At 37.4% G+C, this 576,716-nt stretch overlaps 10 protein-coding genes, 3 non-coding genes and 2 pseudogenes across 21 annotated transcripts in view; 9 read left to right on the forward strand and 6 right to left on the reverse strand.

The window, feature by feature from the left end:
• The first annotated feature begins 59,182 nt into the window (after positions 1-59,182).
• Positions 59,183-59,261, forward strand: LOC121494105. The gene has a single exon (XR_005988742.1). It is a non-coding gene; the product is annotated as a small nucleolar RNA U2-19 (small nucleolar RNA).
• A 175-nt stretch (positions 59,262-59,436) lies between these two features.
• Positions 59,437-59,506, forward strand: LOC121494104. Its single transcript, XR_005988741.1, has one exon. It is a non-coding gene; the product is annotated as a small nucleolar RNA U2-30 (small nucleolar RNA).
• Positions 59,507-71,085: 11,579 nt separating this feature from the next.
• GNPNAT1 (glucosamine-phosphate N-acetyltransferase 1) lies at positions 71,086-84,241 on the forward strand. Of its 4 annotated transcripts, none has more exons than XM_041758350.1 (6): positions 71,086-71,183; positions 76,757-76,924; positions 78,335-78,397; positions 79,817-79,944; positions 81,091-81,152; positions 83,042-84,241. In XM_041758350.1, exons 2-6 carry the CDS (start codon positions 76,771-76,773, stop codon positions 83,187-83,189), a joined length of 555 nt encoding a protein of 184 aa, XP_041614284.1. In that variant the 5' UTR covers positions 71,086-71,183; positions 76,757-76,770; the 3' UTR covers positions 83,190-84,241. The 4 variants fall into 4 exon arrangements, with proteins under 4 accessions (XP_041614284.1, XP_041614282.1, XP_041614285.1 ...); XM_041758348.1 differs by having other exon boundaries at positions 71,101-71,231; XM_041758351.1 differs by having other exon boundaries at positions 71,136-71,286; positions 83,042-83,436.
• Positions 84,242-85,783: 1,542 nt separating this feature from the next.
• Positions 85,784-126,530, reverse strand: STYX (serine/threonine/tyrosine interacting protein). Its single transcript, XM_041758347.1, has 11 exons — positions 126,117-126,530; positions 111,587-111,619; positions 109,669-109,722; positions 105,454-105,551; positions 100,948-101,008; positions 100,484-100,520; positions 100,055-100,094; positions 99,912-99,962; positions 98,102-98,174; positions 91,207-91,300; positions 85,784-89,397 (listed from the first exon to the last, which is right to left on the reverse strand). Exons 1-11 carry the CDS (start codon positions 126,396-126,398, stop codon positions 89,324-89,326), a joined length of 897 nt encoding a protein of 298 aa, XP_041614281.1. The 5' UTR covers positions 126,399-126,530; the 3' UTR covers positions 85,784-89,323.
• A 1,855-nt stretch (positions 126,531-128,385) lies between these two features.
• Positions 128,386-149,889, reverse strand: PSMC6 (proteasome 26S subunit, ATPase 6). Of its 3 annotated transcripts, none has more exons than XM_041759784.1 (14): positions 149,735-149,889; positions 148,628-148,707; positions 148,493-148,532; positions 148,162-148,214; positions 145,937-146,004; positions 145,582-145,696; positions 143,470-143,557; positions 141,186-141,247; positions 140,975-141,098; positions 140,529-140,590; positions 138,631-138,751; positions 138,415-138,495; positions 133,857-133,928; positions 128,386-128,885 (listed from the first exon to the last, which is right to left on the reverse strand). In XM_041759784.1, the coding sequence occupies exons 1-14, from the start codon at positions 149,859-149,861 to the stop codon at positions 128,767-128,769; spliced, it is 1,212 nt and encodes a 403-aa protein (XP_041615718.1). In that variant the 5' UTR covers positions 149,862-149,889; the 3' UTR covers positions 128,386-128,766. The 3 variants fall into 3 exon arrangements, with proteins under 3 accessions (XP_041615718.1, XP_041615720.1, XP_041615719.1); XM_041759786.1 differs by lacking the exon at positions 149,735-149,889 and adding an exon at positions 149,419-149,700; XM_041759785.1 differs by lacking the exon at positions 148,628-148,707 and having other exon boundaries at positions 149,735-149,852.
• Positions 149,890-160,142: 10,253 nt separating this feature from the next.
• ERO1A (endoplasmic reticulum oxidoreductase 1 alpha) lies at positions 160,143-208,509 on the forward strand. Its single transcript, XM_041759359.1, has 16 exons — positions 160,143-160,563; positions 170,724-170,843; positions 171,777-171,860; positions 175,657-175,695; positions 184,082-184,158; positions 184,245-184,318; positions 189,640-189,760; positions 191,775-191,821; positions 194,090-194,101; positions 198,786-198,812; positions 198,964-199,056; positions 199,799-200,045; positions 200,724-200,793; positions 205,514-205,600; positions 205,689-205,822; positions 207,922-208,509. Exons 1-16 carry the CDS (start codon positions 160,450-160,452, stop codon positions 207,980-207,982), a joined length of 1,407 nt encoding a protein of 468 aa, XP_041615293.1. The 5' UTR covers positions 160,143-160,449; the 3' UTR covers positions 207,983-208,509.
• Positions 186,013-187,319, forward strand: LOC121493465 (oligosaccharyltransferase complex subunit OSTC-like). Its single transcript, XM_041759361.1, has one exon. It carries the CDS (start codon positions 186,340-186,342, stop codon positions 186,745-186,747), a length of 408 nt encoding a protein of 135 aa, XP_041615295.1. The 5' UTR covers positions 186,013-186,339; the 3' UTR covers positions 186,748-187,319.
• Positions 208,510-211,960: 3,451 nt separating the features above from the next.
• On the reverse strand, positions 211,961-278,551 carry GPR137C (G protein-coupled receptor 137C). The gene is made up of 7 exons (XM_041757919.1): positions 277,847-278,551; positions 239,692-239,735; positions 237,571-237,799; positions 217,449-217,598; positions 215,868-215,993; positions 215,555-215,673; positions 211,961-214,712 (listed from the first exon to the last, which is right to left on the reverse strand). Exons 1-7 carry the CDS (start codon positions 278,270-278,272, stop codon positions 214,535-214,537), a joined length of 1,272 nt encoding a protein of 423 aa, XP_041613853.1. The 5' UTR covers positions 278,273-278,551; the 3' UTR covers positions 211,961-214,534.
• Positions 278,552-278,858: 307 nt separating this feature from the next.
• On the forward strand, positions 278,859-413,567 carry TXNDC16 (thioredoxin domain containing 16). 4 transcript variants are annotated; one of them, XM_041759405.1, is made up of 21 exons: positions 278,859-279,108; positions 287,808-287,923; positions 288,588-288,826; positions 290,133-290,215; positions 295,393-295,466; positions 296,509-296,583; positions 330,721-330,842; positions 335,144-335,234; positions 338,544-338,694; positions 357,958-358,124; positions 358,515-358,575; positions 369,943-370,066; positions 373,636-373,779; positions 374,452-374,511; positions 376,565-376,733; positions 377,090-377,223; positions 384,159-384,243; positions 386,005-386,143; positions 390,023-390,183; positions 393,758-393,948; positions 412,914-413,567. In XM_041759405.1, exons 2-21 carry the CDS (start codon positions 287,904-287,906, stop codon positions 413,180-413,182), a joined length of 2,559 nt encoding a protein of 852 aa, XP_041615339.1. In that variant the 5' UTR covers positions 278,859-279,108; positions 287,808-287,903; the 3' UTR covers positions 413,183-413,567. The 4 variants fall into 4 exon arrangements, with proteins under 4 accessions (XP_041615339.1, XP_041615340.1, XP_041615338.1 ...); XM_041759406.1 differs by having other exon boundaries at positions 278,860-279,108; positions 288,520-288,826; positions 377,087-377,223; XM_041759404.1 differs by having other exon boundaries at positions 278,860-279,108; positions 377,087-377,223.
• Positions 297,470-328,237, forward strand: LOC121493285 (annotated as a pseudogene).
• LOC121493498 lies at positions 392,416-393,162 on the reverse strand (annotated as a pseudogene).
• On the forward strand, positions 407,928-408,034 carry LOC121493954. The gene has a single exon (XR_005988604.1). It is a non-coding gene; the product is annotated as a U6 spliceosomal RNA (small nuclear RNA).
• A 110,655-nt stretch (positions 413,568-524,222) lies between the features above and the next one.
• Positions 524,223-540,638, reverse strand: PTGER2 (prostaglandin E receptor 2). The gene is made up of 2 exons (XM_041760295.1): positions 539,597-540,638; positions 524,223-528,107 (listed from the first exon to the last, which is right to left on the reverse strand). The coding sequence occupies exons 1-2, from the start codon at positions 540,419-540,421 to the stop codon at positions 527,865-527,867; spliced, it is 1,068 nt and encodes a 355-aa protein (XP_041616229.1). The 5' UTR covers positions 540,422-540,638; the 3' UTR covers positions 524,223-527,864.
• Positions 540,420-543,542, forward strand: LOC121492540. The gene is made up of 3 exons (XM_041757803.1): positions 540,420-540,515; positions 540,617-541,128; positions 542,681-543,542. The coding sequence occupies exons 1-3, from the start codon at positions 540,420-540,422 to the stop codon at positions 542,862-542,864; spliced, it is 792 nt and encodes a 263-aa protein (XP_041613737.1). The 3' UTR covers positions 542,865-543,542.
• A 28,607-nt stretch (positions 543,543-572,149) lies between these two features.
• PTGDR (prostaglandin D2 receptor) overlaps positions 572,150-576,716 on the reverse strand; it is an 11,059-nt gene continuing 6,492 nt past the window's right edge. Inside the window, exon 2 of the mRNA XM_041757946.1 lies at positions 572,150-575,242. Within this exon, the coding sequence (XP_041613880.1) occupies positions 575,003-575,242 (240 nt within the window). The 3' untranslated portion in view covers positions 572,150-575,002. The remainder of the gene's footprint in view (positions 575,243-576,716) is intronic.

Here is a 576,716-nt window from a genome sequence, read left to right on the forward strand (position 1 = left end):
TTTAGGTCCTCTAAAGAACAATGACACCAAAACTCAAACACTATGTATAACCAACATCATGTAAAGCAAGAAAAACAGACCAGTGGGGCCCTTCCTATCTGACAGGATCTGTGCTCCTGACCTCTCGAAGAGGCCTGCCTGGACAACCCATGTGTCCCCACAAGCTATTTCCCAAGTGTGTCCCAACCCGAGAACTAAGAGGGCCTTGCTCATCCTTACTTCCCAGTGCCTCTGATGTAGTCCTTGAATAAAGGAAGGAAAGAATTGCAGTCACAAAGAAAAGGATTAGCCTCTAACAATGTGAAATCCTGGAGGTGACAGTCGCTATGGGGAGAAAGTCAGAGGGAACTGTACTCCAGGCCTGAGATTGAATATGGTCACATGCCTGCTTTTTTATTAGCCCAGCTGGGGATTATTTATTTTGCTATTTTTAGCTCCAAAAATCTTAGCCTTCTCTCCCTACCACTAGCTGTTTTGAAGTTAGAAAACAGCCAATTTAAATACTAGCCCAAGAGAAACATCCCAGAGACAGGTGCCCTCAAAAGAAAAAAAAATAAGTATAAATTCAAAAACAAACAAACAAGATAAAAAGATTTCAGGATTGCCTATGTTTTTGTTTTCTGTTAGGGATTTGAAGACAGTCTCGTGGAGATAAAGTCTAGGTGTTGATTGTCAGGGGAAGCCTGAAGCAGAAGGGGGTGGGGCACACTGTGTGATTTCCTCTCAGCACATCTTCCCCTGTGTGAACCCCCTGAGTCCACTCCCCAAAAGCGGCCACAGTCCCACTCCAACAGAAATTAAGAATTTTTTTAACATGATCTCTGCCACATTTTCCCTTCACTAGTGGTAATAACCAACATTAATTGAGCAAGAACTTTACAAAGCAAAGCACTTTACACATAACTCATCTCACTGGAGCCTCACAAAGGGAGCTAGCTGGACTATGGAGAAACCAAGGAACTTTCTCAAAGCCATGCAAGCTAATAAGTGAGTCCAAAGCTCATGATCTTAAACCACTGTTGTACTGCTCCATTAATATAGACAATTGAGTATGACTCAAGAAAAGCACAGCAACAAGAGCAACCCATGACCCATCCAATTAACTTTTTGTATTTCATAAACCTTTTTAAAACTTTTATTGTAAAAAATCCAAACAGATAAAAGTAAGTGAGATGGAATGCTCAATCTAGAGTCAGATGCTTGGGACACCTGGGTGGCTCAGCAGTTGAGTGCCTGCCTTCAGCTCAGGGTGTGATCCTGGAGTACTGGGATCGAGTCCCACATTGGGCTCCCTGCATGGAGCCTGCTTCTCCCTCTGCCTGTGTCTCTGCCCCTCTCTCCCTGTGTCTCTCATGAATAAATAAATAAAATCTTAAAAAAAAAAAAAAAAAAGCCAGATGCTTAACCAACTGAGCCACCTAGGCATGCCAGAAATGGATTGTTTTTATTATTGCTTATACAGTTCTTATATAGTTCTTTACGTGTGTGTGTGTGTATATATATGTATATTTGTATGTATATATTCATACACTCACATAAATATATTCAGGATATAAGTCCTTTATTATATATACATTTTGCCACTCCTTTCAGGCTGTTGATTGCTTATTTCTTTTCCTTTTTTTTTTTTTTTTAAGATTTTATGTATTTATTTGACAGACAGAGAGAGAAAATGTGCACAAGCAGGGGGAGAAGCAGAGGGAGAAGCAGGCTCCCCCTGCTCCCTGCTGCTGAGCAGGGAGCCTGATGCAGGGCTTGATCCCAGGACCCTGGGATCATGACCCACACCAAAGGCAGACGCTCAACTAACTGAGTCATCCAAGTGCCTTGCTTATTTTTATATATTTTTTAATATTTCATTTATTTATTTGACAGAGAGAGCAAAAGTAGGCAGAATGGCAGGCAGAGGGGGAGGGAGAAGCAGACTTCCCGCTGAGCAGGGAGCCTGATTCGGGGCTTGATCCCAGGACCCTGGCATCATGACCTGAGTGGAAGGCATACGCTTAAGCAACTGAGCCACCCAAGCACCCCTTATTTATTTTAATAGTGTTTTTGATAAACAAAAATATTTATTTTAAAGATTTTATTTATTTATTCATGAGAGACACAGAGACAGAGAGAGGCAGGCAGAGACACAGGCAGAAGCAGGCTCCATGCAGGAAGCCTGATGTGGGACTCGATCCTGGATCTCCAGAATCAGGCCCTGGGCTGAAGATGGCGCTAAACCGCTGAGCCACCCAGGCTGTCCCAAAAATATATTTTTTTAAAAAAAAAGATTATTTATTTATTTATTCATGAGAGACAGAGAGAGACATAGGCAGAGGGAGAAGCAAGCTCCATGCAGGGAGCCTGATGTGGGACTCAATCCTGGGACTCGATCCCAGGACTCTGGGATCGCTCCCTGAGCCAAAGGCGGCTGTTCAACCACTAAGCCACTCAGGCATCCCAATAAACAAAAATATTTAATTTTGAAGAAATATAATCTATAAATTTTTCTTTTATGGTTACTGCTTTCCAAATCCTATCTAAAAAATAGTTGCCTATCCCTACTTCATGAATGTATTCTCTTATGGTCTCTTTCTATCTTTCTAAAGTTTTATAATTTGAACTTTTATATTTAGGTCCAAGCTCTATCTTAAATGTTTTGTAAATGATATGAGGTATTGGTCAAAGTTCATTTTTTAATGCAGTTACCCAGTTATTCCTGCACCATTGGTTGAAAACACTATTGTTTCTTCATTGAATTACCTTGCTCCTTTGACAAAAATCAATTGCCGGATAAGTGAGGATCTATTTCTGCCTTAGACCATGCTTTTCTCTCTTCTGACATTACCTATTTTGATTATTGTAGCTTTGTACTACAAATCTTGAGTCAGACAACTTAAGTCCCCTACCTTTATTCTTTCTAAAAACTGTTTTTGCAAGTCTAGATCCTTTGCATTTCTACATAGTGTTTAGAAACATCTTATCAATTTCTACATTAAAAAGCCTTCTCGTGGGCATCCTGGGTGGCTCAGCAGTTTAGTGCCACCTTCGGCCTGGGATGTGATCCTGGAGACCTGGAATCGAGTCTCCCGTCGGGCTCTCTGCATGGAGCCTGCTTCTCCCTCTGCCTGTGTTTCTGCCTCTCTCTCTCTCTCTGTGTGTCTCTCATGAATAGATAAATGAAATCTTAAAAAAAAAAAAAAGCCTTCTGGAATTAAGATTGAGATTGCATTCAATCTCGACATTACTTTGGGGAAAACTGACATTTTGACAATATTAAGTCTTCCAATCCATGAATATGGTATCTCTTTCCATTTTTTAAAAAAATATTTTATTTATTCATGAGAGACACAGACAGAGAGAGAGGCAGAGACACAGGCAAAAGGGGAAGCTGGCTCCATGCAGGGAGCCCGATGTGGGATTTGATCCCAGGACCCCAGGATCACGCCCTGTGTCCAAGTCAGGCGCTAAACTGCTGAGCCACCCAGGGATCCCCTCTTTCCATTTATTAGAATCTTTTTAATTTGGGGGGGGGGGTAAGACTGAACCTATATTTATTTGACAGAAACAAAGTTATTATTATTTTCTTTTAAAGATTTTATTTATTCATTCATGAGAGGCAGAGACACAGGCAGAGGAAGAAGCAGGCTCCATGCAGGGAGCCCGACTTGGGACTCGATCCCGGGTCTCCAGGATCACGCCCTGGGCTGAAGGCGGCACCAAACCGCTGAGCCACCAGAGCTGCCCAAGTTATTATTATTTTTTAAAGATGTATTTATTTCAGAGAGAGAATGTAGGGGAGAAGGGCAGAGAGAGAGGCAGAAAGAGTCATAAGCAGACTCCTTGCTGAGCATGGAGCCCAACATAGGGCTCCTGAGATCACGACCTGAGCAGAAACCAAGAGTCAGACAGTTAACTGACTGCACCACACAGGCACCACCAAACTTATTATTTTTTAAATAAACAGCTTAGTTAGAATATAATTGATACCAAAAAAAACCTGTACATATTTAATGTATGTGATTTTATCATTTTGGACATACCCATATTCCCATGCTACCATACTGGAATCTTTAAAAGAAAAATGTTGTCAGAAATATCTTATCCCAAGATTAAAAATGCTTTCTATTCCATTCTATCCTACTCAAAAACTTGTTAGCTATTGTATTATTTTAGTCAGAGATTACCTCAAATAATAGTAATAATTCCAAACAGGGAAAAATGCATTCTTCAAAATGTAAATAGAGGAACTATATGAGCTAATCAAGCAAGATAGCACTATTGTGTTAAAGCATATTTTTTGGTTATTGTATACCCTTTTTTAAAAAGTAGCATGTTAAGGGGCTGGTCATACAGGCTATACAGGTCATACAGTAGGGGAAATTAGTCACAAGATTTGAGGTCCTGAAGTTGGACAACATAACTTTAAAAGAGAGAGAGAGAGAGAGAGAGAGAGAGAGAGTAGATGCTAAAAGATAATCGAAAGTGGAAACCCCAGCTTCCTCATGATATCACAAGACAGCCTCTCTCATTAACTTCTGAAATATAGTTAAGTGTGATTTTTTTAGAGATAAAGCACTGGCTAGAGTGATATGTGGTATACTCTAGTGTCACAAGTCAATTCTCTTAAAACAGTACAAAGACCAAGAAGTGACAGAGAAGTAGTTCTATAAGAGGGAAAACTCTTAGCAGGGAAATAAGAAAGGATGGGTTTGGTCTCAGTGGTACTTTTTCTGAGACTAACATCCAGCAATGGTCAAGTTTCCTGCAGCCACATTAATGAGACTACTAAGGTATTAATAACATACAAACTTTGTGATCTGGGTATATCTTTTCCTTTGTGAATAAAAAGTGCATTAGAGATAACTGAACCAAGTTTTGAAACTGCTTTTCTCTACTGTGTAGTAGAGATTATTTTGACCAGACAAAGAAGCTGACAGCACAGAATGTCAGTCTTTAATAATTTTAAAAACATCCTAATTTGGGCAGCCCAGGTGGCTCACTGGTTTAGTGCTGCCTTCAGCCTAGGGCATGATCTTAGAGACCCGGGATCAAGTCCCACGTCAGGCTCCCGCATAGAGCCTGCTTCTCCCTCTGCCTGTGTCTCTTGCCCCTCTCTCTCTCTTTCTCTCTCTCTCTGTGTCTCTCATGAATAAATAAAATCTTAAAAAAAAAAACCCCATCCTAATTCTTGAAATGTATCAATGTAACTATTAAAAATATCTAGTACTCACCAGAGATATCCCAGTGTCAATGATATAATCTACATTTTAAATGCACCTGCTATTTAAATATGCATAATCAACTCAAATTATAATCACTACAAAATCATGACAAGTCCTAAAGGGAGAGATGTGTGTGTGTGAGAGAGTATGTTTGTGTATATGTTGGAGATAGAGGTGATGGTCACAGAAAGAAAATCCTCTGTTAGGTGTTTTTCAGCACCATAGTTTTCTCATTTTTCCCTTAAAAGAAGGATTGGATAGAAAATAACTAAAAGAAATACCGCCAGGTCTGTAGAAACATATGCTATTGCTTCAAAATAAACATGAAAGAAATGGGTCTGGGTCATGCGCACACACATCTATGGATTACTCATGCTCACTTCCAGAGCCTATCCCTGACACAGCTGTGAAGTAGGCAAGATTCATCTTTAGATTCTCCAACTTCCCTTTCTGGGCTACAGTTTTCTCTTCCACTCAATGCCTCATGCTGTCCAGGGTAGCTCCAAAGCAGGCGTGCCCTGCTTGGAATGTGGCCTGTTCCTTAAAGTAGTGTTGCTCCTCTCCCATCTTGCTCTACTTCTCTCCAATCCTTCAATAAAGTTGATGTTAAAATTCCCTTCTTCTCAGTTAATCAACTGTGAGGAATGTAATGTTGTAAGTGGCATGGAAATGACTAGTGTTTTTATTTCTCCCATGTGCACTTCAATTCTAAAGGTTTGTTAAGCTAAAGGAATATATTCCTTTAGGAGGAAAGCTCAATCCAACAAAGAAAATGCAGGGAGGTCTGGGTTTCCTCAAGGATCCTTCATAGGTGAATCCTTCATAGGAGCAGCCTTGTCACTTCTAACAGAGGTAAAGTCACTACCCCCATTGACTCTCTAGCAAAGGGCTGATGAAAAACTGTGATGGATGCATAGATTTTTGAAAACCTATTTAAAAGTGAAATGCGGGCAGCCCAGCTGGCTCAGCAGTTTAGAGCCACCTTGGGCCCGGGGTGTGATCCTGGAGGCCCGGGATTGAGTCCCATGTTGGGCTCCCTGCATGGAGCCTGCTTCTCCCTCTGCCTGTGTCTCTGCCTCTCTCTCTGTGTCTCATGAATAAATAAATAAAATCTTAATAATAATAATAATAATAAATAATAATAAATAAAAAAGTGAAATGTACATCTAAAAGTAATGTAACTCTAAGAGTTTCCTCTTCACAGTATAAGATTAAACTCAATGACAACAACAAGGGTGCCAAGACCATTCAATGGGGAAAAGATGGCCTCCAACAAATGGTGCTGGGAAAACTGAATATCCATATGCAAAAGAATGTAATTGCTCCCATACCTTATATCATATATAAAAATTAACTCAAAATGGATCAAAGACAGGGATCCCTGGGTGGCTCAGTGGTTTAGCACCTGCCTTCAGCCCAGGGCATGATCCTGAAGTCCCAGGATCGAGTGCCACATGGGGCTCCCTGCATGGAGACTGCTTCTCCCTCTGCCTCTCTCTGTGTCTCTCATGAATAAATAAATAAATAATCTTTTTAGAAAGATAAAAATAGGCAAAGGACTAGAGTAGACATTTTTCCAAAGGAGATATACAAATGGTATATATAATTACATAAAAAGAGGGCACCTGGGTGGCTCAGTGGTTGAGCATCCGCCTTTGGCTCAGGTCATGATCCTGGTGTCATGGGATCAAGTCCTACATCAGGCTCCCCATGGGGACCTGCTTCTCTTTCTGTGTCTCTGCCTTTCATGAATAAATGGATAAAATCTTTTTTAAAAATCACATAAAAAGATGCTCAACATCATTGTCAGGGAAATACAAATCAAAACCACGAGATAGCACTTCACATCCATCCATCCATCTACTATAAAAGAAAGAAAAGAGAAGAGGAGAAAATAAAGCAAAGGAGGGGGAGAAAGGAAAGAAAGAAAGAGAGAAGAAAGAAAGAAAGAAAGAAAGAAAGAAAGAAAGAAAGAAAGAAAGAAAGAAAGAAAGAAAAAGAAGGAAGGAAGGAAGGAAAGAAAGAAAGAAAGGAAGAAAGAAAGAAGAAAGAAAGAAAGAAAGAGAAAGAAAGAAAGAAAGAAAGAAGAAAGAAAGAAAGAAAGAAGAAAGAAAAAGAAAAGGAAGGAAGGAAAGGAAAGGAAAGGAAAGAAGGGAGAAATGTTGAGGATATGGAGAAATTGGAACTCTTGTGCATTGCTGGTGAGAATGTAAAATGGTACAGACACAGCTGAAAACAGTATGATGGTTCCTCAAGAAATTAAAAATATAATTACCAAATGATTCAGGAATTCCACTTCTAGAATATATCCAAAAGAATTAAAAGCAGGAACTCAAACATATTTTTATATGTGTGTTCACAGCAGCATTATTCACAAAAGCCAAAAGCTGGAAGTAACTCAAGTGTCATTTAACAGATGAATGTATAAACAAAATATGGTATACACATATAATGGGATATTACTCAGCCCTAAAGAGGAAGGAAATTTTGACACATGCTATCACATGGATGAATCTAAAAGACATTATGCTAACTGAAACAAGCCTGTCATAAAAGGACAAATGTATGATTCCACCTGAATGAAATGCCTACAGTAGTCAAATTCAGAAAGACAGAAAGTAAAACAATAGTTTCCAGGGACGAAGGGGAGGGGGCAATTGGGAGTTTGTATTTAATGGGTATAAAGTTTCATTCTGGGATGATGGAAAAGTTCTGCAAATGGACAGTGGTGAATGTGAATGTACTTTCAGGCCACTAAATGAGTTAAAATGAAAGAGTTAAAATGAAAAAAAAATTGTTTAAAGTGGTAAGGTCTCATTCTTTTTTATGTTTAAGTAATACTCCATTATATGTATGTATATGTATATATATGCATATACCACATCTTCATTATCCATCCATCTTTCGATGGACAAAGGTTGCTTCCATATCTTGACTATTGTAAGTAATACTACAATGAACATATGGGTGCATATATCTTTTCAAATTAGTCAAATTATTTTTGTTTTCTGGGGGTGCAAATACCCTGGAATGTAATTAGTGGATCATAGGGTAATTCTATTTTTAATTTTTTGAGAAACTTTCATAGTGTTTTCCATAGTGGCTGTACCAATTTACTTCCCACCAACAGTACACAAGCGTTCCTTTTTCTCCATATCTTTGCTAAATTTGTTATTTCTTGTCTTGATTCTAGCCATTCTGATAGTTGTAAAGTCATGGTCACTGTGGTCTTGATTTGCATTTCCCTGATTATGTTTCATGTGTCTTTTAGCCATCTGGATGTCTTTCTCTGAAAAATATCTATTCAGGTCCTCTGCTCATTTTTAATCAGACTATTTGTGTTTTTTTTTTGGTGTTGAGTTGTACAGCTTCTTTATATATTTTAGACATTAACCCCTTATTGGATATATCATTTGCAAATATCCTCTCCCATTTAGTACACTCCCTTTTTGTCAATGATTTCCTCTGCTGTGCAAAAGCTTTTTATTTTGGTGTACTCCCAATAGTTCAATTTTGCTTTTGTTTCCTTTGATTGAGGAGACATAAAAAAAAAAATGTATCTATGGCCAATGCCAAAGAAATTACTGCCTATGTTTTCTTCTAGGAGTTTTATGGCTTCAGGTCTCCAATCTATTTTGAGTTTATTTTTGTGTATAATGTAAGAGAGTGGGCAGCCTGGGTGGCTCAGCGGTTTAGTGCCGACTTCAGCCCAGGGTGGATCCTGGAGACCTGGAATCGAGTCCCACATCTGGCTCCCTGCATGGAGCCTGCTTCTCCCTCTGCCTGTGTCTCTGCCTCTCTCTCTGTGTCTCTCATGAATAAATAAATAAAATCTTAAAAAATAAAATGTAAGAGAGCGATCCAGCTACTGGACAGCTACATTGCAAAAGAACTAAATTACTTTCTTACACCATACACAAATATAATCCTTAGATCTAGTTTAATAGCAATTTGTTTGGCTGGACCTGGTGCGGTGGGCCACAGTGAGCAGAAGGCCTGTATGCTCTGGCTGGCCCAACTGTTGATGCTGCTGGTACTCTGGCAGCATTTGTAGCCACCCTTCAGAAGAAATGCACTGGGCCCTCACATGGCAACCTTGTGTGAATGACTTCCCAATCACAAGGCTGAGAAGGACTTTTCCTCCTCTCTCTGATTAACTGTACTCTCCATTCCTCTTTCTGCAGTGAACAACCAGATTTAGTACAGATGACAAAGATTCTCCTTGACCGAACTTCAGTCAGGCTCCTCTGAGACCTTTACTTGACTAGGCCTCAGCCTTGGCCTTCATCCTTGCTGGAATCAATTTCCTCATCTGCTACCTTTTATATGTGTGTCCTAGTCCTACCTTTGGCAAGAATCCTGTTAAGCTGGTTTGGCAAGTTCCCTCATCCTCGAATGTCTCCTCATGGTAATTTCCTATCCACTGACCCCTTCTCTTTGTTAGTTGGCTGTTAATCTCCAGCTCTTCACTGTATTTGGAGTTGAGCACCATCTCTCTCCCCTACTGCAATGTTTTTTGTTTTTAAGATTTTTAATTTATTTATTCATGAGAGACACACAGAGAGAGAGGCAGAGACACAGGCAGAGGGAGAAGTAGGTTCCATGCAGGGAACCTGATGTGGGACTGGATCCCCCGTACCCAGGATCAGGGCTGAGCCACCCGGGCTACCCTTTGTGGGGTTTTTTGTTTTTTTGTTTTTGTTTTTTAAGATGTAATGCTCTTATTACAAGAGTCTTGGATAAAGTCTTCTTTACTGTTTTAATAAAAATAAATCTTGGAGCACCTGGGTGGCTCAGTTGGTTGAACATCTAGCTCTTGATTTCAGCTCAGGTCATCATCTAGGAGTCCTATGATTGAGCCCTGCATTAGGCTCCCTGCTCATCAGGGAGTCTGCTTCTCTCTATCTCTCTATCGCTCTTTCCCTCTGCCCCTCCCCTTGCTCAAGCTCTCTCAGATAAATAAATCCTTAAAAAAATAAATGAGGGGTGCCTGGGTGGCTCATTCAGTTGAGCATCTGCTTTCAGTTTAGGTCACGATCCCAGAGTCCGGGGATCAAGTTCTGCATCTGGCTCTCTGCTCACCAGAGAGTCCTTCTTCCTCTTCTCACCCTGCTTGTGCTTTCTCCGTCAAATAAATAAATAAAATCTTTTTTAAAAATTAAAATATACAAATGAATAAATAAATTTTTAAAAAGATTTTATTTATTTATTTATTTATTTATTTATTTATTTATTTATTTATTTATTCATGGGAGACACAGAGAAAGAGAGACAGGTAGAGACACAGGCAGAGGGAGAGAAGCAGGCCCCATGCAGGGAGCCCAATGTGGGACTCGATCCCGGGACTCCAGGATCACGTACTGAGCCAAAGGTAGGCTCTAAACCGCTGAGCCACCCAGGGATCCCGAACAAAATAATTTTTAAATTATTTAAGTTAAAATTTTAAAATTTAGGATAATTTTTCAGAGTAATTTTTAACACACATCAGCAGTAATATTAGAAATTTAAAGAAATTAGCATTTCAGAAGTAACAATCCCACAGGAGTCACAGTTACTGGCAAAGTCACCAACAATTAATCCAATCATCTAACTGTATCCTGGTAAATAAAATCCAACAGTTGTTGAGCTTTACATTCATAATCTTCTCAAAGTTAGAAAAGTTAATGACCAGACTTGAGGTCTCGTGGGAGAATGGAAAAGAAATTATTAGTGGTGATTTAGAAAGCAATACCTAAGGCTTGACATACTGTTGCAGGCAACCCAAATCTTAGACATATTTACTATCTCTACCAGTCTACCCCATCCAGACCCCACACACTTCCATCCCCCCTATATGCTCAGCCTCAGCAAAATACCTGTTGCTCTTGATCTGAAATGGGCATCAATTACCCATTTTCCCTCCCATTCTGTAGGATCCCCAGACACATGCCCTGGTTCCTCAGGGCTACAGCACTAGGCTGTGGCACTCTGAGAAAGCGGAGGAGGCTGCTGAAGCTGTAGGCAATGTGGGATGTTGGTGCAATGCAATCCTGTCTGTGCTTAGCAGAGAAAATGCCTGAGACCTCAGAGTGTGTGTCTGTGTGACTCACTGGAGGAGCTGTCTCTTTGGGAGGAAGTAGGGGGCAGCCTCTCCGAATTCCATTTAGGTACATTAAGGGGTGGAAAACCACTTGGAAGAAGCAGGAAGCCAAAGGCCAGAACTCATCCCTGGCACATGACTGCTTTCTGCATTCAGCTGGTACAGACTAATTTGGAAGGAAACGATTCATTCCCTTTACCCAGTGAGAAAGAAGTATGTCTCTGTCCTTTGTCAAAATGTCCCAAAGAAGCCTGTGTTGCTCTCAATAACAGAGAATAAGTGCTTTCGTTTGCATCACATCTCGCCTCCTGTACAGTCAATAATGGAAAATATTGTAGAAATGTGTCTGGCAACAACATTTGTTTCATCAGAGATGTTTTACATTTAGTTTTGGAAGTTTTGGATATCTTCCTTGGTCCCAGGGCCATTTGGGTTTCCCAAGCAAGGGGTATTGACTGAATTGGTAAGTTAGCCATTTGTCTTAATAAACTGTATTATTAACTTTCTGACTTGATTATAGGCCCCACAATTAGTTGGGTTTCTAAATGAGAGTGATAGTCAGTTTTTTGTAATGGCAATAATTTGATTCATTAAATTTTCTAAGTAAAACAGAAAAAAAGCTTTCTTTTTTACAGAAGTAATATCTACTACTTGGGGATTTTTGACTGGAAATCAGCTAATTGTTAATCACATAAACATACACAACTCTCCCAACCCCCATCAAATTCTAATTTAATATTTGTCCTGTTTTATAAAAACTAAATTATTTGCATTGCTCATGGAATATTCCTTTAAATAAACTCTATTTCAAAAAAATCTAATAATTCAGAAGTCTCCTGAACTGTGTTCTTTATGCTCTATTGTCTAAAAACATTCATCTCAAGTATGACATGAACCATCTCTATATATATCTGCAGCAGAAACAATGCCAAGACAGTGAGTCAGCCAAAGTGAAGAAATTACATGATATACTATAGGACTTCCATTTTTGGACCAAAAGGTCCACGACAGTGATTTTAACTAGACCATATGACATTGCATAAAAATGTATTTCAAAACAAAGAGTTTCTTCTTAGCTATCTGTACTACATTATGCAATTCTTTGTTCCTAATTAGCTATCTAATGTTATCTGTCTTTATATATCTAATGGGTTTTTCCCCATTGAATAATATTTTCAGTGAATTTCAGTGAATATTTTCAGTAATTTAATCAAATGTCTCCCTCTGTTTAAAAAAAGGGAAGGAAGGAAAGAAAAAAGAAAAGGCTAAGGTTGCTATGGGCTAAATCTAGTTTAATTGGCTTTGGTTTGTCTTTTGTTTTTTTAAAGATTTATTTAATATTTAAATTTAAATTTAATTATTTAATCAGAAAGAGAGACTTTTTTTTAAGGTTTTATTTATTTATTCATGAGATACACAGAGAAAAGGCAGAGACATAGGCAGAGGGGGAAACAGGCTCCCTGCGGGGAGCCCAATGCAGGACTCCATCCCAGGACCCCAGGATCACGCTCTAGTCAAAGGCAGATGCTCAACCACTGAGGGACCCAGGCATCCCAAAGAGAAAAAGAATCTTAAGCAGACTCCCCACTGAGCCTCTGGGCTCTATGTGGGACTCAATTTCAGCATCCTGAGATCATGACCTGAGCTGAAATTAAGAGTCCAACGCTTAACCAACAGAGCCACTCAGGTACCCCTAGCTTAATTAATTTTTTAGAAAATGTATTAAGCTGAAGGAAACATATTTGAGAAAAGCTTGTTCCCAGTGACTTCAATATCTTCTCATTAACTTTTTTAAAAGCTCAAGCTCTTAGTTTTCTCTTATGTTATGAAATTAATTAACTGAAAAGCATATCTGGTTTTAATTCCCAAGCCTAGTTCAATTCAAAAAAGCTCTTATTCATAGAACTTAAGATATAGGGTCTGTCTTGCCCACTGACTGTGCCCAGGGCAAAAAGGAAAACTTAGATTAGGAAAGCATATTAGAGAAGACAGGACCATCAAAATGATTTAGTCAGGCATTATTAGGGTATGTGTTTCCTATCCAGAATTGATCCTAATTAAGTCCTAGGAGGAAAATTACATCTTCTATTGATTTATCTCTTAACTGGATGCCATAGCCTGGCCAAAGTGACACAAAAACTAACCATCACAATACTAGTTACAGGATGTTCAGTGATCATCACTGTTTAAGCCACTGTGGGAAATGGAGATAAAGCCTAAAAGAAAGGTAAATTGTAGAGACCAACCTATTCTAATTACTTATGAAATAACTATAAAAAACTTAAAATGAGAGAATGAAAGCCTCAGCACCCAGCATCAGAGCACATGATTCAAGGCAGGTGGGAAGCACCTGGAGAGGGGCCGGGCTCAGAGACAAAGGAATAGTGCAGGAGTTAAGGGTAAGAAGGTTTAGGTTGGTGGATGGGATGGAAGGTTCTTCCAGATGAACCCACTGAACTCTTTTCTCTTCCTGGTCTTTTTACTTTTGGAGAGTTTTAAAACAAACAAACAAACAAACCAAAACAAGCCCTTAGTAAGAAGCATTATGTTATAGGATTTAATGCCCTACTAAATAAACGAACATCCTCCGTTAATAAATCCAGCAGATTTATAGCAGAACTTTCATACTATAAAGAGCTACATGGGGGGTCCCTGGTTGGCTCAGCGGTTTAGCACCTGCCTTCGTCCTGGGGCGTGATCCTGGAGGCCTGGGGATGGATGAGTCCTGCATGGGGCTCCAATCCCGCATCGGGCTCCCTGCATGGAGCCTGCTTCTCCCTCTGCCTGTGTCTCTGCCTCTCTCTCTCTCTGTGTCTCTCATGAATAAATAAATAAAATCTTTTAAAAAAAAAAAAGAGCTACAGCATTGAAAGCTTGGTTAAAGTTTTCTGTCTTAATCATTTAAATAGGTGGGAAACTTTTATTTGCTTTTAATATGAAAGCACCAGGATTTTTTAAATTCAGTATTTTTTAGTCTGTAAAGGTTTTTGGACTTTTGAAACTATATTATGGCTTATTATTTTCTTAATTGAAAATCCAAGCATAATTTTAAAAGAGAACACTAATCACTATATCTAATTACTAAAAAAGTGTAAGCACTGACATTATTTCATTTAACTCAAACACAACATTTAAAAATAATGACTCCCAGATGGACAGGAAGTTACCATTAGAACAGCTGGAGGTGAAAGAATTTTATGTTATTAAAGAAGCCCTTTTAAAAAATCTCAGCTTAATCCATGTTAACTTTCCAAACTGCATCTGTAAACTCAATCTTAAAATATCAGGAAAAGTTTTGGAATCCCAGGTCTTTGACTCCTTTTTTTTTTTTATTGTTGTTAACATTAATGACAAAGAAATAAAGAGAAATAAAATTTTGTATCTCTACAGGACACATCAAATCCTCATTAAAATCTGCATGCAGCTACTTATCTGAGTCAATGGGACTCATCAAGAGGTCTTCTATTATTACTTCTACATATGCAAAGAGTAAAGCCTTGCTCTACCCAGTGCCTTGTATGTATTAATAAGCATTTACTAATCCAACAGTCACTTAGTATGTGCCTACTGGATGCTTAACTCTGCATAAATGTTGAAACTAAATGAGTTCAGTAAGTAGATGAGCTAAGACCAGGTGCACATATAAGGTTCACTGGGAGCCTTCGGATGTGCCTCAGGGCACAATGCAGAAGCTTCTCAGCAGGGGGCTCTTTCAAATGGCAGGCCTAGAAGTCACTGGCCACATTCCACAGACATATAAAGTGGCAAGTGTCAGAAAACAAGGCTGTATTTGACACCTCAATGGTACTTCGCCTTGGCTCTTCAGATGCCCATCTTTTCCCTTGGTTCTCCTGTCTTCTCTCCCCTCAGTAATTGCTCTCTTCCCCTCAATGCACACACTCTCTCACAGTGCAGTCAGCTGTGCTGTCACTTCAGCATCCTCTAAAGGCAGGCTGGTGACCCCCAAATCCCCACTTCAACCCAGACCTCTCCTCAGTAGTGCTGGTCCAGTGCAGATACCTCTCAAGCGCAGATACATCTCAATGCACCATATCCAAGGCAGAACTCATTATGATCCTCTCCTACTCTCCCACCAGCCACCAACATCCCCTCCCTAACCTACCTACTGTGGCACCATGACTGACTCAGTTCTGTAGTCCCTCCACTTCCCCCTCCTGCCCTCTCACAGGCCAGCACCACAGACATCCAGTCAGCCACCGAGAGGAGTGCCTCAACTCTCCCCACTAAACATTTCTTGAACCTGCCACACCCTTTCTGTCTCATGCCTTAGTCTAAGACCTGGCCATTCCCTGTCTGGATTACTTTCATTACCTGACCCTATTCTTCTAACTGCAGTTGTGTCCTCCTATAATTAGGCCTCTACACCACAGGGTCTTTCTAAAACCCAGTTGTTTTCAGTGGTTTCCTATTACTATCAAGATAGAGTCATAAAAGAAAAAGAAACAGAGAGGAAAAATGAGTGTGTGCATATACGTGAATGTATGTGTGTCCGTGTCATATAAGCACTGGATCTCTAAAGACAGGTCCCCGCCTACGTTTCAAGGCAGGATAGTAAATAGGTTAGGTGCAACAACTCTGGAGTTTGAATTTCAAATTCTGGGTTCAAATTTCAAATTCGTAATTTATGAGTTATGTGACCTTTAATATGTTGATGACTCCTTGTCTGTATTAGTTATCTCGTGTTGCATAATAAATCATAATAAATCACTTCAAAACATGACTGGGGCTAGAAGATCTTTTTTCTGAATGGCTCCCACACATGGGAGATAGCAGGAGGCTACAGCTCCTTAACGACTACTGGCAAGAGGGCTCACTTTCTTGACATATGGGCCTCTCCATAGGGTTGCTTAAGTGTCCTCATCATATGGCAGCTGGCTTCCTCCAGAGTGAATGATCTGGGAGACAGCAAGGAGGCCATAATGCCTTTTATGACCTCTCAAAAGTCACAAATCATCACTTCTTGCCATATTTTATTAAGTGGAAACAAGTCATTAACTAGCCCACAATCAAGGGGAGAGGAATTATGGTATACATCTTAAAGGGAAGAGTATCAAAAAATTTGTGGACATGTCCTCTGTTATAAATGTCCTCCTCTACAAAACGGAGAAAATGCTAACTATTTCATGGAGTTAGATAAGGATTAAATGAGCTAATAAATTGCTAAATGTTCAGCATGGTGCATCACCCTCATCCTCCCTCACCAACTCCCTCACGAATCCCATCTCCTGACCTTTATGAATACTTGCCATTCTCTGAACAAGTTAAGCCAACATCTCTGTCTTTCAGGAAGACTCTCCTACTCCATATCTTTCCTCCAACCTTTAGTGGTCCATCTCCAAGCAGCTTCCTAGAATCTCTCAGGCTGGCTAAGTGCCCTGCAGCTCAGCCGGGCACTTCCTACATACATCTACCCTCTCTCTCTCTCTGTCTGTCTCTCTCGATGGCAATTGTATCTTTCTCCAGTAATCATCCCCTCTTCAGGCAGGTCTTCCTTGACATTCCCAGGTAGAACCAGGAGCTCCCTCCCATGAGACCTCTTGAAACTTCAAACATATTTCTGTTTGTGCATCTTTACATTGCAATTATCTTTGTCTCCCACTGACAGCTTTGTCTTAATCATCTTTGTAGTTTCAGTCACAAGCATAGTGCCCAGAATACAGTGAGCATTCAACATATAATTTGTTGAACAAATGGATAAGTATCTAAAACTTCAGAGAATACTTTTGATGTGTAGAAGGAAGAGAAATCACAAAAATGTCAACAAAATGGGTCAAGTACACTGTAAATCTTACAAGCTCTGGCTAAAGTCATGCTATACTATCCATCTGCAATGCTGAGAATGCTGTTTTCTTATTTACTTTTGTCTTCATCACAAATTAATATAAGCTAAGTTTTAAATGATTATGATATAAGGAAAACCATCACTTTGTTTATAAACTATGAATAGCTCTAAGAACTCTGAGAGAAAATAAAGCCTGTTCATTGTTTACAGTTTACAATGCCAAGGCACAGAAATATCTCCTATACTTAACACATTTTCATAATCTCTTATTTAAAAACCTTATTTCATTATTATTCCTTTAAATGTAGTTGTTTAACAAGGCACCCAGAAATAAGTATTTTTCCCTACAAACACTGATGGCCAAAAAATGGAATATGATACAGATCAAAAAAATAATTTCAGGGGCGCCTGGGTGGTTCAGGATTGAGTGTCTACCCTTGGCTTGGGTCATGGTCCCAGGGTCCTGGGATTGAGGCCCACATTGGGGTCCCCACAGGGAGCCTGCTTCTCCCTCTGCCTATGTCTCTGCCTCTGTGTGTCTCTCATGAATAAATAAATAATCTTTAAAAAAATAATTTTAAAAACAAAGTAAATCTTAACTTGAAATCTATTTTTCAACAACTCAAGCGTGAATAGACAAATTGAGAGATGACTTATTTTTTTGAGAGAGACAGAGCATGCCCGAGTGTGCACTGAGCAAGGGTAGGGGGCAGAGGGAGAGACAGAATCTTAAGCAGAAGCCCAGCACAGAGCCCTACTTGGAGCTTGATCTCACAACTCTGAGATCATGACCTAAACTGAAACCAAGAATCTGAGCTACCCAGGGACCCCTGTGACTTAACATTAAAGCATAGTACACTTGATAACATAGGAATGAATAAAGAGAATGTGAAATGGGAAGATGCAAATGTATCATTCATGGTGTTTTAGTTTGAACTTGACCTACTATAACCTTAATGGGTATTCCTTGTCCTCCCAAGGTTAGATATCTTTCCATTTTTTGAGAGGTATGTTTTTAAAGCATTTTTGATAGCTTTTTTTTTTAAGATTTTATTTATTTATTCATGAAAGATACAGAGACAGAGAGAGGCAGAGACACAGGCAGAGGGAGAAGCAGGCTCCATGCAGGAAGCCAGATGTGGGACTCGATCCCAGGACTCCAGGATCATGCCCTGGGCCGAAGACAGGCGCTAAACCATTAAGCCACCCAGGGATCTCCTGTGGTAGCTTTCAAGAGCCAAAGGAAACTCAGTAACATTGGACTAACACTCAGTGGAATGGGTATTTTTGGATGAAGCACCCTCTCTGGTATCCCCTCAAATCATGACTTGTATAAGTAGCCAGCTATTTATTTTCTATCTACGTTAAGGCAGGCTCTAGATGGAGAGGATTAGGGATTTGTTACACACCAGAGTTTCTGTTAACATTTCCCTGTGCAAAACAAGGATGTACAAACATCTGTGCATATAGTTGTACTCTTCCAGATGTGTCCATGCCTGGGGCTCACACAAGGCCTTATTTTAGGAGTTTGGTAGCAGCTTCTTTGCCTGTGGCTCCAACACTTAAGCACTGCCTTACCTGAGTAACTAAGAAAATAGAAGCCAGCAGTGCCTCTAAACTATGGGATCTGGGATCAAGCTTAAGAGACAAGAGTCCAGGAGGTTCCTTGCTGAAGATGCTGTTGGAAGGACACTGTGAGCAGAAAAGCATTTCAAAATCAGAAGGGATTGGGTAGCCCTGGTGGTTCAGCAGTCTAGCGCCACCTTCAGCCCAGGGCCTGATCCTGGAGATCCGGAATCGAGTCCCACGTCAGGCTCCCTGCATGGAGCCTGCTTCTCCCTCTGCCTGTGTCTCTGCCTCTCTCTCTCTCTCTCTGTGTCTCTCATGAATAAATAAATAAAAATCTTAAAAAAAAAATCAGAAGGGATCTTAAATGCATAGGAGCCACATGCCCCAGATTTTCCAATGTCAGCACAATTTCAAATATTCTGCTCCTATGGCAGGTCATGAGTCATAGGTCATCAGGCTACCACCTTAATTTTATAGGCAAAAAAACTGAGGATAAATAACTTGCCAAAGATCACATATAATTAGTGCCAGATGGAAATGTTAAACCATTCATTCCTTAATGTCCTGCTAACCAATCCCCAGGACAAAAGTGAAGGTCTCTTGCCGTTTAATTCTAGACTTTTAAAAAATATATATAATTGAATATATATAACATTGAATATGCTTTTTATGAGTTGCATCATTACAAGACAATTTGAACTACAAAGCGAAGTTTCAGATGGGCCAATATTCTTTCCTAGAACAAGAATGAATAGTTTTAAGTTGGGGACCGGGAGCTAGCAAGCAGCTCTTTCAATCAAACCGAGCATCTTTCAGTAATTAATTCAAGAATGAACTAAGGAGCATCTAGCAAGACATCTGAATGTGTGAACTTTATGTTAGTTAGAAAACTTAATTTGAATTACAATGCACAAAAACAGATTTTAAAAATTGAGTCAACAGGGGATCCCTGGGTGGCTCAGTGGTTTAGTGCCGCCTTCAGTCCAGGGTGTGATCCTGGAGACCCGGGATCAAGTCCCACGGGGGGCTCCATGCATGGAGCCTGCTTCTGCCTGTGTCTCTGCCTCTCTCTCTCTGTGTCTCATGAATAAATAAAAATCTTTTTAAAAAATTGAGTCAACAAAAACCATAGAATACAATAAAGAAAGGAGAAGGAAAATCTTGAAGAAAAGTGGACAACATATACTCAGGGAGGTGTGTTTAGACATGATTATTCAGTCCTGTCTAAAATGAACTTTAGACTTTAGGGTTTAGAAATTTTCTCAATCTTTTTTTTTTTTGTTTTTTATTATTTATTTATTTATGATAGTCACACACAGAGAGAGAGAGAGGCAGAGACACAGGCAGAGGGAAAAGCAGGTTCCATGCACCGGGAGCCCGACGTGGGATTCGATCCCGGGTCTCCAGGATCGCGCCCTGGGCCAAAGGCAGGCGCCAAACCACTGCGCCACCCAGGGATCCCAAATTTTCTCAATCTTAATTAAAGAGTTTAAAAGGGGGGACGCCTGGGTGGCTCAGCAGTTGAGCATCTGCCTTTGGCTCCCAGCGTGATCCTGGAGTCCCAGAATCAACTCCCACATCAGGTTCCCTGCATGGAGACTGCCTCTCCCTTTGCCTATATCTCTGCCTCTTTCTCTCTGTGTCTCTCATGAATAAATAAATAAAATCTTAAAAAAAAAAAAAGTTAAAAGGGAAAGCAAATCAGACATAATTATTCTGCCTCTGGGAAATAATATTGTAGGGTTTCCTCATATGACTACCAGTACAAGGAAGTGAAGAGGGAGACAGAGAATTTCCAATCTCAGATGATCTACAGTTATATAACTGAGGTAGCCCCAGGTTTATAGATTTTAATCTCCTCTCTAATTCAGCAAAATATTAACATTTTCTTATGTCATTTAAAATTATTTGCAAGCAGTCTATAAATGGCTGCCCGATATAATAACCATACTCTAAAAAAAAAATAACCATACTCTAATTTATAAAATGATTATAAGTATTATAAATTATGCTGTGATCAATATCTTTGTATATAAATCACTGTCCACATTTCTGATTATCCCCACAGAGAAGGGCTTAGAGGCTGAACTATGTCAGAGTTTGAACAATTGAAGCTTCCTTTTTTTTTTTTTTTTAAGATTTTATTTATTTATTTATGAGAGATACACAGAGAGAGAGAGGCAGAGACACAGGCAGAGGGAGAAGCAGGTTCCATGCAGGGAGCCCAATGTGGGACCCAATCCCAGGACTCCAGAATCACGCCCTGAGCCAAAGGCAGATGCTCAACTGCTGAGCCACCGGCGTCCCACAATTGAAGTTTCCTGATAACATCTGTCAAATTAGCTTTCAGAGGAAGCTGTACCAATTTATGCTCCCACTGACAGAGGGCAAGGTGCTTATTTTATCATTGCTTCAGTATCTCTGAGGATAATCATAGATTTTTGCTGATCTGGAAGGAATAGGAATACCACTGTTTTAGTTTTGATTCGATTATTAGTGGGTTTTAATATGTTTTCACATAACTATCAACAATTTGTGTTTCTTTTTAAATGAATTACCTCTTTAAACATGAGTTCCTCTTTGGTAAAGTAATTTAGATGTATGCATAATGAATTCCCATCATCTTTCTTTGTAATCTATTTTCATATAAGTTAGGCAAATGTTCTTTTAAAATTTTCTAAAGAAAACTTCATGAATCAGTAAAAGTAAAATGAACTCTTAAACCTGTCACAACAGTGTAATACTGTTGAAATAATTATAGAATGACTAATTTTTTCTTGAATAGATCATACATTAAACATTTTACAAAAAGAGGCCATAGTCCTGGCTCTGCCTCTAACCAGAATTTTTATTTTAAACAGCACAAAATTTCAACGAGTCTCAGTTTGTTCATCTGTAAAATGCATAATCCTTAGGAATCTTTACAACTTCAAAACTAGGCAGTCTTGTGCTTACATATAACAATACATAGCACCACCTAGAGGTAAAAATAAACACTTTTCTACATTTTTCCTTCATGAATCTTCAGTCTTCCGCAAAATATCAAGTTGATATATTTTGTATTAGCAGAAGTCACCTGAGCAAATATATCAGAATTTTAATAGTCTCTGTCAGACAGGATAAATATTATTAATGAATCTGTCATAGAATCTGCAGAAGTTCTTAGTGTCTATTATAAATTGAGCTCATTTTTCCCTACCATCACTTTTTTAGGGGATCCATCATTTTCTCTGGCATTGCTTGAGAAAATCAATGACACCCTTTTATGTCCAACTCTAAGGACCATCAATGTCATGATTACCTAATAATGTGTTATACTACAGTAAACAATATATATTCAGCATACTAGACTCATTTTTTACTCTTTGGGGCTCTGTGGACTTGATGAAAACCAGGGTCAAAAAACAATTTATCTCTGATTAGATATGTAAGGTCACTCCCTGGCTTCAGCTTTAGGAAAAAGAATGCCTGAGTTGGAACTGTGAGTAGCATCAGAAAGTCCCAGTGGTGGTGCCCTGAATTTACTTGGACTCGAAAAAAAAATTAATCTATGGGAATGTCTGAAATCCATGGATATCCATCTAGATTATTGTGACAGCTCTCTTTCCAAGCTGATGTGAGCAACAGCTTCTTCCTCTTTATAACCCCCTTTTGGAACTGTGCTATTTTAATTTGTGCTTTGAAATTGTTCTGAGTGTGTTCTTCAGCTTCATCATGTTGAACTTTCCAATAAAACTGTAAACTCACCAAGTGAAACTGCATCTTCTGATCATCTTGGTACCACACTTCCCCAGACCCTGGTGTGCTATAATGCAAAAGTCTGTGTGGACTGAGTGAGAGTACTTTGCTGGTGACTGTGAAGACACAATTCCTCTGGCAAAGGTGAATGTACAAGGTAAAAGAGAGTTCAGGCAAATAGAAGTTAAATCATTGGGACAAAGTTCGGGAAGAGTGCTGCCTCAGATCTGAGTTTACCTTTGACTGATGCAACTTAGATTTCAAAGAAAAACAGTAAAATCTGTTCTGAAATGGTCTTAAATTTGTATGGTCTCCAATTTCTAACTCATATTTTTGGGGCTAGATTCCTTCTGAGGGAACTGCATAATCATAAATTATTCTTAACAAGGAAGAATAAAAAAGAAATTAAAAGTTTTCCCCAACTTTTTATGCTGGAGGTTTTCAAACATTCCGAAGTTGAAAGAACAGTACCATGGGCACCTACAAACCACCAACAACATTTAACCATTGTTAACATTCTTCTCTATATAACTATTTATTTCTGAAACACTGAAACTAAGTTGCAGATATTATGATGCTTCACACCAAATACCTCTTCAAGCATCATTTAATATCAAGGATATCTCTTTCATAATCCTGCTGTCATTGCCACACTGAAGAAAATGAACAATAATGCTTTAATATTTCATATGAAGTTGAAATCCAAATGTCCATAATTGTCCCAATGATATCCTTTATAGCTGTTTGTTTTTTAATTAAGGTCTAATCAAGATTTGCTGATTACATATAGTTTATGTTATCTTTGAGGCACTCATGTTTTGGGCAACTACTATGTCCCAGATGACACAGACCTTCCTATTTAATTTTCACAAGAAAATATGAGATAAATTTTAGTTATATAAAATGTGATAGTCTTACCCCCGAACACTCTGATCTGTTTCAGTTATTCACCATTATATTCACAGAATCTAGCACAGAGCCTTGAACATACTAGGGACTAATATATAGACAGTTGTGGAATAAATGAAACAGGGTGTGCTTGTTTATTCTGATGGGAAAACTAAAAGAGAAACATGATGGTAAATTACATAACTTGTGATAATACACTGAGGCAGAGGTGACTCTCATTCACACTCTCAGGCTTTTCCAGGAATATTTGAATAGTTCACCATTAGCTGCCTGAAGCAATATGCCTGAAGCAACCAAGGTAGCAATTAAAATTCATGCCAATTTTAATCTATTCAATAAATTCTTTTCTGTTTTAATATTAAAAATGGTTCTTCAAGGGCACCTGGGTGGCTCAGTCGGTTAAGTGTCCGCCTTTGGCTCAGGTCATGATCCTGGAGTCCTAGGATTGAGCCCCGCATTGGGCTCTCTGCTCAGCATGAGAACCTGCTTCTTCCTTTCCATCTGCCCCTACTCCACTAGTGCTATCTCTCACTGTCTCTCAAACAAATAAAATCTTTTTAAAAAGTGGTTGTTAATTTAACATCAAGGAAAAAGAGTTTCCCGTTTGTTTTATCAGGCTACAGGTTTTATCAAATTTGGACACAAGTGTGGGACACCTGGGTGGCTCAGTGGTTGAGCATTTGACTTCGGCTCGGACGTGATCCCAGGGTTCCGGGATGGAGTTCCACATCGGGCTCCCTGCATGGAGCCTGCTTCTCCCTCTGTCTCTGTCTCTTTCTCTATGTCTCTCATGAATAAATAAACAAAATCTTTAAAGAAAAATTTGGACACAAGTGATTTAAAGGAAGCCAACAACAAATGTCAGGTTTAGAATCCAGGCCATTTCTTTGTTTTGTGTGTGTGGGGGGGGTTGTTTTTTTTTTTTTTTTTTTTTTACAATTTCATTTTAAGTAATCTCTACACCCAACATGGGGCTCAAACTTACAACCCCAAGATCAAGAGTTGCACGCTCTACCAAAAGAGCCAGATAGGTACCCCTTATCTAGGCCATTTCTCTCTTTTGTGTCACAGGATTTTGAGAACCCATAACCACATAAAGATATAGAAATAAATAGCAAGGGGCACCTAAGTGGCTAAGTCAGTTAACCATCTGCCTTCAGCTCAGGTCATGATCCCAGCATTCTGGGATCAAGGCCCAAGTAGGGTTCCCTGCTCAGTAAAAAGTCTGCTTCTCCCTCTCCCCCTGCCCTGCTCATGCTCTCTCACTTTCTCTCCCTTGCTCACTTTTTCTCCCTCAAATAACTTTTAAAAAAAGAAAGAAATAGCAATAGTATTTTAATTTCTAAATTATGGCAGGTCAATCCCTTATAAGATATACACAAGATATTGCAAAGTTGCTGACAGAAACAATGACTGCAGCCTCATTTTGATAAACATTCTGATAAACATTACCTGGCAAGAAGGTAAGTCATTTATGTCATTTTTGGGTTAAAATGTTCTGATTTTTTTTTGTGTCTTTTAGAATCTCAGAGACATATTTGTCAAGAATTGTTTTAGAAAAGAAAGATGATTAATAATGATTCATTTACCATGAATACTGTAATTTCTATGACATGTAAGTAAAGAACTGAAATGTTTCCATAATAAATATTAATCACACTAATCTTGTACAGAAATGTGTAGTTCTGCCTTCCAGTTAAGTCAACTTTGTAAGTCACCTATCAGCATTTAAGATGAACAATGGAGTCATTCAGTTTGTTGTGATATCTCTTTGGTTCTCCATCAAGGGAAATCTTTTTTTTTTTTAAACTTTATTTATTTATTTAGAGAGAGAGCATGAGCATTAGGAGGGGCAGAGGGAGAGGTAGAGAAACTCAAGCAGACTCTGCTGAGCACAGATCCCAACACGGGGCTTGATCCCATGGTCCTGAGATCATGACCTGAGCTGAAATCAGAAGTTGAGCCACCCAGGGGCCCCAATGAAGGGAAATAATTTAAATTTGAATTCAAAGAAATTCTTGCCAGTCCTTTCTCCCTGAGCCAGAATGCATCTATTCAAAAGGGCAATTTTCAGTTACTTTTTGTGTGTGACTAGTTTTCATAAAAGGCTAGTATTAATAACACTGTTTGCTAAATTTATTTTTTTTAACCATCACATTTCATAGACTGAGAGAGTAAAGAGGTGCATTCTCTGGGTGAGATATTTTTAGGAAGGATGCAGGGGTGGTGGGTATGTTCAGAGTGTAAAGTTTTGGTGGCAGCCTTTGTCACTCCTGTAGATTTTGTTGCGTGTCATAAATCTGGCCTCAATTACACAGATATCCATAAATTTTTAGCCAGTGAATGCCGTACACATTAAAACATGGAACTCTGTCAAAGATTTCATCACCAGCAATCAAGCGTTTTTCAAATTAACATGTCTTTGGAACTATTTGAAATATAGAGAATAAAGACCAATAAAGGATGAAATTTCATTAGTAATCATGTAGAAGGCCCTTAGCATTTTTTAGTAAAGCACTGTACTCAACAAAAAATAGTTTCCTTTTAATAAACTAGAATATAAATATCATGAGAACAGAGACTATATGGATTGTTACCACAGCCACAATATAGTAGGCACTCAATGAATATTTACTGAATGGATATGTCAGATGTTTTAACTCTTGAGGCAGCTATTAGGCTTTATGGAGGTCAATGGACCACAACTGATGACTCAATCTAGGAAGTGCCATGAAGTGGGTACTTTCTGATTTATATATCTATAGCTTTGGCATCTCCAGCAATCAAGTAGAAACTGAACCCAACAGGACCTGACCGCACAAGCAAAGTGGCTTACATTCTTGGCCTGCATTCTCTCTCAACCCTCACCTACAGGACTATGGAGAGCTCCCTGGGACCAGAACTGAGGCTAAGAAAACTCAGACCTGCTGAGTGGATAATGTCTTATCAGATATTAAGAATTCTTTTCAAGTTGTAGTAACAAATACTGTTTCCCCATATAAGAATAGAAAAACAAAACAAAAGAATAGAAAAACAGACTAACTAGGGAAAACAGCTTAGAAAAAGGCTTACATTTACATGAATATTAAACAGAGGACAGAGGTGACATTACAAATTAATATGAAAAGAATGGAATAATCAACAATGGTATTGGGACAACTGGACACCCATATTGTAATAAATTTAGATATATACACTCTGCACCTAGACACAAATTAATCTAGGTGAATTAAGTATCTAACTATGAAAAGAAAATCACTTTAAAACTTTTAAAATGGGGACGCCTGGGTAGCTCAGGCGTTAAGCATGAGCATCTGCCTTTGGCTCAGGGCGTGATCCCGGGATCCCAGGATTGAGTCCTGCATCGAGCTCCCTATGAGAAGCCTGCTTCTTCTCTCTCTGCCTGTGTCTCTGCCTCTCTTTCTAACTCTAGTAAATAAATATATAAAATCTTTTAAAAAATATAAATAAATAAAACTTTTATAAGGACATATACTACAACATGGATGAAATCTGAAGGCATTAAGCTAAATGAAGAAAGTCAACCCCAAAGGGTGAATAGTGTATGATTCCCCTCAATATGAAGAGCCTACAGTATATAAAATCATGGGGACAGAAAGTAGAATGGTAATTATCAGGAGCTTGGGGAGACAAAATGAGGAATTTGTCTTTAACAAGGACAGAGTTTCGGGGATCCCTGGGTGGCTCAGCGGTTTAGCGCCTGCCTTTGGCCCAGGGTGCGGTCCTGGAGTCCCGGGATTGAGGTCTGCATCAGGCTCCCTGCACGGAGCCTGCTTCTCCCTCCTCCTGTGTCTCTGCCTGTCTCTCTCTCTATGTCTATCATAAATAAATAAATAAAACTTAAAAAAAAAAAACAACAAAAAACAAGGACAGAGTTTCAATTTTGCAAGATGAGAAAAGTTCTAGAAATGGATGATGCTGATGTTTGCATAACATTGTGAATATATGTAAAGTCACTGAATGGTGAAAATGGTAAATTTTATGTTATGTACATTTTATGAAAACAGTAAATTTTATGTATATTTTAGTACAAATAAAAAAACTCAGAAGAAAATGTAAACAATGCCTTCAATTTCAGTAATATGGCACTCAGTTATACAATACCTATATCCTACCAATATCTAAAAATGTTTTAAAGATTTATTTATTTATTCATGAGAGACATAGACTGAGAGAGAGAGAGAAGCGGAGACACAGGCAGAGGGAGAAACAGGCTCCTTGCAGGGAGCCCAACGCGGGACTCGATCCTGGATCCCAGGATTACAACCCAAGCTGAAGGCAGATGCCCAACTGCTGAGCCACCCAGGCATCCCTAAAAATGCTTAATAAACATTTAAAATGGGGTCCCTGGGTGGCACAATGGTTTGGCGCCTGCCTTTGGCCCAGGGCGCGATCCTGGAGACCCGGGATCGAATTCCACATTGGGCTCCCGGTGCATGGAGCCTGCTTCTCCCTCTGCCTGTGTCTCTGCCTCTCTCTCTCTCTATCTCTCTGTGACTATCATAAATAAATAAAAATTGAAAAAAAACCATTTAAAATATTTCTTAAAATATTTCTTAAAAACACTTATTTCTTAAATTATGTGTGGTGATTCCCAACACTTCAAACTACAATTTTAAAGTAAGTGGTCCTGTATTGGTAGAGCTCCAAGCACTTGGTAGAAGTATATTTAATACTCCTTGAAGGAATTTATCTTCATCTGTGTCCTCACAGAATCACCAAATAGGTTTCAAGAAAAGGAACAGTTTATAGTAAAAACAAAAAAAACAAGCATACAAGAAACAAGGCATCATGAATAAGAACCAGCAGAAACAACAGACAGCAGAAACGGACTCATAAAGATTATCAACCAAAGGAATAGTCTATATTGCCTGATATGGACAAAAGAAGAAACAAATTTATTGATAAGTATAGGTAAAAAATAATGATTTATGGAATAAAATTTGAAAAGATATAACTAAAAATACACAGCAAAAATAGCAGAAATAAAGAGGAAGATAAGTGGACTTGAAGTATTCTTATGTTATACCAAAGGTAAAAGTATTGATTAGTTTAGGACTTTTTATTTTATTTTTATTTTTTTATTTTTTATTTTTATTTTTATTATTTTTAAAGAATTTATGTATTTATTCATGAGAAACAACGAGAGAGGCAGAGACACAGGCAGAGGGAGAAGCAGGCTCCATGCAAGGAGCCTGATGTTGGACTCGATCCTGGACCCTGGGATCACGCCCTGAGCTGAAGACAGACGCTCAACTGCTGAGCCACCCAGGCATCCCAGCTTAGGACTTTTTATTCTTTTATTTTTTAATATTTTGTTTATTTACTCATGAAAGACATAGAGAGAGAGAGAGGCAGAGACATAGGCAGAGGGAGAAGCAGGCTCCATGCAGGAAGCCTGATGTGGGACTCGATCCCGGGACTCCAGAATCATGCCCTGGGCTGACGGCAGGTGCTAACCTGTTGAGCCACCCAGGGATCCCCACCAGCTTAGGACTTTTTAAAGTTAATGTGCATGTTGAAATTTCTAGTAATCACTAAAAAGAAAAAAAAAACTTTAACTTCTAAGTAAAGGGTAAAATATAGAATGATTATTCAGAAAAACTTAATCCAAAACAATTCAATAAAGGAGAGAAAAAGAAATTAGACAACTAGAAATCACAAAGTAGAATAATAGATTTAAATCTAAATATATAAGATATTAAATGATAACATAGATTAAATACTTCAGTTAAAAGGTAAGATGGCCAGACTAGATAAAACTAAAAATCTAATGATACTTTCTTTGAAAGAAAGATACCAAAAAAATAAGGTAGAAACAAAACAAAACAAAACAAAAAAACAAAAAAATAAGGTAGACAGAAAAGTTTAAAGTAAAAGAATGATAAAATAATATATCATGCAGATTTTAACCAAAAGATAGCTAATATAGTAGATTATTATGAGACATAATAAACTGTAAGGCAAAAAGCACTACTAGAAATAAAGAGGTCCAAAATTTTCACAAAGCGAACTCCAGTCTCAGAAGACTTACTAGGCAAGTTGTTTCGTTTTTGTTTTTGTTTTTTGTTTTTTCAGATTTATTTATTCATGAGAGACAGAAAGAGAGGCAGAGACATAGGCAGAGGGAGAAGCAGATGCAGGACTTGATCCCAGGACCCCAGGATCATGACCTGAGCCAAAGGCAGACAACCACTGAGCCACCCAGGTGCCCCTTACTAGGCAAGTTCTATCAAAATGGTCAAGAAATAAATAATTCCAAAATGTTTCAGAGCTAGTGTGACATTAAGTGAAGACATTATAAAAAGAGTAAAAAGAAGGACAATTCTAGGACAATCTCATTCACAAACAGATGCATAAATCCTTAACAAAACAGTAACAAGTCAAATCAAGTAAGTATAAAAGAAATAAGAATAAAAAGGAAAATCTAACATGACTAAGTTGAGTTTATTTCAGAAGTACAAAGTTGGTTTCACTAAGAAAAAGAAAGCAAACAATGTAATTTACTACATTAACTGATTAAAGTGAAAAACCATACAAATATCTCAACAGATGTAGAAAAGCATTTGATAAAATTCAACATAAATTCATGACTTAAAAATCTTACCTAACTAAGAACTAACTATGGAAGATGACCAAGTAGGATGACCCTAAACTCACCTTGTCATACAAATACAACGAGATAACACATCAGTGTAAACAACCCAGGAAATGACCCCAAAAATGGCAGAATAAACTCCACAATTAAATGTAGACAAGAGGTCACATCTGAGAGGGTAGGAAGGGTAGAGACTTGGTGGGGAGGTAAACCCTGCAGGTCTGGCCACCGGAGGGAGGGAAGGGGAGAGCCTTGAGTGGGAAAAAGGATGAGAAACAGACTATCACACCAGGGTGCCTGCACAGCAAAGATGAATTCCCATAGCATTTGGCTTTGAAAATCAGAAGGGCCAAATTCTATGAGTTTTTACAGTTAATGGGACTTAAAGTCTAGAGCTTTAAAAACCAGTTAGCTTAGTTCTGGGAGAATCCAGGGGGCAATAGGAAGTTAAATCCCTGCCCTTAAGAGACAGCACACAAACAGCCCAAGGAGTTACAGCTTAGAATCAGCAGTTTGAAAAAAATGCATAGGGCTTACAGGAGGGATAGTTACTAATCTCAGAGTAAGCTGAAGAACTCCAGAACAAAGGAGTTATTAGCAGGTGCCACTTTTGTCCTCCATTCCCCAGCATAAGCACACAGCCATCTGTGGGAACCAGCATTCAGTACCTACTTTGTTTATACATGCCCCACCCCCTCCAGCTGGGCTTGCCTCACTTCTGGTGTTGCAAGTCCCCTCCCCTAGAAGATCTGTGCAAACATTGCCAAGACTATATCTTCCCATTGCGTGATCTTCAGGGACTCAGTCCTGGCTGCGAAAGGTAGTCATCACCCACAGAATGTGTGCATACCTTGTTAAAACTGTAGCCCCTGCCCAGGTGTGCTTTGCAGATCTGCCCCAGCTGGCCCAGTCTCCACAGTGACTATGCATCCCCATGGAAGAGGACAGATACGCACACCTTGCAGGCACTGAAGCCTTGCCTGCACATGCTTTGCAAAGGAGCTCAAGTGGTCAGTTTTCCACAGCAACTGCATGTCTTCTGTGAAAGAAGACGAGGGCCACCTTGTTAAAAATGTGGCCCACCAGGGCAGCTTAGGTGGCTCAGTGGTTTAGCACTGCCTTCAGTTCAGGGCGTGATCCTGGAGACCCTGGATCGAGTCCCACGTCAGGCTTCCTGCATGGAGCCTGCTTCTCCTCTACCTGTGTCTCTGCTTCTCTCTCTCTCTCTCTCTCTCTCTCTCTGTCTCTCATGAGTAAATAAATAAAATCTTTAAAAAAAAAATGTGGCCCCACCCACTACTTTCAGGAACCAGAGACATAGCTGACTTTCTTAACACATAGGAACAGACACAGAGTTAGGCAAAATGAGGATCCAGAAGAGTATGTCCCAAATGAAAAAACAGGACAAAATCACAGAAAGAGACCTACATGAAAAAAAGATTAGTCATATGCCTGATAGAGAATTTAAAGTAATTCTCACTGGACTTGAGAAAAGAGTGAAGGACATCAATGAAATCCTTAACACACAGAGAAAAAAGAACCAAACAGATGAAGAACACAATAACTGAAATTCAAAATACACTACATGGAATAAACAGCAAACTGGAAGAAGCAGAAGAATGAATCAGCAACCTAGAATAATGGAAAGTAAACAAGCTAAGCAGTTGAAAGAAAAAAAATATGCAAAAACAGAAGAGGCTTAGGGAACTCAGTGATGCCATCAAGTGTAATAACATTAGCATTAGAGGGACCCCAGGAGAGGAAGAGATAGAAAAGGGATTAGAAAATTTATTTGAAGAAATAATAGCTGAAAAATTCCCAAATTTGGGGGAAGGAAACAGAAATTCAGATCTGGGAGGCACAGAGATCCCCCAACAAAATCAACCCAAAAGGACCAAAAGGAGACACATAGTTGAAATGCAGTGATAAAGAATTTTATAAGCATCAAAACAGTTGCATAAAAGGGAAACCCCATAAAGCTATCAGCAGATTTTTCAAGAGAAACTGCAGTCCAGGAAGGAGAGGCATAATATATTCAAAGTGCTTAAAAGGAAAAAATCTGCAGCAAAGAATATTCTATCCAGCAAGGCTATCATTCAGAATAGAAGGAGAGATAGCTTCTCAGGCAAACAAAAGTTAAAAGAGTTCATGATCACTAAACCAGCCCTACAGGAAATGTTAAAGAGGACTCTATGAGTAGAAAGGAAAGACCATAATTTTAAAAAGTACAAAACAAAAAAGTTGTAAAAATAAGGATATCTATAAAAATCAGTTAAGGGACTCACAAAATAAAATGAAGTATGATACCATATACGTAAATATCAGGAAGGGAGGAGTAAAGAATGGGTTTAAACTTAAGCAACCATCAACTTCATAGACTGCTATATGTAGATGTTATATACAAACCTAATGGTAACCACAAATCAAAAGCCAGTAACAGACACACAAAAAATAAAGTGTATCACTAAAGAAAGCCAACTTATGATGTGAGAAGAGAGCAAGAGAATAAAGGAGCAGAGAATATCCACAAAAACAAACACAAAACAATGGCAGTAAATAATAAAATGGCAATAAATACATATCTATCAACAATTATTTTAAATATAAGTACTAAATGCTCTAATCAAAAGACATAAGGTGATGGAATGGATAAAAAGAACAAGACCCATCTACATACCACCTACAAGAGACTCACTTCAGACCTAAAGACACATGCAGGTTGAAAGTGAGAGGATAGAGAAATATTTATCACACAAATGTAGGTCAAAAGAAAGCTAGTGTAGCAATATTTGTATCAGACAAACTAGACCATAAAACAAATACTGTAACAATAAACAAAGAAGGACACTATATGATAATACAGACAACAATTCAACAAGCAGATATACCAATTATAAATATTTATACACCCAACATGGGAATACCCAAATACATAAAATTGTTAATAGTAAACATAAAATAAATAGCAAACATAAAAAAAAACTGTTAATAGCAAACATAAAAAAAAATACAATAATAGTAGGGGACTTTAACACGCACTTACATCAACGGGCAGATCATCCAAATAGAAAATCAACAAGGAAACAGTGGCTTTGAATGACACACTGGACCAATGGATTTAACAGACATATTCAGAGGATTCCATCCTAAAACAGCAGAAAAAAAAACATAATAAGCCACAAAAGAAGCCTCAACAAATTAAAAAAAAGTCAAAGTCATACCATACATCTTTTCTGACCAAAAACTATAAAACCAGAAACCAACCACAGGGGAAAAAAACCTGGAAAGACTACAAATACATGTAGGTTAAATAACATGCTACTAAACAATGAATGGATCAACCACAAAATCAAAGGGGAAATAAAAAATTACATGGAAACCAAAGAAAAATACAACAGTCCAAGATCTTAGGGATACAGCAAAAATGGTTCTAAGAGGGAAGTTTATAGCAATAGAGGCCTACCTCAAGAAGCAAGAAAAATCTCACATAAACAACCTAAACTTACACCTAAATGAACTAGAAAAAGAACAAACACAACTCAAACCCAGGCAAAAGGAAGGAAACAAAAGATTACAGCAGAAATAAGTGATATAGAAACTAAAAAAATAAAATATATATAAAAATATATATAAAAATATATATAAAAATATATAAAAATAAAAAAATAACAGATTAATGAAACCAGGAGTTAGTTCTTTGAAAAGGTCACCAAAATTGATAAACCTCTACTCAGATTCAGCAAAAAAAGAGAGACAGTGGAGCACCTGGGTGGTTCAGTCAGTTAAGCATCCAACTCTTGGTTATGATCTTTGGGTCATGGGGCTACATTGGGCTCTGCACTTAGCATGGAATCCACTTGTCCCTCTTCTCCTCCCCCCATTCATGTGCTCTTGCTCTCTCTCTCAGGTAAATAAATAAATAAAATCTTTTTTAAAAAAGAGAGAGAGAGAGAAAGCACTCAAACAGAATCAGAAACAAAAGAGAAAAAAAAAACAAGCAGCATCACAGAAATACAATTATAGGAGAATATTACAAAAAATCATATGCCAACAAAATGGACAACCTAGAAAAAATGAGCAAATTCCTAGAAATATATAACCTCCCAAAATAGAATCAGGAAGAAATAGAAAATTTGAAAAGACTGATTACCCCCAATGAAATTGAATCAGTAACCAAAAAATGCCCAACAAGTTACACAGGTGAATTCTATCAAACATTTGAAGAAGAGTTGAAATTTATTTTTCTCCAACTTTTCCAAAAAACAGAAAAGGAAGGAAAACTTCCAAATTCATTCCATGAGGCCAGGATTACCCCAATCCAAAAACCAGATAAAGGCACACCAAAAAAAAAAAAAAAAAAAAAAAAGAGAGAGAGCGCGCGAGAGAGAATTATAGGCTGATATTGATATCACTGATGAACATAGACGCAAAAATCCTCAACAAAATACTGGCAAAACAAATTCAACAATACACTTAGAAACTCATTCACCATATTCAATTGGGATTAATTCCTGGGATGCAAGAGTGGTTCAATATTTGCAAATCAATAATGTGATATATTACATCAATAAGGGAAAGGATAAAAACCATATGATCATTTCAATAGATGCAGAAAAAGCTTCTGACAAAGTACAACATCCATTCATGATTAAAAACCCTCAACAGGGATCCCTGGGTAGCGCAGTGGTTTAGCGCCTGCCTTTGGCCCAGGGCGCGGTCCTGGAGACCCGGGATCGAGTCCCACGTCGGGCTCCCGGTGCATGGAGCCTGCTTCTCCCTCTGCCTGTGTCTCTGCCTCTCTCTCTCTCTGTGTGTGACTATCATAAATAAATAAAAATTTTAAAAAAAACCCTCAACAAAGTAGGTTTAGAGGGAACATACCTCAACACAATAAAGCCCATATATGAAAAATCCAGAGCTATCATTCTCAATGGGGAAAAACTGAGAGCTCTTCCACTAAGGTCAGGAACAAGACAAGGATGTTCACTCTCCCCACTTTTATTCAACATAATACTGGAAATCCTACTACAGCAATCAGACCACAAAAAGAAATAAAAGGCATCTGAATTGGTAAGGAAAAAGTAAGGCTTTCATTGTTTGCAAATGACATGATACTCTATACAGAAAACCCAAGACTCTACCAAAAATCTGCTAAAATTGGTAAGTGAATTCAGTAAAGTGGCAAGATAAAAAAACCAAAGTACAGATATCTGTTACTCTTCTACACACCAATAATGGAGCATCAGAAAGAGAAATTAAGGAATCAATCCCATTTACAATTGCACCGAAAATAATAAAATACCTAGGAATAAACCTAATCAAAAGGTAAAAGACCTGTGCTCCGAAAACTATAAAACACTGATGAAATAAACTGAAGTTGACACAAAGATGTTCCATGATTATGGATCTAAAGAACAAATATTATTAAAATGTCCACAGTACCCTAAGAAATCTACACATTTAACGCAATCCTGTCAAAATACTAACATTTTTCACAGAACTAGAACAAACAATCCTAAAATGTGTATGGAACCACAAAAGACCCAAATAGCCAAAGCAATCTTGAAAAAGAAAAACAAAACTAGAGGTATCACATTCCAGACTTCAAAGTTATATTACAAAGCTACAGTAATCAAAACAATATGGCACTGCACTAAACAGACACATAGATCAATAGGACTGAACAGAAAGCCCAAAAATAAACCCACATTTATATGGTCAACTAATCTTCAACAAAGGAGGCAAGAATATGCAATGGGAAAAAGATAGTCTCTTCAACAAATGGTGCTGGGAAATCTGGACAGCAACATGCAAAAGAATGAAACTGGATCACTTTCCTACACCATACATGAAAATAAACTCAAAGTGGATTAAGGGCCTAAATGTGAGACCTAAAATCATAAATATCCTAGAAGAGCACACGGGCAATTTTTCTGACATCAGTTGTAGTAACTATATTTTATTTTCAATTTTGAAATTTTGTAAATTTTTAAAAAGATTTTATTTATTTATTCATGAGAGACACACAGAGAGAGACAAAGACATAGGCAGAGGGAGAAGCAGGCTCCCTGCAGGGACCCCAATGTGGGACTCGATCCCAGGACCCTGGAATCATGACCTGAGTCAAAGGCATAAGCTCAACCACTAAGCCACCCAGGCATCCCAGTATTAACTATGTTTTAGATATGTCTCCTGAGGAAAGGGAAATAAAAGCAAAAATAAACCATTGGGACTACATCAAAATAAAAAGCTTCTGCACAGCAAAGAAAACAACAAAACTAAAAGGCAACTTACTGAATGGGAGAAGATATCTACAAATGACATATCTGATAAAGGGTTAGTATTCAAAATATATAAAGAAATGATAGAATTCCACACCAAAACAAAAGATAAAAAATATATAATCCAGAATAAAAATGTGTAGAAGAACAGACATTTTTCCAAGGAAGACATAGAGATGGCCAACAGGTATATGAAAAGATGCTCAACATCACTCATCATCAGGGAAGATGCAAATCAAAACTACAATGAGATATGACCTCACACATGTCAGAATGGCTAAAATAAAAAACACAGGAAACAGATGTTGGCAAGGATGTAGAGAAAAAAACTCTTGCACTGTTGGTGGGAATATAAACTCGTGCAGCCACTCTGGAAAACAGTATGGAGGTTCCTTAAAAATTAAAAATGGAAACTACCCCCACAATTCAGTAATCACACTACTTTGAGTATTTACCCAAAGCATACAAAAATACTAATTCAAAGGAACACATGCACCCCTATATTTATTGCAGTATTATTTACAATAGCCAAATTATGGTAGCAGCCTAAGTGTCCACTGATTGATGAATGGATAAAGAACATGTGAATGGATAAAGTATACGAATAGTATACTTATCTTTTAATTTTTAATTCCAACATAGTTAATACACAGTGTTATATTCTTAGTTTCAGGTATGCAATAGAGTGATCCAACAATTTTATACATTACTTAGTGCTCTTTATTTTTTTTAATAAATTAATTTTTATTGGTGTTCAATTTACCAACATACAGAATAACACCCAGTGCTCATCCGGTCAAGTGTCCCCCTCAGTGCCCATCACCCATTCCCTCCCACCCCCCACCCTCCTCCCCTTCCACCACCCCTAGTTCCTTTCCCAGAGTTAGGAGTCTTCATGTTCTGTCTCCCTTCCTGATATTTCCCACACGTTTCTTCTCCCTTCCCTTATATTCCCTTTCACTATTATTTATATTCCCCAAATGAATGAGAACATATAATGTTTGTCCTTCTCCGATTGACTTATTTCACTCAGCATAATACCCTCCAGTTCCATCCACGTTGAAGCAAATGGTGGGTATTTGTCGTTTCTAATGGCTGAGTAATATTCCATTGTATACATAAACCACATCTTCCTTATCCATTCATCTTTCGATGGACACCGAGGCTCCTTCCACAGTTTGGCTACTGTGGACATTGCTGCTAGAAACATCGAGGTGCAGGTGTCCCGGCATTTCATTGCACCTGAATCTTTGGGGTAAATCCCCAACAGTGCAATTGCTGGGTCATAGGGCAAGTCTATTTTTAACTTCTTTGAGGAACCTCCGCACAGTTTTCCAGAGTGGCTGCACCAGTTCACATTCCCACCAACAATGTAAGAGGGTTCCCTTTTCTCCGCATCCTCTCCAACATTTGTGTTTTCCTGCCTTGTTAATTTTCCCCATTCTCACTGGTGTGAGGTGGTATCTCATTGTGGTTTTGATTTGTATTTCCCTGATGGCAAGTGATGCAGAGCATTTTCTCATGTGCATGTTGGCCATGTCCATGTCTTCCTCTGTGAGATTTCTCTTCATGTCTTTGGCCCATTTCATGATTGGATTGTTTGTTTTTTGGTGTTGAGTTTAATAAGTTCTTTATAGATTTTGGAAACTAGCCCTTTATCTGATATGTCATTTGCAAATATCTTCTCCCATTCTGTAGGTTGTCTTTTAGTTTTGTTGACTGTATCCTTTGCTGTGCAAAAGCTCCTTATCTTGATGAAGCCCCAATAGTTCATTTTTGCTTTTGTTTCTTTTGCCTTCATGGATGTACCTGCAAGAAGTTACTGTGGCCAAGTTCAAAAAGGGTGTTGCCTGTGTTCTCGTCTAGGATTTTGATGGAATCTTGTCTCACATTTAGATCTCTCATCCATTTTGAGTTTATCTTTGTGTATGGTGAAAGAGAGTGGTCCAGTTTCATTCTTCTGCATGTGGATGTCCAATTTTCCCAACACCATTTATTGAAGAGACTGTCTTTCTTCCAATGGATAGTCTTTCCTCCTTTATCGAATATTAGTTGACCATACAGTTCAGGGTCCACTTCTGGATTCTCTATTCTGTTCCATTGATCTATGTGTCTGTTTTTGTGCCAGTACCACACTGTCTTGATGACCACAGCTTTGTAGTACAACCTGAAATCTGGCATTGTGATGTCCCCAGCTATGGTTTTCTTTTTTAAAATTCCCTTGGCTAAAAAATTAAAAAAAAAAAAAAAAAAAAAAAAAGGGATCCCTGGGTGGCGCAGTGGTTTGGCGCCTGCCTTTGGCCCAGGGCTCGATCCTGGAGACCCGGAATCGAATCCCACGTCAGGCTCCCGGTGCATGGAGCCTGCTTCTCCCTCTGCCTGTGTCTCTGCCTCTCTCTCTCTCTCTCTCTCTGTGACTATCATAAAAAAAAAAAAATTAAAAAAAATAAAATAAAATAAAATTCCCCTGGCTATTCAGGGTCTTTTCTGATTCCACACAAATCTTAAAATAATTTGTTCTAACTCTCTGAAGAAAGTCCATGGTATTTTGATAGGGATTGCATTAAATGTGTAAATTGCCCTGGGTAACATTGACATTTTCACAATATTAATTCTGCCAATCCATGAGCATGGAATATTTTTCCATCTCTTTGTGTTTTCCTCAATTTCTTTCAGAAGTGTTCTATAGTTTTTAGGGTATAGATCCTTCACCTCTTTGGTTAGGTTTATTCCTAGGTATCTTATGCTTTTGGGTGCAATTGTAAATGGGATTGACTCCTTAATTTCTCTTTCTTCAGTCTCATTGTTAGTGTATAGAAATGCCATTGATTTCTGGGCATTGATTTTGTATCCTGCCACGCTACCAAATTGCTGTATGAGTTCTAGCAATCTTGGGGTGGAGGCTTTTGGGTTTTCTATGTAGAGTATCATGTCATCGGCGAAGAGGGAGAGTTTGACTTCTTCTTTGCCAATTTGAATGCCTTTAATGTCTTTTTGTTGTCTGATTGCTGAGGCGAGGACTTCCAGAACTATGCTGAACAGCAGTGGTGAGAGTGGACATCCCTGTCTTGTTCCTGATCTTAGGGGAAAGGCTCCCAGTGCTTCCCCATTGAGAATGATATTTGCTGTGGGCTTTTCGTAGATGGCTTTTAAGATGTCAAGGAAAGTTCCCTCTATCCCAACACTCTGAAGTGTTTTGATCAGGAATGGATGCTGTATTTTGTCAAATGCTTTCTCTGCATCTAATGAGAGGATCATATGGTTCTTGGTTTTTCTCTTGCAGATATGATGAATCACATTGATTGTTTTACGAGTGTTGAACCAGCCTTGTGTCCCGGGGATAAATCCTACTTGGTCATGGTGAATAATTTTCTTAATGTGTTGTTGGATCCTATTGGCTAGTATCTTGTTGAGGATTTTTGCATCCATGTTCATCAGGGATATTGGTCTGTAATTCTCCTTTTTGGTGGGGTCTTTGTCTGGTTTCGGAATTAAGGTGATGCTGGCCTCATAGAATGAATTTGGAAGTACTCCATCTCTTTCTATCTTTCCAAACAGCTTTAGTAGAATAGGTATGATTTCTTCTTTAAACGTTTGATAGAATTCCCCTGGGAAGCCATCTGGCCCTGGACTTTTGTGTCTTGGGAGGTTTTTGATGACTGCTTCAATTTCCTCCCTGGTTATTGGCCTGTTCAGGTTTTCTATTTCTTCCTGCTCCAGTTTTGGTAGTTTGTGGCTTTCCAGGAATGCGTCCATTTCTTCTAGATTGCCTAATTTATTGGCGTAGAGCTGTTCATAATATGTTTTTAAAATCGTTTGTATTTCCTTGGTGTTGGTAGTGATCTCTCCTTTCTCATTCATGATTTTATTAATTTGAGTCTTCTCTCTCTTCTTTTTAATAAGGTTGGCTAATGGTTTATCTATCTTATTAATTCTTTCAAAGAACCAACTCCTGGTTCTGTTGATATGTTCCACACTTCTTTTGGTCTCGATTTCATTTAGTTCTGGTCAAATTTTAATTAACTCTCTTCTTCTGCTGGGCGTGGGGTCCATTTGCTGCTTTTTCTCTAGCTCCTTTATGTGTAAGGTGAGCTTTTGTATTTGAGTTCTTTCCAGTTTTTGAATGGATGCTTGTATTGCAATGTATTTCCCCCTCAGGACTGCTTTTGCAGCATCCCAAAGATTTTGAATGGTTGTATCTTCATTCTCATTAGTTTCCATGAATCTTTTTAATTCTTCCTTAATTTCCTGGTTGACCTTTTCATCTTTTAGCAGGATGGTCCTTAACCTCCACGTGTTTGTGGTCCTTCCAAACTTCTTGTTGTGGTTTAGTTCTAATTTCAAGGCATTATGGTCTGAGAATATACAGGGGACTATCCCGATCTTTTGGTATCGGTTCAGACCCGATTTGTGATCCAGTATGTGGTCTATCCTGGAGAAAGTTCCATGTGCACTTGAGAAGAATGTGTATTCAGTTGAGTTTGGATGTAAAGTTCTGTAGATATCTGTGAAATCCATCTGGTCCAGTGTATCATTTAAAGCTCTCGTTTCTTTGGAGATGTTGTGCTTAGAAGACCTATCGAGGGTAGAAAGAGCTAGATTGAAGTCACCAAGTGTATTATTATCTAAGTATTTCTTCAGTTTGGTTATTAATTGGTTTAAATATTTGGCAGCTCCCACATTTGGGGCATATATATTGAGGATTGTTAAGTCCTCTTGTTGGATAGATCCTTTGAGTATGAGATAGTGTCCCTCTTCATCTCTCACTATAGTCTTCGGGGTAAATTTTAATTTATCTGATAGGAGGATGGCTACCCCTGCTTTCTTTTGAGGACCATTTGAATGGTAAATGGTTCTCCAACCTTTTATTTTCAGGTTGTAGGTGTCCTTCTGTCTAAAATGGGTCTCTTGTAGACAGCAAATAGATGGGTCCTGCTTTTTTATCCAGTCTCAAACCCTGCGCCTTTTGATGGGGTCATTAAGCCCGTTCATGTTCAGAGTTACTATTGACAGATATGAGTTTAGTGTCATCATGATATCCATTCAGTCCTTGTTTTTGTGGATTGTTCCACTGAACTTCTTCTTAAAGGGGAATTTTAAGAGTCCCCCTTAATATTTCTTGCAGAGCTGGTTTGGAGGTCGCATATTCTTTCAGTTCCTGCCTGTCTTGGAAGCTCTTTATCTCTCCTTCCATTTTGAATGAGAGCCTTGCTGGATAAAGTATTCTTGGTTGCATATTCTTCTCATTAAGGACAATAAAAAATAAAAACTTTCCCCTATACAGCAAACTGTGACCTACAGGTTAAATCTGGCCTGTCACATGTTTTTGTGAATAAGGTTTTATTAGAACCCACCCATTGGGGGTCCCTAGGTGGCTCAATGGTTTAGCGCCTGCCTTCGGGCCAGGGCCAGGGCGTGATCCTGGAGATCTGGGATCGGGTCCCACGTCGGGCTCCCTGCATGGAGCCTGCTTCTCCCTCTGCCTCTCTCTCTCTCTCTCTCTCTCTGTCTGTCATGAATAAATAAATAAAATATTAAAAAAAAGAACCCACCCATTTGTCCATTTGTTTACATACTGTCAATGACTGTTCTTATGCTATAACAGCAGAGTTGAGCCTAAAATATTTACTATCTGGCTCTTTACTGAAAAAGATATGGTAAACAAAAACTATGTTGAGCAGGGGTAACAGACATGTCAAATGATAATAAATTATAGTTTGAACAGAATTCATCAGAAACTTCCATCTTGGAAAAGTGCTTTTTACATATTCTTCTACACACAAAGCCTAAAATCTTATAGCCATTTGTTTTTTTAATACTCTAAGATATCTAGCAACAGTATACATTTGGTAGATAACCTCTTTTTGTTAAAAAGGTAAACAATTATATTTATGCATAAATATTTTGGAGAAGATGCACAAAGCTCTGGTAACATTAGTTGCCCCTGAAAAGAGGAACTGGGTCACTTATGGGCAGGGAAAAAAATAGTTTTCACTTTATATCCTTTTCTATTTCTTGAATCTTAAACCATGTGTTTATATGGCCTACTTAAAAAATAAATAACATGTTTAAAAAGTATTGGCTAAGAAGAGATTTAGGAATCTCAATCCTTTCTTCTAAGAGGCACCCTGGTGTAATAGAGCATTGCTTTGAGATTTAAAAAAAAAAAAAAAAAAAAAAAAAGGAAGATATGGTTCCAAAACCTGGTCTGCTACTTATTAGTTTTGTGATGTTGGCTGAGTTCCTTAAATTAGCTGAATTTCAGCTTGGGCATTAATAAAATCAGTATAACAAAAGCTACTTTGTGAGGATTAGACATTATATAAAACTGCCTTGTACTTACTAAATGGTAGCTATTATTCTTTGGATTTCAATTATCCCTGCTATCCATTACCATCAATTATGTTTTGGATGTTGATTAAAGGGAGCCTGAGGTATGAGGTGTAGAAGAGTCTTAATTTACAGGTATCAACTAACGACCTGTGGGGGAAAAGCAATCAGTCATTTAAAAATTATATTCAAAAAGGGTGTTGCCTGTGTTCTCCTCTAGGATTTTGATGGAATCTTTTCTCACATTTAGATCTTTCATCCTTTTTGAACTCAGCCACAGTAACTTCTTGCAAGATACATCCACGAAGGCAAAAGAAACACAAGCAAAAATGAACTATTGGGGCTTCATCAAGATAAGAAGCTTTTGCACAGCAAAGGATACAGTCAACAAAACTAAAAGACAACCTACAGAATGGGAGAAGATATTTGCAAATGACGTATCATATAAAGGGCTAGTTTCCAAGATCTATAAAGAACTTATTAAACTCAACACCAAAGAAACAAACAATCCAATCATGAAATGGGCAAAAGACATGAAGATAAATCTCTCAGAGAAAGACATAGACATGGCCAACATGCACATGAGAAAATGCTCTGCATCACTTGCCATCAGGGAAATACAAATCAAAACCACAATGAGATACCACCTCACACCAGTGAGAATGGGGAAAATTAACAAGGCAGGAAAACACAAATGTTGGAGAGGATGCGGAGAAAAGGGAACCCTCTTACACTGTTGGTGGGAATGTGAACTGGTGCAGCCACTCTGGAAAACTGTGTGGAGGTTCCTCAAAGAAGTTAAAAATAGACCTGCCCTACGACCCAGCAATTGCACTGTTGGGGATTTACCCCAAAGATTCAGATGCAATGAAATCCCGGGACACCTGCACCCCGATGTTTCTAGCAGCAATGTCCACAATAGCCAAACTGTGGAAGGAGCCTCGGTGTCCATCGAAAGATGAATGGATAAGGAAGATGTGGTTTATGTATACAATGGAATATTACTCAGCCATTAGAAACGACAAATACCCACCATTTGCTTCAACGTGGATGGAACTGGAGGGTATTATGCTGAGTGCAGTAAGTCAATCGGAGAAGGACAAACATTATATGTTCTCATTCATTTGGGGAATATAAATAATAGTGAAAGGGAATATAAGGGAAGGGAGAAGAAACGTGTGGGAAATATCAGTAAGGGAGACAGAACATGAAGACTCCTAACTCTGGGAAAGGAACTAGGGGTGGTGGAAGGGGAGGAGGGCGGGGGGGTGGGGGGAATGGGTGATGGGCACTGCGGGGGACACTTGACAGGATGAGCACTGGGTGTTTTTCTGTATGTTGGTAAATTGAACACCAATAAAAATTTATTAAAAAAAAAAGACTCCTAACTCTGGGAAACGAACTAGGGGTGGTGGAGGGGGAGGAGGGCGGGGGGTGGGGATGAATGGGTGACGGGCACTGAGGGGGGCACTTGATGGGATGAGTACTGGGTGTTATTCTGTATGTTGGCAAATTGAACAATAAAAAATAAATTTATTTAAAAAAATTGTATTCAGGTGCTTTTTGGGTCTTCAAGTGCAAAAGTCCAAGGGGTTTTTAAGCCTTCGTAAGAACTATCCCAAGAGATAAAGCAATCAATGGCATTTAATAATGGCCCAAAATCCACAATGCATTTTCATACTGGTTCTCTCTCCTCTGCTTTGCTTCTCCTTTTCTGCCCCTGTATCTTGGAACTGCTTGCCCTAATAAAGTAACAGCTCATGAGTCTTTTGCCTCAGCTTATGTATACTTCTGGGGGAAGCTCAAGCTAAGACCCGGGACAACCTAATTCTTTTCCTTTTTTATTTTATTATTTTTTAAGATTTTATTCATTTATTCATGAGAGACACAGAGGGAGAGGCAGAGACATAGGCAGAGGGAGAAGCAGGCTCCATGCAGGAAACTCAATGTGGGACTCCATCCTGGGACTCCAGGATCAAGCCCTGAATCAAAGGCAATTAGATGCTCAACCGCTGAGCCACCCAGATGTCCCTCTTCTCCTTTTTTAAAAAAGATTTTATTTACTTAACTTGACAGAGAGAGAGAGCACAAGCAGGTGGAGCAGAAGGTAGAGGGAGAGGGAGAAATAGGCTCCCTGCTAAACAGAAAGCCTGATACAGAGGCTCAATCCCAGGATCCAGAGATTATGACCTGAGCTGAAGGTGGATGCCTAACAACCCAGGTGCCCTGGGCCTGCCTAATTCTACTGAAGAGAGTCTGGGACTTTGTAGCAGATACTGTTGGTGCCCTACTTTCACGCCTTAATATTACAGGGCCTGCTTTCTTGACTGCCAGTATTTGCATCTCTTGTTCTGTTGGAGGGCTTATCTTTATCACCCTCAATCAATATATTCTCCCATTGTATGAGATCTCTTTTACTTTCTTGATGGCATAATTTTCTCTACAAGTTTTTAATTTTGATGAAGTGCAAATTTCAAATTTTTTTTTTTCATCACTTGTCTTTTAGGGATTGTATCTCAGAGACCACTGCCTAACCCAAATTCACTAAGATTTACTACTATGTGTTCTTCTAGTGTTTTTTTTTTTTTTTAAGATTTTATTTATCTATTCATGAGAGACAGAGAGAGAGGCAGAGACATAGGCAGAGGGAGAAGCAGGCTCCATGCAGGGAGCCTGATATGGGACTCGATCCCGGGACTCCAGGATTACGCCCTGGGCCAAAGGCAGACTCTACTCAACTGCTGAGCCACCCAGGTGTTCCCTTCTAGTGGTTTTATAGCTTTTTTACACTTAGGTCTATGATCCATTTTTAGTCAACTTTTGTGTAGGGTTCCGGTAAGAGTCTAATTTCATTCTTTCACATGTGGATATTCAGTTGTCCCAGAACCATTTGTTGAAGACATTATTTTTTTCTCCATTGAATTATCTTGGCACCCTTGTGGAAAATCAATTGGCCGTAAAGGAAGGGTTTATATATGGATTCTCCATTTTATTCCATTGACCTATAGATCTATCCTCATACCATGACCATAGTGTCTTGATACTATAGTTTTGCAATAGGTTTCAAATTGGGAAGTATGAGTCCTCCACCTTTGGACTTCAAGACTTTTGGCTGTCATCTTTGCTTCCTGATTTATACTTTCTAGATCTTCTTTAAGAAATCCTTTTGGACTTCAAAGCCAGAAAATATTTTTCTATAATAGTTTTCAAGAAGTTTTATCATTTGTCCTTCTCATTCCAGTTATTGATTTATTTGGACTTTATTCTAGTGCATGGTAGGAAGGAGGGATTTAAATGTCATGTTTTTTGGGATCCCTGGGTGGCGCAGTGGTTTGGCGCCTGCCTTTGGCCCAGGGCGCGATCCTGGAGACCCAGGATCGAATCCCACATCGGGCTCCCGGTGCATGGAGCCTGCTTCTCCCTCTGCCTATGTCTCTGCCTCTCTCTCTCTGATGACTATCATAAATAAATAAAAATTTTAAAAAATGTCATGTTTTTCAATTGTTTCAACGCTTTTTTTTAAGTCCGCTTTTTCTTTCACTGATCTACAATAAAAGCCTGTCACAAATCAATTTTCCACATAAGTGTGGTTCTGTTTAGGTATCCAGTTCTATTCTATTCGTCATTTTTTTTCTATCCCTGAACCAGCAACACAATGCCTTAATTATTATACCTTTTATTTTTAGATATTACAAGATTTTTTTGTTTGTCACTATTACATGTCTGAATTTTAAATCAGTTTTTTAGACTGGTGGTTCATATCCATCAGCTTATTCAACTTTAGTACCAGTCTCATCCCCAGCAGCTTTTCCAGAACTACTACCCTCACCATGAAGCTCCATGAGCTTTTCCAATTCACACTTGGGCTTCTTCATCATTTTTACTTTTCTAACAAAGACATCATGGAGTGGATAAATAGATTGGCAAGCCTTTTCTATGTCTTTTTCCATATGCTGCTTGAAATTGATTTAGTGATTAATTCAAGTCATTTGTCTACACCTCTTGGGTCATGATTTCCATCATCTTTTTCCAAATTTAGCAGATCTGTTGGTGCTCAACCTAAGAGGTCTTCTAAATCTGACTGTTGTGATTTTTAGTAAAACCAACACAAAATAGATAAAGCAAATAACCAACAGTAGTCTTGACAACAACATGAGCTTCAATCAGGGTCTGCCATTTTTTGACCACGGAGCACATTCATCACAGTTTAAGATTAGTCAGGCAGTTTTTGTCCTGAACATCCTCAGTAGCAGCTTGTATTTTCTAAATGCAACTTCATCATTCTGCAGGATCAGCAAAGCTTAGTTCAAAAACACTACCCTCAAGGCCATTAGATGCAAGTTTGGATCCTTGAGTTCTTATAGCTAGTATATTTAGAATATTTCTAATACTGAACATAGCTGGTGCTTTCACATCATACCAATCTTTCTTAGAAAATGGATCGAAAAAAAAAAAAAAGAAAATGGATCGACCCTTTCTTTTTGACTCCCTTCTGGCCATCTTTTGTAAGGTTCTTGTTTTTTCCAACCACCATGATGCTGTTCAGGGAGCCAAAAGGCTTAATTATGATAGCTTTTTAATAAGGTAACCTGTAAGGCAAATTTTTCCACCTTGTTCTTCTTCATAAGTATATTTATGGCTCTTACATATAAATTATATAGTTTGACAATTTACACATACACAAACACACACTTATTTCATTTGGATTTTGGCTGGAATTGCATTGAATTTACAAATCATTTTGGGAAAAAATTATTTTTAAAAATATTGAGTCCTATAATCAAGAAGTATGATCATTTACTTAGATTGGGCTGTACAGTGTTGTAGACTTCCAGGGTTGTCTTTCTCACCCAAAGATTCACTTAGATCTTTTCTCCTTTATGCTACCTTCTTATTTCTGAGATTAATGAGAATGTTTTCAATATATCAAATTAAGAATAATGTTAGCTTTCTGAGATTAATGAGAATGCTTTCAATATATCAAATTAAGAATAATGTTAGCTGCTGTATTTGGCCTGTAACCTTTATCTGGTTAGAATGGCCCTTTTTATTTGTTTATTAAGAGGTTTTAAAATTCAAATTGTTGAATTTAATCAAACACAGTTTATTTTTAATATTAAACTAAACCTGGATTTGTGAGATAAACTCATCCTGGTAATGATGTATTATCTCCTTTGCATACTGTCAGGTTCCATTTTCTAACTGAACTTATTTAGGATTTTCACTAAGGTCATGACAGGTCGTCTATTGTCTGAGGTTATACTGATAGCAAGGTTATACTAGCTTTATTTTTTTTTTATTTCTTATTTTTTTAAGACTTTATTTATTCATGAGACACACAGAGAGAGAGAGAGAGAGAGAGAGAGAGAGGCAGAGACACAGGTGGAGGGAGAAGCAGGCTCCATGCAGGGAGCCCAAAGTGGGACCCGATCCTAGGTCTCCAGGATCACGCCCTGGACTGAAGGCGGCGCTAAATCGCTGAGCCACCCGGGCTGCCTTTATTTTTAAAAAGTTAGGAAGTTGACTTTAAAAAAAAAAAAATTATTTATTTATTCATTCATGGGAGACACACAAAGAGAGAGAGAGAGACAGAGAGGCAGAGACACAGGCAGAGGGATAAGCAGGCTCCATTCCCGGGAGCCCGACGCGGGACTCGATCCCAGGCCTCCAAGATCACACGCTGGGCGGAAGGTGGCGCCAAACTGCTGAGCCACCAGGGCTGCCCAGATCTTTTTCTATTCACTTACATAATTTGTATACTACTGGAATTGTAAGGTCATTCACTGATAGAACTCTGGGTTTGAAGCTTGCTTTGCACAAAGATTTTATTTTCTTTATTTTTTTATCTTTTAAATAAAGATTATTTATTCATGAGAGACACAGAGAGGAGGCAGAGACATAGGCAGAGGGAAAGCAGGCTCCTCACAAGGAGCCCAATGCGAGACTTGATCTCGGAATACCAGGATCATGCCCTGAGCCAAAGGCAGGCGCTAAACCACTGACCCACCCAGGTATCTCTGCACAAAGATTTTAATTTACTAACCATTTATATTATGGTTAATGAATGGTTTAAATTTACTAACCATTTATATCATGGTTACTACATTAGGAGTTATGGAACTACTATTCAGATATTCAATTTATTCTTGAGATAGGAAGAACTTCTGCAGGAAATCATATTTTCTAAAACTATCAATTTTAATCTAATTTTCAAAAACTTTAGCATAAATTTATCTTTTTAATGTTGGAAGCATTTCTAAGCCCTCCTTCTCACTTCTACTATTGTTTATTTGTGCATTTTTTTTAAACCAACCTTGCTAGAAGTTTGCTTTTAGTATCCTTTTACTTGAGCCTTGTACAATTGTTTACTATGTCATTTTCTTCTCTTATTGTTTCCTTCTGTTTTGTTCATTCTGCTGTTTCTTTTCTTCTTAAGTTTTATGCTTTCAGCATTCATTTTTAGCCATTCTTCACTAATAGGAGCATTTACCACAGTAAGTTTCCCTCTAAGCTCTGTTTAGCAGTTTTTCAGTTATAGAACTTCCATTTCACTTTGTGTTTCTAGTTTCCATTTTTCTGTTGAGCTTCCCCATCTGTTCAGTCACACCTCTAAGGGAAACTCCATCTTTTTCTTTAAATTCTTGAACATATTTATAATAACTGCTTTAAAGTACATATCTATCTAGTCCAACATCCACGATCATCTTTGTTTCTACTATTTTTTCTCTTAATGGTCATATTTCCCTTCTTCTTGAGTTACTTGTCTAGTAATTTCTCCCTTGTGTAGAACAATTTTAGCTGCTACACTGTGAAGAACTGTATTATATTTATTTAAAGTATGTTGAGTTTTGTTCTGGTAGGCTGTTCATTACAGTGTTCACCTTGATCCTATTCTGGTTTTGTCATACTCCTAGGGCATGTGATAAGATCTCTCTAGTGTGAATGGATCGAAATTCCACATTCTTCCAGCACTGACATTTGTGTTAAGTTCTCAGTCACTACTGGTAGGTCTCACCTGGGCTCACTTTACACATATGCAAACACTTAGCCATACTCCTAATGATAACCTTCCCACAGATCTTTGAGATTCCCTCCTTCACAGCTCAACCATCTAAGGTATAGTGATCCACAAATTGCAGCCATCTCAGCAGCCTTGCTCCCAGGACCCTGGGATCATGACCTAAGCTGAAGACAGATGCTTAACTGACTGAGCCACCGCAGGTGCCCCAAGTTTCAGGTTTTAATGTTGCAGTAATGCTACAGAAAGAATTAAGTCTGAGTTCTAATCCTGACGGTACCACTTACTATCTGGCTTTTTTTTGTTTGTTTTTAGAGTTTTCAATGTTCAGAATCTCAATTTCCTTATCTACACAGTACAGATAAACACAGAATAAGCCTTCATTTAAATTTTTTCCTTCTCTTTGTAATTTTATTAGAGTTCTTTGAACACTGTTTTTCAAAAGTATTCTACTTCAAAAAATATATATTCTGCAATTTTTTTTTAAATATTCTGCAATTTTTGGGTAGAATGTTTTATATATGCCCATGAAACAAGCATATTAGTTTGTTTTGTTCAAATTTTTTATAATCTTGTCAATTTTGCTTTTTTGTGTGCTTGATGTATCACTGAGAAATAGGTGTTGAAATCTCTTATTATGATTATAGGATTTGTCTCTAACTCCTTGTTCCTGGTGATTTGCTCCTTTTATCATATCTAGTGATCCTCTTTAGTCATGCTTTTTGCTTTAAAATCTTACATTTTCTGGTATTCATAGATTTATACTAGCTTTGTTTTGCTTAGTATTTACCTGATATATATTTTATACTCCTTTATTTTCAATGTTTCTATATTCTTATTTTTTAATTTTTTTATATATTCTTATTTTTAACTCTATATTTTGCAAAGATTAAAAAACCATTTGTAGACATTCAGTTCAATCCTGTTTCATTACTATGAAACAGGTATCCCCTAGCAACATGTGCTAATAATAGCTTGTGATAAAATACACTTCATCCTTCATAATAGTTTTCTCCTTTTTTGTTCCATTGTGGAAATTGATACAACACAGGGAAGATGGGTAGCTCAAGGGAAGGAAGTTACTGAGTTATTAGAAAAATAAAGTATAAGAAATGAAGAAAATTCAAGCTATGGGAGTGATCTTCAGATAAAATTAGATCTTACATGAGAGATCTAAGGATAAAAGAAAAGTTAAGGTTTTACAATCTATAAGAAAGAGGAGAAAAAGCAAAAGGAAAAAAAAAAAAGAGGGATTCAAAGTGTTCAATTTAAAGCTGGAACCAGGACAACACTTAAGATCTGACCTAAAAGGATCTGAAATACCCAAGAATAGGAAGGTAAAAGACCACTGAAAGGCTTAAATATCAGGGCGCCTGAGTGATTCAGTCAGTTAAGCATCTGCCTTCAGCTCAGGTCATGGTCCTGGGGTCCTGGGATTGAGCCCCCTGCGTCAGGCTCCCTGCTCAGCAGAGAGCCTGCTTCTCTCTATCCCTCTACTCCTCCCCCTGCTTGTGCTCTCCCTTGTACACTCTATCTCAAAGAAGGACAGGACAAGGACAGGACAGGACAGGGAAAGGGAAAGGGAAAAGCAAAAGGAAAGGGTATAAATGTCACCCAGAATTTAAAAAGCAAGACTTAGGAATCAAGTTATAAGCATGATTTTGATATGAACCTGTATTTGCAGGGTGCCTAGGTGGCCCAGTTGGTTAAGCGTCTGCCTTTGGCTCAGGTCATGATCCTGGGGTCCTGGGATTGAGCCCCCAGCATCGAGCCTGCTTCTCCCATTCCCTCTACCTCTGCTTGCACTCTCTGTCTCTGTCAAATAAATAAATAAAATATTTTTAAAAAAGAATCTGAGGGATCCCTGGGTGGCTCAGCAGTTTAGTGCCTGCCTTTGGCCCAGGGCATGATCCTGGAGTCCCGGGATCGAGTCTCGCATCAGGCTCCATGGAGCCTGCTTCTCCCTCTGCCTGTGTCTCTGCCTCTCTCTCTCTCTCTCTCTGTGTCTATCATGAATAAATAAATAAAATCTTTAAAAAAAATCTGTACTTGCATATCTATGTGTAATCTAAACCCTGACATTTTTATATTCAAAATGGCTGATTGTGTATGCTATGTGCTGGTCAACTATGATTCATGATTCTCCTTCCTGAACTTTATCTTCCTCCAGTATTCCTTATTTAAATAAATAGCATCCACCCATTTCCGTAAGCCAGAAATCTGGAAGTCATCCTTGATTCATCTTTCCCTCACAATCAAATCCTATTGATTCTGTCTCTTAAATATCTCTTGAATCAGTTCACTTTTTCCTCCTCCTCTTTGCCAACCCTGTCATTCACTTCCTCCAATTGTCTCCTGTTTCCCCACATCTATGACTTGGGCACCATTCTGCTCAGAGTGCCTAGAATGATCTTTTAAAAATGCAAGTGATTATGTCACTTCCTGCTTAAACATATAAAACAAGAAACAAACAAAAAATTTCAATGGTTTTCCATTTCTCTCAGAATTAAGACCAATCCCTTAATAAGGCGTCTGAGATCTGGATTTTGTCTCTCTATAAACTAGCCATGTTGGCTTTCCTTTCAGTATCTCAAAATCCATCAGCGCTATTCCCTCTGCTTAAATCACTTTCCTTACACTCTTCACTTAGCCAACTCCTCATTTTTCTTGTTAATAGCTTTGATATATCTAAAATCTATTCCGATTCCCAATATACATTACCTAGTCCCCTGTTGAAAGTTCCTATCAGCATTCTGTACTACTTTTGCATCAACTGAGTACATTTGTAAATACTTGTATAAAGTTGGTCTCCCTTGCTCTTTTATACATGAGGACTGGAACTGTCTTATCCCTCTTTGTATCTCCAGTCCCTAGCTGGAATGACCTCAACTGGTGAATGACCAACTTACTAAAAAAATGAATGAATAAATGATAATTGAGCAAAGAATTTATGATAGGGCAGAGCAGTGCAAAAACCTGCTGTCTGCAGGTCAAAATTTAAGGAAATTCTCCCTTCAGAGGAGGATTAGCAATGAAAATGGGGAACATTCTTTTCAAGGGCACCATGAATGGTTCAATTATTATTTATTCTTCCCTTTGCTCAAGTTTTTGCTGAGAAGAACGAGGCTCACAAATTTGGTATACCCAAAACATACCAGTAAAGTGCAGAAGGAAGATAATCTGTATCTCCATTTTTTTCAGATGAGGAAATTGAGATTCAGAGATCAAAATTTCTATTTACAGTCTCAGAGTAGTTTGGTGACCTGTGACTTATCATTTTCTATGTTTGATGCTGAGGTATGAACACTATTCCAAAACTGTTTTTATGATTTGATAGTCTGATACCGAAAATGTAATCATTCCGAACCCTAAAAATATTTCTAACTTAATGTCAGCATAATGCAGTAACTCTTCCTTCCTGAGGTAATGACATTCTCAAAATAGAGATTTTACCTCATATAAAATAGATTATAACTGGAGTGAACTAAATTATGAAAACAAAACTTTTTTTATGTACCATATTTCCAAGTTATCTGTGTTATGGAAGTGCAATTTGTAATTCTCTTTTCTTTGGCCACAGCTCTTCCAACATAGCTTCCCAACAGTGTCATACATTTTCTTCTTAACATTATGTTCCAGTTGTGTGACTAACACTGACAAATTTGTCTGTAACAAGAGTCTTCCTTGACCAGCCTGTCACCACTTCCCCTAAATGCAGGGTGGTTCTAAGTGAGTGATCTTTCAGAGACACTCCTCATTGGTGTCTGGGTGTTACCTCATAATCTAGCCAAATAGCTTTTACAGAGTTCAGTAAACTCTTTGGGCTGAATAAGGCTGATTTCATTTTTTATTTCAATCACAATAATCTAAATTGTTAAGACTCTCTGTCATCTTAAGGAAAAACTGACAGAATTTACTCACAATGTTTGTGCAACGTAGCCTAGTTGTATGGCAACAAAGTAAACCACTGAAAAAACAAATTTTTTAGTGGAAGAATCATAAGTATGTGACTAAGAAAGGTCTATTAAATTATACTTCAATTTAGCCAATTACTTGAAAAAATACTTGGTATTTTTAAACCAGTTCTCTAATACTCAAAACTTTTAAATTGCTTATAGATATATTTTGTGCAGCTTATTTATTAATTTTTTTCATTCTCGATATAGGAAAATACTGTGAGAATTATTAGCAATTGAGGTTATACTTAAATGAAAGTCACCACTAAGTTTTACTTCTCAATCTGTAATTTTTATAGGGAATTTATTATATATGTCTAATCACTTTAAAGGGAATGAGAGGTATAAAAAGTAAGACAGAATTAAAAGTTCAACAAATAGGGACGCCTGCGTGGCTCAGTGGTTGAGCGTCTGCCTTTGGTTCAGGGTGTGATCCTGGAATCCCTGGATGGAGTCCCATATCAGGCTCCCTGCCTGAGCCTGTTCTCCCTCTGCCTGTTTCTCTGCCTCTCTCTCTCTCTGTCTCTCATGAATAAATAAATAAAAACTTAAAAAAAAAGTTTAACAAATAATTAGAAAGGTAAGATTAACATACATAATGCAATTATGCAGTGATGAACAACAATCCTAATCGAATGCTGTATAGGAACTAGTCAGTGAGGATGTAGAGAAACAAACAAGTTAAAATACTGTTTCTGAGGAGATAAATTGGTAAAACTTTTCCTTTTTTAAAAAAAGATTGAGAATATTTATTATATTTACTATTTATTTAATTTTCTATCTGTTTTTCTTTTCCAAAATACTGATATAAAATTTGGATGTCAGCTTTACAACCAGTTTTATTTTTCATTTTTAATTATTTTCATAGAAAATTTGAAACTTAACACAAAAATAGGAAAATGTGTTTTTGTGTTCATATCACCAAGCCACTAATACTTTTATTTTCTTGGGATGTTCTCCTATAAAAGATATTCACAAGATATTTCTCATACCTTTCAGAATTTAACTACAGTCACCTCACAAAGGTTTCTGTGGGCATTCTATTTAAAACTGTATCATCAAGGGGCACCTGGGTGGCTCAGTACTTGAACGTCTGCCTTTGACTCAGGTCATGATCACCAGATCCTGGGACCGAGTCTCACATCAGGCTCCTTGCAAGGAGCCTCCTTCTCCCTCTACCTATGTCTCTGTCTCTGTCTCTCTCTCTCTGTGTCTCTCATGAATAAATAAATAAAATCTTTTAAAAATAATTAAATAAACTGTGCCCTCAAAACTGCCTCTGCCTCTTCCGTTTCTTTTTTTCTCACCATAACATTTATTACCTTCTAACACATTATACTTTATTTTTTTTTTAAAAGACTTTATTTATTTATTCATAGAGACACAGAGAGAGAGAGGGAGGCAGAGACACAGGCAGAGGGAGAAGCAGGCACCATGCAGAGAGCCCAACGTGGGACTCGATCCAGGGTCTCCAGGATCACACCCTGGGCTGCAGGCGGCGCTAAACCGCTGTGCCACCGGGGCTGCCCTAACACATTACACTTTAAAAAAATATTTTATTTCTTACCTGTTTGCAACCCAATAAATTACATGAAGACAGGGATTGTCAAATGTTATCTTCATTGATATAGCCCAGTATTTAGAATAAGGCGTGATGCATAGAAAGGCTTACTAAATGGTCAGTGAGGGGAGCCTGGGTGGCTCAGTTGTTGGGTGCCTGCCTTTAACTCAGGTCATGATCTTAGGATCCTGGGATCAAGCACTACATCAGGATCCCTTCTTAGCAGGGAGTTTACTTCTCCCTCTGCCCCCTCCCCTACTCATGCCTGCTCATTCTCTCTCTCTCTCTCACACTCTCTCTCACAAATAAATAAATAAAATCTTTTTAAAAATAAATAAATGGTCAATGAATGAATTAATATGTACTGATATGGGGAAAAGTCCATGATACATTAAATTAAAAAAAACATAAAAACTACAACACAATTTGGATAATCTACATTACTGGGTGGCAGGAAAGGTGGACTTGAAAGAGGTAGTAGCATTCACCAAATATTCTGCACTTCACATTCCATATGTCTACAGCTTACTTGTAGCAGGGCAGGGCTATGATTACCAGTTCTGACTAGCAAATTGTAAGTGCTGAAGTTTAGTATGTCAATTATGGGCTGAGGCAGTAAAAAAAAACCGATGTGTGATTTATAGCCTTTTTGTTGCTGTGATGACTAAAAGCACCATGCATTGCAGAGTGTGACCACAACATGATAGAACCTCCATTACCCTGGGCCCCCGAGTGACTGCATGGAGAAAACGCCCTGCCAATCTGCAATAAGATATGCAGCATTAGCAAGAAGTAAATTTTTGTTGTGTTAAGCAACTGATATTTGGGTGGATTTTTTGTTATTCCAATATAATCTAGTCTATCTTGACTAACATATGTATGCAAACTAGCATTTATGAAACTTATTATACATCAGTAACTCTGCTGAACGCTTTATCTTATTAAACCCTCACTCAGCCTTGTGAACCAGTAAACTATTACTATTACTCTGAAATGAGGAAACTGAGGCAGTGTGAGGACCAATAACTTGTTCAGGGTAGTCAGCTAAATGAAAAAGCTGGAAATGGCAGGCAAAAAAAAAAAAAGGCAAAAGGCAGCAGGCAGTAATTCCTGGAAATGGAAACCAGGCAGTCTAGATTAAGATCTACCAAACTGTTAATAGTAGTTATCTCTGAGGGCAGGATTATGGGGAGTGATCACTCTTTGTTTTTTGTTTCCATAATGTTACAAATCTTAAAATAGGGCAGCCCAGGTGGCTCAGCGGTTTAGCACTGCCTTCGGCCCAGGGTGTGATCCTGGAGATCCGCGATTGAGTCCCATGTCGGGCTCCCTGCATGGAGCCTGCTTCTCCCTCTGCCTGTGTCTCTGCCTCTCTCTCTTTGTGTCTCTCATGAATAAATAAATAAAATCTAAAAAAAAAAAACAAATCTTAAAATAATCATTCATTCCTTTGCAGTAAGCAATAAATAACAAATATGTAGATAAACTCTATGTTGGATACTTAAAGACTAAATTTAGAGATGGAAGTCAAATGACTCTGGAGAATGGAATAATCAAGGAATGCCTAAAAATGACTCTGCCACCCATAGCCAATACCTGATTTTTATAGGTGAATTCCAGAAAATAAGGTGAATCATACCATATTTCACAATTAATTTGGTTTAGTTTTGGAGTGGGGGCTGGGGGTAGGGGGAATACCTCTGTATATTTTAACTTTCAGCAAGGAAGGAATTAATAAAATGTCCATGCCCACAACAGGATGAACGTTGTAGTTCTGGAAATGTTTTTCAGGTTTTCTAGTACTTAATAGCACTCTTTAAAATAAAAGTAATAATAACAAAACAATTCCTTATGGCTAAAGTGGCCTTATTAAATGCACATTTTAAGTGTTCTTGGGATGTCTAGGTGGCTCAGCGGTTGAGCATCTGCTTTTGGCTCAGGACATGATTCTGGAGTCCCAGGATTGAGTCCTGCATAGGGCTTCCTGCATGGAGCCTGCTTCTCCCTCTCTCTCTGTCTCTCATGAATAAATAAATAAAATCTATAAAACAGTTCTATTCAATCCTATTTAAACAAAATACATATGGCATAATACATAATAATCAATTGTAAATGTACTTTTTCTGTCTGCCCAGGATCTGAATTTGGGAATTCAGCAATGTATAACTCTTTTTTTTAAAGATTTAATTTATTTATTCATGACAACAGAGAGAGAGAGAGAGAGAAAGAGAGAGAGAGAGAGAGAGAGAGAGAGGAAGAAACACAGGCAGAGGGAGAAGCAGGCTCCATGCAGGGAGCCTGACATGGGACTCGATCCTGGGTCTTCAGGATCATGTCCTGGGCTGAAGGCGGCGCTAAACCACTGAGCCACCTGGGCTGCCCAAGCAAGGTATAACTCTTGACAGGAGGAAACTTAAAAACCAAAATGCTGGTTGCCCCAGACTCTGGGCAGCTAGCTGTTCTGGGTTGCCTAGACCTTCTTGGCTTCTCTTATTTTCTGAGCCTGCTGGTTCTCCAGCCTCCTCACTGATTCTGTAAACTAATGATCAACCCTCTACAGTTGGTTTCTTTTGCTTGGAAGCAAGACCCTGACAACCTAGCAGTAGCTAGAGACAAGTATATAATATGAAGGCACAGTATCCAGGTGAAAATGAGCCACCTTTGAAGGTCAAAACAAAAAGACATATGTTGTTATCTATGATAGTAAGTACCATAAATGTACTTTGATTAGATTATTATTATTCTAATATTCAGCTATATACAGAACAATTCCCTCTGAGAGACATCCAGAAACTAGCTGAGTGACTCTTACACATCAGGCAAAGGAGAAAAACTCACACTGAAGTGAGTAGGACAGCCTCACATACAATCTCACCATCCACCTCAACCCTGGCACAGGGAACTCACAACTCAGAGCTTCTCTCTGAGGAATGAAAGGTATGAACCCCACAGCTGGTACCACAACTCTGAAGACTTCCACCTGAAAAATGGACTCCCAAAGCATCTACCTTTGAAAGCCAGTGGGATTTGCACCTATGAGATCCATAGTCTATAATGAACTAATAGTTCATAAAGGGTTTCTGTGGACTCTCCATGGATTATCCCCCAAGGCCCAGCATAGAGGCAGCAGACTGAAACAAACCCAGTCTTTCCATGAAAGGAACTATTTGCTTACTTTAAAAGCCTTGGGGGCAGGTGTCTAATTTAATACTATCCAGACATTGGAGGCTGGTACGTGCATCTTCCTGTTCTCCCTCAGGCCATCAGTCTCCCAGAAAGGAGCTCATCCACATGTCTGATGCCCCAGTTTTTGTAGCTGCTGCCCAGAGGGAGCCCCATAATGGGGCTTATGTTTGTGGGTACCATAGCACTGTAACAAATAGAGAAACAGTTCTTAACCAGATACCCATCCACTGCACACTGCAGAAATAGCAGATTGAAACATGTAGTCTTTTTGTGAAAGAGGCCTATTAGCTTATCTTTTCTCTTTCTTTTTTGCCTATTAGCTTATTATCTTAATAGCTGAGGCCTGAGGGCCAAGCTTCTATTTTAACAACCATCCAGGGACCAATTGCCATCCTCTCCAGAAACCAGTAAGGCCAACAGGCACCATCACTGTGCTCTCCCCTCTGCCCCACTCCAGACTGCCAATGTTTTTGAGAAAGGAGCTTATGCACATGTCTGCCACCTTGGTTTTTGTGACTGCCACCCAAAAGACACATCTCTTGATAACTGGGCACTAGTGGCCACTGGGGCTTGTATTCATGTATTCAGTAGAATGGTAGCAAACAAAGAAATAGTTCTTAACGGCCTATCACCCCAGGGTTTGACGTGCAGAGGGAGCGGACAGAAATAAACATCTCCTAGTCTGCCCCTGAAGGAAGTATATTTACATTCTTTTTTTTTTATTATTATTATTTATTTATGATAGTCATACAGAGAGAGAGAGAGGCAGAGACATAGGCAGAGGGAGAAGCAGGCTCCATGCACCGGGAGCCTGACGTGGGATTCGATCCCGGGTCTCCAGGATTGCGCCCTGGGCCAAAGGCAGGCGCCAAACCGCTGCGCCACCCAGGGATCCCCATATTTACATTCTTTAAAAGGAAGTGGATTAATGATGAAAATATCCTAATCTGAGCATCAGAGGCCTTCCAGTCTGTCTAATGCATGATCTTTATAATTCTAAGAAGTAAAAGTAATTTAAAACAATAAGGGCTTATGTCTAGAGTTAGGATAGTGCATGCATGCGTTTATAAGGTGATAGTGTATAATTGAGAACTTGTTGATGGATGAATGGGATAAGGTGGGGGGTGATGTGTGTGTATGAAAGACTGATGTGTTGTATGAAAGACTGATCAGTTCTGATCAATTACTAAAAAGTTTTACTACAGACTTTTATAACTATGAGGGTTTCTACACTTGATCTGAGATCAGAATGAAAAAAAAATTTTTTTAAGATTTTTAATCTACTTATTCATAAAACACACACACACACACACAGAGGCAGAGACACAGGCAGAGGGAGAAACAGGCTCCATGCAGGGAGCCCAATGTGGGACTTGATCCCGGGTCCCCAGGATCACACCCTCGGCTGAAGGTGTCACTAAACCGCTGAGCCACCGGGGCTGCCCTGAAAAATTTTTTAAAAGAAAGGAAAAGAAAAAGTTCCCTAAGGGTCTTGCTTCTAATTAGTCTGCATTTAGTGCTGAAATCCTCCCCTTTGGGACACTGACTAATACTGGCATACCCTCAACTACTGGGAACCATTAAGAACATAAAAGGCCACATGGACAATCACAAAGGTTGGAAGAAAACCATGAGGAGCTCAGGACTGAATAATAAGGTTCACCCCTTCAAGACTGAGAAAGGTGGTTGTTTCATCTAATGCAAACCAAGAAAGCCAAGAAAACTGAATGGAGGAACATGTTCCAAACAAAAGAACAAGATAAAACCTCAGAAAAATACCTTAATGAAATAGAGATAAGTGATTCACCTGACAAAAAGTTGAAAATAATGGTCACAAAGACAGTTGCTGGGATCCCTGGGTGGCGCAGCGGTTTGGCGCCTGCCTTTGGCCCAGGGCGCGATCCTGGAGACCCGGGATCGAATCCCACATCGGGCTCCCGGTGCATGGAGCCTGCTTCTCCCTCTGCCTGTGTCTCTCTGCCTCTCTCTCTCTCTCTCTCTGTGACTATCATAAATAAATAAAAATTAAAAAAAAAAAAAGACAGTTGCTGAGGTCAGGAGAACAATGCATGAACAAAATGAGAATTTCATCAAAGAGATAGAAAATATAAGAAAGTACCAAACAAATCACACGGCTAAAGAACTTCATAATTGAACTAAAAACTCAATAGAAGGTTTTTCTAGCAGATGAAATGGAAGAAAAATCGGCAAACTCTAAAACAGAGCAGATTTCATCCAATAAGAGGTTCAAAAAGAAAAAAAAATGAAAAAGAATAAAGATAGCTTAAGGGACTATTGGGACAATGTCAAGAAGCCTGATATATACACTATAGGGGTCCCAAAAGGAGAAGAAAGAGAGAAAGGGGCAGAAAATTTTTTTAAAGAAATAATAGTTGACAACTTCCCCAACCTGAGGAAGGAAACAGACATTCAGATCCAGGAAGTTCTAAAGAAGAGGAATCCAAAGAGATCCATACCAACATAAACTATAATTATCAAAAGTCAAAGACAAGGAAAGAATAAGAAACAGCAAGAGAAAGACAACTTGCTATGTATAAGGAAACCCCCATAAGCCTATCAACAAGGGGCATCTGGGTGGTACACTCAGTTAAGCATCTGACTCTTGGTTTCAGTTCAGGTCATGATCTCAAGGTTGTGAGATCAAGCCCTTCATTCAGTTCCACACTCAGCACAGAGTCTGCTTGAGATTCTCCCTCCCTTTCCGTTTGCCCCTCTCCCTCATGCACACACACACACACACACACTCTCTCTCTCTCTCTCCTAAAATAAATAAATCTTTTAAAAAAAAGACTACAAGTTTTTTCAACACAAACCTTGTAGGTCAGAAAGGAGTATCATGATATATTCACTGAGCTGAAAGAAAAAAATCTGTCAACCAAAAATACTCTACCTGGCAAAACTATCCTTCAAAAGTGAAGGAAAGATAAAGAGTTATTCAGACAAGCAAAAGCTGGAGTTCAGCACCACTATATTGAACTTACAAGAAATGTTAAAGGAATTTCTTTAAGCTGAAATGAAAGGAGGCTAATTAATAACAGGAAAACATGACAGTATAAATTTCACTGGTAAAGGTAAATATATAGTTAAATTCAGAATAATCAAATGTAATAGTCGTAGGTTAATCACTTATAGATCTAGTATGAAGGTTAAAAGACAAAAGTAGTAAAAATAGCTATAACTACAATAATTTGCTAATGGACACACAGATAAAAGATGTATATTATTTTTTTAAAGATTGATTGATTGGGATGCCTGGGTGGCTCAGCAGTTGGGTATCTGTCTTTGGCTCAGGGCTTGATCCTGGGGTCCTGGGATTGAGTCCTGCATTGGGCTCCCTGCATGGAGCCTGCTTCTCCCTCTGCCTACATTTCTGCCTCTCTCTCTGTGTGTCTCATGAATAAATAAAATCTTAAAAAAAAAAAGATTGATTGCTAAGGAGCCCATTTAAGATTCTCTCTCCCTTTTCCCTTTGCCCCTCCATCATGCTTTCTCTCTAAAATAAAGACATCTTTAAGAAAATGTAAATAGACTAAATTCTCCAATCAAAAGACACAAAGTGGCTGAACAGATTTTTTTTTTTTTTAATATATGGCCTAACCATATGCTACCTATAAGGGACTCACTTCAACTTTAAGAACACACACAGACTAAAGGCAAGGGATGTGAAAAGATAGTTTATGCAAATGGAAACCAACGGAAAGCTGAAATAGCTATACTTATATAAGAAAAAAAAGACTTTAAGACAAACTTGTAACAAGAGACAAAGAAGTTCATTATATAATGATAAAGAGGTCAATTCAATAAGATGATATAACATTTGTAAATTCACATATACTCAACCTAGAAGCAACTAAATATACAAAGCAAACATTAATAGACCTAAAGGGAGAAGTAGACAGCAATAATAGTAATAATACTTCATTGTAATCATTGGATATATCATCCAGACATAAAACCAATAAAGAAACATTAGACTTAACATGTTAAGCCAGATGGACTTAACAGATATTTACAGAACATCCAAAGCAGAAGAATACACATTTTTCTCCAGCACATATGGAATAATCTCCAGGATAGGTCACATGTTAGGCCACAAAATAAGTCTTAATAAATTTAATACGACTGAAGTGTGCCTGAGTGACTCAGTTGGTTAAGCATCTGACTCTTATTTCAGCTCAGGTCACAATCTCAGGGTTGTGAGATCAAGTTCTGTGTTGGGCTCCATGTTTAGCACTGGCTTAGATTCTCTCCCTCTGCAACTTCCCCACCTCGAATCAAGTGCACAGTCTCTCTCTCAAAAAAAATAAAAATTTAAGAAGATCAAAATCATATCAAGCATTTTTTTTCCAATCACAATGGTATGAAACTAGAGAACAATTACAAGAAGAAAACTGGAAAATTGACAAATACATGGAGATTAAACAACATGCTAACAAACAACAGGTCAAAGAAGAAATAAAAATAGAACTCAAATCTTGAGACAAATGAAAATGGGAATATAACATACCAGAATTTATGGGATGCAGCAAAAATAGTTCTAAGAGGGAAGGTCACAGTGATAAAACCGACACTAAGAAATAAAAAAGACACTGAGTCAAGGCTTTGAACCATTCCCCATGATCTCTTTATTTGCTGCAAATAAAGTTTTCTTTGTGTAACCAATTAAAAACAAAACAAAAACAAAGAAACAACAACAATAAAAGAATAAGAAAAACCTCAAATAAACAACCTAATTTTACATCTTCAGGAACTAGAAAAAGAACAAATTAAGACCAAGTTAGTAGAAGGAAGGAAATAGCAAATATCAGAGTAGAAGCAAATGAAGCAGAGACTAAAAAGACAATAGAAAAGATCAATGAAACCAAAAGCTGGGTTTCGAAAAAATAAACATTTAGCTAGACTCACCAAGAAAAAAAAAAGAGAGAAAACTCAAAAAAATCAGAAATGAAAGAGACATTACAACTAATACAACAGAAATACAAACAATCATAAAAGACTACATGATCTATGCCAGCAAACTAGATAATACAGAAAAAATGGATACATTCCTACAAACAATCTGTAAAAACTGAATTATGAATTAATAGAAAATCTGAAGACTAATTACCAGTAAGGAAACTGAATCAGTAACATCCAACAAAGTCCAGATGGCTCCCCTGGTGAATTCTACCAAATGTTTAAAGAATTAATACCAATCCTTCTCAAACACTTCCAAAAAAGTGAAGAGATGGAAATACTTCCAAACTCATCTTATGAAGCCAGTATTAAATATCAAAACAAAATAAAGGCATTACAAGAAAAGGAAATTATAGGTCAATTTCCTGATGAGCATAGATGCAAAACTCGTCAAACAAAATATTAGCAAATCGAATTAAACAATACATTAAAAGGTTCATAGACTGGGAAGTGGGTTTTATTCCTGGGATGCAAGGATGTTTCACCATCAATCAAGATGATATAGAACATTAACAAAGTTAAGGATAAAAATCATCTAATCATCTTAATAGATTCAGAAAAAGGATTTGACAAAAGGCAACATCACTTTCATCTAAAATAGTACTGGGAGAGGGCACCTGGGTGGCTCAGTTGGTTGACTGTCCATCTCCTGGTTTTGGCTTGGGTCATAATCTCAGGGTCATGAGGTTGAGCCCTGCATCAGGCTCCGCCCTCACTCCCTCTCCCTCTGTTCCTTCCCCATTTGTGCTCTCCTTCTCTCTCTCAAATAATTTAATTTAATTTAATTTAATTTAATTTAATTTAATTTAATTTAATAGTACTAGCTGTCCTAGCTAAAGCATTTATGCAAGATAGATAAAGTGCATCCAAATCAGAAAAGAAGTAGACTATCTCTATATGCAGATGACATGATACTATATATAGAAAAACCCTAAAAACTTCACCAAAAAAAACTATCAGAATAAACAAATTCAGTAAAGTTGTAGCATACAAAATTAATACCCAAAGTCAATTGTGTTTCTATACACTAATAATAAACTACCTGAAAGAGAAATTAAAAATACAGCTTCACTTAAAATTGCTTCAAAAGAATAAAATGCCTAGGAATATATTTAACCAAGGAGGTGAAAGACCTATACACTGGAAACTATAAGACACTGATGAAATAAATTGAAGAAGTCACAAATAAATGGAAAGATACTCCATGCCCATGGACTCGAAGAATTAATACTGTTAGAATGTCTATTCACCCAAAGTAATCTACAGATTCAATGCAATCCCTATCAAAATTCTAACAGCATTTTTCACAGAAATGAAGCAAACCATTGTGGAGAAGGGTAAGAGACAGACTAGCATACAGGGAGTGCACGGGAAAGATGATTCCCCATAGCAATTGGTTTGGGAAGTGAGCGGGACTGAATCTTGTGAGTTCTTGCAATCAGTGGTGGTTAAGGCCTAAAGTTTTAAAGGTCTGCAAGTTGGCTCTAGGAGAGCCCTAAGATATTGGGGCTGCTCTTAGAGAGAAGGCAGGGAAAACAACCTGTGACATACAGCATGGAAACAGTAATCTGAAGAGTTCCTACGGTACATAGTGGGGAGGTTATTTGCTCTTCTTCAAGAGGCAACAGTCATGGAGAGACCCTTCTAGGAGCAAAGGACAGGGCAGGTGCCATTTCCCTCTCATCCCTCAGCATAAGCACAGGGCCATCTGTGGGAACCAAGAGAGCACCAATACTCATTACCTATCTTGCTATACCAAGCCCCATCCCCCCAAGCTCTGGTGGAATCACCCTTCTCAGACATGTGTACCTCAGGCACAGCAAGGTGGACCCCCTTGCCCAGAAGATTGGCCCAAACCCCAGCCACACCCTGTCTTCCAATCTGGTTTCCAAGGTCTCAGTTCTGGCAGCTGGTCTCAGTTCACAAGCAGACAAGAGCACACCCAGTTAAAACACAACATTCAGGCCAGGGACCAACCAACCACTGACCACAACAGGCAGACAGCCTCTGCAGACGACTAACCTTAAGGAAAAAAATGGTCAGGATACAATAGGAGAGCCCACAAAGCACATATTAAAGACATTCTCAGAAGTACCAGGCCCTGGGGAACAGAGGACACCACATGGCAGGGCACTACAGGATCAACTTTTCATAAGGCCATTACCCTTAAGAATAGAAGTACCTGACTTTCCTAACACACAGAAGTAGGCCCAGAGACTTAGACAAACCGATTAAGACAGAGGAATTTGTCCCAAATGAAAGAACAGGATAAGGCCACAGCCAGAAATCTAAATGAAACAGATATAAGTAGCATGCCTGATGGAGAATTTGAAGCAATGATTATAAGGATATTTACTGGACTTGAAAAAAGGAATGAAGACATGACTGAGACTCTTATCACAGAATAAAGAATAACAAAGCAGAAATAAAGGCTCAATAAATGAGTTGAGAAACATGCTTGATAGGATGAACAGCAGGATGAAAGATACAGAAGAACAAATTAATAGCCTAGAAATGACCTAGAAAATTGAGTAATGGAAAGCAATCAAGCTGAACAAAAGAAAGAAAAAAAATTATGCAAAACAAGAAAAGAATTAGGGAACTCAGGATGCCTGGGTGGCTCAATGGTTGAGCAACTTGCCTTTAGCTCAGGACGTGATCCTGGGGTCCTGGGATTGAGTCCCACATCGGGCTCCCCTTGAGGAGTCTGCTTCTCCCTCTGCTTATGTCTCTGCCTCTCTCTGTGTTTCTCATGAATAAATAAATAAAATATTAAAAAAAAAAAGAATTAGGGAACTCAGTAACTCTACCAACATAATAACATTCACATTATAAGAGTCCCAGAAGAAGAGAGAGAAAAGGGGAGGGGGGAAATTTATTTGAAGAAATAATAGCTGAAAACTGATGGCCCTAACCTGGGGAAGGAAATAGATATCGAGATCCAAGAGGCACACAGAACCCGCAACATAATCAACAAAAGCAAGATATATTACAATTAAAATGGAAAATGTAGTGATAAAAAATATTAAAGCTAGAAAGACAAAAGAGACAGTTACATACAAGGGAAACGCCAGAAAGCTATCAGGAGATTTTTCAGAAGACATTTTCCAAGCCACAAGAGAGTAGCATTATATACTCAAAGTGCTGGGAAAACAAACAAACAAACAAACAAACAAACAAAACACAAAAAAACCTGCAGCCATGTATACTATTTCCAGCAAGGCTATCATTCAGAATAGGAAGAGAGATAATTTCTTAGACGAACAAAAACTAAGGAGTTTATGACCACTAAACAAGCCCTGGAACAAATATTAAAGGGGACTCTTCCAGTGGAAAGGAAAGAACAAAAGTAACAGTATGAAGGTAGCAAACATAAAAGCAGTAAAAATAAGTATTTTTGTAATATATCAGGAACTCACAAAATAAAAAGATGTAAAATATGATATACCATATACCTAAGACATGGAGAGAAGTAAAGAATGAGTTCAAACTTAAATAACCATTGGGCAGCCCCAGTGGCCCAGTGGTTTGGCGCCGCCTTCGGCCCGGGTGTGATGCTGGAGACCTGGGATCGAGTCCCACATCGGGCTTCCTGTATGGAGCCTGCTTCTCCCTCTGCCTGTGTCTCTGCCTCTCTCTCTGTGTGTCTGCCATGAATAAATAAATAAAATCTTAAAAAAAAACTTAAATAACCATCAACTTAATATAGACTGCTATATGGAGAAGAGGTTATATACAAGCCTAAAGTAACCATATATCAAAAACCACTAATAAGTTGTAAAGAGTAAAAAGAAAGAAATGCAAACCTATCACTAAAGAAAAGCAGCAGACCATGAAAGAGAAAGACAAGAAAGGATCAGAGAAAATCTTCAGAAGTAACCACTCTTATCTCTCAGATAAGAGAGGAGAAATAACAACACCACAGAAATAAAAACAATTAAAAGAAAATATTATGAAAAACTATATGCCAACAAACTGGACAACCTAGAAATTCCTAGAAACATATAACCTCCCAAACAGAATCAGGAAGAAATAGAAAATTTGAACAGATCAAATTCTTTAAAGAATTTTAAAGAAAATTCTTTACTAGTAAAGAAACTGAATCACCAGGGACACCTGAGTGACTCAGCAGTTGAGGCCTAAATGTGAGACCTGAAACCATAAGAACCCTAAAGGAGAACACAGGCAGTAACATCTTTGACACTGGCTGTACAAACTTTTTTCTAGATAGGCTCCCTGAGGCAACAGAAACAAAAATAAAAATAAACCATTGGGACTACATTAAAATAAAAAGCTTCTGCACAGTGAAGGAAACAGTCAACAAAACTAAAAGGCAAACAAACAAACAAACAAAACTAAAGGCAACCTTCAGAGTGGGAGAAGGTATCTGCAAGTGACATATCTGATAAAGGGCTGGTACCTAAAATATATAAAGAACTTACACAATTCAATACCCAAAAAACCAACAGCCCAATTTAAAAATGGGTAGAAGACATGAACAGACATTTTTTCAAAGAAGATATATAGATGGCCAACTTTCACATGAAAAGATGTTCATCAACATCTAACCATTAGGGAAATGCAAATCAAAACTACAAGAGATATTACCTCACATGTCAGAATGGCTGAAATGAACAACACAAAACAACAGGTGTTAGCAAGGATGTAGAGAAAAAGGAAACCTTCTGCACTGTTGGTAGGAATGCAAACTGGTGCAGCCACTGTGAGAAACACTGTGAAGGTTCCTCAAAGAATTAAAAATACAACTATCCTATGATCCAGCAATCACACTACTGGGTATTTACACAAAGAATAGAAAAACACTGTTTCAAAAAAGATATATGCCCCCACATGTTCATTGCAACATTATTTATAATAGCTAAGATATGGTACCAGCTAAAGTGTCCATCCATGGATGAATGGATAGAGAGGGTGTGGAATATATATTCATATATATTCATATATATGGTATATATATTCATATATATTTACATATATATATGAACATTCAGCCATAAAAAGTCATGAAATCCTGCCATTTGCAACAACATGGATGGAGCTAGAGTATATGCTAAGCAAAATAAGTCAGAGAAAGACAAATACTATATGATTTTGAGAAACAAAACAAGCAAGCAAAAGGAAAGAAAAGAGAGAGAAACCAAAAAGCAAACTCTTAACTATAGAGAATAAACTGATAGTTACCAGAGGGGAGGTGAGTGGGGGGTGGGGGGAATGGATGAAATAGGTGATGGGGATTAAGAGTACACTTATCATGATGAGCACTTAGCAATGTATAGAATTACTGAATCACTAAATTGTACACCTGAAATATGAACACTGTATGTTAACTAACTGGAATTAAAATTAAAACTTAAAAAAACTGTTCTAAACAGCACAAAACAAAAACATGTTCCTCAAAAATTTTAAAACAGAAACTATCATATGGTCTAGCAATTCCACTTCTGTGTATCTATCCAAAGCAAATTAAACCACCATCCAGAAAAGATATACATATCCACATGTTCATAGCAGCATTATTAATAATAGCTAAGACATGGAAACAACTTAAGTATCTATTCTTAGATGAGTGGATAGAGAAGTTTGTGTTTATATATATGTAGGTACACACATGGTGGCATATTATTCAGCCATTAAAAAGGAAATCCTGTCATTTACAACAACTTGGATGGAGCTTTAGTACACTACAGTAAGTGAACTAAGAGAGAAAGACAAATACTCTATCATCTCACTTATAAGTTGAATCTAAAAACAAGAACAAATTCATAGATATAGAGAACAAATTAGTGGTTGCCAGAGGTGGGGGGTGGGGAACAAAATCAGTGAAGGAGTCGAAAGGCACAAAGTTCCAGTTATAAGTTAAATTAGTCCTGAAGATGTAATGTAGGCATGGTGACTATAAGTAATAATACTGTATTGTATATTTGAAAGTTGCAAAGAGAGAAGCATCTGGATGGCTCAACTGGTTAAGCATTTGCCTTCTGTTCAGGTCATGATCCCAGGGTCCTGGGATTGTGCCCTGTATCAGGCTCCTTGCTTCTCCCTCTCTACTCTGTTCATGCTCTCTGTCATGCTTTCTGTCTCTCTATAATAAAAAACAAAATCTTAAAAAAATAATAAGCCTCAAAGAGAATAAATGTTAAAAGTTCTCATCACAACAGAAAAAAATTTGTAAGTACATGTGGTGAGGCATGTAAACTTACTGAAGTAATCATTTTGCAATACGTAAGTACATCAAATCATGATGTTATACATCTAAAACTAATACACTGTTACATGTGAATTATATCTCAATAAAAAACTAAACAAAAATGACTAGAGAACACATTAATGATTCCATTAAACTAGACTTTGAGATTGTCATCTGGCTACGCTTGGTTCCTCACCGCAAGTAAACCAACAGGCAAAGAAGGAGGACACTCACTGTACTGGCTAGAGTGACTATTAAGGAGAAATTGTGTTCCTCTGGCACAAAAGGGAAAAGGAAGGAATATATCTGAAATGCAGTAGGTACCTGCATTTTGGCGGTACCTCTTAGAACTGTGCTCTGTGATAAATTTTATAATTGACTGCTTCAGTTTTTGCTAAATTGTAAAATTTACCTCTTAGAACTGTGCGGTACCTCTTAGAACTGTGCTCTGCACGATACATTTTATAACTGCTTCATTTTTTGCTAAATTACAACATTTACAGGATTCTGTTACTCTGAGAAAACTCACTGAAAACGTAGGGCCAGAGTGTGATAAGGAAAAAGGCTATATGTTTCTTAATATTTGTGGCGTTTCTTTTATTTTTTATGTCTTATACATTCTTTCCTATGCAAAACGCTACAAAGAAGAACGGATACAGAAAACTGGATGCCATCAGCCTCACTGATGTTTGAAGGTGGTGAGAATGCACGACCCTGTAAAAGTGTTAACCGGAATTTAAGTTTCACAAAGAAGCAGAAAATAAAACTCCCGGCAAGACTATATATGGTGTTCATTGAACAGTATTGTTTAAGAATAAAACACTTTGCAATTTCAGAAAGTTTAAATTTATGGTATACCTAGCTAGCTAGCTGTGTGACGTTGGTAAATTACTTTAACATCTCTGAACTCCGGTGTCCTAATCTGTAAAATGAGGACACACGTTTTGGAAACGGGAGCTGGGAGAAAAAGTCTTTTTTTTTTTTTTTTTTCGTGTCCTAACCCCACCCCCCACCCCCCACCCCCGGTATTTCTCCGTCTCAGCAGAACTGACATTTCACCCCGGGTTGGAAGGTCGTCGCGGGGCCCTGTCCTGTGTACTTGGAGACGTTGAACAGCATGCCTGGTCTCTACCCACCTGTACCCTCTGTCACCTGGAGATGCTAGTGACACGTCTCCCACAGACAGGAGGCTGAAAAAGCTCCCGACATTGCCAATGGTCTTCTGGGAGGCAAAACCGCCACAGCTGAGAACCAGTGTCTCAACCCTACGGTTCATCCAAAGAGGATCTGAAAGGAGCGTAACGGCCCCGCTTCACGAGGTGCCTCAGCTGCCAGCCAGTCGCCGAAGTCCTAATTAAATGGACTATTAAAGGAAGGGGCCCCAAAGAGGGCAAGAAGCCGCCCCGCCGGCTTCCGAAAATGAAAGAGGCCCACGCGGTGACCACTTACAGGGCAGAGCGCCTTCCCGCGAGGCCGAGAGCCGGACGCCGCCGGGAGGGCCGCGCGCGGGGAGCCAGCCGGGGCGCGACCCCCGCGCCGCCGGGAGGCGGAGCCCCGGGAGGCCGTCCTCGCCGCGCCACGTGCCAGAGCCGCCGCAGGCCCCGCCCCCCGAGCGCCCCTGCGTAAGCGGCCGGGCTGAGGCGGAGGCGGAGGCGGAGGCGTTGGCGCTGCCACGTCCTGGTGGCGGCTCGCGCAGCGGCGGCCGCACGGCAACCGTGGCTCGGGAGGTGGAGGAGGAGGTGGGGCTGGCGCTGAAGCCGGATCCGGATCCGGTACCGTGTCGCCGGGTGGGTGAGAGTCCGACGGGCCTGGAGAGGAGCGCCGGCCGCGAGGCCCCCACGGGTGAGGGAGGCTGAGGGCCGGGGAGCGAGAGCGGGGCCGCGCCGGGTGACCTGGGGGCCGTGGGGGGCCTGCCTTCACGGTCATCAAACAGGTGTGACTGGGGCCGCTGCCCGGGCGGGGCGAGGCGAGCTGGGCCCGGTGGGAGGTGTGCGTTTCGGGCGCCGCGCGTTTAGCTTGGCCAGGTGGGTGCACTTGGGGTTGTGGAGCGCGGTTGCGAGCAAGTTGAGCGGACGCGCGCCTGGAGCCGAGCGCGGTTAGGGATGAGGGCCGGTGGTCCCGCCGTGCGGGGCTGGCCCTGGCAGGCCGGAGCAGGGCCGGGAGTCGAACTCTCGGCTCGGCAGGCTCTAGCCCGGGGGATCGAGACGCTTGCCACAGTCTCTGCCGCCATCGGTTTTGAGCGGGCACGAGTGCCCCGACCCCCCCCCCCCCCTTCACCCGTCCCTTTCCGAGCTGCACCCCACAGCGGTCGGGAGCCGCTTGAGGACACGCTCCTGCTCGGAGGAGCACACCCTGCCCTGACTGACTGGGGCTTTCCGTGCGGGGAGGAGGGCCATCCTTTGTCTCTTTTCCCGGGGCTTGTACCCCTGGACGCCCTGGGCGCTAGGATTTCCCCTTACAAGAGGTGCTGATGTTTACGTAAACCGAAGTCTTAACATTTCCTACAACGTTGAAACGGGGGGATTATGGGATTAGTTTTGTTAGGTTATATATACAGTGGTGAGCAAATCTTAGAATGGATCTCAAGAAATCATTGAGATCAATCCTATTTAGGCAGAATTCGCTGACTTTTTTTTTTTCTTTTCTTCAAAATGAGATTTATTAACCTGTCTGGTGCGATGATGTAAAGATTGGCGTGTATTGAGTATGGTATTTTAGGGCTCGGGGTAGGAAAACAAGATAGGATTCTAGGCTCAGTTCACTCATTTGCAGTGTTACCTTGGGGCTCCACATGCTCCAGTTTCCTCCTAATCGGTAGTCTGGGAATAATGCCAGATTATAGGGGTCAAATTAACGATCAGAAAATACTTTGTAAAATTCTCAAGTGAAGTATAAATTGCACGGTTTCATAAAAATGGCTAGGCCTGCTAAAATCATCAGCGAATAAAGAGTGTTTGGTCTTCAGATAAAAAATGTAGCCAAATTATTATTGAAATTGTTAAGAAATGCGTATAGACAAGACCTAAAGTCTCAAACAGAGAACCTTTCCCCGTTCACCATGTACTGAAGTAACATAGCGATGGCCTTGAGGTATGTAAAGCAGTTTACATTGGGCCTTGGATTATGCTTTTAAAATTTTTGTATCGACTTTAAAATTTTTCATTCCCAGGGTCCAACTTGTTGCTCCTAGTTAGTTACTTGCTTCCAGCAGCACCTCCTCCCTATTTGTATTTTTGTGCGCTGTAGAAACTGGGAAACCAGATTGTAGAAATTGTGTCCAGAGAGTAGTCAAATGAATGAAAACCTGATGATCCTAGTAAAAATGAGTTTGGTGGATGATTTTTGTCATATCACTTGTGGCAATTTGGGAATCCTTCTTTTGAGTTTTTTGAAATGTGACCTTCAAGTAAGTCTCTTGCCATTTGCTATTCACTCACCAGGCATTTATTGGGTTGTTAGGCATATATAGGCCTTGTAAATGCACACAAACTTGGCAGTTAAATTGGAAAAGTTCTGGAGAAATATTTAGGGAGGTTAAGGGCTTACTTTTTAAAATCGGTCACCCCAGTGATAATGATGAGATTCCCCCTCAAACCACTGCAGTTCTATTTACTGAAATTTCCTAGTTTTGCAGTACCTTGGGGTACCTTAAGATGCTAAATTATTATTTCTTTTTTAAAAATATTTATTTATTCATGAGAGACAGAGAGAGAGAGAGGCAGAGACACAGGCAGAGGAAGAAGCAGGCTCCAGGCAGGGAGCCTGACACGGGACTCGATCCGGGTCTCCAGGATCACTCCCTGGCCTGAAAGCAGGCGCCAAACCGCTGAGCCATCCAGGGATCCCCTAAAATATTTCTTTTGTAAACCAAATTTATCTTTTTCATTCCTTTCTAAAATCTTTCAAAATTTGGTGTCAAATCACATCCTATTTTAACTTTCCCAGCATATTAATTGGGCACCAGCAGAATTTTACTAAGTGGGGGTGGAGTAAGATAAAGGAAGGAAACTTTAAGTATAGCTTTGTTTTATAAAATAGCTATACTTAAAATAACATTTTGTTATTTCTGATGACCTGAGTAATGGATTCTTATTTCTATTTAGAATGCTTTATTGTATTTTGACATGTCTGATACTCTTTATTTTTCAAATACAGTTTATAAGTGTTGCGTTTGATTAAATTTTTATCTTATACAATGAAGTAGGGAATTCGTCTTCACTAGTTCATCTTCAGTACAAAGAGTACAGAATCTGGAGTCATGCAGGAATCACTATCACTGCATAATCTGTGGTAACCTGTGCAGAATTTCAAGACAGTGGCAACATAGACTAGAACCAAGTGTGGGGCCCTGGGCAGCTGCACAGGTCCAGTGCCCTTGAAGCTGGCTCTGTTGTCTGGTTTTAATCCTAACTTTGTTCCTTATTGGCTCTGTTATCTTGAGCAAGTTACCTTGCCTGCTTCCTGGTCTGTAAAATGGGGGTAATAGTGATATATCATTTTATTCTTATGAGTTAACAAATACAAAGCACTCCATAAATTTTAGCCAGTATTATTTATTTTTATGATCATTCATGGAATAGGACCATTAGGCTAAAGAAAAGCACAGGAAAACATTAGTATTTACTGTTTTAAAATTCATTCGTTAAATGCTTCTTAATCCTAGTTCTCCTGTATACCTCCTCTCCCCTTTCTCTTCAAATTATTAACTGTATTTTGCGTGTTTTCTAGGCTATATTTTATTGTGAACTCAGACAGTTTCGTAGGAAAAAGTAATCTAGTTAACTTTAAATTATTGTAATGTTCATCTAAATTCCCTTTTCGCTTTCTTTAAAACTTCATGGTTATACCTGCATGATAAATAAAATGATCATCAAACTTTAAATAGTGTGCCACCCTGAGGTACTTAAGTTTTTTAACACTTTCTGGCTTCTGAAATTAATATATGTTTTACCTTGTTAATAAATAAATAGCCTGTTTATTTGTATACCTGAAAAACAGTGTTGTTACCCATCTTTCGGATGGGTATACCTAAAAGCTTCAGGGACCAGTTATCAGGGACAGATGGCAAAATGCATCATTAAAGTTAACTTATAAAAAAATCTGTTTCAAGTGGACTGTAAGCTTGTTAAATTTGATTGCTGATCATCACAATTTATTTCCTTATTAGTCTTAGAACCAGGTATAGAGTTTATAGCATAACATATTTGAGTCCTTTTGGGGGGGGAAGCCCCTTGGATTCTACATAATAAACTATGATTTTTTTTTTTTATTCTTTCTTTCCTAAGAATGTTTAACATAACATAAACAGGGACGCCTGGGTGGCTCAGGGCGTGATCCTGGGATTGGGGATCTGAGTCCCATATCGGGCTCCTTGCAGGGAGCCTGCTTCTCCCTCTGCCTGTGTCTGCCTCTCTCTGTTTCTCTCTGTGTGTCTCTCTCATGAATAAACAAATAAAATCCTTAAAAAAAAACATATAGATAACCTGTCATCCTTTTTGTAGCCCCTGCTACAGTGCCTGATTCTTGAGTTAATGTAAAGATGAAAAATATCAAAAATTTACAAACATGAATTTGTAATTAGTTGCTAACTAAAATATGTCTTGTTGAGCATTTGCAGTATGCCAGGCACTATTAAGTGCTGTATATAATAATTCATTTTGTCCTAATAATTTCATCTCCATTTTACAAATGAAACATTATCAGAGCTGACATTAGCCATAATCAAATTTGACATTTGAACACTAGTGTGACTCCAGAGCTCATGCTCTTTTCCATCTTAGATTTAAATTCTAGCTCCACTTTGTGATCTTGGGCAGGTTACTTTACATGTCCTGCCTGCATTTCCTCGCCTGTTAAAATGGAGAATAATCACCCGCATCCTGTAAGATTGTTAAAGTAAATGAATTAGTAATGTGTAAAGTCCTTTGAACAATGTCTGATCCATCAGAAGTGCTGAACAATGTTAACTTCTAATTAACTTCTTAATTACATCACACTACCTTCCCAAAGCCTCTACTACAGTTGCAGCATTACTTGTATGGTTATGTTGGGTTCCACAGGCAGGAGTTTAATCAACCTTTAAGAAAAAGTTAATAACAATTGCCCTTAAGCATAATGTGACTTAGGAAATAGGGAACATAATGGGAGTAGGGTTATTGGAAAAATCGTTAAATGGACTTTAATTTTTCCTGTTTCCTTGTTTGGTGGTAGTTATAGATAGGTATCTTAAATTCTTTGTTTCTAGAAGCAAGTATCAAATAGTTTCTTTAACTGAGTAAAGGGATAGAAATAAGAGAGGTTGCTTTACAGTCTCCTAATAGTTGTTAGGAAGACCCCATTCTAGTGGCTCTATGTTCCACAGACATTCCGCTGCCCGCATTATTATTCTTTATATAACTTGTTTTTCCTTCTATTCTTATATCTGTTATTTAGTCTTTCTTATTAGACTACAGGCAGTAAGAATCTTCCCATTTCTAAATGTTCAAAAAAGACAATACTATAATTGATCCTTTTATAATCACATGAAAGACTGTCAATTCTTAAACTGCCTAAGTGCCACTGAGAAATTTACATTACAGATTTTTGGAAAATCTGGTGTGAAAACAAAATCCAACAGATACCTTTAATATGAATGTTATAGCTGAAACCAAATATTACAATTAATGTAGAGAGTATTTTAAGCCAGTTCATCAATTATCTTTTCGTGGTCCATATAAAAAAACAAGTAACATGCACAGTAAGTCTTAGTGGTAAGACTGCCAACAAATAATTTCTTAGCCAAATAATAAAATCCAATAATGAAAAAACGTAAAAGTTCATGGGAAGTCAGCTATTCACAGAGCTATGTTAGTACCAACCCATAGGAAAAATGTGTTATTTTTTTAAGAATTTATTTTTTATTTTAGAGTGCACATGTGTGAGCATGGAGAAGGTCAGAGAGAGGAGGAGAGAATCTTCAGCAGACACCATCCATGCTTAGTGCGGAGCCAACACTGGCTGGATCTCACAATCCTGAGATCATGACCTGAGCAGAAACCAAGTCAGCTGCTCAACTACTGAGCCACGTAGGCACCCCAGGAAAAATGTTTTAAAACACTTGGTAGAAAATGGGGTTTTAAAGTTTAAAACTTAAAAATTTAGTCACTTGTTTTCTGATGATCACCATGAGTTTTCTATTTATCTGTGGTTGTGGCATTTATGTTAGATTCAGGGTAGAATAAAATATCTTGCATATGTGTTAATTTTTATTAAGTAATCTCATCAATCCTAATTCCCTATTAAAAATGCCTTACCATTTAAAATTGTATTTTAGACCTTACTGCAAAGATGAAACCTGATGAAACTCCTATGTTTGACCCAAGTCTACTCAAAGAAGTGGACTGGAGCCAGAATACAGCTACATTTTCTCCAGCCATTTCCCCAACATATCCTGGAGAAGGCTTGGTTTTGAGGCCCCTTTGTACTGCTGACTTAAATAGAGGTAGGGACTCAGTTTACAAATCCTGGTTAGAATTATACAGTTGGCCCTTGAACAACATGGTGGTTAGGGGCACTGACCCCTGTGCATTTGAAAATCTGTTTATAAATTTTGATTCACCAAACACTTAACTTACTAATAGCCTACTGTTGACTGAAAGCCTTATCAATAACAGAAATGGTTGACTAACACATATCTTATAAGTGTTATATATTGTATTTTTAAAGTAAGCTAGAGAAAAGAAATGTCATTAAGGAAATCATAAGGAAGATAAAATTTACAGTACCGTAATGTACTTATTAAAAAAAATCTGTAAGTGGACCTGCACAGTTCAAACCTGTGTTATTCAAGGGTCAGCTGTAATTAGCATTCTATTTTCTCTAGAAACATATGTTGTTTAAAAAATATTTGCATTTTGAATTATTTTTATACTTAATTTTTTAAAAGATTTTATTTTGAAGTAAACTCTCCACACAGTGTGGGGCTCAAATTCACCACCTCAGAATCAAGAGTTGCATGCTCATTTATATAAAGTGACTGAGACACTCAACTCCCAATATGTATGTATCATGGCTAAGTCCAAGTATTACTCTGAAATATTTCACATGGTTTAAATACAGCACTAATTAAGAATCCCAAAAGACTTTTCTTCATGAAGGTGAAATTATCATCTATAATGACACATAAGGAAGAATCTTCTCTAAGAAGCTGAATAGGGAATGAGAGTGGAGATAATTTGCCTTGGATATATTGCAAAGGGTTGTTTACATATATTTTTAATGTCTAAGTTCTCCAAAATGATTTTTTAAAATTTTATAATAAAAAAATGAACTTTTTCATTTCCTTTTTGGTAGGAAATCTAAAGAAACTAATTTTGGTAGGAAATCTAAAGAAACTAATTTTGGTAAACTAAATATTGAGTGTGTAGAAATTAAGATTCTCAAAGTTTTAAAATGTTCACATTAACAATGAAATCGGGAATCTTGTCTCAACAATATTACTTTTATTTTAAAAATAGTATACTTGGGCATAATGACAGTCTTGTTGCACTTTTAAGTAAAATCAAAGCACGTATTTGGGAAAATTTGGCATTTCCTGCACCAAATTTAATGCAAATTACACATTGAAAAATATACCTGCTGGTTTTTAAATATTGAATCATTAAGGTTGGCGCTATTCCAAAAATCTCATACAGGCAAAAACATTGGTAGAACCTATTCTTTGTTTTATGTAATGATTATAGAAGGAATAATGGGTTTCAGCTTAATCTTTAATAAAATGATTAATTTTAAAATGATTACAGAAAGTTGTGAAAACACAAATGCCCACAATCCTACCAGCTTCACACATTCATTCCTTCTTTTAATCTTTTATATAGTCTTCTCATAATTTGAAATCTGTTTTTCACACTAGGTTTTTTTAAGGTATTAGGCCAACTGACAGAGACTGGAGTGGTCAACCCTGAACAATTTATGAGTAAGTACTACAGCCCCTTTTCCTGAATGAAAAATAAAGGGAAACAAGATTTTTTCATTTAGGGCTATGTTCAGTATCTACTTGTGTTTTTCTTCAAATAACTGGAAATTATTCATATAGCAATTAGCCATTTTCTTATTTAAATGTTTAATGTGGCTAACCTGTTCTAAGATCCAAGAGTAATAATTACCATGTTTTACAAAATACCTGACTTTTTAGATAATTACTGTAGTTGGTGACAGCTCTAGAGATTGTTCTGTACTGTAGTAGATTTCATGTGGTTAGGTTATTCATGGAAATTTCATCACCAAATATAGGGTAAGAGATTATGTTCTAAATTTAGTTTGTTATTATTAAATTTTAAGATCCATAGGATTCAGAATGTATAGTTCAGCCCCTTTTTTTTAGTCCATATGAGAATGGAAACCAGAGAGGTCAAATGACTGAAGATCACACGTAGTTATTGGTAAGGAAAGGACTAGAACTCTCCTGATTCCATCTAGTGCTCTAACACTGTCCTCCTGTTTGCTATAATATCTTCATTTCCTCCATTAGGTAATTTTGCTTTGTACTCTATTTGAGCCTCCCAAGATGAAGATCATCATTTTCTGATTCTCATTGTTTTTCTTCACTGAATTTATTTCTTCTTTCCACTCCAGAACCCTATCTAGAACAAGACTATGGAAATAAACTATATATGAGTTTAGGCTTTTTTATGCATATCTGATTAGATGAGAAGCCTATTATTTGGCAATATAAGTGCTAAAAATCAACTTGAGAGTAAAGTATTCCATCTTTGCTATTTGTCATGTGACTTTGGAATGATTACCTAGAAATGAAGACAATTTTCAACCTACTTCACAAGATGCTTTCAAAACAAGCAAAACTGAGGATTCTGTTTTTAAAAAAGCAAGTCATGTAGTCATGAAACACTTCAGATCACAAGAAAACTGAAAACTACTTGTCAAAATGTTTTGAAGCCAGAAGACTAAAAGTTACAGAATGGAGCCGTGTAAACATTATTAAAAATTGCATTTTGTTCTACTCAAATACTGAGTGTAAAGGTTAAAGAAAGTAATGACTTAAAGTAATGAAGATACTAAGACAGTCTACATTAGTCACAGAAGTGGCAGCATCTACAATTTATTTGTATTATAAGTGCCATTCACCTGACATAGCTGTTAATAGTTGTACTTTGCTAACAGGTTTTTCAAAGGTACAGGCCATATTCCAAGTGATAATGATTGCTCATATTTTGGCCACTTGGACATTTCTGACATTTTCTTTAGAAACAAAGTGTAAATTACCATGATGAAGTAGCTTTTAAGTATTCAATAATGGTATTAGTTAATCCTAGCATTTTTATGGCACCTACTAAAGTTTAATGTCTACCACATAACACTTTTCCAATTTCCACAGAATCTTTTGAGCACATGAAGAAATCTGGGGACTATTATGTTACAGTTGTGGAAGATGTGACTTTAGGACAAATTGTTGCTACAGCAACTCTGATAATAGAACATAAATTCATCCATTCCTGTGCTAAGGTATGTGTTCACATTAATGCTTATGACTAAAATGAACAGGTGTTTTCTAGCAAAACTAACTGAGTTTCCATTAGACCAATCTATTTTCTCACTGCATTTCATTATAAAATGAGCTGTACTGCCCTGAAAACTTTGCTTACTAGAAATCACTTAGTAACATTTTCCCATTGTGTTCTGGAAGTTGGAAGAAAATATATTAATAATCTGAATTGTTTGCTAAAAATTGTTTTGTAAGGTGTCAGATTTGGTAAAATCCTAGAGAAACCAAGTCAGCATCATTTATTTGGCAGTAATGATTAGAATACCTGATGCTATTTTTCAAAAAACACTATACTGTATATATAGATTAACACAAATTTCCATCAGTTTCCAAGCAGTTAAAGGTTTCAGAATATTATTAACCCTTGACCAACATGAGTTAAGGACACTGATACCTCCCCACCTATCTGCAATCAAAAATCTGCATGTTACTTGACTCCTGAAACTACTAATAGCCTACTGTTATTGGAAGTGTTACCAATAACATAAATAGCTCATTAACACATTTTGTATGTTAAATATATTACATATGGCATTTTTTATAGTAAAGCTAGAGAAAAGAAAATGTTATTAAATCATAATGAAAATATTTACAGAGTATTTATCCAAAAAAATCTGCATATAAGTGGCACACCTGTGCTGTTCAAACCCATGTTGTTCAAGGGTCAACTGTATTCTCTAATTTCTAGTGCCTGTTCACTCCTCATGACTCCCATGAGAACCTAGGTAATCCAGTGAAAATAGATAGGAACACTTGGAATGTATTGTGAGGTATGAATTTTGGTGGGGTTTCTTTACTAGAAATTAATCAATTGTATTTAGATGTGTGAAAGAAAACTACTAAGCAAGGAGTTAAGATGTTGTAGTATAACATGACAAGATTACATTTTGGTGATGTGGATTCTGAAATCTTTAAAACAGTGGGGTGGGCAGATTTAAGACATGGACAAAACAAGATTAGGCCACAAGTTGATTCATTATAGTAAGTAAAAAAGGCATTTTGGTTTTTAAAGTTTGTTCATAAAACATCACTGAATTGTCACTTGCTGTTTAGCTAAAAACAAAACTACATGCCTAAGTCTTTTAAACATTGTTAAACATTTTCAGAGAGGAAGAGTAGAAGATGTTGTTGTTAGTGATGAATGCAGAGGAAAGCAGCTTGGCAAACTGTAAGTAGGCAGAAACAAGGTTAGATATTTTTTCTGTTGTAGTTAATATGTTCTTTCGTCAATGTTTTCCTGTTTGAAGTTCTTTTTAGATGTCATCAATTAGGCTCACTCAGCAGCTTAAGCTAAATTTAATGAACAAAGTGCTTTTATGTTTTATCATTAAGTTTAGAAATTAGAAGTATACTGTTTCATAGACCATAAAATTTTTTAAATTAACTTTTTAAAAAGATTTATTCATGAAAGACAGGGGCGCGGGGCAAAGACATAGGCAGAGGGAGAAGCAGGCTCCATTCAGGGAGCCTGATGTGGGACTTGATCGAGGACTCCAGGATCAAGCCCTGAGCCGAAGGCAGATGCTTAACCGCTGAGCCACCCAGTTGTCCCTTTAAATTAACTTTTAGTAATAGTATTCTACTAGTAGGAAAAAAACTTGTGGCCAGGTCAAGTGATTCACCCCAGTTCCCCAGTCATGTTTAAAAACGAAGGAGATGTTCTGTCTCCTAAGTTTTATTTTTGTCTCATAAGTTTTAGAAACATACTGAAACAGGCTTTGTTAAAATCTTCTGTGCATTTATCTAAATCTTTTAAAATAAATGTCTCATAGGTTTATTGCCTATCTTATAAGCTAGAACTTGCTTTAGTACCATCTCTTCTGAGTTTTAGGAATTCACTCAGTAAATTATTAGTACTTGCTATGTGCCAGATACTATTCTAGGTATTTGGGATATATCAATGAACAGACCAGACCAGCTTCTAGTATTCTAGTCCACTTAATTTTATCATACCTTTTATAATTTCATAACTTCAGTCAAAATGTTCTCTCTTCGAAATGATACACAACTTTTCAGTCTATGCAAATATGAGAAACCCTTCTGGATAAATTTTTGTAGATCTTTTCTGGTCTTTTTCTCCCTAAGGCAGTTAGAATCATATTCCATTTTTTAAGATTTTATTTACTTATTTGAGAGCAGGGGGAAGGGCAGGAGGAGGAGACTCCCCACTGAATAGGGAGCCCAGGGTGGAATGGAGGGGCACCCATCCCAGGACCCTGGTATCATGACCTGAGGCGAAGACAGACACTTAACCCCAGCCAGGAGCCCCTAAAATCACATTCTATTGGGTTTGGAAAATGTATACCTTTTTGCTGTATTTCTTATTAATTATAGCAATCCAGAGTTAATCTGATACATATTTTCATAAACGTTAGCTTTAAAATGATAACAAAAGCTATTTATTTCACATGGGAAATCACGTGGAAAATGTTGACTGTTCCTGAGTAGTCTGAATAGATTTAGGGGAAAAAATTTAAATTTTGGCTATATTTTTAAAAAGATTGAGTCTTTAGTTGTTGTTAACATTAATCTTAAAACTAGTATTAAGGAGGGTTTAGGGTGAATTTAGTATTTCTCTATTATATAATGGGCTAGAGATTACTAGATAAAGTATATTTGAAACAGTAAAATGCTTGGGGTGAATTAAATACTTATCCACTTACAATTTGAATATTTAAATAAATATAGTGAGAAAGGCCATGGTCTAAATCTCTAATACAAATTTGAAGTTTTGGGATCCCTGGGTGGCGCAGCGGTTTGGCGCCTGCCTTTGGCCCAGGGTGTGATCCTGGAGACCCGGGATCGAATCCCACATCGGGCTCCCGGTGCATGGAGCCTGCTTCTCCCTCTGCCTGTGTCTCTGCCTCTCTCTCTCTCTCTCTCTCTCTGTGACTATCATAAATAAATAAAAATTTAAAAAAAATGCTAGCATTCTTTAAAAAAGAAAATTTGAAGTTTTATTTATATAATCGTCATTCATATTAAGTTATTACTCAAATGCACTTTTATTAACAAATGCTCTATGCTTTCCCTCCCTCCCCCATTTTTGAATTTCAGGTTATTATCAACCCTTACTTTGCTAAGCAAGAAACTGAACTGTTATAAGATTACCCTTGAATGTCTACCACAAAATGTTGGTTTCTATAAAAAGTTCGGATATACAGTATCTGAAGAAAACTACATGTGTCGGAGGTTTCTAAAGTAAAAAATCATTTAAGAAAGACATTTGTCAAAGGAGCTAATGCAACAAGGCAATACTCTCCCTAGAGTTAAAATACTTTGTTGCTGCAACTCAGTGACCTCCATAAATACTGGATTGGAAAAAAAAAAAAAAAACATTGTTATACAACAAGTATAATGACATTTAGAAGATTACTTTGGGCTGGTGGGACATGCTGTGAGCTTAGATTACAAATGAGTATTATAAAGGGGATGATTTTTAACCAAAGGAATATATTTTTAACTTGAATCTTTTCTTGCATTGTATTTTTCTAAAGTTTGGCTTCATTTCTTTGTAGTTACAGTATAGGTAGTAAGAGTTATGTGTCTGCTATCTGTACTGCTCATTAAAAAAAAGCATACCATGAATAAGGCTGTTATCACATTCATAAAATGAGTATTTTTGTTTCAAAGAAATACCAAAAACCACTTGAGTGTATCATTTTTCCATATATTATATGAAATTGGATAAAACTAAATGTAATACAGTCCAGCATTTGTTGATCCTAATACTATATTGGTAAACAGCCTGGTCAGCCTTTTAAAGTAGAAATGAAAATGATAAAATGTGACCAGATTCAAAGTAAAACAATTTAAGTGTACATCTAAAAGTTTATAATTCTTATGCAGATAAGGTACTACCTGTCTTATATGTGAAATATAATTATTGTTTAAAATGAGCAAATATAAGGTACTTTTTAACAGTGAATTAACAAATCTTGGCATATTATGTATTTCTAACCTGATTTCTCATCTTTTCATCAATTTCTGAAGCCTTCTGAGTAATGTTTTTATGAAAAATAAATTACAAAATTGAGTGGAATATTTAAATATGTATCACTGCATTTGTTACTCCTTAAAATGCTGATGGAAGCTTTTCTATTTACTGTGAGTGTCATGGTACTATTATTCTGGTCACTATCTTATTTTGATTTTATTTATTTTAATTATTTTTTTTAAGTTGAAGAATTGGATATTTTATTAATGGTTCTAATCTTTTGCATTCCATGTTACATTAAACCTGTTCATATGATGAAGTTTTAAAACTCTATGTCTGTGTTTTTCTTGAGTCTTAGGTCACATCCTGGTTCATAAGTGATTCCGGTTTTGTGTGATTTTTGTAAATTAAGTGGGAAGGTAAAGACAACCACTTTTTAATCCCTCTGACTCAAACCTACCTCAGCTGGATTTAAGATTTCTCCCACTGGAGTAAGCTAAAATTGGCTGTCTAAAACAACAAAAACCCTTCACCAAGAGAGTTTACTACTTACCTGCTAATGACCTATGCATATGAATTGATGTCTCTAGTGAAAGCAACAAACCTGCTAGTTTTGCCTTTTCAGGAGTCCTACAACCTTAGCATGACAGACAGTAGCTTTATTAGGTACATTCTGGTAATTAAGATCCATATTAAAAAAAAATATCCCTAACAGAATGCAAAATTGAATGCTTTACCTTACTTCTAAACAATTTGAAGTAAAATTATCTACAAAGTTAGTATTTAAATAAATCACTTTAACCAGTGTCCTTAAGGTCTTAAGTCCTTCCTATAGGAAAGTTACAAAGTACATTATATAAAAATTGTGTCATTGAGCAAAATGGTGATCTATATTTAGCTTTAGTTAGCCAGAGTATGTTTAAAATTTTCTAAACCATATTGAGTAAACCTTGAGTGCAGAAAACTGCATAAAACATTTCATGTAAATCATATATGCACATTTTAAAGCATTACTTTGCTTTTGAAAAGGTAGAATGAAGTGACAGTTGTGATTTTTATTATGCCTCAGATATTTTGTATATTTACATTTCCATAATTGTAGGATGCACATTTTTTACACTAGTATTTTGGAAATCTGGATCTCTCATTTCGGAAATCAAGATGCCTTTTATTTATTTAAAAGATTTTATTTATTTATTCATGAGAGAGACAGAGAGAGAGGCAGAGACAGGCAGAGGGAGAGACATGCAGGGAGCCCCAATGTGTGAATGTGTGACTCAATCCAGGACCCTGGGATCACACCCTCGGCCAAAGGCAGACGCTCAAACACTGAGCCACCCAGGAGTCCCTCAGGATGCCTTTTATGATCAATGGCTTGCCCCATTTTATTCAACAATATTTTCCCTTTTAGTCATATCTAAAATTACAGAGATAGCATCTTAGATTTGATGAAGAATATGTAGGTAGGCTAACAGAACGTGGTACTGTGAAAGCAAGTTTTTTTTAATGGGCTAGAAGCTGCTCTGTGGATGACTTATATACCCTTTCCTTCAGACACGAATTCCCTCACTTTTAACTCCAAATCTGCTCAACTAATCCTGAGAGATATTCTTGAGCTAAAATTCAGGCCTTGCCTGGACTACTGACCATAATTTTTGTGTGTGTGACCACCGTGTTTTGGAAGATACTCTTAAGTGCTTCTCAAGGTCCAGTGTTCATTCATCCTTAATCTGAGGTAGTAAAACTGGGTTACTTATACCTAAAAGACAATAATCCAAAATTCTGAGGCATAAGGAATACAAATGAGCATTTCAATCTTTTTGAGGTATAATGGCACAACAGTTTTAATACAACCACCAGTCTTCACAAAATAATTTTAATACTTTGTGCCTGGGCTAGCAGCATCTTGCACTGTGACATTCCTATACATACATAAGCATTTTATCCAAGTACAAATGTTAAAAGCAGAGTTAACTTAAGCAATTGCCTGTACAAAGGTAAATATACACTGTAGATTATTTTTCTTGAATCATTTTTGCTGCATAGTAAATTGCAATTACATGTCAGTATAATGTTACTGATCTATAGAATACACTTTGAACTGTGAGGTATGGCAACTCCCTATGAGAGAGCTAACATGTAAACCTGAATATTTTGATTTTTTTTTTTTTTAGCTGCCATGGATGGGTAAGACAAAAAAATCCAGCATTCAAAGATCCTATAAACGTTCTAATCAATAAAAGTAAAATAAAATCTTTTATTAATTCTCAGCTATTTCCTATCACTTCCATATTGGAATATTGTTGAATGGACAAAGAAAGTAAATACTGAAATGAAGCTAAGTTTGTTATGGAATTATGGATTAAACCAGTTATTAAAAAATAAAAATCCGCCAGGTAACTGCTCATTTACTTTACATCAAGTTGAGATCCTTATATATAAGTATATATATATGTGCACCCCAACTTTATAATTCAAGATTGCAGTTAAATATTTCTAATTCACTTGAATTACCATGGTAATAAGACAGTTAGAAACCTTATATTTTCTTAAAAAGGACATGCTTAACATTTTCTGACATTACTTCTAAACTCAGATGAAGCACAAAATCCCCCCCAAAACAAATATTCTGCTCTAAAAGTCAAACAGTTGAGAGTTGGTAGCAGAAGCTATCCCAGTTTAACATTTCCACCTTAGAGTAGATACAAATAAACGTAACTGCTGTTTAAACACCCAATGAGTATGAAATTAACACAAACGAATAAGGTAAGAATACTGCCATTCCAGTTTGAATATTTTCAATATTTGCTTCATACTTTTAAAGTGGACAGTAAAGCAGTTTTCCTGTTTTTGCTGCAATTTGTTTTAAATCCTTGCCCAGATTGCATATTTAAAATTGGGTGCTACACTCCTACATTATTCAAATATTGTAGAAAATAAATCATGATTGGTTAATTGTATTATAGGTAATTATCACAAAATATCCACAGAAATAACGGAATTCCAGAAATGGAACCAAATAGAAGACTAGAAGAGCTAGAACTAGTTGAACATTAGGTGTAAAAATGGATCCAGGGTAAAACAAACTTGGGGTGCTTACATGAAAGAATAAACTTCATGTTTTGTCCCCATTAGTACTGTACTCAAGAAGATGATAGTCCCTTTTCCTAGTGTTCAAGAGACAGTCTTTAATATACAGTGCTGGGCAGGCACTTTAGTGACAACATAAAAATTACAGTGGTTAGAAAAAGTGGAAAATTACCAGCTTTAAATTAATGACCAAATCTGTATTTTTGGCCCAAGTACTAGAGAGGATATGTAGAGGATATGTCTCTTTAAGAAACTAATTTTTAAAATCTTAACTCCCTCATTTTAAAACCTAAATGTACTATAACGAAGATTCTTTTAAGCAGAGTTTCTGCTGAATAAAGGAGTATCATAGATTATTAGATTGCAAGAGAGATCTTTGCTGACCTATATAGTGATCTACATACAGGAAAGCTGTGTTATCTGGCACTTTGCCAAGTGGAATTTCTGAACACAATGCAAATCTTGACTGTACTAAACTACCACACCAAACGACCTAATCACACAAAAGAATACAGGATCACAATGGGATTAATAATAGGCTGTTGTCAGGATAGTAAAATGGGGGAAAGGAAGGGAATCAGAAAAGGAATACCATCTGGGTCAACAGGAATTGACTCTATTTTAATTTCCACTTTCCTGCTATGCTGGATTGAAAAAAGCTCTTATGGTATTATATTACACTGTAGGGAGAAAAGCAAAGCAAGTAACTTGGTGTAATGGGTTACCTTGCATAGTACCTATTGGTACCAAGGGAATGTATGTAAATCATTCCCGTCAAAAAAGCACCTCAAGAGAGGACTGAGAAAAGTGAGATATAAAGGAGTTTTGTTTGTGCTACCCTAAATCAACTATAAAAAGTTAAAAACACTCCTCTCCTCCCTCATGGCATACTTAAAATAGAAAAAATGTTTTTCTTAGAACAATTGTTATATGTATAAATAAAAATATGGAGAATTAAAAGGATCCATAAAGTGACTTTGTTAATGCAAATTATGGGGGACATTTGGATTAACGCAATGTAAAGAATTAAAACACTAAATACAGTGAAGTTTCCCACAAACCACTTTCCCCAATAAATGCATCTTCAAAGAAAAGCTGCTGCCTGAGCCAGAACAACCTCATAGAATCATTAAAACAACATAAAATGAAGGAGTAAATGTTCCATATTCCAAATAATTTACTGAGGTTTCTTTAAGCCTCAGACTCTGTCTTAACTAATTTATAGTTAAAAAGAAAAAGAAATTACAGAAAAATGTTTAAACTTTGTACTATATACTAATTTAAAGGTCATGAAGATTTGTTTTTTTGTTGTTTTTATTTTCTTTATTGATGCAAGGCACTTTTCTTTTTTGGGCTTCATTTAGAAAAAAAATAGTGCTACATTAGTTAATATATTCTACTTAGAACTATTTTGGACAAAGGAAAAATGGGCTAAACAACTCTAAAAAGGAACAAACAACATTTGGCTTTTAAGGAAAAAAGGAAGTCACTTGAAAGTCTAAAACTCCTTGTTTTTTGAGTATCTGGTATTACCAAGCAAAACATCGTCCTTTGTTCATTAAACTTTTTTTTTTCTATAGAATAAACAAATTGGGAAGATAAGATGAATGGAAGCAATACTTGGATGTTAAAGTAAGAAGAGTTAGCTAATGTCATGATTCAAAGATTAATAATGGATTAAGAAGTTTAAAAAAATAAAAGGGTAATGAAGCTACTGAGTTATACTAAAACAAAAATGTGGCAGATTCCTGCATGTTAATGTTTCCATAAGAGGTTCCATCATAAAATTCAACTGTAAAATTATTTTTTAAATGTAATATATAGAACACAAAATGAATTTTTAGCAAACTTTAGGAAATTCTTGTTATAAATTACCCAGATTTTATAAACAAATCCCCCCCTAACTTGCATTTTGTTTAAAGTAATAACTTTATATCATACAAATAAATTTCAAGTATGAAAAGTGCATTATTGCAATAATACCTCTTTGCAAGTCCAAAATTCTTGTTTATAATAAAACTGTAAAGTGAAAAAAAAAAAAGAAAGAAAGAAAGAAAAGAAAGAAAGAAAAAAAGGAAAGGAAAGGAAAGGAAAAGAAGAAAAGGAGTAAAACCAGTGCCATCTATTGCAGAAGTCCAACATCTTCTTAAAATGTTGCTTAACAAGTTGCAGAGAAACACACCTAGAAGCAACATGTAATTGGAAAAAAAAAAAAAAAAGACTTGTGTTTTTACCATTTTACATTATTATTGGCTCTAGTATTTTCTCCTTCCCAAATAGAAATTCACATCCTCTATAATGTTGCTCTTGAGTCAGCCATTCTGTGCAGTCGCTACTTGCATGTTTCCAAAATCCTCTTCTTCTTCATGTGTTCTCTTCAAACTGCCTAAAAATTATTGCATGAATATAACGGGAACTCATTTGTGAGAATGTTAGAGCTAGTAAAATTTCATTTTCATAAAGTGTTACCATGTATATGCACTACGAGAATTCCAAGACTGAATTTTTAGGAAATGTCAGCAAATCCTTTTGCTATAAATTACTAAGCAACTTTGTATCTTCATGACAGAATAATTTCCCCTCGTGAGAATTAATTATGTCTTAGGTATTACTATAATTATGTCTTACTTAGTATTACTAATAACAATCATTTTTAAAATAGTTTGAAAAAAAATATATTTTAAAGATTATATAAAATGACAATATCAAATGACAGAGAGCAAGCAAGCCCACAAAGAGGGAGCGGCAGGGAAAGTGAGAAGCAGACTCCCTACAGAGCAAGGAGCCTAATGTGGGTTCCATCCCAGGACGCTGGGATCATGACCTGAGCCAAAGGCAGACATTTAATCAATTGAGTCACCCAGGCACCCCTAAAATAGAATTTTAAAGGAAATAATGGTACTTAAATGTTTGGTTACCTTTAGGCACCAGAGCCTATGACTTAGAACATAAAATATAAGAGATTAATTTTACATTGGACAATTTTATTTTGTAGATTATCTTTTTTGCTTTCATAGACACTGCTGAAAATTTTTCCATTGAAAGCTGTGGTTTTGTTACCAACAGGTCTAGAGCTGGGAGAAAGGATGGCTTGCAGCAGATAATACGGCTGCTATAGCTAAATTTCAGATGCAGTGCTGTACTTGCATTCTAAAAGAGGTATGAGGCATAAATAACTAATGCAAAGTAGAAAGTGAGGAGGTATAAATAAAGCTCTATAGGAGTTCCGAATAACTAGGGATTGGAGGAAGATGAAGTTAATCATCATTTCTCTTGAGGAGATCTAACATGAACTAAGTTTTTAAGGGTAGAAAGACTGAATGTGCATTCTAGGAGGAGAAAAAAGACAAAATGAAACCATCAAGTAGTTTGGCTTTCTGGAGTGCTTATATAAAGAGGAACACTGAGAGATACCAAGATCCAGAAGCACCTTACTTACTATTAACACTCTAGGTTTTCTTCTGAAGGATTTAAGCCAGTGAAGGCTTTTGTACAGGAAAAATACATCAGAACTATCTTTTGTAAAAATAAATCTGGCCACAATGTATAGAATAGACCAAGTGAGAGTTTGGATGGGAGGCCAATATTGACCTGAAATAGAATGAGACTGAGTAAAAAAGAGATAAAGGTAGCAAGGTCTTAGAAAAGAAGACAGAAGTTAAAATATTTTGAAAGCATGCTTGGATCATTAACTTTGAAAATAGGGGAAGAAGTGCTCTGACAAGCATAAGGAAGAAAAGGAGAAGGGATTGAAATACTAATTACAAGAGAAAAATTGGAGTAGCTCATAGTAGTCAACCTACTTAACCTGAGAAATCCTTTCATTTATTAATCACCTTTTATTTTAATAAGATCACCTGAGTGTACTTAGAGCCCCTTCTCCAGATCCCTCTTATTATTTTAATCTTTATAGCAGTTATACTATTTAAAGACTTAAGTAGAAGTTTGATCTTCCAGCCAGCATATTCTATTAACCAGGTACAATGGTATACACACAGCAGAAACTCAATATAATACACATGGATTCATTATAAAATTAAAATTTGCAATTATTGTGTGAATCCAATTAAGTCTCCCCAAAGTTTTCTAAACAATTTAGATTGTTCAGTATAACTTATAAAGAGCAAAAGATGCTTTCTACCCTTCATACCATCATCCTTCTCCCCAACCCTCTCTAAAATACAAAAATCCTTACCTGTAGGTCCAGAATGAACAGATAACGACCTTTCTATCTGCAGTGGTGACATCATCTGTATTGTTAATTTTGCTAGATAGATGGCTTCATATTCCTAAAAAAGATTTAATTAACTTGAATATACATTTAAATTCTTGGGTACCCAAAACAGTGATTAATGTGTACATTATTTGTATTCTTAATTTATAATGAAAAATTTGGTGCCATACTGTTGAAAGAGTTTAGGGATGCCTGGGTGGCTCAGTATGTTAAGTGGCTGACTCTTGGTTTCAGATAAGGTCATGATCTCAGGGTTGTGGAATGGAGCCCCACGTCAGGCTCCACACTCAGTGCAGAATCTGGTTGTCCCACCCCCCAACACTCTTGCCATGCACTTTCTCTCTAATAAATACATATTTTATTTAAAGACTATTCATGAGAAACTATTTATTATTTATTTATTTATTTATTTATTTATTTATTTATTTATTTAAATATTTATTCATGAGAAACAGAGAGAGAGAGCGAGAAAGAGAGGCAGAGACACAGGCAGAGGGAGAAGCAGGCTCCATGCAGGGAGCCCCATGTGGGACTCGATCCTGGGTCTCCAGGATCACGCCCAGGGCTGAAGGTGGCACTAAACCACTGAGCCACCGGGGCTGCCCAAATATATATTTTTAAAAGAGAAATAAATGCAAGTTTAAAATTCCTATCATAAAAAAATTAAAATTCCTCTCTCATATTTTCACATTTACTGACAAAACTATAAATCAAGCCACATTAACAACTTGCACTAGGGTGTCATACACTGAACTGCTAGTCAGGCAGTTATCTGTTTTCTGCCACTGGGTCTTAGCTATATGATCTCTAACTTCCTCTGTTAAAACACACACACACACACACATCCCCCAAACCCAAAAAATGATAAAAATAAAATGAAGTTCAATAAAGATAAAATGTTATACAGTTGTAAAATATTTTAAAAATTAGAGTAATAAGCCACTTAATGGATTCAAATATATTTGATTTTCTAATTCCTTAAATTTAATAGTCCTCTACTTCCAAAGATGGAAGAATAAAAGCACTTCTATCCCTCTCCCCTTCAAGGAAACAAGAAATAGAGATCTCCTTATTTGATCAAAGTAGGAAACATCCATAACCCTGAATATGAGAAGAATGAAAAATAAAGAACGGATTACCAAATAGGTCAGAATAGAGGTTACCTTTACAAAAGGAGAAAGAGTGTTAGTGGTTGGAAACGGGTTGTAACACAAGGGGTCCTGGTGTATGTTCAATTTCTTGACCTGATGGTATTTACATGGATGTTTATTTACATTTTATGCATTTTCTATATGTGTATTATATTTCACAAAAAAAAACCTTATTTTTTCAATGGAACCAGACCAAGCTAGGCACACAAGATGCCAGACTCCAGAAATCAAGCAGAATGGGTACACTTTAAAGTGCTCCCAAAAAAAGGTGGTGGTTCTTTTTTTTTTTTTTTAAGATTTTATTTATTTATTTATTCATAGAGACCCAGAGAGAGAGAGAGAGAGAGAGAGAGGCAGAGACACAGGCAGAGGGAGAAGCAGGCTCCTTGCAGGGAGCCCAACGTGGGACTCAATCCAGGGTCTCCAGGATCACACCCCAGGCTGCAGGCAGCGCCAAACCGCTGCACCACCAGGGCTGCCCAAAGGTAGTAGTTTTAAGATAAAACAAGCCCTTGTAGAGTATGATAGGAAATATGAGTGGGCTGTGGGGATGAGGTATGGCATACTGAGGAAAATGTTAATGCCGACATTTCATGCCATTTTGCAAAAGGCAGGTATATGTATAATAAGATGGAAGAGAAACTGAGTTGTATGTAGCGAAGTATCTGATCTTAGCTAAAAATAGACTAAAACAGTAATTCCCAAGCCTGGCTGTACCTGAGGATTACCTGAGAATTTTACAATACATATATGCTCAAATCCCACCCCCAGTGATTCTCATTTAATTGGTTTAAGTTAGATTCCCCTGGATGGCTTTAATGTGCATGCCATGTTTATCAATACAAACAAGAAAAACCTGTGACATAAGGGGCACTCTGCTTCTTACTAAGTTAAACCACCAGAAAAAAGTGTTGGTGGGAAAGTCTTCCAAGACAAGTGAGAAAACTTAAGCTCTTTGCCTTCCCCAACCATTACCCAGGTTCCTCTCCCACAACTTTACTGTTGGGCAAATAGCTGTTCTAAGAATACTTCCAGTACAAAGATCACCAATAATCAAAAAGGAACCACTGCAGGTTTTAGCATAAAGATGGCACAAGGGGAAAAAAACTATTTCAACATTATAGTGAAAAGTCCTATGAAGAGCATTGCATGAAAATCACACCATGAAGCAGATGAAAATGATTAATTCTCCATGAAATCAATGAGAATATGGCATTTCTGATGTGAGTTCAAAGAAGAAATAAAAGGACTCATGGAAGAAATATAACAATTAAAAAGATGACATACCAACTATCAGAACTTGGGAGAAAAAAATAAAACCATAGAAATAATGAATATAACAGAATCAACAACGAGAACAGACCACACTATCCCATTCCAGTGTAATAGTAATTTTCTCTTTTCTCCTGGATTGTTCCAAATAGCAAACATGCCATATTTCCTACCATTTTAGAAAACAAATAAAATCCTCCTTAGTAACCCGTTTCCTCTCTAGCTACTGTCCTTTCCATTTTCTCCTTCAAAGTAGAATTCCTAGAATCATCTATTCTTGCTATTTACATTCCTCTCTTCCCATTTTCCCTTAAGCTCTGAGCAATGTTTATCCTTCCCCTTCCACAAAACCTGTTTGTCAAGGACACCAAGGACTTCATGTTCCTAACCGAATGTCCATTCTCAGCCTGTATCTTATATATTATCAGCTTTTGAAATAGTGGTTCCTTCCCCACTTTTTTTTTTAAAGATTGATATTTTATTTAAAAAAAAGATTGATATTTTATTTTACTTATTTTATTTTAGGGGGGCAGGGGAGAGAGGAAATCTCAAGCAGACTCCGCTGAATGCAGAGCCTGACACAGGGCTCAATCTCATGACCTGTGAGATTATGAGATGACCAGAAATCAAGAGTCAGACGCTTAACCAACTGAGCCACCCAGGCACTCCCATTCCCTACTTCTTCAAACACTTTCTTCACTTGACTTCCCAAACAACAAGCCACCCTGATTTTTTCCTATCTCACTGGCCATTATTTTTCATCTCTTCTATTAATTCCTCATCTCCCCACCCTCTATATGTTGGAGTGCGTTAGATCTGTTTTGGAAATTTTTCTCTATCCACACTCCCCTAGTGATCTCACCCAGTTTCAGGGCTTTCAGTAGCATCTACATACTTATATTCCTTAAATATATGGTTCTTCCCCATAAACTGTGAACTTATAAAACTGCCTACTGTCTAACAGCCCTTTAATCTGACCAAAACTGACCTTGATTTTACTCCCTGTAAACCTTCTCATGCAGTTTCTTCCACATCTTCCATAGAGGACTAGATTCATTCTAATCTCCTCTCTTCATATCCAATCCATCAGCAAATCCTGTCAGCTATACAGTCAAATCCAAAATGTGCCCTCTTCTGACCTCTTCCCCTACCATTTTGGTCCAAACTAGTATTTTCTTTTGACTTGTAGGGATTGGGGGGTAAGGGTAGAGGTGGGTATACCTGTTAGAAAGCTATTGCAGCAATACAGTCAAAAGAAAATTAAGGAAACAAGTCATGCAGATATTTGGAGAAACACATTCTAGATGTGAAGAGATACAGGCAAGTGCCTTGAGATGAGAACATGCATAGTATTTTCAAGTAATTACAAGAAGGTCAGTGTGACCTGAGAATAGAGAGGTAAGGGACTACATAACGTAGGGATTTACAAACCACTGTAAATAAGGCCTTTGTCTTTTAAGTAGAGGAATAACTTCTCATAATAAGATTCTGCCTACAGAGCTGAGTATGTGCTGAATACAGGATACTATAAATTTCATAAGAAATAAATATGTTCTACACAAAGAAAACTTTAAAACACAAAAGGACACAGAAACTGATTTGAATAAATGGAATCTTGGAGAGGAAGACTAAAGATGTAAAGGTGTCAATTCTTTTTGAACTGTGAATATAGTAGCAATTTAAAAAATATAGGGGAAAAAAAAAAATAAAATAAAATAAAATAAAAAATATAGGGCTCTGGATCCCTGGGTGGCGCAGCGGTTTGGCGCCTGCCTTTGGCCCAGGGCGCGATCCTGGAGACCCGGGATCGAATCCCACATCAGGCTCCCGGTGCATGGAGCCTGCTTCTCCCTCTGCCTGTGTCTCTGCCTCTCTGTCTCTCTCTCTCTGTGACTATCATAAATAAATAAAAATTAAAAAAATAAAAAAATAAAAAAAAATAAAAAATATAGGGCTCTTTCCAGAAAAGTTCACACAAAAAAGTAAATGCTAAGAACTTGCCAGGAAAATTCTAGAAAGAACATTAATGAGGGAATCTTGAGCTATGCCATAAGTTAATTATATAATATCACAGTACTTAAAATGGTTTGATACAGTTGCAGCATTAAGCAGAGCAATGGAACAGAATTCAAAGTCCAGAAACAGACCCAAGTATAGATCAGAGTTTGGTATATAATAAAAATGGCATTTCAAACCAGTTGGCTAAAGACATTCCTTAATATAGAAAGAGCTCTTATAAACCAATGAGAAAAACATAAAAATCTGATAGAAGAATGAACAAACCAAAGGAATCACCACTTTCACCACCATGATGACAATGATCAGAAAATCTGTTAAAATACTTTTGGCTATTGGTACTGAATGGGAACTACTAGGAAAGAGATACTGTTTCCTGGGGGTCTTACACTATTTCAGCCTTTTGAAAGACTATTTGGTAACATCAATTTCAAATACCCCTTACCTTGCAATTAATTCCACTTTACATATTTATCTTACAGGTGTATTTGCACATGTAAACAAAATATACCTACTGGTTTATTTTCCCCAATATTGTTAAATCATTAAAGGCTAGAGACTATCTAAAAGGTTTATGTGGGATCCCTGGGTGGCTCAGTGGTTTAAGCGCCTGCCTTCGGCCCAAGGCATGACCCACATCAGGCTCCCTGCATGGAGCCTGCTTCTCTCCCTCTGCCTGTGTCTCTGCCTCTCTCTCTCTCTGTGTGTCTCTCATGAATAAAAAAATAAAATCTTTAAAAAAATAAAGTAAAAGGTTTATGTATGAGGAATCAATATATGAAGTTGTGATGCATATATATGTATGCATATATACACATGCAATTAAATTATGCAATTAGACTTGTATATATACTGTATTTTTTAAATGTGTATATGTTACTTTTTCAAATACAAAAATCAATTTTAAAAGACAATGTTTTTAAACAACAGGGTTAAAAGGCAAAGAAACTTATAAATTCTAGTTTTACATAATACAATTAAAAAGGAACAAAAACATTTTACATAAACATGCTAAAGTCAGACATATCACTTTCTGTTTTAAATGAAGTAAAAACTAATAAAAACTAAAGACAAAACAAAACAAAAAACCCTGTAGTTTGGTAACTGAGACAATCCATTTCATTAATTTTTTTTAAGGGTTTTATTTATTTGAGAAAGTGAGCACAAGTAGGGAAGAGGGAGAGGGAGAAGTGGACTCCCCACTGATCAGGGAGCCCAATGTGGGGCTTGATCCCAGGACCCCAAGATCATGACCTGAGCCAAAGGTAGATACTTAACCAAATGAGCCACCCAGGTACCCCTAAGACAGTCCATTTTGTAATGCTCTTGATGTCTCTCAATGTGAGATTTATTCCTGCATAACTGAATAGAATCAGCCAGGGGACATTCTTCAATCTGATTTCCGTTCTTGGAAAAAATTAAATAAACTTAGTTTAAACAGATACTTCACAGGTATATCTTACTGTCTTTTTAGTGCATCTTCTAGGCACCAATAAAATTTGAAACATGGAAAAGGAAACACATATAAAATAGATTATAAATGCTGCTACATATAGTATACTTAGAGTCAATATTCTTATCTGTGTAATCAAAAAAGAAAAAACTGAAAAATTTCTAACATCAATTATTTTCTCTTACATTTAACGATATGCCTTTAACCCTTTTGTCACAGTAATGGCAGCTTTTAAGAAAATACTTTAAAAAAGAAAGAAAATACCTGGAAATGTGAACTTGAATAAAAAATCAAATTAGGGGTTGCCTGACTGGCTCAGATGGAGAAGTATGAGACTCTTGATCTCAGGGTCATGAATCTGAGCTCTATACTGGGTATAGAGATTACTTAAAAGGAAAAATAAATAAAATTTGACTATGGTCATTTTTTTTAAAGATGATTTCTTTATTTGAGAGAGAGAGAGAGAGAGAGAGAGAGAAAGAGAGCATGATTGGGAGGAACAGAGGGAGAGGGAGAGAGAATCTCAAGCAGACTCTACACTGAGCATGGAGCCTGACATGGGACTTGATCTCACGACCCTGAGATGACGACCTGAGCTGAAACCAAGAGTCAGATACTCAACCGGATGAACCACCCAGGAGCCCCTGACTATGGTAATTTTTTAATATTTAAAGTAAACTCTAGGGACGCCTGAGTGGCTCAGTCAGTTAAGTGTCTGCCTTCGGCTCAGGTCATTATCTCAGGGTTCTGGGATCCAGCCTCGAGTGGGCTCAGCAGAGAGCCTGCTTCTCCCTCTCCCCATCCCCTACTCATGCTCTAACTATCTCTCTCTTCTCAAATAAATAAAATCTTTAAAAAAATAAATAAAATTTTAAAAATAAATTCTACACTTAAATTACATGGACGTAAGATTTTAATTACACTACTTTCCGATTATTTTAAAGAGGAGAAAGAGAGAAGTTACCTGAAGTTGATGGACAAATCCAGCATTAGGATTAATACAAAATCTTCTTTCTTGAACATAAGCAAATGCATCTCTGAAAACAAAAAAAGAAAACTAAGGTGATGGTATTATTTCATGAATTAATCTCAATTTTCATAATTTACCTAAAATAGGAACTTACCCGAAAATTTACCTAAGCAGGAAATCATAATCATAAAGCTTATACTACAGAGAGGTAGTGAGTTGTAGTAGAAAAATCAACAGCATGGGGAGATGAAATATCACCATCCCTTTGTTTACCAGCTTGTGTTCTAAGGGAAACTGCTGAACTTTCTAAGCTTTTTCTTATTTGTAAATTGAGGATTATAAAAATTCCTACCTTGGAGGGCTATTGTGAGATGCATGATAATAGGTTTACAGCACCTTATATGGCATCTATTACATAGTATGTGCTCAAAATATTATCACTGTTAGACAAGGAAAAGTATATCTACTTCCTTGTTTTGTTGTAAAACTTAAATGAGATAAAAGAGCTTAGAATAATACCTAGCACATAGCAAAGACTTGATATATGGAAGCTATTTTCACTATTACTATCAAGACACCAAATAATAGAGAATATATAAACATAGTCTACCGAGCACTAATCTTTTTCAATTAAATAAAGCATTTGTATTCAAATAATATTAACTGATACTTTTAAGCCAACCCTCTATCAAAATCTAAACTTAAAGGATACCAAACAAACTAAACAAACATTTGAGTGTATACTGTGTGCCAGGAATATTGATCCAATGCTGAATACAGCTCAAATAAGAGGAACAAGGAAAATGGTATAATGATGTAAAGGTTGATACAGGCACATCATGCAAAGTTTCACTGGCCATGATAAGAATTATTAAGGAACAGAAATCTCTGAAAGCTTTTTGGGATAAGGTGATTATTTGATCAGATTTATCTTTTGAAAAGATCATTCTGACTGTAGCGTGGGGGGAAAAAACACTGGAGAAGGAGAGAATACATGAAACCACTAAGAAGACTACCATTGATAAAGCCCAAGAGAGATGTGACTGGAGCTTCGATTAGGGGATTAAATGATGATAAAGAGAAAGATAAGAGACAGATTCAAGGTATATTTTAGGATGCAAAAGAGGATTAGTAATGATAAATTTGGGAGATGGGGAGTGAAAGACAAGGAATTGCCAATGATTACAAGATTTCTAACTTGTACAAGACACACTTAAAAAAGGAAACAATGTACAATGGTCAGGCATTTATTTCAGGGCTCTCTTTTTTATCTAGGCAATACGCTTGGAAAAGCTGATTTTGGTTGGTTAAGAAAGACTACACTGAATTGTGAAAGAACCTTAAACAATTTCTAGGTAATTTTTTATCCAATTGCCGTTAAAGGAAAACATAATAAATTAGCCTTTTAAGCAAGGGAAGAAATAATATCTGCATCTAAGTTTTTAAACTAGGACTACACAATTTTCTAGCAGCAAATAGTTTTCCATAATTATTTTCAAATATAACTACCTTGGCTTCTTAACAACAGTTAGCACTAACTCCCCAAAACCACAAAATGTTAGCCTAAGTAGATATATACATAGGTGGACAAGCTACAAAGGTTAAGAGGCTAATTAATCGTGGGATACAAGAGCCTGACTAATCAACATAAATAGATTAAAAAAATCAGGATATCAATCGCAAATTCCCAAACTTTCAATTAAGCTTCATTTAATGAGAATTTAAACATGGCTATAAAAAAAAAAAAAAACAAACAAAAAAAACAAAAAAAAAAACATGGCTATGTTTCAGAGTACTTTCTTACCTGTACTTCATTCCAAATGTTTCCATAATGTACGCAATAACAAAGGCAGCACTGAAGAGGGGGAAAAAATTTTAGAAAAAAAATAGAAAACAGAGCTCATTAATTAAATGCTAGAGAAAGAAAAATAATCTTTAACTTCATACCTCCTGGAGATCCCTGCATTTCCATGGACAAGAACTTTTCCTGAAAAATAAGAAATAGTTATTCTCACAAAAAAACATCTAACTCAGCAACTAAAATAATACTAATAAGATAAATAAGATAGTAAGATAAATTTTTCTTAAACATTTTATATTTTATACAAATCACTTCGATATTTATTTAACTTTCGAACTTTACAATTTAACTTTGAAATTCAAGGGATTCAAAGCTGACTCAAAAATTCGAAAATACTTATAGGGATATTTAAGAAAGCCTAGCCAAATGAAACAAGGAGTTGGGAAAATACAAATTTGGGAATAGTCTATTACATACAATTGCAACCTCCATATACTGCACTTAAGACAAATGTTAACTAAAAAATTAACTATGACACATAATCCAAAAATGAACACTAAGAAAATATTACTTACCTCCAGTTTGTAAGCTTCCATCAATAAATTCTTTAGTCTGAAGGCAAGACAGTGTGTTTTAAGAAAAAGTGGATTAGCATAAGCATAAAATAGAGTAAAACAAAATATATTGAAAAAATTTACTGATGACTCATATTAATATTGCCTTAATTCAAGAATTTCCAAAAGGCTACAAATGCAACTATTACAAATTTTTATTTTTATATTTTATTTTATTTATTTTATTTTTTTATGATAGGCACACAGTGAGAGAGAGAGAGGCAGAGACACAGGCAGAGGGAGAAGCAGGCTCCATGCACCAGGAGCCCGATGTGGGACTCGATCCAGGGTCTCCAGGATCGCGCCCTGGGCCAAAGGCAGGCGCCAAACCGCTGCGCCACCCAGGGATCCCTATTACAAATTTTTAGAACCATAATTGAGACAAATCATAAATTGTAAGTGATAATAAAATATTTGATACTTACCATGGGAAAATAACGTATTATATTTTCAACTGGATTATCTGCAATGTCCAAGACTAAATATCTGAAATAGAATATTCTGTGATAAGCACACTTTCAGACAAAACTCTACACACAAAAAACTTCAAAATTTGTTGACAACCATGAAAATAATGCGAAACAACTTTCAAAGCATCATATTCCCAAGACCTTGGTCATAGTTTGTATACTGCTTAAACGCATAGCATTTAAAGCCTTAAATAAGTTAACATTTCTGATATTTTTACATTAAAAAAAATCTATCTGTTTAAAATTGAAAAATGACAGGAAGAAAACTTTCCACTAGATGAGAGTGGACCTGGAATAAAAAGACAAAAACTGTTTGTATTCTTTATTGTTACTCTATTTCTACTAACTTCCCCATAGACTAGAAGATTCTTCTTTGAGTAGCCCTGTGACCCTCCTCACAATGCCACTGAGGACAATTCTGAAGAAGCACAACCCCTTTCTCTGAAAGAGAAGAAGGTAAGCAAAATAGAAGTCTAAGGGAGCCATGAGTCAAACATCCATTGCTTGAACTAACCTTCAGTAGAGCAAAACCCACTAAAAAAACCACTTGTCCTACAATTTTGTAGTTTTTTGGAAAACACCAATAAGAAGTCATCATTAATATGCTAGGCTTATTTTATTTTGTGAAAAACTTCCCTCTCTAACTTATCCAGACCACCAGTTTAGTAATACAACTATAATATTTAACTAAGTTTCAAAATTAATTCTTAAAGTCAATATTGCCTTAAAAATTACAGTTCTTTAGTGATCATTTACGTACTAAAGCAATCATTTAGGTTGTCACAATTTCAATAAATTCAGAGCTTATCACAGAGAAGCTGAAACTCCGTATCCAAGGACAATCCAATGTAAAACCCAAAAGGATTCTGACAATGACTGTTTCCTAAACTGATTATGTAGGCTAAATTACAGGGAAAAAAAAGTTAATTCAGAGTCAATCTTAAAATATTCTACTACATGTCATGTTGAATATTAAAAACTGTTAGCAGTTGGAAAGCCTGGGTGGCTTAGTCAGTCAAGCATCCAACTCTTAATCTCAGCTCAGATCTTTTTTTTTTTTAAGATTTTATTTATTTATTTATGAGACAGAGAAAGAGAGAGGCAGAAACACAGGCAGATAAGAAGCAGGCTCCCCACAAGGAGCCCAATGTGGGGCTCGATCCAGCATCCCGGGATCACGCCCTGGGCCAAAGGCAGACGCCCAACCACTGAGCCACCAGGTGTCCCTTTTTTAAAAATTTTATTTTTATTTATTCATGAGACACACAGAGAGAGGCAGAGACATAGGCAGAGGGAGAAGCAGGCTCCCTGCAGGAAGCCCGATAAGGGACTCAATCCCTGGACCCCAGGATCACAACCTGAGCCAAAGGCAGACACTCAACCACTGAGCCACCCAGGCATCCCTCAGCTCAGATCTTGATCTCAGGGTTGTGAGTTTGAACTCGACGTTGGGTGTACAAATTACTTAAAAATAAAATCTTAAAATAAATAAATAAATAAATAAATAAATAAATAAATAAATAAATAAATAAATAAATAAATAAATAAAAATCTTTTCGGGCTCTTTGCGTGGAGCCTGCTTCTCCCTCTGCCTAAGTCTCTGCCTTCTATGTCTCTCATGAATAAATAAAATATTTATAAAAGATAAAATAATATCTTTAAAAAACAAAAACAAAACTATTAGCAGAATTACCAGTCTATAATTCAATATTCTGAACCTAAGGACAAAGGGTTTTTCCACTAGGATAAAAAAGCTGTGGGATGCCTGGGTGGCTAAGCAGTTAAGCATCTGCCTTCAGCTTAAGGCGTGATCCTGGGATCCAGGATTGAGTCCTGCTTCAGGCTCCCTGTGAGGAGCCTGCTTCTCCCTCTGCCTATGTCTCTGCCTCTCTGTCTCTCATGAATAAATAGATTTTTAAAAAGGAAAAAAAAAAAAAAAAAGCTGTACCTAGGACATTTTGATACTAAAAACAAAAACCATATAAATTAGAAATGTCTAGTATAGCCATTTAAAATATGGCATTATTTTTAATATATGTTCAGTCTATATGAGTGTAGATATAATACACATGTATAATAGGGTTAAGATTTAAAAGGAATATGCCAAAATGTTAACTAAAGTGTTTCCTCTCGGTTGTGGAATTAGGGATGATTTTATATTTTTCTTGGCATCAATCTGTATTTTCTAAAATATCTATAAAGAATATGGAGGTCTTTTATAATTAGAAAAAAATTAAATCTAATTTTAGAATGCAGACATTCCTTGTTTGTTTTAAATATTTTATTTAAGAGTGAGCGAGCAAGAGACAGTACACAAGTGGAGGAGGGGGGCAGAGGGAGAAGCAGACTGCTGAGCAGAGAGCCCAATATGGGGCTCTATCCTGGGACTCCAGGATTATGACCTGAGCTGAAGGCAGATACTTAACCCACGTGCCCCTGGATATTCCTTTTTTTTTTTTTTTTTAAAGATTTTATTTATTTATTCATGAGAGACACACAGAGAGAAAGAGGCACAGCAGGCCCCATGCAGGGAGCCCGACTTGGGACTCCAGGGATCAGGCCCTGGGCTGAAGGTGGCGCTAAACTGCTGAGCCACCAGGGCTGCCCTAGATATTCCTTTTTTAAAGTAAGTTTCTATTAACTGAAAAATGTATACACATGGTAAAAAATTCTAGCAGTATAAAAATATTTGCAGTAAAAAATATGCCCCTCTAGCATCCCAGACCCTGAATTTTCCTTCTCAGAAGCAATCACCAGATTTTTGGTCTTTTAGACTAGAAATTTTCTACACATATACAAGAATATATGCTTAACATATTGTATATATTTTTAAACACAGAGTATACACTGGGTTGTACACCTTGTTTTTTAATTGAATAAATCTTAGTGATTATTCCAAATCAACATACATAGAAATATGTCCTTCTTTTTCAGGGTTACAGTATTCTATTATACATTTACACAATATATTTTAGAGTATGTTATACTGATGAACACTCAGGTTGCTTTCAGTTTTACAAATTTTAATAAAGCAGTACTTTAAAATATTTTTAACATACATGCTTTTATATACACACAGAATATCTCTATGATGATATTTTAAGGGTTAACAGTAGCTACCTCCCAGGAGGGAAGCCAGATGGCTGGGTTTAGAGGAGGGAAGAGACTTACTTTATTTATACACCTTTTTTCCACCTTTTCTTTTTTTTTTTGTATCATGTGTAATACATATGCTTTATTTTTAAAATAGAATTAAAATAGCATTAAAAACCATTAAATGCTCAACCACACTCATTATAATGAGAAACGCAAATCAGAACTACATGAGACATCACTTTTACCCTAGAAAATTGGGAAAAATTAAAAATGCTTAATAATTCTGCTTGGAGAGATACCAAGGAAAGTCTCTCTCATCTACTTTAGAGTGGGAATGTAAATTGACAGAACTCACTGGAGGGCAATCTACAACATCCATTAAAATTTTAAATGCTCATATTCTTTGTTCCAGCAATTCCACTTCTACAAATTTATCCAACTGATATATTCACACATGAATTAAATGACATGTAGATGAATACCCAATATATTAGCAAAGACTGGAAACAATCTAAATGCCCAACAGAAGACAGGTTGAATAAATTTTAGTATAGCTATATAATGGATTATAATGCAAGTTAATTTTTTTTTAAGATTTTATTTATTTATTCATGAGAGACACAGGCAGAGGGAGAAGCAGGCTCCCCTAAGGGAGCCTGATGTGGGACTTGACCCCGGGTCCCAGGATCATAGCCTGAGCCGAAGGCAGATGCTCAACTGCTAAGCCATTCAGGCATCCCCCATGCAAGTTTAAAAAAACAATACAGCTAAGTAATGATATGAAGTGATCTCTAAAATATATTTTAAAAACTTTTTAAAGCAAGGGTAAAAAAATAAAAGTTTATCTACAGAAATATGCTTGTATATATATAATATAACCCTGGGTGCCACTCAAAAATAAGAGTGGATCCCTCTAGAGAGAGGAACTGAGTATATAAGGGACAGAAATAGGGAAATTTTTCAGTATATTATACATGCTTTTTAATCTTTAAAATTCTGCATTATATATATGTATTACTTGCTTAAAATTTTAAAGGAAACTTTTTTTTTTAAAGATTTTATTTATTTATTCATGAGAGACACAGAGAGAGAGGCAAAGACACAGGCCGAGGGAGAAGCAGGCTCTATGCAGGGAGCCTGACGTGGGACCCAACCTCGGGTCTCCAGGATCATGCACCCTGGGCTGAAGGTGGTGCCAAACTGCTGAGCCACCAGGTCTGCCCAGGAAACTTATTTTTTAAATGATACATGACCATCCTTATAAGACAGAGAAGTTTGCCATAATAAAATCAACTTGAAATAAAAACTACATTACATGTTTGCTGCCCATACATTTTATTAATAAATCACAGCAATAATTCTTACCTAAATAATTGTTGAAAGTTTGGTTTAACAAAGTTTGCTTCAATATTTTGTCTTATGCATATTATATGGGTTATTCCATATTTCTGTAGTATAGGTAGCTATAAAAAAAGAGGGACAGGGAGAGAAATAGTTTAAAATACAAAACATCATCTTATTTTACCATAGATGTTTGAAAATATGCACAACTGAACATTAGAATTAATACAGCCACATATGAACCTTAACTAAGTACAGGGGATTTTTTTTTTTTTTTTTTTTTTTTTTTTTATTTATGATAGTCACAGAGAGAGAGAGAGAGAGGCAGAGACATAGGCAGAGGGAGAAGCAGGCTCCATGCACCGGGAGCCCGACGTGGGATTCAATCCCGGGTCTCCAGGATCGCGCCCCGGGCCAAAGGCAGGCACTAAACCGCTGCGCCACCCAGGGATCCCAGTATGGGGGATTAAAGCTAATTTTATAATAATATATCTTAAATGATCAGCAAGATATTTCAATGATTCAAGATTAATATATATCACGTATCCTCAATAGGATTATTTTACACAATTTTATTTTTTAATTTTTAATTTTATTTATTTAAAAGACTTTTATTTATTCATGAGAGACAGAGAGAGGCAGAGACATGGGCAGAGAGGGAAGCAGGTTCTATGCAGGGAGCCTAATGTGGGACTGGATCCCGGAAGTGCAGGATCACACCCTGGGCTGAAGGAAGGTGCTTAACCACTGAACCACCCAGATGTCCCTATTTTACATGATTTTAGAGCTTGTTGAGACCTTAAAGACAATTTATTTGGTAAACACTACTACTACACAGTGGTTAAAGCCATGGGCTTTGGAGTCTTGAGAGCCCAAGCTCTATATTCCAGCTCTGCTAATGACCTGAGCACTCTGTGGCTCAGTCTTCCCATGTGAAAATGGGGGAAAATATTAACCTTTTCGTTGAGTGGTCGGATGGATGAATTATATATCAGATGTTTGGCACAATGCCTGGGATGTATGGCAGGTGTTCAGGAAATAGTTGTCATGTATATCGACTACCATTCTTTATTCTATAGAAGGGACTACAAACACATAAACAGTTACTGAACATCACCGACATAGTTAATATCAGCACCAGAGCCCAGATCTCTAGACTATACCTTGCTTCTCCCAGTAAACTTTTTCTATTACAAGCCAGAATTAATTTATACAGTTCACAGACTACTAACAGTTTAAAAATTCTTCTAAAGTTAAAACTGGTAACTCCAAATGATACTATATTCTGTGGGACATTTTTGGCTCTACATTTAAAACAATTTAATATGACAATCCTCGATATATCAAGTTTTTATTTGCAAGTGATCACAGGTTTCAGTGAATACGGTAACATGTTAGATAATGTATATGTTATATATGTCATATATACTATATATCATGACATATTTTAGTAGTTAGAATGTAAATTCCTAAGAACAAGGATTTTGTTCACTGATTCATATTAAGTATGTGTAAGAGTACCTTGAACATATTAACTATTTAATAATATCTGTTCAATAAATGAACAAAATCATCCTGGCAGGAGGAATCATTATTCAGAATCTTGAGTTTTCTATAATTTCAGCTTATATTCCTATATATTTAATTCCTACTTTCTGCATTAAATCCAGAACAATAATACCAATAACCTATGTTAGAAATCAAAGAATAATTCATATTTGTTATGGACAGAGTATTTTTGTCTCTGTCAAAATTTGTACATTGAAGCCCTAACCCCCAAGGTGATGATAGTATTAGATGGGCCTTTGGGAGGTAATTAGATTTAGATGAGGTCATTATGGTGAAGCCCCATCATGGAATTAGTGCTCTGGTAAGAGAAGAGACCCGAGAGCTTGAATCTTTCTGCCATGGAAAGATAAAGCAAGAATGCAGCCATCTCCACGCCAGCAAGAGGACCCTCACAAAAACCTAAGTATGCTGGCACCCTGATCTCAGATATCCTAGCCTCTACAATTGTGAGAAATAAATGCCTGTTGTTGAAGCCACTGGTCTATTGTATTTTATTATAGCATCCTGAGCTAAGAAAATGAGGGTTTCAAAAGTTTTAAATGTTAATTTTTGCAGCAAATTTTCCTATGTCTGTATTTCCTGAGTTAGAAGAAAGGAGGTAAGCATTCGGTAGGATTAAGATTTAATCTATGTTCCATATTCACATTTATTAAACCTCCAAAATGTATTCAACATCTTTTTTTTTTTTTTAAAGATTTTATTAATTCATTCATGAGAGACATAGAGAGAGACAGACAGGCTTCCTGTGGGGAGCCTGATGCAGGACTCGATCTCAGGACCCCAGAATCACAACCACTGAGCCGCCCTGGTGCCCCTCAACATCTATTCTTTTGTTTATATAGATCTGTAATATATAAAGAAGTTTCCATATCTACGTTATTAGTGCAAGAAACCATGGAAAATACACATAACTCTGGATAAAAACCTGGTTTAACAAGCACTGAAGGCATGTATATGAGACTATTACTAGTAAAAACAAACCTTTACAAAATGCAACTCAAATGTAATAGCATACAGAATATTTTCTACTTTTCAACGGGTTTTCATTTATATAAAGCAAATTATAACCTTATCTCATACCTACAAATCACAGAAAAATTATACACGAAGAAACAGTTCAAATGTATCTGAATGCAATAAAAGGTAGGCTTAACTAAATGAGTATTAGAAAAGGAGTTTAGGTTTCTTGGTCTCTATTATCATTTGTTGTTACGTATTTTTTGGATGATGGTATAAAAAAGGGATATAAACTGTAGTATGGTGATTCAGAATGGGAAATAATCAAATTTTGCCATAGAAACTTTTCCTCAGTCTAATAATTAGAGCATGGTGAAACTGAGGGGGAAGAGGTTTTGAGGCGATCTGTAAACACTTATAATTTAATGTGACAAATACTATAATAAGTATATTTATAAAATGCTGTAGGTATACAAACTAAAACTATCTTGAAGGCCAGTATTTTGTGAATACTACATTATTTGGCTTTTGTTTATCTTAAGTAACTCACAGTTAAGTCTGTAAGTTATCTATCTTTTCCTTAGTACTTTTTTTTTTTTTTTACCAACACCCTACCCTTTCCAACCTAGCTATAGGCCATCAAAACTAGGTTTACTCTTACATATGCCAACAGTGACAGAGCCTTCCAGTTTCAAAGAAATGACTTTAAATTTAAAAAACTATTTAACCATTTAAAAAACTTCCCCTATTGGGAAGCCCCGGTGGCGCAGCAGTTTGGCGTTGCCTGCAGCCTGGGGTGTAGTCCTGGAGACCCGGGATCGAGTCCCACATCAGGCTCCCTGCATGGAGCCTGCTTCTCCCTCTGCCTGTGTCTCTGCCTCTCTCTCTCTGTGTCTATGAATAAATCAATAAAGTCTTTAAAAGAAAAACTCCCTATTCATCTAAAATTCATAAATACATTAAATTAAATCATTAAAGTTAAAAATTCTAGTTTTGTTTTTGTTTTGATTTTTTAAAAAACCTACTGTAGATAGACATCATACAAAATACTGACTTCTAAATAGAGTATTGGGGAAAGCACACAATACAGTATTTCACATTATAATTCAAAATGAATTAGTAGCATTGTCATAATTCATAGGACTGAATCTTCTAGGAAGTAACAACAACATTGCTGCATATAGTAAAATGAGATCTACCCTGTTAACTGTGTAATGAATGAAATCCATTTCAGTTTGAGTATACAGGAGACAGATATATATAATACTTTACGACCTGGAGCATAGGTCTCTGAAGTTTGCAAAAACAGAAGATTTTATCAATTAAGATACATGTGCATACACATGTACACACCCCCCAAACACACACACACATTTACACTTGATAAGGAAAGATTAACTAAAATGTCAAATATACTTGTTTTAGGATTTAATTCTATTTCATCGTTCAGAATATACGATTAGCAATGATAGATATCTAATATTTTAGAGGATAAAAAGTCAATTATTTAGTAAATCTTTCAAATACATGGATTTCACAAGAAAAATAATACACCTGACAATGACTGGTCCAGTAAAATTTAAAGAGGTCGGTACTCCAGGGTGACATGCAATATTTGTGGATCTTACCTCAAATAAAATGCCTACTACTAAAAAATTTATTTCAAAAAAGCTAGTTAATAGTCTTTTGATGAACCTAACCTAAAGTTCATACCTTGCTTTTCATAGCAGAAGAATATGGTCCTAGAAACAGTCCAGGTAAAATTTCCTAGGAAAAATAAAATAGAGATATTGACCATTAAAAAAATTTAAATCTATACAAACTATATACCATATGAGTGGATTTGTGGAGTATTTCCATAGTTGTTATAATAATTTTTTTTTAGCAAAACAGCTTGTTATTTAAGGAACATTTCCTAGCCACACTGAGCCAATAATCGGGAAAAGAAATGCAGATGTGCTTTATATATCAAGTGAAACATTTAAAGTTTAAATCTGGTTTTGAAAAGTCAGATAATGTGAACTTCCACAGTGCCTTTATTTTTATTTTTATTTTTTTCCACAGTGCCTTTTTAAAAGCAGTTTGGGTAAAATAAGCATATTATAAGACTATCCCTTTTTTTTTTTTTTTTTAAAGACCGAGGGTGTGGGCGGCCCTGGTGGCTCAGCGGTTTAGTGCCGCCTTTGGCCCAGGGCCTGATCCTGGAGTCCCAGGATCGAGTCCCGTGTCAGGCTCCCTGCATGGAGCCTGCTTCTCCCTCTGCCTGTGTCTCTGCCTCTCTCTTTCTCTGTGTCTCTCATGAATAAATAAATAAAATATTAAAAAAAAAAAAAAAAGACCGAGGGTGTGAGGAAAAGGAGAAAGAGAATTTTAAGCAGGCTCCATGCCCAGCACAGAGACCAAGGCAAGGCTCAATCTCATGATAATGAGATCATGACCTGAGCCAAAACCAAGAATCCAACACTTATCTGAGCCAAAGAGGTGCTCCTATATGATTGTCTTTTAGACTTATTAATAAAACATCTCTAATTTTATTTATATTCTCTCTCATACAGTCTAGAAATAAAATAGGCATAAAGAAAATCACCCCTTTGGAATTACACAAAACCTTATTTAGCCAAATCAAAAGTAGCTCAAGACACAAGGTTAGAACTGTTGTTATCTTTAGTTAATAAAAGTATTGCAAAGTTTAAAAAAGACCAAGACCAAATGTCTGCCTACTGACAGAGTTTCAACAATTTTAAATTGTTTACTTTCCAAATGCTAGATTAAAATTTATTCTATGTGAGTTCAACATAAGATTTCAGTTGGACTATATCACATCCTAGATACTAATACAGTATAATTTTGTAGTTCAGTTCTATGAAAAACTGTAATTATTTGAGTACAGGTCTGATTTCTCCTAACCAGCTTCTTGTGGCAGAAATTACACTTTACTCATCTGTGTATTCCCCAAAGCACCAAATAAAATGCCTCACAGATACTAAGCTACTTTTAAAAAGAGAGTTTTCACTAAAAAAATGAAACATTTTCATAAGTCAAGGTATTCCCAGGAACAGGAGACACTGCTTGATTCTGGGGCTACTAGAGTGTAAATGGTAAGAAATACAAAGAAAAACAATCTGCTACAATGGTTAACTATCACTTTATCATTCCATATTGGGAGTATTCAACTCAGTCTTCTGGAAACTTCATTATGGAAGTTGACTGGAAATCAGACACAAAGAGGAACAATTACTCAGGAGTGATTTGCCTTATAGTCAATTCTTTTGGACTTTTCTAAACTAGTTAAACAGAGAAAGCAAACTGTTTTCAAAAGGAATAAAAATACTGTATCAAATTTTTCAGATAAGAAAAAACAAAGTGACTCATTTTGCACATACATTTATTACTATGTCCATGATTCTAATCTAAGGAAAAAAGGAAACAATTCATTTCCCATCTTTTTAAGATCCATGATTAACCTTAAACATGCTGATTATTTAAAATACTCAAAAAAAAAATACTCAATGATGAACCTACATGAAATCATGAGCCAACAGGGCTCAAATCCTTTGTGAAATAATGTTATTTAATAATGGTACTAGTAATATGGGTTGGCTTGGTAAGGTAAACAAAAAGGTTACCTTACCTGCATCTCTCGTCTCATAGGGTAGGTCCATTCCTTGAAGATGGAAAGAAAACACGAGAATAAAAGTAAATGACATATAAAAAAATGTTACCCATTTAAAAGTTAAAGATGTGACATATGAATGTATGGATACTTAAAGAATACATTGTACTTTAAGAATATTCTATAAATTAAAACTGGCTTCACAAACACCTGAAATTTTAAGTGACAAGAAAGAATGATTAAGGTATTCTTTAGGTAATTGTACTTCCATAATTACAATGATGTTATTTCATATAATGGATGGACCCGTTCATTAATTAAAAGAACACAAACTCTAGAAGTTTCTCAAAACTGATCCTCCAAAACAGAAATGTCAAATAGCTATTTTGTGATTCATGTCAACTCTAACCAACTAAGTAGATAGCTAAGTGTGAAGGATTCAAGAAGAGTACTGTGATTAGTGAGCAGTACACCTAATGGATGAAAGAATGTTAAGTGACAGGTATTTGCCATCCCTGATCTAATAAACCTCTAAATGCTTATCAAACAGCCCTTTTCATATCTTACTTGAGCTTAAGATCCTGTCTTTTAGTTTGATTCCCTTTAAAGATACATTTCACAAAAGTATAGAATTCATTCTGTCTTTGGAATGCAGACCAAAACAAACAAGTTGGAAAATAACGCAAAATGCCAACGGCAGAAGACAGAAAACATTTTAAAAGTTGGGAAAGGGGGCACCAGGGTGGCACAACTGGTTAAGCACCTGACTCTTGGTTTCCGTTCACATGATCTTGTGGTTGTAAGATTCTCTGCCCCCCGCGCCCCCTTGCATGCACCTGCCTCCACATTGAGCAGGAGTCTGCTTGTGATTTTCTCTCCCTTTGCCCCTTCCTCTTGTGTTTTCGCTCTCCAAAATGAACGAATGTTAAAAAAAAAAAAAAAAAAAAAGGAAGAAGTTGGGAAAAGAGGGGCACCTGGGTGGTTCAGTCGGTTAAGCACCTGACTCTTGATTTCAGCTCAGGTCATGGTCTCAGGATCATTTGGATCAAGCCCTGCGTCAGACTCCTCCATATGGAGGGAGTTTGCTGGAGATTCTCTCCCTCTCCTTTTGCCCCTCCATCCCCAAAATAAATAATTCTTTAAAAAAATAGAAAAATCAGGAAAAGAAAAAAGCAGTTACAGTGAATTGATACGAAGAATCAAACATGGTGCAAATAGTCCTCATTTATAAATGGACTACATTCCAAAAGTTTAACTTAGTTACTTAAAACTCAGAATTATAAAGAGAAATGAGTTTTCTAAAGTTAAAACTTGAAAAGCTTTTTAAAAAAATCTTTTATTTTCAGATGAATGGGATTAAGGGGTACAAACTTCCAGTTATAAAATAAGTGACAAGGATTAAAAGTACAGCATCATCAGGAATATAGACAATAATTTGGAATAACTTTGTATGATGACAGAACTTATCTGTACTTAATGGAGAGTGCTAAGCTGTGTACAGAACTGTCCAATTAGTATGTAATATATCTGGAACTAATGTAACATTGTATGTCAATTAGAAATACCCTACCCAGCAATTACACTACTAGGTATTTATCCAAAGGATACAAAAACAGAGATTTGAAGGGGCACATGCATCCCAATGTTTATAACTGAAATGTCCACAATAGTCAAAATATGGAAATAGCCCAGATGTCCACTGACAGATGAATGGATAATGATGTGGTATGTATACACAATGGAGTATCATTCAGGCATCAAAAAGAATGAAATCTTTTTGGATCATTTGCAATGATGTGGATGGAACTAGAGAGTATTCTGCTAAGCCAAGTCAGAGAAGACAAATATCAAATGGTTTTCACTCATATGTGAAATTTAAGAAACAAAATAGATGAACATAGGGGAAGGGAAGAAAAAATAAAGTAATGGAGAGGGAGGCAAACCATAAGAGACTCTTAACTACAGGGAATAAACTGAGGGTTGCTGGGGGAATTGGGTAATCAGGTAATGGGCATTAAGCAGGGCACTTGATGTAATCAGCACTGGATGCTATATGCAACTGATGAATCACTAAATTCTACTCCTGAAACTAATAATACATTATAGGTTAACTAAATTTATTTTTTTAACCCAAAATGTTATTTTAAATGCTCTGTGATTGAAACAATTTGCAGAAAATATGTGCCTTGCTAAGCTAATATACAGTGAATGCTTCTTGCAATTTCTACAACTCTACATAGTGACCTGCTTAGAAGTACATTTGTGTATTTGTTCTCCAGCCTAAATTCTATTTTTTTTAAAAGATTTTATTTATTTATTATGAGAGACACAGAGAGAGAGATAGAGACACAGGCAAAGGGAAAAGCAGGCTCCATGCAGGGAGCACAAAGTGGAACTCAATTCTGGGACTCCTGGATCACGCCCTGGGCCAAAGGCAGCCGCTCAACCACTGAGCCACCCAGGTGCCCCTAAACTGAATTTAAATAAAAAATAAAACAAACAAACAAACAAGGGGTGCCAGGGAAGCTCAGTCAGTTAAGTGTCAGACTCTTGATTTCTGCTCTGGTCACGATCTCAGGGTCATGAGACAGAGCCCCGAATCGGGCTCTGCACTTGGCGGAGTCTGCTTCTATCTCCCTTCATCCCTCACCTTGTACCCTCTTACTCAAATAAATAAATCTATATATAAAAAAAAATATCTCCCTCTACTTTGCTCCCCCTCCTCTCAAAAAAAAAAAAAAACCTACTTTCACTTTTAAATAATTTTAGAATTACAGAAAAGTTAAATATAGTGCTAGGAAATTTCCTTTACTCTTCACCTAGATTTTCCAAGTCAAAAAATATTTCTAACACATAAGGTAGAAATGTTAAAGCCAGGAAAGAATTTGTCTGTTTTGCAGAACAAGAAGCTATGGTTAGGTGTTCCATCAAATACCCTCCTCCATGAGCCAGTTTGGAGCTGAGGACCTGCATAGAAGCCCTCTGAGTTGCCCTAAAGTTACCTTTAGTTCATTATAAAATTAAGATCTCCCATGGGCAAGGTTTTACAACTATTTTTTGAACATACAATGTATACACTAGCATGTTCACATACTAAGATGAGCAGCTGAAACCAAGTGCCTAGGTAATAAAATGTGTAAATTCCTTAATATATCAAGCTCCCTGGCCTTATTCCCTAGCACACTGAATAAAAGTTTCATCCATGAACCCCAAGGGGGAAACAGCACTTTGAGAACCATTTCCCTGTCTCCTTGTGACAAATTAATAAAAAACTCTTCGCTTTCTTTTCCTTTCTTCTTAAGAGAGCAAGCAAGCAGAGGGAGAGGAGAGAGTACCTTAAACAGGTCCCACAACCCTGAGATTACAACCTAAGCCAAAATCAAGTCAGACACTTAACCAACTGAGCCACCCAGGTCCCCAAAATTCTGTTTTCAATACTTCTTTGGGCTGTGTTCAGTTTAATGCACCTCAAGTAGGAAAACCTCTTGAGTTTGGCTACAGAAAAGAGACAGCAATTTTTTTTAATGAACAGAAAGAAGGTATTTTTTGTCTTTAATGTTGAAAATGTATCTTGGCAATGTGGTATTAGTAGACTATAAACTCTAAGAAGCCATATCCTGAGAGGATCTGATTTCTCATGGCCTTATATTTTTTCTGTTCTTTTAAAACGGAGGTATCAAAGAACACACAATGAAGTGTTTAAACACCCAAATCTGAATGTAAAGCTCAATGAATTTTCACAGGCAATACATCCATGTAATTACCACCCACGTCAAGATTTTCGTCATCCCAGAAAGTTCCCTCCTTCTCTTCTCAGGCAATATCCTCTTTACAGAAGTGAGCGCTAACTTCTATCACTTATATTTATCAATATAAGTGGAATCGCATCACTACTATTTTATGTCTGGGTTCTTTCACTCAACCTAATGTCTATGAAATTCATACATGCTGTCCGGTCCTTTTTATTGCTGTGCAATATACTACTGTATGAATATTCCACAATTTACTCACTGTCCTGTTGCAGATTTAAGTAGCTTCCAAGTTTGGGCAAATATGAATAAAAATGCTGTGAAAAGTATCTTCTATGTTCTTTGATGCACTTACACATTTATTTCTCTTGGCTATAAAAGCAGCAATGGAGGGGTGTGTGTCTGGCTCAGCTGGAAGAGGATGCAACTCTTGATCTCAGGGTTAGGAGTTTGAGCTCCACATTGGATATAGAGATTACTTAATAAAATCTTTAAAAAAAAGTAGCAATGGAATTAGAATTACTAAGTCACAGGGTAGGCCTATATTTGTTTGTTTGTTTGTTTTTTTTAAAGATTTCATTTATTTATTCATGAGACAGAGAGAGAGGCAGAGACACAGGCAGAGGAAGAAGTAGGCTCCCTGTAGGGAGCCCAATGTGGGACTTAATCCCAGGACCCTGGGGTTACGACCTGAGCCAAAGGCAGGTGCTCAACCACTGAGCCACCTGGGTGCCAAAAGTTTTCCAAAACCAATTTACACTTCCACTAGCAATGTATGGGAGTTGCAGCTGTTCCACATCCTCATCATGCCTTTATTTTATATCCTGTACATGTGAGACATAAGACAAAGCCTGGGACCTGATCAAAGAGGAAAGTCAGAGGAAAGTCAGAGGAAAGTCAGAGGAAAGGGAAAGGAAAGGGAAAGGAAAGGGAAAGGAAAGGGAAAGGAAAGGGAAAGGGAAAGGGAAAGGGAAAGGGAAAGGGAAAGGAAAGGAAAGGAAAGGAAAGGAAAGGAAAGGAAAGGAAAGGAAAAGAAAAGATCAACACCAGAAAGCTGAGATCCCAATAGGCAACAGTCTCAGTGAATGATAAACTGGGGAGATAGAGGAGGGAAGGAAACTCACCTCATCCCCATAGAAATGAATACTCCTGCCTTTTTTAGCTTTGAAACTGAGTAGAATGTGGTAGTAATGGTGGAATGGGGTCTTCCTAACCACAATCTGGCCTTCACTCAACTTTGGCATTACAATTCAATGATTTTTGTGAGGCCAAGTGAAAATTCAATGTCAAATGATCCTGGGTAGATAGTGTCCATGGATTCTTGGGAGAAGCAAATGCACCTTCTGCAGAGAAGCATATCCTAATCTAGACCAGAAATAACTGACAGAGATGAGTTTCAATGAGCTCACAAATAAATGTGAATTTTTAAAGAAAGAGGAGGAAATGGACCACCATAAAAACCAGATACAACTGAATCACATTCACAAAGGCTGCAGGTATTTGGACAATGAAAAATATAAAACATTTAGTATAAAAAGAAATGAGAGGAAAGAAAGAAAGGAAGGAAGGAAGGAAGGAAGGGAGGGAGGGAGGGAGGGAGGGAGGGAGGGAGGAAGGAAGGAAGGAAGGAAGGAAGGAAGGAAGGAAGGAAGGAGAGGGACTCCTGGGTGGCTCAGCAGTTGAGCATCTACCTTCGGCTCAGGGCGTGATCCTGGGGTTCTGGGATCGAGTCCCACATCGGGCTCCCTGCAAGGAGCCTGCTTCTCCCTCTCCCTATGTCTCTGCCTTCTCTGTGTCTCTCATGAATAAATAAATAAAATCTTTAAAAAAAAAGAAAGAAAGAAAGAAAGAAATGAGAGCACCAAAAGTATGACCAAGGATTAAGAAATTTTTTTTAAGAGAACTGAAAGGAATATGTAGAAATGAAAAAATACAATTGAAATTAAAAATCAGTGGATAGGATAGGCTAAAGGGAAAAAAGGATGTAGATAAAGAGAAATTTTATGAACTGGAAAATAGAATTGAAGAAATGACCTAAATTCAGAGTTGGAAAATAGAATCAGTTAATAGACATATAAAATAGAATTTAAAAGTCTAACATCCATGAAGTCTAAGTTCCAAAAGGAGAAGAAAGAAAATAAAGGAGAGATAATGTTACACAGATAGTAATAAAAATTTTCCAAAACTGGTTAAAGACAGCACATCTCTGAAATAAGCAGCCCAGTAAATAAATCCCAAGCAAGAAAAGGGGAAAGAAATACACAGATAAATAGTATACCAAACATGAACAGAATTTCTTTTTGTAGACTAAAAGCAAACAGGAATGGAATAGAGTCCAAAAGACCTTCACATATGCAGCTAATTAATTTTCCTAAAAAGACAACAAGGCAATTTAACGGAGAAAGAAGTCTTTCAATGACTGGTGCTGGAACAATAGATAAATGTTTGGAAAATAAAATCAATTCTGATCTTGACTCCTCCTCACACACAAACATCTTAACCTGTCTTCACTACTGCATTCTACTTCCAACACTTGGTGACACTTGATAATAGGCACTTAATACATACTTGATGAATGTATGTATTAACACAAATGCAAAAATGATAAAACTTCTAAAAGAAAACAAAATATCTTTACAACCTTGGAAAAAAGCAAAGATATCTTAAAGAGAGCACAAAAGACTTAAAAAAAAATTTTTTTTTTAAATTTATTTAAGAGACGGGATCCCTGGGTGGCTCAGCGGTTTGGCGCCTGCCTTTGGCCCGGGGCATGGTTCTGGAGTTCTGGGATCGAGTTCCACGCACCCGTGTTGGGCTTCTGGCGTGGAGCCTTCTTCTCCCTCTGCCTGTGTCTCTGCCTCTCTCTATCACGAATAAATAAATAAATCTTTTAAAAAAATTATTTAAGAGAGAGCACGTGAACACATGAGCAGGGGGAAAGGCAGAGGGAATGAGACACAATCCTCAAGCAGACTCCTTGCTGAGCAAGTAACCCCACACAGGGCTCTATCCTAGGACCCCAAGATCATGACAATGATCATACAATGAAATAGTACTCAGCAATAAAAAAGAATCTGCTACTACTTACAAGCACAATATAGGTGAGTTTCACAGATATTATGTTAAATGAAAAAAGCCATAAATAGGGGCACCTGGGTGGCTTACTCAGTTAAGCATCCAACTCTTGGTTTTGGCTCAGGTGGTTTCCCACAGGTGAGATGGAGCCCCAAGTTGGGCTCTATGCTCAATGGGGAGTCTGTTTGAAGATTCTTTCCCTCTGTCCCTCCCCTATCCGTACACATGCTCTAAAATAAATAATATTTTATTTTCTAAAGATTTTATTTATTTATTCATGACAGACACAGAGAGAGAGGCAGAGACACAGGCAGAGGGAGAAGCAGGCTCCATGCAGGGAGCCTGACCTGGGACTTGATCCTGGGTCTCCAGGATCACATCCTGGGCTGAAGGTGGCGTTAAACTGCTGGGCCACCAGGGCTGCCCTAAAATAAATAATCTTTTAAAAACAGTCATAAACAATAGGGCCCCTTTTACATGATTCCTTTTATATGAACTTCAAGAAGATAAAACTAAACTATGGTTATAAAAATCATTATTCATTGCCTATCTGGAATAGGGTAGAGGTTGCCTGGAAATGTATGTGATATAACTTTTTACATTGATGTTCTATATCTTGATAAGAGTAATACACTGGTCTATATATTTATCAAAATTTGGGGCACCTGAGTGGCTCAGTCAGTTGAATGATTGCCTTCGGCTTCAGTTGTGATATCAGGGTCCCAGGATCAAGCCCCACATCAGGCTCCCTATTCAGGAGGGAGTCTGTTTCCCTCTCCCCCTCTGCCCCTCCCCACTGCTGTCTGTATGCTTGCTCTCCCTCTCTCTCTCAAATAAATAAAATCTTAAAAAAAAAAAAAAAACTCACTGAATTGCACATTTAATATCTATGCATTATACTCTGTAAATTTTACTCCTCCTTAAAAAAAGAGAACATGCGGGGACACCTGGGTGGCTCAGGGATTGAGTGCCTGCCTTCAGCCCAGGGCGGATCCTGGAGTCCCAGGGTCAAGTCCCACATCGGGCTCCCTGCATGGAGACTGCTTCTCTCTCTGCCTATGTCTCTGCCTCTCTCTCTCTCTCTCTCTCTCTCTCTCTCTGTTTCTCATGAATAAATATTTTTTTTTTAAAAAAGGGGAAACATGCAGATAAGAACAAGAGATTAAATAGACTCCCCTTGACTTCTCAACTGAAAGAATAAAAGCCAGAAGACTGAAGAATACATAGAAAGTGGTGAAATAATCATGAATCTAGAATATATGCTCAGAAAATCATCTTTGAGAACAGAGTGAAGTAAAAGATTAATCCCATACAAACAAAAACAGAGTTTACTACCAGTAGACTCTTACTAAAGGAATTTCCAAAAGATGTTTTTAAAAAGGTAGTGCCTGGGTGGTGCAGTTGGTTGGTTAAACGTCCCCAAATCTTTAATTTCAACTCAGGTCATGATGTCAGGATGGTGAGATCAAGCCCTACCTCAGGATCCGTGCTGGATATGGAGCTCTGGCTTAAGATCTTCCCTCTCTCTGCCCAACCCCCAAAGAAAAGGTATTTTCTCTCTTACATTTCTATTTTAGCCACTGAGAGCCTAAGTAGCTTTGAGTCTAAGCAGCTGATTTCAGAAACATTGACACTATACAGACACTCAATGTAAGAAGGAACTATATGGCAGACAATTGTATTTAAACAAATTCTGACTGCATAAAATGATAATTAACTTATAGAAATAAAGTATATATATACATATATAAAAAAGAATGTATATAATTTCCAAGGAATAAATGTAATCAATTTGTACAAAATGAATGTTTATGTATCTCTTATTTACTGATACGTTATAACCTTTTTATACTAAAAAGTTTTTAAAGAACTTAAGCCAAAGACTCTGTCATTTTCATCACGGTATCCCTAACACTGAGCACAGAGCCTGTCACAGAATAAGCACATGATAGATATACATTGTGGAGATGTACGGTGCTAGATTTTTTCCTTTCCTTTTTCCTTTTCTTTCCTTCTTTCTTTCTTTCTATTCTTAATTCTTAGTCTAACCGTCTTATCTTCCCGAAGAAACTTACCAGTTGCGAGAGTAAAAAAGAATAGCAATTAAAGAAATGTGTACTTTTGAGTTACCTAAAATGAAATTTCTAAACTGTGCATGAAAAAAAAAAAGAGGATGTATATAGTGAAATGGTGTACATATATTCCAGGGAATATCTGGCAATATCTATGCCAGAAGGCAGTCAAAGACACAGGATAAATGTGCTTCCTTCTGGATTACCAGTTTTACCAAAAGATTTTTTTTTTTTTTTGAGAAAAAGGGTTTTCACTGACCACTAATTTAAAACATTTTTATATTAAAATAAACATGACCAGGGCTGCCTGGGTGGCTCAGCGGTTTAGGGCCTGATCCTGGGGACCCGAGATCAAATCCCACGTTGGGCTCCCCGCGTGGAGCCTGATTCTCCCTTTGCCTGTGTCTCTGCCTCTCTCTCTCTGTGTGTCTCATGAATAAATAAAATCTTAAAAAAAAGTTTGTTTTAAAAATAAATAAATAAAATTAAATAAACATGACCACATGGGATAGAATGCAAAATTTACCTAAGTTTTAAGTGAAATAAGAGGCTTCAAAGGAATTTTGAGCTTCCAAATGATTGTATACAATAGAATGTATATGCTATATTTATACAAGGAAGATATTATAGGAGTAAAAAGCAAGTTGTTTAGCAGGAGAGAATGAAAAATTATTCCTATTCACGAGACAGTAAACCATACAGCCTGTTTCTGTAAGCGTCAAATTTGCTATAATAGGCATGAAACCTTTGAAATCTAAAAGCTTTCTGTCACAGAAGATTTCATTAAACTATTTCTAGTGCTAGAATTAGATTTTGACCTCCAGAGTCTACCCTCTTTGTTTACCTAGCCCTGATAACTACCCTACAAAACAAATCTTAATTCTGTCTTCTCTACCAATTCTGCTACTACCTTTAGCATACTAAATCAAGATTTTAAGTCATTCATGCTCACACTCTTGCTCTACTAGATGTCCATCTGTCTGAACATATCTCTACCAACCAAGTCTTGCCTGTATCACACTCAATCTTAATCTCAGCCTGCCCACGTTGCTGCTAAAATCCATCAGTCTAGAGATAGTAGTGGTAATGGGGCAGATTCCCAATGATCTACTGTGAGCTACTACTGTACTTAATTAGTAGAATCAGTTCCCCAAACTTAGATGATTAGCAACCAGTCCAACTATATTTTTTCAAACCAAAGCAAAGCAGCTAAAACAAAATACCCCTAATTATGAAACACACTATGGTTCTGATGAAAATAAATTCAGTAATGAAAAATTCTTCAATCATCAATCCTCAATTGATGATTGAAGAAGGTAGGACTTTCAGGTTTTCTCCTTCCTTCTCAAACAAATGCAGTTATGTGAGCTATAAAACTGCACTTAGGGGATAGAAAGATGTTATAAAAATGTTCAAAGATCAGTAAATAAGTAAATAAACACAGCAAAGGATATAGGCTGTAACCATTAGACAAAATAAAAATTTAATCCTTATTATCAGATGGATAAGGCTGGATGAAACCTAACAACCTTTAGAAATACCAAAATAGATTATGAATTTTAGCTGATGGGAAGAGCGTTCAGAGAAAAAAAAAAAATCATTAGAATACTATACTAGAGCTGGGACATTCACAAAACAGAAAAAATTGTATTGCAGTTTCTCTCCTCCAGAAATGGTAGCCCTCTTCATAATAAACCTTTTCCTTTAATTCTCATTCTTATTTCAAGTTTTGCTTCAACCAAAGGCAAAAGGAGTTTTTCACTCTACAACCAAGAGGCAGAAGGGCATTCAAGTAAGATGCTTGTTACTCATAAACCTGGCTGCCATCAGAATTATCTGACTCCGTATCAGACCAGTTAAATCAGAATAGGGGATGGTGGGGTCTAGGAATGGTTATTTTTTAAAAAGCCCCCTGGGTGATTCTACTCTACAGTCAGATTTAAAAAGCATCATTCTAAATTTAAAGGCCCCTCAATCAGAAATATTAAGCAATTCCTATTTTTTATTCTGAACTATGGGAATCAAAAGAGGAAAAAAAGTAACATTTCAGTTGCCAAATTGCAACTGAAATAAATTATATTACATTTTCTATCTGAAAACATTAATTTCTAATTATAAAACCAATAACCCTAACTATGCAACTAATTTGTTTAAAAATGATAACGTAAGCTATTCTTTTCTTCATACCTATAAAGAAACTACTGCAATCTTGTCACAAGATTCTACTATCAACACCAATCAAGATTCTTTTATTAATTCAACAAACGTTTGTTAAGCTTATGGTATATAACTGGACACTGTGTTAAGTGCAAGAAAGAGTGGGCAATAAGACAGGAACATATTGGTGAATAAACTACCTTGTGAAATATTCATGGAAATATCATGGCAAAAAAGCAACCAAACTACAAGTAAAATATCTGTTAAAAGGTAGGTATAAAAGTACCAAGTGCTACAGAGACCTATAAACCTAGAGGATTAAACTATTCTGGGGAGTGGAAGGGTACAAAAGGGGAACAGAAGGAATTGGCAAAATCAGGGAACACCTTTCTCAAGAAAGGATACCTAAAGTGAGATCTAACCCAAGAGCAAACAGTTAATTAGGTGAAGGCAAGGGTGAGGGCAAGTGCAAAAGTCCTGGGGAGGGGTGTGTATGGCAGGAACCAAAACATTCCAGGAACTGAGAGAAAATGAACATGGCTAGGGCAAACACAGAAGGGAGCAAGGAAAAGAGTAGCTCATAATGAGGTTACAAAGGCAGACAGATGCCAGATCTCACACAACCTTGCAAATAAGGTTAAGGGCTTGAACTTCATCCTGCAAACAACGGGAAATCACAGCAAAGTTTTAAACAGAAGAGTGACAATCTTTTTGCAAAGGAACTGATATTCTTATACAGGTGATTGGATCATCAAACTGTCATAGATTGATCACATCAATCATTAAGAGAATGCATTAAAAATTTCTCTACTTCAATTCCATTTTTACTAAAATAAGATTTGGATTGTAATTTAGGTTTCCATGAAATGCTTCCTGGGTGGAAGAGCACTATTAATTGGCTGGTCACCATAACTATGTTAGACCATTTGACACTTTATATATCTCATGGTAAATTAGAAAATTAACATTGTTTTATTAGTTTATCAGGAGTAACTATATGCCCTGTTTTTTTTTTTTTTTAATTTTTATTTATTTATGATAGTCACACACACAGAGAGAGAGAGGCAGAGACACAGGCAGAGAGAGAAGCAGGCTCCATGCACCGGGAGCCCGACGTGGGATTCGATCCCGGGTCTCCAGGATCGCGCCCTGGGCGCGGTTTGGCACTGCACCACCCAGGGATCCCTATATGCCCTGTTTAATGGTTATTTATAGTTTTGTCTGCCAGAAAGCACCCTCCATCTAAAGCATCCTCCATCTTCTGTGGGAATGCTCCTATGGTTGTTGGTAGGGCTATCCATGATAAACTTCACCCCCGCCCCCCTACCTTGGCCACAGAAGTGAGTATATGACCCAGACTGGGCTCCTCATTGTATTCACAACTTAATGGCAATAGGGTCTGATCCAAAAGATGGGCATATGACCTAAGTTAAGTTAAGCCAATCCTCTAGATTTTAAATACTGAAGCTTATAGAGATATTATTCCTCAATGTAATAAGCTCTGTAAGGATGTGACCTTGAAGCAGCTGGCAGTTAAACTCCTTATCTGTGGAGAAGCCAGAGTAAAAGCAAAAACCCTGAAAGTATAGACAAGCACTGATGAGGCAGAGGCAGTTCTCATAAATTGAGACTATCTAGTCAAGTCCCTGAGACCAGCTGCAGGGATTTAATTTCCCTTTCTGGATTTAATTCTTCTCTTTTTGCTTAAGCTAGTCTGAGTTGGTTTTTTTGTCAGTTGCAACCAAATGAAAACAAACATACAATGCTATGAAAAAAAACAATAAATTGGCTTTCAGTAAATAATACTTGTGTCGTTATCTACTAGGCTTTAAGCACTACATCTGTCCTTGCACAGGAAAGAAAGCTATGTTCCCAGTAAGATTTTATAATTTTTATAGGAATAAGACACATACACAATAAAAGATTAAATGCAAGTCTAAATATTTTAAACTAGAATTTTAAAGATCAGAGCAGGAAAGAATTGAGGTATATTAAAAACAATGAATTAGGGGGATGCCTGGGTGGCTCAGCGGCTGAGCCTCTGCCTTCAGCTCAGGGCAGCGTGATTCTGGGGTTCTAGGATGGAGTCCCACATCCCGCTCCCTAGTGGGAGCCTGCTTCTCCCTCTGCCTGTGTCTCTGCCTTCTCTATGTGTCTCTCATGAATGAATAAATAAAATCTTTAAAAAAAAAACAAAACAAACTCACAATGAATTAGGAATCAAGAGACCAAGGTCCTCAACTGTGTCTTACACTACTGTTACCTTGGCATATCACTTATTCTCAATAAGCTACAATTTCTTCACCTGAAAAAAGAGAATGTTCTATATTATTCCTTAAGGTTGCTTCCAGACTGAAATCACTAAATCACTTTAAGGACAAAAAGCATATTCCTCATTCACATTATTCCATATTAAACAAAGAAAAGTGTAAATTTATTTTTTAAACTAACCTAAATTCAATTTTTTTCCTATTTGTCTACTCTTAAAATATGAAATTCTCAAAAAATACTATCACGAGCAAAGGATCCCTCCAAATAAAAAATGAGAACCCCAAAAGAAGATACTCAAAAGAATATTTGGTATAAACTGAATGGTTTCTTAAAAATATAGCTTTCTAATTATTTTTAAGATATTTAGAACTAGAAATTTAATTTTTCTCGATCTTACTAGAGGATAGTTGAGTATCCTTGTCTTTTGTTTTTTCCGAGTATCCCTGAATTTAGTCTTTAGAAATATTTTAGTAGTGTGCAACACCATAAAATGTTTTAAACTAGCAATAGATGGGGAAAAAAACTCAATACAAACGTTAGACAAGGAAGAAGATGGAGTAAACATCTCGAGTTAGAAATCAAGAGAAAGGAAAGGTTATAAAGAATTTCATTCTATCAACTCCCTTCCAAAGGGTAAGTTTCATGATTTAAGTTTTTAGATTCAAATGTGCTAGCTTCATGACATTTTATTCTGTGGGTCACAGTTTTGCCTCAAAAAACAAAAACAAAAACAAAAAAAAACAAAAAAACCCAAACAACTACCTTGGAAAACTTTGAAGGCACACTTCGAAAGTTAAGGCCCCAGATCTACTTCACGTGTGGGGGCCATGTGTCCCACAAGCAAATCGATGACACCAAATCTCTCTCAAATTGAGATTTAAAACATTACCTTCGTATTTCCTTAGCAATAAAAAGGGGAACCTTACTCAAAGTAAGTCCTCGAAGCCGGGCCTGGGGGTTGGGGCGGGGGGATACCTACTTTTCTCCTCCCCTTTTTATTAAGTAGATGAGACCCGGCAGCCCCTCCGCCAGGGGGGAAAAGATACTCAGTGAATGAGGGTCCAGGTACACCGTCCCGGAGCTCCACCCGAGGTCCCAAGACGGCCTCAAGAGGCAACAGGGCTCCGATGACCTGGAGACTTCGACGTTTGGGGCCTGGGGTCGCCCCGCGGTCAAGGAGCCACACAGTGAGGCCTGTGCGTGGCATTCACGGGACAAACTCACCTCGGCGTCTTCTTTGCATTGCGGGAGTGAAGGAAACTCCAGCTTCACGTCCTCCATGGTCCCGGCCCTGGGGCTTGTGGGTGGGGTGGGAGTGGGAGTGGGAGTTATCCGGCCCGCCCGACCCTCGGGCTGCCAGCGGCAGAGAAAGGAAGGAGGGCGGGTGGACCGGAGGGCTGACGGGCGGGCAGCGGGCTTACAACTAACACGCGCAGACCAAAAGGTCCCAGCGACTCCGGCGGCGACGGCGGCGACAGCGGGGAAGAGGAGGGTTGGGCGGCTCATACCCGGCCGCCATGCTGCTGCCGTCTCCCTCCCCCTGAGTCTCCGCGCCCCTCAGGCCGCACGGGCTCGGGCACAAGCAAGAGCCCTACAACCGTCTCCCCTGCTTCCCCCCGCCCTCCCCGCGCTGCCCCAGCCAATCCCAGCCCACGCTTGCCTTTGGCCCGCCCCCCGCGGCCGCCAGGTGTCAGCGCGCCGCCGCCCCGCCCCTTCGCCAGAGCGCAGACGCGGGGGGGGCGGGGCCTCGGAGAAGCTACGGCCGAAGCTCACCGGGTGTGGAGGAGGTGGGGCTGCGGCAGGAGGGAGGGAACGACTGAAGGTCCTGGGAAAGGCGGTGGGACAAGCCAGACCAGCTCTGCCCTTTCCAGACAGGACGCAATTCCTTTTTGTATAAGAAAGGGCAAAACATCATAGCCACTAGAAACTGGCATCTGAAAGGAAAACTGTAGTTTCTACGCTCAGAATTCTGCGCAATCTGTGGTAAGGTTATAACCAAAAGAGTAATAAATGAAGAGTTCATCTTCAGACTAGGTTATGCTACACAGAAAATGAACCCATCACTTTTAAGCAAACTGAAACGGACTTTTAAGAATACTTGGGAATATGACAACTAGAAAATCTCAAGAAACAATGGAAATAAAAATCCTAAGAAATAGAAACAACTTATGGGTTCACTCAGTAAATTACACATCATACTGAAGGAAGCTCTCATTCTAAGCTTATTAACATAATTATATTAACATTTCAACATAAACTACAGGGCTTTCAGTATCTTTTAAAGTTTGAGTCTGTTAATATATTGTAAATAGAAATAAGGTATAGGATACTTTCTCTGGGCTTAAGGAGATACTATTATCCTTTTTATTTTCAAACGGATGAGGAAAATTAAACTTAGAAGCAGAAGAATCCACACTTAAACTTTCAAGATTTGTAAACCAAACTGATTCTTTAAAAAAACAAAACACCACCTAAGTAGAAAGATAAGAAATCAAACTAAATTGCAAATTACAATGAATAAAGTTAAAAGAATCACATGGATGATGTTTGACCTGGACCCCCTTGACAAACATCCTATTATTTTTATATTGTCACATTTATGAAACACACTGCCAAAATGTAGAAATAGAACTGGTCAATAACTTGAGTATTAAATGGCTAGCTTGAGTACTCCATTTTTCTACCACTATTTAAACTGTTCTCTACCTTTTAAAGTTATAAAAAGACCCACAATACTCCACAAGTAAGTTTAAAGAGTAACTGTGTAACTACCCACATCAAATATGGTACATTCTTTAGTGTTTATGAAACTGAAGTCAAGTTAGCTTTTTTGAAACAGCACCTTTAACAAAATCTCAATTGAAGTCAAATGATGACTTCCTATTCTAATTTGTTAAAGCTTTAATTCCACATGATATAGAAAGAATTGTGTGTAGGTAACAGAACTTTTGCTTTGAACATTTCTGACATCAACATCCTCTACATCAGACACTCTTAGCTTGGTATCCATAGATACCTACAGAGTCAATGGGTGAGCTTGAGAAATAATAAATCTCCTTTCACTTTAGTATATGCATAATTGTGTGTATGAATGTGTGACTTTTTTGGGGAAGAGGCTCCAGACCTTAACATTATAAAAAGGGAACAAACCATCTCACATAAATCAAGAAAACCAAGTCACATTTGTTAGCAAATATTACTTTTAATCATAATCTAAAAAAAAAAAGTTATGGATAAACATGTACTTGTTCAATTAACTATGACACAGCCTAATCATAATAGGTGAAGAGTAAAGACTTTTCATTATCGATTTAGACACACATGTCTATGCTTTATATAACAAGATGCTCTTAGGAACACCTGAGTGTGGGTACAGTTTTAAAATTCAAAAGCCTGTGATCTAAATGCAACTCATTTTGGTTATTAAATAGTTTATGTACTAAAGAACCTAAAGAACCATAATAAATGTACTTTTAAAAAAGACAAAAATATGTGTAGGAGAACTGAATCAAACATTTTATTCAACTTTTTAGGATGAGGAAAACAAATGATATAAAATAAGTCATAAGAAATGCTCTCTTGTACTATTTCAAACTACTTTCAATGTTTTACAAAATGCTCACACAGCAAATACGAAAAGCTTCAACATACTCATAACTTTTGCTGCAATAAATGCAACATTAACAAACATACAAATTTCTTTATCAATCTTAAAAGTAGAATTACTGAATTACTAATTTTTAATGTTATTCATACTTATTTTTATTCATAAGTTTTTAATGAGATCATTACCAATACATACATTATTTTCCTTAACTTTATTTTTACATTAAGCCAGTATCTGTCATGCAACCATCAAAAACCTCCCAGTAAATTACACAGGTTTGTAGTCCAATTTAGACTCTAGCTTCTTAGAATCAGCCACTTTTCTGACTGCTTTCATGAAGTCTTCCTGTACTACAAAATCATGATCAGCACGAATTGCAAACATACCTGTGAAGAATAAAACAACATCACTGCTGTATATAGTATGTGAATAATTTGTTTATTTGAAGAAAACTAAGGGCGGGGGGAGTAGGCAAAATGGGTGAAGGTAGTCAAAAGGCACAAATTTCCAATTATAAAATAAGTCCTGGGGATGAAATATACAGCATGACTAGACTTAATAATACTGTATTGTATATTTGAAAATTGTTGAGAGTAGATCTTAAAAGTCCTCAACACAAGAGAAAAATATCGTTAACTACATGTGGTGATGGATGTTAACTAGATTAGTGGTCACTTCATAACAAAAACAAGTATCAAATAATTATGCTGTTCACCTGAAATCAACATAATCTTATTAGTCAATTAGATTTCAAAAAAACGTTTTTTAGGAAAACTCAGTAATTTTATGGAGTAAATGTGAAGAAGCCTAAATGTACTACTTCTGAGCCAGTAGTTGGTTTTTTAAAAATATTTTATTTGTTTACTTATTTATTTGAGAGAGAGAGAAAGAGTGAGAGTGAGGTGAGGGGCAGAGGGAGAATGAGACTCCCTGCAGAGCAGCGAGCCCATTGTGGGGGTTGATTCCTGTGGGGCTCAATCCCAGGACTCCAGGACCTGAGCCAAAGACAAATGCTAAACTGACTGAGCCAGCCAGGCACCCCTGAGCCAGTAGTTCTAATTTGTTAAAAACAAGCATCATTGTTCACTTAATTTCCTTAACTATAATAAGCATTATTTTCCAAACCAAAAGCTAAACCACAATGAGGCAACTATCTGGATATTTAAAATCTAGCTCACTCAGTCCCTGTATCCAATGACATTCTGAAAAAGCAAATCAAAAACTCAACTATCAATAAAACATATTTTAAGTAGTAGTTTCTTAACTCTATAGACAAAAACTGCCTGGAAGGAGGAAACACATATATGGTTTAGGAACACAAAACACCTCCAGTAATTCTGATAGCCTTTCCTTGTTAATATTCAAAAGCTTAGATAATAGGAATAAAAGAAAGCCAACACTAGGCTTTTTATCAAAAAGCCAGTGCTAGGGATGCCTAGGTGGCTCAGTGGTTGAGCATTAGCCTTCAGCTCAGGTCGTGATCATGGAGACCCCAGGATCGAGTCCCAAATCGGGCTGCCTGCATGGAGCCTGCTTCTCCCCCTGCCTATGTCTCTGCTCGCTCTGTGTCTTTCACAAAGAAATAAGAAAATCTTAAAAAAAAAAAAAAAAAAAAAAAAGCCAGTGCCATTATTCACATATTATAATTTACATTATTTATGTACAAATTGGGATTTTATACAACTTTCATAGTCAAGTATCACAAGCTTGAAAACTTTCAAGTTATCAACAAGTTACTTGACAAAACAATAAGTTTCGCATGTGCATGTTTTTAAACATTACCTATATCATGGATATGGGGTCCAAGATTTTGAGACAATCCTAATTTCATTATAAGCTAAAACTAGTAAGTTATCAGTATCTGCTAATTAAATGAATCCTACTAATATTCTCGTTTGAAGATCTGCTTATATTAACTTTTCATGTACATGCATGCAATCAATGGAATAGAAGATTTCAAGGGTTACTTTTATCTTTCAAGATTTCTATAGTCTTAGAAATAGCCACTCTATGTTGTACTGAAAAATCAGATGAATGGAAATTTCTAGTTTTTTAATAATGAAGTTTTAAAACCTTGTTTTGAAAGCTACAACTAAAGTAGGTTATTTTTCCAGACCTTGTACATATGACTATTTCCAAATCATTGTTTAGTGGATGACTGAAGCTGAGATACATTCTAATCCAAAAAGGATAATCATCTCAGGATTTGAATGGGAAAGATAACTATAACTGAATCAAGTTTATTTTAAATTAGAAGATGTTAGCAAAAAAGCTTGAAGTCTAATAAAAAGAAAACCAGAGAATTTCAGTGTCTCCAAATATGAGTGTCCCAGGCCATTTAAAAAGCTAAAATTGTGGGCAGCCCAAGGTGGCACAGTGGTTTAGTGCCGCCTTTGGCCTAGGGTGTGATCTTGGAGACCAGGGATCGAGTCCCATGTCGGGCTCCCTGCATGGAGCCTGCTTCTCCCTCTGCCTGTGTCTGTGCCTCTCTCTCTCTCTTTCATGAATAAATAAATAAATAAATAAAACCTTAAAAAAAAAAAAAAAAAAGCTAAATTGTAATCCACACAGACGTTATAGCTCTTTACTGGAAATGGCTAACAATAATTTTTTTAAAGTAAGCTCTACATCCAATGTGGGGCTTGAGCTCATGACCCAGAGACCAAGAGTCGCATGCTCTACTGACACAGCCAGCCAGGTACCCCAGCTAAAAATAATTTTCAAAAAATATGTGAGGTACAAACTTCTATTTATAAGATAAATATGTACCAGGGATTTACAACTTGATGACCCTAGCTAATACTGCTATATGATATATAGGAAAGAGAGTAAATCCTAAGAGTTGTTATCACAAGGAGAAACTATTTTTCCTTTTTTCTAATTGTATCTATATGAGGAGACAAATACTAGCCAAACTATTGTGATCATTTACACAATATATGTAAATCTAACTAACCATCATACAGTAGCTACAGACTTATATGGTGATATGTATCAATTATTTCTCAATAAAACTGAAAAATGTAAAAAAAGTATCATAATTTGATGTTATCAATCTTTAGGATTATGACATTGCTTTTTTATTTTACCACAACAATATTCTTTTTTTTTTTTTAAGATTTTATTTATTCATGAGAGACAGAGAGAGAGAGAGGCAGAGACACAGGCAAAGGGAGAAGCAGGCTCCATGCAGGGAGCCCGACACGGGACTCAATCCCGGGTCTCCAGGATCAGGCCCTGGGCTGCAGGCGGCACGAAACCACTGAGCCACCCAGGCTGCCCCCACAACAATATTCTAATAGTAATTTGGTCCAGTGAAGATTTTGGAAAGAGAATGTTGTAAATTACTCCAAGTAGTTCAAGCCACATGCAAGTTTATCACTTAACATTTTTTGTATATTTGTCTTTGTGAGCATGATTTACTCTGATCTGTACTGAGTTTCTAGACCTGCAGATTTTTTTTAATAATTTCTTTTATTTATTTATTTTTTTATTTATGATAGGCACACAGTGAGAGAGAGAGAGAGGCAGAGACACAGGCAGAGGGAGAAGCAGGCTCCATGCACCGGGAGCCCGACATGGGATTCGATCCCGGGTCTCCAGGATCGCGCCCTGGGCCAAAGGCAGGCGCCAAACCGCTGCGCCACCCAGGGATCCCTAGACCTGCAGATTTTTAATCCAGATATTGAGTCACAATAGATCCATGAAGATAATCCTATGAAGAAGTCATGTCTGAGCAACCCATGAAGATAATCCTATGAAGAAGTCATGTCTGAGCAACCTCTTTTAATACTGTTTAACTTACAAGAAATGTTAAAACAAAGCTACCGGTGATACGAAAACAAGAGGAAATCACATATCATAATACTTTAAAACTACTCACCTGCAACCTATGAAAGTCAGTAACTATAAAAACAGCAAAAAATAATTTAAAATTTTTTTTATTATTATAGTAAACTCAACCTTGAGATCAGGACCCGAGTTGAGATCAAGAATCAGACATTTATCTAAGTCACCCAGGCACCCCTCATTTTTTAAATTTTAAGATTGTGTGGGGCATCCCCGGTGGCGCAGTGGTTTAGCGCCGCCTGTGGTCCGGGTTGTGATCCTGGAGACCTGGGATCGAGTCCCACGTCAGGCTTCCTGTATGGAGCCTGCTTCTCCCTCTGCCTGTGTCTCTGCCTCTCCTCTCTCTCTCTCTCTCTGAATAAATAAATAAATCTTAAAAAAAAAAAAAAAAAAGATTGTGTGGAGGACAAAGACTAAATGACTCTAGCTATGGTTTTAAAGCTACTTGGTACCAGAAATAAAATAAAAAATAGAATTACACAATGCACAAAGAAAATTATATTAAAAATGATTACATTTTACACAAGTTGCATGATCACAAAATTCATAAATCAATCTTGCAGGGTACCTGGGTGGCTCAGGTAAGTATCTGCCTTCAGCTCAGCTCCTACTCCTGGAATCGAGTCCCACATTAGGATAGCTGCTCAGTAGGGAGTCTAATTCTTCCTCTCCCTCTGCCCCTCCTCCTGCTTGTTCTCTCTCACAGACTCTCTCTCTCTCTCAAATAAATAAAATTAAAAAAAAAAAAAAATGGGAGGGACGTCTTGGTGGCTTAGTGGCTGAGTGTCTGCCTTTGGCTCAGGGTGTGATCCCAGAGTCCTGGGATCAAGAACCACATCGGGCTTTCTGTATGGAGCCTGCTTCTCCTCCCTCTTCCTATGTCTCTGCCTCTCTATGTCTCTCATGAATAAATAAATAAAATATTTTTTTAAAAATTTAAAAATTAATTAAAAAAACATTTAAATCCATCTTGCAACACTTATTGTTAACAGACTAGAATCAGAAAAGATGTTTTCCATTTTGCAGCACATTACTTCTGTTACTGGCCCAGTATGATTTCAGCCACAAATGTGGCAGATTTACTTCAGGGGGCAAGTATGCTATCACATGAATGTCTTTCCACATTCTGCCCTAAGGCATCCAGAAGTAAAAAGGAGTTAACATCCCTAAGGGCAAATTCTCATGGGGGATGAGAGCTGGGAAATAAATGCTCCAGTCTCCATATCAGCCAGGTAGTCCTAGGAGGCATTCTATTCTGTATGTTTCTCTGAGGTCTCATCAAATCGAATCCCACGTCTATAGCATCTGCCTTAATGGTACACCCTTAATAATAGCTTTGCTTCTTTCCAACTCACTTGCCTGTTCTCTCCTGCTTCTTAGAATCAATTCCCCAAAAAACCAAGCACCCAAATCTTTGCAAAGGCCAGGCTCTGCTTTTGGATAAACCCAAACATGTTTTTAGCAAATTAAACAAAATCAATAGTAAAAACTGCACTTTAAACTCATACCTGCTTCAGTACAAACATTTCTCAGGTCTGCTCCATTAAAGCCATCTGAAAGCTTCACAATCGCCTCATAATCTGTTTAGGAAAAAATACTGGAAATTAGGTTTTTGGGGTTTTTTTTGGAAATTAGTTTTAAAAAAATTTAGACTTTTTCTAACTTATGCCTATATGGAAAATTTAACTGCAGAGCTTGCTTTGAATATTAGGCATCATCTCTATTAACATTCCTCCACATTATTGAGCAAGTCCTCCACAATATTAACGTCCAAAACTTATACTTCTGTTAAGCCAGCACTAAGTAGAAATACACATACTACTTAAACTCTAAAATCAAGAAATATCAAGATCTGGTGTCTCTCATGAATAAATAAAATCTTTATAAAAAAAGAAGAAATATCAAGATCTGAAAGCATCTTAACCTGTTTCTATGAAGCAAAACAGTTACATACATGTGAACTTGAGATATCTGTGAAACCATGTCTCTTATAAAAACTGTAACCAAATATTTAAATGGTCATCAGAAATCATTTTCATCATTTTTTTATCATATATTTTTAAACAACCATTATTTATTTTTATTTTTTTATTTTTTATTTTTTTTAAACAACCATTTTTAAATGGCTACCTTTTCTGGTTCTGATGCAAGCTCCAAGTGGTGATCTATGATAACAGTAATGGTTAAGTGACCTTTTTATCCACATGACAGACTTGAAATGAGGAGCTGTTGGCTTGGAATAGCAGTTATGGACTTGATAGAATCAGGATAAAAATAAGACACAGCATGGGCTACTAAAGTGTAATTTTTTTTTAATTTATTTATACATTAAAGACACACACACACACACACACACACACACACACACACACAGAGGCAGAGACATAGGCAGAGAGAGAAGCAGGCTCCATGCAGGGAGCCTGATGTGGGACTCGATCCTGGGACTTTAGGATCATGCCCTGGGCTGAAGGCAGGCGCTCAACCGCTGAGCCATCTAGGTATCCCTACAGGGTAATTCTGATGAGATATACCCTTTGTCAGGCCACATAGAGTATGTCAATCTCTATTTGAAATCAGACAGATACTCATTAATTCTGATTCAGGTTCAAGTTCATGTAAGCTTCCTGAGAGCAGGGATTCCCACAGTTAGCACAGCATTTGGCACCTAGCAAGAGGACAGTATTAAAGAAACCTATAAATTGGCATCCCTAGTTTAACTCAGTCTTTCCAACTCAAAACTATTTTCATGTAAACAATGAGAAAGTTAGTAGCAGGCAATAATCAACTATTTGTAAATTTTTTGGGACCATTAACTTTTAAGGGTTTGTTATACAATAGTATAACGACCCCTAGTCCAGGAGTCAGCAAATTTTCTGTAATGGGCCGGACAGTAAATATCTTAGGCTTTGTAGGCCATGTGGTCTCTGTCAAAACTATTCGTTTCTGCTATTGTAGTGGGAAACCAGTCACAGGCAATATATAAACAAATTGGAGTGGCTATGTTACAATAAAACTTTATTTACAAAAAGAGAAGGCAGATAGAATTTGACCCACAGCAATGGTTTGCTAACTATCTTGGAGTCCACTCTCTCACTTCTGAAGATAACTATTTTATAACTTCTCCCATCTTCAAATGTCTAACAGTACTTTCCCATCTCTCACTCTGAACTTGCTTCCTATTTCACTGAGAAAATAAACATATTCGGGGATGCCTGGGCGGCTCAGCAGTTGAGCATTTGCCTTTGGCTCAGGGCGTGATCCTGGAGTCCCAGGATAGACTCCCACATCGGGCTTCCTGCATGGAGCCTGCTTCTCCTTCTCCCTCTGCCTGTGTCTCTGCCTCTGTCTCTCATGAATAAATAAATAAAATCTTTTAAAAGAAATTAGTTGTAAAGGTGAGTTTTTGGTTATGTAAGATAAAATTTGGCTTGAATTTTGGGACTTTGGTATAATGGGCCAAACTCTCTTCAAGGAAAGTGCATTATCAAATTTCACACTCTCATCCAGATCATTAGCATTAAAAAAGTGTTGTAAAAAAAAAAAAAAAGTGTTGTAAATTCTTGCATCTTAAAGAAAGCTCTTCCAAATCTTCATCTCCACCTCCACTGCAGCTACATTTCTTCTCCCTTTGCTGCAGAACTCCTTGAAAGAAATGTCTGAACTCCATGCCTCTGCCACAATCTCCTGAAATCCATTTGAGGTAGGCTCTCTCTTTCAGCACTCCGAAAAATTGTTTTGATAAGGTCACCAATAACCTCCACATAGTAAATCTAAAGGTCCATTCTCAGATGTCTATTTATCTGACACAGCATTTAACAGGGAATTACTGCCTCCTTGTAACAATTTCTTCATTTATCTTTTTTTAAGAAAGATTTTATTTATTTATTCATGAGAGACACAGGCAGAGGGAGAAGCAGGCTCCATGCAGGGAGCCCGATGCGGGACTCAATCCCGGGTCTCCAGGATCGGGCCCTGGGCTGAAGGCGGCGCTAAACCACTGAGCCACCCGGGCTGCCCAATTTCTTCATTTATCTTCCAGGACATCACGAGCTCCTGGTTTAATTCCCCTCTGTGACTATAGCTTCTTAGTCTCCTTTGATGGCTCTTCCTCTCAACTTCTTAATATTGGAATTAGCTCAGTTTTTGAAACTCTTCTCTATCCATATTTACCTCTTCAGAAATCTCATCTAATCTCAAGACTTTAAAAATAATCGTATGCTATTATCCACAATTGTATCACCAGCATTAGACCACTGCAATAAACCATAGATGCATATAGAATTATCAATTAACATCTTCATTTAGTTTATCTAATTGGCATCTCAGCTTTAATATATTCAGAACCAAACTCCTTACTCTCCCTTTAAAACCTAATCTTTCCAGTCTTCTCCCATTTTAAATGATGACAACTCCATTTTTCCAGTTGCAGGAGTCAAAAACCTAAGTGTTCCCTGGTTCTTCTCTTTAGCTCACACCCCACATCTAATTCATTAGCAAGCCCTGCAATCTCTATTTCCAAAATATGTCCAGAATCTCATCATTTTAAGATTCTCTTACCACCTTGGATCACACTACCATCTTTTATCTGATTATTGAAATATCCTCCTAACTTATCCTCTTGTTTCTATCCTTGTTCCTCTACATGCAACTAGAATGATCTTATTTAGCATAAATCAATTTCAAAATATTTACGGATAAAATTATACAATGCCTGGGATTTGTTTCCTAAAAATCCAGAAGGAAGGTAAGTGGAAGAGATTACAGATGAAGCAAGATTGGCCAAAAATTAATAATTATTAAAGCCTGGTGGGGGATGGGTAACCTAAGTAAGGTTAGAAGTTCATTATACTCTTATCTCCACTTGTTTCTAATTTTCTACACTACAAAGTTAAAAATAACAAAAGGTAAGATCGTTTCATTCCTCTGTTCACAATCCTCCAAGGACAAAAAAATAATAAAATAAAATAAAATAAAATAAAATAAAATAAAATAAAATAAAATAAAAGCCAGAGTTCTTACACAATGATCTAAATAAGGCTCTACACAATCTGATTCCCATCACTTCTATGATTTCACTTGCTACCATTGTCCTGCTTACTCTGCCACAGACACCTTGGCATCTTTGCTACTCCTGAAATGTTCCAGCCATATATATATGTGCTTCAAGGTCTTTCTCTTGCTGTTCCCTTTGCATCATTTTGCCCAAATATCTATACCTACTTCCTTCACCTTTACAGGTCATTGCTTAAAAATCACCTTATCACCTTGTTGGTAAGGCTTCCCTCTGCTTCTCCCACCTCACCTCCATTTATTTATTTATTTTTTTTAATTTATTTATAATAGTCACAGAGAGAGAGAGAGAGAGAGAGAGACAGAGACACAGGCAGAGGGAGAAGCAGACTCCATGCACCGGAAGCCTGATGTGGGATTCGATCCCGGGTCTCCAGGATCGTGCCCCGGGCCAAAGGCAGGCGCCAAACCGCTGCGCCACCCAGGGATCCCCTCACCTCCATTTAAAGATGTATATATTCATTCTGGCTCCTCGCATTACCTATCTCCCTTGCTTTATTTTTCTCCATAGCACATATCACAATCTAATGTACTGTAAATTTTCTGATTTGTCTGTCTTGCCTGACAAGAATGTAAGTTCTATAAGGCAGGAATTTGTCTGTTTTGTTCATTGCTATGTTTCCAGCACTTAGAACAGTTCCTAACAAAAAATGTTCAATAAATATTAGTTGAATTTAAGATCTCCACGTTTGCCAAATTTAAAACCAGATTTAGTAGACTATCAGCAATATCTTTTTCTTTTTTTAAATTTTTTATTTATTTATGATAGTCACACAGAGAGAGAGAGAGAGGCAGAGACACAGGCAGAGGGAGAAGCAGGCTCCATGCACCGGGAGCCTGACGTGGGATTCGATCCCGGGTCTCCAGGATCGCGCCCTGGGCCAAAGGCAGGCGCCAAACCGCTGCGCCACCCAGGGATCCCCTATCAGCAATATCTAATAGCATTTTGCTTCATTTACCAAATGCAAATATACATAAAATAAGTTATTTCCTTACCTATTTCACCATGCTTTGTAATGGGACCTGCATGGATTTTCAATATATCTAATCTTGCTTGTTCGTTTGGCAAATCAATATCTGAAAATGAAAAATCATAAGATGCAGTCAGGTTTTTTGTTTTTTAAATAAAGTAGGGGGTGAGCAGAGATATGGAAAGAAAAGTGGACACAGACAAAGAGAATAATACACAGCAGATAAAGAACTTTAACTCACGTATTTTTCTATCTAATCTTCCGGGACGAAGCAAAGCAGGATCCAGTGTATCTGGTCTGTTTGTAGCCATGATCATTTTAACTCTATGTAGAGTATCAAACCCATCCATTTGATTCAGTAACTAATATATTTGTAAATAAAAATCATTGACAGATATTTACAAAACATTTCAATCATTAAAAAATATAAAGTACACAATTCTATATGCTAATATTATAAAATACATTGTCTACAAATACTGTGCAAACTTCAATGGACTTTTTTTTCTTACATAAAGGGATAGATCCCAGCCTTGAAGTTCTAAGATAATTTAACTATGTACCTTCTTATTGCTATCAAAGTTTTAATAAATCTGAAGGCTTCCATTTAGTCAAGTATTATAAAATGAAACTGTATGGATCTGATTTCCAATATTCAAATTTTTTCGTATTTTCAAAAACATTATTAAAAAAGTCTAATATATACAGTATTATGGTATGTCAGACATAAAATTTATATTCCACAAATTTGATGACATTTCCACATATTTGATAATTAATCTATTAAATATCTTTTCAAATAATTCCACTATACAAAGAAATACCAAAACATTAAACATATTTCCTTCAATTCCAAAAGTGTTCTTGAATAAATATTGAAAAATCTAACAGCATTCAACAAATCTTTTAAATATAGCTAGCTTAACAATGTGTATTTCTTTTCCAAAATATCTGATAGCTAGTTAACATATTATGATAACATAGTATGTTACGTGAATAAGACCAGTATCTATGTTCTTTCAAAACACCTCAATTTGGGATCCCTGGGTGGCGCAGCGGTTTGGTGCCTGCCTTTGGCCCAGGGCGCGATCCTGGAGACCCGGGATCGAATCCCACATCAGGCTCCCGGTGCATGGAGCCTGCTTCTCCCTCTGCCTGTGTCTCTGCCTCTCTCTCTCTCTCTCTCTCTCTCTGTGTGTGTGACTATCATAAATAAATAAAAATTAAAAAAAAAAAAAAACACCTCAATTTAAGGTTTCCAGGAGGTATAGCTAATTTGAAAATACTATATATATATATTCTGAACAGATTGTAATTTTTGAAAAATCCCTTTCAAATACCCCTACTAAGATACAATGTGACATTGTGTTATCTATACTACTTAGCTTCACTCTGTAGAAGGCTCCTCACAGGGAGCTTGATCTTGGACTTAGGATCATGCCCTGAGCCAAAGGCAGATGCCCAACCGCTGAGCTGTTCAGGTACCCCGAATATACAATTTAAATATCTGAATAGCTGGTCTACTTAAAACACATGGAGTAGTAGAGCTGTACATCATATAGAATTTTGTAATATTCCTATTACTTTCCAGGAGACATTTTCTTACTAGAGATTGTGTAGTGAAATGTGTTTATTCCTGACATTTTCAAATTTTATATTTAGGTGTATTTTTTTTAAGATTTATTCATTTATTTCGGACATAGCCTGTGAGCATGGGGAGGGACGGAGGGAAAGAATCTCAAGCCAACTCCCCACTGAGTGTGGAGTCCAACTCAGAGGATTGATCCCATAATACTAAGATCATGAACAGAGCGGAAATCAAGAGTTGGATGCTTAACTGACTGAGCAACCCAGTGCCCCTTAAGTGTGTTCTTCATTTAAACCACTGCACAGGGGCACCTGAGTGGCTGGTCATAATCCCAGGGATCTAGCCCTGCATTGGGATCCCTGCTCAGCAAGGAGTCTGCTTCTCCCTCTCCATCATCCTGATGTTCTCCCTGCTTATGTTCTCTCTCAAATAAATAAAAGCTTAAAAAAAAAAGCCCAACAAACCATTGTACACATTTTGACTTTCAAATATCCAGTGTTTTCATTTAATACACACTGACTTCTTTTTAAACGTCCTTTACCAAATATTACCTCCATTAAAGTTCTCTGAATCTCTCTATCAGCTGAAGTACCCTCAGAAAACCGACGACCACCTAAAATAATGATATGGAAAAAATGATATGGAAACTCATATGTGTTACTCTTTCCTCTACAACCATCATTTAAGAAGACAAAATAATAGTGTCTGCAGTTAAAAACATTAAGATAAAAAATGAATAGTAAGACTTATACTGACAAACTTAGAATTGATTTTGTTATGACATTACTCAATTTTGTCAATATCAAACTAAAATTGGTTAAGCTTTAAGAATTTTTTTTAAAGTAACGTTCAAGAAAAATAAAAATAAAGTAACATCCATTTTGTTACTTCACACAGATTGCTATTAGAAGGGGATAAGAACTCCTTCAGAATTTTAAAAATTTCCTAAGACTTTTTTAAAAAGTTCAAAATAAATTTTAAAAGGTGTTATTCTTACCAATAGCATCTATTTCATCCATAAAAATAATGCATGGTTGGTGATCCCTGGCATAATTAAACATTTCTCTGATCAAACGAGCACTTTCACCAATGTACTTGTCTACAATAGAACTAGATACAACCTGATTAAAGGAAAAACATTTAGGTAAACATAAGACAATTCAAATAAAATTTAATTTCAACAGTTACAAAAAGAACCTTCCCTTTACCTTTAAGAAATTGCAGTCTAGCTGGCTAGCAACAGCTCGAGCCAAGAGTGTTTTTCCTGTACCTAAAATAACAAAAGAAGTCCTAAGTAGATGGAAACTAAACAAACTCTCAAAAGCTTTTTACTCCTCTGGATAGTAAATTTTGCAAATGAAAGCTAAATCCTAAAGAGAATTTCTATTTACAAATTGAAAACCCTTCAACTTACAATATTAAAACCTTAAAATTTTAGGGGATCCCAGGGTGGCGCAGCAGTTTGGCGCCTGCCTTTGGCTCAGGGCGCGATCCTGGAGACCTGGGATCGAATCCCACATCGGGCTCCCGGTGCATGGAGCCTGCTTCTCCCTCTGCCTGTGTCTCTGCCTCTCTCTCTCTCTCTCTCTCTGTGTTACTATCATAAATAAATAAAAATTAAAAAAAAAAACAAAACCTTAAATTTTATTCAAAATATCCCTTTTAGAGACACGTAGGTGGCTCAGTGGTTGAGTGTCTGCCTTTGGCTCAGGGCTCTGCCTTCAGCTCAGAGTGTGATCCCAGAGTTCTGGGATCGAGTCCCGCATGGGGTTCCCCGCAGGGAACCTGCTTCTCTCTCTGCCCAAGTCTCTGCCTCTCTCCGTTTTCTCATGAAAAAATAAAATCTTAAAAAAAAAAAATCCCTTCTAATGCTGAATACTTACTTCAAAAATATATCAACCCCTATTTACAGACCCTACAAGAGAAGCCTGTTACACAATAATCCATTGGTCTATCCTGCATAATGAATATGTCTTTTACCTATGCATGATATTGTAACAACAACTATTGGTTATTTGGAAGCTACTGGTTCATGAGTCAGGAAAATCTTCGAGTTGGCATTTTTCATTATACAATATATAAAAGTCACACTTGTTAATATCACCAATCTCATCTCCTTTTTTAAGTATTAACATCAGAAAATCCCAGATGGGGGTGCTTGGGTGGCTCAGTTGGTTAAGTGTCCAACTCTTGATTTCACCTCAGGTCATGATCCCAGGGTCATGAGCTGGAGGTGTCAGGTTCCATGCTGAAGCATGGAGCCTGTTTAAAATTCTCTCCCTCTCCATCTGCCTGCCCTTCCACCTCCTCCCCACGTGTGTTTTTTCTTAAAAAAGAAAAAAAAAAAACTCTGTCAGATATAAGTTTTGAAAACCTAATTTTCACTTGAAAGCTTAAATTCTACCATTGGCTACAGATGATGTCAGTTATTTTAACATAGTAGGCTAACTCCATTTTTTTAAAAGATTTATTTATTTATTTTAGAGAAAGAGTGTGTGTGATTGCATGAGTAGGAGAGACAGAGGGAGAGAGAACTCAAGCCGACTCAGCGCTGAGCATGGAGCCTGACGTGGGACTTTCAAACCCAGGACTCTGAGATCACAACCGAAGCCAAAATGAAGAGTTAGATACCTAACTAACAAAGCCACTCAGGTGCCTCTCATTCATTTTTGAAAAATTTGTCAGAAAAGCAATAACCAATCCGAATAATCAAAAACCAGTCTGACAATGACAGAATGTCCATAAATTATGTTTTCAAGTAAAAATGATATTCCATGAAAAGCAGCTAATTCAGCTGGCAACTCAACATACCAGTGCTTTTCCCAGTGATAACTATACTATTCAGTATGCAACAGAAGCACTTACATGTATTTTCCATTTCAATACGTAGAATTTAAGACATTATTCAAAGATCAGGATTTCATAAAAACAATTTTTAATGCTTCATCAAGGACACCTAAAAGTTAAACTCATATATTTTTTTTAATATTGCAAATATGAGCAGTCAATAACACAATGACTACTTGTGCTATTTCATGCCACTGACCTGACTAATGCTATGGCAGGAGCAGTTTTACCCATGCTGCTTTTGCACCATCAGCACAGAAGTCAACACAGTGAAAATGGCAACTAACATGTTAGTATTTCAAATTAAGGTTTAACCTTGCAGATTCCCTGAAAACATTTCAGGGACAGCCAGAGGTTGGTGAACCACACAGGACCAACACTAGAATCATACAACATCTTAATATGAACATTCTGTAAGGCATAAGAGGACTAAGCATACCTGAGAGAATAGTAGACACACATGCCCTATTCTGTCCTTACTTTGAATAGAGTGGAGGCTGGAAGATCCTACATTAAATTTTCACTTTTTTATTCCTTAATTTATTCACTTTTCACTTTTTTTATTCCTTAATTTATTCACTTTTCACCTTTTTTATTCCTTAATTTACTCATTTATTAGTAGGTCAGATATAATTCAACACTAACCTGGTGGTCCATATAACAAACAGCCTTTTGGAGGTATTATTCCTACACGCTGGAATAATTCTGGGTTTGTAAGAGGTAATTCTATCACCTAGAAAAGAAGTTGAATGTTTCTTAAAAAGTCAGTAAAGATTCTGATAAACTTAAAAATACTTTAAGTAAAGTATCAGCATAGTTAAGTATACGCACAGATGTAATTCACATAAAGCCATTTATATTAGAGGTCATTCTTTAGGTAGATTTAATAAATTTTCTTTAACTATGTAAAAATTAATTTAGGTCTGTAATTATTTTAACATACTATACACTTCACAAGTGATTGCTACACAGGCATATGATTTGTCAAAACACATTTGAATTGTACACTTAAGGAACGCCTGGGTGGCTCAGTGGTTAAGCGTCTGCCTTTGGCTTGGGGCATGATCCCGGTCCCAAGATCAAGTCCCACATCCGGCTATTTGCAGGGAGCCTGCTTCTCCCTCTGCCTGTGTCTCTGCCTCTCTCTGTGTCTCTCATGAATAAATAAAATTTTAAAAAAGTGAACTGTACAATTAAAATCTATGCACTTTACTGAATGTAAATTATGCCTCAATGAAAAAAAAAATCACACTACAAAAAAATCAGGTAAGCAAAAAAGAAAAACAAAACAAAAAAATTCTTAATTATTTTGCATTTGGGACTGTAACACAAAATAATAAAATGGGAAAATTTAGTAAAGTTAAAATCACCATTAGGAGAAAAGGCATAAAAAATAAATAAATAAAAGGAGAGAAGGCATATAAAATTTTCTTATGTTGGCATTTTATCATAGTAGACTTAGAAGAACCATACATTCAGGGTACCTGACTGCCTCAGTTGGGAAAGCAGATGACTCAATCTTGGGGTTGTGAGTTTGAGCCCCATGATGGGTGTAGAGATTATGAAAAAAAAAAAAAAAAAACTAAAAAAAAAAAAAAAGACCATATATTCACTCTTAATGTCCTACTAAGATTGATTCGAGAATAGAAAAATTGAGAGTTTGACTGCCCACATTAAACTCTTTATAGACAAGTAACTTGAGAAATAAGCTTCTATTGAATACTTGTATCCACCAGGTGTGATTAAATAAACAAAAAGTATAAGAAGTCAATATTCTTAGTGTCTCCAGATAGAAAAGGTTATTACATGTGCATATGTTTTGTGGAGTATGTGTGTGTGTGTGTGTGTATGAAAGAGAGAGAGAGAGAGAGAGAGAGAAACTTTCTGCTTCTACGGCTGATGCAGCAAATCACTGTAAAAGACAAGATTTCAGTTCCATGAAGCATTTGTTGTTCCTCTGTTGCCCTTTTTTTAACTACAAAGTAAGAATAGACTTTTATTTGTAATTACATGAGTGCTTCCTCAAGAATGACCAAAAACAATTTGGTTTCATAATCACCTGGAATGTTTGTTTCAATGCTAATTCATTCCCCAATCTCCTTCATAGAAATCATGCAGAAGGCCTATGAATCTCTATTTTTAATAGGAGTTTCAGAAAACTTAATATGCTATGTGAACTGTATGAGAACTACTGGCTACGGCTTAAATCAGATGAGGTAAGCCATACCAACTATCCTCATTCATTCCTAAACATTTCCATCCTAAATTAGGATGAAATAAATAGGGCGATATAATTTGCTTCAAAGAGAATTGTTAAGAAGCCATCTGTGTTACGAGGTGAAGAAATCCTGATTTGACTCTTCACCTAAGTGTTTAAAAGGTTTAAGCCCCCCTAAAGCCAATAGTTTTCTTGAATGGCAGCAAACAGCTTTATCAAAATAAAATATTTAAGGTACAGGGGCGCCTGGCTAGCTCAGTCGGTGAAGCATGCAACTCTTGGCCTCGGGGTTCTGAATTCAAGCCCCTCTGGATGTGGAGATTACTCAAAAAAATTTTAAAATCTTAAAAAAAAATTTAAGGGTACAGATAACTTACTTTCATAGCTAGAAATTCAGTTCTATTTTTCTCTTCTCAGCAAGAATATTAAATATATAATACTTTGTAACCACTATTTGGACAAAGTAATCTTATATTCTCTTTCTCTCTTTGGGTGTCTTAAAATCAGTACTATCAGAGAACAAAGCATATACTACCAACCTCTCTTAATTCCCGAATCTGTTCTGATAGTCCTCCAATCTCAGAATAAGAAACATTCCCAGGGTCCTCATGAGACATGTTGTAAACCAATGGATCCACTTCTCTTGGCAAATATCTATAATGATAAGGTATGTATTTTTCTTTTACAAGATATATTTTCTCTCAGCCTACAGAGAGAGTATAAATTGACCTGCTTATGCAAGAACCTGTAAATGATCTTATAAAAATGTATATACATTAATTAGAAATTAGTAAAAGGGAAAGAGTGGCATGATATTCATTGATCTCAAGAAGCATACATTTCAGCTAAAATCTTCCCTCTGTGAAAATAAAATAAATAGAATAAGAAACCCACCTCATGATAGTTAGTGTAGTCATATCCAAAGCAACTCTTGTTCCTGGCTTCAGCTTACTTTTGTCAAGCTAATTTTATAAAACAAAAAGTGTTACATAACACATAAAAGGGAAAATAATACTCTAACAAGAGCACAATATTTAGAAACCAAATAATCACTTTTACCCTTCAGAGAGAACACTAATATCAGATTAAAATACAATGCCAACAGAAGGGCTTATAAAAGTAATAATTCAAAGTTCTTTCCCTTAAACAAGTACCTGTTATGCAATCTAATTGTGAAATGTGAAATCACTAATATACAAAGTTTGTGGTGGAAAAGATCTTATTTTTAAAGAAAGAAATGGGTATTAGTTTTACTTCCAAAGGCTTACTATTTTATACAGTTTTGCTCATTATTTTGATTCAGGCACTATGGCAATTGATACTAAATATTTATACAGAAATCTCTAAGTGAACATTTTGGGGAAAGGAAAGGAAAGGAAAGCACTTTACAGGTATGCCCTATATATTTTTTTCTTTTAAAGTCGATTTTTATTTTTTATTAAATGAATTTGGCATATAACATTGTGTCAGTTTAAGGTGTACAGTGTTACTCTGGTAATATGTCCTTTAGATTTATTTTAAAGCAGATAGCTTTGAGGAAGAACATATTACTTGAATACAGGAATTAAGGGAGAAATGCACCCATTCTTTATCCTCTTAGAGGTTTTTATTAAAATGCTAAAACCAAAACCAAAAAAATCCCAGCAATCGAATCATTCATGCTTTTGCTACATGTTGGATATTATGATAAATACATCATAGATTAGGTTGAATCATACTAACAACTTACCGGCATATTTGGGCAGGGTAACTTATTAGACTATAGATAGAATCTATCCAAGAGATTCACCTCATACTCAGGATATTACTTTTCCAAAATTAAGTTACTTTTTGATAGTTTAAAAAACTACTTGCCAATACAATTTCAGGATCATACAAATTACTACTTTTCACAGGATTCTGCAAAGTACTGTAAGTTTACAATTTAATGCCAATTAAAATGAAGGGTAGATAGGCAAAAATTCTAGGTTTAATATAATGGATTAAACTTTAAATAAAATTGCTGGTAAGTGAGGTACTTGAAAAGAGCTCAACAAAAATCAGTACAAAGCTATTTCAACATTTACATCTATAAAGAATATATACTCTGCCTTTTCTTTTTTTTTTAATTTTTATTTATTTATGATAGTCACACACACAGAGAGAGAGAGAGAGAGAGAGGCAGAGACATAGGCAGAGGGAGAAGCAGGCTCCATGCACTGGGAGCCCGACGTGGGATTCAATCCCGAGTCTCCAGGATTGCGCCCTGGGCCAAAGGCAGGCGCTAAACCATTGCGCCACCCAGGGATCCCTACTCTGGCTTTTCTTATTTTCCAGCTTCAAATACTCTCTTGCCCCCCATACAACCATGAAATATCTTGGAAATACCAACTCTTGGAATCCAGAGGGCCTTGTAAGGGAGATAAAACTCCTTTGTCAGGCTAGCCATTTAATATTTTGATTTAGGAAATGTTTTCCCACTCATATGCTAGGTGAAATGCTAGGATATGATTTAGTCCCTGGGTTAAATTCTACTCTACAGTCTTGCTGTATCAACGTTTTCAAACATGAACCTGATATGACACTCAGAAAAAGCTCTTTCAATCAATTTATTAAAAAAGTTCTAACGATGCTCCTAAAGAATAGGATAGTACATAAACTGGCTTCAGAGGCTACTAAATTATTTAAAGCCATTTGTTGCCATTTTTTATGACAGTAAAATGAAATCTGCAGTTATTTTAATTTGCCTATTCTAATCTAAATGAACTCATACAAAATCAACTTAGGCTACAGAAAAGTCTTTGAGTATCATTTTTAAATGTTTAAATATAAAACATCAGTAATTGATAAGGTGTAAGTCTCCTCAAAAAAGACCTTAAAATAAAATGATCTGAGATATTTACCAGTTCTAAAATTCTTAGATTTCTAAATGTGTAGAACAACTGAGGCAATGTGATATGAATAGAAAATAGAGAATACCAGGTCATTGTCCATGGTTTGAGTTCAAGTTTTGCTAGTTATTCTGAACAAATCACCTTTAGGAGTTATGGGCATGTCTGACCTACTCACCTCAAAAATCAAATAACGTATATGAAAGCACTTTTGTCAATATAAAGCACTGTACAAATGTAAAGTGTTACCTGTCGACGACAACCCACAACATATCTTGGTCCATTTGTAGCTTTAACAATGACTAGAGAAAGAAAATGAAAGGATAAACTGAAAAATAGAAATTGAAAAATAAATATAAAAAAAAAATATATATATATATATATATATCCACATTGATGGCAGGTTGAGTTTTATTTCTGTTCTCCAAGAAAACAATAGTTGAAAGAAAACTTAAATCTATGCAAGAATATCATCTACTTTCATTATTATCAGTAAAACAATGAACATTTCCAAAGTTCATGATGGAAAGAAGGAGAGTCCACTCTTTTTCTTTTTTAATTAACAGTCCAATCCACTTACATTTTTCTTCAGTTAGTTGCTTAAGTACTTCACCCACAATCTGGAAAATTAAAAAAAAAAAAAAAGCATTACTTTTGGCCAATAATCAAAAAACAAATTGTCATCACTCCCTACACCCCGAATTTGATTACCTACCTGCCCAACACTTTGTAGGGCCTTCAGATCATTTTCAGACTTTTCATACTGCTTGGTAAGTTCTTTTAATTGTTCCCTTACTGGAATAATACAATTTGAACATTTTTAATTAAACAATAATCTTAGTGAATTTAAGTCACTAAGTATCACTTTACTTAAGCTCATCTCAGTCTATTTTACTTTAGTATATTTTATAGCCACTTTATGAAACCATGAAAGAAATAATGCCGTTTGTAGAGGACTGGTTTAAAAATGAAATGTTACAGAAAAAGCACCATATTTTTATTTTCCTGATTGGCCATACTTGTTCAAGCACATTCATAACATTGTTACATTCTTAACAGATATTGACAACCACACTTCTGGGTTTGAGACTACAAATAACGAATGATAAGAGACTTTCCCTCATCTCTTCGGCTACCAGCACGGATTACTTACTACTCTATACTTTTCGGCCCTAAATAAGGTCAACAGGTGCAGTGATCTACAGAATTATATGGTTATAGTCTTTCTCCATTTAATCAAACCACTCGGGCTTTTCAGGGAAGGCGCGCTACGAAAAAATGTAAGCGCCCTTTTAGTTCAGGAGGTTAAGAGAAACCTGTGTGCCTGATAGAGTCAAATCCCAATAACAGGAAAGACAAGGGAGGTTATTATCACCCATCGATGGACCCCTCTCTTAAGCTCCGCTCTGGGTTTCCACCCCAATAACAAGCCAGCACCTCGAGTCTCCTCTCTTGCTTGAGCTTCCTTGACTCCAGTCTCCTCTCCTCTCTGGGTCCCGGACTCACCTACAGCGCAGCGCCCTCCTTGCACTCAACCTGGCAAACATCCGTGGCCCACTTCTTTCCACTCCTCTAGTCCTCTTCAACCTCCATCTCAGAACTGGGGATGTTCTCCCTGTCACCTGGACCAGACTGAGCCGTTTCTACGCCCGAAGAGGCTGTGCTTTCCAAGCTCAGGGCCGGATGACAAAGCGCCTTGTCCCTGGACCGAGGCCTTCCTATCCCTGGAGCTCGGATGCCGGGCTCGGCTAAGGGCCTCTGCTTTGTCAGAGACAGACGCAGGTCCAGGCATAGGATTATGTGGAAGGAAAGGCGCACTCACACTCCTTGAGACGGCCGTCGATCTCCTTGTGCTCCAGCAGCTTCTTGCGGTAGTCCTGAAGCGCCTTATCTCTTGGGTCCGCCATGATGAGAAGCCGTCGCTCATAGGGGATGCCGGGAATGGCCATGGCCGCCCGGGCGGGGGAAGGGGCGGGGCGAGGGAGGAAAGCCTCCCGGGGGGCGCGGATTCGTGGACAACCCCGCCCCTTCCGGTTGGCTCCGCCTCTCTACTCCACTCCTCCCACTTCTGCGTCTGGGTTCACCGACGGCGCAGCCGCGCACAGAAGGAGGCCTCCACCCACACCGCCCCCTGCAGGTCGAAGTAGGTAAAGCAAGGAGCTGTTGTCCTGGTTGTCCCGAGACATCTAGACAGTGTTAAACCTCTGTTGCCGTGGAACCACGGAACACTTTCTGAGAAACTGAGATGACAGTGAAGTAGGCAATGTGCAGTCTTGCTAAATAGTTCCAGTGGACTATCGGGGATAACGTAGATAGCCTATTAGTCTAACACAATATTAACAAGGACCTTCAGGAACAGAAGGGGTAGGCTATTTTTTTTTACTTATTCATTCAGTGAATGAGGTACTAAGGATGCGACCTGGTGGGGAGATTAAAAAATAGTTTGAGTGTAACTAGTTTGAGTGTAACTAGTACTACAATGTTATAGTTATAGAGTAAGGCAAGGAGAACTAATTTAGAAGAACATCTGACATAAGGACCAAGCCATGCAACACAGTGGAGAGGAACCTACCGGACAGAGGAAACAGCAGTGCAAAGATCTTGAGGTGAAAGAGAGGTTGGCTCATTTCTAGGAATAGAAAGGAGGCCAATGAGACCGGAAGAGGGTGGGTTATAGAAATATGGGGCAGAAGATAAAGACGATGAGGTAGGTTGAGTCAGGAACTTGAAGTCTAACAGAACTTTCAGATTTCTGTCCTTTGGACAAAATATTTAATCTCACAAAATCTCTGTAAAATGAGCATAATAATTGTACTTATTTCATAGAGGTATCATGAGTATTAAATAAGCTATGTGCCTATAGCTATTAGCACAATGTCTGACACAAAGTAAGCACTCAATAGTGTTTTAAAATAGCGATTTTATTTATTTTAAGGGTAGTAATAACCTCGATTTTTGCAGAACAGGCCCCCATTGCTGTACCTCTTACCAGAATTGTTCCTGGAGATAACTTATTGTTGTTCCAATAGACTCAGTCACTAAGTCTCCAGATAGATTCCATTTGATCTTATCTTACACAGAGGCCCTACATATTTGAGTTTAAATAGGTATGTTCTACATATACATATACAGTGCAAATTTATGTGAATTAAATTACCAAAAGTTGCATAAAGGTTTTTAAATTTCTTAGGAAAACATGGGTATTGCATGACTATTACATTCTGTTTTTCTTAATATAATTGAAAATTGCAGTAGCTGATAAACAAGGAAGATGGATTGAGCAGGGACAGTCCCTTCTGCTCAGCTGCAACTATTCTGGTCAAACTAGTCTGTCAATACCAAAATATATCACCTCTGACATTAAGAAGTAGAGAAGAGAGGATGAGACAGAGAAAAAAGACAGCTCAATTTGGTTCAATTCAATAAATATTTATGAGCACCTACTGCTGTGTTATTTCAACATAACACACCAATATTTTGAACTCTGTTGCCCCTTGTTCTTTTTCTTTCACCCATCTGGCAAAAATCCAAATTCAGATGAACCTCCTATCTATTTTGCACATGGCTTCTCCAGAACAGCTCTGTTTCTTTTTCTTTTTTTTTTTCCCCTCTTAAGATGTATTTATTTATTTCTTTGAGAGAGAGAGCATGCGGGCAAGTGGGGGAAGGTGCAGAGGGAAAGAACTTCCAAGCAGACTCGCACTGAGTGCACAGCCGGAGACTGGGCTTGATCCTATGACCCATGAGATCCTGACCTGAGCCCAAAACCAAGAGTTGGACTCTTAACCTACTCAACCACCCAGGCACTCCCTATTTCCTTTTAATATGCACCCATGAGACTGTATTCAGAAACTGAGGCTTACTGCCAGCAGCGGCTTGAGTGAGCTGTCTTGGAAGCAGAGCCTTCAGCCCTAAGGAAGCCTTCAGATGATTGAATCCCTAGTCTTGATTGCGACACAGTGAGAGATTGAGTCATACATCCAGCTCAACTGCTCCTGAATTGCTGGTCCGAGGAAAATTGTGAAGTGATCGGTATTCATGTATTAAGCTATTAAGTTTTGTGGCAATCTGTTACACAGTGATAGATAACTAATAGGAACCAATTTTTTTGCAGAGAGAAATTGGGAAATGGTACTAGATAAGCACGTAGCAACTATTTTTGTTTGCACATCAGCTGGAACATTCGAGATTTTGGAAGTTTGTCATCCCAAATATCTACCCCAAATGCCTACCAGAGTGCATGTAATTGAATGTATCCATGGCTAAGTGGTAAGATGTTGAGGTAGGAGTAGAAGTTAGAATTCCTATGCTTCTGGGAAATTGTCTTCTTTAATAAAGTAATACATAAAGATTTTTTTTCTTTAAAGTACTACAGCACTTAGATTGAAAAAGAGGAGTCCACTGCCCCACCCTATTCTACCCCTTGGTGGCATTCCCCAACTCTTTAACATGTTTTTCTGTATTTTCTTTCTAAATAATATGCTTATGCTGCTATTTCTTGACAGATTAGTTTTAGGTTTTGTCTTTGGACTTGCTAATAAGGAAGATAAAGATTTAGCACCCTTATATCACTTCAGATCCCCCCTTTCCCTACCTCTGTCCTCCATACGTATAATTTATACAAGTTTGGTTAGTTCAACATCCAATATTTGTCTTATTGTGGAGCTATGTAAATCAAGCAATATACAATGATTATGTTTTATTATAAAACTGTTTGAACTTCCTAGAATTAAAAGCTGCCTCATTTTTTAAGAGCTGTTTTAATGGCTTCTCCCCAACTTTACAATATAGTTATTAACTTGCTCTGAATAGTGTTTTCCATAAAGTCAGTCATATCAGATATCCCTCCAGTTCACCTAGTGACACTTCTTGTGAAGCTTCCCTGCTGTCTCTAATCTGGGCTCTGGGCTGTTGTTGCATGGCTATCTCCTTAGAACTTCTCTAACTCCTCTCTTGGGTGCTATCTTTTCTTTCAAGATATCTCCTTATTCCCGGTTACTTCTTTGGTTAGATCATATCCTCCCATAAAGTTTCTGAGAAAGGATTTAAAGATGTACATTATTCTTCATATATAACAATATCTTAATTCTATTCTCGGACTTAATTAAAAGATTGGCTGGCTAAAGAATTCTCAGAATTTTGAGGGCCTTGCTCCATTGTCCTGGAGCTTCCAGTGCTCTTCTGATTCTTAATTCTTTGTAGGGGACCAGGAGTTTTGTTTCTCTTTCTGCACATTTTATCTCTGTTAGGGGCATTCTCCATCCAGTGGACTGGGAACTCTGTGTGCCCTATCAATCTGGATAGCTATCCTTCAATTTTAGCTATTTTCTTGAATGACCTCTAATAATCATCTGTTTCCAATGTTCTCTCTTACTGGTACTCTTATTAGTCAGATTCTGTTCTCCTTGAATTAGCCCTCTATTTTTTCCATCTCTTCTCATTTATTCTACCTCTTTGGTTTTTTTTTTTTTTTTTAATTTATTGCCATCTAAGAGATTTCCTCAATGTTTCCTCTAATGTTTCAGTCAAAATTTTTTATTTTGGCAATCATATATTTAGTTTCAAAGATCTCTTTCTTGTTCTTTTGATAGACTCCTTATGTATTTGATGATATTGATTATAGCTTTTTGTTTTTCTTCCTTTCTTCCCTCTTTGTTTCCTCAAAGTTCCTATTTTCTTATTTGTTTTGATCTACTTCGTGTTGGAAGCTTTCCTTAACAATCTTGTGAGCCTTGGTATTCTGATCATAGACTGAGACATTAAATAAAAAGGCAGTAGAATTCTGAGTGTGTGAGTGGGGGGAGGCCACTAACGGTTCTGTTGTTTTGGGTTTGTGTGTGTGTGTGTGTGTGTGTGTGTGTGTGTGTGTGTTTTAAAGATTTTATTTATTTATTTGACACAGAGCACAAGCAGTACAAGCAGCAGAGGGAGAGGGAGAAGCAGACTCCCTGCTGAGCAGGGACTCTGATGCTGGGCTTGATCACAGGACTCTGGAATCATGACCTGGGCCAAAGGCAAACACTCAACCAACTGAGCCACTCATATGTCCTTGTTCTGTTGTTTTTGATGCTGTTGTTTATTCTTGGAAGAATTCTCACTCTCCTTTTAGAATGGGAAAGAAGGGGATCAGGCATGAGGCAGTGAATGGAAACCAGGTCTGTATTAGGTCTGCATTTCTTGGACTGAGTGCTATAGGTGGTCTGCTGGAGGTAAGGGAGATGTTTTAACATTCAGCAGGGAGGGGCTTCACTTAATCCACCCTTTTGGGGGGCAGCCCAGGTGGCTCAGTGGTTTAGCACCGCCTTCAGCCCAGGACGTGATCCTGGAGACCCGGACTGAGTCTCATGTCAGGCTCCCTGCATAGAACCTGCTTCTCCCTCTGCCTCTCTGTTTCTGTGTCTCTCACGAATAAATAAAAATAAAATCTTAAAAAAAATCCACCCTTTTTCATTTTGGAACTCTCTCCCCTCTCTCTGTAAATGTAGAGTCTAGAGTCCCTGAGTTTGTAGCCACTCTTGTTTCTTGACTGGACAATCTTGATCTTGAAATGTGTTCTAAATAAAGTTTAGTTTAGTTTATTTAAGATTTTATTTATTTACTTGAGAGAGTGAGAGACAAAGAGATCACGAGCAAGAGGGAAGGGCAGAGGGAGAAGCAAACTCCCCGCTGAGCAGGGAGCCTGTCACAGGCTCCATCTTAACACCCTGGAATCATGACCTGAGCTGAAGGTAGAGGCTTAGCTGACTGAGCCACCCAGGTGCCCCCTAAATTAATTTTAGATAAATTTCTTCTATTTTTTTCCTAATCCATCAATTGGTAGTTGAGCTCCTACTTTGTCATCAATTTTCCAAAAAAAAAAGAAAAAAAATTTTCCCACATCCATACCTTTTATAAATTTTCTCTTGCCAGTTCTAATTCTCTGTGTCCTCTGTTCAATCCAAATTTACTTATGTCCAAAATGATTGCTTTGCCTCTAAGTTTATAAAGTTTGTTTGAAACATAATCACATGTTGCCCTGTGACATCTTATACTGTTATCTTTCCAAGTTCACTAATTTGTGTATACATTCATTAATTCATTCAGAAGTCGTCTTCTGAAACTCACATACATGCTAAGTGCTGGGGAAGCTGAGACTACCAAGGTGAGTTCTCTACCCTTCTGTTGAATGGGGAGAATGTCTGCATAAATACATACTTGATTCCATGTACTGAGCACAATTGTATGAGCTTATGGAACCAAAAAGGAGAAACCTAATCCAACCACAGAGGAGTTAGAGAAGACCTCATACAGGTAGCAGTCACCTGAGCTTAATCTTAAAGTAGTTAGCGAGGTAAAGTGAGGATGATTGATGTGGGGCAGGGTAGAAAACATTTCAGGAGTGAAAACAGAATGAGTAAAGACACGGAGGTGGAAACAAGGTCTATATGAGGAATTGTTTTTTGTTCGTTTGTTTTTAAATATTTTATTTATTTATTTGACAGAGTAAGAGAGAGAGCACAAGGAGGAAGAGCAGCAGCCAGAGGGAGAGGGAGAAGCAGGGAGCCCCACGTGGGGCTCTATCTCAGGACCTTGGGATCATGATCTGAGCCAAGGGCAGAGGCTTAATTGACTGAGCTACCAAGGTACCCCCTGTATGGGGAATTGTTAATAGTTCAGTTACTATGAGACAGAGAGATATTCGAGATATAACTGGAAAAATAGGTGAGGCCAGATCATGGGGACCTTAAATGCCATGCTGAGAATCTTGAATTTGATACCTCAGATAGTTGGGAGCATTGGAGATTATAAACAGAGTTGTGATGTAGGTCCGACTTATATTTTTGAGAAATCAGGCTAGCATTGAGGCTGTGTTTTGATAGGTCAGAGTGGGTGATCATTTAAGAAAATGTGACAATAAATCAGGTGAGTGATAATAAGGGCTGAAACTAAGTCCTTAATCATAAAGAAGGAGAGGAGGGACTAAACTGAAGAAAGAACTGGCAGGACTTGACTGACTAATAGATCAACCAATCTTTGGTGAAAAAGAAGGAGAAACTGAGGGTGGCTTCCTGCTTTCTATGTGTCTAGATATGGATGGTGGTATGACCAAACAGTTCTGAGGGAAGCAGCTGGTTGTGTCCATTAGGCAGTTGGAATTTGAAGGTCAAGGGAGAGATCTGAATTGGAAAAACAGATTTGGGAATCATCAGCAGGGAGGGGTATTTAAAATCATGAGACTGGGCAAGTTTCTTTAGGGGCAAGTATAGAAGAAGAACACTGGACAGCAGATAGTATCCTGGGGGAACACTCACATCATAGAGGTAGGCTGGGGGAAACAGAAGACAGTTATATAATATTTGAGAAGTGTAAGGAGAATCTGAAGTGTTTGGTGCATAGGAAATTGAAGGAGGTTGGAATCGGCATTGTCAAAATGCAGCAGAGATTTCATTATCTCATGAAAATGGTAATTAGATTTGACCATAAGAAGGCCAGGTATAGAGGAATAGGAGGGTAGAGTTAGAAACCAGACTGCGCAGTGGGGTTAGGTGTAAATGGGAAGTTAATAAGTCTGTTACTACTATATGTAGCTTGTTCTTCCAGGAATATGAGGGAAAAGAGGTAAAGATAGAGCTGAGGTGGCATTTCTCCCCCAATTCAAATAATCTCAAGCATCTTGAGAGAAACTTCTAGCAATGTTTTATCTGCACATTTATATTCAATGGATACTAGTATTTAATCAACTATCAACACCAAACCTTTAGATTTTTACTTAGCCTTTCTTCCTCTTGTCATGATATTCCTTTTCCTTGAGCAAATTTTTTCCGTTTAAATTATTTCCTTCCAGCCTATTCTCTGCCAGAAAATGTTTAGGTACTGAGAAGCTTCCTACAGAAATTGCCATGTCTCATTTTCAGAAATTGGGCTCAAGCTATTTCCTGCTTTGGTCATTAAAAAAAAAAATAGCTGTTGTTTGCACAGGTAATCAGAATTCCATCAAGAAATGCTGTGTACACTAAATTTATGTTATTGTTAATAATCACTAGTATTAGAATAACAAGGTTGTGACCTTGTTCATCTCTAAAAAATGTAATGCTGTTTAGCTAAGGTGTAATAGGTGGGAGGCTGGGCTTCTGGAAAGCAAAGGTTGAACTATGTGCCCTGTGGGTGCTCCTTAATAGTTACTGAATGACTAACCAGTTATTTCATAGGCTCTAACACAGGTGAGATGATTGCCAAAGCAGGCAGAGTAGGAAAAGTAAACTCACACAAAGGACCAACTTGAAGGATTCTCAGGGACATAAATATCACTGGTAGTTATGCCATGTGTATAAAACTGTATTTTACGCATTCTAAAGTCTCTTACAAAGCCCAAAGGAGAAATCGTAATTATCAAGAAAATAAAGTAAGATATAGCAATCCCACTTCTAAGTGTATATGAAACTATTCTCTCAAAGAGATTATCTGCACTCCCATGTTCATTACATCATATTCCCAATTGCCTCAGTATGGAAACAACCTAAGTGTGCAGCAGTGGTTAAATGGATAAAGGGGATGTGGTATACATATATACAATGGACTATTATTCAGCTGTGAGAATGAAGGAAATCCTGCCACATGTGTTTGCTACCACATGGATAGGCCTGGAGGGCATTATGCTAAGTGAAATAAGCCAGACAGAGAAAGACAAATACATTGCATGGTATTACTTACATGTGAAATTAAAAAAAAAAAAAACAGTCAAAGTGAAAGTCATAGAAACAAGAGAGTAGAAAAGTGGTTGGCAGGGGCTAGTGGGGGGAGAAATAGGGAAACATAGGCAAAAGGGTACAAAGTTTCAAACATAAAGTGAATAAGCTCTGAGGACCTAATGTATAATATGGTGACTATAGTTGGTAACATTGTTTGTATAACTGAAATTTACTAAGAGAGTTAAACTTAAATGTTCTCACCAAGGAAGAAGAAAGAGTAAATAGGTGAGATGATAGATGTGTTAATGAACCCAGCGGGAGGATCATTTGACAATGATCTAGTCAAATCATCATGACATATACTTTAAATACCTTACAATTTTATTAGTCAATTAAACTTTCTTAAAGCTGAAAAGGCAATAAAGTGTAAATTAAATCGTCTTAATATGGTGATTGTTTCTGATTACAAGTTTGCTGGCATGAATTCAAATCTTCAGAATGGAGCTTTCATCCTGAGAACATTCTTACTTTTAAACTCTCCCAAATTACAGGCTTATTGCATCAGGGTGAAATCCAGAGCCTATTCATGATCACATTGCTTCCTTCTGCAATTTTAGGCTTTATTCATTTAGTTTCTCCATTTTCATATTGTCTTTTATTTTTGATAGTATAATCTTCAGATATTAATACTGTATATGAAAAAATATTCCTTCATTGTACAAACACATGCAAAGAGAAGCTTTGTTAAGATACTGAGAGTCACAGTATGTTTGAGACATAATCCCTGCTTAAAGAGTTTAAAGAGATTACAATTCAGTGGTAGAAACATCATAAAGGATCACATGCTAAATTCTGTGGGAGTATCCCTCCACATGCAGGCCTTCCATCTCTCTAATGTCAAGCTCAGTCTGGCATAGAGTAAGTTTGTTGAATTAAAATTCATTTAGAGACTGGAAATGCGTGAAGAAGAAACAAAGAAGACCATGTGGAAGAGGGAATGAATGAACTGGGTCTGGCCCTGGAGAGACAGATAGGATCAGTACAGGTATAATGAAAAAGAACTTCCTAGGCAAAGAGGGGAGATTCGATTAATAAGAAAATGTCGAATATTGTGGATATTAGACTCATTGCTTCTTAGGCCCACCAGAATCTCAGATGGTTGATGACTTTTTACTATGTGTCAGTCCACTTGGCAAATGATGGGCATTGAAGTTAAGAAATGTCTGAGTTTGTGGGGCCGCCTGGGTGGCTCAGTCAGTTAAGTATCTGCTTCAGCTCAGGTCATGATCCAAGGGTTCTGGAATCAAACCTGGTATGAGGCTCCCTGCTTCTTGGAAAACTTGCTTCTCCCTCTCCCTGCCACACCCCCTGCTTGTGTTCTTGCTCTCTGTCAAATAAAAATAAAATCTTAGAAAAAGAAATATCTGAGTTTGGGTTTCACCTCTAGTGTACCATGTAACTTTGAATAACATATTCCTATGAGTAACATATATAAGCTTGCTATGCTTATTTTTCCCAGCTGGAAAACAGAGGTAATACCTATTTGGGGCCTAACATATCTTAAAGCTACTTCGTTAAATGATTTTTTTTTTTTAATATGACATACCAAACAAAAAGATAATTTGAAATATTTTAATGTGTAAGATAAGATGTTGGGAATCTTTCCAGTTTCACTATGAAAATTTCTCCTTAAAAAAAAAAAAAAAAAAGCTTTTAGGCTAGACCCATGGCTGGGAATCAGAGGACCAGCTCATCCCTTGCTCAAGTCATCTCTCCACCCTGGGCCTGTTTCCTCCCATGAGATGAGAGTGTAGCCTCCACCTGCGCTGATGGACACAGCCGCCACTCGCTACATTTGACTATGGAATACGGCTAGTTTGCATAAGATGCACACCAGATTTCAAAGATTTAAAAAATATGTAAAATATTTTGTGAATAATCTAATATTGAGTATATTTCGAAATGTTTTGCACGTAGTGGGTTAAATAAAATATATTAATGGCAGCTCCGGTGGCTCAGCGGTTTAGTGCTGCCTTCGGCCCAGGTCGTGATCCTGGAGACCCGGGATGGAGTCCCACGTCGGGCTCCCTGCATGGAGCCTGCTTCTCCCTCTGCCTGTGTCTCTGCCTCTCTCTGTGTCTCTCATGAATAAATAAAATCTTTAAAAAATATATATTATATATAATAATATTTAAATATATAATACATTATGTATAATATATATTAAATGTATAATATATAAAATACATAATGTATAATATATAATAATCTTTAATATATATGTTACATATATTAAAAGTAAGTAACTTCACCTGCTTCTCTTTGCCCTTTCGCCGTCACTCCTGGAAACTCTGATTTACCCACGCAGCCTTGTGTCCCTCTCAGCTCTAAGGCAGCCGGGGGCACTGTGGACGCGTAATTCGTGCGGTTTGCCTCGTGGGGGGGGTGGGTGGGCGGGGCCCTGCGGGGACACTCGGACCCCTCCCGCTCCGCCCTCGCCCTCGCCCTCGCCCTCGCCCTCGCCCTCGCAGCCGCGAGGACCCCGGTTCGCGCGCGGGGCCGGGGCGGCCGCACCCGAGCGAGGCTCCCGGCGCCGGGCGGGGCGGAGCCGCGCCGGGAAGCGGGCTGGTGCGTCAGCCTCACGCGGGGAAAGGAAGCCGCCCCGAGGCCCCGGGCCGGCCGCGCGGGCGCCTAGGCACGTCCGCAGGCTCTGCCGGGCGGGCGGGCGAGGCGGGCGGGCCGGGGGCGGGCCCGGGGGGCGGCCGGGGGGTGGGGCGCCGCCGGGGGCCGGCCCGCGCGGGCTTCTTCTGCGGACGCGCGGCCTGCGCCCGAGTGCCGGGCCCGGGAGGTGCGGAGGGCCGGAGCGGCTATGGGCCGCCGCTGGGGCTTCCTGATCGGCGTCGTGGGGGCCGTGTGGCTGCTCGGCCCGAGCCGCGGCGAGCGGCGGCCCCCCGAGACGGCGGCGCAGCGGTGCTTCTGCCAGGTGAGGCCTCCGCCCTGCGCTGGGTGCCGGGTGCCGGGTGCCGGGTGCCGGGTGCCGCGCGCCGGCAGGTGACCCCGGGAGCGCCCCCGCTCCGTAGCGCGCCGGGCTTGGTGTGCGCCGGGGCGGCCGCGCGCCGTTAGGTCTGACCGAGTCGGTGTAGGCATCTTCCTTGGTCTTCCCTGCCCGGGGGGCGTGCGCCCTGTGCGCGCGCACTGAATATTGGCCGTTGTAGCAGCCCCTGGGTCTTCCTGACTTCCAGTTTGACCCGCACCGGTGTGGGGTGTGCAGGGCGCAGGGCCTCCGAGCTCGTTGTCAGGCAGCAGAAGGGCTTCGTGGGGCTTTTCTGGGTCCGAGCCCAGCTGCCCTGTGCCTTGAGGGCCGCCGCTTGCCCCTGGCTCCTCGCCGTGTGTCCTTTCTTTTTCCAAAATGTGATGAGATTCCCTTAACGTGACACGCGTTTGGCTGGTCTGAATTGGGAGGATGAGCCTTATTCCTCAGGGCACAAGTTTAAGTACAAGCTTATTAGGATCTTTTTTTTTTTTCTTCCCTTTTTAGAGAGGTAGGTTCCTTGAGAAAAAAAAAAATTCAAAGAAATTTAGAGGTTTTTGGATATGCAGTGTCCTGTATTTTAATATCATTAAAGTCACGTTTTGGTTGGCCTCTGTTGATAAAAAATTACATTTTATACAAATTGGAGGGTAGGCATCCAAGTTTTTTCCTTTTTAAGTGGATTTTACAATTAATGATCAGAAATAACATTTTAAGTGTAGGGGCAGTGCTACTATTTCACAGAGTCAAGAAACAGCGTTAAATATTATGGGAGGAAGAAATAAACCAGTATTAAGAGGGGAAGAACTATCTCTTTCACTGCTTCGTATTCTTGGCGTTTTGTTGCTTTGCTGAGTGATTTGAGAGTTGAGATGTTATCTAGCTACGAGTAGGAGAGTTGAAAGGAAATTGCTGCTTGAAAAGCTCCTTTACCTTCAGGGATTGCAACTGCACGCCATCAAGTACTTATAAGGAAGAATACAACATAACACAAAGTACAAACATTTGCACATAAGAAAAGTTGAAGTAAAAGACTTTAAAATAAGTTAGTGTTGGAAGATGTCCAATATAACATTTTCAACTGTATTGTGGATTTTTAAATAATGAAATAATAGTACCTGTTGAGCTTTTCAACTTTTATCCCCCCTATAACTTTTTTAGATATTTGATTAAAATTGGGGAGTCTTAAATTTCTTTAAATTTTTTCTTCTGATTAGTATTTAAGCCTCCCACTTCCCACCCCTTAAAATGTTTTCAAGATTCGAATATTTCCCCAACACAAAAATCTGTTAGGTCCCTTTCTTTTGCTTTCAGAACAGGACTGGCTGTTTTTCTTTTTGGAATCATCGTTAAAAAATTATATACTGAGGGTTGCATGTTAAACGTTTTAAGAAAAAATTTTTAAAAAGATTTTATTTATTTATTTATTTGTGAGAGACATAGAGAGAGGCAGAGACATAGGCAGAGGGAGAAGTAGGCTCCATACAGGGAGCCTGAGGTGGGACTCGATCCCAGGACCGCAGTATAACATCCTGAGTCAAAGGCAGATGCTCAACTGAGCCGCCCAGGTGTCCCAAGAAAAATTTTAAATGGTCTATTTAAATCAACTTAAGAACAGAGACCATCAATCTCAATTCAATAGATTGAAATAAAAATACGTTTTAGTTCTGTTATGGTCAATAATGGAAGAGATGGGAGTAAGGAGGAGAAAGGACAAGTGATGAATAGATATGAAGAGAAAATTGGACAAGCATATAGACATAGATGTATACAGAAATGAGAGACACACAGAAATAAAGATGGAAGAAAAGATTAGGGGAGATGAATGGTGGAAATTACTCATTCAGTAAATATTTATTTATTTTAAAAAAGATTTTATTTATTTATTCATGAGAGATACAGGCAGAAGGAGAAGCAGGCTCCATGCGGGGAGCCCCTTGTGGGACTCGATCCTGGGTCTCCAGGATCAGGCCCTAGGCTGAAGGCGGCGCTAAACCGCTGAGCCACCGGCTGCTGCCCTCAGTAAACATTTATAAGCACTGTGTACATTGACCTGAATGTTTGTGATACAGAAATAATTATGGTATGATCCCTGTCCTTAAGAACTTAACAATTTAGTGAATAATGTTCTTTGGAGCTTGAGATCCTAAGCATTTTAAAAAACTAGTAGGGGCACCTGGCTGGTTCAAGTGGTTGAGCATGCCACTTTTGATCTCAGGGTAGTAAGTTCGAGCCCCAAGCTGGGTATAGAAATTACTTAAAAAATAGAATCTTAAAAAAAAGTTCGTAAATATTGCTAGACAATAGTTAGTCAAAAGACTAACTTTTGACCTAGAGTTTAGAAATACAAATTAAAATCTCTCATTCTCTTTGTCGTACCCAAGTAGCAGGAAAGTTCTGTAGAGACCGTTTTGTTAATTGTCTTTCTCCCTTCCTGTTGCCAATCTCTCTTACCACTCCTGCCTTAAATTACCACATCAACACCCCTCATCACACTCTTTCATGGGTGCCCGGTAGTAGGGTTTCAGTTCACAGACTATCAACTCTAAATTGAGCCAAAGCAGCATGTGCACCTATTTGGCCTTAGAAAATTATTGAAGTAAAAGATACAAAGCTTTACTTTTTAAATCATCATTCTTTTAAAAAAAAAATATATATACATATATATTTATAATAATATATATATATTTTAAGATAAATATATTTATAATATATATTTATAATATATATATTTATAATAATATATATTTATATATATTTATAATATATATAAATATATATTTTATATATTATATATATTATATATTATATATATTATATATATTATATATAAATATATTTGTATATATTTTAAGATAAATATATATATTTATAATAATATATATATTTTAATATATATATTTATATATATATTTTATATATTATATATAAATATATTTATATATATTTTAAGATAAATATAATATATATTCATAATAATATATATTTATAATAAATATATTTATATATTTATAATAATATATATTTATATATATATTTATAATAATATATATATTTTAAGATAAATATATATATTTATAATAATATATATATTTTAAGATTATATATTATATATTTTAAGAGATATATATATTTATAATAATATATATATATTTTTTAAGATTTTATTTATTCATGAGTGACACACAGAGAGAGGCAGAAACATAGTCAGGAGGAGAAACAGGCTCCCACGGGGAGCCTGATGCGGGACTTGATCCCTGGACCCTGGGATCATGCCCTGAGCCACCCGGCATCCCTAAAAATTTTTATTAATAGGTTAAATTCAATAAGCATTTATTGTGGCCTATTGTGAATAAGTTTTGAGAGATCAAAAAATAAACTAAAAATTTAGTCCCATTTCTTGATACTACAGAGTACTGAGCCTGGTACATAATTGGTACTCAAGAAGTGTTAGGGAAATTATAATACAGGATTTCTTTTTTTTTTTTTTAAGATTTTTAAATTTATTCATAAGAGAAACAGAGAGAGGCAGAGACACAGGCAGAGGGAGAAGCAGGCTCCTTGCAGGTAGCCCAATGTAGGACGCAATCCCGGGGCTCCAGGATCACGTCCTAGGCCAAAGACAGACGCCCAACCACTGAGCCACCCAGGCATCCTGGAAATTACAATTCAGGATGTGTGCTAGCTGGAGTATATTCTTTCAATCATTCTGCTTAGCCATTTGCATGTTTTTCTGGAATTGATCTTTCAGATGGGTTGATGGCTCCAAATGAATCTTTAAGGTTAGTCCATTACTGCATATGCCTCTTGACATCAAATCCTACCAAAACCATTTTCACTGTACATTGTAAGTTATTTTGATAACAATGCTTCAGTGTTCGTTGCTGCAAATAAGTGATAAATTGCCTGGGGCTTATAACTCTTCCTTATATATAGTTCCCCACTTTTTTTTTTAAGATTTTATTTATTTATTCATGAGACAGAGAGAGAGAGAGAGAGAGGGGCAGAGACACAGAGGGAGAAGCAGGCAGAGTTAGAGCAAGCTCCATGCAGGGAGCCTGACGTTGGACTGGGTCTCCAGGATCACGCCCTGGGCTGAAGGCGGTGTTAAACCGCTGAGCCACCTGGGCTGCCCTCCCCACTTTTTAAAAATCATCATTCTTTTTAAAATAATTTTTAAAAATATTTTATTTATTCATGAGTGACACACAGAGAGAGGCAGAAACATAGACAGAAGGAGAAACAGGCTCCCATGGGGAGCCTGATGTGGGACTTGATCCCTGGACCCTGGGATCATGCCCTGAGCCAAAGGCAGAGTCTCAACCACTGAGCCACCTGGCGTCCCTAAAATTTTTTTTTTTGCACAGAAAATTGGTCTTTTTTACCTTTTGGGGTGTGCAAGTCTATGTAATTTTTATAAAGAACCCTATGATCATGACCCACCCTGTCTTTATTTTATTTTTTTTTCCCCACCCTGTCTTTAAACCAAAATAATAATTGTAATATTTGTTGTAATAGGTATGGGCTTGAAATAAATGGAGACTCTTCAGACTTTCTTGTTTTCCTTTTTTTTATTTGTTTTTTTTTTGTTTTTTTTTGTTTTGGACAGAGTTTTGTATTTCCTTTTACCCATTATGTACCATTAGGATGAATGTAACAGAACTTTAATCCCTGTTCATGGAATCCCAAGATGCATTTTAAAGAAATAACCTCAGAAGAAATATTGAAGCCCAGATATGGAGGCAGTATGGACATGTTTTTCACTTAAATTAATTAGAAATAAGTCTAAAAACTCCCATGTCATCAAAATGTTTTATTAATCTTAATATGGCTAGTGCTAATAACACTCAGATCAACTTATCTGAGTGGTGTAAATTTCTGTCAGGCTAATGAAATGGAAGTAACTCAGATAATCCAAAATGGCTATTTCAAAATCAATTATTTTCTTTTGTAGTGCATTGTAGATACACTCTGCATACATGATTTTTAGCAGATTTACTTGTCTAGTGTCTTGTGTAGGTCAATTTTTTTTTTTTTTTTTTTTTGTAGGTCAATTTAAAAAATAGTTTTTATTTGTTAGTCAGAGTAGCCAGACCATGGAAGAAGAAACACTTGATAATATGTTGCGTGGTAGGTGGAACTAAGCCTGGATTAAAATTTAGTCAAAGGAATCTTTGAAACAGGTTATACTGGAGAGATGTCCATTGACTCTGAGCACTTAATACATTCCAGGCCCTTTTGAACAAAGAGTGTGGAACAAAGCATATTTTACATTGGTTACTACACTTTGGGTCACAACAATAATTTAAAGTTCTAAAGACTAAAGGTTTAAAGCAGAAATAGCTTGTAGCTCTCCATGTCACTTAGAGTGGTGCCAACTACCCAGTATAGAATCTTCAGTGTTTCCATGCTCTCATTAACAGAGGTCTCAGTCAGCTCTTTCAATGAGTACTTTTCATGTTCTTTTTCACAGTCACAAACCACCATAAAATTAAACATAACTAAAGGTCTTTGCAAAAAAAGAACAGTTTGAGCACTTTTAAAAGATATTTCAGGTAGGAGGAATATATTCTCACAGTGCTTTGGGAAAAAATGATAGTCTGTGGTAGGACTGGAAGTTTTTGGCATGTAAGAAAACTAGAAAGTGGGTTTTTTTTTGTTTTTGTTCTTGTTTTTGTCTTTTATTGTAAATTAAAGAGTACCTGTAATCAGAAAATAGTAAACAAGCAGGCCTATGTTATTTTCTTTTCTTGCCTTTTATATTTTGGTAATTAGTCCAAACCAGTCCAAACCAGAGTCCGTGGAGAAAGTGTTTGAAACTACTTCTGCATCTGACTGTTGGCTCTCCAGTTCTATGTTCCACTGAGGCTACAGATGTAAAATTTTTGAAAAATTTTAGTTGCAAACTGAGCCTTTTTTTTTCCTTTGTAAACAAAACAAAACATGGGGCACCTCGGTGGCTCAGTTGGTTAAGCATCTGACTCGATTTCAGCTCATATCATGATCTCAGGGTTGTGAGATTGAGCCTTGAGTCAGGTGTAGAGCCTGCTTAAGATTCTCTCTCCCTCTGCCTCTCCACCCCCCTACTTGAGAGAGTGATTTACTTTCTCTCGCGTGCGCGCTCTCTCTCTCTCAAATAAAATGTTGTGGGTTGCTTTGGGACTAGTAAGATTCCTTTCACTAGAAACATTTAAGTAGTGGTACGTTAATGATACTGATTAACATTTACTGGCCATTTATTCTGTGCCATTTCATTTTGATATCAGCTCTTAAAGATGGGAACTATTAGTATTGCCATTTCATTTTGATATCAACTCTTAAAGATGGGAACTATTAGTATTGCCATTTTGTGTTCAGATAGGAAACTGAGGCTTAGAGGGGCTAAAAAAATACTTGGGTAAGACCAATAACTAATAAGTAGAAGAGATGGGATTCAACCCCAAGAAGGCCTGACCCCAGGGCCTGCATGCTAACCACCGTTACACACTGCATCCTTCTTGAGAGTGCATAGGAGGGCATTGCTGTGTGCTTGGTAGGCTGCAGAAGGCCTTCAAAGGCTTTTCAGCTCTTTAGAGACTTGGACTTTAAACTGGGAGATGTCTTTCAGGCCTTCCCTGGTTCTTCTATCTACCATCCCTCAGCAAGGGCTTTCTGTTTGCCACCTATTAGTTTGGCCTCCTACCAAATTAGTTTGGCTGATTGTTGCCTGGAGCAGCGAGCTTCAAGTTTTAGCATGCATCAATCACTTTGTGTATGTGTGTGGTGGGGCTGGGGGGGCGCATTAAATAGAATTGGTATTCCTATGGGAGGGTCAGAATTCTGTTTCAGTTTAGGAGATGATGTAGCAATGATTTAAGCAGCCTTAGCACATCCCAAAGCTACAGCAGTATCAAGTCATTCTTGTTCCAGATCAGTACCCATGGTTTGGTCTTAGAGACTAGGCTTTGCTTTGTTTCCAAGATTTTGCTCTGGGCCTGTTAACTGGATTTCTTCTTTTTGCCTTCTCCAGAGACTCTGTTCTGGTAACATGCTGGTTCTCTAGTTTCTAGAACTAGGTCTGTCATCTGTACCTGCTAGACTTCTCTTCAGGGATTAGGTTGGCAAGCTTATCTGAACAGTCATATGTCTTGGGTTTCTAAGTCTCTCCTTTGCTGGGCCCTCTGCATCTATTGAAACTCCTCTACCCCTGCTCTACCTACTTAGCTGCCCTGCTACATTTTGTTGTTGGTGGAAGTACCTCCTACTCAATTTCTAAGGTAAAGGTCTGAGGATTTTTAAGCCTACCATTGTCCTGTGTTCTCTCTTTGAGGTCTCTGGCTATCAGCTATTTCTGCTTTGAATGCATCTTGCATTCCTTTATGGTCTGGAGCCTCCTCTAGCTTCCTTTGTAGTTAAGGTGTATAGATTGGTAAAAAATTGGACACAATGGGTTATTTACCTCTGCTGCTTGCTTTCCTTGTTCTGAGTGCATTTCTGCCACTTGGGCTCGTGTGGTCTGGAGCACTGAGCACCGAGCACCATAGGTGACATGGTAGTTCATAGTCATAATTAGACTGTGATGCTGGTCTCCAGTGAATGAGCGTGACCGTGGACAGCATTCATTGAAACATTTGTTCATATATCCGTTCTACAAATAAATACTGAGCATCTACTATGTACTTTCTAGAAGTACAGTGCTAAGGACTAAGAATACAAAATGAATGAACATGATTTTACTCTCAAGGATTTTAAACTCTAGAGGGAGGAATTGAAATAGATAAATCCAATATAGTGAGGTAATTTGTATCTAAGAGTATGTGGAGTGTCGTGGGAGCACATAGGAGGGACAGTTAAGCCAGCAGGAGTTGAGTGGTACTCCAGGGATAGCTTTCCAAAAGAGGTGATGCCTGAACTTGAATTTTATTTTATTTTAATTTTTAATTTTTAAAAAAGATTTTATGTATTTATTCATGAGAGACAGAGAAAGAGTGAGAGAGACAGAGACAGAGACAGAGACACAGGCAGAGGGAGAAGCAGGCTCCATGCAGGGAGCCCGACGTGGGACTCCATCCTGGGTCTCCAGGATCACGCCCTGGGCTGAAGGCGACACTAAACCGCTGAGCCACCCAGGCTGCCCCCGAACTTGGATTTTAAAGATAGATTTTTTTTACCTTAAAATGAAGTACGTGAGGGGGAAAAATAATTGCTTCAAATCCTTTCTCATATTTTTTGTGTGTGTGCTTGTTTCTCCTTATGACCTAATATCTCTATTTGGCATGTATCCGTTTGGCCTTGGCATTCTTTGTGTCTCTTATTTCTTTGTATAATGATTTGTATCCAAGGGGAAAAACAGTAGCTAGTTTACGTCCTTAGAAGTTCTGTTTTTTAATGCTTGAAAAAAAGGGGTTTGAAAAAAAAATCAGCTAGGTTCTTTAGAAGCACTTTTGTTTTGTTAGTACCTCAAATTAGGAACTAAAGATTATTGTATACTCAGAGAATTTTTAGCAGGAAATAAGGACAAATTTGCATATGGAATGAAAGTAGATATTACAGTAACAAAATATGTAGATCAGATTTCTGGAACCTGAATTAGTCCAAAACAAGTAAGACTAGGCAAATCGGTACAGAATCTTAGCTCTTAGATATTGCTGTCATCATCTAAAGTATTATCTCTCATCATCCAAAACTATTCACTCTTAGGTGAAAAATTTACATTACTGTTTTGTAATATTTCAAAATTAAAAGGTACTGAAGGTATTCCAGAGGGAAATCACCTACATTCGGTATTTCAATGAAGTATTACTTGCTTACTTACCAGTAGATTTGAAAAAAAAATTTTTGACAAGTCTCCCTAAAATGTAATCCAAAGTAGTTTATATTGCAAATATTCAGACCAAAGTATAAGGACCTCTTTTCTATAGCATGCCCTATATACATATTTTTTAAAAATCTAGTTACTATTCTTAAATCATGACATATTTGTTACTTGCAGCATTACCATGTTAGCAATATATAATTAATTTTGTAGGTATTTGCCTAGCCCCAAATAAACATCTGAGACTTTTAGTTTCACTTCTGATAACATTGTCTGATTGTAATTATTTTTAAGCATTTGAAGATCAGAATTGGTTTTGTGGTCAATTTGCTATCTGTGCTGCTAATGATAAGTGATTTCTAAGCACCAATTCTAACCTAGACAAATTATCATGGTCTAATATTTGGGAGTAGTTAGATCGTTATAGTTAATTATTGTTTCTCTTATAAATACCGTATTTTTTTGTTACCTTCACTAAACTTGTCTCCAGACTATGCATCTTGGAGGAGACAAGGGAAGACTGACAATTGAATTGTAGGAATATGGAGTCTTAGGAGAGCCAAGAATGGGAACGCAACTGGGGCTTCAAGAAAGATGGGGAGAATTAGGAGCGGGAAAACCGAATCCATCTCCTGTCTCTGCTTCACTGTGTATCTTAAAATCTTGCTGACTGGCTCATGTGTTCCTCAGTTCACATGCTAGCATATGGTCTGTGTTTAGTTGTTTAGGAAGAGCCATCTCTTCTTATTCTCAATTCCAGATTCCTGGAGCAGGGACCATGACCTGGTTTGGATTAGATGCCTACACCTAGTCAGGCCTGGGGGGAGTTACAGAGTAGCTGCAGGGTATCAACTCACTACATATACGTGTGGGCACGTGTGTGATGATGAGCTCAGCACACCCTACAAAAAGCAGCCACTGCATTCCTCCAGGTATATAGTAAGAGCAATAGCATTATTAGATTACTGTAATACCCCATCTCTGAAAATTATTTTTTTTTAATTTTTAATTTTTAAAAGATTTTATTTATTTATTCATGAGACAGGGAGAGAGAGAGAGAGAGGCAGAGACACAGGCAGAGGGAGAAGCAGGCTCCATGCAGGGAGCCTGATGTGGGACTCGATCCCAGGACCCCAGGATCACGCCCTGGGCCGAAGGTAGGTGCTAAACCACTGTGTCACCCAGGGATGCCCCCATTTCCAAAAATTATGAGGAGAGGAGAGAGGATAAGAGTTGGTTGAGTCATAACCTTGTAAGGAAAAAGAGCCCTGTTGTACCTAAGATATTTTGATGTGTTATTTCATTTTCTTTGTAACAGGTTAGTGGTTACTTGGATGATTGTACCTGTGATGTTGAAACCATTGATAAATTTAATAACTACAGGCTTTTCCCAAGATTACAAAAACTTCTTGAAAGTGACTACTTCAGATATTACAAGGTATTTTTATTTTAAATTTTTTTGCACAGAATACTTAAAGTTTAACTGGATAATTACATTTTCTTAGGAATTGTTGAGCTTCAAAATTGTGGCCATTATTTAAAATTCAGTTTACAAGAGTGAAGAATATAGGTCTGAAACCATCCATTGGATACTTTCAGTTTCAACAAGTCAGTTTTGCACTGTGGCGTTGGAAACTTGTTGTTTAAATTGAAGTCAGAACAGAAGTTATTATATTGTTATCAAAATTGCTAGTTCATACTTCTCTAAAATATTAGATTGACTCCTGTTAACTAAAATAATTAAGTTTTTTGAAAAGCATGACTTTATTATGACCTGTATTATTTTAACTGGTCACTTGTGATATTTTATCTTGAGATAACTACAGAAGGAGTTTAGAAAAACGTAATTACTGGAATATATAATTATCATCTAAGTTCACAATTGTCTGCTGCTTGCTTAAAAAGAACATAATTTCAGCAGTGGTGATATCAGCTACTTTGTCTCCTAGTTGCCCTCTGTTTGGAGTCTGTTTAGTAGCAGTCTGTGTCTTTTTTTTTTTTTTTTAAGATTTTATTTATTCATGAGAGACACAGAGAGAAAGACAGAGACACAGGCAGAGAGAGGCAGGCTTCATGCAGAGAGCCTGATGTGGGACTTGATCCGGGACCCCAGGATCACTCCCTGGGTCGAAGGCAGATGCTCAAGCGCTGAGCCACTCTGGCATCCCAGTCTGTGTCTTTCTAACCAAGTCTACCAATTTACTTATATAAGGTACACATAGATACAATCACTGGAACTTGGCAGCTGGGAAATGGAAGAAAAAGAAAAACTGCAGCTAATAGCATGACCAGGTTATAACATTGTAATTGAACACTTGTCAATAATAATCTCAAGATTCTTACTTTTATAACCTTTTCTGTTATCCTATAGGTAAACCTGAAGAGACCATGTCCTTTCTGGAATGATATTAGCCAGTGTGGGCGAAGAGACTGTGCTGTCAAGCCTTGTCAATCGGTAAGAACCACGTATACATTTAAGATCTATTACATCTTTTTTCAAATAATTGCACTTTTCAAAAAAAGGGGCAACACAACTAAAATAACATTTCAGTCCTTAGGTTAAATATAATGTTGTTTAATATTTACAGATTAAAAACCTAAACTTGGGGTGCCTGGGTGGTTCAGTTGGTTAAGCATCCAGCTCTTGATTTGGCTCAGGTCACAATCTTGTGGTCCTTGGATTGAGCCCTGAGTTGGGCTCCACACTCATTAGGGAGTCTGCTAGAGATTCTTTCTCTCCTTTTCCCTTCCCCTACTTTCTCTCAAATCTTTAAAAAACAAACAAACAAAAAAAACCAAAAACAAAACCTAAACTTACTAACGTAAAACCTGTTTTGAAAAAAAAAAAAAAAAAAACCTGTTTTGAATTATTCTGCCTTCATAATAAAAGAATTTAAATTTTGTGATAAATACAATCCTTTGATTTACTTGTGAGATTAACAGTTCTTTTGGCTTGATGTTTTTCTTCCTACCTCAAAGTTGTGTTTATATTAGAACGAAATGAAATTAATGGAAGTGTAAGCAAAATCTCTCCTTTATCCACAGGTATATTGTTTTTCTTGGGTGGGAAGGGGTTGGACTAAACACCTGTTTTTTTTTTTTTTTTTAAGATTTTATTTATTTATTCATGAGAGACACAGAGAGAGAGAGAGACAGGCAGAGACACCGGCAGAAGGAGAAGCTGGCTCCATGCAGGGAGCCTGACGTGGGACTCGATCTCGGGTTTCCAGGATCATACCCTGGGCCGAAGGCGGCGCTAAACTGCTGAGCCACTGGGCTGCCCTGTTTTTTTTTTTTGTTTGTTTTGTTTTTTGATTTTATTTATTTATTTGAGATAGAGAGCAAGAGAGAGAGCATGAATGAGAGGCAGAGAAATAGGGAGAAGCATACTCCCTGCTGAGCAGGAAGCCTGATGGGGGCTTTATACTAGGATCCCAGGATCGTGACCTGAGTTGAAGGTAGATGCTTAACCATCTAAGCCAGGTGCTCCTAACACCTGGTTTTACTTAAGAATCCTCAGACATTAAAATTTGAAGCATTTTACTCTGAAAACTGAATTTTACACTTTTAATGAAGCCTTTTTTTTCCATTTAAAAGCATATATTTCTATTTTGCTTTTTTATTGTGATAAAATACATATAACAAGATTTACCATTTTAACCATTTTTAAGTGTACAGTTTATGGCATTAAGTATAGTCACATTGTTGTGCAACCATCAGCACCATCCTGTTGCAGAATTTTTTTCCTGATCACAAACTGAAACTGCATGTTCGTTAAACAATAACTCCCCATTCACCCATCCCTCTTGCCCTTGGCAACCACTATTCTATTTTCTTTCTCTATGAATTTGATTATTCTAGGTAGCTCATATAAGGAGGATTATTATAACATTTGTCCTTTTGTGTCTGGCTTGTTTACCTTAGCAGCATTTTCATGGTTTATCCATAGTAGCATGTATTTGAATTATATTCCTTTTTAAGGCTGAATAATGCTGCATTTCATGTGTATCTGCATTTCATTTATTCCTTCTCCTATGGATTGGCTTTTGGGTTATTCCCATCTTTTGGCCATTGTGTATAGTGCTGCTCTGGATACTGATGCACAAGTATCTGTTTGTGTTCCTAATTTCAGTTCTTTTGGGTATACACCCAGAATTAGAATTACTGGATTATATGGTTGTTCTGTGTTTAATTTTTTGAGGAAATCATACTGTCTTCACAGTACCTGCACCATTTTATATTCCCACCAGCAATGCACGAGGCTTCCAATTTCTCTATATCCTCACTAACATTCACTCTTTTCTGTTTTCTGGATAATAGCCATCCCAATGGGTATGAAGTGGTGCTATAATTTTGAGTGGTTTCTTTTGATATGTGTAAATATTGCTATATAGACCTATCTAGCATATGGAATTAATGCAAGTATTAGTATTTGTGGGTATTTTATCATTAGTTAATGAAAATCAAGCCTTTAGTTAAACGTATCCTCATAGACAAAGCTTTTTGAAAATTCAAGAATTAACTTGTGAGACAGCCTGTTATGATAATATCATTAAAATATCATCATTTTAAACGTTTCATTTTATTTCCTAAGTTCTAGCATTTATATTTAGTAGTATATAGTAGTTGGGGAAATTCAAGTTTACCAATAACTTATTTATGACTTATTAAGCATGCTAAAAATATGGTAGATAATAAAGGCATTTAATTGCACTTATACATTAAATGGGCCATTATTAATATTGGTCAGAACTAAGGAAGTGGTTTTACAATTATTAAAAATTTGAATTTCATCATTATTTTAAGAAATTTTTAAAAAATATTTCTATTTTTGGGGGCTTGAGCTCATGACCCTGAAATTTAAGACCTCAGCTGAGATGAAGAGTCAGATGCTTAACTAAGAAACTCAGGCATCCCTAAACATTTAATGTTTAAGTAGTCTCTACACACCCAACGTGGGGCTTTAACTAGCAGCCTGGACTCTCTATAAACTGAAAGGCCAATTATTTATTACCTTTATGATGGGTCGAAACAATGTTCTTTCCCCTCTATTATTAATTGACCAATGTGAAAACAAATAACAATATCCACTGTTAGTTTGTGAATAAGAAACGCATACTCTGGTGGTTAAATCCTTTTGGAGATCAGTTCAGCAAATGTATCAACAAAATTTAAAAGGTCCACATTTTTTGGTCTAGTAATTCCACCAGGATTTAAACAAAATTTTTATTTAAATTCAGTTTGCCAGCATATAATACCCTATGCTCATCTTGTCATGTGTCCTCCTAAATCCCATTCGCTAGTCCACCAGGATTTTCACTTACTAAAATAATTGGACAGATGTTCAAAGATGACTGTAAAGCAGTAATAAATATTGTAAAGGTATCTATTCTGCTGAAATTAGTTTATAAATTTGGCATGATATGAAAAAACTAGAAACCCTCTAAATATCTGGTCTTAGAAAAAGAATTCTGGAAAGTTACACAATAAAGTGTTTATCTCTGTGTGGATCATTCCCTTTGGGGAGGTATGATCTATTTCAGAAATACACTTAGCACTGGAATAGGGTCCTGCAATTTATAGAGTACATACATCATTGTGTCTATTCACAGCATCACTTTGAGGATATACAGATAGGTCCTATAGTTGGTTAGTGGCCAACACATGACTAAAACCAGTACCATTTTCCTCTGAAAAGAACTAGGGCTCCTTAAAAAACAGTCAATTCCAGGACTGGAACAAGAAATATACACAGTGAGTCTGGAGTATCTTGTCATAAAAGAAAATGGAAAATGCTGCTAAAGATTACTGAGGTCATATCAATAGGAGACAGGTGCAGATAACAAGTCAGCACTTTATGGGTCCCCTAGTGGCCAGTGTGGGACAATTTGAACATCAAAAGGAGTAACTATTTTTACATTTCTGTGCTATTATGAGGTATTAAAATATATGAACAGCAACCTAGAGAATAATTTGTTGGGTTTTTGTTTACTTTTAAGAAATAGTATAAAAACTGACTATTTCAGTTTAAAAGTAATCTCATAGGGGCGCCGGGCTGGCTCAGTTTGGAAGAGCATGTGACTCTTAATCTTGGGGTCATGAGTTAGAGCACCACACTGGGTATAGAGATTACTTAAATAAATAAAATAAACTTAAAAAAAATAAAAATAATCTCATAAATCATAGAAACTTAAAAGTTTTTTTCAGAACATAGAATAAATATCTGATAAAAACATTTTTTTCTTTTTTAGGATGAAGTTCCTGATGGAATTAAATCTGCAAGCTATAAGGTATATACACATACTTACTAATATGTCTATTATCTTAACAAAAAAATTCATAAAATTCATTTCCCTTGCCAGGTATGACTCCACTCCCCTCCTTTCCTTATTTTCTGGCACTGCTTGTGTATTTCTGTCTGTCTGTCTGTCTGTCTCTTTTTTTTTTTTTTTAAGATTTAATTTATTTATTCATGAGAGACAGAGAGAGAGGCAGAGACACAAGCAGAGGGAGAAGCAGGCTCCTTGCAGGGAGTCTGATGTGGGACTCAATCCTGGGAATCCAGGATCACTCCCTGGGCCAAAGGCAGGTGCTCAACCACTGAGCCACCCAGGCGTCCCTCTGTCTTTTAAAAAAGAATTTATTTATTCATTTGAGAGAGAGACAGAGATAGAGTATAAGCAGGAGTGAGGAGAAGCAGACTCCCGCCTGGAGCAGGGAGCACGATGCGGGGATCAATCCTAGGACCCTAGGATCATTACCTGAGCTGAAGGCAGATGCTTAACCTTAACCGGCTGAGCCACCTGGGCTCCACTTAAGTCTTTAACCTATGTCCATTCCCTCTTCTTTTTTCTTTCTTTGCAAACTTATCTGTTGAAAGAAATGAGTCCTTATCCTAGAGAACTTTCCACTGATTGTATCCCTGTCATATCATCATTCAACACATTGTATTCTGTAAACTGGTGGTTATATATTATAGCTTTTCAGATTCATTTTCTGATATATATTGATTAGTGTTGCTGTATACTTACTCTTACATCATATCAAAAGACACATAATGTCTGGCTTTCTTTTTTCTCATGAAATTAAGATTGGTCATTAGGTTCATTATACAGTTCCCTACTCATTTTTTCCCTGAAAGTTTTAGTAGCTTTGATGATCATTACCTATTGCATTCTTTCAGTTTTGAAAATGCTGATATTCTATCATTCTTTCTATACTTATTATCTGTTGTATTTCTATAAAGACCTTTTCTTGTCAACTATCTGGATGCCCTGAAATACAGTTTATACAGGATGGAGAAGATAAATGCTTCATTCTTTTCCTTTGTTTACCAGTTTTCAGATTAATTATGAGTTTGGAGTCCTGGCACCTCCAAAGATGCCCAATAAGGCTTTGGTCATATTTATTGATTGATTGATTTAATGAAAGAGAGCCAGCATGAGCAGAGGGAAAGGTAGAGGGAGAAGCAGACTCCTCGCTAAGCAGGGAGCCTGATATGGGCCTGGATCCCATGACCCTGGAATCATGACCTGAGTTGAAGGCAGATGCCTCAAAGTTTTTATTTTTATTTTTTTATTTTTTTTAAAAATTTTTTTTATTTATTTATGATAGGAACACAGTGAGAGAGAGAGGCAGAGACACAGGCAGAGGGAGAAGCAGGCTCCATGCACCGGGAGCCTGACGTGAGATTCGATCCCGGATCTCCAGGATCGTGCCCTGGGCCAAAGGCAGGCGCCAAACCGCTGCGCCACCCAGGGATCCCAAGTTTTTATTTTTTTATTTTAAAAATCTTTTTCTTTTTAATTTTTTAATTTAAATTCAGTTTGCCAACATATAGTGTAACACCCAGTGCTTATCCCATCAAGTGTCCTCTTTAGTCAAGAGTTTTTTTTTTTTTTATTTTTTTTTTATTTTTTAAAGATTTTATTTATTTATTCATGATAGACATAGAGAGGCAGAGACACAGGCAGAGGGAGAAGCAGACTCCATGCAGGGAGCCCGACATGGGACTTGATCCCGGGACTCCAGGATCACGCCCTGGGCCAAAGGCAGGTGCCAAGGGATCAGCCACCCAGGGATCCCCAAGAGTTTTCATTTTTAAGTGTTATTATGAATTTATGAGTTTTGACTTTTTTAATGTGTTAGACTCTATTGTAGTCATTTTTTTATTCCTTTTGATGCTTGAGTTCTGCCTTTGGCCACTAGGAGCTCCTTCTTTTTAAAAAAATTTTTTTTAATTTTTAAATTTTTAAAATTAATTAATTAATTAATTTTTTAATTATTGGAGTTCAGTTTGCCAACATTTAGCATAACACCCAGTGCTCATCCTGCCAAATGCCCCCTCAGTGCCCATCACCCAGTCACCCCAAACCCCTGCCCACCTCCCTTTCCACTACTCCTTGTTCGTTTCCCAAAGTTAGGTGTGTCTCATGTTTTGTCACCCTCACTGATATTTTCACTCCTTTCCCTTTATTCCCTTTCACTAATTTTTATATTCCCCAAATGAATGAGACCATATAATGTTTGTCCTTTTCCGATTGACTTATTTCACTCAACGTAATAACCCTCCAGTTCCATCCATGTCGAAACAAATGGTGGGTATTTGTCATTTCTAATGGCTGAGTAATACTCCATTGTATACATTAGGAGCTCCTTTAAGTTAGTGACTATGGCCTTTTGAGATGATCCCAGTAATCTTTTTTTTTTTTTTTTAAGAATTTATTTAATCATGAGAGAGAGAGAGAGAGAGACAGACAGAGAGAGAGAGAGGCACAGGCACAGGCAGAGGGAGAAGCAGGCGCCATGCAGGGAGCCAGACATGGGACTTGATTCTGGGTCTCCAGTGTCACGCTGGGCTGAAGGTGGCACTAAACCACTGAGCCTCCAGGGCTGCCCAGATCCCAGTAGTCTTAGTAGACTTTTTGGTTTCTTATAAAAAGATCTTCTAGGCTAATTTTGTACCTTTCTTTCTAATTTCTTGAAAATAACCTTTTTTTCTAAGAAATCCTACTTCTTTTAGCATGAAATGTTGTTTCGGGATTATAATCTGGGCTTTAGGGGATGCTAATTGTTAGGGGATTGTTAATTGTTTCAAGGCCTTTTTTGGTAGGCCAAATTCGATTTGTGATTACAGAGTTTTAAAATATACCCAGAATCTTAATCTTTAAAGCCATAATCAGTTTTTGCCTGGATTATTGTGGTAGCCTCTTAAATGGGCTGCCTACTTCTGCCCTTGCCTCTCTATTTTCTTTCTTTTTTTTTTTTAAAGATTTTATTTATCTCTTCATGAGAGACACAGAGAGAGAGAGAGAGAGGCAGAGACACAGGCAGAGGGAGAAGGAGAAGCAGGCTTCCTGCTGAGCGGGGAACCCAATGGGCTCAATCCCAGGACCCTGGGATCATGACCTGAGCTGAAGGTAGATGTTTAACCCACTGAGCCACCCAGGCAAGCCAGTAATTAAAAATATTTTTACAGTGAATCCTATTGGCCAAGATAACTAAGAAAGAAAAAAAGAAATATATGCTTAATGAAAAAGTATTACATTTAGAAATCTCATGACAAACAGTTATTGGTGATATGTAACCTTCACAAAAGGTCATCATTTACCATCCACAAGGGCCATAGAACTATCTGACTGTATGAACACCAGAACACACAAATCTACTGATAAAGCCTAAGCATCTATTTCATAAATTAGTGGTTAAGAAAAATGTCTAAAAATGATAACTTGGGGCACTTGGGTGGCACAATTGGTTAAGTATCTAGCTCTTGGTTTTTGGCTTTGTCATGATCCCAAGGTGGTAAGATCCAGCACCTCGGGCTCTACGCTCAGCAGGGAATCTGAGGTTCTCTCTCTACCTCACTCTCTACTCCCTTTGGTGGTCCTCTCTCTCTCTCTCTCTTCCTCTCAAATAAATAAATAAATAAAATCTTTTTTTGAAAAAACTAAACATGTATAGCTGCAGTGGTGTACTTACATATCATTCTGGCATATGTGATTTTTCATTTAGACTAAACTCTTCTGAATTAAAATTTTCTGGTGTTACTATGAAGATTTTCATATATACAGCAAAGTTGAAGGACTTTTCCTGTGAACATGCATAACCATCAGGTAGATTCTACTGTTAACATTTTTGTAAACTTACATTATCATATATGTATCTATCCATCTTTCTAGTTATACAGTAAAAAGATTTTCTGGATGTATTTCAAAGTAAATTGCAAGCATCAGTACACATTGCCCTAAATGTGTCAAATATATATATATATGTATATATATGTATACATATATATATATACACACACACACACACACAAACATACACACACAACTAGAAGTATATCATTAAGTAGAGTCCAGTATTATAATGTATTTTTATAAAATTAACATACAATGAGATGCACAAAATCTGTTTTTTTTTAAGATTTTAGTTATTTATTCATGAGAAACAGAGAGAGAGGCAGAGATACAGGCAGAAGGAGAAGCAGGCTCCATGCAGGGAGCCCGATGCAGGGCTTGATCCCAGGACCCCGCTATCATGCCCTGAGCCACAGGCAGATGCTCAACTGCTGAGCCACCCAGGTGTCCCAAGATGCATAAATCTTAAGTGTGCATTTGCTAAATGTATATCCCTGTGTAATCTATACTTCTATTACAATAGAGAGAACATTACCATTACCCGGAAAGTCACTTGATACCCTATCCCAATCAATTTCTACTTTTTCCCCTTGGGGCAACCACTATTCACTTTTTCCACTATAGGTCTAAAATAATTTGCTCATTTTGATTCCATGTTTTCTTGTTTGCATACAAAGAATGAAGTCATAGCTATTAATTTATTGGCTTTAGTGGTAGAACTTTGCACATAGTTCAGTGATGCCATTATTGGCTGTTTTAAGTAGAAAGTCATTTAATTCCAAAATTTGTTAGATTTTTAAAATTAATTTGATGGACTCAAAACTTTTGGAATTTCATTCTATTGAGGGAAAACATTTGTCCCTATTGTCGATGCAATTATAAATTCATTTAAAGCTCAAAATTGAAGACAAAATATTTGTTTTGTGGTGATAATATACAAATTTTGGTCAGAACAATTCTGATTAAATCAAGAAATCTGTGGAGCAGAAATGAATTTGTAGTTGGCTAATATATACATAATTCAAGGGCACCTGGCTGGTTCAGATAGGAGAGCATGTGACTCTTAATTTCGGGATTGTGTGTTCAAGCCCCACATTGGTGTAGAGATCATCTAAAAATAAAATCTTAAAAAAAAAGATATACATATAATTCATAATTGTGTCCAAACATGCTGTGATATTTTACCAAATAAGATAGAAGTGGTGGGGCTCCTGGGTGGCTCAGTTGGTTGGGTGTCTGCCTTTGGCTTGTCATCCCATTCGATTCTGGGATCGAGTCCCACATCAGGCTCCCTAATCAATGGGAGCTGCTTCTCCTTCTCCCTCTGCTGTTCCCCTGCTTGTGCTCTCTCTCAAATAAATAAATAAATACATACATCTTAAAAAGAAGTGGTAATTGTTGGGGCAGCCCTGATGGCCTAGCGGTTTAGTGCCACCTTCAGTCTGAGGTGTGATCCTGGAGACCTGGGATCTAGTCCCATGTCAGGCCCCCTGCATGGAGTCTGCTTCTCCCTCTGCCTGTGTCTCTGCCTCTCTCTTTCTCTCTCTGTCATGAATAAATAAAATCTTAAAAAAAAGTGGTAATTTTCAAAATATACAGGTTTTTATATTTAGATAGACACTTAATGACCATAGAATTTTTGAGGTGAAACTAATCCTGGAATAAATATTACTTTGGCATAGACAGGAAGCATGACTTTCTTTGCTGTGCATCATCAATCAGATTTTATAAATATTTGAGCCTTTGGAAACAACCCAAGAGTCCTTCAGTGGTATTAACCAATTTTTAATATGTGAGATCTCGAAATGTCAATTGCAGTATGTTTAAAATCAGTGGAAAGTTGTTATTCAAAGTATCGATGAATGGAATGCTTAAAGAAAAAAGTTCTTAGCTTTTGAAGGGTTAGCAAATAGCATCCCAGGACCCCAGCATCACGCCCTGAGCCAAAGGCAGACACTTAACCACTGAGCCTCCCAGGCGTCCCAATCTCTTCTTGATGAAACTCTTGTTTTTAATTGGATAAATTTAAATTCTCATCTGAAATGGAATGAAATAAGGTTTACAATTTTGTAGCATCTACATTTGGCAAAACATTTAAAATAACAAAAAAGAGAAACATTATTTGATGAGTTTTGTCTTAAAATGTTTAGTGAAGAAACATACTTTGAAGGCAAAAGAATAGACCTTGTGAAAATACTTGATTTAAAATATTTTCACATATTTATACCTGTAGAGAATATTTTTCTCAATTAAAAATTGTATCTACAGAGAAGAGTTAATCTAGGGTAATGATTTCAAGTTGACTAGCCATAAAAATTAACTTTGAAGATTATGGGCAGTTTTATGAAAAAATTAAAAATGATAAATTAGAAATTTTTTTTTTCTCAGGAAAATGCCAATGATTTAAAATCAAGACATCTGGGGCACCTGGGTGGCTAAATGGTTGAGCCTTCAGGTCAGGTTGTGATCCTGGGGCCGTGGGATCCAGTCCTGCATCAGGCTCCCTGGGTGGAGCCTGCTTCTCCCTCTGCCTATGTCTCTGCCTCTGTGTCGCTCATGAATGAATAAATTAAAAAAAAAATCTTTAAATCAAGACATTTGTGACTTAACAAAACTGATTAAATTGTTAGAAACTAAGAATAGTAAAAAAAAATATGGTTAACTTGTTTTATTTAATTGATTTATTTTTAATATTTTATTTATTTATTCATGAGAGACACAGAGAGAGAGAGGCAGAGACATAGGCAGAAGGAGAAGCAGGCTCCATGCAGGGAGCCTGATGTGGGACTCGATCCCAGGACCCTGGGATCACACCCTGAGGCAAAGGCAGATATCTGCTCAACCACTGAGCCACTCAGATGTCCCAACTTCTGTTTTAATATTTAGGTAATTCTGATAAGGATTTTAATTTTTTTTAACATACATAGATATGTTGCTTTTTGAGCAAATTTTGTTCATTTTTTGATGTGTATTTTAACTTTTTATTTTGAGCTAATTAACAGCTTATAGAAAAGTTGCAAGATTAGTATAAACACCTCTTGTGTACTCTACAATTCACTAGTTTTTAATATTTTGCCTCATTTGTGTTATCATCCTATATCTATGTATATATTTTCAGAACCATTTGAGAGTAGATTGAATATATCATATCCCCTTTTACCCCTTAATAATTATGTAGAAAGAGTTTTATTTTTGAAAATAGTGTTCAAATTGAGCTGCCTTATAGGTCAACCAATGTAATGAAACAAAGTTGTTATTCAATAAACATTTCAAAAAATTGTCTCCGTTCAGGGTTTTTAAGTGTTCTCTTTTATCCTCAGAAGTGTCATAGGCTGGGCAGTCGTTAGTGTGGTCATCAGAACAATAAGCGCACTCAATAAATATTTGTTGAGTGATTGAATCTGTGCCTTCTGCTTCTGATGTTATCTTTGAGCCCTTTGGTGGTGATGACTAATGTGTTGTGAAATCTTAGGATCTGCATTTACTTCCCCTGTGCCAGATACATGCCTAGCAGAATGTGTGTGTGTGTGTGTGTGTGTGTGTGTGTGTGTGTGTGTGTGTGTGTCTTAGACATTGAGAAGAAAGGTGATTGCTAAAGAACATATTTTAAACACCTAAAGATATTGGAATACTTTTTTATAAGACTTGATGAGTTCCAGAGCATATATAGAATCATGGCATATAGAGTTGAGATAGACCTGGGCACACATCATCTGGTCCAACCACTTACTTATGGAAGAGAAGACTGACTGATGCTTACAATTAGGCCATTAGAAAAGTGGAACATTGGGGTGCCTTGGTGGCTCAGTTAGTTAAGCGTCTCTTGATCTCAGGTCATGATCTCAAGGTTGTGAATTTAAGCCCCATGTTGTGCTGCACACTGGGCATGGAAAAAAAAAAAAAGTGGGACATTACCTCATGTTGCCTAGGATTCCTTAGATTCCTTTGATTTTCTTGGTGAACAGCTTGGTAATGAGTTATCAGAAGTACATTCTTTATTTTGTGACCATGTGGCAAATGTGTTCACCAACAAAAACGAGCAAAGCCTTTTATGTTTGTTTTGTTTTGTTTTGTTTTGTTTTGTTTTAGCTTCAGGGGAGATGTTTAGTGATGTTGATTTTTTTTTTTTTTTTAAGTTTTGAAGCTAAGGAAATAGTATAGATATAAAAGAACTTTTTTATTTTTAAAGATTTTATTCATTTTTTTGAGAGACAGAGAGAGTGAGTGAGAGAGAGCAAGAGCAGGGTGAGGGGCAGTGGGAGAAGCAGACTCCCTGCTGAGCAGGGAGCCCAGTATGGGGCTTTATCCAGGAGTTCTGGGGTCACGACCTGAGCCAAAGGCAGATGCTTAACCGACTGAGCCACCCAGGTGCCCCTTAAAAGAACTTTGAATAATTTTGAAATTCTTTTTTTTTAATAAATTAATTTTTTATTGGTGTTCAATTTACCAACATACAGAATAACACCCTGAAATTCTTTTAAAAAGTTTTAAAAATGCACTAAATTGTAATCTGCTTATTCTCCTTTCCTTTTAGTATTCTGAGGTAGCCAATAACCTCATTGAAGAATGTGAACAAGCTGAACGACTTGGAGCTGTGGATGAATCTCTAAGGTTAATTAATTTTTTTTGCAGTAGTATTTGTTTTTTTCTTGTGAAATGTTTACTTAAAAAAGGGTACCTTTTTTCGTTATTTGAAGTGAGGAAACACAGAAGGCTGTTCTTCAGTGGACCAAGCATGATGATTCCTCAGACAACTTCTGTGAAGCTGATGGTAATAACATTTTTTATTGTGGGCATTTTGTTTAAAATTGGGTCTAAGAAAAAAAATATTTTAAAACAGTTTCAGGAATTCTGTTTCTAAAGTTCCTCAAAAGTTAAAGACAAAATTACCATGTTACCTAACAATTCAACTCCTAAATATGTGCCAAAAAAAGATTGAAGGTGGGGGAACAGATACTTACTTGTATACCCATATTCATGGTGGCATCATTCACAATAGCTGAAAGGTAGAAATGACCCAAATATCCATCAACAAATGAATGGATAAACAGTGTAATAATACATACACGGGAACATTATTTAGTCATAAAAAGAAACAGAGTTTTGATATATCCTGCAACATGGATAAATCTTGAAAATACTATGCTAAATGAAATAAGCCAGAGGGTGCCTGGGTAGCTCAGTTAGTTAAATGTCTGCCTTCTGCTCAGGTCATGATCCCAGCGTCTCTCCGGATCAAGCCCCACATTGGGCTCCCTGCTTAGCAGGCACCTGCTTCTCCCTCTTCCTCTTTTTCAGCTTGTGCAGGTTCTCTCCCTCCCTCCCTCTCTCTCTCTCTCTCTCTCTCTCTCTCTCTCTCTCTCTCTCTATCAAATAAATAAATACAATCTTTAAAAAAAAAAAAAAAAGAAAGAAATCAGACACAAAAGGACAACCATTGTATGATTCCATTTACATAAAATATCTGGAATAGGCAAGGTGATAGAGACAGAGTAACCAGAGGTTAGGAGAAGGGGAGAATGGGGTGTTAATTTTTAATGGTTACAGAGTTTCAGTTTGAGGACATAGAAAAGTTTGGAAACAGTTAGTGGTGATGGTTGCACAATGTCCTGAATATAATTAATGTCACTGAATTGTATTCTTAAACCTGGTTAAAATGGTAAGTTTTACGTTATATACGTTTTACCGCAGTTAAAAAAAAAAAAAAGAAAACCAAACCCTCAGTTTCTGGAAAAAATTGACCCCCTGTGTATCTTAATAGTGTGTATATATATATATACACATACATATACATATATATATATACACACATATATACATATATAAAATGTATACATATATAAACATGTAAACATAGATACGTATATACATATTTATAAACATATACATATATAAACATATATACATATATAAAATTTTGTAATATACACAGGCATTTTGCATAAAGAGTTCAAATGTAGATATTTAGATTGCAAAATCTTGCTTTTGTTGTACTGGCCTTGGATTGTTACATATCCAAATTAAAGGACCTATTAGAACCCTTTAATCAGATTTATAGATTCTCCCATTCTTCCTTTTTCTAAGTTGAATTGTTAGCCTTTTAATTGGCTAAACAAACCCAAATCAAATTGAGTTTTGGTATCCTTCAGTGGCTCTTTTGAAGCAGATTAATGATCTTTAAAAAAAAAATTAGCAAAAAGAATGATACAGATCATTTTAATTGCAAGCAAGAGACAAATCCTGCAATTCCCCCTGAAAAGAGGAAGGCTAAGGGAAAGTACTTATTTTTAACTCTGTGGTTTCATTTTGAAAAAAAAAAAAAAAAAAGAAAAAAAAGAAACATGCTTTCCTTAGTGTGAAACATGATTATGCCTTGGCAAATAATATTTATAATCCTTTATTTCTAATTCTAAAATCTGAAAATGAATATTTTCCCAAGTCTAGCACAGACTCATTTAGTATGAGTATGCACATGTTTCACTACAGAAGTATTTTTGGTATTATGATTAAGAGTTGCTGCCCCAGTCCCTCTTGGAGTAATATTCAGTACATGTTGCATATATTATAGTACTTTTCTGAAATCTGAAAAGTTCTGAATTCCAAAACACATTTGACCCCAGGGATGTTGGATAAGGAGTTGTGGGCTTACACTAAGGTTTAGACTAGGAAAGGAGGGAGGATAAAATGATCTCCCAACCTCTAAACCTTACTGTCTTGTCCACAAAGATTCTTTGGCCTAAACATTACTATTGAAATAAAATTAAGGAGAGAGAAACCCCTGCCGCCACCAACATGGAGACCTTGTACCGCGTCCCATTCTTAGTGCTCGAATGCCCCAGCCTGAAGCTGAAGAAGCTGCCCTGGGTACACATGCCGTTGGCCATGACGGTGTACGCTCTGGTGGTGGTGTCTTACTTCCTCATCACTGGAGGAATAATTTATGATGTTATTGTTGAACCTCCAAGTGTTGGTTCTATGACTGGTGAACATGGACGTCAGAGACCAGTAGCTTTCTTGGCCTACAGAGTAAATGGACAATATATTATGGAAGGACTTGCATCCAGCTTCCTGTTTACAATGGGAGGTTTAGGTTTCATAATCCTGGACCAATCGAATGCACCAAAACTCAATAGATTTCTTCTTCTATTCATTGGATTCGTCTGTGTCCTATTGAGTTTTTTCATGGTAGAGTATTCATGAGAATGAAACTGCCGGGCTACCTGATGGGTTAAAAATGCCTTTTGACAAGAAATCCGTGGATATTGGATTTGCTCCTGTTAATGAAGTTTTAAAGGCTGTAACCAATCCTCTGATGTGAAATATGGAAAAAGAGTGAAGCAGCAGAAAAGAAGCATCTTGTGAGAAATAGGAATCATATTAAAGCTTGCACTAGAATGTCTTCTTGGTGTCAAAGAGACAAACTTCTCACAGTATTTCTCTTGCTGACCTGTACTGACACACCAACAATGTTTAGTGGCATTTTCTTCTTAGTTTTTCATTTCTTAAAGTATACTCCCATTTCCACAACTATAATATTGAATAAAGTGATTATTTCTTACAGCCCCCTTAACATTTTGTGGAGATGACATTTCTGACTTTCAAAAATTAATGTAAAATCAGGAAGTGAGATCCCATAAGCTGAGAACTCTGATCAGCTTTACCTATGGTGCTTTGCCTTTAAACAGTGTGACAGTACATTATTCAGATATGTGTGAGACTGTTTCTGCACAATAAGATGTATGAAAGGAGCAGAAATAAATAATTTTTCTAATTAAAAAAAGGAAATAAAATTAAATTTAAAACATGCGTTTTTCTTTCTTAGATCTGCAGTGTTAAGAACAGTAATGCTTTAACTTCATTTAGCAAAGTATGCTTTTGAAACTATCTGCTTATGTTTGTGTAGCAAGGAGTGAATATCAATAATTGTTATCTGATGGAATTCTGTTATCTTGGATGAATCACTTATCCATTCATATTTGTTTCTTCTGCTACAGGAGGATGAAAAAAAAGGATAGCTTTATAAAAAAGATATAATGTATATAAATGGTAGGTAGAAGACAGAAGATATTTTATAAATTTTAATTTAGAAATTTGAGCTTTCGTCATCTGGCAAAATATGGTTATATTAATTATTTTTTATTAAAAATTTGAGGTGAGATGAAGTATTTGTTATAAGTAAAATTATGAGTCAACTAATATTTATGTCTAATTAGACATAATATAAAAACTTTAGTCATTTCTTGGTAGTTTTCTGTCTTAAAAGTACTAGATGCTGAGCATTACTCATGTTTTTAAAATGAGGGTTATTTTTATGAATGTATCATAATTTGCTGTACTTTGGCAATACTTTTAGTATTAGTTGAGATGAACAGAAGTATCTCTGTTCTTGAACCAGAGGATTCCAGGTAAATTTGTTTTAATTTTTTTCTTTAAATAATCTCTACACCCAACGTGGGGCTTAAACTAACAACCCCAAGATTGGGAGTCACATGTTCTACTGACTGAACCAGCTATGTGTCCCTTTTCTAAGTTTTTATTTCTACTTTTTCTAATTATTTTAATTGCCACTTCTGCATGGACTCTCAGTTATTTCTAGATGCTGTCACTGTGCTACTTTTAGAAGCAAAAATTCCCAAAAAGTCTCTAATGTACTGTCAATTGGGATAAAAATAACCAAACTTGTTTATATTTTTTTATTGTGTTTTTAGTAAGAAGTAGGTACTGTTGAGAGTTTGATGGGCCTTCTTATAAGCACCTGTGTGCTCAGATTTTTGTCATCTACTTTGGTTGCTTTGAGGCCATTTTTGCCCACTTTTTCATTTTTTTGTTCATGTTATTAGGCTTTATACATTAGTAATTACTCATTAAATAATTTATAGTATTACTGTATATTAAATAATTTCCCAAAGCCTCTGTGGAATGAGGGGCCATTTTTTTTTGTTTCAAAGTTACAATACATTACACAAATTTATAGAACATATGAGAAGCTAATATCTCACCAATTTTTGTTGTTTTTCATTTCTATCTGTAATTGACTTTTCTGTAATGCTTATTTTTTCATTTTATTAGATAGCCTTTGTACTTAGCAGTTTTGTTGATTGTAAAATGGTCTGTGAAGATATATCACAATATCACTAGCTAATATGTATCATACTCTCTAAGAACTTTGCACGTATAAACTTAAGTCTCACAGTAACACTGAGTATTATCTCCATTTTATAAATGACAGCACCAAGGCATAAAGAACATATATAATTTGCCTTGGGTTTGACACTGAATGAGTAGTAGGGCTTGGATTGTAACCAGGCACTTTGGCTCCAGAGCCTGTGTTCTGCTCTATTGGATGGTTGGGTTGCTTCTGATTTTCTCTTTAATAAATAATGCTGATGTAAGGATCATCCTGCTTATAACTTTTTGCATATCTAGGATTGTACTTTTGGGACAGCTTTGTAGTGAATCTTCATGGTGGTCATGTAAGAAGGAAGTTTTTGATAATAGTATTTGGTAGTAACACATCTTCATTTACCTTAGTTATTGATGAGCCTCTTGTGGTTAATGTGGAGGGAGATATAGAGTATATTTTTCATCTGGATAGCTTATGAAAATTTAATTACCATGTTTTTTCAATTCTAAAATTCATGTATTCCTATTTTTTTTTTTTTTTTTACCATTTTTAAAGGCAGGATGCTTTGTAACCAGTGAGTACATTTAATGTGACTGTTTGTGTTTTCCTCTTTTCTTTCTTGTAAAAGGTTTTTTTTTTTTTTTTTTTTTTTAAGATTTTATTTGAGAGCAAGAGAGAGAGAAAGAGAGGGAGACTGCACAGCAGATAGGAGGGAGGAAAGGGAGAAGCAGGCTCCCCACTGAGCAAGGAGCCCCATGTGGGGCTCTATCCCAGGACTGCAGGATCATGACCTGAGCTAAAGGCAGCTATCCAACCAACTGAGCTACCCCTGACACCCCAAAAGGTTTTTAAAAAAATTTGGATACACTGTGACATTTATGGTGCCTTAGGATAGTGGAATTTAGTTTATTATACTAGTTTTTCAAGGTAATTGCAGAAAATATTTAATGAAACATTTTATTTTATAGACATACAGTCTCCTGATGCTGAATATGTAGATTTACTCCTTAATCCTGAGCGCTACACAGGTTACAAGGGACCAGATGCTTGGAAGATTTGGAATGTCATCTATGAAGAAAACTGTTTTAAGTATGTGTCATTTTCATTTAGAAAATCCTGATGGATATAGTGATTTTTCTTTATAAACAAATAAACAAATTATAATGACTTTAAACTGCAAATCACATTCACATTGTTAAAAGATGTATTTGGACATGGAAACATACTTATTCGTTAATCCAGTTCTCCTCTGGAGAAACATGTGGACGTGTGTTTCAACAAATATTTTTTTTCTTCTTTAAAAGACAGAATAGTATAAGACTATTACAGGAGTATTGTTGGACATTTCACAAATGTTCCTTCAGTGGATTATAGAATCTCATTTTATAGATGAAGTAACCAAGAGCCAGCCAGGTTTACTTCATTTCCCAAGGTCATCCTAATTCTTTTTGGTGCTTTGTATTCATCTTTTTGTGGCTATAATTATTTTATCTGCTTTCAAACTCAAGTTAAATTAATTTCAGAGAATAATTATAATAGGTAACACTTGAACACTCACAGTGTGCCAGACTAGTGCTAAGCATATATGTACATTTTCTCTTTTAATCCCTGCAATAGCCCTGTGTTGTAGTCACACTGTTTACGGATGGGGAAACTGAGACTTGGAAAAGGTAAATGTTTTTTCAAGTCTCAAAAATCTAGTAAGTGGAAGAACCCACTTTGTACTCTTAACCACTACAAAGGAAATAGTCATTTTAATCACTATGCCACTGGGACATGCTTCAAGTTTACCCACTTGTAAGCCAGTGACCTCTAAACAATGCGCTTATTGATTTTTGGAAAGAATTTGTGTGTGTGTTTGCTTTATACTATCTCAGAGATGGGGGAATTCTGGGAAAATCTTTGGAATTCCTAGATATGGTAATAATACATTTCACTTTGTATAAGTCAAATATAAGAGATTAGCAGATATGCTTATACCAATAAAATGTCAGTCTGTTTCTTTTTATAACTTAAAGAATTTCTTCAGTTTTGAAGTGGAGAATTTTCAATATTTACTAATTTTGCCATGTGTTTCATTTAAATTCCCTTGTTTATTATTAGGAATGTTTGATTTAATTGGCTCACTTTAAAGGTTTTGTTTTGTTTTAGATTTTATTTTTAATTAATCTCTACACCCAACTTGGGGCTCTAACTTGCAGCCCTGAGATCTAGTGTTGCATGCTTTACTGACTGAGCCAGCCAGGTGCCCCCAAAGTTTTTTTTTTTTTAAACTAAAATAGAGTTAGGAAGCATTTGTTAGATTTATATTTGTATTGTGGTTATTTCTTAACTGATTTATAACATGATTCCCAGTATAAATATTTCTAAAATATAAACAATACACGCACTAAATTGAGAATGTTAAAATATAGCTTACATATTCTCTTCTCAAAATGTCTCAGTTTGTGCGAGTTTGTAAAATTTAAATTGCAGATAAAGCAATCCCTCCACTTTACTAATGATACTAATGAATATTCATTCTGAGATTTAAAAGCACTTTAATGACATTTTAACTTTTTTTTTGTATGATAAAAATACCTTTTATTGAAATCTTAACAAACTTGGTGGCTGCAGGGCTATTTGATGTACCTAAGATTAACTAAGTGGAAAATAATCTACCCACAGTGTTTTTTCCCCTTTATATTTTAATGCTTGAGTTCAGTATTTATATTTTTTGTTTGTCTTTCAGTCAGGAATGTACTTTGTGCCACACAGAAACATATATGTATACACTTGTGTAGGCACACATATATGTATGTAATATATGTAAAAACATTAGTGACTCTAGAAGAGCTTAACTGGTATTTTCTTCCTTTGAAGAAGTGATTAGGAAATGGCTTTCTGGTTGCTAAATGGGAAAAAAGCAGAAACAATTGCTAAAATAACTAATGACCACCGTCCCTTAAAGCAATTAGAGAAAACTAAATATTTTATAGCTCAATAAAACAGTTTGATTTTGGATGTAGTCATTAAGCAACTCTCTGAGATAATTTCGCTTTTACTTAGATAATTATAACATGATAAGTAATGTAATTATATTTTACAATTCTTTTGTTTCTAGGCCACAGACAATTAAAAGACCTTTAAATCCTTTGGCTTCTGGTCAAGGTGAGTTATTTATTTGCACTGTTATATTATTTATTAGTCAGTGAACTTTGGTTAGAAGAAGGAGGAAGGCCAGATAAGGGTTGGCAAGAGCAGTTGAGATCACATATTCCTGTTTCCGTAGAAGTTATGCCTTACCCTTACAGAGAACTTGGTGTTTAAAATATTTATACCTCAGAAAGGAGTATTTGTGTAATGAAGTTCATGGTATTAGGTTGTCATAAGTGGAGATTTGGTAAATATTTATTCTTCTGAGCATTTTTACATAATATCTGTGTTTATTTTTTTACTATTTTTAATCATTTTCTAGCTAAATGAATATCCAAAGAAACTTTTTTGCCTCAAATCTTTCTCAGATCCTAAGATGATTATACATATTGAGAGTCTGACTTCAAATTCACATGTCTTTATGTTTTATTAACATTTTTCATTTTCTCCTCACACTTGAGGTATTGCCCCAAATGCTGCCTTTTTCACCCTCCCTGACTCTCCTAACTGGAAGTAACCCCTCTCTTCTTATAAAGTGATCTTATGTCATATTTTGTTTCTCTTACTACCTTTCCACTGTCTGGCGTTATTTTACTATGATATATTGATCTACCCTATTAGTTTGGGCATATGGAGAGTGTTTGTTTCATTTCTTAATAGAGAGCCTGACACATAACAGATGGAGTAGTTTGTTAAATGAAAGATTGATGAAAACTGCTCTCCTCATTTAATGGTTTTGTCTACAATTGTAAAAATCACTTGTTCCTTCAACAGATGATTACCTTCCATTTACTATGTGCTAGGCACTGTGTGGTTGCAGAGGAGATGTGAAATTGGAACTCAGAAACCTTGCCTGGTCTGTAATAGGCAGAGTAGTTTGTTGAATAAACCATTTCAGTATATGATTTCAAACTTTTTGCTTAGGAAATATACATCCCTGTTCCCATAATATGTGCTTAATGATGAAATCTTTGATGTGCTTTTAGGAAATGTATAAGTTTTTCATTTTTAAAATTTATTTGAAAAGCTGCTCATCTCATATAGTCAATAAACATAAATTTCCTCCTGGAAAGCATTGAGATTGCATCATTCCCTTAATGTTGGCAGACGAGTCTTTCTTAGATTAGAAATAAAAGAACATCTTTAAACAAGGACTTGGGTTTATATGAGTCACATATGGTAACTCATTGGAAGCTATTGATTTAATATCAGATGAAAGTTCCAAACAGAGGGGTGATCTTCTGTATGGATGCACATTTTGATCTGATTAATTAACCACTCTTACTTACCATAAAGATAAATGGGAATAATTTAAATGTTTATCATTAAGGAACTGGTGAAATGATTTATGGTGTATTCATGTAATAGAATACAACCATCAGAAATACTGCTGAAAACTTACTCATTTAGGTCAGGAATGACCAATAGCCCATTGAAGAAGGGAAACAGGTCTCAAACAGTATGTACAATATATTTTTGTAAAAACATACATAATATAATATCTAAATATCTATATGCATAGAAAAAGGACATTTACCAAAATGTAAATGGTATTTATTATTTGGGCAGAGGGAGTTATGGATGACATTTTTAATTTTGTCTGTGTCCTCTTTTTTTTTCAAAATATGTATTTGCAATGAACATATGTTATTTTAATAAACAATGATGGCATTAAATAAGTGTGGACAAAATGAAGACAGTTTTTTAATAGTAAATGAGCAGCTGCTTACTAATTGCTGAACTGTGCATAATTTGAATCTTAACAAATAGTCTCTAAAAATATTCCTGAATCAAAAAAAAAAAAAAAATTCCTGAATCAGGTAAAATTCCTGAATCAAGTAAAATTTTACAGTGTCCGTCTAGAGTTTTCAAAGCAAGAACACGAATCTTTAGCAGAAACGGTCTTATAAATTTAGGGTAAATAAATGTGGAAAAAGAGGTTCTGCCAGCCAAATAACTTAAGTCCTTAAGATACTTGAGAGTATTCTCAGATGATAAATTAGATTTTTCTCCCCTGTCAGCCCATATTAAATCTTGTACAAGCTGAAACCACTCCTTATCCACGCTCTTGGAGATGATGCCCTTGAAGTGAATCAGGCATAATTCCTACTGCCACTAGATAGAGTTGGGTCATGAGTACCTCTCTCAGATTTTGCTTATGTGAGTGAACTGAGCGATTAAAACTAACCAGTTAGTCAAAATCTTATTTTTATGCAATTATAGCATTTTAAAGTGACATCTGGAAGGACATTATAATAATAAATATTTTGTTTTGTTTTTCAGGGAAAAGTGAAGGTAAATATAATTTCTTTATCATATATCATATATATGAATTTGCTGATACATTGAGAATTGTATTTGGCAAACTTTTCTTCCTGCTTCTGAGAGCTCATATTTATTGAAAATTCAGGAGGTGAAAGCATAGGTTAAGGGAAAATGACTCTGCCTGGGCTCAGGCAGTAGTGACAACCTGCCTCAGCCTCTGATAATTCACTCTTGCATTTTACCCACTGCTCGCCAAAGCTAGGCATTTCCCTCCAGCTTCTGTCAGGGAAAACTCACTCTCCTTTACTCCCAGACAGACCTCTGGGATCTGTTGGGTCCCTATAGGAAGTTTCTACGCATGGTCACAGTGTTGCTCTACTGGCTCCCAAGGCTTATGCTAGCTCTTAGGGGTAGTTATTTGCCAACTCTTTTAGTTGTGATGCTAGAATGTTTAACATATTAGGTTTACTCTGTCTTTGTGAGAATCTTTTTGCCTTGTGAATGAAATTGAAATGATTTTTCTTATTCTTTTTTTTTTTTTAAGATTTATTTATTCATGACAGAGAGAGAGAGAGAGAGAGAGAGAGAGAGAGGCAGAGATATAGGCAGAGGGAGAAGCAGGCTCCATGCAGGGAGCCTGATGTGGAACGCAATCCCGGGTCTCCAGGATCATGCCCTGGGCTGAAGGTGGTGCAAAACCCTGGGCCACTGGGGCTGCCTGATTTCTCTTATTCTTAAGGCCACGTGTTTAAGCATATGAAAAGACAAAGCAGTACTTAGCTTTAGTCCAGCTAGATGAAATTGCTAAAATGTGAAGAATCAATTTCCTCTCCTTCTGAATTCGGTTTTCTGAACATTAGTTTTACAAATTGCTTTTGTATTCTGCCTAAATAATAGAATACCAATGTCTTATAATATTGCTCTCTTTTTTATTGTACTTTATAATATAGTAACAATAACAGCTAAATAAATCAGAACTGTATCTGAATCAGAACTGTACTATTTGGAAGAGAAATTCTTTAGCATAAAATTGTTCTTCCAGGGGCACCTGGATGGCTTACCTTGAGCATCTGCCTTTGGCTCAGGTCATAATCCTGGGGTCCTGGGATCGAGTCCTGTAGTAGGTTCCCTGTGGGGAGCCTTCTTCTCCCTCTGCCTATGTCTCTGCCTCTGTCTGTGTGTCTCTCATGAATAAATAAATAAAATCTTAATAAAAAAAACATTGTTCTTCCAAAGATACCTCATATTACTGTTAGTAGTGATCCTATAATTTCCAGGGGTTTTATTTTTTTCCCCTCCTCCCTATAATTTTCAGTTTTTTTTTTTTAAAGATTTTATTTATTTATTCATGATAGAGAGAGAGAGAGAGAGAGAGAGAGAGAGAGAGGCAGAGACACAGGCAGAGGGAGAAGCAGGCTCCATGCAGGGAGCCTGACATGGGATTCGATCCCGGGTCTCCAGGATCGCGCCCTGGCCCAAAGGCAGGAGCTAAACCGCTGCGCCACCCAGGGATCCCTAATTTTCAGTTTTTGAGAGATTTTATTCTACCTTGGGTATTCCTAGTTATGTTAGAGGCTGTTATTTCAGTTTTTAAATACTATTTAAAAACATCCTGTCTCAGAGAAGAGATTGTTAACTTCTAGAGGCTATCCTTAGAGAAACTATCTTGTTTATGAGTATATTTATAAGTTTTCATTTGAGTAAAATTTAAGAGTTATCCCTGACAGCTGTCATATTAGGTGATTATCTAATTGGATCATAACCATGTCAAGTTGAGCATAGCTACTTCAGAAACAGAACAGAACTGAAAATTTCATTGGAAAGCTAGGTCCCAAGTAGTATTATACTCCCATTCCCTGTAATTCATGGTCCTAAACTTGAAAAAAAAAAAAAAAAACACCTTTGAAGATTTATTTATTTGAGAGAGAGGAAGAGAGAGAGAGAGAGAGTTTGTATGTGTAGCAGGGAGGGGCAGAGAGAGAGGGAGAAAGATTCTTAAAAGAGCAGACTCTACACTGAACGTGTAGCCTGAATCTGTGCTCAATCTCATGACCCTGAGATCAGACCTGAGCGAAACCAAGAGTTGAACACTTAGTTGACTGCACCACCCAACTCTGAAGGTTTTTATAAGGAAAGAAATCATTTGTAATCCCACAACCCTAAAATAATTGATAATGGCAATGGCTAAGACTACATGCCAGTACTCTTTTAAGCAGTTTACAAATAGGATTTCATTTAATTCTTCCGACATTCTTAGGAGGTATTACATTTATCTCCATTTTATAGACAAGAAAGTGAGTGCCAGAGGGTTTCGCAACTCAGCTAAATCATGTATGACTTGTAAGTAGCACAGCTGCAATTGAAATTAGTCAGTTTGGCTCCAAGGTCCATGCTCTTGGGATACCTGAGTGGCTCAGTCGGTTAAACGTCTATTTTCTGTTTAGGTCATGAGCCCGAGGTCTGGAATTGAGCCTCACATCAGGCTCCCCACTGAACAGGGAGTCTGCTTTTTGCTTTCCCTCTCCCTTTGCCCCTCTCCTTCCACTCATGTTCTCTCTTTCTCTCTGTCTTGAATAAACAAAATCTAAAACTCTTAAAAAAAAAAAAAAAAAGTCCGTGCTCTTGGTTACTCAGACTGCTTCTCTGTTGACATTTTGATAATTATTTATTTACGTATATTTTTATACTGGATGTGTTTATATCTTTGTGTATTATTATTTCCGTGTCTGCTTGCTTCCTTAGCCTATGTCTTAGCTCAGGCTGCTCTAACAAAATACCATAGACTGAGTGACTTGAATAAGATGTTTATTTTCTCACAGTTCTAGAGGCTGGGAAGTCTGAGATCAAGGTTGCCAGCAAATTTGATTCTTCATAAGGGCTCTCTTCCTGGCTTGCAGGTAGCCAGCTTTTTCACTGTGTCCTCAGCGGCTGAGAACGAGCTCTGGTCTCTTCTGCCTATAAAGGACACTAATCCCATCATGACACCCCTACCCTCATGACCTCATCTGAACCTAATCATCTCTCAAAGGTCTCACCTCCAAATACTATTTCTTGGGGAGATAGAGCTTCAACATATGAATTTTATCCATAATAGCCTCGATTTCTAGAAATGGATTTGCTGGATCAAAGGTTACGGACATTTTAGGCTCCTGATACATATGACCAGATTGCATTTTGTCATTGAAAGCATGTGCTAATTTACATCCCTTCCAGTCAGTGTGCCTGACCAATAGTTTTACCTGACCCTTGTCAGCATTAAGTATTGTCATATTTTTATCTTTACTTTTAAAAGTGGTATCTCTATTGTTGTAATTTGGATTTTTTTATTACTAGTGAAACAGTGATTTTTTTATGTTCCTACCATTTGTAGTTTTTCCTTTTGAATTCTCTATTTCTATATTATTTGCCCATTTTAAATGGGTACTTTAGCACTTTCATTTAGTTTATGAGCTTCTTATATATTTAGAATATTATCCCTTTGGGGCTCCTGGCTGGCTCCATTGGTTAAGCAGCTGCCTTTGGCTTAGGTCAGGATCTCAGGGTCCTGGGATTGAGCCCTTAGGCTCTGTGCTCAGTGGGGACTCTGTTTCTCCTCCTGCCCTTCCCTCTCCCTCAAATAAACAAAATATTTTAAAGAAAAAGAATGTTATCCCTTCGTTGTTTTTGTGACGTACATTCAACCTACTTGGTTGTTTACCTTTTACTTTCACTCGTGAGGTTTTCTGACAGGTGTTTTAAGTTTTTAGATAGTCTGATTTACTGTGTATTCTCTTTGCCATTCCTTTTATTACTTATATGCTTGTTTAATTGTTAATATTATTATAAGCAACTTTAGTCAAAAGAACTGTATAATTTTTGCCGTCTCTTGTAAATGCATACATAAAATTTTTACCTAGGTATGAAAACTATTTCTATGCCTTTTTATACATTATCTCAAATAAACATTTTCATGTATTGTCATGTTCCACATTTTTTTATTTTAAATAGTTTTATATTATTCTACCGTGTTACCTAGTTATATAGTATCCTATTGTGTTAACTTAGGCATTTATTGTACATTTTTATTATTTCAGGTTTTAATAATTATATATAACCATCATTGTACACATTATTGACTCCTTCGCCATTTGAATTATTTCTTTAGAACATAATTCTAAAAGTAGAGTTATCAGGTCTAAACATATGAAAAGTGATCTTTTTGGGTCATAGAATGTAAGTGGTATTTAGTTTTGTAACATTTCCTTGGTATTGCTCCTTTGAAATATTGAATGGCATGAAATAGTATGAGCTATGTGCAAATAATATACCATCAACTCTATTTTCTAATTTTTATTTACTTTCACAAGTTAGAAAAGCATAATAATGAGTCCTTAATTTTCATAGCTAAGTCCTTAATTTTCAAGGCTAAGTAGTTTTCCTTGCATTGATTTATTAATTCTGTGTTCTGACCTCATATGAAACATTTTATCTAGAAAGTTATGAGACTGAAGCTACCAAAGGCAGTGCTGAAGCTTTCTAGAGACTGAGCAAGAGAATGGTACTTAATTGAATCTACACCAAGAAATTCTCTCTTTCCTTTGGATAAATTGCAGATAAAATTTGGACCTTTCATTAATTTTTAAATCGCTGTTTGGCACAAATTGGTATTATATATTGAAAAACTTACATTTTGGCATTTTTACAACTTTGTGACTTATGTTTCTTTTAATTTCAGAGAACACCTTTTACAGTTGGCTAGAAGGTAATTGGAGGCTTTTTTTTTTTTTTTTTGGAAGCTTTTAAACAAATTTAAATGTTAAAATTTTTTCTCATCTATAAAACCTATGAAATTAATTTTGTAATGGTACAAGTTTCACATATAAAATTTCTATTACCAAATTGCTTTTTTTTAGGCCTGTGTGTAGAAAAAAGAGCATTCTACAGACTTATATCTGGCCTGCATGCAAGTATTAATGTGCATTTGAGTGCGCGGTATCTTCTACAAGGCATGTGACATTTATTTATTTCACCATACTTATTTTCAGAAATTCTTAAAATTTTTTGGCATTTACCTTAGTGGGATAAGGTTGACTCTCTTGAATATTAGGCAGTAAAAATTCATTCTTAAATAGTAGTAATCAGGAATGTGGGAACTATAGATTTTATAAGGACACATTCAGCATGATCTTAACTCTGTTTACCTTCTTTTAAGAAGCTGCTAAAAATTGTGCACATCATTTTGGAAATATCCTCTTGTTTTGTTGGAGTTAAAATAGCTCCTAATAGTACAGTTTGTTATTCATCAGATACTACTGTATTAAAACCCTTTTATTTGTGTGCCAGCTTCAGGCCTGGAGTTTAATGGGTAAAAGCACTTTCTGCTGCTCTTAATGCTTTAAAAATGCTGTTGCAAAACAAGACCATGGCTAATTTTCATCAGTAACCTATTTCTTCTGGAATTTAAAATATCTCTATGCCTCAGTAACAAAACATACTAACTTCAAACTTACCAGTAATTCAGACAGTCATTTTTAAATTGTGTATCTTGGTTTTATAAAGATGTTTATATTCAGAAATTTGATTTTTGTGAAATCATAAATCTCAGTAAAATGGTGAATTTATTTTCCTTCTAAGGGTGGGTTCTAGAAGATAAAACTAACTTATGTAGGCATAAATAACCCAATGTAAGTAAACTGAAACTTAATTTTAAAATTCAGATTTTAATATATAATTCTTCTTACTTCTTAGAAACTTGGTTGGAAAAGAAATGGGGACACAACATTACAGAATTTCAGCAGCGATTTGATGGCATTTTGACTGAGGGAGAAGGTCCAAGACGGCTCAAGAACTTGTATTTTCTCTACTTAATAGAATTAAGGGCTTTATCTAAAGTGGTACCATTCTTCGAACGCCCAGATTTTCAACTCTTCACTGGAAATAAAGTTCACGACGCAGAAAACAAAATGCTACTACTGGAAATACTTCATGAAATCAAGTAAATTACATATTACAACTTACACAACTTAGACATTAATAGAAGAGTGACAAGTGGTATCCAAAGTTCAATTCTTAAATGTTCAATTTAGAGAAAGGAAAAAACTTTTTTTTTGAGATTTTATTTATTTATATGAGCGAGAGAGAGAGCACGAGTGGGGGAAGAGACAGAGGGAGAGGGAGAAGTAGATTCCCCACTGAGCAGGGAGCCAATGCAGGGCTCAATCCTGGGACCCTGAGATCATGACCTGAACTGAAGTCAACACTGAACTGACTGAATCACCCAGGTGCCCCGAGAAAAGAAAATTATTAAAAAATAAATAGTTAAAAGCTAATTTTGCTTGTAGGTCTTTTAGAATTGAGTTTTGTTTTTGTTTAGACTTCAGTACTAAATGGCCCAAGTTTTTACTCTTAAGAGTTATTCTTGTAGTACTTAGTACCTGCATTATTTTCATACATGGTTGAATACATTGGATTTGGGGCCAAGTTTCTACTATTTTATGCAGTTGTCTTAGATTTAAGGATAAGACTTTGTTTTGGGGCAACAGAGTGTTGATTTTACTATATTTTCCACTCTTTCTATTAAATTATTCATCACCAACCAGCAAAATGTTATCTTAGCAGGACTTCTAATATTTTATAATACCTGAAAATGAATCTTCTCTGTTTTAACATGTAGGTCATTTCCTTTGCATTTTGATGAGAATTCCTTTTTTGCTGGGGATAAAAAGGAAGCAAACAAACTGAAGGTAAATATTTCATACTTAAGTTTTAGATTCAAACTCTTTTGCAGGTATGAATATAAACCCATGTTTTTATGGTTAACAATAAATCTTATTATATATTAGGAAATTAAAAGCCAGAGTCATAATCTTTCTTTTCCTCCAAAAAAGGAAGCCCAAAAGCAGGCCAACTTAAGATCTAGTTTATGTTGTGCTCAAAGTAATGACTGAACTCTGTCACTGCACACCTAACAGATGGCTTTCACATTGATGGTCTCATAAAAAATAGGTGTTATAAATGAAAGGAAACGGATCTAGAGCATGAATGGCAGTATTTGTCTTTTGTTGAGGAGAACTCTGAAAATGGTTTTGGATAAATTAAAGGATCCTCTTTAGAGGGAGAGGGTACAGTGTTTGTCATTCATCTTATTCAGTGGGATGGGAAGCCAGCAAAAGAAAACACACGATGCCCTACAAAATGGGGATTGGTATTTATCTTGTCTCTTAGTAGAGGTATAAGCTCATACAAGACCATCTTTGTGTATATTTGCATCAAAATCCTACAAATATAATAGAAAGACTCTTTAAATACTCAATATGAGCAAAACAGAATTCTTGTCATTAAAGGAAGAGACAGCTGCTACCCTCAGTAGATTTCTAGTTTATTTGGGGACTCAAAATTATATTACTATTCTGTTACAAAGCTATAGGTAAGTAAAGGCAGGGAGCTCTCAGGAATACTGGGTTTGATCTGATTTCTTCAGAATATTTATCACAATATTCCTCTGTTTTATATTCTTAGTTTCTTTCTATAGGAAAGAACCTGATTTTATGCAGTTTGTAAACAATGTTTCTTGGACTCATTTTCATTTTTTTTTTTTTTGCTGTTAAATAATAGTTATTTTTAATCTCCCATTTCCCTCCTACTGAAAGCATTTTTGCTAGAAATACATACTTCAGTGCTTATATAACCTTCCAGGCAGCTTCCAGGAACTTGGAAGTGAGGGGGAAGATACTGTAATAAGACTTGTTTTTTTCTACTATTTTCACTCTTTTCGTTATTTTTAGTACACTTGCTGGATTATTGGAAAGTGTTTTGGCATTAAAACTTTTTATATCGTGCAGATTAGAAATATTTCCCGTAATGTTTTAATTTTATCAAAACTCTGAAACACTCAGCTTTGATGTCCTATGGAGTTTAACAGATAATTTTTCTGAATTCTTTTATAATAAAGAAGTAAAAAAAAAACAAGAAAACTTGTTAATATCAGAGATTTACTTTCTTTAAAAAAAGGTAGTTTATGGTGAACATTATAGCTTTTAGTTTTATTTATTTTTAAACTTTTACAATTTTTATTTTTATTTAAGTAATCACTATACTCAATGTGGGGCTCAAACTCATAACCCTGAGTTCAAGAGTCACACGCTTTTCAGACTGAGCCAGCCAGGCTCCTGAGTTTTATCTTTTTATAATTAACATAGATTGTTACACTAGTTTCAGGTATATCTGATAAAAATCTTGTTTTGTCTGCTTTATATACTATCAATGTACGGTTAGAAATAGTATGAAAGAACTATTTGGTGTTCAAGATAGAGTAGGACCTCACTTGAAGGCTTCTAAAACATACAAGTATTGGGTGAGAATTGTCAATTGGTGTCACTGAATGTAACTTACAGTATATAACCACAGCATGTTTGATCATTCTACCCACTGACTGTAACTTTAAGTGTTGACTTAAAAGCTGCATACAGGGGATCCCTGGGTGGCGCAGCGGTTTGGCGCCTGCCTTTGGCCCAGGGCGCGATCCTGGAGACCCGGGATTGAATCCCACGTCGGGCTCCTGGTGCATGGAGCCTGCTTCTCCCTCTGCCTGTGTCTCTGCCTGCCTGTCTCTCTCTCTCTCTGTATGACTATCATAAATAAATAAATAAAGTTTAAAAAAAAAGCTGCATACATAAAACAAGGAGAATTTATAAGTGACTTAGGTTCAGGTTATTTTAGGGTTCATAAATTTTTTTAATCTAGGATAACTTAGGGATATATTTTGGTTATTGGACATTGATTATCTATAGAGGTCATAAATATTTTCTCCTGTTCTGATCTAGTAAATTACTAGCTTATTTTTGGGGTCTCAAATATTAAATTAACCTATACACAAGTACTTGGTTTAAATTTTGCAGTGTTATTTTGGCTATCGTAAGCAACCATAAGCAACCATGCTTACTCTCTGTGATTGCCAGACAAAGATTTACTCAAGACTTGCCACATTCAGGGATTTGAATTAACAAACAGATCCAAATACTGAATTTAGGCAATGTCTGCAAAAGCAAGCACAATCTTTTAAAACAGAGGTCTCCAACTTTTACATGAATGAGAGTCTAAAAGTCAAAAACTTTCAAGGCCTCTTCCTATGATACAGTATTTTTAGTATCTATTGATTGTGAAAATATAATTGCCAAAAGGCCACTATGCATTTAGTAATTCTTTTTAAGTAAAAGTTGTGTTTTTATTGATCATAACATTTATATTCATTTGGAAATTTATAGTGCATACATGTGACTTATTTATTCTGTCTGTATGTAATGCTTGTCTACATATGGATTTTTTAGGCCCTTAATAATAACTATTAAATATTCCAAAGGTCAGCACCTCATAGGATGGGAACATCTAGTTTAGAGTGATTTTACTAGGCTGTTATTGTTAAAAGTGTGGTTTTCCTTTTTTTAAAATTTAATTCCAGGTCGAAACACAAGTTTATTTATTTTTTTAATTTTTATTTTTAAAAAATATTTATTTATTCATAAGAGACACAGAAAGGCAGACAGAGATATAGACAGAGGGAGAAGCAGGCTCCTTACAGGGAGCCTGATGCAGGACTCGATCCCCAGACTTGGACCATGCCCTGAGCCAAAGGCAGATGCTCAACCGCTGAGCCACCCAGGCATCCCTTGAAACACAAGTTTAAAAGAATCCTTAAATCACCAAAATTTGCTTAGAGTAATATTACTGGATAAATATTTTTTAAAACTTGGTTTAAAATTCAAATTACCTCTTACTGAACTCAGTCCAAAAGATACAGAAACACAAGATGTATTGTTAACATATAATAATTAATATTAATAGTTTGGGCTTTATATTAAATTAATACAAAATTTATATTAATGATACAAAATCTGGGATCCTATTTATTTTGGGGGGGATCCTATTTAAAATCTTTTATATAATACACCTGTTTCAGAGTCTTAAGCTGAATAAAGCATCTGGGAAGAACAATACCCAAAAGGAATTGAGGTCTACTTTGAATAGTGGGTACCAATCTTTGCTGGTTTATTCCCATTTTTTTTAGATCTTTGGTCCTGTTCTCTTATGATTGAGCTCAGTATGTGGTTTATCACATTAGAGAGAGAGAGAAAAAAATGCTAAATGTTGCTCAAATTGTAGGCTGATTAGTATAATGGATTTTCATTCAGAAGTGTATGTCAGGGGCCACCTGGGTGGTTCAGTCAGATGTCCGACTTTTGACTGTTATGGTTTTGGCTCAGGTCATGACTTCAGGGTCATGGGATGGAGCCTGCATGGGGCTTCACTGTCAGTGCAGAGTCTGTTTGATATTCTCTCCCCTTCCCTTCTGCTCCTCGCCCTTCTGCTCTCTTCCTGCCCCTGCTTGCATGCTCTCTTTCAAATGAATGCCTGATTGAATGTCAAATTTCCTGCTTAGAATACTATATTGTAAGCTTGGGATTCCAATATAAGTTCAGGACAGAGGGAGTAACTTAAAGGATCAATTAATAATTTCCATGGGAGTAAAAGAAGGATGTGTTCTTGACTTCTCTTTTACTTGTCCTTTAGGACATATACTACTTTTGGATGAGCTGGATTCATTTTGTCCAATTATAAACAACACGGTACCTTAGTGTTCATAGATATATACGTATATATTAAAAGTATAAAAAGAGCAATAAATACCAACTTCAGAATAATTATAGAGGGTAGGATATAGGACTTTGGAGAGATACATAGAAGGTTTCCATGGTACTTGTAATGCTTTCTTTCTAAAGATTGGTAAAGTGTACATGGATGTTCACTATATTTTGCATATATGTATGTGATAACATTAATTATGCATATATTTAAAAATGAAAGTATTATAATAAAATATTAATAACCATAAGATATCTAATTGTTTTACCTAATTAATACCAGAAAGCAAGACTTTACTCTTATGAAGGCCTATTTTGAAATTTCTCCCTTCTTCTCTCCCTCTTTCTCTCTTTTCTTTTTTCTTCTTTTTTGGTAAATGATGCTATCCTATACCAGACCCCCTTTTCTGATATTCACATCTAGTTAATGATCACATTAAAACAGAATACCTCAGCTCAGTTACTTTTGTGTATATTTGCAGATAGTTCAGTTTTTGAGTCAGGCAGGTCCAGGGTCTAAGTTTGCTGTTTACTACATATGGGAATTTAGGCAACCTAACCTCTCTGAACCTTGTGTTTTTAATTCATTCGGTGTAAATTATAATAACATCTACTTTTGGATTTGTGATGAAGATGAAATGAAATTGTATATGTAGATCCTGGTATGCAGGAAGTGCTCAATGAATATGGACTTTAATTCTCTTCCATTTTTCCATACGCTCTAAGATCCCTTGCACAGTGCTAGGCACATAGAAGGCGCTCAGTAAATATTTAGTGTTTGACTATATGGTACATCTTAATAAAAATCTCATTAAATTGTTTTTAGGAGGACTTTCGACTGCATTTTAGAAATATTTCTAGAATCATGGATTGTGTTGGTTGTTTTAAATGTCGACTATGGGGAAAGCTTCAGGTAAGCAAATCTAGTTTGGTCTAATTTTTCATTTATTCTCTGCGCAAAGAATTTTCTTACTTTTCTTTTTTTCTTATTTCTGTTACAGACTCAGGGTTTGGGTACTGCTCTGAAGATTTTGTTTTCTGAGAAACTGATAGCAAATATGCCAGAGAGTGGGCCCAGCTATGAATTCCATCTAACCCGACAAGAAATAGTATCATTATTTAATGCATTTGGAAGGTTAGTTTGAATGTACTGAAATTGTTTTTGTTAGCCAAGTAAGTCTAATGCAAGTCATATATTCTCAGATGAAACTGGGTAAGGAATATCCTATTTAGTGAAATTATCTCACTACAGAATTCTGTGATTTTATGAAATACTTTAAGTATTATACACCCACAATCATTAGGTGTTATTCTTTACTTTCATCTATTGATTTTTATAATTATGACTAATTACTGATTGGACTTCAATATTCATCTTACTGAATTTGTATATTTTTTTCTAATTATTTAAAAGTAGTTTTTTGTGCTGCCCACATATTTTTTGAAGGTCCTGGAAAATCATGTTGTTTAATATAAGCATACATATAAAATTCCTTTGCAAATTCACCGTTATGTAAGAAAGGTTAATAATACTTTAAAAATAATGAATTTTTGAGGTGCCTGGGTGGCTCAGTTGTTTAGATGTCTGCCTTTGGCTCAGGTCATGATCCCAGGTTCCTGGGATCTAGACCCTCATGGGGCTTCCTGCTCAGCGAGGGAGGGAGGGCCCACTTCTCCCTCTGCCCTTTCCCCTGCTTGTGTGTGTGCATGCTCGCTCTCTCTCTCTCTCCCCCCCTCAAATAAGTAAATAAAATCTTTAAAAAATCTAATTTTTTTTCATAAAAATGATTGGAAGATAAACTTGAAATAAGGAACTTACATTACAGAATTTAAGTGTAGATATATTTCTTTCTTGCCTACCATGTAAATAATGCAGAGATTTATACAAAGTAACATTTTCTAAGGACTACATTTCTTTGCTTTAAAAAAATTATGATATAATATTTTGGGTGTAAAATAATTGACCTTTAAAATTATTCTCTGGCACACAGAAACTTGACAGATAAAGTTGATTGAGAATTCTGCTACTTTTTCATGGTGGAGAGTAGAACTAAAACACACTTAAAATAATGACAAACTTTTTATAAAAAGTAATAAAAATAATTTGGTCACACATTTACTATTTTTACTCTTTATAGTCCAAAAGCTTTTATTTTTTGTGTATTTACTAAATGTGGAATATCGATTAGTTTTCAATATTTGTATACTTATACATACTTAAAGATTTTGCTTATTTATGTATTTTAGAGTGAGAGCCTGCATGAGCAGGGGGAGGGGCAAAAGGAGAGGGAGAAAGAGTCTCAAGCAGACTCTGTGCTAAGTGGGAGCCCTACTCAGGGCTCATGACCTGAACCAAAATCAAGAATCATATGCTTGTCTGCCTGAGCCACCAAGGTGCTTCAACTTATGCATATTTAAAGTACATATTTTAATGCCTATGTAGTTTATATTTGTGTACTTTAAGCATGTGACTATAATTGTGAAACCTTTAAATACCTATTATTTTGAGGCACCTGGGTAGCTCAGTCATTTAAGTGTTTGACTCTTGATTTCAGCTCAGATCTTGATCCTAGGTTCATGATTTTGAGCCCTGTGTTGGACTCCACACTGGGTGTGGAGCCTACTTAAAGAAAGAAAGAAAAAAATGACCTAAGTATTTTAATTAAGTATTGAAGTAGATTTATATATATTTAGTATATATAAATTAAGTATTTATATATACTAACATATATACTAAGTATTGAATAGATTTATATATATTTATGTAATTTCTAATTCTGCATTTTAGAATTTTTTTAAAAAGAAATTTATTTATTTGAAAGAGTGAGGGGGAGAGCATGAGCAGGGGGGAGGAGCAGAGGTTGAGAAAAAAGCTGACTCCCCTCTGAGCGGGGAGCCTGACTCTACTTGGAGCTTGACCCTGGTACTCTGGGATCATGACCAGAGCCAAAGGCAGATGCCAAACTGATTGAGCCATCCAGACACCCCTGTATTTTAAAGCTTTAATACTAAGTTTTGAATACTTAAAAATAACTAATTTCAGGGCAGTATTATCTTGGTTTTACCATGTCAAATTAAGAACTCAAGTACATCAAAATTGACTAAATGGTTTATACATCTTTAAATTTATTGAAATAAATTACATGAAAAATTTTCTGTGCTCTAAAAACGTAGTGTTGAATAACAAAAGGTATCTAAAATATCTTCTGAGAGAAATTTTTTTTTTGGTTACAGAATTTCCACAAGTGTGAAAGAATTAGAAAACTTCAGGAATTTGTTACAAAATATTCATTGAAGAAAACGGAAAACAAGTTGAAAACAAAAAAAAAAAACAAAAAAAAACCAACAAGTTGAAATGTGCCTGTTTCTGGACTATGAAGGCCAAAGAGTGGAATTTCATTCAAAGGCATAAGAGCAATGACATTCTTAAGCCAAACATTTTATATAAAGCTTCTTTTATAAAAGAATTATATTGTTTTAAGTAAACAATTTTTTTTAATTGTGTTAAGTCTATGTATAATATTGTGAGTAAAAGTAATGTTTTGATGATGTGGTATAAATTTTAAAATTTAATATTGAATAAAATCAGGATTATCAAATTCATATATGTTAAAACTAAGTAAATGTAATTCTCTCAAGAATTTTTTGTGAGATGTAATATAAATAAATCTATGGTTAGTGTATTGAGTGTTTAATAGGAAAATGCTAAGGAGGCTCATGAATAATCCATAATTATCAATCTGAAAGTTTTCAATACATTTATGGTTACCAGATTTAGTAAATAAAAATACATAATGCCCAGTTAAATTTAAATTTGAAATGAATATTTTTTTTGTTTTTTACATTTTTTATTTGAATTCAATTTGTCAACATATAGTATAACACCCAGTGCTCATCACATCAAGTTGAATAATTTTTTTAATATAAGTATGTTGCATGCAATATTTGGGACATACTTATACCAGAAATTGTCTCTTATTTAAAATTCAAATTTAACTGGGAGTCCTGTGTTTTATCTGGCAACCTAAAAGTACACTGGTATGAAATAAATGACTTTGAGAAATTTATATTGCCATTTAATTTGGCTTGTTTCAGTGTGTAGAAAGATACAATAACAACTCAAAGACAGGGGATTTCTAAACATTGTGAAAGGTTGAATAGATTTATATATTTATTCTAATACTTTACCTAATGCTGAATAAAATTTGGGGAAAAATTTATTTTTATATAATTTTAAATTTACAGAAAAGTTTCCAGGATAGTAGAAAGAACTCTTCATTCAGATTCACTAATTGTTCACATTTGCTTTACCTTTCATTCTCTCTCTCTCTCTCCACACACACACACACACACACACACACACACACACACACACACGTGTTTATTATTTTTTCCTAAATCATTTGAAAGTCAGTTCCAGGTATCGTGCCCTTTGAACCTTAAATACTTTAGTGTGTGATACTGGATTATTTTTTAAAAACGATTTCCTCTGAAAAAAAAGGAACTATATAATACTGTCAGCCTTAGAATAAGGAATCATTTTGAGTTCTGGTGTAAATAAAGTTCTTTTTGAGTTTGTTGTCCTTTATAATGCTTGATCTGTATAGTCATAGGGCATAGAATTTTTGTGTTTCGTACATGAGGTTCATTTCATTTTTTCTCCTTAAAAATAAACTAATTTTTGAGGTTTTCATTAGTGGCAATTCTTCAATGATAAAAATATTTGAAAGGGTTTAAGAATTTTGATCAAATGGTAATTGTGAAAGAAACGATAAAAAAACTATACCTCAAAATGATGTGCCCTCTATCCATTTGAGTGGGTGTACCATGTTGAGATGTTGCATTATTAATAAAGCAGGGTTTATTTATATAATAGGTTAGAAATATCACCTTATACTGCTGTATACTTTTTCTTTTCTATGTCCCTAAAATCTGGTATAGTGCCAAGTACAGAGTAAGCACATGGTGGGTATCCCATAAATATTTGTTGAATGAATGTTAATATGTATTCAGTATCTCTTAAATGAATAACTCCAGAGCTATTTTTAACAGTATGTGTCATATTTTCTCTCTCCTCCCCTCATTTGGATAAGGCAGGAAAAGAAAGACCTTTACCTACTAATTAAGTCAATATTCTTGGAGACTCAAGGGACTATGATGTAAGCACCATGTGTAAACATTTAGAGGACATTTGCAGTACTCTGAACGTGTGGTGGAAGGGTTTTCATGGCAGTTTTGTCTGTATGCTTCTCTAACTCTCAGGTAATGCCCTCACCCTTTTTTTAAGTCAATCTTTTTGAAAGAATATTCCTATCATCATTTTGTCACCTCCCACTTGCTCCTTAACCAGAAATCTTGCTCTTGGCTCTGTAGTTCCTAACAATTTCTTCTTTTGAAGTAAAAAATTCCAATTCTAAATTCATAGTTCAGTTCACAAGCCATTTCTTACTTGACTTTTTTTTTTTTTCCTGCATTTGATACTGTTTGGCAGCCCCTTCTTTAAAAATCTTTTTTCCCCCCTGGGTTCGTTATATGTCATTCCGGGGCTCCTGATTCATCCTTTTTTAGCCTCTTTTCGTTTATGCCTTAAATGCTATTCCTTAGACTTTTGATTCTTGTTCTAGATCACCACCACTTCTCACTCTTGGGTAATTCCAATTCAATGATATATAAGTCCTTATCATTAGTCTGTATTTCTCAATCTGTTTACCACGTCTTTACTGTTGTCCCACAGATACCTGTGTGTCTTAACCCTTTTCCCCCTAGATCTGTTCTTATGCCTGTCTGTTGCTTACTCTGGTTAATTTCAGAGCCATCATCTAAATTCTCTAGGCTCACTCCTCTTTGTCCTTCCCTAACCAGTCAGTGTGTAAGCGCTGTGGAGTTGATCTCCCTATCTTGAATGCATTACTGTCCTTCCTTTTCTTTGCTCTTAATCTAGAAAACTACACTAACCTGCCTCCCTGATTCCAGCCTGTCTCCTCTCCTGCACCCCACGATGCTGCCACAGCAGACTTTGTAGAAGCACTCCAACAAGGTCCACTGATGTGTGTCTCCCAGCCCTGTCCCCAGCCCTCATGCTTTGATAAAACATTGAATTCTTCAGATATGCCAGGGTCAGGTTGCCACACATGGGTGCATGCTGCTCTCTTTGCATCATGTGCTCCCAGCCATCCTTCCTTACCTGGAATGTTTCCATTTCTCCTTGCAGGCCAGCATCAAGCTGGCCTCTGTGAAATCTCCCTTGTTCCACCCAAGGAGTACCCTCTAATCTCCTCTTTAATGTCACCACTGTAATTACAGCCTACCTCTATTGTGTCACATTGTACTGTATTTTCTTTTAAACCTCCTTTATTAGAATGTGAGCTCCTTAAGGGCAGGAAAAGGAACTTGATCCATTTTTGCATCTCCATAGCATAATTTTTGGCAGATGAACACTTAATAAATGTTTGTTGAATAAACTGCTTTTCAAATGACAAATTTATTGTATTAGAGATCAGACCTTCACTCCAAATATTCCTTACAAAAAGAGTTAATAGATTCCCAAGGATTTGTGGACTTCCAGGAGAGGTCAGTAAAGCTCCTTTCTGAAATTGCATTCAAAATTTGGTGTGGTTTGGAACGCCTGGGTGACTCAGTGGCTGAGCGTCTCCCTTCGGCCCAGGGCATGATCCTGAAGTCCCACATTGGGCTCCCTGCATGGAGCCTGCTTTCTCTCTACCTATGTCTCTGCCTCTCTCTGTGTCTCTCATGAATAAATAAATAAAATCTTTAAAATTTTTGGTGTAGTTTTGGCAAGTTATGTGGGAGTCTATTATGGAAAAAATGGTAAGAACCCTTCTTTCAGGGGAAAGAGCAACATCACTGAAGAATTTCTTGAATAATCAAAGAATAGCTGCCCAAGATTATGGGCTAGCTAAATTTATTCCTGTTTAAAATTCAAGGAGAAGGAGAGAGGTGTTATAAGTTATTTCATACAAAGATTTTTCTTAGCTTAATGTTTGAATAAATGTACTATCAAGATCCTGTTGCATTTTAAAGTGTATGGCAGTTCATGTCAAATCAGTGTATAATATTAAGGGACATGATGTCCAGATACAAGATCACTAACTCATTTGTAATTCCTGATATTTTTCTCCTTTCTTTGGTAGTACTAGGGTTCTTATCCTTGTGTGCTAGAAACTCAGTGTTGTCAATTGACACATTTAAGAAAACCAGACCACCAAATAAAAGCACAAACACTTTTATTTTTAACAGTAGTGTTTTGTTACAATTTAGTGAAACAACAAATAAATACATTCATTGGCCACAGCTATACTTTTACAACCAGTTTGAAACTGATTATATAGCTGAGAAACACTGTTAAACAATAAAAAAGGCAGCTATGCATAAAAAAGCCACTTTAGCTATAAATTACATCTTTCATAAAACTACAACCAGCTATAATGAGTGGTAAGAGTTTCAAAATTAATGACCACCCAAATGAAATGATAAAACAAGAACTGCTAGTCACTGTAGAATTACACACTTAAGCAATGAAATTCACTGTTCTAATTAATGAACCGAAAAAAGGTTTGAAATTGTCATCATGTGCTTCAGTGCAGGATGAGCAGGGAATCGGTAGCCCTTTGATTTCATCAACTCCTTTCGAGACCAAACTTAAAGTGCTTCTAGTGCTTTGGAATTTTTAAGCAAATATTGGGCCAGAAGCTTATCTTTCTCTTTGGTGATGTATTGTGGGAGATGTGTATAAGGAGACAAATGCAAGAATTCAGGTACCCTAGTCAGTGATAAGAATAAATATACAAATCTGAAATTTGGAAGAATCAACTAATGCAGCTGAAAGAACCAAGATATTTTACTTGGAATCTTTTTTTTTTAAAGTAATCTTTGCTTATCTGGTCAAATAGGAATGCTACCTAGGAAGGCCTTAGAAAAAATTTACCTTATTTACTTTGAACCCCAAGGATTCACAGAGATAATACATCTTTTCAGATAGTTCTAGGTAGATACCCAACATTATTAGGAAAATAAATAGTTGGCATTCTAAAAAGATCTAATAACTGAAGTTGTCCTCAAAATATACTCAGTTAAGTGCATGTTACCTTGTCACGTAAATATCAAGGTTAACTTCTGTAATTTGGTTATAATGAGAGAACTTAGAAACAAACCCAAAGTAACATTTATAACCATAGATTTATGCTTCTGATGGAGTTCAAAGTCATTTTGTATGGTAAAAAGATGGAATTTCTTTGGCTGTGAACCAGCCTCTCAAAAGACCAAAAATATTTAAAATTTCATTTGTTCCTGTTACGCTTGTGTGAGGTTACTAAATAAGCAATTATTAAAACATTGAATGGTATTTTTTTCATTGAAAGGTATTTTAAGAGTAGAAATAAAACATTCTAATCAAAGTAGAAGACAGAAAAGGACAGTTGTATTAGTTCAGTTCTGAAGAAATAGGTCAGCAGACAATTTTAAGTAGCTATTCATCTTTAAGGATGTTGTGACAACTTCCCAATGTTGCCTGTTTCCTTGGCATCTTGAGGTATTCAGCATCTACTTCTTTCCATATAGACACTGGTAGAAAGTGCATTTTAAGATCCTTTATTACCTTAGCCTACCATATATATATATATATTTTTTAGATTTGGGATAGGATATCCAAGACAGTTTTAATATAATTCTAGAAGTATTCCAATATTGTTAAACAGTGGATTTATACTTACCTATTTAGTACCTTTACGACAATTTGCTTATTTAGTGCTGGAATTAATTTGAATTAAATTTAATCTGGCTTTGCCCATATATAAGATATAAAAATGGGAAAACTAAAGGAGGAATTATATGTCTTACAAAGTATTGCACTTGAGTTTACTGCCATAATGTATCATGATTTAGTTACCTGAGGACAATCCTGATTCAATAGGTACAATCAGCTATATCTTGTTCAGCTAAATCCAATGCTTTTGAAAACGTATTTGTTTTAACTTAGAATTGTACATTTTATGAATAATTCTTAAATGCATCTGTAAACTTGTTTAGTCCCAAGAAGTTTCTACCAAAATCTCCCTATGCAAAAATCACTATTGCTTTCTTGAAGAATCATGCTTAAACTACTACAGATATCTTAATCAGATGAAGTAATCACTTGACCAATTCCACTCAAAGTAGCCACATAATTTTCACTGGTATACTTTCTTCTTGTAGAAATGGCTGTGGCTTTCCAAAGAACACTGCTGGTCATCACTGTAAAGGATTACTGTGGTCTTTTAAAAATGACCAAATAATTTCAGTTGGTATCTTACAATCATGCTTAAAAGAACTATCTTCAATGATTACACGTTTTTTAGATTTTAAAAAAGAATGATACATTGTTAACCTTAATCCTGTGCACTGTTCACACTAAAATTTTTATTGGGTAGGAATTCTACATAGAATATACCACTGAATATACAGGCTTTGATTTTTCATAGGAAAATTGCCTCCTAATTAGGTGTACAATATAGTATCCCAGTGTGAACACTGGAGTGTGACTTTGGGGACTGCAGTGTACTCTTTCAGAACAAAGATAAAAGTGCAAATATGCAAATACGCATTTGATGTTTCAAAGTCAGGATGTTTGCAGCCATCAATCCTTTTCTTCCACTCCAAACTTCCCATTTTACTTCATTTTGCTATGAAGAGGTCAAAAGTAACAAGTGTGTCCTCTGCTGAACACAGCCACATTTCCAGGCTTTGTTTTCAGTTGCAACAGATAATGGAATGTTTACGTAGATGGAATTTAAACACATTGAATATACACGTTCATGAAAAACAATGGAAGAATCATGGCTTGGTAATGCTTTCAGTTTTGTGGTGTTACATACAAGCTATGGTGATTGCTCATATCTAAATTGCTGCAAGTAAAGAGCAAAGGAGCAGTGTCTGTCACAGGTCCATTCAGGTGGGGAGAGACTGTGTAACTGTTGTTGCCACACCCAGTCATGGTGCCATACCAGCCCAAACCTTGCGAATTTGGTAAACTGCAACAAAAAAGGCAAAAAAGCCACAGGATTGTGAACAGGATATAGGTCACATTGACATGTTTAGTGTTCAGTGACTTTTATAATACAGTTATATCAAATATATTGAAATACATTCTTTGCCAAATAACACAATAGCTTTCTACAAAATGTAATGACTTTAATATCCTTGATTTTATATGACATAGTACAGAAGAATAAATACATCAGGACTTAGAACTTGATTATCAGATAATAATATAGTGCTTATTAAGGACTGGGTTGTATTCTAAGACATGTTTGTGTGTGTGTGTGTGTGTACAATCTTCACAAACCTATTTAAACTTCATAACAATCCTATTAGATAAATTCTATTACCACTATTTTACAGGTGAAAAACAGGCTAAAAAAGGCATCTAAGTAACTGTCCAGATGAACTGAGAATGGTTTTAGAGTAAGAAGAACACAAGTTTTCCTGTGGCACCTCAGCTTCCCCAGAGTTTCATGTAGGGTTTCTCAGTGGGTTTTGAATAGTACTATAGATAAGGAAACATAATCATGCTAATTGTATTCCTTCCCTGCTCACCAAGCTCTGCCAGCTTTGAACAAACATGGAATTCTGAAATGAGATGGTACCATTTTACGCCCAAATGTATTTCTTAAAGGTAATGCATAGGCTTAGAATTAGATGATAATTCTTTATAGTACAGGTCCCCACTATGGATGTAACATCTACTTTTCTAAAATCCAGTTTAAGTAATCTTATTTATTGACATTTGTCACCAAATCCCCTTTTTTCATATTTGGGTTAAAGCTTACATTTGTTCTTTTCAATCTATTCGGTACTAATCTAGTATATCTACCTTCCTTCTCTTGAACTTCCCAGTCTTGGCAAGTCATCGTCACTATCGTATCGTCTTGGATTGTCGAAAAAGTAAGCTCTGGAACTATAATTGTGACTATTTATCATGCCAGCAGGTGCCTGTGAACAAAGTATTAGATAACATATGAAGATTTACTTTTTAAGAAAGGAGGCTGAGATCTATAATGCTTTTTAGTCTTAAACTTTCCCCAAAAGAGAAAATCGACATAAATGTTCCATTATTATTTTTTTTAATGTTCTATTATTTTTAAAAATAAGGGAAACAGGCACTGGGGAATATTATGATATCATACCAAATTCTGGTTTAATCTCTGCGCCCGGAAAAAGAGTACCACTGACCATGCTGGCACATGTTCCCATAGAAAGAGGACCATTCCAAATACTATATACTCTTCTCCACTTATGTCTTCTATATGAGCCTGTAAACAGAGTATGATAGAGCAATTTTTAAATCTGTTTTATGTATAAGCAGTCAACTGCCACAATTAATTTGCCTCAGGTAGGGTAAGTTAAAACACATTAACTATAGGCACATAAATCTCTAAATTCATATTTAGTGGTTTTCCATATTTTCCATATTTAGTGGTTTCATATCCTTTAAAGGACATAAAAATGCTTTGATGTTAAATAGAATAAAAAGCTATTAACTTTTTCAATCATCAATTTATGAAAATATTTTAATATATCAATAAGTTGGAGTGATCTCATTTTTAGGCTGCATAGTCTGAAGAGAGTTAAAAAAAACTACTGGTTCTAGCTACTACATAGGTAACATACTACATAGCATTTACTGAGTTACATCTGTAGAGAAATGACACATGTTAAGTTGCTCAGCTCTGCTGTTATTTAAACATATGCTTTTGGGCCTCAACTTCATATTGAATTTGCTTTTATTCTACTAGATGTTGGGAGAGAGAAATGGCAAAAGGAGCAAGGACAATCTGCTACCTGGAACTACATAAGAAAATTCCTTTCCTTGGAGAAGGGGAAAAAAAATCTGTTTTCTTTAGAAAGGTAACTGAAATTCTGATAAAACGATATTCCAGAATGCCTTAAAGTCAGTACAAAGTTTAATACAAAGACATGACACGTAGCTATGTCAAATTGCACTTCTTAGGAAGGGGATGGAGAATGCTGGGAAGTTAAATATGATAGTTAGAATACTGGGAATTACTACAGCAAACAGCTGGGTACCCAAGGAGCTATGAATGCTCTCCCATTATCATGACTGATAATATCCAATTTTCATAAAAATCCCTTAAATATCTAAAACCGAACCAAATATTTAGGTTATATGTAGGTCTCGGGTTTGAGAGAATAAACTCCATCCTTACAAATTAAAAACATACCCATATTCACTAGCTAATGACAGGCAATCTATTTATCTAGAGATATTTTTATTTTATTTATTTATTCATAAGAGACATAGAGAGAGAGGCAGAGGCATAGGCCAGAGGGAGAAGCAGGCTCCCCGCAGGCAGCCTGATGCAGGAGTTGGTCCCAGGACCTCGGAACCAGGCCCTGAGCCAAAGGCACTCAACCACTGAGCTACCCAAGCGCCCCTATCTAGAGATATTTAAACACTATCCTTGAAAAATTAGTAAAATAGGTTTATGACCAATAGGTTTATGGAAATATTAGTATCATCTACAAAAAAAAAAAAGAAAGAAAGAAAATACTCCTTTGGGAGAAGTTCTCTCTGAAGAATGATTTTAAGTGACACATGTAAATGAGGATATTTGAGCACAGAACTTTATGATTACTGTTAGTAGCTGGAGATAAGTGTTTGTAAGTCAAACACTTAAAGTGTTTTCTTAGTTAAGGCTAATTTTATTATTATATTATTTGATTAGCAATACATGTTAGCTACTTACCTTATCTGAAAGATTATCCCAGCCATAATTAAATGGACTTTCTAATGTATCCTGAGATATCGTGATCACCACTAAATTATAACATGCTCTTGAAGAATAGAGAAGAATGACTACAGAGCCTACGACAACAGTCTGGCACAGAGACATACCCTAGAAGAGATAAAAACTCATCATCATGACACTGCACATTTGTCATGACAAACTGTTATCCAGATACAACACAGTCACCTCTTGCAATGCACTCTTAGAAAATACTGAGTGAGCACCTATTGAAATAAACTCTTGATTATCTTGCTTTACAATGCCTATTCTTGGAATCATTTGTGTTTAAACTACCCTATTAATACAAATAAGTAATTTGTCAACTTTCCTAATGGCAGCTGGAGGGAGATTTTGTCCTGCCAAGGTTATCTTACTCCCTTAAGTAATATATGAGCAAATAAGTTGGCAAAATTGATACTAATGAGGGAAGTAGTTTAGTCATAATAAGAAAAGAATGGGAAATAGAAGCATTATTTCATTTCATACACTTAATTTCTAATGAGGTACAAAATTAGAATAGAAATAAGCTCCTATGTTATTTGCTTCTTTCTATTAAAGAGTTGATGTTAGTCCCTTAATGACGTCATTATGTTGAGAACAAAATGATATAGGCACTCAAATGCATGTTCAAATCCATAATATTTTAATACCAAGGATTCAATTGTTTCCCCAGATAGAAAACCATACAATTTAGTACTCACTCACAATTTAGTACTCACATTCTATTGAAGTATATGTACTGGAGAAAAGTGTAGTATAATCTTTTTTACAGGGATTTGTAACCTGGGGTTTGCATTTCAACAATTGGTTTCCTTGGTAATCCTATTTATCTTAAACATTAAAAACGTTATTCGGAGAGGTGACACAATTGCCAAAGAGCCCCATTGCAAAAAACACCAATGTGGTGTTTTGAAAGTTTATGTTCTGGTTGTAACAATGATGGCATTTAGCGCACAAGGGTGGGGGATGCTAGATGATCAGTAATCCTCAGGAGAGTTCTCCACATGAGAGAATTCCTTTCTGACCGTCATAACTTTCCAGTATCCTCTTAGATATTCATGAAGACCTAAAAAATCCTTTTGTAAAGATCTGAGCCAAAACCTAATTGTTTTATATATAAATAATATTTATGTTTGCATAGTTTAAATAGATGCCAACATTTCCAGACACATATATATCATGTAAACTGAGGGAACTTTTCCTTTGTTTTGTTCAGAACTTTATCAAGAATGGTCAAATATTTCAGAAAATCATGAAACTGACAACAATACTGTGTGTGGTATGTAAGGCGCCAACACAATACCCCTGTAACAATCTGTATTTATACTTGTCCCATTCAGTTTCCCATTCAGTTTCTATGTATAGCTAACAAGCATCTGACTAGTACATCATGTCCCAAAATTTACATATTGAAATATTTGTTAATTACTTTCCTTTTATTTCCTCTTTATATACTGGGTAATTATGTTGAATTTTTGAAGTTATGTTTGTAGGCAGATTAATAATTTGTTAATTGCAGGATAGAAAGAGTTTATTAAAAATACTTAGAAGAGTGTGATGGGTTTGGTAGGATTAAGAGGATTATTATAACTGATTTCTTTATAAGAACACCACATTTTAGAGGTACATAAGAAGAACTAAAAGATAAAAGATACCTTGAAAGATGTTGAAAGGGTACCTTTTTTGAGCTTACTCACTACCATAACAAAAAGTATATGTGACAATAAATAAACCCTAGCAAGACTAAAATTTTCTAAAGTCAAGGCTATAATTTTCTACAGTGTGCATTTTTATTTTTGTGAATCCCCAAAAAAGTTGTTAATAAAAAAGCTAATCTAAAACCAATCCAGATCCAATTTTAAAAGTACTATATTATTAAAGAAACATTAGGTAACAAGAAGTTAGAATGCTGTAAGCATTACCATTCCTTTAATCATAAGTAACTTTACAGAGAAATAAAATGACTACTAAAAAGACATAATAGGGAAAGACTCTGCTTATACCTGTAAATACTATAAAAACTAAAAAAGTGAGAAAAGAGCAAAGAATCAATAACACTGAGGCTATTAATAAAATAAAACAAAATTACAGCTAGATTACATACATATAACAATGAAAGAAGCCCACTAATTTAGAAAACAAATTAAGATTGTTCAAGCAAAGCACAGGATTACAAAACAAAACAAAACAAATGGAAACTGTTGTCAAAAAGTTAAAGAAAATCTTCCTAAAATGAATAGAGTCATAATAGGCAATTCTCCTCAGGAGCAATCCTCAAGGTATCTTTCTCCCTTCCTCCATCTCTGACACCTACACCACTTTTTCAGTAATTCCATTCCAGACAAGGGAAGAGTTACACCTCACTCCAGGATGCATATTATTAACACATTGGTATGCATGTCATTGACTATAGTTCAGTATTTGTTTACAGGTATTTTTAAATACAGATATGCAGAAACTTCAACTTACCATTCACTGAGTTTTGATAAATGTGTATACCAGTATAACCAAATCTCTACCAAAGCAGAGAATATTATCATCACTCTAGAAAGTTCCTCACACCCCTTCCCATCACCCAAAACCTCAGAAATGTATACTCTTCTGCTTCTGTTTTTACCACAACTTAGTTCTGAACTTCATATAAATGGGACCAGAGAATATGAACTCTTGTGGTTTCACTCAGCATGTTTTCTGCTTCATCCATGTTGTCGGATGTTTCAGTAGTTTGGTCTTTCTATTGCCGAGGTAGATAATTAGAATGACCAACTCCGGGGATCCCTGGGTGGCTCAGGGGTTTCGGGCTTGCCTTTGGCCCAGGGCGCGATCCTGGAGTCCCGGGATCGAGTCCCGCGTCGGGCTCCTGGCATGGAGCCTGCCTCTCCCTCTGCCTGTGACTCTGCCTCTCTCTCTCTCTCTCTCTCTCCCCCCCTATGTCTATCATAAATAAATAAATAAATCTTAAAAAAAAAATGACCAACTCCTTCTGGTTTGCTCAAGAGTTTCCTAGTTTTAGCACTGAAAAGTCCCACATCCCAGAAAACTTCTCAGCCCCAAAGAAACCAGGACAGTTAATCACACTAATTTCACTGTATAATTACATGAGATTGTTTCTATGACAGTTTCTTCTCTTGATGCACATTTTCTATAAATATTCTTATAAAATCTTTTTGTGAACATGTGCTTTCACTTCTTTGTGGTAAATGCCTAAGAATGGAATTACTGGGTCATATGGTAGGTATAAGTTCAGCTGTAGAGGAAACTACCAGATCTTTTTCCAAAATGGATGTACAATTTTACACTTCCAATAAAGTATGAGAGTTCCAGTTGCTCCACATCCTAGTGAACATTAGGGGTTTTCAATCTTTCTAATTATAGCCATGCTGGTAGATGTGTAGTAGTATCTCATTTTGGTTTTAATCTACATTTCTCTGAAGACTGCGTTTGGCTTATTAGCCATTTGTATTATCTTCTTTGTGAAAAATCTATTCATATCTTTTACCACTTCTAAATTGTTTTTTTTTAATTGAGTTGTAGGAGATCTCTATATATGCTGGAAATAAGTCCCTTGTCAGAAATATGTATTGCAAATATTTTCTTGAAGTCTGTGGTTTGCCTTTGCATTTTCTTAGACTTTTTTTTTGGATGAGAAAGTTGAACTTTTAATTAAGTCTAATTTATCAATTTTTTCCTTCTGATTACTTTCTATGACCCAAGACATCTTTGCTTACACCCAAGTTGTAAAAATATTCTTCTGTATTTCCTTTTAGAAGCTTTAGAGTATTTTCATTTATTTTTAGGTCTATGATCCATTTTGAAATTTTTTTGTATGGGTATAGTATGAGATGGAGTTAGGGGTTCATTTTCTTTCATATGGATATCCAGTTTTTCCAGCCTTATTAGTTAAAAAGCTTTCATTTTCCCTTTGGATTGCTTTAGTACTTTTGTCAAAAATCAAAAGATGTTACAAATGTGGATTGATTTCTAGGCTTTCTATTCTGTTCCATTGATCTGTTTGCCTCTTTTATGCCAGTCATACAGTGTTTTAATTATTGTAGCTTTATACTAAATTTCAAGGCTATGTAGTGTAAGTCCCCTGCTTTTTAAGGGTTTCCTTCTCCATTATTCAGTATAATAGCCATTAGCTACATGTGAGTATTTACATTCATATTAAATTAAAATAAATTACTTACTTGAGAGAGAGATAAAGAATGAAAGAGCACGAAGGGGAGGCTGGGGCTGAGGGAGAGGGAGAGAGAAAGAGAGAAGGAGAGGAGAGGGAGTAGCAGACACTTCACTAAGCAGGAAGCCCAGTGTGGGGCCTGATTCCAGGACTCTGAGATTGGACCCTGAGGTCAGGACCCTGAGATCAGGACCCGAGCCAAAGGCTGACACTATCAATTGTGCCACCCAGGCACTCCCTATAAAGGACTCTTAACTACAGGAAACATACTGAGGGTTGCTGGAGAGGAGGTGGTTAGGAGGATGGGGTTCTGGGTGATGGGTGTAAGGAGAGCACATGATGTAATGAGCACTGGGTGTTATATGCAACTGATGAATCACTGAACTCTACCTCTGAAAGTAATAATATACTATATGTTAATTAATTGCATTAAAATTTTTAAAAAATTAAATGATCAGATCTTCTGTCACAATAGCTACCTTTCAAGTGCTCAAATGTTACACATGGCTCGTTACCACACTGAATAATGCAGATATAAAATACTCTCATCATTGCACAAAGTTCTGTTAGAGTACTACTTTAGAAGTATTTTTAAGTCCTTTTCATTTCCACATAAATTTTAGAATAAAGTTGCCAATTTCTGTTTTAAAGAAACTCATGGTAGAGTTATGATTAGGATTTCTTTGAATCTGTAGATTATTTTGGGAAGAATTGCCATCTTAACAATACTGCATCTTCCAATCCATGAGCAATTGTCTCCATTGATTTAAGTCTTCTTTAATTTCTCTCAGCAATATTTTGTAGTTTTTTCAGTATAGAGGTATCGTATTTTGGAAAATTTGTTCTGAAGTATTTTGTTTTTTTATGCTAATATAAATGTGTGTTTTTAAAAATTTCATCTTCTAATTATCCGGCCTTGGCTATATATAAAAATACAATATAATTTTATTATATTTTTTAATTTTTATTTTTTATATATTTTTTATATGAAAATACAATATAATTTTTGTATTTTGAACTTGTATCCTGAGAACCTGCTGCATTCACTCATAAGTTCTAGTAGTTATTGAGTAGTTATTTAAATATATTGTCATTTAAGATGTTCTACCAAAGCAATTCTGTTGTCTGCAATTAAAGAGTTTTACTTTTTTATTTCCAATTTTATACTTTAAAATTTTTTTTTCTTGGAATATTGAGTAGAAATAGTGAGAAGGAGCATCATTGCTTTGTTCCCAACCCTAGGGACAAAACAATACTTTAAGTATGATTTCATTGTATATTTTTTATAGATGCCTTTTATCAGATCAAGGAATATTCTTAATATTCTATATTCTGTTTGTTGTTTTAAATCAAGGAGGGTGCTGAATTTTGTCAAATGTATTTTCTACAGCTATTCAAATTGCTATTTGTTTTATTCTCTTCTCGGAATGTAGTGAATTAAATTGATTGATTTTCAAACGTTAAACCTATTTTACATTCCTGGGATAAACTCTTCTTGGTCATGATTTATTATCCTTTTTATATGTTGCTTAGATTCTGCATCTTTAAGTATAAGGGACACTAGTTTGTGATTTTTGTTTTGTAATATCTTCGTCAAGTTTGGTACCACAGTAATGCTGTCCTCATTAAATATATCAGAAAGTGTTCCTTCTTTTTTTTTTTTTTCAAAAGAATTTGTTTAATATTAGTATTATTTTTTCTTTAAGTATTTGATAAAATTAACTAGTGAAACCATCTGAACCAAAGAGTTTTCTTTGAGGGAAATTTCTGATAACAAATTAAATTTCCTTAATAAGCACAGGGTTATTCAGATTTTATATTTTGCCTTCTAACAATTTGTTAAGTTGTATTTTTAAAGCAACTTGTCCATTTCCTTTAAGTTGTCAAATTTGCCCACGCAGAGTTGTTCATAATATTCCTTCATTTTTCTTTTAATGCCTAGTAATATCTATAGTGATATTCTCTCTTTTATTCATGGTATTGGCAGTTTGTTTTTTCACTCTGCTTTTTCCTGTACACAAAATTTGTCGATCTATTCACAAAATTAACTTTTGGCTTTAATTTCTTTATTGTTATTTTCTGTTTCACTGATTTCTATTCTTATCTTTATTATTGCATCCTTCCACTTATTTTGCCTACTTTTCCAAATTAACTTTGTCCTAGTTTCCTCTTGTAGTTTCTAAGGTGAAATCTTAGGTTACGATTTTGTATCTTTCTTCTATTCTAATATATAGCATTTAAGGATATATTTTTTCTCTTCAAGCACTATTTTGAGCAACATCCTACAATTCTTGGTATATTGTATTTCATTTTTCTTCTACATGAAATATTTTCTAATTTCCCTTGTGATTTCTTCCTTTTCCCATGAGTTATTTAGAACTATGTTGTATAATTTGGAATTATAAAATTTGGAATTTTAGACATCATAATGTTATTGATATTTAACTGCCTTATGGCAAGAGAACACTCTGAATCCAACTCTTTTGAATGTATTGATACTTGTCTTATGGTCCACTGTATGGTTTATTTTGATGACCATTTCCATGCTCAGTTGAAAAGAATGTGTATTCTCCAGTTACTGAGAGTCAATTAACTCAGGGGTTGATAATGTCGTTCAGAGTTTTTGTACTGATTCTTTGTTTTCAATTGTTGAGGGTGGGGCATTAAAATCTCCAACTATAATTGTATAGATTCCCCACCTCCTCTATTTCTTCCTATTTGGTAAATCTTTTTTCTACTTTATTCCCTACTGTTTTGGATTCATGTGCATATTTATAATTTTTAAAATTTAAATTCAATTAGCCAACATATAGTACATCATTAGTTTCAGATGTAGAGTTCAATGATTCATCAGTTGCATATAACACCCAGTGCTCATCACAAAACGTGCCTTCCTTAATGCCCATATTTATAATTTTTATCTCTTTCTGATTAAATGTACCTCTTTATATTTGGTTATATTCTTTGCTTCCTGATGAAAGGTATCTTTATATCTGGTAATATTCTGTCTTTAAGTCTATTTTATCTGATGTTAGAGGGCCTTTTATGCATACTGAACGCAACGTAGTTTCCGTCTATTTTTGATAGCTGTATCTTTTTTTATAAAGTGCCATTTTGACAGTCTCTACTTTTTAATGGGAATGTTTGGTCCATTAACATTGAATATAATTGGTGATATGTTTGGATTTAGACCTTACATTTTACTGTTTTTCTGCTTGTTCCTCTTGTGTTTTGTTGTTGGTCTTGTTTGTTTTTCCTCTATCTCTTATGTCCTGTGTTCTTTTGGGTTAGTTTAATATTTTTTAGAATTTCATTTATCTTTTGGATTTTTAACTGTTCTTCACTAGTTTTTGTTTTTGCCTTAAATGGTTGCTCTAGGGCAGTAGTTCTTAAAGTGTGGTCAAGGGACCTTAAAGACCAAAATCAAAATGACTTAAAAAAATGATTTAACAAAGACACTGAGATGTTATTTACCTATTGTACTGTAATTCTCTTTTGAATGTACAACAGAGTTTTCCAGACTAAGTGATGTCAACACTTTGTGTGCATGTGTATTCTTGTGTTTTCTTGAATTCCTATAATAATAGTATTAGCGTATAAATAGGTGCATTTTCAGAGATTAATTTAGCTTGTTCTTTTACTTTTACTGGGTTCTTACTAGGTTTCTTTGGTTATACCTGCTGTATCTGCTGAAACCCCATTATCACCCAATAAGTAGTTATTTTGAAATCCTTGTATCTCCATGGAAGTACAAGAATTGGTACTCCTGATAGATTTGTTTTACTATATTTAAGAACTTTCTTCAAAAAACTTAAAAAACTTTAAATTTGATGTTAAACTCGTTTTATAAATTAATCATATATTACTCTAAAATGAAAAAATATTTTTTCATATTTAAGAATGAATTATTGGCTTAAGAATGGGGAATTATTTTTTAATGGATATAGAGCTTCAGTATGGGATAATGAAATGTTCTGGAGATACATAGTGTTGATGGTTGCACAACAGTATGAATATACTTAATGCCACTGAACTGTACACTTAAAAAATAATATGTATATTCTACCACAATAAAAAATATCTTTCTCAACACACATCTCTGTTTACCTCTAAGATGCTGAGAAAGATGAAAGTGATTAGAATTCTATGACTCAATAAAGAAAGGAATCTACCTCAAAGGAACTGGATGAAATTGATTTCTGTTTTGTTTCATCAAATAAAATGTAATGAAAATTATCTTTCGGGGATCCCTGGGTGGCGCAGCAGTTTGGCGCCTGCCTTTGGCCCAGGGAGCGATCCTGGAGACCCGGGATCGAATCCCACATCGGGCTCCCGGTGCATGGAGCCTGCCTCTCCCTCTGCCTGTGTCTCTGCCTCTCTCTCTCTCTGTGACTATCATAGATAAATAAAAATTAAAAAAACAAAACAAAACAAAATTATCTTTCAATAGGCTTTGCAAATGTTAATAATTTACCTTATTGTGTCTTCTATGACGGAAACTTTTTGAATAGTATATGGCCCAATGAGGCTACAGCATCATCTTGAGACCAATCATTCAGAGTTTAAAAGCAAAAGGAATGGAAAATTTAAATGCAGGTGTGGTTTTAAAATACCAAAAGTTGTTTTTATAACTTTCCAAACCAGAAATGAAAAAGTCATTCAAACATTTCACAGACTACATTATTATACTGCATTGGCTAATAAAGCACACACAGTAGCTGAGAAACCAGTAAAGTCTTATACAGCTGACATTGCTGAATGCCTACTGGATGGGAAGTCCATTCAGGAAATTATGACATTGCCATTTTGCAATAATACAGGAATTCACTGATTTATTTATTTTTTTTTTAATTTTTTATTTATTTATGATAGGAACACAGTGAGAGAGAGAGAGGCAGAGACACAGGCAGAGGGAGAAGCAGGCTCCATGCACCGGGAGCCCGACGTGGGATTCGATCCCTGGTCTCCAGGATCGCGCCCCGGGCCAAAGGCAGGCGCCAAACCGCTGCGCCACCCAGGGATCCCGGAATTCACTGATTTAAAAATTTAACTGAAAACAAAGAATCTAATATTTTGTCTACAGATTTATATTTTTGTCTTACAAATAAATGAACCTGATGTAGCAGGACTAATTTTGTTCATATTCATCTGGTGTCAGGACCAGCTAATCATTCAGGAAGATATTCTTTTAGGGCAATCTGGAGAAGAAAGATAAGTGATTGAAATATCCTAAGTGTTGAAAACTCTTCTGATTGTTTATTGTGGGTCATCTGTGTTGATATGTTCACTAATGGTGCAAAAGCAATTGTAACTAAAACTTCTGGGCCTTAGCACAAATAAAGCAGTGATACCAAATTGTGTAGTATTCTTTACTGTGTCACATTCCCAATTAAAAAAAAAAAGTTTCACTTAAGAATATCCTTGATGGGGGATCCCTGGGTGGCGCAGCGGTTTGGCGCCTGCCTTTGGCCCAGGGCGCGATCCTGGAGACCCGGGATCGAATCCCACGTCGGGCTCCCGGTGCATGGAGCCTGCTTCTCCCTCTGCCTGTGTCTCTGCCTCTCTCTCTGCCTGTGTCTTTGGCTCTGTCTCTCCTTCTATCTCTCAAGAATAAATAAATAAAATCTTAAAAAAAAAAAAAAAGAATATCCTTGATGAAGCACTGAAAATTTTAATTACCAACCCTAGAGTTTGTGTCTATTTAACATTCTGTGTGATGAAATGAGACATACACTAAAGCAATTCTACTGCATGCTGAGGTATTGTGGTTGTCTTGAGTAAAAGCACTTATGTGGTTGTTTGACTTGTGAGCGGAAGTAGCCATTTTTTCCCTCAGAACACCATTTTTTACTTAACAGACAACTATGAAAGACAAACAATGGTTATTCACACTTGGTTACTGGATATATATTCTTTTGAAAATAAATGAAATGAGTCTGTCACTTCAAGGAAAATATATGACACTATTGCCAATGGTGAAATATATATTTTCAAATTAAAATTAGAATTTTTGAAAATTTGTAAGCACTTATGTTCATGATAAGACTGGGATGGCAGCTTCTGAAAACTTAAACACCTTTCTGATGAGGTTGGAGGTGATATTAACAAACATGAATTAGAATATTCAATGAAATGTATCATCATTTTGAAAATCTGTGACCAGTATCTTCCAGTATGATCAATGCACGATGCTACACCATCTTTCAAACAGCAAGAGAGACAAATGGTAGTACAGAAAGTTCACTAATATGGTTTTAGATTTCACATGGCAACTAACCTTCAAGAAACCTCCACTTCATATTTTTGGTATAGTATTAAAGAAGAATATCACAATTATCTGAAAAGGTTATTAAAATTCTCCTCCATTTTTCAACTACATATATGTGTGAGGATTTTCTTCATATACTTCAACCTAAAGGACATATCACAACAGATTGAATGCAGAAGCAAACATGAAAATCCAACTGTCTTCCATTAAGTCAGAAATTAAAGAGGTCTGCAAAATGTAAAACAATCTTGATCTTCTAATTTATTTTTGATTTGGAAAATACAATTATTTTCATAAAAACATGCTATACTGGATTTATTATTGTTATTTTAAGTGAATAAACAAATATTTTTTGAATTTCTCAATTTTTATTTCTAACAATGTATATATAAGTAGATATAATTTATGTAAACAATAGCTCTTTGGGGTTCTCAATAATTTTCAGGGTTGTAATGGGGTCTTGAGACCAAAAAGTTTGAGAACCACTACTCTAGAGATTATAAGATATATCCTTAACTTTTCACAGTCTGTTAATATCATAACCACTTGACAGAAAATGTAAGAAATTTGCAACCATATGGATGCATTTATTGCCTGTCCTTTATTCTGTAGTTGCTATGGTTGTTATATATACTATATAGAGAATTATATACGTACATATGTAAGCCTCACATTATAAGTTTAGCTTTGCCCAGTCATATTTCTTTTTTAGAAATTAAGAAATTATATTTACCCACATATTTACTATTTCCTGTGTTCTTCATTCCGTCCTGGACCGATGAAATTCAAGCTGACTTTATTTCCCTTTAGTCTGTAGAATTTTCTTAACATTTCTTGTAATTCAGGTCTGTTGGTAACTAACCCTCTTAGTTCTATTGGAAGATGCTTTTATTTTTCATCATTCTTTATATTCTTTATATTTTGATTGGATATAGATTTCAGAGTTGACCACATTTTTCCTTCAGCATGTTAAAGATGTTTCCACGTCTTCTGGCCTCCCTTATTTCTGATGAGAAGTAATTGATCATTTGAATCAAAGTTCTTTTATTTATGTGTCAGTTTTCTCTGATATCAAGATTTCCTTTTTATTTTTGGTTTTAAGCACTTTGATTATAATGAACCTAGGCAAGATCTTTTTTCTTTTCTTTTCTTTCTTTCTTTTTTAATATTTTCTTTATATTTATCCTGATTGGGGTTGCTGAACTTCATATAATTGTAAATTTATGTCTTTCATCAAAAGTGGAAAATTTCAATCATTGTTTCTTCAAATATTTTTTCCAATGTCATTTTCTCTTTTCCTTTGGGGATTCCCCTAATACATACTTAGGTCCTGAGATTCTGTTCGTTTTATTATCATCTTCCCCTCACCCTCCTCTGTTTTTCAAATTGGATACTTTGTTGTTTTAAGTTCATTGACTCTTTCTTCTTTCATCTCTTATCTGCTGTTAAGCCCAACTGATGACTTTTTAATTTTAAATATTGTGCTTCTTAATTCTTCAATTTCTTTTAATAGTTTTTATTTCTCCTAAGATTTCTATTGACTTATTTATCAAAGCATATTTTCCTTGAGCATATTTAAGCATACTATAAAATCTCTGTCTGATATAGTGAACATCTAAGTCATCTGGAAGGGAGATTGCCTCCAATGATTGCTTTTTGAGCATGAGTTGTATTTTTCCTGTTTCCTCATATACCCAGTAACCTTGAATTGTATTCTGGACCTTGTGAATGATGTATTTTAAAGAGTCTGGATTCTGTTATACTCTTCTGAAAAGTACTGATTTTTTCTTTTCTTTTCTTTTTTTTTTTTAAAGCAAAAATTAACTTGGCTAGACTCAAATACCAAACTACCCCTAAGCATGGAGAGCTGAAATATCCTTAACTGTGGCTCTTGAATTCTGTCCTGCTAATGTGTAGTTTAGGTATTAGATTATAATTTGGCTGAATTTATCATCAAAATTTGTGTCTTCCTCTATCTGGCTGTCTTCTTCCTGAAATTCCCTACTCACTTTCCATATGTGGTAATTACTTGAATTTTGTCTTCTGATTCTTCAGGCAAGTAAAACAGAGGTTTTCTCTTCAAGTTTTGGCTGCCCCATGGATGAGAACTTCCCTCAGGCTAGAAGCTGTAAAAAACAGGAAACTTACTCAGTGTCATTTTCTTCTTCTAAGTGGTTGTTCTCCAGTGCCTTCAGTGCTTTTTATATTTTGTCCAGAATTTATCACTGCTATCTGTGGAAGGTTTGTCCAATAGAAGCTTCTAAGTCATTACCAAAAGCAAAATCCTACATGTATTTTTTTGAAATCATCTCACAAATGCTATTTCCATTTTGAAATTAAAATGCCAAACTAAGCATCAACAATAAGAAAACAAAGTAATAGCAATTAGTAAATTAAAAAATATACAGTTGAAAAAAAATATACAGTTGATCCTTGAACAACAGGTTTGAACTGTATGGGTCTACTTAAACACAGATTTTTTGTTTTAATATTATATAGTATTGTAAATATATTTTCTCTTCCTTGTGATTTTTTTAAAAGATTATTTATTTATTTATTTATTTGAGAGAGAGAGAGAGAGAGAGAGAGTGCACACAAGTGAGAGCACAAGCAAGGGGGAGGGTCAGAGGGAGCAAGAGAAGCAGACTTCCTGCTGAGCAAGGAGCCCCGATTTGGTGCTTAATCCCAGGACCCCAGGATAATGACCTGAGCCAAAGACAGTTAAACAACTGAGCTACCCAGGCACCCCTTCCTTATTATTTTCTTAATAACATTTCCCCCTCTACTTTACTTTATTATAACAGTATATAATACATATACAAAGTATGTGTTTAACTGTTTATATTATTGGTAAGGCTTCTACTCAATAGTAGGTTATTAATAGTTAAATTTTGGGGGAGTCAGTGTGTCCACTATACTTAAAAAATACAATGATATTAGAAGATGTTTTGGGGGAGCCAAAATTATATGTGGATTTTATTTTAATTTTTAAAAAAGATTTATTTATTTATTTGAAAGATACAATGAGTGGAGGAAGAGGCAGAGGGAGAAGTGAGAGAGAATCTCAAGCAGATTCCTCGAGGAGCATGGATCCCCTACATGGGGTTCAATCCCAGGGTTCAAACCCTGAGATCATGACCTGAACCAAAATCAAGAATCAGCCACTTAACCAACTGAGCCACCCAGGCACCCATTTGCACATGGATTATAAACCGTGCAGTGGGTAGTGCCCCCAATCCCTTTGTTGTTCAAGGGTCAACTGAATTTTGATGATTATAAACTCTGAAGAGTTTCAAAAATAGTTTCATGTTGCAAAGACCATGAAATTAGATCTCTGGCTCCTATGGATTTTTAAAAATGGGACAAGTATGTGGTGGAAGAAACATAATAGGAAGTAAGACTTGGGGTATAAAAGAACTGGAAAAATGAAGGGAGTAAGGTAAAGAAGTGCCTCATCTTAAGATGATAGAATAAATCCTTATAATTCAGGAGAGAAATTAGAGCAAAATATTGGGAAGGTGGTAATCATATCTATTACAAAGGATGGTGCAGCCTCTATTTCTCTGCCATCGTGCTCCCCAAATTTGGGTTAAGTCATATTTCAGGATGGTGGAAGAAAGACACTCATAGTATTTTAGACTATTTCTTTAATTATGGCTTAAATTACCATAAACCACTGCTTTGGTCTTATAGGATCAGTTCATCTGCATGAAAGAATAGAAATATCAGTGAAATCGAATGTCACTGTGTCTCTGCAAGATGTTGATGCTGTTTTCTATTCCAATATATTAAATTAATATGCATAAAGGGTTGAGTGAACATTGGACAGAAAGGTTTACATAGTAATTAAAACTTAGGAATTCAGGAGAGAGAGAGAGAGAGAGAGAGAATCCATTATTTGCAAATGGCTGGCTGGGCTGGGAGATAAGCTGATCTGATATTAAGTATCAGACAATGATTCCTTTTACACTCTTACCTAGATATAATATTGAGCATATCCCTGACCAGAGATATAAACCTAAAAGCTTAACTTTTATTCCCACCTTGTCTTTGAGCGGTCTTTTATACAGATAATACCAACCTGTCATTACAGGGAGTAAACATCAACATTAGTATATTTATTTATTTTTTTAAAGATTTATTTATTTATTTATGATAGACATAGAGAGAGAGAGAGAGGCAGAGACATGGGAGGAGGGAGAAGCAGGCTCCATGCCGGAAGCCCGACGCGGGACTCGATCCTGGGACTCCAGGACCCTGCCCTGGGCCAAAGGCAGGCGCTAAACCGCTGAGCCACCCAGGGATCCCTCAACATTAGTTTAAAAATTTTTGTGCTGGTAAGTTATTTTGTCCATTAAAAATGGTATATGTTCTATGTTCTTTTTTTATGTTCTATGTTATTATAAATATTCTTATTTTTCTGAAATGGAAAGGAATATTAGAATAAAAATAATTTTATCAGTATGCATTTTATTTATTTTTTAGGAGATTTATTTGAGAGAAAGAGCATGAGTGCAAGCTGGGGGCAGGGGTAGAGGGAGAGAGAGAGAGTCTTTTTTTTTTTTTTTTAAAGATTTTATCCATTTATTCATGAGAGACACACACGGGGAGAGAGAGAGAGAGAGAGAGAGAGAGAGGCAGAAACATAGGCAGAGGGAGAAGCAGGCTTCATACAGGAAGCCCCATTTGGGACTTGATCCCGGGACACTGGGATCATGCCCTAAGCCGAAGCAGACGCTCAACCGCTGAGCGGTCCAGGAGTCAAGAGGGGAGAGTCTTAAGTAGACTCCACCCTGAGCCCAAAGCCCAGAGCCTGGAGCCCAGAGCCCAATGAGGGCTCGATCTCATCACCCTAAGATCACGACCTGAGCCAAAATAAAGAGCTGGACATTAAACCTACTGTCCCACTTAGGAGGCCCATCAGTATGCATTTTAATGATAAATAATAATTTAACAATGTTAAAAGTTATAATTCTGACAAAAATTAAATAAATTCAAATGTAGCACAGAAATCATAGAAATGAAGGCAAAGAAAACAGCAATAAAAAAACCTAATGGGAGACCAATACTAACACACAATCATGTCAATAAATATTAACTGTTTACCATATAAAGGATTTGTAAAAAAAAAAAAATGACCCAACAACTATCTTGTTTAAACTAATGAGACACACTTAAAATGTTTGCAATAGATAAAAAGTTAAGATAGCATCATATTTCATGACCATGCAAATAAAAGAAAAAAGTTGTAATAAAAGATACAGCACATTTCAGAACAAAAATACCTATGATTAAAAATGCCATTACATAATTTCAGTAGTATTTGTTCTAAAAATTTGAAAGGGAAGCTAGTTAAAAATTAGATAACATGTAACCTATTAGACTTCAACCCTTATCAAAATCTGTGTGGAATGGTACATAAATTAGGTGGAGTCACATTAAAATTAAAATTAAATATTTAAAAGAGAAATTCACTTCTTCAATGATTCTTATTCTTTTCTGGATCTCTGTTCCTTTTGAGGATTGATTACATATATAGGACCTCTCTCCAGATAAATTTTGCCAGCAATTTCAGGTATTCAAGAACTTCCCAAAACTACATTATCATTCCTTAGTACATGTTAGATCATAATAGCCAATATTTATAAGCATTTCTCAAATGCTAGGCATTATACTAATGCCTTACATAAAATTTCACTTAATCCTTAGATTAATTAGAAGATACTACTCTTACTCTAATAACATATAGAGTTTTTAAATCTACTACAGAGTTTTTAGATATACTATATAGTTTTATAACTATATATATATATAACATATAGAGTTTTAAGATATACTATATCTAAATATATCTAATATTTATGCAGGCTATACTGTACAGTATATATATCTAAAACTACATACCTAAAAACTCTATATAACCTATAAGATCAACACTATCATTATTTTCATTTTACAGATCAGCTGAGTGAAGCTTAGAGATACTGTTACTTGTCTAATGCCACATAGCCAGTAAACAGGAGATGAGATTTATGGTCTTATTTCTTTGATCTCAGGTTTCCAGCTCTTCATCACTATGATACATTGTCTCTCACTAAGGCCTTTCCAAATTAATTAAAATTAATATATCTGAAAAAAGATATAAACATATCCAAAAATATAATCCAATATCATATTTTTTATTTATACCACCCTCATTCACCAAGGAGAATTTGAAGTAGTTACAGAGAAGAATACAAAATAAAAAAATATACAGGAATATGTGTGTGTGTGGTGGTGATGGGGAATAAAAAAATGAAATATAACTAGAGATAGAGCCAGAACCCAAAGTGGATATCATAAGGTCATCTTATGATTGATATAGAGGTGAGCCACATATTTGCTTCTGAATGGCATAGTGGCCAGAGAAAAGAAGGATTTAATCAATATTGTTTTACCTGGTACTGAACTGGAGAAAAAGATATTTTCTGCGCAAAACTGTGTAGACAATATCCTCAAGAACATTACACAATAGTGGCTTTTAAGATAAATGTTTCTTACATATTTCTTAGTACAGGCCAAAGCATGATGTCAAAGTATAGGTTAGAACAGACAATTAATTCTATCCATGGTACAATGTAATTTTAAGTATAAAACGTCTGGACTGGGCTAAAGATAAAATGTAGAATAGACAGGGAGATGGAAAGACTAGACATTTCTTCAGGTAATCTTTCTGGAATGAAGCTTTTGAATTTAACAGTTTAGAGTTTATTTTAAGAACCTGGAGTACAGAAATTCTATATTGTGTAGTAGGCCAGATTTATATGCATAGACAGTCAAACAGAGGGTAAAACTGATAACTTCTCAGGAAGGTCAGGGGACCTGAATAGGATTAAATGTCTGAATTTTAGACTTTCCACCAAAATAAGTTGAAGGAAGACCCTATATTTAAAGACTATATCTAATTCACATTGATGTATAAATATGTAATGTTGGAGTCATGACTGAAATTGAAACAGAATGTTTTCTTTGTTTTTGTTAAATAAGAATGTTGGTACAATATAACAAGATTATGGAAAGCTGCCAAAGCAGTACTAGAGAAAACATATTGCTGTAAATATCTTATTAGTTTACAAAATAATAAATTATGTATCTATATAAGAACATAGACAAAGAACAAAGTAAAAACCTTAAATATGTAAGAAAATTTAAAAATGAAAGAGAAGAAATAAACTATTAAAATTGACAACTAATATATTTTTTAAAGATTTTATTCATTTATTCATAAGAGACACAAAGAGAGAAACGGAGGCAGAGACACAGGCAGAGGGAGAAGCAGGCTCCATGCAGGGAGCCCCACACGGGACTCGATCCCAGGACTTCAGGATCACGCCCTGGGCCAAAGGCAGGCGCCAAACCACTGAGCCACCCAGGGATCCTCAAAATTGATAACTAATATTTAAAAACCTAGTAGAGTTGCTACTTTGAAAAAGAGAACTAATACACAGCACTGTGCTAGCTGCTAACCGAATAAAAATAAGTTTTTTTATAGAGAATTCAGATAGTTATTTCTAAATTTTATTTTGGAAGCAAAGAGGAAGGAATCAAATTAAGTTCACTAAAAGGGGAAACATTAGAGTTATGCCTTCAAAGTTTGGTTAAGATGATGACAACAGGTATAGAGCCCCGGGTGGAGGAGAGACATTTCTGGAAAATGAAACAGCCTAAGGATATAGAGACAGGAAAGAATATTATATGCCATTTAGAAATAAGGTAGGTAAGATTTAATTGAAACAAATCATGGAAGATCTCATTAAGAAGGAATGAAGAATAAAAAGAAAAACAGAAGACCAAAGTTTGAGCTTTAAGGAAATGTTCTTAGGGACAGTAGGAAGCAAAGTTGGTTTGAACGTGGAAGAGGTAGGTGTTCAACCCTATATTTGTCGACTGAATGAAAGAAATGGCTATTCCTGTACAGAGGTCAAAAAATAAAAATGGGCCTAGTGATTTCACTAGGAGAACATGAAAGCAAGACGATGTACTCTTTGAATATATAACTTTATAACCTAGTTAGGAAGACCAAGAACTACATAATAGTACAATGTCATACAAATAATCTAGTATTTCATATTATGTTTACCTTTAAAATTGAAGTATGTATTAAGCATGTCTCTCTGTAATGTTCCTAGAGAATTCTGAATACACACACTTTTTAAATGTAAGACTTCTACAATTATACTAATAAAAAAGTGAATACCTTTCATATGATAGGGGAAGATGTTTAAAATAATTCTGGAGGAGTTATCAGATTAGGTTTTCCTTTTAGATTGTAAACTTTACTATATTCAAAGAAATATCTATTTCAAAGCAAGTAAACCAAAACTTTAAAAGTTGTTAGATATCCAGAGAGGAAGGCTTTTAAATTCAACCACATCTATTTATCTGTTTATCACTAGATAAGCACAAGGTATGAATGTTATGGTGATATTATTACATTAAGTGGAGATGCTATTGCTACACCAAAGATTATATACTGTAACAGTGACATTATCATTTTTAACACTTACACTGAAGCCAGAATTAGCAAAAACATTTACATTTTGGGAACTTTTTAGAACATAAATGGAATAAGATAATTTTCTAGGTAAGATTAATAGGTTTGAAAGTCTCTCTCTCTGTATATATATTTTTGTTTCTATTTCTATATTTATCCTGCATTCTACTGACACATGTTTAAAAACTAAAATTAAAGTCTCTTCCTAAATTTAAAGGACAAGTTGGTTACCATACATTTAATTAAAGCACCTTACTTCACTAGGATTATATGAGAGATGACAATACAGAAGTCTAACTATATTTCAGAGAACTGTTCTGTTTAAGACACTATCTTGCTTACCTTCTGTGAATAGATAATGATACCAAATTAAAGCAAGCTTGTGTGTGTATAAATCACACCCTCAAATCTACACATCTATACCACACACCTAGTGCCATATATCACTGTGATGACTGATTCACTGCCCCACAACACGGTCAATCGATTGTAGAAACTTCTATTGTTCTTTGTTAATAGGTTAGCATTGGCCTCTGTTTGCTGATCCAAAGTATAAGGAAAGGCAGAAGCAAGGCATTTATAAATTTAATTACATGATTAGTTGTTTCAAAATAATTGTGTCTTCATATTATGAGGTGAAGTAACATTTTCTGAATCCTGATACAAATAAACACCATCTTAGACATATGATACCTTAACACTGCTAACCCAAATGTATGTAGACATAATCTGGTAAATTTGTTTAATGGCAATACTGCCACCCTTACTGATGAAATATTAAGTTGTTTGTGTGGCTTTATATATTAGACCATTTATAATATATTCATGTAAATCCTGGTTTCTTTCATTTATCCTCCTATGCAGAGGATATAAGTCACAGAAAATAACAGTATGTTCAATACAAACTTTTAAAAAAACTATTACTTAGGGCCAAGTTTTGAATGCCTTTTAATGTCTTGTGACCATTCTTTCAAACTCAAAAATGTACCTTACATTCAGAATACTTTTTAAAAAAACATAAGCTTTCCATTAAAATATGCTTCACAGGACGAGGATTTGAAGTTAGATTCTCAGGTGTAAATATAAGAAATATACTTACCTTTGATTCGAGGTAGACATTTGCTGATGACATTTTTGTAATTTTGCATATGTAACTAACTAAAGAGATGGCACAAAGAATAAACAGACTATCATTAATTAATGCTCGAACAAACACAGTCCATTTCAACTGATTTTCTGGGACATCTCCGTGGACTAACATTGCACAAGTCAAGTTCACCACTAAAAAAAGAAGGCTTGCCAATATAAAGCCCAAATGCAACAGAATTCTGAAAGAAAAAAAATAAATTTATTAGATGTTTATATACTAATGAGAGATTAGATTTAATTCTGAATTAGTGTGTTACTTCAGGTACAATGATAATACCTTCATTTTAAAATCTTTATAATTTCATTTAAATACAAATTTAATAATGACTCAGAGTTACTTAGGATATCTTTGCTATTATGGAATTAATATCTAAGCAATTTAAAAATGGCATTAGGTTTTAAAACATTAATTTAAGGATAATCACATGTGGACTTGAACTCAGTTGTCCATGCCAGGAAGAATAATATAAGATTATTTTAATACTAATTAAAGTAATCCAAGGGATCCCTGGGTGGCGCAGCGGTTTGGCGCCTGCCTTTGGCCCAGGGCGCGATCCTGGAGACCCGGGATCGAATCCCACATCAGGCTCCCGGTGCTTGGAGCCTGCTTCTCCCTCTGCCTGTGTCTCTGCCTCTCTCTCTCTCTCTGTGACTATCATAAATAAATAAAAATTAAAAAAAAATAAAGTAATCCTGTACTTTTCATTTTTTTAAAAAAGGTTTTATTTATTTATTCATGAGAAACAGAGAGAGAGAAGCAGAGACAGAGGCAGAGGGAGAAGCAGGCTCCATGCAAGGAGCCCGATGTGGGACTCAATCCCAGGACCACAGGATCACGTCCTGAGCCAAAGGCAGATGCTCAACCGCTGAGCCACCCAGTCAGGCATCCCTACTTTTCATTTTTATAACTACTAAACATATGTTCATTTACCTTTCCATTCTAAGAATTACCAGGCTTTTATAATCTGCTTGGAAAATTAATATACTCTATCTAAATTTAAATTGATCACTAACATTAGTTTTAAGAGGTTAAGGGAAATGTGTTTTAAATAATGTTCAACTTTTATGATCTTCTGACTATCCATAGCAACCATTACTTTCAAACATCACCAAAGAAGAACATAGGTACAGTATATGTAGAGTTTCAAGCACCTCATTGATACCTCAGCTTCTTATAAAGTTATACTTACTATGCATACAGAGCAACTCTGAAAATGAAATGCCTTAACTGTAGCTCCCTAAGAAAAATGAGATCACTGCATAAAGTGATCTTACCTTTCAGGTAAGGTGCAGATATTTGTATTAAGTAGCTGTAACAGCTATCTATTCCCAGTTCGAATATGTTTATAACCTAAATTAATATGAGCCAGAAATTTGGCATCCTCATATCTTCTATTTTGGGTCACTTTCAAGAGTGGAAATCATAAAATGTTGTCGACCTTTGGAAATAGTTTATAAGAGGTTAATTGAAGGTAATGTGTAATCTATAACAAGCAATCTTTGTTAAGTGTACAAAGTACAAAGATTTTAGTTGGTGAAGTTTAGATCTTAATATTCTCTTCAGATTACATAACATAAGTAATAATATGTAATTTAAAACCCAAAGGGGACCTTGAAGTTATTCATATAACCAGGGGAGTCCAAGATTTAGAGAGGCTAAATGAGTTGCACGGTCAACAAGTTAGTGGGAGAATTGGTCTGAAACCCAAATTTCTGACTCCCCAGCTTAGCATTCTCATTTTTGAGGTTAATCAGTACTGAAACATTCCTTAATTCATGGAACTATTCTATACATGCTTGCCCCAAACAGTAAAATCTAACTTTAGTATGTGTGGGCCCTATGAAACTATATCTCACATCTAAAGCAGCACAGTGGCAGAGCCGCAAAAGAAGGTGTTAAGCAGCAATATGGCTGAAGGAGGAGAACTGTGGTTACTCAATTCATTTCCCATGTGCTAATCTAACTACTGGACTTCCTATAAAACTACTATAGCACCTTCAACTACCATGCCCTTCTACCTTGAGAAGTCTATTGTGAAAAAAATTAGATCTTGCTACTCATGAAACTTACTTGTGTTTGTCAAGTTCAGTGGCACATCTGACTTTACATATAACCTATAAAGAAAGTATAGAAAAAGGTTTTGAAAAAACACTTGTAATATAGTATTCATAAACTTGTTTTGACTTTGTGTTTCAAGTGATACAACTACAAATAATATGTTCCAAATAACATTAGATCAGTAAATTCAAATATTAACATCTGAACTACCATGAAGCAAAATAAGCAGGTTTCCAAAGGCTTAAGTCAGTAATAACTTTCTTTGTTATAGTCTTAAATTTAAATTTCTATCTTTAAAATTTTAAGCAGAATAAATTAAACATTTATTGAACTTTTATTATGAGCCAGACATTGTGCTGGATAGCTTACCACCTAAACTTCATTATATTACTTACATTTTGTCTTAAAATGGAACTACTTACTTAAAAATGAATATGGCTGAATGTTCTTCAAAGATTATTTTTCAAGGGAATAGAAGGGAAGGGAGAAGAAATGGGTAGGAAATATCAGAAAGGGAGACAGAACATAAAGACTCCTAACTCTGGGAAACGAACTAGAGGTGGTGGAAGGGGAGGAGGGCGGGGGGTGGGGGTGAATGGGTGACGGGCACTGAAGGGGGCACTTGACAGGATGAGCACTGGGTGTTATTCTGTATGTTGGCAAATTAGAACACCAATAAAAATAAATTTATTAAAAAAAACAAAGATTATTTTTCCCTAAGATGAAATGAAGTAGTAAAAGGAAACAAGAGACCAAAAAGAATGAACACAAAGATAATGAGCATATATCATATTTAGTAAACTTTCTTCCTTCACAAAGCCTTGCAAAGGGTAAGTTCTCAAATACTTGTTGAATAAAATGAACATGGTAAATTCTGAGAGCATAGTGTGGAAGGTCATAATTTCTTACTAGTGAATTTGGACTTTATTTATTTAGATAATGAGAAGACACTGAAGTTTGTTTGTTTAAAGATTTTATTTATTTATTCATTCACAAGAGACACACACACACACACAGAGAGAGAGAGAGAGAGAGAGAGAGAGAGGCAGGGACACAGGCAGAGAGAGAAGCAGGGTGCATGCAGGAAGCCAATGTGGGACTTGATCCTGGGACTCCAGGATCACGCCTTGGACCAAATGCAGGCTCTAAACCGCTGAGCCACCCAGGGATCCCCAACACTGACGTTTTTTTATGTAGACACTCCAAAATATGAAATTTCATTAATCTGGCATCAATGCACAGGCTAGTACAGAGGAAATTTGGGCAAGGAGAGGAGTAGAAAGACTAGTTATAGGACTATTTAGATAAGGTATTAACTTTGGGGGCATGGAAAGAGTCAAGTATAAAACAGTATAAAGAAAAATAGTATAAGTACTCAATAACTTACTAATTTTATTCAAGCTTTTATTAAGCATACATTATGAAAGGTGCTGTGGATTCATAAATATAGTAACTTTCTACTCCCAAGAAGCTCAGTGTACTGAAGAAATAGATAAACCACTTATTCTGATAATTTGTGGTATCAATGCAAAAGATGCTATCACAACATCTAAGAAGGGAGAAAGACTAATTCAGTCCAAGAAATGGTGTGAGGTAAGGAGAAAGGGGAAAGACTGTGTAGTCAGGGAGGACTTCTCAAAGGAAATCACATTTGAGCCAGAACCAAGTTATGAAGGGCAAATTAGGTAAATTTGGTGTTAGGTAAATGCTCAGGCAAAGACAGCAGCTTATGCATGTACCCATATCTGTGTATTTTGGTTACCCAGAAGCTAGATGTGATACAGGCATCTAAAATATTATCCTATTAATTTCCTAATCATTCTCAGATATATCCATTTTCTCTGTCTCCACTACTAAGGTACATATTACAACACCTTTTTATTTGCTTCCATTCTTTACTCCATTTATATCTTTAGAAGGTAAGGGTTCATTTTACTACTTTTTCTTTATTCTCACCTGTCTACATTTAATTTTAATTTTTCTTATTTTATAAATTGTACTAAAATATGTATAACACAAAACTCACCACTTAACCATTCTTATTTTTTTCACTTAACCATTTTTAAAATATATTTTTTTATTCATTTGAGAGTGTGCATGTGCCTCTGTGCATGTGTGTGCATGCATGTGCAGGAGGGAGGGGCAAAAGGAGAGGGAGAAGCAGACTTACAGCTGAGCAGGAGGCCTGACAGCCAATCCTGGGGCCTTGAGATTATGACCTGAGCCAAAGGCAGATACTTAACTGACTGAGGCACCCAGGCACCCTTTAATCATTAAAAAAAAACCTTACATATTTATTTTATAGAGAGAGAGGGGGAGAGAAAGGGCGGCACAGTGAGAGAGGGAGAGAGAAACTTAAACACTCTATGCTGAGCTTGGAGTCCAACATGGGGCTGTACCTCATGACCCTGAGAACATGACCTGAAATGAAACCAAGAGTCAGGTGCTTAACCAACTGTGCTACCCAGCTGCCCCCCATTTAACCATTTTTAACCATTTTTAAGTGTGTAGTTAAACTGCATAAAGTATATTCACATTGTTGTGTACACCGTCATTATCATCCATCTCCAGAACTTTTTCATCCTCCTAAACTAAAACTCTGTATTCATTAAACAAGAACTCCTAATTCCTCCCTCCTCCAGCACCTGACAACCACCATTTTACCTTCTGTCTGTGAATTTGACTATTCTAGTAACCTCATATAACGGGAATCATACCATAATTGTTCTTTTGTGATTGGCTTATATCACTTAGCATAATGCCGTCAAAGTTCATCCATGTTATAACTCATGTCACATTTTCCTTTTCTTTTAAAGCTGAATAAGATTCCATTGTATGTATACATCATATTTTGCTTATCTGTTCTTCCATCAGTGGACACTTGAGTAGCTTCCACCTTTTTTGGTATTGTAATGCTGCTATAAACAATATGTTCTACACATGAACTTGTTTTTATATGATTAAAAAAATCATTTGACAGTAAGTTGTATGTGTGTTGCTTCTTTAACCCTAAATATGTAATTCAATGTATACTTCCTTAAAAAATAAAATTCTCTTATGTGACTACAATATAATTACAAAAATTTTAAAATTGAATATTGATATAATACTATTATCTAATTTCCAGACCTTATTTAGATTTTGCCTTTCATTCCAATAATGCCATTTATGGGAGGAAAAAATACCAGGATTATGTGCTAATTTGTGAATACAACCTCCTTTAATTTTCAATTTTTCCCTTTGTATTTACAGTGATTTTGTAGATGCTTCTCAGTTTGGATTTGTCTGTTTTTTCATAATTAGATTCAGGATATGCATTTTGGTAGGAATACCACAGAAATGATGGTGCTATGTTCTTCTCAGTGAATTACATCAGGAGTTTCATGGTGTTGATTTGTCCCATTATTGTGATACTTTGAGCAATTGGTTAAGGTGGTGTCTACCAAGTTTCTCCACTAAGTTACCATTTTTCTCATTGTAATGAGTACCACATGGAGAAATATTTACAATATAAATATCTTCTGTTATTCAAACTTTCATCCATTTGTTTTGGCATCTATTGTCTGAATATATTATTATTAAAATGGAGCATTTTCATTTTAAAAAGTAAATCTGATACTGTTCCAGGACAAAGCTCACACTCCTTTTGACATAACAGGTCTTTCATCATCCCACCCTACCTTCCCATCACTTCATCTTTTTATCCCATCTTCAATCTCATGGTCTGGTCATTTTGGATTATTTACAACTCTTCAAATAAGGGATTCAGTTTCACAACTCTGTGCTTTCCCATGTGTTTTTACTTTACCTGAAATCAGCCTTCTGGGTCATATAACAAATTCCAACTCATGCTTCAAGACTTTGCTCAAGTGTCATCTCTTATACTGTCACCTTAAGTGACTTAGGAAGAGAAACACCACTCTGTATCCTTGCTCTACTAGTCACATTTTATGGCATTTATTTACATTTTTATTTCCCTCTTAAGAGAGACCATAACTTACTCATATTTATAGCTCCAGTGCCTAGCATAATGCTTGGTTCATAGTAAATTTTCAGAAAATGTTGGAATAAATGAGCAGTGGGTTTAGGTTAAAGCAAGTATTCTGATATGTGAAATACAACACAAGTTGAAATTGGAGGGGCAAGCAGTTGCTCAATCACGGAAGCCTGGTAGAAAAAGGCTAAAGAATTAGTCTTTAACTCCCACAAATTCTGTAATACGATTTTATGTTTGAGTGATTTCTTAGGTAAAGTGGTGAAAATGGATTAGAATGGTGGGAAGAACTCTAGTTAATAAATACTGTTGAATTTGAGTGAGTCTACTCAACCACCTTTTCAGGTTATGAATCTAAAGACTTAAATATGAGGACCTGAAAACATAAAAATCCCAGAAGAAAGCACAGGTAGTAATTTCTCTGACATTGGCCATGGCTACATTTTTCTAGCTGTATCTCCTCAGACAAGGGAAACAAAAACAAAAATAAACTATTGAGACCACATCAAAATAAAAAGCTTCTGTATAACAAATGAAACCATCAACAAAACAAAAAGGCAATCTACTGAATGGAAGAAGACATTTGCAATTGATACATCCAATATATGAACTTCTACAACTCAACACCAGCAAAACCAAATAATCTAATTAAAAATGAACAGAAGACATGAAAAGCCATTTCTCCAAAGAACACACACAGATGGCCAACATACACATGAAAAGATGCTCAACATCACTCATCCGTTAGGGAAATGCAAATCGAAATCACAATGAGGTATTACCTTGCACCTGTCAGAATGCCTAAAATCAAAACCACAAGAAACAACAAATCTTGGTGAGATGTGGGATAAAAGGAACCCTTCGTGCACCATTGGTGGGAATGCAAACTGGTATGGCCACTATGGAAATCAGGATGGATGTTCCTCAAAAAATTAAAAGTAAAAAAAAAAAATAAGTAAAAGTAGAATTACCATATGATCTAGTAATGTCATTACTCGGTATTTATCCAAAGAATATGAAAACACTAATATGAAAAGATATCCACTTCTATGTTTACTGTAGCATTATTTACGATAGCCAAGACATGGAATCAACCCAAGGATCCATTGATAGATGAATGGATAAAGAAGATGTAGTATATGTATATAATGGAAAATTACTCTGCCATAGAAAACAATGAAATCTTGCCATTTGCAATAACATGGATGGATCTAGAGGGTATTCAGCTAAGTGAAATGTTTCAGAGAAAGACAAATACCATTTCACTCATATGTGGAATCTAAGAAACAAAACAAATGAACAAAGAAAAAAAGAAACAAACAAAAAAAGACTCTCAGAGAAAATACAGAGAAGAAATTAGTGGTTGCCAGAGGGAAGGTGAGTGGAAGGATGGATGAAATAGATAAAGAGAATTAAGAGTACACTTATTGTAATGAGTAGTGAGTAATGTACAGAATTGTTGAATCACTACATTGTACACTTGAAACCAGCATAACACTGTACATAGTTATACTGGATAAAAAGAAAAGAATGTCATGTAAATGGAATTATACAGTATGTAACCTTTTGGAATTGGATTTTTTCACTCACCATAATTCTTTGGAGATGCATGTAGATTGCTATGCATATGAATACATTTATTCTTAAAAAAATAGTAAAGAATTGATAGAATGAGTGCCCCACTGACAAAAATTTCAAAAAGTCAGATTGTGGAATTGATTCTTAGGTTTAAAATTTATTACATATAGGCAGAAATTTTGAGAAGCTAGGTGACTGGGAATATAAGAAGGAAGTACAATCACCTACAGAAGTGACAACTGAAACTTCAACTAGAAGACATTTGAGAGAACAATTTGGAATAGAAAATCAACCTGTGATAAGTTAACATCTAATGTCAGAATGAAAAATCACTAAGAGGGAAGAAAAGAGGCAAAGGAGACAGTCATAGAAAACTGCATAGCAGTTTATTTTTTATTTTTTAAAATTTTATTTATTTATTCATGAGAGACACACAGAGGCAGAGACACAGGCAGAGGCAGAGGGAGAAGCAAGCTCCATGCAGGGAGCCTGATGCAGGACTCAATCCCAGGTCTCCAGGATTACGCCCTGAGCTGAAGGCAGACGCTCAACTGCTGAGCCAGCCAGGCGTCCCTGCATAGCAGTTTAGAGGTAATAGAAAGCAAGTATAATCCTGTTAAATTCCACAAAAAGTCAAGAATGATTAAGAAAAAGACCATTTGGTTGAGTTACCAGTATGTCATGGGTACCTTGGAGAAAATGGTTTTCAGTGGAATAATAGAATAAAAAGTACGATGAATTAATAGAGTTAAGACAGTGGGAAGAGGCCATATGAGATATATTTGAAGTTAAGGGAAACCTGGGAAAATCTATGTTGAGAAATATTTCTCTATGAATATTACATATTTCTGCGTGGTATAGGTCTTCTGAGCAAAGGGCTTTGCATAGCAAACATCCTTGAAATAGAGATGGTGTCTACCTTAAGTCCAGAGGGAAGATTTGTTTCCTGACTAGAAGAATAGAGAATATCTCCCTCTCTGGAGATATTCAGGTGTGAGGGCAGGTGATGCTCTTCCTATCCTTCCTTGTTTACTTTCCAGAGTAAAGATAAGATCTGACTGTCTGCCTCCTTTCATTTCAGGGTTCTTCCTCTGTAACATACCTTGCTGCAGGCACAAATAACATCAGGCCCTTACTGTGTTAACCATGTGGGAATTGGGGCTAATGACCTGATGCAAGATATTACTTTGGTTGTTGTTTTTGCCATGAGTAATAAATGGTCTTTTTCTCTGACCCATGGGCCTTGCGTTTTAAGTCAGTATATGTATATATAACTGTGGCAAGCTAATCTGTTAGCTTCAAGTAAGGTAAAGTCTCAGACTTTTCAGTTTCTGATTTAATAATCTGCTGGTCAGAGATAAACTAGAGATAGTGAAATGATAAATGGAGAGCAGGGGAGAGGAAGGGAGAGTTCAATTGTTAAAGAAGGCTCTAAAAGAAGTGGGTTAGCCCTGAAAAGGAAAGCATACTTTTGAGTCAAGAGGTTAGAAGAGACACTTGAAGAAAAAGTAGGAGGTCTGCAGAGAAAATTTAGAATAATCTATAAACCAGCTCTGTTAAAATCAGAAATTTGGATGTAGCATGGATATAATCATTTTGATATAGAGAAGATAGATGAGAGAATTGGGCAGATGGATTCTATTTTTTTCTAGTAAAGTAGGAGGCAAGGTCATATCCTGGGAAGGGATGTTAGATTTAAGCACTTATAATATGGAAAACATTTGGAACACATGAACAGAAGGGTTATAAAGGAATATATTGAGAAGAATATAGGTCCAGCTAAAGTCAGGTAGCTGACAGTGGATACAGTCTGCAAGATTTCCTAATTTTAAAATTGAAACAACCTAATAGGAAAAAAAATGGATGCCGTTATAAAAAGTTCAAATAACTAGATTTTATTTTCCATGTAATAATTTAAACCTGTAAGATGTAAAACTATCATAGAGAAAGAAAAAGTGGGTGAGTGAACTATATTGTCACAGCATAGAGTCAAAGAAGGGGAATACTAGATTGACCATACGTTCTAAGTACAAAAGACATCACAAGGAAGAAAAGGGAGTAGAGAAAACAGAAGTGGTAAAGTAATCAAAAGTTAGTATGAGGGTGAAAAACAGATAAAAGGATGATTCCAAGATGTTTAAGGGAAAAGAGTTTAGAAAGACTGGTTAGAAAGACTTGCTCCTTTTTCTTTTTCTTTTTTTTAAGATTTTATTTATTTATTCATGAGAGACACACACAGAAAGAGAGAGCGAGAGAGGCAGAGGGAGAAGCAGGCTCCATGCAGGGAGGCTGAAGTGGGATTTGATCCCGGGATTCCAGGATCAGGCCCTGGGCTAAAGGCAGCGCTAAAGATGGCGCTAAACTGCTGAGCCACCTGGGCTGCCCTGCTCATTTTGCAATAGCTGACCCAAGGTGCGGCCTTGCTGTTGGGTGGCTCAAATAGAAGGGGAGGGTTTAGGGCTCTAAGAAGCCATTGAATTGAGACACATTGGATGGATTATCAATATCGGCTTTGAAAGAAGATCTATATAACAGTAGACCAGGCCAGAAGAAAGAAAAGCTGATTCATCCAGGAAAGTGGAAGTTATTATTATAGCCAATGATGACCTAATCAGATGGCATGGATTTCAGGGATGATGATAGTACAATATCAGTAGGTAGTACTGGGAAACATAATATAGGCTGAATGTTCTTCCCAAAATTGAGATAGGGGGAGCTTATCCTTATATACAAAGTGTGATCTGGAAAAAGCTAGATTTTAGTGAAGGCATTTAAAAGTTTCAAATGAAGAACAGAATGGGAAGAGGGTGGGAAGTGTAATAAGATTACAGATCATATACAGGGATAAAAAATGGGCATGAGACGGAGTTGAGCAGAATAAGGAAAGAATTAAAGGTCAGCTATCAGCTGAGATATGCAGAATATGTTACAATGCATCATAGATTCAACCAGGTGCTTAAATCACACTGAGAGTATAATAAGGTTAAAAACAATGATCTGAGTAGATTCCAAGTATTTATAAATATAGCTAATAAAACATGATCTTGAGTAAAAAAGAAATTAGTAACATAAAAAAGTCAAGCAATTATATATTATTTGTTAAGATAGTGAAGGGAAAAAAAAAAGATAGTGAAGGGAAGTTCATGAAACATAATAAACATGTACTTTACGTAGATTTTTTTGAAGTTTAGAATAGTAAATAACATACATCTAAGTACCTTGCTGATGTCAATTTATGTCAGAGGGATCATATCTTCTTCCCAGGTCTTTCTTAATATCAGAAAAACTAAATAAATGGGCCATTTATAGAAGGATATTGTTTTTTTATTACGAAGGTATGAAGAATTACAATGGAATATCACTCAGTCATTAAAAAAAGAAATCTTACCATTTGCAATGACATGAATGGAACTAGACGGTATTATGCTAATTGAAATAAATCAATCAGAGAAAGACAATTATCATATGATTTCATTCATATGTGGTATTTAAGAAACAAAACAGAGGATCATAGGGGAAGCGAGGGAAAAATAAAATAAGATGGAGTCAGAGAGGGAAACAAACCACAAGAGACTCTTAACTAAAGGAAATTAATTGAGGGTTGTGGGAATGGGGTGAGGGGATGGGGTAACTGGGTGATGGGCATTAAGGAGGGCATGTGATGTAATGAACACTGGGTGTTTTTATTATTTTTTTTTTTTTATTTTTTTTTTTTAATTTTTTTTTTTATTTATTTATGATAGTCACAGAGAGAGAGAGAGGCAGAGACACAGGCGGAGGGAGAAGCAGGCTCCATGCACCGGGAGCCTGATGTGGGATTCGATCCCGGGTCTCCAGGATCGCGCCCTGGGCCAAAGGCAGGCGCCAAACCACTGCACCACCCAGGGATCCCGAACACTGGGTGTTATATGCAACTGATGAATCACTGAACTTTACCTCTGAAACTAATAAAATACTATATGTTAATTGAATTTAAATATAATTTTTAAAAAGTCTGAAGAATTATATGGGTTGGTGTGTATCAAATGTTTTTCATCATATAACCTATCTTTCTCCCACAAAATAGTGGCCCTTAATTTAGAAAAAAATATTTAGAATTTTTGAATTAATAAATATTTAAAATACTGTTATCAGCATACTTTTATTAAAATTTTTTATTTTATTTTATTTTATTTTTTAAAGATTTAATTTATTTATTTATGAGAGATACAGAGAGAGAGGCAGTTACACAGGCAGAGGGAGAAGCCGGCTCCATGCAGGGAGCCCGTCATGGAACTTGATCCTGGGTCTCCAGGATCAGGCCCTGGGCTGAAGGTGGCGCTAAACTGCTGAGCCACCTGGGCTGATCTTATTAAAAAAATTTTAACCTGGGGATCCCTGGTGGCTCAGCGGTTCAGCGCCTGCCTTTGGCCCAGGGCCTGATCCTGGGGTCCCGGCATCGAGTTCCACGTCGGGCTCCCGGTGTGGAGCCTGCTTCTCCTTCTGCCTGTGTCTCTGCCTCTCTCTCTCTCTCTCTCTCTATCATGAGTAAATAAAAGCTTTAAATTTTTTTAAACCTATTTTTAAAAAAGATTTTATTTATTTGAGACAGAGGAAGAGAAAGCATGTTTGAGGGGTGGAGCAGAGGAAGAGGAAGAAGCAGGCTCCCTATTGAGCAAGGAGCCAGAGGGAGGGCTCAATCCTAGGATCCTGAAATCACAATTTGAGCTGAAGGCAGACACTTAACTGACTGAGCCACCCTAGGAGCCCCTTAAAATATTTATAAGTTGGGGATCCCTGGGTGGCGCAGCGGTTTGGCGCCTGCCTTTGGCCCAGGGCGTGATCCTGGAGACTCGGAATCGAGTCCCACATCAGGCTCCCGGTGCATGGAGCCTGCTTCTCCCTCCGCCTGTGTCTCTGCCTCTCTCTCTCTCTGTGACTATCATAAATAAATAAAAAATAAAAAAAAATTAAAATATTTATAAGTTATCTGAAATGATTTTTCCATTTTAAAATGTCAACTCCATGTTTTGTCTCTCCTCCTCAAATAAAGGGAAGAAAGATCAGAGTATGACAAATACGTTTTATTTGTGAATGTTATCTAATGTAAGTTTAATTAGTGAAGGTATCCCAAGATTTGAGGAAGAGTTAAACTGGAACTATATGTTATTTATTGTTTTTCATTGCATGTGGAACTATGTTGCTTCGAAATGGTAGGTACTGAAATCCTTACAGAACGAATGATTTTTATAGAATTTCTTTTTGTCAAGTTGATTTTTCCACTTTTGTTAACTTCAAATAGAAACTTTATTGGAGGGCAACCCCGGAGGCGCAGCGATTTTTCACCGCCTGCAGCCCAGGGTGTGATCCTGGAGACCCAGGATCGAGTCCCCCGTAGGGCTCCCTGCGTGGAGCCGCCTTCTCCTTCTGCCTCTCTCTCTCTCTCTCTCTGTCTCTCATGAATAAATAAATAAAATCTTAAAAAAAAAAGAAAAAAAGAAACTTTATTGGAGTTTTCATTGGAATTTTCAAATGTAAACTTTATTGGAAAATTCGGAATTGATGCAAAAATGAATTATGGTGAATATAATCTCTTCTCCATGGTGAATAGATAGACATAAATATCCATCTATGTAGATTACTTTCACAGACATAGCTATTCATAGTTTCCATCTCAATAGCTTAAGTTCCCATGAAGAGTAGTGCACCATTTTCAACCTTACCATTGCTATTGCTCGCATTAAAAAAAAAAAAAAAATGAGGCTTTAGCTCCTCTAGTTATAAGTTGAATTGATGGACTTCTTTCAGATGTTCTCTTTCAATGCCTATATTTCATTTTTAAGAACTCTTTCTTTTAACCTTCAAAGTATTTTTTCTTTACCATAGCTTGTTCTTTCTAGGATACATAGGATATAATATCTTTTTGTCTCTTAGGATACTAATAACTTTTTCTTTTAAGATTTTATTTATTTGAGAGAGAGTGCACGAGTGGAGGAGAGGGGCAGATGGAGAGGGAGAAGCAGATTCCTTGATGAGCAGAGAGCCTGACATAATGCCAGGACCCTGGGATTATGACCTGAGCCAAAGGCAGATGCTTAACTGAGTTTCCCAGGTGTCCAAGACACACTAGACTTTAAAACAAAGACTGCAACAAGAGACAAAGGACACTGTATAATAATAAATAGATAATCCAATAAGAAGATATGACAATTGTAAATATTTATGCCCTCAACATATGAGCACCCAAATACATAAAACAGTTAATAACAAACATGAAGGAACAAATCTGATTTTAATACAATAATAGTAGGGGACTTTAACATACCACTAACATCAATGGACAGATTATCTAAATAGAAAATCAATAAGGAAACAATAGCTTTGAATCACAGACTGGAACAGATGGATTTAACAGATATATTCAGAATGTTCCATTCTAAAAGTCTACTATACATATTCTTTTCTTTTTTTTTTTAATTTTTATTTATTTATGATAGTCACAGAGAGAGAGAGAGGCAGAGACACAGGCAGAGGGAGAAGCAGGCTCCATGCACTGGGAGCCCGACGTGGGATTCGATCCCCGGTCTCCAGGATCGCGCCCTGGGCCAAAGGCAGGCGCCAAACCGCTGCGCCACCCAGGGATCCCTATATACATATTCTTTTCAAGTGCAAATGGTACATTCTCCAGAATAGATCACATATTAGCTCACAAAACAAGCCTCAACAAATTCAAGAAGACTAAAGACATACTATGCATCTTTTCTGACCATAATGCTATGAAATTAGAAGAGTCAGCCAAAAGAAAAAGTCTGGAAAGACTACAACTATATGGACGTTAAATAACATGCTACTAAACAATGAATTGGTGAACTAGGAAATAAGAGAAGAAATAAAAAAGTGTATAGGAACAAATAAAAATGAAAATATGATGGTTCAAAGCCTTTGGGATGCAGAAAAAGTGGTTCTAAGAGGGAAATTTATAATAATACAAGACTACTTTAAGAAACAAGAAAAATCCCAAATAACCCAAACTTAGACCTATGGAACTAGAAAAAGAACAACAAATATAAAACTAGCAGAAGCAAGGGAAAAATAAATATTAGAGTGGAAATAAATGATATAGAAACTAAAAAACCAAAGAACAAATCAAGGAAAGCAGGAGCTGTTTCTTTGGGAAAAAAATCAATAAAATTGACAAACTTCTAGCCAGACTTATTAGGAAAAGAAAAAAACTGAAATAAATAAAATTACAAACAAGAGAGGAGAAATAGCAACCAAAAAAATGCAGACAATTATAAGAGCATATTATTAAAAAAATATGCTAAGAAATTTGACAACCTGGAAGAAATGGATAAATTCATAGAAACATATAAGCTACCAAAACTAAAACAGGAAGAAACAGAAAATTTGAACAGATAACCAGCAAAGAAATTAAATCTGTAATCAAAAACTCCCAACAAACAAAAGCCCAGCACCGGATGGCTTCCTAGGTAAATTCTACTAATAAATTAAACAAGAATTAATAATTATTCTTCTCAAACTATTCCAAAAAAATAGAAAAGGAAGGACAACTTCTAAATTCATTCTACGAGGCTAGCATTACCCTGATACCAAAACCAGATAAAGACATCACACAAAAAAAGAAAACTACTGGTCAATATCCCTAATGAGCTTAGATGCAAAAATTCTCAATAAAATACTAGCAAACTGAATCCAATGACACATTAGAAAAATCATTCATCACGATCAAATGGGATTTATTCCTGGGTTGCAAGAGTGGTTCAATATTTGCAAATCAATCAATAAGAACATTATATCAATAAGGGAAAATGTAAGAACCATATATCATTTCAATAGATGCAGAAAAAGCATTTGACAAAGTATAACATCCATTCATGATAAAAACTCTCAACAAATTAGGTTTAGAGGGAATATACCTCAACACAATAAAGGCCATATATGAAAAACTCACAGTTAACATCATCATTAATGGAGAAAAACAGAGCTTTTCCTCTAAGGTCAGGAGCAAGACAAAAATGTCTACTCTCATCACTTTTATTCAACATAGTACTAGAAGTCCTAGCTACAACAATCAGACAACCAAAAGAAATAAAAGGCATCCAAATTGGTAGGGAAAAAGTAAGACTTTCATTATTTGCAGATGACATGATGCTGTATATAGAAAGCCTGAAAAAAAAAAAAAAAAAAAAAGAAAGCCTGAGGACTACACCAAAAAACTGCTAAAACTGATAAACGAATTCAGTAAAGTTGCGGAATACAAAATCAAGGTACAGAAATCTGTTGCACTTCTAGCCACCAATAATGAGGCAGCAGGAAGAGAAATTAAGAAAACAATCTCATTTACTATTGGACCAAAAATGATAAAGTACCTAGGAATAACTCTAACCAAAGAGGTGGAAGACCTGTACTGTATAAACTATAAAATACTGATGAAAGAAATTCAAGACAACACAAAGAAATAGATATTCCACACTCATAGATTAGAAGAACAAATATTCTTAAAATATTTAAAAAGCAATCTACACATTTAATGTATTCCCTATCAAAATACGAATAGCAGTTTTTCACAGAACTCAAACAATCCTAAAATTTGTATGGCACCACAAAATACCTTGAATAGCCAAAGTAATCTTGAAAAAAGAAAAGCAAAGCTGGAGGCATTGTAATTACATACTTCAAGTAATATGACAAAGCTGTAGTAATCAAAACAGTATGATATTGACACAAAAATAGACACATAGATCAATAGTACAGAATACAGAATCTGGAAATAAACCTACAACTGTATGACCAATTAATCTCAACAAAGCAGAAAAGAATACCCCCCCGGGAAAAAAAGTCTCTTCAAAAAATGGTGTTGGGAAAACTAGACAGCAACATGCAAAAGAAAGAAATGAGACCACTTTCTTTTACCACACACAAAAATAAATTCCAAATCTAAATGTGAGACATGAAAGCATAAAAATCATGGAAGGCAGTAACTTCTTTGACATTAGCCATAGCAACTTTTTTCTAAATATGTCTCCTGAAGCAAGCAAAAATAAACTATTGGGACTACATCAAAATAAAAAGCTTCTGCACAGTGAAGGAAACAATCAAAAAACTAAAATGTGACTTATGCGGTGGAAGAAGATATTTGTAAAGGGTTATTATCCGAAATATATAAAGAACTCACACAACTCGACATCCAAAAAATAATCCAAAAAAAATAGGCAGAGATACGCATAGACATTTTTCCAAAGAAGACATATAGATTGGCCAACATACACACACAAAGATGTTTATCATCCCTTCCCATTGGTAATACAAAACCACACACATCTGTCAAAATGCTAAGAAAAACAGCAAAAGAAGTGACAAGTGCTGGAATGATGTAGAGAAAAAGGAACTGTTGAGCACTGTTGATGGGAATGCAAATTCATGCAGCCACTATGGAAAAGAGTATGAAGGTTCCTCAAAAAGTTAAACATAGAACTATGCTACAATTTAGTAATTGTATGACTTGGTATCTACCCAAAGACTATGGAAACATTAGTTTGTAAAGATGTATGCACTCCCATGTTCATTGCAGCATTATTTACAATAGCCAAACTATGAAAGCAGTGCAAGTGTCTCTCAATTGATGAATGGATAAAGAAGACACACACACACACACACACACACACACACACACACAGGGATATTATCCAGCCATTATAAAGAATAAAATCTTGCCATTTGCAATGACACAAATGGAGCTAGAGAGTGTAATGCTAAGCAAAATGAGAGAAAGATATATACCATATGATTTCTCTCATATATGGAATTTAAGGAAAAAAAGAGCAAATGGATAAAAAAAAGACAAGAGAAAGAGAAATCAAGAAACAGAATCTTAACTAAGAGAACAAACTGATGGTTACCAGAGGGGAAATGGGTGTGAGATGGGCTAAATAGGTGATGGAGAATATGAAGTGCATTTGTTACAATGAACACCGGGTGATATATGGAATTGCTGAATTGCTATATTGTATACCTAAAACTAATATAACATTGTACGTTAACTAACTGGAATTAAAAACAAGTTTCTTCTCTCTGCTTCATCTGTTTTCTTTCCAGTTGCTTAAAAATGATGTTATACAATCAAATTGGGGTGTTTTGTTTTATAGTCAAACAAAATTCCAGGTTAATACTGAATATAACATATGTAATTTTGTTCTCACCTGAAATTCCACTAAAACAATAAATAAAGGGATTTTCTTAAAAGGCATAAGCCCCCAAGTTTGAGTAGAATGGGAAAGGATACAATAACAAAAATTTGGAAGCTAGAAAGGCCCATGTGTGTACAGAAAAGTTAAGATAGGGGCACCTGTGTGGCTCAGTGGTTGAGTGTCTGCCTTTGGCTCAGGTCATGCTCCTGGGGTCTTGGGATCGAGTTATGCATCAGGCTTCCCTCAGAGATCCTGCTTCTCCCTCTGCCTATGTCTCTTTCTTTGTGTCTCTCATGAATGAATGAATAAAATCTTAAAAAAAAAAAGAAAGAAAAGTTAACATAGCATGCTTAAGACTGTTAATTTAGAAAAGCCTGTTTGTAAGGTTGTTCTTTGGCTGGTATTTGAGAACTTGGATTTCAGGAAGATTCATACCATTTCCTAAATGATAAGGGTGTTTCATCATGCCTAAACTGTGCAAACAGTAAGGTATATATATTCAACATCTACTTTCCTTTTGGGAGCCTGGAATTTTGGTACGTCTTAGGCAGAGAGTGCTTACCTGCTTTAATCCCAATAAAAATACTTTGGCACTGAGTTTCTAATGAGATTCTCTGGTAACATTTCACATGTATAATTATATATCATTACAGAAGGAATTAAGTATATCTTATGATTCCTCTGAAAGAGGAATGCTGGAAGCTTGTGCATGGTTTCCTCTGGACCTTACTCCATGTGTCTTTTCCCTTTGTTGATTTGACTATATCCTTTCACTGTAATAAACTATAATCATTAGTATAATAACTGTGAGTCCTTCTAGCAAATTATCAGGGCTAAGGATAGTCTTGGAAACTCCCAAGAGAATATGTGACTATCCAAAAACGATGAATCCCAAGGCAGTAGGGAGAAGGGCTCACAACCAACCTAATATATATTTCAGAATCTTCAAAAGATATAGGAGCCAAGAAAATAAAGTACTACTGAAACTGAGAATGGGGGTTGCTAAAACAGGTAGATAAAAACTATTTAATGGCAGTTAAATCCCTAAATCTATTTACTACTGCATACCCTGGAAAAATGCCCCTTATTCATCCTCACAGATATCTGGATGTTTATTTTCTAGAGAGATTCCTCTGGCCTGGAATATGAAAGTTAGATGCCAGGCACAGTTGATAGTTTGGCATCATACTAAAGGCAGAGACTTTAACAATGAATACCAAGTACAAAATTCTCTCATCTCTTATCCTCTTCCCCAATTAGGTTCTCAAAATGCTATAAACTAGACCTCTATTCTTTTTTAAAGATTTATTATTTATTTATTTATTTATTTATTTATTTATTTATTTATTTATTTATTTATGATAGACATAGAGAGAGAGAGAGAGAGAGAGAGAGAGAGAGAGAGAGAGGCAGAGATATAGGAGGAGGGAGAAGCAGGCTCCATGCCAGGAGCCCGACGCTGGATTCGACCCCGGGACTCCAGGATGGCGCCCTGGGCCAAAGGCAGGTGCTAAACCGCTGAGCCACCCAGGGATCCCTAGACCTCTATTCTTTAAAGGATTAGAGTAGTTTTTCACCATGAAGAATCTGATCATCCAAAGAGGAAAGACCCAAATTTACCAACATCAATTGTTCCCTAACAACTTGACCAGTCAGATCACCCAACAATGTGTACATCCCTCACCCATGTTTAGAGCTTCCATTCTTAATTATGAATAAAAATCCAAGTATAGCTCAAGAGTTTTTAATTAAAGATAGAGATCAAACAAGCAGGAAAAAGAAAACTATACAGAAAGAAAAAACCTAAACAAAAAATCCTATGGTTAATAGAAAGATAAGATACTGTAATCATGAAACAAAATAAGATTGTATTAATAAAAAATTCAGAGACTTAAAAAAAGAGCTCATATAAATTAAATATGTGGATAGAAATGAAAAATAAGAGGTCTGGAAGTTGAAGAAATCGCCTCAAAAAAGTAGAGCAAACAGACAGATAGAAAATAAGAGAGAAGAGGTAAGAAAAGGATTTGTCTTGGAGGTCCAACAGCCAAATGTTAGGAGTTCCAGAAAGATCAGAAACAAAGGAGGAGAGAAAATCATTGAAAAATTAAAGAATGTATCCCTCAAGGATATATGTGACTAAATTGAAAGAGCCCGTTCAATGCCCATCAAAATGGATAGAAAACAGACTCATAAAAAAAAAAAAAAAAAAAGAAAACAGACTCATATGAAGAAATAATTCCTAATTTTCCCTAATCCTTAGGGAAAATTATCTCCAACCTAGAATTCTATAGCTATCTAAACTATGAATCAAATATGACAGAATAAAAATATTTGACATGAAAAGTCTCAAAAAACTGCTTACCAAGCACCCTTTCTCAAGAAGGTACTGGAGGATTACTTCGCTGAACAAAAGATAGGCAGTGAAGGATTAACTCAGGAGGCCTGAGCTGCCTAACTCTGCATATTTCAAAGAAAGGCCCTTCCCTGGCTCTTGGAAGATAATTCCTAAATCCTCCATGATACCAATGTCTTTGTTTATCTACAGCCTCAGGCCACACCAAATAATCTATGCTAATAATGTGATTTATTGTGGAAACCCTGGGTCAAATGGTACCAATTTTGATCTTTGAGGAGGCTGGAGATTAAGAAAAAAAAGGTCTGCCCCAAAGTCACCCCATGCTTACATCACTGACCTCCCAATAAAAACCCTGGACACTGTGCCTTAGGTAAGCTCTCCCAGTTAGTAATACTTCACAGGTGTTGTCATATATTGTTGTAGAATAAATGCTATATGTAAGACTCTGCCTGGAGAGGACAACCAGGGCTTGTCCCTGGTCTCTTCTGTACTAAAAGAAACCTTGGGATTTAATCCAATAATTTAATTTCACAAATAACAAAGATGAGCTTTAGAGATTAAATGGATTGTTAAGGAACACATAGGAAATTGAAAGGATTAAAATCCAAGTGTTCTGACTCCTAATTCAAGGCTCATAGGAATGTTGGTTTTCTTTAATATATTTGCACATTTTGGTCTGTGATGGTATATATACTTCAAGTTAATTTCCTAATTTTTTTAATTCCTTAATTTTTAAGGTGACAAATACTGCTTTATTAACAGTGGTGTCATCCATATGTCACAGCAACTACTTGTTAGTTGTTCAAGATTTGAAGAATTGAAAGGTCCAAGAAAAATGTATTCAGAAACCAAATTGTTTAGTAAAATGTAATGACCTGAAGCAGTTTAACACCTTCATTTTGTGTTGTTTTGGATGGTACCAAGGTCCTTTACCACATCCTTTACTTAACCAGAAGTATTTTTAAAAGCATAAATAAAATTATCCAGGAATGAAGTATTAGTTTTATGAATGAGAAGAAAAATCTGTGAGCTTTCATTATCAAAAATCACCCTGAAATATAATAGATTACTATGGACTCTTCATTAGTTTAGTATAGACAGCTTTTTGAAGATAATTTAACATATTTTATGTTAAGGAATATACAGAATCTATTTCTGAACTGAGAGTCTCACTCATTATAGATTTAGACTTCTTAGGAAACTGATTTAAATTGAATTTGTGTTGAAACTGTTTTATCCTTTAAAAAGGTTTTTCTAATACTAAATCCCCCATTGTATATTACTGATTTTTCATAAAGCCTTTCATGCTTTTTGAACTAGGAAGATAGCAGAATTGCTTTTTGAAAAAATAGAAAAATAGAGCCAGATTCATTGGAGAATATTGGTCTGACTGATAATGGTGGAGAAAAAAATAGGCAGAATATATCAGAAGAAGCAATAGAATAACCTAGGGAAGGAAGGAACAGAAGGAACACTGCGCTTACTTTCTTTTCATCTTGATTTTGTTAAAAGCAGCAACAGTTTGAACAAAATCAGTTTGAACATAACGTAATTACATTAGCTTAAAACTTTCTAATTCCATGGTATGACAGAAAAGTTCCCCAGAGGACATCGAATCACCTCAAATTAGCCCAAGTGTTTCCATTAGCAATTGAATAAAGTCCTATACAATAACTGAAGGAAAGAGCAAAAAAGTTTAAGAAAATGTTACTTAACATTTTTTTTTTTTAATAGAGTGGGAAGGGGAGAGGGACAGAGAGAAACAGAGAGAGGGGACAGAGGGAAACAGAGAGAGAGAATCTTAAGCAGGCTCTACACCCAGCTCAGAGCTGACCTCTGCTCAATCTCACAACCCTGAGATCATGACCTGAGCAGAAATCAAGAGTTGGATGTTTAACTGATTGAGCCACCCAGGTGCCCCTACTTAAGCATTTTTGCCCTGAGACTGAAGCTGAAAGAAAATTCTAGAGTGTGCTCAATGTGCTATTAAAAATGGCACGTATAACTGAGTTTTTTTTTTAAGATTTTATTTTTTTATTCATGAGAGATACAGAGAGAGAGAGGCAGAGACATAGGCAGAGGGAGAAGCAGGCTCCACCCAGGGAGCCTGACGTGGGACTCCATCCTGGGACCCCACCCTGAGCTGAAAGCAGACACTCAAACACCCAGGTATTCTATAACTGAGTTTTTGTAAAAAATTGTAACACATATATTTGAAGTATCCAGCCGGAGCTTATTTTAGAAAGCAAGTAATTCTAAATGTTTAATTATTTATGTCCTAAACAAACCAAACTTTGATTAGTTTTAACATGATAGGTATAACTTTTTAAAATTGGCATTCATGAGACTCCTGGGAGGTGCAGCTGGTTAATCATCTGACTCTTGGTTTTGGCTCAGGTCATGACTTCAGGATCTTGAGATCAAGCCCTGCAGTGGGCTCCACACTCAGCACAAAGTCTGCTTGAGATTCTCTCTCCCCCTCTGCCCCTACTGCTCATGTGCTCTCTCTCTCTCTCTCTCTAAAATAAATAATCTTTTAAAAAATAAAATTGGCATTCATATCACACAGAATTCACAGTGTATTCACAACTCAGAACTCACAATTCACACTGTATTAAATCTTAGAACTAGGTCATAAGGTAAGAACAGTTTTTCTTTTTTAAAACCCTCAAATTCCAAGGGCATCTGGGTGGCTTAGTTGGTTAAGCATCTGTCTTCAGCTCAGGTCATGATCCCGGGGTCCTGGGATTGAGCCCTACCTACATTGGGCTCTCTGCTCAGTGGGGAGTTTGCTTCTCCTTCCTCCGCTCCCCCCCCCCCACATTCTCTCTCTCAAATAAATAAATAAAATATTAAAAAAATAAAACCCTTAAATTCTAGATTGCTTTATTAATGTCAGACTATTAGAATTAAAGATGTCTTGGATATCAAGGAGACTAATCACTTTACAAATTAAACAAATGGCCCAGAAGAGTAGCGATTTGGTAAACATCAATTAGGCAAGTAAAACAGACTTTGGACTAGAACTCAGATGATCAGACTTCTAGTTCAGGGCTACTAAAGTTACACTACTTTAAACAGAACTCTAAACAAAGTTAAAATTAGGAGATAACAAGGACACTTGATTTATAAAAGTTTGTCTTTATTTAAAACAAATTAGATGAAAACTTATACTTTGCTGAGTTAGAGATTCTGATTTTTTTGTGAAGATAGAAGAAAACATTTAAGTTCCATGAATTTGTTCAACTGTCCAAATCAATGTATTGATCACATACATAACAGTATTAGACGCTTCAGCACATGCAAAATTTCCTTCAAAATATATGTACAATAGTGACTGACCTAAATAATATATAGTGTAGTGGATGGAGGCAGACATCAATGGTATGTCATGTGATATGTGGTACTTTCTTTATATTTAGTCAGACTCAGAACACTGTAAATTTCCCTTAAGTTAAAGTGCAAATTATTCAGTTCATTTTAACTAATGTTAATGAGTATTAACTATAATTCAGCTTTGTTACATGGAAATTATAAAGACAAGATTGTGCTGACTTGTTTTGTTTCTTCAAGCAAGATAACACAGAAGTAAAATGGGGAGAAAAAAATACAAATTAGTAGTCCATGGGTTGGGTTTTACCTACAAAATGTTTTGTTTGGGGATGCCTGGGTGGCTCAGTGGTTGAGCATCTGCCTTCAGCTCAGGGCATGATCCCAGGACCTGGGATTGAGTCCCACATCAGGCTCCCTGTGAAGAACCTGCTTCTCCCTCTGCCTATGTCTCTGCCTCTCTAGGTCTTTCACAAATAAATAAACAAAATAATAAAAAAAGACTTACTCTTAAAAAAAATGTTTTGTTTGACTTATCCAGTGTTAGTCTGTGGTATTTTGAACAATACTTCAATACTCTGTCATTATTAAAAAGTAGATTTCCCATTAAAAAAAAAAAATCCAAACTTCTGGGTGCCTATGTGGCTCAGCTGGTTAAGCATCTGCCTTTGGCTCAGGTCATGATCTTGGAGCCCCGGGATTGAGCCCCGTGGTGGGCTTCCTGCTCAGCAGGGAGTCTGCTTCTCCCTCTGCCTCTCTCCCTACTTGTGCTCTGTCTCTCACTTTCTCTTTCTCTCAAAAAAAAATGTTTAAAAATAAATAAATAAATTCAAAATTTTGATTTCTCATGATGATTTGGCAATGCCAGCTCACAGCTGGACCTGAATTAATGTGGCTGTTCTCTTCAGATATGTGCTGTCTAGTTGACTACACTCACCTACCATCCTGTTATCTCTCAAAGGGTAGTGTCCAGGGTTCTCTAGGCATTTGAATTAGGTACCTCTGTTTTAAAGCAAATGTTCTTTTTGAGATGAGGAGGTAGATAAAGGAAAATATAAAAAAGAAAACATGGGTAGAGAAAGTTCTGTTGTGAAATTATATATTCAGGGATTCCTTTACCCCAGAATATTTAAGGTATGGTGAACAATGGTTTCATTCACTCAATGAATTTTTATTAAACACCTAATACATGCCAGGTATTAACTTAGCTACTAGGGATATAGCAAGAACAGATTTGGTCCCTATTCCTATAATGCTTACACAGTTCAGTAAACTCCCCACATAAATCACACAAATATAAAGTTGCAAATGTGTGAATGATATGAAGGAAAGGAGCATAGTGCTCTGAGAGTCTATAATTTTGGAATCTAATCTGGTTGGGTAGTTGGGTGAAATCTTTCCTGAAGAAATGTCACTCTGGAGCTGAGTGTTAACTAAGCAAAGGAAATAATATTCGAAGAAGAGGGAAAAGAATATGGAAAGGTTTTGTGGTAGAAGGAAATATACAAAGAACTGAAAGAATGCTAAGTATGGCTGGAGTGGTGAGGGATAAGGAGGAACACAGTAGTATAAAATGAAGCTGGAACAACACGGTAAAAAAAAAAATTAAGTAAATAAATAAATAAATATCTGATTTTGATTTATTCTGCTCTATTATCTATAAGTCTATTTTTGCCCACTATTACAATGTCTTGATTATTGTAGCTTTACAGTAAGTCTTATAATCAGGTAATATGCTTCTCCAACTTCTTTTTCAGAATTGTTTCATTTATAAGTCCTTTGTGTTTCCACACACATTTTTAAAAAGATTTTATTTATTTACTTGAGAGAGAGAGAGACTGCCCGAGGGGGGGTGGGGGTGGGGGAGGAGCAGAGGGAGACGGAGAAGCCAACTCCCTGCTGAGGAGGGAGCCAGATGTAGGGCTCAGGGTTCAATCCCAGGACCCTGAGATCATAATCTGAACTGATGGCAGATGCTTAAGTGATTGAGTCACCCAGGCACCCCCGTATACATTTTTAAATCATGTTGGCAACTGCTACCAAAAATTCCTGCTGATATTTTAATGGGGATTGCATTGTATATATAGGTCAATTTGGAGGACAAGTGACATCTTAAAAATAATGAACTTTCCAGGGTATATCTTGCCATTTATTAGGCCTTCTTTAATTTCTCTCAGTAGCTTTGTAGTTTTCATTGTAGAGGACTTGCACATCTATTATTACATTTATTCCTAAGTATTTTAATTTGGGGGGCACTATTGTTAATGGAATTTTAATTTCATTTTCCAATTGTTTTCTGCTAGTATATAAAATACAGTCATATACTGCTTCTTAAATTCATTTATTAGTTACAACTTTTTGTTAAGATTTTTTAAAAATCTAAATAATCATGTTACCTACAAATGGAGACAGTTTTGCTCCTTTTCTTCTAATTAAAAAAAATTTTAATCGTAGTATAGGTAATATACAGGGATATATTAGTTTCATGTGTACAATATAGTGATTTAATAATTCCATACATTACTTAGTGCTCATCATTGTTTAAGTGTACTCAAAACTCCTTCACCTAGTTCACTCATACCTCACCCCCCACACTCCCCCTCTGGTAACCATCAGTTTGTTCTCTATAATAGTCTGTTCTCTTTGGTTTCTCTCTCTTTTTTTTTTTTTTTTTGTTTCTTAAATTCTACATATGAGTGAAATCATATAATATTTTGTCTTTCTTTGGCATACTTTACTTAGCATTATACCCTCTAGATCCATCCATGTTGTTGCAAATGGCAAGACTTCTTTCTTTTTATGGGTAAAACACACAATGGAATATATATATATAAAATCTTTTTTTATCCATTCATCAATCATCTTATCCATTCATCAGTTGATGGACTCCTGGGCTAGTTCCATGTCTTGGCTATTATAAATAATGTGATAAACACAGGGTTCATTTATCTTTTCAAATTAGTGTTTTTGTATTCTCTTATATTCTTTGGGTAAATACCCAGTATTCTTTCGTATTCTTTGGGTAAATACCTAGGAGTGGATTATATGGTAGTTCTATTTTTAATTTGAAGAAGCTCCATACTGTTTTCCACAGTGGCTGCACTATTCGCATTCCTACCAATGGCGCACAAGGGTTCTTTTTCTCTGCATCCTTAACAATACTTATTTCTGGGGATCCCTGGGTGGTGCAGTGGTTTGGCGCCTGCCTTTGGCCCAGGGCGCGATCCTGGAGACCCGGGATCGAATCCCACGTTGGGCTCCCGGTATGGAGCCTGCTTCTCCCTCTGCCTGTGTCTCTGCCTCTCTCTCTCTCTCTCTCTCTCTCTGTGTGTGACTATCATAAATAAATAAAGAAAAAAATATTAAAAAAAACAATACTTATTTCTTATGTTTTTGATTTTACCCATTTTGACAGGTGGGAGGTGATATCTCATTGTGGTTTTGTTTTGCATTTCCCTGATGATCAGTGATGTTGAGCATCTTTTCATGTGTATGTTGGCTATCTGTATGTCTTCTTTGGAGAAATGTCTCTATGTATTCTGCCATTTTTAAATTAGATTATTTGTGGGGTTTTTTTTTTGGTGTTATGTCTTTGTGATTTTTAAAAAACATTTTACTTATTTGAGAGAGAAAGAGCATGAGCAGGGAGAGGGGCAGAGGGAGAAGCAGACTCCCTACTCAGCAGGGAGCCTGCCACAGGGCTTGGTTCCAGAACTCTGGATCATGACCTAAGCCAAAAGGCAGATGCTTAACTGACTGAGCCACCAAGGTGCCCCTATCATTATAATTTGTATGTCTTTTTTTTTTTTTTCCTTACCTATTGCAATGGTTAGGCTCTCCAGCATAATGGCTAGGACAAGTGAAGTTACCTTCTTCTTGTCCTAGGGAGTAATCGTTCTTCTTTTTTAAAAAAGCAATCTTCACAAACAATATGGGGCTCAAACTCATGATCCCGAGATCAAGAGTTGCATGCTCTAGACCTAAGCCAGCCAGGTGTGGGAGTAATCTTTTAATCTTCCGTTATTAAGTATAATGTTGGCTGTAGGTTTATTGTGGATGTTTTTTGTTAGATTGAGGAGTTTCTCCTTTTCCCTAGTTTGCTAAAAGTTGAGTTTTAAAAAATCACGGTTGTTGAATTTTGTCAAATTCTTTTCTGTATCTATTGAGATAATATGATTTTCTCCTTTACACTGTCAATAAGGTTTATTAAATTAAATTTGATTTTTAAATGTTAAGCCAATGTTACATTCTAGGGATAAAATTTGGTCAGGATATGTTATCTTTTATGTATATTTTTGGATTTGATTTGCTATGGTATTTTGCATCTATGTTCATGAGAGATATTTGTAGTTATTTTTCATAATTACTTTTTCTGAATTTGATATCATTTAGTCCTCATAGCAACCCTATAGGATAGGCATTACTACCCATTTATGGAGATGGGGCATAGGCACAGCTAGCTGGTAAGTGTTGAGATGCACTCTTTTTTATTTTAAAAGATTTTATTTATTTATTCATGAGAGACAGAGAGAGAGAAAGAGAGAGAGAGAGAGAGAGAGAGAGAGAGAGACAGGCAGAGGAAGAAGCAGGCTCCATGCAAGGAGCCCGATGTGGGACTCGATCCCGGGACTCCAGGATCATGCCCTGGGCTGAAGGCAGTTGCTAAACTGCTGAGCCACCCATCTAGGGGATCCCCCTAGATGCACTCTTAATCACTGTCTCACCATCTCTAACTTGTAATGTTGCTTTAATGTTCTAGGTTGTATCAATTTCTAAAAATATTCCATGTGTTAATAAAAAGAAAGTGTACCCTGTTATTGGAACTTGTATTCAATGAATGATGACTTTTTGTATTCCCTTATATTTTATATACTTAAGTTTTTTATGTTGCTTATATTTTTCAACAGCAGAAATGAAAATGGAATATTCACAACTATGTGGAAATTACACAACACACTCTTGAACAATGGTTGGGTCAAAAAAAAAACAAAAGGGAAATTAGGCAATATCTGAAGATATATAAAAATGATGTTACTTGTAGCATTTTACATATGGCCTGTATTATGTCGAGGTAATTTCCTTTTATTCCTACTTTGTTGAGAGTTTCTATCACAAAAAAATGTTAAATTTTGTCAAATACTTTTCTGTATTTATTGAAAGGATCACATGATGTTATCCTTTATTCTGTTAAGCTGGTGTATCACAGTAATTGATTTTCCTATGTTGGACCATTTTTGCATGCCAGAGATAAATCTTACTTTGTGTATCATCTTTTATTGTAGGATTGGATTCAATTTACTCATATTTTTGCATCTATATTTATTAGGATATTAGCCTCCAGGTTTCTTTTCTTGCATTGTCTTCATCTGGCTTTGGTCTCAGGGTGATGCTGGACCCATAAAATGAGTTAGGAAGTATCCTTTCAATTTTCTTTTGGAAGTGTTTGAGAAAAAATGGTACCAATTCTTCCTTAAAAGTTTGGTGTAATTCTCCAGTGAAATCATCTTAGTCTAAATTTTGCTCTACTGGGAGATTTTTGATTATTGATTCACTCTCCATATCACGTATAGGTCTTTTCATATTTTCTGTTTCTTTATGATTCAGTCTTGGTAAGTTGTGCATTTCCAGAAATCTATCCATTTTGTTGGTGTATACTTGTTCATAGCAGTCTTTTATGATCCTTTTTATTTATGTGGCATCAGTTGTAATGTCTCTTGCTAATTTTCTTTTCTTTTTTTCTTGGTCTAGCTAAGAGTTTGTCAAAGATTTTTAAATCTTTTTAAAAAACTACCTCTTTCATTGACTTTTTCCATTGTTTTTCTATTCTCTATTTCTACTCTGATCTTTGTTATTTCCTTCTTTCTTCTAACTTTGGGCTTAGTTTGTTTTGTTTCATTTTGTAGCTCCTTGAGGTTTAGAGTTAGGCTGCTTATCTCAGATCTTTTTTCTTTGATAATGTAGGCATTTATAGTTACAGACTTCTTAGTACTACTTTTGTTCACATAATTTTTGATATATTTTCCTATGTCACAGGATATTTTATTATTTCCTTCTTTGACCTAATGGCTGTTCAAGAGTGTGTTATTTAATTTCCACATAGCTGTGAATTTTCCAGTTTTAAGTCTCTTATCAATTTCTAGATTAATTTCATTGTGATCAGAAAAGATGCTCAGTATAATTTAAATCTTGTTAATTTAGCTCAGACTTATTTTGTGATTTAATATGTCACCTACCCTGGAGAAAGAACTATATATGGTTCAGAAGAGTGTGTATTCTGTTATTGGGTAAAATGTTCTGTATATGTCTGTTAGGCCCATTTGGTATAAAGTGTTACTTAAGTGCTTTGATCCTTTTTGATCGTCTGCCTGGATATTCTATCCGTTATTGAAAATGGGGTATTGAAGTTTCTATTATGGTATTACTGACTATTTCTTCCTTCAGTTCGGTCAATATTTGCTTTGTATGTTTAGGTCCTTTGAAGTTGAGTATAGATATAATTGTTCTATCTTCCTGGTGGATTGACCCTTTTATTAATATATAATGGCTTTTTTTGCTTATGACAGATTTTGACTAAAAGCCTATTTTGTCTAAGCATAGCCACCACTGCTCTCTTTTGGTTACTATTTGCATGGAATATTTTTTTCTATCTCTTCACTTACTTTCAGTCTATGCATATCCCTAAATCTAAAGTGAGTTTTTTGTAGAGAGTGTAGTTGAGTCTTTTATCTTTTTTAATCCATTTAGCAACTCTAAGTAGTTTGGGGAGTTTAATTCATTTTATTTGTTTATTTATTTGTGTGTGTGTGTGTATGTGTGTGTGGAGCAGGAGAGGGAGAGAATCTCAAGCAGACTTGCTGCTGAGCATGGAGCCCAATACAGGGCTTGATCTCATGATCCTGAGCTGAAATCAAGAGTCCCATACTTAACTGACTGAGCCACCCAGGTGCCCATTATTCGTTTACAGTCAAAGTAATTATTAATAAGGAAGGATTTACTTCTGCAATTTGTTGATATTTTTGTTAGTCTTGTCATTCTTTGTTGCCTTTTCATCACTTGCTGCCCTCTTTTGTGATTTGTTGATTTTTTTTGTATTGGTATGCTTTGATTCCTTTTCCTTTTCCTATTGTATAACTTCTTTATGTTTTTATGTGTGCATGTGTGTGTAGTTACCTTGGAGTGGACAAAAAATATCTAGTAAGTTTGAGGCTGTAATAACTTAGGTTCAATTATATATAAAACTCTGGGATCCCTGGGTGGCGCAGCGGTTTGGCGCCTGCCTTTGGCCCAGGGCGCGATCCTGGAGACCCGGGATTGAATCCCACGTCAGGCTCCCGGTGCATGGAGCCTGCTTCTCCCTCTGCCTGTGTCTCTGCCTCTCTCTCTCTCTCTCTCTGTGACTATCATAAATAAATAAAATCAAAAAAAAATTCTATATAAAACTCTACACTTGGGATCCCTGGGTGGCGCAGTGGTTTGGCGCTTGCCTTTGGCCCGGGGCGCGATCCTGGAGACCCGGGATCGAATCCCACATCGGGCTCCCGGTGCATGGAGCCTGCTTCTCCCTCTGCCTGTGTCTCTGCCTCTCTCTCTCTCTCTCTGTGACTATCATAAATAAATAAATAAAATTAAAAAAAAAAAAAAAATAAAAAAAAAAAAAATAAAACTCTACACTTTAACTTCTCCCCTTTAACATTTTTTTGTTGGCACAATTTGTATCTATTTATTTTGTGTATCTTTTAACATTTTAACTGTTATTTTAATACTATTTTCTTAACATTTATACCGGAATCAAAAGTGATTTAATAAAAAAATAATAAAACAGTATTCTGTATTTGTCTATATATTTATCTTTACCAAGAGTTTCATACTTAAGCTATTGTGATATTTTTTAGCATCTTTTTGTAAGGCAGATCTAGTGGTGATGAACTCCTTCAGCCTTTTTCTGTAAAAGTCATTATTTTCTCACTTTTGAAGGATAGTTTTGCAAAAAAAAATTATTCTTCGTTGGCAGTATTTTTCTTTTGGCACTTAAATTTTTTTTTTATTGGAGTTCAATTTGTCAACATATAGCATATCACCCAGTGCTCATCCCATCAAGTGCCCCCCCTCAGTGCCCATCACTCAGTCACCCCAATCCCCCGCCCACCTCCCTTTCCACTATCCCTTGTTTGTTTCCCAGATTTAGGAGTCTCTCATGTTCTGTCACCCTCACTGATATTTTCACTCATTTTCTCTCCTTTTCCCTTTATTCTTTCACTATTTTTTATATTCCCCAGATGACTGAAACCGTATAATGTTTGTCCTTCTCTGATTGACTTATTTCACTCAGCATAATACCTCCAGTCCCATCCATGTTGAAGCAAATGGTGGGTCTTTTGGCACTTTGAATTAGGTCATCCCACTTTTTTCTGGCCTGTAAGACTGCTGAAAAATCTGCTTATGGTCCTATAGGGATTCCCTTGTATGTGATAAGTCTCTATTTTTCTCTCTGCTTTCAAAAATCATCTTGACTTTTGACAAGTTGATTATAATTGTTCTTGGTGTGAATTTCTTTGGATTCCTCTTTTTAATAATTTTTTGTCTTCTTGGATCTGGATGTCCACTTTCTACCCCAGATTTGGGAAGTTTGCAGCCATTTCTTTGAATAAGCTTTCTGGTCCTTTCTCTCTTCCCCATCTGGGACTCAATGTATATATATTGGTCTGTTTGATAGTGTACCATAAGTCTTTAGCTTTGTTCATTTTTTTCATTCTATTTTCTTTTTGCTCTTCTAAATTATTTCCAGTGACTTGTCTTTGAGTTCATTGATCCTTGCTTCCATTTGATCTAGTCTGCTGATGAACCCCTCAAACGAATTTTTCACATCAGACTTTGTTATTTTCAGCTCCATGACTTGTTTCATATTTTAAAAAATTTTTTTTACTTTATATTTTCTTAAAAATATTTTATTTATTTATTCATGAGAGACAGACAGAGAGGCAGAGACACAAGCAGAGGGAGAAGCAGGCTCCACGCCGGGAGTCCAATGCAGGACTTGATCCTGGGACCTCAGGATCATGCCCTGGGCCAAAGGGAGGTGCCAAATAGCTGAGCCATCCAGGGATCCCTGATACTTTTTAATTTTTAAAAGATTTTTAGGGGATCCCTGGGTGGCTCAGCGGTTTAGCTCTTGCCTTCGGCCCAGGGTGTGATCTTGGAGCCTTGGGATTGACTCCACATCAGGCTTCGTGCATTAAATTTAAATAAAATTTATTTATTTATCCATGAGAGACACAGAGAGACAGAGGCAGAGACCCAGGCAGAGGGAGAAGCAGATTCCATGCAGGGAGCCTGATGCGTGACCTGATCTCGGGACCCCAGGACCACACTCTGGGCCAAAGGCAGGTGCCAAACCGCTAAGCCACCCAGGCGTCTCTCTCTTTCACACTTTTAAAATATTTTCTCTTTTGAAATTCTCATGCTTTGTTGAATTTGTTCATGCTTTTTTCTCTTGACCTCAGCATCTTTATAGCAGTTATTTTGAGTTCTCTATCAAGCAAATCATGTAACACTTTAGGATTTCTGAAGACTTAATCTTGCATTTGGAACATCTTTGCCTGATTATTCATTTTTCTTCACTTTCTCTGTTGGTGTCTATGCAACAGACAAAACAGTCACCTCTTTCAGTCTTCAGAGACTGTCTTTATATAGAAGACTCTCACCATTCAGCTTGTCCAGAGATTCTGGGGGCCACTACCAACTCTTCCTCCCCAAGGCAATAAAGGAAGCTATAGTTCTGGTTTGGTCTGTGCTGAAATTTGGGAGGGGAGCTATATCTCCTACTAGTTCAAATTGCTGTCTTTGTTTTCCTCTAGGTGGTTAGACCACATTGGACCCATCAGAGCTCCAAGGCTGGACAGACAGAAGCTTGACATCTGGGGAATCACTTGGGAAAACTTAGGCTGCTGGATGAATGAACAAACACCTTCCCTCCTCTGAAAAGAAGCTGAGAGCTGGGAGGTCTCTTCTCAGTTATATGGTATTGCACTAGGGTCAGGGACTGGTTTCCTTACTCATTTTGGTGATTGTCATTTTGTTTTCACCTAGGGGACATAAGCCTTTCAATTAGTTTCTGGATTTCTTACAAAGGAGATTTGTGAATTATTGCCAAATTGGTATGTTTGTAGGGGGAAGGAGGGTCCGTGGCATCCTATTCCACCATCTTGCTGATGTCCCTCCTGGTAAGGCTTTTATTTCACCCTTATTGTTGATAGTTTCATTGTGGGTACAATTTCATGTTGCTGGTTTCTCTCTTTCAGCATTTTGATGGTTTCACTGTGTCCTGAATTTTTTTGTTGTTAATGAAATGTCAACACTCAAACTAATTCTCTTCCTTTGTTAGTAATATCTTCTCTGCCTACTTTTTTTTTTTAAAGTTTTAAAATAGATAATATGTTTTTAATTTTACTTGAATTCTAGTATAGTTAATAGTGTTCTATTAGTCTCAGGTGTACAATATAGTGGTTCAGGAATTTTATACATTACTCAGTACTTATCGTGATAAATGTACTCTTAATCCCCTCACCTAGTTCACCCATTCCTTCATGCACTTCCTTCTGGTAACCATTAGTTTTGTATAGTTAAGAATCTGTTTCTTGGTTTGTCTCTTTTTTCCCTTTGTTCATTTGTTTTGTTTCTTAGATTCCACGTTTGAAATCATATGGTATTTGTCTTTCCCAACTTATTTCACTCAGCATTATACCCTCTAGATCCATCCATGTTGCTGCAAATGACAAGATTTGTTTTTTTAATGCTGAATAACATTCTATTTTATATATACACAACATTTTCTTTCTCCATTCACCTATTGAGGGACACGAGCTGTTTCCATGTCTTGGCTATTATAAATAATGTTGCAATAAACATAGGAATGCATATATTTTTTTGAATTAGTATTTTTGTATTGAGTAAATACCCAGTGGTGAAGTTACTGGTTATGACAGTTCTATTTTTAATTTTTTGAGGCATCTACATACTGTTTTCCACAGTTGCTGCACCAGTTTATATTCCCACCAACAGTGCTTAAGGGTTCCTTTTTCTCCACATCCTCACCAACACTTGTTTCTTGTGTTTTTTATTTTAGCCATTCTACTTGTTTAAAAAATATGTTGTCATTGTTATTTTGAAATTTTACTCTCTGTTCACTGTCGTTTAGTCTGTCTTGAATTTTTGGGGCTTTCTTACTGTGAAACTTGGTGTCTTTCCTAAGTTTGGGCAAACTAAGTCATTATTCTTTTGAATAATTTCTCTGAAATTTCAGTTAGATATATATTGGATCTGTTTATTTTCATTCTTCCTTAATCCTTTTTTTCATATTTTTGATTTATTTTCTGGGGTGTATTTGAGGTGATTTTATTCTCAGATATTCATTTTTTTTAAAGATTTTATTTATTTTAGAGAGGGAGCAAGAGAGATGGCACGTGAGCAGGGGGCAAGGCAGAGGGAAAGGGAGAGAAGGCCAAGCAGACTCTGAGCTGCACGTGGAGCCCAATCACATGACACTAAGATCATGACCTGAGTCAAAACCAAGAGTCAGATGTTCAAACTAGGTGCCCCCACTAATTTCTTTTTAATTGTTTAATCTGTTGTTTAACCACTCATTTGTTTTTAATTATATTTTTAATCTAAAAATGATTTATTTCCAAATGTGCCTAGTTAACTTTTAACAATCATGTCAATACTGTTTACTTTAGTTCACATGAATATTTTATACTATGCATTTGATCACTGTAATATCTTTAAACCTTGTAGGTAGATTCTGTAGTGTAATTTTTCACTTTGAGCTTATGTTCTGTGAAATTTTATCTGTCAGGATTCTGTATTTAAATTATAATCAACGAATGATTTGAATTTGCTCCTTCCAGGTTCTTGAGGTTACTACCAAGCCTGGATACCTCTAAACTACATTTTCAGGTTGGGTTTTATTAATTTTTTCCTCCAAGGTCACAGAAGTGGTGTTAATTCAGGCTTAAAACTTTTGTGAGAATAAACTTGTGCATTCTCAGGGAAGACTTTTCTTTCCCAATTTGTACCTCCTTCACCCAAAACCAAGGCAGAGATAAGCACAAAGCCCATCATCAACCTTTGAGAATCTGCTTATTTTTCCTAGCCCATCCACCAAAGATAAATATTTTGAGAATTCTGGGATTAAGTTGGAAGGAACAAAGTCTCTGATTAGACCTCACCATAAGGTATTGCCCTCAATGTCACCTTCTCAGACCCCCAACGCATAAAATTAAAATCCAGGCTTTAAGCCAGCAGGAAGCAGCCAATAACCACTCCTAACCCCAAGACAAACATCTGTGTTACTTTATCATTCTGCATTCACTTCTTGTGTGTGTTTTCTTGCCTCTGAAGAATTTCCTCACTTTCAGCTCATTCATTGAAAAAAATTAAATACTCTGCAGCATTTTAAGGTATCTTTCTGAATCTTTGTTCAGCCAGATGGCCCTGGTTTCTTTTATAAACTAGAAGTTAAGGGTCATATACTGAGAATGAAGAGGGAAGAAAGTTTGCTGGAGAGAGGAAAGGTTTAAAATGGGGGGAAGTAAATTAAAAGTAAAGCACTAATAAAGAGTTGATGGTATCCAGGAAAGTTCATAAGGATGGATCATTTGATAAGATGTTATAACCTTTGGCTATATGGTAGCCTTATATCTGATACATGTTAGTAGTATAACCTTGGACAAATCACCCTGTTTGTATCTATCTATATCATAGGTATTGTGAAGACAAGTGTTATAAAATCCAACACTGAACTAAATCACTATTTCCAGCAAATAACTCACTCATGATGTGAAACTTATTTTACAGACTTCTCTATTTAATAGAATTTGAAGCCAAATTAGCAAAGACCTAATTAAAATGGGCCATTTGCCATGATGTAAAAATAGTATTGCTAAGCAAAACTCAAATATATTCAAGTGGTTTTCATTAGTAATATTTTACCTGCGGTAATCAAAATTAACTTTTATCTAATTAAACCATGATAATCTAAGAGAATCTCAGCAATAGGCAATCTTTTAGGCAGAAAATAAAGATCCCAGGAAGTACACAATAATTTACCTGAAATGTTCATCAAAATCAAGTTAACCCCCAAATTTCAGGTGGCTAAATATTTTTGAGATTTGTCCTTCTCAAGAATGTCATTCGATAATATATTCACCATTGTTCTAGCTGCTATGAGGTAAAAATAAATTATCCTTAAGGAATTTCCATGTTAGGTGGTAAAAACACTCTTGTGAGAAATCGCAGAACATTATAATGATACCTAAGTACATGTCAATTAATCTACATGTAATATTTGACATATCATCAATATTTGGAAGAAGGTATTCATTGTCAGAGACAATGACAGCATCTATGAGCGTAAGAGTTAAGATTCTGAATTTAATTTTCCTAGTTGTTTTGGCATCATGATTAAATCACCATATTTATTCCAATCAACCAACTGGCATTCATGTTACAAAACTGTAAGAAAAAATGTCAATGTGGGCCTTGACGATGAACTCATTGATTTTGGCATATATAACAATACTCCAACTCTCATCTTAAGCCTTTTTACTTCTTCCAGTAGTACATAGCATCAATTTTCTCACATAATCTGTTTTAAAGACTTAAGCCTTCCCTGGTAAAAGTACAGGAGTGTAAACCTTTCTCTGGTAAAGTACACGTTCTATTGATCATGCCAGAAAAAGTTCAGTAGGTGTTTTTAGATTACTGTATAGTGGGTTTTGTTGTCCACCTCCCCCCCCACCGCTGCCCCCCCAAGTATCTGTTCTAGGAGATTGAGAAGTCTAATTATTTAGAAGGGCTACTTCTCCTTATCTCAATTCCACTCAAGTGTAGTCAACAAAAGTAAGTGATTTAGGCAGTCTTAACTCTTTGAAAACTTAAGGAGTTTTAGAAGAACCACCAAAATGCATTCAAAGTGTAATGGTTGTTTTTCTAACTTTATTTTTATTCTGCTCCATAGTTCTTTGTAACTAAGTCCTTAAAGTTAGAATGTTTCTAATCTTGAGAAATGCATGCAAGAAACGCTTAAAAGAGGCCAAAAGCAAATTGAAATTGGTATTTAATGATAGATAGTAAATACAGAGTGATTTAGCAATCAAGAAGCACAACTATTCAAAACAGATATAGGGCCTTTTAGTAAAAAAAAAAAAACAAACAAAAAAACCAAAAAACCAAAAAATCAAGTGTCAGTTTTGTTATTTCTCACCAGATTCTTCCTACATACTTCTATAATACCAAGAACTTACTGAAAAAAGCTTCATTAAATCAGATCAATAGAAAGTATACTTCCAGTTACTTGGAATTTGTATAAAAATTTGAGTTCAAATATTCTTTTAAATACAGATTCTTCTGGATTTTTTCTAATGAATAGGGAAATGATTTCTGGTCAAGATATCTCTCTTTAAACATTTGAAAATTTGTTCTTTTAAGTACAGTTATGAATTTTAAAATTGTTAATTTGATTATAAAAAGACGAGCATAGACAATCTACACTCTTTTTAGGAGACACTACAAAAGGAAAATGCTTTAGTCTATCGTCTTTCCAAATTATATTTTCTAGGTTTATTGAGTTTTATTGTTTTTTGAAAAACTACATCACACAAAAGATTCATTTAATAGGAAGACTTTAAGACATTTAAGTTCTTCTCTTGGAATACCAGCAACTAAAATATGAAAACCTAATCTGGGTATCATGTAGTTTATCCTGTAGAAGCATACTTTTAGAATTTTTAGCTTAACTAAGGATGCTTTTTCTATTGTGATAGTTTCTAGCCACTTTATAATTACCTCAGGGTGAGAGGATGACTGGGAGAGGGCACAAGGGCACCAGAAATTATGTTTATCTTAATCCAGGGGATGATAACATGAGTGTATGTATATGTAAAATTTCATAGCTGCATCCTTAAGATTTATGCTCTCTATGGCATATGTTATATTTCCAAAAAAAGTAAAAAAGAGTGTTTAGCTACTTTATGAAATGGTATTTTACAAGGCATCATTAATATGATTTTACAAGTCAAAATGTATAGGGAAAAACAAATTATCTGATGCTTATGACATAAGGATTGCTAGCACTTTCAGGTAAATTATATCTGAAGCTAGAGTTACAGCTTCAGTAATAAGAGGTCACTGGTATTCTATCAAAAATGGTGTCAGGAAGAATACAATGTATCAATTTAACTAGGAAGGACAGAAATGTTATAACAGCCTAAACAACAACTAGAAGATGAGAGCATCATCAAATAAGTGACGTGACTATGGCATGATTATTTGATTTATGATTACCCGTGTTTTTTATTTTTGCTTTTCACTGGGTTTTGTCATTGTATTGCTTGGACTTCCAAAGGATGGGGAAGGAAAAGAATTCAAGTTAAATTAGTTTTGTTACTTATTTTCAAGTATTGTTTTTAATGTGGTAAAAAGCTGAAGTTATGACTGTAATTTTAAAATTATGCATCCTACTTTCCATCTATTATGGGAGAAAAGAGTTGTTTACACAGGAAATATAAACAATCTGCCTCAAATGTTTTTTTACTTTTGCTCAGAACTATGTTAATTCTCATCACCTCCAAAAGCCTTTGAGAGGATTAGCTGCATAGACCAATATTGCTCTATATTAGTCAGTATTAAGCATATGATGTCACCTTGTTTCCTCCCCTCCTCAGCTTTTTTTTTTTTTGGTGGGGGAGGGGGAAGGGAGAGTTTTGGGCAATTCTCAAAATTCGGTGGCTTAAATACCACCAGCTGACACACATGATTGACAACCTTACACTCTCAAACCTGTTTGAAATGGGTCAAATACCTAAGCGCTGCAGAACAATGCAATCCAGCCAGCAATTCCCCATAAAAGAGAAAGGGGGTGTGATTAGGTTCTAGCTATTAAGCAAGTTATTGCAAAAACAGTTTGGTGGTTTGTTTCTGCAATAGTCACAGGTTAAGCTAGTATTTTCTATCTTAATTAGCTCCAAAAAAAAAAAACCCACTAGGCTGTAAGAGGTAGGATAAATAGCTAAAGCTTGGAGCAAGTGGGGCAAACATTAAGAGCTTTATGGAGGTCTTTATACTGACCCTCGGCTTTGGTTATTGATCATTAACCCTGCTGGGGAACTATCGAACGGAATCTGTGTGAGGCTTATCGAGCCACAGGAAAGGAGATGCAGGAGGGAATATAAGCTTCTAATAAAAGAAACGCAGCAACAATAGCAGAGGAACAGCTCTGCCTGGTGACGTAATGGCTGGCAGCAGTCCAGCTTCAGCAGAGCTGCTGCTACCTCAGCATCCAACCTCTCTCAACACAGTTCAGCTTCAGCAGAGCTACCGGGGCTGCTACTTCTTGCGATGCCACTTTGTTGCTGCCACCAACACCTTACCTTGGAGGGCCAAGACACCGAACAAAGGGTTGTCCTGTTGTAAGTTGTCAGAACCCACAGTCTCACTCACCCAACCCCGCCAGCCTCTCAAAAACCGAGTCAATCTACCGCTTAAGTTTAGGGCGAGCATACGCGCGCACACTCCAGGCGTGCCTCAGTTTCCCCAAGCTGCTCTCAGGTCCGCCTCACTAGCCGGCCCCCTCCCCCCCCCGCCCCCTTCCCGGTCCTCAGCCCGAGTTGATCGCGGCAGCCCCGCTCACCCGCCCGGCCCCGCTTGCCGGTCCTCCCGCCTTACCTCCGCCAGGTAGAGGTTGAGGAGACAGAGCGTGGAGAACTGGAGACAGGAGGGGAAGCAGTAGAGCAGCCAGTGGGGGAAGAAGTGCAGGTGAGCGGGCGGCCGGAGCAGGGGCAGGGAGCCGCTGAGCGAGAAGGCGGCGGAGAAGAGGGTGGTCCTGAGCGCTGCCCACAGGAGACAGAGGAAGAGGCAGAGGCTCTGGTAACTCAGCCGCCGCTCCCGGTACAGGAGCAGCCGCCACAGCTGCAGGTAGGCAAAGGCGAAGAGCGCGGCGTAGAGCAGGGCGTGCAGGATGCTCAGCGCCAACTGCACCGAGCCCGGCACCGCGGCGCCTGAGGCAGCAGCGACGGCGCCTCCGCCTCCGCCTCCGCCCCCGGGCGTCGAGGGCTCGCGGCCGGCCGCCGGACCCGGCACGGACACCCTCATGAGGGGGCTGGGGGCCGGACGAGAGAGCGCGGGAAGGAAGGGGCCGGACTCGGAGCCGCCGTCGAGGGGGAGAAAGGTTTCCCCCTTACCCCCCACCCACCCCAACCTCCGACCCCAGGAAGCGCCGTGACAGGACCCGGAGCCCCGCGCAGAGCAGCCGCGGCTCCCCGGACCCCGCCTCCTCTCCCCGCCCCCCCCGGGGGTCTCGGCTCCTCCTGCTGCGGCTCGGCTCGGTAGCTGCAAAAAACAACTCTCGGCTGGAGACAATCAGCTGAGAAACCCGAGCATTTGAGGCGCTCGCTCCGCACCGTGGGCTCGCGCCGATTGGCCCGGGCGGGCACGCCCCCTGCGCGCCGCGCTCGGAAGGCCACGGGCCACGGGACCTGTCGCTCGCAGGCTCCCGGATCTGATTGGACAGCCGCTTTCCTCACTTTCTCCCTCCCCTTCACTTCCCACCCACACTGCCGATTGGCCCAGCAACTGCACGGCCCGCTCGCGCCGGCGGGAGGACTCGGTGGTCGCCCGTCAGCTGGGGCGGCTCTCGCTCCGCCCCCTGCGCTTCCCATTGGCTGGAGAGGCCGCACGTAGGGAGCACGAGGAGAAGGCGGAGCCTCGGGGTTGTTTTTTCGCTCGGCAGGCCGACCCCACTGCGCGGTGGTGGCCGCAGGCGCGGGGGGCGGGAGTGCTGCGCCCTGGTAGGTAAGCGCGGCTGCTCGCCGCTACCCTCCGGCGGGACTCGGCCCCGCCTTCTGCTTCTCCTTCGCGAGGCGGGAACCGTCGGCCGCGGCAACCTTCTGGCTTCCTCTGACTAGATCTTGCCCGCAGGTCTTGGGCAGGTAGGTGGCCGCGCGGGTCCTTCAGCCGAGGGGCTGTGGTTTCTGCCTGCAGGGATGGAGATTCAGCCTGGTGGCTGTGCCCCGCCAGTGAACTCTGGAGTTTGGGTTAAAAGGGGCCTCACCTGCATCCTTCAGAGGGGCATTTTGCTTTCTTCTTCTTCTTCTCCCCGCCCCCCCCCCCCCCCCCCCCAGCCTGAGAGGGCGAGAAAAACGTGAGGGAGAGAGGATGGAGAAGGATGAACTGACATCTTAAGCAAAAATCTTCCTTCGGGAAATATCTCTTAGAGGACGAGGCGGTATTAGGATGAGATGGATGTCCAGATGAGATGTAAAGAGGAGGAATGTGGGTCTTTGAAACTTAGAATTTGGAAGGATGCTCTGGGCGTAAGTTTAGGGAAAAAAGAACTGTAGGTCTGAGGAATGTCTAGGGAGAAAGACGCAGAACAGTTTGTACTCCTTAAATTCCACATGTATTCCTTCAAGCCTTGGTCCTGTATTTGGTGGATGGTGGCGCCCTTCTTGGGGCTCCGAGAGGTACAAAACAAATGCTATATTATGTTATTGCTGTAAATAAGTGAGGAATAGATCTTCCAGCGTGTATGGGCTGAAGGCATTTGCTGATTTGTTTCCTTTTTAGTGTTTGGTAATAAAATGAGCGAAGTAATGAAAAATGATGAGAAAACCATCTGTGTTCTTAGAATGAGTGGCACATCACAAAGTCCGTATCCTTTTGAAAGATACTGCTACAGTTACTGGTGCAACCAAGACAGCCTTCCCTAACTTGCCATCCTTTGCCTAATGCTTTGTGTAGGAAGAGTTTTGCTGTCTTTTTTCCTAGCTCAGTGATCCAGAGGGAACTTTAAAGTCTACTCTGTACTCCAGATTCTGGGACAATGGTCCCCCTGTCAGATACTGGTGTGTTTTGGGTTCTTTACAGGTATACTGACAAAATGTGTTGTTTAGGCCTGGCACAGTTCCGTGGATCTCTCAGATGAAACGTTCAGCTGAGCAGGTTGTACAGTGCAGCCTAGAGCAGGGAACAACTTTCTGAAAGAAGTTCATGGCTCTGATCCAACATTAACAAAGAAGAATCACATTTTTTTTTTTTGAAATTTATGAGATTTACCTCATAGATTTTTAGAGAATGTGGTTAGGGCAGTACACAGTTCTTTTTGAAAAGGGATGGAGTGAGTGCTCGTGGCAGCAGTGAGTTAAAGTGAGTTAAGCAGTTATGTGCTTAAGCATGAACTCAGAGTTCTGTGATTTTTGGCACTCATCAAAATCAGGGGAACCTCCTGTTCCCTGACATGCCTATTTTTGTATCTTCCGTAATGATGAGGTACTTGTTTCATTTCACGAATAGATTTTTACCATGAACTGGTTTTTCTTTTTCTTCTATATTCTCTACTCATAGTAAACAACATCTGGAGAGTATCCATACTAGTTTTAGGTCTTTGCTTGTGAAATTTTTCATTTCAGAGCAAGTCTAGATAGCTATCTCTCTTCCCCTTCTTTTTTTGAGGGGTGCACGAGGGATGCAGATAGAGGATTTTGCTCCAATTGCCTTGAAGGGGCTTTGAAGTAGAGAGATGTTGACTCCTTTTATTGCCTCCATCCAGTCTTAAATGATAAACTTTGATGATATCTAATCAACATTTTATTTGAAACTGGTTCAGTGAGCAGGTTTTCTCCAGTAGCAGCATTAAACTGTAAGCTAATTTTTGCCAGAATGTTCTTACAGGACGTTTGTAAGCCCCATTTGTTGCAAAATATGAAATGTGCCTTTTCCCAGAGAACGATGCCCACAGAGTTTGGTATAATTGCTTAATGTTTACAGTTGTTCATTTCCTCTTTTTTCTTGAGAGGGAAAACTTTTAGTTTTGCGGTTAATTGTAAGGGAAATTTAAGTCTATAAAGAGGAAACTAACCAAGGTCTTCTAGAAAAGCTTGCTGCTTGGTATTCTAAAATTTGAAATGTGTCCAAATGCACAGTGGTTGAATATTGTTCTAGGAGGGTACATTACTCTAGCACACTGGTCTTCCAAACATTTAAAAGTAGAAGAGCTGTTTGCCAAGTGATATTATAAATAGGACCCAAGCCCCAAATGAGATGGTTCTAACTGTAGAGAGTTACCGGCTGCTCCAGCTGTGGAACACATGAAGGCAGATCCTTCCCTCTCCCCTCACTAGCAGGAAGATGAATGTTTTTCTGTTGAAATTCTTTCTCCTCATTGCCCTCTGGGGACCCTCAGTATTTTGGTGCTGAACAAAATTTGGTTGCCTTTATTTATTTATTTGTTTATTTTTTTAAGTAGGCTCCCCACGGGGCATGGAGCCTAATGTAGGGCCAAACTCACAACCCTGACATCAAGACCTGAGCTGAGATCAAGAGTCGGACACTTAACCAACTAAGCCACCCAGGTGCTCCAGAATTTTGTTGCATTTTATTTAGTCTTTATTTGCAAGCTTTAACTCTTTTTGTACTATAGCCTCATTGTTCCAATTCCCAGTGTTTGTCACCCTCTTGTATTTGCCCTTAGTTAAATGTCACACATCTTTTCCAATTTTTTTTTTTTTTAAGTAGTCTCCATACCAAGCATGGAGCCCAATGTGGAGCTTAAACTCATTACCCTGAGATCAAGACCTAAGATCAAGAGTCAGATATTTAACTGACTGAGCTACCCTCAGTTGGTGCCCCTACCAACTATTTTTTTTTAAGATTTTATTTATTCATGAGAAACACACACACAGAGAGAGGCAGAGACATAGGCAGAGAGAGAAGCTCTCTACAGGGAGAGCAGGCTCCTCTACAGGGAGCCTGCTGCAGGACTGGATCCTTCCTGGGATCACTACCTGAGCCAAAGGCAGATACTCAAGCACTGGGCCACCGAGGCGCCCTGCCCCTATCAACTTTTAAATGAACTGTGCAGGCATTCTTGTTTAGAGTTTAGGGATAAGGCAAAAGTTACATCTTGCATACCAACTCTATTAGTGCTGACAAGAAGCATTATACCAACAAGTTGAGAGCCCTCTCCAGGCTCAGTATGAGTCTGCATGTAGTTGGGTGATGTATGTGTGTAGTATTGGAAGACATTTGCCTATGACTTCCCTATTTTGGTGTCGGCACCTGTTGTGGTTATAGTCAGTTGCATTTGCAAGAGTTCTCTTCCCTTTTAGAATTGTCCTACAGTGAAATTGAGTCAGTTTCCTGTTAATTCTTTGATATTTAGTGTTTTGAAAATCCAGTATATGTATTTATGTTCAAGTCACTCTCCTCTTGGCTGTTATTAAAACCAGTAAGGCTAGGCTGGGTTATACTATAATAACAACCCCGAAACTTCAAGAGGTTTAACACAACAATGTTTAATTTATGTTCACTCTTGATTAGCCGGGAGTTTTTCCCCATGTTGTTCTTTTTCTGAGACTTGGTTCAACAGAGAAGGCGTTATTTTGAGTGTTATCATTCATCACAGCAGAAGGGAAGTGTGTTGCGAGGCATGAAAATATGTCGACTTTGAAAACTCCTGGAAGTAACATGTGTCACCACACATTTCATTGTCATGAAATGTCAAGTCAGTCAAGTCATGGCTATACCTAATTCAAGGAAGTGGGGAAGTACAATTTTAACAGGTGTGGAGAACTAGAAACATTTAAACAGTCCACCCTTTTTGTGAACCGATACTCTCCTTCTTGCATGTAGTTCATTGTTGGCCCTTCCCAGTAGACATAACCCCCAAATCTCATCCAGTCACTGTGTCTGACTCAAAGTCCAGGATTTCTGACTAATGTCCAGTAGTGCTAATCTCTTATCAGTATGGACATTATAAGTTGTCTCCCACCCCCAGTTGAATACATAGAGTAGTGTAGGGACAAATAACTATAATAAGTGTACCCATTTGGAGAGGGGAAGAATGGAAGACTATACACAGACTCTAGTCTGTAGGAGTTTTGAAATCTCACTGGGCAGGTATTGCTAGGGCTCGTGTTCTGTTCACTGTGTTCTGTAGGTCAGTGCTTCTCAAACTGTCTGTCATGAATGACCAGATATTGTTTTTTTTTTTAATGATTCAAAATCTAAATTTGAATTTCGTTAGATACAGTAAAAATGAATTATAATAAAAATGGAATGAAAACACGTAACAAATGATAAACCCAATTAAAAAATTTTTAGATTCGACAGAAAATTACAATGTAAAATGAGCTATAATAGATTTTTGACATTTACACTCAATTTCTGTATTTATCTGATTATTTTGGATCAGTAACAAACAGTTCGTATTCTGGCACATGCCCTAGGGCATAGTTCTCCATGGTCCTTGGCATTACTCTGCAAGACGTCCTTCCATGTTTATTATCCTTGGCCACACCTGAAGTTGGCTTTGGAGAATATGGCTGAGCAGTTTTGTCACCTTGCTTCCTACTGATAGAAGGGTGGGGTCTAAAGGACTGTTTAAGTTTTAAACAGTTAGTCTCTTGGATGGCAGTGGTCCTTTGAGTACCTTTCTTTGAACTCCTTATTAAACATAACCAACAGCGACTATCATTCGGTGCCTCACCTTCTGTCTACAAGCCTCTTCTATTAGGGCCATAAATAAGTTCATTAGCCGTACCACACTGGGGTAACTGCTCATTACAAATTCATGAGGTATATGTCACCTTCAAATGATTGTAGTCAACAGTTTTACCAAATGTTTTGTCACTCCTTAATGTGGATTGCCAAACTCCAGTCTGTCCTGATTAAGTTCTTGCTCCATGGCTTCTGAGCCAGTATTTTGGGGTTCTTGTTAAGGTGGCACCTCATTCTAGTTTGTATACTAGTGAAGGTAAACTAGATTATGCTGCCATAATAAGCCCTCAAATCTCAGTGGCTTATGACAAAAAGATGGATTTCCTCTCATGTTACATGCTCCTTGCATATCAGACTGGTGTATGTCTTCCATTCTCTGTGTTGTGCTCATTCTAGGAATAGCCACCAGCTGAGCAATTTTAATGCCTGTGTGAGAAGAAAATACGGCCTGCCCTACCACATGCTAGCTGATAAACTGTTGTCTGAGAGAGACATGCCATTTTTGCTAACATTTTATTGGCCACAGTAAGTCACCTGGCAGCCACAATTAATTTACTACAAGTGGGAGGTAGGAAGTTAAGTATAATCCTGCCTTCCACAGCAGAACTGGAACTATATAAACCCCATACCAATGAACTACTACTATACCAAAGTACCAAGGTCACATTTCTCCCAAGGTACTCATCTCTTTGTTGAGATTTAGATTTTGAATCATTAAGTATTGTTTTTTATTCTATTTTCTACTTACCAGAGGGAAAAAAAATCACCAAGTACCTTCTGTATATTTGTTTTTACCCTGTTCTGACTGGTGTTCTCATTCTCCACCCTTTCCCACTTATACTTCCCTTCTCTTTTAGGGATTTTATTTATTTATTTGACAGAGAGAGAGGTGGGGAGAGAGAGAGAGCAAGCAAGCAAGCAAGCAAGCATAAGCAGAAGGAGCAGCAAAGGGAGAGGGAGAAGTAGGTTCCCTGAGGAGAAGGGAGCCTGATGTGGGGCTTGATCCCAGGACCTTGGGATCATGACCTTGGCCGAAGGCAGATGCTTAACTGACTGAGCCATCCAGACGCCCCTGAAAATATTTTTATATGGACAACATGTCTCTAGGCAAATGCATTTTATTTTTCATGCATGTGAAATGAACATTCTTCTGTGGCCCTACAGGGATAGGTTGGGTTAATATGAGTAGAAGCTATGGAAAATTTGATTACATACAAATAATAACTTTAATTTTTATTTATATTTGTAATTCCAGTGTAGTTAACATACAATGTTGTATTACTTTCAGGTGTATGATACAATGATTCAGCAATTCCATATATTACTCAGTGCTCATCAAGAGAAATGTACCCTGTTATTTTTAAGATTTATTTATTTGAGAGAGCGACAAAGAGAGAGTGTACACTCAAGCTTGGGGAGGGGCAGAGAGGAAGAATCCTTAAGCAGATTCCCTGCTTAACATGGAGCCCATTGCAAGGCTCAATCCCAGGATCCTGCGATCACAACCAGAGCCAAAACTAAGTTACAGTGAACCATCCAGGTGCCCCAAGAGAAGTGTACTCTTAATTCTTAATCCCTTTCATCTGTCTCACCTATCCCCCTCAACCCACTTTTCCTCTGGTAACCCTCTATAGTTAAGAGGGTGTTTTTTGCTTTCTCTCTCTTTTCCTTTGTTCATTTGTTTTGTTTCTTAAATTCCATATTTGATTGAAATCATATGGTATTTGTCTTTCTCTGATTTATTTCACTTAACATTATACCCTCTAGATCTATCATTGTTGCAAATGGCAAGATTTCATTCTTTTTATGGCTGAATAATATTTCATTGCATATATACTATGTCTTATTTATCCTTGTATCTAGTGATGGACACTTAAGGCTGCTTCCATAATTTGGCTATTGCAAATAATTCTGCAAAAAACAAAAGTGTGTATAAAAATCCTTTTGAATTAGTGTTTTTGTATTCTTTGGGTAAATACTCAGTAGTGTAATTACTGGATCACAACATAGTTATATTTTTAATTTTGGGGGGAACTTCCATACTGTTTTTTTTTAAAGACTTTATTTACTCATGAGAGAGAGAGAGAGGGAGAGAGAGAGAGAGAGAGAGAGAGAGAGAGAGAAAATGAGGCAGAGGGAGAAGCAGGCTTCCTGCAGGGAACCCGATGTGGGACTTGATCCCAGGACTCCAGGATCACACCCTGGGCTGAAGGCAGGTGCTAAACTGCTGAGCCACCCAGGGATCCCCTCCATACTGTTTTCCATGGTGGCTGTATCACTTTGCATTCCCACCAACAGTGCATGAGGGTTCCTTTTTCTCCACATTCTTGTCAAAACTTGTTTCTTAAGCTTTTGATTTTAGCTATTCTGACAGGTGTGAGGTGATATCTCCTTGTGGTTTTGATTTGCATTTCTCTGATGATGAGTGATGTTGAGCATATTTTGAAGTGTCTCTCGGCCATCTGTATGTCCTCTTTGGAGAAATATGTATTCATGTCTTCTACCTGTTTTTAAATTGGATACATGCTTTTTTGATGTTAAGTTCTTTATACGGTTTGGATACTAACACTTCTTCAGATACGTCATTTGCAAATATCTTCTCCCATTTAGTAGATTGTCTTTTAGCTTTGTTGGTTGTTTCCTCTGCTGTGCAGAGCTTTTTATTTTGATGTAGTCCAAATAGAATGACTTTAATTTTAAATAAAAGTGAAAAGGTACACTATTTAAAGAGTCAGATGGTTCTATATAAAATTTCAGAAGTCCTCTTGGTATCCTCCTCTTGCAATTTCTTATTCCTTAGAGGCAATTATTTCACTTGCTCCCTTTTTCTTTTGGTATTGATCTTCCTATTTCTAATATACTTGGCTTTTGGTTTTGTGAAGGTGAAGATTTAGCTCTTTTCCCACTCTGACTGTGTGTTCCCTTATTTTCTGCCTCTCCATCCTCTGAACTGTGGTTGTCTTGAATTTGGTTAAATCATTATTCAGTGTTTATTTTATTACAACCGTGCAAATTCTATTTCTGGCTGACCCATGCAATCTTCTCTACCTTATGTAATTCCTTAGATAATCAAATTTATCAAAGATGGAACAAACTGCACAGGTTATAGTTACTAATAAGTTCCTATCCCTGAAAGTATGTATGTAAGAATAGTCATCAACATCTCTAATTTCAAATGCATAGTACTTTCACATCTATAATTTCATTTGTCCAATGAGATAAGTGTGGGAAAGTATTGTAGCACTGAATATGCAGTTAGACTTTTTGCTGCTACAAAACCCATCATATGGTAAAAGAATCATATGTTAACCCTACTGTCCAATTCAGTGTTAAATAATTGAATTGTAACCAGAAGCCCAAAGTTATATTTATACTGGAATTGTTCAAATGCACTTTTATTTAAAAAGTTTATCTTTTCATTACGTTTTAGCTATTTTATATAGTAACAAATGTTACATGGTTATTCCCTTAGCCTCAGGATGCATGCATTTCCCATCCTACCTCCTAATAAAGAAAATATTGAATGACCTATTTTAAACCATTCCCAATAATATAAAGTGGCTATAAAATACACTGGTTTAAAATGGCTATAATGTGTAATCAGTGTTAATGTTGAGGATACCCCTTAATTATATCATTAAGATTACTTTTTTATATATACTCACAGTCCTCACTCATTCTACTTGAGTTTTTGAACTCTTGGTTCATTATTAACTATCAATGGCACATTTGTTCACTGATATAAAATAGCTCTAATAAAAAAGTGCTAAGAAGTAATTAATGAGTAAGTAGTTCCTTTTTAAGGAATACCTGCTTCTTGAGAGATGTTATATGCTTACTGATAAGATTAAGAGTGAAATAAATGTCCAATTTAGTACAATTTTTCCCTTAATTTTTTATTCTTTTATCATTTTAATCTTTACTGAGAAAGTCTATCCTCTCCTTAGGAGTAATTTTTAGCTATTTTTTTGTTTTTTGTTTTGTGATTGTGATCTTTTGTTTGAAAGATAGGGGTTCTATTTAAAATTTTTAAAAATAGAAATTCTTACCTATGCTGGTATGTATGTCTTTACCTTCTAGAATTATGATATATTTATACTAACTTTCCCCAACTATCTTCTTTTAAACTTAGGTAGTATAGATCATCAGTAGAAAAACTTCCTGAAAGAAGAAATTGTTTAAGAGAAATTTGAAAGTAGCAAAACAGAAGACAAGGAATTGACAACAGATGCAGAGGACAGCATGGAAGTAAGTACAGCATGAAAGAAGATGAGAGGAGGATATCTAAAACAGATCTGAGTTCAGAAGATAGAGGTGAATTAAAATATGGTTTGATAAAGATACTTGAATTTCTAAGCTGCATAAATAAGTCTAAGTCATGTATTAAAAGTATATTTAGAAGGAATGTTCTTAAGTAGTTTTAATAACTATCTTCTAGGGAATTTAAAGTAAAAAGGATGTAAACATGGTAGACATAGATTTTGGATGTCTCACTCCCCTGTTAATGGTATTAAATAACTACTTGAGTATTGATTGTAAATCTGTTCTAGGTAGAGAAAGTTAAAATGCCCAGTTTAAAACAAGAATTGAATAATGTTTGAGAATTAATTTTAGAACCCTTAAAAATGACAATTAACATACTCTAGTAAATATCTTTTAAACTTAAGTATTTCGTATCGCACTTTCTAGATATCCTTCATGTCTTTTGCAAGTATCAAAAATCAATAGTATTATTAAATTAATGTCATCTTATATATCCCTCTCAATTGTTTAATAGAAGGAAATAGGAAAGTACTGGCAAAATCAAATATATAAGTAATGCCTTATATTATTATTTTTTGCAGATTTTACTTCATTCATTTGTTTAACAAATTTATTCAGCAAAACTTTGTTAAACACCTACTCTTCCTAGGTATTATCCTAGGCAACAGGACCACAACACTGAACAAAACAGAGGAAAATCTCCTGCCTGTGTACAACTACAGCTGATGATGTCTTCCAGTTTCAATATATTTAGAGTTGGCATCTCTGTTGTCATAATGTGCATTTTTTATAAGTCAGCAGTAGACTCTCTATCAGAACTGAGTCCTCAGAAATATTTCAGTACATTGCAACCAGGAAAAGCTTCCTTAGCTTATTTTTGTCAAGCTGGTGAGTACTTTTTATATTCTACATGATTTTTGTGATGTTTCTATTGCTATTTAATCAGTGTTCTCAGTGGAAATTTATTGTTAGGATTAATATGTGCTATAAAGCTGCTACTAAAATATGTCTGCCTGAGTTTAAATGCTGATTGTGCCACTTTGTGATTTTGATCAAGTCACTTAGCCTCTTTGTGTTTTTGTTATCATCTATAATGAGGAAATAATACTTGCTTTGTAAATTTGTTGTGAGGATTAAATGAATTTACTCATGTGACTTGTCCATAATAAATACTAGATGAGAATTAATGATTAGTAGAATAACATCTGATTTCCATCTAGTCATTTCTGAAAGTATGCTTTTTGGTATTTTTGGTGAACAAATATCTTTAAAGTGTTTTAAAACTTTAAATGTAGTATTAGTAATGCTTTTGTTTAATACTCTACTGTAGCTGTACATTAATTATACTGATTAACCAGTGTAAGTATTGAACATAACTAAAGATTGTAATGGTCTCATTAAACCTGTATCCCTTAAAAAATATTATTCTTGGAATTAGTAAGTGAAATAAATCCACATTTCTGTTGACTCCCTTATAACTGTGGTTTGAAAAATAGTTTTTTAAAATCACTTTGAGGGGTGCCTGAGTGGCTAAGTCAGTTAAGTGTGGGACTCTTGATTTCAGCTCGGGTCATGATCTTAGGGTTGTGAGATCAATCCCCAATATGGGCTCCATGCTGGGTGTGGAGCCTGCTTGAATTTCTCTTCCTCTCCCGTTGCCCCTCCCCTCACTTGCATGTATGTTTTCTCTTTCTCTCATAAAAAAAGTTTTAAACTCATTTTGAAAGTTTTTTGCATGTGTACATGTGTGTTGTGTACATGGTATTAAACTTGGAAAAATAATGCCAAATGTTAGCTTTATTTTTTAAAGATTTTATCCATTTATTTGAGAGAGAGACAGGTAGTGACAGCAAGAGTACAAGCCAGGGAGGAGAGGGAGAAGCCAGCTTTGCGTTGAGCAGGGAGCCCAACATGGCACTTGATCTCAGGACACTGGGATCATGAGCTGAGCAGAAAGCAGACACCTAATGACTGAGCCACCTAGGAGCCCTTAGATGTCAAGAATAATGAGGCAATAGGAAATAAGGGTATAAATATATATAGGTATGTTTGCTGTATTATTTGTTGTTTTGTATACTTGTTAGGTGAACTAATCTATTTCATCTATGGTTTGCAGCTTTGGGCTTTAATTTTAAAAATTCGTCTTTCCTAAGGAGCGAGCCATAAAACATTCATAAAACCTTTCTTATTTTAGATTCTCCAAGAACCTCTATATTTCTTGAAGAACTGAATGAGGCTATTACACCTCTCCAGGACTATGGAATTTCAGTTGCAAAGGTAGAAAGACATTTTTGTTATTAAATTATTAGTGACAAACATTTGACAATTGTGTGACTAAAGGCTGAGTATCTAAATATACTTATGTTTCACACCTTTTTCCAAACTGGAAAAATAATTTTTCTACCCTTTTTATATGGAAAAAACAGAAGCGCAGAAAGATAGTTCCAGATTATTGGGTAAATTGGTACATGAAGGAAAAAAAGCTGTCAAAATTCTCTAGCTTAGAACTTAATTTATTTTGTAAACTGTTTTATTGAGGCTATGGTTCAGCTTTCAGTCCTATAGTTAGGCTTTTTTGTGTTGTTTTGCCTGACAAATTTAATAGATCTCCACATTCAACTATTTACCAAATTTCTATTAGCACAAACTAAGTTACCAAAATTGAGGTAGTTGAAGCATTTTTCCTTGTCTGTTCTTTTAAGTGTTTGTAATTGCTTATGTTGTAATTTTTCCTTTATTTTTAGAACAAAGTCAAAACAACCTAACTTGAAATGACATATTTAATTTTTTTCTCAAAAAATGTTCAAATTTGTCATTGAGTATTACTGAAAATCTCCACATGCATCATAGTTAGCTACCTGAGCTTTTCATTAACTTTAATCTTAGAATTTGTACCTCAGAAAATTGAATGATTAAAACCCAATGATTATTAAGTTATCTTAGATTAGAATCTACTTGACTTTCTGTGTACATTTATTCTTTCTTAGTTCATTAGCTTTCTACCTCTGAGAGATGGCCACTGTCCTACTTGGTCCCTGCAGCTAGAGTTCCTGGGGCGGGAAGCATAGGAAGGTTAACTAACCTTGACTATTAAAGGGAAGCTCTTTCCTCAACCCAGAGAACACATCTGACACCAAAGGTGTGAGTTTTCCACACCAGCTGTGGAAATAAGTTCTAGCACCAGCTGCCCACTTAGCCCAGATCTCACAGGTTGAGGACTAAGTCCTATAAGACTGCCCTCCACTTCGATGCCAGTCACAAGGAGTGATTCCCAGGTTACCTATAGCTTCTTTCTGACTCAAAGCTACAAATTGGGGGCTCTCACAACTCCCTCCTTGGGTTCAATAATTTGCTGGAATGGTTCACAGGATGAAGAGAACACTTTACTATTACTGGTTTATTATAAATGATAGAACTCTGGAACAGCCAAATGGACAAGATGTATAGGGCAAGGTCTGGAAGTCTTGAGCACAGGAGCTTCTGTCCTCTTGTAGTTTGGAGTGTCTCCCGTACATGGATGCGTTCACCATCCTGAAAGCTCTCCAGGCCCTATTGTTTAGGGTTTTTATGGGGGTCTATTACATGGGCATGATGGATTAAATCTTTGGCCACTGGTGATTAACTCAATTTCCAGCTCTGAGGATAGGAGGTGAGATAGAAAGTTCAACCTTCTAATCATGCGTTTGTCTTTTTGGTGAGCAGTCTCCCATCTCAAAGCTATATGGGGGACCCTAGGGATCAGTCACCTCATTAGCATGCAGAAAGATACTCTTAAACACTGCAGAGGTTTCCAAGGTCTTAGAAGCTCTCATATAAGAAACTGGGGTTAAAGATCAAATACTAGAATAAAAGATATTCCTCGCACTCCTGTCACTCAGGAAATAACAATATCAGAAACCAGGCGGAAAAAACCAATGATCTCTTCTTATTATATCACTGCAAAATACTTTAAGAAAATCTTTTAAGTCAATTCTGTATGTAACTTTTTGACTTTGAACAACTGATTATACTCCAGAATGATAATGGTGCTCATCTTTGAGGAACTTTTAATAAAATTCTACAGTTTACACATGAAATACTAGGTTGATATGACATTCAAAAGGGGTAGTCATGCTGTTTATCTAGTAACTAGTAACCATGTATCAACTAACTAACTAACAATAGAATATTAAGGTTCATGCCCAGGGTTTTGCCTTTATGAACTGACAAAACTTGGTCTTGATTTTACAGTTGAGGATGCTAAACTATGTGGAAAGGAGACTGGTGAATAAGACAGGCCTCTATTAAGGACTTAGCTCGCTCACTCTTTGGTCTGTAATAGATACTGGGTAAATGTTTATGACATTGAAATGAGCTGACTTTATTTAGTCTCTTAGATAGGTATATGACTAAGACTCAGTCTGTTTCCTTGAAGAATTTAGGTCTTAAATAGGGGAGAAAAAAAATACATTCACATTTCATTTCAGTAATTAGCAGAACATGATCATTGTGATACAAATAAAATGCCACTGAGGTTTAAAGGAAGGGCAGCTCATATCTAATTGTCAGGGCAGAAGGTCATGTATGGCATTGGGAAAGACTTGGCAAACAGTAGCATTTTGAGATTGTCCTTAAAAGTTAAGATTTCAAGAGGCAGACATAGATGAAAAAAACCCTAAAATCTAAATTGGACTAAATGATAAGACAGAAATCGCCATGCTGAGTATAATAACCAAACCCAACTCTGTACTATTTAGAAATGTATCTTGCAGTTCAGACATCTTTAAAGTAAATGAAGGAAAAAGATGTATCATGTAATTAATAACCAAAAGAAAGCTAGTGTAGCTATTTTACTGTATTGAAGCAGATTTTTTTAAAAAAGATTTTATTTATTTGAGAGAGAGAGAGAAAGCAAAAGCAGGATGAGAGGCAGAGGGAGAGGAAGAAACAGAATGCCTGCTGGGCAGGGAGCCTGATGCAGGGCTTGATCCCAGGACCCCAAGCTCATGATATGAGCTGAATGTAGCCGCTTAACAAACGGACTAACTCATCCAGGTGCACCTCAAAGCAGATTTTAAAACAAAAACCCTTTGAATCATCTTTGGCTTTTCATTTTGTCATAACTAATCCATCAATAAATCTTTAAGTTCTATTTTCAAAACTTCCCAAATCTGACCACTTCTTTCACCTCCACTTTGACCTTCCCCCCTTATCCAAACCTTCATCATTTCTCATCTGGTAAGCTACGGTAGTCTTCTTCTTCTTTTTTTTTTTTTAAGATTTTATTTATTTATTCATGAGACACACACACACACACACACACACACACAGAGAGAGAGAGAGAGAGAGAGAGAGAGAGAGGCAGAGACACAGGCAGAGGGAGAAGCAGGCTCCATGCAGGGAACCTGACATGGGATTCGATGCCGGGTCCCCAGGGTCACGCCCTGGGCTGATGGCGGCACTAAAGTGCTGAGCCACTCGGGCTGCCCCACTACAGTAGTCTTCTAATAATTGGCCTTTCTTTCTCCTTTTACTTTTGTCCCACTAAACTTTTCTCCACACATAAGTCAGATGTGTCAGGTCACTTTGCTACCCCTTCAGAAAGATTTCCCGTGAGATTTAGGATAAAATAGAAACTCTTCACTCTTTTGGACACTGGCTTCCTCTCTAATTGCATTTTTCATCCCTTTACCTTTCTCAGTTTTTTCTGGCACCTACAGGTCATCATTTTGTTACCTGAACCTGCTAGAAGTGTTATTTCCAAAAGGCCTTTTCAAATATTTCCCTTTCTGCTTAGAATTCCTCTCTTCCACACATTTATATAATCAGATGCATCATTCTATTCCTTCTGTTCTTTGTGCAAGTCCCACCCTCTCCCCCAAGCCTTCCTTGATTACCTATCTAAAATGTCTTGTCACGCAGTATCCCCTTACTATTTTTTCTTTATGGGACTTAGCACTACATATTAATTAGTTTTTAAAATTGTCTGTCTCTACTTTTAGAATGTAAGTTCTAAAGATAAAGATCTTTATTTGGAACTTAACTGTACCCCCAGTGACTAGAAGAGTGACTAACATATGGTAGGTGTTCATATATATGTTGCACGGGATGAATGGAAAAAAATCTATTGTCGTGATGTCAGCCATCCCCTATGCTCTGACTTTTAAAAATTCTTTCTGACATTCCATCTTTTTTGGTTGTAGCTGTATTTTGACTTTTTTTTTTCCTGTATTCTGACTTTTAATTCTAATTCTCTATTCTCAATATTTTTTGACTGTCCATTCTCTTGTAGCTTTTGAAAATAAATGTAGCTTTGCCAGTTGTCATTCTGCTCCCTCAAACTCCATTAAAATTAAATTGAACACACACAAAATCTTGAACCCATTAAAAAGACCAAAAACTTACAAAATGAAATAACTCTTTTTCTGCCAGCCTTGGTTTACGTTTTGTTGGTGGCTACCCATTGCCCCATCCTAAAACCTCTTCGTTCTCTTCATCTCTTTTCTTCCCCCTCTATCCCATACTCCATACATATGCTCAGTCTCCTCCCTAGTTCTACTTGCTCGATTGGTGAAAAGTCTCTTGAATTCTTTGTCCTCTTCTGCTTTACTTCAGATGCCAGTCATCCTTGCCCTTTATGATATCATATTCATTTAACCTGCTTCCTTATCTTTGTGCTCTCTTGCCTTCCATTGTACCTTCATGTTGCTGCCAGGATTATCCTTATATTTTTCACACAGAGTCTAGATTATAAACTATCAGGGACTGTCATGACTACCCTAACATCATCAATGACTCAGGTTCATTCTTTGTTTTACCATCCTCAGCAAGGGTTTCTCCTTTAAAGATGCTTTATGGTCCATGATTATTGCTGGTCCTCAGCTGCCTTGTCTGTTTTTTTGTCAGGAAGAAGTGGGAAAAGAGTATAAGTCAGCTCCATTTTAAGAACCGTCTGGAATCCAACCCCAGTAACTTCTAACACTATTGGGCCATCTGTAGCTGTTGGGGCGTCTGGAAAATTCTTTCATTGAGGCACTTGTGTTTAGGGAAGTTCTGTTAGTAAAACAAAAAGGAAGGATGGATTTTGGATAAGAAACCAGCAGTATCTGTATTCCAGATGCTGAGATGCTTTCATGCTCCCAGCTTGCAACTTACTTCTGCTTCTTGGCTTTTGCTCATGATTTTTTTGTCCTGCCTTATTGTTTCTTTCCTTTTCTACCTGGTTACCTCCTACTTGTTCTATAAGATTGAATTACATGTAAACTCTTAAGTATAATTAAATATAACTCTTAGATGTGGAAACAATTTCTTTCTCTGGGTTACCTTGAGCACTTGAATAAATGAGCAATTATAGGATATAAATCAGAAAGAAAAGTAAAATAAAAAATTTGACCTGGAGACAAACTACTGTTTCTCTAACCAAGAAACTTGACCTTTTGATATATACTCTAAACCTTAAATATAATCTTTTAAAGGTTAATTGTGTCAAAGAAGAAACATCAAGATACTGTGGAAAAGAAGAGGATTTGATGAAAGCATATTTATTCAGGTAAAGTATTTTTTTGAGTGTGATAGATACAAAGCTGTACTTCTAGAATATTAAAATGTATAACATATCACTAAGCCAGAATAAAGCTTTATGCAGTGAAGGCCATATGAAGTTTAGCAAACAGTCTAAGTCATAGATTTGTTACCTGCACTTTACCTTCCTTATCTATGAAATGAGATAAAATAGCTATAAAACCTACCTTACAGGCTTGTTTTGAATATTACGTGAGAATTCTTTTTTTTTTTTAAAGATTTTTAATTTATTTATTCATAGACACACACACACACACACACACACACAGAGGCAGAGACACAGGCAGAGGGAGAAGCAGGCACCATGCAGGGAGCCTGATGTGGAACTCTATCCAGGGTCTCCAGGATCAGGCCCTGAGCTGCAGGCGGCGCTAAACCGCTGTGCCACCGGGGCTGCCCCTACGTGAGAATTCTTATGTAAACTCCTACTGTAAGTGCTGGGAAAGTAAGCACTTAACAAATTTAGTGTTTTGAGTAGATCTGTCATGTCCATATTTGGGTGTGAAGGAAATGTATTTTTGAGAGATCTGCCAATGTCCCAGTTACAGATTCCCCTGCATTTTGATCTGCTAGTCTCTGAGGTTTCTCAAAGTCTTTTTCTCAAACTGTTGGGATTTGGCCTGAGAAGTGGGGGCAGAGTCTCTCTCCTCAGAGATCAACTGCTGAGGACACTTCTTTCTCTCTCCTACTTGTCTCCTCCCCAGCCCATTTAGGGAATGTATGTGTATGTGACTGGGAGTATGGTAGGAAGCCTTGTTGAGACTCCTGTGTTTTCCCAATCTTTTTGCCTAGCCCAGAGCCTAAGCTCTTCAAAGTCAACATATTTAGTGAGTGTATATTCAATAAATATTTGTGTGTGTTTTACAGTCAGCATGCTGGTAGGTGCATGAGATAATGGATAAATACCAAGGCTGAAACCTCAAAGGACTTATAACCTACCGTATTGGAGAGACAAGAAAAGTGAATTCCAAGGAAATATTTCTGTAATGCTTTTTAAATTTTTTTAATAGGGGCAACATCTTACTTAGAGAATTCCCTACTGATGTCTTGTTTGATGTGAATGCCATCGTTGCCCATGTTCTCTTGTAAGTACAGGGGGTACTCATTGATTTATTATTTATCTCTTGATTTCATTTTAGGCAATCACAATCCATTAAAATATTTTAGGGTTTTAACATTACATTTGTAGGCATTAATTTCACACAAAATTACTGATCTGTCTTTTCCCTACGTAGAGGATCTAAAATGTCTTGAATGGCAAAGGATACAAAAATATCTTTGTATAAAAGTAGGAGAGAACACAATCACATGATCATAGTATTGCTTTTGCTTTTGAATATACCTGTGGAGTAAGGATTTTACTAGGTAAGAAGCTAATCTTTGCTATTCTCACTGGGATTTTTAAAATATCTGGCATGCTTCTCATCCCAGTTTGATTTTTCTGGGGTCTGTAGTTCTGTGTCTACTCAGTAGGTGCAGAAACAGCGCCAGTAGTCCCAGAACACGTCTTAGTGTTTACAGAGAGTGAGACAGAGAGAGAAACAGAGAGAGAGAATATCTAAATTTAACTTTCCTGACATGGAATTTGGAAGCCTAGGATTTAGGCCTATGTGAAGTCCATTTGTGCAGTCTCCTCCTGGATGAAGTCTGATTACCTCTTCAGTGACAAAGTTTGAAGCCATGACTTCATTAGGGACACAAGTTTACATGAATCTTTCCAGTTTAATGTTGTGTTAGGGCTGCTGGCCACTAAGACCTTTGCTGACATTGAGTATCTTTGTTTTCTGCTTGGCTCTCCTCTTCCTTCTACTCTCTGACTGGATTCCCATAAAAATTGGGTGAAAGTTAAATGATAGGAAACTCAGAACTTACAGGTGAAAAGTTGTAGTTATCACTTTGCTAGTGGACACTTTTAAATGTTCCAGTACACATCATATATAAATGAAAAGTTTTTAGAAATTCCTGACAACCATGGAATCTGAGGCCTGTAGACTACGAAGCCAATTGTAAGAAGTGAATGGTGGTCTTTTCGAGATGAATTCCAAAAAACTGTTAGGCTGCATAGAGGCTTTTCCCTTAAAGAAGGGTGGCTGGCTGGCTTGAGGATTGGGGTCATAAAAAGGCTTAGCAAAAAGCCCCAGTAGTAGATATGATACTTGTTCTCGGGAAGCTACTGGTTTCTGCTGTTTTTACAGCAGGTATCTGATGATAGTCTTAGAGCCAGATATGAGGGTTGAAGAGATAGAGAAAGGAGATTCTTTGAAGGATAAGGATGTTATCCTTAGGTACTAAGATTGTCTTTGAGAAGTTTGATGGCAAATCCTGGACCAGCAGGTCCATGTTGGATAACCTGACAACAAGGTGGTTTTGAAACAGTAGGGCCTTAGTGTGGAGAGGCTGCCCGTGCTGGGAACTGGTTAGCTTGTGGGGCTTGTGTTATTCAATCCTGCTGTAGTGTCCTGTTCCTAGTGCTGTGTTAATGCTGATTCATAGAACACTAATTCCACAAATAGATGATTCCTCGTGTTCCTGCTATGTGCCAGATACTTGTTAGGCACTGGGGATACAGAATAGAAAAGGATATGGCTTCTGTTCTCTAGGAATTTAGTGTTTTGTTACACAGACATACAGAAACAGAAAATACTGTGTAGTAAGTAAATTGGTAGAAGTTTGTATGCCTGAGCGCTTAAGGATCCACAGCACAGGGAAGAGTTACCTGTGTCTAGAATGAGGGTGGGTATTTGTTAAGAATGCTTCCTGGTGGAGGTGGCATTTGGGATGAGTCTTAAAGGATAAGTGGCAGTTTGCTTGGTGAAGAAACAGAAGGTGGGGAAAGCAGAGGAAACTGTGACCAAAGGCATGGAGGTTAGAATAGTTTGGGGGAGTAGTTTTTTTTTTTTAATACTTTTTTTTTTTTTTTTTTTTTTAGTGATTTTATTGATTTATTAGAGAAAGAGAGAATGAGCAGGGGAAGATGCAGAGGGGGAAGCAGACTTCCTGCTGAAGAGGGAGCCTGACTTGGGACTCCATCCTAGGACCCCAGGATCATGACCTGAGCCAAAAGCAGACATTTAACTGACTGAGCCATCCAGGCACCCCTGGAGGTGGGGCGGGCAGGGGCAGTTTTTACTGGAGTATGAAATGGGAAACAGGAGATGACAGCAGAAAAGTAGGTATGGGGGTCAAATGGAAGGGATCTTTGTTTACCATGAGAAGAAGTTAAGGCTTTGGGGTAGGCCCTGAAGGGTGAGGAGGTTAGCTCCAGGCCAGAATACTTATGTGGCCTATGAGTCCTGCCCACAGGCAATTACAGGCTTTGTCTGGAAGGACTCATAGGGTAAAGGTGCCCTACCCACACCAGACTCGGTGCATATCCAGTGCATTGCAGTTTTATAGAGAAAATTGAGGTCCAAGATTTAGGGACATAGGCCAGACATGCTCCTATGTAACCTGTATTTTTAGCTCAAGTGTCTCCATTCAGAGGCCTCATTATAAGAAAAGACCTTGACAGAGGCACCTCCCAGGTGCTTCTGCTAAGACCTCCTTATCAGGGGTCTTTGATTGAGGCACTTTTCTCCACTTAGTATCTTTCCTCTTCTGGCTCTTCTCCCTTTCTTTCTCCTCAGCCCATGAGTTCATAGAGTCAAGAGCCTTTGTTTGGGGCTCCTTTAAATGAGATGCTCCCCTGCACCTGCACTGCACCCCCTTGACTTTTGCCTAATGCTGGCCAATGGTGGGTGGGGCAAGGAATAGAATATTGTAGAACTGTTGCCTCACTTTTGGCCCCTGGCTTGTACTACCACAGTGAGTGAATAAAGGCTTGATTGTTAAATATGGCTCACTGTCCTGACCACCTCAACAAGTGATTGCTCCACAGAGGATTGTAGGTAGATAAGTGATATAATCAGATTAGTACTCGAAAGCTCTTTCTGGTGGACATGAGATAGATTTGTGAAGTCCAAGCACACATAGAAATCATTGTGTGTCTATTATATGATTTAGGGAGGTAAAATAGAGATAGCAAAGAGGAGATTTTCTTTTTAATGCTTAGAAGGTGAAATTAACTGGATTTGGTAAGAGCTAATTTGGTAACAGTCAGCAAAACTACAAACTTGAAATTAATCCCTAATCTCTTCTTTTCTGTCTTTCCAATCCTACTCAACCCTGAATCCTCTCTGACCAACATCTGAAGTAGGCAAGGAAGAAGAACAGATTTACAGGGGAAGAGGAGTTGACTTTAACAAGGGGAATGCCCATCGGATGTGAGTCTCCAATAGGCAGCTGTGGGATTTTGAACTGAGGAGTACAGATGTAGGTATAGTCAACATACAGGTTATCCAGGTAGCACCTTACACAACACCAGCACTTATGGGAAAAAGAAACTGAGTTGGGGGGGAAATAAATGTCAAGGAAATAAAATTGCAAAAAGCCAATGTCCCCATTTTAATTTAAAATGTAAGAAAAATGACTTTGGAATATATTACAAAAATTCTCTGTAGTGATATTTAGAATGTTGAAGAACTGTGTTTAATAGTGTGCCATATCCTAGCTACACCTTCCAAATAACCATGAGGAAAAACGATACCTTTCAATTTGTCATCCTACTTTTATGTGCTAAAACCATCAATTTGAAATATCTAGTGCCTAGCAAGCAGTTTCCCTGTCCTGTACTCTTTTGTAGTTGCATACTATTCATTGAAATGGACCTGAACATTTGGAATTTGATTTGGAATCTTGTGCCCATTTTTCTGTCATATTTGAACTGTATTAGCTTCTGATACTTTTTTTTTTTAAAGATTTATTTTAGAGAGCACACATGCAAGTGAGTGAGGGGAGGGCCTGAGGGAGAGAATCTTCAAGCAGACTCCCTGCTGAGTAGGCAGTCTATCCCATGAGATCACAATCTGAGCCAAAACCTAGAGTCAGAGACTTAACACATTGAGTCATCCAGGTGTCTTAGATACCTTCTTTATATGAAGGAGAAACAAACTACATTTCCCCCCAAGTTGTCATTTATCATCTAAATTTCTCTATTCTTTTTTTTTTTTTTTAAGATTTTACTTATTTGAGAGAGAAAGCTCACAAGAGGAAGAGGAGGGCAGAGAGAGAGAGAGAGAGAGAGAAAATTTCAAGGGGACTCTGCCCTGAGTGCAGAGCCCCATGCAGGGCTTGATCTCACAACCCTGAGACCATGACCTGAGCTGAAATCAAGAGTTGGATGTTTCACCAGTTGAACTACCAAAGCACCCCTGAATTTCCCTATTCCTTAAAGAATTATCTGGTCAAATTTATCTTTTCTCTTCAGAATTGTAGAATTTGAGTTTTACTGTGGTCTTATACCATAGTTTTGAAGGCATCTATTCATTTAGAAAATTAGAGATTTTGTTTATTTATACATTTTTCCAGGTTTATTTATTTATTTTCAAATTTTTATTTAAATTCCAGTTAACATACAGTGTAATATTAGTTTCAGTCTTATATTAGTTTCATTAAATATGTAATTTAGTGATTCATAACTTACATATAACACCCAGTGCTCAGCATAACAAGTGCCTTCCTTAATACCCATCCCCTGTCTAGCCCATCCTCCGCCCACCTTCCTCTATCAATCCTCAGTTTTGTTCTCTATAAGGTCTGTCTTATGGTTTGCCTCTCCTTTTTTGCTCCTGTGTTCATTTGTTTTGTTTCTTAAATTACACAGATGAGTGAGATCATACAGCATTTGTCTTTTTCTAACTGACTTTTTTTCTTAGCATAATAATACACTCTGGGTCCATCCATATTGTTGCAAATAGCAAGATGTCATTCTTTTTGATGGCTGAGTAATATTCCATTGTATATATCTACCATATCTTCTTTATTCATTCATCAGTTGATGGATATTTGGGTTCTTTCTATAATTTACCTGTTGTTAATGCTGCCATAAATACTGGGGCACCTGTAACCCTTCAAATCAGTATTTTTGTATCCTTTGGGTAAATACTTAGTAGTGAAATTGCTGAATCTTAGGGTAGTTCTATTTTTAAGTTTCTGAGGAACCTCCATACCATTTACCAGAGTGGCTGTATTAGTTTGCATTCTCATCAACAGTGTAAGAGGGTTCCCCTTTCTCTGCATCCTTGCCAACACTGTTGTTTCCTGTGTTGTTAATTTTAGCCATTCTGATAGGTATGAGATATTGCAGTTTCGGTTTGTATTTCCCTGATGATGAGTGATGTTAAACATCTTTTCATGTCTGTTAGCCATCTGGATGTCTTCTTTGGGAAAATGTCTATTCATGCCTTCTGCCCATTTCTTAACTGGATTGTTTTTTATTTTTTATTTTTTATTTTTTATTTTTTTTTTTTTGATTGTTTTTTAGATGTTGAATTTGTTAAGTTCTTTTTAGAATTTGGATATTAATCTTTTATCAGACATGCAATTTGCAAATACCTTCTCCCACTGTGTAGGCTGCCTTTTAGTTTTGTTGATGGTTTCCATTGCTGTGCAGAAATTTTTTATCTTGATGAAGTCCCAATAGTTAATTTTTGCTTTTCTTTCCCTTGCCTCCAGAGATGTATCTAGTAGGAAGTTGCTATGGCTGAGGTCAAAGAGGTTAGTGCCTATGTTCTCCTCTAGGAGTTTGATGGTTTCCTATCTCACATTTAGGTCTTTTGTCCATTTTGAATTTTATTTGGGTATGGTGTAAGTGATCAGTTTAATTCTTCTGCATATTGCTGTCCAGTTTTCCCAACAGCATTTGTTGAAGAAACTGTATTTTTTCCATTGGATATTCTTTCCTGCTTTGTTGAAGATTAGTTGACAATATAGTTGTAAGTCCATTTCTGGGTTTTCTATTCTGTTCCTTTGATCTGTGTATCTGTTTCTGTGTCTGTACCATACTGTCGTGATGACTGTAGCTTTGTAATATAACTTGAGGTTCAGAATTATGATGCTTTGGGTATTCGAGGTCTTTTGTGGTCCCATACACATTTTAGGATTGTTTGTTCGAATTCTGTGAAAAATACTGGTGAGTATTTTGATAGAGATTGTATTAAATGTATAGATTGCTTTGGGTAGTGTAGACATTTTAACAATATTTGTTCTTCCAATCTCTGAGCATGGAATGTTTTTTCCATTTCTTTATGCCGTCTCTAATGTCTTTTATCAGTGTTCTGTAGTTTTCAGAGTACAGATCTTTTACCTTTTTGGTTAGGTTTATTCCTAAGTATCTTATTATTTTGGTGTAATTGTAAATGGGATTGATTCCTTGATTTCTTTTTCTAGGGCTTCATTATTGGCATATAGAAATGCAACAGAATTCTGTACATTGACTTTGTATATTGTGACTTTACTGAATTTGTATATTAGTTCTTGCAGTTTTTTTGGTGGAGTCTTATGGGTTTTCTACATAGAGTGTCATGTCATCTGCAGATAGTGAATTTGACTTCTTCCTTACCAATTTGGATGCCTTTTGTTGTTGTTGTCTGTTTGCTGAGGGGCTAGAATTTCCATTATGTTAAATAACAGTGGTGAGAGTGGACACCTCTGTCTTGTTCCTGACCATAGCTCTCATTTTTTCCCCATTGAGAATGATATTAGCTGTGGATCATTTATATATAGCCTTTATGATGTTGAGGTATATTCCATTTATCCCTATTTTGTTGAGGGTTTTTATCAGGAAGGAATGCTGTACTTTGTCAGATGCTTTTTCTATATCGAGAGGATCATATGGTTCTTATCCTTTCTTTTATTAATGTGGTATATCACAATTGATTCACAAATATTGAACCACCTCTGCAACTTCATAATCTCTTATAATTGTTTATATTTCTGTTGTGTTGATTGTGATCTCTCCTCTTTCATTCATGATTTTATTCATTTGTGTCTTTTTTCTTGGCTAGGGGTTTATATTGATAAATTTTCTTAATTTTATGATTTTGTTAATTTTTTCAAAGACTCAGCTCCTGGTTTTCATTGGTGTGTTTCTTTTTGTTTCTATTTCATTTATTTCTGCTCTCATCTTTATTATTTCCCTTCTTCTTGCTTTAGGCTTCATTTGTTTTTCTTTTTCTAGCTCCTTTAGATGTAAGTGTAGGTTGCATATTTGAGATTTTGCTTCTTGAGGTAGGTCTGTATTGCTATATACTTTCCTCTTAGGACCCTTTTGATGTATCCCAAAGGTTTTGGGCCATCGTCTTTCACTTTCATTATTTCTATGTATTTTTTTTTATTCTTTAATTTCCTGATTGACCCATTCATTTTTTTATTCTTCTTTTTTAAGTAGAGCCCAATGTGGGGTTGAACTCATAATTCTGAGGTCAGGACCTGAGCTGAGATCAGGATGCCTGCCTGGCTTGGTGGTTGAACATCTGCCTTTAGCTCACGTTGTGGTCCCAGAGTCCTGGGATTGAGTCCTGCATCGGGCTCCCCACAGGAAGCCTGTTTCTCCCTCTGCCTATCTCTCTTCTGGGTCTCTCATGAATGAATAAATAAAATCTTTTTTTAAAAAAACAAACAAAACAAAGACCTGAGCTGAGATCAGGAGCAGATGCTTAACCTATTGAGCCACCCAGGCGCCCTTACTCATTCATTCTTTAGTAGGATGTTCTTTAGCCTCCATGTACTTGTGGTCTTTCCAAGTTTTTTTCTTTTGGTTGACTTCAGGTTTTATAGCATTGTGATCAGAAAATATGATCTCAGTCTTTTTGTACTCATTCAGCCTGATTTGTGAACTAGTATGTGATCGATTCTGGAGAAGGGCCCATGTGCACTTGAAAAGAATGTGTATTCTGCTGCTCTGGGCCTAAATGTTTCGAATATATCTGTTAAGTCCATCTGGTCAAATAAACCTTCTGCCCCCTTTCTCTCTCTTCTTTTTCTGGGACTTCTATGATACAAATATTATTATGTTTTATGGAGTCTCTGAATTCCCTAAGTCTACATTTGTGATCTAATATTTTTATTTTCAGCTTCATTATTTTCCATAATTTTATCTTCTGTATCACTTTCTTGTTCTTCTGCTTCTTCCATCCTGTGGTCCTTCCATCCAGTCAGTTTTGCATCTCAGTTATTACAGTTTTCATTTTGGCCTGACTAGGTTTTAGGTCTTTTGTCTCTTCGGTAAGGGTATCCCTGGTATCTTCTATACTTTTGTCAAGCCCAGGTAGTATCTTTATGATTGTTGCTTTACATTCTGGATCAGACATATTACTTATATCTGTTTTGATTAGATTCCTGGCCATGACCATTTTTTGTTCTTCCTTTTAGGTCCTCTGTCTTGGCATTTTTTTTTTTTTTATTTTTTATTTTTTTTTTATTTATTTATGATAGTCACAGAGAGAGAGAGAGAGGCAGAGACACAGGCAGAGGGAGAAGCGGGCTCCATGCACCGGGAACCCGATGTGGGATTCGATCCCGGGTCTCCAGGATCGCGCCCTGGGCCAAAGGCAGGCGCCAAACCGCTGCGCCACCCAGGGATCCCTGTCTTGGCATTTTGTCCAGGTTTCTGTCTTCTTTGTGTTAGGAAAGCCTGTTATATTTACTGTTACTGAGAGTAATGGTTTTATGAAGAAGAAGTCCTATACTGTCCAGGGCCTGGTGCTTTAGTAAGTGTTTCAGAGTGTGCACTGGGCTACTGTGTTTTGGCACCTCTTTTCCTCAGGTCAGTTTTCTGCACAGTTACATCTTGCCTGCATTGGGGAGTGTTTGGACCTTGGCCAGAGTGTGGTGAGTTTTAACTAGTTGTATTCTGATCTGCTTGTTAAAAGAGACCTGATGCTATTTCCACTAGAGTGGAAACTTTGTGGAACTTTATGGTTGGTAGATGTGGTACGTAGGGGGTGGGGGGTTTGTGCTGGTCTTCTTGGGAAGGGGCTGCCATACTGGTTCTTAGGCACACTTGCCCAAGAAAGCAGCACCAGCAGAGCAGAGGGAATGGGTTTGGCATAAACCATTTAGGCTACCACTTTTGGCACTTTGCTGCTTACTGAAATTAGTTTATGCTGAGGGGTAGGGGAGGGAAATGGGGCCAGGCCCCTCCCTTATCCCTAGAGATGGGAGTTCAAGCCTGTCACTGTCCAGGAACCCCTCCCAGAAGAGCAGAGAATCTCCCCTTAGTGTGTCCCAGGCATCCCTCAAATCCCTACCTTTACCCTGTCTGTGTCTTGCCTGTCAACCTGATCATATAGTGCACCTTGGGGTCTATCATAGGCAGGTGGGATGAATTTTAAAACTCCAAACTTTAGAGACCTGGTGCAGCAGGGACCTGTGTTGGTTCTCCAGGAGAGGGTCTCACTGTGCTGGGGGTGATGCAGGTTTGTCCCAAAGGGTAGATACGCCAAAGTGCGGGGGTTTGGAGTTTGGTGTAAAACATAGCAAAGAGCCAGTGTCCAGATTAGCTTCCCTCAGAAGGTGTCTTTGCAGCTATGCTGAGACACAGAGGAAGAAAAGATGCTCTCCCAGATGTGCTCCAAGAAGGAGAACTGTCTCTCCCAGTGCATCCCAGGCCATCCTCAGATCACAGGCTATCTGATCTCCTTCTCTACAGGAGAACTTCAGTGCTTGCCAGGCTCCATACCGGCTTTGCTGTGGATAGCTAAAGCTCCAGTCTTTTGAGTCCCACTGGTTGTAAAAATTCACAAAAATCAGTTTTCCCAGTCAGTGGCTCTGGGGAAGTGTTTTCCTAATGCAATCTCCTGTGCACTCCTTTCTGTCTGTCTGTCTCTCCCTCTCCCTCCTATCTGTGAGCAGGGCTCTGTCCCCTCTGCAGCACCCATGATCTGTTTCTCTCCCCAAACCACATCTCTGCATCTCCTACCTTCTATGATATGTCCTCTTCTCTCCCTCTATTTGTACAGTTTGTTCTGTCAGTCCTCAGATTTCTTGGGTATTTAGAATGATTTGATCTTTATATAATAGTTTCATTAGCTGTGTTTGAGAGATGAGGCAAGCCTAGGGTCCTCCTACTACTCTGCTCTTAGCTCTTCCTCCATTTTTTCTAGTTTTAGAGTTTTTGTCCTTAACAACTTGACTAAAGAGAAGAATTAGTTAGTCAAACCTAGGTTCTGCAATTTGTAAATTTCTCCCCATGGTGCTGGGAATTAACTCTATTTGAGATATAGTGATGAGTGTACACACACTACTACTAGTCTCTTACTCTTCCAATTTAGAGGAGACTGGACTATTTTTTAAAAGATTGTATTTATTTTAGAGAGCATGCATGAGTATGATCAGTGGGGAGGGGAATAGAGGATGGGAGAAGGACAATTAGACTTTGTGTTAAGTGCAGAGCCTGATGTGGGTCTTGACCTCATGACTCTGAGATCATAACCTGAGCCAAAACCAAGAAGTGGATGCCCAACCAACTGTGCCACCCAGGTGCCCCTTAATTTTCTTTTTTTTTTTTTTTGAGTAATTTTAGATTCAGAGAAAATTGAGCACATAGTGCAGAGAATTCTGGTATGACTCTCTTCTCTTCTTTACTCAGTTTCCCTTATTGTTAACACTTTGCATTAGTATGGTACATTTGTTATAATCAATGAACCAGTATCAGTACCTTATTAACAAAAGCACCTAGTTTACAGTAGGATTCAGGCTTTCTGTTGTACAGTTCTGTGAATTTTGACAAATGTGTAATGACACATATTCACCATTATGGTATCAAACAGAATAGTTTCATTAGCCTAAAAAAATCTCATACTTCACCTATTTATCCCTCCCACTCATCTTTTTACAGTCTCTGTAGTTTTGCCTTTTCCAGAGTGTCATATAGTTGGAATAATACAGATGTAGATTTTCAGATTAACTTCTCTTACTTAGCAACATGTATTTAAGGTTCTTCTATGTCTTTTCATGGTTTGATCGCTCATTTTTAAAAAAAATTTTAATTCCAGCGTAGTTAACATACAGTGCTATATTAGTTTCAGGTGTACAATATATTGATTCAGTAATTCTGTACATCACCCAGTGCTCATCACAAGTGCACTCCCTTAATCCTCATTACCTATTTTACTTGTCTTTCCTCCTACCTCACCTCTGGTAACCATCAATTTGTTCTCTATAGTTAAGAGTCTGTTTCTTGGTTTGTTTCTCTTTTTTTTCCTTTGCTCATTTTTTTTTTTTTTTGGTTTGTTTCTTAAATTCTACGTATGACTGAAATCATATGGTATTTGTCTTTCTCTGACTGACTTATTTCATTTAGCATTATATTCTCTAGCTCTATGTTGTTGCAAATGGCAAGATTTCATACTTTTTTATGGATAAAATAACATTCCATTGTATATATATACCAATCTTTATCTATTCATCTATGGATGGACACAGACTGTTTCCATAATTTGGCTCATGTAAATAATGCTGCAATAAATATCAGGGGGGCATGTATCCTTTTGAATGAGTGTTTGTAGTTGTATCTCTTAGGTAAATGCCTAGTAGTGTAGTTACTAAAACGTAGGGTAGTTCTATTTTTAACTTTTTGAGGAACCTCCATACTGTTTTCCAGAGTGGCTGTATGAGTTTGCATTCCTACCAACAGTAAATGATGGTTCCTTTTTCTCACATACTTGCCAACACTTGTTTCTTGTGTTTATTTATTTATTTTGGGAGAGTGTTGAGGGGAAGAGCAGAGAGAGAGGAAGAGAGAATCTTAAGCAGGCTCCATGCCCAGCATGGAGCTCTCTACATAGGGCTTGATTGCAAGGCACCCTTGTTTCTTGTGTTTTTGATTTTAGCCATTCTGACAGGTGTGAAGTGATATCTCACTGTAGTTTTAATTTGTATTTCCCTGATGATGAGTGATGTTGAGCATCTTTTCACATGTCTGTTAACCATCTGGATGTGTTCTTCAGGGAAATATCTGTTCATTTCTTCTGGATGGCTCATTTCTTTCTATCACTGAATAGTATCCCATTATATGGTTATACCAGTGTATGTTTATACATTCACTTATTGAAGACGTCTTGGTTGATTCTAAGTTTTGGTAATTATGAATAAAGCTTCTATAAATGTTAGTGTGTAGCTTTTTTTGTATGGATGTAGTTTTCAACTAATTTGGGTAAATACTTAGGGGTGTGATCATATGGGGGAATTATGTTCAAATTTATAAGATGCTGCCAAACTGTCTTCCAGTGTGGCTGTACCATTTTTGCACGCACACCTACAATGAATGAGTTCTCATTGCTCCACACCCTTGTCAGCATTTACTATTGTCCATTTTAAAAACAGATTTTAGCCATTCCAGTTGTTGTGGTATCTCATTGTATTAATTTGTAATTTCCTTAATTACATATGATGTTTGGCATCTTTTAATATCCTTATTTTCCATCTGTGTATTTTCGCTGGTAGAGTATCCAGATCTTTTGCACATATTTATTTTATTTTATTTTTAAAGATTTATTTCTTTATTTTAGAGGGATGGTGGGGCAGAGGGAGAGGGAGAGACAGAATCTTAAGCAGACTCCCTGCTGAGCATGGAGCCATACATGGAGCTTGATCTCACAACTCTAAGATCATGACCTGAGCCAAAATCAAGAGTTGGATGCTTATACTGACTGAGCCACCTAGGCACCCCATCTTTTGCCCATATTTTAATGGGGTTGTTTTCTTATTGTTGGAAGTCTTGTTTTTGACAACCAAGACTCTTTATTTCTTAATTTTTAATTTTATTTTTTACTGAAGTATAATTGACATATATCCTATTCATTTCTGGTGTATATGGTAGTGATTTTAAATTTTTATACATTGCAAAATTATTCCAACGATAAGTCCCAATTGCCATTTGTCACCATGTAAAGTTATTATGATACTGTTGACTACTGTCACCATCTTGGATGTTGTATCTCCAAGATTTTATTTTTTATTTTCTTTGCTGCAGCACTTTATTTTCCTCACACAATGATGTTTTTCTGGGTCCTAATGTTCTCACATGACAGTAGAAAACCAAAATTTAGTGTCTTATTTTAAAGAATTGATAATTGGGTACAAAAGCCTTACATAAGTTAAAAGGATGAATAAATTTATACTTGTAAATGCAAACTGTTTCCAACTCATGGCAATTGCAACCCAGAGCATTCTGGTAGGAAAACATTAGGTAAGAAAGGAAAGTGGGTCCAAGGCTAGTATCTTCTCAACCCTGTCAGGCCAGCAAGATAGAAATGACAGCGGGTTCAGGACTCTTGCCAGCTTCTAGAGAAATCCTGGAATAGGCAGTTCTTACACATTATGATACCAGGGACAGATCAAGAAACTCATGATTTTGTAGATTCTCATCAAACCAATGGATTTTTCTTTGACTTTATTTTATAACTGAGTGTTTATACCTTTTTAAAAAAATTTAAATTCAATTCACCAACATATAGTACATCATTAGTTTCAGATATAGTGTTCAATAATTTATCAGTTGTATATAACACTCAGTGCTCATCATATTGTGTGTCTTCCTTAATCCCCACCACCCAATTACCCCAACTCCCTTCTCCCCTCTAACAACCTTTAATTTGTTTACTAGAGTTAAGAGTCTCTCCTGGTTTGTCTTCCTCTCTGAAATCTTCCCATTCCATTTTCCCTCCCTTCCCCTATGATCCTTTGTGCTGTTTCTTATATTCCACATATGAGTGAAACCATATGATAATGGTCTTTCTATGATTGACTTATTTCACTCAGCATAATACCCTCCAGTTCTATCCACATCAATGTAAATGATACGTATCAATCCTTTCTGATGGCTGAGTAATACTACATCTTTATCTATTCATCTGTTGATGGACATTTTGGCTTCTTCCATAGTTTGGCTATTGTGGACCTTGCAGCTATGAACATTGGGGTACAGGTTCCCCTTCATATCACTACATTTTTATCTTCAGGATAAATACCTAGTAGTGCAATTGCTAGGCTGTAGGATAGCTCTATATTTAACTTCTTGAGGACCTTCTGTTTTCCAGAGTGACTTGCATTTCCAGCTTGGATTCCTACCAACAGTGTAAAAGGATTCCCCTTTCTCCACAGCCTCACCGACGTTTGTTGTTTCCTATTAATTTTAGCCATTAATTTTACCAGGAAGGTGGTATCTCATTATGGTTTTGATTTGTATCTCCCTGATGCCAAGTGATGTGAAGCATTTTTTCATGTATCTCTTGACCATTTGTATATCTTCTTTGGAGAATTGTCTGTTCATGTCTTCCACTCATTTCATGACCAGATTATTTGTTTTTGGGTGTTGAGTTTGATAAGTTCTTCATATATCTTGGATAATAGCTTTTTATTTGATATGTCATTTGCAAATATCTTCTTTATCCTAAGGCTGCTGTTTTGTTGACTGTTTCCTTTGCTGTGCAGGAGCTTTTTATCTTGATGAAGTCTCAATAGTTCATTTTTGTTTTTGTTTCCCTTGCCTTTATATACATGTCTTGCAAGAAGTTTCTGCCTCTGTTCTCCTCTAGGAGTTTGATGGTTTTCTATCTCACATTTACATCTTTCATCATTTTGAGTTTATCTTTGTGTATGGTGTAAGAGAATGGTCCAGTTTCATTCTTCTGTGTGTGGCTGTCCAATTTTCCAGTACCATTTATTGAAGAGGCTGTCCTTTTTCCATTGAATGTTCTTTCCTGCTTTGTCAAAGATTATTTGACCATAGAGATGAGGGTCCATTTCTGGGTTCTCTATTCTGTTCTATTGATTGATGTATCTGTTTTTGTGCCAGTACCATACTGTCTTAATGATTACAGATTTTAAATACAGTTTGAAGTCAGGCTTTTTGATGCCTCCAGCTTTGGTTTTCTTTTTCAACATTTCTTGGCTATTTGGGGTCTTTTTTGGTTCCATACAAATTTTAGGATTATTTGTTCCAGCTCTGTAAAAAATGTCAATGTTATTTTGATGGGGACATTGAATGAGCAGATTGCTCTCGGTAGCATAGACATTTTCACAATATTTATTCTTCCAACCTATTAGCATGGAATGTTTTTCCATTTCTTTGTGTCTTTCTCAATTTCTTTCATAAGTATTTTGTAGATTCTTTACTTCTATGGTCAGTTTTATTCCTAGGTATCTTATGGTTTTGGATGCAGTTGTAAACGGGATCGATTCCTTAAATTTCTCTTTCTTCAGTCTCATTGTTAGTGTGTAGAAATGCAACTGATTTCTGTGCATTGATTTTGTATCTTGCCATATTGTTGAATGGCTGTATGACTTCTAGCAATTTGGGGGTTGGATTCTTTTGGGTTCTTCATATACAGTATCATGTCATCTGCAAAGGGAGAGTTTGACTTCTTCTTTGCCAATTTGAATGCCTTTTATTTCCTTTTGTTGTCTGATTGCTGAGACTAGGAGTTCTAGTACTGTGTTGAACGACAGTAGTGAGAGTGGACATCTCTGTTGTGTTCCTGACCTTAGGGGAAAAGCTCTCAGTTTTTTTGTTTTTAAGATTTTATTTATTTACTCATGACAGACAGACAGACACACACACAGAGAGAGAGAGAGAGAGAGAGGCAGAGACACAGGGAGCCTGATGTGGGACTCGATCCCAGGTCTCCAGGATCACACCCCGGGCCGAAAGCAGCACTAAACCCCTGGGCCACCAGGGCTACTCTCTCAGTTATTCCCTATTGAGCATGGTATTCTCTGTGGGCTCTTTGTAGATGGCTTTTATCGTATTGAGGTATGTTTCTTCTATCCTCTATCCCTACATTTAGAAGAGTTTTAATCAAGAAAGGATGCTGTATTTTGTCAAAGGCTTTTTCTGCATCAGTTAGGAGGATCATATGTTCCTTGTCCTTTCTTTTATTAATGTGCTGTATCATTTTGATTGATTTGCTAATGTTGAACCATCTTCCAGATCAGGATTAAATCCTGCTTGGTAGTGGTAAATAATCCTTTTAATGTACTGTTGGATCCTATTGGCTAGTATCTTGGTGAGAATTTTGGCATCTATGCTCATCAGGGATATTGGTCTGTAATTCTACTTTTTTTATAAGCATATTTTGTAAAAAAGATTTTATTTATTTATTCATGAGAGACACAGAAAGAGAGAAAGAGAGAGAGGCAGAGACATAGGCAGAGGGAGAAGCAGCCTCCATGCAGGGAGCCTGATGTGGGACTCGATACCGGGTCTCCAGGATCACACCCTGGGCTGAAGGTGGCACTAAACTGCTGAGCCACTCGGGCTGCCCATGTAATTCTACTTTTTAATGAGGTCTTTATCTGGTTTTAGGATTAAGGTAATGCTGGCCTCATAGAATGAGTTTGGAAATTTTCTTTCCATTTCTGTTTTTTGAAATAGCTTCAGAGGAATAGGTGTTAGTTCTTCTTTAAATATTTGGTAGAATTCCTCTGGGAAGCTATTTGGCTCTAGACTCTTGTTTGTTGAGAAATTTTTGATTACTGTTTCAATTTCCTTGCTGGCTATGGGTCTGTTCAGGTTTCCTATTTCTTCCTGTTCCAGTTTTGGTAGTTTATAAGTTTCTAGGAATGTATTCATTTCTTCCAGGTTGCCTAATTTGTTGGCATATAGTTGCTCATAATATATTCTTAAAATTGTATTTCCATGATGTTGATCATGATCTCTCCTCTTTCATTCATGATTTTATTAATTTGGGTCCTTTCTCTTTTCTTTTTGATGAGTCTGGCTAGGGGTTTATCAATCTTACTAATTTTTGCAAACAACCAGCTTCTAGCTTCATTGATCTGTTTTGCTGTTCTTTTGGTTTCTATTTCATTGAGTTTTTTTTTAAGATTTTATTTATTCATGAGAGACAGAGAAAGGGGGGGGGGCAGAGACACAGGCAGAAGGAGAAGCAGGCTCCATGCAGGGAACCCGACATGGGACTCGATGCTGGGTCTCCAGGATCATGCCCTGGGCTAAAGGCAGTGCTAAACCGCTGAGCCACCTGGGCTGCCCTATTTCATTGAGTTCTGCTCTAATCTTTATTTTTTCTCTTCTCCTGCTGGGTTTAGGCTTTATTTGTTGTTCTTTCTCTGGCTTCTTTAGGTAAGGTTGGTTACTTTGTGCATTTGAGACTTTTCTGTTTTTTTTGAGAGACTCGTGTTGCTATCTACTTATTTCCCTCTTAGGATCACCTTTGCTGCATCCCAACAGTTTTGAGTAGTTGTGTTTTCATTTTCCTTTGTTTCTATGAATTTTTTATATTCTTCTTTAATTTCCCGGTTGACCCATTTGTTCTTTAGTAGGATTACCTCCAAGTGTTTGAGTTCCTTCCAGATTTCCTCTTGTGATTGAGTTCCAGTTTTAAAACATTATGGTCTGAAAATATGCAGGGAAGAATCCCAGTCTTTTGGTATCAGTCGAAACCTGATTTGTGACCCAGAATGTGATCTATTCTGGAGAACATTCTATGTGCACTTGAAAAGAATGTATATTGTGCTTTAGGGCGGAATGCTCTCTTTCTCTATATCTGTGAAATCCATCTGGTCCAGTGTGTCATTCAAAGCCCTTGTTTCCTGTTGATCTTCTGCTTAGATGATCTATCCATTGTGGTGTGGGGGTGTTGAAATACCCTACTATTATTATATTATTATTAATGTGTTTTCTTACTTTGGTCATTATTGGTTGATGTAATTGGCTGCTCCCAAGATAGAAGCATAAATATTTATGATTGTCAGATATTTTTGTTGGATAGACCCTTTAAGTATGATGTAGTGTCCCCTTTCATCCCTTACTACAGTCTTTTTGGTTTAAAATCTAATTTGTCTGATACAAGGATTGCCACTCCAGCTTTCTTTTGAGGTCCATTAGCATGATAAATGGCTCTCTACCCCTTCACTTTCAATCTGGAGGTGTCTTTAGGTCTAAAATGAGTCTTTGGTAGACAGCATATGGGTGGGTTGCTTTTTTATCCAGTCTGATACCCTATATCTTTTGATTGGAGCATTTAACCTATTTACATTCAGAATAACTATTGAGAGATATGCATTTAGTGCCATTGTATTGCCTATAAAATTCCTGTTTCTTTCTGGTCTGTGTTACTGTTGGACTCCCTCTTTGGTTACAGGATTCCCCTTTAATATTTCTTTCAGGGCTGGTTTAGTAGTCACATATTCTTTCAGTTTTGGCCTGTCCTGGAAGCTCTTTATCTTTTCTTCCATTCTGAATGACAGCCTTGCTGGATGAAGTATTCTTGGCTGCATGCTTTTCTCATTTAATATTTGAATATGTCATTCTAGCCCTTTCTGGCTTGCCATGTCTCTGTAGATAGGTCTGCTGCTAGTCTAATGTTCTTGCCCCTGTAGGTTAAGGAGTTCTTATCTTGAGCTTTCTGGATTTTCTCTTTATTTCTGAAATTTGCAAGTTTCAGTATTATTTATCAGGGTGTTGATCTATTTTTATTGATTTTTGAGAGGGGTCTTCTCTACCTCTTAGACTTGAATGTCATTTCCTTCCTCAGATTAGGGAAATTCTAAGCTATGATTTGCTCAAATACACCTTCTATCTCATTCTCTCTCTTTCTTCTCCCTCAGAGACCCCAGTAATTCTAATATTGTTTTGTTTTATGGCATCATTGATTTCTCAAAGCCTCCCCTCATAGTCCATTCATTGTTTTTCTCTCTTTTCTTCAGCTTCCTTCCTTTCCATGAACTTATTTTCTGTATCACTTGCTTTCTCTTCTGCCTCATTTACCCAAACTGTTTAGAGATCCAATATAACCTGCATCTCATAGCATTTTTAATTTTGGTCTGATTAGATTTCATTTCTACACTATGAGATTCTCTAGTGTCTTTTATGCTTTTTTTCAAGCCCAGGTAGTAACTTTGTAATTGTTATCCTGAATTCCAGCTCTGACATCTTACTTACATCCATATCGATTAGATCTGTGGCAGAGAATATTACCTCTGTTTCTTTCTTTTGTTGTGAATTCTTCCTTCTATTCATTTTGCCCAGAGAAGAATGGCTGAATGAGTAAATGAAATCAGAAATATCAACCACGGTCCACACAAAATACACACTAGATAAATCTGAAAAGGTCAGAAACCAAAATAGAAAAAAAAAAAAAAAAAAGAAAAAAAAAAAAAGAAATCAGAAGGGGAGGGGAGAGAGCATAATCTTCCAGGTGGACAAAACAGGGTGACCCACTTGGTCCTGTGTGTTAGAAGACAATAAATCCTAAAACTATAAAGAAAGCAAAACTTATATGTACAAAAATAAAATTGAATATGGTGAAAGGAAGCCAAAAATGAAGAATATATCTATGAAATGTAAATATAAAAAATGAAAGTAAAAAAAAAAAAGACTTAGAGACGCCTGGGTGGATCAGTGGTTGAGCATCTTCATTTGGCTCAGGTCATGATCCTGGGGTCTGGGGATCAAGTCCTGCATTGGGTTCCCCATGGAGAGCCTGCCTCTCCCTCTGCCTATGTCTCTGCTTCTCTCTCTGTGTCTCTCATGAACAAATAAATAAAATCTTTAAAAAAATAAATTAAAAAAGAGTTAAAACCAAAGAGCTGATAAAATAAACTAGTTGAAATGGAAAAAAAAAAGAAAAATAAAAAAAAATTTATTCATGAGAGACACGTAGAGAAGAGGCAGAGACATAGGCAGAGGGAGAGGCAAGCTTCCTGTGGGGAGCCCGATGTGTAGGACTCGATCCAGGGATTCTGGGATCATGCCCTGAACCGAAGGCAGATGCTCAACCACTGAGCCACCCAGGCGTCCCAAGAAAAGGAAAATTTTAAATTGAAATATAAATGACTCATGAGAAAAACCCTTGAATTCTATATGCTGTTTTCCCCTAGCACTGGAGTTTTGCAGTGCCCTGTGCTACCTATACTTGGTGTTCCCTTTTCTTCCAGCTAGTTTTCTGAGAGAGGGGCCTGCTGCATTGATTCTCAGGTGTTCTCAGGTGTCTTTGTCTGGGCAGAGGTGTACCACCTTGCCCAGGGGCTTGAGCTCAGTGTAAGCTGTTTCTGTTTTTTTTTTTTTTTAATGTGACTTTTATTCCCTGAAGGTTCCCTGTGCCTCTTTAGAGGATGAGAATAAAAATGGCCAAGCCCAGATCTTCAGCCCTGGAGCTGAAGATTGTGGTCTCCTTTCTTCAGTAAACTCTTAAGGATAAGCAGTCTTCAGTTTTGTGCATGCCACACTTTGCAGGTGGTATATACTGATCTTCCTGGGGGAAGGTGGAGGGTCGCACATTTACCACACTTGTTCTTTGCCAGGCCCTTGTATGCAGAGCAGTCGCCTGGTGGTGCCCACTCCTCTGTCTCCCCTCTGGGGGAAGGCAGAGGGCTGCCACTTTTTTGTCCTTTGCAAGACACCTTCATGCCCCCCACACTGATGCTGTTGCCAAATCATGCAGTAGTTGAGGTTTATGGCAAACTCAGCTGAGAGCTCTCTCCTGGGCTCCCAGACTGTTAAGGGTTTCTCGCTCCAGTGATTGGGAACTCTGCTGGCTTAGGCACCCCCATTCTCTCTGTGACCCCGGGGATCCCTTGGTCACCTAGGATTCTGCCCCACCACTGAGCACCTTTCACACAGGGAGGTCTCTCACTGGAGTTGATTTCTAAAGATTCTGATTTTGTACCCCAGGACTGTATCACTTTTTGATAGTCAGGTTTCAGAGGCTCCCTCTCCACGGCCGTTTATCTTCCAATATATCCCCTTTCTTTCTCTTCTCCATACTCCTACCTTGCAAAAAGCAGTCTCTTTTCTATTTGTAGAATTCCAGGAATTCTTATATCTTAGGTTGAATTCACAGGTGTTCAGAGTGATTTAATAGTTATCTAGCTAAATTCAAGAGACCAGATGAAATGAGATCCTCTACTCTTCTGCCGTTTTACCTCCCTCTCTGAGTTGGTGACTTTTAATCCTCCTCATCTATTTTGCCCTCCACCCCTCCTGCTTTGAGTCTGTTTTGTTCTTTTGTTTTGTAGATTCCACATATAAGTGAAATCATATGGTATTTGTCTTTCTCTGACTTATTTCAATTAACAGAATACACTCTAGGTCCATCCATGTTATCTCAAATGGTAAGATTTCATTCTATTTTGTGGTGAGTAATACTGCATTGTGTGTGTGTGTGTGTGTGTGTGTGTGTGTGTATGTATCACATTTTTTTTTAATCCATCTATCCATAGACACTTAGGTTGCTTCTGTATTTTGACTATTGTAAATAATGCAGTGAATATAGGAGTGCATATATTTTTACAGTTTGATGTCTTTGTTTCCTTCAGATAAATACCCAGAAATGGAATTGCTAGGTCATATGGTAGTTCTATTTGTAATTTTTTTGAGGAACCTCCATACAGTTTTCCATAGTGGTTGCAACCAATTTACATTCCCACCAGTAGTGTACAAGGGATCCTTTATATCTTCAGGAGCACTTTCTTTTTTTTTTTTTTTTTTTGTCTTTTTTGATAATAGCCAATCTGACAGGTATGAGGTGATATTGTCATTTTGATTTGCATTTCTCTGCTGATTAGTGATATTGAGCATCTTTTCATGCATCTGTTTGCCATCTGTATGTCTTTTTTGGAAAATTGTCTATTCAAGTCCTCTCCGTATTTTTTAATTGGGTTATTTGTTTTTTTTTTTTTATTTTAAGTTGTATAAGGTCTTTATATATTTTGGATATTAACTTCTTGTTAGATACATAATTTGCTGAGACCTTCTTCCATTCAGTAGGTTGTCTTTTCTTTTTGCTGATGATTTTCTTTGCTGTGTAAAGCTATGATTTTCTTTGCTGTGTAAAGCTTTATGGTTGATACAATCCCATTTGTTTATTTTAGCTTGTGTTGCTTTTGCCTGAGGAGATTAGTCCCCCAAAATATTTCTAAGACAGATCAAAGACTTACTGCCTATGTTTTCTTGTAGGAGTTTTATGATTCCAGGTCTTACATTACGACTTTAATCCATTTTGAATTTATTTTGGTACATGGTATAAGATAGTGGTCCAGTTTTATTCTTTTGCATATAGCTATCTAGTTTTCCCAATGCCATTTAAGATTTCTTTTATATATTTTGAATACACATTCTTTATTAGACATCTTGCAAATATTTTCTCTCAGGCTTGGTTTTTTTTTTTCATTTTCTTAACAGTGTCTTTTACAAAGCAGGGTTTTTAAAAATAATATTGAAATCCAGCTTACAGTTTTTTCTTTCATGGATTTTACTTTTTGTGTTGTATCTAAAAACTCTTTGCCAAATTCAAGGTCACCAAGATTTTCTATGTTATCTTCTGTAAGTTTTATAGTTGTATGTTTTACATTTAGATCTATGATTCATTTGAGTTATTGTGAAAGTATAAAGCTGGTGTCTAATTTCATTTGTTTGCATGTGAATGTCCAGTTGTTTTAGATATCCTTCCTTCATTAAATTGCTTTTGCTCCTTTGTCAAAGATGAGCTTCTATTTGTGTGGATGTATTTCTTCTCTTAATGTTTTAACAGTTTCAGTTTTAAACATAAATCTTTGATGTTTGGAATTTAACTAGTATAAAGAATGGATTTAGCTCTATATTATCCAGTTGGCTATATAGTTGTCTCAATACAACTGAGAATCTCTTAGTGAATCTCACTATTCAAGACATTACCTTTTATACTAAACTCTCATGTGTGTATATTTGGGTCTATTTTTGGACTGTTTCATTTAAATATATATATTTTATATATGTAATTATTAAAGTATTATAATACAATATCTGAAAGGTCCAGGCCCTTCATATTTCTGTCTTCAGAATTGCTTGTTTGTTTTGTTTACATATGACATTTAAAATTATCTTGTTTGGTTTCTTCCCCTCCCTGACTAAATCCTACTGGCATTAAATTTATAAATTATTTTAGGGACAGTTGACATCTTTATAATGAATCTTTCAATTCCAGAACCTGATGTCTTTACATTAGCTTTTATTTTGTGACCTGCAGTAGAGTTTTATTTTTTTTATTTTTTATAATAAATTTATTTTTTATTGGTGTTCAATTTGCCAACATACAAAATAACACCCAGTGCTCATCCTGTCAAGTGCCTCCCTCAGTGCCCGTCACCCATTCACCCCCACCCCCCACCCTCCTCCCCTTCCACCACCCCTAGTTCGTTTCCCAGAGTTAGGAGTCTTTATGTTCTGTCTCCCTTTCTGATATTTCCCACACATTTCTTCTCCCTTCCCTTATATTCCCTTTCACTATTATTTATATTCCCCAAATGAATGAGACCATATAATGTCTGTCCTTCTCCGATTGACTTATTTCACTCAGCATAATACCCTCCAGTTCCATCCAGTTGAAGCAAATGGTGGGTATTTGTCATTTCTTATGGCTGAGTAATATTCCATTGTATACATAAACCACATCTTTTTTAAAAATTTTTTTTATTTATTTATAATAGTCATATATATATATAGAGAGAGAGAGGCAGAGACACAGGCAGAGGGAGAAGCAGGCTCCATGCACCGGGAGCCCGATGTGGGATTCGATCCTGGGTCTCCAGGATCGCGCCCCGGGCCAAAGGCAGGCGCCAAACCGCTGCGCCACCCAGGGATCCCCTGAACCACATCTTCTTTATCCATTCATCTTTCGATGGACACCGAGGCTTCTTCCACAGTTTGGCTATTGTGGACATTGCTGCTAGAAACATCAGGGTGCAGGTGTCCTGGCGTTTCATTGCATCTGTATCTTTGGGGTAAATCCCTAACAGTGCAATTGCTGGGTCGTAGGGCAGGTCTATTTTTAACTCTTTGAGGAACCTCCACACAGTTTTCCAGAGTGGCTGCACCAGTTCACATTCCCACCAACAGTGTAAGAGGGTTCCCTTTTCTCTGCATCCTCTCCAACATTTGTGGTTTCCTGCCTTGTTAATTTTCCCCATTCTCACTGGTGTGAGGTAGTATCTCATTGTGGTTTTGATTTGTATTTCCCTGATGGCAAGTGATGCAGAGCATTTTCTCATGTGCATGTTGGCCATGTCTGTGTCTTACTCTGTAGGATTTCTGTTCATGTCTTTTGCCCATTTCATGATTGGATTGTTTGTTTCTTTGGTGTTGAGTTTAATAAGTTCTTTATAGATCTTGGAAACTAGCCCTTTATCTGATACATAATTTGCAAATATCTTCTCCCATTCTGTAGGTTGTCTTTTAGTTTTGTTGACTGTATCCTTTGCTGTGCAAAAGCTTCTTAATCTTGATGAAGTCCCAATAGTGCGTTTTTGCTTTTGTTTCTTTTGCCTTCGTGGATGTATCTTGCAAGAAGTTACTTTGGCTGAGTTCAAAAAGGGTGTTGCCTGTGTTCTCGTCTAGGATTTTGATGGACTCTTGTCTCACATTTAGATCTTTCATCCATTTTGAGTTTATCTTTGTGTATGGTGCAAGAGAGTGGTCTGGTTTCATTCTTCTGCATGTGGATGTCCAATTTTCCCAGCACAATTTATTGAAGAGACTGACTGTCTTTTTTCCAGTGGATAGTCTTTCCTACTTTGTTGAGTATTAGTTGACCATAAAGTTGAGGGTCCACTTCTGGATTCTCTATTCTGTTCCATTGATCTATGTGTCTGTTTTTGTGCCAGTACCACACTGTCGTGATGACCACAGCTTTGTAGTACAATCTGAAATCTGGCTTTGTGATGCCCCCAGATATGGTTTTGTTTTTTAAAATTCCCCTGGCTATTCGGGGTCTTTTCTGATTCCACACAAATCTTAAAATAATTTGTTGTAACTCTCTGAAGAAAGTCCATGGTATTTTGATAGGGATTGCATTAAACGTGTAAATTGTCCTGGGTGCAGTAGAGTTTTAATGCTTTCAAAATTTATGACTGGACACTTAAATGTATTGCTAGATATTTTATCTCTTTAGTTTCTATTGTAAATGGGTTCTTTTTTTCATTGTCTTCTAGAATATACATATTGATATTTTATGTGTGTATATGTATGTATAATATGTATATGTAAAAGATAGAAGTATATTATTTATGTATTAAGTTTATGCCCTTTGACCTTACTGAATTTTTATTAGTGTTATTTTTTAAAAATTTTTATTATTTTTAAGAAGACTGGCAAAACATGGGATGCCTGGGTTGCTCAGTGGTTGAGTGTCTGCCTTCGGCTCAGGCCATGATCCTAGGGTCCCGGGCTCCAATCCTGCATCAGGCTACTGCAGAGAGCCTGCTTCTCTCTCTGCTTATGTCTCTGCCTCTCTCTCTGTGTCTCACATGAATGAATAAATAAGATTTTTTTTAAAAGATCTTATTTATTTATTCATGAGACACACACAGAGAGAGAGATAGGCAGAGACACAGGCAGAGGGAGAAGCAGGCTCCATGCAGGAAGCCCGACGTGGGACCCGATCCTGGGACTCCAGGATCACGCCCTGGGTGAAGGCAGTGCTAAACCGCTGAGCCATCCGGGCTGCCCAGTAAATAAGATCTTAAAAAATAAAAAAAAGACTGGGAAAACAAACTAGTTAGATTATAGTAACAGAAATTTTTAGAATGCATGAGAAATATAGAAAGCCATGAAAACCTCACCTAAAAGTCCTCATAAAAAAAAAAAAAAAAAGTCCTCATAATCCCATTACTCAGAACTAAACAGTTATTTTTTTTAAATTTTTGCTTATATCCTTAAGTTTTTTCCTAAAACATTGTTGTTTTATATTAAATATATACATAAAAGATTTATCTTTTTTTTCTAAGACACCATTATCTGATATTAAATATATAGAGAGAGCTGTATATATATTATATAGTGTATAATATAGTTATAAATAAATAATTCTTCTGAGTTTAAGTTCAGTATTTTTTTAGCCAATAAACTGATGAGCCAAAACTTACTGACATTTATTCAAATATGTTAATTTCAATTAACTTGTCAGATATTTGTTACCTAAATCCACTTCTTAGCCTTATAATTAAGAAGAAATATTTGTAGATAATACTTGGATTGTTTTTATATTTCCCAAAATACTTGTATATGTCCTTAAAACTTGCACTTTAGAATATTTATATTGCTTTATTTGGCTTGCTTTTTAAAAATGTGTAAACGCATGCTATTATTTTTTTCTTCAAAGCATTTGAATTTGTTCTTTATGTAGAATGTTTTCATTGAGATCAATGATCTGCAATTATATTTGAACTTTGCTTCTTTGGCAACAGAAAAGATCAGATTTAGCTAACGTTTATTCTCTGAATATAGGAAAATTGCATTTGGAATAAAGATTAAGTTAGTAAAAATTTAATAATAGAATAACATATAAAGTTAGATTAAGCTTTACACAAAATATTTAAAGATTTATCTAATTTTGGACCATTATGGCCAGTTAAGAAGTGTTTTTTGGTTAAGATATTTAAAGTATTCCTAAAATATCATTGATCAAGAATATACAGACTTACTAGTCTATTAACATTTTCTTACATTGGGTCACCTGGGTGGTTTAGTCAGTTAAGCTTCTGACCATTGATTTCAGCTCAGGTCATGACCTCAGGGTCATGAGATCAAGCCCTGAGTCAGGCTCTGTGCTGGGTGTGGAGCCTGCTTAAGATTCTCTCTCTCCCTCTCCTCATCCCAACTCATGCATGTGTGTTTTTTCTTTCTCTCTAAAAAAATTTTTTTTCTTGCATTATTTTTCAGGATATATTAAATGGAATAAACCAAGTGTTTAAAATATAGTACAGCACCATGTATATAAGACAGCAGGTGTTATGTCTAGATCTCTGAAGGGTCTCTGATATTACCCTACTTGTATATATAATTTATTGCAGAAACACCAGGGCTCTGAATCAGAAGTCAGACCACACAGCAGTGACAGCAGCCAAGGTAGCATGGTAGTACTAGATCCCTCTTATCCAGTTCTCCTCAGAGCAACAAAGTAAGAGCCATATGTGTATACCTGGACTATAGGCAAGGTTTGGAGAAAGAGAACCCAGGAATTAGTAATCTCTAAGCTTCTATGGGAGCTGACACATCTAATCTTTCTTTCTGGAGGTAGAGTGCTCAGTTTATCTTTTTCTCTGAAAGTAAACAAATTCTTTCTAGGATAGGAACAGAAGGTCTCTGTCCCTAAATTTAACTCTTTGGCCCCAGGGAAGATAGGAAAGGTTTTATTGCTTCTTGAATGGGAGTTGATGGCTTCAGTGGAAAGGAGACAAGCTTAGAAGGTGCAGAGGAGATAGTCTCCAATGTTATGTCATGCTAGGTTTCATCTTTTGGAGGCGTGGACTGTGTAGGAACATGGAAAAATCCAGGGAGGATTGTCTTCTAACAGAGGCATATATAAATACATGTTTGTGGCTTATATGTATATAGTATACATATTCAAGGTTCACAGAAAACTGTTAATACTTTATCAGAATGGAATGGGGAAGCTGGGTAGACTCTTAACCCTTCAACTCTTGTACCTTGTGTTTTGAAGCATATGGAAAGTGTTACAAATTTGAAAAATAAATAAAATTTAAATTTAAAAGTGAGAATTGGGATTTATAGTCTAAAAGCTCTTTGTCCTGTTTCCAAAAATTTACATGGTCAAAACTAGTAGAATTGAGTGGTTTGATAACTATATGAGGAAAATTTTACTCCCAGATTCTAGGTGAAAAAAGGTAATACTTAGAAAGTTAAAATAGCAACTAATCTTTATTTGTTGATTGAGAGTATCATATATCTATCCGGGGTGAGGCAGGTCAGGTAGGAGATTAAGGCACTATAATCTCAAATGTGGATTAGAAAGTTGTATGATATATGAAGAAATCAGGATTTCCTGAGGATTTGAGTCCCTGTTCCTTATTTCCCATAGTGTGATCTGAACAATTTATCTCTTCTGATTGCTAGTTTTCCTCATTTTTAAATGTTACAATTGCAACCTCATGAGGTTGTTGTGAAGATCAAATAAGATAATGCCTGTGAAAATAAATTGTGGGTTTTACCCACTACTCCACAAGTGTTAATTGCTTTTCTCTGTGTAAAAGCAGGAAGTCTCCTTTTGCAATTATGGAAAAAAAAAAAAAAAAAGGAATCCAAATTCAGGTATCTACCTGTGGTTCTGTTTCATACACAGTGCCAACAGAACTGAGTTCATTTTAGTTCATGCTGTGATGTTTGCCATGAGGTAGCAGTTGCAAAGAAAGGCCATTCTTATACTCAGTGTTGATTCCTAAAAACCATCAAATGATGCAAAAAGGAAAGATTATCTTTACTATAAGAAACAATGAAATATCATTAACTCTTCATTAAAATGTGGTACTTGGTATTCTTGTGACGGTGTTTTGTCACAAAATGGTTTCTTTCCCTTTAACATCCTACTCAAAATGTTGTGAACTTCAAATATTATAGGAATTATTTTCAACTATCATAATTTCTGCTAATATTTTATTCTTCAACATATTATTGCCAAGCCAGGCTATTGAGTCTAAAGGTGACATTACCTAGAACCTATATAGAACCTCTGGAGAAAGCTGCTTTTAGAAATGTCTTCCTCTAAGATCCTAAGCTGTGCCCATGTTGGTCTTTTCTTAATAGATTTGGGCTATTGCTTATTCTTTCATCTGTGTCAAGTTTGTTTATGGTTAATATTGTCAGGTGGGTTCCTGTTTGACATACTTTTTACTGGAAAATTTAATAAAAAAATTACTTGTCTTGCATTTGAATTCCTCATAGCCCTATGTTAACTGGTAGATATATTTTCCCAAACAGTGCCCTTTTCTACCAAGTCCTTATATCAGTGCATAACACCATGCATGGCATGTATTAGGTGTTCATAAAATACTGGATTGATGGATGAATGAATTTGGAAGCTTCACCTTTTGGTTGTTAAAAATGGGAGGAGCAGAAATCCTGCAAGATTGTTTCTGGTGATAAAATTTCATAAGGAATAAGCTAGTAGAATATACAATGTATGGCAGTAAGAACAAGACCAGTATTTGTGAATTTGTTATGACTTGTACTCTCCCTTTATATTTTAGAGGTGGCTTCTGTTTGTTATTTTAGCCATATTAATTTTGAAAATGTGTTGTTTCCCTCCTTCCTCTCCCCTCTGTTTTTTTCTTTCTTTCAAAAAACATTTTTTTTTTTTTGTCATAGGGATTTGGTATGGCAAAATAGAAGGTTAACATTTCCTTTTTACTTCTTCTTCTTCTTCTTCTTTTTTTTTTTTTTTAGGAATAAAGACAAACAAAATGTAAAAATAGTCTTTTTTTTTTTTTTAAAGGCAGAACAGCTTGCTGCTCCAAAAGCAGGGTCAGGTAGACTTTTCAGGTTCTTTTCTTTTCTTTTCTTTTCGGACACCCATTCAGGTCTGGGCAATATTATAATGATGGTGATAGGAGGATCTCAGGAAAAGCATGCCAAGGAAAAGGAAAGCCTTTCTAGGGCAGGAAGAGCTCCCAGGTCAGAGCAGCCCCAGGCTCTTTCACCCCATCATTAAACAAGAAAATGCCAAGACAGACTTTTCCTTTTACCCATTTCTGTCAGTAATTTTCCTCTTTGTGACTGAAGGAGCACAGGCCTGTGAATGGATCCTAGGGATCCTTAGATGTCCCCATATTCTAGAAATTAACATAAAAAATGTATTAAAGTTAGGAAGCCACTGGGAACAATCATGGAGATCATTAGATTATGAATGTCATTAGTTTTGGTTATTATTACCTCATGGATAATGACTACTTAATGAGCTTTGGGACATCAGGCAGGGTAACCTCTCTGAGCCCCATGACCTTATCTCTAAAATGGAGTTAATGATAGTACTGATCTCAGATGGTTGCTATGAAAATTAAGCAAGACTGAGTGCCTTTCTGAGTGTTTTTAGTTATAAGCCTCAAAATCTGGGTCTGACTGGCTTAAGCAGAAAAGGATTTGGAGTGGATATAGGAAATCTCAGGCTCGATAGAATGGCTAGAGAACTGGACTCAGAATTAATACAGTTCTAAATTATAGTCAAAAGTATAACACACAGCCAGTCTGGGGTGACTGCTGCATTACTGCTGAGGGTCAGATGCCACAGCTTGCATCACCTGTTCTGGGGCTGTTATTGACACTGCTGTCATTCCTGCTTTTAAAGCTGACTATTGCTCTACTGCTTCTTGAAATAATTCTGTACTGTCCCTTATTCTTACATCACTGGCTCCTGATCCAGAATGTCAGGCAAGTGATTCTGGGTCATATGGCCATGCCTTGCAGCAGGGAGCCTAGAAGAGCAAGTTTATATTTTAGCTTTTATGAGGGGACTTAGGCTCTGCTCACTGTGAAGACATAGAAAACTGGAAATCTCCAAAGCAAAAAAGAGTTCAGAGCTGGGCAGTCCCCAAACTGATAAAATTGCCACTACCATGGAGTGCTTAGTACTATGCCTGACATGTGGGAGGTGCGCCCAAAATGTTAGCTTTTGTTAATTTATATTTGCCAGTTTTATTGAGAAACAAGTTTAGGGAGATTTCTATTCCCAGAAATGATTTTTGAAGCAAATAGATTAGAGCTGCTAGAGCAATAAAGGTAAATGGGCAAATGTAATTTTCAAGCCTCGAATTTACATGGTAGTCTAATTTGAGTTCACTGGATGGCATCTCTGTCTGGATTGAAATATTTCAAGGGAAATTCTAGACAAGGTAGCCAAAATGTATAAGCAGCAACAACCCAGATTGCCACCGAGACTCCCTTGCCATTCATTAGTTGCCTCCATTTTTACCTGGTTTCCCATTTTTGCGTGGTCAGTAATAAACATAGTTTAGAAAAGTTCTGACATTAGTGTTGGAAGACCGGATTTGAATCTCAGCTCTACCTGTGACTACCACTATGATCTGGACAGGTCATTGAATTCCTCAGACTGTTTCGTGTGTGTATAATAAAGAATATTTAGATTGGATACAGTCAGCTCAAAAGTCTGGTGTGGAAAAAAAAAAAAAGTCTGGTGTGCACTGAGCCACACCTGGAGCACAAAGACTTGGTCAAGGTGAACTTTGCCCTCTTCTGTACCTCATCTCCCTGCACTCCCTCTACCTAAAGAGGCACAAGGTGGCCATTGTGGTTAGCTACTGGACTGGGTTTGAAACCTGGAGAAAATGGATCTGTTGGACACTAAGATCAAGTACATGGAGCCCCATGTGTTCGAGACCATGCTGCACCTTCAGTCTCTGCAGCTGGACTCCAACCGCCTCACCTACATCGAGCCCTGGATCCTCAACTCTTAGCAATCATTGATGAGCATCATCCTGGCCAGGAACCTGTGGGACTATGGGCACAATGTGTGCAGGCTGGCTCATGGCTCAGCAGCTTCCAGGGGTGCTACAATAGCCACGTGCAGTGTGCCAACCAGGAGTATGTGCAGGGTGAGGATGTTCTAGCTGCTGTGTATACCTTTCCCCTATGTGAGGATGGGGCCGAGTCCACCAGCGTTTATCCACTCTCAGCTGTGACAACCACAGTGACCTGGGGCTTCTGGCCAATCTGGCCATCATGGTTACTGACAGCAGGGAGAGGCAACTTGATGGCACCCATCAACTGGCTACTGTGACTTTACTTTCCCCAGCAGTGAGCATGCTGAGAACATTGCAGATCCACAGGTGGGTCATAGGCACCATGGCCCACATCTTCTCCTTCCTCATCATAGTCCTGGTGTATTCTCTCCTGGAAGTGTTTCCCAGCCAGCCTCAGGCAGCTCAGACAGTACTTTGTCATGCAGCGCAGGAAGCAAAAGCAGAAATGGATCATGCATCAGATGGCTGCCTTGTCTGCCCTGTAATACTATCTTGGTTACAAACTGAGCCACATTGAAGGGAGCTCTGGTGGTCATCAATGAGTATGGATCCAGTACCTGCCTCCAGCAGCCAGCAAGGAGATGTGAAGTGTGATTGTCCCAGTGAATCTCAACCCGAGCAATACCAAATATGTGGGATAGCTGAGGCAACCAGTCAACACCAGGCTGGGGTCTCCTGGTCTGTGCTCTGATACACTCCTTGACTGAAACTATAAGGGGATATCACCCAGAGACTTGACCTTTTAGCTTGTGTCTTAAAAACAAAAATGAAATAAAACCTAACAAAAACCCTGCCCCACAACTTTCAGGACAGTCTATCTTAAGTTTCTTATGAGAACTCTTTCCTTCCTCTGAAATTTGTCCATATATAGGAATCTGAAAGTATAAAAAGATACTAATCATTGATTTTTTTTTTGTAAACAAAAATGTTTAAAATAGCATTTACTGTTTTCATAAAAAATATTTAAATAATAACACTAAAGATTTAAATGAAAACATGTGAAAATATCTAGCAAATAGTGGGTACTGCTCAGTAAGTATTGCTTTTAAAAACAAAACAAGAGCCCTGGGAATTACAGAAGATTAAGTTTTACATTTCTTTTAAAAAACTTAAAGAAATCTATAATGTATAGGTAACTATGTAAACCAATGTAATTTAAGGCACCTATTTCAGGGTACCCATGAAGTCATAATAGTGTATTAATAATGCTAAGACATTTGCCTTTTTCATTTTCATTCTCTTATGAATTCAGTTTCTAGAGGCTATATGATATGTTGTGTGATGTTACAACAGATTGAATGAAGAAGCAAATATGAGAATCCAGCTGTTTTCTGTATATCCCAAGTATTAAAGAGATTTGCAAAAGCATAAAACAATGCCACTCTTATGACTGTTCTGGAAAATTTAGTTATTTTTAAATAGAGTATTAATATGCAGTGGTGTTTATTATTATTTTTAAAAGAATTAACAAATATTTCTAAGTTATACTTTTAATTTCTGTTTTGGTAACTATAACTACATAAACAAAAGCTCTTGAGGAGCTCAGTGATTTTTAAAAGTACAAAAGGATTCTGAGATTAAAAAGTTTGAGAACTGTTGTGTTCTCAGAAAATGCCATATTTTCCATAAGAGAAAACTATAGTTGACGAGTTTATTGGAGATAGTTTGATTATTTAAGTACATGGACTTGAAACAGGTTTTAAAAATCCTTAAAAGTTAAGCCTAACAAAAATATAGATATGCATGTGCGCGCGCACACGCACACACACACACACACACACACACACACACGTGCATGCATGCATGTAGGGATTAAGTGGAATGAGTTGTTAGGGATAGATTATGTAGAAGTAGAAAATTTAAAAAGTAAATTCTTTTAGATGAAGAAATATGAATAACTTATCTACACACTGAAAAGATGTTTTGGAAGATTTATGGTTAAATGAAAGATCACTGAATTAGGAATGAAGAGACCTGTTTTATGTTCTGTTCCTGGCTCTTAATTCTGTAAATGTATTTTTTAGTGAGTAAGCTCTTCTTCTGTTTTGGATTTGCATTTCTTCAAATGACTAGGAATAAATAATACCCACCCTGCTTTTTCTTTAATTCATTCAACAAATATTTATTGATTATTTATAGTATACTAGGCTCTATTCTAAATTATTATGGATTTAGTGATAAAATATGCAAGGCCTCTTTCAGAAAGGTAACAGTTTAATAAGAGATGCAGAGATAAACAAGTAAATAAATATATAAGCAATTATAAATTGTGATAAGTGCTACAAAGAATCAAATAGTGTGAAATAAAAGAGAAAAATGGTACAGACCTAATTACATAGGACTGAGAGGTTAGGTTTCTCTGAGGCAGCAATGTTTAAACTGAGACCAGATACATGAGAAGTAGCAAAGGGAATAGTTTTCAGCAAAGAGAACTGTGTGTGCAAAGGCCTGAGGTGTGCCTAAAGTATGGTGAAATGAACGTAAAACAAAATGGAGTTGGAGAAGTAGGTTATGCAGAGCCTTATATGCCATAGAAAGAAGCCTTCAGTTTAGATGTGTAAATGGCTCAAATGTGCTCCAGGCTGAGAGTGTGTCAGGGATTATTGGGCCAGAGTAGGATGTTAGTGAATACAACTTAAATACATTAAGATGCTTGTGGAGAAGGAGCATCATTTCTCATGATTGTTCCTGTTTGATATTCTCAGGGACAGACCAATAATTGAGAGAGTGATTTTTAATTCAGTATTAAAATACTTAGGTTCTAACTACTGATAATTTGTTCAAAAAAGTTTATTTTTGGGGGATCCCTGGGTGGCTCAGTGGTTTAGCGCCTGCCTTCGGCCTGGAGTGTGATCCTGGAGTCCCGGGATCAAGACCCACATCGGGCTCCCTGCATGGAGCCTGCTTCTCCCTCTGCCTGTGTCTCTGCCTCTCTCTCTCTGTGTTTCTCATGAATAAATAAATAAAATCTTTAAAAAAGTTTTTTCTTTTTGATTAGGATCTTTAACTTACATAGTTATTTAATATGTGTTTTCAGTATCAGATTCTTTTACCAATTACATCTCTGTTTATTTCAGTGCTCTTCTTTTTAATGAAGTAAAATATATTACCACCCTGGAAGACCTGCAGAACATAGAAAATGCTCTGAAAGGAAAAGCCAACATTGCATTCTCCTACGTAAGAGCCATTGGAACACCAGGTATTTAACTTTTCTCTTAATCTTTGTTGTGCCTCTGCACTTGTCTCAGTATGTTGCAGGACTTAAAATAGCATCCATACCAATATGTTTTTTTTCTTTAAGCAAGCAGCATAGTATACTGATTGAACAAAAACCCTGGAGCCAGACTGCCTAGGTTAGACACCCTGCCCCTATGACTTACAATATGACCTTGTGCAACTTATGGAACTTTAGTTTCCTAATCAGTAAGATTGGTAAAAATAACTATGCCTACCTCTTAGTGTTACCGTGAGGACCAAATGAATTCAAATAATTAAAATAGTTCCCGACATATAGGAGTGTCCTGTGGCATACTATTTTTATTTCCTTATGGTCCTCATGGTACCATAGTAAGGTAGATGGATATTACTAGTCTGCATTTGATGGTGGAGATACAGATTAGGGTTATAAATTTGGGTGATAAAGCTGTGAGACCAGAAGAGATGACAAAGGAAGTGATGTTAGATGGGAAAGAGAAAACTGAACTGTTCAGATCCATCAACATTTACAGGTTACTGAAGTTAGATGGAACCAAAAAAGAGACAGAAGGAATGGACTGTGTGGTAGGGATGTCCCGCAAGTCAAATGAAGATAGGGTTTTAAGGAAGAGTTAGGAACAGTTGTGTCAAATGATGCTGAAAGGTTAATGAAGATAAGAGCTGCCACTTGGCCTCATTATACTTAGCACTATGGAATTTATTGCTGACCTTGACAAGCACAGTTTCTGTAGAGTGGTGGGGTAAATGCCTGATAGGGGTACAAGAGAATAGAGAGCGACTAGAGACTGTAAATATGGAGATTCATTAGAGAAACTTTTGCTATTAAGGGAAGGAGAAAATGGGGCAGTGGCTGGAAGAGTATGTGGGTCAAGTGAAGAATTTCTTTCTTTCTTTTTTTTTTTAAAGATTTTATTTATTCATGAAAGACCCACAGAATGAGAGGCAGAGACATAGTCAGAGGGAGAAACAGGTTCCTCATGTGGAGTCCAGTGCGGGACTTGATTCCAGGACCCCAGGGTCATGACCTGAGCCAAAGGCAGACGCTCAACCACTAAGCTACCCAGGCACCTCAAGTGAAGAATTTCTTAAGAAGCATATTTGTATGTTGACAAGAAAGATCTAGTAGAAAGCAGAAACTACAGCATGGAGGAAAAAGCGGGGAGAATTACTGGAACAATGTAGATAAGAGGGGATGGAATCTAGTGAATGAGGGAAGGTGTGGTTCTTTGGGGAACACAGAAAATTCATCTATGGTAAAAGGAGGGAAGACAAAGAATATGGACATCAGTTTTGCTAAGTGGGTAGATAAATATGCTTGTGGGAGTTTTTTTGGTTTTGCTTTTTTAATTGGCTATGTTTTCTCAGTGAAATAAAAATAAAATCAGCTTGAGGAAAGAAGAGATGAAACAGTTGTTTTAGGAGGCCTGAAAATAAAGAATGGTTGCGGCGTCTGGGTGGCTCAGTCCAGTTAAGCATCTGACCATTGATTTCAGCTCAGGTTTATGATCCCAGTGTGCTGAGATCGAGCCCCGTGGAGGGCTCTGCAATCAGTGGGGAGTCTGCTTAAGATTCTTTCTCCCCTTCTGCCCCTCCCCCAACTTGTGTTCTCTAAAATAAGTAAATAAAATCTTAAAAGAGAATGGTTGCCAGGCAACAATAATAGTTGATATCAGTAATTTAAAGTGAGATCATGAGGCATCTGAGTGACCCAGTATGTTAAGTGTCAGACCCTAGATTTTGGTTCAGATCATGATCTCAGGGTTGTAGAATCGTGCTTGGCATAGGTGCAGAGTCTTCTTGAGATCCTCTCCCTCTGCTCCTTCCTCCTCTGTTCACATGTGCACTCTCTCTATCTCTCTCAAATAAATAAATAGAAAATAAAGTGAGATCATTAGTGTGGTGATGCTAACAGGTTTTTGTTTTTGTTATTTTTTTCCCCTCCAGCCACATTTACTTTTATGAGTGTAAGTACAGTATAAGCAGAATATCTGATTTAACATGGATTGTGTTTTAGCCAGACAGGCAGGGAAGTGATTATAAAGACTAACTATGGAATGTAAGCTGGGTTAAGACGGAGGAGAAAATTTGAAGGAAGGAAGGACTATGAAAATGATAGGACCATAGTTCCTGGAGGATTATGTGCTAGACAGAGTGACCTGGAGATGGAGGGGTGTGTGTGTTTATGGAAGGAGGGGGTTGGGGGGATGCTAGACATTGAGATTTTGGAGGGGTTTGCAAGTGATTGGTAATGACAAGGCTTGGTGTGGGACCACAGCAGCGATTGTTTAAAGTAGACTTGAAGAGAGATCACTGGAGTCTCTAGAGAGGACCAAAGACTGAGAGGCTAGGATTTGCAAGTATCACCTATGGAGATAATAAAATCATGAAGGATTATGAGGTAGCAGTATTGGAGAGAATGACAGTGTGACAAAAGCTAAATTTCTTTGTGGAATGAGAAGGATTGTTTTTGGCTGAGGTGGTTGATGACCCTAAGTCAGAATGGTAAGTGGGATACTGTGATGAAACTCTTGTGGTAGAAGATCCAGTCAGGGAGGGGAAGGTGACTGTCTCCAAATGGCAGTGAGGAGAAAAGGGAAAATAAAATGGAAAGGAAGAAATACTTCAAGTAAAGACTTTGAGAAAATTTCCCAGAACTGAAGAAGTTGAGCTTCCAAATTAAGAGGGCTTACTGAATCCCAGCATAATGGGGGAACTTAGAGCCACATCAAAGCATCTCAGTTTGCAATTTCAGCATAGTGGGAACAAACACTGTTCTAAAATCTTACAGAAAGAGTATACAGTTAAAGGATTAAGAATCAGAGTCACATTGGACTTCTCAGTTGCAGTCCTAGAAAATGAAGAAAATGGAACAATGCTTTGAAGATTCTCAGAGGGAAATGACTTGAACATAGAATTCAATATGCAGACAACTATAACAACTATAGTTAGTTACAATAGAGAATAAAGACACTTTCAGAAGTATAGGATTGCAGAACATGTGTATTTCATATATCCTCTAATAAGAAGGTGCTAGAAAATGGGAGCAAATCAGTCAAGAAGATGTGGGTGGCAACAGGCCAAAGGACCCAACACAAGAGAAAAGAGTAAGAGAGTCCCTAGGATGATGATGATGACGTGGGTAGCGAGTGCCCAGGATAAAAGTTGTTTATCGGGTCATGTTGCGGTTGTCCATACTGCAGCAAGTCCATAGGCTCTGCAGGAAGGTTTCCAAGAAGGGGGAGCTAATAATGTGCCTGATCTGTTTGAAGTATGGAGAGCGTTAGCCAGTAGTGGAAGAATTTAGAAATAAATTAGAAATAAGTTTAAACAGTAATTAAAAAGTTATAACTGGTGAAAAAAAAGAAAGTTGCTCAAAAAAGGAGAAATACTCATTTTGTACTGTATGGCTCACTTGTAAATAGTATTTACTGAGTTATAACAATCTCAATGCAGATAATTGTAATAAAAATCAACTATTGGGATTATTGAGGGAATAGAAGTGTGTATGTTTGTGAGGTGAGGTTTTGGGAAAGAGCTAAATTCTCATCTGCCATAGTGGGGCATCAATAGATATATTAATTATACCTTTAAAAATCTGGAAATAGGGGCACCTGGGTGGCTCAGTCAGTTAAGCATCTGCCTTCAGCTCAGGTCATGATCCCAGGCGGGGAGCCTGCTTCTCCCTCTGCCCTTCCCTACTGCTTGTTTTCTCTTTCTCTCTCTAATAAATAAAATCTTTAAAAAAAATCAGGAAAAAAGAGTGTAAGAATGTCAATAGATAATATCAAAGGAAGGCAAATACCAAAAGAAACAGTAAAAGAATTGAAAGCAGCTGTCCCTTGGGAATTGGAAATGGGGGAGAAATTGTTGTTTTTCTCAATATGTTTTGTAGAATGGTTTTTTTTTAAGCTATGTATAAGACTAAATTTGATTAAAAGAAAACCAAGCCACAAACAATAAGCAGGCATATACATATATAAAATATAGTAAAAAAATTGGAAGGTGGATGCATAATTTCTCCCCTGCTATGAGGAGGAAACCCTCACAGATTTATTATATGTTATATCCTCAAGTATAACTCATTTCTATTTCCTCTTAGCTCTTCTCTTTCTTTGAATGGTATAGACTTTTCATAATTTCTTTAACTGCCTGCATTTCCCCAGATGGGATCCCTACAAGGAATTTTTCTTTATAATAGAGGCTGAAAGGATGTAGGGCAATATTCAAAAGAGAGTCACACACATTAACTCCATGTGTCTCCCAACTCTCTTATCTCTTCTTCAGAGCACAGAGCAGTCATGGAAGCTGCTTTTGTGTATGGGACCACATACCAGTTTGTCCTAACCACGGAAACTGCCCTTTTGGAAAGTATTGGGTATGTACAAGAGGCATATATGTCAACGATTCTAAGTTTGCTTCTGTCACATGACTCCTTCAACATCTCCATCAGACTCTCACATCATGGAGTTACCTGAGAGGAATTGTAAGCAGATGTGAATATATCAATGAAACTGGAAATCCCCTTTGTTATTGTCTGCCATTCTACAGTCTGAAAATGAATTTACACGTACAGAGGTGACATTAGGCTAAAGTGAACAAAAACAATATGGAGAAGCCACAGTATGTGATCCCATGAGTGGCCCAAGTGTATTTTAGGAATAGATCTCTCATAGTGATCCATTAGGGGATAAAATAACAGCTTTCATAACTAGACTACAGAAGTTCTTTCTGAGAGTTCTGTAGGTTACTTTGTTGGAATAATCTTAAATATATCAAAGTACAGAGAAGGATGTTTTAAATGTTTATTTTTCTTGTCTAGTTTCTAGCTTACAATTTTAGGTAGAGGCCTTCTTTTGACTTTTTGCCTGGGAAGCCTAGGGTTAAAGTTTTTCTTTCCGTTAGCATTTATAAAGGCAGGGAATACCATTTTATTTTAAAGACTTTGCCTCAAAATGCTCTTCAGGAAAATTAATACAAAGCAACGCAAAATAGTGATTGTGACCTTTTTATACCATGCAAGAGTGTTTAATGAGCCCTCCCGCTGCCCTCTTGGAAAACAATGACTATTTGATACACCACACACAATTAATTAAATCCCAGACCTTTTACAACTCTGTATATGTAGAAGTTGGTGCATAGAAAACTGATAAAGTGAAATGATTTTTTGGGAGGAGTGGGCAGGCAGAGAATAAAGTTGTAAAGAGAAGTTATGTTTTTACTGCTCTATATAACATTAGCCAGCATTCCTTTTTTCATTAGACTCTTCTGATTGAAGTGTTATTCTGCTGATTACCTCATTAATGAATTAGATAAAACTTTGATGCATGATTACTGTTTGTATAAAAATTAATATTTTTAACAGTTTGAGACTTATGCTGACAATACCACAAAGCTTTGCCATAAGTCACTTGAGTCTCAAGATGCAATTAGCAGTGGTTTAGCCAGCTACTTTGCTACTCCCAGTGTTGACTGCCAGTTCCCCATCTCAGAATGGTGGAAGCCTTGTTATTCTCATCTCATGGGGATTCTTTTTTTGTTTGTTTGTTTCCCCCTCTTTTTAAAATGAGAATTTTTAAATGTCCAGTTACTCTCCTTTTTGGTGTACCTTTGAGTATTTGATACATTGGAGATGCTTCAGTACTCATTTATTTATGGATGGCAAGATAGTGAGGAGTTAGACCTAGACCTGATATGACAGGGAGGGAGTGTGGATTCAGATTACAGTAGTCCTATGGCATGACTTCTGGATGAAGTAGTTGGCTATAACTTTGGGTTCACTCCTAAAGGAGAAGAGGTGAATGCATTTTTTCATTTGTTCATTCTTTTATTCAATAAATATTTATTGAATGCCCTGTATGTACTAGACACTATTCCAATTGCTGGAGCTGTAGCACTAGATAAGTCTAGTATACTAATCATTACATCATGTTGGGCCTGAATTTGTTTGAAGTTCTATGTTGGTTAAGGATGGTGAATATGATAAGTAGTAGTATAAGAGGTGGCATGCCATGAGGACACCAGTGCTTTCTGTTACATCTCCCTTCTAAAGAATCTGTGTATAGACCAGGATGTTACCCCCTCACCCCGTATATATTACCGTCAGTTAGATCAGAGGTGGCCACCTGATGTAGGGTCAACCAGCCCATTGGCTTACCTGAGCAGATGAATTCCCCTCTCTCAGGAACTTGGAATTGGTCATGGAAAAATAGGATTATATAGTGTTTTGTCTCTCTTGCTCATAGGAATGTTTTGGCCATGTAGAAGTAAAGCAGAGAATCATCTTAATAAAGAGAGTTAGGAGCTGAAAAGTATTAACAACAATGATGGTCCCTTGAACTTTTGTGTTCAGATCTATACATTTATTCTCTGATTCAGTTACTTGAATTTTTCTCATGTTCTGTGATATGTACTTCCACACTTCAGTAAGCACCCCTCTCACATTTTTGGTTTCTTTTACCTATACCAATGATCTCTGATTAAATAGCTTTCCAAAATTACTTTATTATTTCAGAGTTTATGGTATGAGGTTCAACCTCAGCTGAGTTCTCTTGCTTTCAATAAATGTGACTATTTAGGACTCTCCTTAAAAAGTTACATACTTTGATTAGGTCTTGGCTATATAGTTCTTTGTCTGAAGTACCCATTTGTTTTATCTTCTTGGAGAAGTCATTTTCTCCTTTACTGTTTTTAATCTCTGTGCTCTTCCCTTCCCTTTCCTTTTTCCTCTCTGACTTGAGGCAGAATGAAATATTTGTTTCTCCTAGTACTTTTCATTTTATAGCACTTACAAACTACATTAAAAAAAAAAAAAACAACTAAACTCCTCTCGCTTAATCTAAGCCCCTTGAGGATTTGAATCATCTGATTCATCTAAGTCTTTTATATTTTGTACAGGGCCTAACACGAGTAGGCTTTAAGTAATCTTTGATTGTTTCTTTAGTCATTAAATCTAATAGAAAGTAGTTTGTAATTAAATTTGAAATCAGCGAACCTTAGATCTCAGTTTAAGCGTGTATCAAGAATTAAAATAACATTTTAAAAATAAAAATTTGCAGTGTTTTGCCAAGCCCTGCTAATGCCATATGGAGATTTTTAAATTGCTATTTTAATTTTGGCAAACCTTACTCACCCACTATAAGTTTACCTTTGAATTCTCATATTGGAGGGATGCCAGAACTCAAATTATAAGGCATATTTGCTGAGTTTTGTAATATTTCAGATACAAACTCACAAACTCCCACAAACTGTCACATGGTTTCTATCTTAAGGCATATTTTGGCTGAAGTTTATTCAAAACAGATTTGGGTTTAAATTAAACCTAGAAAATTTGTGTTACAAGGCTTTATTTAGCATAGCTCTAGAAAAGCAACTATATTCGAAGATAATCTCCTTGTCCTCAAGGTGACAGTCTTTTATTTAAAAAACAATTTATGTGGAGCTGTTACCTAATTTAGAAGCTATCACATCAAAAAGTTTAGGGAAAAAATTGCTTATACAACTGTAAAACTATTTGTATCTTTTTTACTTAAGTCCATTTTATTTTGTTTTATTGCTTTAGATTTTTACTGAAACTAATTCAAAAGCATGAGATTTAAAGATTTTTGGCACTATGTCTTTCTGGATGGTAGAAAGATAACACATTGAATTTCTTCAAGTGAATTTCTCCCTAATTTCTAATTTGTAGCAATGAGGATATAGAAAATGCACATCTCTACTTTTTTCATTGTAAACAAGTCTTGGATTTGACTCTGCAATGTAGAAGAACACTGATGGAACAGCCACTGACTACATTGAATATTCATCAATTTATTAAGACAATGGAAGCACCTCTGCTGGTATGTTTAATTCAAGAACATTGCTTGAATTAGTTTGATCTCCCATTTCAGCATAGAGCCCTGAGAGAGAGAGAGAGAGAGAGAGAGAGATGTGCTCACTGTTCAGTTCACCACTCTCAGTACTCTCCAGCTCTCCAGTCATTTCTTTTTTCCCCAGTACCAAAATATTATTAAGAATTCTCAGGATTTTTGGGCATCTGGGTGGCTCAGTCAGTTAAGTGTCTGACTCTAATGCCCATCACCCAAATTACCCCATCCCTCCACCCACCTCCCCTTCAGCAGCCCTCGGTTTGTTTCTCAGTTAAGAGTCAGTCTCTCATGGTTTGTCTCCCCCTACGATCTCAGGGTTGTGGGATTGAGTCCTGGGTCAGGCTCAGGCTGAGGGTAGAGCCTGCTTGGGATTCTCTCTCCCTCTGTTTGTTTGCCTCACTCCCTCATCCTGCACTGCCTCACTCAAGTGCTGTCTCTCTCTCTCTAAAAAAACAAAAACAAAAACAAACCAACCAAACAAAAAACCCACAAAGAATTATCAGGATTTTGTCTACTCACCAGTACTGCTTTTACCATGAGGGGCAGCAGTAGAACTCATCCCAAGCTTTACTAAAAATCTTCAGTTCCTTTTTTGGCTGCTGCTTTCTGGCTTGAAGTTGTGTCCCTTTCCTAAAGTTTCTGCTCATTAATTTTGTTTAGCTTTGTTTTAAAACTATTGTTTGTTTTTTAAGATAATGAGGAGGGCAATATCTCTGATATTATTTCATTGTACATATTTATTAGGAATTATGTAATATTAGTTTTAAAGTTAAAAACTTTGAAGACGGGCAGCCCGAGTGGCTCAGCAGTTTGGCACCGCCTTCAGCCCAGGGTGTGATCCTGGAGACCCAGGATCGAGTCCCACGTCAGGCTTCCCTCCATGGAGCCTGCTTCTCCCTCTGCCTGTGTCTGTGCCTCTCTCTCTCTGTGTGTCTCTCATGAATAAATAAATAAAAATCTTAAAAAATAAGCAAAAAAAAAAAAACTTTGAAGACTTCATAATGACTTGATATTCAATTAACTGTGGCTTCCTTGGAAAGTAGAATATCCTGTATACCATTTATATTGTAACTATGCCAATGGCAGCCCCTGAAACATAACGTTTTTAAAATTTATTTATTTATTTATTTATTTATTTTTAAAGATTTTATTTTATTTATTCAGGAGAGAGAACACACAGAGAGGCAGAGTATGTCATTAATTTCAGATGTAGTTGTCAGTAATTCAATTAGTTGCATGTAACAGCCAGTGCTCATCACATCACATGCCCCCTTAATGCCCATCACCCAGTTACCCCATCCCTCCACCCACCTCCCCTTCAGCAGCCCTCGGTTTGTTTCTCAGTTAAGAGTCAGTCTCTCATGGTTTGTCTCCCTCTCTGATTTATTCCCATTCAGTTTTCCCCATATAGTTCTCTGCACTATTTCTTATATTCCACATGTGAGTGAGACCATATGATAATTCTCTTTCTCTTATAGACTTTATTTCACTTAGCATAATACGTACATTTTAGAAACAAGGTGAAGGGTACTCCTAGAACTGTACAATGTAGGGTGACCGTGCTCTAAGCCACTGTTCACCCAAAAGGAATATTAATTTAGCAGTCCAAATTCCTTCTACATTGGAATTTGTTTCAACACTGTCATAAAATGCTGCATCAGCAAATTATTAACTAAGCGTCTTATTTTCTTTAGACAACTGGAGAACTGACATGTAGAATTCAGGTAGAGAGGTTCCAGGATCCTGGCTAGACACAGGGGTATACGGTGGAGCCAAGAAAGATCTGAAAGGCAGAACTGAAGATCAGTTCCAGATTTGAAAGCCAGGCTGAAAATCTAAACCTTGGTGTCAGCCTAGAAAGGCCTGGCAGTCCAAAAACACAGGTTAATGGATTTATCCATATCAGAATAGAGTAAATGAATGCAAAGAACAGAAAAGGGAGGCAAGCCTTGATGAAAAGTTCTCTGAGGCTCTTGGTGGGATAGCTAAGACCTACCCTTTCGGGAATGGGGAGATGATAAAAGGTTCTGAGCCAGTTTGGTCACTTTTATATTTTGGTGCTTTAAACATTTGGCTGCATCAGTATCTGGGGTTGTTTTTGTTCCTGAAGAATTCAGTGGGGATTAAAAAACAAAGTAAGGCCAACCATCATGATAGAAAACATCTCTTAGAACAAGATTTGATTTTCCTGGCTTATGCCTTTAGATGGTATAGTAAGCTAGAAGTGGATAGAGACATCCTGAAAGTTAGTACCTAAGTTTAATCACCTCTTACAAGGTAAGTTTAATTACCTCATACAAGTTTTTACCTACAACTTAGTCATAGTTTACTTTGGGTTAGTATTTCTTACTCTGTTCTTATTATCTCACAGCCCCACTGATGTTCATCTACTCTCACATTGCTCTTAACCATTCCTTCTTTATTGTCTTCCACATCAATCTATATATTTTTTAAGTGAGTTTCAGTCTTGAATTGGTTAAATGACATTCTGACAGGTATGGAATTATTCTAGATGCATTCTTAAGGTTTCCAACAATGAAAACATATGGGAAGATGATTCGGTTATTGTCTTATTAGCTAATACCAAGGATATTTTGGATGCTGATGGTTTTCCCTATATGGGTTCAGTTTATTCTGGTAGAGGGAAAGTCTTGTTTGAATACCAAGAAGACTCCTCAAGTGCAAATATCTGATAAAATGTTTAAAAATAGATAAATATATAATTTATCTGAAAAGATTTTTGTACATGAGATAGCTCTCTGTCTCAGATTCAAGACAGTTGAATTAAATTAAACCTACTGTTTTCTATAAGTAATTAGAAGGATGCCATTATAGTTTATTCATTTAGCTCCTATTATTCTTTGAGGACTCATGTGGCAGTGTACGATATTATGTACCAGAGTGTTGGCTCCTTACATTATTGCCTCATTTCCTTTTTTTTTTATTGTGGCAAAAATACATAACATAAATTTACCCTCTTAATTTGTAAATTATAATATAGTATTGTTAACCATGCACATTGTTGTACAACAAATCTCTGAAACTTTTTCATCTTGAGTGACTGAAACTCTATATCCATTGAGAAACAGCTCCCCATTTCCCCATCTCTCAAGCTCTGGCAATTATTCTACTTTCTGTTTTTATGAATTTGATTGTTTTAGAGACCTCTTATAAATGGAATCAGGCAGTATTTATCTATTTGTAATTGGCTTATTTTACTTAACATAATATCCTCAGGGTTCATCCATGTTGTAGTATTTGTCAGGATGACTTTCTTTTTTTATGTGGTAAATATGTGCATTTAAAAAAAGATTTTATTTATTTATTCATGAGAGATGAGAGAAAGAAAGACAGAGACACAGGTAGGGAGGAGAAGGCAGAGGGAGAAGCAGGCTCCTCGCAGGAAGCCAGATGTGGGACTCGATCCTGGGTCATGCCCTGGGCTGAAGGCGGCGCTAAACCGCTGAGCCACCCAGGCTGCCCAAATATGTGCATTTTTAAAAAGGTTTTATTTAAAAATAGTTGGTTAGGGCAGTTCCGGTGGTGCAGTGGTTTAGCGCCGCCTGCAGCCTGGGGTGTGATCCTGGCGATCCGGGATCGAGTTCCACGTCGGGCTCCCTGCATGGAGCCTGCTTCTCCCTCTGCCTGTGTCTCTGCCTCTCTCTCTCTCTTTCTCTCTCAATAAATAAATAAAAAATCTTAAAAAATAGTTAAAAAAATAGTTGGTTAACATACAGTGTAATATTAATTTCTGGTGTATAATATAATGATTCAGCACTTCCATATATCACCCCATGCTCATCACAAGTGCCCTTTTTAATTCCTATTGCCTGTTTAACCCATCCCCCCACCTACCTCCCTTCTGGAGTATTACTTTCTTTTTGAGACCATATAATATTCCATTATATATATGTGTGTGTGTGTGTGTGTGTGTGTGTGTGTATAGTTATACATATATACATATGTGTATATGTATATAGTTGTATATACGTGCATATGTATGTATATACATATATATAGTTATATATATGTGTGTGTATAACATTTTATTTATCCATTAATCCATTGTTAAGTAGGTTGCTTCCATATCTTGGCCATTGTGAATAATGATTCAATGAAGATGGGTTTGCAAATATCTCTTTGAGATCCTGATTTTAATTCTTTTGGATATATATATATACACACACACACAGAAATTAACTTGCCGGATCACATGGTAGTTCTGTTTTTAAGTTTTTGAGGAACCTTCATACTGTTTTCTATAGCGGCTACATCATTTTACATGCCCACAAACAGTGTGCAAGAGTTTTTAATGTCTTTATATCCTTGCCAGTACTTGTTATTTGTGTCATTATTATTGTTTTGATATTAGTCATCTGAATGATTTCGATAATGCTGTTGTGTTTTTGCTTTGCATATCCCTGATGATCAGTTAAGTTTTTCATATATTTGTTGCCCATTTGTATATCTTCTTTACAGAAATATCTATTCCAGTCCTTTGCCCTTTTTTAGTTTATTTTTGTTGTTAAGTTTTAGTTGTTCCTTAATCTAGATATTAACCCGTTATCTGACACATGATTTGCAGTATTTTCTCTCATTTCATACATTGCTTTTTCACTCTGTTGATTTCTTCCCACAGTGCAGACATGTTTAAGTTTGATGTAGTTCCATTTGTCTATTTTTGTTTTTGTTGTCTGTGCCTGTGGTGTGATTTCCAAGAAATCATTTACATTCCAATATCATGAAGGTTTTCCCCTATGTTTTTTTCTAGGAGTTTTATAGTTTCATTTAGGTCACTATTCCATTTTGAGTTATTTTTGTATTTGATGTAAGATGAAAATTCATCATGATTCTTTTGCATGTGGATATCTAGTTTTCCCAGCACCATTTGTTGAAAAGACACTCAATTACTCATCATTTTGTCTTGGTGCCCTTGTCAAAGATCATTTGACCACATATGCGAGAGCTTATTTCTGGGCTCTCTGTTCTCTTCTCTTGGTCTGTGTCTGTATTTTTGCCAGTATTGCACTATTCTGTTGCTGTACGTTTTGAAATCAGGAGTTGTGAGGCCACCAGACTTATTTTTTCTCAAGTTGTATTGACTATTTGGTGTCCCTGAGACTCCATATGAATTTTAGGATTTTTTTTTGTATTTCTGCAAAAAATCCCATTGGGATTTTGATAGGGATTGCGTTAAATTTGTAGATAACTTTAGATAGTATGGACATTTTAGTAGTATCAAATCTAATCCAAGAACATGAATGGATGTCTTCACATTTATTTGTGTCTTCTTTAATTTCTTTCAGCAATATTTTGTAGTTTTCAACGTATATGTCTTTTTCTTTCTTGGTTAAGCTTATTCCTAAATATTTTATTCTTTTTGATGCTATTATAAAATGGGATTATTTTCTTAGTTTCCTTTTTGGATAGTTTCTTGTTAGTCATAAAAACACCACTGATTTTTTTTAATTTATTTTTTTATTGGTGTTCAATTTGCCAACATATAGAATAACACCCAGTGCTCATCCCATCAAGTGCCCCCCTCAGTGCCCGTCACCCAGTCACCCCCACCCCCGCCCACCTCCCCTTCCACCAACCCTGGTTCGTTTCCCAGAGTTAGGAGTCTCTCATGTTCTGTCTCCCTTTCTGATATTTCCCACTCATTTTTTCTCCTTTCCCCTTTATTCCCTTTCACTATTTTTTATATTCCCCAAATGAATGAGACCATATAATGTTTGTCCTCCTCTGATTGACTTATTTCTTTTTTTTTTAAATTAATTTTTATTGGTGTTAAATTTACCAACATACAGAAAAACACCCAGTGCTCATCCCGTCAAGTGTCCACCTCAGTGCCCGTCACCCATTCCCCTCCAACACCCGCTCTCCTCCCCTTCCACCACCCCTAGTTCGTTTCCTCGAGTTAGGAGTCTTTATGTTCTGTCTCCCTTCCTGATATTTCCCAACATTTCTTCTCCCTTCCTTTATATTCCCTTTCACTATTATTCATATTCCCCAAATGAATGAGAACATACACTGTTTGTCCTTCTCCGATTGACTTATTTCACTCAGCATAATACCCTCCAGTTCCATCCACATTGAAGCAAATGGTGGGTATTTGTCGTTTCTAATTGCTGAGTAATATTCCATTGTATACATAAACCACATCTTCTTTATCCATTCATCTTTCGATGGACACCGAGGCTCCTTCCACAGTTTGGCTATTGTGGACATTGCTGATAGAAACATCGGGGTGCAGGTGTCCCGACGTTTCATTGCATCTGAATCTTTGGGGTAAATCCCCAACAGTGCAATTGCTGGGTCGTAGGGCAGGTCTATTTTTAACTCTTTGAGGAACCTCCACACAGTTTTCCAGAGTGGCTGCACCAGTTCACATTCCCACCAACAGTGTAAGAGGGTTCCCTTTTCTCTGCATCCTCTCCAACATTTGTGGTTTCCTGCCTTGTTAATTTTCCCCATTCTCACTGGTGTGAGGTAGTATCTCATTGTGGTTTTGATTTGTATTTCCCTGATGGCAAGTGATGCAGAGCATTTTCTCATGTGCTTGTTGGCCATGTTTATGTCTTCCTCTGTGAGATTTCTCTTCATGTCTTTTGCCCATTTCATGATTGGATTGTTTGTTTCTTTGGTGTTGAGTTTAATAAGTTCTTTATAGATTTTGGAAACTAGCCCTTTATCTGATATGTCATTTGCAAATATCTTCTCCCATTCTGTAGGTTGTCTTTTAGTTTTGTTGACTGTATCCTTTGCTGTGCAAAAGCTTCTTATCTTGATGAAGTCCCAATAGTTCATTTTTGCTTTTGTTTCTTTTGCCTTTGTGGATGTATCTTGCAAGAAATTACTGTGGCCGAGTTCAAAAAGGGTGTTGCCTGTGTTCTCCTCTAGGATTTTGATGGAATCTTGTCTCACATTTAGATCTCTCATCCATTTTGAGTTTATCTTTGTGTATGGTGAAAGAGAGTGGTCCAGTTTCATTCTTCTGCATGTGGATGTCCAATTTTCCCAGCACCATTTATTGAAGAGACTGTCTTTCTTCCAATGGATAGTCTTTCCTCCTTTATCGAATATTAGATGACCGTACATTTCAGGGTCCACTTCTGGGTTCTCTATTCTGTTCCATTGATCTATGTGTCTGTTTTTGTGCCAGTACCACACTGTCTTGATGACCACAGCTTTGTAGTACAACCTGAAATCTGGCATTGTGATGCCCCCAGCTATGGTTTTCTTTTTTAAAATTCCCCTGGCTATTCGGGGTCTTTTCTGATTCCACATAAATCTTAAAATAATTTGTTCTAACTCTCTGAAGAAAGTCCATGGTATTTTGATAGGGATTGCATTAAACGTATAAATTGCCCTGGGTAACATTGACATTTTTACAATATTAATTCTGCCAATCCATGAGCATGGAATATTTTTCCATCTCTTTGTGTCTTCCTCAATTTCTTTCAGAAGTGTTCTATAGTTTTTAGGGTATAGATCTTTTACCTCTTTGGTTAGGTTTATTCCTAGGTATCTTATGCTTTTGGGTGCAATTGTAAATGGGATTGACTCCTTAATTTCTCTTTCTTCAGTCTCATTGTTAGTGTATAGAAATGCCATTGATTTCTGGGCATTGATTTTGTATCCTGCCACGCTACCAAATTGCTGTATGAGTTCTAGCAATCTTGGGGTGGAGGCTTTTGGGTTTTCTATGTAGAGTATCATGTCATCGGCGAAGAGGGAGAGTTTGACTTCTTCTTTGCCAATTTGAATGCCTTTAATGTCTTTTTGTTGTCTGATTGCTGAGGCGAGGACTTCCAGAACTATGTTGAACAGTAGTGGTGAGAGTGGACATCCCTGTCTTGTTCCTGATCTTAGGGGAAAGGCTCCCAGTGCTTCCCCATTGAGAATGATATTTGCTGTGGGCTTTTCGTAGATGGCTTTTAAGATGTCGAGGAAAGTTCCCTCTATCCCAACACTCTGAAGGGTTTTGATCAGGAATGGATGCTGTATTTTGTCAAATGCTTTCTCTGCATCTAATGAGAGTATCATATGGTTCTTGGTTTTTCTCTTGCTGATATGATGAATCACATTGATGGTTTTACGAGTGTTGAACCAGCCTTGTGTCCCAGGGATAAATCCTACTTGGTCATGGTGAATAATTTTCTTAATGTGTTGTTGGATCCTATTGGCTAGTATCTTGTTGAGAATTTTTGCATCCATGTTCATCAGGGATATTGGTCTGTAATTCTCCTTTTTGGTGGGGTCTTTGTCTGGTTTCGGAATTAAGGTGATGCTGGCCTCATAGAACGAATTTGGAAGTACTCCATCTCTTTCTATCTTTCCAAACAGCTTTAGTAGAATAGGTATGATTTCTTCTTTAAACGTTTGATAGAATTCCCCTGGGAAGCCATCTGGCCCTGGACTCTTGTGTCTTGGGAGGTTTTTGATGACTGCTTCAATTTCCTCCCTGGTTATTGGCCTGTTCAGGTTTTCTATTTCTTCCTGCTCCAGTTTTGGTAGCAGTTTGTGGCTTTCCAGGAATGCGTCCATTTCTTCTGGATTTCCTAATTTATTGGCGTAGAGCTGTTCATAATATGTTTTTAAAGTCGTTTGTATTTCCTTGGTGTTGGTAGTGATCTCTCCTTTCTCATTCATGATTTTATTAATTTGAGTCTTCTCTCTCTTCTTTTTAATAAGGTTGGCTAATGGTTTATCTATCTTATTAATTCTTTCAAAGAACCAACTCATGGTTTTGTTGATCTGTTCCACAGTTCTTTTGGTCTCGATTTCATTTAGTTCTGCTCGAATTTTAATTAACTGTCTTCTTCTGCTGGGGGTGGGGTCCATTTGTTGCTTTTTCTCTAGTTCCTTTTTGTGTAAGGTGAGCTTTTGAATTTGAGTTCTTTCCAGTTTTTGAATGGATGCTTGTATTGCGATGTATTTCCCCCTCAGGACTGCTTTTGCTGCATCCCAAAGATTTTGAACGGTTTTATCTTCATTCTCATTTGTTTCCATGAATCTTTTTAATTCTTCCTTAATTTCCTGGTTGACCTTTTCATCCTTTAGCAGGATAGTCCTTAACCTCCACGTGTTTGTGGTCCTTCTAAACTTCTTGTTGTGATTAAGTTCTCATTTCAGGGCATTATGGTCTGAGAATATACACGGGACTATCCCGATATTTTGGTATCGGTTCAGACCCCATTTCTGACCCAGTATGTGGTCTATTCTGGAGAAAGTTCCATGTGCACTTGAGAAGAATGTGTATTCAGTTGAGTTTGGATGTAAAGTTCTGTAGATATCTGTGAAATCCATCTGGTCCAGTGTATCATTTAAAGCTCTCGTTTCTTTGGGAGATGTTGTGCTTAGAAGACCTACCGAGGGTAGAAAGCGCTAGATTGAAGTCACCAAGTATAAGTTTATTATTATCAAAGTATTTCTTCAGATTGGTTATTAATTGGTTTAAATATTTGGCAGCTCCCACATTCGAGGCATATATGTTGAGGATTGTTAAGTCCTCTTGTTGGATAGATCCTTTGAGTATGAGATAGTGTCCCTCTTCATCTCTCACTATAGTCTTCGGGGTAAATTTTAATTTATCTGTTATGAGGATGGCTACGCCTGCTTTCTTTTGAGGACCATTTGAATGGTAAATGGTTCTCCAACCTTTTATTTTCAGGTTGTAGGTGTCCTTCTGTCTAAAATGAGTCTCTTGTAGACAGCAAATAGATGGGTCCTGCTTTTTTATCCAGTCTGAAACCCTGCGCCTTTTGATGGGGTCATTAAGCCCATTCACATTCAGAGTTACTATTGACAGATATGAGTTTAGTGTCATCATGATATCTATTCAGTCCTTGTTTTTGTGGATTGTTCCACTGAACTTCTTCTTAAAGGGCAATTTTAAGAGTCCCCCTTAAAATTTCTTGCAGAGCTGGTTTGGAGGTTACATATTCTTTCAGTTCCTGCCTGTCTTGGAAGCTCTTTATCTCTCCTTCCATTTTGAATGAGAGCCTTGCTGGATAAAGTATTCTTGGTTGCATGTTCTTCTCATTTAGGACCCTGAATATATCCTGCCAGCCCTTTCTGGCCTGCCAGGTCTCTGTGGAGAGGTCTGCTGTTAGCCTAATATTCCTCCCCATAAAAGTCAGGGACTTTTTTTCTCTTGCTGCTTTAAGGATCTTCTCCTTATCTTTGGAATTTGCAAGCTTCACTATTAAATGTCGAGGTGTTGAACGGTTTTTATTGATTTTAGGGGGGGATCTCTATTTCCTGGATCTGAATGCCTGTTTCCCTTCCCAGATTAGGAGCGTTTTCAGCTATGATTTGTTCAAATACATATTCTGGCCCTCTGTCCCTTTCAGCGCCCTCAGGAACCCCAATTAAACGTAGGCTTTTCTTCCTCAGGCTGTCACTTATTTCCCTTAATCTATCCTCATGATCTTCTAATTGTCTGTCTCTTTTTTCCTCAGTTTCCCTCTTTGCCATCAACTTGTCTTCTCTGTCACTCACTCAGTCTTCCACCTCGTTAAGCCTCGTCGTTAGGACTTCTAGCTTGGATTGCATCTCATTCCATTGATTTTTATTTTTTTTAAATTTTTATTAATTTATGATAGTCATACAGAGAGAGAGGCAGAGACACAGGCAGAGGGAGAAGCAGGCTCCATGCACCGGGAGCCCGACGTGGGATTCGATCCCGGGTCTCCAGGATCGCGCCCTGGGCCAAAGGCAGGCGCCAAACCGCTGCGCCACCCAGGGATCCCTCATTCATTTGATTTTTAATTTGTGCCTGATTGGATCTCAATTCTGCAGTCATGAATTCTCTTGAGTCCTTTATGCTTTTTTCTAGAGCCACCAGTAGCTGTATAGTAGTGCTTCTGAATTGGCTTTCTGACATTGAATTGTAATCCAGATTTTGTAACTCTGTGGGAGAGAGGACTGTTTCTGATTCTTTCTTTGGAGGTGAGGTTTTCCTTCTAGTCATTTTGCTCAGTGCAGAGTGGCCAAAAACAAGTTGTATTGGGAAAAGGAGAAAAAGAGAGAGAAGGAAAGAAAAGAGAAAAAGAAAAAAGAGAAAGAAGAAAAAAAAGGGGGGGGGGAAAGAGAAGAAAAAGAGAAAGAAAAAGAAAGAAAGGAGAAAAGAAAGGGGGTGGGGTGGGGGAAGCAATCAGAAATCAAGAAGAAAGAACGAAGAAAAAAAGCACAAAACAAAACAAAAACAAAAACAGAAAAACAAGAACAAAAAAAAAAAAACACGGGGGAGTATCTTCCGATTCTGTATACTTTAAGTCCCTTGACTTCCCCTGGAACTGGTCCGTCGAGCTGGTCTTCTGGGGGAGGGGCCTGCTGTGCTGATTCTCAGGTGTTAGCACTTGGGGGAGCTGCTCTGCCCCTGCCTGGTGCAGGGTCAGTGGGGGTTGTTCACCCCGTGAGGCCCCGGGAGGAAGCCACAGTGGCGGGGGCAGCTCTGGGACCCCGGAGTCAGCTCCCGCAGTAGCTCCGGGGCTCTCCGTCTGCAGGGCCTGGGGGCTCCCGGGCGGGGCTGCTGATCTGCTCAGCTCCAGGCAGGAGCGTCCTTGCTGTCCTGGGCCCTCCCGGCCTCTGCCTGTCCCTGGGGGAGGCCGGATCCTTGGCTGTGTCCCGGCGCCCTGTGCTCCGGGGCCTGCGCTGTTGGATTCGCGCTCCTGGCGGTGCAGCCCCCTCCGCGGAGCCGCCTCCCGAGCCCCTCCGAGCTCTTCCCGGAGCCGCGCCGCCCCCTCCTCGGAGCCTCTTCCTCTGCCCGAGCCCCTCCGAGCTGTTCCCGGAGCCGCGCAGCCCCCTCCGCGGAGCCGCCGCCCGAGCCCCTCCGAGCTGCTCCGGGTCCCGCCGAGCGCTGCAGCCCTTAGGGAGCTCGGCGCACTCTCCGGGGCGCAGTTCCTCTGTTACTGTCCCAGGGAGCCCGAGGGCATCCCCGCCTTTTGGGGATCCTGCTGCAATTCCCCGGGAGGCATTTCCCCCGGGAAGGTTGGTGCAGCTCCTGCTCCTCCGGGACGGGGCTCTCCTGTCCTGGGGACACTCGCCCCGGCCTCAGCCCGGCTCCTTGGGGCCCCTCCCCCTTGGAGGCCTTTTGTTGCTTTATTTTCTTTTTCCCCGTCTTCCTACCTTGATAGAAGCGCGAACTCTTCTCACTGTAGCGTTCCAGCTGGTCTCTCTTTAAATCTCAGGCCGAATTCGTAGATTTTCAGGATGATTGGATGGTTTTCTAGGTAATTTGTTGAGGACAGGTGACCAGGAGACCCTACTCCTCCGCCATCTTGCCCCTCCCTCTGATTGACTTACTTCACTCAGCATAATACCCTCCAGTTCCATCCAGTTGAAGCAAATGGTGGGTATTTGTCATTTCTAATGGCTGAGGAATATTCCATTGTATACATAAACCACATCTTCTTTATCCATTCATCTTTCGATGGACACCAAGGCTCCTTCCACAGTTTGGCTATTGTGGACATTGCTGCTATAAACATCGGGGTGCAGGTGTCCCGGTGTTTCATTGCATCTGTATCTTTGGGGTAAATCCCCAGCAGTGCAATTGCTGGGTCGTAGGGCAGATCTACTTTTAACTCTTTGAGGAACCTCCACACAGTTTTCCAGAGTGGCTGCACCAGTTCACATTCCCACCAACAGTGTAAGAGGCTTCCCCTTTCTCCGCATCCTCTCCAGCATTTGTGGTTTCCTGCCTTGTTAATTTTCCCCATTCTCACTGGTGTGAGGTGGTATCTCATTGTGGTTTTGATTTGTATTTCCCTGATGGCAAGTGATGCAGAGCATTTTCTCATGTGCATGTTGGCCATGTGTATGTCTTCCTCTGTGAGATTTCTCTTCATGTCTTTTGCCCATTTCATGATTGGATTGTTTGTTTCTTTGGTGTTGAGTTTAATAAGTTCTTTATAGATCTTGGAAATTAGCCCTTTATCTGATACGTCACTTGCAAATATCTTCTCCCATTCTGTAGGTTGTCTTTTAGTTTTGTTGACTGTTTCTTGTTCTGTGCAAAAGCTTCTTATCTTGATGAAGTCCCAATATTTCATTTTTGCTTTTGTTTCTCTTGCCTTAGTGGATGTATCTTGCAAGAAGTTACTGTGGCCAAATTCAAAAAGGGTATTGCCTGTGTTCTCCTCTAGGATTTTGATGGAATCTTGTCTCACATTTAGATCTTTCATCCATTTTGAGTTTATCTTTGTGTATGGTGCAAGAGAGTGGTCTGGTTTCATTCTTCTGCATGTGGATGTCCAATTTTCCCAGCACAATTTATTGAAGAGACTGTCTTTTTTCCAGTGGATAGTCTTTCCTACTTTGTCGAGTATTAGTTGACCATAAAGTTGAGGGTCCACTTCTGGATTCTCTATTCTGTTCCATTGATCTATGTGTCTGTTTTTGTGCCAGTATCACACTGTCTTGATGACCGCAGCTTTGTAGTATAACCTGAAATCTGGCACTGTGAACACAACTGATTTTTCAATGTTGATTTTGCATACTGCAACTTTGTTGAATTCATTCATTAATACGGTAACTTTTGTGGAATCTTTTTTTTTAAAGATTTTATTTATTCATGAGAGACAGAGAGAGGCAGATTCATAGGCAGAGGGTGAAGGAGGCTCCCATTAGGGAGCCTGATGTGGGGCTCGTTCCCAGGACCCCAGGATCACACCCTGAGCTGAAGGCAAATGCTCATCCACTGAGCCACCCAGGCACCCTTTTTTATGGAATCTTTAGGATTTTCTACATATAAGGTCATGTCATCTATGAACAGAGATAATTTTCTTTTCTTTTCCAATTTATGTGCTTTTTATTTATTTTTTGCCAAGTTGTTCTGGCTGTAACTTTTAGTACTATGATCAATAGTAGTGGCAAGAGTGAGCATCCTTGATTTTTTTTCCTGATCTTAGAGGAAAGCTTTCAGGTTTTCACTATTGAGTATGACGTTAGTTGTGGCCTTTTCATATATAATATTTATTATGTTGAGGTAATTTTCTCCTATTCTTAGTTTGTTGAATGTTTTTATTGTGAAAAAGCATTGAATTTTGTCAAATACTTTTTCTTTGTCAATTGAGATGATGATGTGATTTGATTTTTGTATTTTTATATGTAGTATATTACATTGATTGATTGATTTTGAGCCATCCTTGCATCCCAGGGATAAATTCTCCTTGGTCATGGGGTTTAATTTTTTCTAATGTGCTATTGAATTCAGTTTACAAGTACTTTGCTGATGATATTTGCATCAATACTCATCCAGGATATTGATCTGTAGTTTTTTTGTGGTATTTTTGTCTGGCTTTGGTATCAGAGTAATGTTGGCCTCCTACAGTGAGTTTATAAGTGTTCCCTACTCTTCATTATTTGTGAAAAGTTTGAGAAAGATTAGCATCAGTTCTTCTTTAAATTTTTGATAGAATTCTCCAGTCAAGCCATCTGGACCTGGGTTTTTCTTTGTTGGGAGGTTTATGATTACTGATTCAATCTCCTTATTATATGTCTGTTCACATTTTCTATTTCTACATGATTCAGTCTTGGTAGGTTGTATGTGTCTGGGAATTTATCCATATCTTCTAGTTTATCTGATTTATAGGTGTACAGTAGTTCATCGCATAATGTCTGTTATAATCCTTTTTTCTGTTATAATCTGTTATATATCTGTTATAATCCTTTTTTCCTTGCATATCTTTTTTGAAAATTAATTTCTAAGTTAAATAATTTAATAGTAATTTATGAATTTTAGAAAAATATTGGTGGGGCACCTGATTGGCTCAATTGAGTGGGCATCTGACTCATTTCAGTTCAGGTCATGATCTCAGGGTTATGAGATTGAGCCCCTGTCGTGCTCCATGCTCAGCTTGGAGACTGCTTGTCTTTCCTCTCTGAAATAAAAAGATCTTAAAAAAAAATATTGGTAATTCCCCCAAGGCAAGAAGGTTTTGTCACTTTTGTATATTTTATCATTTTATATACATAATCTATATTTTATATAAAATATTTAAAAGTATTTCTGTAGATATGTACAATTATTGCTATTTTTATGTTACTACACTATTACTTTTTTTTTTAACTATCAAGGACTTTTGCAATTTTATCTTTTGTCTAATAGAATGGATTATAACTTTTATGGCTATGAAACCACAAGTTTTTAGAATTATACCAGTTTGTATGTAAAGGGATAGAAACAGCACAAAATGAAAAGAATTCTTTGGATCTCCAAGTTTCCATGGGCTGGAAAAGGCTGATTAACTCATTTGCAAACACAGCACCTTTTTTGTGAACAAGAAAGAATGAGTTGGAGGGCAAAGAGCCCAGAGGCTTAACTGAACCTCAGAGAACACCTCGTATGGAGTAGGACTAAGCCATGAACAGTTAACTGGCAATGTATACCTGGATGGACTACACAATCTCTGTGCTGTAATCATTACTCTGTGCCTCCTCTTTCTCTTTTCAAATAGGATTGTATGTAGTCGTTATCCCATGTTAGTTTAGTAATTGTCTGTTGAGTATGTACTAGAGACAAATAATTTGTGTTCACAAGCCTTCAGATTGAGAACAGTTCTCAAGAGGCTATATCTATGGGACTGCACTAGGAAAACGTTATCTACAGCTGGACCTGAATGTAAATGATGAGATCTTAGACTACAATGATCTCAAAGTCTGATGGGATGAGGCCTGGATGGGTTGTGAATTGTTACAGCCATTGCAAAATACACTGACTCCTCTCACTAAGACCTCTGAAGCCTCATCCAGTTAGACTTTGATTGTATATTCCAAAAATGGCAATAACAGTATCTCCCAACCCATAAGCTCTTCTTATTGTGTGACCTTATCACTTTGCCTATCCAGGGGAGTCTGTGTCCCCTCTCCTTGAAGCTGTTTGGGTCTCTGTGATTGCCTTGACCAATAGAATAAGACTGAAGTGATGATGTGTAACTTTTGAGATTGTATGTCACAAGATGCCTTATGCTTCTCCTTTGCCTTTTTTGGTTGCTCATTCTTAAAACCCAGGTACTGTGTGTGATATGAAACTAAATCCAAGGAGAAACCTTGGTGAAGAGGAATTGAGGCCTCTAGCCCAGAGCCCTGGCTGAGCTCATATAGTCAGCATCAGCTTGCAAGCCAGTTAATGAGCCATCTTTAAAGCAGACCTTCTAAAAAATAAAAATAAAAAAAAAATAAATCAGACCTTCTGCCTCCTGTCGAGAGGCTCTGCTAATGTTACATCGATCAGAGATGAGCTTGCAGATATATGAACCAAATAAGTGATTTTTGTTTTTTTAAGCCATCAGGTTTTAGAGTACTTGGCTATACACACAGTGATATATGCTCAGGACACACTCTTCAAGTGATCTCATCTGTTTCTATGCCATTAGCTACACCAATTCTCAGAGCTGAACTTTGAGGTCAAATTTTTCTTTGGACTTCCTGACCCATATATCTAACTACTAATTAGATATATCTCTCCTTAAGCTCAATATGTCCAACATCAGTGTGTTGTCCTTCTCCACCATCTGTTCTTTCTTCATTATCTTGGTTAATTTACTATCCATTCTTAGCAGAAACCTGGGAAACCATTCTCAATTCCTGCATCTCCCCACATCTAATTTTACATCTTAAATATCTTTTGAATTCTTCATTCTAACAGCCAGTGCCTTAATCAAGATTTTCACCATCTCTCATGTTCTATTTTAGTAATAGTAACTGATCCGGTCTCTATTCCTCCCCTTTTTTCCCCCACTCCCTTTGAGTTCATACTTGCCATTGCTGGCAGAGTAATATTTTTAAATATACATGTTACAATATTTCTTACAACTTCTAAATGGTTTCAGTTCATTTACAGAAGAAAGCCCCATTTTCTTAGGAGGATATAATGGCTTTTAATGATTTGCCAGATCTCCGTCTTTATTGCTTGTTCCTGTTTTTCACTTTTTAATGCTGAATTGCTGATTTTTCCAAACATGCAAAGAAGGAACCAGGTCTTCCTATTCCTTCAGGCTGTTCTACTCATTCAGTTGTAGGACTGAGGTCCCCACTTTCTTGCTGTTTGTTGTCTGGTGTTGCTCTCAGCTACTACAGACTATTCTTAGATCCTGGCCATAGGGCCTTCTTGAAGAATTGCTGCTTCCTCCTTCAGAGCCAGCAGGACAATCTCACTGTCTTATGCTATGACAGTCTTCTACAATGTAGCCTAATAAAGAGAATCTTACTGTCTTGTGCTGTACAGTCTTTTACAGTGTAACCTGATCAAGGGATTGGGATTTTTTTTTATAAATTAATTTTTATTGGTGTTCAATTTACCAATATACAGAAAAACACCCAGTGCTCATCCTGTCAAGTGTCCGCCTCAGTGCCCGTCACCCAACCACCCCTAGTTCGTTTCCCAGAGTTAGGAGTCTTTATGTTCTGTCTCCCTGATATTTCCCACACATTTCTTTTCCCTTCCTTTATATTCCAAGGGATTGGGATTATCCAAGATTTGTGCACCAGAAATCTTGGGGGCTATTTTAGAATTCTGACTACCATAGGTGAGTATCAGATTTTCTCTAGAAATGTTTAGGAATAAAAAAAAAAACCCTCAACAATTGCAAAGCATGCAAGAAGGCATCTTCCTGTGTATCTGCTTTTATCCACTATTTGGTTACTCAGTGGGCTCTTTCATCCTGGCAATTCATATTCCTTCAGTTATGGGAAACTTTGTTTTTATTTTAGTGATAATATCTTCTCTTCTGTTTTTCCTTTCTTTCTTTCTGGAACTTATAGTTGGGCATTGGACCTCTTGACCCAGTCCTTTACCTTTATTACATTTTCTCCCTATTTTCCATCTTTTGCTGTATGTACTTTCTGGCAGAATTGTTCAGCTTTATTTTTTGTTTCTTTATAGATTCAGTATCTTCCCATCACCTGGAGTTTATCAGTGATGGTTTTCTGAACCTGCTTCCTGAATAGTCTGTGTTTTCTGCATGTTATCTGTTTTTCTGTTTGTCCTGGTCTCTATGTTTTATTTTAGAGGTTTCCCTCAGATGTGTGTTACTCCTTGGGTATCTGTTTGTGATTTAGAATATGAAACTAAAAAGCTAATTAGAAATTATGAGAATGTAGATGAGACTTGTTAATTCTGAGCTTTATAGGGTGATTGGAGCTTGGCTGCTTTTTGGTGAACCCTAATGTCAGTATCCTTAGGCTTTTTCTTGGGGTTACTCATGATTCTCAGAAAAGGATCTTCCAGTCTTCTGTTGGGAGGACAAAAGTCTGGCCACTTATATTCTGGGAACTGAGTGGGTTGGGAGTTGGGGGCGTCTTAGCATTTAGTTACTTAATTCCCCACTTTTGGCATGGTATTCACACTCTCAGATTTTCTGAGGTCCCCCCAGATTTCTTCTGGTGTGAGGGAGGAACAGTTGCCTAAACTCATAGAGTTGGGAGGAGAATCTCAGGATCTAACTCCTCCAAAGCTTTTACCTATTCCTCTTATTTCAGAGTCTTCCTGCCACTGCCCCCTCCAGTATTTCTCCTCTGGTTTCAGAGATACCAGGCATTGACAAATCCTGAGCAATTTTAGGATGCTGCAGTTAAAATTTAATTGTTTCGTAGCTTTCTCTCTCATGGCTTAACGGTTTTGCCTTTTAGATTCTCCTTAGCTAGTTATTATTTCTGTTCTTCAGCTTCCAAAAAATTTTTGTCTTTTCTCTTTTCCTGTCTTCACATATGCATGTTTATCTTCTTAAAAAAAATCTTCCTGCTATAGTTTTCTTGGGATTTCTGGAGGAAGTAAAATTAGATGTATATATTCAAGCTGCTGTCCTAACTCAGATGTTCCTCATTGTTCTATAATGTGTCATTTATTATATGTTAAATTCTTATATGAAGGAATTTATACCTTAGTTATTCTATTTCATTTGAAATATCTATTTATCAGTACCACACTGTTTTATTGTTTTCTAAAAATTCTTTCTAATATGCTTATTCCTTGTGGTTGTAATTTCATGTCTAACTCTTTGTAAATGTGTTAGTTTTATAATGCTTAAGCTATATAAGTACATTGGGAGGATGAACCTCAGGAAGTATTGAGGTCATTTCTGTTAATATTGGATTTATTTTACAGACTTGTTTTCTTTTTTTTTTTTTACCCATGACTTTATTAATAAGAATTAGAGTTTAAATCTGAATGTTGGAACCCTATTCTTGGACAATGAAGATCTTTTGTTCTTTTTTTAAATGAAGACTGAAGTTACTGAAGACCCTCAACAGGTTTCAACTGTTCATCTTCAACTAGGATTACCACTGGTTTTTATTGTTAGTCAGCAAGCGACATATGAAGCTGACAGAAGAACTGCAGAATGGGTTGCTTGGCGTCTTCTGGGGAAAGCAGGAGTTCTACTCTTGTTAAGGTATCTTAAACATAAAATATTCACTATATTTAGTAAAACACTAGAATTTTTCTCTTTTTAAAATATGCTAATATATTGACTTGTAAATAAACCCAGATATCTCTAGTAAATTCTAATATAATTAGAGTCACTTGCTGAGCTAAAGTCTGTGAATTAATTATTAGCTTGATTAAAATTTAGACCTTTAAACTTTGCTAAATGAAGATGTAGATTAAGATGGAGACTAGAACATTTAGTCTGAATTTATGTCTAAAACTTAGATAACTAAATTGTAATCTTTTTTCATAAATTGTTTTTAGTGTAAGAACTTATATTCTGTTTTATATTGACATCCTGGATGACTGTTCTTCAGATTAGCTGTATAAAACATTTATTTCCATTTTTCAAAAGGGACTCTTTGGAAGTAGACATTCCTCAGCATTCTAATGTGATCTTCAGAAGAGCAGAAGAGGTTAGTCATTTTATGTATTGGTCTACAATGTCTGCTAATTATTTAAAGAAAGTTAGTAAATGTGGTCATAAAGTAACATATGCTTATTACAGAAAAGAAATTCTATAAATTGCCACTGTTCAAAGATTATTGCTGTTAATATTTTGGTGTTTTTTTTCCATTTGTTAATTTTTCTTTTTTTCCATGTTCCCATATATGTATTTTTTAAAAGAAAATTAAGAACATGCTATATATCCTACTTTTCATGTAAAGTTATATTTAATTACTTCCTGTTGTGCCTTTGTGCACTGTTTTGAACATCACTGATTCTTTCCTTCAGCTAAATTTCTGGAGGTGAAATTTATCAAGGAAATGGGATTTTTTTAAGGCTGTTAGAATACATTGTCAAATTGCCCTCCAGAAACCAGCAAGGTTTGGAATTACTCGTTTCTCCTGTATCTTTGCCACTACTGAGCATTACCTTTAAAAAAAAACTTCTCTATAGACAAAGTTCCTGTTTCAATTTGCATGCTTTTGGTTATTAATGCGGTTGAACATTTTTTTAAAGGCTTATTTCCCATTTATTTTGCTTTTGTAAATTTCTGTTAATGTCTCTGTTTTCTTATATTTTTCTTAAATGTTTTCTTAATTATTAAGAACTCTTTAATTCTGAACATTTCTAAGTATTATATAAATATGCAAAACATGGGCAGCCTGGGTGGCTCAGCAGTTAAGTGTCTGCCTTCAGCCCAGCGCGTGATCCTGGACGCCCGGGATTGAGTCCCACATCAGGCTCCCTGCATGGAGCCTGCTTCTCCCTCTGCCTGTGTCTCTGCCTCTCTCTCTCTGTCTCTGTGTCTCTCATGAATAAATAAATAAAGTATTTTTAAAAATATGCAAAACAATATGTTTATGAACTGCCAGACAGGTTTTTTGTTTGTTTGTTTTTTAAGTGATCTCTGTAGCTAACGTGGGGCTTGAACTCACGACTACAAGATCAAGAGTTGGATACTCTACCAACTGAACCAGCCAGGTGCCCCTGAACTGCCAGACAATTTAAATTCTCTTGCCTATGTCTATGGCATGAATAGACAAAAGTGACTTGGATTCTGTTCCTTCTGGTTCTGGGACCAGATAAGTGAATTATCTTCTCTAAGCTCAGTTTTCTCATTTGTGAAATATTCTAAAACCTTCCCTTCTAACTTACAAGAAGTTTTATAAGACAAAAATAGGAAAATACTTTGAAAACTGTACTATTGTTCAAATGTGTATACTATAGTATAGGGCTAGTATGCTCTGCTTTTTGGCTAGGTCATGGAAAGAATACATTCTGAAGCTTTTTTGCTTGTAGATCAAGATCCTTAAATAAGAAAATATAATATTGGGAAATAGGTTTTATGGAAAAATTAAAGTTCATGCTGGTTTCTGAGTTTAGATGTCTTAAATTGTTAAAATATTATAATTTTGTATAGCATGAGGTAAGTTAGGTTATAAGATAACTATCTCTGCAAAGATGTCTTCTGTAAAGGGTAGAATAGTCTTTTCTCTGAGTTTCTTTATTGAATTTGGTGCAAATATATATATATATATATATATATATATTTTTTTTTTTAACCTTCTCATCAGGGCAATAATGTTCATCCTAAGATTGTATGATCATTTTTTTTTCTCTCTTTCCCTTTCCAGGCAAAGAGTTTGAGGGTCCTTAAGTATAGAACTGGTTGCATAGATAGTATCGTATGCTTATATTACTACATTACAAGCCTTGTATAGTAAGTTATAAAATGTATCTTTTAATATTATATTTACTCTTCAGAAGGTTTTTTTTTTCCTATGGTAGTAATTAGCAACATAGTATTAAGAGTTTATGCTATAGAATCTTATTGCCTAGTTCACATCCTACTTTGTAACTCTGGGCAAATTACTTGATTTCTGTATGTCTCTATTTTTTTTCCATTGTAGAGTAGGGTTAACAATACCTATTTTAAAGAGTTGTTGGGTCAGTGTATTAAAAGAAATAATGTAAAGTGCTAAATTAGCACAAGGTACAATACATTCATAAGTGCTCAATAAATACTAATATTCATCCATTCATCCTTTCCATAAGTATTTATTGTGTACCTGCTTTGTTTCAGGCTCAGTTCTAGGCTCTAAGGACATAGCAGTGAACAAAAACAAGTTTTTGCCCTCATGGAGCTAATATACTATTGGCAGGAGACGAATACAAAACCAGTGTAGCTAGAATGTCAGATGGTGTTAAGGACAATGGAAAAAAAGTCAAGGTAAGGTGAGAGAGTAGTCTTGGAAGACCTCACTGCTTAGTAATACTAAAGCAAAGGAATATGCCTGTGGTTATGTGGGGAAAGAGTATTCTGGGCTGAGAGGACACAGATACAGAAGGCTTAAGGAGAAGAGTTGTTTGTGTTTTAGCATAGTATTACGAGTAATATATTAATGCAGAGGATCTTTCTTAGTATCTAAGTTTTTAAAAGCCCTTTTAATTCCTTTTTTTCAGTGTTTTTAATAAAATCAAACAAACTAAAAGTAGAAAAATAGAATGAACAACCATATACCTATTACCTAGATTCAACAATTAATATTTTATATTTGCTTCACCTATAATTTTTTCTGAAACATTCTAAAGAATGTTAGATATCGTGACATTTACCCATAAATACCTAACATGAATCTCTAAAAATTAGTTATTCTTCTGTATATAATCAAAATCTTATCACACTTAACAAAATTAACAGTGACTTTTTAATATCATAGCCTAATCTCCTAGCCAGTTCATATTCAAATTTTTTCATCCTAAAATTATTTTCTATAGATGGTTTTGGGGAACCAAAATTTAGTTAAGGATTATGAATTACATTTGGTGTGTTTCTTAAATCTCCTAATGTCTTAATTCTCCCTCTCCTTTTCTTCCATGATAGTGCCTTTTAGATAAATGGACCAGTTTTTCCATATTCTGGATTTGTCTGTTTCCTTTTGCTGTTGTCTGCCTTATTTCTCTGTACCCTTATGTTTTCTAAAAACTGGAAGTTAGGTTGCTTAACTCTATTAAACATTTCGGGTAAGAATACTTCACAATGCTGACTTATTTGCATTTTATCTTATCCTAATGTGGATGATGTCTGGTTTTCTCACTTAATGATGCCACATTTGATTACTGAATTAAGGTGGAGACAGCTAATTCTCTCCATCATAAGATTCATTTCCTCTATCCAATTAGCAGATAAACTGTAGGTAGAAATGCAAATAAAACCACAAGAGATACCATACTACCCCCACGCCTGGAATAGCTAAAAATTTAAAAAGTAATAATATCAAGTATTTTCAGGAAGGTGGAGTTACAAGAACTTTTGTATATTGCTGCTAGGAGTGAAAATTGGTACAACGGAAACTGGAAAAGTATCTGGCAGTGCTTCTTAAAGCTGAAGCTACATATATCATATGAATCACCAATTTCATTCCTAAGTATTGGCAAACAGAAATGCGTATACATGTGCCCCAAAGGATAGCTGCAGTAATGTTCTTAGCAGTTAGTATTTATAATAGTCCCAAGCTGGAAATAACACATATCCATGAGCAACAGAATGGGTGAACAAATACATGTATACATACAGTACATACTAGTATACTCATATAATGAATACATCAGTGAAAAAGAATAAACTGCTTTTAAATGTAACATGGGTAAACCTCACAAATAGTCTTGAACAAAAGAAGTGGTCACAAAAAGAGCATAAGCCATATATAGTTCTATTATAAAAATTCAAAAACTGGCAAAATTTATAGATGGTAATGAAAGTCAGAATAGTGATTACCTTTAGGGGAGTGTAATGTCAGGAAAAGGCAAGAAAATATGGCCTCTGGGTGTGCTGGTAATGTTCTGTATCTTTTTTTTTTTTTTAATTTTTTAATTGGAGTTCAATTTGCCAACATATAGCAAAACACCCAGTGCTTATCCCGCCAAGTGCCCCCCTCAGTGCCCATCACCCAGTCACCCCAACCCTGCACCCACCTCCCCTTCCACTACCCCTTGTTCATTTCCCAGAGTTAGGTGTCTCTCGTGTTTTGTCACCCTCACTGATATTTTCACTCATTTTCTCTCCTTTCCCTTTATTCCCTTTCACTAATTTTTATATTCCCCAAAATGAATGAGACCATATAATGTTTGTCTTTTCCAATTGACTTATTTACCTCAGCATAATACCCTCTAGTTCCATCCATGTCGAAGCAAATGGTGGGTATTTGTCATTTCTAATGGCTGAGTAATATTCCATTGTAGACATCCATTCCATTGTAGACCACATCTTCTTTATCCATTCATCTTTCGATGGACACCAAGGCTTCTTCCACAGTTTGGCTATTGTGGACATTGCTGCTGTAAACATTGGGGTGCAGGTGTCCCGGCATTTCACTGCATCTTGTATCTTTGGGGTAAATCCCCAGCAGTGCAATTGCTGGGTCGTAGGGCAGATCTATTTTTAACTCTTTGAGGAACCTCCAAACAGGGAACAGTTTTCCAGAGTGGCTGTACCAGTTCACATTCCCACTAGCAGTGCAAGAGGGTTGCCCTTTCTCCACATCCTCTCCAACATTTGTTCTTTCCTGCCCTGTTAATGTTCACCATTCTCACTGGTGTGAGGTGGTATCTCATTGTGGTTTTGATTTGTATTTCCCTGATGGCCAGTGATGCGGAGCATTTTCTCATGTGCTTGTTGGCCATGTCTATGTCTTTCTCTGAGAGATTTCTCTTCATGTCTTTTGCCCATTTCATGATTGGATTGTTTGTTTCTTTGCTGTTGAGTTTAATAAATTCTTTATAGATCTTGGATACTAGCCCTTTATCTGATACGTCACTTGCAAATATCTTCTCCCATTCTGTAGGTTGTCTTTTAGTTTTGTTGACTGTTTCTTGTTCTGTGCAGAAGCTTTTTATCTTGATGAAGTCCCAATAGTTCATTGTTGCTTTTGTTTCTCTTGCCTTCGTTGATGTATCTTGCAAGAAGTTACTGTGGCCAAATTCAGAAAGGGTGTTGCCTGTGTTCTCCTCTAGGATTTTGATGGAGTCTTGTCTCACATTTAGATCTTTCATCCATTTTGAGTTTATCTTTGTGTATGGTGCAAGAGAGTGGTCTGGTTTCATTCTTCTGCATGTGGATGTCCAATTTTCCCAGCACCATTTATTTTTTTAATTTTTATTTTTTTTAAATTTTTATTTATTTATGATAGTCACAGAGAGAGAGAGAGAGAGGCAGAGACACAGGCAGAGGGAGAAGCAGGCTCCATGCACCGGGAGCCTGATGTGGGATTCGATCCCGGGTCTCCAGGATCGCGCCCTGGGCCAAAGGCAGGCGCCAAACCGCTGCGCTACCCAGGGATACGGCCAGCATCCTTTAATTGAAGCGACTGTCTTTTTTCCAGTGGATAGTCTTTCCTGCTTTGTCGAATATTAGTTGACCATAAAGTTGAGGGTCCACTTCTGGGTTCTCTATTCTGTTTCATTGATCTATGTGTCTGTTTTTGTGGCAGTACCACACTGTCTTGACGACCACAGCTTTGTAGTACAACCTGAAATATGGCATTGTGATGCCCCCAGCTATAATTTTCTTTTTTAATATTCCCCTGGCTATTCGGGGTCTTTTCTGATTCCACACAAATCTTAAGATGATTTGTTCCAACTCTCTGAAGAAAGTCCATGGTATTTTGATAGGGATTGCATTAAACGTGTAAATTGCCCTGGGTAACATTGACATTTTCACAATATTAATTCTTCTAATCCATGAGCATGGAATATTTTTCCATCTCTTTGTCTCTTCCTCAATTTCTTTCAGAAGTGTTTTGTAGTTTTTAGGGTATAGATCCTTTACCTCTTTGGTTAGGTTTATTCCTGGGTAATTTATGCTTTTGGGTGCAATTGTAAATGGGATTGACTCTTTAATTTCTCTTTCTTCAGTCTCATTGTTAGTATATAGAAATACCACTGATTTCTGGGCATTGATTTTGTATCCTGCCACATTGCTGAATTGCTGTATGAGTTCTAGCAATCTTGGGGTGGAGTCTTTTGGGTTTTCTATGTACAGTTTATGTCATCTGCGAAGAAGGAGTTTGACTTCTTTGCCAATTTGAATGCATTTTATTTCTTTTTGTTGCCTGATTGCTGAGGCTAGGACTTCTAGTACTATGTTGAATAGCAGTAGTGAGAGTGGATATCCCTGTCGTGTTCCTGATCTTAGGGGAAAGGCTCCCAGTGTTTCCCCATTGAGAATGATATTCACTGTGGGCTTTTCGTAGATGGCTTTTAAGATGCTGAGGAATGTTCCCTCTATCCCTACACTCTGAAGAGTTTTGATCAGGAATGGATGCTGTATTTTGTCAAATGCTTTCTCTGCATCTATTGAGAGGATCATATGGTTCTTGGTTTTTCTCTTGCGGATATGATGAATCACATTGATTGTTTTACGAGTGTTGAACCAGCCTTGTGTCCCGGGGATAATCCCACTTGGTCATGGTGAATAATCTTCTTAATGTACTGTTGGATCCTATTGGCTAGTATCTTGTTGAGAATTTTTGCATCTGTGTTCATCAGGGATATTGGTCTACAATTCTCCTTTTTGGTGGGGTCTTTGTCTGGTTTTGGAATTAAGGTGATGCTGGCCTCATAGAACGAGTTTGGAAGTATTCCATCTCTGTCTTTCTGAACAGCTTTAGTAGAATAGGTATGGTTTCATCTTTAAACATTTGATAGAATTCCCCTGGGAAGCCATCTGGCCCTGGACTTTTGTATCTTGGGAGATTTTTGATGACTGCTTCAATTTACTACCTGGTTATTGGCCTATTCAGGTTTTCTATTTCTTCCTGTTCCAGTTTTGGTAGTTGTGGTTTTCCAGAAATGTGTCAATTTCTTCTAGATTTCCTAATTTATTGGCGTATAGCTGCTCATAATAAGTTTTTTAAATCGTTTGTATTTCCTTGGTATTGGTGGTGATCTCTCCATTTTCATTCATGATTTTATTAATTTGAGTCTTCTCTCTCTTCTTTTTAATAAGGTTGGCTAATGGTTTATCTATCTTATTAATTCTTTCAAGGAACCAACTCCTGGTTTTATTGATCTGTTCCACAGTCCTTCTGGTCTCTATTTAATTGAATTCTGCTCGAATCTTTATTAATTCTCTTCTTCTGGGTGTAGGATCTATTCGCTGTTTTTTTCTCTAGCTCCTTTAGGTGTAAGGTTAGCTTTTGTTTTTGATTTCTTTCCAGTTTTTGGATGGATGCTTGTATTGCGATGTATTTCCCCCTCAGGACTGCTTTTGCTGTATCACAAAGATTTTGAACGGTTGTATCTTCATTCTCATTAGTTTCCATGAATCTTTTTAATTCTTCTCTGATTTCCTGGTTGACCCTTTCATCTTTTAGCAGGATTGTCCTTAACCTCTATGTGTTTGTTTGAAATCCTTCCAAACTTCTTGTGATTTAGTTCTAGTTTCAAAGCCTTATGGTCTGAAAATATGCAGGGTACGATCCCAATCTTTTGGTATCAGTTAAGACCTGATTTGTGACCCAATATGTGGTCTATTCTGGAGAAAGTTCCTTGTGCACTTGAGAAGAATGTGTATTCAGTTGCATTTGGATGTAAAGTTCTGTAAGTATCTGTGAAATCCATCTAGTCCAGTGTATCATTTAAAGCTCTTACTTCTTTGGAGATGTTGTGCCTAGAAGATCTGTTGATTGTAGAAAGCACTGTGTTCAAGTTATACTTCAAGTTCAAGTATAAGTGTATTATTATCTAAGTATGTCTTAAAAAAATAAGTATGTCTTAACTTTGGTTATTAATTGATTGATATACTTGACAGGTCCCACATTCGGGGTGTAAATATTCATGATTGTTAGGTCCTCTTGTTGGATAGATCCTTTAAGTATGATATAGTGTCCCTCTTCATCTCTTTCTACAGTCTTTGGGATAAACTTTAATTTATCTGATATAAGGATGGCTACCCTTGCTTTCTTTTGAGGACCATTTGAATGGTAAATGGATCTCCAACCTTTTATTTTCAGGCTGTAGGTGTCCTTATGTCTCAAATGAGTCTCTTGTAGACAGCAAATAGATGGGTCTTGCTTTTTTATCCAGTCTGAAACCCTGGGCCTTTTGATGGGGTCATTAAGCCCATTCACGTTCAGAGTTACTATTGAAAGATACGAATTTAGTGTCATCATAATACCTATTCAGTCCCTGTTTTTGTGGATTGTTTCCTTGAACTTCCTCTTTGTTTTATAGAATTCTCCTTAATATTTCTTGCAAAGCTGGTTTGGTGATCACATATTCTTTCAGTTTCTGCCTATCTTGGAAGCTCTTTGCCTCTCCTATTCTGGAATGAGAGCCTTGCTGGATAAAGTATTCTTGGCTGCATATTCTTCTCATTTAGGACCCTGAATATATCCTGCTAGCCCTTTCTGGCCTGCCAGGTCTCTGTGGAGAGGTCTGCTGTTAACCTAATACTTCTCCCCATAAAGGTTAGGGATCTCTGGTCTCTTGCTGCTTTAAGGATCTCTTTATCTTTGGAATTTGCAAGTTTCACTATTAAATGTCGAGGTGTTGAGTTTTTTTTTTTTTAAAGACTTTATTTATTTATTCATGACAAACAGAGAGAGAGAGAGGCAGAGACACAGGCAGAGGGAGAAGCAGGCTCCATGCAGGGAGCCTGATGTGGGACTTGACCCCGGGACTCCAGGATCACGCACTGGGCTGAAGGCAGGTGCTAAACCACTGAGCCACCCAGGGATCCCTGTTGAGTGGTTTTTATTGATTTTAGGAGGGGAATCTCTCTATTTTCTGGATCTGAATGCCTGTTTCCCTTCCCAAGTTAAGGAAGTTCTCAGCTATGATTTGTTCAAAAACACTTTCTGGTCCTCTGTCCCTTTTGGCGTCCTCTGGAACCCCAATTAAATGTAGATTTCTCCTTCTGAGGCTGTCATTTATTTCCCTTAACCATTCCTCATGATCTTTTAATTGTTTTTCTCTTTTTTCCTCAGCTTCCTTCCTTGCCATCAACTTGTCTTCTGTGTCACTCACTCGTTCTTCTACCTCGTTAACTCTCATCGTTAGGACCTCCAGTTTGGATTGCATCTCATTTAATTGATTTTTAATTTCAGCCTGATTAGATATAAATTCTACAGTCATGAACTCTCTTGAATCCTTTATGCTTTTTTCCAGAGCCACCAGTAGCTTTATAATTGTGCTTCTGAATTGGCTTTCTGACATCAAATTGTAATCCAAATTCTGTAACTCTGTGGGAGAGAGGACTGTTTCTGATTCTTTATTTTGTGGTGAGTTCTTCCTTCTAGTCATTTTGCTCAGTGCAGAGTGGCCAAAAACAAGTTGTACTGGAAAAAGGAGAAAAAGAGAAAAAAGGGGGGGGGGGAGGAACATACAGAAAACAAAAAAAAAGAGGGAGTATCCTCTGAGTCTATATACTGTAAATCCCTCAACTTCCCCTCGAACTTTCCAGTGCTACTTGGTCAATAACTTGCTTTTCCCGTACCCTTCCAGCTGGTCTTCTGGGGGAGGGGCCTGCTATGCTGATTCTCAGGTGTGTGCACCTGGGGGAGCTGCGCAGCCCCCTGCCAGGCGCACGGCTCAGTGGGAGCTGTTTATCCTGTGTAGCCCCTGTGCAGTCCCAGGTACAAGGTGACATCAGGAGGAACAACAGCAGTGGCGGCGGCCAGCTCTCCAGTCTGGAGTCAGCTCCTGCAGTAACTACTGCAGGTCCCAGTCTGCAGGGGCCTGGATGCTCTGGGGGCGGGGGTGCCGATCTGCACAGCTCGGGGCTGCCTGGCAGCAGAAGTGTCCTTGCTGCCTTGTGTCCTCCCAGCCTCCATCTATCCCGGGGGAACGCAGGATCCTGGGCTGTGTCCCCAGGCGCCCTTGGCTCCGGGGCCTGCACCACTGGAATCGCGCTCCTGGAGCTGTGCAGCCGCCACCAGAGCCTCTGCCTGAGCTGCTTCTGGGACCCTGCCGGGCGCGCTCCAGCCCTTTAGGGAGCTCTGCCTGCGGTGTGTGGCGGCGCTCTCCCCTGGGTTGCAGTTCCTCTGTTAGTGCCCCTGGATCCTGAGGGCATCACTGCCCCTCCAGGGATCCTGCCCGAGCTCCCTGCGAGCACCTTTCCCTCCGGGAAGATTGATAAAGTTTCTGCTTCTCCGCGACTGGGCTTTCCTGGCTTTCCTGTTGTGGGGGCACTCCCCGCCCGACCTTAGCCCGGTTCCTTGCAGTAGGGGCGGCGGGGGGGGGGGGGGGTGGCTCGGATGCTTATTTATTTATTTTTTTCCATCTTCCTACTTTGATAGAAGTGCGAACTCTTCTCACTGTAGCATTCCGGCTGTTCTCTCTTTAAATCTCAGGCCGAATTCGTAGGTTTTCAAGGTGATTTGAAGGTTATCTAGGTAATTTGGTGGGGACAGGTGACTTGGGGAGCCTACTCTTCCGCCATCTTGCCCCCCTTCCTCTGTTCTGTATCTTAACCTGTGTAGTAGTTATATAAGTGTATCAACTTTGTAAAAATTCATTGAACTATACACTTAGAGTTTTTGTTCTTTCCTGTGTGAATGTTATATTTGAATAAAAAAGTTTACTACCACAATATCTATGTATACATCAAACAAATTTGGTTTGACTTTACTTGCTCTACTTTTTAACTCTGGTATTATTTCTGCAGAAGTAAAAAATTACTCACTTTTTAATATTAAAAAGATGAAGATATGTGATCAGAGAACAAACACAGTTATTTTATAACCTTATTCTAATTTACTTGATAGTTGGATATTAGCGAAAGAAATTGTAATGGTGGAATAATCTCATGGGACTAGATTTGGTATTCTTAAAGTACCTGGGGGCAGGTAGTAGTTTTATGTTTTTAGCTAAATTTTAGTGGAATTATTTTAGGATGGGATATTATTTTGAATTTCTGTGGAATATCAAAATAGTTTTGTTTGGCCCTTTTTTAAATTAAGTTTGTGTGTGTGTGTGTGTGTGTGTACATGCATGTATAAATGTGTATATATATATTCCTTTTATATTACAGTAGGACATGCTGTTATGTGTGAAATGTTTCAGACTTCAATATAATGCAAGTGTGGACAAGAAGCAAGTGAAACTTTCAGTTCTTTTTTGCCATTTTTTTTCAGTAGTGCACACTATCTTTATATAAAGTGTGTTTTGGAAACTTTTCATTATGATTATGGAATTAACTTCCTTTTTCTGTTTCATTTAATTTTAAAACTGAAGTTCAAAGATTTAGTTTCATTTTAGTGTCAAACAAGTAAAATGTTTTTATTAAATTGCTGTTATATTTTTAGTTGTGGTTTTAAAAATGAATGTATTTCTAGGGAGTGCCAGTGGAATTTTTGGTGTTAGATGATATTGATTCACTAATATCCCATGTGGAAAGTAATGTGCACATTGAAGAAATTCAAGAAGATGAAGATGAGGACACGAAAAGGCCAAATATGGGTAATACATTTTGCGATGCTCTTTCTCCTTCCAACCCTCATTCCTACTCGTCACCCATAAGATCAGTGAAATTTAGATGAATTAACTTTCTCATAGAATGTTTTGACATTCAAGACTACAGGTAACTTGGAGAAACCTATTTTGAATGACATTTTGTCAAGTTGATTTGGTGGAAAAGGTAAGGATGCTGTATTTTATTTAGTGTGATACCTTTCATTGTTACATGCTAGGCTTCCAGCTTTCCGCATCTGTGCATTTATCTTCTGAATCCATTCTTTCAGCCTTACTGGTCTACTCCATGTTTAAAAATGACCCAGGACCACAGCATGGTATTTTATTTTTATTTTTTCCTATTAGGAAATGAAATTCTAATAAATGTTGTTGTATTTGTTGTTGTAAATAAGTCTAATTGTTGACAATTTGGGAGTAAATTTCAGTAACATTTTAAAACCTCTTTTTTTAACATGTTACATTTCTTTTTATTGTACTTATTCCTTATATTTTTGAAGTATTCTATGGTTTCAAGGCTATTTTCCTACACATTATTCACTTTGTCATCCTCTAAGTTAGCTGATGTCACCTTCATTTTGTAGCAGAAGAATCTGTTTTAGCAGGGTTGAGTAACCTACCCAAGGTTGCACAAATGGCATGTGGTGGAGCCTGGACTAGAACTTAAGCATTCGGACTTGAAATCTTATGTTTGATCATTACTGTTACTGATACCTCTTTCGCAACATTAATCCTATTCTGTAATTGCTCACTTACTTTTTTCTCCACTAGTCTATAATATCTCTAAAGTAGGGATTATGTATTGTTCATTTTTGTATTGCATTTAGTATATACTTGAATGTTTTACAGAGTACTATTGTAAGCACCAAGAAAGGAGTAATTTACATATTCTTTTTGTGAGATCCATTCATTATTTTGATCAGAATCTATATTATAAATTTAATGAGGGCTTTGAGCTTCAGTGGTTACCAGTGACCAGTTTCTTGGTTTGAGTTATGTTCTAATTCTTTTCTAATATGCAGAAGTTGGAACTGCTCATGTTTTAAGCCAGAGTTCTCTGTAGTATTGTCATTACATAGACCTGTGTTTTGGTTTCTTTCTCCTGGCTCTGTTTCTATCATGCTTCATATGTTCTATCCTCCAGTCAAGGGAATTGTCCCTCTATCCACTTAATCAGGTCTTGCCCTTAGTGGGAGGTGCTTGTTTCAAGACTTCCTTATTGGCATATCCCCTTGGTTTGCCATGTGGTGTGACTTTCTCTTTCTTCTCTGCCTGCCTTCTCTCCCCAGCCTAGTTCTAGGGTTCCTTATACAGCTTTGCCTTTTGTTTCTTGTTTTGTTGTGGGATTTTTTTTTTTTTTGGTCTTACTTTCCTAGGTCTGTAATTCATATTGGCCCAAAATAGTGTATGTCCACATAATACTCCCCTTGTTTTATTCCATTTGTATAGGAAAAATATGCAGTATAGGAAAGAGTTTGTTACCATGTGAGAGGACAACACAAAGAAAAATGTCCTTCAAAGGAAATGGACACAGAATGAATCAGAATAAAGTGGACTGAATTCTACAAAAGGATAATATGGAAAAGATATTAAACTCACATGTGTGTATATATTGATAAAAAGAGTGGATCAATTTTAAAGTGACAGCTTATTGAGAGAATAGAAAGGAGAGAAAGGAAGTGTTGGAAGAAGTGAACAAGAATGGGTTAAGAAGTAAGAAAGGACTGGAAGGATAAGGAAAATATGTGAGGAAAATAGGCCTTTTTAAATTTTGGTATTGGAGTTCTAATTTGTTAGTGTCATGGAATGTGGTGTTTTTAAGTTCCTTTAAGTTAGTGTTGTACAACTCTTAATGTTTAAGATTTGAACACTGAGGCCCAGAGAGTTATGTGACTGACTAGAGTCACACAGCAGAAACCTGTGGAGATATACTGTAATTCAGATCTAGTATTTTATTTTATAGTATTAAAAATCATATGAAAGTAATACTTTTTAAAAACTGTTTTCCTCCATTCATCTTTCTTTCTGTGTTATTATAAGGAATTATGAACTTACCATAAAGTAGATGGGATAATAGAACAGATCTCCTGGTATCCATTACCTGGACCCACCCAACCACTATCAATCCATGGCTCTCCTATTCTAGTCACTGCCCACTCCTGATCATTTTTTTGCAAATCCCAAATACATTATTTTATCCAAAAAGATTTCCCTATGTATTTCAGAAATATAAGGATTCTCCTTTTAGGATGAACATAATGAGCACTGGGTGTTGTATGCAACTGATGAATCCTTGAATTCTACCTCTGAAACTAATAATAGAATATATGTTAATTAAATTGAATTGAATTAAAAAAACACAAAAATTAAAATGAACATAATAGAGGACCTGGGTGGCTTAGTCCAATTGAGTATCCCAACTCTTGATTTCAGTTCAGGTCATGATCTCAGGGTCATGAGATCAAACCCTACGTTGAGCCTGCTTGGGATTCTCTCTTTGCACCTCCCTCTTCCCCCCTCTCCACCTAGCTTGTACTCACTTGCTTTCTCTCTCTCTCTCTCTCTCTCTCTCTCTCTCTCTCCCCCTGGGGAAAAAAAAGAACATAATGCTATTATTACATCTAAAAACTAATAGTAATTTTGATATCACTAGATAGCCAATCAATGTTTGCATTTTCATTTGCATGCTCCTTCATGCCACTGTGCCTTTGCACATGCTGTTCCCTTTGCTCTGCATGCCTACACTGCCTTCCTTCACTGCCTACCTAAGTTTATTTTCTTTTAATATTCAGCTAGTGTCAACTCTTTTAGGAAACTTTGTCTTTCTAATCAAGTTAGTTAGATATCCTTTCAGTTTTTCTATATAATCTGTACAAACCTCCAACAGAATATTTAAAAATGCAAAAATGTGTTTTTTTACCCCAGGCATAGGTGGATAGATGGGTGGATGGGTGGATAAATGGATGGGTCTGCTGGTTTGTTGGTTTGTCTGAGTTAATTATAGGTTTTTATATATTCAGAATCCATATAACTTGATGTACTTATAATCTAAAATTCTTGGCTTGTATGGCTCCTTATGATCTAGCTACTGCCTAGTCTAGAGTTTTTCTCATGCCATTTACTCCTTCGTCCTATCTTGTTTTAGTCAAATTTGCCTTCCCTCAGTATATGCTAAGCTATATGCTAAGCTTTTTTATGTTTTATAGCCTTTGTATATGTTTTTCTTTTTGCCTAAGACATTTTTTTTTGGATTCTCTAGCTGGAAGGTTTTGAATCTCCCAATCTAAATTTCCCTATTACAATCTCTCATGTATCATTTTCTTTCCTTAAACTGGCACAATTTGAAACTATTGTTTATTCAGTGATCAGTTTATTGTCTCACTTTTCTGTAAATAGAAGCTCCATGTGGTCAGGGACTGTTTCATTTACTATTTTCTGTTAATGTCTGTTTTGTTTACTATTTTCCCTAGTGTTGATCAGAGTGCTTGTCATCCAGTGAAATTTGTATTTATCTTAGTTTTGCATTTATATGTACATTAATTTATTTTTGAACATTTTAGATGTTCAAGATGATGAAGTGGCAGAAACTGTTTACAGAGATAGGAAGAGACCCTTACCTTTGGAACTCACTGTGGAACTAACAGAAGAGACATTTAACACGACAGTAGTGGCTTCTGATAGCATAGTGCTTTTCTATGCTGGTTGTGAGTATGAGCCTTCAGAGGAGGCAGTATTACACATTAGAGCACTTAAAGTTGGCAGATTTTATTTTTGCATTCTGTATATTGCATGTTGTCAAATGACATAGTTTTCATATGTTCCAGGTAGACTGCACATTTTGAAGGATTTACTAATTTAGAAAAATTATTATGATTCAGGCTAATGATTTTTTTAAAAGATTTTATTTATTTGATAGCACAAACAGGGACAGAGGCAGAGGCAGAGGCAGACAGAGGAAGAGGGTAGGCTCCCCACTGAGCAGGGAGCCCAAAGTGGGGCTCTATCCCAGGTCCCTGGGATCATGACCTGAGTGTAAGGTAGATGCTCAACTGACTGAGCCACCCAGGCCCCCCCCGCCCCAGCTAATGATTTTAATATATTAACTGTTCTTATGGATCTATAGGACATATATTGCTTTTACCTTCAAATAATAGCCCTTCAACTATATTCTTTGCAATATAAGTATAGACAATTAGTTGCCTTTGGAATCCTCTTGAATGTGTGTACAATATTGAGTACTGTATATTAGAATATTTCTTATGAAGAAGTAACAATTTTGGGAAGCCCTATAAATCTGTGTTTGTTAATGTATATGTATGGATGCTTTGGAGAGATATGCGTGTTGCAATATTTGTTGAATTTTTATTTTAATGTAGGGCAAGCAGTATCCATGGCATTTCTGCAATCCTATATCGATTTGGCAATTAAATTGAAAGGTATGTAATGTGATATGCATGTTTATTTTCTTGATTCTCAGCTGTAGCTATTTGTAAAACCATATCATGCTAAAGATGAAGAAAACCACTTAAAATTTCACGTTATTATATTTGTGTCTCCAGTGTTATGTTAATGAACCATGAGTTTCAGAGAGGCTCAGAAGCATTCATTTTGGCTCTCTTCATGGAACTGTGTTTAGTATATATAGTAGAGAGCCTATGTATTAAGTACTTGTGGCCACAGTTAATCTAGTAATCTTTTTGGCTGAATTCATTCAGTAAATATTTATTGAGAGCCTACTCTGAGCCAGTAACTATTAAATATTATTAAATAAATACTAAATATACTTAAACAAAATGTGACAAATAAGACTCTGTCTCACAGTCTAACCAAACATGTAAGATCTCTGTTCTTGAAGCTATTCATTTAGCTCCTTGTGGACTGGATAGCCAGTGGATCTTAATAGTCAATATCTTTTAACTGTTCAATGAAAATATGCTCCAGTGGTAGGCAAATAAGAATTCAAAGAATAGACTTGAACTCAGAATATCTATCCTGTCATCCCAGCAAAGACATAGGGAGGAGGTAAGGAGAAATAATGTTGGATTAGGATAATGTTTTATAAACATTTGAATAAGACAGAATGTATCATGCTTCATATCTGAAATATGATTTTTTTTCCTACTGTTTTTTTCCTTAGAGATTCTAGTTAAATAAGGCTTATTCTTTTAGCTATTTTACAAATGTATCCACCATTTAGGTTTTTGGGGGCACTAGCTTAAGCTCTTTCAATTTTTAGTAAGTTCTTTTCAGTAGGTAGCATACCTTATACATAGCTCACTGGATTTGGTATATTGCCTTAAATTGTAGAATACTTGATGTTTAATAATTGTTGAATAAATGAATAAGTTAATACTGTAGAATTTAGTGGAAAATGTCTACTAGTATACAACTTATATACTGGGAACTTTTGTGAACTCAAGAAATTAATTCCAGAAAGTCAATCCTAAATATAACATGTTCTATGGTAATAAAAACATCAGAGATTTAAAAAATCACTTTGAACCATTTTTCCTCAGTTCATTTCTCAACAATGTTTGATCCAACTTCTGATTATTTCATTACCCAAGTGAAGATGTGATTAAGTCTACAGATAATGTGATTCCTAATCTTTTTTTTTTTTTTTTTTAAGCAAATCCTATTACTCTCTTTCAGATTCTCTTTGAATTCTTATTTGCCTACCACTGGATTTCAGATTCTGTAGTTGCAATCTATAGAAAGATATAAATTTCTTCTTTTTGGTTCTCCAGCCACACTGGCAAAAAATTAGAAGAAAAAGGGGTGGTAAATATAAACCATAAATGAAGGAATAACTAGATAATTCTGTGAATAATAGAATTAACCCCCCACCTAGCCCATTTGTCAATACCAAATGAAAATGGGAACAGAGTCCCTTACTTTCTTCTCTATTGATGATCAACTAAAGAGGCTCCCTGGCCCCTAGAGACACATAGTATAGGTAATTGTTTTGCATCTACACTGAAGCCCATACTACAACTTTGTAAATTAGGAGAATATTGTAATACTTTGGGTGTTCAGTCCTGTAACCTTGCACATTGGCTACATGGGAAAAAGCCACTTTTCATCTAAGACGGTGAAGAATATTTCAGTCACAAGGTGGCAGCAAATGTCAAGTTTTTATATACGTACCTACTATCTGTAGCTAAGAGAATCTGTTTATTTTTCCTTTAAATTAGGAACACTGTTTGAAATTCCTGCATTGATAAAGTATAGGGGGATGTAATACTGCAGGCATCTTAGACTCTACTAGCAGATGAACATGCAAAAGGGACTCAAAAAAGCAGCAAAGGAGGTGGGGAAATAAGCCAAATAGGGGAAGGGGTTGCAAAAATCAAGGGAAGAGAGTTTCCAGTGGAAGTAGTTCATGCTGATGAGAGGTTAAAATAAGAATGGGCTAAAAAATGTTGTCAAGTCTACACAACTGAGTTTCCTACATTAATATTTATAAAATGTGCATTTCCTTTTGTTTAGGCACATCCACTATGCTACTCACTAGAGTGAACTGTGCAGATTGGTCTGATTTATGTACCAAGCAAAATGTTACTGAATTTCCTGTTGTAAAGATGTACAAGGAAGGGAAGAATCCGGTGTCTTATGTTGGTATGCTAGGAACTGAAGATCTCCTAAAATTTATCCAGCTGTAAGTATTCAGCTTCTCCCTAAGACTTTTAAATTTTGAGGTCTGTAAACCTTCTAATTGCCATACTTTGTTGACACACATTGAATAGATAAGGAGTAGTGAATTGAGATCATAAGATAAACATTGGTGGGGAGAGCTTATCCACATTTCTTCACTTTTAGGGAGATAGAAATTTTGTTTAATGAGGGTGATTTTTTTATTATTATTATTAGAATAGTATTTAGTTGTCTTTATTTTGTCAGATATTTATCCTGTGGAATATAGTGTTTGCTAACATCAATATATTTTATTCTTTTGTAAGCTGAAAACTATCTTTAAAAATTAATTTTGAATATACTTATATATTCACCCAGCAGCAGGATTTCATGCCCAGTGAACATAACATCTGTACAAGAAGCAGAAGAATATTTAAGTGGGGAATTATATAAAGACCTGATCTCCTACTCTAGTGTGTCAGTGCTGGGACTATTTAGCCCAAACATGACAACAGGTAAGTAGTTATGTAAGTTAAAAACTTGATTGCTAGTTTTTTTAAAAAAGTAAATTAATATCTTTTTAAATTATTGAGAACTCAAATGATAGAATTTTGAAAATTAAAAAATTAGAAGAAAAATATCTAAAATTATTTAGAGTTAAATTTTGATATAATTCCTTCCCTCTTCTGTGTATTGCATATTTATATATATTTTATTGTAATCGGGCTAATATTGTGTATCTAGGTTAGTATCTTGCTGTTTCTATTTAATAGTACATGGGTGCATTTTTTTTCCATTACATGGGTGATTTAATATATTTCAAAAGCATCATGACTGTATTTTTGGATGCATATACCATAATTTTACTTAACTGTTTCCAACAAATAACATCTGTTGTTTCCCTTTTTTCTTTTTGCCATAAAGAATATTTTTATTTATGCATCTGTGTGAATTTAGACTGTTTAATGGGTATCGAATCCCAATAGGAGGATAACTTTTTGTTTTCTGTAAACTATGTGTTACATATGTTATTCATTTTTAAAAATGGGATTTTAGTGCTTGTCTAATGAATTACTATGAAATTTTTATGTATTAAGGATATTAGGTTCTTGTTATTTTGTTTCAATTATTTTCCCCTAGTTTGGTTTTTAGCTTTAATAATTTTATGTTTAGTGGCTTAAATTTTGTTTTCAAATTTATTGATTTTGAGATTTCTTTTTTTTTTTTTTTTGATTTTGAGATTTCTTCAGTGGATTTCAGTTGGAGAAAATCTCTGTCATCCTTCTTAATTAATATTCACCTGAATTTTCTTCTTGCTTTAATTTATAGTATTTTCTTACTCTCATTTATAGTGTCTCCTTCTTTAAATATTTTTTCTTTTTTAAAAATTGTGATAAAATACATGTAACAAATTTACCATCTTAACCTGTTTCAGCATATAGTTTGCTAGTGTCAAGTATATTTACACTGTTGTGCAGCTAATCTCTAGAACTTTTTCATTTTGCAAAACTGAACCTCTGTACCTGTGAAACAATTCTCTGTATCCCTGTTTCCCTAGCCCCTGGCAACCTCAATTCTACTTTGTAACTCTGTGAGTTTGACTACCCTGGATACCTCCTATAAGTGGCATCATACAGTATTTGTCTTCTATTGGCTGGCTTATTTCACTTAGCACGAAGTCCTCAAGGTTTATTCCTGTTGTGTCATGGATCAGAATTTTACTTTTAGGGGCCCCTGGGTGGCGCAGTTGGTTAAGCACCCGACTCATGATTTTGGCTCAGGTCTTGAGCTCACAGTCTTGAGATGGAGCCCTGTGTGGGGCTCTGAGCTCAGAGAGGAGTCTCCTAGAGTCTGCACTCTCTAAAATAAATCTAAAAAAAAGAATTTCCCTTGTGATGTGGTGAGCACTAGGTGTTATACTATATGTTGGCAAATTGAATTTAAAATAAAAAAATAGAATAAAAAGAATTTCATTCCTTTTAAAGGCTGAATAATATTGCATTGCATGTAACACATTTTATTTATCCATTCATTTGTTGATGGACACTTGGGCAGTTTTCACCACCTCTTGGCTATTGTGCATAATGCTTCTGTGAACATGAGTGTGCAAATATCTCTTCAGGACCCTGCTTTCAGTTTTTTTGGATATATACCCAGAAGTGGAATTGCTGGGTCATATGATAGTCCTGTTTTTAATTCTTTGAGGAGTTACCATACTGTTCTCCATAGTGGCTGTACCATTTTATATTCCCACCAAGAGTATACAAGAGATCTTATTTTTCTAGGCCCTCACCAACACTTGTTATTTTCTGTTTTTTTTTGATAGTAGCCATTTGTAATGGGTGTGAGGTTTTGATTTGATCATGGGTTTGATTTTCACTTTCTTAATAAGTAGTGATATGGAGCATCTTTTTATGCCCTTGTTGGCCATTTGTATATCTTCTTTGGAGAAATGTTTATTCAAGTCCTATGCCCATTTTTAAATCAGGTTGCTGTTGAGTTGTAGGAATTCTTTATTTATTCCGGAAATTAACCTCTTATCATATATATGAATTGCATATATTTTCTTCTGTCCCATAGGATGCTTTTCTACTCTGTTGATTGTGTTCTTTGATTTTTTATATAAGTTTTTAAGTATTTAGAATTTTTGTGCATGATATGAGGTTAGGGGCCAACTTTATTTTTGTCTGAATAGTTCATTCTACCATCACCATATTAAATCCATGTCTGTCTGTATGTGTGTATATAATCTGTTTAAATGTTTTTTTTTTTAAGATTTTATTTATTTATTCATGAGAGAAACAGAGAGGGAGAGAGAAAGAAAGAGAGAGAGAGAGAGAGAGAGAGAGACCCAGGCAGAGGAAGAAGCAGGCTCCATGCAGGAAGCCTGATGTGGGACTCAATCCCGGGTTTCCAGGGTCACGCCCTGGGCTGGAGGTGGCACTAAACCGCTGAGCCACCAGAGCTATCCAGATTTTTTCTATTTTATTCACTTTTATCTCCCTGTTGATACCTAATCTGTTAGTTTTTATTTTAAAGATTTATATATTTGTTTTAGAGAGTGAGACTGAGCAGGGGGAGGGGCAGAGGGAGGAAGAGAGACAAGCAGACTCTGCACTGAGTGCAGACTCTGACAATGGGCTTGATCCCAGGACTCTGAGATCATGACCTGAGGTGAAATCAAGAGTTAGACACTTACTGAGGCACCCAGGCACCCCTCTAATCTATTAGGTTTATAATACATGTTGAATATGTAATTGAGTCAACTCTCTTGATTGTATTTTATACATTTTCTTATCTTTTTTTTTTTTTTTTTTTGCCTGTTGGCTCCTCCAGCTAAGCTTTAATCATTTATACATACATATTGTCTAAACTTATTTGTGAAAAAAAATAAATAAATAAACTTATTTGTGTTTTTGTTGCTTGTTTTATGCTTCACTAGTATTTCTTTAGTTATTTTGGTCTACATGGAGTATGCTTCTTTTGGTTTTATTTTCCCCAGAGCTAGAGAAGATGTTCTTAAAAAAAAAAAATATATATATATATATATATATATATATGTATTAGAATCTATAAGATTAAAGACCTCTTCGATGATTTTGACTCCTTACGACTGCTTTTAATTTCTTCTGTTACCTTTTTTCTATATGAGCCTCTATAGTCTCATATTACAGACTCGTTATCATTATTGCTGACCTTTAATTTTTTTGCATTATATATTTCTCTTTCAAATATTTTTTACATTTTTCTAATTTTTTTGTATATTTTTTTATTGGAGTTTGATTTGCCAACATATAGTATAACACCCAGTGCTTGATCATAAAACTTAACCCTAACCAATCTGGCAGCAGTCGGAAACAGGAAGATGAAATTTTTGCTGTCTTGTCATCATCATATAATAAATGGGAACATAAAAGTTAGGATGCTGACTCACCCACAGAGAAAACTTTTCCCTGATTGTAAATGCAGAGAGGGATTTTTCTTTATATATATATATATATATATATAAGATATCACCATAGGGAACAGTATACTTTATGATAGTTCTATACAAATGATAAGATTTACACATAATTATCTCTCAACAAAGGTCAAAAGTATAAGGCACCTGGGTGGCTCAGTTGGTTTTAAGCACTTGACTCTTGGTTTTTTGTTTTGTTTTTTTTTTTTTAAGATTTTATTTATTTATTCATGATAGTCACACAGAGAGAGACAGAGAGGCAGAGACACAGGCAGAGGGAGAAGCAGGCTCCATGCACCGGGAGCCCGATGTGGGATTCGATCCCAGGTCTCCAGGATCGCGCCCTGGGCCAAAGGCAGGCGCCAAACCGCTGCGCCACCCAGGGATCCCGACTCTTGGTTTTGGCTCAGGTTATGATCTCAGGGTCATGAGATGGAGCCCTGCATTAGGCTCTGTGCACAGCTTGGAGTCTCTCTCACCCACCTCTTCCCCTTCTGCCTCCCTCTACTCACATGTGTGCATGCATGAGTGCTCTCTCTCAAATGAATAATTTTTTAAAAAAGGATAATGTCAAACAACATAGAGATTTTTCTGGTGTGCCAGAATGATGTAATCTGGATAGGATGCTTTTTTTTTTTTTTTTTTTTTTACTAAATTGATTGTTCCCAGACTTTTCAGTCAGGTATTAGAACCTCCTCTTTTTTGTTTTTGTTTTTGGCAGATGTTCATGTGGTATTTACTCTACTTTCAACATCTACTGAATGATAAAATGTTTAACAATAAAAGGCTATTATTATGAATTCATTAACATTTTTATGTATGTGTATTTTATTTATAAGAGCTAACCAGTAACATATACTGAGCAATTATTTTGTATCAGATATTGGTTTATTGTTCATGTAGATTCTAATGACTTAAAGATTAATATAATGTGGATTCCAGGAGGGCTAAAATGTCTTTGTCCAATGTTGTATCTTACTTGAAAGATACTTTTTTTCCATTGTAATTAATAAATATCTTGTGGGGATAGAATTTAAAACTCTGAAAATGTCCTGTTTCTCATTATGCTTTCTTTTGCACTCCAGTTTTAGAGTCCATTACTTGAAAGAGCTATAATGGTTGCCAAGTGGAAAATTTCTAACTACTTATTCCTTCTATATACATACTAATATAGTTCACATAAGTCCCAGATTTGGTCAGTGGGAGCCCCTTCAGTATGATTCCTGTGTCCTTTTGACATGTCTCCATCGTTCTCTGACTTTGTCCTTTTGGCACAAAATGTTCCCAGTCTCATTCTTGGAATCAGTTCTCAAACAAGAGTCTATGTTCCTTTTAGTGGGACACTGAATTTAGAAACCAAGATCTAGGAGTTTGCTTTTAATTACTGGAGCATTCTTGCTTCTTAACTCCTTTGTTGGTAGAACTAAAAAATAGATGTATGTATAGTATGTGTAAATATGTGTGTGTATAAATGTAAGGATTCAGTAACATGATAGTGGGGGGGGGTAGTATTGTTAAATTAATGTATTTATTTTATGCAATTAAAACATGTTGATAGTTACACAACTAAGTCTTGTAGGTCACCATTAGTATTATGTCCCAAATATATTTGTTGTGATTTAAAAACCTTTTTATTTAGATTAACTGATTATTTTCTTATACTTGGGGTTGCAGTTATTTAGATTAACTGATTATTTTCTTATACTTGGGGTTGCAGTGTATTATGACATATGTGTAGTTTTCACCCAGGAGGAAATGTTCAGAGGAAAATTGACAGTCTGATTTAGTGGAAATGGGTATGTATCTGAGGTCTACAGTTTAAATGCTTCCATTGCACAAATAACAAGATTTATGAACAAGTGGATTTATGAACAAGTGGATTTATGAAGACCTTTTTAACAAACATATTCATGAATAGAGAGGCTTCTGTATAATGAAATTATATGGAAATAGTGTAATTTTTCACTGTTATTTATCAAAAAAGAGAAGAAGCTGAAACAGAATCCATTATGTCATTGCTTTAGGTAATGATCATCAATTATTGACCAGATTTAGTACTATTTTCTCTTAGAAATGAAAGTATAGGACACAGTGCTTTCTAATTGTTTATTTTCTTCTCTTCCTTCTCTCCTCTCTCTCTCTCTCTGTCTCTCTCTCTCTCTTTTTTTTTTTTTTTGAGGGGACAGGCAGAGGGAGAGGGAGAATCCTAAGCAGACTCCATGTCCAGCACTGAGCACAACATGGGGCTTGATCTCACAACCCTGAGATCATAACCTGAGCTGAAATCAAGAGTCAGATGGCTTAGCCAACTGAAACACCCAGGCATCCCTTCTTATGAATCTTTTCTGCTTTGGGTAACACAGGCTAAGGAAAATATTTTCATGAGGTAATAGTTTCACGTTAAATTCATGATTATAAATGAGGTCTCAGTGCAGCCTGCTTACTGACTGTGCCACTTAGTAGACTGGTTTTCCTGCAGTGGTTCTTAATCTTGTGAAAAATATGCATCCTTTTTAAGGAATATAACCTTGTGATTACTGAATGCTAACAGTGCTGATGCTCACCCATGAATATAGTACTGACTATTTAGGTACAGATCTTTTGGGTTCAGCATGTCTAGAGTACTAGGTGCTTTATGATTCAATTCTTCCATCATTAGTTTTCTGTTTGAACTGCCACGAACCTTCCATGCCGTGAACTGAGTTATCATTTGCCTTCACTTGACAAGAATATACCATTTATATAGGTTTACATTGGTTCTTGTCTCATTAATCTATGGCTGTTTAATTCAGACTTGCTTCTTGGTTATAAAATAGTCATTAACATGATCCAGGATATACTATTACTTATGAAAATGTATTCAGAAAACTACAGAAGTAATATTTTAATATCCATATCCTAACAAATGAGAAAAGACTGATACACAAATTAATCAAAGTTCAAAGGTAACAAAAACACATTACAGAAAATATAGGAAATATAAAAAGACACAAATCCCTAATTGCAGGATCCTGCAGAGATACTGTTAAAGGACTAGAATTTCTAGTCTTCTATTTTTTTCTGTGCATGTAGGCACTTTTAGATTTTGTGATGACAACGTGTGCATCGTTTCATATACCTGATTCTCTTTCCAGGCTGTGTATAGGATAGCTATCTCCACTTATCTTACCTTAGGAGTATATTAAAAAGCAGTAAGTCTTTATTAGTAACTCTGTATGATTAGAGTGCTATAAATCTGATAAATCATATTTAGAGTATATTTGTTTAGGGAATAATAATTGCATTGTATCAATTTACATTTCTGCAGTAATCAAATGTCATAAAGAGCACAGATTTATTTTAGAACCACTAAGTTCTATAAGATCTACCTGTAAATATTTATCTTTATAATTAATAATAAATCACAACCATTTATAAATCTGTTCATCCGTTGAATAGCACACATAACTTTAAAGATTTCAAATGTTTGTCTTGTCTATGTATTTGTAGCAAAAGAAGATTTCACTGAAGCAGGAAACTACCTAAAAGGATATGCTATCACTGGAATTTATTCTGAAGAAGATGTTTTGATACTGTAAGTTAACTGGCCTTCTAATTTTAGAAAGGAAGAAGTTTGCAAAGTAATATATTGCTTGTCTTTACACAGTCGATGAAAGAAAATAGGTCAGTATTATAACTTTGGGAAGTACCACCTGGCTATTTAGAATTTTTAGATATTCTTTTGCTTTAGGCTAGAGTCCCTAGAGGGGCAACCTTGGATTCATATTATTTCATCTTCCTATAAAAAATTTTCTCTTTGGGTTCTATTACCTGCTGTTTTGGTTCTTTGGAATTAATCATAGTTTGAGGAATGTTACTTCTTGAGTGTCTGGGTTTTGATTTGCCACCAAGGTATGTATAAAAATCAGCATTTTCTCATATTTCTACCAGAGTTTTAGGTGATATAACTATATCTGGGAGCTCTACCCAATTTTAAGTTATTGCAAGCAAACATATAACTTAATCAGTGCTTTTTTCTTTTTTCTTTTTTTTTGCCATTTAAGTTGCTTTACTGTAGAATGTGGGACTCTTGTGAACTACCAAATATTGCAGTTGCTTCAGAATGAAGGACTGAACTGAAAATTTGGAGATTATTAATACATACACAATACATACTAATATATGTAAATATATGTAAATATATACTATGCTTATATGTAATATGTATAAATATGTAAATCACATTCTGCATTAATGGCTTATTTTCAGTGCAAGTGGAGTTGGTGCGCCCCAATAATTTGTCTTGCTTACCTTCTGACTATAATATTCCTAATTGTGATTTCTGAGCTTAAATCTTTCATCCTGAACACTGGTGACATATGCGCTTGATGACTAAGCTCCATTTCTATCCATGAAATCTGGGACTTTTGAAAATGGTGAACTCCAGATCTTTAGAAAATATGAGACCTATTCACCTGACGCATGGACAGTTGCCCACTATCTTCTACTCTGCTGTCATTGTGCGTTTAGCTCTGATCCAAAGAGCTAGACCAGTAATTTTCAGAGTATATTTTATATATAAAGAACTGATACCTAAGAGTCTGCCAGGTAATTTGAAGATTAGACTCTATACTAATGCTTCATAGTATTATAATGTCTGTACTTTGTTGTAGCATCAGTTGAGATTTTTCATGATATAAATGTGACTACCTCACTGGTCATTTGACACGAAGCATTTTTTTCTATTTAATTTCATGATTTCTGTTTTTCATTAGCAAAAGTAAGAAGGAGGAGATTTGGGCTTGGTTACAGCAGAAAGACATAGACTTTGTATCTGGGGCACCTCAGTTTGAATCCTATCTCTGCCATCTATCACTCTATGCGTTTTGGTTTCCTCATCTATAAAATGCAGGTGATAGTGGCCTCATTATAGGGCTGGTCTGAGGATTAAATGAATAATAACGGCACCTGAAAGAGTGCCTGGAAAATAATAGGTTTCTAGTAAATGCTTGTCTCCTTGCTCAGCACTATAATGAGCAGTCCAAAAAGGTTGAGAATCATGCACTATGTTCTAATCCTATCTAGAAATTTTCTTGATGGGTAAATTGTCTGGAGGAAAAAAAAAATTTGGCTAGATTATTATCTGTTGCTTTCTTTTAATCTAGGTTGTCAAGGCTCCTGAACTTCTCAGATAGCCTCACAGAGAAGATAAGTTTGCCTGGAAATTGAGTTCATTTCTTTAGTATTAGGTCTTCCCCATTTGCTGCTTCTCACTCTGACCTCTTGGCCTAATTGTTTATGTTTTTGATGACTTGCTATATTTTATTGGAAATCTTAATACCACATTTCTCCGTAGGTCAGATAAGTATGCTGCAACCCTTCCAGCCCTGCTGCTGTCCAGACACAAAGAAGGCAAAATAGAGAGCATTCCATTAGCTAACTCCCATGCACAAGACATAATTCAAATAATAACAAGTGCATTACTGGAAACATTTGTGAGTATATTTTATAATTAGGATATTATTTGAAATAAAATCTAGACCAATTAAAAATAGTCTTTTAATACACCATTTTCCAGCTTTTGTCAGCACAGAGCATGATGTTTTGTGAGGTGAAGATTCATTGGGTTGCCCTGTTTTATTGTTCACTCATTGTGCATACAGCTTTTCTAGTCCACTGCCAAAAGTTTACATGTCTTTGGATTATTTTTACTGCTGAGACTAGTGTAATTGATGGCCAGTTGAAGTACTTAATGTAGGCTGAAACTTAGTATATATAAAGCAAACGGACTCTGGAAAGTCAGACTACTCAGCTTCAGATCCTCGCCTGATTGCTTACTGGCTCTTTGTTAATGTCTCTGTGCCTTACTTTCGGTATGGGTAAGATGCAGGTGGTTATAGCACCTGCTGCAGAGACTTAATTGTGAAGACTAAGAGAGATGTGTATGGTGTTCTTTGTCATGTTTGGTCCCTGGTGAACGTTCAACAAATGTGAGTGTGTATTCTTACTTATACAGTTCTAGAACAAAATGGTGTGTTATAAAAAACCTTTTCCATTGCTTCTTTTGAAAATAGTGAATTCAAGGGTATAACAACTGTAACTTGTATTTCTCAATTTCAGTTGTTTTTGCATTATATTAAACATAGCTAGCATTTATAAATGTATGCTTTTCTGTTTTTCTAAAGTGACATAAGAATCATTATTATCAACTATAAATACTGAATGAACATCCTCCTGTTGTTATGTTTCTTGCCATGATGATCAAAATAACATTACATTTTAGGCTCAAATTAATGGCTGTAGTCTTTATTAAATCTTTTTATGACTTTGGTTCTGGTTCCCTCCCTTCTTCCCACTAAAGTTACAGGTTATGATTAATCAAATCATTAATATTTTCAGGATGTAGTTTTCCAAATTATTAAGGTAATGTTTTTATATTTAATGACATGTTATTCAATGAGTATTTCCTTAGCCACAGACATAGTTTAATATTTTTAGAATTATTATAAGCCTTTTACCTTTCTTTTCCCATAAAATACAGAGAACCACAAGAGAAGAAAATTGGAATCAACTGTAACCTCTTTGACCAAATTTAAATTGGGGGAAATAGTTTCCCAAACTTAAAAAAAAAAAATCCATGTGTATATATGTGATTGTCTTTTTTATATTAAGGGATATTTCCATCATGAAATGAAGATACACATATTGGTTTTTCAATATCCACATAATATTCTGTTGCACTAAAACCCCTCACAATTCATTTAATCTCCTGTTGATGAATATTTAAGTTGTATTTAGTTTTACTCAGGGACCAACCTTGTGTATAATCTTTGGGTGTTTCCATGATTACATACTCATGGTAAATTCACAGAATTTGAATTGCTAGTCCAAAGGGCAAACACACATTTAAGGCTGCTACCTGGTCCTGTTTTGTATGAGAAGAGATTGGAACATTTTACTCTGTTTATAGTTAAGCTTTGTGGCAGTGTTTTCAGTTTATAGTGTTTTGGTTTGCAGCATTCAACTAAAAACCAAACAGCTATAATAAAAATTGTTTTGCTTTTAGTTTATGACCTTTTCATAAATTCTAAAACCCTGAAGTGGTTATTAAATTTCTTAAAGCTGTCTGTGTTGGAGATTTAAGCCTAGAGTTTGTAGCAGCCAGCCAGCTGCAACCTCATCTGGCTTGCACTAAATAAGGTCCTAGAAAGACTTTGGTTTTTCATCTGGATAGGAAGGATAAATGGGTGACCAGATAGTAAACATTTTTTACATGGCAACTAATTTTTATTTTAATTAATGTAATGATAAATCTTAAATACATAATAATTAACTACATAAGCAATGATCTATCCAAGGCTGTCACATGTAAACATACTTCCTAACAAAGAGTTCTAGCACTTTTCTCAGATATATTAAGTTCCTTTGTTTATGCTTTTATTATGGATAATTTACAGCCTCTTGTATACTCAAGTAGCCAAAGGACACCTTCAATTATCATGTTTGATGACCTTTTCTGTAAGTAGCAACCAAAACTATTGGGAATGCTTTTTCTTCTCAAAATTCTCTGTTCCTCTGGCTTTTGCAATTCAGTCCTCTCCAGATACCTCCGTCAACCCTCTGGACACTCTAGAATTCCATCTTCAGCCTTCAATCTTTTTCTTCATTTGCTGTCCTTTCTTTGGGAAATTTTATCCAATTTAACCATAATTTCTACCATCAATATACCAACTGATAATTCCTAAATCTGAATTTCTGATCTTTCCTCCTCAACTCACAGAACTCTTGGTCTTTCTTCCTTGAAATGCTTGTCACTGGTCTGTCCTTTCACAAGTTCATACTCTAGTTAGTCATCTTTCTAAAACAGGCATAACCATGCCACTCATTTGATACCAGATCTTCTCAGTAGTCCTGGGAGCTAGAAGACCTAGCAAGGCATTTTTCCCATCTGGAGTTACAGCCACATTTGCCTCTTGCATGCCTAAGTCTGGCATACTTCACTCCCACTGTTCCCAGATGGCATGTATGCCTTCACAGTTCTCTGCCTGTCCCCACGACGCTCCCTATATATCTAGAATCCTGGCTGTAGTACTTACTTTCTTCTGTCAAGATCGTATTTCTTGCCCAAGGCCAGATCAAATATCACCATCCATGAGCTCCCCTACTTTGTTTTTTTAGCTTTATTGTCAAACATTAAATTTTCTTGGATCACAGCAGTTTATATACCTATCTCCTCTTTTGAATATGAGCTCTTTGAGGGCAGGGAAAATATCTTACTTCTTTTTGATTCAAAACCCAGTATAACATTTTGAACTTTGTAGTGGTGGCTCCATCTTCCCTAATGTTTCTGATCTGCTCAGAGTGAGGAGATCAGCTGGCCTGATGAGATCTGTCAATTTTATTTTTTTTTCTTAAGATTTTATTTATTCATTCATGATAGACATAGAGAAAGAGAGAGACAGAGAGAGAGAGAGAGAGAGAGAGAGAGGCACAGACACACACACACACACACACAGAGAGAGAGAGAGGCAGAGACACAGGGAGAAGCAGGCTCCATGCCGGGAGCCTGACGCAAGACTTGATCCCGGGACTCCAGGATCATGCCCTGGACCAAAGGCAGGCGCTAAACCGCTGAGCCACCCAAGGAACCCAGATCTGTCAATTTTAGAAAGGAGACATAACTCATGTAGAAGATTAAAGATAACAATATGAGAAGACAGTATAGGGAAATTTGGAGAAGAGGGGATCTAAGATTTAAGTCCTGAAAGAGGAAGGTGTGAGAGGAGGATTTTGAGTATTAAAGAGAAAGAATTAGAAGAAAAATGAAAACTGGCAGAGGAAAGTGACTTTGAGGACTAAATAAGGAAAAGTACATGCCAGAGTTTGGTATTTTAGCTTAAACTGAAAAGAAGTGGACTGATATTTTTGTTAAAACATGTTTTAGATTATATTAGTTAAGCTAAAATCCATAACATTGAAACAAAGTAAGATTTTTATTTTAAGTAATCATAGATATTGAAAGATCATATCTTTGAAGATCAGCATTTTTTTTCCAAAAATTTTATGTTATATACAATAAGAGTTTTGTTTGTCATATATATGTTGGCTAATCTGGTCCAGATTTTAGCATAAGAAATTATTAGAAGCGTTACATCCTTGTAAAACAGGGAACTCGTTTATTTTCAAATTAACTTTATTTTGGAAATAACTCATTAAGATAAAGTAAGCCTAAAAAGCTCTTGAAATTCAGTTATTAGCAAAATCTCCACTTAAGATATGTTTGAATTATACTTTACAACTAAAATTGCATGAGTGATTTGAACATTTTCTATTTTATGCATCATCATTCAGCATGTTGATTTTTTTTTTAACAGCCAGAAATCACTGTGGAAAATCTTCCCATTTATTTAAGACTTCAGAAACCATTACTTATTTTATTCAGTGATGGCAGCATAAATCCTCAATATAAAAAAGCAATATTGATGCTGGTAAAAGAGAAACACTTGGATTCACTTACCCCTTGCTGGTTAAATCTGTAAGTATATTTTTATTTTTTAATATGTAAATCACTATAATGATTACATTTTCATTAGGAAATTAAACTCTTTATATCTTTGGAGTTAATATTATGGACCAGTGTATATGTTATCATGATGTTTTAGTAACTAAACTTTCTCATGTGGTCTAAGATGATCTTATTTTATTTTTTAAAAAATATTTTATTTATTTATTCATGAGAGAGAGAGAGAGAGAAAGAGAGAGAGAGAGAGAGAGAGAGAGAGAGAGGCAGAGACACAGGCAGAGAGAGAAGCAGGCTCCAAGCAGGCTCCATGCAGGGAGCCTGATGTGGGACAGATGTGGGTGTGATCTCCAGTATCACACCCTGGGCTGAAGGCAGATGCTCAACCGCTGAGCCACCCAGGTGTCCCAGATGACCTTGTTTTAGTTTGAATTGCATATTACAATACAGTTTTTATTTTACTCAATATATTTTTAGATGTATATAGGAATAATTGACAAAATTCTAAGATATTTAAAGTGTACATTGTAGTACCTATATCCATTGTGGAAGGATTCCTCCATCTAATATATTTATTACCTCCTATTATAAAATACATGTATTTATACATATATGATTTGGGGGAGGGAGTAAGAACATTTAAGTTCTACTCTCTTAGCAAATTTCAATTACATAGCATTCTCAACTATAGTCACCATGGTCACCATGTTATTCATTAGATCCTCAGACCTTATTTATTCACCTTATAGCTGAAAGTTTGTTTCCTTTTCCCAACCTCTTCCTACTTCCCTCAACCCTGAGTCCCTGGCAAACACTTTTCTATTATGTTTCTGTGAGTTTGACTTTTTTTTTTTTTTTTTTTATCACTTAAGTGATACCATGCAGTATTTGTCTTTCTCTGTCTGGGGGGCTTAATTCACTTTGCATAGTTTGTGTCTTCAGAGTCCATCCTTGTTAGCAAGTGGCAGGATTTTCTTCATCTTATGGCTGAATAATGTTCTGTTGTTTATGTACCACATCTTCTTTATCCATTCATCTCTTGACAGATTACTTAGGTTGTTTCCATATCTTGGCTGTTGCAAGTAATGCTGCCACAAACATGGGAGTGCATCGATCCATTCAGTGTCTTGTTTTCATCTCCTTTATGTATATACTCAGAAGTAGGATTGCTGAATCATATGGTAGTTCTAATTCAGTGTTTTGAGGAACCACCCTGCTGCTTTCCACAGTGGCTGCACCAATTTACATTCTCACCAACAGTGCAGAAGGGTTCCCTTTTTTTTTACATCCTTACCAGCACTTGTTATCTTTCGTCTTTTTGATACTAGCCATTTTAACAGGGTTGAGGTGGTATCTCACTGTGATTTTGTTTTGCATTACCTAGTTAGTGATGTTGAGCATTATTTCATGTACTTCTTGGCCACCTGTAGGTCTTCTTTGTAAAAATGTCTCTGCCCATTTTTTAATTGGATTGTTTGTGTTTGCTGTTACGTGAATTCTTTGGTTATTTTGGATAACCTATCAGTTATATAATTTGCAGATATCTTCTCTCATTCCAAAGGTTGCCTTTTCATTTAGTTGGTTTCCTTTGCTATGCAGAAGCTTTTTAATTTGATATAGTCCACTTGTTTAACTTATGTTACCTTTCCTTTTGGTTGTCATACAAATAAGAAGTAGTAATTTTTCTGATTTTAAAAGTAATTGTTGTCCATTGATGCAAATACATAAAAAATAAACATTGTGATATTTGGCATTTTTTCTTCAGCTCCGTTTCCTCTGCTTTTATATTTTTCAAATGCAGCCTTAAATGTTACAGATAGTTTTCAGTGCATTCACCAACAATATTTTCTGTTATGCTTTCTAGATTTATAGCTTGTGTTACATTTAATGTCTGTGAACACAGTTTACATAAACACACACTATCCATTGTTCAAATTCATCAGATGAAAGACATTTTTAATTCATTTGAAAAATTATAAGAATGAGGTGACATACTTTTTTTTTTTTTTTCTGTGAAGAGTTCACTATTACTGCTTAAAACAAAAATTTCCCAGGGTACTTATCTTTGTAGGTATCTCAGAGTAAAACAGTATTTTCCATAATGTGGAATGTGCTGTTTTAGGAAAGTTAAGTATCTTTTTTTTTTAAAGGTTTTATTTATTTATTCATGGGAGAGACACACACAGAAAGAGAGAGAGAGAGGGGCAGAGACACAGGCAGAGACACAGGCAGAGGGAGAAGCAGGCTCCATGCAGGGAGCCTGAAATGGGACTGAATCCCAGGTCCCCAGGATCACACCCTGGGCTGAAGGCAGTGCTAACCCGCTGAGCCACCTGGGCTACCCTGGAAAGCTAAGTATCTTAAAAGTTATGGTTTCCATGTATGACTATAACTCTTATTTTTTAATTATTTTTGACTTTTTATTTGCATTTATTCTATGCAGAATTTACTCCCAGGCCTTAAGTTTTTGTTTCTTTAGTTTCTTCTGGGATATCTTTCTCTTCTGTGCAGCCTCCCCTTCTGGTTTCAGAACAATCTTCTCATTTTCAGTAAGGACCATCTTGATGTGACTGGGAGAACTCATATGTGGGTGGATCTGGCCATCTGTAAGTTCTACACTGCATCTTGGGGGCTTTGTTCACTTGGATGTGCTCAATGGCCAGAGAATCTACATCTAAACCTTTAAGTTCAGCATTACTCTCTGCATTCTTAAACATGTGCAGTAAAAATTCAGCACTCTTCTTCAGCCACTGACCCTGTGTCCAGTCCCACTATTTGGCCTGGGCACACCTACCAACTCTACCATTGTAGTGATGGAATGGCACACACTGCTGCAAAGTGACATCTTTCATGTACTTGGTGGCTTTTCAAATATGCATACCCTTGATGGCCTGGGCAGTTTCACATGTGTTCTTAAAGTGAACATGAAGATTTGAACCTCTCGATTTGCATGATTTTTGTAGGGTTTTCTGGCTTGAACAAATAGCGAACCATTTTTAGAGGTCACCTCAGGCTGCTTAGGGGAAGAGGAAGAGTGGTGGCTCCTAGGAGGCTGACCATAACTTTTAAAAAATGTTTTTATTTGAAAAAATAAAAAATAAATATATTTTTAAAAATAAAAAATAAAATGTTTTATTTATAAATTTCTTTTAATGTTTTATTCTTTTATCCTGAGGAAAAACAACTTTATTTGGAGAGGTACTTGTTATAAGTATCTTTTTCTTTTTATTTTATAGTTTGTATCCATTTAATTTTTGTTGACATGTGATCAGATACTTAGCTCAACTTTGGGAGGAATCTATTGATTATATCAAACCCAAATTGACAAACCTTTGAACTATGACTGGTTTTCATGAAAATAGTCACTGGCTACCTTTTCTTTTCCCCTAAGAGAAACACAGTGCCCATGTCAAACTCATTAAGAACTTCATTACTAATAACATAGTTCTAGACCTCCTGGTTTTTAGGATATCTTTTTATAAAATAATGGTATGATATTATAATTAAAGTTTAATGTTCTACGAATTGTTGTATTCATAATTTTGTTATAGAAAGAAATACTAATGCGTTCTGTTGTTCCCTTTTGCAGAAAGAATACTCCTGTGGGAAGAGGAATCTTGCAGTCGTATTTTGACACTATGCCTCCCCTTCCTCTTCTTGTTGTGGTCAATCTGCATTCAGGTGGCCAAGTATTTGCATTTCCTTCAGACCAGGCTATCACTGAACAAAACCTTTTATTGTGGCTTAAGAAACTAGAAGCAGGACTTGAGAATCATATCAGTAAGTTTTCTGTTTTAATATACCCACTAATGTATTTTCATAGATTTTTAAACTTGAATTATAGCTAATATATGCTAGAATGAGTTGAATCGTAATGTTTGTAAGTATCTGAAATATTAATATGTTATAGCATTGTCCATGGAACAATTTTCTTTGTGGTAAGTATTTATTACCCCAAGAAAATAAGTACCATTACACTACATCTTATTAAATTTAATGATAGTAATAACTAACATTTATTGAATGCTTGATAGGTGTCTAGCACAATGTTAAATGAGTTAATACATGTTAATCACTTAATTCTCCTAAAAGTCATAGGAAGTATTGTTATCTGTAGAAGAGTTAGGTAACTAGTTCAAAATCAAATGATTAACCAGTAAATGAGGAAGCTTTAATTCCAACCTGCATCTCTTTCACTCTATTATAAAAAAATAGATCTTGGTCAGTTTATGATGCTGGCTTATGATATGTCATAGTCTCTACTTTTCTAAAACATACGTGAATTTATATCTGTGGTACAAATGTATATGTTAATTCATATACAATTATAATAAACCTGTTACTATAATTTAAATAAGTTAACATGTAATAACCTAGATTATTAGTATATGGAGAAAATAGTTTGAAATTTGATGTAATGAAAAAATCTGTTTAAGATACTACCAAGGATTTTGTTATTGGATACCAGATGAACTATATTATATTTTGACATTGTTCCATGACAGAGTCTTGAAATACAGTGTGTGTGTGTGTGTGTGTGTGTGTACATAAGTATGAGTGTATCTATATATACATACAATACTTGTGTACAAATTCCAATTCATTACTATATTGTCTCAGCCAGCTTGCATATTGTGAATAAGTCATTATGTATATTTGTGTATATGTGATCAGGTACCTAATTTAAGTGTCAATCATTGCAGCACACCTGTTCTTCCCAGGTGTGGGAACTTCATTTCTGTTAAGTTAGACAGTTTTAACTATGTTTATGTTTAACTTGCCTATGGATGATATTTTTTTTTATGGATGATATTTTTATATTGAAATATAATTCACATACCATAAAATTCATCCTTTTAAAATGTATAATTCAGTAGTTTTAGTATATTTACAAGATTGTGTAACCATTGCCACTATTGAATTCCAGAACATTTTCATCACCTCAAAAAGAACCCCCCTTACCTATTAGCAGTCACTCCTTCTCCCTTCCCTCTTTCCCCAGACAATATATTTTATGTCTCTGTAGATTTGCCTATCCTGGACAATTTATATAAATGGAATCATATAATATGTGGCCTTTGGATCTGGCTTTTTCAATCAGTACAGGTTTTTAAGGATCATTGATGTTATAACATAAATCAATAGTTCATTCCTTTTTATGGATGAGTAATTTTTCATTGTTTGGATATACCACATTTGTTTTTCCATCAGTTGGACATTTAGGTTGTCTCTACTTTTTGGCTCTTATGAATAGTACTGCCATATACATGATGTGTTATATATAAACCTCATGATGACCACAAACGAAAAATCTAAAATTGATACTCAAAAAATGAAGAGAAAGGAATCCAAACAAAACACTAAAGAAAATTACCAAATCACAAGGGAAGAGGACAAGAGAAGGAACAGAGAACTACAAAAACCAGAAAACCATTAATAAGATGGCAAGAAGTACATACTTATCAATTATTATTTTTGTAAAGATTTTATTTTTAAGTAATTTCTACACCCAACACAGAGCTCGAACTCAGAGGCCCATGATCAAGAGTTGCATGCTCTACTGACTGAGCCAACCAGGCATCCCTCAATAATTACTTTAAATGTAAGTAGGTTAAATGCTCCAATCAAAAAACTTAGAGTGACTAAATAGATGAAAAAACAAGACCCATCTATTGGCTTCCTACAAGAGACTCACTTCAGACTTAAAGATACATACAGAAGGAAAGTAAAAGAATGAGAAAAGATATTTCATGCAAATGGAAACAAAAAGAAAGCTGGGTTAATAGTACTTATATCAGGCAATATAAACATTAAAACAGAGTATAACAAAAGACAGTGATAAACATAAAGGGATCAATCCAACAAGATAATAACAGTTGTAAATATCTAGGCACTCAGTATAGGAGCACCTAATTATATAAGCAAATATTATCAGACATAAAGGGAGAAATTGACAGTAATGCAATACTGTAGGGGATTTTAACACCCCAGTTACATCAATAGAGAACATCCAGACTGAAAATCAATAGGGAAACAGTGGCTTTAAATGACATATTAGATCAGATGGACTTAACAGATATATACAGAACATTTGTCCAAAAACCATCCTTGCATCCCTTCCCACAGAAGTACAAAGGATTGTAAGACTACCATGAAAAACTATATGCTAAAAAATTGTACAACCCAGAAGAAAAGGATACATTCCTAGAAACTTAAAAACTTCAAGACTGAATCAGGAAAAACCAGAAAGTCTTTAAAATAAAACAATTACTCCTACCAGAATTGAACCAGTAATCAAAAAATTTCCAAAAAAAAAAAAAAAACAACAAAAGTCATAGACCATAAGGCCTCACAGGTGAATTCTACCAAACATTTAAAGAATAATACCTATGCTTTTCAAACTATTCCAAAAAGTACAAGAGAAAAGAATTCTTCCACATTTATTTTACAAGGCCAGCATTACCTGGATACCAAAACCAGACAAAGATACTACAAAAAAGAGAAAATTACAGGGAAGTATCCCTGATGAACAGAGATACAAAAATATTTTTTAATAACATTTATTTTTTTATTTAGAGAGAGCGAAACAGAGTGGGTTGGGGGGGGGGTGGAGTCTTAAGCAGACTCTGGACTGAGCTTGGAGCCTGACATGGGGCTTGATGTCATGACCCTGAGATCACAACCTAAGCTGAAACCAAGATTTGAATGCTTAACCAACTGTGTCACCCAGGTGCCCCTAGAAGTAAAAATTCTTAACAGAGTAAAAATTCTTAACAGAGTATTAGCAAAATGAATTAAATGTATTGAAAGGATCATGGAGGTTCCCTAAGAAATTAGAAATACCATGTAACTTAATAATCCCACTTCTGGAGCTAGAACAGGCAAGATGGCGGAGGAGTAGGGTCTCCAACTCATCTGTCCTCAACAAATTACCTAGAAAACCATCCAATCATCCTGAAAATCTACGAATTCGGCCTGAGATTTAAAGAGAGACCATCTGGAATGCTCCAGTGAGAAGAGTTCGCGCTTCTATCAAGGTAGGAAGACGGGGAAAAAGAAATAAAGAAACAAAAGGCCTCCAAGGGGGAGGGGCCCCGCGAGGAGCCGGGCTGAGGCCGGGGCGAGTGTCCCCAGGACAGGAGAGCCCCGTCCCGGGGGAGCAGGAGCTGCACCGACCTTCCCTGCGGAAAGGGGCTCCCGGGGAATTGGAGCAGGATCCCCAGAAAGGCGGGGATGCCCTCGGGCTCCCTGGGGCAGTAACAGAGGAACTGCGCCCCGGGAGATGCGCCGAGCTCCCTAAGGGCTGCAGCGCTCGGAGGGACCCGGAGCAGCTCGGAGGGGCTCGGGCGGCGGCTCCGCGGAGGGGGCTGCGCGGCTCCGGGAACAGCTCAGAGGCGGCGGCTCAGGCAGAGGAAGAAGCTCCGCGCGGAGGGGGCGGCGCGGCTCCAGGAACAGCTCGGAGGGGCTCGGGCGGCGGCTCCGCGGAGGGGGCTGCGGCCGGGAGCGCGAATCCAACAGCCCAGGCTCCGGAGCACAGGGCGCCGGGACACAGCCCAGGATCCGGCCTCCCCCGGGACAGGCAGAGGCCGGGAGGGCCCAGGACAGCAAGGACGCTCCTGCCTGGAACTGAGCAGATCAGCGGCCCCGCCCGGGAGCCCCCGGGCCCTGCAGACAGAGAGCCCCGGAGTTACTGCCGGAGCTGACTCCAGGGTCCCAGAGCTGCCCCCGCCACTGTGGCTTCCTCCCGGGGCCTCACGGGGTAAACACCCCCACTGAGCCCTGCACCAGGCAGGGGCAGAGGAGCTCCCCCAAGTGCTCACACCTGAGAATCAGCACAGCAGGCCCCTCCCCCAGAAGACCAGCGAGACGGACCAGTTCCAAGGGAAGTCAAGGGACTTAAAGTACACAGAATCGGAAGATACTCCCCCGTGTTTTTTGTTTGTTTGTTTGTTTGTTTTGTTTTGTCTTGTGCTTTTTTTTTCTTTCTTTCTTCTTGATTTCTGATTGCTTCCCCCACCCCACCCCACCCTTTTTTTTTCTTTTTTCTCCTTTCTTTCTCTTTCTTTTTCTTCTCTTCCCCCCCCCTTTTTTTTTCTTCTTTCTCTTTTCTTTCCTTCTCTCTCTTTTTCTCCTTTTCCCAATACAACTTGTTTTTGGCCACTCTGCACTGAGCAAAATGACTAGAAGGAAAACCTCACCTCAAAAAAAAGAATCAGAAACAGCCCACTCTCCCACAGAGTTACAAAATATGGATTACAATTCAATGTCAGAAAGCCAATTCAGAAGCACTATTTTACAGCTACTGGTGGCTCTAGAAAAAACCATAAAGGACTCAAGAGACTTCATGACTGCAGAATTTAGATCCAATCAGGCAGAAATTAAAAATCAATTAAATGAGATGCAATCCAAGCTAGAAGTCCTAATGACGAGGCTTAACGAGGTGGAAGAACGAGTGAGTGACATAGAAGACAAGTTGATGGCAAAGAGGGAAACTGAGGAAAAAAGAGACAAGCAATTAAAAGATCATGAGGATAGATTAAGGGAAATAAATGACAGCCTGAGGAAGAAAAACCTACGTTTAATTGGGGTTCCTGAGGGCGCCGAAAGGGACAGAGGGCCAGAATATGTATTTGAACAAATCCTAGCTGAAAACTTTCCTAATCTGGGAAGGGAAGCAGGCATTCAGATCCAGGAAATAGAGAGATCCCCCCCTAAAATCAACAAAAAGCATTCGACACCTCGACATTTAATAGTGAAGCTTGCAAATTCCAAAGATAAGGAGAAGATCCTTAAAGCAGCAAGAGAAAAAAAGTCCCTGACTTTTATGGGGGTCTGCTAGGGTAACAGCAGACCTCTCCACAGAGACCTGGCAGGCCAGAAAGGGCTGGCAGGATATATTCAGGGTCCTAAATGAAAAGAACATGCAACCAAGAATACTTTATCCAGCAAGGCTTTCATTCAAAATGGAAGGAGAGATAAAGAGCTTCCAAGACAGGCAGGAACTGAAAGAATATGTAACCTCCAAACCAGCTCTGCAAGAAATTTTAAGGGGGACTCTTAAAATTCCCCTTTAAGAAGAAGTTCAGTGGAACAATCCACAAAAACAAGGACTGAATAGATATGATGACACTAAACTCATATCTATCAATAGTAACTCTGAACGTGAACGGGCTTAATGACCCCATCAAAAGGCGCAGGGTTTCAGACTGGATAAAAAAGCAGGACCCATCTATTTGCTGTCTACAAGAGACTCATTTTAGACAGAAGGACACCTACAACCTGAAAATAAAAGGTTGGAGAACCATTTACCATTCAAATGGTCCTCAAAAGAAAGCAGGGGTTGCCATCCTTATATCAGATAAATTAAAATTTACCCCAAAGACTATAGTGAGAGATGAAGAAGGACACTATCTCATACTCAAAGGATCTATCCAACAAGAGGACTTAACAATCCTCAATATATATGCCCCGAATGTGGGAGCTGCCAAATATTTAAACCAATTAATAACCAAACTCAAGAAATACCTTGATAATAATACACTTATACTTGGTGACTTCAATCTAGCTCTTTCTACCCTGGATAGGTCTTCTAAGCACAACATCTCCAAAGAAACGAGAGCTTTAAATGATACACTGGACCAGATGGATTTCACAGATATCTACAGAACTTTACATCCAAACTCAACTGAATACACATTCTTCTCAAGTGCACATGGAACTTTCTCCAGAATAGACCACATACTGGGTCACAAATCCGGTCTGAACCGATACCAAAAGATCGGGATAGTCCCTTGTATATTCTCAGACCATAATGCCTTGAAATTAGAACTTAATCACAACAAGAAGTATGGAAGGACCACAAACACATGGAGGTTAAGGACCATCCTGCTAAAAGATGAAAAGGTCAACCAGGAAATTAAAGAAGAATTAAAAAGATTCATGGAAACTAATGAGAATGAAGATACAACCGTTCAAAATCTTTGGGATGCAGCAAAAGCAGTCCTGAGGGGGAAATACATCGCAATACAAGCATCCATTCAAAAACTGGAAAGATCTCAAATTCAAAAGCTCACCTTACACATAAAGGAACTAGAGAAAAAGCAACAAATAGACCCCACCCCCAGCAGAAGAAGAGAGTTAATTAAAATTCGAGCAGAACTCAATGATATTGAGACCAAAAGAACTGTGGAACAGATCAACAGAACCAGGAGTTGGTTCTTTGAAAGAATTAATAAGATAGATAAACCATTAGCCAACCTTATTAAAAAGAAGAAAGAGAAGACTCAAATTAATAAAATCATGAATGAGAAAGGAGAGATCACTACCAACACCAAGGAAATACAAACGATTTTAAAAACATATTATGAACAGCTGTACGCCAATAAATTAGGCAATCTAGAAGAAATGGACGCATTCCTGGAAAGCCACAAACTACCAAAACTGGAGCAGGAAGAAATAGAAAACCTGAACAGGCCAATAACCAGGGAGGAAATTGAAGCAGTCATCAAAAACCTCCCAAGACACAAGAGTCCAGGGCCAGATGGCTTCCCAGGGGAATTCTATCAAACGTTTAAAGAAGAAATCATACCTATTCTACTAAAGCTGTTTGGAAAGATAGAAAGAGATGGAGTACTTCCAAATTCGTTCTATGAGGCCAGCATCACCTTAATTCCGAAACCAGACAAAGACCCCACCAAAAAGGAGAATTACAGACCAATATCCCTGATGAACATGGATGCAAAAATTCTCAACAAGATACTAGCCAATAGGATCCAACAACACATTAAGAAAATTATTCACCATGACCAAGTAGGATTTATCCCGGGACACAAGGCTGGTTCAACACTCGTAAAACCATCAATGTGATTCATCATATCAGCAAGAGAAAAACCAAGAACCATATGATCCTCTCATTAGATGCAGAGTAAGCATTTGACAAAATACAGCATCCATTCCTGATCAAAACCCTTCAGAGTGTTGGGATAGAGGGAACTTTCCTCGACATCTTAAAAGCCATTTACGAAAAGCCCACAGCAAATATCATTCTCAATGGGGAAGCACTGGGAGCCTTTCCCCTAAGATCAGGAACAAGACAGGGATGTCCACTCTCACCACTACTGTTCAACATAGTTCTGGAAGTCCTCGCCTCAGCAATCAGACAACAAAAAGACATTAAAGGCATTCAAATTGGCAAAGAAGAAGTCAAACTCTCCCTCTTCGCCGATGACATGATACTCTACATAGAAAACCCAAAAGCCTCCACCCCAAGATTGCTAGAACTCATACAGCAATTTGGTAGCGTGGCAGGATACAAAATCAATGCCCAGAAATCAATGGCATTTCTATACACTAACAATGAGACTGAAGAAAGAGAAATTAAGGAGTCAATCCCATTTACAATTGCACCCAAAAGCATAAGATACCTAGGAATAAACCTAACCAAAGAGGTAGAAGATCTATACCCTAAAAACTATAGAACCCTTCTGAAAGAAATTGAGGAAGACACAAAGAGATGGAAAAATATTCCATGCTCATGGATTGGCAGAATTAATATTGTAAAAATGTCAATGTTACCCAGAGCAATTTATACGTTTAATGCAATCCCTATCAAAATACCATGGACTTTCTTCAGAGAGTTAGAACAAATTATTTTAAGATTTGTGTGGAATCAGAAAAGACCCCGAATAGCCAGGGGAATTTTAAAAAAGAAAACCATATCTGGGGGCATCACAATGCCAGATTTCAGGTTGTACTACAAAGCTGTGGTCATCAAGACAGTGTGGTACTGGCACAAAAACAGACACATAGATCAATGGGACAGAATAGAGAACCCAGAAGTGGACCCTGAAATGTACGGTCATCTAATATTCGATAAAGGAGGAAAGACTATCCATTGGAAGAAAGACAGTCTCTTCAATAAATGGTGCTGGGAAAATTGGACATCCACATGCAGAAGAATGAAACTGGACCACTCTCTTTCACCATACACAAAGATAAACTCAAAATGGATGAAAGTTCTAAATGTGAGACAAGATTCCATCAAAATTCTAGAGGAGAACACAGGCAACACCCTTTCTGAACTTGGCCACAGTAACTTCTTGCAAGATACATCCACAAAGGCAAAAGAAACAAAAGCAAAAATGAACTATTGGGACTTCATCAAGATAAGAAGCTTTTGCACAGCAAAGGATACAGTCAACAAAACTAAAAGACCACCTACAGAATGGGAGAAGGTATTTGCAAATGACATATCAGATAAAGGGCTAGTTTCCAAAATCTATAAAGAACTTATTAAACTCAACACCAAAGAAGCAAACAATCCAATCATGAAATGGGCAAAAGACATGAAGAGAAATCTCACAGAGGAAGACATGGAAATGGCCAACATGCACATGAGAAAATGCTCTGCATCACTTGCCATCAGGGAAATACAAATCAAAACCACAATGAGATACCACCTCACACCAGTGAGAATCGGGAAAATTAACAAGGCAGGAAACCACAAATGTTGGAGAGGATGCGGAGAAAAGGGAACCCTCTTACACTGTTGGTGGGAATGTGAAATGGTGCAGCCACTCTGGAAAACTGTGTGGAGGTTCCTCAAAGAGTTAAAAATAGACCTGCCCTACGACCCAGCAATTGCACTGTTGGGGATTTACCCCAAAGATTCAGATGCAATGAAACGTCGGGACACCTGCACCCCGATGTTTCTATCAGCAATGGCCACAATAGCCAAACTGTGGAAGGAGCCTCGGTGACCATCGAAAGATGAATGGATAAAGAAGATGTGGTTTATGTATACAATGGAATATTACTCAGCAATTAGAAACGACAAATACCCACCATTTGCTTCAACGTGGATGGAACTGGAGGGTATTATGCTGAGTGAAATAAGTCAATCGGAGAGGGACAAACAGTGTATGTTCTCATTCATTTGGGGAATATGAATAATGGTGAAAGGGAATATAAAGGAAGGGAGAAGAAATGTTGGGAAATATCAGGAAGGGAGACAGAACATAAAGACTCCTAACTCGGGGAAACGAACTAGGGGTGGTGGAAGGGGAGGAGGGTGGGTGTTGGAGGGGAAGGGGTGACGGGCACTGAGGTGGACACTTGACGGGATGAGCACTGGGTGTTTTTCTGTATGTTGGTAAATTGAACACCAATAAAAATTAATTAAAAAAAAATAATCCCACTTCTGAGTATTTACACAAAGAAATTTAAAATACTAATTTGAAAAGATATATGCACCCCTATATTTACTGCAGCATTATCTACAAGAGCAAAGATATGGACACAACAGAAGTGTCTATTAATAGATGAATGGGAAAGAAGATATGGTAATTATACTAAACAGTGGGATATTGCTCAGCCATAAAAAAAAGAATAAAATCTTGCCATTCATGACAACATAGATGGATGGAGAGAGTATTATGCTAAGTGAAATAAGACAGAGGAGCACAAATACTGTGTGATACAAGTTATACATGGAATCTAAAAAAACAAAACAAATGAACAAAACAGAAACAGACATGGAAAGAACTAGTGGTTTTCAGAGGGGAGGGATGGACAAACTAGGTGAAGGGGATTAAGAGGTACAAACTAAAGTTATAAGTCATGGGGATGAAAAGTAGATCTTAGGGAATATAGTTAATATTCCATTTTTGTATGGTGACAGTAACTAGACATACGGTGATCATTTCATAATGCCAATCATTATGTTGTATACCTGAAGCTAATATTGTGTGTCAACAGTACTTCAATTAAAAAAATAAAATTAAAAGGTGGTAATGTTCAAAGGTACAGAAACCTGAGCTCCTGATCCTACCCCCTGGATTATTAATGGTGTGGCTCTAGGCAAGTCTTTCTTTATTTCTTCCTCTGCAACTGTAAAGTAAGATTAATAGTTCTTATTCTATGTCACATACTTATTTTAAAAATCAAGTATAAATTATATATGTATAGGCACTTTGTAAGGTATGAAGTCCTAAGTATTTTTGTTAGTCATATAGAGATCTTTCCTATAGGTAACATCTGTTGGGCTTTGATTCCTCAACTCAAATCATTACCAAGAAGAAAGAACCAGAATTTTTTTTTTTTTTTTTTTTTTTTTTTTTTTTTTTTTTAGTTTCCTGAGACTGGTGTATCTTCCATTGTAATTCTGTTTATGCCTTTGCCAACTCAATCTTTCAATCTTTGAGGGTTTTCCATTATTTCTCTGTATCAGTGTTCCTATTCTTAAATTAGTCCTGCAGCCTCTGCAGCAGGAAAGAAGCAAAGTGAACAGTACTTCTTTCTATTGAGTCCTGTCTTCTGTGCCAGCAGGACCTGTTCTCACCTCTTTAAGAGATAGATTGGAGACTGAGATGCTGTAGCTACTCCCAGAAAAGTCTGAATCTGTGGTGCCTTGTGTGTCTGCTTTATCATGCTTGCTGCATATATTAATTTATGTGAAATTGTGACCACTGGCTATTCTTACTCAAGATTTTCATTTAGCCTTCAACTTTTCTATCATAGATCTTGATTTTCATTTATAAAATTGGAATAAAAATTATACTTACTGCATGGGATTGTAAAGATTAAAAGAATAATGCCTGGTACAAAGTAAAGGTTCAAAAAATATTAGCTATTATTATCAGTACTAATTTGATAATAAAGCATTTATTATTTATACATGATGAAAGTCCGGTTTAATTTGCAATTGAAAATATCTAGGACCTTTGTATAATTTTCTTAACAAATAATTAGCAGAATTGAGATGCCTACTTCTGGGCATTTTGCCATCATGTCAGACCACTGGATGCAGTGTTTACCTTAAAAAATAAATATGCTAAATATTCATTATGCTTTAAGTTGGACTTTCCTTGAAGATACTTTAATGTATGTATTTTTAATTTATTTATTCATGAGAGACACAGAGAAAGGCAGAGACATAGGCAGAGGGAGAGCAGACTCCCCATGGGGAGCCTGATGCAGGACTCAATCCTGGGACCACTGGGACCTACGCCAAAGGCAGAGGTCAACTCAACTATAGTTGTAGCCTAAATGTAATACCCTTCTGATGTACCATGTACTAGGATTTCATATAATTGAGTGTACATGAGGAAATTATCAAGTATAGATAAACTGCATATGTATTTTTAATCTGCCTCTGGGAATGAGAATTTATATGTGTTTCCTAAGCTTTTAAAGGTATGTATTTGACTTATGAGAGATGCTCAAGTTTGTATTTTATCAACATTTATTATTATTTCTTTCATGTAATAGTGTAGAGATTCTTTCACTGGAATTTATTTTTTAAAAGTTTACTTTGCATATTTCCCTTAATTTATTTCTCAAAATAGCATTTTAAATGGATACCTAAATTCTAAAATGTTTTTGTAAAGTCTTTCTACTCAATAGAGAAGAGTTGGCTAATTTACTTATATAATGTTATCAGATTAAACCAGTTTTCCTCTTCTAATAACTAGTATTTTAAAATAATGTTCAGATTCACTACTATGAAGCCCATCTAAGACACTATATAATCACTGTCTGTTTGTAGTACAGTTGACTCTGTAGCAATTTTTAATTATTCGTCATTTTATAAAAATAATCCCAGATCTTGTTTTCATAAAGTATATGCAAAGTATAACCAAAAACTTCAAAAACATCTATGAGTGAACATTTGGTTGCATCCATATCTTCACTGTTGTAAATAATAATGCAATAAACACAGGGGTGCATATATCTTTTCAAATTAGTGTTTTTGTTTTCTTTTGTTAAATGCTAGTAGCAGAATTATTGGATCATATAGTATTTTTATTTTTAGTGTTTTGAGGAACCTCCATACTGTCTTCCACATGTTTACATTCCCACCAATGGTACACAAGTGTTCTTTTTCTCCACATCCTTACCAACATGGATGGACCACTTATGCTAAGTGAAATAAGACAGACTGAGAAAGACAAATACCATATAATTCCACATAAATGTAGAATCTAAAAAAAACCAACCAAATAAAAAGCAGAATCAGACCTATAACTACAGAGAACAAACTGAAGGTTGCTGGAGAGGAGGGGATGGGTGGGGATGGGCAAAACAGGCGAAGGGGAGAGAGAGATATAGGCTTCCAATTATGGAATGAATAAATCATAGGGATGAAAGGTACAGCACAGGGAATATAGTCAGTGATATAGTAATAGAACTGTATGGTGACAGATGGTAACTACACTTATGGTGAGCATAGCATAACATATAAGCTTAGTGAGTCATTATGTTTGTTATACACCTGTAAGTAGTAGTATAGTTGTATGTCAACTATTAACAAATTTAAGAAGAAAGTTTCAAAAACAAAATGCTTTAAAATGTAAAGAAATAGTTGTCTAAATAAATAAATGTGTTTGTTCCAAAAACTTTTTTTTTGTAATGATTCATAAGAAATAGTTCCAGGGAAGCTTCTGGGGAAGATGACAAAGTAAGAAGATCCAAAGCTCACCTCATCCCATGGATACAACCAAATAGCCCCCACATCAGTGTAAAAACCAGAAAGCAACCTGAAGACTGGCAGAAGAGACTCTCCACAGCTAAATGTAAAGAAGGGGCTGCATTGAAGAAGATATGAAGGACAGAGTAGTTGGGAGATAAACAACTTTTGGGACTGTCCTCAGAAGGGAGGGACCTTGCGAGCACATAGAAGAGAGAGAAACAGACCTTCACACCAAGCATGACAGGCAGGAGGTACCTGCATTCACATAACATGACTTTGAAAACCAGAGGGGCCTAATTTCATGAGTTCTTAAAATCAGTGGGGCCTAAGGCCTGGAACTTTAAAAAGTCAACAATCAACAGGCTCAGCTCTTGGAGAACCTGGAGGTCAGAGCCCCCTCCCTTAAAGAGACAGCACAGCAAACAGCCTAACAGAGATAGAGCATAGAAGCAGAGTTTGAAAAATGCCTTCTATGCCTGGAGCATAGAAGCAGAGTTTGATAAATGCATTGTAGGGACCCCAGAGAGAGAATATCAGGAGGAGATTTATATACTGATCTCAAAGTGTATGCTGGAGTGGCAGGGATCTTTAGGAGACTTCTCTAGGAACAAAGGAGCTGGTGGACATCATTTCCTTCCCTTTCCCCCAGCATAGATATGTGGACACCTGGGGGACCCAGTTCGGTGCTAACAGTCTCTACCTAATTTGCCAACCTACCCTGCATTCTCCTGTGGATATGCCCCTCCAAGACGCCCTTGGACAGAGCTTATCCAAAGTGGTGCCACAAGCATGGCGGTGTACAAGTAGCCCTGACAGGGCCAGCAATACCGCAAAGTAACTCCTGCCCTGGAGGAAGGGGAAGACAACCACATAGCAGTCCGACTTCAGCCCCAGCAGTGGGCTAGGGGCAGACATCAGATTTGACTACAGACCTTGCCCAGAACAGAAACTTCTCAGGAAACAGGGAAAGTGTCCCATGGTACTATATCTGGCAAACACCTGTTCCTACTCAAGTGCACTGTGGCCCCATACTGACCCACTAACAACACAAGGATTGATCCCTGTCCACAACAGGTGAACAGCCATTGGAGATGATTACACTGAGGCAAAAGTGGCTCAGCCACAATAGTAGGGCATATGTAATACAAATAGGAGACATCCATAAAGTGCCAGCTTCTGTTCAACAGGGGCACTGGAGTGCAGGGCACTACAAGACCTCTTTTCCATAAGGCCACTATTTTCAAGAGCAGGAGACGTAGCTGACTTTACTAACACATTGAAACAGAGTTCAGTGCTCTCTTCAGCAGCACATATACTAAAATTGGAACGATACAGAGAAGATTAGCATGGCCCCTGTGCAAGGAAGACACACAAATTTGTGAAACGTTCCATATTTTTTTATTTATTTTTCTTCAATAAAGTTGCATACACCAAAAAAAAAAAAAAAAAGAAAGAAAGAAAAAAGAAATAAGAAAGAAAGAGAGTTCAACAAAATGAGGAGACAGAGGAATATGACCTGAATGAAAGAACAGGACAAAAATCACAGCAAGAGAGCTAAACAAAACAGAAATAAGTCATATGCCTGACAGAGAATTTAAAGTAATGGTCATAAAGATACTTGCTGGACTTTAGAAAAGAGTGGAGGACCTCAGTAAGACCCTTAACAAAGAGATATAAAACATTAAAGATAAAAACATAAAAGAGAACAGTCAAAGATGAAGAACTCAGTAACTCAGTTTAAAAATATACTAGATGGAATAAACAATAGAGGAAACAGAAGAATGGATTGGCAGCCAGGAGGACAGAGTAATGGAAAGCAATTAAGCTGAACAAGAGAGAGAAAAAATAATAAAAATTGAAAATAGACTTAGGGAACTCCATGACACCATCAAGTATGATAAATGCATTGTAGGGACCCCAGAGAGAGAAAAGAAGGCAGAAAATTTATTTGAAGAAATAATAGCTGAAAAATTCCCAAATCTGGGGGAAGGAAACAGAAATCCAGATCCAGGGAGCACAAGAGACAACTAATAAAATCAACCCAAGGAGGTCCACACTAAGACACATAGTAATGAAAATGGCAAAAATTAGTGATAAGAGAATTTCCAAAGCAACAAGAGAAAAAACAGTTACTACAAGGGGAACCCCATAATGCTATCAGCAGATTTTTCAGAAAACTCTGCAGGCTACAAGGGAGTGGCATGATACATTCAAAGTGCTGAAAGGTAAAAAATCTGCAGCCAAGAATATCTGGGAAGGCTATCATGTAGAATAGAAGGAGAGAGAGAATTTCTCATACAAAAGTTAAAAGAATTCATGACCACCTAAACAGCCCTATAAGAAATATTAAAGGGCACTCTAAGGGAAATGCCATAAACAGTAATAAGAAAAGTAGGAACCACAAAAGCAATAAAATTAAATATATATGTAAAAATCAGTCAAAGGATTCACAAAATAAAAGGATATAAAATATGACCCCATATACCTAAATGTGGGGGAAGAAGAGTAAATAATGGGTTCAAACTTAAGTGACCATCAACTTAATACAAACTGCTATATGCATAAGATGTTATATATAGACCTAATGGGCCAACCAAGAAATCAAAGAAGAAATTAAAAAATAGAGATGAGGAAAACAAAAACATAAATGCTGCAAAATCTTGGGATGCAGCAAAAGTTGTTCTAAAGGTAAGTTTAGAGCAATACAGGCCTGCCTCAAGAAGCAAGAAAAATCTCAACCTAACCTTACATGTAAAGGAGGTAGAAAAAGAACAAACAAAACCCAAAACCAGTAGAAAGAAGGAAATAATAAAGATCAGAGCATATCTAAGGGAAATAGAAATTTAAAAAACAATAGGTCAGTGAAACTAGAAGCTGCTGCTTGGAAAAGATCAGCAAAACTGATAAACCTTTAGCCAGGTCATGAAAAAAAAAAAAAAAAGAAGAAGAAGAAGACTCAAAATCAGAAGTGGATAGAGGAGAAATAACAACTGACACCACAGAAACATAAAGGATTATGAAGGATTATGAGAGTATTATGAAAATTTATATGCCAACAAATTGGACAACCTAGAAGAAATGGATAAATCCCTAGAAACATAGAACCTCCCAAAACTGAATCAGAAGGAAATAGAAAATTTGAACAAGTGATGAAATTGAATCAGTAATCAAAAGACTCTCAACAAACAAAAAGTCCAAATGGTGAATTCTACCAAACATCTAATGAGGAGTTAATACCTTGTTCTCAAACTATTCCGAAAAAAAGAGGAAGAAAAGCTTTCAGATCATTCTATGAGGCCAGATAAAGACCCCACAAAAGAAGAATCACAGGCCAATATTTCTAATAAACATAGATACAAAAATCTTTGACAATATATTAGCAAATTGAATCCAACAATAAATTTTAAAAAAAAAATCATTCACCTCTATCAAGTGGGATTTATTCCTGGGATGCAAGCGTGGTTCAATATTTACAAATCATCAATATGATACATCAGATTGATGAGAGAAAGGGAAAACACATGATCATATTTTTTAAAAGATTTTTATTTATTTACTCATGAGAGACACACAGAGAGAGGCAGAGACATAGGGAGAGGGAGAAGCAGGCTCCCTGCAAGGACCCTGATGTGGGACTCAATCTCAGGACCCCGGGATCACACCAAAGGTAGACGCTCAACCACTGAGCCACCCGGGTGCCTCTGATCATTTAAGTAGATGCAGGAAAAGCATTTGACAAAGAAAACATCCATTCATGATAAAAACTCTCAACAAAGTAAGTTTAGAGGGAACATACTTAATGTAATAAAGGCCATATATGAAAAATCCACAGGTAATATCATCCTGAGTGGTGAAGAACAGAGCTTTTCCTCTAAGGTTAGGAACAAGACCATTTAACACTTCTATTCAACATAGTACTGGAAGTCCTAACCAGAGCAATCAGACAACAAAAAATAAAAAGCCATCTATTAAGAAGTAAAACTATTACTATTTGTAGATGGCCTGATACTATATACAGAAAACCCTGAAGATGCCACCAAAAAACTACTAGGACTGATAAATGAATTCCAAAAGGTTGCAGGATACAAAATCAATAAACAGATCTTTTGCATTTCTATATCCTATCAATGAAGTAGCAGAAAGAGAAATTAAGAAGACAATCCCATTTAAAATTATACCCAAAATAGTAAGATATCTAGGGATAAACTTAACCAAGGAGGTGAAAGACTTGTAATGTGAAAATGAAAACATTGATAAAGACAACTAAACAAATAGATATTCCATGCTCATGGGTTAGAAGAATTAATGTAGTTAAAATGTCCATACTACCCAAAGCAATCTACAGATTTTAATGCAATCCTTATCATAGTACCAACAGCAGTTTTTCATAGAACTAGAATAAGCAATCATAAAATTTGTATGAAACCAGAAAAGACCCTGAATAGCCAAAGCAATTTTATGCAGGAAGAACAAAACAAGAACAATTCCAGATTTCAAGAATTACTACAAAGCTGTAGTAATCACAACAGTATGGTACTGGCCAAAAATAGATACATAGATCAATGGAGCAGAATAGAGAGCCCAGAAATAAATCAACGATTATATGGTCAATTAATCTTTGACAAGGAGGTGAGAATATGCAATGGGACAAAGATAGTGTCTTCAGCAAATGGTGTTGGGAAACTGGACAGCCACATGTAAACAAATGAAACTGGACCACTTTCTCACACTATACACAAAAATAAACTTAAAATGGATTAAGGACCTAAATGTGAGACCTGAAACCATAAAAATCCTGGAAGAGAGTACAGGCAGTAATTTCCTTGACATTGGCCATGGCAACATTTTTCTAATATGTCTCCTGAGGCAAGGGAAACAAAAACAAAATCAAACTATTGGAACCCAGCAAAATAAAAGACTTCTGCATAGCAAAGGAAACAATCAACAAAACTAAAAGAAAACCTCCTGAAAAAAACTACTGAATTGGACAAGATATTTGCAAATGATATATTTGAGAAAGGGTTAGTATCCAAAATACATAAACAACTTATACAACTTAACATCCAAAAAATAAATAATCCATTTAAAAAGGGGCAGAAGACATGAATAGACATTTCTCCGAAAAAGGCATCCAGATGGTCAACAAGACATAAAAAGATGCTCAATGTCACTCATCAGGGAAATGTAAATTGAAACCACAATGAGATACCACTTTATACCTGTCAGATTGGCTAAAATAAAAAATACAAGAAATAAGAAGTGTTGATGAGGATGTGAAGAATAAGGAACCCCTGTGCACATGGGACTGCAAGCTGGTGCAGCCCCTGTAGAAAACAGCAGGGAGGTTCCTCAAAAAATTAAAAACACAATTACCATATGACTCAGTAATACCACTACTATTTACCCAAGGAATAAAAAAATGCCAATCAAAAAGATACATGCATTTCTATCTTTATTGCAGCATTATCTACAATTGCCAAATTATGGAAGCAGACTGTCCATTGATAGATAAGCTAATACTTCACACACACTGGAACATTACTCAGCCATAAAAAAGAATGAAATCTTACTATTTGCAACAACATGGACAGGTCTAGAGGGTACAGTGCTAGGTGAAATAAGTCAGAGAAAGACACTCATGTGGAATTTAAGAAACAAAGTGAACAAAGAAAAAAGACAAACCAAAGAACAGACTTTTAACTATATAGAGGACAAACTGAAGGTTATCAGAGGGGAGGCGGATGGGGGAGGATGGGTAAAATAAGTGAAGGGGATTAAGAGTACACTTACCCTAATGAGCACTGAGTAATACATAGAATTGAGGAGTCACTGTATTGTACACTTGCAATGTTAACTATACTGGAATTAAAAAGAAAATGTTCCAGTTCTTTGGGATAAAGTTGGGTAGGGTAGAAAGGAGGAGCCTTTTTCACTTTAACTTGTATCTGTATGTAATCTCATTACCACACTGCTATTTTTTTAAAACCTCAACAAGGGATGATTAGAAGATTTTGGACTTTTTTTTTCTTTATTAATACTAACCTTTAATTAGAATACAATAGCTTACAAATACATAAAGTGAAAATGGCTAGTAATGACAAATGTATCAAATTTCTTAGATCATGACAATAAAAAATCTAGTTTCATTTAGATAAGTAAAACTGATACAGCCTTTACTCCTACAAATATATTTTTCAAAATAAAATATCTTCTAGTGTATTTATATGATGATTTTATAGCTGTTCATTATTAACTTACGGTTGTATCTTCCTTGCAGCAATTTTACCTGCTCAGGAATGGAAACCTCCTCTTCCTGCTTATGATTTTCTAAGTATGATGGATGCTGCAGCATCTCAACATCCCACAAGGAAAGATCCTGAGTGTACAAAAGAAATGGATGTGCAGGAGAATGATAAAAAACAACATGAAGATAAATCAGCAATCATAAAAGAACCAATTGAAACACTGAGAATAAAGCATTGGAATAGAAGTAATTGGTTTAAAGAAGGAGAAAAATCATTTAGGCATGATAATAAAGAGTTATGATGCTCTAAAGAGCTGGTTTCATAGAGCTGTGGAGAGCTTTACAGTCTTTTTAGTTTATTTGATAGACTGAAGTATTTATTAAAAAATATTAAATCATTTCAAGTTTCTACACCAATGTTATCCAATGGAAATATAATGTGAGCCATATATGTAAACTTGGAATTTTCTAGTAGTACATTTTTTTAAAAAAGTAAAAAATGAGCATGTGAAATAAATTTTAATCTTTCACCCAGTAAGTATACCCAAATTAGCTAAGTTAAGGGGAATCCCTGGGTGGCTCAGCGGTTTAGCATCTGCCTTGGGCCCAGGATGTGATCCTGGAGTCCTGGGATCAAGCGCCGCATCAGGCTCCATACATGGAGCTTGCTTCTCCCTCTTCCTGTGTCTCTGCCTCTCTCTCTCTCTGTCTCTCTCTCTCTCTGTGTCTCTCATGAATAAATAAATTTTTTAAAAAAATTAGCTAAGTTAAATAAAAATTGAGATATTTTACATTTTTTCTGTCAAGTCTTCAAAATCCAGTGCATATTTTACCCTTACTGTACATTTCACTTCAGAGTAGCCACATGTGGTGACAACTGTATGAGTTCAGTTCTACACAAAAACTGGTATAAATAATTTAACTTAGTTCTAGCTATGAATTAGAATAAAAATGCAGGGATCCCTGGGTGGCGCAGCAGTTTGGCGCCTGCCTTTGGCCCAGGGCGCGATCCTGGAGACCCGGGATCGAATCCCACGTCCGGCTCCCGGTGCATGGAGCCTGCTTCTCCCTCTGCCTGTGTCTCTGCCTCTCTCTCTCTCTCTGTGACTATCATAAATAAATAAAAATTAAAAAAAAAAATTTAAAAAAAGAATAAAAATGCAACTCTAGTTTAATCACAGCTGACTCCACAGTTGTATCACATAGCTGGAAATAGTATTTGTTTTGTTGTAGACATGATGTTAAAACCAGTGTTTTTAAACCAGGGAGCAGTTTTGCCCCAAGGGACATTTGGCAATGTCAGAAGACATTTTTGCCTGTTATGACTAGGGGTGTTACTGGCATCTAGCGGGTAGAGGGCAGGAATGCTGCTACACACTATCATGCATTGGACAGCCCCTCATGACAAAGAACTATCCTGCCCAAATGTCAGTAGTGCCAAGGTTGAGTAACCCTGTGTTAAACTAACCTATGGTAGAATGTTCTTGTTATGCTCAGTTATGTCTGAAAAAATCTCAAATATTAAAGATAAATATTAGGTGGTCTTATCCTGATTATTATCTGAATATAACCATGTCTTTTATTATAAATTCATTTTTATAGTACTTTTGAAAGGTGATGAGATAACCCTAAAAAGGATATAGAATTACATATGCACGTTTATATATGTATTTTACATGTACGTATATATGTACATATATGCATTATATATCATATATAATATACATTATGTAATATAACTTAAAACTTTAATCATATAAATACATATAACTCAAATGCATATATAAAGGCGTATGAGATAAAGATATATATGTATAAAGGTATATAAGAGAATCTTAAAACGTGCACTTAATTCTACAAGTTATATTGCTAAGTTGAAGAAGAATTAGACATTCTGCTATCCTCTTCACAAAAAGAGAAGCTCCCTCATCTGAAACATGTATGAAATGTACCTTTGTAAGCTTTGGACAAATCAATTGGTCTCCTCATCTGTATAATGAGAGGAGAAGCCATAGGGCCTCATCTATATAATGAGAAAGATTAGCCAAAAAAAAAATTTTTAATTTTAAAAGCACTTACTTGTCAGGCTGTTCTGTTTGTAGCAGTTTGTCTCATTTTCACTCCATGCATTTTTTTTTTTTTGAGACATTTGCTGAGAACATCCTACTTGGTGCTCTACTATATTTTTCCCTTTTAAATTTTTTTTTAAAATTTTTTTATTTATTTATGATAGTCACAGAGAGAGAGAGAGAGAGAGAGAGGGGGGCAGAGACACAGGCAGAGGGAGAAACAGGCTCCATGCACCGGGAGCCTGACGTGGGATTCGATCCCGGGTCTCCAGGATCGCGCCCTGGGTCAAAGGCAGGCGCCAAACCACTGCGCCACCCAGGGATCCCTATTTTTCCCTTTTAATACCTACTTCAGGTGTCTTGTTCTTGAAATTTTCTGCACATACAATTTGCCTAGTACAATTGAGTTCATAAAAAAAGCAAAAGACAGCTACATTTCATTCTAACATAGATCATTTGCTACTGTTAATACCCTCTCTTTGATATTTTTCTTCTAGAATGTAATGCATATTATTTCAGTTCATATGAACTATAAATGTAGTTTGTAGTACTGAAACATTAACCTAACCACTAGAAAATGCTAATTAACTATAAGCACACAGAAACTTGAAATTGATTATTGTACTATAGCCAGCAATTTTGACAATTGTTAATAACATGTTCTTTTAATAATTTTAAATAAAATGTCTAGATTTCAGGCTTCCTTCAAAAACTTCTTTTAATCTGTGTCATGCCCCATATTGGACTGCCTACCTGTATTAAATGGATTTCTTCAGAAAGGTTGCAAGCAACAGAAACTTAAGCAAAATGGGAATATTGGATAATTCACAGAGTTAGAAGAAAAAACAAGCCATGTTTTAAGAAGATAGGAACCAAGGCTGTTCTGGGATCCATGTGTGAGGAACTAAGAGCTGAGTGATGAATCAGTTCCAATTGTTTTTCTATCTTTTGTGACTCAGGGAATCCTGGGAAACTTGCTTAGGGGAAGGGTGGACACTTTAACTGGGAGCCCTCACCAGATTTCCACAATGCAGAAAAGGTAAATCTCACAAAAGAAATCTAGATGCTGGGGCACCTGGGTAGCTCAGGTCATGATTCCAGGGTCCTGGGATTGAGTCCCAAATCAGGCTCCCCTCTCTCTACCTATTTCTCTGCCTTCTCTCTGTGTCTCTCATGAATAAATAAAATCTTAAAAAAAAAAAAGAAAAGAAATATAGTTTCTCTTTAGCAGAAAAAGAGAGTGAATGTAGAGAGGGTTTTCCCATAATACCACTTGCTGTTTTTCTCTGTTCTTTGTATCCTGTTCAGGTCTTTCTGCCATATCCTCCCATCCATTTTTGAGAGCTTCAAAAGTCCTTTTTCTAACCCCAAATGGTTTTAGCTTTCCTAAATGCCCCCTCAATCTTCTATACGACATGGCCACCTCATATGTACATTCTGCAGAATATCTCTAATGAATCCGATTCTTTTATCGTCTCCTGCCTCATCCCTGCTAGAAGGTAAACATTCTTGGTCCATTGCTTCCAGCTCTGGGAACATTCCATGGACGGTTTTTCAAAATTCTTAGAGTTCTTCACCCAAACTTAATGCTGCTTTAAAAGACTAACTAAACCTGGCATAAGCAGAACAATGGAGTTTACAAATCAGTAAGTGTCTATCTTTGGTGACAGAAAGTAATCAAATAGATATACCTTGGGAGCTGTCCTTCCCCTTAAGATGTAAAAAGCTGCAGGAGAATGTTACCCCCATCCTAACATCAAGAAAAAAATCATAATTTTTTCCTAATACTCATCAGAGAAGGCAACTAAAGGAACTAAACAAGACCTGTCAAGGGGAGACAGGATATATGAATGGTTTCCCCTTTGGCAGATAATAGAATACTAAAGCAAATAAATTATTGAGACCTTGGAAGAGTCTAAGATTTTTCCCTACCTTCAAGTTATGTTAGTGTGCCAGTTTCTTGAATCAGAGGAAAAGGACTTTATTACTCTCTATAATAGCATTTATCAGGGTGTCAGTATTTGTGCTAGTTCCCTAATCCCCAATACTACAGTGCCATCAAAAGAGGGCCAAGTGACACCTATACAAGCAGTGGGTCACATTGCAAGGGAGGAACTCTGAGCTCAGGGAACCTAAATATTTTGTAATAGCTATTAAGTGTGCCTGCCCTTTCCTCTGGAGGAGACATATGTATGATAGTGGACAGTAATCAAACCTATTTCTATTTTCCCAGGCCGAAGAGGAAGTCCAAAGCAAAGGCAGTTAGCTCTTCCATTCATAAATCACTCAGAAATGGGAGACTTTGGGGGATCCCTGGGTGGCGCAGCGGTTTGGCGCCTGCCTTTGGCCCAGGGCGCGATCCTGGAGACCCGGGATCGAGTCCCACGTCGGGCTTCCGGTGCATGGAGCCTACTTCTCCCTCTGCCTATGTCTGTCTCTCTCTCTCTCTCTCTGTCTCTCTCTCTCTCTCTCTCTCTCTCTCTCTCTCTCATAAATTAAAAAAAAAAAAAAAAGAAGAAATGGGAGACTTTGGAAGAATTGTCTCCCAACCAGAATCAACTAAAATTTTAAAGTATTCTTTAAAGGCTAAGTGTAAATGAAAATATAAGCTTGGAATAGGTGGGAACCCTGACATAACAATAGTTAACATTCATTCACTCAGGGGCTCCTTTTCACAAGCCTCCACTGGATACTAATGAGCACCCCCTAGGGTAGAAGCCTGGCAAGAAGGGATCCCTCAGACACAGATACCAGGTAGTGGTTAATAGAACGGTTTTGGGTGACAGATGTGAAATACCACCCACTTTCTCAGATCTTTCTCTTGTATAAGTAAAAGCCATTAGGCACTGGTGGACAGATAGCAAATCTTCCTGCCTGCAGGGCCGAGACAAAGATCCACTACCTTTGAGGAAATGGTAAGTGCAAAAATGTTTGCCCCTGGGAGAGGCAGAACACCTTGTAGGCCCAGGATCCTGCCCCAGTACCAAGCAGAGATCTATCACTGGGAGACTGTAAGAACACTTCTGTTTAAGAACTGTAATAAATGTCTTTGCCATGTTTAACTTCCATGGAAGAGGAGTTAGAAATTCTCAGAAGGTACTACCATAGCTCCAGGGACACAGACCCTACCTAAATCTGAGGATAGGCCAGGGGACTCAAGAACTTCTACCCTCCTAATCATCATCAGCTCAGGATCAAATAACTTTGGGAAGCACAAGATTGTGGGATGACACAGGCAACCAGGAGTTGCTGAAAGCTGTGGGCGGAGATGGAAAATGAACCTTCCTGCACCTGGGTCTGAGTATAAGATGATAGCAGCTCATTCCTGAAGGAACATGTAGACCATAGTGCAATAGAAGTAAAAATAACAAAATCAAAACCAGTTTCAACTGACTAGATTTACACAGGCCTTCACACTAATGGCCAGGTGGAGATGTTATTTATCTATACTATTTTCCACAATATGTGTGGCATTCAGTTAAAAATTCTAAGACTAGGGATCCCTGGGTGGCGCAGCAGTTTGGTGCCTGCCTTTGGCCCAGGGCGCGATCCTGGAGACCCGGGATCGAATCCCACGTCGGGCTCCTGGTGCATGGAGCCTGCTTCTCCCTCTGCCTAAGTCTCTGCCTCTCTCTCTCTCTGTGTGTGACTATCATAAATAAATAAAATTTAAAAAAAATTCTAAGACTAGGGGCACTGGGTGGCTCAGTTGGTTAAGGGTGCAACTCTTGATTTTAGCTCAGATCATGATCTCAGGGTCATGAGGTAAAGCCTCATGTTGAACTCTTCATTCAGCGAGGAGTCTTCTTTTCTCTCTCTCTCTCTCCTTATGCCCCTTCCCCCCTCTCAAATAAATAAATCTTTAAAACAATTCTAAGACTAAAAGAAACATAGCAAAAACAATCCATTGTGAAGAGATTAAACACATCCCGGATATTGGAAATGTGAGGCCATGACCATAAAATAACTGGGATTTATGTGTTAAAAAGGATTTGATGGAAAAGATGGGCAACCTACCTGAACAATGGGAAACTTTAGCTGGTCTAGAAATGAAAAAAATATGCTAACAGCAATAAAGAATGCCTTTGATGGGCTTATAAATAGACTTGGCACAGCTGAGGAAAGAATCTGAACTTGAAGACAGGTCAGTGGAAATTATCCAGATGAAACACAAAGAGAAAAACAATAAATGAATAAAACAAGACAGATGATTCAAAAGTTGTGAGATAATATCAAACAGTCTAACAGACATGTAATTAGAATTCCAGGAGAAAAGAGAGAAAACAGAAGTATTTGAAGAGATAGTAGTTGAGAAATTTCAAAAATTAATGAAAGACAATAAGTTACAGATCTAAGATGCCCAGAGAACTGCAAGTAGGAAAATTTAAAGAGAAAACACCTAGACACATAATAGTCAAATTACTAAAAAACAAAGATAAAATCTTGAAGATAGCCAGAGCAAGAAACAGATTCCCATCCTCTTCTTTCTCTCATTCTCTCCTTTTTAAAACCTTTTAAAAAATATAAAAACCATTCTTAGCTCAGGGGCTATACAAAAACAGGCTAGGGGCTGGATTTGGCCTGCTGGCCATAATTTGACAACCCCTAGTTTAAAGTAAAAACTGGAACAACAATATATTGTGAGACTCATGCATATGTAAAAGTAAAATCTATGACCAAAAAACGTCTGTGACAACAGCCCAAAGACTGAGGGAAGAAATTGAAATACACTGTGGTAAGGGTCTCACTTTATATGAAGTAGTGGAATACTATTTAGAGGTAAATTGTGATAAGCCCCTAGTAATCACTAAAAATAAAAGATACAGCTAAATAAATAAAAGATATAACTAAATAAAAATTTTCCAAAAGAAGGCAAGACAACAATAAAAATAGGACAAATAAGAAACACCCAGGAAATGGTAGAGTTAAATACACCCATAGCAATACATATATTAATATAAACGGTCTATACACCCAAATTAAAAGACAGAGATTGTCAGAGTAGATTTATAAAGAATTATATACGCTACAAAAAAACACAACATACGGATGTAGATAGGTTAAAAAACAATGAGATAAAACCTGTGAGCACTAATCAGAAAAGATAACTGGAGTGGTGGGTATATTAATATCGTGCAAAATAGACCAGAACAAGGACTATTAGCAGGGATAAAGAGGCATATTATAATTCATCAAGAGGAGATAACAAGTCTAAATGTGCATTCATCTAAAAAGAGATCTTTAAAAGTTGATAGAACTGCAAGAATAGACAAATCCATTAAATAGCTGGAGACATCAACACTCTCAGGAATTGATATAATAATAAACAAAATCTACAAGGGTATAAAAGACCTGAACAATAATTTACTGAATTGACATTTACAGGACACTCCACCTAACAAGAGATACACATTCTTTTTTAAATGCACATGAAATATTCACCAATGTAGATTATATTCTGGGTGGTACAATAACTCTAATTAAGAGATTAAACCATGCAAAGTTTGTCATCTGGCCACAGCAGAACTAGACTAGATATCAATAATAGAAAGATACCTTGGAAATTTCCAAATTTCTGTAAATTAATCAATGTTCTTCTAAATAACCATGGGTCAAAGAAAAAGTCACAAGAGAATCAGACAAACTTTGAATTGAAAGAAAAGAAGAAGCCAACGTATTAAGATGTATGACACAGCTAAAACAGGGTTTAGAGGGAATATATAGCACTACATAGATTTGAAAACAAAGATCTGAATAATCTAAACCCTTAAGAAACTTTAAAAAAAAAAAAGGAGCAATTTAGGCCCCAAATAATAAGAAAAAAATTTATAAAGGTAAAAGCATAAAGTAATGAAATTGGAAACAGGAAACAATAAACAAAAATTAGTGAAACTGAAAGCTGATTTTCATTTGTTTATTTTAGAAGGGGGGAGTGGTAGGGGGAGAGGGAGAGAGAGAATTTTTTTTTTTTTAAGATTTATTTACTTATCGAGAGTGAGAGAGAGCATAAGTAGGTGGAAGAACAGAGGGAGAGGGAGAGGCAGACTCCTCTACTGAGCAGCAAGTCCAATGTGGGGCTGGATCCCAGGACCTGAGATCATGACCTGAGCCGAAGGCAGATGCTTAACCAACTGAGCCACCCAGGCACCCCTGGGGAGAAAGAATGTTAAGCAGGCTGCATGCTCAGTGTGGAACCTGACATGGGCTTGATCCCATGACTCTGAGATCATGACCTGAGCTGAAATCAAGAGTTGGACACTTGACTGACTATGCCACCTAGGTACCCCAGAAGCTGATTTTTAAAGATGGTCAATAAAAATTATAAACCTCTAGCTGGAGTAGTCAAGGAAAAGAGAAAGACACAAATTATCAATATTAGGAACACGAGGGGGAACACATCACTACAGATTCTATAGACATTAAAAAGATAGTAAGATAATATTATAAACCTCTAGCTAGAGTAATCAAAAGAGAAAGACACAAATTATCAATATTAGGAACAAGAGGGGGAATACATCACTACAGATTCTATAGACATTAAAAAGTAGTAAGATAATATTATGAACAGCTTAATGTGACAACTTTGATAATTTTGAGTTGGGCTATTGCCTATTTTGTAAATAAATTTTATTGGAATACAGCCCTGCCCATTTGTTTACATATTGTGCATGGCTGAGTAGTTGCAGCAGAGATCACGTAGCCTGCAAACCTAAAATATTTGTTATGTAGCACTTTTTTAAAAGTTCATCAACCCCTGACTTAGATAAATTAGATAAATTCCTTAAAAGACCCAAATATCAATTCTCACTCAAGAAGAAATAGGCAAAATTAATTACCCTGTATCTATTGAAGAAATGGAATTTGTAGTTTAAAATGTCTCCACAAAGAAAGCTCCAGACCCAGAGAGTTACACTGCCAAATTTATACAAATATTTCAGAAGTAATATGAGTCCTACACAAGGTCTCCCAAAAAAAATAAAACAGAAATTTGGTCTGTATTATCCTAAACCAAATCTAGAGAAAGACATTACAATAGAACAACCAATATACTTCATAGGCATGCACACAAAATCTTTGGCAAATATTAGCAAATCTAATCCAAAAATATATTAAAAAAGCACATCATGAGTAAGTGAGGGTTTTATCAAAGGTGCCAGGTTGGCTTAGCACTGTTTGTTTGGCTTACTTCATTTATATTTTAGAAAATGTCTGCCAAATACCCAAATCTAGAGAACCGCAGTTTGTCCTTTCCAGCACAAATGATATCCTATGGAAAAAAACAAACAAAAAACCTTGGCTAGTTCAGCTCTCCATACAATCACACAATTGTTTTTTCTCAAGACAAACATCACACTTTGGGACACTACAGCACTTCTTTATTTGTACTTTCTTTTTGTCACTTAACATTAATAAGATATGCATTTGTTTCAGAATTTAATCAAATAAATTAACAATCTGTATGCTTCATCAAAGACGTTCTTCTTTTTAAAATTATTTATGGAGCATCTGGGTGGCTCAGTCAATTAAGCATCTGACTTTGGCTCAACTCATGATATCAAGATCCTGGGATTGATCCCCATGAGGCATGAGGGCCTCCATGCTCAGCAGGGAGTCTGCTTGTCCCTCTCCCTCTGTTCCTCCTCTCAACCCTTTCCTCTCCCTTCATTTATCTATTTGAGAGAAGGAGGGGAAGGTGCAAAAGGAGAGGGAAAGAGTCTCTGTGCTGAGTGCAGAGTCAAGGTGGGACTGGATCTCATGACCCTGAGATCACCACTTGAGCTGAAACCAAGAATTGGACACTTAATTGACTGTGCCAAGTAGGCACCCCAAAGAATGATATTTTTAACTGACATTGTCCTACATCCACCCTACTTTTTTCGCAAAGTGTCATAATGACTACCAAACCTGCTGAATAGGGAAGAGAAAAAAGTATGATAAAATTGAAATTAGAAGACATGGAGAAATTGCTGTTGTTCTTTGCCATTTCCTGACATTTTAGAAATATGGGAAAGTCACTTAGCTTGGCAATTGTGACTTGACAAATACAGATAAGTCATTTGAGTATTCCCAAAACAAAAGTTGCATAGACCACTGAAAAATGTAAAATACCAAAATAATTTATATTTGATGGCTTATCTTTGAGCAAAGAGGGACTCTCTGGATTAAAAACCTCATGTAAATAAACTGACTATAATTCATCTATTCAGTTGTACACTAATTTAGTGGGCAGAACTCAGGGTGGCCACTGTATGTTTACACACTATGTAATTTACTCCCTTCAAGTGTGAGTGGGACCCATGACTTGCTTCCAACCAATAGAATATAGCAAAGGTGATGAAGATCATTCTCACAATTACAATATGTATATACAATACATATGTGTATCCATCTTGCTAGCATGCACTCAGAGATTCTCTTTGATGACTTAGTTAAGTAAATAGGAATTCCTCTAGACATTACAAGCAGCCTCTAGAACCTGAAGGTGACCTCTGGTCAGCAGCCAGCCAAAAGCCAAGTGCCCATTGTCCTATAGCCCAAGGAAATAAATTCTGCCAGCAGTCTGGGGGGATTTGGAAATGGATTCTTCTTCATTGTACCTCCAGGTAAGAATGCTGTTTGTGAAACCCTGAGTGGCAGACACAGTAAATTCATACCTGTGAATTTATTCCTGACTCACAAGAATTGGGAGATAAAGAATATGTGCAACTGTTTTTGGCAGTGTGAATAAAACAAACTCCTTTCTCTTTCATGGAACTTATATCCTAGTGCATATGAGATAGAAAACAAACAAGTAAATGCACAGTTAGGTGATGATAAGTTCTTATGTAGAATAATAATGCAAAGGTAGATAGGAATTGGTATGAAAGTTTTTTTTTCTTAATGGGGAATGGTTAAGGAAAGCCTCACTGATAAGATATTTGAAAAGAAAAAAAGGAGTAAAGAGCAAGACTTAGGGTTCTTTGTGAAAGGGAAAAAAAATGTTTCAGATAGATGGAATAGCAAGCACAGGCAGGGGTGCCTGGGTGGTTTAGTTGGTTAAGCATTTGCCTTCAGCTCAGGTTATGATCCCTAGGGTCCTGGGATAGGACCTTGCATTGGGCTCCCTGCTCAGCAGAGAGCCTGCTTCTTCCTCTCCCTTTTCTGTTCCCCCTGTTTGTGCTCTTTCTCTCTGTCAGCTAAATAAATAAAATCTTAAAAAAAAAAAAAAAAGAATAGCAAGTGCAAAGGCCCCGAGTGGTGGAAAAGCCTAATGTGTTTGAGGAACACCAAGGAGATCACTGGGTAGAATGTGAGGAATTAATAGTAGAAAATGAGGTTGGAGATATAATCAAAGTTCCTCTCATTCAAGGCCTTGTAAGCCATGGCAAAGACCTCACATTCTAATGGTGATGGGAAGCTCTTAGAAGGTTCTTTGTATTCAGGAGAGTGATAGGAACTATTTTTTCAGTCATAGTGATTACTCTGACTGCTGATATGAGAATAGACTGTAGGGGAGTAAGGACAGAAGGCGAGATAGTGGGAAGGCTATTGCAACAATCAGATGAGCACTGAGTGTATGGCTTAATCTAGAATGGTTAAGGTAGTAAGGATTCTGAATTTACTTTGAAAGTATAGCTGATAGGATTTGCTGATGGATTAAATGTGAGATATAAGAGACAGAGACAAGTCAAAGACAACACTCAATATTTTTGGCCTGTGCAACTGGAAAAATAGAATTACTATCAACTAAAATAGTAGAAACAGCAGGAGCAGGTTGGGAGGTGGGTAGGGAATCAGGAGTTTAATTTTTAACTAAGGTTTAAGATGCCTATTAGACAATCAATTGGATATACAAATCAAGAGTTGAAAGGTTGAAGGTCTGATTTAAAGATACAGATTTGGGAGAGGGGTGCCTGAGTGGCTCAGTTAGTTAAGCATCCAATTCTTGATTTCAGCTCAGGTCGTGATCTCATGGGTTGTGGGATCCAGCCCTGCATCAGGCTCCCTGTGCAGTGGTGGGGAGTCTGTTTGAAAATTATCTCTCTCTTTCTCCCTGTCCCCCACCACCCCCATGCTCTCTCACTCTAAAAAATAAACAAATAAATCTTTTAAAAAAAGAGAGATGGATTTGGGAGTTGTCAGGGTGTAAGTAATATTTAAGGCCACAAGACTCAATGAAAACACAAGAGGATGAATGTAGGTAGAACAGAAAGGAATTTCAGTTGCTCAACTTAGGGCATGCCAAAATTAGGGGTCAGAGAGATCCATTTGAAGTCCGTAGCATATAGATGGTGTGTAAATCCTTGGGAAAGGAGGAGATCACTTGGAGAAAGAATACAGGATGAAAATAGACTAAGTCCCAGAGAACTCAAGTATTTTAGCTGAGTTCTAGCTACAAGCAGCTGCCAGTAGGAGGAAAACCAAGGGAACATATCACCATGTTAGTGCCTTTAGGCAAGAGAGTAGAGTACCTTATGGAACAATGACTATTCACTAGCATCAGATAAGGATGAGAGATCAAGATGTCAAAAAAGCCTTATGTACAACCAAGGCTTCATGTACAACTATTTGCTGGACCTAAAGTAATAGAATATTTGAGGGGCAATTTGGCCAACTGTTAAGTAAAGAGTGCAGAGAACGTCCACTGATAAGCTCATAATACCATTTCACCAGAATGTCATCTAGCATCCTAAATGTACCACAAGTAGGCATAAATCAAATACCTGAAAAATACGCAATTGATAACAGCTACTACTAAGTGGTTCCAGGGATATGGCAGCCTATGTCATTTGGATTGAACCTACTACTGAATATAGTTTAAAATTGTAGGTAATTCTAAAAATAACCTTTCTTAAAAGGATTGAGGGGCTAACAAGAGACCAGGAAATTATCAGATCAAAATCTAAGTAAAAGCAGGAAAGCGGAGTAGTGAAAGAAGCACTTTAGGTGCTTTTCTGGAAATGCATTTGTTAATGTGTATATAATTTGAACTTCAGCTTTGTCATAGTGACCAAAGTCCAGGGCTCACTCAAGATGGAAAGTTCAGACTCCAAGGGGCTCCTACACCTGTGAGGTAAAAGTAAATTAGGAAAAAAAAACACAACTACAAGCACCTCCATCTTTGCATACTCAAGTACTACAAGGAGAAATGTGTTTTTTTTTAATTTTTTTTAAAATTATTTATGATAGTCACACAGAGAGAGAGAGAGAGGCAGAGACACAGGCAGAGGGAGAAGCAGGCTCCATGCACCGGGAGCCCGACGTGGGATTCGATCCCGGGTCTCCAGGATCACGCCCTGGGCCAAAGGCAGGCGCCAAACCGCTGCGCCACCCAGGGATCCCAGGAGAAATGTTTTGATACTAGATAAACATAAAATAAAACAAAACCAAACCCCAAAGGCTAAATGAACTCTCTCAGAATCTAGAATAGTAGGAGCAGGTTGGGAGCCCTTTAGTGGATGTGCAAATCAAACTGACATAACCTGTGTGGTTCAAGAAAATTTCAAGTAATTAATTCAGTTTTAAATAGTCTCAAAAAGGTTCTGGAACTAGGAATCTAGAAAAAACACATCCTTTTGAGGTAAAGCCACTTTCATAGTAGGCCTCAAATGATTCCTCCAAATAACTTTGTCAAGGACAATGATATACATGTAGTAAAGAGTAAGCAAGCACAAAAGGAAAAACCAAGCATACTATGAATGAAAACTAGCTTGAGTTAATAGGAAAAACAAACCAATAAAAAATTCAGGTATTAATATTATGAGACACATATTATAAAACAATTATATTTACCATGTTTCAAGAAGTAAAAGGCAAGCTTGAACATATCACAGAAAATAGGTTGTTATAGAAGGACCAGTGCTGACTTGAAAAAGATCCAAATAGAACTTTCAGAAATGAGAGAGTTAACTAGAAGATAGAGGATAGATATTATTCAGAATATACTACAGAGAGGCAAAAAAGGTGAAAGATATAAAAAAGATATTTAAAGTCCTGGGAGATAAAGTGAAAAAGATGAACATACATGTAATAGGAATTCTAGAAGGAGAAGAAAGAGAGAAAATGGGAGCATGTTTCCAAATGAGGCAATTACTGAAGAATTTTCAGAATGTTGAAAGCTACTATAGGGGAACAAACTTTGCCACCCTAAAACGTGTCTTTTTGGCATGTGGGTTCATTTTAGAGTCATTATATCTAAGAAACAGAAGGCTTAGAAAGAAGCTGTGACATTGTCCTTAGTTGTCTAAAACAACTTAGATAGAGGATCTGCTCCAGAAAGGGAGCAATCACCAGAGATGACTACATTGCAGTGTAATATGAACTAGGGGTGGTAGATAGGGAGGAACCTAACAGACTGTTTGTTAACATTCCTCTATGTCCCATTGTCTCTGTATGGCCTGGCAAACATTTGTTTACCATTTACTCTTTTTCATCTTCCTGTGAATTGTATTTTATCTCTTTGAAGTCCCAGACCTCTACCCCTCTTCTTAGCTCTGGATGGCATATAAGTCTCAAGTGTATGTCTGTCTATAGGTCTCATATACTTATAGAACCCTCATATATACATAATTAAATTGGATTTTCTCTTGTTAATCTGTCTTGTGCCCAATTAATTCTTAGACCAACCAAAAGAAACTTGAAAGGTAGAATAAAATTTCCCCCTCCCTAACAATACCAGTTCACAAATTCAAGATGCTTACAAGTTCCTAAACAGATTAAAGAAAAACGAAATACACACTAGGCACACAGTGAAGCTACAGAACATCAAAGACAAAGAAAATCTTATAAGATGACAGAGAAAAAGACAGATTACATTCAAATAGTGGCAGTTAGACAACAGCTGAACCAGAAGACAGTGGAATGATATTTTCAGTAGGCTGACTGAAAAATAATTGCTAACCTAGAATTGCTAACCTATATTCAGTGAATTTTTTTTTAAAAAGGAATATGACAAAGACATCTTGGAATAGCAGAAACAGAATTGCCATCAGCAAAATAAAGAGATTCAGGATCTATACCTCATTTGAGAAGAAAGAGCTCCTGGATTGAGGGACAGAGAAGCAAAAGGGAATGAGGAGCAAAGTGATAAGTCTGTGGTTAAATCTTCATGAGTACCGAATATATAAAACAATAATGTCTTATGGGATTAAAAAGCAAACATGATGGGGATCCCTGGATGGCTCAGCAGTTTGGCACCTGCCTTCAGTCCAGGGTGTGATCCTGGAGTCCTGGAATCGAGTCCCGCATCAGGCTCCTTGCATGGAGCCTGCTTCTCCCTCTGCCTGTGTCTCTGCCTCTCTTTCTCTGTGTGTGTGTGTCTCTCATGAATGAATAAATAAGATCTTTAAAAAAAATGATGAAATTAACACACACAACAATATGTAAGTAGGGAAAGGAGTCAATAGAATTAATATATTCTAAGTTCTCTGGAAAAAAATAAAGTTGTCAATTAATTTAGTTTTTAAAAGGCAATAATTATACATTTTATAATTTCTAGAATATCCACTAAAAGAATAGAAAACATTTGAACTATGAAAGGGAAAAAATTTTAGCTGTAAAAAAATTATCAACCAAAAGAAGGCAAGAAAGGAAGACAAATGAAATACAGAACAAGTGGGAGAAATGGCACAAAATAAGAGCAATTTAAACTGAAATTAAATAATTGTCATGAAGGATCAAAAAGTCAATTATACAAAAGATACAAGAGATATGTGTTAAACTTAAATAGAAAAAAGGTTGAGGAAAGTTAAGATGCTAGAGTATTAGCAGGACTTTAGCTTGTCTTATCACTTGAATACAGCTAGAATAGTATAAAATCTTTCTGAACACCCAAGAAATCTGAGGACAGAACAAACTGCATAACTAAAGGGAGAGAAAAGGCCATATACTTGAAGGTAGGAGGTGCAGAGATGTGATTTAGGAGAGAAAGGGATCACAGTTGTTGTGGAGAGGAGGGAGCCCTGATCACAGAGCAATGCACAGGAGATTGCACAAGGAAAACACTTCTCCAAAACCATTGACAGAGAAAATGAAAGGGGCTGATTGTTGTGAGTTTTTATAACCAGGAGAGCTCAAAAACTGGAGTTTTAGGAGTCCACACAGTGGTTGGGGCTGAGCCAGTAGGTGCTGTAGTGTTCCTGTGGAGAAGGAGGGCAGAGGCCTGGGAGTGGATGATACGATCTGAGGATCCCCTGGGATACACTGGGAGAGAAGTTCCCCCCTTCTTGGAACACATCTGGAAGAGGTGGCACGGCTTCTCCAGGGACAAAAGAGCTGGTGGGCACCATGGAGCTTCTGCTCCATTCATTAGTCTACAAGCAGAGGCAGCTGCTGAGGGCAGCTAACCTGGATACTGGATTTTTGCTGTGTTTCACCACAAACTCCAAGGCCCTATGTGTTTGTACAACTGCCCTTCTGGGACAATCTGACCCTAGTCCCTATGTGGCAAGACTCTCTCCCAGAGGATCAGAGTGGGCCTACACTGTGCTGGGGCCCTAAAATTTGGAGTTTTGAAACCCATCTGGCATGCCTGAGATAGAATTCAGGAGCACTGGGCAGGCAGATGGTCTGGATACAGACTGGGTGAAGGCAGGAATCTGAAATACACCTGTGACACATGAGGGGAGATTGTTTACTCTTCTGTGAGGGCTTCTTGGACAGTAGTGGGTGTAGACTCCTCAATCCATTGATGAGGGAGAGGACAGGCACCAAATATCCCCTGGCCCATTAGCACAGACTTTCTTTAGTAAGCAACACAGCCCCCAAAGTGGAAGCTTGAGCCACTTGTTTATCAAATCCTGCACCCCTGTGCTCAGAAAATGCTTCTTTACCAGGGCAAGTGTGCTTGAGAACCAGAAGCAGCAGGCTTATTCCCCAGAAGACCAGCACAAACCCCTGCAGGGACCAAGTCTACAGACCATAGAGTGCTGCAATACCTCAGCTCTGATGGAAAGAGGATCAGGCCTCTATTAACACAGAGACAAGAGCACACCTATTTCAAAACTCATCACACTCTGGACAAGGTCCAAACACTCTCCACTATAGGCAAGGAGAAACTTCAGGGACTGACCTGAGGAAAAGAACAGCCAAAATACAGTAACAGAATGCACAAAGCATACATAGGAAACACTTCCTAAAATGCCAGACCCTGGACTATATATGACCTCTTCTTCTTTTTTTTTTTTTTTAATTTTTATTTTTTTAAATTTTTTTTTATTTTTATTTTTTTTATATGACCTCTTCTTAATAAAGCCATTACCCTCAGGAGCAGGAAATGTAACAGGCTTTTTTTTTTAACACAGAGAATAAGACAAAGATGTAGACAAAATGCCAAGATGGAGGAACTCACCCCAAAAGAAAGAACAAGAAAAGGTCATAGCTAAGGGTCTAATAAAAACAGATAGAAGTAATACGCCTGATCCAGAATTTAAAACAACAATCATAAGAATGCTACTGGACTTGAGAAAAGTACAAAAGACACCAGGGAGTCTCTTACCACAGACATAAATACCTAAAAACTGTCAGGCTGAAATAAAAAATGCTGTTAAGAGATGCAAAACTGCCTGGATATAATGACCACAAGGATAGAAGAAGCAGAGGAACAAATAAGTGATATAGAAGATAAAATTATGGAAAATAATGAAGCTGTAAAGAAGAGGGAAAGAAAAATATTGGATCATGAATGCAGACTTAGGGAACTCAGTGACTCCATAAAGTGTATTAACATTTGTATCATAGGAGTCCCAGAAGAAGTAGAGAGAGAAAAGGAGGCAGGTTTTTTTGATAAAATTATAGCTGAAAACTTGCCTAATCTGGGGAAGGACACAGACATCCAAATCCTGGAGGCACAGAGAACTCCCATAAAAATCAACAAAAGCAGTCCAACACCAAGATATATCATAGTATAATTTGCAAAATATGGAGATACAGAAAAAATTCTAGAAGTAGCAAGGGAAATGAAATCCCTAACTTATAAGGGAAGATGAATAAGGTTAGCAGTAGTTCTCTCCACAGAAATTTGGCAGGCAAGAAGAGAGTGGCAGTATATATTCAATGTTCTGGATGGGAAAAATATGCTGAGAATACTTTATCCTGCAAGGCTGTCATTAAGAACAGAAGGAGAAATAAAGAGTTTCACAGACAAATAAAAACTAAGAGCTTGTGACCACTAAATCAGCCCTGCAAGAAACATTAAAGGAGACTCTGTGAGTGGGAAAGAAAGACCAAAAATGATAGACTAGAAAAGAACAAAGAAAATCTCCAGAAACAATGACTTAACAAGGAATACAATGACACTAAATTCATATATATCATATATATCAGTAATCATTCTAAACATAAATGGACTAAGTGCTCTAATCAAAAGACATATGGTGTTAGAATGGATAAATAAGACGCATCTATATGCTGCCTACAAGAGAATCATTTTAGACCTAAAGACACCTGTAGATTGAAAGTGAGGGGTTCAGAACCATTTATTAATGATTCAAGGAAAGGCAGAGTAGTCATATTTATATCAGACAAACTAGATTTTGAAACAAAGACTGTAATAAGGGATAAAGACGGGCATTATATCATAATAAAGGGGTCTATCCAACAAGAAGATCCAATAATTGTAAATATTTATGTCCCCAACCTGGGGGCACCTAAATATATAAAATAATAATAACAAACATAATGAAACTTATTGATAATAATAGAATCATAGTAGGGGACTTTAATATCCCACTTACAGCAATGGACAAATGATCCAAGCAGAAAATCAGCAAGGAAACAATGGCTTAGAATGACACACTGGACTAGATGGACCTAACAGTATACTGAGAACATTTTAGTCTAAAGCAGCAGAATACACATTCTTTTCAAGTACACATGGGACATTCTCCAGAATATATCACATACTGGATCACAAATCAGGTCTCAACAAGAACTAAAAGATAGAGATCATACATGTATATTTTCAGAACACAATGCTATGGAACTTGAAGTCAACCACAAGAAAATATTTGGAAAGACCACAAAAATCACAGAGGTTAAAGAACATCCTACTAAAGAATGAATGGGTTAACCAGCAAACTACAGAAGAATTAAAAAAAAAAAATACTTGGAAACAAATGAAAATGAAATCACGATGGTCCAAAACTTTTGGGATGTAGCAAAAGCAGTCATAAAAGGAAATTATATCACAATACAGGCCTACCTCAAGGAACAAGAAAAGTCTCAAATACACAACCTAACATTACACCTAAAGAAACTACAAAAGGAACAGCAAATGAAGCCAAAAGTCAGCAGAAGAAGGGAAATAATAAAGATTAGAGCAGAAATAAATGATATAAAAACAAGCAAAAAAAAATACAACCCAGTAGAACAGATCAATGAAATTAGAAGTTGGTTCTTTGAAAGAATTAATAAAATTGATAAATGCCTTGCCAGACTTATCAAAAAGAAAAGAGATAGGAGCCAAATAAATGAAATCATGAATGAGAGAGGGAGATCATAACCAGCACCACAGAAAAATAGGAAGAGTTATGAGACTATTATGAAAAATTATATGCCAACAAATTGAGCAATCTGGAAGAAATAGATAAATTCCTAAAAACATATAAATTACCGAAACTGAAACAGGAAGAAATAGGAAGAAAATCTGAACAGACCAATAACTAGCAAAGATACTGAATCAGCAATAAAAATTTTCCCAATAAACAATAAAAATTTTCCCAATAAACAAAAACAAATTCCCCAATAAACAAAATTTCCCAAAAACAAAATGTTCTACCAAACATTTAAAGAAAAGTTAATGCCTATTTTTCTCAAACTGTTACAAAAAATAGAAATGGGAGGAAAACTTCCAAACTCATTCTATGGGGCCAGCATTACCTTGATTCCAAAACCAGAGGCTCCACTAAAAATGATAATTACAGGCCAATATCCCTGATGAACATGGATGCAAAAATTCTCAGCAAAATACTAGCAAACTGAATACAACAGTACATTAAAATAATCATTCACCATGATCAAGTGGAACTTATTCCTGGGATGCAAGGGTGGTTCAATATTCACAAATCAATCAATGTGATACACTGCATTAATAAAAGAGAGGATAAGAAGCATATGATCCACTTAATAGATGTAGAAAAAGCATTTGACAAAATAGAGCATCCATTCTCAATAGAAACCTTTAACAATGTATGGAGAGAGGAAATATACCTCAACAACCTAAAGACCATATATGAAAGACCCACGGCTAATATTATTCTCAATGGAAAAAATTGAGAGCTTTTCCTCTATTGTTAGGAACAAAACTGGGATGTTCACTCTCATCACTGTTATTTAACGTAGTTCTGGAAGTCCTAGCCTTAACAATCAGACAACAAAAAGAAATAAAGGCATCCAAATCAGCAAGGACGAAGTCAGTCTTCCACTATTTTCAGAAAACATGATGCTTTCTGTAGAAAACCCAAAAGACTCCACAAGTATTGCACAAATTCAGTAAAGTCACAGGATATAAACTCAATGTACAGAAATCTGTTACATTTCTATACACCAATAATGAAGCATCAGAAAGAGAAATCAAGAAATTGATTCCATTCACAATTGCACTAAGAAATACAATATACCTAGGGACAAGCTGACCAAAGAGGTAAAAGATCTGTATTCTGAAAACTATAGAACACTTATTAAGAAATTGAAGAGGACACAAAGAAATGGAAAAGTATTCCACGCTCATGGTTTAGATAACAAATATTGTTAAAATGTCTATACTACCCAAAGCAATCTACACATTTAATACATTTTGTACCAAAATACCACCAGGATTTTTTACTGAGCTAGAACAAACAATCCTAAAATATGGATGGGACCACAAAAGAGCCTGAATAGCCAAAGCAACCTTGAAAAAGAAAGCATGACTGGAAGCATCATAATTCTGAACTTCAAGTTATTTTACAATGATGTATTTATCACAACAGTATGGTACTGCACAAAAACAGACACATATGTCAATGGAACAGAATATAGAACCCAGAAATGGACCCACAGCTATATGGTTGCTAATCTTCAACAAAGCAGGAAAGAATATCCAATAGAGAAAAGACAGTCTCTTCAACGAGTCATATTGGGAAAACTAGACAGTCACATGCAGAAGAATGAAACTGGACCACTTTCTTACACTATACACAAAAATAAATTCAAAATGAATGAAAGGCTTAAACGTGAGACAGGAAACCATCAAATTCCTAGAGGAGAACACAGGCAGCAGCCTCTTTGACTTCAGCCATAGCAACTTCCTACTAGATACATCTCTGGAGGCAAGGGAAAGCAAAGCAAAAATGAACTGTTGGGACTTTGTCAAGATAAAAAAATTCTGCACAGCGACAAGAAACAATCAACAAAACTAAAAGGCAGCCTATGGAATGGGAGAAGATATTTGCAGATGACATATCTGATAAAGGGTTAGGATCCAAAATCTAAAAAGAACTTAACAAATTCAACCCCCAAAAGCAATCCAGTTAATAAATGGGCATGAATAGACATTTTCCCAAGGAAGATGTCCAGATGGCTAATGGACACATGAAAAGATGATCAACATCACTCATCATCAGGGAGATACAAACCAAAACTAGAATGAGATATCAGCTCACAGCTGTCAGAATGGCTGAAATTAATAACACAGGAAACAACAGTGTTGGCAAGGATGCAGAGAAAAGGGAATCCTCTTATACTGTTGGTGGGAATGTAAACTGGTGCATCCACTCTGGAAAACAGTATAGATTCCTCAAAAAGTTGAAAATAGAACTGCCTTATGAACCAGCAATTATACTACTAGGTTTTTACCCAATGGATACTGATTTGAAGGGGCACATGCATCCCACTGTTAAAGCAGCATTGTCAACAATAGGTAAATTTTGGAAAGAGCCCAATGTCCATTGACTAATGAATCTATAAAGAATATACATATATATATTATTGTGACCAAGAATATTACTTCGTCACAAAAAGAATGAAATCTTGCCATTTGCAACAACATGGATGGAGCTGGAGTGTATTATGCTAAGCAAAATAAGCCAGTAAGAGAAAGACAAATACCATATGATTTCACTCACATGTGGAATTTAAGAAACAAAACAGATGAACATAGGAGAAAGATAAACAAGAGAGAGAGGCAAGCCATATAACACACTTCATTATAAAGAACAAGCAGGACGCCTGGGTGGCTCAGCAGTTGAGCATCTGCCTTTGGCTAAGGTCGTGATCCCAGGATCCCGGGATCAAGTCCCACATCCATCTCCCTGCATGGAGCCTGCTTCTCCCTCTGCCTATGTCTCTGCCTCTCTCTCTCTGTGTCTCTCTTGAATAAATAAATAAAATCTTTAAAAACAAAACAAAACACACAAGCAGGGTTGATGGAGGGGAAGTGGGTGGGTGATGGGCTACATGGGTGTTGGGCATCAAGGAGGGCACTTGCTGTGATGAGCACTGTGTGTTGTGCGTAAATGATGAATCACAAAATTCTACTCCAGAAACTAATATTACGTTCTATGTTAAATAATTAGAATTTATTTATTTTTAAAAGATTTTTAAAAAAATTATTTTTGAGAGAGAGAGAGAGAGGCAGAGACACAGGCAGGAGGAGAAGGCGGCTCCATGCAGGGAGCCAGATGCGGAACTCGATCCCGAGACCCCAGGGTCACGCCCTGGGCTAAAGGTGCCGCTAAACCCCTGAGCCACCCATGCTGCCCAACTAACTAGAATTTAAATAAAAACTTGAAACATTAAGAAAGAGAAAGAAGTAGATTACTGCTATAATAGATAACTAAAAATGTAGCAGCAACTATGGGAATAGGTGATAAGGGATGCTAGAAGAGTTTGGAGGCACCCGATAGAAACAGCCCTACATTTCCACTAGTGAACCTTTCTATTGGTGGCTCAGGAGAGGTGCGGGGCAAGTCTGTACCCTCTTAGACATACTTAAGTAATTCTGAGCAGAATGATTGTAGAAATTGAGTGGCAAAGGCCATTCTGATGTCTCAAAAGGAAATGAGGAACATGTTGTTCAAAAAGGTGATCTTTTTTTACAAATTGTTAAATAAGTTGGCTAAACTGTGTTCACATTTGTGTGTTTTGTAGAAGGCAGAACTTTACAGAAATAAAATTGAATATTTAATTAAGGCAGAAAAAAAAGGTTTCAAGTAAAAGGTTAGATAAAAGGTACACCATTCAATTCCTAAGTAAGAGAAAGCTGATAAGATAGCCTTAGTGTCAGATAAGATAGACATTAAAAAAACAAAAGATCACTTTCTAAGGATAAACTGTTCAATTCGCCAATAGGTTTTAACAATTGTAAATCTGTAATCACCTAATAACACAGTTTCAAATTATATGAAGCAAAAATTAATAGACATTCACAAATTTGCCATCACATTAGATTTTTAAGTACCTAAGTTGTTAATGGAGTCCACAGAAAAAAAGTTACTGAAGATATAAACAATGTCATTAATAAACTTTACCTAACTGACCTCACTCAACTGTAGATTATACATCTGTTTTAAGCATGCACAAGAAAATTTATAAAAATTGACACATTCTGAGCCATAAAGCACGTCTCAAAAATTGTTAAAGAACTAAAATCATTCAGAACATGTTCTCTGACCACAGTGCAATTAAACTAGAAATCAATTTTAAAAAGTTCTAACTAGACAGGTAGAGTTAAGGAGTTAGATATACAAGCCTGAATTTGAGATAAAAATCTGAGACTCATAGAGTTTATTAATGGCAAAACCTGGAATTACTTTTTTTTTTTTTTTTTTTTTTTATGATAGTCACAGAAAGAGAGAGAGAGAGGCAGAGACACAGGCGGAAGGAGAAGCAGGCTCCATGCACCGGGAGCCTGACGTGGGATTCGATCCCGGGTCTCCAGGATCGCGCCCTGGGCCAAAGGCAGGCGCCAAACCGCTGCGCCACCCAGGGATCCCCAAAACCTGGAATTAAATGTGACTCTTCTTCACAACCATTTAGGGAGATGACACCATATAAAGTCTTTTCTGTTCAAAATACTTCTTTCTGCATTGAGAATATATACAATTTATTAAAATAATACTTAGATGGTCTAATACTGGATTATTGAATAAGCAAATAATTCAAACATCTCTCCCACTTAGAGGTGATTCATGTTCTAACACTTTATGGTTGTAGGTTATAATTTCATAGTCTCTTAAAATAAGACTTATGCAAATAAGATACATTAATGGAAGCTTATCCAAGATTTAGTTCGGATAACCCAGGGTCAAGTCCTTATATAGTCCTCAAGAGCTTTAAAAAAACAGATGCAGAATCTGAAGTCTTGTGAAATATTCCAGACAGTCTTCCTGACTTTTAGTGGGCAAAATTTCACGTCAGCCTTTTAGTCAAATAAAGAACTCATTTCCTCTAACCTTAGATACAGTCTGGATTTTGTTTTTCATGCTGATATTTTATATAGTTATGAAGTCTGTTTTTGAAGAATTAATTTTCCTCACATTTAAACATATTTCCTTGTTAGAGATACAACATTAGCAGCCACCCATTCTTTGTGTCATGAAACTCCTTTTGAAATGTCTGGTTTGCTGTGTTCAGTGACTAATGCATTTAAAGCTCTTTCCCAAAGTTGCCAGGATTGGACTCTAGGACACACTAACCCTAGATGGTCTTGACAAATGTAAACAGTGTTAAAAAACAAAATTCAATGGAGTACATTTAAAGATCTAATTGGCTTTATGAGTTGGGCAGCATCCCATCTAGTAAGTAGAGAGATGCTCTGAGGAGTTGTACAAAATGGAAAGATTTCATAGGAAGGAGGGTGGGGCAAGAAGTTATTAGTAAAAGGGGAAAAAAATAAAGATTATTTCAGGCCAGGACTTCATCTTTTTGGGAGGAAGGGAAGGGCAGAGTTTTATCATGCAGTACTAGTGCTCATCAGGATATTTTAGACTGAATGTTAAAAGGTCACATTCCTGGGAAAGGTTGAAACTGTTATTAAGCTTTGGTTTGCTGTTTTTGGGGGCAAATGACTCTACTTTAGGCTTCTTTTTTAACCACCGTAAGTAAATCCCTAATGAGACACCAGAAGAAGGTAGGCTCATTCTTGTTTCTAAACATATTTATACTGGGATGAGAAACTACTGGAAGACCATTTCCTTCATGTAGTCTAATGAAAGTGTCTTCCAGAGAAACTCATATTTGGTGAGGAGAATAAGAATATTTGCATACCGAAAACCTCTGGGAGAGCGAGTATGCACAGTAGGTAGAGAATGGGCTTTGCATCTGGATTGAGGAATCTCCTAGTCCTTATTCTCCCAGGCACCAGCTGTGTGATACTGTAAAGTTACTTAAGGTCCTGGCATCTTAGTTTCTTTTTTAGTGAAAATAAAGACACTACTCACTGCACAGTTCTGAGGATTACACAGGAGCATGCATAGTAAGCATTTGATAAATATCATCTTAGAGACGAGTTTATCATAAGTTTTTTCTATTAACGAAGCAATATATCCTTGTAAGAAAAATTCAAATACAGAAATATACAAAAATATATAAGAAAATGCTGGGGCACCTGAGTGATTCGGTGGGTTAAGCATCTGTCTTCAGCTCAGGTTATGATCCCAGTCCTATGATTGAGCCCCACATCAGGCTCTCTGCTCGGTGGGGAATCTGCTTCTCCTTATCTATCTGCGCCTCCCCCCACTTGTGCTCCTGCTCTTTCTCTCTACTCTCTCAAGTAAATAAAATCTTAAAAAAAATTATACATAAGAAAATGCAATAGCTTCCATACTACCCTCCAACTTCACATGCAGAGTCTTAGTGGTAATCACTATTAGCGATTTGATTTGTATTTGACGTTCTAGAAGTTTCACTTCTTATTATTAGGGTTTGAGATAACTATATTAGCACACTTTTTAAAAAATTCAGTTTACTTTTTTTTCACTTTCTAGTATTTGGGGTTTTCTCTTCAAACCTGAATTTTAAAAATAAACACACTCATTATCTACACTGTCCTTGGCTTGGCTGAAGAAAACCATCCCCCTGGCATCCCAAAATGCAATATTTGAGAGCACCTTTCTGTATGAGTAGCACTTCACCAGATGTCCTGGGAAGGGCACCTAGGTATCATTTGTGGTTACTGGTGTTTGAGGAGTATGACTGTATATATGAATGTTGTATCAGTTAAGGATGCTTTAACTGCATGTAACAGGTACCTAACAATAGCTGAAACACGTAGGATTTTATTTTACTTAAGTGACCAGAAGTCTGCAGATATAGAAACTCCATGATAGTGTCAATGCCCTAGTTCTTTCTGTTTTGCCATCCATGATATAATGGCTTGTTTACTCTTGACTGCAACATGCTTGCTGGAGAGCAAGATCTAGCATTATAAGGCAGAAAGAAAGGAGGGAGAGTGGTACCAGATAGGTCTTTTTCCATGTTATATGGAAAACAAAGGCTTAATCAGAAGTCCTCTGGAAGTCTTCTGCTTATTTGTCTTCTGTTGCCCACACAATCATTCCTACCTGCAAAAGAGTTGGGAAGCAAGTCCTCTATTTGATTTTCCAACCTGTACAGTGGGTAATAGCAATGAAAAATGGTATAATGAATCTATAGTCTCTGGCATATGAGGGGTAGTGGGAGATGAGGGGGTGGGCTATGATTACTCTGCTTTGTTCTTGTTGGAGCTGATATGAAGACATGCCCATCACAGCAGTGAATATGACCCATAAACTCACTATTCAGAAATTCTATGCCAAGAGAAGACTGAATTCCCCAGTTGTTATAGCTTTTAATGACTAGCTCTGTTGGTTCATACATTGAACCAGGCTACTTGCCAGGGTCCAGATGTGCCCTAAGGCTGGGTTGATGAAGTTCTGGCATCTGCCATCTGTTGACCCAAGATCCTTATTCTTCTCTGTCAGCTCAGTCCTGAGTTCAGCTAAAAATTCTAGTACTTTTCTACTCTCAATGTTTAATTTGGGAACCTTTCATCCCCTGAGTATTGTTTATGGACAGTCTGGCCCATTGGGAAGGTCTTTCTAAGTCCAGGGATCCTTATGCAAATAAGTTCACCCCTTCTTGGAAGTTTGCATTCCAAAGGAGAATGGTCTCCACGTATCCTTTTTTATAGGTAAAGGATCTTAGCTTAAGTTTGCTTTACATATAAGAATGATTCAAATTGGCTCGCCTGGGTGGCTCAGTTAGTTAAGCCTCTGCCTTTGTCTCAGGTCATGATCCCAGGGTCCAGAGAAAGAAGCCTGCATTGAGAGTAGGGAGCCTGCTTCTACTTCTTCCTCTGCTGCTTCCCTGCTTGTGCTCTCTTGCTTCTCTGTCAAATAAATAAATAAATAAATAAATAAATAAATAAATAAATAAATAAATAAATAAAATCTTTAAAAACAAAAGAATGATTCAAATGACTAAAGAACAAGGAATATCATCCAAGGCAACTCTGTATTGCCTACTTGCATACCAGATAGATGGGGTTCACCTTCTCCCACCTAAAAAAACAAAATCTAGCTATACCAAACAATTAGAAAATATGTAATAGTGCCAATACTTGCAAGTGGCATAACTGACTTTGAGGTTTCATGTAACACATGTTTAGATCACATAACTTATTTATTATTAGAACCTTTCTTCAACCAACAAACATCTGTGATTCCCACTAGGTACGAGCCCTGAGGTAAATGCTGTGGATAAAAAGGCATGGTCCATTACTTGGACCTTAGCATCTAGGGTGTGGGAGAGGTGTAGAAATCATTTTTACCTATTGTTTTGGGTTCTAGGGCAGAGGGATGCCTGGGATGGTAAGGAATCCCAGAAAAGGGGCAGCTAAATCAGGTTAGGGGCCAGAAAAGTTTTCAGGAGAGAGGATCCTTGAGCTGAATTTTGAAGTATGAGTAGAAGGTGCTAAAAGATTTTTCAGGGAGAGGATGGATGATAACAGGGTGCTCATGGTATTGTTTCTGTGAGCAGCAGGTCATTTCTGCACCTGCTACTCCATCATACAACCAATACACGCAGAAACAACAACAGGAGTTCCATGTGAAAGGAAGGGTATTTGAAGAAATGAAGTCTAGGGGACCAGAGAGGAACATGAGCCAGATATTGTAAAATATTATTAATTTAATGAGCTTGAACTCTGAATTGCAGGTTATGAATTTCAGTTACAAGCTTATTAGATGGTCTCCCCTTATGGGAGCCCCTAAGGCTCAGAGAAGTGAAAGATATTGCCTAAGATGTTAGGTAAATATGTGGGAGAAGAGGATGTGAAACTGTGAATTCAAGTTTTCTATCAAACCAGAACCATAATACATGGCAGCATAAAAAGGAACCCATAACAGAAGGAAAGTAAGCTCTAGGAGACTGAAGGAAGGCCTAGGTGATGCATCCTATAACCTGCTCTGTGAGATTGATGGAACGTAATGTTGCTTTACCATGTTTATCACCAAAGAACACCACTGAACTATCCTCATGAAATTTCTTCTTGGACATTTCACATTGGGACCTTCCAAATTCTTATTCAGAAGTTGATTAAAAAAAGAAATCCTTAAGCAAGATTTAAAACAAACACATCAGATTTGGGGCACCTGAGTAGCTTGGTCAGTTAAGTGTCAGACTCTTGATTTTGGCTTAGGTCATGTTCTCAGGGTCATGTGATTGAATCCCGAGTCGGCTCTGTGCTGGGCACAGTGTCTGCTTGGAATTGTCTTTCTCCCTCTCCATCTGCAACACCCCCCCCCCCCCCCCCCGCCAAATGCATGCATTCTTTCAAATAAATAATCTTTTAAAGTAAAATAAAACATATCTGATGGAAGATACGTCTTAGATAATTTCTTTGTGCTGCTATTTATCACCTGTTGAGAATTTTTGTTTTAGAGAATCCCATCTTAAGTAGTATACTGCAAGCACTGCTTTCAAGTGTATATAGCTCCCACATTCTGTATTATATGTTATAGTATACCTTGTAAAATGTGTTTTCTCAAGGCTACTAAGGACTTTTAAAAGCTTATTTTGATGTTTTTAATCATTGATAATCTATGCAATGGGTTGTTTTTTCCTTCCAAATAACGCTCCCTTTTTCTACATTGTCACAAAGTTATTCCAAGCATTAGTTCATAGTGGTCCAGCTTCCATCAAAAGCTATGTTCCTTTTCTATTTCTGTTCCAAAGGACTTCCTGAGTGCTAAGAGTCAATCCAGGGTTTGTATGCCTCACATAAACTTGAATTTGGCTTGGGAAAACATTGAACGACTAGAACCTGAAATTTCTTCTGAGTATTCTGATTCATCGTCACTCACTTACCATAATCTATGGAAGGAATTTTTTTTTTTTTAAGATTTTATTTATTATTTGAGAGAGAGAGAGAGCAAGAGAGAGCGTGAACATAGAGAGCAGCGTGCAAGGGAGAACCAGATTCCCCACTGAGTGGAAAGCCTGTCTCAGGGCTGTATTCCAGGACCCCAGGATCATGACCTGAGCTGAAGGCAGATGCTTAACCAACTGAGCATCCAGGCGCCCCTATGGAAGGGATTTCTGATTAAGCTCTGCTCTCTGATTTCTTCTTTTCTTTCTTTTTTTTTTAATATTTTATTTATTCATGAGGGACACACAGAGAGAAGCAGAGACATAGGCAGAAAGAGAAGCAAGCTCCCTGTGGGGAACCTGATGCAGAACACTATCTCAGGACCCTGGGATCATGACCTGAGCCAACGGCAGATGCTCAACCACTGAGCCACCCAGGTGTCTCTGCTCTCCAACTTCAAAACTTTTTTTTTTAAAGATTTTATTTTTATTTATTCATGAGAGACATAGAGAGAGAGAGGCAGAGACACAGGCAGAGGGAGGAGCAGGCTCCATGCAGGGAGCCCGACGTGGGACTCAGTCCTGGGTCTCCAGGATCATGCCCTGGGTTGCAGGCGGCGCTAAACCGCTGTGCCACCAGGGCTGCCCCTCCAACTTCAAAACTTCTGATCATATTTGTTTTTCCTAAGAGAAAGCAATCTGGTATTTTATGAGCGTGAACCCAATAATTCACAATGATCTTTTTACTATAGGAACACATGAGATGACTTGCCTTTCTAAAAGTAAACGCAAACCTGATAAACTATAGTTTGTTCCTTACCAAGCTCCTAGAAATCATATCAAATGCAATTTTTATAAACATTTGTGTCTAACATTAAGAACATAACATGTGAAAAATACAGTCCTTCATTATGAAATCCATTAAACAATACTTACCATGCAGTAATTTCTTCATTTTCCTTGTTTTACTTTTCCTTCTCATAGATTCTTTTTACAATGCCTGTCTGTAATTAAGTTCAGTATTGGTGGGAAAGAATTTCAGAGTTATTTCTAGTAATTCCCTTGTTCCCTTAATGGACTGCTATCAGATTTTTTTTCAATGTGTAACTGACTTTATTTTGTTAACACTTGCTCTAATTTTAATCCTCCTCCACAAAATGGAGGTTTTCCAACCCCGCTAACAACAGGTAACCTGAGAGTTGACCACTCTTGTTCCCCTTGAGAATGGTCTCTAGCTTTTCATCTACCAGAGAAAATAATTATTTTTATGACTCTCAAGTGTCTTTAAAATAGGAGTTTCTTTTCGTTGAGGACATATTTCAATTCACATTTTATATTTTCTAAATGAGTAATACTATAGGTAAATGCCCTTTTGTGAATCTGTAGGACAGGCGGTTGCACAAACTTCTAGTTAAAGAAACCATTTTGTACCTTTATTTTGTATAGACAATTAATTACTTTCTAAATAAAAACTCATCCACAAATCCTTGTGTTATATTTTTGGATTTGCAAATCTTGCTCTCTTTTAGAGAAAGGTATAGTCTTAATGAATAATAATCAAAAGTATATATTCACACAAATTCTATGTATGTTGATATAAGTTTTAGCGTTTGACTATCTAAGCCTATTTATGTCTATCTGTGTGTGTGTGTTTGGTACATATTAATTTAAGAAACTATTTTAAGAGAAAAAATACCTTTACTGTATTAAATTAGCACATGAGCCTGGTTTGTTCTGTTTCTATTTTTTAACCATTTTTGTCATTACTGCTCTAATTGTTACCAAAAAGAATTCTTGCAAATATTTATAACATTGGGAACCCTAGTTTCATCTTTAGTTTTTCTAAAATTCTCTGATACTGTATACAAAGAGAAATTCCAGAACATTTAAGAGTGTTGAAGGGAGAGTAATTAAAATGGTAATCTGAACCCAGAACCACACTCTACCTACACATGTGTATAGTACACTATAGAGTGACTGCTGAATCCCTGGTAGTGGTGGTTGTGGTAGAATGTATTTACTTGCTTAAACAGACCTCCTTTCTGTAAATATTATCCATCTAAAGAGGACTTCTTTACTTAGGATCCATGATACATGCAGGCAGAATGGAGTATACATGTGTGTATATGCATTTTTCTGGTGATTAGAGTCATAGACTTTCAAAGGGTTTCATAACCCAAAAGAGGCAAAAAACTATAGACCAGAAACTTACAAGATGACTGTATCCAATGACCTAAATATTTCAGATTTTCTAAATATCACTTATGTATTAGGGTTCTCCAGGGAAATAGAACCAATAAAAATTGACTCATATGGTTATGGAGGCCAAGAAATCCCTTGATCTGCAGTCTGGAAAACCAGGATAGCTATTCAAGTCTGAAGGTCTGAGAATAGGGGGTCTAAAGTATAAGTTCCAAACTGAGTTCAAAAGTCAGAGAACCAGGAGCATTGATGTCTGAAGGCAGGAAAAGATGGATGTCTCAGTTCAAGCACCTTTTTCTTCTATTCAGGTCCTCAACAGATTGGATCATGCACACCTATATTGGGGAGGGTCATCGGCTTTATTTACTCAGTTCACCAATTCAAATACTAATCTCTTCTGGAGAAACCCTCACAGACACTCCCAGACATAGTGTTTTACCAGTTATCTGGGCATCCTTGGCCTAGTCAAGTTGACACATAAAATTAACCATCACACCTTAGTAGCCTGGAATATAAATTTATCATGACTTCTCTGCCTCTTAAGAACCAGATGCCAATCAATAGACTGAAGAAATTTTATTGACATGAATGGTACAGGCAAATGATTAAAGCAGAGAAAGAACATTACAGTTTCATTTTATGAAAGTGATGTATTCCTAAAGACATTGCACAATTCAAAACTTACACATTCATGTCAAATTGCTCTCATAGGACAAAGATATTTACAAGCAAAAGTGGCTGAGTCACATGCCACTAAAATAACCACAGTTGGTAATTCATTTATCCTTCCTCCAATTTAAAATTACAATTCTTGAAGGGTAAAAAAATGACTTACATTATTCCTAATTTTGTGCTGAAAATAGAACTCTATTGATAATTGAAATTCAGCTTTTTCAAGTTAACACAATGTAAATTTGCATACATTTCCATTAGGTATGTTACATTGCATACAGTAAACTGAAATTTCATCCTTTCCTAATTATTAGGATGCTCACATTTTTAACTGAATTTATCTCTTGCAAGACATCACTCACAAATAATTTTGCACAATGAATAGAACAACTAACACCGTTGTTGGTACAATCACTGTAATTAATGGCTCAACTAATCTATAAAAGTGAATAAATTTCTCTCATTCTTCAGTGGTAGTCCATGTTGTGTTGCCTTTATATCCTATAGCAGGCAGACAACTAAGGAAACCCAAGAGAAAGGAGAAATTGAACCAAATGAAATACCAGTTAAGAGCAGGTTTTAAAACATACAGATCCAATTCTGGTATTCATAATGCATGTATGTATGTAGATGTTTCATTTTCATTTTGATTCAGTGCTCTGTGGAAAATTTAATTGACACTTGAAGATGATGTGAGGTGCAGCAACTTTTGGTTTTTGACTCATGGTTTCCAATCTCTAACTAGAAAGGAAGACAGTATAAATTCCCCTTTAGTTTGTCTACCACACATCAGTCACAAATTGTGTAAGTAAAGTTTTTCAGAGGTTGAACTAAAAAAATTGGAGTAATTTTTCAAATTATCAAAATTTTGGCTTTTAGGTTGTTTTGGCCTTTATTTGCAAAGCTTCTTTATATAATAAGTAATTAACCAAAAGAGGCATGTTTGGCTTTCACGTTACAAGTACCATCAACTCTCTTGAATGTAGAGGTCTTACTACAAATATACATGGAAAAAGAATATGGAAAAGAGATGTCTAGGCACCACATGAGAACCAAGTATCAGCAACAGAAGTAGAAGTCATGTAAAGACACATGCCTTGGCTATATGGCAATCACAATGTAATTTGAGAACTAGAAGATTTCTATTCCTTAGCATCCAATTCTAGCTTTAGGGAGCCATGAGTCACCCCCTCAACAGCAGAAGTTTATGGAGCCTTTGACAGTGCTCTGCTGTTATTACTCTTCAGCTATTGGTATGATCTACTCCAAAAGCCATTAGTCACCTTCCAAGTACCCTTTCAATGTGTTCCCCTAGTGTTCTATGCATCCTGCTGTTGTGAGATTTATCACATTGTATTATAATTCTCCTTTTCTTGTCAGATCCCTCTATTAGATTGTGAAGTCATGTTCTGTGCCTTGGTTATCTCTGTGTTCTGATCCTCTGGCTTCTCTGTTTTTGTTAGTCTATGTTTCCCTTACCAGCTACTTTTGATTAACTATCTTTTTAGGACTCAAAACTTTCTCAAAGGGAAAATTAGATTTTTGCATTTAATCTCCATCTTCTCTGTGGGGGTAGGTTTTTTTCATGCCAGATTACCTCATAGGCTGTTGATATACAAAATGGCTGCCCCAATTCAAGGGCTATGGCCAAATTGATGAGGGTAGTACCAGCATAGTAACTCCCATAGTCCAGCCTGGCAGTGGGTTTGTAGGGAAGGCCCATTTTGGGACTTGAACTGTGCCGTGCAAGAGATCATAGTTTATAGTCCAAAAACCTGGTAAGTGATTAAATGCATGAATGACCTGTATTGGTTACCATTCAGCCAGTGCTTTCTGAACTGTTTTCTTTTAGATTGAAGAATTAATATTCTTTTGGGGAAGAAGCATGAGCTCAGCTTTTAACAGGCAAGAATTTTATTTTCTTCATGGACATTCCTGGTAACAAGAACCAGTTGCTCAGAAGTAGGTCAGAGTTACACATGAAACTCTGATCTGCTGCTGTGTCAGCCTCAAATGTTAATTAATCGTTAGTGAAAAGTTTTGTTTTTGGCAGAGTTTTGGTGACTAATTTATAATCTATAATTTGTTTCTGAGGTAAGACAAATTCATCAATGTTAGGCCTTCTTTCCCCTGCCTTTCCTCATATAGTCCTTGCTAAACCTCTAGTTATATCATTTATTTCAAAGAAGCAATTTTTGAACATATTCACACTTTAAGATGTTTGGTTTTTGCCTCTGGTCACCTAGCTCTTCAGAACCTTCCTTATTACCATAGTAGCTAGAATAATCAGCACAATCTATTTCAGCTATTTGTCAATTTGGCTAGACTATGACTATGACCCAATTGTTTGTTCAAACACCAGCCTAGCTATTACCGTGAAGGTCTTTTTAAGGTCTATTAGTAGACACTGAGTAAAGCATATTATCTTCTACAATAAGGGTGGGTCTCATACAATCAGTTAAAGGCCTTAAGACAAAAGACTGGGTCCCTAAAGGAAGACAGAAGTTCTGGCTCCAGACTGATTGCCTTTGGACTCAAACCTACAATGTCAACTCTTGCTGGAATTTCAAGGCTGCTGGCCTGCCCTACAAATTGTAGACTTCTAGCCTCCCATAGTCACACAAGTCAATTCCTTAAAATAAATCTACCTTCTTTTCAATTCTCTCTGTATGTATGTGTATATAGTGAATTAGGATATACCACTCTCTCCCTCTCTCTCTCTCTCACACACACAAGTGCACACATATTCACAAACCTAAAAATCTATTTCTCTAGAGAGTTCTGACTAATACAGCAGCTATCAGCCTTATTAATAAAGTGGGATTATTCATGCCTCCTGGGAATAAAGTGATCAGTGAATCTAAAACAATGGCCCCATCTCAGATACTGTCAAAGGGGACAAGTAAAGTGCTTCCCTTCCAGATCTTTAACCAGAGGGACTTGACTTTTATTTATTTTACTTATTGGAAGATGTTATAAATGATTCTTCAAAAAACATTCTACTGCTAAAAATAAAGCTTGAAAATTACAAGGTTATGGTTATGGTTAGGATGGACTACTTTCTCAAAGTTTACATGTATATGGTATCTGAATGAATTTAACAAAAAGTTTAAGTGTAATTTTGACTGATGAGGCAGTAATATCTCAAAATGTGCCAAATGTATTTTTTGTAGGAAGATATTATCATGCTATTATATGATAAGGATTTTTCAGGACACATCCTTTCCCAGTACCTTGATTCTATCCAGCTCTACAGTTTTATACATATGTAAGAAAATGTATATGATTTTGTTTCCCAAATGCAAGATGTTTCCATCTTTTTGAGTGGCCTTTCATTAGAGCAATAATCTCTAAAAATCACAAAAGTCAGGGAATGCATATTTGATATCATAAAGAGTCCATCACTTAATAGTCTTCAAAAGTTCCCTTCCTACTATAGGATAAAATCTAGACTGATGTTTTTGAGACTGTAGTGTACATCAGACTCAACTATGGAAATATTGATTGCTGGACGCTACCTCCAAAATTTCTGATTCAGTGGGTCCAGGACCTGAGCATTTACATGTCCAACAAATACCCAGGTAACATTGAGACTGCTGGCCCACAGGCCACACTAAACTATTCATCTAGGCTACCTGACATCACAGAACTAGATCTTCTTAGTGTAGCAATGTGGAACTGCTTGCAGTGCATTTGGTGGTCACCACGCTGTTTCCTGTTGCCATGCCTGTTTATGTTCCACACTCTGCTTAGAAGGCCCACCTCTCCCTGTTCCATTTATTTATCTGGCTAATCATTTAAATTTTTTTTTTAATTTTATTTATTTATGATAGTCACACACACAGAGAGAAGGAGAGAGAGAGGCAGAGACACAGGCAGAGGGAGAAGCAGGCTCCATGCACCGGGAGCCTGACGTGGGATTCGATCCCCGGTCTCCAGGATCGCGCCCTGGGCCAAAGGCAGGCGCCAAACCGCTGCGCCACTCAGGGATCCCTCATTTAAATTTTTTAAAATTGTCTTTTTAATTTAAAATTTTTTAAAATTTATTTTAAAAATATATTCTTTATTTATTAGATAGATAGATAGAGAGAGAGAGAGAGAGAGAGAGATCATGAGCAGGGGAGAAGGCAGAGGGAGAAGCAGATTCCCCACTGAGTAGGATTCTGAGATCATGACCTGAACTGAAGGCAGATGCTTAACCCACTGAGCTACCCAGGTGCCCAACTATTTAACTTTAATGAATCAGGGTCTGTCATCCCCCAATGCTAGAATCTTCTCTATCATTTAAATTGCCTCCCCAACTCCTCGTTTGAGCTAGATAGCCCTCTTCTCATACTCCCACACTGCACTGGACACATTTCTACATTGCACTTATCCCATTACATAAAAATTGCCTATTTATGTGTCTATTTCATCTGTGTCGCTGAATTTCTTGCAACTGAAGTACATCGTATTCCTTGTATGCACAGTACATTCACACTGGAGGTGCTGGATAAATCGGGAGAAGAGATTAGAGGAAGAAGGGGGTGGGAGGTAGTGAAACTTGTGCCCTTGATTACTGGGGCTATCTATTGATACAGACAGCATGTGGCTCTGGGTTAGAGTAAAGCTTCAGAAGGCCATCTGGCAGTAAAAAGATTCTTTTAATTCCATCTGTTCTGGATTCTGTAATCAATCTACAGAATTTCAGTAAAAAATCAAATAAATCAAATAAACAATGCACTGGGGTTATAGGGCAGGCAATTTTCTATTCCATTTGGCTATGACCCTTCATTTTGTTTTGTTTTAAATATTTTATTTATTTATTCATGAGAGACACACACACAGAGAGAGAGAGAGAGAGAGAGAGAGAGAGAGGCAGAGACACAGGCAGAGGGAGAAGCAGGCTCCATGCAGGGAGCCCGACATGGGGCTTGATCCTGGGTCTCCAGGATCATGCCCTGGGCTAAAGGCAGAGCTAAACTGCTGAGCCCCCCAGGCTGCCCTGGCTATGACCCTTTAACATGGCATGCCACCCTATCAGGAAGATGATATGTGATTAGCGTGACAATGTCTGGCAGATGTCACCTTTAACTTCACCTCAGTTGAATAAAATATACCCTTATTAAAATTTAAGGCAATTTTAGTAATTTATAATTGGAAGTAATTGGAAGACATGATTATTAATGCCTTGTTGCATATGGTTCACAAGGACCATTAATTGCACAGTGAAGCTTGTAAAGGAGGTAGTTTGGTTCACAGACTATTCTAAATAGTCAATGTTTAGGCTTTTCAGTATTCCCATATCCTCATGATTTATTATTTTTTTCCATTCATGGCCCCATTTAGAACAAAACATTTTAGCCAGGAAAGAACGTGACCCTCTCATTTTGCTGGTTTTGAGACTAAGTAGTTTGTCGGGTCATAGCACTGATCCGAATGGAGAACCAGGCTCCTGCTCCTACCACCACACCAGTGCTACCCTTCATCTGTTTAAGAAGCCCTATTTCATATTTTCAAATTCTATTCCCAAAGCAGGATAATGGACAAAACAAACTGAATTACTCAGCCTCTAAATTAGATAAATTTGATTGTAAAACCTAAGAGCAACATTGCAAAGGTGGGCACAGTTTATTACTACTGATGATAACATCACAGGTAACATTAACTGAGGGTTTGCTCTGTTGCAGGCACTGCACTAAGTGCTTTACATGCACTGCCTCACCTGATCCTCACAACCATCCTATGAGTAGGTTAATTATTCCAGGTTTTCAGGTTGGAAAAAGAGGCTTGAAGGCTCAAATAACATACCCCAAACCTGCATTGTAAAACCAAAATTCAATCACAGGCATTCTGTCTCCAGAGCTCATGTTCCTCACTGCTATACAAATGGAGTAAAACCAGACAGAAATTCCAGTCTGGTTGCCAATAGTGACTGAAGCAAAACAACTGCTACAAAAGGTAAATAGTGAGACAACAAGATACCCGTGGGCACCTCCTGACTTGCCTCACATTTGTGAAAATATGTACATTGTAGGGGGCTGGTGTCTATATGATTTAACTTCTTGTCTTAATAACTTGTAATAAATTACCTAAGCTTAGGTTTGGAAGGAATCACAAGTTTCTCTAATCTAGTTTTACTAGATGAGTAAAACCTCTCTTCTTTAAGATCTTAGATAAAGAGTGTGCAGTCTTTGTCAAAGACTTGCCTGTGACAGAGGGTTTGCCTTTTGTGAGTCTGTTTGGTGGTTTCTGGTTCTTTCTCATCCTGAACCAAAGCCCACTTCACCTGCCTGCTTTCACTCTTGGTCCTGGCCCTCCCCTCTGAAGTAGGAAGGGCAAGTCTGCAGCTTTTGCTCTGTTAATAGCTTGAAAGGATGTGATAGCTACATTTCCCCTCAGTCCTTGTCCTCATCAGTTACACAACCCAGAACAAAACCTTTCAACCTCCATGTTCCCAGATATCTCACTATTTGGTAATTTTTTTCCAGGACATACACTAGTTTTTCTACTACATCTCTCTTCAGAATATAAACACTAGATATTATCTCATCAGTGCTGAATGGTGTGGGATACATTACTTCCTAACTTCTGGGTATTGTGCTTCTATTAATACCTCAAGGTAAGTTAGTTGAAACCACACTTTTTCTCAACTAATTTTGTATATGTAATTAACTATATGCTCAGATCTGTTGAACAAGAATTGCTTTGGAGCCCAAAATTTCCTAACCTGAGGCTAAATGTCAAAGTTAACATTTGTTTGAATTATTTTAATATCTGTGAATATTCTAGCATATCAGGATCATTTTTGATCTCTGGTTGTTTATCTTAATCAATTATATGTAATTTTTCTTTCATATTACTAATATAAAATATTACACTTGACAGGCCCAAGAACAGACTGGTGGGTGGTATGCCATTAAATAAACATTTTTCAGAATGAGTAGTCAAACTTCTTTCAATGGATTATTCAATCAGCTATACCTCCACTAAACACTGCAGTGACATTAGTGTTCATCATTTTATCCATAAAAATACCATGAGAGGGCACCTGAGAGGCTAAGTGGTTGAGCATCTGCCTTTGGCTCAAGCCATGATTCCGGGGTCCTGGGATGAAGACCTGCATCAGGCTCCCCACATGGAGCCTGCTTCTCTCTCTGCCTATGTCTCTGCCTCTCTCTCTCTGGGTCTCTCATGAATAAATACAATATTTAAAAAAAAATACCATGAGAAACTTTGTCAAATGTTTTCTAAAAAATCAAGATACAGTATATTTAAGATACTTCATTAATTTCCAAACTGTATTAAAATATGGTTACTAATAACTCCATTTTAAAAAACAATCAAGCTTTCAGTTTTAAAAACTATGATGATGAGTTCTTAGTCCATGCTGACTCCTAGGGGTCATTGATTTCCGAATCTTCCTAAGGATAATGGGCATTATCTCACCACTAGACTGGTCCTTTCAATAGCCAGGTGAAGTAGGAAGGGTTAAAAGTTACAGAGTGTTAGAGAAATGGAACATGTAGGCTTATTTTTCAGTGTGGAAACTGAAACTTTTAAAAAGTCATCTGACATTTGTATAAACCAAGATTCACATCTAGCTCTTTTGCCTCCAAGTTCTTTCTCCACATTGAATTGCACATTCTCCTGATCTCAGTTCCCTCCATCCAATTCCTATGATGAGTTCTAGTCTCTTACAGTCATGAGCAATCCTTCAAAATGGGATAAACAGAGCCACAGGCAAAAAAAAAAAGGTAATTTTTTATTGATGTAAGATACAAAGAAGAGTAATGTAAACTTCACTTCAAATTTTAAGAGGACAGGAGATTTTAAAGACATCTAATGCATCTCTTGACCTCTCTGTACTGCACTATCAGGTTATTACTGATTTATTGTTCTTTTCCATTATAGCTATATGAATGGAAAAATTTGAGATATCTTATTTATTACTTGGGACTTTACTAGTTGCAAGTGACAGAAACCCCCAGCTCAAATTGGCACAATTAAAAATGATGTTTAATGGTTTACATAATTGAAATACTGAAGAGTAAGACTTAAACATAGCCCAAGAGCCCAAACTCTGACATCAAGAGGTGATCTCTCAAATTGGTGGACCTCTGCTTTCTTCTGACTTCTCACTGAGGGTTTTTGTTGTCAGTGATAAGATGGCTATTAAGTAGGATCCTATACCTTTGGCAAGCAGCAGAAAAGATAATGTCTTTCCAACATGCCAACAAAAATTTCATGGTTCCTAATTGCAACATCTTCAGACAGAGCAATATGGCTGAGGAGGGATGATTCTCTGAATCACATGCCCACTCCTAGAGCTGAAGTCTACCCTTCTGGAAGGCCATGGCCTGTGACCTTCCAGAAGTAGGTGAAGGACAGTTACCAAAGGAAGATAGAAGAGTGAGACCCTTATCAGAAGATGGGGAGGAGGAGCTTAGGAAGATGGTAGAGTAGGAGGACCCTGGCTCAACCCATCCCAATCTTTACAACTAGATATCATTCACACAACACAGAGAGGGGTATGGAGACTGGCAGAACAAACTCCGTGACTAAATATAGAGAAGAAGCTGTATCTAAGAAGTTGGGAAGGTCAGAAATGCAGAGGGAAGCTACCTGCAGGAGGAAGCTGCACATGTGGAGAAGGCAGAGAAATGGGCCCTTGCACCAAGGAGCAATCATGGGCAAGACTCATCCCAATAATAGTTGGCTTTGAAAACCAAAGGGGCTGCATTATGTGAGTTTTTATAACCAATGGGACTTGGAGCCTAGGGCTTTAAAAGTCAGCTGACTGAGCCCTGGGTGAGCCAGGAGGGTGAGTGATCACTGGCTTGCCACCCTTAAAGAGACAGCAGCCAGAGTGGGGAGACAACATAAAAATGGCAGTTTACAAGGTCCCTCCAGAATTGTGTGTGCTTGTCTATGACTCCTGGGGAAGATCTGCTTATGCTTTATTCTTGAAGGCAAAATTAAGGGGGCATGTGTGGGCAAGTAGCAGATGATATTGGTTAGCTTGCCCCTTCAGGACAGCACATCCTGCTCCTTGAAGATGCACACAGTACAGTCTACAATGCCCTTGTACTACTTACCAGCAGTAGATCTGCTTGCTCGAGTGCTGCACCTGAAGCAGCAGCTGACCCATTTGATTGGGGCCACAACTATCTTGGAGATGGCAGTGGTGATGCCTCCAGGTAGGAAGTCCTTGAGGAAGGATATATCTGTTCTGTCATGGGTGGCAGGGCAGATGGAGGAACGGACAGATAGTGGAGTGGAGGTGTGGAAAGCCATTGGGTGCATTCTGCTGGCTCAGTCCTGCCACCTCTGGGACTGAGAAGTATAAAGCAATGATTATAAGGATACTCACTGAACTTGAGAAAAGAGTGGAAACTCTAAGTGAGACCCTTAACATAGAGATAAAGAACAATATAGAGATAAGGAACAACATGGAGATGAAAGGGCTCAATAAGGGAAATAAGAAACATCCTTGATGGAATGAACAGCAGAATGGAGGAAAAAGAATGGATTAGTGACCTAGAAGACAGAGGAATGGAAAGTAATCAAGCTGAATAAAAGAGAAAAAAAGAATTTTGTAAAATGTGAATAAACTTAGGGAAGTCAGTAACTCCATCATAATGCAATAACATTCATATTATAGAAGTCCCAGAAGAGGGAGAGAGAGAGAAAAGGGGGCAGAAAATTTATTTGAGGAAATAATAACAGAAAACTTCCCTAATCTGGGGAAGAAAACAGATATCTGGATCCAGGAGGCACAGAGATCTCCCATCAAAATCAACAAAAGCAGACCCACAGCAACACATATTGTAATTAAATTGGCAGAACATGGTGACAAAGTAAAAAATTTAAAAGCAGCAAGACAAAAGAAGACAGTAATCTACAAGGGAAAACTCATAAGGCTAGCAGATTTTTTTAAAAAGAAAATGACAAGCTAAAAGAGACTGGCATGATATCTTTAAAGTGATGAATGGGAAAAAACAACAACAAAACAAAACAAAAAAACAGCAGTCAAGAATACTCCATTCAACAAAGCTATCAGTTTTAGAATAGAATGAGAAAAAAGAGTTGCCCAGAGAGAGAGAGAGAGAGAGAGAGAGAGACAGAGAGAGAGAGAAAGGAGTTCATGATCACTAAACCAGCCTTGCAAGAAATATTAAAGGGGATACTTTCAATGGAAAGTAGAGACAAAAAGTGACAGTATGAAGGTAGGAAACACAAAAGCAGTAAAAATTAATGTTTCTGTAAAAAACAAAAAACAGTCAAGGGGGACACCTGGGTGGCTCAGCGGTTGAGCATCTGCCTTTGACTCAGGGCATTATCCCAGGGTCTGGGGGTCCGGGATCGTGTCCCACATTGGGCTTCCTGTGGGGAGCCTGCTTCTCCTTCTGCCTGTGTCTCTGCCTGCCTCTCTCTCTCTGTCTCTCATGAATAAATAAATAAAAATCTTTAAAAAATCAATCAAGGAACTCAAAAGCATATAAAATATGACAACATATGTCTAAGTTATGGGGAGGAGAGGAGTGAAGAATGGGTTCAAACTTAAAGGACCATCAACTTAATACAGATTGCTATATGCAGAAGACTTTATAAACAAACCTAATGGCAACCATATATCAAAAACCACTAATAAATATGCAAAGAATAAAGAGAAAGAAATCCAAGTATATCACTAAAGAAAAGCAGCAAACCATGAAAGAGAGAAAGACAATAAAGGATCAGAAATAATCTCCAGAAACAACCACAAAACAATAAAATGGCAATAAATACATATCTATTAATAATTACTTTGAGTGTAAATGGGGTAAATGCTCTAATCCAAAGACATAGGGTGACAGAATGAATAAAAAACAAGATACATCTATAAGCTGCCTATAAGAGAGTCATTTCAGACCTAAAGACACATGCAGGTTAAAAGTGAGGGGATAGAAAAACATCTATCATGGATGGATGTCAAAGAAAGCTGGAATAGCAATATTTATATCAGACAAACTAGAGACTGCAAAAAGAGACAGAGAAGGACACCATATAATAATAAAGGGGACAATCCTACAAGAAGATATAACAATTGGAAATATTTATGCACCCAACAAAGGAGCACTCAAATACATAAAAGAGTTAACAACAAACATAAGGGAACTAATTGATAACAATGCAATAGTAGGGGACTTGACTATCCCACTCACAACAATGAACAGTCCATCTAAACAGAAAATCAACAAGGAAACAATGGCTTTGAATGATACATTGGGCCATATGGATCTAACAGATATATTCAGAACATTCCATTCTAAAACAGTACAATACATATTCTTTTAGAGAACACATGGAACATTCTCCAGAACAGATCACGTATTAGCCTACAAAACAAGGCTCAACAAATTTAAGAAGACTGAAATCATACCATGAACTTTTCTGACCACAGTGCTATGAAACTGGAAGTCAGCTATAAGAAAAAAATCTGGAAAGACCACACATAGACAGAGGTTATATAACATGCTACAAAACAATGAATGAGTCCAACCAGGAAATAACGGAATAAATAAAAAGTACATGGAAACAAATGAAAATGAAAACACAATGGTCCAAAACCTTTGAGATGCAGCAAAAGTGGTTCTAAGAGAGAAGTTTCTAGCAATACAGGTCTACCTCAAGAAGAAAAAAAGAAATCCCAAATACAACCTAACCTTATATCTACAGGAGCTAGAAAAGAAACAAAACCTAGAACCAGCAGAAGGAAGGAAATAATAAAGATTAGAGCAGAAATAAATGATATAGAAACTGAAAAAATAGGTCAATGAAACCAGGAGCTGGTTCTTTGAAGAAAAAAGAAATCAATAAGGTTGATAAGCCTCTAGCTAGATTTAAAGGGAAAAGAAGAAGGCATTCAAATAAATAAAATCACAAATAAGAGAGGAGAAATAACAACCAACACTATAGAAATGGAATCATAAGAGAATATTGTGAAAAACTATATGCCAACAAATTGGACACCTAGAAGATATGGACAAGTTCCTAGAAAATATAAACTACCAAAACAGAATCAGGAAGAAATAGAAAATTTGGCCAGACCAATAACCAGCAAAGAAATTGAATCAGTAATAAAAAAACTCTCAACAAATGAAAGTCGCTTGATAGGCAAGTTCTACCAAACATTTAAAAAAGAGTTTAAAACTATTCTTTTCAAAGTATTCCAAAAAACAGAAAAAGAAGGAGAAACTCAAAATTTATCCTATGATGCCAGCATTACACTGATACCAAAACCAGAAAAAGACACCACTAAAAACGAACTATAGGCCAATATCTCTGATAAATATGGATACAAAAATCCTCAAAAGAATATTAGCAAACCAAATCCAACAACACACTAAAAAAAAAAAAATTCACCACCAATTAGGATTTATTCCTAGGTTGCAAAGGTGGTTTAATATTTGCAAATCAAATCAATATGACACACCACATTAATAAAAGAAAGTATAAGAACCACATGATCCTTTCTATAGGTACGGAAAAAGCATTTGACAAATTATGCCATCTATTCATGATAAAAATCCTCGACAAACTTGGTTTAGAGGGAACATATGTCAACATAATAAAGGCCATATGTGAAAATCTCAGCTAATACCATCCTTAATGGGGAAAAATTGAGAGCTTTTCCTATATGGTAAGGAACAAAACAGGGATATTCACTCTCACCACTTTTATTCACCAGAGTACTGGAAGTCCTAGTCATAGCAGTAAGACAACTAAAAGAAATAAAAGAGATCCAAATTGGTAAGGAAGAAATAAGACTTTCACTATTTGCACATGACCTGATACTGTATGTAGAAAACCTGGAAGACTCCACCAAAAAACTACCAGAACTGATAAACCAATTTAGTAAAGTCACAGGATACAAAAATCATTGTGCAGAAATCTGTTGCATTTCTAGCCACCAATAATGAAGCAGCAGAAAGAGAAATTAAGAAAACAATCTCATTTACAATTGCACCTAAATAATAAGATACCTACAAACAAACCTAGCCAAAGAGGTAAAAGATCTGTACTGTGAAAACTATGGAATACATATGAAAGAAATTGAAAGGGATGCAAAGAAATGGAAAGACATTCCAGGCTCATGAACTGGAAGAACAAATATTGTTAAACTGTCTATACCACCCAAAGCAATGTACACATTTAATACAATCCCTATTAAAATATCAGCAGCATTTTCCACAGAACTAGAACAAACAATCCTAAAACTTGTATGGAGCCACCAAAGACCCCAAATACCAAAGCAATCTTGAAAAAAAAAATAGCAGGGGTGCCTGGGTGACTCAGTGGGTTAAGCATCTGTCTTTGGCTCAGGTCATGATCCTGGGGTCCTGGGGTTGAGTCCCACATTAGGCTGCCCACAGGGAGCCTGCATTTCCCTCTGTCTATGTCACAGCCTATGTCTCTGCCTATGTCTCTGTGTCTCTCATGAGAAAATAAATGAAATCTTAAAAGAAAAAAAAAGCAAAACTAGAGGTATCAAAATTACAGATGTCAAGTTGTATGATACAGCTGTGGTAATCAAAACAGTACGGTATTGGCACAAAAATAGGCACATAGATCAATAGAATAGAAAAGCCAGAAATAAGTCCACAACTACATGGTCAATTAGTCTTCAACAAAGCAGGAAAGAATATTCAATAGGAAAAGACAGTCTCTTCAACAAATGATGCTGAGAAAACTGGATAGCAACATGCAAAAGAAAGAAACTGGACCACTTTCTTGTACAATACACAAAAATAAATTAAAAATGGATTTAAAACCTAAATGAAAGACTTGAAAGCCATAAAAATCCTAGAACAAAACACAGGCAATAATCTCTTTGACATCAGGCATAGCAACTTTTTTCTAGATGTCTTCTGGGCAAGGGAAACAAAAGCAATAATAAACTTTGGGACTACATCAAAATAAAGTTTCTGCACAATGAAGAAAACAATAAACAAAACTAAAATGTAACCTATGTGATGGGAGAAGATATTTGCAAGTGACATATCTGATAAAGGGTTTGTACCTAAAATACATAAAGAACTTATAAAACAACACCCCCATAACAAGTAATACAGTTAAAAAATGGGCAGAAGACATGAACAGACATTTTCCCAAAGAAGACATCAAGATGGCCAACAAGCACATGAAAAGATATTCATTATCACTTACCATCAGGAAATGCAAATCAAAACTATGAGATATCACCACATATCTGTCAGAAAGGCTAAAATCAACAAAACAAGAAACAACAGGTATTGGCAAGGATATGGAGAAAGGGGAAAGCCCTTGCACTGTTAGTGGGAATACAACCTGATATAGCCACTCTGGAAAACAGTATGGAGTTTCCTCAAATAGTTAAAAATAGAATTACCTTATAATACAGCACTATGGAGTATTTATCCAAAGAATATAAAAACACTAATTCAAAGGCATACAAGCATCCATATTTATAGTAGCATTATTTGAAAGAGCCAAGATATGGAACAGCCCAAATGTTCATTGACAGATGAATGGGTAAAGAAGATATATGTGTGTGTATATATATATATATAGAATGGGATATTATTTAGCCATAAAAATAATGAAATCTTGCCATTTGCCACTACATGGATGGAGCTAGAGCATATAACGCTAAGCAAAATAAGTCAGAGAAAGACAAATACCACATGAGTTCACTCGTATGTGGAATTTAAGAAACAAAACAAATGAGCAAAAGGAAAATAAAAGAGAGAGAGAGACATGAATCAAGAAACAGACTTTTAACTGTAGAAAATAAACTCATGGTTACTAGAGCAGGTTGGGGGGAGAATCGGTTAAATAGGTGATGGGGATAAGGAGTACACTTGTCATGACGAGTGTCAGGTGATGTGGAAGTGTTGAATCACTATATTGTACACCTGAAACTAATAACACTGCATGTTACCAAAGTAGAATTGAAACTCAAAAAAAAAAAAAAAAGGAGATAGGTAAATGGAGGATAGGAGGCAAAAGCAACAACAGATGCCTATGCAAGCCTCACATCTGGTTGTTCAATAGACAGCTCAAAATTATTGGTCCAAAATGCAATTCTTTATTTTTCCTCTCAGTCTTTTTAACTTAGAAAATGGTAAAACTATTAACAAGTATACCAACTATTAACTCAGCTGCTCAGTCCAAAAACTTTGGAATAATATCAGATTTTTCTTTCTTTCATTAACAAGTCTTCTTGGTTCTAACTTAGAATTATATCTTCTGGGGTTTCTGGGTAGCTTAGTTGTTTAAGTGTTTGACTCTTGATTTTAGCTCAGGTCATGATCTCAGGGTCATGGATTAAGCCCTGCATCAGGCTCCCTGCCTAGGTGGGAAGTCTGCTTGAGGATTCTTATCCCTATCCCTCTTCCCCTCCCCCTACTTGCTCATGTGTGCTCTCTCCCTCTCTCTCTCTCAAATAAATAAATTTAATATATATGTACATATACATGTGTATATATACATATATATGCATATATACATATATATATATGGGTGGTATAGTTGGCTAAGAGTCCAACTCTTGGTGTCAGCTCAGGTTGTGATCTCAGTGTCATGGGATCGAGCCATTTGTTATATGACGGCTCCGTACTTGGCACGGAGCCTGCTTGAGATTTTCTCTCCCTTTCCTTCTGCCCCTCCCTTTCATGCTTACTCTCTCTCTAAAATGAATAAACCTTTTAAAAAAAAATATATATATATATCTTCTTTCAGACTACCTCTCACCACTTTCATCACCAGCAGCTTAAAAAAAAAAAACACAAAAACTTTCCATTTGGATTACTCCAATTTCCTTCCAATCAGTCTCTGAACTCCCATTCCTGGTACTCTACAGTCTCTTTTCTTTATTACAGTCAGTTATTTTCTTCAACGTGAGATTTTGTTCTAATGATGATCAAAAACATATAATGAGACCAAATATAAAACCTAAAACCATAAAACTTTTAAAATATAGGAGAAAATCTTCATGACTCTGGGTTAAACAAAGATTTCTTGGGACACACACACAAAAAAAATGAAAACAAAATAAAAATGGATAAATTGGACTTAATCAAAATTAAAAGCTTCCATTCTTTGAAAGACATTGTTAAGAAAATTAAAAGACAAGCCATAGACTGGGAGAATATATTTGCTAAATACATATCAGATAAATATCCTACATCCAGACCATTAAGAACTCTTATAAAGCCAACATCCCATTAACAAAATGGGAAGAGACATGGCTGGTAAATAAGCACATGAAAATATACTCAACATCATTAGGAAAATGCAAATTCAAGCCACAGTGAATGCCATTACGCAGCTACTAAAATGGCCATAATGAAAACTAAAAACTCACAATATCAAGAGTTAGCAAAGGTACGGAGCAATTGACACTCTCATATATTGCTGGTAGAATGCAAAATGGTACAGACACATTAGAAAACAATTTGACAGCATCCTAAAAAATTAAATCTATATTTACTGTATGAATTATCAATCCCACTCCTAGATATTTCCCCAATAGAAACGAAAACAGGAACGCCTGGGTGGCTCAGCGGTTGAATATTAATCTTAGAGACCCAGGATTGAGTTCCACATCAGGCTCCCTGCATGGAGCCTGTTTCTCTCTCTGCCTCTCTCTCTCTCTGTCTCTCATGAATAAAATCTTAAAAAAAAAGAAACAAAAACATTCACCCACAAAAAGACCTCTATGTAAATGTTTAAAGCAGCTTTATTTGTAATAGCCCCAAACTGGAAACAACCTAAATGTCCATCAGCTGGACAAAGTGTGGCACATCAATAATGGAATATTACTCGGGAATAAAACTACTAACTACTGATTCATGTGAGGATAGGGATGAATTTCAAATGCATTGTACTAAGTGAAAGAAGGCAGACACTGAAATCTACACATGGTATGATTCCATTTTCAGGACATTTTTAAAAAGGCAAAACTATAGGATCAGAAAACAGATCAGTTAACAGATCAGGTCTGAGAGGTTGCTTATGAAGAAGCACAAGAGATCTTTTTGGAGAGATGGAAATGTTCCTCCTCTCTTGATTGTGGTGGTGATGGCTTGCTCAAAGTATGTCAAAGCTCACTGAATGGTATGCCTAAAAAGGATACTTTTTTTTTTTTGGTACATAAATTATACCTCTTTATATATCTGACTTTAAAAGTCACCTTTTAGGGGCTTTCTATTATTCTTAAAATAAACCTGCTCTTTGGCATAGTTTACAAAACCCTGCACCATGTGCCTGGCCTACCTGTTCATCCTCATTACTGTCACTTTCCAATTTGCACATTCTATTTCAGCCATATTGGTCTCCTATCTATTCCTCAAGCTTTCCAAGCTCAGAAAATTTCCACTGTTTCTCTTGTCTGAGATATTTCTGTCTAGATTTTTAAATTGTTGATTGCTTAACTTCATTAAAATCTGTACTTAAGAGTCCTCTCTTCAGAAAAACCTTCTTTTAATTACTTTACCTAAAGCAGTGATTGTCACCTGGCTCTATCCCCATATCCTGCTTTGCCTTTCTTCATACTAATTATCACTAGCTGACATTACAGTAGGTCTTTGTTTACTTTTTTTGGGGGGGGTATCTTTAAAATATATAGTTATAAAGTGAAGAATCTTACCTGTTTCTTTAAATATCCTTCTCCCAGTACCTATAACAGTGTCTTTTCCACAGTAGGTACTTAGTAAAAATTAATCAAACTGAGTAAATGTCAATACTGCCAATATTGGGGAGTCATTAAACAGAGGGAGACATGGAAAAATATTAAACAGAGGAGATGAGGCTTAGTTTTTAGAAGGGGACTTTGCATGTCATGGAGGAGTTGGAAGGGGGCAGAACCAGGGTAGGGAGACCAGTTTACCAGCTTTAATATACATGAGAGAAAAGGAAGACCCAAAATCAAGATAATGGGGATATCAGTGTAGAGGAAGAGATAGAGTGAAGAAAATGTAGAAGGCAAAATCAAGGACTAAAGGATTGGTAGTACTTAGGGAGAAGGAAGGAAGAATAGCTTAGGCTCTGAGTTCTTTGCCTGACTGGTTGATAAGATAAAGGAGGCAACGTAGATACCTGGCAGCAAGATGGTGAGTATAGTTCTGGACATGCTATCTTAGTAGAGCTATTCAGCCATCGTTTGAACCTACAGTGGCCCAGAGGAGAGGTTAAATTTCCAAGTACGGATTTGGTAGTTACCAGAATGCAGGAGGCAGTTACAACCACAAGAGAGGAGAAATTGCCAAACAGAAGGTATATACTTCTTTAATAACTTATAATGTAGTTTTTGGTATGCATGTTTTTTCTCCATGGCAGACAGATGATATGTATATATGTTTTTTAAAGTGCAAGGACTATATGACATTTTGTATCCTTTAAAATAAGTTCTTGTTGAATAATTATCTTTTTATATTAGGCCATGTGATCATAAATACAATTCCAGAACCTCTTGCTTGGGGCAGCATTTAATTAAAAAAAAAAGCCATCTAAGAAAAGAGCCTTTTAACTCCAGAAATTAACACCTCAAAGTTGCAAACTCCTGGCAAAAATTACAGTGAGATTCATCCTAACAATGTTAGTAAGTTTGTGATAAATCCTTTACAACAAATGACACAGTATGCAAATAATACTTTTCAACAAAGGCTTTTCTCCATTTCCATTTATAGAAGCAATTTATCATATAACTTTCAAAAGACTAAAATAGTCATAACAGTAGCTAATGTTTAATGAGTGCTTACTTGGTGCTATTCTCAGTCCCAAGCACTCCACCAAGATGATCTCATTTTATCCTATCATGACCCTATGAGGCATAGTATATTTTTATAATCCTCTTCTAACAGAGGAGGGCCTGGGGCTCAGAGGCTGCAAAGCTTAACAAAAGTTGTGCTGCTGGTAAAGATATCGAGAAAGAATCTGACACCACATTTGTCTCTTGAAGGAACATATGTGATCAATTAGTTAGTATGGTTTTGTAAAACCTCTGATCCTGATGTGTTTGCTGCTTGACTCTACATATTTTGTCTTGTTTATCCAACAAGATTATAACCTATATAAAGTCAGCTGTAGTGATTTACGCATCTTATTTTAAAAAATACCTAACATCCTGTGGCCTCAAAATAAAAATGTACTGATTGAATTGAATATTATCCTTCAAACTAACAGATCCCACATCCCTATTTGTCCTCTTTGAGGGATTGGGTATATGTTGCTTTAATGAAGGGTGGAGGAAGAATGAAGGTGTTTCTCATTCCACATATTTTTCAAAGGAGTAGGCTCCTTTGTGACGATAAATATAACCTTACTTGAAGTTAAATATATCAACATTATTACTTCATCTGCCTGCTACTATGTGTATCACTTGTTGCTTATCTCCAAATACCTAGTTGAAAAGCATTCATTAGTCACTTGCTACACATAACTTGAATAATTTATATTCTACTTTTATTTCTCATTGAAGATTTCTTAAAAACTTGTGTCTGGCACATAAACTTCTCATTAGCACCTCCAACTTTGGGGAAAAATATGATGTGTGCTGGTCTGATCTACTCTAAATATGGATTTTCTTACTCTGAATCTGTACCATGTGATTTTACTATAAGTGTAAAAGCCAAAAGAAGCTAAACTGATTCAAAGTCTTTAGGGAAAAAATTATGTATATATCAAATTTGTCATGACATTTACAAATTAAAAAAAATTATGACATGAAATTTTACTTTTAAATGTATAGTTGATTTAATTTATAGGTAAGTACAATTAATGGAATAAAAGGATATTATAAAATGTAAATTCAACTGGCTAGTGATCAGTTATTGACTTAAATTCAAATTCACCATTTAGGTAGTTGTAGCATTACTATAGATATGCTATAGATAATGGTACAGAGAGTATCAGTACCATTTTAGACATTACTAACTTTGAATATGCAACCTTTAGTCAATAGTCAGCAAATATTTATTGAGCACCTACTATGTGTCAGGCATAGTGTTCTGGGGTTACATTGGTAACCAAGTAGACGCAGTTCCTGTGTCTGTAACTAACCTACTAGAAAGACAAAAGCAAAAAACCAAGTCATTAAAATGACAAATTACTGCAAGTTGCAAAAAATGTTAAACAAATGGGGGCTGGGATAGAGAATCACATTGGAGAATGGCTGGGCATCAGAGTAAAAATGTTTTGATGCTGGCCTCTATAAGGAGGAAACATTTAATCTGAACATTGAAGAATGGGTAATATATAGGTGAAAGGTATATGTTATGTGTATGTGCACAAATGCATGTGTACTACATTAGCAGGAAGCTGTGATACAAAGCTCTTGAGGCAGGAAATTCAGAGTAACTTCAGAAAGAAACTGGGTAGGGTCGGAAAAAGGTAGATGAATGAAGGGCAGTGGTGACACGTGAGGTTGGCAACGTAAGCAGGAGCAGGATTGTGTAGGGCTCTGTGAGTCATTGAAAAGGAGTTTGGATATTATTTTAAGTAGAATGGAAAGCCATTGAAAGGTGTTAAGCAGGGACATGACAAGATCTGATTTATTGTCTAAGAAGGACAGTCATTGTGGTGAGGAAAAGGTGAGGAAAACAGATCCACAGAGGAACAAGGATAGACACAGAGAGGCTGTGGGGAAGCCACTGTGGTTTTCAAGGTAGGACGTGGTGGTGGCTTGGATCAGGTTGGTAGAAGTGAAGGTAGAAAGACGTGGATGGGTTGCTGGTGTGAATGTGGAGATAGAGGGAGAGACAGGACTAAAGGCTGACTCAGTTTCTTGACTTGAGACAAATGTAAGTGAATGTGGGGGTGGAGCCATTTTGTGATAGGATTGGATTGTTTTGAACATATGTTAGATTTGGAATGTTTGTAAGCCATCCAAATACAGATAACAAGCTTATGAGTGTGGAGTTCAAAGGAGGGGACAAAGTTAGAAATATAGTATTGGGAATAATTAGGTTATAAACAGTGTTTAAAACTGTGAGTGTGAGCCACCTGGGTGGCTTGGTGGCTGAGCATCTGCCTTTGGCTCAGGTCATAATCCTGGGGTCCTGGAATCAAGTTCTACATCAGACTCCCCACAGGGATCCTGCTTCTCCCTCTGCCTATGTCTCTGCCTCTCTCTGTGTCTATAGTAAATAAATAAATATTTTTTTAAAAAGCAACAAGAAAAAACCTGTGGGAGTAGATGAGATCACCTAGGAAAAATATTCAAACAGAAAAAGAAAAGCATTTAGAAGAAATTCCTGAGAAACACTGCCATTTAGAGACTGCTTATGAATCAAGGAACTTGCAAGGAACGTGAGGTGGCCAGAGAAGTGAGAAAGACCAGGAAGCCCTCATAAAGGAACAATGTTAAGTAATCAAAATTTGGATAACAACAGTCTTTCTGTGCCTCTATTTCCTTATCTATAAAAAATTATAAAATAAAAGGACTTTTTCTTAAATAAAAAAATACAGAGTAGGTATTAGTTTTCTGTTGCTGCTATAACAAAGTACCATACACTTAATGGCTTACAGCAACAAAAATGTATCATCTTACATTTCTGGAGGTCAGAAGTCTGAAACAGGTCTTTTACCCTGGGTTAATATCAGTGTGTCAGCAGGCTTGTGTTGCTTCTGGAAGCTCTAGGGGACAGATAATTTGTTTCTTTGCTTTCTCCAGCTTCCAGAAATTGCCGACATTCCTTGACTTTTAACTCCCTTCCATCTTCAAAGCTAACAATGGAAGACGGAGACTTGACATCCCTCCAACCTTGCTGCCATCTCTTTCTGACTCTGCCTTCTCTTTGCCTTCCCCTACCCCTCCCACTTTTAAAGGTGCTTGTGATTATATGTGACTCACCTGGCTAACCCAGGATACTCTATCTCAATGTCAGTGGATTAGCAATATTAATTCTATCTTCAGCTTAATTCCCCTTGGCTATATAATATACCATACTCACAGGTTCTTGAAATTGAAATATGGACACTTGAAGGGGGCTATTATTCCACTAATCACAGATAGTAGTAACATATACCTCACAGGATTGTAATGAGGATAAAAATGAATCAATACACAAAATACTTTCATCTGGCATATGGTCAATATCCAATAAACATTGGGTATTATTATTACCGTATTTAATTTCTACCTCAATCACTAGCCAGTGAGTTTCTCAGACAAGTGTTCTCTTCTATTCATCTTTATAACACAGATCATAGATGTTTATGAAATATTTTTTGAATGAATGCACAACACAAAGAACATTCAAGAATGTTTAGGGAATAAACAAATGCAAACATGTATACCTCAGATAGAGCTACAGAAATGTCCTACTAACCTTGTTTCTTTTGCCTTCATCAGAACTTTGTGAGATAGACTGGCAACCCTCCAAACCAATTTCTCTTCTTTTCCATTTGAATTCACGGACCAATCATTTACTCATATATGAAACCTCAAGTATTTTTTTAGTATATGTTGACTTATTTCTACCTCATCTACTTCCTCTCCCATCTTTGGTTCCTTTTGACACTTTTCCCCCTTTATTCATTCAACAAACATGACTGTAGAGTGTACTACATGCCAGGAATAAGGCTAGGCACCCTCTAAAACAAAGCTGACTTAGACATAGCCTTCAAGAGGAACTAAATTCTCAGCATTTTACTAGTTAATGTCTCCTAAGTTTCTTCCCTACTTTCTCTTCCTCCAACTACCAGCTGATTCAGACCCGTCACTTATTTAAGTGTTTTGTCTTTTCCTTAAGTAGAAGCCTAGAGTCAGATTACCTAATTTTATATACTGTTTTTTTAAAAAAAATTTATTAAGTAATCTCTATGCCCAATGTGGGACTCAAACTCATGAACCTGAGATAAAGAATTGCATGCTCTACCAATTGAGCCAGATGGGTGCCCCTACATACTCTGGTTTTAACATATGGGAGATGATTTGGGCAAAATTCTTAGCCTGCAAAAATGTTCACATTCTGGATATCTGGCCAAGCCCCAAGTCTCAGTTACAAACTCCTTGACCCTAAACCTGCGAGCTACTTGACAGTAGGCTAGCAATTTCTTTTAATTATATAAAATTCCCATAGTATATGGAGGGACCTCATCTGCTCCTGGAAGGATAGTATTCCATTACCTTGTTCTTTGACTTGGGTCTTACTAAGGCCCTGGAATGTAAATCTCTCAAGTGCCTTAGATAATACAAATATCTGTTTTAAGATTTATGGCAAAAATAAAATTATTTCAGGGCTGTAGTTAGCTGGCAATGGTTTGCCTCAGAAAAACCACAAACTGCAAATGTAAGTGTTGTGTTGGTATCATTTGTAGAAGTAGGGCAGAAAAATTGTTGCGGCTTCAGAAGAAGGGAGATACTTGCAAACCCCCTTTGAACTCTGCACTGGTCTATTTTAAAACAGAAGAATGGTCATGTCATTCTCTGGCTCAAAAATTTCAAATAGCTCATTTTTGCCAACAAGATTAATCTAGACTTTTTGGCCTTGCCTGTAAGATCTGCCACAAACCAGCCTCAACTTACCTTTCTGACGTTATGACTACCTCCCCTCTGCCAGAGCCACAGTGTTTTCATTATTCTTTAAACAAATACACACATGCTATAGTCTTGCTGAGGCAGTGCTAAAATGTAATTTTAAAGGGGGAGATAGAAATGTCCCACTTCTTTTCAATTAGTTAATTAATTAGTTTGAGAGGTGGAGGGAGAGAAGAGAAGCAGAGGGAGAGAATCTTAAGCTGGCTCTATGCTCAGGGTAGAGCCCGATGTGGGGCTTTATCTTGACATTGAGATCTTGACCTGAGCTGAAATCAAGAGTCAGATGCTTAACCGACTGAGCCATCCAGGCACCCCAGTAATGTCTCACTTCTAATCTCAGAGTAGGTGATAATATTAATAATAGTTACTATATAACAAGCATTGTACAAAAAGCACTGTATAGACATTAACTCATTTTAATCTTTACAACCTAATCCTTATCACAGTTTACCAAAAAAGGAAACTTAGGTGTTAAAAGAAAATTGGCCAAGGTCACATTTAGAAAATGCTGTAGCCAAGATTTCGACTGATGATGTAGCTTCATAACCATGTCAATCTTCTGGAGAGACTTGTTCCCTTTGGAGGGATTGTTCTGATGACAGCTGAACCTAGTCTAGGAACTTTTATTGCCTCTGCTGTCTTCTGACTTCATAAAACTTTGCTGTTTAAAACTGAGCCTTCCAAATGAGCCTTAAAGCCTGTGTGCTCCGTAGAACCAAAGTGTGCTTTATAATTGGACCCTTTTCTTTCTTTTTTCTAAATAGGGCCAAACAAAGCTAGAGGTTTCCCTGTATCATCTCCCTTGCTGAGAACCTTTATTGAATTACAAATTCATAAGTGAAATGTTTATGTGAGTTATATAATTTAAGCTTTCCATGAGAATGCCCTGAGTTAATGGATAACAGCTGTGAGTAGCTTTAATACCAACTTGACCGTACCTGGAGCGCCTTCATAGCCGGAGAGGCTGGCCTGCAGTGGTTCTCAGTCTTGGCTGCACATTAGAATCACAAGACAAGCAGAGCTTTTGAGAAACACTCGGTGGCTGGGCTCCTCCCCAGACCAGTTCAATTGTAGTCTGGTGTTCGTGGAAGTGCAGGGTGGGTGGGTAGGTGGGTGGAGTTAGCAGGCACTGGTAGTTTTCGAAGGCACCTCAGGTGATACTGATGTGCAGCTAGAGCCAGGGCTACAGAAAATAAAAGGTGTTTATGTAGTTGTAGTGATCCAGAAGCCCTAATGGCAATCCCAGCCCCTAATTAACTTAAATTCAAACAGTATGTGTCCTTCTTAACTGTCCAAAATGTGTATTTTTAAAAATATGACCAATGGCAGTTCTCTGAAGACATACATGAATTAAGGAAATACAAAACATTTTGGGGATGGGATGTCCCTTGGAGTTCCTCAATGTGTATTTGAATGTGGTTTGAGCACGTGCATCATCTGCCTCTTGGGAGCTGGTCAGAATGCAGAATGTCACGCTCTGCACACACAGGCCAAGAGCCACACATTAAAGTGTGAGAAGCACTGCGTTGGAAATCCTGTCAGCCACTACATTTCACAAATAGGGATGAAGGAAACAGGATAGCTACCAGCTGACGGAACTCAGAGCCTAAACTCCCACACTGGAAGCCAGGAGACCATGTCTACTGATTCCTGGGCGTGTGACTTTTCCACTACATTATGCTGATATGCCGTGAAAATAAACTATTGTGGGTCTCTTTCCCTGAGCAGATCCAGATTATTATCTTTCCTCTGCATCAAGGATGTTTCCAGGCTGTGGGATGGAAAAATGGAGCTTTTAATGATCACCTCATGTTTGAAAAGGGGGAAAGACTCTTACGATAAAATACATACAAGTAGAATTGATCTGTAAAGTCTAATTTTCCTTGGCCTCAGAGAAAAAAACTATAGTAAAATTACTGAAAATTCATTTTTAAAGAAATACAAGAATGCTTTAAGTATGAAGCTATAAAATAGAATTATTTTCTTGAACTGTGGTTGGATAAAAGGGGCACCAGGGTGGCTCAGTCGGTTACGTGTCTGACTCCTGACATGGCTCAGATCACGATCTCAGGGTCCTGGGATTGAGCTCTGTGTCATCAAGCTCCATACTCAGTAGGGTGTCTGCTTCTCTCCCTCTCTCTCTGCCCCTCCCCTCTCTCTTTTTTTCTCTCTCTCTCCCCTTCTCTCTTAGTTAAATAAATAAATCTTTTAAAAAATCTTAAGTAAAAAGGTTGGGTTTTATTCCAATAAAAGTTTCCATTTCAGCTCTGCTTAAAATCATTTGTTGGTATAAATTTTTGCCAGGCTACAAATCTTAGATGTGTGTAGATGTAATTGTTTATGACCCTCTATAACTGAAATTATTTTACTCTGTGGCACCCTATTCTGCCAATGGTAGAAGACTTAATATTATCAAATTGGGGTCACTTGAACAAACCATCTCCTTGTATTAAATGTGGAGGCAAAAATCAGCATTACTTTCCTACGAAGGATGAGGCTGAGGGTAGGGGCACTTCTGTAACATTTGGCATTAAGGCAGGTATAGGCACTACATGCCGTCCCTATATAGCTGGGTGGTATCACATGGTCTAGTCTCATCAACATTTCTGGCATCAGCTTTGCCTGCTGCCCTCAGAGACAGGTGACCTGCTTTCACTTCATCCAGTTGTCGGTTTCTGCTCTAGGCTCCCAAAACTTGCCTGCAGGCTTGCCTCTTCTGCCCACCCCCTCCTGCCTGGGCCCAGAGAGGAGGAATGCAAAGTGCCAGGATTTTTCAGAGACCCATGGCCCCTGAACCCTAGTTTCAGAGTCTAGGAATCTCTCTTGCCTTCCTGTTTGTTGAATGCCTCCCTTTCGGGTGGGAATTGTTCTTACATACTTACACATTTCTTCTGCTCTACCATTCACGGTATAAACTCCATGCTCCAATTTGGCCAGTTTGTGGCTCTTGATATTTTTAAATTTTAATTCCAGTATAGTTGATATACAATGTTGTATTGGTTTCAGGTATACAATATAGTGATTTAACACTTCCATACATTACCCAGTGCTCATCATGAGTGGCTCTTGATATATATATATATATATATATATATTCCTATATATTTATATATATAGTGGCTCTTGAATATATATATATATTCCCTTTTAAATATATATTTATAAATACATAAATATATATATATATAACTCCTTTTTACCTCAATGCCAGAAATGTATACCTGGATAAGGGTCTCCCCAGGTACTCAAAAGCCAGGTGGAGAAAACGGCCTTCTTCTTTCCAGGCTGTGTCACCCATACGCTAAGAACAGCCTACAAAGAAACTCCTCAGTACTATTTGGGTGGTGGAGAGAAAAGCAATGGGGAAAACCTGGACAACACAGTTTTTGTTTTTCTTTTATTTTTTAAAAGTTATTTATTTGACAGAGGGAGAAAGAGAGAGAATTTCAAGCAGACTTCAAGTTGAGCTCAGAGCCCGACATGGGGCTTGATCCCACGACCCTGAGATCATGACCTAAGCCAAAGCCAAGACTTGACAATTAACTGACTTCACCACCAGGGGCCCCTGGACAATACATATATATTTTTTAAGATTTTATTTATTTATTCATGAGAAACACATGAGAGAGAGAGAGAGAGAGAGAGAGAGAGAGAGAGGGAGGGAGAGAGAGGCAGAGACACAGGCAGAGGGAGAAGTAGGCTCCATGCAGGGAGCCTGACGTGGGACTCCATCCCGGGACCCCAGGATTGTGCCCTGGGCTGAAGGTGGTGCTAAACCTCTGAGCCACCCCGGCTGCCCTGAACAATATATTTTTAAAATGAACCACAACCCTGCCCAAATCCCTCAGATTAAACCATATTTTAAGTCTAGTATGCTAAAGGTCTTTCAATTTTTCAGGCTTCTATTTATGAGAGGCAGAGAATTATATAAACATTATTTGAGGGGATCCCTGGGTGGCTCAGCGGTTTGGCGCCTGCCTTTGGCCCAGGGGCGATCCTGGAGTCCCAGGATCGAGTCCCGCTTCAGGCTTCCTGCATGGAGCCTGCTTCTCCCTCTGCCTGTCTCTCTCTCTCATGAATAAATAAATAAAATCTTAAAAAAAAAACATTATTTGAGTACCCTGTGCAAGACACTTCATAATTCCAACGTGAAAGATATATACACTCCATGCCCTCAGGTGTGTATTAGTTATCCATTGTTGCTGTAACAAGTTACCACACTTATTGGCTTAAAACAGTACAAATGTATTAAGAGTTCTAGAGGTCAGAAGCCCAAACCCAGTCTCACTGGGCTAAATCCTGTGTTCCTTTTGGAGGCTCTAGGGGAGAATTCGTTTCCTTGCCTTCTCTAGGTTCATAAGGCTGCCTACATTCCTTGGCTTATAGCCCCTTTTCCAAATTGAAAGGCAGCAAGTAGCACCTCCCTTCTCTGACCTCTGCCTCCTACTGATGTCTTTTCTCTCTGACTCTATGCCCCCTTGCCTCCCTATTAATAGGACACTTGTGTTAGGTTGGGCTCACTCAGATAATCCAGGATAAACTCCCTATCTCAAGATCTTTAATTTTATCACATCTGAAAGTCTCTTTTAGTATATAACATAGCATATTCATAGGTCCAGGGATTACGATGTGGACACCTGGGTGCCTGGGTGGCTCAGTTGGTAGGGCATCTGCCTTTGGCTCAGGTTGTGATCCTAGGATCCTGGGATTGAGCCCTGTGATGGGCTCCCTCTTAGCGAGGAGTCTGCTTCTCCCTCTCCTGCTGCCCCTCCCCCTGCTTGTGCTCACATCCTCTCTCTCTGCAAAATACATAAAATCTTAAACAAAAAGGATGTGGACACCTTTGGTTGGGGGGTACTATTCACCACAGGCCTCCAAGAGGAGAGGCACATGATAAAATATAATGGTTGGAAAATTTTCTGAGATACAAATCTATGTTTTTATTCCTGTATTTTATTTTTTGTAAAGATTTATTTATTTATTCAAGAGAGAGCGAGAGAGAGCATGAGAGCACAGGTGAGAGGGGCAGAGGGAGAGGGAGAGAGAGTCTTAAGAGGACTCTGTGCTGAGCACCAATGGGGCTCAGTCTTATGACCCTAAGATCATGACCCCGAGATCATGACCTATGCCAAAACCAAAAACCAAGAGTCAGACACTCAACCAACTTTGCCACCCAGGTGCCCTTGTTTCATATTCTTTATCTTCTCTCATTCAAGCAGGAAGCCAGGATGTGACTTGCCTCAGAGGGGCAGAAAGCAGAAGTTGTTGGCAGTACACTTCCCTTTCTGACTTTTGATTTGTGAAGGCTAAGTGCACTGAGGAAATTAATCTGGGTGTTTCAGAGAAAGCTGAACAGGAAGCATGGAGACAGGGATGGGCTCCATTTTGTCTTCAGGGTGAGTGGGTGGGTTTAGGAGTCGGGTCTGAAGCTCTTGACCCCTGGAAGTGGTGAGAGCTCCGAGAAAGAACTGCATGGTTCTTAGCTTTGTCAGGATTCCTATGCTCAGGCATAGCCCAGAATTAGCATAGTTGCAGTAACCAAGAGTCTGTGGTGGGTTTCTGATGACTGAGGTTCAGAGGAACCTGTAGGGAGGTCCTGCAAGGAGGACCAAGAATGAACAAAATCAGAATACCCCCCAGCCTGTCAGAATGGGGGCTTGGAATAAAAAATAAACGGGTTTGAGGAGAATAAGGAAATCCATTATTTCTTGCTCAACTGTCTAAACCATAAATAAAAAACGGAATAAGATCACTACCCTAAAAGGAATATAAAGAAGACAGATGTTTCTTCATTCCTCCCACCTCTCTTTAAGTACAAATCTTCCTCAACCTACAACAGGCTTATGTCCTGATAAACAATTGTATATTGAAAATACCAAAAGTTGAAATATCTTAAGTCAGAAATTAGGCATTTAATACACCTAGCCTACTGGACATGATAGCTTGGCCTGGCCTACGTTAAGTGCACCCAGAACACCTACATCAGCCTACAGGTGGGCAAACTCATCTAACACAAAGCCTACTTTACAATAAAGTGTTCAAAAACTCATGTAACTTACTGAATACTGCACTAAAAGTGAAACACAGAATGGTTATATGGACACAGGATGCTTGTCTGTGTATCGGTTGTTTATCCCATTGACTACCTGGCTGCGTGGAAGCTACAGCTCCTTGCTGCTGCCCAGCATCACGAGCAAGTGTTGTACTGCATACCACTAGTCTGAGAAAAGATTCAAATTCAAAATTCAAAGTAAGTTTTCTACTGAATGCATGTTGCTTTTGCACCATCGTGAAGTCAACCATCGTAAGGCAGGGACTGTAGAGTGTAAGATGCAGTCAAATAACAGGGCTTCACACTACAGTGCTAGAAGAGTTCCTGGGAGGGAAGTACAGGGCAGGGAGGGGCACCTGATTCTAACTTAGAGGGTCAGGAAAGACTATCTGGAAGAATTGACATCTAAGCTGATTAGGGGATCTCAAGTCTTGGTGACTGGAAAAATAGTGACAAGAAAAGGGAAGATGAGAGGAAGAGACTCCATAGAAGAATGCCTGGCCAGGAGTTGAAATTCAGCTAGTGCTCTGGCCAGGTGAGCCATACCTCTATTCCCCTGAAGCGAGGGGCGGTCATTTCTCTTGTTTTTCTCCCTTTCTCTCCCCCTCCAATCCCCACCTCTGGAGAGTTCCTTATTAAGATTCTCATCAGGCTCTGCGAAAGCTTCTGACAGCCCAGGCTGAGATGTGCCCCAGGCTAGGGAGCGTCTGTGTCTGGTGCTCAGAGGAGAAGTTGCACCTGCGGTCTAGGTTTTGATTCACATATGTAGGGGTGTGAGTTGGAGCTGTAAGAATCAGTAACCTGAATAAGGGAGAGAAAGTAGAGATGGAAGAGAGCAAAGTGGTGAGGAAAACCTTAGATTTGACTGTACTTAGTGGCATTCAAATACCTCCCCTCAATATTTTTTTTAATCAAGAGTTGGTTTAGTTTTCCAGGCCAGTTCTCATAACATGACTTAATATGGCCAAACTATAATATCCACAGCACCAGAGAAACAAATCCCTCCTTATTATGTTGTTTCTATTTGTTCCAGGTTCCAACTGGGGATTTCAAGAACTCATTTTTCTCACAATCCCAAAAATAAAAGTGCCCCCTCCCTGTCTGTCACCCCCAACCCTACTTAGACGGGCCTGGCTTTTTCATGGATCCCAGTGACAGTGGCTGGAGTTGGGCACTGGGGCTTCCTGGTGGGGGTGGGGCAGCAAGGGAAGAAGGGTGGCAGGGACAGTGAGGCAAAGGCCCACAGCTGCCAAGGCTGTGTTCTCAAAGAAGGACTGGCTCTCTATGGTCTGGCAGAGCTCTTATGCTTTTTCTACAAGGACTACATGAAATAATCCATATATTAATGATTTCTTCTTTATCCCATTTCACTTCTGACTGTGTCTCTATTCACCTGCCCTGGTAGATAAAAAATACAACATCAGGACCTCTTGGGTTTCTTGTCCCCTCCCCTCTCTTCTTTAATCCAGCACCTATGGCTGTGGATCTCAAGAAGAGGGCACTGGAGGTGGGAAGGAGCATGTGATCCTGGTCTACATTGGCACCTGTGAGGAGAAATGTCCATAGCTCCTGCTACCTGGTCCATACTTGGAGCACAGGAATTGTTCTGCAAGGCCACCTCTTCTTCAATCAATTCACACCCGTGAGGCCTGTAGGTCAGGTTTAACCCACAGGGACAACAGTGGCCTGAATGTATATGTCTCCCTAAAATTCATATGTCGAAGCCCTAGCCCTCAAGGTGATGGTATTTGGAGGTGGAGCTTCGGGAGGCACTTGGGTCATGAGTGTGGAGCGCTAGTGATGGGATTAGTACCCTTAGAAAAGAGGCTCCAGAGAGCTCTCTCACTTATTCCACCATGTGAAGACAAAGTGAGAAGAAGACTGAAAAAGCAGGTCTTCACCAGACACTGAATCTTCCGGCACCTTGCTCTTGGACTTCCCAGCCTCTAGACCTGTGAGAAATAAAATTGTGTTAATTATAAGTTACTCAGTCTATGGCATTCTTGCTATAACAGCCCTCATAGACTGAGACAGGAACATTTAATTTGACCCATGGAATTGATCCAGTTAATAGTTAAGAGTTTGTAACTTAAACTTTGGATTTGAAAAATTGGAAGGTCTGACAATGCTGGACCCCCACTCTTATTAGACAGCAGTTGACAGACTTTGAGTAACAGCTGCCTTGCAACATGGGCCATTTCATTCAAGGACACCTGAAGGTATCTTAGTTGTAATGTAACTCCTGGTTTAGAAACAGACATTTATTTCCTGGAATCTTACCTATTCCCACCCCTGTCCCTTCCTCTACTCACCAGCTACTGAGAACAATGTGTGGATTATTTCTGCTCTAGTAACTCAAAAGATCTCCTCCCTCTGACCGCCTCTTACACTTTCTTTCTTTCATCACCTCAATCAAGTAGTGGCTCTTCCTAGTCTGAAGCACACTCTGCCTTCCCCTTGCTGCTGAATAAAACATTGTGTTTATGCACATAATAAATTCCCTTCCCCTAAGGGCTTGTGCTTTTGGAACACAAAGGCCAGGAAGGCTGGAAAGGCTATTTTTATGTTCTGTTACATTCCTTGAGAAAATGGACAGAAACCGCTCAAATAAAGGGAAGGGAATAAGAGGAGGGAAACTCCACTGTAAATTAATATCTAAAAATATTATAAAGCCATAATTACTTATTTAACAAAATAAGACATACTGACTGTTAAAGCTCAAGCATCACAGAGTACATGAATGTTCCCAGATATCCCACCACCCAGAAGTGATTGCCATTCACCTGTTATTTCATAAGCGCTATTTATGATTTTTTTCAGAAATAGGATCATAGTACTATATTATTCTGTACCTTGATTTTTTCCACTTAACAATATATTGTGAACATGTTTCCATCTCAACCCAAATTGATTTATCTCATTGATTAAATTGGCAGCAAGGATCCCTTTGTATGATCGAACCATTGTTTATTTCTCAAATCCCCTTTTGGTTGTTTAAAGTGTTTATTATAATAGAAGCAATGAATAGCCTTCTACATACATCTTTGCACAACTTGTAGAAGTATGTCCTAGAAGAGGATCCACTGGGTCGAGGAGCATGTGTGTTTGAAATTTTTGGTAGATATTGACAGTATATCTCCCAAATTTTACAGTGTCCGTAGCATTGCATTAGACTTTCTATTTTTCCCACACTTTTGCCAACATTAAGCTTTATCCAATAAAACTTTTTTGAGTTATCTCTTGCTATTAAAAATGTGAATAAAATGTACATATTTTTTACCTTGGAGAGAATATAGTAAGTATATTGGCAATAATGGAAACTTTCATTAATGAGTAAGATTTTTGATGTGTTTCACTAAGGAGCTGCATGGTGAAAAATTAACAGGAAGAAGAAACAGAGGTGAGGAAGCCTACAGAGGTCAAGTACAGCCTGGGGTGTGGCAAATAAGGCCAGTCCCAAACCAAGTGGTAGGGACCAAGGAAGCATATAATTTGAGGCAACTAGAAGGCAAATAAGGGCAGAAGATGCTATAAGTCCATGGGGCCACAGTCTATAGGGGAGAAGCAATATCAGTTCTGCACTGATACCATCTTTACACTTATTAAATATCAAATACATGTCCAAACCCTAATTTCAGGATATATATATATATATATATATATATATATATATATATATATTGGCAAATTCTAGCATAGCAAGAGAGAAGGTAAACACACACACACACACGCACGCACACACACACACTATGCTGGGCCCTAGGTGCTAGTAGTTGGCATTTCAGAAATGAAACAGAAAAGAGAAAAGGGGAATAAATTAATAAATTCAACTTGCCTCTGAGATCAAAGTGTAAAATTAGGCCTGTGTTCTTGACACTCCAGATCAGAGCAGATCTCTGGAACCTACTATCATATATCTCTCTGTTCTTTACCGTCATAGTACTCATCACAATTTGTGATCATTTTATTAATATTCACCTCTCTATTCGTCTATTAACTCTAAGAGTGTCCCCATTGCTTGACAGAGGGCCCATAAATAATAAAAAATGTTGTTAATAAATATTTTATGAATGAAGCGAAGAAGGAAGAGAAAGAAGAGGTAGAGAAGGAGAAGAAGAAAGAGAGTAGGGGACAGGAGAAGAGAGCAGAAAGGAGAGGAGAGACGAGAAAGAAAAAAGAAAAGAGAGAGGTGGAGAGCAGGACCAAGCCATCTGGCTGATGTCCACAGCATGGAATAGAGTCCCAGTGGCTCCGGGTACCATGGGGAGGTGGAGGAACTGGGATACATTAAAGAGTTGGGCAGCAGGGATCAGTAGGTCCTAGCTTCTTCATGTGAATAGTCTTCAAGATCACTGTACTGCTGTTAGGGACTTAGCTATCAGACATGGGTGGAAGTACTAGAATACTTGTAAGCGCTCCAAGTTATCGTTAAGGATGCTTTTTATAAAATGCCCAGCTGGCTTTGCATTGGTTTGCATCTTAGTTGCCTGATATGGGACTAAGTCTGGGACAGAAGTTAGTGAATAGTTCGGAATTTAACAAATATATTTTAAAAGTCAAACATATACAGAACTACCTTCTAGCCTTCTATTAACTATTTTTTTAAGTCAAGGTAACCTTCTGACTAAATATAGGATAAATATTTATAGGTAAAGTTTATAAAGAATGGTCACATTCTTGGAGTACAGAATATTAAAAAACACCTGCAATCTCTGATGAAAAAAGCCATTTAAGCTTTTGTTTACTTGTTCATGTGCCAATTAAATTTTTTGTTTGGTTTCAAAGCTTTGGAATCAGGTGTTGTGGAAGATACAAAGGCATTAAAAAGTATTAGAAATACTTTATTTACTTACAGTTTGATTCTAAGTGGAAGACTGAATTTGTTATTTATTTACTTAGTTGGAAGACTGAATTTAATTGCAAAAGAGCTAAATAACTCTACAAGATTCGAGTATGAGAATTTATCATCACTAAGAAAAGGAACATCCATGCTGGGTGTTTCAAAGACATTGGGAAGATGGAGTGATTATTGGTGTGTACAGAATTCTGGGTGATGTGTGCTGTGAATTCTGGAGTGATATTGGTCTGGGAAATGAGAAATGGGAACTGATATTTATCTACTATTGCTCACATCGCAAGCCCAAATAGTGAGACAGAAGGTAGACCATATTATTACCCAATTATAATTGAAAATTGTTTGATTTGCTTGGGCTTACACATATGGTGAACATTTGGAAATTCTAGACTTGCACATTTTAACGAATAGCAGTAAAATAAACACAGACTTTGGACTTTTAGTTAGATAAATTTTCTGCACACATGGCCATTTCTCCTTCACATTGAGAGATGTAGCTGGTAATCTTCGGAAGTTTGCATGAGAATAAAGTTGACTCCAAAAGAAACTTGAACAATGTGAATCTGTGTTCAAAGTTCAGCCAAAATAAAGAAGTAGTTCCATGTCAGCATGAGTCGCCAATAATAATGTTATGAAAAATGTTTTCCGGAAGCAAACAGTCTCTCTCTCTCTCTTTTTTTTTGTCTGCATGAAATAACTCAAACCACACTTAGTAAACAGAAGTTCTGGATGTAATTTCAAACAGTGGGTCTCTATTGCGTGCCACACATGAATAGAAAGTTAAAGATTGAGAACTTACTCATTCAAAGGTCACTTAGAAGGTTTCCCACAATAATGGGATTTTAGTAAACAAGTATTCATTGAATGCCTTTTATGTGGGCAGCTTCATGTGGGGGATGGTGGAGGATGGGAAGGGGTACTAAGACCTGGTCCCTGGCTTTGAGGAGCCTTCACTGATTTGGAGGAATAAGCCAGAAATACATGAAACTGCTAAGTAACAATATAAAGCCATGTGAGGTTATGTATTTGGGTGAGTCACGAAACCCATTATGGATGATGGGTGGTCATGGAAAGTGAATGTAATGAAGACAGAGGGGGTTTTCCTGTACTGGACAGAATGTGGACAGGGAAATTGGACAGAAAGGGCATTCCGGGAGGCAACTAGCAAGGGTGGCATGTAAGGGAGGGAGGAGGGAACTAGTCCAGCAGAGTGATTGGGTCAAAGTGATCGGGTCATTTTCTTGCCGACGTGTTTTTGCTTTCCTGCACATACCTGCCTCACTATACCTGTCCCTTTTCCTTTATACTCAACTCCACGTGTTAAAACCATTTGTCTGTTCTGAATACTATATTCCTTTCTTTTGGCCCAGGCTTGCTTTATGCTATGTCAGGAGTTGGATGGCTTGGGTTGAATCCTGGCTCCTCCACTCACCAGCTGAGCAAGTTATTTAACACCGTTCACCTTAGTTTCCCCATCTTTAAAGAGTAGTTGATAATGATTCAATCCATTAATGTATATAACGTTTTTGTAGCACTAACTAGTACATAGTAAGCAATGTTAATTATAATATTAACGATTCCTTGAAAGAAGCCCATTTCTTTTCCTTTTTTTTTTTTTTAAGATTTTATTTATTCATGAGGGACACAGAGAGAGGCAGAGACACAGGCAGAGGGAGATGCAGGCTCCCTGTAAAGAGCCCGATGAGGGACTTGATCCCAGGACTCTGGGATCACACCCTGAGCTGGAAGGCATATGCTCAACTGCTGAGCCACCCAGGCATCTCAAGGAGCCCATTTCAAAAATTAAAGTTGTGACCTAGGTGATCATCTTTGGAGGCACTAATAATCATCTAGTGCCTGGGCAAGGGATGCTGATTGCGAGGGAGTCAAGGGCCATGGTGACTTAACTGCAGTGCTACTCCTATAACTTCTGCTAGTACCAGCAACACCCAGGTCCAGGGTGAGCTCCCACACCCTTCAGAATCACTTCCACAGACGGTGAGAGCTGGGAGTAGAGGGCTGAGGAGATTGGTTTTGTTTATGGGCAAAGAAGAGACAATGAACCAAGATAAGATGAAAGTATCTTCTGAAAATAGTTTAAGCAACTGACTCTAAAAATAGAAGACATGAGACTTGGAATCAGGAAATCAGGTTCATGAACACAGAATTAAGGAATGGGTGATAAAGAGAAGTCAGAGAACAAGCAACCAGAGAGAAAAAAGGCACACCACTGAGGATGACTTTATGGAAGCCATGAGAACAGGTTCAAGCAAAAGGGATTTTTATTTGTGACCCAAATTGGAATATTCGATTCCCACATCAGAATCTGGGGCACCTCTGCCTGTGGCTTACCAAACATTTCTTACAAAGCCTAATATTCTGGGATTCTGTTGACTCTTTCTGAAGGTTCTTGTGGTTTTACTCATTATTGGTGAACGCTTCTGCCCACTTATCACCCTTCAAAACTAGAGAGTTGACCATTGACCTCAGACAGCCCCAGTTCACTGAGTACCCAGCACCACCCATTCTTTCTGCCACTAATTTCCCTTCCTTTCCCAAAGCAGAAAGAGCAATTTTATATGTAGTCCCAATGATTTTGAAATTACAGACACGTATTTCAAATTCTTTGCATTTTAAAGGATGTAGCTCTGATATGTAGTTTGTAGAATTTCAGTTTTCATCCCTTCCTCAGCTTTTGCATTTCCAGTTGCATTTGTGGTGGACTGATGGGTAGCTGCTGATTCAAAATGGTCCTCACAGCACATCATTTGGCCCTCTGTCCCAAGCTTCTCATCCAAGAAGTTACCAATTCATTTTTAATAAAATATTTCAGAACGATCCTGTGAAATAAACCTATTCCAAGGACTTCTAAGTTTATTCAAGACTCTCTTTCTTCCTCTCTGATACCATCTTTTGCTTTCCCAAGCTCTTCCTACTGCTCCCTAAATAAAGCCACACCCCAGGGCTGGTGTTGTGGCTCTCTACTCTTCTATCATATATTAATCTACTCTAAGGGCTTTCTATATCTTCTCTTGCTGATGTCTTCCAAATCTGTATCTCTGCACGCCTCATCCAAACTCTCATTCTATATTTTCCGTTGCCCCCAGTAGGGTATGCTACTGTCAGTTCAAAGCTGAGCTAGTCTAGTCTCAACATGGCATCATCTTCCAGCCCCTGGGACTCTCATCTGAACTTTTCCTCTCCCACCTCATCCATATTCAGGTGAGGAGCCCTAAAGCTTTTGTCCACTTGTAGCAAGGAAGTATCATATTCTGCCCTCTAAAGCAGTCCCTATTAGACTATAATTCCTTTTTGGCTCTAAGCTTTTTGAAGATAAGGATTCTATCTTGTTCACCTTTGAATTTCTATAATTCTATACGTTTATAAATAGCAAACATGCAATGAATACTTGTTTGACTTTAATAGTTGAGTTGCAAAGAGAGTGTTCAAACACATTTGTAAAGCACTGAGTTGAAGTTAATCAGAATTCCTTACTAGATTGTAATGATTATCAATGCCTTTTTTTTTTTTTTGAGATTCACTTTTTTATTAAAGGGGGCAGGAGGGATCCCTGGGTGGCGCAGCAGTTTGGCGCCTGCCTTTGGCCCAGGGCGCGATCCTGGAGACCCGGGATCGAATCCCACATCGGGCTCCCGGTGCATGGAGCCTGCTTCTCCCTCTGCCTGTGTCTCTGCCTCTCTCTCTCTGTCTCTCTGTGTGTGACTGTCATAAAAAAAGGGGGGGGCAGGAAGAGGCAGAGGAAGAGGCAGATTATTATCAATTCTTATAAGAGGCAGTATAGTATTCGAGTCAGTACAAACTTAATCAATCTTAGGACTCATTTTTCACAGCACCAATTTGCATCTCCCTGAACAGAAGTCCTTAGAACAAAGTCTGTGAAATGTTATTCTAAGATAACTTATTAACTATTCATATACAAAAATACAAAGTACAAAATAAATCTGCATACATCAAAATGTTACATAACACACACACATATACATACATACATATACAACTAAGAAAATACAGGTGAATATTTCTTTTTCTTGTGGTGGGGAAGACTTTTCCATAACATGCACATCAGAAACCATAAATAGCAACATATTTGACTATATATTTAAAACTGTAAATATTTCTATGCATTTAAAAAACTGTAGGGTTAATTCAAATGCTGGAAGATAGAAAACTGTGAATAAAACATTTGCAATGTATGTGATAAATAATGAATATCCCTTACTAAATAAAAAGACTCTTAATAGGGTAAGAACAAGGATGAACATACCCAAAAGGCATTCTGTTATAATGTTAGTGGAAGCTCAAATCTGTAGGATTAGTTGAACAGTTTTTATCAAGAATTTTAAAAAGTGTGCCTTTCCTTTTACCCAACAACTCCACTTAAGGGATTTATGGTAAGAAAATATTAGAGCCAGTATTCAAAAATGAATGTAGAAGGGTATTCATCATAATATTGTTTATAATAGTAAAAGATTGGAAATTGCCTAGTTGTCCAATTACAGATGAAATTTCATACACCAACATTTAAACATTTAAAAGAAGTTTCTCTGGATTAAGGGTTAGAGATAACCTGCTTTTTTTCTGTGTACTTTTTTTTTATATTTCCATACTTTCTAGGTTCAGGATGCATTATTTTCTAAGAAATAAATAACTTTCAGTTACTTTTAAAAGCAAGTAATTCACATATAATGTAGCATGCATGTTTCTGGATGAGGAAATACTAAATGTTTGACAACATCATTTTTTTCATCTTAGTTTCCATTTTAATTTTAATTTCCAATTCTTTCTCTTCACCTAGAGAGATAGAGAGAGAGAGAGAAAATGGCCTCTAGATATGGTTTTCTAATTCCCCTACCACAAAATCCTTCTTTTCCCTAAATAATCTGCCCCTCTAATCTGCTACTATGTGAAATTTCTTTCTTTGAATCTCGAATTCCCTGGCTCTGTTTCCATCAGCTCCCACTCCACTCCTGAATCAAGTTGGGAAAGGAGCCCCACAGCAGTCCAGATCGGGCCTGTGGGGTCAACGCCTGCCCTCTTTGTTGTTCTAACGCCCCTGACAGATGCACTGCCAAACCAGAGTGCCAAAGTCCAAGGATTGGCCCCATGAGTTGAGGAAAAAGAAAAGATGTGTTTCCAATTTGTCACAAGGTAACTGTCTCTCTGACATCAGGCTAATCAGTATGAAAGTCATGGCTGATCATTCTTTGGCTTCTGTCAAAATCACATTTTCCCTTTTACTCTCTGGCCTCTCCTCAGACTCCACTCGGACTCCTGTCTCTACCTGATTCCTAAGCGTACTGATTCCCAAGGTTCTGACCTTGGCCTTTCTCTACCACTTTCTGCCCAGAGGCCCCTTTCACTGTCACATCTGCCTGCTAATGCCATCCCAGGGTTTGTCTCCAGGCTGATGGCTTTTCTGGTTCCAATTCTACGTGCCCAACGCACTGCTGAAAATCAATGCCAGGCTGTCCTCCTGATGACTCAAGCTTAACAAACTATATCTAAGGTCAACTAGCCATGTCTTCCCCAAACCTCCTGACCTTCCCGTTTCTGTAGTAAAACTGCCCCCTTTCCCCTTTTCACTAAGTTCTAAACATCCATCACTTTGGACTATTTTCTCATTTCCTTCCTCTCTGAAATTCTTCCCTACCTACCATTCTCCAGTCTGGTCAAATATTTCTTCGTGCCCTCTCTTTCACCCATCTTTTCTTTTCTAGTGCTACCATCTCCCTAGCTTGACTCTATCACTCATGCATTGAGATTGGGGTGACCTCTTAACAACTCTCTGTCACCCCATCCCTAATGCTTCTCCAACTCCTCACAGAACCGACTTTCCCGAGGCACTGCCTGGATCTTGTCATTCCTCCATTCAAACACCGCGAGGAGTTCTAACAAACCCAGTGATCCAGGTCAGGCATTCAGAGCCTTCTATCACCTGGCCCCAACCTCCTTTTCAAGTCCCAATCCTACTGCTTTGTAATAGAAATTTAGCATTCAGTTCCACGGGTATTTTGACCATTCTACCATCCCACCTTGTCCTTCCTTTCTCCATATTTTGGCAAAACCTCTTCTCTCATCTTACTTCTCCTCTACACAGGTACTGCTGCCTCCCCCTTAAGTTACTGCAGCCAGGTTTCTAGAGATTACTTTGTTTCAAATGGCACTTAACTCATTCTTTTCTGTATTACTTTTAGTGTTCATGTCTTGTCTCACCCACAGGGTTAAAGGCTTTGTCTTACATATCTATTTATACCTCACATCTCCTGGCACATATTAAGTACCGAAGGTATACTTGTTTAATGAGGAAATGAATGAACACTTAAACTTAGATCTAGTAGCCAACTTATTATTCAGCTCTTGTCTCTAATGAAGCAAAATATAGATTTTTATGTTTTAGTGGAGAATATGTCAGAAAAAAATTGCCATAAAAGTAGGAGTGGGGCCAACTCTTCTGCCTTTGGTAGTTATTTTCTTTGTCTTTATGGAATACCCTTCCACCTTCTTTCTGGTAATGGATCCTGTTTATTCTCTCTGGCCCCCATTGCCCACTCGTCACAAGAATGGGAAGGTAAAGGTAGACTCCAGTCTTAGGAGTCTATTTTCACTTGGGCACTGGGCCCAAGTCATACCAATCATATCCTTCACAGAGACTTTCTGTTAGAGTTAGAAGGGAGGTTGCGCTAAGGAAGTTACCCCAGAACTACTAAGGACTACATCTCTGACTAGAAATCAATGGCCTCCTTATTGCCCAAATCCATGACTTGGCAATCCAAATACCATTCACCTAGGTTTCTTAAACTTTATACATCTAAAATGGAGCTCCTTCTCCCTTGGATGTATCTGTTTACCATTCTTTCACATCAAAATAAATGGCACCAGTGTCCACCTGATTACTCAAATAGAGAAGTTAAGAGTCCTCTTTGATCCCCCTCTCTTTCATCTCCTATAGCTAACAACAAATTCTATCGATTGTAGTTCCAGATATAGCCCTTTCCTTATCTTCTCAGCCATCAACCCAAGGCCAAGGTGTATCTCCTCTCTGCTGGACCCTTGCCCTCATTACATACTGGTATTTTGCGTGTTCAGGATGCTCCAGTCACAATGGCCTCCTCTCCATTCTTCTCATGACCCTTTCTAATGATTCCACATTTTTTGAGCTTGTTCTTTCTGCCTAGAACACTCTCTCTTCTGCTCTGGAATAGCTGACCATCCTTAATTCAAATGTCACTTCTTTAAGAGATCTTACCTGGATGCCCTATAAAGATTTCTCCCTCTTCCTTCTTCATCCTGTTTATTTCTTTATGGTTTTTCTTCTTCTTTTCTTCTTCTTCTTCTTCTTCTTCTTCTTCTTCTTCTTCTTCTTCTTCTTCTTCTTCTTCTTCTTCTTCTTCTTCTTCTTCTTCTTCTTCTTCTTCTTCTTCTTCTTTTCTTCTTCTTTCTTCTTCTTCTTCTTCTTTCTTCTTCTTTTCTTTTTAGATTTTATTTATTTACTCATGACAGACACAGAGAAAGGCAGAGACATAGGCAGAAGGAGAGGCAGGCTCCCTGTGGGGAGCCCAATGCAGAACTCCATCCCGATCTGGGGATCACGCCCTAAACTGAAGGCAGACACTCAACCACTGAGCCACCCCAGCATCCCTGTGGTACTTCTGACAGTGCTTAATTATCTTGTTTCATTTGTTGACTTTGCTTTCTTTTACTGGAATGTAAGTTCCCCCAGAGTAGACTCTCTTGCTGGTCTGTTCTATGTTTAGCAGGTTCAAGACACTTGATAAATTGTTAATGAGATAATTATAACAAATTAATCTGATATGCAAAATTTCCACTTTTTCTTTCTTGATATTTTTCCTCCTTTGACATCTGAGACATAGTGTTCTGTCTGTTTCTTCTCCTTCCTTCTTCTAAGAGAAAATGTTCTCTAAATACTTCCTGGCTGGAGTTCTTAGCCTTCATAGTTTCCGGCCTCCTTAATGTCCTTTCTCACTCAAGCTGATCTACTTTCAATCCTCACTGCAGACCGCTTCCTGCCTTCTTTTTCTAAAGCACAGTCCTGCTTGAAAACATCCATTTTTCCTTGGAATGAATACAATCAAATCTGGGCTAAAAATTTAGAGGTCCTTGTTACCTACCCCAAACTACCATTCTGACTCATTCTGACTATACCTCTCCCTACCTCCTTTCACTTTCTCCTCCCTAGCAGTCCTGAATTAATCAACATTCCTTGTGTCCATTTTGTGTTTTTCTTCTCTGACACAAGGACTCCTACTATTTATGTTGTCTTCAACTCTTAGTTATATGTATTTCTTATGGGACTTAATTCTGCTTTGTATTATACCTATTTGACTGAATTCTATTTATCCTACTAACTCATAAACTCTGTGAGCACAGGAACTATATCTAATTCATCCTTCTAACCTCCATCGGTCTGATACAATGCCCAGTACATAGCTATTGAATGTTGACATGCACTGTCAAAGAGTATTTAGGTGTGTGCGGAACAGGGTCTCAATTCCAGCTAGCTTGGGCAGGTAATACACCTCACTAAGTCTTGTTTTCCTGAGAAATTGGACGAATGGTACCTACCTCATATAGTTGTTGTGAGAATTAAATACAATAGTGCACACAGAACACGTGGTACCTAATAAATGTTACTGTCCTTTTCCTTGATCCTGTGGAAGTATAAAATATAGAGAACCCACGAAGCATGGAATCTGCTTTCCTTTTCACTACCCTATGTGTACCCATTTAATGCCTTGTGTTTATGAAGAGCCCAAGGAATTTGATGTCCCTTGCAGATGGTCTAGGCCAACATAGCAGTCTCTCAAAGCTGCCTTAGCATCTCTGCTACTTGTGCTTTGCAGAACTAAGCACTAGGGTATCTGGCATCGTTATCATTTAGAGTTTCTTGATTTCCAGACCTTGCTCCAGTGGTAGTCCCCTTGCTGACTCTGTTATGTTTGGCCAGTCCATGTTGAGGAATTCTTGAGTTGATTCCTTTTTATTATTACTTCATTTTCTAGCTAAGAGCCTAGATCATTTCTTGCTGTCTATCAATAGATGCATGGAGAAAGCAAATGTGGTATATACATATGGTGGAATATTATTTAGCTTTTTAAAAGAAGGAAATCTTGCCATTTGTGATAATATGAATGAACTTGAAGGACATTATGCTAAGTGAATTAAACCAATATAGAAGGACAAATATTACAAGACGCCTCTTCTATAAAGAATCTAAAACAGTTAAACTCAGAAGTGGCAAGCACTGGTAAGCATTCTGTATGTTGGCAAATTGAACACCAATAAAAAATAAATTTATTATTAAAAAAAATAAGTGGAGAGTGAAATGGCATTTGCCAGTGGCTGGGGGAAAGGAGGGGAGGAGAGGTATCAGTTAAAGGGGACTAAATTTCAGTTATGCAAGGTAAATATGCCCTTGAGATTTGCTGTACAGCATAATGCCTAAAGTTAACAATGCTGTATTATATACTTACAAATCTGCTAAGAGGGTAGATCTTATGTGAGATGTTTTTTATCATATATACATACACAAGTAGTAATAATAACAACAACAATGACGAGGGAAGGAGAAAACTTTGGTGTTTAAATTAAATATATACCGCTGTTTGTATGTCAATCATGCCTCAATTAAGTGGTTTTAAAGAAAACAGTCAGTCCTGACCTGATTCTCACTTTCCTTAGCAACTGAAAAAGAAGAGATGATGGGTATGTCATAAAACTTCATAGCCTACTGTTCTGCTCCATTAAAAGGAGTATCCTAATCAGGTTATGCTTTTAAAATGTTCTGAAATCCTTAGTTGGGTGGAAGGTAGATACCTGTAACGTGCTCACTTCCTGGCTTGTTATTCTTTGATAGATTGAAAACTAGATGTTGTGTTTGGCCACAGAGGAATTTAACTTTCTATTAGTTGTGTGACTTGACTGAACAGCAATTCATTCGTGGTTTGCCTCGTAATTTCCAGGTTTCTCATAGCCCTAAGAAACATTGAGTAATATACTGTGGGAACAGACTTAATTCAATTGAACTCCCCTTTGGAGGAAAGGCCATAAGGACAGCGTGTGTCGGTTCTATTATTACCCAATTGCTCCTGTCCATAATGGATGTTTATGATTCATTGCTTATTGAGGAACCACTTATATGGAATGTTGCCAAAGATCTTTGGAAAATCTAAACAAAATGTCTCACTCCCTGGTTTTGGGATCAGAACTGAATGGCTCATTTTCAAGTTGCTCACAGCCACACAACCAGCTTTTGATAGAGAAGCCCAAAGGGACTTAGGAAGCTAAGCTTAGGCCAGAGAGTATGGAATGCCAACCTCAGAACCCAGGCCTTCCTAAAGTTCTCAGAGGAGAAAGCCTTCCTGCAGCCAGGCTGGGAGGAGGGGTGATGCAGGGCCCATAATAGCTTTTGTGGAATGTTTATAAGACATGTGAACCAGACAGCATCTATTTCAAGGTACCACTGGTCAACTTCATTCTGGAGCTCTGGTCTCAAATGATGATCTGTGTAAATGCAAAGAAGTACAAGTTTGAGAAATGCTTGCATAAGCAAAATTAAACATGTTTCTTTATTGTGGGATTTCTATGAATCTTTAAAATTTTCTTTATTGTGGGATTTCTATGAATCTTTAATATTTTCATATTCATTATGACTCATTGTGAATTTCAGTAGAATATTACTTTTCAAATTTATTTGACCAAGATGTCTCCCCTTACGTTTCAATAGTTCAGTTTTCAGAATTTGAAGAATCATTACTGGGTTTATGAAATTCCAACGTGGAGATAGACTTAGGAAGCCTGACCTATCTCCAAACTGGCTTTGATTCTGGGAGTCTCCAGGACATTTTGATGCCACTTCAGAGTGAATGGCAGTTTCAACTTTTGGGTTTCTTTGTCTTTCCCTCTGTGTTTTGGGCCTACAGTGGGACCCCAAAGCCTGTAATGGCTCCAAAAGAGATCCAGTTCCCTGAGGTTCTGAGACCACGGCAGTGTGTATCTGACTGGCCTGTCAGCTATGTAAAACACTGGAGCTCTGTAAAATAGTGAGGTTTAGTGCCTCAAGCTCTGGAGCTGTGTAACTTGGGTAAATTGCTTAATCTATGTCTCTATTTCCTCATCTGTGAAATGAAGGATAATTTTGGCATCTATCCCATGTGGTTATGTGAGGATTTGATGAATATATGTGAAATCACATAGACAGTGCCTGACACACCGCAAGTGGTAAATACCATCAATTATTATTAGTTCTGGACTTAAATCTTGGAGGCTGACCTATGTATGGTGATGATGGACAGAGAAGCCCTTTGCCTCAGCATTTGCTCAACTCAGTGGCTCCCAACTGGTAGATTCAATCAGTCTAAGGACAAATTAGCAACGTTTTCTCCAATACGCAGTCTTACCCCTCAAAACTGACCACACACAAATAGCATCATTAGAGAATGCCTAAAAACATACGCTTTCTTCTCAGGAAAAATAAACTTTCTTTCTATCTGGTGAGACTAAAATATGAACACCTGGTCTCTATAATTGTTTATGGAACTATAGCCCTGTGTTTTTGAAATGTACAAAGTGCATATACTTTCTGCATAGAAACTAAAAATACCTTTATCTCATTCCACAATGGCCCTCAGAACTTGCTTGGTCAGTGTCATAGGTCTTGGTACTTATATACACATTGTGGGTTGCTTCTTTTTGGTCCAGCTTCCCAAATGTAGGAGAATCGAGGGTTTTGGACCCATTTTCAAATGATATCAGGTCATCCAAAGTGAAAGGATATCTATGTAGTCAGGGATAGAAAACAGACTCTCCTATTCCTGCCACATTTAGTTGATCTAGCCCATACTTTTTTGCTAGATAATCCTATCGAAAGGTGGTCTAAATTGAGATAAACTGGCTTCTTTTAACTAATTGAATTAAGTGACTTAAATAAACTTGACAACTTAGTGATTAGCTACATATCAGTTCTCCTTTCTTTCCCAAGCAAATGTGAATGGAAGAGTCATTGCATTATCTCTATTGTAGATGGAAGACAAGACAATGACAAAAAAGAAAAAATCTAGCTGTGAACTCTTTAGAAAGCTCTTCATCAATGCATAATTTGCACTAGTGATTGATATACTTTGCTCCTAATGTTTGATTATTTTCTTTCCTCTCATGTATTTCTAGGTAATATATGATTTGCACATATAAATATTTAAGATGGTATGTTTTAATATGTTAATAGTTAAAATTGTTTATTAATTCCAAAATTTAGGTTTTTATAGGTGACCTCAACAGGGTTCTAGACTAGTGGTATCACTGAAGCAGGTTTCCTTGAAGCAATCTTAGGATAACTAAAGTATTTAAAATTCTTTATTTACAGTGGAAATGCAATTACACAGTATGATAACAGAGTTATCTTCTAAAGATCCAAAACTCAGATCAAACAGTTCTTATTAATTTTAGAAAACAGGTTAATTTACATGTGGTTTAATAGGAAAACAGTCTGTAGGTTATGAAAGATATAAAGAAGATGTGATTCCCAGATTTCTCCAGGGGAGCTAAGATTTGTTTTGTTTTACTAGATAACCTAGGATGAAGGGAGTGTATACCAACAAATAGAAACTTGAAATTACAGTTATTTATGGTAAGTAAATTTTAATATACAAACCCCTATGCATAGTCATTAACTGATTAACAAAATTATAAATAAATAAATAAATAAATAAATAAATAAATAAAGCAATCTATAGATGTCCCACAAATAAAGGTATATTAATTATCTCACAAAATTAGAGCTCCCATCAATAATCCTTGGTCCTGTGAATCTCTCCATTATCCCCAAGGTCAAAGCAGTTTGAAGATAGATTGTGCACCTAAAGTTGCTAGAGTCACATTTTGATTAAAAGGTAGAATCACAGAAATTGTACTGCTTGGTATAAATCTTAGAGAAACTCTTGCATGTGTATACCTAAAGTAATGCACAAGGATATTCACTGAAGCAGCATAATCTGTAATACTTGAAAGTATATAATTTTAAAATACCCACCAATAGGAGAAATGAGCAAATTATAGTATATTCTCATGTGGAATACATCCAATAGTTAAACTGAATAAACTAGATTTATGTTTATGAATCTTAGAAAACAATATTGTGATAAAAAGAAGTCGCAGGACTGATACTTCACAGTATGATAAGACTTGGGTAATTTATTATAAAAATTGCTTAAAGATGCACAAAACCATACTATATGTAATTTGTGGATGCGTACTTTTCATATATATATATATATATATTCATATACTTTTCACCTATATATGAGATATAATTGGATCTTGAACTCATGACTGGTCAATCAGGAAAAGAATTGTCTCCAGGAGGGAAGGAGAATAGGTTTGAGGAAGAATATGTAAGGGACTTCAATGGTAATGTTTTATTCTTAAATAATAAATCTATTGATCATATATTCAATTTAAACAATTATGAGTGGTAAGATATTGCATATTACTCTCCGAACGTCTCATGTACAGTATTTCATAATTTTTAAAGAGATTTTGTTTATTTATTCATGAGAGACACAGAGAGAGAGGCAGAGACATAGGCAGAGGGAGAAGCAGGGTCCCCGCAGGGAGCCTGATATGAGACTTGATCCCAGGACCCCAGAATCACAACCTGAGCCAAAGGCAGACACTTAACCACTGAGCCACCCAGGCACCTCAATATTTCATAATTTTTGAAAAAGATTGTATGATAAGTACAGACTCGTTTAGACTGTAGATTGTTCCATATCCAAGGGCTAGGAAACAGAAAACCATGCTCTACCTTGGCTGTCCCAAGGAAGATACATATACCTAGCCAAACCCGAGAGAATCCCATCTCTTCCTTTGGGACAGAATGCTTTATTATTGTTCTGAGAGAAGTTGGCTATCTTCAGTGACTTCTAGTTTATAGTTAATACTCCAGGAGTATTAGTTCGGGGAATTCAAGTAATGCACTGTTGTTTGTAAATAAACTAAAGTCTGACCTTTCATCCAAGTTTATGTGTATTTGGGTGAGTCCTGTCCAACATCTCTGGCCTTTATCTTCCCCAGCTTTTCCCAGCTGGCGTTTCAGCTCTCTCCATCTGCAAATGCAGCTCCAGTAATTCCAAGCAGGAAGTCCCTTATTGGCTTCTCTCCCTGCCTCCCCACCTCTGTCTTGTCAGGCTTGGTAGGAGCCAGTTTTCTCCCTAAGATTAACAGAGGATAAGGCCTCTTTGTGGGTCCCTAGAGAGGGACCTTTGGACACTGTCCATACCTGACTGAATCCTGGGCCCATCTGGAAGCTGACTCCAGCCCCTAACCTTTAAGTCCTTTCTTGCTGCCAATAATTTAGCCAGTGCTATTCATGAATTCCTAAGATTCTATTGCATTTGGGAAACAATACATTTGTCTTGTATTTGGCTTGACCATCACTTCCCCAGATGAGGCCAGATCTCCTGATGTTAGATGCTCTGCTCTAGAGAGCCTGGACTTCTTCTTTGAGATCTCATCCCAGCTTCAATTAAATAATTAATTTCATATTTGGTTTAATGTTTGCTTCCTTTGCTGTAATGTAGGCTCCATGAAAGCCTGGATTATGTTCCCGAGATGAACAGCACCAGTCACAGAATATATATACTGATTAATGAATGCATGAGTGAAAATAAACTTCCCCTATACACAGAAAATCATATATATATATATATATATATACATATATATATATAAATATACATATATATATGTATATATAATTATTTTAAGAATAAAAATGGAGGGCAGCCCGGGTGGCTCAGCGGTTTAGTGCTGCCTTTGGCACAGGGCCTGATCCTGGAGTCCCTGGATCTAGTCCCATGTCAGGCTCCTGGCATGGAGCCTGCTTCTCCCTCTGCCTGTGTCTCTGCCTCTCTCTCTCTCTCTCTCTGTATCTCTCATGAATAAATAAATAAAATTTTAAAAAAGAATAAAAATGGAATGTATTAAAATTTTAGTTTTTACATGTTGTTCCTTTTTAATTTTTTGAAATATTTCAAACATACATTAGAAGATAAATGATTACAATGAACTCTTTTTTAAAGATTTATTTATTGGAGAGAGAGAGAGCAAGAGTGAGAGAGAGCTTGAGTGTGATAGGGAGGGGCCGAGGGAATGCAAGAGAGAATCTCAGCAGCCTTCCTGCTGAGTGTGGGGCCCAATGCTCGATCCCATAACACTGAGATCATGACCTGAGCAGAAATCAAGAGTTGGACTCTTAACTGACTGAACCACCCAGGTGCCCCAATTATAAACTCTTAATGTGAGTATCTCTCTAAGGGTATTAATAGTGATTAACAATTTGCCATATTTCATCTTTTTGAATTTATTTTTTCTTTGCTGAAGTATTCAAACTAAATTTGAAATATCAGGACATTTTACTCCTAAATACTCCAGGATACAGTTCTACCAAAAAGGGGGGGAAAGCTCCTTTTCCTAATGGCATCTAACAAAATTGACAATGATTCCTCCACCTAACATCCAGTCTATTTGCTGTTTCCTTGATTGCCTCTTTATAATTGCAAAAAAAACCCCCATCTTTCTGCAGTTGATTAGTTTCAGGATCAACATTTTGGTGAGAATACATTATAAGTGGCACCATGTCCTCCAGACTGCATCACCCAAGGATGGGTCATAGCCATTTTCCTCACTGTTAGTGTCAACAAGATTCATTAGTGTGGCCAAGGTGACAGCCTGTTCTCTCCAATAGAAAGTTTTTCATTTCTCTTCATAACCAATAAGAAATAAGTGCTTGGCACCCTGCAAATACCTAGTTCCGACTTGCCGTTCTTCTAGAATTTTATCATCTGTTGATGACCATAACCCAAATCAATTATTTCATTAAGGATTACAAAATAGATGTTTTTTGGATTCTATCCTTCCTTCTACACTTATCAGCTAGAGTGTTCTTTAAAAAAAAAAAGATTTTATTTATTTACTCATGACAGACAGAACGGGGGGTAGCAGGCTCCATGCAAGGAACCCGACATGGGACTCGATCCCAGGTCTCCAAAATCACACCCCGGGCTGGAGACGGCACTAAACCGCTGGGCCACTGGAGCTGCCCAGCTGCAAGTGTTCTATAAAACAGTACTTTTTGACATCAATTAGGACTACTCAGATACTACGAAATATAAAATATTCTTGTCCAGGAAAGGCACAATAAATTTTTATCTTCTCCCTTTAATTATCATTGTAGAAATAGCTTATGCACAAGCTATTTGCAATGGGCACAGATTATTTTTTGAGAGGTTTCTCTTTATTTGTGTCCTTTTGATGGGCATTGTTTTTGCTGTTATAAACATGCTGTGTTGAAAATTCCTAGACATACATGTGCAAGTATTTCTGCAGAATAAATTCCTAAAAGAAGAATTTCTGGGCCAAAGTGTGTGCACACATTCAAAATTTTGATATATCCTGTCAAATTGCCTTCAAAGAATTATGCCATTTGCCCCTGCAACAAAGCTTGAGTGAGAATGCTTGTTTTCTCAAACGCTCTCTAATACTATATGGAATCAATGTTTGTAGAGCATGTGGGTGGCTCAGTTAATTGCGCGTTTGTCTTTGGCTCAGTTCATGATCCTGGAGTTGAGTCCTGCATCAGGCTTCCCACTCAGCAGGGAGTCTGCTTCTTCCTCTGGCCCTCCTCATTCCCATGTTCTCTCTCTCTCAAATAAATAAAAATCTTTAAAAAAATCAATGTGCCCACCTTGGCTCATTTCTCTAGTCCCCACTGAGTCTTCTCACGAAATGATTGAACAGAAGCACACTGGAATTGCTCTGCCTAGGGGTATGTTTGATGGTATTACATGGATTTGTCATGGCACCTGGGGACCCCCTGGGAGATGGTGTAGAATATGCCTCAGAGATATACCAACCAGAAGTGAGGAAACTAGAGTATTTTTCTATCATTTCCCCATCTATAAATGAATCAAGAACTTCTCTCAGGTCATCTCGGACACTTCTGGCTCAGCCTGCAAGCTTGCTCCCTGTGAAGAGCAAGTGAAGAGTGTTCTCAGACATCAGTGAAGTGAACACTGAGAGGATATTGATGGGGACCAACCATGTCGGCTGTAGGTCTCTGTGAGGGAACCACACTTCATGCCCAGAGAAGCAAAATACAATAATTTTTACATTGCCACAGAGGGCAGAACATAGCACAGAAACAGGTGCAAGATACAGGGCTCTTGAAACAGAGGTGTAAATGAAATGTTGCAGGATTGGCAAGTGCTATAGGGGAGGGGATGAAAGAGATTGAGAGAAACCATTTACTAAGTTTATCTATGGCAGGCACTTTGCAAACCTCATTTGTAACCCATGATAATGATTTGGTACTTAAAGTCATCTTTGGACAATTCCAAATCATTTTGGTGCAAGGATACTGTGAGGTAAGAGAATTTGGGAGAGTGAACAGGGAGGGGGACATTTAAAGCAGACAAGAAGAAAGGTGATTCTTTTAACCCCATCTGGTGAAGGTGTTCAACTCCTTAGAAAGGGGAAATTGGAAGTTTATGTAAGAACCTCATTGTACATTTTTATATAGTTTATGAGGTATTTTAAATTAACCCCAGTCATTCTCAACTAATTCTCCTATGATTTTCACATAAAGTCCTGAATTGAAGAACTCTTGTAGGCGCTGTTGTTATTATTTATTCATAGGCTTAACTAATTAATTGTATTCTTTCATTCCAAAAGGTAAACTACTGCCCAAAAGATGGTTGAGGGATCTGGAGTCACACTACTTGCATTTGAACTCCATTTCTACTATCTACTAGATTGTATGACCTTGAGCACTTTTCTGAACTTCTCTGAGCTCCTGCTTCTCATCTGTAAGATGAGAAACCTACCCCACAGGAATATGGTGAAGATTAATTGAGCTGTCTGCCTAAATGCCTGGCATAGTATGAGTGCTCCATAAAATTTAGGTATTTTGTAAGAATAACAGTTCTGGGAAGCCACAATTCTAGAAGTTAAGGTTGAGGTGCTCTGAATAATTGGCCAACCGGCAATCCTTACAGAAAGCGGCTTCATCCCATCTTACTTCCATCTGAGCCTGCCCACCCTCAAAGCAGGCACACGCTGTGGGGCCAGGGCAGCGGCATTTCACATTGCTCTTTTAGGCCTGCGGACAAACTCAAAGTCATGCATTTTGGGGAAAAAGACTCCAGGGCTGTGAGAGTTTATTGGTATAATAAAAAGTAGAGGCTTGTCCTGAGGAAAGTGCTCCTAGAGAGGCCCAGAGGAAGCACATGTTGTGGGAATTGGCTGAAGATGTACCTGACTCTGGTAATAAACAACTACAGCCACTTTGTCAGACTGTGAGGTTGTGTCACATGCACGAAAGAATGACTATGGTGAAGAGAAAAGGGCTGCATCATGAGCATCAGAGCACAGTACCACCTGACATATTCAATACCTTTCAAAAACAAACAAACTCCAAAGAATTGCCAGTATAACTATTGTGAGAACATACTTCTGTGGCATTAACAAGGGTCTGACTTCAGGTCAGAAGGAATGAGATCTGTTTTCCTGACTATATCATGCTATCTAAGAAACCAGCCAAATAAGAATGTGGGTTCCTTGGAAGTAAAAGTCAGTGTGGAGCCCAGGATTTCAAAGTCTGTTCTTTCATGATAAATAACTGATCAGAGCTTTGAGATGTGGATCCATTTCCTCTTGTGCCAACTTCTGCTCAATGCAATCTTCTCTCCCTCATTTCATCACTGAGGAAAATGATTCTCAGGGACAAGAGAAATTATGAAAGCATCATAATTTAGTGAAAAATCTGTTGAGGGTTCATGCTGAGATTACAAAAGTCTTATCAATGTCAGGCTTTTTTCTATTCAACTCCTGGTAAGAGACATTTGAATAAGTGGATAGAAAATTTTCTAATGGAAAATAGTTAAAAATGTTAATGTCACAAGCCACTGAAGAAAAAAAATCTCATTCAAAAATACCATGTTTGGGGTGCCTGACTTAGTCAGTGGAGCATACAGCTCTTAATTTCAGGATCACAGTTTGAGCCCCATGTTAGGTGTAGAGGTTACTTTAAAAAAATACTATGTTTAGAGGCACCTGGATGGCTCAGTGGTTGAGCATCTGCCTTTGGCTCAGGTGGTGATCCTGCGGTCCTGGGATCGGGTCCCACATCAGGCTTCCCACAGGGAGACTGCTTCTCCCTCTGCCTGTCTCTGCCTCTTTCTGTGTGTCTCTCATGAATAAATAAATAAAATCTTAAAAAATACTATTTTTAAACACTGAAAAATCTTACTTTTTTATTCATACATACTTCATGGAAGATAATTCTGAAGGTCAGATCATGTGAATACCTGGGTTGGAATTTAAGGCAGGGGTGGAATGCTTAAGGAGATGGTGAGCACAGGGAAAGCTTGGCTTGACACTTCTGAAGGGATTGTTTGGAGCGAGTCTGAAAATTAGGACTTTGTAATTTTGTAAAAAGACCACCCTCCCAGGAGGTGCCTGGGTTGTTCAGTCCAATAACTGTCTGACTCTTGGTCTCAGCTCAGGTTCATGAGATGGAGCCCTGCTTTGGGCTCCACATTCAGCTTGGAGTCTACTTGAGATTCTCTCTCTCTCTCTCTCTCTCTCTGTCTCTCTTGCTCTCTACCCCTGCCACCACTCTCTGTCTAAATAAATAAATAAAGTCTCAAAAAAAGAAAAAATCCTCCTTAAGACTTTAGTCTCAATACATTCTCTCTTTGGGAAGAAGTTACGTATGACAGCAAAGAGAAGAAAACGTAGTAAAGAACCCATCTAGAAAAATCAATTCTTGTCAATCTTTGGTTTCTGCTATGTTCTCTGGGATATTAAGAGTTAATTAGTTCATAAGAAACTACCACTCTTGAACTATAGTTTTTCTACAAAAAGCAGAAATATAGAACCTGTTCTAATTACTGAGTTTGTTGCTATTTTTTTTTGTTTGGATTCTTTTCCCTAGTTTATGTTTCAGATATGAATAAAGTCCATGAATGGAATTTGGTAACATTCCACACAGAGACATAAACAACATGTAGTCAAATCCCCTGAGCTGTTAGCTGGAGTTTCATTTCCTAAGGCCCCACCCTCCCCCCTTCGCTGCTCAAATGGTCAATCCTCTGGCTCTTTTCTTTTCATGTGTGTCATGTCATGTTGTTTGTTCCTGCAGTTTTTGGAGGCTTTGTCCTTCACATACTCAGCCAATGTGAATGGTTTAATGGATGAGACATGGACCCCTGAGCTCTCCTAAGTTCTATGCCTTCCAGGGCCAATGGTGTGGAGTGAGCCACGGTATTGTGTGCACACAATGGCTATTGTCCAGTCCAGAGATAACATACACTTGGTTCTACATTTGGTGACATGTTAGAATCGAATCATTGCCTCCTACAAAAGTGGGCATAGCCAGTAAACTGGGATAGAAAGAGATGGACAGTTCATTATTCTAATCATCATGTCCCTATAAATCATTTGTGTCCTTCAGATGGGAAACCACATGTAAGTGGAAAATCTGAAAGTTAAAGGAAATTTAAAGAAAGGAAATGAAAGGAAAATTTTACATTTGGTGCCTAAGGTAAGTAATTTTAGATTTGTTCTTATAGGTATAGGTTCCGAGACTTCTTTGCAAATGTGGGAAATTCAGGGAATTTGAAGTGGAAGCTGATCAAGGTGTCTACAAAGTTCTACTGGTTCTTCAGGGCTAAAGGGAGGTTATTTTAGGATCTGAAATATGTGCTTTGGAAATGTGCCTATTTTTTGAGTTTGATTTTCCACAATTATTTCTCATGTTCTCCCTTATTTAGTCAAGTATTTTTTTTTAATATCAATGACAAACTGCAAGAAAATTGGGAGTAACACGAGAATGCATTTATAAGGACAAAAATTATTAAATCAGTTTCAACTGGGTTAAGGGGAACTAAAGAATGGGGGTGTATCTGTTGAGTCAGAGCTTCAGTTGGGGATTAACATGTGGAAAGCCTAAGGGCACTCCTATTCTGGAGTCACTTCCCGACACCATTGTTTTCTGCTAAAATCTTGGACGATTTGTGTTTTACTCATAAGGGAGGCTGTTGACCAGTGTAAGCTTTGTTTAACTTCACACGTACAATACTAAATTATGTTTACAAACTGCTTAATAGAGAAATTGGAGACTTAAAGAAATTTTACTTCATGTTATCAAAGAAGAAGTATATCTTAGGTTACTGTTTGTACAAATCCAAATTTTGGTATATTAGGTTTGCTAAAGAAAGGTGGAAGGTAGTTAGTCTTAAGTGGTTTATCATCTGAAAATCTTAATGGTAGCTTTCAACTTGTTCTTATTTTCTTTTTCCTGGAATAAACTTGTTTTTGATTTGTATAACTATAACTGCTTGCTGAGACCATAAAATGGGCAGAACCATGATATTTCATGCCCTTTTATTTTGTAGTCTTGCGGGAAAAGATCTCAGTAATAACATTATTAACAGACTAAAAATGTTTCTCCAGGACGTTTGAATTTTAAAATTAATTTATTACCTAAAATCTGCAATGTGCAACTTTCACTTAAAATGTGATCTACCCTGTCACAATGGTGCCAAATGGCCTACTTCTGTCATTCCCTTAAGAGAAAACTTCTTCCTTCTTTCTTCTTTCTACTCCACCTCCTAGTCCAAAGAATTCCAAGTAGTAGCCTTGCTATATATTATTATGATTTATGATGTACATTACCCTTTTTTAAAAAAGATCTGGGTAACTGTTTTATAGAGGCTTTTGTCAAAAGCTATATTATGAATAAGAAGAAATGTTTATGGGTTTTGCAAGGGTAGCAGTTTGTGGAAGGAGAAATAAAAGAGGGTCATTAGAAGATGAAGATAGTTCTTTGTGTAGCGATCCCTCTCCAGCATTTGTCTCACTCCTGCATGACAGGGATCGTGTATGGCTTTCTGGTGCAATCTTCCCTTCCAGGAACTCATAGTTCAGAGGAAAAGTGAGATAAGTACACAACTATAGTTCTAGACAAATTAGCAATTTAATAAGTTTTACAGCTTATTTTAAAAAGAAACACAGCTTTAGGATTGTCAAGTACAAAGAGTAAATGAATTGACTGCCAAGGAGTAGTATCAAATTTTAGTTACTGATGATGAGTCAAGTTTTTGCTGAAATGTTAGACTTTTTTTCACCTTTAAATCAGTTTGACACATTCTAACCGGTTTAAAAAGAACCAATCTTAAATTTGGGTGTATGAAAAAGTTATTTCCTGATATTTGGTTGTTTGGGGTACATGTCACCATAAAAGGAAAAACAAGGAGGTTTTGCTCTGAATCAGGCCATTGTGGTTACTTTTCTCCCCGGTGATGATAGTCTTTGGGGACATAGAAAGTCTTTTGGGGTTAAGGAAGAAATCTTAACAGCATCAGAATATTCATATAAGCACTTCCTGAGTTCTTTCACTGAGTGTAAAGCTAAGAAATCTCCCGTTAATGGAGCATTGGCCCAAGTGTTGACAAGCCATCCAGCTTATTGACAATTATATAAAGCCCAGAGAGCTGAATTGAATCAGATTTTAAAGCAATGAAAAGAGTGACACAGTTAAAACATAAATGTCCTCCTTAAAAATTGATCATTATTGAAAGGGAAAGTAGCAGACTGATGAAAGCTGAAATGTCTCAGGTCGATAATTGAGCCTCTGTGACTCTGTATGCATCTGGAGCTACATAAAGATGTAATTATGGGCCTCAGAGCATCTCACTTCAAAGCTTGTCTGAGGAGCTTTCCTGAGCCAGAGGATGGACAATATCTCCCAGAGCCAGACGGTAAGAGGGGAGAAAATCCACCCCTGGGGAAGACAAATGTTTTGTAATAAGTGTGAGCAATTGGCTGAAGGGAACAATTACTTTTATCTCTGCTACTGAGACTCTGGATACTGCCAAGTATATTTATGCTCCTTGGCAAGCACTGGATTCTAATTTCTTGGCAAAACATACGCACAGAAATCTCTTTTACAATATCTAGTAAAAGATCCTGCTTTGTAAACACTCATTCTACCGAGTTTAAAAGCTACAGGAGGGATTAAATCACATATGCCTCCTTAAATCTTCAGAAAGGAAAGAATTTTTCATGAAAAGGGAACACCCGGGCAGTTTACAGGAAGGAGTCTCTTTTGTTGGGAGGTATTTGGTCTGGCTCCTCTCCTATTAAGTATTCTTACTGATTCTGTGAGTTTGAAATGTTGATGCTGCTTAAAAAACAGAGCAATACCCTCTAGCCCACCTTTTGGTTGCTCATCAGTCCCTGGACACTACAGGCTTTTCTCATCTTTCTTTCTGATGTGAATGTGACAGTGTAATTTTAGCATCATCAAGTCACCAAGAACACTGGAGTGCGTGATCAGTGAAGTTATTAAGTGTTACTCAGTAGAATTCCCTATAAAAGCCAAACGAAGGATCTGGGCATAAGTGAACGCTTGGCACACAGCGCTAAACAAAACTGACAAAAATAAAACTTGGAGCTCCTGAAACCAACAACCTTCTCTTGTGAGAAAGTGCTCTGATAAGGAAAATGTTTTGAATAGTGACACAGACTGCCTCTAGGCTACGGCCTTGCTACCGAGAAGCAGGCATTCTATGTGGGTTGGTGATTGAGGTCCTAGCTTTTTGTTCAAAATGAAAGATATTGGGTAGAGAAATCACCAGGTTGAATTTTTTTTGTGTGTGTGTGTGTGTGTGTGTGTGTGTTTTAAGATCTGGTACTTGGTAAAATGCAGCACACCCACAGCCTCCAAGAGACTACATGTGCAGTCTCCTCAGGGGATATCCCTTAATTCAGGTTCAGCTATCATTGACCTGGATTTAAATTTTCATAGTTTAAGCCCCATTTTGATAAGAAAACATGATTCTTCACACTCAACCATGCTAGTTCTACCTTTTCTAATCTAGAGTAAGTGAATTTGTGGCACATTGATGTCAGACATCATTGATGATCATGCATTCCAGTAAGCCTTCAGAGCTTTTCTCAACAGAGCAGTCTGAGCAGCCATCACCCAAAAGACTTCTCATAAGGATATGAGAGTATGTCATGGCAACCAAGGGCATGAATGGAGGAATGCCCTGACCAGATCAAGAAGCAGAAGGCTCTTGAAGCCTTTTCCTTAACTGTCATCTCTCTCTCTCTTTTAAAAAGATTTTATTTATTTGAGAGAGAGAGAGAGCACAAGCAGGGGGAGCAGCAGAGGGAGAGGGAGAAGCAGATTCCCCAATGACAGGGAGCCTGGCCCGGAGTATGGCTTGAGCTGAAGGCAGACGCTTAACTGACTGAGCCACCCAGGCACCCTACCTTTCATCTCTGTTCCTCATGAACTTTTGCGGTGGGTAGGATAATGGCCCCCACAGGTGTCCTAATCTCTGGAACTCTGAAGTGTGAAAATGCTACTTTATATGGCAAGAGGGACTCTGCTGAAAGGATGAAGTGAAAGACCTTGAGATGGGGAGATCATCCTGGATTATCAGGATGCACCCAGTGTAATCACAAGGGTCCTTCAAGAAGAGATAGGAGAGAGTCAGTTAGAAGAGGAGATGTAACAATGGGAACAGAGGCTATAGTGATGCAACCATAAGCCAAGGAATGCAGACAGCCTCCAGAAGATGGAAAAGGCAAGAAAGTAGGATTTCCCCTGAGAGCCTCCACAGAGAATGCAGCCCTGCCAACCCATTTTAGACTTCTGAACTCCAGAATTGTAAAATAATAAATTGGCTTGTTTTAAGCCACTAAGTTTGTAGTAATTTGTTACTGCATCAATAGGAAACTAATACAGCATTGACTTCATTTGGCTTCCTCTAGTGGCTAAGAGCCTGGCTGTGTTTTCTGCTCCTTAGTTCATGCAGCAAAACACAGCCTCCCCAGGTGCCTAGGATTACATGTTGCAGGTGCCATCACATACAGATTCTGACTCAATTTTCTTGGTTCCATTCCCAAATTCCAAAAGGAGAAGGTGACTGGGCCAGCTTGGGTCATTGGTTCCCCCTGTGGTTGGTCAGCCAACACCAGGTTGTAGGATCACATGGCATAAGCAAGGCTGCCAGGAACCCACTCCTGTGGGTGGGCTGGGAAGCTCTCAGGGATGAGGGACAGGGCAGGCCCCTCAATAGGTGTCTACTACATTATTCATGCCTTCATTTATCAACTCCTTAAATTTAAATTTTCACTCTACAAATTCTTTTGGGGGTGTTGGTATGTTGTATTGGGGTGTTGTAGATTTATCACACTAATGGTCCCATTGTTTCATTCCTCTCTATATTTATACTTTTGGTAGTGCTCTTATGACCTGATATGACCTTGGCCATGTGCTTTGCTTTAGCCAATAGGACAAATGGTCTTACAAAAGCACTTGGATATTTCTGCTTCTTCTCTCCAACCCTTATCCTAGTCTTAAGAGTAGGCCTAAGGCAGCCTATTGGAGGATGAGAGACCAGGGAGCACAGAACAAGTCATCCTAGCTGAGGTGATCCTAGACCAGCCAGTCCCCAGCCAACCTGAGAGCTGACCACAGATGTATAAGTGAGCCCAACTAGTTCAGCTTATATCAGCACAATTGCTGAGCCAACCTCTGGGCTTATAAGCAAGAAAAGATGTTACTGTAGAATGCCGCTGAAGTTTCACAGTTACCTGTGAATATACAGCATTATTGTGACAATAGATAATTGATATGGGGGAATGTGATGTTTAAATATTTTATTTCTTTAATTCAATTACCTTTAGGGCTAATTATTTTTTTTTAAAGATTTTATTTATTGAGATGCTGGGGTGGCTCAGTGGTTTAGCGCCTGCCTTCAGCCCAGGGCATGATCCTGGACTCCCGGGATGGAGTCCCACATCAGGTTCCCTGCGTGGAGCCTGCTTCTCTCTCTGCCTATGTCTCTGTCTCTGTCTCTCTCTGTCTCTCATGAATAAATAAATAAAACATTAAAAAAAGAAAACTTTGAGTTTGACAACCATCATTAAAAAAAATAAAGATTTTATTTATTGACTTGACAGAGAGAGAGATTGAGAGAGAGAACAAGCAGAGGGAGTGGCAGAGGGAGAAGAAGAAGCAGGCTCCCCGGTGAGCAGGGAGCCAGACATGGATGGAGGATGCAGGATGGAGCTGAAGGCAGACACTTAACTGACTGAGCCACCCAGGTGCCCACCTTTAAGGCTAATTCTAATTATCCTAGACAAAAATGGCTTTCAGCCTCTCAGCCAGAGATCAGACCTGATGCATCAAAAGGGATGGAAGGCAGACTAATGTTTTTTGCAAATCTCCTATTTATCCATCCCTCTGGCACTGTGCTAAGTGCTCTCCCAAAGCTTACCTTATAGAGCTTCATAGCCACTCCATGAAGTAGTTTGTTTACAGATGAGAAAATCGAAGCTCAGTGAGAATTAAGTAACTTGCTCAAAGTTGCTTCCATATTGCATCCAGGAATTCAGATTTGATACCAGATCTAAACCTCTTCCTGATATCAGGCTCTGCGTCCTTTAGTACCCAGGATGGAGCTATAGCAAGTAAAAAATATAGGACATTCAGTTAAATTTGAATTTCAGATAAAAAATGATTTCTTATTTATCTGACATTTAAACTAATTGATGTTTTGTAATTTATCTGGCAACGCTACAAACATGGAATTTACTTGTTGGTGGAAGAGGGATATGTAGGAAGTGTGGTAGAATTATTCTACTCTAGTAATAATATGTTTGAAAATAACTGATGGTTACACCTGCAGAAGAGGTCATGTATTTTCAGAGGGTTTACAAGGGAAAGATGCTGAGGTCTATTCTGACACTCCTGAGTCTTTAACATTTTGTAAGTTCTGTGACCTCAAGTGCCTCTGGTCATGTGCTGCTGGCCATATATTCTTTAAGCCAAAGTGGGAACATCCATCCCCTTTGCTGAGTCTTTTCTAGGCTGCTTTGAAGAGGAATGGAAAGTATGTAAATCAGTTGATGTATGTTGCTGGCTATTAATGAATTAACAGCCTGAAGATACAGGATTTTTTTCTGCCTATGCATAAGAAATTAAGGGCAGATCAGAGTAAGTGCATAATAGCTAGCCTGTATAGTCCTTATGCAAGAATTTCTCTAAACATTTAAAATAGGTTAACTGATTTAATCTACACAAAAACTCTATGAGGCAAATGCTATTATCATCATCTTATTATATAGATGAGGAGACAGAGAGGTTAAGTTAGCAAACTAAAGTTGTACAGCCAGTAAGTGGCAGTGCTGCCAGAGTTCAGATGTTTAACCACTGTGCTATACTGCCTCTCACTTAGTGTCTTCTGAATTTCTGCTGTGTGCCAGGCATTGTCTGAACATTATGGTTTCTTCTCTATGAATCATACATTCTGATAAGGGAAGATAGTGAATAGAGGTGAAAAAATTTCCAATAGTGATAAATGCTATGAAGATATTAAGTCAGGATCATATGATGGAGAGCTTCTAATGAAAGTATGGCTGAATTAGAATAAGGAATGATTTTTGGAGGAAGTATCATTTGAGCTGAGATCTTATTTAAAAATGGAGCTAGCCATGCAAAAATCTGGAGGAAGAACATTCCAGGAAAAGGAGATGCTCTTGTGGGCAAGGCATTTGAGAAACAGAAGTAATGCAGTACTGCTGAGATAAAAGGGGAATGGAGAGAGGGGTTAAGACAGGGCCTAAAGGGTGGGTCAGTTCACATCTGTGAGCCATGGTGAAGGAAGATTGTATTCTCAGTAGGATGGACAAATATTGGAGTTTTAAGCATGGGAGGGACATGATATAGTCTTGAGTTCTAAGGGTCACTATAGTTGCCAAATGAAGAGGAGACCAGTGAGTCAGTGCAGGGTGGGTGTGGCTGGTAAAAGCAGAAGTAAAGGAATCAGTTAGGAGGCTGTTGCTGGAGCTCCTGACTGACATGTGATTTTGGACAAGAGTGGCCAAGTGGATGGATTTGGGGTATGTTTGTGTGGTGGTGTTGGCAGGACTCACTAATGGATTATAGATAAGGAGTTAAGAGAAGGTGAGGAAGTAAGCCCAATATGTAGGTTTTTGGCTTGAGCAGCTTGTTGGTGTGGTGCCATCTAACAACATGAGGAGAACTGGGGAAGTTGCAGAATAGAGCTCTATTTTGACCATGTTAAGTTTGAGATTCTGAAGAGACATCTGAGAGGGACTGTCAGGGCATCAGCTGAACCCTCCTCCTTTACCACCTTTGTCTGTATGTCCTTTCTCTCTTTTGCTCCATGTAAGCCCAGAAAAAAGAGTTCAGCATTTCTCTTAGATCCTTAAATAGCATTTGCTCACACAGTAATGTAAACTGAAGATTTTGTTCAGGAGATGACAGAGGCATTTTACGTCATAAATCTCATAGCAAACAGCTTAAACACTAATTAGGCAATTGTTTCCGAAAGGCCTCTCCTGGTCCTTGGCTATATCTTCCCAGGGGTTTCTCTCTCTGATATTTCTTCTACACACAGCACACTGATGTTTCAGGCTCTTCTCTTTTTCAGATATATTTCTACTGTGCCCCCAATTGCAAAGTCTTCTCTATCAGAACTAGTCAGCTCTGCCATCTTACTTATACACAAATTGACACACCCAGACCCATCAGGCTGCTTAGCAAAGAGTCTCCTTAGGTACCATGGCCCATCCACCTAAGATCTCGAAACTTTAGGGTTATAAATGAAAGTCAGTGTTTCCTCTTTTATAAGTGTGCATATGCACACACATAAAAATTAAAACACACACACCAAAAATTTTGGTCTTGTTCTTTTTTTTTTTTTTTTTTAAGAATTTTTTTTTAATTTTTTTTTTATTTATTTATGATAGTCACAGAGAGAGAGAGAGAGGCAGAGACACAGGTGGAGGAAGAAGCAGGCTCCATGCACTGGGAGCCCGATGTGGGATTCGATCCCGGGTCTCCAGGATCGCGCCCTGGGCCAAAGGCAGGCGCCAAACCGCTGCGCCACCCAGGGATCCCGGTCTTGTTCTTTAATATAAAGAATTATTCTTTAGAGATTAATGGATAATAGTTCATGAGTTATTTATCACTACACATTTTACAGTGAGATAGTCTTTTTTTCTAAATTACAATTACTGTACTCATGATTTCTTCAGATGTGAAAAGATGGTTTTCTTGATTGAGGATAATTAGAATTGTAGTAGTTTTAGTTCTTTTCATTGTTGTTCAATCTTCTAAGACTAGAGGGGAGAGCATGCTTCTTGTGTCTTGGTTAGATAATGCAATCCATGATCTATGTGATCATCTGATGTTTGCACTATTTTCAACTGGTACCAACTAGGTACCAGGCCCTGTGTTAGATAAGTAGGACCATATACCTGCCCCCAAGTTTATATTCTAACAGGAAAGGTTGTGTTCTAGAAAATTTTGAATAATGAGATGTAGGAAAAGTTTATGAATTTTATCATTGACTCTCCTTATTTCAGAAAGCTTGCTATGCAAATAATAGTCATCAACCTGACCAAACAGAAATCCCATCCTAATGTAGCATTTACTGACACACGATTTTGTAAGTTTGTGATGATTCTTAGGAACAGAATTCCCTGCTTTATCTCCTGTGGTAAGGCTCAAAAAACCCAAAGAACACTAAGTCAGGGCTTCTGCCAGCTAGCCCTGCATTAGGAAGGAGTGTTTATTAGTTTGCAGAAGTAGCGTGTAAATGAAGCATTCCTGCATGCTGAGCAGGCAAGCAATCTGGATGCATCAAACCAAGAAGAGATCTGAAATGTAGGGCTGCTGAAATCTTTTGGCTCCTTTGTCAATACATTTTCATTTCTGAATGGCTGTTTGAATGTTAACTTAGAACGTGCCACCCAGAAAATCAACAGCAAATTAAATGAGTGGTGGGAATATGTGCCATGTGTTATCCTTCAGAAAACGAGCTGATGTCAGGAGACGGTCTCAAAGGTAAATGGATCTGAGATCACTTTTTTCTAGTTATATTTATAGTAGCAAAAGTCCTCTAAAAACCTTCTTGATTCAAACAATATTTCTTATATCAGATTTAAGTCAGGAAGAAAATAAATGAACCCAGCATATGAAAAATATTGAGTTAGACAGGAATGGATGATAATTTTTGTTTTGAATTTGTTATTTGGCTACCTTCTCTGGAAGAGTAACAGGAAGTGCCTGCCCCTGGTTGACTGCAGCACACATTGTCCTAGGCAAACACACAAGTGTTTGGGCACCGTACTGTCCAAGGATCTCTGACCAGGGTGTGTCACCAAAGTTGTTGTTATGAGATCTCTCTTCAGAGAAGCAGAGCTTGGCTGCTTCTATTGCGTGGAACATTCTCTCTCTCTCTCTCTCTCTCTCTCTCTCTCTCTCACACACACACACACACACACACAACTTATTAGTTGATTTTGTCACCATAGCAAAATTTACACATTTTTGTACTTAGTTTTTGCGGAGTTGCTTCCTACTTTACTTCCCTACATTAATAGTCTATTGGTTATTTTATTCTGAAAAAATCTTAGACTCAAAGAAAGCATGGAGAGTAATATAACAAAAACATGGGTGCTCACTCTTCAGAATTAACATGCATTAACAATGTGTTTTATTTGCTTCAAATTTTTGTAAGACATAAAAATTAGAGACAATATTTCTTTTGTGCCACCCCATTCCTCTCCCTCCATCCCAGGGACAAGACCATTGGGAAGTTGCTGGGTACCCTTTCCTTCTAATATTTTATATCTTTGCTACAGATGTCTACATTGATAACAACATTTGGTCCATGTCTGTATTTTAAAACTTTATGCAAGTTCAGTTTATCCTATAAATCAGTCTTAAACTTGTCTTTTTTTAAATACATAATATTGTTTTTGAGAATTATCCATAAGGAAGCACTTATATCTAGTTTAGCCATCCATTCTAACTAATGTGAGACTATTCCACAATCTATTTAAAGCTCTTTCCTTCTCCCCTCCCTTTCTGCAGTAACAAACAATGCTAAGTGGGCATATGTATATACATCTCCTTGTACTAAGATAATATTCTCAAGAGTATATTTCTAAAAGTGGAATTGCTGATCAGTACAATATACAGATTTTAAATTTTATCAACTGTTGCCAAATTGGTCTCCGAAATGGTTCTGATGTGTACTACTACTGGCCATGTATTAGAATTCTTTCTATTTTATTGCTATTTTCTCTATTCTATTCTGTTCTATACTTCTATTTCTTTATAACCTCACTAATACCAGGTATTATCATTATCAGATAATATTACTGATATTACTTGTATTACTTGTCTTATGGGTGCAAAATATATTTTCATTTTCATTTTCCTGATAACTAATGAGGCTAAACATTTTGTCCTACTTTTTTGGGATCATTTAGGTTCTCTTTTCTATAAATTGTGTAATGGTGTCTTTGCTCATTTTTCCATTTTTTAAATTTTTTAAATTTATGATAGTCACATAGAGAGAGGCAGAGACACAGGCAGAGGGAAAAGCAGGCCCCATGCACTGGGAGCCCGACGTGGGATTCGATCCTAGGTCTCCAGGATGGCGCGCTGGGCCAAAGGCAGGCACTAAACCGCTGCGCCACTCAGGGATCCCTTTTCCATTTTTTTATTCGTATTTTCTCATAGATTTAAGAAATACTTTTCTATATTCTTGATGTTATGCTTTTTTGCTGCATAAGTGGCAAAAGTCTTTTAGTTTGTGGGTTGCCCTTTCACATTATTTATGATGTCTTTCACTGGATAAGATATATATTGCATCTTAATGTACATAATGTATCACTGGTGCTTTATTTATTGTGGTGAAATATACATAACACAAAATTGACCATTAGTGACATTTAGTACAGTCACAATGATGTACAACCATCATCACTATCTAGTTTCAGAACATTTTCATCCTGCCCAAAGGCAGCCCATACCCATTAAGCAGTCACTCCCTGTTCTCCCTCTGTATAACATGTTGCCTTTTGTGACTGGCTTCTTTCACTTAGCCTGTTTCCAAGCCTCATTCATGTTGTAGCAGGTATTAGTACTTCATTCCTTTTTATGGCTGAATAATATTGATTTGTATGTACCACATACAAAAAGTGTGGATTTATCCATTCAACAGTTAAGGACATTTGGATTGTTTTCATTGGCTATTGTGAATAATGCTACTGTGAACATCGGCATACAAGTATTTGTTAGAGTCCTTGTTTTAAATTTTTTGGGTGTATTTCTAGGAATGGAATTGCTTAATCATAATGCCTATGTTTAGCTTTCTGACGAACACCAAAAATTGCATTCCATAATATTTACATCATTTTACATTCCTATCAGCAATGTATGAGGATTTTTACTTCTCCACATCCTTATGAGTACTTGTTATTTTCCATTTAAAAAATTATTATTATTATAGCTATTCTAGTGGGTGTAAGCTTTACCTCATTGTGGTTTTGATTTGCATTTCCCTAATGGTTAATGATGTTGAACATCTTTTCATGTTTGCTTGTTGGCTATTTTTATATCTTCTTTGGAGAAATGTCTATTTAAGTCCTTTGCCCATTTTCAACGAGTTATCTTTTTGTTACTGAGTTGTCATGGCTCTTTATATATCCTGGATACTAGATGCTTATCAATTATATGATTTGCAAATAATGTTTTTCTCATTTTCTTGGTAGTGTCCTTTGAGATGCAAAAGTTTATTTTTGATGAAGTCCAATTTTCCTATATTTTAATTTTGTTGCTTATGCTTTTGATGTTATACCTAAGAAACCATTGCTAAATCCAAGACCATGAACTTTTACCCCTATTTTTTCCTAAGATTTTTATGGTTTTAGTTCTTAAAGTTAGGTCTCTAATCCATTTTGAGTTAATTTTTGTGTAACTCAACTTTCTTATGACTTACAGATGTTCTTCCTATATTCTCAGTGCTAATGTTTTTCTTGGCACATGGATGGCAAAGGCTTTTGTTGTATAGTATTACATTTTTTAAAAAAGATTTTTTTTGAGAGAGAGAGCGAGAGAGAGAGAGACAGCACCATTTAGGGGAGGGGGTAGAAGGAGAGAGAGTGAATTTCAGACTCCCAGCTGAACATGGAGCCCAACTTAGGGCTTGATCCCAGGATCATGACCTGAGCCAAAATCAGAGTTGGAAGATTAACCGACTGAGCCAACCAGGTGCCCTGTAGGAGTATTACATTTTAATGTATACAGTTTATTATTTGTGCTTTTGCGATCTGTTTAAGAAATCTTTCTGAGGTCATAAAATTATTTGCCTGTATGTTTATATTTTCCTTACCTTTATGTCCACACAATTTATCTGAATTGATTTTCACATATTTCATGAAGTAGGGATCTAATTATTTTTTTCCCTGCATAGATAGCTAATGGTCTTAACAGTATTGGGCAGCCCAGGCGGCTCAGTGGTTTAGCACCACCTTCAGCCCAGGGCCTGATCCTGGAGACCAGGGATTGAGTCCTGCGTCGGACTCCCTGCATGGAGCCTGCTCCTCCCTCTGCCTATGTCTCTGCCTCTCTCTTTCCCTGTGCCTCTCATGAATAAATAAATAAAATGTTTAGAAAAAAACAGTATTTATTGACTTTCCCTCCTAATATGTAATATTACTTCTATTGTGTACCAAGTTCTGGGTTAATACCTCTTTTTGTGTCACCCAATTTTTATCATTATAGCTTTATTAGAAGTCTTAGTATCTAGTACGTCAAATTCCCTCTCCTAGTTCTTCATCAAAATTGCCTTGGTGTGGTAGACAAAATAATGTCCCCATGGCCCCCCATAAATGTCCACATCCTAGTCCCTAGAACCCTTTTCCCTTACATGGCAAAAGGGACCTTGCAGAGGTGGTTAAGCTAATGATCTTGAGATGGAGAGATAATCCTATATTATCCAGGTGAACCCAGTGCGATCTCAAGGGTCCTTTAAAAGGAAAGCAGGAGGGTCAGAGTCAGAGAAGGAGATAAGATGATAGAAGCACAAGTCAGAGTGATATGGCCATAAGCCAAGGAATGCAGGCAGCCTCTAAAAACTGGCAAAAGCAAGGGATGAATTCCCTCCTAGAACCTCCAGAAGAAGCACAGGCCTATTGACACCTTGATCTTAGCCCTGTAAGTCTCGTTTTGAATTTTGGACCTTCAGAACAGTAAAGTAATAAATTCATGTTGTTTTAAGTCACTCAGTTTGTGGTAATTTGTTACAGCAGCAATAGGAAACTAATATGCTTGATTATTCTTGCTGTTTACTCTTCCACACTTTAATTTTAGAATAATTTTATTAAGCTGCACACACATTCACAAATTCCACAAAAAAATATCAATTGGAATTGCATGGTATTTATAAATATCTTTGATAGGAAATAATATCTGTACATTATTGAGTCTTTCCACTTATGAGCATAATATATCTGTACATCTAGTAAGTCTTTTATGTCTCTAAATTAAGTATTACTATTATCTCCAAAAATGACTTTCATATCTTTTGGTAGAATTCTGCTGAGGTACTTTGTAGTTTCTGTTGTTCATGGAACAGAATTTTTAAATATTGTATTTTCTCATTTGTCATTGTTTTGTATAAGAACACCATATGTATTTTCAAATTGATCTTTTTCCCAAAAAACTTTCTGAACTTAGAAAAAATTATTGTAATAATTTGCCTAAAGTGCCTATTGAATTTTCCATATAGACAATCATTTATAAACAATGTATCTTCCTTTCTAGTCCTCATCATTCTTGTTTCTGTTGTCTAACTACAATGATTAGGCTTCCAGGTCAGTCGAATAAAATAGTGATAGTATTTCCTTCTTGTTCTAGTTGACTGGCTTTGTAGTTATACATATTTTCCCTCTATTTTGAATAATGAAGCAACTTATACTGTTCTGGGGATAGCCTGTCCAAACCATGGAGACTAGCTATGTCTTTTACACTGTCAGTTCTACAAAAATCTTTCTAGAATGAGCCTCCATCTTTGTACCATTTGTTTTCCTTGGCCCAAATGACAGCCTTCTTGGGAAAGTTGGTCACTCTTACAAACTCTGTTTATGGTATGAAGTTAAAAATATCCCCAAAGGGAGCAATAAGCCAAGTAAATCTTAATAACAATATTATCTTTTTCTAGGATTTCTTTTATTAGTCTAGGATATTCAGGATTAATAACTAGAATACTCTTTATCAAGCTCTCACCACTTTTTCAGTGATGTGACTGAATAACCTGCAGAAGATCTAGTGTACTCTTGGAGCAACACATGAGTCTGTTCCCAAAGTCAAACAAATGGAAGGAGATAAGCCCAGTCCCTGTTGGGGGTCCGGCGGGCTCAGCTGCTGTCCTACAGAGCTCTGGAAGGAAGTAGGAAATTGAGAGCCCAGCCTTCCTATGGGAACACAAAGAGTCAGTAAACCCACAACAATGTGTGTGAGCTGCAATGGTGCCTGACCTAACTCGAACATCCTAAGCTTGAATATGGCTGCTGCTTCACTTCTGCTTTCTAAATCTGGAAAAATTTTCTCTTGCACCAACCTGAACCCAGAACCATGCAGAGAGGGAAATTCTGGGAAACAGTTTTAGCTTAACTACATTGACAATAAAAAGCCACTGTAATTGTTGTCATGCTAGATAGAGAGTATCTTATGTATATCACATCATGTTGACTCCATACAGAATACCTTTACTGTGCCAAGTTTTAAAATTTTTTAATAAAAGTCTATGAAGGATTCATTTGAAAAATATTTCTTAGGTTCTAACATTGGACATTGTCCATTATATTTCCACAGTCCCTCATAATTGACAGTTGACTTTTTCTCTTTATTTGTATTAGATAAATGTCTACCACATCATTAGTACAAAAGACAAGCAACAATTGTTTTAAAGAAATATATAAAATTATACATGATTATACGTTGTATATGTGATTTACCACTATAACTTTCCTCAAATCTTTTCTGGAAGTACGTAGGATACAAAAAATAAAAACAGAATATTTTCTCAGAAGTGTTTGATTTTCACAGAGTTTTCCAAAGAAAAGTTCAAAGAAGAATCCTCTTAACACTTGCATTTCTGAAGAAGAATCTTCTCAAAGATCATCTTTTATTTACTGATGTTTGGTAACAAGATATGTGATCTTAATGATCTCTTTCCAATGAAAGTACAAAGTCTCTCTTTATGTGTGTGTTTGTTAATTTTGTGTGTGTGTTTCTTTTTCAACCAAAGCTAGATGCTCTTTACTCAAAATAAAGAGCCTGAATACAAAACAAAACTTTTGGATAAAGATTTAAAGTGGAAGCCTAGTAAAAAGTCTTTGGTATATGGTATCTGGCCTACTTCATTATTTACGTCACTTTTGAGATCTTATCTTTCTTTCATTCCTTAGGAAACTCAAACTACAGCCTCTAGTTTTAACCCCTGGGGGACTGTTTTTGACATAAGAAATAAAGATGCTTATCAGATATCAGCTTTATTTTATGTTTTGCCTTGAGAAAATTTCATGTAATGTATCTAAGTATGACACCATTATTTCTGTGCTATAATTTAGACTCAAGAAGTCTTGGAATATGAAATTTTGTGACAGAACAAACTGGATTTCCTCATTCAAAGCTCTTGTTGAGTTGAAAGATGATAAATAGGTTCACAGAGATACATCTGACTAAACTAGTGTTAAGTGTTTTTTGTTATTTTTCCTAAAAGTTGGATATTCTTTGTACAATTATTTGCAGGGGGATAAACAGCTAGTCTTGGGAATGTTTTTCTGCCTGTATTCAGTTTCTTTTATAGATTTGAATGATGGTACAATTCCACAGGTATTGGTGCGATGCATATTATATTATCATACTTAGGATCTCAGAAGCTATAGTCTATATGGAATAAGATGAATTGTTTTGTAAATTAAAAGAAAACATTTTAAAGATATGTATTCAGAGGTACCTATAATGTGTGTATGTGTGTGTGTGGGGGGGTGTATGTGTGTGTGTGGAGGGGTATATAGAGAAAAAGCAGGGGCTGTATTAATTTTAGTTGCTCCAGCCAGTTTTAGCAGAGTTATAAACCTACTATTGACCATAATGTTGAATTAGTTTGATTTTCATTAATGTCATGGTAGAAATAAAAGGTCAGGAATACCTCCCTCAGAGACTTAAAAATAGGTAGGTGTTTATCAAGACGGAGAAACAGAGAGACTGCAGACTGAGGTGAAACTGGAAGTATCTCAGTACTGAGACCAGACACCGCAGGTACCTCAGAGGAGAAGAGGGAGTGAGCAGCCCCAGCCCAACTTTCCTTGCCTGCTAAGGAGCTTGGCTCTTACTCTGAGGATGATAGGGAGCCAGTGATGACTTAGAAATGAACTGGTTCTGGACAGTAGTTACAGGTTAGCCTACTAAGTTCTAGAGGTGCAATGTTATAGGGTGGTGTTCTATTTTTGGAAACCTATTCCATTAAAAGGAAAACCTCAATCATGAAAACAAACAGAAAAGAAAAAATAGAAAAAATATATGCTTTTACAAATGTGTCTTAAGAGCTATGTTGTGGTGGAGGCTACTTTGTGGGGATTTTTGTTCATTTGCTTGCTTTGTTTTGTTTTGCATGAACTATACTGAAGTTGTCTCCTTTCCTTGTAAATCCCCCTGTAGCAAACATGGGAACATTTTTTCCCAAAGATCTTTGGCCCCAATTAAAAACTGGGTTTATTGGTCTCCAAACTACCAGCTGACAATTAGATTCATCAATTCATTTACTTAATAAACATTTACCAAACACCTATCATATGAGATATTGTTCTGATGGCAAATAAACAAACAAAAAAAGGACAAAAACCCTGCCATTATGGAGATTTTTTTTTTTCCATTCGGGAGAGAAAGACAATAAGCTCCTGTCCAGTTGCTCATACACATGCCTCCTCCCTCCCCACTAAAATGCCAGGTAGTGAGAAGGATAATAAAGGTCATAAAGAAAAATGGACAGAGGGAAAAAGGAAAGAGAGTGATGGGGATATTTTATAGAGTCGTTTTATATTAGTCAAGGAAGATTTTTCTGTAGAAGTGACATTTGAGCAGAGACATGAACAAAATGAGAGAGAAAGCAATGAGACCATCTGGGGAAAAGACATGTGTGAATGCCTCCAACTGTCTTCAGGGCATGGAGAGAGGTGGGGCCATGGCTGAAGTCACTGCTTTTTTGGTGATTCCTTGCTGTGAACAGTTGTAGATGAGATCACTTGCACCATCTCTAACTTCGCTGGACTCCTCAGTGTCCCCCGTCAATCTCAGTTTTGTTGGGAACATGTCATTAGATAGACACCAGCAGCATGATGTTTGTGTTGGTGGTGGTGGTGCTGGTGATCTAGGTGTGTATGGCTGCATGATAAGACAGTTTTGACCATCAGAGGGTTGGAAGTCAATACACTATCAATATGGGATCTTAATAATATGATCACATTTTCTTTAAAAAAATTAGTCATGATAACAGCAACTGTCATTTTTTTTTAAAGCACGTAAGGTGGGCAAGTAGTGTTCTCAGGAACACTACTTGCTCAAGGTTATACAGTAAATGCCAAAAGTGTGGGTCAAACTGAGAAATTAGGTTGAAGTAGGGCTCCTTTACAGCTAAGAATGAGCTGATGATTCTGTGGAAGCTGTAGAAGTCCATGAACTCAATCATAGTATGGGGCAGGACTTCTAGTGGATAAACCACTTTCTTTTGGGCAGAATCATTTTCTCTTATGATATCTAAAATTAAGTTGATGCTCAGACAGCTGCATTTCCCCCCAAAATAACTTATGTGAATTCAAGTAACAGCTCATAGTTGTAGAGGTGTTTGGTCTCCTTTTCCCTAAGGGGAATGTGATGATAAGTGTATAAAATTTTTAAGCCAAACCCATTAACATCATATTGATGCTTAGCATGTTGAATGGATTGGAAAAATTAAGATGACATGTCTTCTCCTGCCCCTGAGATATCTATCATTAATATCTGGTTTTGGTTTTCATTTCATAGATACTCATTCACAGCCCAAAAACAAAATATGTGAGAAAAACTGAATCAGAGTGATAGAAATTAGATTCTAATTTTAATTCACTTTGTGAATTTCTCCCTATGTACAAAAAGCATGAACTTTTTGTTTTTTTCTCTTTTGCAGGGACTGTGCCTGCTGTTTCATTAATATTTTTTAATGTTGAAATAATCATAGGCTCACAGGAACTTTTTTCTTTGAATTATTTGTGATTAGGTTTCCGATGTGATGCATCCTTACCCTGGAATGCGTCGGAGTGTCTCCAGAGACATTCTACTGCATAACATGATTTAATAACCCAAATCAAAAGTTAACGCTGCTGCTTCCTACCATCTGTTCTTCAAAACTCATGTAAATTGTTCTAGTTGCCCCAAGGTCCTTCATAGCCACGGGGTCTGGTTTAGAACCTTGCCCTGCCATTAGTTGTTCTATCCATTTAGTTTCCTTCAATCTGGAATGGTTCCTCAGGCTTCTCTTGATTTTCATGACCTTGACTCATCTGAAGGCCAGACATTTTGTGGAATAGTATTCAATTTGTGTTCGTCCGGTATTTCCTCATGATTAGATTTCAGGTTACGAAGTTTCGACAGGGAGGAATACCACAGAAGTGACACCGTGTTCTTCCTGCATCCCGTCCTCTGGCTCACAGCGTAAATGGGTTCCATTACTGATGCTATTTACTTGGATCCCCTGGTTAAATTACGGTCTGTCAGGATTTCTCACTGTAAAGCTACTCTTTCCCTTTTGTAATTAATAGTTATTTTGTCAGGACTGCTCAGAAACCGTATAAATATCCTGTTTATGGCACCCTCTTTTCTTGAACACTTATTTTCTTGCACAATAAGACATTTCTGGTTTTTCTTTATGCTTTTTTTGCCCTTGGCCTGGGGTCAGACACTTCTCGAAGGTTCCTTTTAGAGGAAATGGCATTTAGAGGTCAGGATTTGTGTAGTAGATTTGTGTAGGTGTATTTACTGCTCTTGGTTGGAGAAAGCAGTTGCTAATCTCAGCCTCAGCAGACAAAACCAGAAAACATACTCACATACTTACATATGTATTTATTTCTATATTTATCTGTATATATTGAAAAATATCAGTTAACACCAATACCCCCAATTCCAATCCAGTACATACAGCATTCATTCTACTTTCCTCTCTTTTTATATTTCTCTAACAGTGACAGATCTGGTTTCCATTACCCTTCATATATTTGCTTGTTTGATAAATCCATTTATAACCAGTCTCTGATCCCTACCATCACCCTCTTCCCCACATCTCCATCTTTCTGCCCAATCTGCCCCAGTGTAAGTCCCAAACTGCTCCACTTGGATACCATCCTCACTCTGCCTGGGTTCTGATAGCCCACGCTAGGCGCACCCCTCTCTGCCCCCAAATGGGTAACTTTTCATCATTTTCAGGTTCCTAAACCCTTTTGTTGGGCTGTCCTCTTGCAAGGATGCCCTACTCTCCCACTGAGGTTCTGAGCCCTTGCAACAGTTCACCCCTTGTGTGGCTAGCCTCCTCATTCTGCTGGGCTCTGATGACCCTTGCAAGGCTGCTCCTCTGAATGGGCCATAAAATACTAAAACATTGGGCATCAAAACACGAGACACAACAATCTCTCCCTCCTGGAACTCACAATCTAGTGCAAGGAGACAGACCATGAATGTTCTAAATATGTCAACCTTGAGGTATGTTTCAAGTCATTCATATTGGGAAAGGACAGAATCGGGTAAAGGGAATGAAGAGTGTGTGTGTGCGGGTGCAATTTTAGGAGAGGTAGTCAGTAAAGGCCTCACTGACAAGCTATCACTGGGGTAAAATTTTGAAGATGAGGAAGTGAAGAGTTGAGCCATGGCTGTCTGGGAGAAGATCATTTATTAAAGGCAGCCTTTAATTCCAAGTTCCTATTACAAAGGATTTCAAATAGTAATATTTTAGCATGGTCAAATACATAAACTAAAGTCAAGGCATTTAAAATAAAACTATTAATAATGATGACACAGGATAATTGTGTTTCCTCACTTAGTATTTCTTTGCAATCATTGTGGTTCACTATAATTGAAAACACAGAAGAAATCTGTAGAAGGAGGACAGGACTCTGCTCTCCACCTTCCTTAGTTTTCCAAACTGGCATTTCATGGACAGATGTGAACATTTGAGCTAGTATTCCCTCTTAGAAGTGGGCATCTGACTCCCTGATCACCATGATAGGTAGTCAAGAGAATAAAGATCCCTAGTTCATAGTTAAGCTTGTGCTTCTTTTATTGGAATGCCTTCTTATACCAGCAAGATTTATTTTTACAGGTCAGGGTATTATACTACACTACACAGCCCACTGTGTTTTGGTTATGTGTCTTTCATTTTACAAGTAACATGAGGTCAGGTATTTTTAAAAACATGAGAAGTTAATGTTGGATTTTCAAAAGCCTAAGACTTCCTGGCCTTTCCTCTGGGCTCTTCACAATGTGGATGTGTTAAGAAGCTTTCTTCAAGCTGAAAGATAGTCTCAACTGTGTCCTCAAAGGTTTAAGTGTACAGCTGTTGAATTTTAAATGTTTAATTTATGATATATCATGCATCCTTTTAGGACCAAGATGAGTATTGGTCAGTTAAACCAATTAAATCAAATGGCTGTGTGATGTCAGGTGGCAAGATCAGCACCATAATCATAAGGGGGATCTTATGAGAATGCCCTTAGTGAGGAACCCACTTCACTCCTGTGCTGTTTTCCTCTATGTAAAGTGGAGCACTGTGCTGCTTTCATTTGTTGAAATGAACAATGAAATGAAGGTCATAAAGGTATGACCTAATTGTTAATAAAGTTTGTAATACTCAGGTTCATTAATAGGAATATAATGTTCAGAGCAAGCCAGCAACTGACATCTCTGCACTCAGTACTGATAAGACTGATTTAGAATTATGTATTCATGTTTGGTTTGGGCCCAGTAAATTAAGGTGGACATTGATAACTTGGATAATATTTGGGGGAGGCACCAAAATGATGAGGTGTCACATAAGTGACAGCAGAAGTAATCAGAGATATTTGCCTAGAGAAGTCCTGGGGGCTGCTTTTGGGAATATGAAAGGTCATCTGTGGCACATGGATTGGATTTATTCTGGGGATCTTTGGAGATGATGTGTAAATGAAATCTGCTCAGTTGCAGGGTTTTTTTTTTTAAGATTTTATTTATTTATTTGAGAGAGAGAGAGTGAGTAGGGCGAGAGGAAGATGGAGAGGGAGAGAGAAAATCTCAAGCAGACTCCTCGCTGAGCTCATAGCCAGATGTCAGGGCTTGATCTCACGACCCTGAGACCCTGACCTGAGCTGAAATCAAGAGTCAGAACCTTAACCGACGAACCACCCTGGCACCCCTCAGTTTCAGCTTTGTGATAGAGGGTTTCCAACACATAACATATCCTGTTTGAATAATGTTTCAGGTGCTATCCCTCAAGTTCCCCTACTTGGCTCTGTTGAAGGGACAGGAGCCATGTTATGTGTCCTGTTGTCCTTCTATGTCTCTTGGTCTCCTCTCTTTCATGATTACACATTCCTCTACACTGTCCCATGTGTGCCAATCTGCATTGCATTCTTTGAAATATAAAATTGTCCAACATGGTTATTATCACCATTATTCTTGATAATTACCCAGAATCAACAAATAGATAAGATGACCCCTAGTACCACAATTCCCGCCAGGAATGAGCACTCTGAGCCAGATGTGCATGAAGAGGTCAGAGGGGCCACTGAACTGAGTGTGTAGGATAATACTAATCTCTAACTTTATTCGCAATTACCATGTTCAGGCACTGAGCTGAATGTCCTGCATGTATTTATTCATTTGAGCTTCAAAATAATTGAAGAGGTAGATAATTTCATTACCCTTATATTATAAACAAGGAAACAAAGAGTCAGAGAGTTAAATAATTTGTCTGAAAAAGCCTCAGCAGTCTGGTAAATTCCTGAATAAATCTGGAATTTCTTGACAGGAGAAAGGTTGAGTGTGTTCATCAAAGATGACACAGGACCCAGTAGTGGGCAGAGAGGAGACAGTCTGTGCTAGGAAAGGTGTGTTCTGGAAGGGGATGAAAGTAGGTGAGTGAAGGGGGTGTAGAGACAGATACTGTGGTAGTAGAAAGGGCAACTTTGACAGATGGTTTGGAAGTCAAACTTTGTTTACTCTTTTTCCATTTTGTTAAAATTTTCTTTTTCCTTGCACTTTTGTCAGCATTTGAAACTATGCAGAATTGCTGCATTGCTACATACTCTCTTTCTTTACTATAGCTGTATAGACTCATCCCTGCTATGTTAAATTTGGGAATGACCTGCCCTGCACTGTTAAGTGAGGTTTTCTTTTTCTTTTTTTTAAAGATTTATTTATTTATGAGAGAGAGAGAGAGTGCATGAGTGGGCAGAGGGGCAGAGGGAGAGAATCCTCAAGCAGACTCCCTACTGATAATGGAGACTGATGAGGGACTTGATCCCACAACCCATGAGATCATGACCTGAGCTGAAACCAAGAATTGGATGCCTAACAGACTGAGCCATTCAGGTGCCCCTAAGTGAGGTTTTTCTTGATTTTTCTCACTCTAGTGGTCCTTCTTAAAAATGAGGCTCCAGTTCATTTCTAGATCAGCATACATTATTCTCTCTCTTTGTACTGCCTAGGGATAGCTATATTGCTATGGGTAGGGGAAAACACAAAGATGCTCTGGTCTCATCCCCCTTCTTTAAAAAAAAAAAAGATTTTATTTACTTATTTTAGACAGCATGACCAGGAGGAGTGGCAGAGGAAGAGGGAGAAGCAGGCCCCTCACTGAGCAGGAAGCCTGATGCAGGGCTTCATCCCAGGATCCCGTTATTATAACTTGAGCTGAAGGTAGACACTTAATCAACTGAGCCACTCAGGCACCCCTGATCCCCTTCTGTTTCTCCAATTATATAAAATCATATGCTTTCAAAGTTAGATACATGTAAATGCTGAGGCACAGGAGAGCAGGGCTTAGAACCAATATTTTGATGAAGGAATCAATAATATTTTACCCCCTTTCATACATATGGGGCTGATTCCTAGTTCCCAAGCTTTTAGGGGATATTTGGAGTAGAAGGCAGGAAGAGAAGCTGCTTACTTTGTGGTTTCAATTTTTGTGTTGGTGTAACTTAAAAAAGGGAGAACATATTTTTAACTGACTTTTGCTGGATATTCTCCACTTCCCCTCTAAATCTCTCTGCCCCTGTAATAAGGCCTTCATTTTTTGCTTTAACCAGGGTCTCCTGATGTGTGGATTATAGTTGGGTTTGGCCAGTGGGGGAAATAGGCATAGGAGTAGAGAGTAGGAGGGGAGATTCTCCAGGAAGGTAGTCCCCTTGTTCCCTCTCTTTGGTTGGGCAACAGCTGTTGCTTCCCTACTTAAGGCTACAGCTCCAGTTGGGTGCCATCTTCTAAAGCTCCTTTCAGGTAACTGCCCCTCCCTTGTCCCTTCAGGCAGAGAAGTGGAAGAGCTTGTGAGGAATGTCTCACCATAACTTTTTTTTTTGAAGATTTTATTTATTTATTCATGAGTGACACAGGTTGAGAGAGAGGCAGAGACAGGCAGAGGGAGAAGCAGGCTCCATGCAAGGAGCGAGATGTGGGACTCGATCCCAGGACTCCAGGATCACGCTCAGGACTCCAGGATCACGCCCAAGGCTGAAGGCGGGGCTAAACCACTGAGCCACCCTGGCTGCCCCACCATAACTTTGTTGATTCCCTTAAGTCTGCCCACCCCACTGTAAATACTCCTTTCATTCGACAGTCTTTGGTAACTCTTTGGAGCACGCCATCTCTTTTTTGCTAGAAACTTCGCTGATTTGACTTGTGGCAGATTTTAAAAAAGAAACACTTGAATCACAGAATTAAACCACCCAAACTGGACTTTAATAGTACATTCATTTTATAGGGAATAAAAAGTGTAATTCAAGAAAATTTACTTAACAATTAATTAAAAGAATTGTAAAAGCTACCAAAAAAAAAAAAAAAAGTAACTTTCTGAAATAAAAATTAATGCCCAGTACATGTCCTTGGTCCCCTGTATAAGACTAAAGCTTTTCTGAATAGCTAAAATAATATTTATTTTCATAGTGTTCATTTACAGTAATAAAAATGCTTTGTAAGTTAAAAAAATCAATTATAATGCTGTTAGGTGATTGGTGATTATAAATGTGTACTTGGAGAGGAAATCCAATGAAGTTAAAGGATGAGGCATAAGATAGTCATCAAATACTTAAGTTGCAACACCACCTGGATGAGTAGGCATTTTATGTCCATACATATAAACTTCTCATTTGCAGAGAAGACTGCTTTTCCATCTGTAAATGATTCAAAAAGAGGGCTCTTCCTAAATTCAGAAAAACATTAGCTTTGGCTAAATGAAAGAAACAAACCTAAAAAAAAAAAAAAGAAAGAAAGAAACAAACCTTTACAAAAGTGCAAGCTAATTGTCTTCCCCTGCCTTTCAATGTTATCAAATTTTAAAACTGAATATATATATTTTTTCTTGATTCAAATCGCAGCTAACATTACATTAACCTTTTCAAAGTGCACTGGCATGAGCAGACAGGGATGCCAAAAATGTAACTGAATTACACTGAGAATGTAGTGATCCAGACCAGATTTTTCCTTCCCACTGCTTATAGCCTCTGCCAGCCTGGTGGTTTAGGGATGGTACTACTTCTAGAGCTTTGCTCTGGCTCTGGGTTGTCATGGGTCCAAATCATGTTTAGATTCAGGTCTTCTTTTATCCCAGTTCAGTTCTCTAATATACCAGGCTAAGCTCTGTGTTTTCTATTTAATTTGAAAATGAGTCAGTGAATGTAAACAGATTCGTCTGATGTGATGGGTTTTTTTAGAAAGGAAATATTTATATATCTATTCTAAGTAATTTTTTCCATTACCTTTAAATTGCCATTAATATTAGGTAATAGGATTTTTACGTTCAATTCCTTCTTGTATAGTCAAATCAAACAAGATTTAGCCATTTAACACAATGCAAGGAACAGGAGGAGTATATTAGGAAACAAAGCTCTAGAAATCTACCTTTTTTTTTTTTTAAAGGTTTATTTATTTATTTATGATAGACATAGAGAGAAAGAGAGAGAGAGAGGCAGAGACACAAGAGGAGGGAGAAGCAGGCTCCATGCAGGGAGCCTGACGTGGGACTCAATCCCAGGACTCCAGGATTGCGCCCTGGGCCAACGGCAGGCGCTAAACCGCTGAGCCACCCAGGGATCCCCGAAATCTACCTTCCTTAAATAAATGGCTTAACTCATATATATTGGGCTCCCAGAGTAAATTATTGTGCTCCCACTAGTGATACTATGCCCAAGTGTGCCTTTTTTTTTTTTTTAAGTTCTCAGGCATTATATCAGAATTTTTGGAGGGTGGTGAGGTGGAGTGAGGATTATAGTTAACATTTTCATTTGGAGGAAAAAACAGTCATCTGATAAAAGAAATCAATCTTCCAGATTCAAAGTAACTTCAGAATTTTATGTTTATGAATTACCCATGAGAATAATTAGTCTTATTTAGAACAATTTCTTAACTGTAGAATACTTGTGTGCAGGAAAGATTTATTTATATGTCCAGATTTCAGTTAAGTTAAATTTTGCCTGGTTTGTTTAAGTTAGTAGAAAAGCAAACCATTTATTTGCTCTTTTAAAAATAAGAACTGATTTGACATAGATTGTGTCTGATGCTAGATTGGTTTGGAATCACTTTAAGTGATTACCTAGTTTGATAACTACTTATAGGAAATGGTTTTGCGTAAGCAATTCGGTGAAACTTTGGAAAAAACTAACATCCCGTTGTTTTTTTTTAATAATAGCTATCCTGTAATAACACTCACTGTAAAATAAATAAATAAATAAGGTGGTTCTACTCTTCTGAAGATCATACTATAAGGAAAAAATATCCTCTAAATACCAAGTACTATACTGAATATTTTAACATCTAAATGCAACCACACTTTAAAAATCTGCCAAAATAAATACAAGTTTTCCACTTTTATCTCATTAAAAAATACTATGCTCTAGAAATTGTTATTTGGGGAAATTTATCAAATACTATTCCATTTTGAAATTTTTGTTTCATAGTTTATTTTCGTGACATTTCAGATGAGTTTATGCAGTAACTAAGATGATTAAACAGTGCAAATTCACTGAAATATTTTGATGTCAGGTTTATACCATGCCAAACATTTAGATTTAGAAACATATTAAGATATGACTCACTGTTGTATGATTTCCTATATAGAATGAGTCAAACCATGCTTCCTGGATAAAAATGTAGATGCATGAATTTTGCTACAATACAGTCATCTTATCAAGTATACGTTAGTCATAGTCTCAACAGTAACAATAGAAGAGTTTCATGGTTTATTGAGAATTGACCAGATTTTTCAGTTTTTATTCTAATATTTAGCTTTAGACATAGCCACATAGCCCCTCCCTGGAAACAGAATGAAGAGTATCAATCAGAATTTAAAACTTTCTTAATAACCTATTATTTCTTGTTGAGAAGAAAATTCCAAAAGTGTCCTTGATTACTCTTAACATAAGGGCATTATAAAATAAATAACCTAATACGTTGACACAAAGCTTCTGGAGGACTATTGAAAAGGTGATGTTAACCAGCTGCACCTACTGCTCCACCCATAATACCATAGTGACCAGAGAGTCCACCCACATACACAAATATGATGGTACAAAGTGCCTGTGGTTTCCAAATTCATTGGCCAAAGAGTTGTTGAGCAATCACAGGACACCAGTCTTAGTTGCTTCCATGTATCATCTTCCTAGAAGATACACATGAAGTTTTGTCTTGTCTGACTATACACTGCATGTTTATAACAGCAGTAGCATAGAAGATTAAAATAGAAAATACAGTAACTATTTAGGGCTTTAAACAAATCACAAAACCACATGCTTTCTCACTCAACAGGAAAGCTTAAATCAAAAGGAAACTGGATCTGAAAACTGGTGTTTTTCATCTAAAGACCAACTAACCTGCTCATTGCAGGTAGGTTTTATGGATCCTTCTGACCCTTTCCATGAAACGCCTTCTCAGCACCTCTGTAGCCCAAACCACTGCTGAAATGTTTGTTTACTCTGTTTTATTAGGTGGCTTCCTTTGGTTTATAAACTTACTGTTTTCATTTCGCCAAGGAGCCATTTCAAAATGATCTTCCAGAGTCTGGCTAATGAAGCACTTCTAACTAGTGTCGACAAAGGTCAATCTACTGGCGTTTGACTGTATAGAACAGGAAGTCTGTGTTGCATCTTGTGCTCTTAATGAAACCCGACAACAGAGGACTGAACGCATTAGTCTCAGAACAGGAGGCCTAAAGATGGCAAAGACCCAAGGATCAATTATTGAATTGATCGATAAAAATCTAAGAGCTTGGAGGTCCCATTTTTCTCTTCGTGAAGAGGTTTCATTCATATATGCAAAAATCTGTAAGAAGTAAAAAGGAAAAATGATATTAGTTTTATATTGTAGCAGTGGACAGGCTTAGATCACATGCAATTTCTTAATATTTAAGAGCAAAACATGTTTTTTTGTATGCCAGGGGTGGTGACAGTTGGGTAGCAAAATTTCAGTCTTCTTTCATATGTTTATTCTGACAAAAACTCTGAAATGTAAGTATTGTCTCCTTTTGACAGATGAGGAAGTAAACTTCAGGAGAGGTAATAACAATATGTTACATTTACATCCAAATCTCTAATCTGATTTAATGATCACAATTCAGTGAGAGAAGGTACCTAGAGCATGGATTCTGGACATGGGACTGCCTGGGTTTCAATTCTGGCTTCATATATAACTTTGGAACCATTGGAAAGAAAACTAACTTCTTCTTTGTGCCTTAGTTTCTACATCTTTAAAATGGGTGATAATGATAGCAATATCTACCCCTTAGGTTTGTTAGGAAGATGACAGAAAGTATTATGTGTATGTTATTTAAAACAATGCTCACTCAGTAAGTACCCTACAATGTTGTCCATATTTCCAAATTACCAGTGAAGACATCCACATGCAGAGAAGTTAGGGGTCTTGCCCAAGTTCCCAAGGCTGCTCAGCTGGCAGACTCAGGACATAAATTCCAACGTCCTTGACACTAGGAAGGTGCCCAACCATGGGTTACATTCAGATAGCCTATATTAGAACAAAGGCCTTTAGAACAATGTCCTAAATGCTGGAAACCTGACACATCTTTGCATGCTGACTGATGTTTTCAAACTGGTATACCAGCTCTCATCTGATTCCTTATGCATTTTGGGATCAATGCAACTTTTTGGTCAGATTTAAAGGATAGTACATGCTCAATAAAGATCAAACACTTCACATAGCTTACAGAAAAGAGGGAAACAAATGGAAATCATATACAGTTTTTTTTTAAGATTTATTTATTTGAGAGAGAGCAGGAGTGGTAGGGGTAAGTTGAGGGTGGTGGGCAGAGAGAGAAGAAGCAGACTCCCCATTGAACAGGGAGCTCAACTCAGGACTTGATTTCAGGACCATGGGATCATGATGCCAGGGGAAGGCAGTTGCTTAACTGACTAAGCCGCCCAGGTGCCCCTCGTACCTAGTCTTCGAAATCAGTTCTTTATAATGCTCTAGGGACTTTCTTACCACTGGGAACATATGAGTTAGAGAGCTACAACTTTATTCCTCCATGCTTCTTTGCCAGAAAAAGGAATGGTTTATTTCTTTTCCCCTAGTACTTATTCTGTAAGAATCTGGCAAGTGGATATACAAAGCAAATTACAGGGAAGGAGAAGAGTAGTCATCTTTTGGTTGCTTATGTTAGGACAAGAGCAGGAAGGTTTGGCAGCCATAGGTGTTTATGCCAGAGAAATCTTGGAATAGGGAATGAAGGAAAGAATTGGCACATGAATAAGGAAAAATTAGAAGTGATGGTAGATTTCCCTGATTATACAGAGAAGAGGAAAGTTAGGTGGGAATACACAATGAAGCAATAATTTTCTTGTCAACCAAATGATTTTGGCTGAGAAATAGTACTTAGATGATATATCTAAGGAGTGATTTGGGATTTTAGAAATTCAGGACAATACTGTACAAAAAGTCTAGTAAATTCAAATATATTAGTTCCTACACACACATACAATTGACACTCTGTTGGAGAAAAGGTCTGTAGAGCAGTTCATGATCAAGCTTCACCAAAGCATACGATGACATTGAATTAGCCAGCCATAATGGGCAGTGTACAGAGGGCTCAGCATTCCAATGTCACACATGGAGATGAGCCAGGTTTTCAGTGGTGCATGACCTGTACAGTATCATAGTTCCTGATGTCGTTAGAGTGTCACAGAGCAATGAGAAGTGAAAAATGGTTTTAGAGGATGAAGCAATTCTGTACTATTTGTTTCCTTTCCCTTTCATCCCACTATGCTGGGTCATTTTTAGAAATGCTTAAAATTTGCATTTCAGGAGGTGACCAAGATCTTGTAGAAGACAACATCTTCTTTTACGCTGGGAGAAGTGACCCTTTAAGTTCCCGATGTAAGTTTTGTCTTTTTCCACTTCCCCATTTCCCCCCCTTTGGTTCTTGTCTCTTGCCTAGAATTCACTGTTTTTGACATTGTGGATCTTGGGTTTGTTTTTAATTGCAAAATATACATAGCATATAATCTATCACTTTAAACCATTTTTCAAGTGTGTAATCAGTGGCATTAAGTACATTTATATTGTTTGCAACTGTATTGGCTAGGTTCTTTACTTTCCATATAACAAGATGTTTTGACATCTTAAAAGCTTTCTGGCTGGGAAGAGAGGTTGCTCCTGCCCCCAGGGCTAGCCATTCTTAAGAGAATGCTGGGGGCTCATTCAGGAGCAGTCCTTTGATATGCGAAGTAACCAAGCTAGAGCCCCTCCCTTTGGCCCTCTATCCCTGCAGAAGCCCAGGCTGTCCTCCAACTCCTGTCTCTTCTGGCTCCTGACCCACAGTACTACTTTCCCTGTGGCCCTGGTGTTAGGCAGTGTTTCCTGTGTCTAGGACCTGTAAGTATGATAAACTATTTTCCTAGGCCTCTCCTGTGCTCTTCTTGTGGCTGTACCTGACTGGCTGTCACATAAAAGAATAGCAACCATCACCACCATCCATCTCCAGAACCTCTTTTTCATTATCCTACACTGAAACCCTGTACTCATGAAACCATAACTCCACAGTTCCCTTTAAACTCCAGCTGATCCTAGATTTTAATTAAAGGCTGACAATGAATTGACATGTCAATTAATTAATTAATGGTGTTTCAGTGATATTCTGGAATTCAGCCTCAGAGGCTGACAGAGTTTATACACATGTTTGCATAGACCACTAATAAACTTGCTAAGAGAAAAATCTAAACAAGTCAAATGAGTTTTAATTTCTTAGGACAGGCTCTCCCTATAGGGCTTTGCTAAGAATATAGTTTGACACCTACAAAATGGTACAGATGAAAATCAGTGTTCCTTAGATTCATCTTCTATAGAATCCTTTCAGCCTCCCACAGAAATCTTCATCTTGTCACTGATGTGGGACTCTTCTGAGCTACTTTCCTACTGTCAATGCAACTTCATCGTGGTTTCAGAATTTTAGAGCAAATGAGAACTTTATTTGGTTGTTCATTGAAATCACCTGAGGATTGTTAAGACTACTCTGATGATTTGCTCCCACCCCCAGAGACTCTGATTTAATTCATTGGGGCTGTAACATTGGTATCAAGGGTTTTAAATCAACCTAGGTGATTCTAATGTGCAGCTAAGCTTGAGAACCTCTGTTTTAGAACCTTTACCCAACATCTGAAACAGTTTAAAATTATTCAATTATTACACTTAAAAACAAAAGCTCCACTTAGACCTGGTCAAGCAAATGATTTTGAGCTTCTAGGATTCAGCCCCTGATCATTAGTATGCAATCTGATTTTCCTTTGGAAATTGAACCCTATGGAGATAGCAGTTAATATTTATTGAAGACCTATGTGTGCCAGGCATGGGGCTAAGCAATTTGTAAATTTTCTTGTTTAATCCTTGCACGAACTTGCAAAATATTATTATTCCTGTTTTAGTAAGGAGGAAATCAAGGCCTAGAAGATTAGTTACCATATCCCAAATCACACTCCAGGTAAGTAGGAAAGCCATGGAGCCACACTCAAGCAATGGGATCAAAACTTTCCTTTTAGGGGATTCCTGGGTGGCTCAGTAGTTTAGCACCTGCCTTCAGCCCAGGGTGTGATCCTGGAGTCCTGGGATCAAGTCCCACATCAGGTTCCCTGAATGGAGCCTGCTTCTCTCTCTCATGAATAAATAAATAAAATCTTAAAAAATTTTTTTTCCTTTTAGCTACTACACAAACTACCACCTTCTACATATAAATCCTGTGATGTGAGGTGCCTGGGTGGCTCAGTTGGTGAAGCAATTGCCTTTGGCTCAGGTCATGATCCTGGGGTCCTGGGATCGAGTCCCGCATCTGGCTCCCTGCTGAGCAGGGAGCCTGCTTCTCCCTCTCCTCTGCTGTTCCTTCCACTTGTGCTCTATCTTTCAAATAATTAAATAAAATCTTTAAAAAAAAAAAAGCCTATGATGTAAAGTTTCACATGAAGTTCACACTAACTGATTATAGTTTTTTAAGAGCCTTGTTTGCAAAGGTGTCACAAGGGTTTGTGGGTATGGCTGTTCCTGTTTATAGTCTGGAAAACCATGGTCATTATCTACTTGTCTTTCTTTGGAGCTTTTCTTTCCTTCATACTTTGCACAGTTAAATTGCAGGCAGAGGATTTTATTATATGTTATTTTATGTTTACCTGCCTGGTGAAAGTCATTTGGGTGTCCTGGCTATGGCTTTATACAACCCATTCTTTAAAAAACTTTTGGTGTCAGCTATACTACAAAAAAAAATTTTTTTAAACACAAAGCTTTTGGGGACACCTGGGTAGCTCAGTGGTTGAGCGTCTGCCTTTGGCTCAGGGCGTGATCCTGGAGTCTGGGGATCAAGTCCCACGGACTTGGTCAGGCTCTTTGCATGGAGCCTGCTTCCCCCTCCACATGTGTCTCTGTCTTTGTCTCTCTCTCTCTCTCTCTCTCACATCATGAATAAATAAATAAAATCTTAAAAAAAAAACACACGAAGCTTTTGGAGGGACATTATTTTCCAGGTATATGATGTTTTAAAGAAATCCCTTCCCCCAAATCCTAGGTGCTTTGTGGTGGAGGGAATAGGAGCTTATGTCCCTTTGGAAGGAAAGATTCTGGCATAGATATGGCTTCAGTACTAAAGAGTGTTCCCTGCTTTATGCTTCAGGGGATCCCAGGGCTGGATACAAAAGACAGTTAATGCTAAAGTTGAGAGCTACAAAATAGAGGACAGGATAAACCATGGAAACTGAGCAGACCAAGTTGCAGATTAAGTGGGTCTTAAACCTTTAGGTGAAAAGTGACTTGTCTTCCTGAAATACCATATCTCTGGAGATCAATCCCTCACCATTTCTTTCTTTTCTTTTCTCTTCCATTCCATTCCATTTAAAAAAAATATTTTATTTATTTATTCATAAGAAACACACACACAAAGAGAGAGAGAGAGAGAGAGAGAGAGAGAGAGAGAGGCAGAGGGAGAAGCCTGCTCCATGCAGGGAGCCCCACGTGGGACTCAATTCCAGGTCTCCAGGATCAGGCCCTGGACTGAAGGTGATGCTAAACTGCTGAGCCACCTGGGCTGCCTTCCATTCCATTTTTTTTTTAATTTTTTTTAATTTTTATTTATTTATGATAGTCACAGAGAGATAGAGAGAGGCAGAGACACAGGCAGAGGGAGAAGCAGGCTCCATGCACCGGGAGCCCGACGTGGATTCGATCCCGGGTCTCCAGGATCGCGCCCTGGGCCAAAGGCAGGCGCCAAACCGCTGCGCCACCCAGGGATCCCCCATTCCATTTTTTAAAACTTAATACTGCGATGGGCTTTTGACATGCCAAAAAAAAAAAAAAAAAAAAAAAAAAAAAGAAAAGAAAAGAAAAGAAAGAAAAGAAATACACCATCTATAGAAGCTATTTTTCTTTAAGCTGAGGACCTGGTCTTAATCATGTGAAACAGCAGCAATGAACAACTTGACTGATGGTGTGGACATAATACAGTTTCTTTTTTGGGAATAAGACTATGGGTCTTCTTGTCTAAATTTTAAAGATTCAGTGTCTTTATTCACAACCAGCATTTTGTAATGGCAAAGGAAAAGATGTCAAATGAAAACATTCATATAGAGGAATGTTCTCTTAAAAGGTCACGTGTCTTAAAATGATTTCACCAATCCCCAAATATATTATTGGTGATGCAGAAATGATAAAGGGATTTCCAGTAATTCATGGATTTAACTTAAAATATTACCAAGCAAATTCATTACGGTTATGCATGGAGAGTTCTGAATTTCTTTTTTACCCTTACTAGAACTATGGTTTTTTGCAGGTACATAATCAACAAACTTCATGAGTTTTACAACCCCCATTCATGTTACATTTTAAGTAAAGAGTTCCTGGAATGGACAGGAACCTCCAGTACTATTTACTTGAGCTTATTCTATATTTTTAAGATTATTTTTCCACTAATCAGGTTTGCCTAGAAATTACAGCCCTAAAGGATTTCTAAAGATGGGAGACCTTTTTATTTATTTTTTTTAAAATTGTATTTATTTATGATAGTCACACAGAGAGAGAGAGAGAGAGAGAGAGAGAGAGAGAGAGAGGCAGAGACACAGGCGGAGGGAGAAGCAGGCCCCATGCACCAGGAGCCCGACGTGGGACTCTATCCCGGGTCTCCAGGATCGCGCCCTGGGCCAAAGGCAGGCGCCAAACCACTGTGCCACCCAGGGATCCCGAAGACCTTTTTAGAATGATGCAATGGGGGCAGCTCCGGTGGCTCAGCATTTTAGTGGCACCTTGAACCCAGGGCCTGATCCTGGAGACCCAGGATTGAGTCCCATGTCAGGCTCCCTGCATGGAGCCTGCTTCTCCCTCTGCCTGTGTCTCTGCCTCTCTCTCTCTCTCTCTCTCTCTCTCTCTCTGTGTCTCTCATGAATAAATAAATTTTAAAAATCTTTTAAAAAAAAGAATGATGCAATGGTTCACTTTTGAAATTTTAGAACTGAATAATATTCTAACACTAAATGGAAAGCAGTTTAAAATGACCACCAGCTGTCCACAGCTCTTGGTAAAGTAGTGACCAAGTAACTTGACTTGTGTTGGAAATTAATACACAAACAGTATCTGAGGCAAGAATGGTCTGATATATTTTCTGTGTTCTGTTCCATTTCAGGAAAAAAGTTTCTATTTATCTCTGTGAAATGATGGCAACAGCTGATCAACATAAGGAGGAATTCATTAATTTATACACTATCCCTTTAGTACATAAACAGTTTGGAATATGTTGTTGGTCCCATGCATGATTTCAATTGGGAAGCCAAAGTAATGCCATTTCCTAACCACAACATTTTTTTTTTTTTTTATCTCATAAGAAACGTTTCATGTGTACCAACAGAAGATTTTATGTGAAGGGTAATCTGATTATTTCTTAATTTAGACCAGCATTTATATTAGCCAATCTCCTCAAATCTCGGTCTTAGCCTTTCAATTCATAGAACTGTGGAGAAGAAAAAGGAACCACACGCTTGGCCCGGGCTCAGTCCCCTTGATCAGCATGGGAAAAAAAGTCTTTGTCATTTCATTTTTAAAGCTAACAAGTTGAGGGGAGCCTGGATGGCTCAGTCGGTTGAGCACATTGACTCTTGTTTTGGGCTCAGGTCATGATCTCAGGGCTGTGGGATTGAGCCCCACCTCGGCCCGTTCTCAGCAGGGAGTGTGCTTGGGTTTCTTTCAGTCTCCCTGCTCCTTCCCACCCCACCCTCTGCGTGTTCTCTCTCTCAAATAAATAAATAAATAAATAAATAAATAAAATCTTAAAAAAGGAAAAGCTAACAAGTTGGAATTGAGATAAAGTGATCCAGATATTTATAACATCCTTACCATTCCTTTATGAATATCTTGGTTTAATCTTTTCACATGTTAACCCCTGAGGTAAGTACTTTTTTCCTATAGTACTGTGGTTAAGGGGATAGGCTCTGCGCATTTTTAAACTGTCTGGCTTTGATCCCTAGCTCCAACATTCACTAGCTGTAGGACACTTGGTATTATCTGCTGTATCTGTAAAACGGAAATAATAATACTATCTATTTTGCAGTTGTTGTGAAGGTAATGGGTTAGTGTATATAAACATTAGATGCAAAATGTTAGCCATTGTGTTGCTGATAATAATGATATTTGAAAGTTGAACTTGGGGATGCCTGGGTGGCTCAGGGGTTGAGCATCTGCCTTAGGCTCAGGGCGTGATCCCAGGGTCCTGGGATAGAGTCCTGCATTGGGCTCCCTGCATGGCGCCTGCTTCTCTCTCTGCCTATGTCTCTGACTCTCTCTCTGTGTCTCATGAATAGATAAATAAAATCTTAAAAAAAATATATGGCTTGAAGGTTGAAGTTGATTTCATTATAGGGTGCTGGACATTTTACACTTTGATAGTTTTCACTTCCAAACATTAAAAGTCCTAGACTGGTGTTCTTGGAGGAAGCTGTAATTCTAACCTGTCCACACCTTGGGACAATGGCTGACTTGAATAATTCCAGGTTTCCTAAATTCCCCACTCCTCTTCTTCCCTCACTCCTGGTGTGCTGGAAAAGACTGGTACCTCACTGGGTACACAGCTGTGAAATCTCCTCTTTACTGGGCCAGTGGTGTGGCCCACCTTTGAAGGACATAGAAAGCAGCTCTGTTATCCTGAGGAAGAAACGGATAGAGTAGATTGCTAGTACTTTCTGGGAACAAGGAAGTCAGTTAGTTGGAATAGCTCATTAATAGTCACTTACATTGCTTACATTTTGAAGTGATAATATTTTGGATATTGGGTTAAATAAAATATATTGATTAATTTTTACCGTTTCTTTTTACTTTTTGTTATTTGGCTAATAGAACACTTAAAATTCCATATGTGGCTCAACTGTACTTCTATTGGACTGCCTATGTTCTGTTAGAGGAACAGAAGAATTTCTGAAGACCACCATAAGTCTTTGCCTTGTCTAACAGTTTCCCAGTTAGGATGTGTGGAAATGATTCCTGCCTTGTGTGGGAGATTGGTGTAGGCTATTTCTGACCACAATTTTAGTGTGGGCCAAGTAGACTAAAAGGACACAAGGAGAAAGTGCCCTCCAGGGCCAATGCAAGCATTCTGAAATAGCAGAATGTATGCACTAAACAGTAGCTATGACTTCGGAATCATCAAAGAAGCCTTCCATGAGATCACTGAAATCAAGTTACTACAGTATTTCATAAGGTTTAAGGTGCTATGTAAATGAAAGGTTCTAACAAGTACCAATAATTTATTAACAAAATTAGTTACTGGTCCATGTAAACTTCCTTATTAAAAGACAATTTGATACTTCCCATTTAAGGTATGGTTTAAATATCTATTTGGGGCCTAGTGAGGTATCCATTCTTCATCTGGATGACATGCCATGTTAGCCCCAAGACAAGGATCAGCATGTCTGGCTTTCTGATTATGTTCACTCTAGGCTTTTCCCCTACTCTTTGAGAATAGAGTCAATGCCACTATCATAAAGTGCCCTCATAAACTTCATTGGGCATCCTCGAGCCATGAAGAGGCAATCTAAATAAAAACAGAGCTTCAAAGCAAACCTCCTACTCCCCTACTCCTTTTAACCAGACTTCTAGCTCTAAGCCCCTTCCATTTGGCAAATCTGGAGCTGCCCCTGGCTTAATAGTAAATAAAGGGAGAAAATAAATATAAATGTGTGTGTGTCTGTGTGTATGCACAGGGAGACTTGAAAATCAACATACAGCAATGATTGAGTTCTCATGATAAAAGGCAAATTTACTTGAAAACAGGGGAACCCATTGAAAATCACTGCCTTTATGTTTTATAATATATGTTTTGCAGTGGGGTAGTCATGATCAAAGCAGAGATCGTTTCCTCCTGCTCTCTTCCCCTAAAGGACTTAGGGATACTAATTCTTTTCACAAGCATGTGGTCCCCTCTGAGCCCATTCCCAAACTATTTAAGTGGCTTGGTGTGGGGGGTATTTTAAAATATATGCTCAAAAATCACAAGACTCTAGGAACTGACCTCCCAATTCTCACCAGGCCGAGACTGGCACTGCCCAACTCAGAAAGGGTTTATGGCCTCTACATTGGATTCTAGGCTGTTTAGTGGAACTGGAAATTCTTTCTCTCATAGATATGTGTTTTGTGTCTCAAAAAAACTGATTTAACATCTAACACGTCATAAAAAATTTCTCCCAGTAAAACAAAAGGAACATGTAGAAGCTATGCCGGTTTCTACAACACAGCCTTTCTGTTGCACAAACTCCCTGGTTCAGGGTGGAATGGAAGAGGCAGGTTCCCATGGTGCTACCTCGTTTCATTAGGGGGGTCCTTTCATGTCACTTATCGATTCAGATCAGCTTCTACCCTGGTGGAGAATGGGGTAGAAGTGTGAGGATAGTGGCGACCAGGAAGAAGAGAATATAGCTATGAATCAGTTAATTTAGGAGGATGGGTATCCTTTCTCACCCTGGACGATGAGAGTATGAAGATAATCAAAAGCAGTGATGGAGGCGAGAAGTAAGATAAAGATAAAGTAAGATAACAGGTCAGACCTGCTAATGGTAGGCACTATCTATCTCTTTCTTTTCTCCAAGACTGGCAGGAAGAAGTCACTGCCAACTGCTTACTCCCTGTAGGGTCAGTCTTGTTCTTTTAAAGAGTGGAAAGTGAGGCTACTCCAACTTCCAGTCCCCAGCTCCCCATAAGAGGCCAACACATGCTCAGACACCTCCCTGGCCCTGCCGTCTATGTTATACTTGAGAAGGCTCAAACTCACAGTGTCATAGAACTAACTGCTAAGCTGCCCCCCGAACAGGATAGCAGTCATCCTCCAACCTGAGCTCCTGTCTTCAGTTTTCCAGGCTGCCCCCAGCCCTCCTGGGTCATGGCATATGCTGGATATCCTGACTTTCCCATCCCTGAGATGGACCAGCCATTCCTGTGTGTTGCTTTGTGCTCATGAAGTGCGTGACTATACGCTGAAAAACACCTGTATATATTTCTGATAGTGATATGAAGAGGAGGTTTTGTGAGAAGGTACAAATGCCTCCTTGAGAGGGACAGCAAAAGCTGAGCAAGGAGTTTCTCCAAGCAACCCATCTTTTCCTTTAGTTATCATTAGGGACATAATATAATGTCCACATTTTTCCCCCTATGGTCACAAAGAGTTACGCTCGTAATATGTAAATTGGGAAACTTATAAACTCTGTGTTTGTTGAACTTTTAGGACAAGGAATGAGTGCTCTGAACTTATCAACAGGGACCCTTCTCACCTGGGACCATTCTTCATGACAGCTGGAATGCTGCGTGTCGGGTACCACCTTTTGTGTTGTCAGAAACAAGGCAAAGCAAGGAGAACTTGGACCAGTGGGTGGGGACCACCTCGAGGGAACTGCAGCTCAGGGAAGTCAAGGTTGTAACTGATACACACACGCAGGTGGCAGGTGGAAGGGGCCGCCTCCTCAGGCACGAGGCCCGCTAGCAGAGGCAGACAGGGGCTTTTAACTCTAGGTTGGGGGTCTGGGCTGGCTTAGGGGAGGGCTGAGGATTCCTTTGGGGGGGGAGCTGCTATGGAGTGTGAGAATCACTAGCACAGAGTCACCAAAGGCCAGCTGGGGTTAGGGGAGGAAAGAAGTGGCCTAAAGGTGGGAAGCCCGAGAAAGCGGTGTGGGCCTCAACAATCAGAACCTAGTTTTAAACGTTGCAAAGGTGGGGCGGTGGAAAGGGTGGGAGCGAGGGGGGAGAGTGAGAAGGCTGCCCAGAGCTCGGTGTGGAAACGGAGCGGGCTGACTTACTGTGAAAGGCAAGGAGCAGATCGCAAAGGTGATGGTCATAATAGCCAGGAGAATGAGGTGGTCCGTCTCCTCTGCCACGGACAGCCTTTCCCCTCTCCTGCGGGTCCCAGAGCCGTCCCGGCAGCTGCCCAAGGAGGGTCCGCAGCGACTTCTCCCGCTCCGACGGTGCATGCGGACGAGGTTGAGGATGACGCTGAAGTTGCAGGCGAGCACCGCGACGATGAGCAGCAGCAGCAGGGTGGCGTACAGCTGCAGGTACGCGGTCCGGCCGTGCCGGATGAAGCACCACGTCCCGGGGCAGTACTGGACATACTGCCCGTAGCCCAGCAGCGGCAGGGAGCAAAAGAGCAGAGAGACCGTGTAGATGGTGGGCAGCACGGCCAGGCCGCCTCGGCGCGTGACATGGCGCTGGTAGAAGTAGGGGCGCCCGATGGACAGGTAGCGCTCCAGGGCCATGGCGAAGAGCATGAGCATCGTGGCCAGGCTGAAGAAGGTCATGGCGAAGGCGAAGTAGGTGCACGCGCGCCTCTCAGGCTCCAGGGCCATCAGGGTCTGGTTCCGGGCGTAGGAAGCCAGCACCACGGGGCTGATGAGGCAGGTCCCGAGCAGGTCGGTGAACACCAGCTCTGTCACCAGCACGTGGAACAAGGAGATGGAGTTCCCGCGGTCCCCCCGCCAGCGGCGCGCCAGCAGCGCCAGCGCGATGAGGTTCCCCAGCACCCCGGCCGAGAACATCGCGGAGCTGATGGCCGGGCTCTCGCCGGAGGGGAGCCACTCCCGAGACTCGCAGTCGTCCGCCCCGGAGTTATTGGAGGTACTGCCCATGGTGGAGGGCCAAGAGGACAGACGCGCCCTCCTCTCCCGGCTCGTACCTGGGCGGAGGAGAGTCTGGGAGCTGGAGCGCTCCGGGAAGCCGCGGGCAAGGGGGAGGGACCCAAGTCCAGAGCCCCCTTCCGGCGCCCCGCGCGCCCCGGCCAGGCTCGGCCCCGGGGCTCGCGTGGCTCTCGGAGACGCCGCTAGGCTGCAGCATCCGGGCGGCGCTCGGAGCTCCTCTGCGGATCCGCGCGCCCACCGCAGCCGGGAGCCCACACCCGGGGCGGGGATGGTGGGGGGTGGGGGGGAAGGGGGCAGCCGCCGCCCCTTCTGCACCGCGCGGGGACGACCAACTCAGACGCGGTGTCCCGGCGCCCGCAGGATGCCCGAGAGGTGGAAGGCGCGTCACACCCGGTGCGGGGCACTGCGAGTCCCTCAGCGGTGACCGGGAGGAGAGGGGCCCCGAACGCCTGCCCGGAGCGGCTCTGCGCGCGAGCGCGGCGGCCTGGGCATCCCCGCGCTCCGTTCCTCCGGGACTGCAGGCTGGAAGCGCGCAGGGCCGCGGACCCCGGGGGGAAGCGTTCGGCCCCCGCAGGGGGCTGGGAGGGCGTGCAGGGCACTTGTGCGGGTTCGCAGAAGGCGACAACGGAAACCCAAAGTGACTCACCAAACAGCAGAGAATTTAGAAGGACCCAGTCCGGGGAGATGTGCGTAAGAAGGTAAAAAGACCGTTTGCAGTAGGACCCATATGCTCTTTTTCTTTCTTTCTTTTCCTTTTTTTTCTTTTTTCTTTTTCTTTTTCCTTTTTTTTTTTTGACATTCTCAGGAAGATAAACTAAGAGGGCGGGACCAAAATTAGGAGGAAGTGAAAAGTTAGCCTGGTTGTCCAAGGAACCAAACAGCGCGCACCGCTGAGCTGCCTGTTGCACTCTTGCTTTGATTCGGTTGCCAGCATTTCGCCTTTTCCTATGTCAACACCATAACGGATAACCACTTGTTTAAGCAAGCAAGCAAGCAAGCAAGCAAAGAAGAATAAGAGAAAGAAATGTTCCTTGTGTGTAGAATTGTTTGTGAACACAGCTTGCAATCATTGCACATTGTTCTCTAGTCAAGTACAGCCTTGAAAGAAAATGTTGTTCAGGATTAATTTTTTCACATGAACGGTGCAGAGCACATCTAGAAAGACCCACTCCTGGGAAAGCTTATTAGTGAGTGGCCAGTTTTAGAAACCAGGGTTGACAAAAGTGGTCGTCTACCACCCATTGTCATAATTGCAGACTCATGAAAATGGGCTGGTGTTTAAAACAAACAAACAAAATCCAGTTTGGTGGACAAAGTGAGGTAATTATATTCTCTCATATTCAGCTGGGGAAGGGAGAAGAACTAGGAGGTGAAGGATCTGCATTGGGAACAGGCAAGGGGTAAGAGTCATCATGGGAGAACAAAGAAAAAAATTACCTGCTGAAGAACACATTTTACCACAGCCTGCTTGATCTCCATGAGAAGTTTAGCCCACCTTGATAATTCTGGCCTGGGGATTAGAAATGGAGATGCGGCTCTCAACAGAGCAGGTTCAATGGAAGTCTATTTTTCTCAAATAAGAAATCCATCAGTCACAGGCAGGTGAGCCTCCCAGGCCCCAGTCCCTTTCTGCTCTCCAGCCCGTCATTCCTAGCATGCTGGCTTTCTATCTACATGTTCTTCCCCATGTCGTCAGCAGTCGCTGCCTGTCTCAGGATTCAACCAAAGAAACAGAACCACTGGAAGTGATGGAGAATGAGAGATTTATTATTAGGCACTAGACCTGTGCTGTTCTATATGGTAACCTCTAGCCACAAGTGGCAATTTAAATTTAAATGAGTTAAAATTAACTAAGAGTAAAGATGTAGTTTCTCAGTTGCACTAGGTACATTTCCAGCGCTCAGTAGCCATATGCATGTGAGTAGCGGCTGTGATATCAGACAGCTCGTATACAAAACACTTTTACCATCGCAGAAGCTCTGTTGGAGAGTGATGCATTAGACCCTACGGGATGGTGGGATCTCCTGGAGAAGTCTACGCAAAGCTGTTTGCTGTTTGATTCCAGTGTTAATTGAACCAAGCCACCATAGGTCAGACAGAATGGCAGTCAGGGCAGAAAGCTGGATGTGGATAAAATCATGTACAGGCTTGGAACCTACAAGGGATAAACTGGAATTCATGAACAACTAGAATCTTCAACGACAGACTGGATTTCTCTGTCTCTCACCACCTCTTACCTCAATAATGCAGGTATACTGTGGGAGAAGCTGGCACCCTTCATAAATTGGTGGCACCCTTCATGGAGCGGTGGATAAGTGACAATGTACTAGAGTTATCACCAGGCTGGGAGTCCTGCATTGTCCTTTGGAGGATGACAACCATGGCTGCTGCTTCACCGCTGCCTTCTCAATCTCATTCATCACTTCTCCTGTGACGGATGTTGACCTTGAAACCACGTAGGACTCTGAAGAACAGATCCTCCTCAGCTGAGTAGACACAGTGTAAAGCTACCACCCTGCCCCACAGGTCCAGGTATGAAGTCTGCATTGAAAGCAGAAGGTGAGAAACAGGCAGACTCTTGTGCTTGTTTCTTTCATCAGAAAAGCTGGTTTTCCAGAAGCACCCCAAAAGACTTCCCTTCATGCACCATTAGGCAGAATTTGGTAAAATGGCCAGTCCTTAGCTCCAAAGGAGGCTGAAAAAGGGGATATTGAACATTTCCAGCTTCTTCCAGTGTAGAGGCAGGTGGGGGTATAGGGGCTGGGAGTGGCATTGGGTTAGCCAGTCAACATTGTCTGCTGCAGATCTACACAGTGGATTCCCCACTAACCCCTTCCTATAGCCAGAAAGGAAGTGCAAGAACACCCACTCCGAGTCCTTCATTTGTATTTGAAGAAATTGAGGCACAGAAAAGTTGAGTATCTTACCCAAAGATACATAAAGTTAGTGCAAAGCTAGGAATATGGAAGCCAGACCATCTCATTCCCATTACAGACCTCTGCATATTGCACACACTGTCCATTTAAAGCCAGAAAGGAGCACTTGGCACAATACCCATCTTTAATACCACATTAGAGCTCCCTGACAAATCACTCAACACAATGTAGTTGTTACTTTTTGCCTGAAGTATTGATAATGTTTGAAAAGATTACACATTTCCAGTATGACCAAAGAGAGAGAGAAATGGGCTCACTGTTGGTGGAAGTGTGAGTGTGGGTAAAACCTTCCTGGTGAGAACAGTTTATTAAATATCACAAACTTCGAATATGCTTCAGCCCAGAAATAATGTTATAGAAATGTACTGCCTCAAAGAGACATAATCTGACAAATACACAAAGTTGTCACACACACACACACACACAACAGGAAGAATTTTCATTATTGCAAGAATCTAGAACTAGATGTCCTTCCATAGAGGACTGGTTTAATAAATTTTGGTACACCTAATGCAAGGGAATATATAGTCATTAAAAAGGATGATGTGTATCTGTATTTCTTTCTTTTTTAAAAATTTTATTTATTCATGAGAGACAGAGAGAGAGAGAGAGAGAGAGAGAGAGAGAGAGAGAGGCAAAGACACAGGCAGAGGGAGAAGCAGGCTCCATGCAGGGACCCTGATGTGGGACTCGATCCCGGGACTACAGGATCATGCCCTGGGCCGAAGGCAGGTGCCAAACCGCTGAGCCACCCAGGGATCCCTGTATCTGTATTTCTTGATAATGATCTTTACCACATATTGAGTTAAAAGCATGACATTATTTCATTCACATAAAGTTATATGCATAAACATTTGCATAGAGCAGCATCTAGAAGGATGTTCAGCAAAATGTTAGTAGTAATTTCTCTGTTAGGGCTATCTGCTTTGGTTAATTTTTCTATAAATGTGTATTACTTTTAGGAAATTCGAGGAAGCTGCTTTTTATTTATAAAAAATTAATCATTGGAGGAAATTGTGTTTTCTACTTGGCAGAAAACAGAGGGTTGTTTGAGACTGAAGAAGGTTGGAGATATATCTTTGTATTTTTCAGAACAGTTTTGTAACTGTCTTTGTTTGAAGATTGGAAATTACATATTTTATACCATTTCTAATGAGATGATGCCCTGCCCTCCTAAAATCAAAGGGCTTTGGCATCCCATAACCCAATTCTGATACTATCATTGCCAGGAAGTCCCTTTCGCATAAAGGTGGAAACAAAAAGTCAAACAAAGAGTTAAAAAAAAAAACCAACCAACCAACAACAACCGCAAAATGCAGTCAATAAAAGACAACTTTGAGATAGGTTCAAAAAACTAAGGGTAATTGTGAGTGGGTAGATATAGAATCTTAGCAGAGAAGTAGAAACTATAAAAAAGAACTGAATGGAAATTCTAGAACTACAATTTACAGCAGCTTGAAGTTGGCAGAAGAGTGAACTCAAGGACTAATCACATCTGGTCACCTTTCTTTCCATGTCATCATTACTTTTGTACTAATTGGAAATATTCTCACTTTTCCCATATCATGTGAGGCTTGCCCTATTTTTACCCACGATGTGAGGCATGGGTTTTCTATGCTCTCAGAGCCTTCAAACCTCTTTGAGATCTGGAGTGCAGAGCTACATTGTCTAGGAAACTCCTGTGCTAACTTTTAAGCTCTTTTGTTCTCTTGAACTTCACCTTCCCTCCTTCACAGCCTGTGGACACAGGTAGGGAAGGAGTGGGACAATGTTGCTCTTCCCCATTTCCTGTGACCTAGGTCTCCTTTATGCCTAGTCTTTCAAAAGTCTGATACCAAACATTGACACCTGTATTCTGTTACATTGTCCTTTCCCTGAGACATTCAGTATAGCACACCCCAGCTGCTGATAACACTAGGGAAAGGGCTGGACTAGCAAGTACTGGGGGGAAAAATAGGTTAATATGTCAAATTTTAACATTTACATTCACACAGGTGTGTGTATATCCAAGGCTTGGTGGGACTTACTACAACCTCATAGGACTGTTTGAGAAACAATTTGATAAAGTCTTTGCAAAACCTGAGTCAACAAAAAGTGCTTTACAAATGGATATAGGAGTACAATAGTTCTCTTGTCCTTAGACGGGAAATATCAATTGCTTATTAGTATGAGGAGTTAGATCAAATGAGTTATTCCAATAATGTCAAGAAGGCAAATTGCCTATGATTCTAATTTCCTTTTTAAGATTGATAGGGAACAAAGAATCCGAGATAGTCATGAAAATTCTCTTTTCTTAGAAAGGTTGCTTCCAAGGACAAAACCAACTGTAGGGCAGAAAAGCACATGTAACACAAAAATAAGGCTATAGTTATTCAATTTGCTTGTATAAAGTAACAGCTCATTACAGATATTTTTGGAAAATTAGAAGGAAGAAAAAATTCACCCATCACTTTTAACATCTTGATGTGTTTCTTTTCAATTTTCCTTCACTTTCCTGCACTTTTTTGTTTTCACAGCTGTGATAATAGTATATGTAAATTTTCCTATACTATTTTTTAAAAAACCTTAAAAGTATATTGAATAGCTTATACTGCAATATGCATTAAAGGCCTTAAAAATGTTCATGCTCTGAGATCCAGATATTGCAATTCTAGAGATCTATAGTCCATTTATTTAGTCACTCAACAATAATTTACTAAGGCATATATTTACCTTAGTAAAGGTAAGAAGAAGCAGCAGAGTATAGTTTGAAGAGCAAGGGTTCTAGAGTCAGATTGCCTTGGTTTTTAAAAAGTTTTTATTTAGGGGATCCCTGGGTGGCTCAGTGGTTTGGCGCCTGCCTTTGGCCCAGGGCTCGGTCCTGGAGTCTCGGGATCGAGTCCTGCGTCGGGCTCCCGGCGTGGAGCCTGCTTCTCCCTCTGCCTGTGTCTCTGCCTCTCTCTCTCTCTCTCTATGTCTATCATGAATAAATAAATAAAATCTTTAAACAATAAAAAGTTTTTATTTAAATTCAAGTTAGTTAACATACAGTGTTATATTAGTTTCAGGTGCAATATAGTGATTCAACACTTCGATACATCACCTGGTGCTCATCACAGCAAGTGCACTCCTTAATGCCCATCACCTATTTCACCTATTTCCCTGCCCAACCCCACCATCAGTTTGTTCTCTAGTTAAGAGTTTGTTTCTTGGTTTGTTGCTGCCTCTCTCCTCCACCCCCACTTTTGCTTGTTTGTTTTGTTTCTTAAATTCCACGTATGAGTAAAATCATAAGGTATTTGTCTCTCTCTGTCTTATTTCACTTAGCATTATACTCCCTCCATCCATCCATCCATCCATCCATGTCATCATTGCAAATGGCAAGATTTTATTCTTTTTATGGCTGAATAATATTCCATTATATATATACATATATATAATATATACACATTATATATGTATACATATACATATATACATATATATACATACATATATGCACTTCCATATATATGCACTTCTTCTTTATCTGTTCACCAATCAATGGATATTTGAGCTCTTTCCATAATTTGGCTATTGTAGATAATTCTGCTATAAATATTGGGTGCAAGTATCCTTTTGAATTAGTATTTTTTTGGTAAGTACCTAGTAGTGCAGTTGCTGGGTCATAGGGTAATTTTATTTTTAGCTTTTTGAGGAACCACCATACTGTTCTCCAGAGTGGCTGCACCAGTTTGCATTCCCACCAACTGTGGAAGAGGGCTCTTCTTTCTCTTTCTCCATAGTCTCATCAACACCTGTTGTTTCCTGTGTTGTTAATTTTAGCCATTCTGACAGGTATGAGGTAGTATCTCACTGTGTGTTTTTTTTAAGAATTTATTTATTTATTTATTTATTTATTTATTTATTTATTTATTTATGAGAGACACAGAGAGGCAGAGACATAGGCAGAGGGAGAAGCAGGCTCTCCATCAGGAGCCCGATAAGGGACTTGATCCTAGGACCCCAGGATCACGTCCTGGGCCGAAGGCAGATGCTCAACCGCTGAGCCACCCAAGCATTCCCTCACCATGGTTTTGATTTATATTTCCCTGATGAGCAGTGATGACAAGTGTCTTATCATGTGTTTGTTGGCCATCTGTATGTCTTCTTTGGAAAAATATCTATTCATGTCTTCTGCCCATTTTTAAATTGGATTATTAGTCTTTTGGGTGTTGAGTTTGATAAGTTCTTTAAAGATTTTGGATACTACCCCTTTATCAGATATGCCATTTTAAATATATTCTCCCATTCTGTAGGCTGCCTTTTAGTCTTGTTGATTGTTTCCCTCACTGTGCAGAAGCTTCTTATCCTGATGAAATCCCAGTAGTTCATTTTTGCTTTTGTTTCTGTTGCTTTCAGGAATGTATCTAGTAAGAAGAAGTTGCTATGGCCTAGGTCAAAGAGGTTAGTGCCTGTATTTTCCTCTAGGATTTTGATGGTTTCCTGTCTCACATTAAGGTCTTTCATACACTTTGAATTTATTTTTGTGTACGGTATAAGAAAGTGGTCCAGTTTCATTCTTTTGCATGTGACTGTCCAGTTTTCCTAATACCATTTGTTGAAGAGACTGTCTTTTTTCCATTGGATATTCTTTCCTGCTTTATTGAAGATTGGTTGACCATAGAGTTGTGGGTCAATTTTTGGACTTTCCATTCTGTTCCATCAATCTATGTGTCTGTTCTCATGCCAGTACTATACTGTCTTGATGACAACAGCTTTGTAATATGGCTTGAAGTTCAGAATTGTGATGCCTTCAGTTTTGCTTTTCTTTTTCAGGATTGCTTTGGCTATTCGGGGTCTTTGGTGGTTCCATAAACATTTTATTTAGATTTGTTCTACTTCTGTGAAAAATGCTGTGGTATTTTGATAGGGATTTATTAAATGTGTAGATTTTTTTGGGTAGTACAGAAGTTTTAACAGTATTTGTTCTTCCAATCCATGCTCTTGGAATGTTTTACCATTTCTTTGTGTCCTCTTCAATTTCTTTCATATGTACTCTATAGTTCTCAGAGTATATATCTTTTACCTCTTTGGTTAGGTTTACTCCTAGGTATCTTACAGTTTTTGCTGCAGTTGTAAACGGGATCAATTCCTTGATTTCTTTCTTTCTTTTCTTTTCTTTTCTTTTCTTTTCTTTTCTTTCTTTCTTTTTTTTTTTTTGCTGCTTCGTTATTGATGTATAGAAATGCAACAGATTGATTTCACATCCTGCAACTTTTTTGAATTTATATATTAGTTCTAGCAATTTTTGGTGGAATCTTTGGGGTTTTCTACATGGAGTATCATGTTGTCTGCAAATAATGAAAGTTTGAGTTCTTCTTTGCCAGTTTGGATTCCTTTTCTTTCTTTTTGTTGTCTGATTGCTGTGGCTAAGACTTCTAGTACTATGTTAAATAGTAATAATGGCAGTGGACATCCCTGTCTTGTTCCTGACCATAGAAGAAAAGCTCTCAGTTTTTCCCCATTGAGGATGAGCTTAGCTGTGGGTCTTTTGTATATGGCCTTTATGATGTTGAGATATGTTCTATCTATCCCTACTTTGTTGACAGTTTTTATGAAGAATGGATGCTGTATTTTGTCAAATGCTTTTTCTGCATCTATTGAATGTATCATCTAATTATTACCCTTCTTTTATTAATGTGATGTATCATGTTGGTTGATTTGTGAATATCTAACCACTCTGGCAGCCCAGGAATAAATCCCACTTGATTGTGGTGAACAATTCTTTTTATGTACTGCTGGATTCAATTTGCTAGTATTTTGTTGAGAATTTTTGCATTCATTTTTCATCAAAGATATTGGCCTGTAATTCTCCTTATTAGTGGGTTTTTGTCTGGTTTTGGAATCAAGGTCATAGAAGGGAGTTTGGAGGTTTTCCTTCCATTTCTATATTTGTAACAATTTGAGAAGAATAGATATTAACTCTTCTTTAAATGTTCTATACAATTCCCCTGGGAAACCATCTGGCCCTGAACTTTTGTTTGTTGGGAGATTTTTAATTACTGATTCATTTTTTTTTTTTTTTTTTGCTGATTATGGGTCTACTCAAATTTTCTATGTCTTCTTGTTTCAGTTTTGGTAGTTTGTTTCTAGGAATTTGTCCATTTCTTCCAGATTGCCCAATTTGTTGGCATATAATATTTCATAATATTCTCTTATTATTTATATTTCTGTGGTGTTAGTTATATTCTTTCATTCGTGATTTTGTTTATTTGGTTCCTTTCACTTTTCTTTGTGATTAGTCTAGCTAAGTGTTTATCAATTTTATTAATTCTTTCAAAGAACTAGCTCTTAATTTCATCTGTTTAAATGTTTTTGTTTCTATATTGTTTATTTCTGCTCTAATATTTATTATTTTCCTTCTTCTGCTGGCTTCAGGCCTCATTTGCTTTTCCTTTTCTAACTCCTTTAGTTGTAAGGTTAGGTTGTGTATTTGAAACTTTTCTTGCTTCTTGAGGTAGGCCTGTATTGCAATATACTTCCCTCCTAGGACTGCTTTTGGCTGTATCCCAAAGATTCTGGACTGTTGTGCTTTCATTTTCACTTGCTTCCATGTACTTTTTTATTTCTTCTTTAATTTCCTGATTAACCCATTCATTGTTTAGTAGGGTGTTTTTTGAACCTCCGTGTATTTGAGATCTTTCCACATTTTTTCCTGTGATTGACTTCAAGTTTCATAGCTTTGTGGTCTGAAAATATGCACGGTATGATCTTAATCTTTTTGTTCTTGTTAAGGCCTGATTTATGACCTAGTATGTGATCTATTCTGGAGAATGTGCACTCCAAAAGAATGTGTATTCTGCTGCTTTAGGATGAAGTTTTCTGAATATATCTGTTAAGTCCATCTGGTCCAGTGTGTCATTCAAAGGCATTGTTTCCTTGTTGATTTTCTGCTTAGATTATACATCCACTGCTATGAGTGGGATGTTAAAGTCCCCTGCTGTATTATTATCAATGAGTTTCTTTGTGTTTGTTATTAATTATTTTATAGATTTGGGTGCTCCCAAGTTGAGGGTATACATATTCACAATTGATAGACCTTCTTGATGGATAGACCCTTTATTATGATATAATGCCCTTCCTTATCTCTTGTTACAGTCTTTGTTTCAAAATCTGGTTTGTCTGATATAAGTATGGCTACTCTGGGTTTCTTTTGATGTCCATTAGCATGATAGATGGTTCTTCATCCCCTCACTTTCAATCTATAGGTGTCTTTAGGTCTAAAATGAGTCTCTTGTAAGCAGCATATAGATGGGTCTTATTTTTTAAACCCAATCTGATACCCTATATCCTTTATAAAATGAAATATTCCATTTTTAAGGAAAGTATGCATTTCTTCTTTTTTCTAAAGATTTTATTAATTAATTAATTAATTTAAAAGAGAGACAACACGAGCAGGGAGAAGGGCCAAGGGGGAGGGAGAGAGACAGCAGATGTTATGCTGAGCAGGGAGCCCAACAGGGGGCTTGATCCCATTACTCTGAGATCACAACCTGAGCCAAAATGAAGATTCAGATGCTCAACTGACTGAGCCACCCAGGCACCCCACCCTATGTCTTTTGATTGTACCATTTAGTCCATTTACATTCAGGATAATTCTTGATAGGTAGAATTTAGTGCCACTGTGTTACTGTAAAGTTGGTGGTTCTGTTCCTCTCTAGTTTTTGTTTCTTTTGGTCTTTTTTTCCCCCTCACTCAAAGGGGGGGAAAGTTTCTTTTAATATTTCTTTGAGGACTAGTTTAGTAGTCATTAACTCCTTTAGTTTTTGTTTATCTAGGAAACTCTTTATCTCTCCTTCATTCTGAATGACAGCCTTGATGGATAAGGTATTCTTGGCTGCTTATTTTTACCATTCAGCATATTGGATATGTCCTGACATTCTCTTCTGGCCTGCCAAGTTTCCTTGGACAGATCTGCTATGAATCTGATCTGTCTTCCCTTGTAGGTTAAGGGACTCTCCCCTCCCCCCCACCCCCTGCCCCTTGCTGCTCTCAGGATTCTTTCCTTGTTTGTGTAGTTTGTAAATTTGACTATGATATGTTTTGGTGATCACCAGCTTTTGTTTAATTTAATGGGAATTCTCTGTGTTTCTTGGATTTCAAAGTCTGTGTCCTTCCTCAGCTTAGGGAAGTTTTCAGCTGTAATTTGCTCAAATGAACCTTCTGCCCCTTTTTATCTCTCCTTATCTTCTGGGACTCCTATGACATGAATGTTATTACATTTTAAGAAGTCATTGAGTTCCCTAAGTCTACTTTTGTGATCCAGTATCTTTCTTTCCCTCCGCTTTTCAGCTTCATTATTTTCTAGAATTTTAATCTTCTATATCACTGATTCATTCCTCTTCTTCATCCATCCTCATTGATATGGTATTCAGTCAGGTTGGCTTCTTGGTTATAGTATTTTTAATTTCAATCTGACTAGATTTTAGTTCTATATCTGTAGTAGGGTATTCTCTAATGTATTCAATGTTTTTTTCAAGCCCAGCTACTATCTTTACAATTGTTGTTTTAAGTTCTAGTTCAGACATCTTACTTATATCTGTATTGATTAAATCCTTGGCCATTACTTATACTTCCTATTCTTTCCTCCATCTTATCATTTTGTCCAGGAAAAACAAAATAAAACAAAACAAAAAGCTAGATTCTAGGTGTGTTATGGTCTGCTTGTTAAAAGAAGCTAAATCCAAAAAATAAAAGTAAAATATTAAATATATATATATATATATATATATATAAAGGAAGCTAGATCCTATTTCCTCAGGAGCTGAAGCTTTGCAGCACTCTATGATCAGTAGACTTGGTTCATGTGATGGGTTTGTTCTGGTCTTCTTAGGAGCAAGTCTGTTGCACTGTCTCAGGTGGACTTGCTCTAAGGGAGAAGTGCCTACAGGGCATAGGGAGTAGGATTCTGTATTAAGTGACTCCATTCTCCACTTGGTGATGCCATTTAACTCGCTGGCAAAATGGTGGGGCTCCACCTTCTCAGCCTGGAGAGGAAAGCTCACACCCACCACTCTTCAGGAAACCCTTGCAGGAAAGCAAACAATCTCCTGTCTTGTGTTCCTGACTTCCATCAGGTTCCTGCCTTTACCCTATCTGCCTGCCAGGAGGCACAGTACTCCCGTGTTTCATCTCAGACACTTGGCTGGGTTTCTAAACTCAAATTTTAGGGACTTGTGTGGTGAGGTCCTGTGTTGATCCTCTGGGGTAGGGTCTTGCTGCTCTTTTTCTGTTTGCTGGCCTGTCCAGGAAAGTGGTCACACAACCTCCCAATGGTTCAGAGTTTATGGTAAAGCAGAGCAGAAAGCCTGCACCAAGATTTGCTGCCCTGGAAATAGTGCAACATGTTGGCACCACCCATTCTCTTGTCCCCAGAGAGGCTTTGCCACAGCTACCAAATGCAATCCATGAAAGGGAACCATTTCTCCTCCTGCAACCCAGGGGATCCTCAGACCATGCTGTTTGCTCCCAGGTCTCCATCGTCCTTCCCCAATGGAGCATCACTAAGCCAGGCACAACTGGGCAGTGGTGGACTTCTAAAACTTCAGATTTTATGCTCCGTTGCTTATGATACCTTGTAGTCTCTGTAAGCAAGCTCCCTCTCCTCTGCAGCCCCTACAGCTCTTATCTCCCCCAAATCACCTCTCCATAGATCCTACTTTCCATGATTCTACTTGTAGACTTGCAGTTTTATTCTCTCAGTCTTCAGATTGATTTCTTTGATGTTCAGAATGATCCAATATTTATCTAGCTATGTTCAAGGGATGAAGCAAGCTTAGGGTCCCCCTACTCCTCCACCATCTTAACTCCTCATATTTTCTTTAAGATTAAAACAAAAAGCATTACCCACAGAAAATTCTACTCCTTGACCATGTTATCATTCTTTGAGTTCTGCAACTGCCAGAGAATAGTGTAACTTGACATCATTTTAAAAGGAGGTGAAAAATGAGTCAGCTTGTGCCTTGGAGGTCTGGTCACTTCCATTTCTGTTATTTGTGCCCAAAACCCAATATACAGTATCACAAACTACGAAATCCAACTCCTCACTATCTTTTCTCCTGAGTTTCTTTCTCTCCTGCAGTGTCCTCATATCAAACCCAGAAGAAGTAGGAGGGAAAAGAATGCAGAATCAAGACAGATAACAGATGAAAATGTGATTCATTTTTATTATATGGGGACATATAGACATAGCCTATGATTTGACACTAAATTCTGTTGTCACATAGGGTGAGTTATAATGATATTTGTGTGTTAAAGGAAAATTCTACAAGATTCACTGCTGAATTCTGTTTTCTCTTTTCCATAGCCTTTATTGACTATAATTTTTCACATAATTTAATCATCTACTAGTTGTTTTTTTTTTTTCTTGTTAAACGTCTCCCTCTGATAGAATGTCGGTTCCTAGAGGGAAGGGATCTTTGTCTCTTTACTTCACTGGAGTGTCCGAAAGATAGAACTGTGTCTGGCATATAGTAAGCACTCAATAAATACATGTTGAATGAATAAAGAGGGCCTGGTAAGCTGGGCTGGTGCTGCTGAGAAGTCTAACAGGATGAGTGCAGACAAGCAGCTACTGACTTTTGTAGGAGAGACTTCACTGGTGACCTGCTAAGACTACTTTTGATCATGTGGGGGAAAGAAACCTGACATGAGAAGAGCTAGAAATGAGAATGGAGAGAGAACCAAAGATGAGAAAGGAAAGAGCAGTGACGACAAAATTTGGATGAGTCTATGAGGGGTGCTAAGAAATTTAGTGGCAGCTAAAGGGGTTTTGGGGTTGAATTTTCTTTTCAAAATGGATGGTGGCACGTAGATGGAAATCACATGTAGAAAGGGAGAAAAGATGATACAAAAGAAACTCAGTACTTGCCAGTGCAAGTAGCTTAAGAATTTTGAGAGGAGAAGGATTTAGGCACAAGTAGAGGCATGTCATAAAGGGAACAGGCATATTACCCCCACTGAAGCTGGATGGAATTCAGTGTCTGTGGGCAGAGACGTGGGTAGGTTGGTGGAATCAGCTAAGAGGATGAAGAAGTTGTCCAAAAGAGAAGGATGAGGAAATGCTGGCAATTTCAAGTAGAAATAATATATAATTACCTCCTGCAAATGGCAATTGTTGGGAAGGTGGTTGCTAATATTAGAATAAGCATGGTGAAAGTCAGCATTTGTAAAGGCAGCCTTCCATACTCCCCCTCAAACCTGGTTTTGCACTCATTGTTCTCCATTTCAATGAAAATGCCTGCATCATTGCCCATTCAGTTGCTCAAGTCAGAAACCTGGGGTCATCCTTGGCTCTTCCCTCTCCCTTGACCTCTACATAATCACCAAAACCTGTTTGGTTGCTTTTCTGATCTGTCTGCTTCTCTCTATCTGCACTCCCACTTTCTTACATCTCGTTACATGGATAACTGGTTAGACGGCAGGTTAGGAGGCTTCCTATCTGGTTTTCCAGGCTCTTGTCCTGTTCACCTCTGTTCAGTTCTCCATATTACAGCCTGAGTGGTTATACCAAAAAAGAAGATCTGATCATTACACTCCCCTGCCTATGCCTGGTCAATGTCTTCCCACTGCCTCAGGTTCAAGTCTAAATTCTTCAGCTTGGTATATGAAACCCATCATGCCCTGGTCCGGCCTGCCTCTCCATGAAGACAAAGACAATAGAAGAAACAACAGCAAGATAATTTTAAAAATTATAAAGATAATGGACAAAAAAATTACTGATGCGGGCCAGAGATAAATATTTTTTATGATCATGAATTGTTAAGGTGACAACTAAGAGGTAGAAAATTGTTTACATGAGACAAAACATAGCTATATAATAAAAAATTTTACCTAAATTAATGACAGAAAAACATTGGCAAAAATTGTTAAGCATGCATTGAGGACTAGGAGAGAGCCTGGAGGAAGAAATTTTATCTGTAAAATTTAAGTAAAAAAAATATGTCAAAATAGGGAGCCTAGGCACTTCTCAGTTACAATTTGAACATCAAAACTCATAATTATCTAGCAGATTTGGTAAAATCCTCATGCCTATATAAAAATAAAAAAGAGGAAGTCAAAAGAGAACTCGTAATTCATCATTTGAAATGGTCTATAAATTGACTTCTTACTTTGATAATTGGTAATTAAGGATAATTAAATATTCATCCAATTTTTCCTGTAATAAATATATCTTAGAGTAACAGAATAATGCCAACTGATAAGGGAAAATTCTATTTCACAGAAGAATGGTAGCCTCCAAATGTAGAAGGAATAAAAAATCAGAAAATCATCACTCAGTCTCCTCTATTAAAATTATTGATTTGGACAAAGATGTTCAGTTGCTATGAATACATTTAGGTATATGATTGCTAGGAAGTAGACATTCATATTAAGGACAAAACTAATACCACAGAGATCATTTTATTATTGCAAGGGGTACAAAGGGTATTAATGTTCAATAAAAGACTCAGACTCTTATCCTAACTCAGAGGTTAGGGTAGCAATCAGTTAATCTATTATAATAATGTATCATGTATAAAATATGTAATATGTTTGTGTGTAATAATATATATTAGTAATGTAGTTCTCTGACATGATGAAAATGTAACATGAAGCACATTATTATCTGTTATACATCCTAGCTCAAATGAACACTTGAATTCATCAACTCTTTGGTTTTAACTCTCAGATTTCAATTTCAGGGCTTGAAGAACAAGTTGAATGGCATGACAAGGTGGCAAGCAGGTAAACTCAGGGGACAATTGACTAGGTCTTTTTAACAAGTAAGAGGCATTTGAAGATAAAAAGAGGGACTGTGCTAGATCCACACACTTAAGGGATATAATGGCCAGATGCAAAGCATGGCCCTGGATTGGGTTGTCATTTGGACAACTGAACTATAAAGGTCATTTTGGGAACAAATTGTGGAATTTGAATTGGAGGTAGGTGTGAGGCAAGATGAAAATATGTTGACATGGAAAGTCAGAAAATCTTAAGTAAAATAAGCAAATAACAAAACAGGGCATAAAGTCTCATTTTGGTAATATATATATACACAAGTATCTGGAAGGACATACACTAAAGTGTTAGTAATTTCTTGGTGGTAAAAATATGGTGTTATTTTATTTTTGCTTCTACTTCTGGGGGAGTAACTTTCTATAATGTAAACATTTCTTCAAATAATAGTAATAATAATATTATTATAAGGAGGAAGCGGAGGAATGCCTGGGTGGCTCAGTGGTTGAGCATCTGCCTTTGGCTCAGGGCATGATCCCAGGGTCCTGGAATTGAGTCCTGCCTCAGGCTCCCCACAGAGAGTCTGCTTCTCCCTCTGCCTGTGTCTCTGCCTCTCTCTTTGTGTCTCTTATGAACAAATAAATAAAATATCTTTTTCTAAAAAAAGAAGGAGGAAGCGGAGGAGTCTGCAAGATCAAAGAAGATGGGTGAAGAGGTGCCTTTGGGCAGGTGGTGAGGCACAGCACCTCCATTTTGGCAATGAGTCCACAGCTGGGATGGAAGTCCAGGATTCTGGTCTCCAATTTCATCCACCACACTGCCTCCAACAGAAGGAATTAAGACTCATGAGCAAGTTATCCCCAAACAGAAGAGTTTTACAGGCCATCACTACCTCTGGATTCTGTGAAAAGCAGTCCTACCTGCTGCTCTTCTATCTAGGAGCCCAGAGAGCTACTAGGATTTGTCATGATACCTGAAGCCAAGTGCCAGAAAAAAAAGAAAAACGTCTCAGGCTCCTACCACTCCCATCTTCGTTGTTGTCTAGGTATAGAAAGATAGAGGAATAAATACTTCTGAGGCAGTTGTGGCTCTTCCTTTTGTTCTTGGTTGCAAACAGCTCTGAGGCAAAACTGGGTTATAAGAAAGAGATTATGAATCTTAATTAGGGTTTTGAAATTTAAATCCAACAAACAGTATAGAGGGAACTCAGAGCTAGAGATCCAGATTTAACCCAAGGACTGTCCAAAGCTAAACTATTGCAATTGGGATCACAGTGGATCCCAAAGTGGGGTCCCCAACGCGGGCCCTTGATCAGACTTGCCTTACCTGGATAGACCCCTCGTCAAATTAACCACACATCAAAGTCACAAATTCTTTCCTTTTCTTGGTGCTCTATGGAGCCCAGCCTCACTAGGATACCAAAAATGAAAACCAAAACCAAAATAATTAAATAAGCTGACAGATTCTTTCTTTTTGGAATTTCAGGGGGAAATTATTAGATTATAATTCTATGTCAGTAACTTTAGGGCTTTCAGAATAGTTTGCATATTTGATTTTTCCCCATGTTTACCATCTTCCTCTCTGCTGGGAACTTGCACTCAAGATTATATACTCAGTGTGAGAAAGTCTGTCATATAAAAGCAGCACTAATGACAGAAAATAAAATGTTTTGTAGCTAGGGAGTGCCTTCCATATATCCCTAACGTTAAAGAAAACACACTAGATTATCTTTGAAGTCCCTTGAGCTCTAAAATGCTGGACTACAAGTACTGTTATAATATATTTTAAGTACTTGTGCTCCATCTAGAGGAGCAATATTAGAATATCAGGCCTGTCAGCTTTTGTCAAGAGTTTTAAAACTAAGTTCTGGTGTCATTTATTTTATTATACTTTTTAAAGATTGTATTTATTTATTTGAGAGAGAGAGAAAGAGTGAGAGCCCATGAGCAGGGGGAGGGCCAGATGGAGAAGCAGTCTCCCTATGAGGCCGGGAGCCCAATGGGGCTCTATCCTGGAATGCCAGGATCTAGACCTGAACCAAAGGCAGACACTTACCTGACTGAGCCACCTAGGTGCCCCTCTGGTGTCATTTAAAAGAGAAAGAACTCATTTGGAAATAATCAAGAAAACCTAGTTTCAATTAACTATCAGTTTTTGATACTATCTAAATGATACAAGTAATAATTTTCCATAATCCTATCACTTTAATGTGATTCCTGTTTTCTTTTTTTTTTTTAGAAGATTTATTTTTATTTAGTTATGATAGACACACAGAGAGAGAGAGAGAGAAGCAGAGACACAGGCAGAGGGAGAAGCAGGCTCCATGCCGGGAGCCCGACGCGGGACTCGATCCCGGGACTCCAGGACTGCGCCCCGGGCCAAAGGCAGGCGCGAAACCGCTGAGCCACCCAGGGATCCCCCTGATTCCTGTTTTCAATTTGAAATGTGTCCTTCCAGTTTTGTCTGTTATACAATACACAGAAAATGTTCTATCCTGTTTTTCTCTCTTACTGTTTTTGTATGTAGTATCAGTGTAATCATCGTCCCTCTGAGTAAATCTCAATCATTCCTCCCATTGCTGGTTGTTTGCATTATTTGATAACAACTACACATAACATCTTTCTTCCTTGTAGTATGTCCATGTTTGGGATTCTGTTCTAGTACTGAATGTCAGAAGTGAAATCACTGACTTGGAAGTATATGATCTTTTTTTGAAATGACAGTACATATTTCCACATCACTTCCTAAGAGAATTGCACCAATTTGTGTATTATTAGTAATGTATGAAAAATACCAATTCCAGGAAACTCTCCCAGCCCTGGGTATTAAATGTTTTATTTATTGTTATTAAAATGTTTTCATAATTTAGTAGACAAAAAATGTTATCTTATTGTTTCAATTTGCATTGCTTTGACTTTTGGTAAGCTTGAGCATTTTTCCTAGCTTAATAGTTTTATTTCCTCTTTTGAGAATTTCTGTTCACACTCTTAAGCATCTGTCTTTTGGAGACTTCATGTTTTCTTACTTTGTGAGCTCTTACGTTAATGACCACTGCCACCACCTCTACTAATTAGCTATCATTTGTTGAGCAGCCATAATATGTCAAAGATGGTGCTAGCAGCTTTACATATATTTTTAATCCTTTTCACATCCTGCAAGGAAGAAGGAAATTGAGTCTCAGTAGTGGTAAATAGCTTACTCAAAGGCCATATGACCTTGGACAGGTTATTTTCTACTATGGCTTCTGCCTCATGTAAAGATATATCTTAATTTTCTAACGAAGATATTAACCTTTTGCACTACTTTCCCTAGGCTTGTCAGCACTTTTATTTTAGTTATCGTTTGGACACACAGAAGTAGCATCTAATAGTAAACTGTAAATCCTTTTCAAAGCCAAACCTATCTGGGCTTTAATTAGGTAAGTACAGAATGGCTATTTAAAGTGATAAAAAGATAGGACATGCTTGGATTTCTCTAAAGACAAATTAGGGCCTAGTTTCAGATTGTTAAACAGTTATTTGCATATCATATATTGACTAATCTTTCTTTTTCTCATTGATTTATGATGCTTTCTTTGTCATTCATGTAGTGAGATCTATATTTGTACCTCTTTTGTTGATCTAGTTATCCTTTGTACAAAAACCACATTGTTTTAATTATCTTATCTTTGTAAGATGATTAAAACACAATAGAACTAATTCTTCCACAACTTTTTTTTTTTCAGAATTTTCTTCCCTTTCTATTTTCCAAGTAAACTTTAAGATCATTTTGCCAATGCAGGCAAAAAATATTTTTCTTTTTTTAAAGATTTTATTTATTTATTTATGAGAGACACAAAGAGAGAGAGAGAGAGAGATTGAGAGGCAGAGACACAGGCAGAGGGAGAAGCAGGCTCCATTGCAGGGAGCCCGATGTGGGACTCCATCCTGGGACTCCAGGATCATGCCCTGGGTGGAAGGCAGGCACTAAACCACTGAGATACCCAGGGATCCCCATATTTTTCTTTTTTTTTTTTTTTCCCATATTTTTCTTTTAAAGAAGGAACTCAAAGCAATGAGATTTTGATTGGGGTTACATTAAACCCACAAATTAAATTCAGACATAGGTATTTTCATATCCAGTCTTCCTAATCAGGAATAAATACCTGGTTACCTTTCCAAGCCTTATTTTATATTTTTAATATAATTTGTATTATCTTCTTCATGTGTTGCTACATACCTTGTTAAGATTATTCCCAGGCATTATATGTGTTTTAGTTGCCATTGTAAACAGGACCTATTGTATTTGTTTTTGTATAGGTTGCTGCTAGTATATAAAAATGTTATTGATTTTTATGTCTTTTATATTAAACTTAATATTTATTTATATATAATACACAATAATATTACATTTTAAGTTTATATTTATAAACTCTTAATCATTTTAATAGTTTATCAGATGACTTTTAAATATTTTCTAGAAAAAATAATATGTTAAAAATGATGCTTTTTTTTCTTATAAAATTTTGTGTAGGAAAGAATTTATATGGTGGGTCTGAGACAGTTGTATTGGAAAGGCCTGCTCGCAAGATTGTCCTGTGGTTGGCTTCTAGGCACTTGGATTTGGGGAGGGTTCCCACCATTCCCTAAGTGATAAAAGATCATTTACTGGGCCTACACTGTTTTTACAAGCAATATTGGTTTATGCTGAACACCTGCTTTCCTTCTAGGAGTCAGAAATTTTGGTATGTAGCAGCAGAGGCTTCCAATATAACCAGCCTCCAATGCTTGGACAGTGTGTCCTTAATGAACATCACTGGAGGACATCATTTCACTAGGATCATCTGGAGGAATGAAGCACATCTGTGTAATTATACTGGAGATGACTCTAGGCAGCTTGTGCCTGGTTATCTCTGGACTTCCCTCCATGTGCTTTCTCCTCTTGTTGATTTTGCTTTGTATCCTTTCACTGTAATAAATCATAGCCATGAGCACAACTGTATGTTGAGTCCTGTGAGTCCTTGTAGAGAATCCTCAAAACTGAGGGTGGTCTTAGAAGCCTTCAATGCAATTTATAATGCTTCTCTTTTCTGAGTGGTGTTTTTGTCAAGTTTAGGTATCAATATAAATGGATCTGCCCTGCCTGCCTTCAGATGGAGAAAGGTCTAGAGGGATCCCTGGGTGGCACAGCGGTTTGGCGCCTGCCTTTGGCCCAGGGCGCGATCCTGGAGACCCGGAATCGAATCCCACGTCGGGCTCCCGGGGCATGGAGCCTGCTTCTCCCTCTGCCTGTATCTCTGCCTCTCTCTCTCTCTCTCTCTCTCTCTGTGACTATCATAAATAAATAAAAAATTCAAAAAAAAACACACAAAAAAACAGATCTGCTCTTAAAAAAAAAAAAGAAAGGTCTAGAACCTCCTGATTTCATCTCCTGTCGCTCCTCTCCTATGCTTACTCCCTAGTGGCTCTGGGAGGTGAGGGGGAGACCCAGAGAGTGACAAGAAACTGCCTAGAAGCTGCTTACAATTGCAAATTTGTATCAGTGCTATATCTCCTTTATCTTTAATTTTGTTTTTTGTTGTTTTCCCAATTAATTAGTTAAGTTTGTCTTTCTTATCTCTCTCCCCACTGCCAAAGAATCAGCTTTTAGTCTACTTTACATATATTTTTTAATCCTTTATTTATCTTTATCATTTTTAAATTCCATTTTGCTTAGGATCTGTTTTTTCCCCTAAAATTGCAAATAATGTAATCCCTTTCTCTCCTTTTTTTTTTTTTAATATTAAAAGTATTTGTTACTACAGATTTATCTCTGACATGCAGAATTGACTAGATCCTATACATTTTTTTACACGTTAACTGATCTGGTTTTAATTATTTATTAGACTATATTAATGATCTCATTTAAGAGATTCCTTTCTTGTTCCCACAGTTGTTTGATAGTTTGAAAACTTAAAAGAAGTCTTCTTTTGGGTAATATAGCAGGCTAGACTATTCAGACTAATCCTCCAGTTGAAAAGAACTAAAAAAATGTGCAAAGATTTCAAAAGTCTGAAAAGCATGAGAAAGATGATAAGATAGGAAGGAAAGCTTTATTTATCAGGCCAAAAATCTAAATAAAAATGGAAATTTAGAGGGAAAAGCAGAACACAGATGTTGCTTTTGCCTCTGAGGACATCTGCCAAATAAAGAAACTTGGTTTTTATTTTTATGTCTTCTCAGGACCCACAAGTTCAGAAATTCACATCTAAATTCTGGCAAAGATGGACAGTGTAATAGGAAACCTTCTTCCATAAAGCTAGGATTCCAAAGGGCTATTTTCTCAGGTTAAGAATGAACCAGAAGTAAACCTATTCTTTTCCTCTCTAAACCTCACCCCCAGGAAACTGTAAAAATGATAAAATCTTTTGATGCTGAATAGTGCAGAGAGAGTAAAGAAAAGAAAAAAACCTATCCTAGGGAAGCATAACCACATGCTGGCAGTGATTATGTGTTTGTAACCCCAATTCACCTTACCTGGATGGTCCAAAAAAAGCCTTACTCCCTGAATTTGTTTAAATTAGTCCTTAGATGGGGCACCTGGGTAGCTCAGTTGGTTAAATTGTCTAACTTGGACTCAGGTCATGATCCCAGAGCCCTGGGATCCAGCCCCACCGAGCTGGGAGCCTGCTTCTCCCCCTTCCCACTGATTGTTTCTCTCTCTCTCTCTCTTTCTCTCTCAAATAAAGAAATATCTTTTAAAGAAATGTACTCCTGGGCTGACCGTAGGCATTTGGCAAATGCAGTTCCTCTCCGGAGGAAGGCACCACTAATCTTGGGTGTCAGAGAATCTCAGAAGCATGAACAGTTAGCATAATATCAAGCTCACTAGGAAATGAGGAACCAGAAACCAGAATCAACAGAAACACACCTATAATGGCTTCAGGTATCCTCCATTATCAAAATTCTCATTTTGAATTGTAGGAATCAAATAGATTTGGGTTTACTAGAATTTCCACACCACACAAAATTGTGCCACACCAGCCAAAGTACAAAACTCAAGAACCTAATAGATTCAGATGATGGAACTCTCAAATCAATAAGCAAAAGGCAGATAACCTCTTATAAATGGGAAAAGACTTGCACAGATCCTTTACAGAGGGATAGCCAAAGGCCAATAAAAATATGAAAGGGTGCATATCAAGCATATGCAAATTAAAACCACAATATGATACCACTGTATAGTCCTAGAATGGCTAAAATGAAATAGACAATTTGAAGTACTGATGAGAGTGTGAATTGACTAGAAGTTTCAAATGCTGCAGTAGAAGTATAAATAGATACAATCCATTTTGGAAGGCTGCTTGGCAGTATTTACTAAGGACAAAACCTTTTGACCTAGCGATTACTTTACAGTTATATCAGTAGAAATGCATGCATGCGCTCCCCAAAGATGTGTACCAGAATGTTTATTACCATTTGTCCATAGCCCAGTTAGAAATAACTCAAATGTCCACCTACAACAGAATGAATTAATCTATTATATAAATTCATACTGTCGAATATTATACACTTCAATGATGAGAACAAAAACAACTATCTGGATAGCATGGATGGATTTCATAAACGTAATGTTCAGTGAAAAGTGCCATGAATATACTGTGTCATTCTATTTATACAGGACCAAAGGCAACAGACAGTAGAATAGTAAGTACCGAGAGACTAGAAATGGACATACAAATCTAGAAACTTGCTATATGATTGAGATGATGTTTAATATCAATGGGGAAATAAAGAACATTTCAGTAAAAAAAAGTTCAGTTGGAGACAACTAGTTATTTATATTGTAAAAATACAAAATTAGTTATCTACATCACACCACATTCAAAATAAATTATAGCTAGATTAAAACCCAAAAGTAAAAGGGTGCCTGGGTGGCTCAGTTGGTTAAGCATCCAACTCGGGATTTTGGCTCAGGTCATGATCTCACAGTTGTGAGATCCAGCCCCACGTAGGGCTCTGTGCTGGGTGTGGAGTCAGCTTAAGATTCTCTCTATACCTCTCCATCTACCCCTCCTAAAAAACAAACCACAAATCCAAAAGTAAGATAAAACTATAAAGCTTTTATAGAATAATATAAAAAATATTTCATGATTCTAGGTTAAGAAAAAAAATTCTCAAATAAGACATTAAAAACCTTAATCATTAAATAAAAGCTTAATAAACTAAAAGATTTGAATAACTAATAAACTTAATAAACTAAAGATTTGAATAAAATGAAAACCTCTATTCATTAAAAAGCCACCCAGAGAGACTGAAAGGAGGGTTTACAGAACGGAAGAAGATTTTTGCAACACATAGAACTGACAAAGTAACAGTAGGTCAGACACCATCAAATCAATGAGAAGACATTTTATGAAAAATCTAGGCAAAAGACTTGAACAAAAACTTTATAAAAAGAGAACTTCCAAAGAGCCAATAAATGTATGAAAATGTGTGCAACATCATTATTATCAAGAAGGAAAATACATTAAAACCTTAATGAGATACCATTACAAACTTAGCAGAATGGCTAACACCTACAAAGTCCAAAAATACAAGTAGAGCAATGGAAACTACCAAATGCTGCTGCTGTGTGGTGTAAATTAGAAAACGATTTTTATAATATAGTAAAATCAAAGATGCACATACTCTGTAACGCTTCCATCTCACTCCTAGGTATGTACCAACATAATACATCCAATATAATACATGATAAGAATAGTCAAAGCAGCACTCTTTGTAATAGGTAAGTCTGGAAACAACACAAATGTACACTGATGGCATATGATAGTCATACAGTATATGCTATTTGTCAATAAAAAATGTATGAATTGTAGCTACACGTACAGCAAGGCTGAATCTCAAACAGAGTATAAAGTGGATGCTGTCCAGATCCCTTTTCCCAGGCCACCGCTCTATCCCTCAGCTCCTGCCTTGGTTGTTAATGGCTTGCAGTTGGCCCCTTGTCTGGACAATTGCCCTTGGCCAAAAAGGTAGCCCCGGTACACACTGGCCAAAGACTTTTTATGACATGCTGTCACAAGTATCTCAGTGGGACCAATACTGTGGTGCTTTCCATGCTCCAGAGCTCTGCTGGCTACCCGGCTGAAGCAGAAATCTCATTCTTGCTTAGCTCCTGTCCCTGTCCTGCTTCCTTCATCATTTTCTCCTGATAGCAAGAGCTTCACATACACCTGAATCAAGTACACCTGAATCCCTGGCCTTGTCTTTGCAAGTGAGGAATTTTACCTGAGACATATTGCTAAGCTAGAAGGAAAGACACAAAAGATACATGTACATGTATCATGATACATACATAGGTGGGAAAATAAAGAAAAGCCAAAACATGGTCACCCCTAAAGTCAGAATAGTGTTTACCTCTGGAGCTGTGATCAGGAAAGGAACACAGTGTGCTGGTAATGTTCTATTTCTTGACCTGCATCGTGTCTCCATGGATATTCACTTTGTAATCATTATTTAATTTGTTTATTTATGTGCATGTTGATGCATCATTTAGCATGTATAATATACACACAAAGAAGAAAAATTTCCAACTGAAGAGTTTTTTTTTTGTTTCAAGCTCTATAAAAACGTATCAGAGAAGGTGAACTGTTTAATTCCTGCCTTATTACATTTGTTCAGATTTTCCTCATAGCCTAATATATCAAGGCTTGTAACTATTTCATGTATCATAATTATCAATAAAATATGCTATGGATTTTTTAAAAGATTTTATTTTTAAGTAATCTCTGCATCCAACATGGGGCTCACACTCACAACCCTGAGATCAAGAGTCACATGCTCTACTGACAGAGCCAGCCAGATGTCTCCAATGCTATGGATTTTTATGTTATTTGTATATCCATCAGTTTAATAGTAATGATTGTATTAGTTATCTATGATTGCCGAAAAATTTACCCCCAAATTTAGCAGCTTGAAAAAAACACTTTCTCCCATGGTTTCTGTGGGTTAGGAGTCTGGGCATGGCATCACTGGGTCCTCTGGGTCTCTCACAAAGACCACAAGGCATTGGCTGGGACAACAACTACCTCAAGACTGGACTCCAAAGGCTCTACTTCCAAGACTGCTCATATGGTTGCAGGATTTCCTTATGGGCTAGTTGAACTGAAGGCGTTACCTCTTTGCTGGCTGTTGGCTGAGTGACGTCCCTCAGTTTTTTGCCTTGTGAGCCTCTCATGGCATGACAGCTGGTTTCCATTAGAGCAAGCAAGCAAGGCAGAAGCCAGTCTTCTTTATTTACCTAATCCAGATGTTTACATCTCAGATGTTTTTTGCTGTATTCTATTCATTAGAAGTAAGTTTCTAGGTCCAGGTCATACTTGAGGGAAAAGATTACACAAGAGCATGCACACCAAGACGGGGATCATTGGCAGCTCTATGAGAAGCTGCCCACTACAATGATATAAATCACCAGCTAATTTGTCCATTGTTTCTTGGAGAATCGCTAAACATTATTAAACGAACAAAATCCTGACTGATGCGCATCCTAGATCACAGTATACAGAATTTTGCAGGCACAAAGCAATTAGATCACAAGCTAATATTTAACAGCCAGAGATTCTGTTCCTTAGGATTTTGAGTATGGGGCTCCTGTTTGAAACATTGTTCATTTTCTCTGCCCCCAACACTAATTCACATGTGGCATGTATCTTCTGCAGCAACAGAAGCTTCTTGTTGAAACTAAGTTTGTTTGAGCTGCTCTGGAGAACCAAATCATATCTTTCTTTAGGTGACTTTAAGACTGCAAAAGTGAACTAACTGTAAGTTTATATCATAGCCTATGCTTAAGAACAGACTATCCTAAATATACTCTTCCTACTGAATACAAATCCGAGTTTTGAGTTACATGGCACCAAAAATATAAATATATCTAGAAAAGTGTCTTTTTGTCTATTTGATCTACCTTTAATGGGGAGAGGAGCATGAAAATCATCCATGCCAATAGTGGGTTTTTTCATATTTTTATTGACATATTATTTTGTCAAAATAATCCAGGCTGTAAGTAAGGAATTCACTACTGGTTGTGCCTTATAGACCCAAACTGACTTTTTAACCACTTAACCATTTAAAATGTTTACTGTCTTAAATTCTACTTTGCCTGATATTACTTTTATTCACATTTTAAGGAGATCTTTGGTCCAATTTTAGATTTTTGGTTCCATTTTAGATTTTTGGGGGTCATTTTATTTTGGACATGCCAATTATAATCAGTAAATCATTGATTGCACTTTGTCTTTTTAACCTTATTGTGAAATACTCTGGATGGGTTTTAAATTGGGGGAAATTAAATTCATTATGAATTATGTTGCATGGCACTTACTGTTTCCATATCCTATTTTATACAAAATTGAGGTTGGCAAACTACCAACTTCACTGTTTGCCCAGAGCCAATACAATGCACTACTAGACTAATCTTAAACATCAGTTATGTTTTAGCTGGGATTTGACGTGTTTAAATATACGCCCTATTCTAAATGAACACTGGGTATTATATAAGACTGATGAATCACTGAATTCTACCTTTGAAACTAAGAATATACTATATGCTAATTAGTTGTTTAAATTAAAAAATAAATAAAAATTTAAAATGCCCTATACTGCAGCATTTGGTAACATTTGCACTACATTGTATTATTTTTAACTTCTAATTTATCTTGGGTTTCCAACAGAATTCTAAGCACTTTCTATGAATTAAAAAAATCACTAGAAGAGCTCTCTAAGGTGACTTAAAATATACTTTCTTATCAGGTTTGACTTGACTGTGCTTCATCCTCATTGGTTTTAGCAATTAAGTAACAAAAAGAAAAAAATCAAGTTCATTGCCTATTCTCCCTCTATTTGATTCCATACACTCCATAACAAGAGCATGATGGATTCTGAACACTTTCACTGAAAATATTTTTAAGACTGGACTGGCTCCCAAGTACATGCAGTTTTAAAAACTGTATGGAAGACTGAATCTTCACCTAGCTAATCTCAGGTAAGACCTGCTGATTTGTTTTAAAAATTAGTTGTGGAAAGGCAGGGAGAACAAGCTCTAACTGTAACACCGCCTGTTAGCTGTGAGCTCAGCTTTGCTTCACCTGCAGACAGTATTGGGAATAGCCAGACAGGCAATTCTAGTCCACTCCTGAGACCTATTAAGAGCCAGGCATGAAACACTCTACTTCATTAAGGCAAAATTGTTTTAACAGTCTTAAAACTGCCTAATAAACTCCTACATTGTTGATTTTGTTTATTAAAGCTTACATTTCCTGGATAAAACTGAAGCACATGTTAATTTCCACAACGTGTGACAGCAGGAAAATATAGAGCAAAAATATTTTCTCCTGCATTTATTATTTTCACCTTTGGATAGCCTAGGAGAAAAATCTTGTATGCTGCAATGAGCACATTCCTCTCAGATACTGGGATTTTTGACCAATTTACAGCAGACTCTCACTGAATTTACTGTTTTTAGAAATCATGGGAGGGAGCACTTTTTGTTTAATACATATTTTTAAACCTTCTATAGTACATGTTAGTTATTAGGGGGAAAAAGAGAAAAACAAGTAAATCTCTAGTCCCCACATCTTTAAAAGCCTGGAAAGGAAGATGAAATGAATTATGTATTTTTTAAAATATTCACAAAGGTCAAATTATAAGTTTAAAGATAGCTTTACATATTTTATTGGAGCTTTCTATTCTATATAGAGAGCTAAGAACTATTATTAAATCCCACGTGAAAGCTCATCTTTACATATAATCTCTGATATTTCTATGAATGAATGCCTTATGGTTGGTTTTCTTTCACAACAGAACAACTGTGGGTCTTGGACCCCACGTGTATCTGTAGGAGGCTAAGAAGTAGCACATCTGAGGGAACACCTCTACCTCTTTGGGCCAAAGGCTCATCGTGCCATTGGTAGCAAATATGTGAAAGGGTCAGTGATGGTCACCTATATGCAAATGCTGTAAGTGCCTTAAGAACATTACAGGCAGGGCACCTGGGTGGCTCAGTGGTTGAGTGACTGCCTTTGACTCAGGGTGTGACCCTGGGGTCCTGGGATCAAGTCCTGCATCCGGCTCCCTGCAGGGAGCCCACTTCTCCCTCTTCCTAGGTCTCTGCCTCTCTCCCTATATCTCTCATGAATAAATAAATAAAAATCTTAAAAAAAAATTAGAGGCATTATGGATGGCACGTGATGTGATTAGCACTGGATTGGTAAATTGACAAATTGAATTTAAGTAAAAAAAAAAAAATACAGGTAAAAATGCTACTGGGAGGGGTGCCTGGGTCGCTCTGTTGGTTAAAACTTTGCCTTTGGCTCAGGTCATGATCTCAGGGTTCTGGGATAGAGCCCCACCTTCGGCTCTGCTTGTTTCTCTGCCCTTCCCCCTGCTCTCTTTCTCTCAAATAAATAAAATCCTTAAAAAAAAATGCTATTGGGAGTTATTTGATTACCTACAAGTGAAAAGATCTGACAATCAGAGATCAGAGAAACATTATGTCTATTACATATTTTATCTTTTTTTTTTTTTTTCCTTTTCCTTTTGCATGGAGCAGTGGTTCTCAAACTTGATCACCTGGAGGGCATGTTAAAGCAGTTTGCTGGGCTCATTCCAAGAGACTCTGATTCAGGAAATCTGAGGTGTGGCTGCACAAGTTCTGGGGGTTGCTGACACTGCTGCTCCAGGACCTTGCTTTAAGAAGCACTGGCCTGGGGATCCCCGGGTGGCTCCGCGGCTCAGCGGTTTAGCGCCTGACTTTGGCCCAGGGCGCGATCCTGGAGTCCCGCATTGGGGTCCCGGCATGGAGCCTGCTTCTCCCTCTGCCTGTGTCTCTGCCTCTCTCTCTCTCTGTGTCTGTCATGAATAAATAAATAAATAAATCTTTTTTTTTTTTTTTTAAAGCACTGGCCTGGAATATAGGGATCTCCAGTTAAATGGACAAGCTGGCTGTGTGGCTAGTGAGTGTCTGGGGTCATCCAAGTGCTTATTGTTTGTGGGATTCCTCCTCTCTGCTAAAGGTTCAAGAATACTTGGTCTAGGCAGCCTTTGACAGATTATTGGAACTAAATTAACAAACAGTACTAATAGCTTTTTATTAACTTGGGTGTGTAGTATGTAATTAAAAGCCACAGGTAATTCAGAGACTTCACTGGAATCAATAGCTGCAATCTTCTGTCCAGAGAAGTGGGGATGTAACAAAAAAGGGGGGGGGGTACTTTTTGTTTGGAATTTTCCCCTTTCCTAACTGTTCTTGAGTGTATTGAAACTAAGAAGCAGAAAATGGCCAAAAAATGCAACTGAAAGAAAAACAAGAGACATAGCTAAATCATCAGTTGGAATCCTTCCTGTCAGTTCTGCCTACTAAAAAGCTGTGATTCATGTCCGTCTCCCTCCCCACTGCTTGTGTTCAGCTTCTCCTTACTTCTCTCCCTCCCTTGCAGCAAGGCCCTCTGAGGGTATTCATATGGCATCTTCATGCCCCTCCAAGTAGAAAGATCATAAAAAGGCAGCCCATTCCTCTGAGCTGATGCAGCCCACAGCCAGGTGAGCAGGGTTGGTCTGTATTTCAATCCAACTCAGCCAGCACCCTGGTCTAGTGTATGGACTGCACACCTGCATGGGACCTCAGCACACACACTCTCATCTGGTGCCCCACCTGTCCCATCCACAGCTCATGCCACCAGTATGACCTTCCTCAAATTCCATTCTGTGTGCATACTTGCTTCAAGATCTCTGACCTTCCACCATTGCACCCAACATTCTATATGATATGAAACCTGCCTGTCTTTTCAGATTTTTTGTCATCTTTGCTCACAATTCCCAGGCTTCTGTCAAATGGAGCTACTAATGAAGCCTGAACATGCCACACTCCTTTATTCCTGTATGGTTTTGCACTACTATTCCTTTAGACTAGAAAGCTTTTCGTTCATGCCTTTCTCCCTATGTTTGTTTGGTCAATTTCTAGTCATTCTTTTAAAAAGACCATTTTATGAGAAAGAAACATGGACTATTTTTTTTAAGATTTTATTTATTTATTCATGAGAGACACACAGAGAGAAGCAGAGACACAGAGGGAGAAGCAGGTTCCTTGCAGGGAGCCTGATGTGGAACTTGATCCCCAGACCCGGGATCAGGACCTGAGCCGAAGGCAGATGATCAACTGCTGAGCCACACAGGCATCCCCATGGACTTACTTTAAAACTTGGAAAATGCAAAGAATTAGGGGGAAAAGTCCATATGAAAAGGTTAACTGTGGTTCACACTTCTGATTCTTTGATTCACTTTTTCAAGGTATTTTCTATGCATATATATTTATGGATCATACCTTAAAAGTTTGTATCACACTTTTTTTCTTTTTAAGATCTTATTTATTTGAGAGAGAGAGAGAGAGAGAGAGAGAGAGAGAAAAGACACAGGCAGAGGGAGAAGCAGGCTCCATGTAGGGAGCCCGATGTGGGACTCGATCGCAGGTCTCCAGGATCAGGCCCTGGGCCGAAGGCGGTGCTAAACCACTGAGCCACCTGGGTTGCCTTCATGCTTTTTTTCACCTAATATTACATTGTAATTTCCTTCTCAATTTTTACAAATTATTTGAAAAAAACTTTTTTAATGGCTACATAATTCTCATGTTCATCTGTGTGCATACGATCGATCCTTGAACACAAGGAGGTCAGGGGCCCCAACTACACCCCTAACAGTCAAAAACTTTCATATAACCTTTGACTCCCCCAAAACTTAACTACAAATAGCCTACTGTTGACTGGAAGCCTTACAAATAACATAAGCAGTCAATGAACACATATTTTGTATGTTATATACTATATTCTTATAATAATAGCTTTTTCTTAATTTTTTTTGTATTTCTAGTTAATACTAGTTTGTCTTTTTCCAAAACCAAATTGTTGCAAATCTCCAAAATTTTTTTTCCAATATATTTGTTGAAAAGAAATCCACAAATCAGTGGACCTGCACAGTTCAAATCTGTGTTGTTTTATTAAAGATCAACCGTATAATGTATCTGAAGAGTTTGTTTGACCCTTGTTCTGGTCTTTGGATGTTTTTTTTTTTTTTCATTTTTTCCTATTATAAATAATGCTACAAGGAAGAGTTTAGTACATAACTGAGACAGCCCCTCTGAGTTGAATGCCCTGCTGAATGCCCTGCTGCTTCACACTCTAGAGGATTCTAGAGTGGGATTACTGGGATGGTAAAAAAGAATACTTTTAGATTCTTGATATGCATTGTTGGGTTGCTATCAAGAAAAGGTGGTCAAATTTATAAACTCACCAGTCATGTTTCTCTCTTTTTTTAAAGATTTTATTTATTTATTCATGAGAGACACAGATAGGCAGAGACATAGGCAGAGGGAGAAGCAGACTTCCTGTGGGAAGCCAGATGCAGGACTCAATTCCAGGACCCAGGATCACACCCTGAGCCAAAGGCAGTCGTTCAACCACTGAGCCACCCAGGGTTACTATTGAGATTTATACATTTCGGGGGTTTTAAACTTGATAATTTGATTTTAATTGTGCATTTTTTTTATTAGGCTGGAAAATTTTCTAATTATTAACCATATGTAGTTTTTCTTTTATAAGTTATCTCTTGGGGTCTTTTAGCCAGAGTCAAACTTCCTACTCATTTTCAATAGTTGACTTAAGCATCTTGTCACTGTGAAGTTCTCCTGACGATCCTACAAACAACCCCTAGTTCAGACCTCCTCTTCTAATTGGACTGGGACTTCTGTACTCTTTTATAACTGCTTATGAACCTGTCTTCCCCACTCAACAATGAGAAACTCATGGGCCAGGGTTGAGTCTTATGTATTCTTTTCCTCAGCACCTAACCAATTACCTGACAAAAGGCATGAGTCAATGAAGCCTTATTTAATGATCTAAATGAATAAATGAAAATAAATAAAAGATCATTGAAGAGTTGACTTCCAAATTAATATGGATTTCATCAGGATGGTATATTTACATTTTGTATTAAACAGAAAGGATTACTAAGTCCTTAGACAAAGCTACGCAAACTTGTTTAGAGTAATATAAATTTGAATAGAAGAGCATATAAAAATTCATACTATTAAATAAACCCCTAGAAAATGAAATACTATTGGCAACTGTTTATTCAAAAAAGAAAGCTAAACAGTTTTCTTTCATTTAAAGAAATTTTCTCTGCCAATACTATAAAATTATTTTTATTGATTCATCTGAGAACTTATCAAATTGGCTCGACAATTATCATACATATTTTCCAAAAGGAAAACACAAAAAAGAAGTACTTCCTCTGACAATAGAACACGTATTATATTTACACATTAAATACACAAATGAACGTTACACTTGCAAACAAATCCATTTTTGTCATGTTATACTCTAAAATTACAACTTGTATATTCCTAATTTGGCCATTTCACAGTTTTGCTATACCACACAAAAACACACACACACACATATCTATCCAGGTAAACACATCTGTGAGATAAATCAGAGGATGAAAATGGGGTTGCTGCTAAGACAAATATTCTTGTCTCTGGAAGGGATGGTTGAATGGAGGTCCTGGGACCTCCATATATTCAAATGTAGCCAGATCTCCAGCTCAGAGTCTTTGAGTGTGCTGGAGTACAAGGAGACCTCAGACGGGCTGAAACCTCTCTAACATTCCCGTGTGTTCTTTTACCAAAGTTGAACATTCTTACCTACAAGCTGGGTTTAGAGTTTCTTGTTTGGTTTGTTAGCTGCAGTTGTGTTTTCCCCACTTTTCCCTTTTGGTCATAGTGTTGCTAACCTTTGTAAACATTTAAATGTACAATTAAAGTGCTCAGCTGTGCTACATCTGAGCCATATCCTGCTCTGGTTTTGAAAGCATAGCTCTCAGGAAACTCAACATAATTTTACTTATTATGTTTCCACAAAAAGCTGAATATGGCTGTTAACAGGTAGTCGTTGAGGTTGTTGCTACCATCCTCAATTAAGGCTGACTGAATCCTGGGTGGACTTTGCTCTGTGCTGAATGCCCTGCTGCTTCACACAGAAAAATGCGGTAAACATGACGCTCTGATAAGTCATACATCACTGTTTTTCAAAAGAAGCATAAACCCCTCCTGCAAAGAATCCATCAATATGATAAACCTATATAAAATGAAGTTTCCAAAAATCGAAACATTTTGTAACCCACTCCCAAATTTTGATTCCTACCCTAACACACAAGAAACTAGACTTCAAAAGATAAAGACTAATTTTTCTTCTCTGGGTTGTGGGCCATACTCACACCTTGCCTTGCATCTGCTTATTTATGGATTGCCTCCCTACATGGGCCTCCTCCAAAGGGTGGCTGGGGAAGGTCTCACCAAACCCTGACCTGGCTATATTTCCCACCTCACTTCTCTGTGGAGCATCTATAATTCAGGCTATTATGCTACAAAATAAACAAATCAAGTTTCACTAGAAATGAATAGGGTAGGAAATTTTAAGAATACACCTCGCATAACTGTAAACAGTGGTGTTTCTGTTGGATCTGAATAAAGACCTAGAGGTCTCTAGGCCTCTCTAAAATTTAGGGACACCAAGCACAAATGTTGGAACAAAAAGTATCATTGCTTTAAGACTTTTAACATTGGTTACAATATGTGAAATTGTAGTTGCTGTTGACAACTCGAAATGAAAACATCTACTGAACAGGGCTCATGAATATAGAGTGACCACACATTGTTAAAGATGTTACCAGCTATCAAATAGTTTTGAAAATACATATAGATGCTTTGTTATAGGAGATAACTTTTAAATTTTTAGTTGTTTCTTTTTTTTTTTTTTTATCATGGTTCTTTGACACAAAGTATATCGTATTCGTATTCCTCAGCTTATCAGAGACTAGATGGTAAAACACTGTTACAGACTGGACTCCATGTTAGTTCGGCAGGAATTGCTCGGCCAGTTTCTGTACATAAGAGGCCTTATGAAAATCTTGTGGAAAAACATCCGAAATACTGGTGTTCTGAAAATTATGAAAATCCAAGGATCCACAATGGAGATTACAGATAGAAAACGCAAGGCTCGGAGGTCTTCCATTTCTTCAGTGTTTCCATCTTTCTCATGGACAGTTTTAAATGCTCCATAGTAAGCGCGATACTGTTTAAAGAAAAAAAAAATCCCATTATGATATTGAAAGGTTGATGGTAGAGATAAATGCACTTAGCTCACTTTAGAAACATTAATTTCGTATGAACATAAAGACTCAGCTTGGAATATTCATTTTTGGCAAATGTGTAAGCAGCAAAGCCACTGCAGCTACCCGGTGAGGGAGGAGCCTAGCAGGTGCAGGGCTGACCTGAGGGCTGTGTGGAAATGAGGCACCCCTGGGAGCCCCGGGCTCAGTCCCTGGAGGCTGTTCTGCCTGCTGTGAGGCCGCAGGCCTGGGGTTTCCAGGTCCCTGCCACACAGAGGAAGAGCTGAGGTGGGGCAAATCCAGTCCACCCAGGCTTTTACAGACAGGGTCACCACATTTTCATAAATGCAGAGATTTTCTTTTCTTCATTTCTTTCTTTCTTCTGCCTGCTCTCCGTCCTCTGATTAGCCCAGAAAGAAGCCTTACTTGTGAAATGTCACATGTATGGAGACAACAATGAAACAGAAACTTTTAATCAACGTCAGGAGACAGGATATACTCCAGTGAGAAGATCGGAGGAGACTTACAAAAGGACCAGCTAACTTGTGTGAATCACTACCTTTCTGTAGATGACGTCCTCTTTTCAGAGTAGAACACACACACACACACACACACACACACACACACACACACACACAGAAATAGAAGCCTACTTACTTGGGCCTGATTCCCCTATTGTCTTGATCTTTCCTGCGGTGTCTGTGGAGCCCTGCAAACTGCCCTCTCCCGTGGCTTTTCCGGTCACTAAGCCAAGATGGCCAACACTTCTGCCAGCACTCCAGTCAGCTCCCACTCTGTTGGAGGCCAGCCACTCCATTCCCCATGCCTATCGAGATTCTAAATCCATAATGGGACAAAATGGACTCTAATGGGATAGAAAGTATATAAGCTCCACGTTTGTGGAGGGAGACATGAAAAACTGCCCAGACCAGACCCATTTGGGGGCAATCAAGGAACATGAAATGTGTTTTCTCACAATTGTTTCCTTACCTTTTACTCCCCTTTCTATAGAGCATTTCATTGGGCTTGGACATTGCCATCTACCCCACTTAAGAAGAGATACTCATGGGACACCTGGGTGGCTCAGTGGTTGAGTCTACCTTTGGCACAGGGTGTGATCCTGGAGTCCTGGGATTGAATCCCACATCAGGCTCCCTACATGGAGCCTGCTTCTCCCTCTGCCTATGTCTCTGCCTCTCTCTCTCTCTCTCTCTATGTGTCTCTCATGAACAAATAAAAAAAAATCTGAAGAAGAAGAAGAAGAAGAAGAAGAAAGAAGAAGAAGAAGAAGAGGAGGAAGAAGAAGAAGAAAAAGATACTCATGGAATGCCTTAGATAGCTTAGTCGGTTAAGCATCTGACTTCAGCACAGGTCATGATCCCAGGGTCCTGGGATGGAGCCCTGCATGGAGCTCTGTGAGCTCACTGGGGAGTCTGC

This window comes from Vulpes lagopus, chromosome 6 (assembly GCF_018345385.1).
Source record: "Vulpes lagopus strain Blue_001 chromosome 6, ASM1834538v1, whole genome shotgun sequence".
NCBI lineage: Eukaryota > Metazoa > Chordata > Mammalia > Carnivora > Canidae > Vulpes > Vulpes lagopus.

Coding starts and splice junctions, on each gene's coding strand:
- ERO1A (XM_041759359.1), top strand. CDS start 160,450: ATGGGCCGCCGCTGGGGCTTCCTGATCGGCGTCGTGGGGGCCGTGTGG. Junction 175,696..184,081: donor TTAAATCTGCAAGCTATAAG/GTATATACACAT, acceptor CTTTCCTTTTAG/TATTCTGAGGTAGCCAATAA. Junction 189,761..191,774: donor TATGAAGAAAACTGTTTTAA/GTATGTGTCATT, acceptor TTTTGTTTCTAG/GCCACAGACAATTAAAAGAC.
- LOC121493465 (XM_041759361.1), top strand. CDS start 186,340: ATGGAGACCTTGTACCGCGTCCCATTCTTAGTGCTCGAATGCCCCAGC.
- PSMC6 (XM_041759784.1), bottom strand. CDS start 149,861: ATGGCCATTCCCGGCATCCCCTATGAGCGACGGCTTCTCATCATGGCG. Junction 148,215..148,492: donor GCAACTAACTGAAGAAAAAT/GTAAGTGGATTG, acceptor TTCTTTCTCTAG/TCATTGTTAAAGCTACAAAT. Junction 138,752..140,528: donor TTCAGAGAACTTTAATGGAG/GTAATATTTGGT, acceptor CAAATATATTAG/TTACTGAATCAAATGGATGG.
- PTGER2 (XM_041760295.1), bottom strand. CDS start 540,421: ATGGGCAGTACCTCCAATAACTCCGGGGCGGACGACTGCGAGTCTCGG. Junction 528,108..539,596: donor TCTGCTCCTTGCCTTTCACA/GTAAGTCAGCCC, acceptor TACTTCTTACAG/ATTTTTGCATATATGAATGA.
- GNPNAT1 (XM_041758350.1), top strand. CDS start 76,771: ATGAAACCTGATGAAACTCCTATGTTTGACCCAAGTCTACTCAAAGAA. Junction 76,925..78,334: donor TACTGCTGACTTAAATAGAG/GTAGGGACTCAG, acceptor TTTTCACACTAG/GTTTTTTTAAGGTATTAGGC. Junction 81,153..83,041: donor GGAAAGCAGCTTGGCAAACT/GTAAGTAGGCAG, acceptor TTTGAATTTCAG/GTTATTATCAACCCTTACTT.
- STYX (XM_041758347.1), bottom strand. CDS start 126,398: ATGAGCCGCCCAACCCTCCTCTTCCCCGCTGTCGCCGCCGTCGCCGCC. Junction 105,552..109,668: donor CTTCTGCTATGAAAAGCAAG/GTATGAACTTTA, acceptor CTTTTTTTATAG/CTACCTATACTACAGAAATA. Junction 101,009..105,453: donor AACTTTCAACAATTATTTAG/GTAAGAATTATT, acceptor ATTCTATTTCAG/ATATTTAGTCTTGGACATTG.
- TXNDC16 (XM_041759404.1), top strand. CDS start 287,904: ATGCAGAGGACAGCATGGAA. Junction 287,924..288,587: donor ATGCAGAGGACAGCATGGAA/GTAAGTACAGCA, acceptor TACTCTTCCTAG/GTATTATCCTAGGCAACAGG. Junction 384,244..386,004: donor GAAGAAGATGTTTTGATACT/GTAAGTTAACTG, acceptor ATTTCTCCGTAG/GTCAGATAAGTATGCTGCAA.
- LOC121492540 (XM_041757803.1), top strand. CDS start 540,420: ATGGTGGAGGGCCAAGAGGACAGACGCGCCCTCCTCTCCCGGCTCGTA. Junction 540,516..540,616: donor AGCGCTCCGGGAAGCCGCGG/GCAAGGGGGAGG, acceptor AGACGCCGCTAG/GCTGCAGCATCCGGGCGGCG. Junction 541,129..542,680: donor GGGGAGATGTGCGTAAGAAG/GTAAAAAGACCG, acceptor TCAATAATGCAG/GTATACTGTGGGAGAAGCTG.
- GPR137C (XM_041757919.1), bottom strand. CDS start 278,272: ATGAGGGTGTCCGTGCCGGGTCCGGCGGCCGGCCGCGAGCCCTCGACG. Junction 217,599..237,570: donor ATGTCTACCTCGAATCAAAG/GTAAGTATATTT, acceptor TATCTCTTCTAG/GGTATGTCTCTGTGCCAGAC. Junction 215,674..215,867: donor AGAGATTAAACCAGAATTTG/GTATGATATCAT, acceptor CTTTGTTCACAG/GCACCTGCTGGCATGATAAA.